The sequence below is a fragment of the Oryctolagus cuniculus genome, chromosome 2, assembly GCF_964237555.1.
Source record: "Oryctolagus cuniculus chromosome 2, mOryCun1.1, whole genome shotgun sequence".
NCBI classification, from domain to species: domain Eukaryota; kingdom Metazoa; phylum Chordata; class Mammalia; order Lagomorpha; family Leporidae; genus Oryctolagus; species Oryctolagus cuniculus.
Window position 1 is genome coordinate 109,630,833 of NC_091433.1, and position 429,597 is coordinate 110,060,429.

Genomic DNA, 429,597 nt, shown 5'->3' on the forward strand with positions numbered 1-429,597 from the left:
GGAGTGGCATTACACTGTTTTCTTTCTAATCACTCTGGCTGCTGGCTGGGTAGGTAGAATGACAATGGGCAGACCCACTGGGAGGCTGTCATACAGATGTCAGCCACAGATGATGGGGGCTGGACCAGTATGGTGACCGAGAAGATGGATGGAGATTCTGAATATATTTGGAAGGCAGAACTGAAAGAACAAACTAAGGACTGGATGCGGGGAGTGAGGCGGGGGCAGAATCAGGGAAGGCTTTGTGGATTCTGTCTTGAATGAGTGAGTGGCACCTGTGGTCTTTCACTGTGACGGAAGGAGGAGCAGGTGCAGGGCGGGGCTGTAGAGATGAGAGGGCTGAGCGCCCTGAACAGGGATGTTCAGGGCTCAGGTGTGTGTCTGTGGCTCAGGGGAGGGTCTCCGCTTGGGAGACAACATGGGAGTTGTCCTCATGGGCATTTTTAAGGTCATGAGAGCAGCGTATAGATGGAGAAGAGCTTTGAGAGATTTTGTGTGTTTAATTTAGGGACTAGGTGGAAAGAACAAGCAACCGGAGGTGAGAGGTGGGAGACCCTCGTGGTCTGAAATAGCAAAGTCCTGGCAGGACAGACGATGCAGAGGTTTGGCATTTTCCTTCTCGTTCTTGTGGATTCACTTTAAAAGAGCAGAGGAGGTGAGGCAGGAACACCAGCCCAGCACCTGTTGTATCATCACTGCTTTCCCCTGGAAGGAAGCAGGGAAAAGCTGCTGGCACCAGGTCACATGTCAACGCAAATGACAGAGCAGGAGGCGGGTGCCGGACTCTTTGTGTTAACCTGTTACTCTAATAATTTATTCATTGGGTACCAAATGATCGCTTTCCTGTAATTTGTTCATTACTATTTTTATTTGCATTATTACATTAGATGTTTACACATGGGAGCCCCTGGGGGACATCTTTGCTTATTGGTTTATAACTTAAAATGAATATTTGATACAGAACATTTTAAACAGAGGCAGAGAAATTCTCAACTCAGTTTTATCTCAGGCTAAAATTTTATTATCACTAATTCTTGGGCCTCCAAGCACTGAGCAAACAATCCTTGAGGAATGGGCATTATCAATTATTAATGACTGTTAAATTAGCATGGAGTTTGATTCTCCCTTAAGTACTTTTTATAACTGTGGAACATGAAAGAGACTGCTCCTTTCTGGGTCCGCTGCTCAGACACGGCTGAACCAGGACAGGGACCTGGGCATCCTGCAGGGCCTGGGTTCAAGTCTCAGCTCTGCTCTGGATTCCAGCTTCCTGTTAAATCGTACCCTGGAAGACATCAGTGATGGCTTGAGTACTTGAGTCTCTGCCACTCACGTGGGAGACCCTGACCGAGTTCCTGGCTCCTTGCTTCACTAGAGAATAAACCAGCTGATAGAAGAGCTCTGTTTCTCTTTCTCTCCTTCTCTCTCTGCCTTTCAAATTCGCAAATAAAACAGCTTGCAATTTTAAAAACATTAAAATATGACTAATGTATTCAGGAGCAGGGCCTTTTGAAAGATGATTGAGTGAAGTGCTTGCCCTTATGGAGAGCTTCTACTTTCTCGCTTTGGAAACATGAGCGGTGTAGCTGTGCTTTGGAGATTCCTGATCGTAAGAAATGGCTTCCTGTGACCTGGCCCCAGCCGAGAAGCACCTGGCACCACAGCAGGTGCCTTTGCCCAGAGGGCAGATTGCCTGTCCCCACCCACCCCAGGCTCCCAGGATGTGTCCATCGGTCATCCTTTACCAGGGCATCAGTCTTCCCTGGCTGCCCTTGGAATTCTGGCCTTATGATTAAGGAGTCAAATATTAACTACCACCTGGGGCCCTGCTCAGGCCACATCCCACTATTTCCAGAGCCTAAGCCACGCCACCCTGACTAAAGAGTTTGAGATCTCTCCTTGCTAAAGAGATTGAGGTCTCTTCTTGCAGTCTTTGAGGGCAGGAAGGGTGTGGACACACACATACACCCTGCCATGGAGGATGGGAGAGAGGCTTAGCAGAGCCAGCCAGCCAGCCCCCTGGCATTGGCTGGGGTCCTCTCTTTCCAGGGGAAAGTATTACAGTCTTCTCCTCCTAAATATTACACAGTCGTGGCTGGAAAAGAAGGGAGAGAAGCTGTAACCTTGATATGCCTTGTGGGAAAATGCACATCACAGGACAGACTCTGGTTAGAGTTTCGTACATCTAGTTCTGTCAGCCATGAACAAAAGCCGTTTTGAACAGAGTTGATACCTCTCTGGAATGCCCGAGGCCTTCGCTACCTCCCTCTAATCTCTACTACCAAAACTGTGCTGTTAGGGTCCGTTGCCTGGGGGTTGCCAGATACCCAGTGGTTATTTACTTATGACAGGTAGAGGAGAAGGTGGGAAGGCAAAAATTCCCCTAAGGAACTGTCTCCCCAAGAAGCAATTTGACAGTGCTTTGATGGCAAGGGTTAGGGGAGTGTCCAAGCCGTACCAAAGAAGCTGGGCAGAGGGGGAAGGGAGGGCCCCTCCTGCAGAAGCACTTAGGTCTTCACACGTTCCCTGTCCAAAGCTCTGACGCGAGGGCAGGTGTTTGGCGCCACCGTTAAGACATTGCTTGGGACGCCCACATCCCAGATCGGAATGCCTGGGTTGGAGTCCCAGCTCCTCTTCTGATTCCAGCCTCCTGCTAATGTGCCCCTGGGAGGCAGCAGGGATGGCGTGAGTGCTTGGGTCCCTGCCGCCCACGTGAGAGGCCCAGCTGCAGTTCCTGGATCCCGGCTTTGTTGCAAACTCTAGACTCTGGAATTCGCCCCATTAGCCAGGGTGGCCAGCTTAGGCTGGACAGGCCGCTGCTGCCTTCAGGGCCCTCTCCCTGCTCCATAGGGAACCCAAAGCCCAGCAGCAGGTCTCAGCTTCTTGTGCGCCTTGTGAAACCGCCTTGTGATTCTGACTGGTTGCTCTACTTGGGTGCCTCTTAAAACTGCTTTGAGCTGGCGCCGTGGCTCACTAGGCTAATCCTCCGCCTTATGGCGCCGGCACACCGGGTTCTAGTCCCGGTCAGGGCGCCGGATTCTGTCCCGGTTGCCCCTCTTCCAGGCCAGCTCTCTGCTGTGGCCAGGGAGTGCAGTGGAGGATGGCCCAAGTGCTTGGGCCCTGCACCCACATGGGAGACCAGGATAAGTACCTGGCTCCTGCCATCGGATCAGCGTGGTGCGCCGGCCGCGGCGGCCATTGGAGGGTGAACCAACGGCAAAGGAAGACCTTTTTCTCTGTCTCTCTCTCTCACTGTCCACTCTGCCTGTCAAAAATTAAAAAAAAAAAAAAATGCTTTGTAGCCATGACTCCCTGGATTAAGGGATAAAAGTAGAGAAAGAGCAGGGATCGGGGCCTGATGCTTGAGGACACAAGTCCAGTGAAGTTCACATGTGTGCCTTTCCCAAAAGTCTCCAGTACTGTTTGGATTCTTAGGTCTCCTGTCTGTAACAGCCTCAGCTTGGCCCAGCCCTGGCCGACCAGTGGATGCAAGATCTCTTTCTGTCTTTCAAGTATGTTTTAAAAAATGTTTCTTTTATATTAAAAAAAAAAATCTGTTTCTGGAGCTGGTGTTGTGACATAGCAGGTAAAGCCCCAGCCTGCAGTGCCGGCATCCCATATGGGTGCCAGTCAAATTCTGGCTGCTCCACTTCCTATTCAGCTCCCTGCTAATGCACCTGGGAAAGCAGTAGAAGATGGCCCAAGTGCTTGGGTCCCTGCACCCACATGGAAGACTTGGAATAAATTCCAGGCTCTTGGCTTCAGATCAGCACAGCTCTGGTCGTTGCAGCCATTTGGGGAGTGAACCAGCAGTTGGAAGACCTTTTTCTCTGTCTCTTTGTCTCTGTCTCTCTATAACTCTGCCTTTCAAATAAATAAATAAAATTTAAAAAAATAAGTTCAGGTTCATTTAGAAAAGATCTGCCTCTCACTGGTTTCTTGGAGCTTTCAGGTTCCTTGTTTGTGGAGTACAGGGCTGCAGGGAAAGCTACCCTGTAACATCCCCTGGAAAACCCAGCTCAGGAGAGCAGTGCTGACAAGCTATTTTAGATTCTCTGCCCTGTTCCAGTGTCCCCCTTTTTTTGCCCAAATCCTACACCCTTGGTTACAGTGTGAGGAAGAAAAATACTCAGGAAAACTGGAAATTCAGCCACCTGCAGCCTTGCAATGGCTAACAGCTATTAAGAGCCATTTGACAGGGGCCAGCGCTGTGGCATAGCGGGTTAAAGCCCTGGCCTAAAGCGCCAGCATCCCATATGGGTGCCAGTTCTAGTCCCGGCTGCTCCTCTTCCAACCCAGCTCTCTGCTATGGCCTGGGAAAGCAGTACAGGATGGCCCGAGTCCTTGGGCCCCTGCACCCATGTGGGAGACCCTGAAGAAGCTCTTGGCTCCTGGCTTGATAGGCACAGCTCTAGCTGTTGTGGCCATCTGGAGAGTGAACCAGTGGATGGAAGACCTCTCTCTCTGTCTCTTTCAAATAAATAAAAAATAAATCTTTAAAAAAAAAAAGGAGCCATTTGACAAACCCCAATCACAAAACAGCCTTAAGCCAGGTAACAGGATTTGAAGTCCGTGTTCTGGGGTAGAAAGGCGTAGGACAACAGGTAAAAACCTCCCCAGTGCCTCTCATGCCATCCCAAAGGAGCCAACTGCCTGAGTGAATTCTAATTCACCCAGCAGCCCTTAGACTGCACCTTCTGTAGCCCATCTGCTCATTCAGTACAGTACGGGACCACAAGACCCTCCACTGTGTTCTCAGTGGACAGCTGAAAAAAAAAACAGTGGAAGATGGCCCAATACTTGGGCCCCTGCACCCACGTGGGAGACCTAGAAGAAGCTCCTGCCTCCTAGCTTTGCCCTGGCCCAGCCCTAGCTGGTCGTGGTCATTTGGGGAGTAAACCAGCAGATGGAAGAACTCTCTCTCTCTCTCTTCCTCTCTCTCTCTCTCTCTCTGTAACTCTTTCAAATAAATAAATAAATCTTTTTTAAAATACCAATTTTATACAATTAGTGTAAGGGTTAAATGAGATACTGAATGTCAAGCATGTGGCACACAATAGGTACTCACCTAATATTTGTTAATTTCTCCTTTCTACTGTTTTAGGGAAAACTGACCATTCAGTAGCATCTCATCTGGTGGGTGCACCCACTGGTACCTATGCCTTTAACATCTAAACACGGCTGAGTGGCTAAAGTAAGTATCATATGGAAGTGGAAGTACTGTGCAGAATCATAAAATGTATATTGCGACTCACTTCTTTCACGTGTTCCCAAGAACCAGTTTTAAAGTAAATGAGAAAAGATTAAATGTCAACATATAGTACTTGGCACAGAGGAGGGAGGTTCAGTGAGTGCTTATCGAGTTGAAATGCAACCTTGATTATAAATGATTGCCCTGAGTCATCAACAAGCGGGCACATTCTATTTGTCTTGTTCTTTAAGATAGCAGAGACGTGAATGATGTATTTCTGAAACTTTCCCATTCAGAAGAGGTGAAACCCAAGAGTAGTGCCTCAAGGTAACTCTGGAACTGGACTTAACTTTCAGAGTGACCTGCTCTTGGGGGCCCTAGACTGTGCATGTTTTACGGCCTATGGGTTCACTCCATCTTTTGTTTGCTTGACTTGTTCATGATAGTTAAGAGTACTGATGTTATCACACTATCAATCTTCATATAGAATGTTCCATCATACTAACATTGGGACTATATTTTTCTGGTTTGTTGAGTGGCTTATGTAGGACTAGTTTTAAATCCCTCATGGAAGTTAAAATCTATCTTGTCAGTGACAGCCTGTCATTTACCAAACCTAGAACTAATGTTTTAACAACTCATAGCCTTATTGAAGACTGCTCTATGCTTATTTTCGGGAAGGGTTAACCGAAATATCCCACTGACCAGGATCAGGTATTTGCCTTTGTGAAGATTGGAGAATTTACTTTTTAGTTACCTTGTTATTTTTTTTTTTTACAGGCAGAGTGGACAGTGAGAGAGAGAGACAAAGAGAAAGGTCTTCCTTTTGCCGTTGGTTCACCCTCCAATGGCCGCCGCGGCCAGCGCACTGCGCTGATCCGATGGCAGGAGCCAGGTGCTTCTCCTGGTCTCCCATGGGGTGCAGGGCCCAAGCACTTGGGCCATCATCCACTGCACTCCCGGGCCATAGCAGAGAGCTGGCCTGGAAGAGGGGCAACCGGGACAGAATCCGGCTCCCCGACAGGGACTAGAACCCGGTGTGCCAGCGCCGCTAGGTGGAGGATTAGCCTATTGAGTCGCGGCGCCGGCCAACCTTGTTATTTTTCCTAAAGTTACTAAAACAATGGTAGTTGTTTAGTTACTCTAAATCTTCACAGTTGTGGTCTGTGCATAGCTGTCATATAAATGAATATAAATGAATGATTGTTCTGTTTCCATATCATCTTCTCTAACTTCCTCATTCTAACCTTCATCTTCCCAAACTCTGGAGCCTGCCTCTGGCAGTACCAGCTGCTGGCCCAGGTCAAACTTAGGGTGTGGAGCTGTCTTCTAGGTGCACCCCACAGGGTCCTGACTTCATCCCAACACCCCAGAAAGCTACAAGGACCGCAGGTCACAGGTCTCCAGCAGGCTGGGTTCTTGGCCTCAGAGGGGGTATTTAACTGGTCTAGATCCAGCCTGTTCTCAGAGGTTTTTCTAACCACCTGCTCCACGTGGGCCTTGGTTTCCTGCCATCACCTTGCTCCAGGTTTCTGTCCCTCCCATGGTGCTCTGATTCTAGCTGATAGACCTGGCAAGCAGGCAGAAGCCTCATCTGCAAAGGGCGGAAGTTGAGTCTGGACCACATTTCCCTCTTAAGGCTGTTGCTGACCCAGCATCTCGTCACTCTGTGTGGGACTTCCTCATTCTTAGTACTCGATTGTGTTTGACCCCCAGCGCTGGCGAATGTTTCCTGGCCTCACGCATTTCCCTTCTCGGAAAACTCTCTGGCCCACTCCCAGTGTTCTGTAGTCCTGCATCCTAATTACAAAAATTGGAAAATCGTGTCTAGAGTTCTATGGAAAGATAAATAGAAACCCCATGTGCACCTCCAGTCTGTCCATTCTCAACCCATTCTTTTTAGAATGCAGTTGATTATTTGGTTCTGAGGCCAGATGTCATAAAAATGATCACTTACTTATAGTAAGATCATCAACTATTACAATCTTTCAGAAGGGCTATTTTGTAATATGTGTGGTGATGACCATGGAATTGCAAACCTAGGAATTCATCCTAAATGCATCAACAGATGTGCACTAAAATGTGTGTGTAAGAATATCATGCTGAATATCTGAATTAAGAAAATATGGAAACAGTCTAACTGCCCAAAAACAGGAATAAGTTAAACAGTGCATGCCATGTGGTGAAATGTTATATAGCCATTAGGTTACGTTTCTGAGCACTATTTTTAAAATTAGCAGTATTCCAAAATCCTTCAAGACTCTTTTAGAAATCAGAGTGCATGGGGCTGGTGCTGTGGCATAGTAGGTTACATCTCTGCCTGCAGTGCCAACATCCCAGGTAGGCGCTGGTTCGTGTTTTGGCTGCTCCTCTTCCGATCCAGCTCGCTGCTAGTGGCCTGTGAGAGCAGTGGAAGATGGCCTGAGTGCTTGGGAGGAAGCTCCTGGCTCCTGGCTTTGGATCAGCTCAGCTCTGGCCATTGCAGCCATTTGGGTAGTGATGTAGCAGATAGAGGAACTTTCTCTCTGTCTCTCCCTCTCTCCATCTGTGACTCTACCTCTCAAATAAATAAATAAAATTCTGAAAAAAAATTACCCCAATTTTATTTTTAAAAAATGTTTGCATGTAAGCATGCTTGGGGCAAACAGAAAACATGAGTAGTGTTTATCTCCGGGTGCTAGAATAAATGATGGGAAACTTTTTTATATAATTTCTAAGTAATCTACAATACATGTGTTATTTTCCTAATCAGAAAAACAATCATCATTATTTGTTTAAAAAATAAAGTCGCTTTTTTAAAAAATGGCAAGTATTCCCTTTTTTAAGAAAAAGATTATTTATTTATTTATTTATTTATTTATTTATATGAGAAGTAGAGTTCCAGACAGAGAGAGGGAGAGGCACAGAGAAAGGTCTTTCATCTGCTGATTTACTCCCCAAGTGGCAACAATGGCTGGAGCTGGGCTGATCTGAAGCCAGGAGCCAGGAGCTTCTTCCAGGTCACCCATGTGGGTGCAGGGATCCAAGCATTTGGGTCATCTTCCACTGTTTTCCCAGGCCATTAGCAGAGAGCTGGATCTGAAGAGGAGCAGCCGGGACTAGAATTGGCACCCATATGGGATATCAGCGCTGCAAATGGAGGCTTAGCCCACTAGGCCACAGCGCCAGCCCCTAAAACTTTAGGACACACACACATACACACACACACAAACCACCTAGAACCTTGGCCTGCATTTTGCTTAACTGTTTCACCTCATCCTCTTTTACTATGTAGCTAAAAGAGGAAGTAGCATTTGTTGTGCTGAGCATTTTAAATCCATTCTGTAGCTCTAGTAGGTATATGCCTTTCCCATGTTAAAGATAAGGAGACAAGTCACAAAGAAAAGCATGGTCAAAACAAGACGTGGGAGCAGGGCCATGGGTTCCAAAAGCATGAGTTGTTTTGCTTTTTTCTTTTTTAAGTTGCATCTTATTATGTGCCTGAGATTTCTCATTTTATCAAAACAAACTTCCCTTTGCTAACAAAGAGGTTCTGTAACATTTCCATTCTAGCTATCTTTTATTAGCCAATAGTTTGCTAAATAGTATCAATTCTTCAAAAAATTAGATGTAATATACAGCCTACTTAGTCTGAATACAGTTGAACACAACTGAAGTTGTTCAAACAAGCTGTATGTAGCATTTTTGCATATGGCCTGTTATTTTGGTACAGTGATGAATGTATATGGGTGTCTGACATACAAACCTCAGAAAAGCTGTGGGTTGGTCTGTTAAGGTTGAAAAACCCCTGTGTGTCCTCAGACCCTCAGAGTACATGCTCTTGACTGGTGGCATCAGAATTCTGCTCCGGGCCGGAGCTGTGGCGCAGCGGGTTAATGCCCTGGCCTGAAGTGTCGGCATCCCACACAGGCACTGGTTTTAGTCCCGGCTGCTCCTCTTCTGATCCAGCTCTCTGCTATGGCCTGGGAAAGCAGTAGAAGATGGCCCAAGTGCTTGGGCTCCTGAACCCACGTGGGAGACCTGGGAGAAGCTTTGGCTCCTGGCTTTGGATCAGCCCAGCTCCAGCCATTGCTGCCATTTGGGGAGTGAACCAGCGGATGGAAGACCTCTCTCTCTGCAGGAAGCCTAGGGTTGGAGATGGCCAGGCCTGTCATACTCCTTCCATGTCACCCCAAAGTGGATATGGCTGTAAAAGCAATCCTTTATAATCCATGGCCACTGGGACTGAGAGACAACTCCTAAGTATGTCACCATGTAATCTTGCCATTCGTCTGTACCTGCAGATACCCCGCCATTGTGTAACAACAACCTTTGTGTTGTGCTTATCTCTTGAACTCACATACCTGGGTTGGGTATTATTATATTATGATAAGGAAATGGGGAACCAGAGAAGTCAGCAATGTGCCCAAGGCCATGTGAATTTGAGTGCATGTGTCTTCGAGCTACTGCTGGATGTGTGGTGTTAGTGACCTGAAGCAGAGCACTTATGAAGAAGAGAAATGTATTGAGCTCATGGTTTTGGAGTTCCAAGCGCATGGTACCGACATCGGCTCAGCTCTGCGGAGGGCCCTGCTGGCCAAGTTCCATCATGGCAGATGGCAATGGTGGGAAAACCTGTGGAAGAAAATGATTACATCCTGATCCAGGAACCCAGAGAGCTGGGTGGGGCCAGGCTCAGGCTTTTATAACAACCCTCTTACAAGAGCTATCCAGGGCTCTGGGAGAAATACCTCAGTCTCTTTCAAGGGCATGGCCCCAGCTGACCCCCTACAGCTTTGGATTCCCATCTCTGAACATCACCGCACTGAGGACCAAGTTCCCAACACTTGGACCCTTGAGGGAACAAACCACTCCCAGCCATAGCACAAGGGTATTGAGCACCCGAGATGGGGCTAGTCTAAACTGACATGTGCTCCAAGTGCAAACGTTGCCCTGCACTTCAAAGACTTGGTCTGAAAAAACAGTGTCAAATATCTCAGTGAGTTTTATATCAAACACACATTTAGATGTTTATTTTTGGATAAACAAAATAATCATTAAACTTAATTCCAGACTTTTTTAAAAATTTTTATCTTTTTGAAATGTGGCTACTAGAAAATCTTAAATTGCAAATGTGGCTCACATCGCATTTCTATTGGAGAGGGATGTCTCAGAACTCTTCGTTTTATGAAAGCAGCAGTGAGAATACAAATAAACTTCCCGAGACAGTCTTGTTCCCTGGTTCAGGGTCCTCCTAGCACTCTGAGTTCTTCTCGTCAGAACACCCAAGCCTCCGACTTGCATTTGTATGGTCCAGATATGCTAAAAGCTAATGTTCTATTTCCACGCAAATTCCTCTTTACCAGGGGCACTTGTTTCCTAAGTCATGTGTTATTTGAAATCTTGTTTTCTACAGTTGATAAACAGCAAGTTAGAAGTGGTGCACGAAAGCCAAGATCCTGAAACTGGCTTGCCTAAAGCAGAGCCTCAGAGAATGCACCTATTCATAAAACTTGGAGAAAAGACGCAATGACATTTAGGCAGGAAATGTACACAAGGTAATTTATTCCCATTGAAGCTCACTGGGCATCAGTCTGGTTGTGATGTGAATTATTCATGGGTTTCATGCCATGAAGGGCTGATGTTAGGCAAGGTTCCATAGCTTCCTCCTCTGATGCCGGAGCTAAGGAACTGTGACAGGGTCAACAGCCACTCCTAGAACCTGCTCTCTTCTCTGTCCTGAGGGCCCATGAGGGCCCCGAGAAGTGATTGGCACCTCACTGGCCGCTACAATTAGGTTTCCTTGTCCAACTGTGGAACGAATGCATCCGATGGCTATCCCAATACTGTCGAGTAAAGAAGTCAGGATGATTTGTGGAATTGATTTATGCTGCTCCTCTGGTGGCCGTGTGGCCTTTTAATTGAATTTACAAATTTATCCTCTGATTTCATGTTGCAGATGTCTCAGTCAGAAGTGACAAATTCATGTGCTTTGGGCCCGAACAGTTATGCTAGTGGAGAGTGAAGGCCACGGGGACCGTGTCCCACTGAAGAGCGTGTACCCCATCTGCAGGGGCAGCCACGGCCTGAGCCAAGCAGGTTGCTGTTCTTTGAGGATGCACCTGGCATTACAAATCCTGCAACTGTCATGAAAGCCAGATTCCCACATTCTTTTTAAAAAAAAAATTATTTATTTATTTGAGAAGCAGAGTTATAGATAGTGAAAGAGAGAGACAGAGAGAGAAGTCTTCCTTCTGTTGGTTCACTCCCAGATGGCCACAATGGCCAGAGCTATGCAGATCCAAAGCCAGGAGCCTTTAAAAAAAATGTATTTATTTATTTGAGAAGCAGAGTTACAGATAGTGAAAGGGAGAGACAGAGAGAGAGGTCTTCCTTCTGTTGGTTCACTCCCAGATGGCCACAATGGCCAGAGCTACGCAGATCCAAAGCCAGGAGCCAGGAGCTTCTTTTGGGTCTCCCATGTGGGTGCAGGGGCCCAAGCACTTGGACCATCTTCCACTGCTTTCCCAAGCCACAGCAGAGAGCTGGACTGGAAGAGGAGCAACCGGAACTAGAACCCAGCGCCCATAAGGGATGCCGGCGCCGCAGGCGGAGGATTAACCTACTGAGCCACAGCGCTGGCCCCCAGATGCCCACATTCTATTGTGGAAATCATCTGATTTTTGGAATCGTGGGCTGAAAGAATCCATCTATTGGGCTGAAAGAATCCATCTATTGGTCTGATTTGCCCAGCCTATAAACACTTCTATTTCTTCCATATTCTTTTTTTGTTCCTTTTATCTCTCATCTCACCTTACACAGCCCAGAGCTGGGCACTAATTGTGGTTTACACAACTAGTCAGCGATTTGCCCCTTTGATAATTCTCTCCATGTTCTTCTTAAGCATTCCTTTCTGTGTCCTACTCTTTCTCAGAGTGCTCCAGACTCCGCGAGAGGAGCAGAAGTGCAGAATGGCTCTCCTGAGCACATGCCCACATCTGTAAGAAAATGTGCATGAACGTCCCTTTCTACATTTTGTCTTCCATGTTGCCAGGGCTTTGCTGGTGTGTCAGGGGCTCAGGAGGGGAGGGATTCTAGCTTGGGGTTTCTCTTTTGTCTTAAAGCAGCACTATGGGGTCATTGTGTTATGCAGGTTAAGCTGCCGCCTGCAGCACCAGCAGGTGCTCTGTCTCTGTCTCTACCTCTCTCTGTAATTCTGTCAGAGTTACACACAGAGAGAAGGAGAGGCAGAATAAGAGAGGGTTTTCATCCACTGGTTCACTCCCCAGTTGGCCGCAATGGCCGGAGCTGCACCCATCTGAAGCCAGGAGCCAGGAGCTTCTTCCGGGTCTCCCACACGGGTGCAGGAGCCCAAGCACTTGGGCCATCTTCTGCTGCTTTCCCAGGCCGTAGCAGAGAGCTGGATCAGAAGTGGAGCAGCTGGGACTTGAACCGGCACCCATATGGGAGGCCGGCACTGCAGGTGGCAGCTTTACCAGCTACACCACAGCGCTGGCCCCACACGCTTCCTTTTCTGGGGCTTGCTGTGTGAGGAGTCCCTCTGTGTCCTAATGCTCGCCCTATCCAGCCAGTTGCTTTGTCTTTGATGACAGCCTGGGGTCCCAAAGACGCTGGTGTTGGTTCTGCACACTTAACCAAATTCTTTATGTCGAATTCAGTTAGGCAATCTAGTATTTGGAACTTAACAGGCGACTTATTTGGTTCCTTTTGTTTGTTTTCCTGTAGAATTGTTAGAGAAACAAACTGACTTTTGTCGACAGGAGGTAGATCCAGACTACCTGTTTTTCAAAAAAGTGACAAAAATTGTGTATTTTGGGTGTACATCATATTTTAATGAACACATGCAAGCTTGTATCTTGGCAATTTTCAACTATTCAATGCATTCATTCTATTGAACTGTAGTGCAATAGATCTCTTCGACTCACTCCATTTGTCTACTTGAAATTTCATAGCCTTTGGCCAGTATCTCCCTATTCTTTGGACGTCCCATCCCCACCCCCTGGTAGCCACCATTCCACTTTGCTGCTATGAGTTCGACGTTTTTAGATTCCACATATGGGTGAGATCATGTGTCATTTATCTCTCTATGCCTGGCTCGTTTCATTTGGCATAATGTCCTCCAGGTTCACCCATGGTGCCACATGTGACAGTATTTCCTTCTTTTCTGAAGATGAACAGTATTTCATTGTGTGATGTACCACTTTAAAAAAAAAGTCTATTAACACACTGATGGACAATTCTATTAATCTCATATTGTGGCTTTTGTGAATAATGCCACCATAAACATGCAATGCAGATAGCTCTCCAACATACTGATTTCATTTCCTTGGCTCTATATCCACAGTCATGGCATTGCTGGATGCTGTGATAATTCTATTTTTAATGTTTTTAGGAACTTTCATGCTGTTTACCATATGAATGGACTGATTTATAATCCCACCAACAGTGTAATAGGGTTTCCTTTTCTCCACATAGATGACTCCATTGATACCTGGGAGTCCAAATTTGGGGAATTTACTCTATTACTATAAAAACATTTAAAGCACTTTTTGGGGAGGTCAAAGAGGACAGCTGCACTTTCAGGAAATGGGCTGAGACGCACTCATTGAAGTTCAGTTGCTTCCACCTGTGCACAACCCCAGCCATGCAGCAGGAAGTCCACCATGTTTGTCTGCTCATCTATTTTACTGGTAAATATATGAGAACAACTTCCGGTAAAATACTTTGCTGTTCTGAGAGTCCCAGCCACACTCACAGACTTTGTTCTCTAAGGAGACGGCCCGCCCAGTCTTGAAGCTTGTAGGGCTTCCTTAGATATCTGTGACTAGTGACCCCAATAAGATATTTTCAGATTTCTCTCTAGGGAACAGCCTACTCCCTGGTTTGGGAGATCTGGTATATTCAGAGGTTATGTTTTGTACTTGAGAGCTTGCATTTTTGCCTCTGTGTTTTATTATAGGCCACACACATACTTCTGTGTTTGGGCTTTCCTAAGTTAACTGTCTTTAGAGATCGTAGTCCATGCTGTGGGCATGCTGAATTCTTGCCGGGATCCAGCAGGTTGAAGAGTAATTTTGTTATCCCACACTTTGTAACTGGGCTTCAGCCGATAGCCCTTACATTCCATTTCAGGGCCACATTTTTTGCTGCTTCACATTGTGTATTCTGGGTAGATGTTGCTTCCCAGTCTTGTGACTTGGGTTGCATGTTGCGACTCACAGAGTGTGGTGCGCATCCATCGTTTTAGGCACCCCAGGCTCTCTGTGGGTGCCTCTCAAAGTGTTCAGCGATTAGGAGCTCTGGCTGATTTTCTTCCACCGCTACTCCTCTGAGAGGTTATACTGGAGAATGGGTCATACGGAAAAACCTAGTCTCCTACCTTGGTGTTTGTTGGTAAAATCCGAATTTTCCGAGGTATGCATGTCACCTCCCTTGGTTTTGTCATCTGGTGCTACATGTTTCCTGGCACTGTGTCCCCTCAAGCCTAGCTTGTCTTCATGCTCTCCCTGGAGCAAGGCATTTTGAAAATCTGCCTCCTACCCACAGTCAACTGCTGTAGGGTTGGGCACCTGGTGGAAGCTGGCCATGCACAAACCCTTTGCCAGGGCTCACCCCATGCTACACTTGAGTGATCCAAGGATGGGGTCTTGATTCACACTGGGCTAATCAGCTTCCTTCTCTGGGATTTTAAAAGCTTTAGAATAAAAGAGAACTTGTATCGACCCAGTGGATGGAATCGTAACTTGGGACTTCATAGATAGAGGCAGGTCTGCAATTAGCAAGAATGAGGCCATACATGGGTAGATGTAGAGTGGAGGGAGGGAGGGCAATCTAGGGGGCCGTGGGTCTAGCTGCTTCTACATCTCATCATCAAACCCACTCTCCCACGGCTTCTAACCTAGTATCCTTCCATAAAATCCCCCTTTTTGCTAAATTTTGTTCTAATTGGCTTCTGCCCCTTGCAACCAAAGTTGCCCTAATTATTACAGTGAAGTTAGGCCATGTGCTGCCAATATAAACAAGGGTACAGCAATTGCATTTCATGCCAGGGGTGTGCTCTCAAAGACCTTTTATAATTTATACTGCATGGGTATTTCTGTTCCTGTGCCAACATGGCACTGCCATGTGTCATTACTGAAAACACAGCATGTCATTTACTCGGTTCTCCAGTTTTGACTACATTAAACGTTGCAGGGCTGTTTCTCTTTCTTTTTTAAACAGTATTTTAAATGTGGGGATAGGAGAAGAATTTTTGGTGGTACAGAAGATTTCTAAAAATTCCTTCTACATGCCTCCTTTCAGAAGATACAAGATTTAACTTTGATGGATTCTGCCAAAGAGTTTCTCAGAGTGGTTGTATTCATTGCTGGCAGTGTAGGAGATGACCAGCCACTCCATGTTGTCAGCTACATTTGGTAATGCAGTCTTTTTTTATTGTAGCCATTGTATGTTACCAGGCAGTGTAGTGGTACCAACTATAGTTTTAATTTGCATCTTTCTAGTGACTAAGGAGACAGTACCTTCTCATATGTTTATAGTCATTTGGATATTGTATTTCATGAATACAAACTTGGTCAAGCCTTTTGCTCAGTTCCCTGGTGGGTTGACTCCCTCTCATTGATTGAGGTTCATAATATATTCTGATATAAGTCCTTCTTTGGATATATGGATTGCAAATGTCTTCTCCCGTGCCCGGCTTTCTGTTTGATTCTCTTGTCAGTATCTTTTGGTGAACAGAAGTGTTTGATTTTAATCTAAAATATTTTCCATTTTCTCTTTTATGGTTAGGGTTTTTTATTTTTATTTATTTATTTTTTTTTACAAAAGCTTTGCTCTAAGGCCAGGGTGTTGTTCTCCTCTGTTTGCTGCTAAAAGTGTTATTGTTTGGTGTTGCTTAGGCCATCCATTCAGCCCTCTGGTCCCACATAACTAGTTCTCTATGAGGTCTGTGTGCCTCACGACTGCACCTCCCAATTATCATTCTAGTAAGAAACATGCCCAATGGCTAGGGGTAGACTGTTCCTCAGTGAAAGACAGGGGTATCTATGAGACATTGCATTTGGCTGAAAGTAACAAAAAATTGGAGACAGCCTCAACTTTTTTCAAAAATTAAAATGTATTTGTTTATTTGAAAGACAGAATGATAGAGAGGGACAGAGAGACAGAGAATCTTCCATCCACTGGTTCACTTCCCACAGGGTCACAACAGCCAGAGCTGGGCCAGTCCAAAGCCAGGAGCCAGGAATTCCATGTGGGTCACCCATAAGGGTGGCAGAGACCCAAGTACTCGAACTATCTTTTGCTGCTTTCCCAGGCCTATTAGCAAGGAGCTGGATCTGAAGCAGAGAAACTGGGACTGTAACTGGCGCTCCGATCTGGAATGCTGGCATTTAACCTGCTGTGCCATAATGCCAGCCCTCATCCTGAGCCTTTGAGGCATGTAAGAATCATCTGGGAGCTCTTGAAAACTGTTATGTCTGGCCGGCGCCGCGGCTCACTAGGCTAATCCTCCACCTTGCGGCGCTGGCATACCGGATTCTAGTCCCGGTTGGGGCGCCGGATTCTGTCCCGGTTGCCCCTCTTCCAGGCCAGCCCTCTGCTGTGGCCCGGGAGTGCAGTGGAGGATGGCCCAAGTGCTTGGGCCCTGCACCCCATGGGAGACCAGGAAAAGCACCTGGCTCCTGCCTTCGGATCAGCGCGGTGCACCGGCCGCAGCGGCCATTGGAGGGTGAACCAACGGCAAAGGAAGACCTTTCTCTCTCTCTCTCTCTCTCTCACTGTCCTCTCTGTCCAAAACAAACAAAACAAAACTGTTATGTCCAGGCTATACCCCATTTCAATTACATTAGAATTTGCTGAGGAGAGATTCACACAGCAGTAATTTATAAAGCTCCTCTATGAGTCTAAAAGAGGCAGCCAACCTTGGGGAGCACCAATTAGGGGCTTTACTTTTCTTTCATGTAACAAGAAATTGGAAGGTGTACAGCTTGGGACTGGTAGCATCACGGATCCAAGCTCCTCCAAGCTCTTGGCTGTTGTTCCTAGCGGGTGAGAACTTTGTGCTCCTAGTCATAAAAGAACTGCCAAGGCTCCAGACATCTGGTCCACATTCCATGCAAGAAGAAAAAGATCCAGGGATAAAATCTCACCTAACACCTTCTGTTCGGTTATCAACGAGAGGAACCTCATCTACTGTCATTGATATCTGCAAGAGAGACTGCAAAATGTATTTGTTTAGTTGGGTGCATTGCCATTCCCAATAAAACCAGGATCCGATTAGTAAAGGAAGTTGTAAAATTGATAACAGGCAAATATTTACTTCTGCCACCAAGGTGCTTGCTAAACTAAAACAACAGATGCCCATCAGAGTTCCTTTCTGTCTTAGTCCATTTGGGCTGCTCTAATAAAGTAATCATGAAACAGATGGCTTAGGAGCAAGCGTTTAGCCTGGTGCTTAAGATATCACACCGGGGCCAGCACTGTGGTGCAGCGGGTTAATGCCCTAGCCTGAAGCGCCGGCATCCCATATGGGTACCGGTTCTAGTCCCAGCTGCTGCTCTTCCATCCAGCTCTCTGCTATGGCCTGGGAAAGCAATAGAGGATGTGGGAAAGCAATAGAGGATGGCCCAAGTCCTTGGGCCCTGCACCTGCATAGGAGACCCGGAGGAAGCTCCTGGCTCCTGGCTTCGGATCAGCCCAGCTCCAGCTGTTGTAGCCATTTGGGGAGTGAACCAGTGGATGGAAGACCTCTCACTCTCTCTCTCTCTCTCTCTGCTTCTGTCTCTGTAATTCTGCCTTTCAAATAAATAAATAAATCTTCAAAAAATTAAAAAAAAAAGATATCACACCACAGTGCCTAGGTTTGATTCCCAGCTCCTTGGCTTGCTGACTTCAGCTACTGGTTAAGGCTGGGAGACAATGGTGGTGGCTTAATTAACTGGGCTCCTAATACTCACATGAGAGACCTGGATTGTGTTGCCTGCTCTTGGCTCCTGCCCTAGGTGAGTTCCAGCCATCGTAGGCATTTAGGTAGTGAACTGGCATATGGATGGGAGTTTCTCTCTCTCTCTCTCTCCCTCTCTACTCTTTGCCTCTCAAAACAAAACAAACTGAGTAGCTTATAAACAACTGAAATTTATTTCTAGGTCCAAGATCAAGGTGCCGGCACATTTGGTATTGGTGAGGCCTGGCCTCCTGTCTTTTCACTCTGTCCTCATGTGGTGGAGGGGCTGAGGGAGCTCTCTGGAGCCTCTCATTTATATGACAACACTGATTCCATTCATGAGGGTCCCACTCCTATGACCTGATCACCATCCAAAGCCCCCGTCCTAAAATCATCACCTTGAGGGTTAGATGTCAACGTAGGAATGTTTTGTGTATGTGTGTGGGGGTGAGGGTGGTGAGGGTGGTACAATCAGACCAAAGCACCTTCGTGTGTGTGGAAACCTTCAGCATATAGGGAAAGAAATTTCTATGCTGTGCCATTTAATTAGAAGTGGAATAAAGCATCTGTTCTAGAAAGATCAGGGCATCATCAGTCTCATCTTTACATGTGTCTTACGGAAAATGAGGTCTTCGTGTTAAAGAGACCTATTTCTTTTCTTAAGCGTTTTTATTTCATAAGGCCCCGTACGATTTAAAACCCTATCATTCTGACTGGCAGGGGGAAAGAGAAGCAAGAGTGTGTGTGGTGCTTCTGGGCCCGGGGATGTGCATGGGGAGGGTACTGTCGGGAAGGTGGGAGGGAGCATCTCTGTGGCAGGCTTTGAGTGTTAAGAGGAGTGTGTGGCTCCTCCTTAGAGCAGATGGAGTGCTCCCCCACCCCCTCCCCCGTCCTCCTTTCCAGTGAGCCTAGAAGCCCAGCTCCCTATTCCTACATGCTCCTCAGTGTACAGTTCCAGGCCTTAGGGTTAGTACCTCAACGAAGCCCAGATGTGTTGCCCTTCTGTGTGGAGGTGGGACCGCAAGGGCTTCTTTCCTGCTCAGCCAGAAGGCTGGAGTTACAAGGGTCTGTCTGCAAGGAGGCAGGAGAAATGAGACGAGATTCATGTACCCACGGCAGTTTTAAAAAGGCAGACAGATGGGAGCTAGCAGCTCCCCAGAAGGGAGAGAAGCAGAGGCTGAGGCTGAGCTACGAGCTGCAGTCACTGTGGGCACAGGGATCTCTTACCCCAGAGTGGGGAGCTGGGGGTTGTTCTAGGGAACTTGGAAAACTTCGTGGAAAATGGAATGATTATGTTTATTTTCATGCAAAAAATGTTTTAAGATCCATGCATATGAGGAGACGTCAAAAAGTTCATGGAAAATGTATATTATGAAAAAAAATGCCTGGATTTCACAAAAATTTTTGCACCAAAATAACCTTATCTTTTGCTTCCTTTTTCCATGAACTTTTGGAAGTATACTTGTGTTTTGGTGAAGGATGGCGAGTTTGGCTTCAGAAGGGAAAGTGGACAGGAGCTGGGCCTTCACACCGACTAGGAGAAGGCCACTCCAGGCGGGTTCCAGGTGAGACACTCTATGGTGGGCGATAGCCGGGTGAAGATGTGGTGAGGACGCCTCCTTGGAGCCAGGCAAGTGTGCACAGACAAAGAAAGAGGGCTTTGTGGGGGTCAGGGGGACCTGACCTAGAGGCCATGACCACAGCAGGGCAGAGGAAGGCAGATCGTCCTAGAGGAAGGAAGAAACCAGGAGGTCCCACCACATCAAGGGGCCACACGTGGCACAACTGGAGGGAGACTCTCAAGGGCCTAGCAGAGCTCAGGGCTGCTAAGTGGGGTGGGAAATCCTGACTGATAAGAACATCAGATCTGGAGGTCCTTGGGTCCTGGGGAAAGCTACCCACTGGACAAGCATAAAGACACAATGGACCCCCCCCCCCAACCCTCCCGCCAACACTTTGGTGTACTCCACGTGGCAGGTCTCCCATACTTGCACTCATGGACTGTCCTAGTCACCAAGTTAAAGTTGCATTTTACATTTTTTTTAAATTTTTTTATTTGACAGGTAGAGTTACACACAGTGAGAGAGAGAGACAGAGAGAAAGGTCTTCCTTCCGTTGGTTCAGCCCCCAAGTGGCTGCTATGCCGGTGCTGTGCCGATCCGAAGCCAGGAGCCAGGTGCTTCCTCCTGGTCTCCCATGTGGGTGCAGGGCACAAGCACTTGGACCATCCTCCACTGCCCACCCGGGCCACAGCAGAGAGCTGGACTGGAAGAGGAGCAACCGGGACTAGAACCCGGTGCCCATATGGGATGCCAGCGCCACAGGTGGAGGATTAACCAAGTGAGACAGGGCGCTGGCCCCCGTTTTACATATTGACTATAGCCTTTTATTAAACAGAACATCTTGGGATCACCACAGAGATTGCCCAGGTCTGGACTAGGGCAGACCTTAGGGATCCAAAGGCTGCAGAGCCGGATGCTGCACCGGGGTAGGGGAAGAGAGCCAAACGGGGCTGCCCCAGCCCCGCCCTGCTGCCCAGCATGCTCTCTGTCAGCGTTTTGCACCATCTTAAAGGGCAAACGCTCCTGGAAAGGACATGCCTCACCCCAAGCCGCACAGAAACAAGAGAGAAGCGCTGCGGATAAGAAGACGTGTCGAGCCGTCAGCATTCCCTTCCGTGCCTGCTCCACATCTTCCCCATGTTCGTCAGTCCCCCACCCCATTTCCCCAGGCCCATTCCCCTCTGCCTCACTCTGGCTTTCAGCAAAGCTTTTGCACAAAATAGCAAACCTGGTAGTCCCTGAGTTTCAAGCAGCTTCCCCAGAGCGTTTGGTCAGGATGGAAAAGAATGTCTGCAATAAGCCCAAGGCCCCTACAAGGTGGCTGATGTCAGAGTTATTTTATAGATGCGTAAAGTAGGCCTCTAACAGTCAAATAATTAGGCCTATATATACACATGATACATAAGTACATGGTTACTACAATATAGCATATAACATTATGTTAGTGTGTAATATAACTAATATGATAGACTAATATGCTGTACTAATATACACATATATTCATACAGAGAGGGGATATATAAGGTACTTCAGAAAGCTTGTGGAAACTGGAATTAAAAAGATAAATTTATTTTGGTGCCAAAAAAATGGCATTTATATGAGAGGTCTTCACAAAGTTTGTGTGAAAATGTGTATTGTGAAAAAAACTACCCATGAATTTAAAAATCTTTTTTGTCCCAAAATACACTTATATTTTCTTTCAAAATATTTATTTATTTTTATTTGAAAGGCAGAGAGAGAGGCAGAGACAGAGACATCATTCCCCTGCTTCAGTCCCCAAACGCCACAGGTAGCTGGGGCTGGGCCAGACAGAAGCCAGGAGCCCAGAGCTCAATCCAGGTCTTCCACGTGGGTGATAGGAACACAAGTGTGTGAGCCATTGCTGCTGCCTCCCAAGGGGTGCATAAGCAGGAAGCTGAATCAGGAGCAGAGCTGGGAACGAATCCAGGCACTCCCATATGGGATGCAGACATTCTCAGCAGCATCTTAAACCACCACTCCAAATGCCTGCCTCTGAACTTACCTTTTAATTCCATTTTTCTAAAAACTTTTGACATATCTTTGTATTATGCTATCTTATGTATGTGATGTATTCATATGTTAAGATAATGTAATATATGACGAGAATGTGTAACACATACATTAATAAAGTAAAAGCTATATAGTCAGACATAACACAGATACTAAATGGAAAGTCTGGGATTCAAGCTAGGCCCAAGGATCCCACCCATGAGTTCACACTAGGGCCACGATGGCCAAGAGGCCTTCGCAGAGACTGGAAGCTGAGGCGCACAGGCCAGGTGCTGCCACAAAATGTGTTCTGTCTAGTCCTCTTGCTGTTTAAAAATGGAAACATGAACAACACAATCAGAACTTACATTTTTTTCTGAAAAACCAGAAGATGTGGCTACTGTGGGCTTCCATTCCCCGTAGGCAACGACCAGCCAGTGTGGTGGCCGCTGCTTCGCCCATGCCCCAGCCTCCATGGCCCTCTGCTTCCCCCTTAACTTAACTCAGCTGTCACTCAACCTTATGCTCAAGCAGGAAATGCTCTTACCTGGACTCTTGCCACCCTTTAAAGACATTTTTTTAAATCTTCTTTATTTTTAAAATTACTATATGATGATTATATACAGTTAAGGAATGCAGTGTGATTTTCCATACATGTATACAATGTGTATGGATCAAATTGGGATAATTGGTATACTTATCACCTAAAACTGTATAATTTCTTTCTCTTGGGAACATTCAAAATTCTCTCTATTAGCTGTTTTGAAATATAAAGTATTGTTAACTTAGTCACCCTACTGTGCCATAGAACACTAGAATTTATTCCTCTTATCTATCTACAGTGGATTTTGAAACCACTAACCAACTACCTGCTAGTCCCCTGCTGCCACCCCTTCCCAGCCTCTGATGACAACTATCTATTCTTTACTTCTATAAGATCACCTTTTTTAGCTTCCACATATGAGTGAAAACATGCAGTATCTATCTTGATGACCTGTCTGTACCCACAGGTTTTGTCAGCCTTGGTGCAATGCAGTATCCATTCTAGGAATGTCGACTCTTCAATCAATGAGAAATCCTTAAACTGAACAACACAACGAAGTGCTTATAAGTTCAAGTATCAGAGAATCCCCAAGAAAAATATCTCGACTGGGGTTGCCATAGCACGCCCAATCAGACCCACGTTAGTAACTGCCTGTTCTGCCCCTCCTCAAATTTCTGGGAGCTAATCATATTGTACGTATGAAAAGTGATTTTGTATTTTCCTTGCCATTTAATTTAATTATACAAATAGAATGGTCTCAGACCATAATACACCTCCGAGTCGAGTACAAAGATGATCATTGGGTAATAATAACTTCTCCCTCTCCTGCTTATAGGAGTTAACACCATCCAAAAAACTGTAACAGTTTTGGGAGAGGCGGTTATTTTGTAAAATGTGCTTTTTGTTTCTTGGCGCATGTGTAGTGCCATTTAGGGAATAGCCGTGTTTGCACAGTAAATTTTTTTTTCTGTGCAAAGTTGTTTTTGCAAGAGACACACATTCAGTGTTTTCATATTACTGCGTCCCCGTTGGCAGCAAGATGAAATGCCATTAAAAGGTGACAGTTACCAACAGCAGCTCACTCACCGGGAGCGTCAATGTTAAAAAGACCAATAGCAGCACAGCACAGTTCAAGTCACCAGTGCACATGGCGTATTCTTCCTGTTTAGGATTCAGGAGGATTCTGCTGCAGTTACTTTCTGCAGGTAGGTTCAGGGGAGACGCCTGAAGCTACTTTTTCTTTGCTCCTTCGCTCATTCACTCCTGTGTGGATCAACCAACTTGACAACACGAATGAGGCATTTTTTGTGCCAGACCTCATCAACACTTTCATCCAGGTACACATCGTGTAAGATCTGCAGGGGGATTGGGAGGAGGGTGCTAAAAAGAAGTCAGAGTCCTGGCAAATGGTTGAAAGGAACGTGCACACTCAGGGCCACCTCTCAGGAGGGGCCACACAGTGCCACTCAGCCCTCACCCTGCACTGGGTTCTAGAGTACAACCCCACCCCAACTGTCCCCTTCTTCTTTCACCCCATGCCATGTCTCCCCTTTAAGTGCAATGGAAAGACTCAAGACACAGTTTGGTCTGAGCTGGTTCTTAGCCATGGCATGATCTTGGCTGAGACACTCTCTGCAGCTCTGCTTCGTGGTTTCATCTTATATAAAAGAAGATATTTGACCAGAGAGACCTGAAGCTCTCTTTCGGCTCCAAGAGTCCTCAATTCTAAGTTTATTTTGCTGGCAAGGTTTTTAGCTTACCTATGTGGTAAATTACCCCGAAGCAACAATGATATTGAACTCAGTCTATCTCACTCCCCAAAATTGGCTAGAAAATGAATACAATGAATATGTGAAAGTGTCCTATGATTGTGGTTAGCTTCTGCAAGGACTCCTTTGGTGCCATGGAAGTGATTGGCAGTGGCTAGCGTCATAACGAGGAGCAGACTCCAGCGCATGTCCTGGGGTGAATCTCAGCTCAGCTACTTTCAAGTTGTGCGCATTTAGGCAAGTTATTTAACTTATTGGGGCCAGCGTTGTGGCATAGTGGGTAGAGCCCTCATCTGCAGTGCCAGCATCCTATATGGGCGCCGGTTCGAGACCCGGCTGCTGCACTTCCGATCCAGCTCTCTGCTATGGCCTGGGAAAGCAGTAAAAGATGGCCCAAGTCCTCGGGCCTCTGCACCCACGTTGAAGACCTGGAAGAAGCTTCTGGCTCCTGGTTTTGGATCAGCTCAGCTCCAGCCGTTGCAGCCAACTGGGGAGTGAACCAGTAGATGGAGGACCTCTCTCTCTCTCTCTCTCTCTCTCTCTCTCTCTCTCTGCCTCTCCTTCTCTGTGTAACTCTGAATTTCAAATAAATAAACAACTCTTTTAAAAAAAGTTATTTAACTTCACTTGACTCCATTTTCTCCTCTGTAAAACAAGCGAAATGAGGGTCCTAACCTCTTAGGGCTGCTGTGAAGACCAGATGAATTAACGTGTACACATTCTTAGCATAATGCCTGGCAGAGTGGGAATGCTGTGGGAATGCTAGCTATTTTTATGATCATTTCATCCTTATCTCCAGTTCTAAAAAAAAACTGGAGAAGTATCAGGAATGGTCAGGAATATTAGATTGGCAAGTCCAAAGGGAATGCCCAGTAGGATGGGGCTGGTTATAGAAGAGATTGTGATTCAACCATTAGATTCCCTTTTTTATAATTTTTAAATTTTTTTTTATTTGACAGGCAGAGTTAGACAGTGAGAGAGAGAGACAGAGAGAAAGGTCTTCCTTCCGTTCGTTCACCCCCCAAATGGCCGCTACAGCCGGTGCGCTGCGCCGATCCGAAGCCAGGAGCCAGGTGCTTCCTCCTGGTCTCCCTTGTGGGTGCAGGGCCCAAGGACTTGGGCCATCCTCCACTGCACTCTAGGACTGGAAGAGGAGCGACTGGGAATAGAAACCAGCGCCCATATGGGATGCCAGTGCCGCAGGCGGAGGATTAGCCAAGTGAGCCATGGCGCCAGCTCCTATTTTTTTAATTTTCAAATGTTTCCTACCTTAAAAGCAAAACCAGAAGTTTGGGCGTTTGGCCTAGTGGTTAAGATACCAGTTTAGATGCCCATGTTTTATGACAGTGCCTGGGTTGGAGTCTTGACTCTGGCTCCTGACTCCAGCTTCCTGCTACTGCAGACCCTGAGAGTCAGTGGTGATGACTCAAGTGATCGGGTCCCTGTCACCTACAGAGGAGACCTGGATTGAGCTGCAGGCTCCCTGCTTCAGCCCCAGCCCAGCCTAGCCCATTGCAATTATTTGGGGAGTGAACCAACAAATTCAAGTTTTTTTCTCTCTCTTCCTCCCTCCCTCCTGAATAAATGAGCTTTTAAAAGTTAAGAAACAAAAACCAAAAAAAATCAGAAAGCCTTCACTCCACCCTGGAAAAGGATAGCCCAAGTCTACTATCTCTCCCTTCCCCACCCATCCTTAACATTCTTTAGCCAATACCAGAATGGCTCTTAGGAAGTGTCACTGACCAGGAAGTAAGCCCCGTGGCTTCTACTCACCCCTCCTCATCTCTCTCCATCTTGCAGCTGTCACTGGCTCTTTCTCTGAAGTTCTAGTGCTCACTTCCCCTTTTCTGCCAACGAGCAATAGTGACAACCTCTTAGTAACTCAGTGCCAGTAGAGCCAAGGCTGAGTCATCTTCTCCCAGACAGCTTTGTTGTGCCCTCTGCTTTGGTTTAGAATGCCACCATGAGCCCTGACGCAGGGCTCAAAATCTCACTGCCAGCTTGGCCTTCCTCCTCTCTTCTGTCCTTTCAGCAGCCCCAGGCCCATCGGGACTAGTTAGCTCTCACTCAGAGGAGCCAGCCTCCTTCTCCTCCAACTCACCGTGTGGCTGTCACCAGGAGGGTCTTCTGACCAGCATCTCCAAACAGGTCATTGTCAAAGCTCCCCAGTGGCTTCACATTATATGCTGAATATAGTCCAAATGCTTTCCACAGCCTCCACCCAGAACCCACAGCTCACTCCAATCCCACTCTTTCTGTATGATCTCTGTTCTTGCCATAGTCCTGCCCTTCTACATTCCAGACACAAGGAAGAGCCACAGTCAGCTGTGTGCACCACGCAGTGCCTGGTCCTATTACAAGGAAAACACTCAGTAAGTCTTTAAACAGGAAATATATGAAATGTAAGTAAATAACAACTGTGGCAAGCACTAAAGTCCTCTAAAAAGTAGCTTCCTCAATGTTTGTTCCTTTCTCCAGAAGCCAAGATGATGGTCTTTCCTTTGATGCTTGGACGCTCAAGAAATTGGTGCATATTCTTCTCTCTCTCTCTCTCTCCCCCCTATTACTTTCTTCTTTCTTTTATTTTCTTCTTTAGTTGTTTCTTTCTTTTTCAAGCAGTAGAAAGTGAGAGAGAGAGAGAATATTTTTATCTGCTGGTTCACTCTCCAAATGCCTGCAACAGTTGGAGCCAGAGTCAGGAGCAAGGAACTCATCTCTGGTGTTGCACAGTCTTACAAAGATAGCAGGGGCCCAACTACTTGAACCATTGCTGCCTTCCAGCATCTTCATTGATAGGAAGATGGAGCCAGAGCTGGGAATTGAACCCAGGGACTCTGATGTGGGAGACAGGCATCTTAACTGCTGGGCCAAACACCGGCACATGGACTTTGACTGCAAACTTGACACTTTAGTTGAAAAGAGGAATGTTTTCAGGTTGTTGAGTAGAGGGCACTTTTATAATTATTAAACCACTTATTGGGCACTAAAATATAATGCCATTTTATAGAAGAGCAATGATACAACAAGATATAAGGATCATTAGATGGTTGAGGAGAATTCTTTTTTTACTGTTACCAGATTTTTTTCTAATAGAAATCCAGTTGTCTTTGTGTTAAGGTCTTTCTTTTGGATACCTTCCCAATACAATCACAATTATTTTTCCATTAGTGAGAAATAGTTCTCTGATAGTTTTTCATGACAAGCCCATGGTGCCAACTGCACATCCTGTTAGAGGTTTCAGAGTGCAGCTTCCCATACATCTGACTCTGTTATTGCTAAATGACAATATAAAGGTGGACAGTGAGATAGGATTCAGGTTAGAAAATTTAGAAAATGATTTTTAAAAAATCATCCAGCTGATTCCAGTGAATGCCAAAATGAAAGAGGATTTATTTGAGTGATCTAATCCTTTTATAGCATTTTGGCTTTCACTGAAATGAATGGAATGGAAAATTATGATCACACTTACTAGAAATAGATCATTTTCATTCTCTACATGACAGTTTTAGAATCTGTATTGATAAGTCGCACATTTATTAGATCCTGGCCTGATTGAATCTCAGGTGCCTTGATGAGACTAGGAATCTTGATCACTCTACCCCTCAGTCCAAGCCCAATTTTCTTAAATTCAACTTTCAAAATGAATATAAAATTGCGTTCTTTTTTTTTTTCAACTAATGGGTGTCAGGAGTATGGAATAACAGAGCACATTGCATAAACCATGAATAATCTAAAAAGTATGTGGGTACCTCTGACTCTAGAATGTCTTGTTATTTGTGCATGTGATGTTGTAAGAACTCAGGGTCCTGCACAGGAAACAGTCAAGCCCTATTACGAAGACCTGGTGCCCTTCCTTAGCTACCCGGCCCCTCTGGACTGCCTTTCACACAGAGTCCTCTGATGGCCCCCTGGAGAAGAGCAGGAATCCAAAAAGGAATGGCCTGCAGCCTCATGGGTAATTTCAAAGCTGTCTGTCCCCATCCTGCTAGTGGCAGACATGCCCGTTGTCCCACAGCAACGGGGGCTCCAGGACAGTTCCAGCAATTGCCTCCTTGTGCTGCAAGTTCTCGCCCTCTGCTTCTTTAATCTGCTGCTGCTTCCCTCTGATGGGCCCCTTTCTTAGCCTCTTTGTCTTTTGACTTCCTTGGGGTTCACTCATGGCTTCTGCCTTACTCCATCCTCTGCTTCTGCCTCAGCTCAGACACTGAACAAAACTGCCTATCTTTGCTGCAAAGGCCATCAGAGAAGAGATTCAATGGTTTCTGTTGGCCTCAGTCCAGTTTAAATCATCCCTACAGAAAAGGATCCAAAAGTTAAGGTCCTGTCTCCTGTACACGGCTGACCATCTTTGTGTTAGCCATCTCACTGTCCTAAGTTAAATTTCTGAGTATGTGTCTAATTTGATTAATGGTAGAAAAATGATACTCAACAAATTTGCTTATTTGGTATACAAAGGCTTATAATGTGGAGTCCTTAGGAGGAAAACCAACGGGAACAAAAGGTTCTCAGTGATGAAAGGTTGGAGCAACTGTTCAGTTGGTGACACAAGTCAGCTCTGAGTTAAGCAGAGCGGGCAGGGTGGAAGACAGCCCGAGGCTATGAAGCTGCCTGAGATGCCAAGGAAGGGGAACCCGCTGACACAAGACTTGGGTTGCTCTGTACTGAGGCCTCTGTGTTGTAACTCAGCTGTGTTCAGGTTTTTTTTTTTTACAGTTCTTTTAAAATTATATGTTTGGGGCAGACCTGTGGCATAGCTGCTGGCTTGTCATTTGAGATGCCCATATCCCATCTTGGAGTGCTGGGTGCCAGTCCCGGCTCTTGTGCTTCTGATCCAGCTTCCCACTAAGGTTCTCCCTGGGAGGTGGCAGACAATGGTTCAAGCACGTGGGTCCCTGCTATCCATGTGGGAGAGCCAGACAGAGTTCCTGGCTCCCGGCTTCAGCTTGACCCAGTCCTGGCTGTTGTGGGCAATGGGAACTGAACCAGTGAATGGAAGAACTCTTTTTGTCTCTCTGCCTTTCAAAGAAAAAAGGTGAAAATAGGTTTTAAAATTGCAAAGAAATGTTTCTTTGCTCCCTAACCTGGGAATGACTTGTTGACACCCTCTTCACCCCCAGGATGGGATGTAAACATCTGTTCCTATACAGAAGCAGATGCAATCCACTCTCATAATGCATATCTCCAGTACACATTTGTTAAGTACACAAAACAAATTGCTGGCAAAAGGTCTTTAAAGTATTTTTAAAAGACTAGGCTTGCCATGCATCCTGCGGAGATTGCCTTGGAGTTTCACTGATACTCCCGTAAACAACGATTTTATTTTCAGAGGGTAATTTGATTTTTTAATGCTGTCTCTATCTTCCCATATTCCTTATATAGATGCTGACTATCAAATGGAATGTGCAGACTTCTGGAAGATTCATTCCTTTGAAGACACACCTTAGTTTTCATTGTAGTTCACTTCCGAGGTGATGTGGCATTTTCCACTGCCTCTGAGACACTAACGTTGGAATGTTCAGTCATGTCCCGAAGGAAGTGCTTGCTTTCTCTCTTTCTCTCTCTCTTCTCTCTCTTTCTCTTATTTATCCTTTCTTCAGCCTTATAATTCTAATCCTAGGCCAATGTAAAATTTACAGCAGAGGGGCCGGCACCATGGCTCACTTGGTTAATCCTCTACCTGTGGCGCCTGCATCCTATATGGGTGCCGGGTTCTAGTCCTGGTTGTTCCTCTTCCAGTCCGGCTCTCTGCTGTGGCCCGGGAGTGCAGTGGAGGATGGCCCAAGTGCTTGGGCACCTGCACCCGCGTGGGAGACCAGGAAGAAGCACCTGGCTCCTGGCTTCGGATTGGTGCAGCACCGGCTATAGCGGCCACTTGGGGGCTGAACCAATGGAAGGAAGACCTCTCTCTCTCTCTCTCTCCCTCTCCCTCTCTCTCTCTCACTGTCTAACTCTGTCAAATAAAAAAAAATTTAAAAAAATTTACTGCAGAGACAAAAGCACAGCCACAGGCAGATATTTACAGAATGCCCATAGTGGAGGTTCGTGGGCTGCACGTACCATGGCGGCAGGAGGGCTCCGGCTGCCTCAGGTCTCTCCTGGCCACTTCAAAGCCTGAGTGGGTCTCAAGCTGGCCTTTCCTCTAACCTATTTGTTCTGGCGGCCACACACACCTACTTACAGGGGTGCTCTCAGGTTGGAAGCTCAGGGGGATGGTACAGTGTGATAAACGCTCTGGTAGGAGAGGGGTAGAGTATGGTGGGTCCCTCTCCCGGGGCTGGGAATAAGGGAAAGCTTCCTGGGGCAGTGGCCTCAAGCTGAATCTTGAAGGATGGTTTAGCTAAAGCGGGCAGTGGAGTGGGGATGAGGGGTAAGTTTGCCAGAGGCAGCTGTAGGTACCACAGAGAGAGAGCATGGCTCAGGAGGCAGACGGTCAAATGTCTCCCTCGCAATGAGCAGGTGCGAGGTTGGGAGGGTCCCGGACGTTCCTGCAAACATATTGTGAACTCCTTCAGGGCTGACACTGCATTCTACAATTCTGTGTCTTTCAAACCGTGACTACACGAGGAGGGCTCAGCACAGCGGCAGTGTCTGACTGAGGTCTCCCTTTACTGTGGCGCTGTGGTGATGGCTCCCGCACGACAAGTGAACAGCATCTTTTAAGAGCCCTGTGAATGAGAGAGGTGTTTTCTCGAGTTTCTGTAAATCCCACTTGAGCCGAAAGATCTGAGAGGCTTACAGTTCTCCATTCCCGCATGTTTCCAGGAGCAGTTTCTGATTTAGACTAAAAGAATACCTAACGTGTCTTTTTTTTTTCATTTTTTTATTTATTTTTATTTTTTATTTTGTTTTAATTATTTTTTTGACAGGCAGAGTAGACAGTGAGAGAGAGAGACAGAGAGAAAGGTCTTCCTTTTGGCGTTGGTTCACCCTCCAATGGCTGCCGCGGCTGGCGTACTTCGGCCGGCGCACTGCGCTGATCCGATGGCTGGAGCCAGGTACTTATCCTGGTCTCCCATGGGGTGCAGGGCCCAAGCACTTGGGCCATCCTCCACTGCCCTCCCGGGCCACAGCAGAGAGCTGGCCTGGAAGAGGGGCAACCGGGACAGAATCTGGCACCCTGACCGGGACTAGAACCCGGTGTGCCGGTGCTGCAAGGCAGAGGATTAGCCTAGTGAGCCGCGGCGCCGGCCCCTAACGTGTCTTTTTAAAACTTTTTATTTATTTATGCAAAAGGCAAAGAAGCAGACAGCTATCCAGATGGACAGACGGACAGAGATCTTCCACCTGATGGTTTACTACCCAAATGCACCCAATAGCTGGGGCTGAAACAGGCCAAAGTCAGATGCCCAGAACTCCATCTGGGTCTTCCCTGTGGATGGCAGGGACCCAAATACTTGAGCCATTACCTGCTACTTCCTGGGGTGTCCAGTGATAGGAAGCTGGAATCAGGAACAGAGCTGGGACTTGAACTCAGGCATGGATATTCAGCTACTCCAACGTGGGATGTGGGTTTCCCAAGAGGCATCTTAACCACTGTGCTAAATGGGGTTTTTTGTTCTCACTGGGGTTGGTTACTTACCCATGGATTCTGGCTTCACATGTGGCCTTTCTGGTGTCTGCCCTGGGACGCTGGGGTTAGCTAGTTGCATTTCCTGGGTTCTGGTCTCCAGCTAGCTTTCTGTTAGGTTCTGCCAGGAAAGGGCACTGATGGTGGTGGTGGTGGTGGAGGGTGGCCTTAGAAGAAGGAGGAAGGAGAGAAACTTCCTGTTTCCCCTTCCCTTCAACAATGCATCAGTTGCTACAAGTTGTTGGCAACAGCTGTGCGAATAGTGGAGTTCCGGTCATTCCTGTCACCAGCTGCCCATGCCCAGGCAGCACTTTTTCAGAGTTCTAGAAACAACAGCCAAAGTTCTCTACTAGTGCCTTGGCAGGTGTTAGCCCAGGGTTTCCGACCCACAGCCATTAACAGCTTCTGATACATGGGTATCCATCCTGTGTTCTCTTTGCTCTTCCACCCTTCTGTCCTCATTTGGTTGTTCCAGCTCTTCCAACACCTTCACAACCAACCCACAGTATGGTATTTCTTTTGTCCAAAATATCTCCAGTAGTTTCTTCTTTTTTTTTTTTTTTTCCCAACTGGCTGTTACTGACACCTACTTGTATGGTCAGTTGCTCTGAAAGAGGGGGAAAGAAACATCTGAGGCCATGAAAAGGAGGCATAGATTTTGTTGTGCAGGTACCCGTAACTCCAACACTGGCAATCACGGTCTTTGATATATTATGTGAATAAATGGTTAGTTGAAGTCTATTGGTTGGATGGCACAGTTGAACTGCTAGAATTGGCTTTGTGCATACATGATTCCAGATGCAGGGCTGTTGATCCAGCATCTTTTACAAGTAGCAAATCCACAAAGGAAGAAAAAGAAGAAATCGCCAAAGCTCTATAATTTTCTGGCACACAGTTCTTTTCCGATGGGCCCTCTGTTTACATCAAATATATTAAATATATACCAAACATAAGTGAGTCAGTTCAGTGTGTGTCTCAGTCACTCCCAAGGTAAAAGCAACCCTCCAAGTCTGCCTCCTAAAACCATCTTGGCAAGGATTTTGCTCCCACAAGCCACTGCTGATTGTTCGAATGATGTAGGGAAGCGGGTCTGTTCCCACCACAACATTTGGATTCTCTTTTGTTTGGGGTTTTCTTGAAGGATTCTAGCAGTGCCTCACACATTATATAAACAGCCCTGGCCACAACGTTTGAATAGAATGAGGTATTATAATTCCTTCATGTGTAGCCATACGACCCGGCTTTGTTTGAATACCTTGATGGATACATCTTCCCCAATGGTGTGAATGCCAAATAGGAAAGACATCCAAGGTGGTCTCGCCTAGAGATGAGCAAAGGTGTAGGAAGGAAGAGCAAAACCAAAAATCATTTAGCTCCCTGTTGTTGTGCATCTGGTTGGACCTTAATGCTCACCTATTCTTGACTATTAACTGAAGTAGGGGATTCCATATGGTTTCTCTATAATTTCTTGGGCCTCATGTACCCGATCTGATTCTATAATATAAAGTTTGTACACCTTGTCTGAAACATTCCACAGCTAACAAAGAGTTAATAGATTGTTCTACTGCCCATCCTGGTCCCAGTCCCAACAGTTTCTCAGCAAAAGTGATAGAGTGCATGTTTATCTATTAAAATGATAGGTCTCTTATTACTGCCACATAAACCACTTTAAAAAGCCAGGGACAGCCTCCTGACATGATTTATCTTGAAGCCTTAGCACTGAAAAAGATCCCACTTGAGCCAGCAGCCAAGAAACCAGAATCAGAGAATTTATAAACACTCATAAATGATGCACGGTTGATTGTTAATGGATGGAGGGGGAGTGGAGTAGAAAAGATGAGACCTAGAGTTCTTGTACTTGATTTCCTGGAAGCTGATTCATGTAGGCACGGCCCCACCAGTAAGCACTCACAATCAAAGAGATAAAAGGAAAAGATTCATTTCCTGTATGTGCTCTGTTTTTAGCTCAAATGTCACTTCCAGGAAGGCTTCCCTTCCCTGAGAATCTGACTGATGGCTGGATCTTATCTGCTGTCCCAGCACTATGGCTTAATTACCCGCCTCGCCCGCTTGTCAGCGAGCGCCACGTGGTTAGGTACCAGCTGCCTCTGGAGTGATGAGCACCCAGAAGAAGCCTGTGGGATCATGAAGATGTTTGTGGAAGGGACAGCCACAACACAGCAGCTTTTTTAGGGATAGACTCTCAAACGGTGAAGTTATACCCATGGAACTTCTCGGTTACAGTTCTACTGAAGGTGTGAAATAAAGGTCCAGGGAGAAGGCAAAAAGCGAAACTGCAAAAGTAGACAAGAAATAAAAGCAAGTGTCAGGGAAGGAGAATCATCATGGAAAAGATTTTAAAGAATGAAAAAGAAGGGTGGGCATCTTTGTTTCCCTCTCGCGCAGTCATTCTACCTTTCAAATAAATAGAGAAAAAGAAATACATACTCATAGATGAGACTTGCTGGGATTGGGCTCTACTGTCTTTGACTGTTAAACAGATAACCACGGGTGTAGTTGGAAGATTCAAGATGTTGTACTCTGCAAAATTAAGATGCATCATCAGCCAATTTGGACCGATGCCTTAGAGGCATGTATAAGTATTCCACAGCATTCCAATTTTTAGATCAACTAACTGAAATCCACACTTTCCTAAGCATCAATGCAAATACTTTGAGACAGGTGTAACTCCATCGCCAGATTTCTTCCCAAACCTGCCCTTCTGCTGCCAATTAGAGTTGCAACAAAATAACAAAATGCACCCAAAGGAAAACAGTTTTGTGTGTGTGTGTGTGTGTGTGTGTGTGTTTTCTATTTGCTTTTTGTCTTGCTGAGAGTTCTATTTGTGACTAGAGTCCAGGGAGGAATTTTTGCTGTCTTCCTGAGTAAACTCAGTGAGTCTGTGACTGAAGATTGTCCTTCCCTGCTTAACTTTCTCACTCTGACATATGTCTCTGCTCATAGAGTATTTGTAAATACATTTCCTTCTTTCACAAACAGAAAAAAAAGTGGACAAGATAAACATCTTTTGAATATTCATCCACTCAACAAAACTTTGTCAACTGCTAAAGATGTGAGCAGTGGGGCCTGTGTTGTGGCACAATAGGTTATGTTCCAGTCCCAGCTGCTCCACTTCTGATCCAGCTCTCTGCTAATGCACCTGGGGAAGTGGTGGAGGATGGCCCAAGTGTTTAGGCTCCTGCACCCATGTAGGAGACCTGGATGCTGCTTCTGGCTCCTAGCTTTGGCCTGGCTAAGTCCTGGCTATTGTGACCATTCTCTGCCTCTTCCTCCTTCTCCTTAACTTTGCCTTGTAAATAAATAAATCTTAAAAAAAAAAAAAAAAAAGATGTGAGCAAATGGTGTAGGGGCTCTGGAATCAAACATACATGGAGTTTAATTCTGATTTGATCCTTTACTAGTTGCCTGAATTTCTATTTGCCAAACTACTTAATTTCTCAAGGCCTCAGTTTGTTCCTCTATAAAAAGTGATAATAGTTATCTGTGCTACTTGGTCTTCTGGCCAATTCTTGGAAATGTCTTCCAGCTATTATTTCTCTCCTTCTCTCTCTCTCTCTCTCTCTCTCTCTCTCTCCCTGCCCAACATCCAAATGGCGGTACTTCATCTGCAAGACATAGTCTGCTTGTCTGTCACTAAGAGAACTGTAGGGGCCAGCGCTGTGTTTAGTAGGTTAAGCCTCCGCCAGCTTTGCTGCTTCGAGTGCCTGCTGCTCCATTTCCAATCCAGCTTCCTAATGGCCTGGGAAAGCAGTAGAAGATGGCCCAAGTCCTTGGGCCCCTGCACCTACGTGGGAGACACAGAAGAAGCTCCTGGCTTCCAGCTTTGGATCGGCCCAGCTCTGGCCATTGTGACCCTCTGGGAGAGTGAACCAGCAGATGGAAGATCTGTCTCTCAAATAAATAAAATCTTAAAACAACAAACAAACAAAAATCCAACCAGCACTGTATAGCCAGGCTAGTATCATACCTGTCACCCTGTCATCCATACCTATGACATACTTTAGGCAAAATCTATCCAACATCAAAATGATATGGAATGATCTGTCTTTATTGCTTACATCTGGTCATGAAATCTGTCACCAGCTAGCTACTTGGCAATGTATTTGTCACAGGCTATAGGAAATCTGGCTCTCAGTCCCTCAAAGGAGGAAGACAAGCTGTGATTAGTCATCAAGGCCGTCATGTCAAGACTTGTCCACGGCACTGGACAGTGGACAAAACCTCTTTTTATCTGCTCCCCCAAAGTGGTGGGGGATCACAGGAGGAATGTGATGTGTCTTTTCCTGGACTTTTAAGATCTTTGGACAGTCAAGGAGGGAAGTCTCACCGTGGGGAAGCTGAAAAACTTGTGCATGTCAGAGCTGATTATTAATTAGTTATCTCGAAACAAAAGAATGTTGCTGAGAAAACAACCCATTCTGATTGATGTCATCTCTTGGAGTTTTCAATCTTTGAGTTAGTGTTTTCTGAAAGGAATCTATTATTTTGGGAACTTGGCAGGAACAAGGCTGTCTGCTTGATCTTTGCCTCCTGAACTCCCTGTAAAAATTATCTTGTCGGATTATTGCAGCAGTAAAGATACCACAGCTCTTGAGTTTGAACCCACTGGTACCACTTACTGGTTGTGACAGCCTGAGAAAGTCCTTTTACATCCGTGAGTTCTTTCCTCATTTGAAAAACGGAGATTCAAGTATGAACGATGCAATGAAAGATTTTAACAATGAAAGAATTTAACAACCACGAGATTGTGTATCCAACGGCAGTTACTAGCGGAAGCAATGGAGACTCCACATAGGAGCCTACCCAGGTAAGGTTCGGAAGTTAACCTCAGTCTACGAAACGGTGACAAATTAGGACACTGGGGCTCAGGAAGAGGCAGAGCAACGTGATGTAGTGGAAAAGTCAGGGCCATTAGCACCTCCAAGATGTGCAGGTGGATCCTAGTTATGTTAATTTTTCCCTAGTTGCTAAATTCATCCCTCCTCCCTGAGTCGCGGGTTCCTCTTGGATACGCTGCAGATAACGATGCCCATGGCTAGGGCCGCCGGCGGGGTGACTGGGGGCCTCAGAAGCTATTGTTGGTTTAGGGCCGGAACCCGTCACCCCGAATGCTGCCTGCGCTGGACGGTCGGGCTACGGAACCCGCCGCTCAGGAAGGCAAGGAGCCGGGGGCGGTCCCCGGGCCGTGCGGTTAGCGCGCCGACGCGGAGGCCGCGGTCTCACCAGGGCCTTTGTTGGCAGCCGGAGCGGCCTCTGCACACGCCAGGGAGGATTAAAGCCAGATGTGGTGGCGGGGAGGCTAGAAGTACGCCGAGCGCGCCGAGCCCGGAACCCCAAACGAGCAACCACGCCACACCTCGCCGTGACAGTAAATGAAGGGGGGACGGGCGCTCACGAGACTTATATAGGCTGCGCCACGGCACCCCTAAGTGACAGCCCGGCGGGCCACTGGCGGCAGCGCCGGGCCGCGCGGGGCGCCCAGTGGCTGACCGCGCAGCCGCCGGCGGCCAATGGCTGGCGGGGTCGCGGGCGGGGCGGCCGGCGCTCCCAGCGGCGGGGGGGCGGAGTCGCGCCGGAGGGGGCGGGGCGGCCGGCGGCGGCAGAGGCAGAGGCGGCCACAGCAGCTTCGCCGGCGGCCGCGGCTGAGCAGCCGACGCCAGCGGCAGGTGAGGGGGCTCTGGTCCGCGGCGGTGCGCGGCATCCTGGCGATGGGCGCTCAGGGCGGCTGCGCGGAGGGCACGGGGCTGAGGGGCGGCGCCGGCTGCCGGGATCTGCGGCGTCCGGGGTGAGGGAGATCCACCTGCTAGTAACGGAGCCGCCCGCGCCGCGGCCCGGCCGGGTGCTCCGTGCGCGGGGAGCTGCGCTCGCCTGTAGCGCTCGGGGCCGGGTGGGGGCGCCGGCAGGGCCGCGGGGGCGGGGCGCTCTCCTGACGCCGCAGCCGCCCCTCAGAGCCGCGCGCTCCCCGGGTGCCGGCCGGACGCCTGGTGCGTGTCTGGCGCTCGGCGGTGTGACAGGGCGCGTCGACTCGGAGCGAAAGTGGGGCAAAGTGTGCGGATTTGAGCGAGGTGGGAAGCGGGAGGGAGAGTTGGTGGCGGGACCCGGCGGCCGGAGAGCCCACGTCCGCCGCCCGCCGGCGAGCAGGCGCCTCAGCGGGGGTCGGGCCAGGTGGGGCGCGGGCGAGGCGATCGGGGCGCGGAGGCCGGCTGCTGGCGCCCAGAGGCGCGGGGCGCGCGTGCCGCCGTGGGGGCGGCCCTCCATCCAAAGTGAAGACCCGGGAGTCCCGTGGGCGGGCGGGGGTGGGGGAGCGCACCCCCAGCCCCAGGCCTCGGCCCCCTCCGTGCTGGGGAGGCTGCGAGCCGGCCCCCCGGGCTCGGGTCTAGGCGGCTCCGCTAGGTGTTGCCAGGTGTCGCCGGGGAGGAGGCGTGTTTTTGTGAGCTGGCTGGCGGTCGGAGCCCCTTGGGCACCACGTCGTGTGTGTCTCGGCGGGAGCCCAGTCCCTGGCTTCCTTTGCGGGTTGGACATGGGCACGAGGTGCACTTGCCGGGGCTTTTACTGTCAGACGAGTTGTTTGATAAAGGAGGGCTGAGACGTTCGTTTGGCTGGAGAATCCGGCGGGCGCTTTGTGGCTTCTGTTTCTTCTGCATGTTGGGGGGTGGTGGTGGTGGTGGTGGTGGTGGTGGTGGGGAACATAGTTTTACTCACAGGTTATCGCGACCTGGGTCTCTCGGACCCACAAGTGTAAATCCGAAAACGCGCCAGCTGGGGGAAATTATGTAAGCTGCATGAAAGGCGAATATTATCTTGTTAGAAATGGCAAACAAGTGAATAGTGGCGAATAAAGTGAGCCAGGCTTACGTCATGGCTTTTGGGTGCCTTGGATGGTGCCTTTCCGTCTTCAGGCCCCTCTGTTGTGTCTGGAGGACACTGATTAAGTGTCCAACCGAGTGTCCTCCTCGGCCACGGAGCCGGGTGATAATTTCAGAGAACATTTTAAGACAAAATAAAGGGTTTGGTCTCAATAATAGAGCGTAAGACTGGTAAAACATTAGGATTGTTGAATGTGTTGACAAAACAGGCTTTTCACTCTGAGGTCCAGAGTTGAAAGTTCCATTCGTTTTTTGCAGGGATGGAGCAATGGCTCGTAATTGTAGTCTTGCTGTTGTTGTTGTTGTTTGAAGATTCGATTTTGGCAAGTGATCATCTTGGGGATTATGAAGGTGCTGGATTAAAGTGTTTGCAAATGTGGGAAATGATGAAAAATGTGGGTCACCTGGAGCTCACAGGCCAGCGTCTCAGCTGCCTCTCCTGATTTTAGAGCATGGCGCTCATTAGTTTTGCTCTTGCCTGGAGAGTTTGATCACTTGTGCTGTATGGTTAAACTCCATTAGTTCGGCAACCCTAATTTCAATATATGATTACATTATCTTACTGAGGGAAAACTTGTTCATATTTTTTTCTTGCAAAATTTCAGGTCTTATTAGTAGAATTCCCTTACGTATCTTCTTCAAACCAGAGTTTAATAACTTCCTAGTCCCTATATTTAGTATTCTCTATGTTTTTCATGTGTTGTGAGTAATAAATCTGTGGTTTATTTTGACTTTGAGTTCATCGTATTTGTCTCCATGTATTTATATTAAATTTTATCATTCAGGGTTTATATTTAATCCAGCTGTTTTAAAATAGCCCTTATTTTATGATTTCCTGTTTCTCTGCTTTCCTATTAGTAGTTGAATGTTTATTCTAATAATTTGAATGCTTTTTAGGTCTTTTACTAGAACAAAATCTTTTCTGGAGTAAAATAGGTCCAAGAATATAGCAACAGAAAGTTCTAAGCATTTTATATAATGCCACACCAGTATTAAAATTCCACGTTACATAATTCACTGAGTTATCACCTCTGTTTTTATAATGAGAATTTATTGTTGGCTGCTTGTTAATATATTAAGCACTTTATGGGCTTTAGTTAAAATGATTGGATTTTCTGCCTTGAATATGTAATTCTAAACTGTAGATATAGGCATGTTTGTTGGCTGTAAAAGGTGGATAAATTTAGTCTTAGCAAGCAGTGATAACTTAGAGAATATCTTTGGAGGTCCTTGTGCTTAGGTGGTAGTCTTACTTGTAGTGGGAAGTAGTACCCCCTCTTGTACTGGGGTTCAGTGCCTCTAGAATGTCACATAGAAGTTAACAGGCGTGAATTAGTTGGGATCTGGGGAAGGCATTCACCAAAGGCTACAGGAAGTGAGAAATTTGCTTAAAAGTTGTTTAAACTTTGGTAATCCTTATGAATTTTGCAACTATCCCATAATTGACACATGTTTGTTATGGAATATGAACAGATGTTTACATTCACCTTGTCTGGTAAGATTGAATACTTTGGGAAGATTCTCCAGGTCATCCTGAGACCTAGGGTGCCCTTGGCACTTCTTTATACTGCCATGTGCAGCTGACCTAATTTGAGAGGTGGTAGGTAACAGTTTGGACTTTGTTCTCTGTGGGTTCATTTCTTTATGTGTAAAATAGGGTTAAAAAATGCTTGCCTTGTAGGGTTTTGTTAAGTTTTAAACCATATAATGGATTCAGAACATAGGAAACATTCAGTGAGTTATAGTGGCTAGTGGCTCTCATCATCGCTGTTATTTATACTGTCCTGTGGTTTTCCTTAGCTAGTGGAGGTTTCCAGTGATGTTCAGTGTTAAGAAGTAGCTGAGATAGTAGTTTCTGAATTGCCTGCCAATGGCAACTCTACTCTTCCACTGAGAGAAGTGTCCCGTGGGATTGTTAGGCATTTTTGAAGGTACATTAACTCATCCCCGGCAGAGTGTAATTTAGAATATTGCAAAGTACATCTTGTGGTACCCTTGAGGCCACAAGAAATCAATGCACATCTGAAAGTGCCTGTCATGCCCCCAGGGAATGAGACTGGCTGTGCATAGAGTGGACTGAACCAGGGACTGGGTGCATTTTTGTTGATGTTGTTTGATTTTTTTAATATAGTTAACATTTGTTGAAAACCTGTTACAGGTTGGGCACTATGCTTAAGTCGTAATTCCTTGCCATTTTTTCAACTGGTTTGTTAGATTGGTAATGTTCTCCCAGATTTCCTGAGTGAAAACATTGTAACAAGCTATATATTTTTTAAGAAGAATTATTTGTTTTTTTTTGAAAGGCAGAGTTAGAGGTCTTCCATCCTCTGGTTCACTCCCCAAATGGCTACAACAGCCAGAGGTTGGGCAGCTTAACCCACTAGGCCTTGATGCTGGCCCATGGATTGCTATATTTCCTTTCCTTTTCTTTCTTTTTTTTTAAGATTTATTTATTAATTATTTGAAAGGCAGAGTTACAGATAAGCAAAGGCGGGGCGAGAGAGAGGGAGAGAGAGAGAGAGAGAGATCGGTCTTCTATCTACTGGTTCACTCCCCAAATGGCTGCAAGGGCCGGAGCTGGGCCGATCTGAAGGCAGGAGCTTCTTTCTGGTTTCCTATATGAGTGCAGGGGCCCAGGCACTTGGGCCATCTGCTGCTGCTTTCCCAGGTCATAGCAGAGAGCTGGATAGGAAGTGGAGCAGCCAGGACCGGCGCCCATGTGGGATGTTGGCACTGCAGGTGGTGGCTTTACCCACTAAATCACAGCGCTGGCCTTTACATATTCTATATGCAAAAATAGTCCCACTTTGTCAAAGGGGTCACATAAATAAGAACAGTGCCTGCTAATAATAATTGATAGAATTAAAAAAGAGAGAATGGTCCAAATGGGAAGTGGGATACACAGCAGAATCATAGAATGACAAATGCCCTAAACAGCACTCTGGCCTCAAAATCAGCCCTTAGGGCATTCAGATCTGGCTAAAAAGCCCATGAGAGCATTTCAGGCATGGAAAGCCAAGACACTGCCAAAAAAATGACCTAAATGAAAGATCTCTGTGAGTGAGATCCCGGTGGAAAGAAGGGGCCAACAAAGAAGGAGGTACCTTTCTCTGAGTGCAGGAGAGAACTTCCACTTTGATTGCGGCCTTGTCTAAATAAGGTTGGGGTTTGTGAACTCAAGAGGCTTCCAAAGCCTTGATAGCTCATGACAAGAGCCTCAGGTGATTACTGACATAAATAAGAGTGTCAATTGTTAAATCAACAGCAGGAGTCACTGTGCACTTGCTCCCCATGTCAGACCTCTGTCCTTAATGTGTTGTTCTATGAGAATTAATGGTAAAACTAGTCTTCAAACAGTACTTCATACTTTGTGTGTCTGTGTGGGTGCAAACTGTTGAAATCTTTACTTAGTGTAGAGTTGATCTTCTGTATATAAAGATAATTGAAAATCTTAAGAATGGGATGGGAGAGGGAGTAGGAGATGGGATGTTTTGCGCATGGGAGGGTAGTTATGGGGGAAGAACTGCTATAATCCAAAGTTGTACTTTTGAAATTTATATTTATTAAAGTTTTCTATAAAAAAATTAATAGTCCCACTTTATACTCTGAGAATAAGCAGAGCTGGGATTTGATACCAGGCACTCAACTATGGAATGCAGGCTTCCCAAGTAGCAGCTTAACCCGCTGTGCCACAACATGTACTCTGATTTCTTACATTTTTAAAAAACATTACTTGTTATGCAATAGGAAAGTTGGGGAGCATGAAGATTATGTTACTCAGGAGCCATTGCGTGATCGTTAGAGTTCTTTCTCATCGTGGAATCTGAGTCCCATAACTTCTCCCTTTAAATAAGTAACCCTAAGTTTTCATGGATAAGACAAAACCAGGGGGAAGGAATGTCATTTGAAACTTTTTTTCTCTGCAGGATAAAGACCATATAATTCTAGTAGGAGGATACTTCAAAAAGTTTGTGAAAAATGGAATTAAAAAGTAAGTTTAGGGGCCGGCACTGTGGCATAGTGGGTAAAGCCTCTGCCTGCAGTGCCGGCATCCCATATGGACGCCGGTTCACGTCCTGGCTGCTCCAGTTACGATTCAGCTCTCTGCTATGGCCTGGGAGAGCAGTAGAAGACGGCTCTAGTCCTTGGGCCCCTGCACCCATATGAGAGACCTAGAAGAAGCTCCTGGCTCCTGGCTCTGGATCTGCGCAGCACAGGCTATTGTGGCCAGTTGGGGAGTGAACCAGTAGATGGAAGACCTCTCTCTCTGCCTCTCCTTCTCTCTCTGTAAAATCTTTCAAATAAAATAAATAAATCTTTAAAAAAAAGTTTATTGCGATAAAAAATTTGAAATCCATGCAGGTTTTCATAATTGTTTTTTTCCATGAACTTTTTGAAGACCCATTGTATTTTAAATGAGTAAGTTAGATGTAGGGATAATCTTTATAGGTACAGTTTAGCCCTGCCAAAATCTGTTTATAGTTCTGAATAATGAATGAAGAAACCTTTATTTTGAATTATTGAATAAGTTTGTCTTTCTCCCCTCACTCCCCACAGGAAGAAAGCAAGCCTGAGACAGCAGTGTGTAAAGACCGTGACAGTCCTGAGTAGCAGTTGTGAGTGGTATTACTGCTAGATACCTTCTGCGGAGCATCTGAAATAAACTTCTCTATTGATTTTTATTGGCCTAGAGCCAGGAGTACTGAATTCAGTTGATTTTGGGATAAAAGGAAAACAGTCCTCATTGTCATCATAAACATATGAACCAGTGTGATGGTGAAATGAGATGAGGCTCCGAAATGGAATTGTAACCACTGCTTTAGCATTTATTACTTCGTTCCTTACCTTATCTTGGTATACTACGTGGCAAAATGGGAAAGGTAAGGAAAATGTCTGAAAATTTGAATGAAGTGTAGTGGGCTTTTTGCTTTGTAAATGGTGCATAGATGCTTAGGTTAAATATCACAGCAACCTGCATGCTGTCTGCCGGCAGTTTCTTTCTGACACAGATATGAAACGGTATTCTTGGACAAAGGAAACAGAATTTCTAATTCCAGTGGTGTTTGTTTTGTTTTCAGTTTCTTATAATTGCAGTTGAAGAAACAAATAGTGATCAGTGGTTTATGTTACACATGACAACAAGTTGAATAACAAAGACTATTTTGGCATTTTATTTATCTTTTTTTATTAAAGCATCATAAATGTTTAATAAAGTTTCTTGTGCTGAATGTTGTCTGAAACACTTAAAAGAGTGCACAGCTTTCGTGAAATTTACATGCTAATTATGCTAAAGATTTGGGGCTATGTAGTTAATGATTTAAGCTGCATGTCTTGCCAGATTGTTCCTTAGGCAAAAAGAACTTAAGGGTCTGAGAAGAAAATCTGATTAGAATATTAAAAAAGTGTTTTAAATAGATTTAGTCTATTGAACTGTATCTTAAAGGAAAATTGTCAGTTGATTGGAATTATGTTCAGAATAGTGCATTTTCTTTTTTTTTGGCGGGGAAGAGAAAATATTTGGAGTAGATTTCTTATACTTTTCACTTGTCTCCTTTATTAACTTGAGGAATGTTGGTTGTGAGAGAAAGGCTGGAGGCTTTGAGATGCATATTTAGTTTGTGAGAGTCAAGTTAGAGTGGTCATCATCACCTGTGCTAGTGCTGATGCCATTTTATTGAAGTCCACTGAAAAGGTTGTTTCGTGACCTGATTTTTCTGATGTGTGTGTGTGTACACACATAACTGCATATTTAGCTATAAAATAAACAAATGTAAATAAAAAGTGTATGTTCTGGGCTTTGAACAAGCATATTTTTACTCTTTCTCTGAGTTGGGCTCTAACTTTGGGGATAACTTTTGGGAAAATGAAGATCTTTCTGAAGACCTTTGAGTACAAGTATATACGTTGTATATTTCATTTTTCATTATACCAAATGAGAAGACTTAATCAGGAAGAACTCTGAATAATTAACTCAGGCAGACTGTTGATTGTCCCACAGTGAACAATAACAAAAAATACTTTAAAAAAAAGTCTATTTATGAAGTAAGAGAATTGACAATAAGAAAAGTATATGGATGGCTTTTTTTTTTCTTAACGGGAGACACTATTGAAGAAACTTGACCCTTCTCACTGTGTCTCAAGGGATTTAAAGTTTTGGAATTTTCATTACATTTAGTTCTTTTTTTTTTTTTTTTAAAGGGAAGCTTTTTTTTTTTTTTTTTAAAGATTATTTATTTGACAGAGTGGCATTGAGAAAGAAGATGAGATATATGGAGCAAAAGAGAGAAAGAAAGAAAGGTCTTCAATTCACTGGTTCACTTCCCAAATACCTGTAATGGCTGGGGCTGGTCCAGACTGAAGCCAAGAACCCAGAACTTCATCAAGGTCTCCCACGTGGGTGGCAGGTGCCCAAGTATTCAGGTCATTTTCTCTTGCCTTTCCAAACACACATTACCAGGGAGTTGGATTAGAAGCAGTACAGTCAGGCCTTGAATTGGCATTCCGATATGGGATGCCAGTGTCACAAGCAGTGACTTAATCCACTGCGCAACAATGCTGGCCCCATTCCATTTATTTTGTTTCTTATGTAAAGGCATTAGAGGCATCATATATATCTTAAGCTGTATTTAGATTCAAAATTAATTTAAATGTAAAGACTTTCAGCATATAGTATTAGGTACATACAAAGTCTCTTATCTTTGATCACTGCTCTTTAAACAGCCCTGTGATCCTCTGTACATTCTCTTCTGCTGTTTTTCTGCCTAGTATTTTGTCCAGACTCTCTCAGGTATCAGCGTAGGACTCCTGTATGGTTATATAAAGTCCCCTGTGTTGAATTGTTATCATTTATGTAACTACTCTGTTAAGCATTTGGACTCTTTCTAGATAGTTCTGGCAGTCAGCCTGGATTTTGCAGGGCAGCCTGATTCAGATTTTTAGTTCTGATATATTTAAGCCATGTGCTCTGATTTTCATTAATTAATTGATTATTATTTGAAAGTCAATATTAGAGGGAGGGGAGAGACAAAAAAATCTTCCATCTGTTGGTTCACTCTCCAGATGGCTGCAACAGCTGTGTCTAGGCCAGGCCAAAGATAGGAGCCAGGAACTTTTTCCAGATCTCCCCTATGGGTAGGGGGCCCAAGCACTTGGGCCATCTTCTGCTGCTTTTCCCAGGCAATTAGCAGGGAACTGGATCAGAAGTAAGGTAGCCGCGACCTATGCTGTGGTGTAGTGGGTAAAGCCACCACCTGCAGTGCTGGCATCCCATATGGGCACCAGTTCAAGTCCCGGCTGCTACACTTTCAATCCAATTGGAATCTTCCAATACAATTACAATCTCTGCTATGGCCTGGGAAAGCAGTAGAAGATGGCCCAAGTCCTTGGGCCTCTGTACCCATGTGGGAGACCCAGAAGAAGTTCCTGGCTTCAAATCGGTGTAGCTCCGGCCACTGAGGCCATTTGGGGAGTGACCCAGCAGATAGAAGACCTCTCTCTGTCTCTTTGCCTCTGCCTCTCTGTAACTGTGCCTTTCAAATAAATAAAGCTTAAAAAAAAAAAAGTAGCCAGGACTCAAACTGGCACCCATGTAGGTGGCAGTTTTACCCACTAAGCCACAATGCTGGTCCCCTCTAATTTTTATTTTAAAAATGTGGCTTCTGTAACCTTGAACATTGCCAGACTAAGTTTATTTTTAATTAAGTTTTTTGGTAATTGCATGTACCTATTTTGTGTCTAGCACTGTATTGCATGCTGTGAATATGAAAAGAAATAAGAAACTTCTTGCCTTTGAGCAGTTCAGGGACTGATAGGGAAAGATGCATGTAAAAAAGTATGCCATTAGGTAGAATGAGATACAATAACACAATGCTTGTTCAGTTATAAGCATATTGCATGTATTATTCCTTATAACATTCCTGAGAATATTATTGTCTCCTTTCTCTAGGTGGAATAACCAGGCAGGGTGGTTGAAAAACTTACTAAAGTCACAGATTAAGTATTAGAGTTGAAGTTTGGATTTAGACAGGCTGATTCTAACGCTTACTCTTGGCTGTTGATCTGCTGCCCAAGAAAGCAGAGACAGAGGCTGCTGATTCTTCAGACACTCACAGAGGAGGTAGAATGTAAGGGATGAATTTGAAAGTAATGCATAATAGGGAATAATGGGCATACTAGGAGCTGCATGTGCTGTTACAAGTTCTGAAAGAGATCAGAGATTTAGGCTTTGAAAGTGTGAGATGCTTGTTATAACTGGTACAGGGGATTCCTAGACTTTTTTTTTATGATTGATTTACTTGAAAGTCAGAGGGAGAGACAGATCTTTCATCCTCTGGTTCACATCTCAGATGGCTGCAAGGGACAACACTGGGCCAAGCTGAAGCTAGGAGCTTCATCCAGGTCTCCCTTGTGGGTGGCAGGAGCCCAACCGCTTGGGGCATCTTTTGCTTTTCCCAGGCCATTAGCTTGGAGCTGGATCAGAAGCAGAGCAGCTGAGACCTGAACTGGCATCTGTTTGGGATGGTGGCATCTCAGGCAATGGCTTTACCCATTATGCCACAATTCCTACCCTGAATAAGTGGTTTCTGATGTCAGTGGTTGATGTTTGTCTTTGGAGGGTTCCTTCTGGCTTCCGCTTTTCCCAGTTCTTTCCTGCAAATTAGCCCACATGATCCATGATTCCTTTCATGACAGCCTCCATGGTTTTGGAGAGGACTCCAAGACCTAAGTTTCTTGTGCTCAGTTGCAAATGAAGTCAGTTCCTTTGGGAAGAGAGTAGGATCTGTTTTATGTCTCCAGGCAAAATACTTGAGCCAGGGCTCTGAAAGTGGGAATGAGAACATAACAGGGTTCTCTCTGAATAATGTCCCTCTTTCTGGGAGCTGAGCACTAGATCAGAGGGCTGGAATTCAACATTCTCTTGATTCTACTGCTGTGGAGTCACTACCACACGAGTTCTGGAAAGGGCTTTAGGGCTCTGATACTCTGAGCACACTGCAGCCACTGTTCTGTCTGTGTGGGCTGGTTGGGATAAAGGAGTCCCCACCTCTTAAGAGTACTTGTCTGGAATTTAGCACCAGGGACTAGGGACAGAATGGGAAAACTGAAGTCCTGCTTCTCTCAGGTCTCCATGTTGTAGCTGGGAGGCAAGAGAGTCCTGTTTTTCATTATAGCAATTTGGAGTGGGGTCTCTACCTTGCTGCTTTGGGTGGAGCATGGAAGGGAGTTCTCTTAGTTCATATAATACACTCTCACCTTTCTTAATTTTCATGGGTAGATGTTTCTTCACTTGATCTGATGATGGTTTCCAAATGCTTTAAGTGATTCTTTAAAAAATAATTTTTGCAAGTTTCATTGGATAGTGGATCAGCAGAGCACATGTTGTCATGGTGGAAGCTGAGCTCCAAAAATATATTCTAAAAAATATTTTATTTATTTGAAAGGCAAAAAGGACAGAGAGAGAGAGGCCATCTATCTACAGGTTCACTCACCAGATGTTCACAACAGCTAGGACTAGGCCAAGCTGAAGCTAGGAACTCCGTCTGGATCTCCCACATGGGTGGCAGGAACCCAGGGCCATCATCTGCTGCCTCCCAGAGTCTACAATAGCAGGAAGCTGGATTTAGGCTCTGAAGCTGGGATTTAACTCGCAGGAACTCGCATAGAGCATATGGGCATTTCTACTACTTTTTTTTTTTTTTTTTACAGCTACATAATACTCCATTTTGTGAATGTACAATAATTTATTCAACCACTCTTCTCTAGGAGCATTTTAGATTTTAATTCATATATCCACTCATTCAACATTTTAAAAATTTCCTGTTTCTTTTTCTAAGCATTGTGTTGGGTCTTGGATAATGAAAATCTAGTTTTTAAAAAATTTGATTTTAGCCTTAATTTCTTTTTTTTTTTTAAATTTTTTGACAGGCAGAGTGGACAGTGAGAGAGAGAGACAGAAAGGTCTTCCTTTGCCGTTGGTTCACCCTCCAATGGCCGCCGCGGCCGGCGTACTGCGCTGATCCGATGGCAGGAGCCAGGTACTTATCCTGGTCTCCCATGCACTCCCTGGCCACAGGGGAGAGCTGGCCTGGAAGAGGGGCAACTGGGACAGAATCCGGTGCCCCGACCAGGACTAGAACCCGGTGTGCCAGTGCCGCAAGGTGGAGGATTAGCCTAGTGAGCCGTGGCGCCGGCTGCCTTAATTTCTTATTCAAACTGTGGGAAATCAAGAACTTAATTTTTGGGAGAAAATTGTTACTACTACTTGTATTATAAACATGAATGACTAGGGATAGAGTTGATTTGATTAACATTTAAATTTAACTTATTCAGGAAAAGTAGGTTCTATCATTTTCTGCTAAAGTGTATTTTGTTTGCCTATTAAACTTGCTATTTGGTTTTCAAGATAAAAGACCAATTTTTCAGCCACTCTATTCTTTACCTTTCCAACAGGACGCTAGAAGGTAACTTGGAATACATTGCAGTCAGTATTTATTTTTTTCCAATTTATTTTTTCAGTTTAAAAATAGTAAATGTTCATTTGTTCGATTTTTTTCCCCATCCATGGTTGAGATATGTTGTGATTTCCTAGCAAGGAGGATGGAGAGTTGGCATGTGACTCTGTCTCACTTCTGCAGGTTTAGATGTTTATTGCCTCCAGAGCTGTTTCTTTTCTTTAAATGTTCTAATTCAAGTATCACATACACATAAGAAATACATAGATTATGTGGTATAGCTATGCACTTTCACAGAGTAGGCACATCTGTGTAACAAAGCCCAGAAAGTAGAACATTTCAGCACTGCTTGTCTTGTGGTGTAGATTGGTATACAATTCATTGAACATTTTATCTAGGAGTTTCTGGGTCAGCCACTTTTTATTTTATTTGAAAGGTAGAGAGACACAGAGATCTTCCATAGACTGGTTTACACCCCAAATGCCCACAATAGCCATAGCCTGGGACTCAGTCCAGGTCTCACACATGGGTGGCAGGGATCCAAGTACTTGAGCCAACACTTGATGCCTCCCAGTGTGTTTGTTAGCAGGAAGCTGGATCAGAAGCAGAGGAGCCAGGTCTTAAACCAGGCACTCGTGTGGAATGCAGACTTCCCAAGTGGTGACTTAGCCACTGAATAAAATGCCTACCACAGCAGCTTCCTTTCTTTCTTATAGTACATCTCTGAAGGAACCTGATCTTGGATTCCATTTCTTTATTGCAGTTTGTGTTTAGCCTTCCTGCTTGCATATTCCCCTACATTTATAGAATGCTGCTAAGTGACGGGAAGCTGAAGATGATGAAGATACAAAACTTGTCCTTTGAAGTCATTCTTCAAGGTCAAGGCAGTGTACCACTGTCTCATTCACTGTCTCTTTCAATAAATCACCCAGCCTCAAGTCTGTGTTCTGATTGAGGAATTGGAAACTTGTGTTTGATCACAATAAAGGTTATGAAAGATCCAAAGGACTGGGGAGGAGTTTATTCATCTTTTATTACTGTATTGTGTATTTTACTCTTTTTTTTTCCATTTTATTTGAAAGATGGAGACAGATCTTACATTTGCTGGTTCACTGCCCAAACACCTGTAACAGCTATGCCTGGGCTGAGTCAAAACCAAGCAAGGAACTCTGAGTCTCCTTTGTGGGTAGCATGGACCTAAGTACTTGAGCCATCGTGTACTGTCTCCCAGGTGTATTAGCAGGACGCTTTATAGGAAGCGGAGTACTAGGTACTCCTGTATGGGATGCAGGCATCTGAAGTGGAGAATTAAGCCACTGAGCCAAATGCCTGCCCCTTAAATTTTACTTCTTTAAATATCCTGTATTTATAGACTTGCACATTTATTTTGGTCGATGTTAGTGTAATTATGTATATGTATGAACATGTCTTTTTTCTCTTAAAATTTACTTAAAAGTACAACTGGTTCTTTTGAATTTCAGACATGTCAATCAGACAAAACAAGTACAAATATTGCAAAGCTTACTATGTATTTATATTTAAACTTACTCTAAACTATCAATACTATGGACTTTGTTTTATTTCTGTATTTCCTCGTGGTTATAATTCTTACTAATTTTTAAAAGATTTTATTTACTTATTTGAGAGGTAGAATTATAGACAGAGAGAGGGAGAGACAGAAGAGAAATGTCTTTCATCACTCCCCAAATGGCCGCAACGGCTAGAGCTGGGCCAGTACAAAGCGAAGAGCCAGTAGCTTCTTCCGGGTCTCCCATGCAGGTGCGGGTCCAAGCGCTTGGGCCATCTTCTACTGCTTTCCCAGGCCATAGCAGAGAGCTGGGTTGGAAGAGGTGCAGCTGGGACATGAATTGGCGCCCATATGGGATACTGGTGCTGTAGGCGGAGGCTTAGCCTACTATGCCACAGCGCCAGCCCAAGTAATTCTTATTTTTATACATTTCTGGGATTTGAGAAATTTTACTTGAGTAGGGAGGAAAAAAGTGATTGTCTTCTGAAACCAGTAATGTCAAAAAGAATCAGAGTTACTGATTGAGAGTGTGCTGAATATGATAGGGACTTTGCCTGTCCCAAAGTATTCTGACCTGGGCTACTTGTTATCTGTTTGGGTTCTTTTTTGCAGTTAAACTTGTTAGATTAATTAGGCCTTTTGAGTTTATATTAGTCTTAGAGATTTTAGTTGTTTTCCTTTTGGAATAGGATTTTTTATTGTTCTCTTATTATTAACCTAAACTGGTAGAGATACTGCCAGCTTAAACACTCTCACTTAGAATCTTATGATTAAAAGTCCATCTCTGAAGGGCGGGCACAGTGGGTTAAAGCACCAGCCTGCAGTTCCAGCATCTCACATGGATGCTGGTTTGAGTCCCGGCTGTTCTTCTTCCAATCTGGCTCTCTGCTAAGGCCTGGGAAAGCAGTAGAAGATGGCCCAAGTCTTTGGGCCCCTATATCCGTGCGGGAGATTTGGAAGAAGCTCCAGGTTCCAGGCTCCTGGCTTTGAATCAGCTCAGCTCTGGCTGTTGTGGTCAATGGGGAAGTGAACAAGTGGATGGAAGACCTCCCTCTCTCTATCTGGCACTACCTCTCTCTGTGACTCTCTTTCAAATAAATAAAATCTTAACTCAAAGGTGGACTTTTTTTTTTTTTCTTCTGAAAGAGCTGGTCAAGGAGCTTGAGCTTTTAGAACACATTATTGGCCGGCACTGTGGCTCACTTGGCTAACCCTCTGCCTGCGGCGCCAGCACCCTGGGTTCTAGTCCCGGTTGGGGTGCCGGATTCTGTCCGGTTGCTCTTCTTCCAGTCCAGCTCTCTGCTGTGGCCCGGGAAGGCAGTGGAGGATGGCCCAGGTGCTTGGGCCCTGCACCCCATGGGAGGCCAGGAGGAAGCACCTGGCTCCTGGCTTTGGACTGTCACAGCACACTGGCTGTAGCAGCCATTTTGGGAGTGAACCAATGGAAAAAGGAAGACCTTTCTCTCTGTCTCTCTCACTCTGCCTGTCAAAAAAAAAACAAAAAACAAAAAAAAAAACCCACCACATTATTGAATATTCTTTTTTACCCAATTTATGTATATGATCACTGTGCTGATCTCCACCCCTCCTCCTGATGTACTTTTTACTTTGTTCTAAAACTGTGGGCTTGCGCAGAACTTCCTCTTTATCTGATTTCTTGTTCTCCATAGGTAGATACAAATTTTTTTTAAGGGTAATTTTTTTAACCCAGATTTCACAAGTGTTTGGTGCAAGATTGGTCCCACATCTTTGTCTAGGGTAATAACTGCTTTTTACTGCTTGCTGCCTGCCTGTGAATATTTGATTGAGATAAATGCTACAAAACTAGTCATATCCATCTATGCTGTTCTTACTGCTTTAACCAGTGCCATAATAGCCACTCACTCACTGGCTCTCCAGGATTGTAAAGGTGGCCTGGGCTGCAGACACCCTCATGCCCTGCATCACCTGGCTGTAAGCGCCATTGCTGGCCCCTGTTGTGGAATTCAAGCAGAGTTCTGTGTCTCTGTGATGTATATTTGGCCCTATCTTTCAATATAGGACCACAGCTTCTTCCGTGGGTGGCAAACTCCACATCAGCTTTGCCCACCACTTTTCCTTCTGGGCCAGTCTCCATATGGACTTTCACTGGGTTAAGCGGAGAGAAGTTGGAGATGTTGTTCTTGGTCACTTTGTGTGGTGGCCCTTTCCTGTGGACACAGTGGCAGTGGTGCTCTGTACTGTGAACTCGCTGTCTCCGTATCTAGTCCTACAGTAGCTGAGGTCTCTTCCGAACAGATCAGTGGTGAAGCTGTAGCCATCGCCGAGGCCATTGTACTCCTCATAGCCCCATAGCTGGCACCGTAGGCATCAGGCCTCATTCTCTCTAGGCCTGCCTGTTTCACAATGCCAATATATCTTTGGGCTGTGCCAGGCAGGTTGTAGGGCCTGGGCCACTGAACAGACATGAACTTCAGTGGAGGATCTGAATATGACGGCACTTCCTAACTTCAGTATATGTGTCCTATTCTCTCCTTGTGCTTCCCTAGTGCCTTCTCTGCTGGCCCCCGAGAGGCAAACTGCATGAAGGGCTCCCCTGTAATTTTGCCCTCGGGGTCCACAGGTGATCCTGTTTGGCACTATTTCCAACCCTGAGAAAACAAGTTTCTTCCTTTGTACATCCAAAGGAGAGTCCTTGAGGCTGCACGGAACTATCATTAGCAGTGTTAGTGTTGTTTGGACTGGTGTGCTTTAACTCCCAATCCATCTTGGTTCTGTGAGACTTAAACATCTCAGTGTACCCATGCTTTCCCTGTGTTTCTCAGGACCATGTTTACATCATCTTCTGATTCAAGTTCAACAAATGCCTCTCCACTCTGCCTGAATTCTCTAGTGCAGATAAAATGGAGGTGTTCGGCCCCGTCGTGAATGGTGCAGTCAGACAGGAAGTTCTGCATGTCCTCAGTAGAGCAGGATCAGGACAGGCCATGGAGCTTGACCACCTCCCTCATGGACACATGACAGGGTAGATATCAGACAAACTTGGGTTCACCTTTTTATGGCTTGAGTTCCATCAAGGATACCTTCAGTGGGAGACATCTCTGGTAGATAACAAACTGTCCACTGAGGAGAGTAGGACTGGTTTCTGTTTTCATCCAGCAAGAGTGCTTATATCCAATGGACCCTAAATTCCACCCAAAGCTTAGAAACACGAGGGCGCCAGGGAAACTCCAGGTGCATCCTTTTGTTCTTAACCTCTAGGAGCCAGAGAGCAAGCAGAGATGGCGCTGAGGGCACACCTGCCACCACAAGGAGCAGGTGCAAGTATTTAATCTATACTTGATAAGCAGACATGTATTGGAGGAAAGAAATTCTCAAGTATGTTAACAGAGTTCTACTTATTCAAATTAACCACAATTAAGCATATTCTGTTTCCTTTTTTTGCACTTCAACTTTTTTTGGATAATTTTTCTCTTAGTACTATTTATAAAATAAAAATATACCCACTAAATAAAGTTGTCTTTTTTTGTTTTTGTTTTTGGCAGACAGAGTTAGAGTGAAAGGTCTTCCTTCCGTTTGTTCACCCCCCCAAATGGCCGCTACGGCCGGCATGCTGCTCCTTTCCGAAGCCAGGAGCCAGGTGCTTCCTCCTGGTCTCCCATGCGGTTGCAGGGCCTAAGCACTTGGGCCATTCTCCACTGCCTTCCCGGGCCACAGCAGAGAGCTGGACTGGAAGAGGAGCGAGGAGCAACTGGGACTAGAACCCGGAGTACCAGTACCACAGGCAGAGGATTAGCCTAGTGAGCCGCGGTGCTGGCTAAAGTTGTCTTCTTTTAATGAAGCATTGTAATAATTTGGCTTCTGGGGGCCCTGTTAGTTTGTTTTCACTGTTGAGCACTTTTTCAGACATCGTTGAAAACATGCCTGCTGGCTTATCATATTTGTGTGCTTCCAGACCCATCCTGATTTTTGTTTTCCTGCTGGACTTTATGTCATTAGCTATGGCTTACATGTCATCATTTCTTTGAGTAGGAATTACATTAGACCAAATTTGTGTGCCCATGAGACCTAGTGATAGAAAGTGTGCTGCTGTTCTTAGGAAATGGTCATTGGTTGTTTTTTTTTCTAATTCATTCATTCAGAGATCATGTTGCTCTCCCATGCTTTCCATATGTGATTTCATGATCTTTATGTCCTTGTTCTATACTGATGAACTTGTTCTCACCAGTGACTGGATTTTATGGGGAAACCTGGCAGTTTCACATTTGTTCTCTAAAGAAGAATGTGAAAAGTTGAGTGGGATAGGAAAAGTTTGCCAACTAGTGTGTCTGTTTCTTCACACAGTGGCAAATGGCCAGTTGTTACTTGAGTTTACCTTTGTTATTCCTGGCAGGCTTCTGTGGAGAGATGCTTCTGTTGAGAGCCTAGTTGCTATTTCAAAGTACCAAATTTTTTTTTTCTCAAAAAATTTACTCATCCCATGTGTGAATTATGAAAAAAGTAAATAAATTTTCTAGGAAATACAGTAGTCTTCAGCAAAATTTCTCATTTGCTGCCGTGTTTGATGTAAACGACCTACTTTAAGATTATCTCGGCCGGCGCCACGGCTCAATAGGCTAATCCTCTGCCATGCGGCGCCGGCACCCCGGGTTCTAGTCCCGGTCGGGGCGCCGGATTCTTTCCCGGTTGCCCCTCTTCCAGCCAGCTCTCTGCTATGGCCCGGGAGTGCAGTGGAGGATGGCCCAGGTGCTTGGGCCCTGCACCCCATGGGAGACCAGGAGAAGCACCTGGCTCCTGGCTTCGGATCAGCGCGGTACGCCGGCCGCAGCGCGCGGCCATTGGAGGGTGACCCAACGGCAAAGGAAGACCTTTCTCTCTGTCTCTCTCTCACTGTCCACTCTGCCTGTCAAAAAAAAAAAAAAATTATCTCAATTTTTTTTTTTTGCAGTTCTTCAAGAATCCCCCAAATCTTTTTTTCTGTTTTGTGTTTTCCCCTTTAATCAGTAATAAAGTCCCATTTGCACATAGGTTTGCAGAGAAATGGTAGGACTGATTGTTGTTGTATCTGCTGCCATCACTGCCATTTCAGGAAAAATAAGCCTATAGTCTCAGGACTGACAGTAATCATAGAGGTGGTCACTGGGGGCAGTGAAGAATACCATTTTCGAATATTGAGTTACTTATGTACACATGTATAATTTTGTATATTTAAAAAATTACAGATAGAGTGGTGCATTTTTCTACATCTTGTTTTTTCCCCTGTTATATCACTTTGGTGTTTCTGAGGAGGGATGCACTCCTGAAGTCCCTGTCCCACTGTTTTCACTGATCTTATGGACATTTTTTTTACAACATTATCTTTTCTAGTTCCTATCAAGATTCTCATCCAAATTGTTTTTTAACTGGGGCTTGTATAACATTTTCATGTGTGTTCATTTAAAAGCTTGCCTTTTATGATTTGGATCCTGGACCTACAAGAGTAAAAATAGCTTTTTTTTTTTTTCCCTGCCTCTTTGTGTGTGCTAGGTAATGTTTGGATCACAGGTAAAACTTCTGTATTGTTTTTTATGAGTCTGTTCAACATCCACATTGTGTTCTTCATTTTCATTGTTTGAGTATACTTAGTTCTTTGTGCCTAGTAAAAGAAATTTTATTGTTAGTTGATTTTCACTGAGCTTAGACTACTCTGTCATCACTTAGTTCTTTGATTCAGATAATTTCTAAGTGGACATTATTTCTTCTATGGTTAGAGTGATCATATTGTCTAAACCAAGACACTTGAGAGTAAAGGCAGTGGTGTTAACTATTATGTTGCCATAAGAATTGTAAATTAGAGCTGTCTTAAGCCAAGGTATGTATGTTGTTACCTTGTTATTGAAGTGAAAGACAATGGTAGAAAATGATTGGCCATGGTCAGGGCAGGAACTCTGAACACTGCTGTTGAATGGGTTCAGTTAATGCTGGGTTGCAAAGCACTGAGTGATATAAAACCATCATTCAAAATCATTGTGAACCTTTTTACTGTGACAGTTCATGGTCCAGTGCACTAAACATGTGGAACCAACACATTAAATATTAAAATTAATGCTTTTAAGCTTCGAATTCATTTTTGTTTATTTGAAATAGAGTGAAAGAGGGAGAGGGGAGGGATAATCAGGGAAAGAAAAAGAGAACTCTCCCATCCACTATTCATTCCTCAAATTCCCAAAATACACAGGGCTGGGCCAGGTCAAAGCCAGGATCCTGGAATCTGGAATTGGATTGGGGTCTTACTCATGGGTGGCAGGAATTCAGGTACTGGAGCCATTACTGCTGACCTAAATCAATAAAATCAGAGTTGAGAAAGGAGATGTAATGATGGGTACCACAGAAATATAAAGAATCATCAAGAATTACTACAAATAGCTATATGTCAACACATCGAAAAATCCAGAAAAAATGGATCGATTTCTGGACATATACAATCTACCAAAATTGAGTCATGAAGACACAGAAAACATAAATCCACCAAAAACCAAGACAAATTCCATCAGTAATAGCCTCCCAACAAAGAAAAGCCCAGACTGGCTGGCTTCACTGCTGAATTCTACCAAACTTTTAAAGAAGAACTAATTTAAATTCTCAAACTATTCAAAGCAATTGGAAGGGAGGGAATCCTCCCAGGCTCCTTCTATGAGGCCAACATCACCTTAATTCCAAAATCAGAAAAGGATACAACAATAAAAGAGAACTATAGACTAATATCCCTGATGAATATAGATGCAAAAATCCTCAACAAAATACTAGCTAATTGAATCCAACATGTCAGAAAGATCATTTACCTGGACCAAGTGGGTTTTATCCCTGGCATGCAGGGTTGGTTCAACATACGCCAGTCAATAAATGTAATGTATCACATTAACAAATTGAATAAAAACTTTGATTATCTCAATAGGTGCAGAAAAAGCATTTGATAAAATACAGCATCATTTCATGATAGAAACCTTAAGCAAACTGGGTATAGGGGAACATTCTTCAATACAATCAAGGCAATATATGACAAACCCGCAATCAGCATCATATTGAATGGGGGAAAGTTGGAAGCATTTCCACTAAGATCTGGAACCAGGCAAAGATGCTCACTCTCACCATTGCTATTCAAGATAGTTTAGGATGTTTTAACCAGAGCCATTAGGCAAGAAAAATCGATACAAATTGGAAAGGATGAGGTCAAATTACCTCTATTTGCAGGTGATATGATTCTATAGATAGGGGAAACCAAAATGAATGCTTTAGGATTAAAGTATGAACAACAGAGAGAAGGCAAATGTTTCCCAAAGAGGTGGCTAGCATTTTGATGAGACAGTAATGAGAGGAAGTTATCTCTTAATCTGCTGCTGTTTAAGATCTAGAAGCTTAATAAAAACCCTCTTATGGGAAATGAGCTTTGCCCCCTTCTGGGCTGATTGAACCCAAGAGTCAGGATGAATTGAGTTTCCATATCAGAAAACTAGGGTTAAGGATAAAGTAGAAATAGGAATCCTGGGACTGGTACTGTGGCTCAGTGGGCTAAGATGTTGTCTGTGGCACCGGTTTCCCATATGGGCACCAGTTCAAGTTTGGGCTGCTTCACTTCCAATCCAGGTCCCTGTTCATGGTGCCTAGGAAAGCAGCAGAGGATGGTCCATGTGATTGTGCCCCTGCATCTACATGGGAGACCAGCATTGTTGCAGTTGATTTCTTCTGAGAGGATTCGTTCCTGAGAGGAGGAGTGTGGTGGGGGCAAGAGGCACAGAGTCACCACAAAGACCCTGGGAGTCAGGTGAAAGCAGGCCTGAGGCGAGCAGCCTGCAGACTCGTTTATTTCAGTTGCTACAGCTGCTTATATAGCCAAGGCAGCCAATCCAGTCAAGGGGAGGTCTATGCCCTAACCAATCAGCTTGTTGCCAGGCAGGCTCCAAAGCCATCCGATCACAGCCTGTTGCCAGTCAGGCTCTGTTGTCAGTTAGGCTCTGTTGTCATGTGGTTTCTGAAGCCATCCGATCATGGCCTGTTGCCAGGCAGTTTCTGTTGTCAGTGGCCATCATGACATGACCTTCTCACCTCAGCGGCCATCTTGGCATGACCTTTTCACCTTCTCATTCTACCACACAGGATGAAGCTTCTGGCTCTTTGCTTTGGCTTAGTCCAGCCCCACTATTGTGGCCATTTGTGGAGTGAGCCAGCAGATGGAAGACCTCTCTTTCTGTCTCTCCCTCTCTCTGTAACTCTGCCTTTCAAATAAATAACATAAATCTTAAAACAAAAACAAAAACAAAAAAAAAAAAACGAAACCTCTACATTTCCTCTTGTTACCCTCCTTAAGAGAAGTGCCTCCTTCTGTGTGAATTGTGCCCCTGGTGTTCCTTGGTATACTCCATAAAGCATTATGCATAACTGCTCTGGAGTAATGAAACAATGATTTCAGTGCTTAAACTACTACAATAACAGACTTGATCTTGAAGGAAATTTACTAATCCTAGCTTCAGGGCATTCTTGGTTTATTGGCATAGCACACTCTGATTTTTTTTTTTTTTTTTTTTTTTTTTGCGCAGAGTTACACACACAGAGTTATAGGCAGTGAGAGACAGACAGAGAGAAAGGTCTTCCTTCCATTGGTTCACTCTCCTAATGTCTGCCACAGCCGGCACTGCGCCTATCCGAAGCCAGGAGCCAGGTGCTTTCTCCTGGTCTCCCATGCGGGTGCAGGGACCCAAGCACTTGGGCCATCCTCCACTGCTTTCTCGAGCCACAGCAGAGAGCTGGACTGGAAGAGGAGCAACCAGGACTAGAACCTGGGGTGCTGGCGCCGCAGGCAGAGGATTAGCCAAGTGAGCCATGGCGCCAGCCGCACACTCTGATTTTTAAGTAGCTTTCCTTCACATTTCTTTTTCTCTTTAGCTCGGTTTATTCATTTAGTTTTATTGAGCACTTACAAGGTACTGTTCACTAGACACTAATGGTAGAGTGGTAAAATATGTGACATCCTTGCAATCATAGAGCCTATTTATAAAAATACTAAGGGGGAAAGTGTTGAACAACTAAGTAAACTCAGTTGTTTTAAATACCCATGGGTACTGACTGTAAAATAGGATAATGTGATGGAGAATGACCTTGGTGAGACCTAGGGCTATTGAGCTGTGTTTAGGCAGAGAAGGCCTCTCTGAAGAGGTGGCAGATGAATTTAGGCCTACATGATAAAAAGCCAGAGGAGGAGAGTGAAGAGGGGTCCCAGCAGTAGAATAGCAAATATAAAAGTAGTAAATCAAGAATGACCGTGGCATGATTAAGGAACTTAAAGTCAATGAGGCTAAAGCATGTTAATGATAAGGGAGTATGGAGGAAGATAAAGTTGGAAAAGTAGGTAGAAGTCAGGTCACATTGGCCTTGGAGATATGATGAGACCTTTGGCCTTTATTCTACAATGAGAAGCTATTGGGTTTTATGCCAAGAGTGTACCATAATCTGATTTGCAATTTTCAGAGACTCCTTCTTTTAAAGAGGCAGAAGTAGAAACAAGGAAGTTCCATTAGAAAACTTTTTTCTTTTAGGTGAGGCATGTTGGTGTGGCTAGAGTGGTAGTGGATGGATTTCACTTGTGTTTTTGAGGCAGTTCTGACTGGATTTGCTGCTGGATCAAATAGAAGGTAAAGGGATTAGAAGGATCAAGAATGGTGCTTAGGTTTTGGTCTGAAAATATAGGTGGATGGTAGTATCATTTATTAGGATTAAGGTGGAATAACTTAGAGGTGTGCATCAGGAGTTCTGTGATAAATTTTATATGCTTAGGCTAGAGATACAAATTTTTGTATTATTGGCATTTAACTGGAATTTAAAGCCATGAGAATGGATGGGGTAACTTGAAGAAGTCCTCCTTTACTCCTAGTTTGTGGAAAGCTGTACTTTTTCATATGTTTTTCCTACTATTTTTCTCTTGCCCCTTCTGAGCACTTGATATCCCATACTCCGAGATTGTTCAGTTTTCTTTGTTTTTTTTTCTCTCTGTTCTTCAGATTGGATGATTTCTATTAATCTGACTTCAAGTTCACTGATTCATTCTTCTGTTCTTCTGCAGTCTGAAATCTGCTGTTAAGCCTCTCTAGGGAATTTTTTGTTTTAGTTGCAACTCTAGAATTTCCTTTTTATTTTACGTATTTAGTTACTTTATTTTCTATTGCTTAATAGTTTCATTGCATTGTTGCATTGATTCTTTTTTTAAAAAATTGATTTGAAAGGCAGAGTTATAGAGAGAGAGGGAAAAATAGAGATCTTCCATCCACTGGTTGACTCCCCAAGTGGCTACAGTGGCCAGGACTGAGCCAGAGCAAATCCAGTAGCCAGGAACTTCATCCGGGTCTCCCACCTGGATGGCAGGGGCCCAAGCACTTGGGCCATCTTCTGCTGTTTTCCTAGGTTCATTAACAGGGAGCTGGATCAGAAGTGGAACAGCTGGGACTCGAACCATCACCCATATGGAATGCCAGCAGTGCAGGTGGAGGCTTAACCTGCTAAGCCAGAACACCAGTTCTGACATTTTGCATTAATTCTTCAAAAATTGTATTATTGGATCTGGTACTTGGCCCCTGCACCCACATAGGAGACCTGGATGAGGCTCTTGGCTCCTGGCTTTGACGTAGCCCAGCCCTGGTCATTGCAGCCATTTGGGGAGTAAACTAATGGGTGGAGATCTCTCTCCTCTCTCTTGCGGTTTCTCCGTCTCTTTCTGTAACTCTGATTTTCAAATAACTAAATAAATCTTTTCTTAAAAAATTTATTTTACTTAGTTCTTTTAAATATATGTAGTAGCTGTTTTGAAGTCTTCATTTGCTAAATCCAGCATCTGGGAACACTCAAAGCATTAATCTCTAAAATATGTCCCTCTCACTGTATCTGACTACTTTGGTTTCTTTTTTATTTTTATTATTTTATGGATTTTTTTTTTAAAGCAAGAGAGCAAGCATATCTTCCATCTGTTGGTTCACTCCCAGGTGGCTGCAACAGCCAGTGCTGGGCTAGGCTGGAGCCAGGAGCCAGGGACTTCTTCGAGGTCTCCTACTTGGGTCATCTTCCACTGCTTTCCCAGGCCATTAGCAGGGAGCTGGATAGGAAGTGGAGCAGCTGGGACTTGAACTAGCACCCATCTGGGATACTGGTGTCACAAGTGGAAGCTTAACCTGCTGGCCTCTCGTTTTTGTTATCAAGCTTGGTTTTGTTACGAGCTTCATCTGTATATGCATAGCATAGTTTTCAGCCAGAGATTGGTTTTAGAATACAGTAAATGCCTTGAGGCAGGAAGGCTCCATTCTTTGCTGTTAGTTGTCTGTGCACTGGGGTTGCTTTTAGGGCTGCCCCAGCTTGGCTTTCTTCTGGCTTCTTCTTTAGCTCTTCTGTATGTTTGTGCCAAGTTCGTGGGCCAGGCAGTGTGGGTAGCCTGGGCCCACTGTTGACTCTGCTGTGCATGTTCTTACCTATGGGCTATGTGGAGAGCTTTCTAAGCCTCATTCAGCTGTCTCACTTCCTGAAGCTCCCTGTTAAGTCTATAGCTGGAATGCCTGTCCCTTGCTTAGCCCAGTTGGAACAACTTCCTCAGGCTAGCAGAGCCACTTGCTGTCCCTGTTCATTAGCCTCTGAGATTGCCACGTGGACTAACAACACTTCAAATCAGATCATTCTTATCTGGCAGTCAATCTGCCGATTTTCAAGGCCTTCCCAATCTTGAACTTCTGAAGTTACAGGGCTGGGAGGGATGAGGACAGCTCCTGGAGACTCTGTGCTGTTCTTCTCTGGAAACTCAGTGGTTTTCACGAATAAATGCTTCTCAGTCTGTTGGATGTCTGTGGTTGATTTCTCAAGTACTGAAGTGGTGGTCTTTAACCCGTCTGACCAGCTTTATAGTTGCTTTTTGGTGGACTATTTCTTGGCCTCTTCCCTGTGTTTTGCCACAAGTTAGTAATTAGTAGTCTTCTGTACATTTTGTGAACATTCCCCTGGATGCTTTTGATATGCGTCCACACTTGAGAATCGTTAACATCTAGAATTCCTCAAGCTCTAAATATGTACATGTTAACATTAAGATATAGTAAACATTTTGCCATATTGATTCTCTAAAAAAGTCTTTAATATCTTAGGTGTTATATAAATAGGGACCTAATTTTAAAACAGAAGTGTCTAAAGAGAGACTACATTGTAGACCTAGCCTTTGCCAAATTGGCCAGTAGTCTTTATTATTTATGTGTTTAAGTTGGCAGACTTAGCTGTTGAACTTCTTATGGTATTCTTTTTATGTTCTGCTTAGTTGGCTAGTATCCATTTCCTAAAACATTTCTTAATGTAATTTTTCATTTTTTTAAAAAAGATATATTTATTTATTTGAAAAACAACAGAGAAGGGGGAGACAGAAAGATCCTCTATCTACTTGATCACTCCCCAGATGGCCGCCTCAGCTGTGAGTGGGCCAGCACAAAGCCAGGAGCCTGGAACTCCATTTGGGTCTCCCATATGGGTGGCAGGAGCCCGGGTACTTGGGCCAATCTCTGCTGCTTTCCCAGGCACATTAACAGGGAGCTGGATCAGAAGCAGAGCAGCCAGGATTTGTACCAGTGTTCCCATGGGCTGTTGACATTGCAGGTGGTGCCTTAACCCACTGTGCCACAACACCAGCCCCCCAGTATAATTTTCCAGATTGGTTAGTTTCTTTAGCAGTACATTAGAGGTTGATGGAATCTGTGTTCCTTAAAGGATATTATTCATGGCTGACATATTAGAGGAGACTAAATTGGGAACACTGGCTTGTTACAGAACATCAGCTAATTGATCTTTTTTGTTACTTTGGAAAGACTATCAATTAGATTTTGGGGATATGAGTAATTGTCCAGTTCTAGACCCATTATATGATGAATATATAGACAAAGGTACATTAAACTCTTAGACCAGTTGTGGACAAGCATACCATAAAATAGATAAGTCTTTTTTAATAGAGTGCAAATGCATGGAAATCTTAAATAATGAACTGAATCTAGTACCTAGAGACATTTTTGGTATGTTTAATTTTTCTGGGCTAGTGGTTTTCAACGTGTGATCTAAGAACCCCTGGGGATCTTTAGACTATTTCAAGAAGTTCGTGAAGTCATGACCACTTTTATAGTAATTTTGAGATGTTATTTGATTAATTGCCTTTTTCACTCTTGCAAGAAATAGCACTGGGGGGCGGCATTGTGGATAGCAGTTGCCTGCAATGCCACATCCCATATGGACATGGGTTCATGTCCTGGCTGCTCCACTTTCTATCTATCTCTCTGCTAATGGCCTGAGAAAGCAGCAGCAGATGACCCAAATGTTTGGGCTCCTACCACCCATTTGGGAGATCTGGAGGAAGTTCTGACTCCTGGCCAAAGCCTAGCCCAGGCCTGCTTGTTGTGGCCAGGTGGAGGTGAACCAGTGGATAGGATTCTCCTCCCTCCCTCCCCCCCTCCCTCCCTCCTTCCCTCCCTCCCTCCCCTACAGCTCTGACTTTCAAATGAATAAATAAAAAAAAATCTTAAAAACAGTAGCAGATAGGAGAATTCATCTGTATTTTCTTAAGCTGTACACTAAGATAATTGAGAAAATGTTACCCTTCATTAATTTTTTTTTGCTTTAGGAGATAGTCATTTTTTTATAAAATGTTATTTATGCAAATATGTAATAGGCTTTTAAATATTTTGTAACTTTATTGGTTTTAATTTCTAATGTAATTAATGTTGGTAGATAAAATTCACAAACATTTTTGGGGATCCTCTAATTTTGATGAGTGTAAAAGGGGCTCTGAGATAATAAAGTGTTGAAGCTACTACATACATATTTCTCCTTTAAAAATGTAATTGAAGGCCGGCGCCGCAGCTCACTAGGCTAATCCTCTGCCTAGCGGCGCCGGCACACCGGGTTCTAGTCCCGGTTGGGGCGCCGGATTCTGTCCCAGTTGCCCCTCTTCCAGGCCAGCTCTCTGCTGTGGCCAGGGAGTGCAGTGGAGGATGACCCAGGTGCTTGGGCCCTGCGCCCCATGGGAGACCAGGAAAAGCACCTGGCTCCTGGCTCCTGCCATCGGATCAGCGCGCGGCGGCCATTGGAGGGTGAACCAACGGCAAAAGGAAGACCTTTCTCTCTGTCTCTCTCTCTCACTGTCCACTCTGCCTGTCAAAAAAAAAAAATGTAATTGACACCCTCCTGTGCATATTAGATTTATTTTATTTATTTGAAAGAGTCACAGAGAGAGGTAGAGACAGAGAGAGAGAGGTCTTCCATCCACTGGTTCACTCCCTAGATGGCCGCAATGGCCGGAGCTGCACCGATCTGGAGCCAGGAGCTTCTTCCGGGTCTCCCATGTAGGTGCAAGGGCCCAAGGACTTGGGCCATCTTCTACTGCTTTCCCAGGCCATAGCAGAGAGCTCGATCGGAAGAGGAGCAGCCGGGACTAGAACCGGTGCCCATATGGGGTGCTGGTGCCTCAGGCCAGGGCTTTAACCAGCTCTGCTACAGTGCTGGCCCCCTTATTGTGCATATTATATTACTATATCACAGTTGTTTCCTATGTCATGAATTTTAATGAGTCCGTAAGAATTCATCATATAATTTACCTTAACCTTGTAAATAATGCTATGACAAATTTGTGAACATTCTTGGTCAGTTTCTTATAATTTTTAAAATTTAAGATGATTTACTTCAGTTGACTGGTATACTACTAATTGCCTGGCGTTCTTCATGACATTGGGGTTGGGGGTTGGGAGTGGGAAAGATGAATGTAATTCCTGCTGTGCAGAAAAGAGTTACCATAGCAGATCTGAGACTGCTTATCGTTAGGCCTGCTTGCAAGGTTGGCTCTTGGCTGGCATCTGAGGACTTGTCTATATTAACACTGATATGAAACATTCCCTACATGATAAGAGTGACTCTTTGTGCCTAAGCTATTTGTATAAGCCATGTGTTTTATACTGAACGCTTGCTTTCCTTTATGAAGTCTGGAATTTTGGTTTGTGATAGGCAAAGGGTATTTACATGACCAGCCCCTAATGACCAAAAGGCTTGGACACTGAATCTCTAATGAGTTTTTCTGTTAGACAGCACTTTGCATGTGCCTCAAAATTAACTGTCGGAGACACTGTGTCCTATATACCTCCACTGGGAGAAAGCTCTTGGAAGCTAATAGCTTGGTTTCCTTCAAACTTGTGTCTAAGTGATTTTTCTCTTTGCTGATCCAACTAAATGCTGAAACCTGTGAGCTCTTCTAATGAAACACTGAACCAGGAAACAGTCTTGGGAACTTATGCCAGCAAGGTACTTATAGTTGAGTAGGGAAGAAGAGAGAAGTATATAATTATGGTATAGTGCCATAAATAGAAAATAGGAGTGTAATGAACAACATAAAGAGTCAATAAACAGAGGATGGAGGGCAGAGGGCTTCCCAGGGAAAACCACCATCAAGTACTTGGAAGGATGAATAGAACTTTATGATCTGAAGGAAGAGATAAGTGAGTGGTAAGCAGGTAGCATGAACTAATGGGAATAAAGTACACACTGTGTTGGAGCTCCAGACATTTTCGGTAATGTTAAGTGATCATATTGGCAAGGTAAGCAGGGAGTTATTTAAGAGTTTCAAGTTTGGAAAACATTGCGTCCGGAGAGTAATTGAAAGGGGGTACCAGGGCCGGTGCTGCGGCTCACTAGGCTAATCCTCCACCTGCGGCGCTGGCACCCTGGATTCTAGTCCCGGTTGGGGCGCTGGATTCTGTCCCTCTGATATATATAAAAGTAGGACCATCCTCTCTGTACCCTGATGTCACTAAATGGAGAGAAATTAGTGGAGGCTTGTCAGTATAGATGATCTTTTAGGAGGTAGTAAGGTGGATTAAATCAAGAGAGATGTTTGTTGAACTCATTGATCTTTTCTACCTTAGAAATTACACGGTTCTAGGAGCCTGGGAAAAGCAGCAGCAGATGGCCCAAATGTTTGGGCACCTCTGCAACGTCTGGGTCTGGGCCAAGCCAAAGCCAGGAGCCAGGAACTTTATCCTGGTCTCCCATGCCGATGGCAAGGCCCAAACACTTGGGTCATCTGCTGCTTTTTCTAGGCCATTAGCAGGGAGATGGTTCTGAAGTGGACCAGCTGGGACACAATCCAGGCTTATATGGGATGTTGCAGTGTTGCAGGTGGCAGCTTAACGTGCTATGCCACAGTGCTGGCCCTCATCATTATAGTCTTATCATTTTGGAAAGTTATATAAATGGAGCCATACAATGTGAGAGATTTACCTTATTTACTCAGCATGCTAGCCTTGAGATCCAGCCAAATTGTTGGGTGTTTCAATAGTTTGTTCCTTTTTATTACTAAGTAAGTTTCCATGATATGAATATACCTTGTAGGTGGCACATAATTAGATCACATCTTCAAAATCTGTTCTACTTATCGCTCTTTTAATTAATGTATTGAGACTATTTACATTTAATGTGATTATTTATATGTTAGACTTAATTAAATCTGTCATTTTTCTTTATTGTTAGTTCCCTGATTTTTGGGTTTTCCTTTTCCTGACTTCTTGAGGGGTTACCTGACCAATTTTTAGAATTTTATTTTTGAGTTATCTGTAATATTTTTGATTATATCCTTTGTGTAGATATTTTAATGGTCATATTACTGTTTTAGAGTGTATTATTACATATAGTGTATATGGAAATAGTAATACAGCAACCACTTTTATACTGTATATATAATATATATAGCATCACATTCTACCAGTGTTGACATCTTATCAGCTTGAATGAAATTTAGAAACCTTGCCTTATTTAAAGTCCTTTTTCCTCTCCAGTTCATAATATAATTGTTCCAAATATCTCTCTTACTTGAGAACTGCAATAGACAATGTTATACCTTTTTGCTTTAATGATCAAACATAATTTGAAAAACTCAAAAAGGAATTTGGTCTTCAGGTCTTCTCCCCTTTGTTATTCCTTTTTGTGTTTTAAGATTCCTTCTTTTATTATTCCCTTTCTGTTTTAAGAACTTCCTTTAGTGATTGTTTTTGGGCTAAAAAATCACTAATGAGAAATTCCTGTAGTTTTTATTTATGAGAATGTTTTGATTTTCTTATTACCCCTTAATAATAACTTTTTCAGATATGGGGTTTGAGGTTCATTTTTTTTTTAAATATTTGAAATGTGTTATACCACTTCCTTCTTACTTCCATGGTTTCCAGTGAGAAATCTGCTGTAATTCAATTTGTTTTTTCATAGTATGTAATGTGTCTTTTCTCTCTGATTGCTTTCAAGATGTTTTCTTTGAGTTTCCTAAAGTTCATTTCCAGTATTTCTTGGCATGGGTTTCTTTAGGTTTATCTTGTTTGAGATTTACACAGGTTTTTGAATCTTTTTTTTTTAATCTTTTTATTTATTTATTTGACAGATAGAGTTAGAGAGACAGAGACAAAGGTCTTCCTTCCATTGGTTCATTTCCCAGATGGCTGCTACGGCTGGTGCTACACTGTTCTGGAGCCAGGAGCCAGGAGCTTCTTTTGTGTCTCCCAAGTGGGTGCAGGCGCCCAAGTACTTGGGCCATCTTCCATTGCCTTCTCGGGCCACAGCAGGAAGCTGGATTGGAAGAGGAGCAACCAGGACTAGAACCCAGCACCCATATGGGATGCTGGTGCTGCAGGTGGAGGATTAACCAAGTGAGTCATGGTGCCTGCCCCGAGCTTCTTGAATCTTTATGTAAGGTCATGTCTTTGCTAAGTTTGGGAAATTCTAGCCATTGATCCCTCAGATACTTTTTTTGCCCCATGCTTTTTCTTTGCTTCTGGGATGCTGATGATAGGAATATGAGATCTCTCATATTCTCTTGCTTCAGTAAACCTGAAGAAAGACAACAAGAATACTCCATGTAAGCAAGAGAGAAAACAGACTATAGAGAAAAATTAACAGACCTTCAGGGACCCCTAGAACTATCACCAAAGATCTGAGATCTCATATTCCTATCATCATCCCAGAAGCAAAGAAAAAGGATGGGCAAAAAAAGTATCTGAGCAAAAGTATCAGGAGCTTCTTCTGTGTCTCCCATGCGGGTGCAGGCATCCAAGCACTTGGGCCATTTTCCAGTGCCTTCTTGGGCCACAGCAGAGGAGCAACCAGGACTAGAACCCAGTGCTCATATGGGATGCTGGCACTGCAGGCGGAGGATTAACCAAGTGAGCCATTTTCTTTTCTTTTTTTTTTTTTTTAAGATTTATTTATTTATTTAAAAGCCATAGTTACACAGAGAGGAGAGGCAGAGAGAGAGGTCTTCCGTCCAATGGTTCATTCCCCAGTTAGCTGCAATGGCTGGAGCTGCGCCGATCTGAAACCAGGAGCCAGGAGCTTCCTCTGGGTCTCCCACATGGGTGCAGGGGCCCAAGGACTTGGGCCATCTTCTACTGCTTTCCCAGGCCACAGCAGAGAGCTGGATCGGAAGGGGAGCAGACGGGTCTCGAATCAGCACCTATATGGGATGCCGGCACTTCAGGCCAGGGCATTCACCCACCGCGCCACAGCGCCGGCCCCAAGGTCTCTAAATTTAACGTGTCATCTGAGGCCTCTTTCAGGCTAGGGTGTTAACCCATTGCACCACAGCTCTGGCCCCTATCCTCCATTTTCTGTTGAGCTCATTCATTAAAGTTTTCTGTTTTAATTGTATCTTTTGTTCTACAATTTTCATTTTAAAAATGTCTTGTATTAAGTATTTCTACCTTTTTTCACTCGTTTATCTTACCCATTGAAGCATTTTATAAAGAATGCTTTCAAATACTTATCAGATAATTTCAAGATTTGAGTCATCTTGGTGTTGGCATCAGTTGCCTGTCCTCATTCAAGTTAAGATTTTCTTTATTTAAGTTCTTAGTGTGAGTGATTTTCAGTTGTATCTAGTGCATTTGGGGTGTCATAAGATTCTTATTTATGTTATGTGTCTTAGGTGGCCTTTTCTGTTTTTGGAGGGTAAAAGTGTATGTGTGCAACATCTCATTACTGCCCTTGAGAGTGGGATGGACGTCTAGGCATCTTACTCATCCTCCATTGGTACTCTCTCCCCTAATTATAATCTTGAGAATTATGACCCTAAACATTTTAATCAACCCCTTTTGTCTTGGGATCCCTTGTGGACTTATAAGGAAGGAGAAGGAGAAAGAGCTAGGAGAGAACTACATAATTTTCTAGATTGCTAAAGTTTAAGTCTACCCTGAAGACATTATTGGCTTCCTCCAGGCTTCTCAGTGGTGGGCTTTTTACCAGAAGCATCAATATTACCTTGGAGCTTGTTAGAAATTCTCAGGCACTTCCTCAGACCCACTAAAGCAGAATATTTGGAGGTAGAGTCTAGAATTTTCTGTTTTAATACACCCTTCTGATGATTTGTTAAATATTTAAGATAAGTTTGGAAAACAATGTGATACATGGTCTTGTTTATAATTTTTGACTGTCTATTGTATTGGAGTCTGTGTCTCCCTTTAGATCCATTAACATTAGTTTTAAATAGTCAGGCACCCTAGTATGGGGTGTGTATCATTACTACATTTCTTAAAGTCACTTCTTCCTGTTGAATTGATCCCTTAATCATTATATAGTGCCCTTCTTTGTCTCTTTCAACAGTTTTTATGTTAAAGTCCATTTTGTCTGATAGTAGAATGGCTACTCTTGCTCATTTTGCTTTTCTGTTGGCATGGGACATCTTTTTCCATCCTTTCACTTTTAGTTTTTGTGTCTCTTTGATGGTGAAGTGTGTTTCTTGCAGGAAACAAATAGATCTTGTTTTTAAATAGGTCATTTTTAATCACTCAGCCAGTCTGTATCTTTCAATTGGAGAATTTAGCCCATTTACATTCAAGTTTATTAATAGATAGCAATTGTTCCTGCCATTTTTCCATAAATATTCCTATTGTTTGTTTTTGGGTTTCCTTTATACTTTTACTAGGAGATTTCTGCCTTCACATTCTTTTATGATGACTTTCTTTTCTGTTTCTGTGTGTAGCATATCCTAAGTATCATTTGTAAGGCTGGACAAGTGGTGACAAATTCTTTTAATTACTGTTTGTTTTGGAAGGTCTTTATTTTTCCTTTAAGTGTAAGTGAGAGCTTTACTGGGTCTGGGTTGACAGGTTTTCTTTGAGGACTTGGACTGTATTTCCATTCTCTCCTAGCCTATAGGATTTCTGATGAGAAATAAGCTGTCAGTCCCATTGGAGATCCTTTGAATCTGGTGTTTCATGTACTTTTTAGAATCTTTTCATTATATTTTACTTTTGAAAGTTTGACTATAATGTGTCATGGTGAAGGTTTTTTCTGGTCACGTCTATTAGGAATTCTGTCATGGTGCCTAGACTTGATTTGCCAAGCCACAGCACTGACCAATCCCTGTTGGTTAGGCAGGTGGCTCTGGGAATGCCACAACTATGCCTGTGGATGAGGGAGGTTTGTGGGGCTGATGGTGGATCCCCTGCTCCCTGAAACTGTGGAATAGGGTGTGCAGTAGGAATTTGCTGGCTCTTTGGACAGCCACTGTGTCTGGCTTCAGAGGCTCCGGGTTCCACTTTCTGAGGAGAACGCTGATCCTTTGTGCAGTTCATACTCTTGCATGGAGCCTAGGCACCACGGGCTCACTGTGGGTTGTTGATTCACCTTAGCAAGAGAGGAGCCAATGCTGTGATCCTGATGGGCTCATACACTTCCACCTGCTGATGATAGAGGAAATCAAGCATGTCCAGCTTGGGTATTACCCTGTACTCTTGCCTCACTCTCCAGCGCTGTTCAGGGCTCCCTGGCCCCACCCAGCATATGTCTCTGGATATCCACTGAAGGAGCAGATACTCTACTAAGCTACAGAGGCATATTTCAAAGATAAAAGCCAATAGAGGAGAAGATCAACAGGTGTTTCCACAAATGCCTAAAAATAAACATGAAATATAAGAACCATGAATAAGAAAGATAATATGACTCCTCAAAGGAATACAACATTTTAGCATTAGAATGTGAGGACAGATTGATGAAATTCCTGAAAAGGAATTCAAAAGAATGATCATAAGTTTACTCAAAAAACAGAGAAGCGAATTCGTAAGTTAGAGAAATACGTACATGACATGGATGAAAAGTCTTCCTGCAAAACAGAGATATTGAAGGGAAATAAAACTGAAATATTAGTAATGGAAAATAAAACATGCAATGGAAAGCCTTAGCAACAGACTTGGTGAGACTGGAGAAAAAATATCCGAGCTAGAAGATAAGTCCTTGGAAATAGAAAGAAAGAAGAAAAAATTAGAAAAATTGAAAGCAGTGTTCATGATCTGTGGGATACTATCAAACTTCCAAACATACATGTCTTAAGAGTTTGTGAAGGTGTGGAAAGAGAGAATGGATTAGATGACCTGTTCTGTGAATTAATAGCAGAAAACTCTCCTAATTTGGAGAAAGGGACATCTGAGTTCAGGAAGCACATTGACTGTCCATTCTAAATAAGTTCTTTTTTTTTTTTTTAAGGTTGGTTTGTTTATTTGAAAGACCGAGTTACACAGAGAGAGACAGACAGAGAGATAGCTCTTCCACTGCTGGTTCACTCCCCAAATGGCTGCAACAGCCAGAGCTGAGCTGATCCAAAGCTAGGGGCTTCTTTGGGGCCTCCCGCCTGTGTGCAGGGGCCAAGGACTTGGACCATCCTCTGTGCTTTTCCAGGTGCATTAGCAGGGAGCTAGATTGGAAGTGAAGCAGCCAGGACTTGAACCAGCATCCATATGGGATGCCAGCGCTGCTGGTTAGGGCTTTAACTGGCTGCTCCATGGTGCTGGCCCGAGTAAGTTCTTTTAGCCTATTTCATTTGGACTCCTGTTTACTGTGTCTTTTGCCTTTCTATGGTTTCATTCTCCTAAACCTTCTTCTGAGTTCTTTTATATTTCATGTTTTAAAAGTTTGTTGGGGCCGGCGCCATGGCTCACTTGGTTAATCCTCCGCCTGCGGTGCCGGCATCCCATATGGGTACCGGGTTCTAGTCCCGGTTGCTCCTCTTCCAGTCCAGCTCTCTGCTGTGGCCAGGAGGGCAGTGTGGATGGCCCAAGTGCTTGAGTCCCTGCTGCTGCATGGGAGACCAGAAGGGGGCACCTGGCTCCTGGCTTCGGATTGGCATAGTTCTGGCCATTGCGGCCATTTGGGGGGTGAGCCAATGGAAGGAGGACCTTTCTGTCTCTCTCACTGTCTGTAACTGTCAAATAAATAAATAAAAAAATCTTAAAAAAAAAAAAAAAGTTTGTTAGGGGGCCAGTGCTGTGGCATAGTGGGCTAAGCATCCGCTTACAGTGCCAACACCCCATATGGGTGCTGATTCATGTCCCAGTTGCTCCTCTTCTGATCCAGCTCTCTGCATATGGCCTGGGAGAGCAGTGAAAGGCGGCCTACTTGCTTGGGCCCCTTACATGCACATGGGAATCCTGGGCGAAGCTCCTAGCTTCAGATCAGCTCAACTCTGGCTGTCAAGGCCATTGGGGAGTGAACCAAACTCTGTCTCTCCCTCTCTCTCTAACTCTGCCTCTCAAAGAAATAAATAAAATCTTTTTTTTTTTTAAAGTTAGTAGAAAATTTCCAGAAATTTCATCTAGGCCTTTTTTCTATTTTAAAATGGTTGTTCAAGGAGGATGAGAAGTTTAAAAAAAAAATGAAATGTTCTTCAAAGGCAATGACTTCCTGAAAAGAAAAGCTTGCTAAATTTTGGAATCTCTTATTAAAGTTGTTCCTCACTCTGATTAAAAAAAAAAGTATTATGTGAAAGAATTCAGTGTAGTACTAATGGATAGAGGGATGGGCCAGTTGGTTAATCAACACTCTGCACTATAGAATTTTATTGTTTATAATAAAGAGTAAAATTTTAAAAATTAAAAAATTAAGTTGGTTGTTTTTGGTGCTTCTGATTTCAATGTGAACTTATTTTTAATGTTAGCTTGTAGTATTCAGTAGTTTCCTCCATATCTTGTTAGTAATAAGGTAATGTTTTTTTAATTTATATTTTATTTAATGAACATAAATTTCCAAAGTACAGCTTATGGATTACAATAGCTCCCCCCCATGACTTCACTCCCACCCACAACACTCCCCTCTCCCACTCCTTCTCCCCTCCCATTCACATCAAGATTCATTTTCAATTATCTTTATATACAGAAGATCAGTTTAGCATATATTAAGTAAAGATTTCAACAGTTTGTACCCACACAGAAACACAAAGTGTAAAACACTATTTGAGTACTAGTTATAGCATTAATTAAACACCTAAGAGTAATTGTGTATTAATTACAGAGTTCAACCAATAGTTTTAAGTAGAACATAAAAAATACTAAAAGGGTAAAGTATTAAGTTCTTTTTTTTCTTTTTTCTTTTTGTTTGTTATATAGTTTTTTTTTTATTTAATAAATGTGAATTTACAAAGTGCAACTTTTGTATTGTTGTGGCTCCCCCCCCCCCCAACCTCCCTCCCTCCCATGGTCCTCCCCTCTCCCACTCCCTCTCCCATCCCGCCCTTCATCGAGTTTCATTTTCAATTAAGGTAATGTTATTTTAAAAATGGTTTTTATTCTGTTTCCATATATTATACTTTGGGTGTTACTTATTAGTGCATTTTTTTATCTTAACTGCTCATCTATATTGTTGGCTAATGTTTAAATTATTGAATCTACAACTGTTATTAAAGTTGATGGACCACACAAAAATTGCCAAAAAAGATCAGATAATTAGAAGTTTCATATGGTTCAACCTTAGAAGTTTTTGAGAGTCCAGAGGTTACTGTTTTCACCAGATAATCTGATTGAGTTGAAGGAATTGAGGAATTAAGGTGATTCCTTTGGAAGTTTTATGTGCTTCAGAATCTTAGGTGCAACAAACCACAATTTATATGAAATATAATTTGTGTTGTCTATTCAGCAATATCATTTTTTACAATTAAAAAGAATCGGATTCTGGAACCAGTGTTGTGGCACAGTGGGTAAAAGCTTGTGACACCGGCATTCTGTGTGGGTACTGGGTCATGTCCAGGCCGCTCCAATTCTGATCCAGTTCCCTGCTATTGGCTGGGGAAAAGCAGCAGAGGATGGCCCAAGTGCATGGGCCCCTGCTACCCACATGGGAAACCTGGATGAAGCCCCTGGCTGTGGTCTGGCTCCTCAGCCCTTGGCATTGTGGCTACTTGGGGAGTGACGAGCGGATGGATGGAAGATTCTCTCTCTCTCTCTCTCTCTCTGTATTGGTCTCCCTCTCTTTATAACTCTTACTTTCAAATAAATATTTTTAAAAATGATTTTATCTACAATGCAAAGAAAGTAAACAAAACCAGGCACTTCTCAGTGTGATGATAGTTAAGAGTTCCCTCACAATTTCCTGTCACATCCCCCAATAGATACCATTGATTAAAATGATACAAAGAAAAAATAAGAACTTTTCTACTAATGTTGAAAATAGGGAATTCCAAACATATCATTAATTTAGAGAAATTTTTTTCTTTTATGTTGAAGTGTGAACGAACTACTAAGAGCTAATACACCATTCTCCTTCTCAAGAGAGCAGGCTAGGTTAATGGGGATTTTAAGTGGAGAAAAGTATAGGAAAATCATAAAAATTCTAGAAAGCTGGGTTGATTTTTCGAAATGGATTATGAACTTGTCCTAATGCTGTAGAGCACTTTTTAATATAGAAGGGTGGAGTTGGAAACAAAGGACGGATATGAGGGAGATGGGAAATGGCCCATCTGGAGCCTTTTCATAGCTATGGGTTTGGAACTAAGAATAGCATCTGGTCCCAAAAGAAAATACTTGTCACCTTATTCAGTAGTCCATGGGCCCAGTGGATCTTTTCTAATTAATTTTCCAAAAGCTTGGCCAGTTCAAAGCGGGGAAACAGTTTGGAATTAGGGGCGGAGATACTTCTCTACTGGGAGTGGTTATCCTTACTTGGTGAAATTGGTCTCTGGGAGGTAACTTAAAATACCAAGAAAATGCATATGGAGAGAGAGAGAGAGAGAGGCTGTTTTCAGATCCATATCCCTCTGTACTGCTAAAGAGCTGCTGAAAGTCTAAACCTGTATCTACCTTCTAATTCTTCTGCTTCCTTTTAAAAACCTTTATATTAAGAAGTACTAACGTAAAGAAATGAAGAGTTGCAAGTATAGATGCAAAGATATTTCACCTATTGTGAACATCTTGCCTTATAATCTAAGTGTAAATATTTGCTTCTTTCCAGAACCATGTGAGAGTACATTGCAGAGATCCACGTACCTTTACCCCTAAATAATTTAGTGTTTATTTCCTAAAAAAACAAGGACCATCTCTTGTATTACTGCAGTACAAGTGTCAAATTCTGAAAATTTGATTTTGGCATAGTATTATCAGTTATCTAGTTTATATTTTTTAATTTTTTCCAGAAATGTTGATAACTTTTTTTGTTTTCTGATCTAAGATCCAATTTTCAACTGTGTCTTCCATTTCATTGTCTAGTTTTCATTAGTCTCTTTACTCTGGGATATTTCCTAAGCCTTTGTCTTTGATGACCTTGACATTGTTTGAAGTGCAAGCCGTGTGTTTTATACATAGCCTCCCAATTTGGATATGTCTGCTGTTTCCTTGAGATTAGATTTAGATTATGCATTTTTGGCAGGAATACCTCAAAGTGAGGTTGTGTCCTCTGTGCTTAACTTCAGGTGGGACATGATCTCTGTCACATGATTGCTGACTTGAACTTCGATTACTTGACTAACACAATTCTCTTAGCTTCTCCACTGTAAAAATTAATGTTTTTCTTGGCACTGCGGCCGGCTCATCGTGCTGATCCGAAGCCAGGAGCCAGGTGCTTCTCCTGGTCTCCCATGGGGTGCAGGGCCCAAGCACTTGGGCCATCCTCCACTGCACTCCCGGGCCACAGCAGAGAGCTGGCCTGGAAGAGGGGCAACCGGGACAGATTCCGGTGCCCCAACCGGGACTAGAACCCGGTATGCCGGCGCCACAAGGCAGAGGATTAGCCTAGTGAGCCGCGGCGCCGGCCCTTTGTTGATTTTTATCTTTAGTATTTATGTAGACTCACAAATTCTTAGTTTATTCAATAAGTTATACTTATCTGTATTTGTTTTGTTACTTAAATTGTCCCCCTTTGGCCAGTGACAGCCCCTTGATAGCCTCTTGTGCCCTGTTGACATGTTCTGTTGGTTTTTCCTATAATATTTTCTTACTTGAAGACACTGAATGTTTTAGGTTCATCTTAAAGGTATGTTTCCAGGGGCTAGGGTTGTGGCACAGTAGGTTAAGCCACTGCTTGTGAGGCCAGCATTCCATATCAAGAGTGCTGGTTCAAGTCCTGGGTACTCTGTTTCCATTCCAGTTTCCTGCTGTGCATCTGAAAACATAGAAGATGGCCCAAGTTCTTGAGCCCCTTTCATCCCATGGGAGACCAAGATGGAATTGTTGGCTCCTGGCTTTGGTCTGGCCCAGAACTGGTTGTTTTGGCCATTTGTGTAATGAACAAGCAGATGGAAGATTCATATTTATCTCTCTCTCTCCTTTTCTCTCTCTCTCTCTCTCTCTCCCTCCCTCCCTCCTCTGTTCTCTGTTGCTCTTTCAAATACATACATACACAAATCTTTTTGAAAATTCTGTATTTCCAGAGTTCCAGTTTGTTTTCCAGCGGCATATGGTATTTAAAAACCAATATGTAGGCACTGCTTAAAATTTGAGGATAAGATTCTGATGTTGCACACATAAAGAGGAAACAACTCAAAGTATAGTTCACTCATACTATTTTTTAAATTTATTTTTTAATTTTATTTGAAAGAGCTCTTCCATCTGCTGGTTTACTCCCCAAATGCCTTTCTCAGCTATGTCTGGGCCTAGTTGAAGCCAGTAGTACAGAACTCAGACTTCTACTTGGCTCATAGGGACTCAGGCACTTGGGCTATCACCTGCTGCCTACCAGGTTGAACATCAGTAGGAAGCTGGATTAAAACGGAGTATCTCAGACTTGTAGCAGGTACTCCCATATGGTATATGAATATACCAGGCTGTGACTTAACTGCTCTACTGCATGCCTGCCCCATGCTATTTTCTGAGCACAGTGTGCTTGAACTGATTTGCCTTGCCTACACTATCTGGAAATGAGAGTCTGTACTCTAAATTTCTATCACCTTATCATGTTCTAATCACAGAACAAGTTTTCCATATTCTTTTCTATATTTTATTTGGCTTTTAAAAAACATTCTTCTTCTAGGTGAATTTTAGAGTGATACAATAAGTGCTGCTAAAATACATTGTTATTTTGAAATGTACCAAATTGAGTTTATTATTTAGCTTAGGATAGAAGTCATTTTTTTACAAGATTGAGTCTTCCCATTTAGGAGTAATAATTTCACTTATTCTTTTATAGGCTTCAGTAAAAGGCTTATAGTTTTCTTCACAGAATCTTTTGTCTATTGTGTTATTATAATGTAATTGTTTATAGTTTTGTATTTGTGAATAGTATCTTTTTAACATTTTTTTCATTGAATTTATGTGTACAAAAAAGTGCCTAAACCATAAAACCACTACTCAGGTCAGTCAATTGAGCCCAGCTGTCAGCCTGAAGCTCTCTGTCTGTTCTTTCCCAAGCACAACTCTTCTCCTTTCTTCTTTCCTAAAGCCAGCAAATTATTCAGTGTTGGGAACTGTGGCAGTTAAGCAAGAGAGACATTTTTCCCCACCACAGAAGCCTTAACAGGTATTATTTATTGTGTATAGGCCTATGTTTTAGGGACAAGGGATAGTCTAATTGATCATGTTTTTGAGACCAACTCTAACAATAAGCAGATAGCTTTTACATAAGCTGTTTCTTACTTCCTCTGTCCTTGAATAAAGCAGATTATGATGTTCAAATAAAAATAGCCTTTCTAAGGTTTTTATAGTTTATGTGTCAGAAAAGTGCCTTTTAGTTTATCAAGTTTGATATATAATTTGTAAACCATTGTTCTGGTTATTTTTAATGAGGTTGTGGAAACTGCCTTACCACACAGTCTCGGTTACTGTTCAGTACTGTGGATTAAGTACATGGATGATTTCTATCCTCCCACAATCTTAGGTATTTGTGTCCAGTTCTATCCTTAGGCCTCTTCTCACTGTGTACTTTGTCTCTGAGCTGTCTGAGTTATAGTCACACATGTATCTTTATAAAATACACTTTTGTTTCCTGGACTATCTTTTCTTGTGATTTTCTCACATTTCTTAAATGAATGACTTTTATTTAGGGTCATTGTACATCTAGTTCATTGTGTTTTTAGGGATGAGGAATTTGACCCAAGTCTGGCCTAGAGAAATCTTTATGGAAGAGGAAAAACAGAGGAAATATTTAGTGAATTATTTAGAAATTAATGATTATGCTATAAAACATGTTATATTCATTATGTGATTACATATAGCCATCTGTTTGTACCTTGTCTTACTGTCTTCTTGAAAACAAATACAATCTTTATAGTTGTTTGTACCTTTTGAGAAATGTTAGTAGTATGTTGAAGTGTCAGTTGTAAAAACTTTTATCCTTCCCTCTTCATCTTTAAATTTTTGAAGTTATAAGTAGAGAGTATGCACATTTTTACAAATAATAAGAGCACTAGGGGTCTTTGTTGTGGTGCAGTGGATAAAGTTGCTGCCTGTGACCCCAGCTGCTCTACTGCCAATCCAGCTCCCTGCTAATGTGCCTGGGAAAGCAATGGGAGATGACCCAAGTTCTTGGGTCCCTGCCACCCGTGTGGGAGACCCGGAAGAAGCTCCTGGCTTCGGATTCACCCAGCTCCAGCTGTTGCGGCCATTTGGGGAGTGAACCATCAGATGGAGGATCTCTTGCACTCTCTCTCTCCATCTCTCTGTTTCTCTCTGTAAACTCTGCTTTTCAAATATGTGAATAAATCTCTAAGAAAAAAATTAAGAGCATGGGGCTGTTGCTGTGGCACAGTAGGTTAATCCTCTGCCTGCAGCGCTGGCATCTCATGGGCGCCAATTCTAGTCCCAGCTGCTTCTCTTCCAATCCAGCTCTCTGCTGTGGCCTGGGAAAGCAGTGGAAGATGGCCCAAGTGCTTGGGCCCCTGCGCTTGCATGGGAGACCCGGAAGAAGCTCCTGGCTCCTGGCTTTGGATCGGCGCAGCTCCGGCTGTTGTGGCTATCTGGGGAGTGAACCAACGGAAGGAAGACCTTTCTCTCTGCCTCTCCCTCTCACTGTCTATAACTCTTATCTCTCAAATAAATAAGTAAAATCTTTAAAAAAAAATTAAGAGCACAAAGTTATTATATGTTGACTGTCTCTTATCTGAAATGTTTCAGTCCTGAACTGTTTTGGATTTCAATTTTTTAGAGGGGATTTTGTGTATATTGGCATACTGAAATACCGTGGGGGTGGTACCCACTTCTAAACACAAAATTCAATTATATTTCATATGTACCTTCTATATAATTTTGTACATATATGAACATAATTTTATATGGTATTTTTAGTGCACCTATGTTTTGATTGAAATCTGTCATGAGAGATTAAGTGTGGAATTTTCCACTTGGAGCAACTATTGGCAGTCAAAAATTTTTAGATTATGGACCATTTCAGATTTTGAATTATTTTCAGATTAGGGATCTCAATTTAAGTGCTTCATTATAAATAATGTCAGAGCTCTTTTTTGTTTTCAGTTCTGCATCAATAAGTATTTTCTTCTGAAAAGTTCAACAATTCCTCATCTTATAGTCCTATTTGGATTATTGTATTTTTTGTTGTCTTTTTGTTTGTTTTTTGAAATATTCTAACAACATTTTCGGTTTTGCTTCCAGAAAAATTGATTGCATACCAACGAGAATTTCTTGCTTTAAAAGAACGTCTTCGAATTGCTGAACATAGAATCTCACAGAGATCTTCTGAATTAAATAGCATTGTACAACAGTTTAGGAATGTAGGAGCAGAAACAAATGGAAGTAAGGATACACTAAATAAGTTTTCAGGTACAATATTTTTTGTAATGTAAAAGCATTTTTAAATGACTAGAGTAAATCTATTTGAAAGTTCTGAAAAGTAGTTTATCAACCATCATGTTATCCCATTTAGAAAGAAAAATCATATAAACCATTCTATTCTGGTACATTATAAAATAATTTTTATTGCTAAATTTGATTTTAAGAGAAAAATAGTGAATTAAGTTTCAGCTCTATAAATTTCATGGACAATAATGAGGAACTGGCATCTTTTGAAAACATTTATAATGAGGTTAAAGTTTATTTTGTGATTCATATATGGACTTCAGCTGTACTCTGGAAAAGTCTTTGAATTATTTCATGCAACTAGTACTCTTGAGTATGATTTATAATAAAAAAAGACACATGGGTATATGATAGATACCTTTGGGAGCAGCTGAACTCTTCTTTCACTGAGAACTTCTGGTCAGAGTTAAGATGAATGCCAGTTATTTTCTATTTCTGTATGCTACTTATTCTGATAATTAAATTAATATGTATTTAATAATTTACTTCCAAATTTGCATGACCATTCTATGTTGATTTTTTTCATCTATTCTAAAAAATATAAATTCTTATCTTGAGATCTGCTGCCTTACCTTGTTTTCAAAGTTTTATGTTTCTTACTTCCTTTCCTGATAAAATTTTTGCTGTGTGAGTAAATATTCTTCAAGATAGTGGTTTTCTTTGTTTTTGTTTTAAAAATTTATTTATTTGTTTGAAAGGCAGAGTTGGTTGGTGCTGTGGCTCAGCAGGTTAAAGCCCCAGTCTGCGGGCGCCAGTTCACATCCTGGCTGCTCTACTTCCGATGCAACTTTCTGCTATGGCCTGGGAAAGCAGTAGAATATGGCCCAAGTCCTTGGGCCCCTGCATCTGTGTGGGAGACCCAGAAGAAGCTCCTGGCTCCTGGCTTCAGATTGGCGCAGCTCTGGCCATTGTGGCCATCTGGGGAATGAACCAGCAGATGAAAGACCTCTCTTTCTCTCTGCCTCTGTCTCTCTGTAACTCTGCCTTTCAAACAAATAAATACAATCTTAAAAAAAAAAAAAAAAGAAAAATAGTTACCTATTTTGGTTTTGGTAGGTTGAGATTGGCATGCTGTACTTTATAATAATTTCTTAAGAAATTAAACATTAATGTCTGACAGTAATTTGTATTTCTTTTGTGAATTTGGTTCTTGTATTTTTTTAATGGGATTGAAGCTGCAAGTCTTTGCTGTCATCTTCCTTATTTAAAAGTTGTATTCTAGGTCAGTGCCGCGGCTCACTAGGCTAATCCTCCGCCTTGCGGCACCGGCACACCGGGTTCTAGTCCCAGTCGGGGTGCCGGATTCTGTCCCGGTTGCCCCTCTTCCAGGCCAGCTCTCTGCTGTGGCCAGGGAGTGCAGTGGAGGATGGCCCAGGTGCTTGGGCCCTGCACCCCATGGGAGACCAGGAGAAGTACCTGGCTCCTGCCATCGGATCAGCGCAGTGCGCCAGCTGTAGCGTGCCAGCCGTGGCTGCCATTGGAGGGTGAACCAATGGCAAAAGGAAGACCTTTGTCTCTCTTTCTGTCCACTCTGCCTGTCAAAAAAAAACAAAACAAAACAAAACAAAAACAAAAAACAAACCACAAAAGTTGTATTCTAATTTGATAAGAACTTTAAACAACATTTTTATACTACCAAGTGTTTCATACATTAAATTATTCATTGGTTCCTATTTGAAACTATTTGAAAGTTAGGATCTGTACTGTGCTGTTCAAATATTTCACTTGAAGTTTTTTTAAAAAATACATCTTTGCAAAATTTGTATAAAATATAGATGTATGAACAAAGTGAAAGTTATTGGTGGTCAGTGTACTATTATATTTCATCAATGTCTATTTAGGCTTTCTTCACCTTATTTAGCATCATGCCTCTGTGAGACTTGGGTTGCAAACATGTCCTTTTCATTTTAAATGGGGAATCTTCTTTGCCACAGTAAGAATTAGGAAAGAAAATTCTTTAGTTCTTATAGTTTTTTAACTCTTATTTTATAAAATCAGCTTCAGTAGGATAAGGTATTCCTGTGATTGATTGTACTTCTATGTTTCAGATAATACCTTAAAACTATTAAAGGAGTTAACAAGCAAAAAATCTCTTCAAGTGCCAAGTATTTATTATCATCTGCCTCATTTATTGAAAAATGAAGGAAGTCTTCAACCTGCTGTGCAGATTGGTAATGGAAGAACAGGAGGTGCGTCTATTTTGTCCCTTAATGTGATTCTATTGCCTGTCATAGTTGTGTTATGGACGTTATTAACCATTAGAAGTCTAACAGTTTAAATAATACAAATTCTGTCATCTGAATACAGTAACTTTTGGTTCATATATTCCATTTTGAAAGCTGCTAGACATTTTTTCTTCATAGACCAAAGTAATATTGCTAAAAAAGGTCATGAAAAATGTAGTTCAGGCAGATAAATGTTTAAACCTTTATAATTTTTCTGTTTTAAAAAAATTGGGGGTGGGGGTGAGCATTCGGCACAGTGGTTAAACTGTTGATTGCGATGCCAGCAGCACACGTCAGAGTGTGTAGGTTCTAGTCCTAACTCTGCTTCTAATTCCAACTTCTAGCTAATGCGTACCCTGGACGCAGCAGATGGCAGCTGAAGTACTTGGGTCCTTACCACCCATTTGGGAGACCTGGATTGAGTCCCTGGCTCTTGTCTTTGGCCTGATCCAGCTGTTGTAGACATTTGGGTAGTGGAATATCTTTGTCTGTCTCTCTTTGCTTTTCAAATAAATTTTTTAAAAATTTAAATATTGGCCGGCGCCGCGGCTCACTAGGCTAATCCTCCGCCTAGCGGCGCCGGCACACCAGGTTCTAGTCCCGGTTGGAGCGCCGGATTCTGTCCCGGTTGCCCCTCTTCCAGGCCAGCTCTCTGCTGTGGCCAGGGAGTGCAGTGGAGGATGGCCCAGGTGCTTGGGCCCTGCACCCCATGGGAGACCAGGAAAAGCACCTGGCTCCTGGCTCCTGCCATCGGATCAGCGCGGTGCGCCGGCCGCAGCGCGCCGGCCACGGCGGCCATTGGAGGGTGAACCAACGGCAAAGGAAGACCTTTCTCTCTCTCTCTCTCACTGTCCACTCTGCCTGTCAAAAAAAAAAAAAAAAAAATTAAATATTTATTTATTTGAGAGGTAGAGTTATAGAAAGAGGGAGAGACAGAGAAAGGTCTTCCTTCCACTGGTTCACTACCCAAATGGCTGCAACAGCTGGAGTTGGGCCAATTTGAAGTCAGGAGCCAGGAGCTTCTTTCAGATCTCCCATGTGGGTACAGGGCCAAGAACTTGGGCCGTCTTCTACTGCTTTCCCTGGCCGTAGCAGAGAGCTGGATTGGAAGAGGAGCAGATGAGACCTGAACCAGCACCTCTGTGGGATGCCAGTGCCACAAGTGCCAGTTTTACCTGCTGTGCCACAGTGCCAGCCCCTGAAATAAATATTTATAATAAATTAATTGGGTATGACATTCTGTAAAATTCCAGATATTACATACAAAATTATTCTGTGTGTGTGTGTGTGTGTGTGTGTGTATCTGTGTGTTTTAAGGAGAGGAGAGGATGCTAGCCTTCCAGCATATTCAAAAGGCTCTGTAACTCTAAAAATATTAAGAAATATTGCTTAAGGATACAGGAAGGAGAATTTTTAAAAAAAGATTTATTTATTTAGTTCGAAAGTCAGAGAGAGAAGATATATTTCTTCAGTGGCTTCACGCCCCAGGCAGCAGCCAGGAGCTTCTTCAGAGTCTCCCACATGGTTGGCAGTGGTTCAAGTACTTGGGCCATCTCATGCTGCTTTTCCCAGGCCATTAGCAGGGAGCTGGATCAGAAGTGGAACATCCAGGATATGAACTGGTGCCCATAGTGGGATGCTGGTGTTGCAGGCAGTAGTGTTACTGGCTACACCACAATACTGGCCCCAGGAAGGGAAAATTTTAATGTACATCTGGGTGCTTTTTGTTTTCTAGCTGTCTGCTTTAGCTACCTTTCAAAAATACTATCAGCTTTATAAAACTCTTAACTATTAAAAAGCTGATTGAATATGACTTAAAAATAAAACATTAGTGTATTTCAGAGGAATGAGACAGGATAGCTCACCCAATAGAACAGTAACTGACTTGTGAAGCTTCACTTTAGTAAAAGACACACACTGGTCAAATAACCAATTGTGCAAATAAGTGTATAATTGCAACTTTAAGATATAGAGGATATTGAGAATCTATAAAAGGGGCATTTGACCTAATTAGGGAGTTGAGGGAAGTCTTAAATATACTTGATCTGACACCAGTAGAAAATGCATGTAGTTTAATGTTGAAGTATAGAGGGATAGTGTAGAGTAAGATTGAAACAAGGGTTGTAAATTGAGGCCAGATAATGTTGACTGTTTTGTTTTGTTTTTAATCCTAAGAACAGTAAGAAGACATTGAAGGGTTTTGAAGAGGGCTGATTAAAGATGACTTCATAAGATTTAAATTTTGTGGGGCCGGAACTGTGACGCAGTGGGTTTAAGCCCTGGCTTGCAGCACCGGAATCCCATATGGCCATCGATTCTAGTCCCGGCTGCTCCTCTTCCAATCCAGCTCTCTGCTGGGAGGGCAGTAATGGATGGCCCAGGTCCTTGGGCCCCTGCACCCACATGGGAGGCCTGGAGGAGGCTCCTGGCTCCTGGCTTCAGATCAGCCCAGCTCTGGCCATTGCAGCCATCTGTGGAGTAAACCAGCGGATGGAAGACCTCTCTGTCTATATCTCTCTCTGTAACTCTTTCAAATGAATAAAATAAATCTTAAAAAAAAAAAGATTTAAATTTTGCAAAGATCACATTTGCTATGATGGTAGGGGTGCTTGAGGATGTGGGAAGAAGAGTAGATGAAAGAGATCAGCTTGAGGTCTTTAGTGAGGTTTTAGTGATCCACTTGAGAAAGGATGAATTTGGACTATGTAGTAGTAGGAATATAAGAAAGAAGGTGGATGTAAAGGTTGTTTGCAGTATGTTGGGATATAAAAGAAAGGACATCAGGGCCAGGTCTGTGGTGCAGTGGATTAAGCCACAGCTTGCAGCACCAGCATCCTACCTGGGTGCCAATTCAAGTCCCAGCTGCTCAACTTCCCATCCAGCTTCCTGCTAATGTGCCCAGGAAAGCAGTGGAATATGGCCTAAGAACTTGGGCCCCTTCACCCACATGGGAGACCTGGAAGAATCTCTGGGCTCCTGGCTTTGGCATGGCCCAGCCCCAGTCATTGTGGCCATTTGGGGAGTGAATCAGCATATGGAAGATACCTCTCTCTGTCTCTCCTTCTCTTGCTCGGTACTCTGCTTTCAAAAAAGTCATAGTGATGAACTGGATTTGTAGACTCAGGCAGAAGGGTGGTCAAGGATAAGTGCTAGGTTTCTGGATTGAGATACATAGTAAGGACTATTCCCTGAGTTAAGGGGACTCAGTGATAATTCACTGAATTTTGTAACATTGATTTGCAAGAGAAGATCATAAACTTGGATATAAGTTTAGAGGTGATTTTGAGATACTGCAGTGGAGATACCAAATAGGCAGTTGGATATTTAGGTGTAGGATGCAAAGTAGAGATTTGAGCTGGTTTAATTTTCAGTCATTGTTTGCAAATAAGTTGTAAGATGAGATCACTTAGGGCTTAGGACTAAGTTCTTTAAGCATTTAATTTCCAAAGAGAAAAATGGAGCCAGGGAAGAAAGAGAATTGTCACTAGGCAATAGAAGAAAAAATTGTCATGAAATATAAGGGGAAAAGGAATAAATGGCTGAAGTCAAACCGTAAGGAAACTTGGTAGGCTAAAAATATTTGACTAGTGGTGAATATTTAAAAAGGGACATAATTTAGTTACAACTGAAGGTAATTGAAGATTGCCAAATTAAAATTATTCTTAAATTTTTCTTGACTTTAAGTACTACAATTTGAAAACCTCAGGAAAGTGAAAGAAAACTTAAATCAATTTATAAACACCATGAGGAAGGGTTTTACCTATCTTATAACTGTATTTCAGATTGTCTAGTGTGTAATAAATATATATGCACGATTTGATATTTGAATTGAAAATATTGGACATTAATCATTGGAACAAAATATTTAATCTTACCTTTTGGCTCTGTTTCTATTTGGCTCCCTGGTCCACTTTGCTCCTCCAAAAAGGATGATATGAACATATTCTTCACTTTGCTGACACAGTTCTGAACTGCAACTCCTTGGAGTACCTATGTTTCCTAGGTTGTAAGTCATAGAATGTTGTATCAAACAGAACAAGTGGAGTAATGCTATTGCCTAACAACTCCAAAATCTCAGTGAAACAAAGGGTTCTTTATGTTTTTGCTTATGGTACGTGTCCATTAAGGTTTATGGGCTTCCTGCTTCATTGATTGATTAAGGATCCAGGTTGTAGAGCAGTTCCTGTACTGAATATTGCTGGTCTCCAGCCGAAAGAGGAAGAAGAAGTGAAATCTTACCAGGAGCTCAGAAGTCAGGGGAAAACTGCTCTTTTTTTATGGTAATTCTGCCAATTACTGCAGATATAGTTACTCTAATTCTGTAGGTTTGGCTAAATTTAGTACTTTCATTTTTAGTTTTGGAGTTGTTGCATGCCTTGGTTTAAACTAAAGAATTTGAATTTCAGCTCCAAAATAGTATATTTGAATATTTGGGAAATCTGTCTTATTCCCTAAACCTACTGCCTAAACTTAAACTTGGTTTAAACTAAAGAATTTGAATTTCAGCTCCAAAATAGTATATTTGAATATTTGGGAAATCTGTCTTATTCCCTAAACCTACTGCCTAAACTTAAAACAGAAACAAAACAACAAACCAAGAAGTGGGGAATAGAGGATTTGTATTATTACTTCATAACGTTTTTGTGTACTCTTGAATTAGTATCTGTATTACTTTTTCCATAAATGAAATGTTTTGAACTCCAAATGAGTTAACATTTACTTGAGAATGCTTCACATTCACAAAGTTTAACACTATGTTGTTAGACTTTTAGTCTATATTCTAAACATTTTAAGTTTTTTTTTTTTTTAATTTAAATCCTAAGGGAGATTGAAGTATATGAAAATTTGCTTCCAGGGTAACTCATCTTGTGTTTTGGCATCTCAAAGTAAAATAGTCAAAATAGAAATTTTGCTTTGGAGCCCTCTCCCCATCAAATGTGTTGTTAGTAAAAGATACCCATTTGCTTACTCAGCTCCTTGTTGGTTCCTCTATTTTGCTTGCTTTTGCAAGTCTGAAGCCCCATTGGTGAAGATCTCTCAAATCTATCCATTCATCTTCATCTCTTCAAACACTCTAATTCAGCGAATTAGTTTCTTCCTAAATTATGTCCTCAAGATGTTTTCACCTTTAAAACGGTATTTTTACTCTCTACAAAATTTGGCAGTCTCTTAAAATTACAATTTGGATAGTGTCACTCCCTTTCTTACAATCTCTCAATGGCTTTCTCTTGCACTCAGAATTAAAACTAAATTAAAAGCCGCCTTCTGTAATGCCAGTACCCCTTATGGGCACCAGTTCATGTCATGTCTGCTCCACTTCCAGTCCAGCTTCCTGCTAATGGCCTGAGGAAAGCAGTGGAAGATGGCCCAAGTGCTTGAGCTCCTCCTATCCATGTGGGAGACCAGGAAGAAGCTCCTGGCTCCTGACTTTGGCCTGGCCCATCCCCAGCCATTGTGGCATTCTGGGGAATGAACCAGCAGATGGAAAAATCTCTCCCTCTTTCTCTTCCACTTTCTCTCTGTAACTCTGACTTTCAAATAAATAAATCAGTCTTTAAAAAAGAAAAAAGCCAAAGTTCTTATCTGTGTGATATAACCCCTGACTCACTTGATTTATTCTTCTTTAGATGCGTTCTGTTCTTTCCATTTCTTGACTATGTGAAAATCATTCTTTCTTCAGGGCCCTGCCATTTCCTTTTCTGAAATTTCCTTCCCTTCTCTTTCTCATCACTAGTTGTAAGCTCAGTTGATACCAGAGGGGCCTTTCATGATTACACTATCTATAGCAGTACTACTCCCTACTTCCAATTCACTACTCTTCCAACATTACATTTTAATTGTTATAGACTCTATGATACTCAAACATTATATTATTTATTTATCATTTACCCTTCCCTCCTTTCTAGAAGGTAAATTCTATAAGTGCAAAGACTTTGTTTATGTTACTGTTATATATCTAACACATAAAATAATGTCTTGCATTTAATAGGCTTTCAATTAAGTATAGCAAATTATTTCTCTTTTTGAGTCCTTGACAACTCTTCATCCCTAAGATGGAAGAGAGGGATATGGGTTGGGACCTAGGGATGGTCCCTTAACCATCTTTGAAACCTTAACTTTGAAACCTGCAGAAGCATGATGGTAGGTTAACTGATCGATGATTTATGTCATTCTCACTTCAATTTTTTTTTTAAAGAAAAGATTTGTTTACCTATTTGTAAGGCAAGTTTACATAAAGAGGGAGAGACAGAGATTTTCCTTCCACTAGTTCACTTCCCAGATGGCTGCAACAGCCAGGCTTGGGCCAAGCCAAGTTGGGGAGCCTGGAACGCCATCTGGATCTCCCACTTGGCTTTCAAGGGCCCAAGCACTTGGTCACTTCTGCTTTCCCAGGCACATTAACAGGAAGCTGGATTGTAAGTGGAACAGATTTGACTCAAACTTGCACTCATGTGGGATTCCAGCATTGCAGGCAGTGACTTAACCCACTGAACCACCACTCTGGCACCTGTTATTTTTTAAAGTTACACTTTAAAAAAATTATTCATTTTACCCATTTGCAAGATAAAAAAGAGAGTACACTATGTATCTCCCATCTACTGGTTTACCCCCTGAATGCCTGCAACAGCCAGGCCTGGGACAAGCTGAGGCTGGGAGCAGGGCACTCAACCGAAGTCTGTCTGTGAGTGGTAGGGACCCTACTTACTTCAGCCATATTTGCTGTCTCCCAGGGTACACATTAGCAGGAAGCTGGAATCTGGAGTGAACTGGGACTTGAACTTACTAGTACAGGATGCTGGCATCCAAACCAGCATCTTAACCACTGTGAAATGCTCTCACCCCCTTTTTTAGCTTTAGAATCCTATGAATTATCAGTACTTTGTATTTTATCTCTAACAAATTGTTAAAAAACATAATTTACTTTTAGGGTTTGCAAAAATACTTTTGATTTATAATGCTCAGAATATTAAGACTTTAAGAAATAATTTTTGAAAATTTAATGGAAATCGTCAGTTTCATAACACAGTGATCCCCAAAAGTCACTGCCATGTGTAGAATTGCACAATGGAAGGAGCAAAATGGGATTAGGATCACAACACTCAAAAACTTTGTTTTATATGTAAAAATGACAAGAACAGGGGTAGATGTTGTGGCATAGCAGGTAAAGCCATGTGCCTGTAATGTTGGCATCTCGTATGGGTGCTGGTTTGGTGTCCTGGTTGCTCCACCTCTGATCATGCTTCCTGTTAATGGCCTGGGAAAAGCAGTGGAAGATGGGCCAAGTGTTTGGCCCATGCCACCCACGGGGGAGACCTGGATGAAGCTCTTGGCTCCAGCCTTCAGCCTGGCCCATCCCTGGCCACTGCAACAACTATCTTGGGAATGAGCTGGTAGATGGAAGATCTCTGTCTCTCTGTAACTCGGCTTAAAAAATAATAATAATAAAAATGATTGCTGTTAAATATAAGAGTGGGAATAAGAGAGGGAAGAGATGTGCAATTCGGGACATGCTCAAGATGACTTACCTCAAACGGTAGAGTTAGAAACATACCAGGGGATTCCAATTCAATCCCATCAAGGTGGCATGTACCAATGCCATCTCAGTAGTCCCAGTGATCAATTTCTGTTCACAATTGATCATAGTGATAGGACTAAGAACCAAAGGGATCACATAAACAAGAATAGTGTCTGCAAATACTAGCTGATAGAATAAAGGGAGACAATGATCCAACATGGGAAGTGAGATACACAGCAGACCCATAGAATGGCAGATGTCCTAAACAGCACTCTGGCCTCAGAATCAGCCCTTAAGGCGTGTGGATCCGGCTGAAAAGCCCATGAGAGTATTTCAGGCATGGAATGCCAAGACACTCTGGAGGGAAAAAAAAAAAAACACCTAAATGAAAGATCTCCGCAAGTGAGATCCCAGTGGAAAGAACGGGTCATCAAAGAAGGAGGTACCTTTCTCTGAAGGGAAGAGAGAACTTCCCCTTTGACCATGGCCTTGTCTAAATATGATCAGAGTCGGTGAACTCAGGGGGCTTCCATAGCCTTGACAGCTCATGACAAGAGCCTAGGGTGATTACCGATGCCATAAACAAGAGTGTCAATTTGTTAAGTCAACAACAGGAGTCACTGTGCACTTACTCCTCATGTAGGATCTTTTTCCTTAGTGTGCTGTACATTGAGATTTAATGCTATAACTAGTACTCAAACAGTATTTTTCACTTTATGTTTCTGTGTGGGAGTAAACTGTTGAAATCTTTACTTAATGTATGCTAAATTGATCTTCTGTATATAAAGAGAATCGAAAATGAATCTTGATGTGAATGGAAGGGGAGAGGGCTTGGGAAAGGGGAGGGTTGCAGGTGGGAGGGACGTTATGGGGGGCAAGCCTTTGTAATCCCTAAGCTGTACTTTGGAAATTTATATTCATTAAATAAAAGCTAAAAAAAAAAAAAAAGAAAATGGTAGCGCAGTTTTACACATTGCATGATTGAAAAATAGGTAAATACAAATAGAGTACTCTGCCTTGAAGTAGACCTAAGGTTTGCTTGTTAAAGTGGCTGTAGACGTGTTGCAGCTCTAAGTTACAGTGAAGTGGCGCATAAGATGAGTTGGCTGAATTCCAACTGAAGTTGTAACACCAAGCGTGGCTGAATGTGGTTGGTAATGTGTGAACTGAGGAGGCTAGAAGATGTTTGAGGTATCTGTTTTATTATTTCTACGTGGTTCTGTGTAACTTTCTGAAAATCGCTGCTGGGTATGGTTTTCAGATGATGACCTAGCAAGTGTCTGTCTCAGAGGACAAGTTGCACTTCAGGAAATGTGAAATTCACATTCCCAAATTGTTTCCTAATATATTAATCATGTAGGAACAAAAATTGGATTCAAAACAGGCAGTGTAAGGGCCGCATTGTAGCGTAGTAGGTAAAGCTGCCTGCAATGCCACATCCCATATGGGCTCCAGTTTGTGTCCCAGAGAGACATGAGAGGTCTTCCATTCTCTGGTTCACTCCCCAGATGGCTGCAACTACTGGAGCTGGGCCAGTCCGAAGTCAGGGGCCAGCAGCTTCCTCTAGGTCTCCAATCCTAGGTCGATCCAGGGAGCTAGATCGGAAGTGGAGCAGCCAGGACCTGAACCATCTCTTATATAAGGTGCCAGTCCCATAGGTGGTGGGTTGACCTTTTACTCCACAGGGCTGACCCCTAACTAAATAAATTATAAAAAAATAAAATAAAACGAAAAACAAGCAGTGTAATAGAATTAACTAAAGTTTTAGACTTGAACAAATAGTGTACAATGTTTCCATATACTCAGTGAACCTAAATGTTCTTATCTATATTAGTGATCAAAACCAGGAAATTAATGTTGATACTGTACTATTAACTGACCTTGCTTCCTATTCAGACTTTGTCATTTTTTAAAAATTATTATTATTTATCTGTTCTAGGATCTAACTCAAAATCTTATATTTCTTTTTTTTTTAAGATTTATTTTATTTATTTGACAGGCAGAGTTATAGAGAGAGGTAGAGAGAGAGAGAGAGGTCTTCCATCTGCTGATTCACTCCCCAGATGGCCGCAATGGCCAGAGCTGTGCCGATCCAATGCCAGGAGCCAGGAGCTTCTTCCAGGTCTCCCACGTGGGTTCAGGGGCCCAAGGAATTGGGCCATCTTCTACTGCTTTCCCAGGCCGTAGCAGAGAGCTGGACTGGAAGTGGAACAGCTGGGACTTGAACCGGTACCCATATGGGATGCCAGCGCGTTAATCCGCTGAGCCACAACATCGGCCCCCAGATCTTATATATTTTTAATTGTCAAGTCTCAATCCGTAGCAGTCTGGAACAGTTCCTTGTTCTTTGTCTTTCATGACCTTTGAAGAGTATAGCCTGGTTATTTTGTAGTTTCTCCAAATTTGGATTTGTCTGATGTTTCCTCATATTTGGATTGAAATTAGAAATTTTTTATCAAGAAAACTACACAACTGAGTTGTATCTTTCATGATGTGTGATATACTTGAACCTGCTATGTAACAGTCAATTTTTGTTTTTAAAGTTTTATTTATTAAAGAGAGATCCTTTATTTATTTATATATAAATAGAGATACTTTTATTTATTACAGAGAGAGTGAAGCCTGTTGCTTCACTACTCAAAGACTGCAATAGCCAGGAGCAAGGAACTGAATCTAAGTTTCTCACATGAGTGACAGGGTAACCTATCTACTTAACCCATCATCACTGCCTACCAGGGTCTGCGTTAGTAGGAAGCTGGAGTCAGAAACTGGAGCCACTATCAAGCCCAGGTACTCTGATAATGGGACATGGGCATTTTAACTGGCATCTGAATTGCTAAGCTCCTCTAAGTCACTAAGATGTGTTTAATGTTTATGAGTTTTAGTTGTATAGTAAAATTTGCTGTTTGTACTTTATAACTCCTTGTTTTTAGTCTGAAGTTTAATATTTTGCTTTTCTATCATCTTTTATATTAGTTCTTATTGTTAAACCATGTGGGGAAGGCATTAGCTTTTTGCTAATATGGCAGAAGACAGCTGATGATTGCCCAAGTACTTGGGTACAGGAAGGAGACCCATATGGAGTCCTTGGTTTCTGTCTGACTTGGCACAGTCTCTCCTGTTTCAGGCATTTGGTAAATGAACCAGTGGATGGAAGTTGTCTCATTCTCTCTACTTTCTCTCTACCTTTCACAAAGAATTATACGCAGTATCATAGACATGCCTTTGAATCTTTTGATTATTTTTCTTTCTGAAACTCAGTATATTTTGATCTCTCAATTATTCCTATCGAGCATAATACTTTTATAATAGTGTTTTTTTATATTTTCCTTGTAAAATCTTTTAATATAATTACAATATTATTTTGTTTCAGTTTCAATAGTAATGGGAATTCCCACAGTGAAGAGAGAAGTTAAATCTTACCTCATAGAAACTCTTCATTCCCTTATTGATAATCTGTATCCTGAAGAGAAGCTGGACTGTGTTATAGTAGTCTTCATAGGAGAGGTAATTATTTATTTGTACTCCATACATTTAAACAGGAATTATAATTGAATATATATTTTGAAATTGTGATAAGATTGGATAATATTTGCCATCTGTTAGTTTAATGTGGGTCTTAATTATTGATTGCCTTAACTTTTCTGCTGTACTTGGAAACTGAAATAGTAACCTTCATTGTCAGCAGGACGATAATAAATAGTCCAAAGTGCCCTGCTGTTGAATTGGTTTACCTCTCTTCTAACAGCCAGTGAGACAGCGTGTTTATCTGTTCTTATGGGTAGTATAAGGGTGTTTTCAAAAAGTTCATGAATTGGTGTATTATGAAAAATTATGCATAGATTTCAGATTTATTTTGCACAAAAGTAAACAACTTTAAATTCCATTTCCCCATGAACGTTCTGAAGTACATTCGTGTTTGTCTTTAGATTATTTTTGCCTATATGACATTTTATTTAACTTTGCTTTTTTTTTTAATTTAGATTTCTTTACTATGTGGGATTAAATATTTTATGTGTTTTATTACCAATTGTATTTATTATTTTTATAATCTTTGCTCATATTTTTAGTTGTAACGATTTTTAAGAATTTCTCATGTTATGGAAATAACTCTTTGAAATACTTTGTCCACTTTATTACTTGTATTTACTTTGTTTATGATGTTTTTTGTCTTTTATAGAAGTTCTACATTATGAGTAATTAAGTTTGTTGATCAGATACTGTATACATGTAGAAATGGATTCAGTCTTCTTGGAAAGCAACTTGGCAATGGCTATTAAGATTTGTAATATACACCATAACTCAACATTTTGCTTCTAAAAAACTGATCCATTTGTACCTTTGCAAACACAGAAATATATTCAAGCACATAAACATTTATGTAGCTCCTACATGTATATTGTAAAATATATAAGGAATATGTAAATTCAGTTGTGACCTGAAAATGTGCATGTGTCAGCATGCACAGGAGGATTAAACAGTTCATTGAATTGCCATCAGGCAATTAAAAATTATCAATCACTGCAACTGACTTTACCCTGACTAGTAATTTTCACCTTTCTTTGCCTTTCTTATTCATCCTTCCAGTCTCAGCTTATACTCTTTTGTGAAAGCGTCACCAGTGTTTCATTTGTAGTTTATCTAAAGTAAATAAGCAAAAATAAATAGAACTTTTTCAAATTATTTTAAAAATTAATCAGGATTTTTTATAAAGGCATAAATAATCTGGTTCATTTTAATATATGGGGAGAAAATTTTAAGAAAGAAAAGGAAATGGAGAAGACTAGACATGGACAGTCAAAGGATATCATTTTTTTTTCCTGTTTGACTGTGTTCTTTGTACTCTTTTTCTCTTGAAAGAGGGAGAAACTCTGTAAGATGTCCCCCTGGCAGGAGAGACTGAAAAGTAATTCTTTGCTGGTATTTTTGCTCGTTTTGGTTTTTGGTTCACTCCTAGGCATGTATGATGAGACCTTTATAGAACATGCAGAATTTTGAACAGTTGACCAAGGATGCATTATTTGGAAGTTCACTGAGTGTATTCTGAATTTCACGGGGGGTTGGTAGGATTGAATCCTAACTGCTCTGAAGGGCCCATGGAATGATCTAAGGGTGGTGTTCAGATTGTAAGATTGTATCTCCCTTATGTTTATTTTCACTTAGGAAGTTTTATTCTAATGATCCTTTTGTTGACTATATGCCTTGTGTTATTTAAATATTTTCTTATACTATTTAAAAATTAGCTTTTAGATTTATTTATTTGAAAGGTGGGTGTGGGGTGGGGGGAGAGAAAGAAAGAGAATGAGAATCTTTCATCTGCTGTTTCACTTCCAAAATGGCCACCAACAGCCAGGTCTGGGCCAGGCCAAAGCTAGAAGGCAGGAGCCAGGAGCTTTCTCCGGGTCTCCCACATGGTTGGCAGGGGCCAAACACTTGGGCCTTCTTCTGTTTTCCCTGGCCACTTGCAGGAAGCTGGATCTAAAGTGGTTCAGCCAAGACACAAACCAGCACCCATATGGGATGCTGGCATCGCAGGCGGTGGCTTTACCAGCAACGCCACAATGCTGGCCCCTAGTGTGATGTTTTTAAGGTTCATGTTATGGCACATATCAATGATATCCTTTAGTTTTAAAATAACTGTTTAATTTTACTTCACTATGAAGTGCTTAACTTGATTCTCTAGGAGGGGAAAATGCTCTTTTCTCCTTTGTTGTGTACACTTGCTTTCCTTCCCACATCTCCCAGCCATAATGTTCACCTATCCCTGGAATGTACTGTTAAGGTCGAGAATGCCTACCGCCGAGGAATGTCTGCAAAAGACTTCTCTCATGCAAATTGCAAAGGGTTTTTTTTTTTTTTTTTTTTAATTTTTCCAGCATGCTGGGGCTCTCTGATCAAACCAGAACAGAGCAGCCCCGAGGAACTACCGCATAGGGTTTATAAAGGCAAAAACTGCAAAATCCGGAGCGGGGGAATGCACGGTTGCTAAGATCAAAAAGAGAGTACATAGTTACTGGGGTCAGCATAACCTAAGACCTAGGTGAAATTAATATCCATCATAATCTTGACAATACCAGTTACAATCGTACAATTATCATTTATGATCTTGACATTAATCCAAATTATATGTAACACATAGACAAATCACATCTTTATGATTAACCCAGGTGCAACCTTTCTACTTCCAAGCTTGAGCAATCATGCTAGGGGTTTTCTGTGCTCTGTCAAGGGTGATGTAGTGCACTGCTATTGTCTGACTATTTGAGATCATAGTTTCAGACCAGAGTCTCAAGGTAGAGGGGGTTACTTTCCCAGAATGCAGTCTCAAGTGCTCCAAAATGGAGTCCCTACTGTCAAGGTGCTACTTCAGTGCTTATCCCAGTTTTAGGTTCACAGATAGGTTCTCAGAAGTGGGTGACAATAATGCCATTTAAAAAAATTTCTGGAAAAGTCTTACCTCAGATTCTCTTAAAACAAGCCCTGAGATCTTAGTAACTGCTTGTCTTCGCTGCTAATGAGTGGAGGAGAGGGCAGGAGGAATAGCAGAAAGGATTGATTGTCTTGGATGAAAGTGATACCAGTTGCAGTTGTGTAATGAATTTTATTCATCAGTGTTATTACAAGGCAACAAAAGGATTATGTTTATTATATTTGGATCACATTGTTTTGTTAACTTAATTACACATTATATAACAAATCTGTGTACACAAAAGCTTATTGTTCTTGGTACCCTCCTTGGACTGCATACTAGGACAGGGAGCTGGTCTCACTCATTTTTATATTCTTGTTTTTTTGACAGATCACCAGCTTATATTAAATGCTGATCAAATTAAATTTTGGATTACTGCTAAATACATTAAAATTTATGTAAACAGTACTCAATTAATAGTATTCACTAAAATTACAGCCTGATGAATAGATATTTGTTGGTCTGACATATAGATGATAATTTATTAAGAGACCACTGATGTTGCCATTTATAATAGGAAAGTGCAGAGTACTTTGATTCATATACCAATTATATCGCCATAATTCTTTTTTTTTTTTAAAGATTTATTTATTTGTTTGAAAGTCAAAGTTACACAGAGAAAGAAGGAGGCAGAGAGAGAGAAAGAGAGAGAGAGAGAGAGAGGTCTTACATCCGCTGGTTCATTCCTCAATTGGCCTCAATAGCCAGAGTTGCACTGATTTAAGCCAGGAGCCAGGAGCTTCTTCTGGGTCTCCTACGTGGCTTCAGGGGCCCAAGCACTTGGGCCATCTTCTACTGCTTTCCCAGGCCATAGCAGAGAGCTGGATCTGAAGTGGAGCAGCCAGGACTTGAAGCGGCAACCATATGGGATGCCAGTGCTGCAGGCAGTGGCTTAACCTGCTACGCCATAAGTCTGGCCCCTCTCTGTAATTCTCTGTTAAGAATTTGAAGGATGTGGGGCTGGCATTGTGGCATATTAGGCTAAGCCTTTACCTGCAATGCTGGCATCCTATATGGGTGCTGTTCATGTCCTGGCTGCTCCTCTTCTGATCCAGCTGTCTGCTTATAGCCTAAAAAGCAGAAGATGGCCCAAGTGTTTATGCCCCTGCACCTACGTGGGAGACCCAGAAGAAGCTGCTGGCTTCAAATTGGCACAGTTCTGGCTGTTGCAGCTATTTGGGGAGTGAACCAGCAGATGGAAGAACTTTCTTTATGCCTCTTCCCCTCTCTGTCTGTAACTCTACATCTCAAATAAATAAATAAATAAATAAAATCTTTTTAAAAATTTTAAGGATAAAATCTTTTTTAAAAAGTATTTATTTATGAAAAGCAGAGTGACAGAGAGAAAGAATTTGAGAGAGCGCTTCCATTGCTGGTACACTCCTCAAATGGCTACAATAGCCAGATCTGTTCCAGGCTGAAGCCAGGAACCAGGAACCTCCATCCTGGTCTCCCACATGTTTGGCAGAGGCCCAAGTTCTTGGGCCATCTTTTGCTGCCTTCCCAGGTGCATTAGTAGGAAGTTGGGTTGGAAATGGAACATTAGGACTTGAATTGATACTCCAGCAAGGTATGTTGGTGTTGCAGGCAGTTTAAACCACTGTGCCACAGTGCTGGTGAAGGATGTAAGCTTAAGGATATATCCTGTACCTAGGTTTTTAAACTCAGCAATGAAAATTGGTATTACTCTAAATAAACAGAAATTAATGATAAAATACTTTTCCAGAAAACCTGTCATGAAAAGAGTTTTAAAAATTTGTAGTTGAAAATTGAAAAAAGATCCCAGTTGAAAATAAGAGTGGGAATGAGAGAGGGAGGAGCTGTACAGTTAGCACACATTCCCACGGGCTTATCCCTAAGGGTAAAGCTAAAAACTTGCCATGGGACTCCAAGTCCCATTAAGCTAGGTGGTACTAATCCCATTTTATGTAATAAAGTAATCATATTAAGTGTGGAATTGATCATATAGATAAGGTTAAATGTCAAAGGGATCACATAAATAAGACCAAGTGTCTGGTAATAACAGTAGATAGAATTACAAAGGAAAGAAAGTTCCAACATGGGAAGCAGGCCACACAGCAGACTCACAGAATGACAAACGCCCCAAATAGCACTCTGACCTCAGAATGAGCTCCTAAGGCATTTGGATCTGGCTGAAAATTCCATGAGAGCATTTCAGGTATGGAAAGCCAAGACATAGTGGCAAAAACTGTTCTGCATGAATGATCTCTGTGAATAAGACCCCATTTGAAAGAAGGGGCCATCAAAGAAGGATATACTTTTCACTGAAGGTAGGCGAGAACTTCCACTTTGCATGTGAACCACCTGCATATGGACCTAAATACCTACGGAGTTTGTGGACTGAAAGGCTTCCATAACCTTGGCAGCTCCTGTCAAGAACCTCGGGTGGTCACTGATGTCAAAAATAAAAGAGTGTTAATTGTTAAATCAAGAACAGGAGTCACTATGCACTTACTCCCCATGTTGGACCTCTGTCCTTAATGAGGTATACTATGAGAATTAACGGTAAAACTTGTCTTCAAACTGTACTTTATACTTTGTGTGTCTGTGTGGGTGCAAACTGTTGAAATCTCTACTTAGTATAGAGTTGGTCTTCTGTATATAAAATCAAAATGAATCTTAATGAAGAATAGAATGGGAGAGGGAGTAGGAGGTGGGATGGGAGTGGGGGTGGGAGGGCGGGAATGGGGGGAAGAACCACTATATTACTAAAAGCTGTACCTATGAAATTTGTATTTGTTAAATAAAAACCTTCTAAAAAATATACAAAAAATTTATAGTTTTATAGTTTCTGGGATTAAGTTGTAGCTTTTTGTTTTGTTTTCCTCAAATTTTTTTTGACAGTCTTTATAATATAGATCATATTGTACATATTGCTAGTATCTTTTAATTGATCATTTGAGTAAGTTTTCACTGTATTTTAAATGGGAATATTAGATTTTCACTTGTTCATAATTTAAAAGTACACAGGTCTAATAAACATTTCTAACCTGTTTATTTGGGTTATCAGCATAATGATAAAATAGTATAATATTAAAAGCTATTACATAGTTTTTTCATGTAATTTCATAGTCTCTTAGGTATCATTCCCTTTCACTTTTGTTGTTTAGTTTAATAGAATGGGAAACTGAAGCTCAGAAGAATGCCTTATTTTAGATTAGGTACTAGCAGTTAACAGAATCAAATCTTGAACTGAGGGATTTGTGATTCCAAGTAGAAAAATCTTTGTTAATATTATATCTATCACTGCTACTACTCATTACTTACCTAGTTTGGATATTTTAGAGGAAATAGGAATAGTTTCTATACTCAGTTTTTCCAGAGAATTGAAGGTAGACAACTGAAATTGCAAAACTTAAAATTCTGATACTGTATCAGTAAGTACGCAGTGAGAGTTGTACAATACAATAGAATACAGAAATACAAATCACGTTAAGTTGTTTGAAAATTTAATATTTTAATCATTTGTTTAATTTTAAGTTCAATGTTAAAAGTTGAATAAAAATATAAAGCTATGAATTTAAGTATAATTTTTTTCTTTCCCAGACAGATATTGATTATGTACATGGTGTTGTAGCCAAACTGGAGAAAGAGTAAGTTGGTCTTAATTATTGAAATGAAAATATTTTAATTGCTATTTTTTTTTTGCTAAAAGAAAATACATTCTTTTATAGTTCATTTCCCTATGAATTTCATTGTGTTTTACAGAGTCATAAAGTAGGTATAAATACCCAGCTATCTAATGGGATAAATTGGTATATTTTCTTATAAAAAAGAATGTCATATGTCTGTAACATTGTTAAATAACAGTCTTCAATCTTGAAGCCAGTAAACACGGAGAGAGTAACACAAGGTTGCTTAAATCATTGACTCTCTGTTTATGAAGCAAAAATATTTCTGCTGGCAAGGCAAATATTCAAGAAGTTGTTTCAGACTTTGTATTAGTTAGGGTTCTCTAGGGATACAAAGCCTATAGAGGATGTATATGGTTATATGAAGGGGAATTTATTAGGGTAATTGGCTCACATGATTATGGCAACTGATAAGTCCCTTGATGGATCTTCTGCAGTTTGGAAATCCTGGAATGTGTAAGCCAACTGAGAGGGCTTGACCAGGGCAGTTAGGGTGTAAGTCTCAATTTGAGGCTGAAGTCCGAGTACCAGCAGAGGTTCCACTGGTATAAGTCTGCGAGTCCAAAGGCCAGCAGCGGAAATTTAAGGCAGAAGTCAAGAGTGTCCCAGCTCCGACCATGAAAAACAATTTGCCTTCTTTGTTTCATTTCTTCAGACCTCCCAAGATCCCCTGCCCACATTGAGGTGAAGTCTTTCCACCTAGTGCACTTAGATTCACATGCTAATGTTGTTTGGAAACAACATCATAGATACACCCAAAGTAATGCTTTTCTGGGATTCTAGGTGTTCTGTAATCCTATCAAATTAGAACCTTAAAATTAAGCATCACAGACCTCTGTGTGAAACCATGTCTAAATCTGTTCCACGTAGCAGGTAACAGATGGTGAGCTTAGTAGGTTTTCGGTATTCTTACCTTTTATAATATTGCCTAGTGATTTTAATATGATGTAATAAAAATTAGTCTTGAAAACTGGTTTATGCATTGAATTGTATATTTTGTCCCTAAAAAGTCATACCTTCCATTTAAAAAGGAAAATCAAAAGTTATTTGGTAGCTATAGATTTGAAATAATGTAGTATTGTCTTTGTCTGTCAAAATGCAAAAACTGAATATTTTAAAAATATTATGTGTAATTTAAGATCAACTTGCCATTTAAATTTTTCTCACATCCTAAAATCCTTGGAAGTCTATATAGAAACACAGCTTAGTATAGATTGCTAAATAAAGGAACAGAGCAATATTTTATTGACCTCTCCGTAAATGACATCAGACGGTCTGTAGGGCTTATGCAGTGATTCTGTTGATTTATTACTTTTTCAATGTATAGAAAAGCCAAGCCCAGAAAAAAGTGCATTTAAGCACTAAGAACATTTGTGTAAAGGCTGGTGGTTGCCCAACTATTTTGTGGAGACTTTGTCTAAGTGTGAAAGAAATTACATTTCACTTAGTAAAATTCTTCAAAAAAAAAAAAAAAACACTTTAGAAAAGGGTTTCTCAGTCTCAGGACTGTTGACATTTGGGGCCAGATAATCCTTTATTGTGGGAACTGTCCTATGCATTGTAGGATAAGCGTCCCTGGTGTCTGCCCATTACATGTCAGTAGTGCTTGCTCACAGTTGTGACAATGAAAATGTCTCGAGACATTCTAAATGTCCTTGGAAAGGGAGATAGTCACCACAGTTGAGAAACACTCATTTAGAAGGACATAGAGTCAATAGCCCACGAAAGGGGACCTGAAAATCTAGAGTTTTGCATAAACACACGCGCGCACACACACACATCGTTTTTCTTCAGTTCCTTATTTTCTGTGAGACCTTGATTGATTTATATTTAAATTTCTAATACCTTTTAGGAATATAATGTCTGTAGCTGGGCTAGGTTTTCTGTGCTACAAAAAAAGAAACACCTTGAGCTGTTGGGAAAGCTTGTATTTTCTGGTAAATAAAACCATAGATGAACTACTTAATTTAATACCTTGTAACTGTAACATTATATACTGCTCCAAATAATTATTGAGGTTTTTTGGTTAAATACAGAAAATTGAACATTAAGATAAATAAAATCCCACAGAACTTAAATAACTCAGTTAACCTTTCTCATTATAGATTTTCTAAAGAAATCAGTTCTGGCTTGTTAGAAATAATATCACCTCCTGAAAGTTATTATCCTGACTTGACAAATTTAAAGGAGACATTTGGAGACTCTAAAGAAAGAATAAGGTGAGCCATGGTTTCAGAATCCTCCATCCTTGTAAGTATAATATCTGATAAATTATTGAAGCTTAAAACATTTTAGGGTTGAATTTGGTAAAATATTCTAGATAGATTCAGTTGTCTGAACTTAAGTTCAGGACAACTTGTGTAAAATATTCTGGAGAAGTTTTCTTAGTCTGAATAAAAGCTTAGTTAGTATAAGCTTTTGTTTTATTGTGTTTTTCCTAAACTGGTTTTTGAAACTACTTCTCTTATTCAGTATTAGTATTTCTGTAGGCTACCAGGAATTCACTGAAAGGATTTAGCATTATAAATTTGATATGGGGTTTTTTGCATGTGTATATTCAATAAATATTTATTAATCTCTATCTCTGTGTAAAACATAGTTCTAGGTACCAGAGCAGTGGTCTCCAGAAATAGAATTTTGGAAGCACTAGTTTGAGGATGTTTGAAAAATAGTGGGTTAAAGTTTGTTTTTTCTTTTGTTTTTTAAGAGTTGTATGTACTTAGTTGAAAGGCAGAGCTACAGGAGATGTACAATTTGGGACATGCTCAGTCGGACTTAACCCAAATGGTAGAGTTAGAAACATGCCAGGGGATTCCAATTCAATCCCATCAAGGTGGCATGTACCAATGCCATTCTCAGTAGTCCAAGTGATCAGTTTCAGTTCACAATTGATCATAATGATAGGACTGAGAGTCAAAGGGATCACATAAACAAGACTAGTGTCTGCAAATACTAGCTGATAGAATAAAAAAGGGAGAGAACGATCCAACATGGGAAGCAGGATACACAGCAGACTCATAGAATGGCAGATGTCCTAAACAGCACTCTGGCCTCAGAATCAGCCTTTAAGGCATATGGATCCGGCTGAAAAGCCCATGAGAGTATTTCAGGCATGGAAAGCCAAGACACTCTGGCAAAAAACAAACAAACAAAAAACACCTAAATGAAAGGTCTCTGCGAGGGAGGAGAGAACTTCCACTTTGACTATGACCTTGTCTAAATAAGATCAGAGTCGGTGAACTCAAAAGGCTTCCCTAGCCTTGGCAACTCATGACAAGAGCCTAGGGTGATTACTGATGCCATAAACAAGAGTGTCAATTGTTAAATCAACAACAGGAGTCACTGTGCACTTATTCCTCATGTAGGATCTCTGTCCTTAATGTGTTGTTCAATGTGAATTAATGTTATAACTAGTGCTCAAACGGTATTTTACACTTTGTGTTTCTGTGTGGGTGCACTGTTGAAATCTTAATATATTGCTAAATTGATCTTCTATATATAAAGATAATTGAAAATGAATCTTGATGTGACTGGAATGGGAGAGGGGAGGGTTGCGGGTGGGAGGCAAGTTATGGGGGGGATAAAGCCCTTGTAATCCATAAGCTGTACTTTGAAAATTTATATTTATTAAATAAAAGTTTTAAAAAAAAGGAGACCCAGAAAGAGATAGTCAATCCATAGGTTAACTCCTTATAGATGACTGTAAGCCCCAGCTGCAGCCAGGAGCCTGGAACCCAATCTTGGTCTCCCATATGGGTGGCAGGGGCCCAAGTACTTGAGTTATCTTAAGCACTAGCAGGGAAATGCATCAGAATTGGAGCAGCTAGGACTGGAACTGGTGCTCTGATACGGAATATCAATTTCGCTGATGGTGGCTTAACCCACTGCACCATGCTGTCAGCCCCTGAAGTTTTGTTTTCAACGTAGGGCTTCACTGCTGGATATTTCGGTGCCTGTAGTATACTAATATTTCCCTAGAAGGGGAACACATGGGCAGTGTTCCTCAAACTTATTTGACTTTGGACTCTTTCCTTCAAGACATTTTGAGGCTTAATTTTCTTGGAAATGTATTTTAATCAAGCTTTATCAGAAAAAAAAGTGACTATTTTTGACTCTATCCCAAGTATAAATACAAACTCACACATATATATAGTATATACACACATATACACATATTGTCATGTGAATGTACTTGTGTGTGTATGATACTCTATATAGACGGTTGAGGTTTATGCATCTAATTTTATTTCACTAAATTTGAATCTGATTCCTATCTTTTTAATTGTTCAATTTGATTTTTCCCAACTTATGTTTATTTCAGATGGAGAACAAAGCAAAACCTAGATTATTGTTTTCTAATGATGTATGCTCAGGAAAAAGGCATATATTACATTCAGGTAAGTGTGGCTTTTCTTTTAGGATTTTTCACAATTCTGAGCACTAGCAAGGGTATATTTTCTAAAATAAGAAGTTTTGAAAACATCAAGTCTCTCAGTTCTGTAAGAACATAATCATACATCAGAGCAGAGAGGTCTCCATGATACTTGAGAGAGTAAGGTCTGAGATTCCAGTTTGAGGGCTTGCAGACACTAGGGCCACTGAGTGGGCTGATCATGTGCTTATCTGCTCCTCCATGTTTTTCTTACATTCCTCTGTCTTTTCTTTCCTTCTTCTCTCCACTGTTATAAAGAACTAAGATTTAATTATCTGCCAGATTTATTTATTTATTTATTTTTGACAGGCAGAGTGGACAGTGAGAGAGAGAGACAGAGAAAGGTCTTCCTTTTTCTGTTGGTTCACCCTCTAATGGCCGCTGCTGGCACCCAGTGCTGATCCGAAGGCAGGAGCCAGTTGCTTCTCCTGGTCTCCCATGCGGGTGCAGGGCCCAAGGACTTGGGCCATCCTCCACTGCACTCCCGGGCCAGAGCAGAGAGCTGGCCTGGAAGAGGAGTAACCGGGACAGAATCTGGCACCCCGACCGTGACTAGAACCCAGTGTGTCGGTGCCACAGGTGGAGGATTAGCCTATTGAGCCTCGGTGCCAGCCATAATTATCTGCCAGATTTAAAAGAAGGATTTCCTCATAATTTTTCCTAGTGATCTTGTGAGAAAATATTTTTATTGTTAAATTTATATTGAAGATAATAAAGTTCACATTTAATTCTAATGGTTTAATTTTTAGCGGTGTCAGCAGAATGCGATCAGGTAGACTAATCTGGTAATGATGTGGTCTTTTTTTCTTTTTATTTTTTTTAAACTTAAATAAAAAGTTATACAAGTTTCATATATTTCATGTACAGATTTAGGAACATAGTGCCATTTCCACTCCTAGCATCCCTCCTACCCATGCTCTGACCCTTCTCCTCCTCCCTCTCACACTCCCACTCTTAATTTACTTTCAGTTTACTTAATGATTGTATGGTTAACTTTATGCTGAATAAAAGAGTTCAACAAACAGTATGAAGAAAAAAAAAAACCACACTGTTCCTCAACAGAAGAGACAAGGGCTATAAACGATCATCAAATCTCAAAATGTCCATTCTACTCCTAGACATTACATTTTAGGTACTCTGTTAGTTACCTCGGATCAGGGAAAACATATGGTATCTGTCTTTTTGAGACTGGCTTATTTCAGTAAGTATAATGGTTTCCAGTTGTGCCCATCCTGTTGCAAAAGACAAGGTTTCTTCTTCTTTTTTTTTTTTTAACAGCTGGGTAGTACGACATAGTGTATTTATATCATAATTTCTTTATCCAGTCAACAGTTGATGGACATCTGGGTTGATTCTGTATCTTAGCTATTGTGAATTGTGCTGCAGTGAACATAGGAGTACAGATAACTCTTTCAGATGCTAATTTCTTTTGGTTTGGGTAAATTCCCAGGAGTGGGATGGCTGGACCATATGGTAGGTCTGTATTCCGATTTCTGAGATATCTCCATACTGTCTTCCACAGTGGCCGGACAAATTTACATTCCTACCAGTAGTGGATTAGGGTACCTTTTCCCCAACATCCTCGCCAGCATTTGATGTTTGCTGATTTCTGTAAGACAGACATTCTAACTGGAATGAGGTGAATCCTCATTGTGATTTTGATTTGCATTTCTCTGATGGCAAGAGTTCCTGAGCGTTTTTTCAAGTGTCTGTTGGCCATTTGAATTTCCTTTCTTGAAAAATGTCCGTTCAAGTCCTTTGCCCATTTCTTAACTGGATTGTTTTGTTGTTGAATTTCTTGAGCTCTTTTATAGATTCTGGAAGATAACCCTTGATCAGTTGCTTAGTTTGCAAATATTTTCTCCCATTCTGTAGGTTTCCTCTTCACTTTGCTGAGTGATTTTTTTTTTTCCAGTGCAAAAGCTTCTCAGCTTGATGTAATCCCATTTGTCAATTTTTACTTTGATTGCCTGTGCTTCTGGGGTCTTTTCCAAGAAGTCTTTTCTTATGCCAGTGTCTTGCAGAGTTTCCTTAATGTTCTCTAGTAATTTGATGGTATCAAGTCATAGATTTAGGTCTTTGATCCATTTTGAGTGGTTTTTTGTATAAGGTATAAGATATGTGTCTAGTTTCATATTTCTGAATCCAAAGATAAAGTTTCCCCAACACCATTTGTTGAAGAGACTGTCCTTTCTGCAGGGATTGACTTTAGCTTCTTTGTCAAAGGTAAGTTGGTTCTAGGTGTGTAGATTGATTTCTGGGGTTTCTATTTTGTTCCATTGGTCTTACATGTCTGTTTTTATGCCAGTACCAGGCTGTTTTGATTATAACAGCCCTGTAGTATGTCTTTAAGTTGGGTATTGTGATGTCTCCGGCTTTGTTATTGTTGTATAAGATTGCTTTAGCTATTCGGAGTCACTTGTATTTCCATATGAATCTTAGCATCATTTTTTCTAGATCTACAAGGAATGTCATAGGTATTTTGATTGGGATCACATTGCATCTGTAAGTTGCTTTTGGTAGTGTGGACATTTTGACAGTGTTGAGTCTTCCACTCCGTGAACATGAAAGATTTTTCCATTTTTTAATGTCTTCTGTTTTTTTCATTAGTGTTTTATAATTTTCATTGTAGAGATCTTTGACATCCTTGGTTAAATTTATTCCAAGGTATTTAATTCTTTTTGGAGCTATTGTGAATGGGACTGATTTTAAAAGTACTTTATCAGCCATGACATTGTATATACAAAGGCTATTGATTTTTGTGTTTTGATTTTTATATCCTACTGCTTTTCCAAACTCTTTTTGAGTTCCAGTAGTCTCTTAGTAGAGTCTTTTGGATTCCCTGTATATAGAATCATGTCATCTACAAATAGGGATAGTTTGATTTTCTCTTTCCCAATATGTATCCCTTTAATTTCTTTTTCTTGTCTAATGGCTCTGGCCAAAACTTCTAGGATTATTAAATAGCAATGGTGAGAGTGGGCATCCTTGGCTGGTTCCAGATCTTAGTGGGAATGTTTCCAGCTTTTCCCCATTCAATAAGATGCTGGCCATGGGTTTGTCCTAAATTTCCTTGATTGTGTTGAGGAATATTACTTCTATACCCAATTTGCTTAAGGTTTTCATCATGAAAGGATATTGTATTTTATCAACTGCTTTCTCTGCACCTATTGAGATAACCATATGGTTTTTGTTCTTCAGTTTGTTAATGTGATATACTACATTTATTGATTTGCATAAGTTGAACCATATGCAAATCACCAGGATAAATCCCAGGTGAATGGTCTTCTGATTTTTTGTTAGATTTGATTAGGTAATATTTTATTGAAGATTTTTGTGTCTATGTTCATCAGAGAGCATTGGTCTGTAGTCTTCTTTCTCTGTTGCATCTTTTTCTGGTTTAGGAATTAAGGCTATGCAGTCTTCATAGAAGAAGTTTGGGAGGATTCCCTCCCTTTCAGTTGTTTTGAATAGCTTGAGGAGAATTGGAATTAGTTCTTTAAATGTCTGGTGGAATTCAGCAGGGTCTTTATTACTGATTCAGTTTCCATCATGGTTATTGGTCTGTTTAGGTTTTCTATGTCTTCATGACTCAATTTTGGTAGATTGTATATGTCCAGGAGTCTATCCATTTCTTCTAGGTTTCCCAGTTTGTTGCCATATAGTTCTTTCTAGTAATTCCTGATGATTCCTTTTATCTGAAATGTCAACCCAGTATCTGAAATGTATCTGAAATGTCAACTCAGAATACTGTACCCTGCAAAGCTCTCTTTTATGAATGAAGGTGAAATAAAGACCTTTCATAACAAACAGAAATCGAAAGAACTTGTCTAGCCTTACAAAAGATGCTTAAGGATGTGCTACATACAGAAACACAGAAAGATAGCCATCATTACATAAGAATGTGATGGCAGAAAATTCCCCAGTAAAAGTACAAAAGAAATACACAGTATGCAATAGGAATATTTATGGAAAAATGGCAGGGCCAATTTGTTACTTACCAGTAGTCACTTTGAATGTAAATGGCCTCAACTCTCCAATTAAAAGATACAGACTTGCTGAATGGATTAAGAAGTGAGACCCATTTATTTGCTGCCTACAGGAAACACAAGATACATGGAGACTGAAAGTAAAAGGATAGAAAAAGATATTCCATGCTAACGGAAAGCCAAAAAAGGGTAGGTGTTGCCATCCTAATATCAGAGAAAATAGACTTTAACACAAAAACTGTTAAAAGAGACAAGGGCACTATGTAATGATTAAGGGATCAACAGGGGGATGTGACTATAATAAATGTATATGAAACCAATTACAGGGCACCTGGTTATTTAAAAGAAATGTTAATGATCTAAAGGGGGATATAGACTCCAATATAATAGTGACAGGGGACTTCACCTCACTTTCATCAATGGACAGATCAACTAGACAGAAAATCAACAAAGAAACAACAGAGCTAATTGACACGATGGTCCAAATGGACCTAACAGATAGCTATAGAACTTTTCACCCCAAAGTTGCAGAATACACATTCTTCTATCAGTGCATGGAACTTTCTGTAGGATAGATCATATGCTAGGCCATAAAGCAAATCTCAGCAAATTCAAAAAAATTTAAATCATACCATGCATCTTCTCTGACCACAATGGAATGAAGCTGGAAATTAACAACTCAGTTATCTCTAGATCATACGGAAACACTTGGAGACTGAACAACATGCTCCTGAATGAACAGTGGGTCATAGAAGAAATCAAAAATTTCCAGAAATGAGGACAACAATACATCATATTAAAACTTATGGGGTACAGCAAAAGCAGTGTTAAGAGAAGTTTATAGCAGTCGGTGCCTTCATGAAGAAATTGGAAAGGTACCAAATAAATGAACTATCAGTGCTTCTCAGGGACCTAGAAAAACAACAACAAACCAAACCTCAAATTAGTATGAGGAAAGAAATAATTAAAATTAGAGAAGAAATAAAAAAATTGAAACCAAGAGAACAATACAAAAGATGAGTGAAATGAAGGGCTGTTTTTTGAAAAAAAAAAAATTGATAAAAATTGTAGGCGGCTTTTCTTCAAAACCTCATTCTTCTTATTGATGTAAGCTTAAATTCCACAATAGGATCTTCATTTCTTTAATCAACTAGGGTCTTTATCTCTTGTTTAAAATCAAATATCCTTGAGAAGCATAATACACTAAGCCTGACTGTATAAAAAGTTTACTTATCCTTCCCTAGGAGAGGTTTCCATGAAAGTAGCAAAAAGACCTTGTTCGTGACTCAGAAAGGAAATGGTTGGCAGCTGCTGAGGGAACAGGATGGTTGGGGAGAGAAGGAGAGAAGGAAGCAGCATGACTTCCTTGTGAAGGTGGATACATTCAAGTTAGGCTTTGTCTCCTTTGACGTTTGACCTGTGGCCAGCTACATTCACATGGGCATTAACTCTCCCTCGGTTCACAGGAGAGGAAATGTAAATGATGGGCACTATCAGAATGTAATAATGTACCAAACATTACATATAAGAGTTTTGCATGTAAAAACATGAAATCCTAGATTTCAGTAGTACGTTTCCTTGACACACTTTAGAAAAAAGTCCTATTTTAATTTCAAAATAGTAAGAATTTTATTTTAACATGTTCCAAGTATTATTATAGTTGAGCCTTGCTGTTTTTATTCTAGGACCAATTTATAAATAAGCACATTGTAGTTAAAACCTTCATATAGAGAATTTTAAAGTGTAGTTACATTGCTTTTAAAATTTATTTTAAATTTCTCCTCAGGAGAGGAAATAATAGAAACTTGAATCTTTTTTGTGAATTATAGGAAGAATAAATATTTAGGAAATTCAAGAAAAATTCCCTCCCTAAGCAGGGTCGGTAAATAAGTTATGACAGCATCAGCAGCTGTGGACTTTAGTTTATTGCATGCTTACCGTGTGTGGGCATTGTTCTTTACAGTTTGTTTTATATTTATTAATTCATTGAATACAACCCCTTTTTGTATTGTGGTAAAAAAACATGTGACATTAAATTTGCTGTCTTAATTTCTTAAGTGTACATTTCAGTAGTATTAAGTATATTTACATAGTTTACAACTGATCTCTAGAACTTTTTCATTTTCAAAACTGAAATTCTGTACACACTAAACATTAATTTACTCTCTAACCTCCCCCTGCCCTTGATGGCCAACTTTCTACCTGTGTTGCTATGATTTTGACTACTTGAGGTGATTCATGTGAGTGGAATTATATAACATTTATTATTTCTTGGCGGGCTTTTTTTTACCTAGCATAATCTGCTCAAGATCTGTCCATGTGGTAGCTTGTGATGGATTTCCTTCTTTTCTAAGGCTGTGTAGTATTCCATTATGTGTATATAACTTTAACTATTGATTGACACTTGGTTTGCTTCCAGCTGTTGGCTATTGTGAATAATACTGCAGTGAACATGAGTGTGCACATATCTTTTCAAGATCATGGTTTGAATTCTTTTGGTTATATACCTAAAGGTCGGATTTCTGGATCATTTGAAATTTCTCTTTAGGGACCCTCCTTATTGTTTTCTGTAGTAACTATACAATTTTACATTCCTACCAACAGTGCACAAGGATTCCAATTTCTGTGCATCCTTTCTGACACTTGTTTTTGGATCTTTTTAATAGTGGCGATCCTAATGAGTGTAGGGTGATATCTCATTATGGTTTTGATTTTCATTTCTCTTATGGCTAGTTGTATTGAGTATCATTCCAAGTGCTTGTTGTCTGTTTATACTTCTTTGGAGAAATGAATATTCAAGTCCTTTGCCCATTTTTTAAGTGGGTTATTTGGTTTTATTGCTGAGTTGTAGAAATTCATTTTGAAGTCTTGATAATAACCCCTTCTAAGATACATGATTTATAAATGTTTTCTTGAGTTCTGTGAGTTTCCTTTGATGAACAGAAGTTTCTGTTAGGTATAGTTCTGTTTGTCTATTTTTATTTTGTTTTGTCTATTGCCAAATCCAGAAGCTTTTTCTCTTTTTATTTTTTTCTGTGAGTTTTTTAGTTTTAACCCTAGAATTAAGTCTTTAATCCATTTTGTGTTAGTTTTTGTATATAGCATAGGATTGGGTCCAACTTCATTCTTCTGCATGTGAAATATCCAGTTTTCCAACCATTTGTTGAAAAAACTGTTCTTTCCCCACTATGTAACTGATATCCTTATTGAAAATCATTTGTCTGAATATTCAGTGGTTTATGTCTGGTCTCTGTCCATTCAGTTGGTCTGTTTGTCTTTATGCCAGTACTAGACTGACTTGACCACCATTGCTTTCTGCTGTGTTTTGTTGTCATTAAGTTTGAAACCTCCAGCCTTGTTTTTCTTTTTCAAGATTGTTTTGACAATTTGGGGTTACCTTGAGATTTCATGTGAATTTTAGGATTAGGATTTTTTTTTCCTGTTTCTGTGAAAAATGCCATGGAGATGTTCATAAGGATTGAATCCAATCTTTATTACTTTGGGTAGTATTCACATTTTAATAGTCTTTCAGTTCATGAGCACAAGATACCTTTCTGTTTATATTCCTTGGTTTCTTTTAGAAATGTCTGATACTTTTGTAAATAAGTCTTTCACATCCTTTGTTAGGTTTATTCATAAATATTTTTATTTTATTCTTTTTGATGTTTTTTGAGCATGAGACAGTTTTCTTAGTTTTTTTTTCTTGATTTGTCATAGTATATAGAAATATGACTGATTTTTATGTGTTGATTTTGTATCCTGAAACTTTGCTATAAATTATTTCTAGTTTTAGTAGCGTTTCATGGATTCTTTAGGCTTTTCTGCATATGAGATCATGTAATCTGCAAGTAGTGATAATTTTACTTTTCTTATTTGGTTGCTTCTTATTTCTTTTTCTTTTCTAATTGCTCTAGCTAGGATTTCCAGTACTATGTTGATAAGTTGTAGTAAGAACATGCATCCATGTCTTACTACTGATCATAGAGTGAAAAACTTTCCATTATTTACCTTTAGTGTGATATTAGCTTTGTTTTTTTTATAAACAAATGTGACATTTACTAAGGTGATTTTCTTGTATTTTTAAAAGATTTACATATTTTATTTGAAAGGCAGAATTACAGAGAGAGAGAAAGAGATCTTCCATCCATTGATTCACACCTAAAATGGCCATGATTGCTGGAGCTTGGGCCAGACCGAAGCCAGGATCCAGGAGCTTTGTCCAGGTCTCCCACATGGGTGCAGGGGTTCAAGCACTTGGGCTATCTTTGCCTGCTTTCCCAGGTGCATTAGGAGGGAGCTGGAATGGAAGTAGAACAGCTGGGACAGAACTGGCACTCATATAGGATGTCAGTGTTGTCACAGGTGGTGGCTTAAATGGCTATGCCACTGCATGGGCCCCAATTTTCTTGTGTTTCTAATTGTGGGGTTTTTTAAATGAAAACTTGTTGAATTTTGTTAAATGCTTTTTCTGTATCAATTGCGATGATCATGTGTTTTTGTCTTTTATTTTATTTTATTTTATTTTTGACAGAGTGGACAGTGAGAGGGAGAGACAAAGTCTTCCTTTGCCGTTGGTTCACCCTCCAATGGCCACCGCAGCTGGCGCACTGCAGCCGGCGCACCGTGCTGATCCGAAGGCAGGAGCCAGGTACTTATCCTGGTCTCCCATGGGGTGCAGGGCCCAAGCACTTGGGCTATCCTCCACTGCCCTCCCGGGCCACAGCAGAGAGCTGGCCTGGAAGAGGGGCAACCGGGACAGAATCCGGCGCCCCGGCTGGGACTAGAACCCGGTGTGCCGGCGCCGCAAGGTGGAGGATTAGCCTAGTGAGCCACAGCGCCGGCAATCATGTGTTTTTGTTCTTCATTTTGTTAACATGGTGTATTACCAGTGATTGTCATTTGTTGAAACATCCATGTATTTCAGGTGTAAATCCTGTTTTGTATAATCCTTTTAATATTCTGTTTAATTATGTATGCTAGTATTTGTTGAAGATTTTTATATAAATATTCATGAGGATATTGGCCTGTAATCTTCTTGTATTGTCTATTTTTGGTATCAGAGTAATGCTGGCCTTACATGGTATATTTGAAACTGTTCTTTCCACTTCAATTCTTGGAAAAAGTTTTAGAAGGATTGGTCTTAATTCTTTATATGCTTAGCAAAATTGTTGAGTGAAGTTCTCTGGGTCTGGGCTTTTCTTTACTGGAATGTTTTCTACTTTAATCTCCTTGTACAATGTGTTCACATTTTTTATTTCTTCATGATTCAGTCCTGATACATTATGTGTTTCTAGGAATTTATCCATTTCTTCCAGGTTGTCTGATATTTTAGAACATAATTATCTGAGTCTCTTACAATTTTTTATTTCTATAGGATCAATTGTAATATTCTCTTTAATTTCTAATTTTAGTTATTTGAGTTTTTTTTAAGTCTTTTTTAAAGGCTGATCAATTTTGTAGATTTTTTTAAAAAGCCAACTACTGGTATTTTTTTTTTCTGTTGTGTTTCTAATTTGTGCATCTACTCTAATCTTTATTTTTCCTTTCTTCTAATTTTGGGTTTACCAAGGAGTTTTATGTTTTCATATGGTGTTTTGTTGCTGAGCTTCTTAACCTGAGCTTCTTAACCACTAGGGTAGGTATAGTAGTGATTAATTCATCCAACTTTTGTTTATTTGGGAAAGTCTTAATTTCTCTTTCATTTTTGTATAGCAGTTTTACCATATAAAAAAGTATTCTTGGTTTACAGGATTTTTTTTTGAAGATTTATTTATTTATTTATTTGAAAGTCAGAGTTACACAGAGAGGAGAGACAGAGAGAGAGGTCTTCCATCCGCTCGTTCACTCCCCAATTGGCTGCAATGGCCAGAGTTATGTCAATCCAAAGCCAGGAGCTTCTTCCGGGTCTCCTATGTGGGTGCAGGGGCCCAAGGACTTGAGCCATCTTCCACTGTTTTCCCAGGCCATAGCAGAGAGCTGGATCAGAAGTGGAGCAGCCAGGTCTTGGAACGGCGCCCATATGGGATGCCGGCGCTCCAGGCCAGGGCGTTAACCCACCACACTATAGCGCAGGCCCCAGGGTTTTGTTTTGTTTTAATACTTTTAATTAACATCCTGCTCCCATCTAGCCTGCAAGTTTTCTGCTGAGAAATCTGTTAATTTAATTTTGAACCCCCGCTAGTGTGTAATGGGTTGCTTTTCTCTTGCCTCATTCAAGAGTCTTGGTGAGATTTTAAAAAAATTTATTTTAAAAAGATAGTTTATTTTTTTAAAAAAAGATAGACATTTATTTATTTGAAAGGCAGACTGACAGAGAGGAATAGCTATCATCCATTTGCTAGTTCACTCCCTCAGTTGGCCTGAATATCCAGGTCTGGAGGGCTGGCACTGTAGTGTAGCAGGTAAAGCCACCACCTGCAGTGCTGGCATCTCATATGGGTGCAGGTTCGAGTCCCAGCTGCTCCACTTCCAATCCAGCTCTGCTGTGGCCTGGGAAAGCAGCAGAAGATGGCCCAAGTCCTTGGGCCCCTGCACCCACATGGGAGACCTGGAAGAAGCTCCTGGCTTCTGGCTTTAGATTGGCCCAGCTCGAGCTGTTGTGGCCATCTGGGGAGTGAACCAGCAGATGGAAGATCTCTCTATCTCTTTCTGCCACTGCCTCTGTAACTGCCTTTCAAATAAATAGAATCTTAAAAAAACAAGCAAACAAACCCAGGTCTGGGCCAGGCCAAAGCCAAGAGCCAAGAACTTCATCCGGCTCTCCCATATGGGAGGCAGGGACCATCATCAACTGCTTTCCAAGGCTCAATAGCAGGAAACTGGATTGGAAATGGACTAGCTGGCACTCACACTGTCACTTGGGTAGGGAATGCCACCACTGCAGGCAGCGAGCTGTGCCTCAACACTGGACGCTGTCTATGACTTTGGACAGCTTGATTATGATGTGTCTCAGTGTTGGTCTCTTTAGCATTGTATTTGGAGTTCTTTCAGCTTCTTGAATTTGTGAGTTTATTTCTCTCACATTTGGAGTTTTCAGCCAGTTTCTTCCAATAGGGGCTCTTCTCCTTCGGTAACTCTTAAAATGAGTTTGCTGTTCCATTTTATATTGTCTGTTGGTCCTATAGGTTGTCTTTATTTTTCTTTCTTTCTGTCTTTCTGTATTTCTTCCTTTTCTCCCTTGCCTTGATCTTTGTTTGTTGATTGTTTTTCTTCCTGGTCAAGTCTTCTGCTTTGTCAGGTTTTATATTCTTTTGTTCTAGAATTTCTGTGAGGTCGTTCTTCATAGTTCCTATTTGTTGATATCTTCATTTTGTTCATAGGTTATTTTCCTGCTTTCATTTAGATGTCTATCTGTTCTCTTCAATCACCTTGCTTCCTTAAGACAGTTCTGAATTACATGGTAATTCATTGATCTCAGTATCTTTGAGGGTGCTTTCTGGAGATTCATTCCTTCAAATATATGTAAGAATTTTCTATTGTAGTTTAGTTTTTGTTGAGATTTTGGCAATTAAAAATATCAGCTACCTCTCCCAATACTGGAAGTCTGGTCTTACACTGGAAGTACTTCATTCTGTCAGCCTGGTTAAAGATTCTGGAACCCTCTCCAGCCTTATCTCAGGTGTCTCCTCTCTCCGGAGCTCCCCCAGATGGATGTCTGCAGTACTGTGGTCTTGCTGGTATTGTAGTAAGCTTCAAACACTGGAGCTCCATCTAGTGTCTATATGTGGTACTGTAGCCTCTTGTGTCAATTAGTGGTCTTTGTTCTTAGTTGCCAACCTGGTGCCCTTGTTTGTCCCTGCTTTGACTTAAAGATAGAAACCAGTCCCTCAGGCTGCACCCCAAAAAGTAAAAACATTGGATGTATGTCTAATTTATCTGCCCAGGAAGAAGTCAGCTGTTTCCTTCTAACCTTGCTGCCTTGTGCCCAAGTGAGCGGCTGTAGCTATAGAATGATTTTAAATCTGTGACCCTGTGGGGGAAGGAGAGTCTGGGGTTTCCTGTTCTACCTTGTTGGCATCATTCTAAAGTAACTTAATTTTACAATAACAGGGACATATGCTACATATTGTCTGATAACCCATTTTACTATCAGTAAACATAGTATAAATACCTTTATTTGTCAATAAAATAGATTAGTATAATTTTTAATTGATTCTTAAACTGCTGTCCTTTAGGTATCATAATAATTTTATTAATCATTTAAATTGTTCCTAATTTGTCAACTGTTTCAAAGCTGGATTCAATGAATATTTTTGAAATTATATTTGCCCAAAAATTATGCTTCAGGAAAGAGATTTAATTTATACCAAAGTCTTTACATGTGCCAGCCTGCAGCACAAAGAACCGGGGTTCCTCAAACAGAGAGTGGGAATGCGGGGACAAGGACGCAAAAAATGGAGCCAAGACAAATCCTGATCAAGGCTCGTTTATTCAACAAGTCCAGTGGTATTTAAACATGACCAGTTGTACACAAGAAGGCACACAGAGGATTTACATATCTAAAAGACTTTTGGGGTTAGGAAGAGTTCCCGATAAAGTTCTTCTGCTTAACAGATCACAAAATGTTATCAATCATAGATTACAAGGGTATAATAAAACACCTAGGTAATAAATGCTGGTTTCAGGTGTGGCTGATTATCTACATCATCTCTCGTGAGAAGTCTAGCAGTGAGATCCGGTTCTTCCTGCCTCTTCCTGGAATCTCCTTAGCCTTTTGTCTGTGCTGGGATGTCTCCATCCATATGTTTAAGTGTAAACAAAAGGGGCGACTGCCTGTGGCTGCCCACATTTACGCAGTCTCAAATTGTATAAAATTCTTTGTGTTCATTATAATATACAAAATTAGTGGGAAAATGCATTAGCTTAAAAGGCCCTTGATTTAATGTGAGTTTTGGATGCTTTTAAAAAATATTTATTACTGATTTGAAAGGCAGAGTGATGGGGTGCAGGAGGAGAGGGAAAAAAGTAGAGATCTTCCATCTGCTTGTTCACTCCCCGAATGGCTTCAATGGCAAGGGCTGGGCTGAGTCTCCCATGTGGGTGGCAGGGGGCAGGGGCCCAGGTACTTGGGACAACTTCTGCTGCCTTCCCAGGTGCATTAGCAGGAAACTGGATCAGAAGCAGAGCAGCCAAGACTCAAACCTGTGTTCTGATATGGGATGCCAGCGTTGCAGATTGTAGCTTAGCCTACTACCCCATAATGCTGGTACCAGTTGTGAATGTTTAGAAAGGATAAAGGCCACCTGGGAAAATGGGGGGGAGGGGGCTAGAGTTGGGGATAAGGAAGCAACAAATTTAGACTGCATAGTTATTCCTTTTTTTTTGAAAATTTTTTTTATTTGACAGGCAGAGTTAGTCAGTGAGAGAGAGACAGAGAGAAAGGTCTTCCTTCCGTTGATTCACCCCCCAAATGGCTGCTATGGCTGGTGCGCTGTGCCGATCCAAAGCCAGGAGCCAGGTGCTTCTTCCTGGTCTCCCATGCGGGTGCAGGGGCCCAAGCACTTGGGCCATCCTTCACTTACCTCCTGGGCCACAGCAGAGAGCTGGACTGGAAGAGGAGCAGCCAGGACTAGAACCTGGCGCCCATATGGGATGCCGGCATTGTAGGCGGAGGATTAACCCAAGTGAGCCATGGTGCCTGCCCGACTGCATAGTTAGTCTATAGGGGTGGGGCTTCACAGTTACCTGTACTGGGACTGTATCACATCCTAGAGTTTGAAAGGAGTGCTTTTACAAGGCAGTTGAGTCAGGGATTGCTCTGTGGTCATCACAGACGTACACATAAAGGTGAAAGGGAAATGATGACTCTTCGAATGTTATGCCTGTGGGCTGGAATGAGGTTTCCACTAACAGCATCATGCAGTATTTCACAGAGCACTTTAACACAGCAGTCGGAGAATTAAAAGAGTGTCTCCTTACACTGTTAGATGATTTGGGCACTTTGTGGATGGTACTGTGTAGTCCTTATTGTATCACATATTGAAGCACTTTCAGTCAGACAGCTCCACTTTCAGTGATGATGTGATGAATCAGTGGGTTCTGTGTGTCAGACTCTTCTCTCCATTGTAAAGCACCCCAGCATCCATTGATAAAATTTCTGTAGATTAATTGTGTCATTAGAAGTTTCCAGGAGCCTGTGCATGGATTTTTGTAGCAGCTTAAATTAATCCTGAAGTGGAAGTAACTCAGATGTCATCCTCCTGCAGGTGAATGGTTAAATCAACTGTAATGCATCTGTACTGTGGAATACTGAGAAATGAAAGGAAACAAACTGTTGACAGACAACAACTTGAATCTCAAGGGAGTTAATTCTGAGTTTTAAAAGCCAATGTCAAAAGATTACACACTTTATGACTCCGTTATGTAGCACTTTAAAAATGACAAAATTCTGGCAGGCGCCGCGGCTCACTAGGCTAATCCTCCGCCTAGCGGTGCCGGCACACCGGGTTCTAGTCCCGGTCGGGGCGCCGGATTCTGTCCCGGTTGCCCCTCTTCCAGGCCAGCTCTCTGCTGTGGCCTGGGAGTGCAGTGGAGGATGGCCCAGGTGCTTGGGCCCTGCACCCCATGGGAGACCAGGAAAAGCACCTGGCTCCTGGCTCCTGCTATCGGATCAGCGCGGTGCGCCGGCCGCGGCGGCCATTGGAGGGTGAACCAATGGCAAAGGAAGACCTTTCTCTCTGTCTCTCTCTCTCACTGTCCACACTCTGCCTGTCAAAAAAATTTTAAAAAATAAAAAATAAAAATGACAAAATTCTAGAAACAGAGGACAAGTTATTGGTTACCAGAGATTGGGAAGGGAGGAAGGTGGCTGAGTAGCACAGGGGATCCTGGTAGTGGATCTCTTCTGTATGCTTACTGTGGTGGTAGCCACGGGAATCTGTAAATAATAAAATTGAATAGAACTAAATATACCCACACTACTGAGAACGTGTAAAACTGGTGACATTTGAATAAGTTCGGTGAATTGTAGCAAAAATCAGTTTACTGGTTGTGCTATTTTCTCTAGTTATGTTGAAGGATGTTATTTTGGGAAAAACTGAGTGAAGCGTTTAAAGGACCTGCCTATTATTTTTTACAGCTCATTTGAATCTACAGTTAACTTTTTTTTTTTTTTTTTTTTTTTTTTTGACAGGCAGAGTGGACAGTGAGAGAGAGAGACAGAGAGAAAGGTCTTCCTTTGCCGTTGGTTCACCCTCCAATGGCCGCCGCGGCCGGCGCGCTGCGGCCGGCGCACCGCACTGATCCGATGGCAGGAGCCAGGAGCCAGGTGCTTTTCCTGGTCTCCCATGGGGTGCAGGGCCCAAGCACCTAGGCCATCCTCCACTGCACTCCCTGGCCACAGCAGAGGGCTGGCCTGGAAGAGGGGCAACCGGGACAGAATCCGGCGCCCCGACCGGGACTAGAACCCGGTGTGCCGGCGCCGCTAGGCGGAGGATTAGCCTAGTGAGCCGCGGCGCCGGCTACAGTTAACTTTAAAAGTTTTTTTTTAAGTGATATTGTTTGATGAGATGTGAGAATGGTACAAAGCAATGTTTATAACTTAACATCTAAAATGTGAATTTAAGTATATGTGGTAGATGAAGCTAATGTCCTAAGTTTGAAGTATGAATCTAGACTTGCCTGATAGTAGGGATCATCTGTATTGTGGCCATATTCAGTAAATGTTCAGGTTTGAGTGTAGGCATCTCTTCCTTTATTTGTATTTTAAAATTGATATGTATTTTCATTTTATTTGAGAGACAGATCTTCTGTCCTCTGCTTCACTCTCCAAATTACCACAACACTCCTGTGTGGCAGGGATACAAGTTCATGAACTTATCTGTGTTCCCCAGGGTATATGTTAGCAGGAAGCTGGACCAAAAGTGGAGCTGGGACTGAGACCAGGCGCCCTGAAATGGGATGCAGGAGTCACACGCAGAATCTTAACCTCTGTGCCCAAAACTCGCCCCTATCTCTTCCTTTAAAAAGCAAGTTTAAATGCCAGCAGAGCTCTGTGGGTTGACTGCTTGTCCCTTCAGCTTCTTTTTAAAGCTCTGAGGGCATGAAACAGCCTCTTTTTGTGTAGTGATTGATATATCCACAGGGCTTAGTACAATGTCTGGACATAATAGAAGCACAGTAAATAGTTGGCAGGTGAATCAATGTGTATCTTTTGAGATACTGCTTCCGTTTCCGTTTCTTCACAAACAAGAAGAAAGCTCGTTGCACATATATACATGAGAAATCAAATTAAAACAAAAATTACTTGGGTAGTAAAACTAATAAGGTGAAATTTAGAAAAGGAAAAGTTTTTATAAGAATTAAAGTATTCTTCTGACTTTAAAATTTGATGAAAGGAGATTCTGAGGAGAAAGCCTTTGTGTATGCTCAGGATCCCCGATCTCTGTCACCCCCTGCTGGACTGATAAAAACTCCAAGTACAGCCTGGGTGCAGCAGAGCAGCTAACGGCTCTCTGTCAGTTGCCCTGGCTTCTGAAGTTTGTGTGGGTATCTGTTAAAATACACAAAGAGAACCTGTCCTACTGAAATGAAGTCACTATCATGTAGGTGTAAGTTTATTTATTGCAGCACTGTTTGGTAAAAACCAGGAAACAACCTGGGTATCTGCCCATGATAAGGGGTGAGCTGAATAAGTTGTAGTATGTCTACACCCTGGAATATTGTGCACGTGTTAAAGTTGATACTTCATGTATATATTTATTAACCTTTAGATATATTAGTGATACCACAGGATAAAAATACCAGTTACATAAACCTTATTATGAAAGTGAAAAAAGAATGTGGGAACTTTTTTATATGGATTTGCATGTGCTGTATGTTCACATAACTTTGTACCTTGGTGACTCAATTAGCAGGGCATAGGACAGAGAAGGAAAACCAATAGCTTTTCTTAAACTTTTTCTTTGGCTACATGTGTTTTGTAAAAAGCAAAAAATTTGGAAGACTTGCAAAAAATTGTTTTCTTTAAAAAGGGAAAAAGATAGTGTGAAATCATTTGGGACACTATGAAAAGACCAAGAGTAAGTATACCATGGAGTGGTGGTATTTCCTGTAGTCAAGGAGTGGTGTAGTTGACCCGTGGTGTGTATCTTTTGTTTTTGTTTTCTTCATTTGATCTCAATTAACATCTATTTTTACGTTTTCATTGTTTTTAAATGATTTTTTAAAATTCGTTTGAGAGAAAAAGGGAGTTTTCCCATTCATTGGTTCATTCCCCACATGCCTGCAATGGTCGGGTTGGGGCCAGAGCCAGGAGCCAGGAACTCAGTCCAGGTTTCCCACATGGGTGGCAGGAACCCAGTTAATTGAATCATCACTGCTGCCTCCCAGGGCCTGCCTTGGCAGGAAGTGAGTCAGGAGCTAGAGCAGGGACAAGCCAACTCTGATGCCAGACATGGATGTCTTAACCTCCAGGTTAAAAGTCAGCTCCCAAATGTTATTTTTTTATTTTCATGATAAAAGTGTGCTTGAATTTTCGCATACCAAGAATGTCCTTCTATGTATGTCTTATCTTTTTGATTTATTAATATGATTTTAATTTTCTCTAGCTTGAAGATGATATTATCGTGAAACAAAATTACTTTAATACTATAAAAAACTTTGCACTTCAACTTTCTTCTGAGGATTGGATGATTCTAGAATTTTCCCAGTTGGGCTTTATTGGTAAGAAAATTGCCATATTTATCTACTTTTCAAAGCACCATGACTCTCTGAATCTTTTTTTTTTTTTTTTTAAGATTTTATTTATTGAAAGGCAGAGTTAGAGAAAGAGAGTGATCTTCAATCTACTGGTTCATTCCCCAAATGGCTGCAATGGTCAGGGCTGGACCACACCAAAGCCAGGAGCTTCTTTCTGGTCTCCCACTTGAGTTCAGGGGCCCAAACACGTGGCCCATCCTCCTCTGCTTTCCCAGGCCCATTAGCAGGGAGCTGGGGCGGATTCTGGCATTGCAGGCAGCAGTTTTACCCACTGTGCTCCAGTGCTGGTGCTGACTCTCAGAATCTTAAGCTGGCTGATTGCATTGCTTGTTCTAAAGTTGTCTTTTTCTTATAGCAATAGATTTTTTTTTTTTTGAGAAAATTTAACTTGGGTAAACCTCTATTTGAAATGATGAAAGTCAACTCAAGATAGAATTGAGAGACTTGTAGGATTATAGAATTTACTCTGGATTTCTACAGTACCACCCATGGTCCTGATGAGTATATCTGATTTTTCAGTTGCTTTCTCACAAATTGGTGTTCTTTTAGGAAGAATTCCACAGAAAGATTTTTTTTCATGTGATTTCATGGTATTTCTATGCAATGCGTGGAGTTGTCATTCAGAGTTAATTTTTATTCATTGTTTCTTTCACTTAGTTGGGGTGCTCATTCTGAAATGCCTGCCTCCCCCCACTGTTTGTAAACTAACCAAGTAATGAATATGTTTATAAGTGAAGAAGGAAATTTAGAGGTTTTCAAAAATACTCAGAGGGCATTTCACTAACTGTAGTACATTGAAACCTTAAATATTAGAGACTCATTATCTCAAAACTTACTTTAGAGTCGAAAAACATTTTTATTAAGGTTTCACAGAAAAAATTAGGAGCCTTTGTTTTCTGCATTTATAGTTTAGGTAATTTTTTAAATCTAAACCTCTCATCTTTCTATTAATGTTTACTTTTTCATCTACCTGAAAGGTAGAGTGATGAGGGATAAAGGGAGAGACACAAAGAGAGAGAGAGATGTAGAGATGTTTTCCATCTGCTTGTTCAAACTCCTCAAATACCTGCTACAGCCAGAGCTGGGCCAGGCCAAAACCAGAAGCCCAGAACTCCATCTGGGGTCTCCCACAGGGGTGGGCGGCAGGATTCCAGGCTGAGCCATCATCTGCTGCCTCCCAGGATGCATGATCAGTAAGCTGGATCAGGAGTGGAGCAGCTGGGACCCAAGCTGGCACACTTTTGTGGGATGCAGGTGACTTAATCCACTGTACCACAGTGTGCCCGCCCACCCCACCCCCACACCGCTAGCCATTGTCTTTTTATGGAAAGAATCTTAGTAAAACATGAAGGAAAAGTCTCTAACATGTTGTTGAATCCTTTGGACCAGTAGGTATTTGGTGTTTTTTTGTTTTGTTTTGTTTTTGTTTTTTGATAATGTCAGGCAGGAATTCACTTCTGTTATACCCAGACAACAGCTCTAGGGAATGTTTGGCTGAAGCCAGTTTATTGTGGGGAGATTACTCGTAATAATTTGTAGTTGAAAGCACAGGCTTCAGTGTACAGTAGGCCTTGCATATACACAGGTTCTGCATCTGTGAACTGCACCCACTAGGATTTAGAAATTTTTAGGAAAAAAAGTTATGTCTGCCACTGTACAAGAAAAAAAAATCTTTTTTATTCTCCTAATCCAGTATAGCAATTTTTTGCACAGCCTTTGTTTTGATGCTTGTTTTATTTATTACAGCCATTGACTGAGAATATCTTTTCAGGTAAAATGTTTCAAGCACCAGACCTCACTCTGATAGTAGAATTCATATTTATGTTTTATAAAGAGAAACCCATTGATTGGCTCTTGGACCATATTCTCTGGGTGAAAGTCTGCAACCCTGAAAAAGATGCAGTAAGTTAATTCCTTATGAGGATGGAGGGGCTTGTTTTTCACAAGTGTGTTTCATTCTGGAAAGGGCCTTTCAAGGAGCCAGGTTTTGCCAATTAACAATTAAGTAGACAGAAGGAACTAGTGTTTCCACTTAGCATTTCAAGTACTAGCCTTTCTTGAACTGATACACATTTTCTGTATTAGGACTTTTAAATAGCAGTGGGAAATCTCTTAAAGCAGGAAAGCCTGTTGCAGGACAATACCCTTTCTCTAAGCTGCTATTTATAGTGCCTTTAGGCTGTGGTATTTGTCACTGCCAGCTATAGGTGATGATCATCCCTGAACTGAACTGTGTTGGGTGTTAAGTCTTTTTTTCTTCTTCTTCATATTCTATGTCAGTTCTCTTTTTGCAAATACTTTGGGGACAGTATCAGACTCTAACACATTTGGAAATAAGGAATAAAAATACTACTTAAACCAGGACATTGACGAATCAAATACCTTTCAGTGTCTTGCTTGCATGAAACCAGTGTTCACAGGCATATGCTTACCTTTGGGATGATGGTGGCAGGCATATAAATGAGTGATAATTTTGCTTTGATCATTCATATAGTAAGTTATTTCTGAAGAAATCTCATTGTTAAAAGTCTGGTTCCCTTTGAATTATACCTCTGAAAAAATACAACTTTTTTATTTGGTGAAAGCATTAACACAATATGATCATACAGATTCTTAAAAATGAATGTCCATTTTGACACATAGTAACAACTATGTAGTGTAAGCACTTGTCCCTGTAGGGGTGACTTATCATTCCTGGTTCAAATATGTATTTAATTTCACATCATGACATGATAATCCCTAGAGTATTTTGATATCCTGCCGACCGGATTTTAGGGTATTGTGTGCTAGTACCCATAAGCTATCATTACATTCTCTTTGTTTAAAAAAAAAAACATTTTAGAGGAAATCATTGAATATTGTGAAATAGCAGAGTGCTTATTTTCCAACAATAAATGTATAAATTCAAATAAATCATTTTTAATACTTGAGCTTTTACATTTTTTAAAAAAGATTTTTATTTATTTATTTGATAGGTAGAGTTACAGACAGTGAAAGAGAGACAGAGAGAAAGGTCTTCCTTCAGCTGGTTCACTCCCCAAATCGCAACGGCCAGAGCTACACCGATCTGAAGCCAGGAGCCAGGTGCTTCCTCCTGGTCTCCCATGGGGTGTAGGGGCCCAAGCACTTGGGCCATCCTCCACTGCACTCCCGGGCCACAGCAGAGAGCTGGACTGGAAGAGGAGCAACCGGGACTAGAACCCAGCACCCATATAGGATGCCGGCGCCGCAGGTGGAAGATTAACCTAGTGCGCCATGGCGCGGGCCCTGCGCTCTTACATTTTTGTTATGATTTACAGGAATTTTTGTTGTAGAACCTTAATAAGTTACTATCATTATGACGTTTCCACACCAACTTGAATGTAATTCTTCTGGTGTGGTTTTATCTAATATGTGGCTAGGTTATAAAATGAGCCTGTGAGGTAAAAAAAAAAACTGATAACAAATATTAGAATCCTGAAAACCCTTGAAATCATTGATAAATTTGAATACACAACCCTCTGGACAGTGTTATCTGTTCCTTCACTCTTTAGTCCATGCTTCTCTGTGGCCCTCACAACGTAAGTTGCTTTCCATAGCCTGTCCAGGAACTCATTGCCACATTGTTGCTGGCCACTTGAGTAGTCTCTCTGCCAGTGGTTGGGGAAACCCTTCAGATCCCACACATTCTTCCAAAGGCTCCTCAAGCTGCTTGGACAGATACTCAGGCCTGAGTGCTTCCATTTTCTGTGGAGTGGTGGGCTTCACATTACTGTATACTTTCAAAGACCTGACAAGGGAATTGCACGTCCCTTCTTAATTTAAGCTTACTTTGAGGCAAGTCCCCCAAAAGTTCCTTTAGTTATGCTTGATGAGATCAAATAACTAAAATACACAGTTCAACTCACTTGAGTCTCCTTGTCTCCTTCATTTCCCCATTCTCCAACTTTCTTTTCTTCCTGCTTGCAATTGAATGTCTGTATGAATAAAATACACCATTTCACCTTTCTTCTATACTCTTATATAGTAACAGTGGTAATGATGTCAAACCTCTTGACAAAAATTAGGCATTTGAACACCCAGTAAATTATTGGAACTCTTCAAAAGTGAATATGTTGGAAAAATGTCTTTTTCAATGTATTTGGCCCCAGACTTAAGCCACGTCATTGAAAATGAAGGACTTTTTAAAACCTGCAAAGATAAGCAGTGGCTATCTTGAAGCACTCAACTAGCACATCATCCAGGGTCTGCTACTAGCACTATAGTTTGAGTGTTTGGCAGCCATTGTGTTCCATATAACCAGACCTGTGATGGGTTGTCTTGTGATATCTGGGCCATGAGACATCACAAGTTGAAACATAGGTGTTCCTTAGCTATGTGGAGATGGATTTGTCCATGAAATTTTTACTATTATTTATTTGCTTATTGTCAGGTTTTTGTCTCATGTCTCAAATTACTTTCATGCAACAAAATGTTCCTTTTATTTGCAAATTCTAATTATATTATCTAATTAAACATTTTATATATAAATGAACCAAACTTGTAGTCTGTGCATTTTAATATTATAAATTTAATCATTATTGACATGTTTTGAAGGATAGTTGAAATTAAGCCTATACTCTTTGCTTAGCTGTAATTTTAAATTTCTGGATCATGGCTGTTTATCAAGTAGGTAACATCTATTAATACCTCAGAAAGGTTGACACCAAAAAATGTAATTTGGAAGTATGATGTGAAATCTTTTTTTTTAATATTCTGCTAAAGGACTTGTCATTTCTTCAGGTTGAGGATATAATTTCTCTTACTTGTTTGATAATAACATAATTCTTTTTTTAATGTTTAGAAACATTGTGATAGACAAAAAGCAAATCTGCGAATTCGTTTCAGACCTTCCCTTTTCCAACATGTTGGTCTGCACTCATCATTATCAGGAAAAATTCAGAAACTCACGGTTGGTGATTTATTTCCTCAGAGATATATGATTTCTTAAACATAAATGGGCTATATGTTTTTTAAATAGCACATATATCTTTCTTCCTAGGATAAAGATTACATGAAACCATTACTTCTCAAAATCCATGTAAACCCACCTGCAGAGGTGTCAACTTCCCTGAAGGTTTACCAAGGACACACACTGGAGAAAACTTACATGGGAGAGGATTTCTTCTGGGCTATAACCCCAGTAGCTGGAGACTACATCTTGTTTAAATTTGATAAGCCAGTCAATGTAGAAAGGTTGGTGGTTATTGAAATATATTTGGTATTCTAATTCAGACCTCTAACTCCTAATGTGATTTATGATAATAGATGTGAGGAGATAGTCCCAAAATGTTATATTAAAAATTACATTTAATGCAAGTCAATAATAAAATGAATATTATTTTCAGATATAACATCAGCATTATTATGGTTCATAAATTTCTTAGTATTTCTGGACTTCAGTATCATTTAATACTTTTATGTGGAACTCTCAAAATTTCAAATTAGTTTTCATGTCCTTATCTTAGAATATCTCTGAAAATTTGAGAACTAATTAATTAGCTCTCAATGATTTGAATTGATAAATTTGATCCGGTAAGATTGTTCCTAACTAATGGTTTTGCAAAAGCTGGATTAGTTTTAGTACAGTATGAAAGAATTTTCAACCCTTTTATGGTTTCTACGTTTCTTAACAGCCATGATTCCTACAGCCTTTGCTAATTTTAGGTGTGTTCCCCAGACTAATAGACATGTTATGTGTCCCTTTATGAGGACCAATTTGACTTTTAGAATCCATCAAAAATCAATTGGAGCAATTCTATTTAATGTCAAAAACAATGCATAGCTATAACGTAATGTTATTCTAAACTGATTCCAAAGAGGAATTTAAGTTGTAAAAATGTCTTAAGCAATGAGAATATTACTGAAGAAACAGATAAAAATATTTTTGAATAATATTTTACATAGATGAATATATATGTATTTTATTGTTACTTAACATTACAACTTGATCTTAGCCAAAAGACCAAGAAGTGATGTTACTTAACATTACTTTTTGTTATTATAACATATACTTTGTTCATTACTATATATTATATTACTATATTACTCTGCCCTTAGAGATATTATTTACAACTCTTTAAAAGTAATCTTATTTTATTTATTTATTTATTTGAAAGGTAGAGTTACAAAGAGTCAGAGGCAGAGACACAGAGAGATCTTCCATTCAAAAGTGGTTCAATCCCCAGATGGCGCAATGGCTGGAGCTGAACTGACCTGAAGCCAGGAGCCAGGAGCTTCCTCCAGGTCTCCCATGTGGGTCCCAGGGCCCAAAAGGCCTCGGCCGTCTTCTTCTGCTTTCCTGGGCCATAGCAGAGAGCTGGATCAGGGTGGAGCAGTTGGGGGTCCAAACTGGCACCTTATGGGATGCCAGCATTGCGGGCAGCAGCTTTACCTGCTACGCCACAGTGCCAGCCCCTAAAAGTCATCTTTAAGTTAGAAACAGTATAGGAGGATGCTTCAAATAGTTTGTGGAAAAATGGAATTAAGAGCAATCTATTCTTATACAAAATTATTTTTAAATCTGTGCATGTTTTTTTTTCATAATAAGAGTTTTCCATGAACTTTTTGGGTAAGTATTTGATTAAATGTCTTAAGCATCATCTTAAAATGATGTTTTCAGGCAATGCAATCCTGTAAGCAGCCATTTAAAATTATGACATAGTGCTTGCTTCAGCAGCATATGTGACAGATCAATATGTGTGGGCATGAAAACTCTTTGAGGTGTACACTGAAGTGGCGGGGGAAACTTTTTTAACTTCATAGGCTATCCTTATAGAGCATTTTAGAGATTATAGCATTATATATTCTATAGGTATAGAATTCTAAAAATATATAAATTTATATATAGAGAGAACTAGAGGTTATAAAATATTTTGAAATAGTAAAAACTATTATACATATGGTATGTATGTAGAAAAAAAATCTGAAAGGTACCTGTAAACTGTTAATGAAGATGTGACAACAAAGGACTGTTACATTTTGACTTTGATACATTTACTATATACTACCACATTTTTTAAAAATAGTAATTTTATTTAAGAGATATAAAGAAATAGAGAGCTTCCATTTGCTGGTTTATTCCCAAATGCCTGCAAAATCGAGGGCTGGGCCAAGCTGAAACTGGGAGCCAGAACTCAATCCAGGTCTCCTTCACAGGATCCAGTCCCAGGTATGCGAGAGCAGGAAGCCGGAATGAAAAGTGGAGCCGAGACTCAAACTCAGATACTATGATATGAGTGTCCTAAGCAGTGTCTTAACCACTATGGCAAATGCCTATCCATGGTTTCCTTTTGTAAAAATTAACTTTGATTTTTGAGAAAGTACAGATTCACATGCAGCTATAAGAAATAAAAACTGAGAAATCATCTGGTTTCTCTCAGTGGTAGTATCTCACAAACCATAGAAAAATACCACAGTGAGGATTTGGCACCTGTAGTCAAGATAAAGAACATGTCCCTCACCTCGAGAATCCCCTATGTTGCCATTTTATAGCCACACCTATTTCTGTCCTGTTGACCCCATTCCTAATTCCTGATAGTCACTAATTTGTTTTCCATTTCTGATTTTTGTTACTTAAGAATATTACTTAACTGGAATCACACAGTTTGTGATCTTTCAGATTTGACTTTTAGCACTCAAGGTAACTGTCTAGCGCAGGGATGGGGAACGTCTTGCCAAGGACTGCGTAAGCCCTCACCATCATTTGCTCTGTTGCTGCCGAGACAACTGCAGGCAGGACTTGAAATAACAATAAATATATAGCACTTGGCAGAAAAAAAGATTCCCCACTCCTTGTCTAGGGATTCATTCAAGTTGTTCTGTGTATTCATAGTCCATCCCTTTTTATTGCCGAGACATATTCTGTGGCATGGATATAACAATTTAACTACTTAACCACTGAAGGACTATGGGTTGTTTCCAGTTTGGTGTTATTACAAATAAAAAGACATTCATATTCATGGACAGGTGTTGGGTATTTTTGTGATAGTAAAATGTTCATTTCTTTGGGGTAACCGTCTCAGAGTGGGTTGTATGGTTGCTGTCAAACTGTTTTCCAAAGTGACTCTACAGTTCCATCTCCATCAGCAGTGTGTGAGTGATTTAGTTCCTTACCATACTCACCAGCATTTGGTGTTACCACGTTTAAAAAATCTTAACCGTCCTGATCAAGTGTATAACTGGCTTATTATAGATTTCATGTGTATTTCCTTAATGACAAATGATGTTAAAGCATCTTGTACTTAATTGCCATCTATATGTTCTCTTTGGTGAAGTGTCTTTTCATGTCTTTTGCCAAATTTCTAATTGATGGCTTTTTTTAAAATTGAGTTTTGAGGGCTTATTTTTTAAATTAAGTTTTGAGATTTCCTTGTATATTCTAGATACTAGTTTTTTTGTCACATATGTGATTTGCATATTTTTTTTCCTAATCAACAGATTGTCTTTTCATTCTCTTAATGAGGTCTTTTGCAAAGCAAATATTTTTAATATTGGTAAAGTCCAGCTTATCAAAATTGTGTTTTACAGATCATGCTTCTGGTATCAAGTCTGAGGGCTCTTTGCCTAGTCTTAGGTCCCAAAGATTTACTTCTGTATCTGTTTTTGTTTCCTAAAATATTTTGCAGTTTCGTATTTGTATTTTTAGTCTGTGACCCATTTTCAGTTAACTTTTGTGTAAAGGGTAAGATTCAAGCCAGTGATTTTGTCATTGGCAGTGTGTTTTTGCTTGTGGTGTCCATTTGCTCCTGTATCTTTTGTTGAAAAGGCTATTTTTTCCCCTATTGAATTGACTTTTCACCTTTGTCAAAAATCGGTTCAGTGTATTTGTATGGATCTGTTTCTGGGTTCCACTAATTCATGTGTCTTTCTCTCCACCAGTACCACATAATCTTGATTATAACTGCATTCGAAGTCTTAAAAGTAGGTAGACATATTCCTCCTACTTTAGTTTTTTTCAAATTTATTTAAACTATTTTAGTTCATTTTCCTTTCCATTTATATTTTATAATACTCTTGTCTTTATCTACAAAATTTTAATAGGAATTACATTAAACCTGTATGTTGAGGTGGGTTTGGTGGCTTAGTGGGTTAAGTCACTGCTTGGGGTGCACGAATCCCATATCACAGTGCTGGTTTGAGTCTTAGCTCCTCCACTTCCCATCCAGCTTTCTGCTAATATGCCTGGGAAGGCAACAGGTGATGGTCCAAGAACTTTGCTTCCTGCCACCGCTGTGGGGGACCCAGATGGAGTTACTGGCTCCAGGCTTTAGCCTGACTTAGCCTTGGCTGTTGCTGGCATTTGGGGGTATGAACCAGTGAATGGGAGGTATCTCTCTGTCTCTGTCTCTCTCCCTTCCCTCTTTTCCTCCCTCCCTCTGTCCTTCAGTGTCACTCTACCTTCCCAATACATAAATCTTAAAAAACAACAGACTGTATGTTAATTTGGGGAGAATTGACATCTTGATTTTATTAAGTCTTCCATTCTATGAACATGGTATGTTTCTTTATTTAGGTCTTTGATTTCTTTAATTAACACTGTGTAATTTGCTGTGTATGGATCTTCTACATTGTCGCTCCCCCTCTTCGTGGAGGAACGACACTAAACCCTGCGCTGTTCTTTCGTCTGCTCGGCCCTCCCCGGGTTTGCTGCTGGTTCTTCCCGGGTTGGCTACTGTCCCTTCCACCTCTGTGGAAGGGCGGTTCCCCCTGCCACATTCCCCACTTCCGCAGGGGAGCGGCACTCCGCCGGCCGGCTCTCTCGGGGGCTGCACAGGTGTTCCCCTTAGATGTTCCCCTTAGATGTTCCTGGTGCGTGCCGTCTCTCTCCTCCTTTATAGTCCTCCTCTGCCAATCCCAACTCTGCTACCCACACGCCGAGTACGCTGCTCTCCTCCAATCAGGAGCAAGTCCTACAGTTTATTGGTTGAACTGGAGGCAGCTGTGTAGAAGCTGTTTTCTTCTCTCCCAGCGCCATATTGTGGGAGAGCAGGTGCATAGAATAAGTCTTAATTCCAGTAACAGTCTAGTCCGAGCTGCTCCCCACACTACATGTTTGTTGGATTTACACCTAAATATACATGTGTTCTTTAGCAATTGTAGTGGTATTATGTTTTTAATATCAGTATACACATGTTCATTACTGATTATAGGAATACAGTTGACTTGCGTATTTATCTTGTATCCGACTACCTTGCTGAACTTACTTATTTGAAGAATTTTTTCCTTGAAATTTCCTACTCAACCTTTAATCTGCAAATAGGGACAGTTTTATTTTTCCTTTAGGTTCTGTATGCTTTTTTTTTTTTCATCACTGCAAAGGCTGGAACTTATATGTTCGAATAATAGTAGTAAGAATGGACATTCTTTCTTTGTTTTTGATCTTAGGGGAAAGTATTATTCAACCTTTGATCATTAAGTTAAGCTGTTGGCTGTAGCCTTTTTATATATGCTTGTTATCAAACTGAGGAATGTCCCCTCTATTCCTAGTTTTCTTAGCATTTTTACCATGACTGTGGCTTGAATTTTGACAAATGCATTTTCTGCATCAATTGATATAATCATGATTTTTCTTTACTTGTTAATATTATGGATTACATTAATAGATTTTTTTTAAAGATTGAACTAGCCAAGTATACCTGGAATAAACTCCACTTGGTAATGGCACATAGTTTTTATATATTTTTAATTCTGTGTTAATATTTTATAAGGAATTCTGTGTCCATTTTCATAAGAGTTATTAATCTAATTTTCTTTTTTTGAACGTTTATTTGGTTTGGTATTTGGTAGCTTTTTAAAGTGAATTAAAAAGAATTCCTGCTTCTAGTTTCTGAAAGAGAAAATATGTGGAGTTGGTGTTCATTCTTTAAGTATTTGGTAGAATTCTCTTTTTAAAAAAATTTTAAATGTTTATTTATTTATTTGAAAGAATTACACAGGGAGAGAAGGAGAGGCAGAGGGAGAGAGAAAGAGAGAGAGAGGTCTTCATCCTTCATCCGCTGGTTCACGCCCCAAGTGGCTGCAACAGCTGTAGCTGCACTGATCTGAAGCCAGGAGCAGGGGCCCAAGGGCATAGGCCATCTTCTGCTTTCCCAGGACATAGCAGAAAGTTGGATTGGAAGTGGAGCAGCCGGCTCTCGAATCAACACCCATAGGAGATGCCAGCATTGTAAACAGTGGCTTTACCCACTATGCCACAGCACCAGTCCCTGGTAGAATCCTCTACCAAATTCTGAAGATCTGGTCCTAGAAATTTATTTCTGGGGCATTTTTAAAATTATAAATTCAGTTTCCTTAATAGTTGTAGGTGTATGAAATTTTTTACATTATCTTTTTTTACAATTTTATTTAAGGTATACAAATTTCATATATTTCCTATATACAGATTCGGGAACACAGTGATACCTCTCACCCCACCCTCTCCTCATACCTACACTCCTACCCTTCCTCCTTCCTCTCTAATTCCCATTCTTAATTTTTACAAACATCTACTTTCAATTAACTTTATACTCATAAGATTAACCCTACACTAAGTAATGAGTTCAGTAGTATAAAGCAAAAAACATTACTCTTCAACTGTGAGATAATAGCTATAAACAGTCATCGAATCTCAAAATGTCAATTTCACGCCTATGGATTACCTTTTAGGTACTCTATTAGTTACCACAGATCAGGCAAAACATACGGTATTTGTCTTTTGAGACTGGCATATTTCAGTAAGTATAATAGTTTACAGATGCATCCATTTTGTTGCAGAAGACAGGATTTCTTTTTTCTTTTTCACCACTTTTCCTGTAGTTTGTTAGACTCACTCCCTTTTTTCTTTACTTCTGAGACTCCAGTGACACAAATATAAGATCTTTTGTTATACTCCAGTGGTCCCTGAGGCTCTGCTGATTGTTTTTTAAGTCTGTTCATTGTTTTGTAAGTCTGTTTCCTCTCTGTTATTCAGGTAGGGTCATTTCTGTTGCTCTGTCTTCAGACTCATTGGCTATCACCTGTCCCCTCCATTCTGCTGTTGAACCTTTGCCTTGAGTATTAAATTTTAGTTGTTGTGCTTTTAGTTCTAAAATTTCTGTTTGATTCTTCTTTATATCTTCTGTTTGTTGATTGAGATTTTAAAATTTTTCATTTGCTTAAAACATTTGTTTGTTGAAACATTTTTATGATGACTGCTTAAAAATCTTTTCCAGATAATTCTAACATATCTCACCTTAATATTGATGTCTATTGATTTTTTATTCAAGTTGAGATTTTCTCATTTTTGGAATGGCAAGTGATTTTTGATCGAAATCTAGACATTTTAGGTGTAATGTTATGAACCGTGTTATCTTCTGTAAACCTTGTATTTTACTTTATTTAAAAAAAAAAGATTTATGTAGTTGATAGCCAGAGTTATAGAGAGAGGGGGAGAGACAGGAAAAGAGAGAGGTCTTCCATCTGCTGATTCATTCCCCAAATGGCTGCAACAAGCCAGGCTGGGCCAGGAGCCAGGAGCTTCTTACAGTCTCCCTTGTGCGTACAGGGCCTCAGGCACTTGGATCATCATCCACTGCTTTTCAACGTGCATTAGCAGAGAGCTGGATGGGAAGTGGAGCAGTCAGGACTCAAGCTTGTGCCCATAAGGGATGCTGACACTGCAGGCTGTGGCTTAACCCACTATGCCACAGCACTAGCCCTAAACCTTGTATTTTAGCTAGCCCCTCTGACACGGTTGCAATAGTATAAGGTGTGATGCTACCCCATTACTTCTAGGTGGAGAAAAATTTGTTTCTCTACTTGACCTGAGTTGATACGTGATACAGGAAAAGACACCCTGTTGCTGCTGAGTCTGGAATGGGAGTCCTGGCCGCCCCCAGACATGTGCTGGTACCATCTTGGCTGGAAGGGACAGGAATGTTTCCATACCGCCCAGTGATATTCCTGGGGAGGGCCTCATTATTGTCTAAGAGGAAAGAAAGTCTGAACTTCTGATTTAGCCTTATAAGACAGAATCCCGATGAGGTTTGGAGCACTGTGTTAAAGCCTGGCAAGTATATTGTCTAAAAATATTTTGTCTTACAAGACTGTTCTTTTCCTAACCCTATGGCTAATTGGGGGTAGGCTCCATGGGTGTCTTTTGTCTGCTTCTGTTGGCATTTCCGGGTTGCAGGGATATTCAGGTCCAGGTCTACAGTGTTTGAATCAAAAAGAAATCCCAGGAAAGCCATCATCTTTTTCCTTGGGTCCCAAAGGCCCTAGATAGGCTGTTTTCTGGTTTTCTTGTGTTTGTTTAATGGTCAATATCTAGGTTTTTTGTTGTACTTAGAGGAGTAAAGCAAAGTACCTCAGCTTCCCAAAAAAGGAAGTTTTAATGAACCATTTAGTTTTGCAATTAGAAAAAAAGTGTATGTTTGTGATGTATGATTTATGTGTGCATGCATGTGTATAGATAAACACAGATTTTTAGCAAGTGCTGCAAAAGTCCATCAAAAAGTCTGCTACTAAATGTATATGATGGAGATAGTTTCTTTACAACAAATACCTTTACTCTGTAAGGTAATATGTATTTATGTGGTGGCACATTTCTTGTAAAACATAGTTCTTACTATGTTTATAGTCTGTGTCAATTTTCTTAGAGTTCGTGGAAATACCCAGTCTTTCTGTGGTGGAGAAAACCACTTTTTGTTTCCCACAGTAACTTATTTCCTGATAAGGAAAAAGGCAAAGTTGTATTTATCAGTATAGAAATTAAATGTTAGGAAAATATTTTTTGACTGTATAACAATGTGTTAATTACATAAAATTTTAAAAATATGATCAGGAAAAACATGATCCCAAGGCTACCATTGCAACTACATTGACACATTTTTTCCTTGGTAATTCTGAACACATTATACTTTTGATTATGGACTATAGTAAACGGACATTTTGCCTAGCAGTTAAGACGCTCATGTCCCACATCCGAGTACTTGCAGTGCATTTCTGGCTGCAGGCCCTGACTCCAGCTTCCTGCCAGTGCAGATCTGGGCAGGCAGTATTGATAGCTAAAGTAATTGGGTTCCTGCTACCCACACGGGAAACCTGGATTGCACTGCCAGTTCCTGGCTTTGATTATCTGTAGACATTTGTGGAGTGAACCAGAAGATGGAAGCTCTCTCACTTCTTTTTTTTTTTTTTTTTTTTTTTTGACAGGCAGAGTGGACAGTGAGAGAGAGAGAGACAGAGAGAAAGGTCTTCCTTTGCCGTTGGTTCACCCTCCAATGGCCGCCGCGGCCAGCGCGCTGCGGCCAGCGCACCACGCTGATCCGATGGCAGGAGCCAGGAGCCAGGTGCTTTTCCTGGTCTCCCATGGGGTGCAGGGCCCAAGCACTTGGGCCATCCTCCACTGCACTCCTTGGCCACAGCAGAGGGCTGGCCTGGAAGAGGGGCAACCGGGACAGAATCCGGCGCCCCGACCGGGACTAGAACCCGGTGTGCCGGCGCCGCTAGGCGGAGGATTAGCCTAGTGAGCCGCGGCGCCGGCCAGAAGATGGAAGCTCTCTCTGTGTGTCTCTTTGTTTATCTCTGACCTTCTGCCTGTCAAATAAATAAAATCAAATTTTATGGTCTATATATAATTTCACATCTTATATTTTCCACTGCTTTGTGTCGTAAGTGATTCATGAACTTTAAAAACATAGTATTTATTTGAAAGAGCAACAGAGAGAGGGAGGCAAAGATCTTCCATCCACTAGCTCACTCCCCAAATGGCTGCAACGGCCAGGATTGGGCCAGACTGAAGCCAGGGGCCAGGAACTTCATCCTGGTCTCCCCATGAGTCACAGAGCCCAAGTTCTTGGGCCACCTTATGCTGCCTTCCCAGGTACACTAGCAGAGAGCTGGATCGGAAGCTGAGCAGCCAGGACTTGAACCAGCGCTCTGATCATAGGATGCTGGTGTCACAATGGCCTAATCCACTGTACCAAAATGCTAGCCCTTCATAAATAGTTCATAGCATCCCATCACTTACTTCATCTAATATTAAATTTTTAGGTGGTATTAAATTTACTATAAATAATGAAAAGTTGAACGTTTTTGAATCAGTTTTTCTGAACTCCAGATTATATCTGTAGGTCCTTTTCTTAAAATGGTTTCTCTTGCTCCATACTTTGACATCTTTAGCTGAGATGTTGTATAGCCTGTAGTTACATGAACCAGCATTTCAAGTCAAGGATATCTCTTTAAAATTTTTCTTTTGGAGGGGCTGGCGCTGTGGTGTAGCAGTTAAAGCCTCTGCAGAGCCAGCATCCCATATGGGCACCGGTTCGAGTCCCGGCTGCTCCACTTCCAATCCAGCTCTCTGCTATGGCCTGGGAAAGCAGTAGAAGATGACCCAAGCCTGTTGCAGCCATCTGGGGAGTGAACCAGTAGATAGAAGACCCCTCTCTCTCTCTCTCTCTCTGCCTCTGCCTCTGCCTGTACCTCTTTGTAACTGCCTTTCAAATAAATAAGTCTTTAAAAATATTTTTTTCTCTTGGGGCAAGCATTTGGCCTAGCAGTTAAGATGCTGCTTGAGGGGCTGCAGTTGTGGTGAGTGGGTTAAACCACTGCTTGGGAAACCCATATCCTGTATCAGATTGCCTGGTTAAAGTCCTGGCTACTCCACATTTCCAGTCCAACTTTCTCCTAATATGCCTGGGAAGCAGTGGATGATGGCCCAAGTACTTTGGTTCCTGCCATTCACATGGGAGATCTGAATGGAGTTCTTGGTTTCCAGTTTGACCCTGACCTAGCCCTGGCTGTTGTGGGCATTTGGCAAGTGAACAATAGATGATCTCTATGTGTCTGTCTGTCTGTCTCTGTTTGTCTTAATCTATATCTATTTGTCTGTCTCTGCCTTTCAAATAAATAAAATTAAAATAAGCAGTGTCTCCCATCTGAAAATGCTGGAAATAATTTTTGATGTAGTTTAGGAAAAGGGTTCCCTGGTCCCATTTAACATTTGCAAAGTGTTTGGAGCAGGCGTTGTGGCATAGCAGGTTAAAGTGCCACCTGTCACTCCAGTATCCCATACGGGCACCCATGCCTGTCCTGGCTGCCCTGTTTCCAACCCAGCTCCCTGCTAATGGCCTGGAAAAAGCAGCAAAAGATTGCCCAAGTTCTTGTGTCCCTGCCACCCACATGGGAGACCCAAATGAAGCTCCTGGCTCAGCCCTGGCCATTAGGGCCACTTGGGAATGAACTAGCAGGTGGAAGGTATCTCTCTTTCCCTCTCTCTCTTCATCTCTCTAACTCTGACTTTGAAATAAGCACATAAATCTTAAAAAAAATAAAAAAGAAAAGAAAAATCTTCATCACAAGTGATGTTTGGCCACTAATACCCTTCTTTGTATCGTAACCATACTATAACTGTTACTTAGCTGAGTACTTTTAATATGCAGGGTGGTTTTTGTCAGTTCTCATAAATTTTTTGAATCACTTAATGTGAGGTGGATAGGAATGTATCTATTTGATAGAAAAGATTCATACTCAGAAAGCTAATAGAACATGCTTAAATATAATTTATTAAATATATAATTAAGTGAGAGAACTAAGATTTGGACTTAGTTCTTTCTGACCCCAATCCTAAACTTGTATTTAACATAACATAAAGCTAGGTTTGGATTTGATCATCCTTCACATATATGTCTTACCTAATTTCCATTCTTGCCCACACATACATACTCAAGAGTTAGTTTTCAAAATATCAAAACAAAAATATCGTTCTCATGCCCAGAGAATATTTTAGATTTATCACAGTATATCATATAGCTAGTCACGCTTTAAATATCTTTTGACAAATGGAGTTACTCAGATATTTGGAAGAGGTTAATTTACTTTTGGTGACTTGTTCTAAATTTCTGTTAAAAGATTTTATTTATTTATTTGAAAAGTAGAGTAACAGAGAGGCAGAAGCAGAGAGAGAGAGAGAAGGGTCTTCCATCCACTGGCCATCCGCTGGTTCACTCCCTCGATGGCTGCACTGGCTGGAGTTGTGCTGATTGAAGCCAGGAGCCTCTTCTGGGTCTCCCACGTGGCAACAGGAGCCTGAGGATTTGGGCCATGCTCTACTGCCTTCCCAGGCCACAGCAGAGAGCTGGATCGAAACTGGAGCACTGGTGCCCGTATGAGATGCTGGCACTGCAGGCGGTGGCTTTACCTGCTATGCCACAGTGCCAGCCCCTCTAAAATTATATTAAACTAGTCTTCGAGCTCATTGTGACTATTTGTGTTCTGAAAATTCTCTCTGATACAAGACACAGCAGTATTGTATAGCTACTATGTCTTTAATTATTCAGAGCAAAAAAATGTATATTTTTAAAGCACTGTAAACTGTTAAGTACATTATTATGTTGTACAGTTTACTTGCCTGTTTCTAGTGGAAGGATTTAACAAATCAGCTGGGGATTATGCCTGTCAGTTTTTAAGTCCCGTGCAGCTATTCAGAATACATATTGAACACTTAATACAAGTTTGTCACTTTGGTCTCATTTAGAGAATCTTATTCTGAGGTAAGGTAATTTTCTTGAATCTTTGTAAAACCTGGTTTCTTACTTTTATTTTTGTTTCTATTTTCAGTTATTTGTTCCACAGTGGCAACCAAGAACATCCGGGAGATATTCTGCTAAATACAACTGTGGAAGTTTTGCCTTTTAAGGTCTGACTCTTTTCTCCCCTTGCCTTTCCCTGAGTACTAATTACCAATAGACTGGCTTTGAGGCTGTTCTTGTGTATGAGGTAAAAGAAATTCTCATTATTTGCAGGATTTAGTGGTGAGTATTGTTAATTTTTTTTTGAAACATGGAATACCTGTTATATTGGTCCATTGAACATTCATAGGAAGAGCTGTCATTTTGTTTTATTTAGGTGTTTTGAAAAACAAAGTGGGGATGTACACTAGGAAAGAAATGAATCATTATTTTACTTTAGTGTTTACTTGCTGTTGATAATTTAAGTCCCCAAATACTATGTAGTTTTAATGTTTCTTGATTTTAAACTACAAGATTAATTTATTGATCTCTTAAGCCATACTTAGATTTCTTGCAAGTAAATGTACAAGTTCTTCTATAGTTTTACAGTATAAAATATTTTATTAAATTGATTTAATATTTCATTTCCCCACCACCAATGTGTTATATACAGGTTCAAATAATGGTTTAAAAAAACACTTTTTTTTTTTTTCCGAGAGGAGAGAGAGCAAGCGAGTGAGCTCCTATCCAATCTCTCATTCATTCCCCTAATGCACACAACAGCTGGAGCCAAAGCCAAGAGCAAAGAACCAGGTCCCCCACATGAGTGGCAGGAATGCAATTTCTTGAGCCGTTACCGTTGCCTCTCAGGGTCTGCATTGGTAGGAAGCTGGAATCAGGAGACAGAGCTGGGAGTCAAACCTGGCACTCTAGTAAGGGATGCAGGCATCTTAACCCCTGGCTGAGTGCCTATTCTAAAAAAAGTTTGAGATTCAAGAATAGAATGACTTGTCTCCTTTTAAAGATGGCTGTGTCACAAATGCCAGATATATTAACTTAAATTGGTTTTAAATAGAAGTGATTATTTATAAAATTGTTTTTGTTTTATTTTAGAGTGAAGGTTTGGAAGTAAGCAAAGAAACCAAAGATAAACGATTAGAAGATGGCTATTTCAGAATAGGTAATGTCTGTTTCAGAAAAAGGTCCTTTATTTTATTGGACTTACTCCTTAAAGTGATTTTAAATTCTTTTTAGATGTTTAAGCAACTTAAGGATTCCAGTTACCAACATGCTCCAAATTTAATTCCTGTGTTTTAATATTTTATTTTATTATCTTTATTATCTTTTATTTTATTATCAGGTTCACTCATTGGTTCCTCTTTGTCTCCATCTGTCCTGTCATTGTTGATACTCACTGGTAGACTGTGTTCAGCTGTCTCTCTCTGTTGGTGTCTTTCTGGATGAGCTTAGTTGCCTTCATGATCTCAGATAACATCCATATGCCAATCTCTGTGCTTTTCACCCCACCTCCCTCCTGAGCACCAACTGTATTTAGATGCCACTGACATTTCCGCCTACTCTGAGCATCTAACACAGACATATATTTCTGTATTGATCACTATGGTTTTTGCTGTTCCTGAACATCCAGTCACTCAAGCCTAACCTTTGGAGTCATCCTGAACAACCTTGTCTCCCTTACTGTCCATGAGTATAAAATTTGTGGATTTTAGAGCTGAAAGTTGTGGGTCACCTTGTCTGTGCACATGCTGTATGCCCTCTGCCTGTATTTCAGCATCAGGGAAGAGACTGTATCTACTTGTCTCTTTTTTGTTGGCTTTCCAGAGCCACCGCAGTTACTTTCATAAAATGTAAAGAAATATTGACCTGGGTGGAAACTTCACTGACCTTCCATGATCTGATTCCTTAGTTCCCACCCACCTCATATCTTGTTACTTTCCTCTTAACTCCTTGCATCTCCAGTCCTAAGGCTGTTGGTCCTGTAGTTAATGCCCCTTGCTCGTATGTATAGTCCTGTCTCCAGCCATCTTCTCTGCCTGAAGTGATCCTTGGACAATTCTCTTCTCCTAATAAGTGCTTTCTTACCCCTAATGAACCAATTTAGTTGCCTGTCCTCTGTGCTTCTTGAACCATGCCCTGTGTGTTTTATAGTAGAACTATGTTGTGTCATATGTTCTGTGTGTTTGTTCTGGAGAGAGAGGGCCATTATCTCTCTTGTGTCTGTTGCAGTGTACAAAGGGCCTTTTCCTTGGTAGATGTTACTCAATGAATAATTACACATTTTCTTTTACTTAAAATATTAATACTTTTCTTAGTAGTCAGCAAGAGAAAATATTAATTTAATATTATAGGTCTACAATATTAGTTACATGTAGTTATATAGTTATCACTATATGGTTATCACTAGAGTAGTTTAAATTTTTGTGAGTTTTGATTAATATGTAATGCTTGTCAATGTTTTCTTTCCTTTTTTTTAAACTTTTATTTAATAAATATAAATTTCCAAAGTACAGATTTTGGATTACAGTGGCTTTTTCCCCCCATAACCTCCCTGCCACCCGCAACCATCCCATCTCCTGCTCCCTCTTCCATCCCATCCACATCAAGATTCATTTTCAATTATCTTTATATACAGAAGATCAATTTAGTATATACTAAGTAAAGATTTCAACAGTTTGCACCCACACAGAAACACAAAGTGTAAAGTATTGTTTGAGCACTAGTTATACCATTAATTCACATTGTACAACACATTAAGGACAGAGTTCCTACATAGGAAGTAAGTGCACAGTGACTCCTGTTGTTGATTTAACAATTGACACTCTTGTTTATGGCGTCAGTAATCACCCTGGGCTCTTGTCATGAGTTGCCAAGGCTATGGAAGCCTTTTGAGTTCACCAACTACGATCTTATTTAGACAAGGTCATAGTCAAAGTGGAAGTACTCCCCTCCCTTCAGAGAAAGGTAGCTCCTTCTTTGATGGCCTGTTCTTTCTGCTGGGATCTCACTCACAGAGATCTTTCATTTAGGTTTTTTTTTTTTTTTTTTTTTTTTTTTTTCTTGCCACAGTGTCTTGGCTTTCCATGCCTGAAGGACTCTCATGGGCTTTTTAGCTGTATCCGAATGCCTTAAGGGCTGATACTGAGGCCAGAGTGCTGTTTAGGACATCTGCCATTCTATGAGTCTGCTGTGTTTCCTGCTTCCCATGTTGGATCGTTCTCTCCTTTTTAATTCTATCAGTTAGTATTAGCAGACACTAGTCTTGTTTATGTGATCCCTTTGACTCTTAATCCTATCATTATGATCAATTATGAACTGAAACTGATCACTTTGACTAGTGAGATGGCATTGATACATGCCACCTTGATGGGATTGAATTGGAATCCCCTGGCACGTTTCTAAGTCTACCATTTGGGGCAACTCTGATTAGCATGTGCCAAACTGTACATCTCCTCCCTCTCTTATTCCCACTCTTATATTTAACAGGGATCACTTTTCAGTTAAATTTAAACACCTAAGAATAATTGTGTGTAAATTACAGAGTTCAACCTAAAGTATTAAGTAGAACAACAACAAAAAAATACTAAAAGGGATGAAGTATTAAGTTGTTCCTCGACAGGACAAGGGCTGATCAAGTCATTGTTTCTCATAGTGTCCATTTCATTTCAACGGGTTTCCTTTTTGGTGCTCAGTTAGTTGTCACCAATCAGGGAGAACATATGATATTTGTCCCTTTGGGACTGGCTTATTTCACTCAGCATGGTGTTTTCCAGATTCCTCCATTTTGTTGCAAATGACCGGATTTCTTTTTTTTTTTTTTTTACTGCTGTTTAGTATTCTATAGAGTACATGTCCCATAATTTCTTTATCCAGTCTACTGTTGATGGGCATTTAAGTTGATTCCAGGACTTAGCTATTGTGAATTGAGCTACAATAAACATTGAGGTGCAGATAGCTCTTTTATTTGCCAATTTAATCTCCTTTGGGTAAATTCCAGGGAGTGGGATGGCTGGGTTGTATGGTAGGGTTATATTCAGGTTTCTAAGGAATCTCCAGACTGACTTCCATAGTGGCTTAACCAGTTTGCATTCCCACCAACAGTGGGTTAGTGTCCCTTTTTCCCCACATCCTCTCCAGCATCTGTTGTTGGTAGATTTCTGTATGTGAGCCATTCTCACAGGGGTGAGGTGAAACTTTATTGTGGTTTTGATTCGCATTTCCCTGATGGCTAGTGATCCTGAACGTTTTTTCATGTGTCTGTTGGCCATTTGGATTTCCTCTTTTGAAAAATGTCTATTGAGGTCCTTGGCCCATCTCTTAAGTGGGTTGTTTGTTTTGTTGTCAATGTTTTCTACATTAGGGGTCATTCAACTATTGTTAAAAGGCTTGCATATTAGTCCTAATTTCTTTTTTTAAGATTTATTTATTATTTATTCGAAGGGCAGAGTTTACAGAAAGACAGAGGCAGAGAGAGTCAGAAAGAAAGAATCTTCCATCTGCTGGCTCACTCCCCAAATGGCCACAATGGCTGGAGCTGGCCAGTATGAAGCCAGGAGTCAGGAGCCTTCTCCTGGTCTCCTACACAGGTGCAGGGGCCTAAGCACTTGGGCCATCTTCTACTGCTTTTCCAGGCCATAGCTGAGAGCTGGATCGGAAGAGGAGCAGCTGGGTCTCCACACAGTGCCCATATGAGATGCCAGCACTGCAGGGGACAGCTATACCCACTGTGCCACAGCACCAGCCCCCTGACTAATTTCTGTGTTGCTTTGATAAACAGGTCAATGTAGTTATTGTCATATTTGAGCCTTGTAGTATAGGCTGTCTCTAGAAATGTGCATGAAATGAGCTTAATGTCCAAGACATTTCTTATCTCTGCAGTTACTTGAGGACAATGACCACCTAAAGCACCAATTCATATGTACTTAAAAGAGAATTTATGGGTTGTCAAACCTAGGACTTCATATAACAAAAACACCCATCAGAAATAAAAAGCCTTGGATTTTTTTTTCACCTGCATATAAAAAGTTCTGCTCCCTTAAAGGGTTTTATTGATTGTCTTCCTAGCAGAACAACTGTAACCGGTGAAAAATATTTTTTTAAAAATCATTATAAATCTCTGAATATTGTCCTAAGGGCATAAAACAAAGGGAACAGCATTCTTGGAAAGCTGTTAGGTATCAGTAAGAACATTGAGTCTGTGGCATTTCAGCCATGACCTACTCCATTACCCACAGCACACAAGCTCAGCAGGACGGCAGCTGTGTTCCCTGCAGGCTCAGCCAAGGAGATGAGACTCACTGTCCTACCAGCTCTTACCTCACCCAGAGGAGCAGGCTTCCAGCATCTGTCATCACCCCAAACTCTTGAGTTACACAGAACAGGTCTCAGACTCCCTCCCTTCCTCCACCCAAACCCCATTCACAGGGCAGAACTGTGCCCCAGCCGCAGCAGGGTGAGAATGCCCAGCCCTAGTCACTCTTGCCCAGCTAACTTCTGGTGCACTGTTCAGTGCAAGCCAAGAAAATCGGGGGCCACTGCCCAGCCACCTTGCTCATAAAGTAGAGCATCACTTCAAGAGAGGAGACCACTTCCCTGCTAGAGACCCGGAGAGCAGAGGTGCAGAGATTTTTGCCGGGGAGAGGCAGGCCAGAAGAACTGAGGGGTTTGTGTCTCTCCCTAACAGAACTGACTTGAAACAGAACTTGGCGGAGTCTCAAGGCTAAGGGCGCTGTGGCACATAAGCACAGTGGAGACTTTAGCAGTAGGCCAGTAGAGGGTGGTAGTTGCATACGAACTAAATTGAAACCCCAGCTAGAAGTTTAACGGGGAGAACCAGGGAAATAGCTAATGTGAGCCCTCGGGGGCCGGGAGTAAGCCGTCAAGACTGGCCCCGCAAAGGAGGTGGGGGGACTGTATTTAATTGAATCTGACTGCACAGCAGTTTATGCCCAAAGGCATCGTTGAAAACCAGGCAGTAGGCTGGCAGTTAGTGGAGTCCCACTGGTTGAGGTGGAGTAGTTTAGAAGTGTGTGGGCTGACAGCTAAGGATGGTTTGGTGAAAGAAATGCTAGATTTAGTTCTGAAGAATCTTCTGCAGGACAACAGTGGAAAAGGGAGAGACACTGGTCAGGGAATCCAGACTACAGGACCTTGGAAGTTTCTTCTGATGCCAAGAATCTGGGATTCTGGTCTCTCGTTGATAATTTTCTCTTTCATTTTTTTCCCTCTTCCCTATATTTTAATGCTTACCTACCAGACCACTGGGTTAAGAACAGAGGTTAAATTTGTTGTTTGACAAGATTAATACATGCACTTGGAGCAGATGCAAATTAAACAAGGTAGACTGAACTCTTTTCTCTTGCCCCTCAACTCATTGTTCCTAGGGGCAGCTCCTGTAATGATTCGAGCTCTTCCAGTAATATTTTGTGCGTACTCATCCATGAGTATATTGTTCTAAAAACACAGAAGTCTCACACATTTTTGTTCTGCATCTTGCCTTTCCATTGAACAAAATGCATAGGTCCATATGGAATGTGAACATTTAAAAATATTTAAATATTTCAGTTGCATAAAAAGATAGAGGTAGTAACATAATGCACATCTGTGTATCTGACCAGCTTAAGATTGCCAGTTCACTTGTCCTTGCCTAATAGCTTCTCTTTGTCTTCTACCCAAAGATAATGACTGCTCTGAGTTCTGTGGTTACCATTTCCACGTACATGTTTACTACACGTCTACTACACGTCTATAACCCTAAATAATGCACAGTATTATTTTGCTTATTTTTAAATTTGATATAACTATCTTTCTATGGTTTATGGTGTCTTTTTCTTTCACCATGATAGATTCATCCGTGGGATATGTATGTGTGGCTCATTTATCTTTGCCATGGATGAATGTAGTACTATCTCTTTTCCCATGTGGTTATAAGGTTTGTTTACATCTTTTTGGTGTTTTACACAATGCTCTTTTGAACAGATAAACCTTTACAATCATTTTTCATGTCAGAGTCCACTAACTTTTCATTTTAAATGCAATGTTATCCCCCAAAAAGGAATTAAATTCTTCTCCTTAGTATTCATGGATTGTTATATATTAAACTTCATCAGTGGAAATTTGCTGTTTCTATATGTAACTGTTTACCTTGTATCCTATTTTGCGCTTGCCCCACAAGACATTCCTTTGTAGAAAAAGTTTGTAGGAGAGGTATGACCTCTTTTTTCTTTTTTTGATGTTACCTCTTTATTGTGGATTGAGTTGAGCACTGTGTATGTCTGATTAAAACATTGAAATTTGTTACTGATTTAACCTTCAGAATGCCAGACCTCTTGACTGTACAGATTATATTTTGGTAAGGTTTGGTTAAGTGACAATTTACTAAAAATCTGCAAGTTAAAACATTGTCAATGCGAGAACATTTTTTTTTTTAATTTGCAGTGAGAAAACGTGTAGCTATGCAGAATTAAACAGGTTTTTAATGTTTTTAAGCATGCACTGCTTCATGAAGAATTTGAGTTAGAAGAAAATAGAAATGGAGAAAAGAGGGGGAAATCACCCATGCTTTGTTAAAATACCTCTATTAAAAATATTTTGGTATATTCCTTTTCAGCCTTAAGTCACTAACATTTTACATATATTTCTATCAGTCTATTCAGTAAATACTGATGTTTTATTTTGAAGGAAAATTTGAGAATGGTATTGCAGAAGGAATGGTGGATCCTAGTCTAAATCCCATTTCAGCCTTTCGACTTTCAGTTATTCAGAATTCTGCTGTTTGGGCCATCCTTAATGAGGTAAGAGTATATTAAATTAATGAAAGAGTTTAGATACTACATTTTTAAATGACATTTTGAAGGCTTTTTGGAATTGAAGGTTAACTGTCTGATCATACCTTTCATTATTTTGTATTTCAGATTCATATTAAAAAAGTCACAAATTGACCATCTATGAAACCAACATTTTTCTCCAGTGAATCTGTTAATTAAAGATAGTTAAGCATGTACCCTTTTTTTTTTTTAACTTGAACACTACCTCTTGTGAAATCTACTGTAGATAAGATGATTGTCATTTCCACTTGGAAAGTGAATCTCCCATGGATAATTGTACTCAATTGAAATTGAAACTATGCTGTCCTCTGATTTTAACTTGACTCAAACATTTTACGACAGCCTGTTAATATGACTTGTACTATTTTGGTATTATACTAATACATAAGAGTTGTACATATTGTTACATTCCTTAAATTTGAGAAAAACCAATGTTAAATACATTTTATGAAGGGGGTACTTTTGAATTTCATTTATTTTAATATTATAGACCCTCTTTTATAGATTATCAGGGATTATATATATAGATATAAAATATACATAAAATGTTCTGGAATTAATTTATTAGAAACACCTAAGAAATACATATTTTTGTGCAGTAAATTTTTGGATTGATACTTTTTTTGAAAACCAGTTACCTTGCTTTTTTAAGTTCTTTCTATATTTACTTTGGAAATGCAAACATTACAAATCAATGCCATTTTTCAATGCACTGCCATTTAAGATTGATTATAGATGGATTTCTTAACTGAAGTACTTTTATAATTGCAACGATTCTGAACAAAATATTTTCAAAGGCATTTGTCATTCCTACAAGTCAAGATTTTAAAGACCAACATCCTTCTTGAGGGTTATTTTACTATACTGTGTATGGTGTATGTATTAGTCAGCTTTTCGTTATTATAACGAAATACTTGACACAGGCTTCTTATAAAGGAAATATATTTTGGCTCACAGTTTTGGAGGTTCACAGTCCAAGGCTGGGCAGACCCCATTGGTTTAGTCTCTGGTGATGGTATTGTTATTGGCAAAGTCCCAAGGTGGCACAGGGCATCACATGGCAAGAGGGAATGTACACATACGTTCTGTAGTTCTCTCATAAAGCCATGAGAATGTAATCACTGGGGCTTCACCCTGATGATCCAATCACCTCCCAAAGGCCTCTCCTCCAAACGCCATCACTGGATTAAGTTTCCACCCTGTAGGACCATAAGGACTTTGGGACCAAACCTTTAATATTTGGGCCTTTGGGGGACACTCAACATCCAGACTAATATCCAAACCGTAACAGTGTATGGTCACAGAAAATCAGGGTGATACATTTTAACATGCTGAATTATCATATACTTGTTATATTTCCTGATACGTAAAATGACAATGTCTTTTGGCCTTTTTAGTCTGTCTTTAATCTGTGAGTTAGATGCTTTATTCTTGTTGATCATTTTATAAATCTACACATTTTATGAGTTCTAATGGAATGTTTGCTAAGTTAATGCTATTGCAAGGGTTGTAAAGTGGCTTCGTTTTAAAGAAAAACAAAATTGTAATATTGGATTTTAGTGAAAGGTATTGTAGCAGTTCTGTGTTTTCTCGAAATGGTTTATTCTGTCATGTTATGAACTGATAAATCCCAAGCCCTGCAATTCCAAACATTACTGCTACACATGAATATTAGCAGTCCTGGCAATCGGTGATGTCTACTAAAGATAAGTACATTAAAACATGAATTACCAACATCAGTTCCCAGCCATTCTACTTTGACAACCCAGAGTTGCAGGTAGAGTACAGATGTGAGATGTTGAGCCGCTGAGCTTTCAGAGTAGGCCCTCGCCGAGGGCTTTGGTGGGATTGGTTCAGCTTCATCTGGTTGCCCAGTGTGCTGAATAAGTAGCATCAGACAGTACCACTCTCTGTGTAGTGTTATGAAGTGAAAAACATTGATACAGTGCAGTTATTGCCATCATTCTACATTGTAATAGTAATTTTTGGTTACTTTTGATGCCTGGAGTGATTTTTATGTCCAGCTGAAGTTGTTCATTGGAGTTTTTTAAGACCTTTTCTTTAACTTAATTTTCTTGTCAGCTTTCTTTGGCCCGGTGACCACAGGCAAATTTCATTTGGAAGCAGAGTATCTGCGATCTATAAAACTTTGGCACCAGCTTAGCATACTAAGTTCCTGGAGTCCCCTGGGTCCCCGCTTCTTCAGTAGCCAGCTGTGGTTTCAGGAAGAAAGGCCACGCTCCTAAGGTCTGGTGAAGAGAAGATAGACTGCGACCCCTGAGGCCGTTTGTTAGAGCTGCTTTGAGGTCTTCCTGGCCAGCTTTTTCTGTCTTGCTGCTCAGTCTCCCCTCCCAGGTTTGCTCATCCCCCCACCCCATTCCTAAAACTCCTGCCCGTCACCCAGACTCTTGTGCCCTCCTCCCCATGTCTGTTCCTAGAGCCTGGAATGTGGCTGGCACGTGGCAGGTGCAGTGGGCATCTGGGTGAGGAGACCAGCTGTTCTGCCTACCCTCCTCTACCTTCGCTCGCTTCCTTTTCCTCCTGTCCTCACCACACACATGCAGGTATCCTCAACTGTTTAGTTTTGATTATTGGGTGCATCTGTGGGGTGTGTTGCCTCTTTGACCAAACTGCAAGCTCTGGAGGTGAGCCTGGAACTCAGGCTTCTCTGTTCACGTGTGCTGCAGCAGGTGCTCACTGCATTGGCACCTGCCTCCTCCTTTTTGCCAGGTTCTATACGATGAGAAGCATCCATACTTTCTTTGCCCAGGCAAGACATTGTGGTGGTAGCCCTGAAGACTGGTGTTGAGGCAAAAGATTGGAAGTGAAAAGTACTTGAACTGAAAAGGTAAATTCCTGACCTTTGACAGGACATTGAACCACTTTTACCGAAACAGTGAAAGAGAAAAGTGTCAAATAGTAGAACTAAGTTGATAGGTAATATATGGCATGGTTTGGCATCTGAACTATATTTCACATATACTACTCAGACTTGCTCAAGCTGTGCTGGCCTAGCCACGACATGCATGGTAGCTATTTAAAAAAATTCAGTTCTGCAGTCACATGAATTTCTTAAGTGCTTAGTGGCCACATGAAGGTAGAGGCTGTCACATTGGACACCACAGATCCAGAGTGTTTCCATTACTGCAGAAAGTTCTGTTGGAGAGTATTGTGCCAAGAGTGCTAGTGCGGACATGTTAGAAATCAGTCAGTGAATTCTTATGATGGACTAAAGGAGATAATGTGGCTACATCATTATGTGTGTGGTGGGGTGAGTATTTTGGGTGAGAAAAGAAAGTTGAGGATTAGGATTCTAAGACCCAGGGTAAGTTCCTTACTATCCTCTCAGGCAGTTTCCACAGCATGCATTGCATCTGTAGTCAAAAAAAGATAGTGTAATTGGAAAGCTTTGGAATAAATTAATGCAAATGAATTTTTTAGCCTGTAGGCTACCAGATGTGTGTGTATATTCAACCACTGGAGATTCTTTGAACAAAGGTATTATATAGTTTCTCTAATCGGTGGCCACACCAGTACATAATTATAAGGTGTGATCGTTTTCAAAACCATTAGCAAAGTTCTGAAGGCTTTTAAAAAATCTGATCTAAGAATGAGAAAAATGTCTTCCAGCAGTGCTGTTCCTCAGAGAAAGGGTTGGCTGGGTGAATACGATTGAATACGGTGTGTCTGGAGATTGTACTAACAGTGTGTATTTGTGGTAGGCAGAGTTCTAAAAATATCCTCTGAGTGTGGGGGTACCTGTGAATATGACCCAAGATTACATCCCATTATTTACCAAAGGGGGAGTTACCTGGGGGTGGCTCATCGGATCTTGAGCTCTTTGAAAGCAGTTTTCTCAGGCTGGTAGCAGAAGCCAGAGACTCAAAGCACCACGGGGGCTTCAGGGTGAAATGGGCCGTGTGAGAAGGAATATGGGCGGCTTTCAGGAGCTGAGAGTGTTGGCTGAAGGCCCAGGAAATAGGAACTCAGTCACAGAAAGCGAGTTCAGCCCTCAAGCTCATTCTCGGGCTTGGAGATGGATTCATCTCCAGATAGAGAGCCCAGCCTGGCAGACACCTCGATTCTAGCTCCATGAAATCCTGCTTACGCAGAGAGCTCAGCTCAGCCTGCTTGGACTTCTGACTGCAGAACTGTGAGCTAGTCAGCGTTGTTTCAAGCTGATCCTGTCCTAATATGTTACGCAACAATAGAAAATGAATGCAATATGTAAAAGAGGCAGTCTTCATACTTGATTCCCCAAGGTATTAAGGTATATCGGCTATTTCTTGGTAAGTTCATGAAGTCAAGTCTTGGCTACCACAGAATACCTGAGTTTCATCTAAGATCTCTGCCAGAGATCTCAAACAGTCTTCACTGGAAGTTTGTTGGCAAAAAGTTGCAGCATTTTAGTGGTGTTTTATAAAGACATTGCTAAAATGAGATTGTAGGAATAGAATCAAAGTAGTGTATAAGAGGTCTTTTTTCCTGAGTGAGGTATTAATTCTTACTGATTTAGACTGCTTTGACCTTGACATAAGTGTATTAAAGAGTGACAGTGAAATTTTGAGAAAAAAATACTTAGTCTTTATGTAGAGATCAGATAATCTATTCTGGATGAGGGTCCTTTTTTGTTTTTTTAAATCAAAACCTAGTTTATTAGCACAGATCAAGTCCTCTATGTGCCAACTGAATTTCTGTACTATGAGAATGTTTTCCAAAATACCTCTATGCTTTCAAGCCATTAATTGCTAGTGATGTTTATTTTGGCTTATCCATTTATTCTGTGGGGTTTTTTGTTGTTGTTTTGTTTTGTTTTTATTGTACTGCCATAGCCCTGATGTAGGACAAGCAGCCTAAGGAAAGGGAATTATGCTAAAGCCTGTCAGTGATCAGAAATCCGAATCATAGCATACTGTGTTTAGGGAACTTAGATATCCAGGCAACTCCAATCTCTATAGAAGGAAAATTTTCCAAACCATGTAACAGTATTTATAGTGTGTAAAATTTAGTTTGATAATTGTGAATTTTTAAACTGATATTAACAGACTCATGCTATGATAATTAGTATGTTTACTTCATTAATGCATGTGAACACTGCTAAAAAGACTACTACCAGAGTATTATTTTAAAAAGGCAACCAAATGGAGGATTTTGTTATACATGTCTGTATCAGTAGCTATATCATAAATTCTTCCCTTCTTACCCAGAACACTCATTTCACCAGCTTGGGTACTTACCTAGAATACTGTTAAAGAACAAACATGAAAGAGGGCTAGCACCCCAATGCATGTGTGGGCTGAGCTGACACTTCGATAAAGTAAATGCAGTGCAAAAACACAGTGGTGCTAAAACTGTTCTAAAATAAGGATTGTTTGCTGTGGAGAATATTTTAATACCGTGGACATTAGGGAATTTTATGTATCACTTGCCCCTAGTTTTATTGTGTTAATAAGCAAGATGTCTTAGATCAAAGGTTTGGTACTGTAGCTTGATTAGCATTCCATTATTTATTTGAAATGCTGTGTTTGCTTCAATGTGGTGAACACACTTTCTGAAGACCTATTCTCTGAGCCTTAAATCGGGTTGACATCGACAGTACTGTAAGACGCACTGCCAGCAGATTTGATACCCTTCATCTCAGTGTAGATACAATGTTTCCAAGAAAGCTTTAGAAATCAGCTAGGTTTAAAAGTGTGTTTCATTTGTGGAATCAAAAACAACACTTCTTTGGAAAGGCTGTCACGGCATTTGGGGTTTCTGGAGGCATTCCTTCAAAAGCTGCCTGAGGAATCTCTTGGCCAGGTTGTACCAGATGTTTTTCCTTAAATGTATTGTACATATTTTCCTTGAAATATCTTCACTGGTTGAATGGTTAATATTTGTAGTAATATTTAGGTACCTGTTGGATTTTTAAAGGAAGATTATTTATTTTCAAGTTTGCTGCTATAATTGAAAACCCAATAACTGGTCCTGTCGACTGTGCCTTTCATCACTGTTTCTCTGTGCCACAACCATTCATCTGTATTTGAAATAAAGAAGTTTTAAAAATCATATTCAATGGAAGTTTATCAATGTTTACTTTATTTGGGTAAGTCTTACTGTTTAGAGCCGGTAGTACAGTACAGTGATTCCTGTTTTCTTTCAGGCAAAATCATGTGGCCTCTATCAGTGTTTACAGTAGAGCTCATTAGAAATGAGGTAGACCAGAGACAACGGGGCTATTTTCCAAAAGTAATTCATTTTAAAATTTCACATTTCTGTTTTCCCTAGTATCTGTGTGAATGAGCACAGATTAACATGCATGCTTTAGTTTAAAAAATATTTATTATAGAAATGTACATTTAATTAGTCTTAAGGAATGTACTTAACAATAGTGTTAGCATATTTGTAAACTTTACACCTTTTAAGATATCTACAGAGATTATTTACAAGTTTTACAAGAAATCATCACTATACCAATACTGTTGCCACAGTTAAGCTGGAATATTGTCACTCTTTTCATTTCACTCGGTACTTGTAGAAAGAACAGAGAGTGTGGGTGAAGTTCCATCCTAGTGCTAGAGACAGCCCGTAGAGCAGAATGAGAGGTGCAAATGGGTAGAGAAGAATTACCGTACTTTTCAAAAATGGCAGTGCTGCAAAAGAAACATCCACATTGACTTTGGAAAAAAATTAAGACTAATGGACATTCTGAAAGATGTTACTTCAATAAAAGAAACTAATAGCCAGAGCTACAGGACTCATGATTGACTGCTTCCTTGTCAGTTAGCTGTTTCAGCCCACCAGCTGAGGGGGAAGCAAATCAGGTCCAAGGTTCAAGTGGGAGACAGACATCACAATTATTAATTAAAACTGGTGAATTTAAACTTCTTATAGCCTGAAAACCTTAAGGCAGAGAGAAGGCTGCTATTATAGGTGGTCTACAGAAACTTCATGGAAAATGAAAACACTGATTTCCTGCACCAAGACATTTTTAACTTCATTTTCCACAAACTTTTGAAGTAACGCTGTAACTATTATAATTGGGACAGTGCCTATAAATGTTCCATAAGGGAAGCTAGCAGTATCGCTGTTACAACTAATTGACCAAAACCAACTTTTTAACATTACTTACCACTATAACCTAGGAAGGTTACATAGATATAATAGCCAACCGCAATCAACCATAAGGTATTTCCAACTAAATATCCAATAAATGTGTCTGTAAGGATAACATCTGTCAGAAGAGATGCACACAGTGAGTCTCTTTACCAAGGCATACTGTAAAGGCTTTGGAAATACTTTGAAAAGTAACTGCTACTTACGGTTGATGAAAAAAAGCTGGATAAAATGCAAAATGACTAATAGAGGATAAAAAGCGTTCAGATGCACATCAAAGGCGTAGCCCCACTCCACATCGTAGTCCCGGCTCTGTCGTTTCACCAAGTACTTATTAGAGATGAACCTGAAGAACACAATTACAGTGTTTCATATGGCAGTGACCTCTGTATTTACCGACCACCAGACGTCATGTGGAGGCACAGCAGGAACCACCACAAAATCCCGGCCTCCCCTCTAGTGGAGAAGACAGTAATGTAAACACAAGGGCGCTTCAAAGAGTTCTAGGCAAATCGTTTACTTTGGTGCAAAAAAATTAGAAATCTGTGCAGTGCATACTTTTTTCATGATAAGCATCATACGTGAACATTGTGAAGTTCTCTTGTATAGGCCACATGGTTCTACGGAGCAAATGAGGCAGGAGAGATGGAGAACTCAAACCTGAGATGCCGATTTAAATATGATGGTTATACCTGGGGAAAGACCCAGCTCGGCTTCGGGAATGGGCAGTGTGGGTGGCAGTGAGGAGGAAAGGAGTAGATGGCGTCACAGCAGAAACAGGGCCAGCTCTTGTGATGCCCGGGGCCACTTTCAGACCTCTGGCTTCTACTCTCGGTGAAAGGAGAGACCGCTGCGGAGCCGCGGCAGGTTTGACAGTTTCCATGCCGGCTGCCCCGAGAACACACTAGTGATAAGAGCACGAGTGGCTGCGGTGGCTGGGATACACGACAGCTGGAAGGTACAGCCCTCAGAATCAAGCACTAGATGTGGGGATGAGGAAAATCCAAGATGACGGAGAGGTTTCTGCTTTCAACAGAAGATGTGGGTGCCAAGACCGAGGAGACTAGTTGCAGGAAGAGTATGTTTTTGTTTCTGTCAGTTTTCACTTAAGAGACAGGACAGCTGGTTCACTCCCCCAAATGCCTGAACTACCCAGCCAGGCCTGAACTGGAGCCAGGAGCTCAATCCAGGTTTCCTACTTGGTGGCAGGCACCCAATTACTTGAGCCATCACGAGCTGCTCCCCAAGCAGGATCAAGGGCCAGGAATCAAACAGGCACTCTTCTGTGGGTGTCTTCATCACTAAGCTCAATGCCTGCCCCAAAAAAGGGGTTTTGAAGAGTGCATGAGTTTGGATTTGGACCCGTTATGTTAAAAATGCCTATTAAAAGACATTGTTGAGGGGCCGGCGCCATGGCACAGTGGTCTGAACAGCCCTGGCCGGAACCGCCGGCATCCCATATGGGTGCCAATTCTAGTCCCGGCTGTTGCTCTCCTGATTGAGCTTTCTGCTGTGGCCTGGGAAAGCAGAAGAAGATGGCGCAAGTGCTTGGGCCCCTGAATCCACATGGGAGACCCGGAAGAAGCTCCTGGCTTCGGATCAGCGCAGCTCCAACGTCGTGGACAATTGTGGAGTGAACCAGCAGATGGAAGACTTCTTTCTGCCTTTGCCTCTGCCTCTCTGTAACTCTTCCTTTCAAATAAATCAATCTTTAAAAAAAGGCAGGGAAGGAGTGGCCAGTGGACACTATATCCGGCCATGAGAACAACTGGTCAGGCTTAATTTTCAGTGAAGTGACAAATGAATTACAAGTATAATATCCAGGTAATAGAAAAGATGATCTTAGAAAAAGAATAAAAAGATCATTTTAGGGGTTGGTGCTGTGGCGCAGCAGGTTAAAGCCCTGGTCTGCAGTGCCGGCATCCCATATGGGCGCTGGTTCAAGTCCCAGCTGCTCCACTTCTGATCCAGCTCTCTGCTATGGCCTGGGAAAGCAGCGGATGATGACCCAAGACCTTGGGCCCCTGCACCCATGTCAGGGACACAGAGGAAGCTCCTGGCTTCAGATCACTCAGCTCCAGCCATTGCAGCTATTTGGGGAGTGAACCAGTGCATTGAAGACCTCTCTCTGTCACTCTTTCAAATAAATAATAAAAAATCATTTTACCATAAATACCCATGGACATACAACATACTTAATGTGTCACCCATTTCAATTCAGGGATACAGTTAAAAAAATGCTAGACCTATGACCAGTAAAAATACAGTACCGGTGGTGGGGGGGATGGCACGGTATCTAATAAACTGTCCCCCACAGGATTACCTGAAAATGCCAAAATTCTGCTTCACTCAGACAACTGGAACTTAACAAAACATTGCCCATTTTAGCCAAGCAAAGGTACCACGGCAATTTTACAGACTCAACGTGTAGCTCGCTCCCCTAGAGTCCCACCTGTAGTCAGTCTGCAGCCACACCACCCCAGCCTACCCCACACAGGGCGCGCTCTGCAGTCCCAGCTCTGGAACGCACACGTCCTTCCTACGAGAGCGGGGAGTCAGCTGCAGCTCTCACCTCAACGATGCCAGTCTCGTACTTGGTTTAGGGTAACCCGCTTCAGTATCTACTGACCTTCATCTCTACTAAGTATGCAGTGAGCACCCTGAATTGAGCAGGTCCAACATGGCTTCCCCTGCACCAAAGCCTGAAACTATGCCAGGTGCTCTTCTTTTCACAGTCCTCTCAAATACCTGACAAAACAGATCATGAGAGAGGACACTGGGACCAAGTGTCACACAATGACAGAGCTGGCACCCCAACTCCTGAGAACGGTCCCCCAGGTTTCCTGACAGCCACCTCCACCCCTGCTCAACTACCAGATCCTCTACTGAGACCACGCGCCCTGCATGTGGCAGGCCAACCACACAGGGGCACTCTATCTGTAGGGAACCAAAAAGCCAAACACCAGATGCGGTCTGTACACTGTTGTTAAATCAAGCCTAAAGTCAGACGCAACCCTCTCAAACAAACACAACACCCCGGTGCTCTCCATAGGAAAGCACAAGTTAAAAATAAATCCTCTGTTGGCTGGCGCTGCGGCTCACTTGGCTAATCCTCCGCCTACGATGCTGGCACCCTGGGTTCTAGTCCTGGTTGCTCCTCTTCCAGGCCAGCTCTCTGCTGTGGCCCGGGAAGGCAGTGGAGGATGGCCCAAGTGCTTGGGCCCTGCACCCCATGGGAGACCAGGAGAAGCACCTGGCTCCTGGCTTCAGATCAGCACAGCGGGCTGGCCGTAGCAGCCATTAGGGGAGTGAACCAACGGAAGGAAGACCTTTCTCTAACTCTGCCTCTCAAAAAAAAAAAAAAAAATAAATAAATCCTCTGTCAAGTATACTTTCTATAAAAGATTCAAGTAAGATTCCATGAAATAATCCTTGAGATTTAAGTGGCTCTAAACACCATGGAACACTGACGCATCTAGAAGTAGTCTCAGGGCCGGTGCAGTGGCATAGTGGGCTAAGCCTCTGCCTGCGCTGCTGGCATCCCATATGGGCGCTGGTTCAAGTCCTCCTCCACTTCCACTCCAACTCTGCTGTGGCCTGGGAAAGCAGTGGAAGACGGCTCAAGTCCTTGGGCCCCTGCACCTGTGTGAGAGACCTGAAAGAGACTCCAGGCTCCTAGCTTCGGATCAGCACAGCTCCGAGCCAGTTGGGGAGTGAACCAGCGGATGGAAGACCTCTCTGCCTCTCCTTCTCTGTATAACTCTGACTTTCGAATAAATAAATAAATATATCTTAAAAAAAAAAAAAAAAAAAAAAAGTTGTCTCCACTGATGAAGGGAGAAAGCCACGCTTTCTCACAGACAACCAAAGCAGAACTGGCTAGGTGCAGTAATTCCATCAGTATGACATAAGCAGTATTTCTAACACTGGCCAAATATTGAAAACACATACCACTCCTTAGAGTATTTTATGATCCAGGTACCTACACAGGAAGCAAGTTATCATAATTGTGACTGTCAACACTGACCGTTGAGGGACAGGTGTTTGGCCCAGAGTTAAGATGCCCACATCCTATTACCGGAGTGCCTGCGTTTCAATCTGCTGACTCCAGCTTCCGGCTAGTGTGCGTCCGGGAAGGCAGGGATGACGGCTCCCTACCACCCACACGGGAGACCTGGACTCAGTCCCTGGCTTCTGGCTTGGGCCTGGTCAAGCCCTGGCCATTGTAGGCAATTGGGGAGTGAACCAGCAGATGGGAGCTCTCTCAAAACAGTAATAACAATAAGTTGATACTTTCAATTCATTTATCTTCATTTCAATTTCCATTACCTACTGTCCCCTTGAAGCACAGAGGTTCTACAGTATCAGAAGGCCAAAGCACGGTACTTACCACATTAAAGTTGATATCAGCAGACCGACGCCTACACAATCTATGAATACAACCCACAGGAGAAGCTTTATTGTCTCAAAAAATCCCATGTCCAGGACAAAGCCAAATCCTATAGTGGAAACTGAAAGAAAGAGTTACAACATACATTCGGGCACTCTGCGCGGGTTCTGGTGGTACAGGACACCTGCCCTGCCCTCCAGGGACCCAGGGCCTAGCAGGGGGGTGGACACATGGAAACCAAACTCCCGCGACATGTGACTCATGGAGCAAGGCACGGCAGCTGGAAGGTGCCACGGCAGTGAGGCACGTGACCTTCACGGAGGCCCCTCGCGGGCAGTTCCCAATGCTAGCCCTGGCATTTACAACAGCACAGAGAAGGCCCTCCCCTATCTCAGGTCCAGCTACAGGTGAAAACCTGCACACAGTGGCATCTCACGCTGCAACACCCTGCAGGTGAAAGGGGCCCTTTCGTTACACTACTGGGAAAGTTCAAAGTAGTCCTCAAGTTCGCAGTACTTTAAGAGCTCTAAGTCTGGATGTGCCTGTTTGTGAAATACACTTTCCAAGCTCAGCATTCCGTGTCACTGGCATTTGGGAACTGATTCACAGTAGTTAAAAGACATGGAGTGGGCCGGCACTGTGGTGCAGGTTAAACCAAGCCCTACGACGCCAGCATCCCATGTGCACATCCGTTTGAGTCCCAGATATTCCACTTCCAATCCAGCTCCCTGCTACTGCGCCTGCAAAAGCAGCGGAAGATGGCCCAAGTGCTTGGGCCCCTGTGACTCACGTGGGGGACCCGGATAAAGTTCTAGGCTCCTGGCTTTGGCCTGCCCCAGCCCCAGCCACTGCAGCCATTTGCATGAACGAGTGGATGGCAGGTTTCTCTCTTTCAAATAAATAAATCTTTAACAAGAAAACTCAAAGGACTTGTGCCGTGGCACACTGGGTTAAAGCCACAGCCTGCAGTGCCAGCACCCCATACGGGCACCAGTCAAGTCCTGGAGGCTCCATGTCCAACCCAACTCCCTGCTAATGTGCCTGGGAAAGCAGCGGAGGATGGCCCAAGACCCTGGGCCCTTGCACCTGCGTGGGAGACCCGTATAAAGTTCCAGGAGCCTGGCTTTGGCCTGGCCCAGCCCTGGCCATTGAGGGAGTAAGCCAGAAGGTGGAAGCTCGCTCGCTCTCCCCCTTCCAACTCTTCCTTTCAAATGCATGGATTTTAAAACCCTGTCCCCGGCTTATCAAAGTGCCAAGATAAGTGTCCTGTGGCTGGCCTTGGGACCTGCCGCACCTGACGGAATACAAGTCTGCTCTCCTGGGAGATTTCTGCAGCTTCAGAAGCAGGGACCAGCATCCAAGGGCCCCAGATTCTCAGCACGTGTGTAACACGAGAGCCTGCAGACGCCCAGCCTACCCTGAGGCCTCCCTACGCCCCTCACCTGTACTGCACACACAGCACTTACCGCAGAGCCAGACACTCAACAGGACCAAGAAAGCTGGGTCATCTCTGGCCCACTGGTCCTTCGTCTGCTTCCGGTAGTGGAAGTTTCTATAAACCCTCTGCGGGGACGTGAACAAGTAGAGCATCTGCCAGGCGGCGAACTCGAAGTCCATCTGCCGGAAACGGAAAAGCCGGCGCAGGTACTTGTAGCGCTTTGCTCCAGCCGTGTGTCTCGCTGCATCCCGGGAACTCAGGACCCCGTTCCCGTGCGCGGACGCATGCACGGAAGTACTGGGTAACATCTTCCTACGTGGAAGACAAGAGTTTTACTTGGGCAACAGCTCAAGAAGCGTCTGGCCGCCAGCACCTCCCTTCTCAGTTACCGACCTGCAAGACGTGTCACACACCCCACCCCCAACCTTCCAGAAGGGTCAGGGGGTCACAAGCTACTGCCGCGGGCTCTGAGGCTTGCCCTGGGGCCACAGCAGTGTCCACTGCACTTGCACTGCAGGCAGGTGCAACACTACGACCCGCAAAACTTCCCCGGCAACACCTCTCCGGGATCCCTGCGTTTCATCCGCTCGTCTCACTTAATCCTTGGAAGCCCCCGTCCAGGCAGCTACTGTTAGCTGCAGGAGTGGAAACGGAGGCGCCCAGCCAGGGAGGAAGCCAGAGCCGGACCCCGGCTCAAAATTCCGTGCTCTAAACCACGAGCCCTCAAGGAAACACCTCTGACTAAGCCGCCGCGAAGGCAGTGTTGCCAAACAGGCAAGCCGCTCCCTACGCAGGTGCATCCGCCTATAGCGAGCTCCCTGTTCGTGAGAACGTGATCAAAGCAAAGCAGAGCTCCATCCCCAAGGGCTTCGCGCCCAGAACAGCTCAGCAGAACAAACAGCAGCGGGGAGTCGAGTCCTGGCCAAGCAGCCCGAAGCCCGGTCGGTGAGCGCAGGCCGGCGCCTGGCCACCACGCCCAGCAATCCCTGTATCCCACTCCACCTCGCAGGCTTCCGGGACGCAGCGGCACCTCGCCGGGCCCAGCAGCTGCTCCCCATCAGCGCGAGGCCCCCGGCACCCCTCCCAGCTTCAGCAAATAAGCACGCAGAGCGCCCAGCTACAGGGAACTTTCAGACAAGCAGTAAGTGACGACCGAGTATAAGCCCCCACGCCACATTCCAGACACGCTTAGACTAAACATCACTCCTTTATCTGCCATTCCTATGTAACTGGGCGTCTGCAGTTTCGTATGACAACTCGACTGCGGCCAGAGAGGCCGGACGCAGGCGTGGTCACCCGCCCGGCCGCGAGCTGCCGGAAGCAACGCTCCCCCCACGCCCCGGCCCGAGCCCGAGGCGCGCGTGGAAGGACTGGTCCTCAGGCCTCACCTGGAGCCCTGCGGCGGCCTCCGCCCAGGTCCGGGCTAGCCCCTTCCCTCCGCCCAGAAGCCGAGCCCAGGAAGGGCCCACTTCCCTTTCAGCAACGTAGACGGCGCCCGGGGCGCGTCGCACTGACGTATCGTGCGCACAGCACACTTCCGTCGCACACGCGCGCACGGCACCCTGGGCTTTGTAGTTCCTCGGACGGACCGCCGCAAGCCTTCCGGAAGTTGTTACGATCGACTTCCGGTTCCTTCCACCGCGAGCATCGCGGGCCCCCGCCGAGTGGTATCCTTTGCGGACGGAGACGGGAGCGGCCGCGGCGGGGCGGGGGACGCCGGAATGCCCCGGTATTACGAGGACAAGCCGGAGGGCGCTGCGTGCGCCGGCGTGAAGGAGGACCTGGGCGCCTGTCTGCTGCAGTCGGACTGTGTGCTCCAGGTAGCGCGGCGGGGCGCTGCGGGTGGCGACCCCTCCTGCCGCCGGTGGCCGGGCCCGGCGGAGGTCTCCAGGTGGACCGCGGGGCCGCCAGGAGCCGGGAGCTGGTTGTTCTCGGCGTAGGTCGCAGCCCCAGCTTAGTGAATGTGGGCAGAGGCCCAGGGAGTCACGTTTACCCTGTTGACTCTTGACCTCGGGAGGCCAAAAGCTCGGGGGTATTAGGATGTAGGTTCCAGCGCATGTTACGGAGCCCCCGAGTAACAGTGGTTTCGACAGGAACAAGCGCTCTCCCTGGCTCTTGTGTGTATAGGGCCGCTTGCCTCCGGCTTCCTTGGGTCCAGACACCGCTGGCCCTGTGACGGGAAACGGGGTGGTGCTCTCATGACTCTTGGCCACAGCTCGGGCTGGCCAGGCGACACGGAGTTAAGTGGGGAAAGGGGCGAACCTCTCGAGGGTTACACCTGCTTCCCACGATTCCATTGGCTGGAAGCTAGTCACATGATCACACACAGCCGCGTGATTGGCTGGGGAGGTAGCCCTCCGAAGGCTTGATAGAAAGGAAGCCTGAGTATCGGGATACCCAGCAGTGGCTCCTTGCGCGGGAGGGTGGGTGATGGGTTAGTTTCTCGCTTAGCTGTGGTCCGTCTAGACGGATGCTTCCACCAGGCAGTGGGCCGGGGCAGGGAGAGCCTGTGAAGGTTGCAGCCTAGACTAGGGCAGCACCAGCCCCTGTGTTAGTCTTTTCTGTTGTCGGCCTCCACACCGGTGATGTCCGCGCACATCCCAGCGGCAGAGGAACAGATAGGCACCAGCTCACGCGAGGGGAGTGTGGCTGGCACTTAGCGATAAAGGCCTGGGGTTTGCAGTGGCGGGGTCGGGGTCGCAGTCCGCCCACACTGAACATGTTCTGATTTTAGAGCACATGGTGCAGTTTTCAACCATAAGGAGACGAATATAACCCTTCCTGGATTTTTGTATTAACATTAAAAAAATACTATGGAAACCAGTGTTTTTCAAGAATTTAAGCACACCTTTAAAGTGCCGAAAAGTTATTTTATGATTTATTTGCTATTCTGTAAGCACCAGCCATCAACAGGAATAGAGAGCAATTTTTATGTGACTATTATCTCTTTTTGTCTTTGCTGTAACCTTAAAAAGAACTATTTTCAGAAAGAGTTATTTTGTACTTGGTGAGAACGTTTCCCAAGCATTGATGTTGTGTTATGTGTCACAGGAAGGGAAGTCCCCCCGGCAGTGTTTGAAGGAAGGATACTGCAAGGCTTTGAAATACTCATTTTTTGAGTGTAAAAGATCAATGGTAAGTGAATTTATAGAATTAAACGGTAACAGGTGCATTAGCAGGGAGCTGGATCAGAAGTGGAGCAGCCAGGACTCGAACCGGTGCCCACATGGGATGCCGGCACTGCAGGCTGCAGTTTAACCTGCTGTGCCACAGCGTGGGCCCCAGATTACTGGCTTCTTGGAACCTCCCGCTGACTGCCTCACCGTCAGGCCTGCCCTTCGAGCAGTCTCGGCACATGGAACCCCTGCAGCTCCACTGCACAGGCCGCAGACACCAGGGACGGCGCAGCGTCAGTGGCGTGCGGGAGCTGGGGTCCTGTTAGAGACAGGGCCGTTGTGGTGAGGGTGGGCTGCAGCGTCGGAACCTGAGGGTGAGCCGCTCACTGTTCTCTTTTGGATAGCCACGGGTACGGATTTTGGTTTGTATTTTAACATGGCTCTTAGCTACTTCGTCTAGAGCTCAGATAGAAAAAGAGGCTGCCTGCCCCACGCTGGCTGTGTTGGACTCATTGAGGGCCCATCCCCAAAATAGTTCTTTGTCGTAGAACTTACGGGACGTGACACTAACCGTCATGGGGCGATCCCGCCTTCGCTCAGACGGACTTCGGAGCCCGTGGCTCCACTACATCTCGAAGAAGCAGCCACGCCGTGAGCTGATGGCAGAGAGCGTGCCCACAGCCTATGCCGGCCGCTCAGGCCACTCGGGCCAGGGAGTCTTCGAGTCAGTTACAGAAAAGGGGAGAGACAGAACGAGAGCAAGAGCGAGAGCTTGTCCATGCACTGGTTCACTTCTGGCTGCAGTGGCCAGGCTGGAGCCGGGAGCTTCTTCCAGGTCCACCATGTGGATGGCAAGGCCCAAGCCCTTGAGCCATCTTCTGCTGTCTTTCCTAGATCATTGGCAGGGAGCTGGATCGGAAGTGGAGCAGCCGGGACACGAACCTGTGCCCATATGGGATGCTGGCACTGCAGGCAGTGGATTTACCTGCTATGCCGCAGCGCCGGCCCAGGCCAGGGATTCTTAACCCCGGGAGACACGTGCTGCTGAACTCTTGGAGGGGCCTTTCCCCTTTCTTAGCCACTGCCTATTTAAAGATTGCTAATCCATTGGAATGTTACAGGTTAGTTAGGAAGCTGAGTTTGCAAGACGAATGTATGTTGAGGATAGCTGAGAACAGAAGTGTGACTCGGATGCTGCTTCAGGGGGAAATCCTGAAGAGCGGCTTTGTGAACGCCGTCTGTGTGTGTTACCTTGTTTTTCTTGGTGGCTCTGCCCGTTGCCTGTTTGATTTGCTGAACACTGGTTTCCCTCTCTCCTACGGTGCCGCCCCTCTCCAAGGCTGTCTTTCCTTCATTCTGCAGGGCTGAATTTGACTTCATTGTCCATTTATTTTCAGCTGGACGCCAGGTCAAGATTCAGAGGAAGAAAAGGATATTGACACCGTTCTGTTGAAACCAAGACGAAGACAGCAGGACTTCCCTGATCACTGGCAGACAGGGCCAAACAGGAGGCGCAGCTTTTGCTGCATCTGTCGGTTAGCGAGGTCTGCCCTCCGTGCGCTGGGGAGAATGAATGAAAAGGTCTGTTTTCCAATATGTAGGAAGTGATTATTTTGATTAAGTTATTTTTAGGAGAATTTGATTGAAGAGTTACGAACTATGTGTTTTGCGTTTATTGTTCTAAGCAAGGAATGGAAAGACAGCTCTTTTCAAATCTGACCCTTACACATACAGCGTGTGAGGAGGAAGGCCACCGGTGTCACTGACAGCCGGTCACACGGAGCCTGTGCAGTGTGGTTGGGGGAGTTTAGGGTGACACTTTTTTGTGTGTTCAATCTGTCCTTAGTTTGAAAATAAACTGGTTTTGATTTCTTGAAGCAGAAATGCCTAATCTGCACTCACTAACGTAGCCACCCCAGTGCTGCCAGCACGCTCGTGCTCCCGAGCGCCCGTCTTCGGCCCGGCCTGCTCCGCACGTGAGCAGCGTCAGCCCGTTGGGGAGTCCCGATCCCAGAGCAGTGCAGGAACTCCCGTGTGCCAGGGCACATTAATCCATCTTCAGAGGAACCCTGGCCTTCCCTGGACCAGCTGCCCCGCGCTGGGCCAGAGCTGCCAGGGAAAGGGACGGGGTCTGGGACCTTGGCCAGGCTCCCATCACACACCGGACCGGACACAGGACGGGCCACAGCCCCAGGGGACTGAGAGCCCTGGAGTACACTCGGACAGCAGCCGTTCACCGTGGAATGCGAGGGCAGAAACCATGATGTGGCTGAAGCTGTTTACAATGACAGTAATTCATCCCATTCTGATCACTTCACTGAGAGCCAAACAGGAGTCCAAGTTTCCGCTCTATTTCTCTGCATTTTAGGATAATGAAAAATCACTGCTTTTTTTTTTTTTTTTTTTTTTTGAAGATTTATTTATTTGAAAGGCACAGTTACAGAGAGAGAGAAAGTGTTCCATGCACTGGTTCACTCCCCAATTGGCTGCAACGGCTGGAGCTGTGCCGATCTGAAGCCAGGAGCCAGGAGCTTCTTCCAGGTCTCCCACGCGGGTGCAGGGGCCCAAGGACTTGGACCATCTTCCACTGCTTTCTCAGGCCATAGCAGGGAGTTCGATTAGAAGAGGAGCAGCCGGGACTTGAACCGGCGCCCATATGGAATGCCGGCACTGTCGGTGGCAGCTTTGCCCGCTACACCACAGCACCGGCCCCCCACTGCTGCTCTGTACTTCCCAGCCTGCTGGAGTTCAAGCCTCCGAGGCAGCACGTGGCTCGCTCGCTTTGTGAACGTTGCCCTGAAGCTGTGGGCACTGAGGCGCTGCTCCAGAGTAGCACCGACGTCTGACGCGTGCGCTGCTTCGCACTGGGGAGGGAAGTGACTGTTGCACCCATGTAAGTGCTGGAACCTTTATCAAAGTCGCTTTGATAAGAAGCTCCTTAAAATATATTTTAATTTCATTTGAAATACTGAGAGGTCTTCCATCTGTTGATTTCCCAAATGCCCACGTCAGCCAGGGTTGCGCCAGGCTGCCGCCAGGGGCCCAGAACTCAGAGGCTCTCACATGGGTGGCAGGAACCCGGATAAGTGAGCCATCATCTGTGCACATCTGCAGGCAGCTGGATAGGCAGTGGAGTAGCCGGGACTTGAGCCAGGCACTGCGGTACAGGATGCAGGCATCACCAAGTCCCCGCCTCCTGAGCTGTATTTTGTAAAACCTAGTGAGCTTTATTGTTTAGTAACAGCTGAGATTTGGAGGAATTCACATACCATAAAATTCACCCTTGACCTACAAAATCCAGTCGTGTTCAGTATTTCCAGAGTTGAGCAACTATTGCCACTGTCTAGTTCCAGGACATTTCCACCATCATGGAGAAACCCACCCCCACTCCTCGTCACTCCTGGTCCTTCCCTCCCAGCCACCACCAGAGAAAACTCCACAATCGGGCCAGTGCTGTGCTGCTGGCATCTCTTATGGGCACTGGCTCGTGTCCTGGCTGCTCCTCTTCCCGTCCAGATCTCTGCCAGGGCCCAGGTGTTTGGGCCCCTGCACTGAGAGGGAGACCCAGAAGAAACTCCTGGCTCCTGGCTTCGGATCAACCCAGCTCCAGTCACTGGTGGCCATTTGGAGAGCAGATGGAGGACCTCTCTGTCTCTCCCTCTGTCTGTACCTCTACCTCTCAAATAAATAAAATGTTAAAAAAACAAAAAAAACTTCCACATTAAATCAAATCATAGAAACACTAACACCTTGTGCCAAATGGGCTTCCAGACTCCCTGGCCTCTTTGGTCCAGGGGTGGCTCCCATCATTACCGGCACCACCTCATTTGTACTGCCAAATACTATTCCACAGCATGGACATACCACATTTTATTCCTTCACCAGTTGCTGGACTTTGGACTGTTTTCACCTTGGGGCAGTTGTGACTAATGCTGTGAACATTCATGAACAAGTTCCGAGTGGACCTGTGTCGCATCTCCCTCGGTGTGTACCTACCGTGATTGTCTTCACGCATGATCACATGACAACAGCTTGATGAGCTGAGCTCTCCACAATGGCTGACACACCACTGTCCGTTCTCACCAGCAGTGAACAAGGGCTGCGGTTTCTCCACACCATCACCCCCACGTGTTCCCTATTTGACTACAGCCAGTCAGCGGGGACATAAGGTGGCTTTTCCTTGGGATTTTGATTTGATATTTCCCGAATGGCTAATGATGCTGAGCGTGTTTTCATGTGCTTATTGGCCATCCATTTGCATGTCTTTGAAGAAATATTTATTGCGGTCCTTAGGCCACTGTGCAGTTGGGTTGTCTGGACACAAATCCCTTAACGATGGATGAGGCCTGGCATGTTTTCTCAGAATCTGTGCTTTGTCGTCTCACGTTCTTTTTTTTTGACAGGCAGAGTGGACAGAGAGAGACAGAGAGAAAGGTCTTCCTTTTTGCCGTTGGTTCACCCTCCAATGGCCGCCGCGGCCGGCGCAGCACGCTGATCAGATGGCAGGAGCCAGGTACTTATCCTGGTCTCCCACGGGGTGCAGGGCCCAAGCACTTGGGCCATCTTCCACTGCCCTCCCTGGCCACAGCAGAGAGCTGGCCTGGAAGAGGGGCAACCGGGACAGAATCTGGCGCCCCGACCGGGACTAGAACCCGGTGTGCTGGCACCGCAAGGCAGAGGATTAGCCTAGTGAGCCGCGGTGACGGCCATCACTTTCTTGATAGTATCCTTTGAAGCACAATTTGAACTTGGGTGAATGAACACCCTGTAGTGTTTCTGAGAAACCACTGCCTCATGGAACCTTAGGGAAACTTAGTTTTCAGCTTAGAGTCTTGTAGCTTTCACCTCCTCCATGCAGGTCTGTAATGTTTCATGTCTCATGCCTTTAGTGGTAACTATAGTTTACAAATTCCTAATCACTGTCAGTGTGTAACAAAACTTACCATTCTCACCAGGTTTCAGTGCACAGTTCAGCAATGGTGCACGTCTCACAGTTGGGCAACTTCCAGTCCTGTGCTTCATGTTTGTGAAACCCAGAGTCCCCAGTACAGCACCCTCTCCACCCCGCCCCACAACCACCACTCCGCTTCCTGTTGCCGTCTGACTACTGTTCAGTGCGTCTCATTTGTCCCTTTTCACTGGACTCTCACGGCGTAAGGTTGTCCAGGTTGATCCACGCTGTAGCTGGTATCAGGATCTCCTTCATAAGGCCATTCTGTTGTATGTAAATACCTACGTATTTTGTTTAACCATTTGTCAGTGGATACTTGGGTTGCCCCACGTTGGGGCTGCTGTGGGTAACGCTATACACGTGGGGCTGTTAAATGCCTCTGGGACCCTGTTTTCAACTCCTGTGATTATTAACCTGAAGTGAACTACTGGATCATAGGGTAATTAATCCTTGTAAATTTTATCCTCATAAATCCACCATAGTGCTTTCCACAGCAGCCAAACCAGTGTCTATACCTGCAAACAGGGCACAAGGCAGGGTTCCAATTTTTCCAGATCCTGACACTTTTTCATTTTCTGTTCTTTGAATGGTGGCTGTGCTAATGTGGGGGGGAGGGGAATCTCATTGTAGGTTTTTTTTTTTTTTTTTTTTTTTTTTGGATAGGCAGAGTTAGACAGAGAGAGAGAGGTCTTCCTTTTTCCGTTGGTTCACTCCCCCACCCCAAATGGCCACTATGGCCGGCGCGCTGCGCTGATCCGAAGCCAGGAGCCAGGTGCTTCTCCTGGTCTCCCATGTGGGTGCAGGGCCCAAGCACTTGGGCCATCCTCCACTGCACTCCCGGGCCACAGCAGAGAGCTAGACAGGAAGAGGAGCAACCAGGACAGAATCCGGTGCCCCGACCGGGACTAGAACCCGGGGTGCTGGCGCCGCAGGCAAAGGATTAGCCTAGTGAGCCGCGGCGCTGGCCTCATTGTAGTTTTGATTTGCATTTCCTTAACGATTGGTGTTTACATCATTTTATGTTGGCCATCTGTGCATCTTCTCTGGAGAAATATCTCATGTCCTTTGCCTGTTTTTAATTCGATTTTTGCTCCTTTGTTATCCATTTGTTAAGGTTCCTATGTGGTCTTTTTTAGTTTAAAGATTTATTTATTTGAGAGGCAGAGAGAGATCTTTCATCCACTGGTTCATTCCTCAAATGGCCATAAAGGCCAGAGCAGGGCCAGGCCAAAGCCAAGCGCTTCATCCAGGTCTCCCATGTGGGTTCAAGGACCCAAGCACTTGGCCATCTTCATCTGCTTTCCCAGGTGCATTAGCAGAAAGCTGCATTGGAATTGGTGCAGCCGGGACTTGAACAGGCGCCCATATGGAAGGCACTGTGCAATAGCGTTGCCCCCCCCCATGCACTCTTGATATTAACCCATTCTTAGTTACATAGTTGGCAATATTTTCTCCCATTCTGTAGTATGCCTTTTCATTCTGTTGATTCTGTGCTTCGATGCACAACACATTTAAGTTTAATGCAGTTCAATTTTAATTTTTGTTGCTGGTACTTTTGATGTTGTCTCCAAGAAACCATGGCTCAGTCCAGTGAAGCTTCTCCTGTTTCCTTCAGGGAATTTTATAGTTTTAGCTTAAATCTTTGATCTGTTTTAAGTTTATTAATTTGAAAGGCAGAGAGAGAAATATTTTGCATCTGCTGGGTCACGGAGCCAAGCTGAAGCCAGGAGCTCCACCCGGATCTCCCACGTGGGTGGTAGGGACCCAAGTACTTGAGCCACCGTGTGCTGTCTCTCCCAGGATGCTTTAGCAGGAACTGGGCCATAAGTGCAGTCAGGACTCAATGCCAGGCACTCCGATAGGAGGTACGGGCATCCCGAGCCATGGCTTACCTGCTGCACCACAGTGTCTGTATGTGGTGTAAAGTTAGGGAACAACTTCAGTTCTTTTGGTGAGGGTAGGCTTATGAATTACCTGTTTGTTCCTACCAGTTGTTGAAAGACTGTCTTTTCCCTGTTGAATGCTGTTTGCACCCTGCAGAAAACAATTTGAACATATATGCCAGTGGGTTGTTTTTTTTTTTTTTTAATTTATCTGGAAGACCAAACTTCAGAGAAGATAGAGATCTTCCATCTGCTGTTCACTCCCCAAATGACCACAGTGGCCACAGCTGGGGCAGGCCAAAGCCAGAAGCCTGGAATTCCACCCAGGTCCCATATATGGTTGGAAGGAGCCCACGCACTTGGGCCATCTTCTGCTGCTTTCCCAGGGTTATTAGCCAGGAGCTGGATCGGAAGTGGAGCAGCCGGGACTCAAACAGCTGTCCATGTGGGATGCTGGTGCTGCAGGTGGTAGCTTAACCCCCCACACCAGAACGCTGAACCTGTTTCCAGCGTTTCTTTCTGGGCGCTCTGTTCCATTAGACTGTGCTGGTCTTCGTGCCACTGGCACACTCTTGATTGCTGCAGCTTGTGGTGTGTGAAATGAGAACGTGGAAAGCTTCCAGCCTCCTTCATTTCCAAGGCTGCCTTGAGTACTTGGGGCCGGAGAGTCCACGTGGATTTCGGGATGCCTGTGTCTGTTCCTGCGGAAGCATGGCTGCAGTGTGGAGTCTGTAGCTCGCTTTGCATGGATACTGCTGTCCATGTCTGTCTCTGTTCACTGGTGTCTTTAACGTCAACAAAATTGTGTCGTCATCAACATACAAGACTTCTGCCTCCTTGGCTGGCTAAGTTTATGCTATTTTCTAATACTTTCACAAATGGAATTGTGTTCTTAGTCTCCTTTTCAGATTGTTCATCAGTGGTGGGTTTTCACATTTAGTTTTTATTGTCAGTGCAGAAGAGTGAGTAGGAGGTTTGCTTAATGTCAACACAGAACCGTCAAGGAAGTCCCTGGCAGCCGCTGTCTGGATCGTGCGCCTGTGCAGCCTCACTCTCATCAGAGCCCCGCCCACTGCCCTCTGGAGAGGAAGCCACTGTGCTCCTGTTGGCTACCCTGCCCTAAAGTCTGCCCTTGACTATCCGGTTCGGCTCCTGGTGCTGGGTGTAGGATACTAAGCACGTAGACAAAGCAGTGCGGTCTTGTGGTGAAAAGGCAAAGATTCCGCGGGAGCAGCATAAACACCGCTCTTCACCCTTCCATTCCAGACATGTTTTGAGTGGCTCCTTTAGGGAAGGCATTACACCTGCCCCTCACACACAGGCAAGTGACGTGGTGCACAGGACGCACGAGATCTCACGGCCATGTTCCAAACTGAATGCAGGGAAGTTTTTTTTTTTTTTTTTACTAGAGGGCCAACTCATTCTGTGCAGAACTAAACACAGGTGAGGGAGTGCCAGGGCTGGGCCTCGAGGACGGATAGGGACGGATAGGGAGGCTGAGAAGTGGTCCCGACCGGAGGGGAGGTAGAGAGGCCACAGCTGTGGGTGTGTGTGCATGCGTGGAAACCGTGGGCAGGCTGGAGAGACAGCAGACCTTAGTGGCTGCTGGGAGCCGGCAGGGAACAGATGTGGATGGGGGGGGATGGGGGGATGGCGGGATGGCGGGATGGATGGGGGGGTGGGTCGTTTACTGGGGCTCAGCCAGCCTGGAGGAGACCCCGTTGGAGACACTCAGCAAAGTGAAGCGGCTCTGCCGGTGGGTGTGGATGGGTCTGGTCTTGGGACACAGGCTAGGAAGGACCTCGTGTGCAACTCACAGCGTCCACGGGTCACGCGTGGCACAGAACAGGCTGAGGATTTTCAAGAGCGTCCTACAGGAGAAGGGGGTTACAGACGAACGCTGGGGACCCCGCCAAGTCACGGATGGATGGAGAGCCAGAGCGAGCGAGAGGGTCACCCGCACAGTGGGGTCACAGCCGCCCAGGGCGGGGCCGTGGCGTGGACGAGGCGGCAGGGAGGGGTCTGCACCCGCTCCTTCCCCGCCCTGGGAAGGAAGGCACGCGCTCCATCTTCCAGGCCTGCTCCTCACACCTGTCAAGTGGCACAGCAGAGGGGACTCGGCCGCCTGGGCTGGCCCCACAGGTGCGTGGGTCGTGCTGCAGGCAGCAGGTGTGGGGCCTGGCGGGGAGGGGGGCGAGGGGAGCACGGCGGTTCTGATCCTGCACTCAGGGACCACAGCGTAGCGGGGGTGGTCAGCCCCAGTTGGTGCCACCTAGGGGGCGGCACAAGCTGCTGTGTGGCTTGGGGCAGGCAGCGGAGGGGGTGCCTGTGCAGGCTGGCTCCTGGGAGCCCACTGCAATCCCAGCAGGCAAGGTTCTCTCACCTGAAGGCACTGCCTGGCTGGCAGACTGACTGCAGAATGATCCCGGGGCCGATGCGCACCGCGCAGGCAGGATCGGGAGCAGCCCTAGCCTCGGCCTCTGCGCCCCCAGCGCCCCCAGCAGTTCGCACCTCTCTCCTCTCTCCCCCTGCCGGGGCCGGGTGCTCCCGGGGATGAAGGAGCGAGCTTGTGGGTTAGCACGGCCCTCTCACACGGGGCTGGTTTGGTTTCCTGCCTTATGGCTCTCCAAGGCTGGCTATCGTCCCGTGTAGACGTGCTTGCTTTCTACCCTTGAGAAGAGAGAACGTTCACAGTGTGGACACAGTCCCAGGGCTGGCCTCCTGACCAGGCGGGGCCTGCCCTGTGCCCACCGTCCGGAACCTCCAGTTCTGTGGCCATTGGTGCCCAGGGACTCCTGGGCTTCTGGATGCAGTGGAGCGAGGCCTCACCGCAACACAGAGAAAAACCAGCTCTTAACAGCGGCTGGGAAGGGAGGGCATTTTGGGGGGAAAGTGACAAAGGACTTTGTGTGTCCCCACAAGGAGAAATCTGTAGGCAGCCCGCTGGCCAGGTGAGGTACAGGGCTCAGAAGGGCCTCCAGGAGCAGGAGAGAAGTGCAGGGCCAAGGCCATGCCCTCCTCCCACCGCGTCCTCCCAGGACCTGCTGCCCCGAGCGCGAGCGTCCTCCTGTCCCCAGAAGAAGCGGCAAACACGGGCGACTGCTGAGTGCGCCCCGCTCGGGAAGACCCAGGGCCTTTACTGCTCCATGAGGAACACACAATGCTGATGAGGCCTTTGTCTACTTGAAACTGGTGCCAACCAGCTGTTTTGACTCCCAGGAGGCAATTGGCAAGGTCACAGCCGCCGCCACCCCAGGGCTGATCACTTCCACACTCAGGAAGATCACACATGGCCAAGCTCCGCCCCAGCTTCCCCTGACACAAAACCCCCAGGACCCGGCCGCCAGCAGCCGCATCACCCACAGCGCAGAGACTGAAAGGGAAACTCAGGGGCAGACCCCAAGGGCATGAGAAGGAAAGGGCAAGGGAGCACCCCCCGCAGAGGTCCGGGGGGCCTGCCTTTAAGAAGCAAAGTCACGGCTGGCTTGGCGGGGGCAGCCGCTGAGTCAGCCACCTCTAAACACAGCACAGGACTTAGGCCAAAGTAATTCCAGGTGGACTGACCGAAGTGAAATCAGAAGTCACAGCTGTAAGGACAGGTGAACAATTACAGACGTGGGCATGAAAGCTAAGGCAGGTGGGGCTGGCGCTGTGCTACAACAGGTAAAGCTGCCGCCAGCAACACCAGCGTCCCACATGGGTGCCAGCTCCTGTCCCGACTGCTCCACTTGCGATCCAGCTCCCTGCTTATGCACCTGGGAAAGCAGCAGAGGATGGACCAAGTGTTTGGGACCCTGCACCCACGTGGGGGACCCAGATGGAGTTGCTGGCTCCTGGCTTCAGCCTGGCCCAGGTGTGGCCATTGTGGCCATCTGGAGAGGGAGCCATTGGAGGAGGAGCTCTCTCTGCCTCTCAAATAAATAAACATTAAAATAGTAATAATAATAATAATAATGCAAGCTAAGGCAGAAACCATAAATAGCATTTGGTTTAATTAAACATGGGAGACAACTCCCATGGGCTAGCCTGTCGCCCAAATGCCCAGAGCAGCTGGGCTAGGCCAGAACCACAAGCTGGACACTAAATCCAGGGCTCCCCTGCACGTGGCAGGAACCCACTGACTCTAGCCATCACTGTTGCTCCCCAGGGTCTGCACTGGCAGGAAGCCGGAGTCAGGAGTCGGGAGCCAGGGCCAGGTACTCAGCCCAGGTGCTCCAGATGGGAGGTGGGCATCAGACCCTGTGGGCTTAGACAGCCACACCCCCAAAGAGAATTACACCAAGCACAGAGTAGGTGCCAAGACAGGTGCCAACAGGCACCTGAGCCAGCCCCCCGGGTGCACTACCACCCCCACTGCACGGGCAAGCATAAGCTGTCTGCCGCATCACCCACAGCCCTAATGCCCGGCCTGGGGTCAGAAGCAGTGGCACACAGAGCAGGGCAGGTGCCCCTGACTACACGCCACATGTAAACCTTCCGTGGGCCCCACCCCAAACAAAGGCAAAACACAGCCGAACCAGGTTCAAACCACCCTGCCTGGCAGAAGGACCATCACGTACTAAGAAACACTTTACATGAAGAGGCCAGCGCTCCAAGAAGTCACAAAAACGGAAACGAGTAAAGGTGTGAAAAGTACTCATCGCGATCCACGAAGCAGAAATCAGAGTGAGGTGTCATTTATGGCATCGATGTGAACGCAGAGAAAAGGCATGGGAAATGGGTGGAGCTGAAATTCCCCTCTTGGTCAAAATACTAAAAATTCAAACAGCAAACACTGACGCTATCCTTGAGTTGTACGTTTCTATCGCCAGGGAGCTCCCCGGCACCTGCGCCTCAAACGAGGGCAAAGCTGCAGGATGAAGTCCTGGTGATGTTATCGGGGCGGCCGACAAGGACGCGCACTTCAGTCACGCACCCCGAGAGGGCCAGGAGGGACCCACGTTTACTGCCGGCAAAGGCAACAAGAGGCGCCACCACGAAGGCTGCACCCTAGCAGATGCGGCACTGCCGCCCACAGCCGCCCGCGAGGAGAGGTCGCTGAGGCCAGCCCTGGGGTCTGGGGCTGTGCCCGCTGCCGCCCACACTTGCTCTAACCCTGCTACCCCGCGGGCGGCTGGCACCTGACGGTCCAAGAAGCCAGCGCTCCTGCTTAGCAGAATGAATCAGGCAAGACCAAGTTCAGTGTTGTCAGTTATTTATTATTTGTCATTCTAGAGACTAGCACATTTACAGCATACATGGCTTTGAATGAGCTAAGAATATAGAAAACAGTAACTATATGTTTATATATATATTAATACTGCCCCAAACAAATAAATAAAAGTATTGATATGCACTAGGCTTGGCAGATAGAACTGCGTAGGGACGCGGCCGTATGATACAGTATGTTTACATCTGTACAGGACACGAACGGGACTCGGCCAGCACCCCCGCCGCCCACGTGTCTTTACTCGGGGCTGGGGGCAGGGCCTGGCCAGGAGCACTGGATGCAAACTTGGTTTTGGAAAACCACAGCCCTCCCACAGCTGCAAACCCCAAGCTCCCCAGGCTGTGCCCCTCGCCCCAGCAGGTGCCTCCAGAGAGAACGCTGAAAGCCGCGCCTTTCCTCCGTGACGAGCCAAACCTTAGAGTTCTACAGGGACCCGTAACCGGAAGTCACCGTGGGGCAAATAACCCGCACGGAGGTGCTGCGCGCACACGGCTTGGGGGGGGGGGGCGCCTCGCCGTTTGTCCTGTTCCCTTTGACAGATGCAGATATTTAATGCAATCGAGACAAAAAGGTTTGGAAAACAACATGGGTAACAAACTCAGTTTTAAACAAAACTTAAAAAAAAAAAAAAAAAAAAACGAGGAGCCTTAAAAAAATGGTAGTGATGGTAAAATGAAAAAAAGATGCCACAAAAAAAAAACAAATTCAATGAAACGGTGGGGAGGGGAGTGGCTGAATCGGTCACATCGAAAAGGAGACTTCTGGCTCCAAAGCAGCCGCCTGGGCAGCGGTGCAAAGGGCAAATGCCTCTGCCCCAGCCCCCCACACAAGGTGCCCAGCTCCGAGGGAGGCCTCATGAAAGCCCCCTCCCCAGCAGTTCACCTGCTGGCATCGGGCAGCTGGAGAGGTGGGCTCTGCGCAGGAAGGGACGCGGAAGGGCACGGAGTCCCGCCCTACCCCATGCCCTTCCGTGTTCCTGCTCGGGAGCGGACCAGCCCGCATCTCAGCACCCCAGGCTCAAGTGTGCCGCGAGTTTATTACGGAGCTCATATATCTGGGCTTTCCGACATGCGAATTTCCAACAGCTTCACACATCACTGGGTCATCAGCGTTGACATGCGCCACCATCTGTTTCTTTTACAGCCTCTTAAATAACATGTAAACATCGTCATGATACACAGGACTGATCAAACACAGAAACTCCTGCTGTGTGCAGCTGACTCGTCATCAACACCGTGTCCAGACACAGTGGCCCATAAATCCCTTTCGCAATCTCATTTGAGGAGATCACTTTAACTGGGTCTCAGTAGCCATCTCACATAACAGAACAAGAAGGGGAGAGTCACAATTATGCAAACCTAAAAATAAGATACCTTTATCAGACATTCCAACGTGATTGTACTGTGTCTTAGAGTAATATAGATTGGAAACCCTGCAAAAGAACACTTATTCGGAAAGTACGTAGGTTCCCGCTAACTCTACAGTCACGAATCCCCCTACCCCCGACCCCGGGGTGGTGTCTCTCAGACAGGCCACACGTGAGGTCCTGGAGCGATGGCACTCGACATCTGGAGAAGGTGCGCGTGCCTTCTCCGAAACGGGAGTGGTCGCCACGGCTGGGTCTGCCTAGGGAGCGATCGCTGACGGGAGCCTTTGCTGTTTTACATTCAGATCTGTAAAAAGTAGATTGGAACTCGATGCTCACTCTCGGTGACTCGGTAGAAAAATAAGGTAGGTGAGCGGTTCCTAAGTGGACACCTGAAAACGTCTCATAGCATCTCAGACAAAGCTAGCTTGGGTCGGCAGCGCCTGGGGACGGCGCCTATGGGTACAGCTGAGGGCTACTGACACGGGCGGTCTCCATCCACGCTACCGGGCCAGACGTGACCCCCTATGGATGCCAACGGAAAGGGAAAACAAACATGCTCCATGGACTCTTCAGTGAGCTAGTTTTTAGAAAACACAAAAATATAACTCAATCCTTCGGGTCTTCTTGAAGAACGCATGTAGGACACTAGGGGCCCCCACGTGTGTTATGGAGCCGCTAATTAGAGGACAGCGGGTGTTCAAGTCTCAACCTTGCCGTAAGTCCCTTCGGGAGGCCTGTAATGCTTGGGGAAAGCCTTCAGCTGCAGGGAATTAAACGCATATTTGCGACTTCCAACATTCTTCATTGTATTTTCTCTTCGACAACCCTCACTGGGAAAAAACAAGCACAAGAAATGACAGCAGTAAAAAAGGAAAAGACTTAAAAACTAAGATGAAATGAACTGATCATTTTCATAGCATTAAAAAAAAGGGGGTGGGGACGGATTCATTTAAATGGGTGGCCAGACTTGTTCACAACAAATACACATGCAAGATGGCGGGCTCCTGACCAAGGCCAATGGGTAGGGAGCACAGACACCGACGCATGCTGGCTGGGGCCGTGTGCATTTCCAAACTGGCGTTACGTTCCCGAGTTTGTGTATCTCATTCACGTCCAGGTATCTGAGGTTCTATCACAACTTGGAGCGCCAAGGGTGGGGGGGGGACACAGCAAAATAAAGAGCTGAATCTTTCAGTGTTAGAAAAATAACCACACCTGGTTCAGAACGCTGGCTGTTCCTGGCCACAGCCCTGGGCAGGAGTGGCTCTGCTGGCCTGCGTGCTCCACCTGTTCCGGGGCAAATCAGCCCCACGGCCCAAGCGTTGTGCTCGGCTACCAGGGCTGGTGCAGTGGCCTCCAGCTGGAAGCCAGCCACTGTTCTCCAGGGGGGTGCCCTCGCTGTGTCGCTCTTGAACAAGTGCCTGTGAGACGGGTGCCCTGCCACCAGACAACCGGCCACCAGCATCATCGCCAGCAAGGACGTCTGACGGAGGGTTTTCCTGGCAGCCCAGTGGGTGAAACACACGCACAGGAGAGGAAGAGCACCCAGGCCGGCCTCACGTTCTCAGTGACAGCATCACAAAGCTGTCGCGCAACGCTGCGGTGTAGACAGGAGAGTAACGGGCAGCAGCAGTCTTACGTCGGACCGACTTCTGACGGCACGCCACAACGTGTTTTATAGTCTCAAACTAGCAATGAAGTCGACTAGTTATCAAATTCAGTACAAAACCCCCCCTTATATGCAAATTTTGCAGCTATCAAGAAACAGTGATTTTAAAAAAATATGTCCAATTGCATGTAGACCATTATGTCATGCATTAAAAAAAATAGTAGCAATTGCTGAAGCCTTTTAAAGTGAAAATGACAATCTCGGTATCAAGAATACATAAGGTATTTTTGGTAAGACAGTCATTTTTATTCAAAAGATAAGCTCCGGTATTTTAGAAAAATATCCACCTGGTTGTATTAATGAATGCAGTAACTCAGCTCGGCCGCAGCCCTCGGCCGGATGCGTGTCCCGAGCTCCGCACAGACCCAGTGAGCAGGGTCTCAGTGAGCGTCTAACGTTCGGGAACCAGACCCAAATGCGATCCTGTTTAAAACAGAAACTCTAGATTCCCAGGCACAGTTCATCGCTTTCATCTTTGGAAGCTCTCCCATTAATGGAATGGAATAGATATGGCTTCTCCACTTAACACGGAAACGCACAAGCTACCGCTTCTCGGCCTTTTGGCTAAGATCAAACGGAATGCACACACTTCTCGAAGACCAGCTGTCACTAGAGGATGCCCAGGTGCTTCGAGGAGCAAGGAAGGCCACCAGTGGACTTTCACATTCTCTCCTGTTTACGTGTGGAAGGAGCCGGAGCCTGGATTAGCCGGCTGAAAACACTGTCATTGGAATTATAATCATAAAACTTTGGTTTTCAATTTAGCTGTTAAACTAAATTGTACTTTTAAATCCAGAGTCTGAGTTTACAAAAGCTGGCTGCTCTGGCTGATTCCCAGGCAGACACCCGTCACATGGTCTGCAGAGTTGGACAGGCGGGCAGTAGGGCTGGGGAGAAGGCGTGCAGAGGTGGCCAGGGGCCCTGCGGGGACTGACGGTCCCCACTGTAACTGGCTGCATGGTTTTTAGGAGTCAGCGTGGAGAAGGTCTTGGACAGATTTTGGCAAGAGAGATCTAACTATTTTGAAGCTACACTGTATGCATGTACTTTACTTTCAAGGATGTCTGCTTTTGAAATGAAGCTTGCAATGGAAAGCCCAAAGGACAACTGATTCAGGAAACCGCTGGTTTTCCCTTTCCACTTGGAGCGCACGTGGAGGCCGGCAGACCTGGGCGGTGGCTGCCTCCCCGGTCCCTTCGGCAGGGAGAACATGCCATTGCATTAAGACCTCTCCTGGAACCAAGCCACAGAGTAAACAGGGACTGTCACACGAGTTGAACAGAGTTAAGTGGCACGATGATTTCTACAGGACTGGCCAAAGAGAGCGGCTCTGATAGTGGCTTTCCTAACTTCAGAGACAGACGCGGATGGAACACCCAGGGCTGGGGGCCTCCACAGTGCCACAGCACGCCGTCACTTCAGAGGCAACCCAGAGCCAGCACCAAAGGTGTCTCCTCCCCACTCACTCTGTTGGCTTTTTTGTTTGTTGAGATTTGTTTCATTTGAAAGACAGAGTGACACAGAGAGGGAGCAAAAGAGCCTGCATGTTATCTTTCATCTGGTGGTTCACTGGCCAAACGGCCACAATGGCCAGGGCTGGGCCAGGTAGAAGCCAGGAGGCGGGAACTCCACCCTGGTCGCCCATATGGGTGGCAGGGGCCCAAGTACTTGGGCCTCTTCCGCTGCCTTCCCAGGTGCATAAGCAGGGAGCTGCATCAGAAATGGAGCGGCCTGGAATCCAGCCAGGGCTCCGATATGGGATGCTGGTGTCACAAGCGGTGGCTTAACCCGCTGTGCCACAATGCCAGCCCCTGTCTCTCCTTTCTTGAATCATCTCCTCCTGTTCCATCCTATTTCTTGCTAAAGCAGACATGATTTCAAATTATGTATTGGGCCTCATCTCATGAAAAGAGGCCTTGGTGACACTGAAACCCAGCACAAGGAGTGAGGATACTGAGTTTCTCTTCTCAGCTGTTTTTGGGGGGGGGACAACACCCCCGCATCTCCGGGCTGACTTCCTGGAGTCCCTCCTAGTGCTGGCCCTCCCATGCCCCTAACCACACAGGCAGGGCACCATGTGCTGCCTTGTGCCCGGCCCCGCAGGACAGACACCAAGGAGCCGATCCCCTCTCCCGGCGTCTTGGATCTTTCTCGGCCCTATAGCCAAGTCTACACAGGACAGGAAGGCAGCCGCGGGTCAGACTGTGGTGTCCTGGAGGCCCCTGGGGCCTGGCCACGCCTCCCCTCTGCTGTAGGGTGGGGTCCTGGCAGGAGCCCCTGGAGAGTGCCACAGAGCACCCTGGGCCCTGGGGGAGGGGTTTCTGCCTGGCCACCTGCTCCTTTTCTGAGGCGGGCGGGTACGTGTGCCACTGCCTCTGGCCGGCATCAGCAGCTAGGATGCTACTTTTCGTCCTCTGAATAAAGGAACAAAATGATCTTGGAGGGTTGAAGTGTGCACCTGGATGCGAAAGAGGGCCAGTGGTGAACGCACCTGTCAGAGATGCAGCCTGGTTGGGACCCTGTCTATTAACAAGCTGTTCCCACACCACCGCCGGTCAGCCGGCTTGCAGCGAGAGCAGCAGGGCCTGGGCCACAGCACAGCCCCTCGTTACTCTAGGAGGACCCGCCTGCAGAGGTGATGCCTGCCCTTGGGATCCTGCGGGGCTCAAAGCTCTAGAGAGAAGGGGGGGCTCCTGGGTGTAAGGAGGGCAGCTTACGCTGCGGACTTTAGCGTCCGACATCTGTCATTCATTGCCGGTTGCTTCTGTGATCCTAGATCCTCAACTCAGCGGAGGCCGAATCGGGACGTCTTGGAGAGGCCAGACCTTACGGCGGACAGGGCTTATGCACGTGCCTGGGGGGTCGAGATTCTGGAAAAGCCAGCTTTTCTAGACTGCTGAAGAGACACGCGCTTCAGCAAACAGTGGGAAACCCGCAGGAGGAACAGGGAGGCGCGGCAGAAGATGTGCCGGGAGCCACAGAAGCCTCTGAGCCAGGCGAGTGGAATTTTGCCCAACTCTCCAGGTGCACAGTGGCTCTCTGTCACATACCAATGCTAAGGTTGCAAGCATCCCCTTCTGAGGCCAGTATCAGGTTAATATCAAGTGTGGGAACCACAGCGACCTTCTCCCACATTGCCATCTGCCACCACTGCCCAAGAGCTGAGCCTCACTTGCTGGTAATTTCTCTTGGATTTTGTTTGTTTGTCTCATTATCTACCACAGTTGGTTAGCAAGAGAGACATGATGCCTGGTCTTTAATCTGAAATGAAAGGTATAAGTTCTTTTTTTTTTTTGGACAGGTAGAATTATAGACAGTGAGAGAGAGAGAGAGAGACAGAGAGAGAAGTCTTCCTTCCATTGGTTCACTCCCCAAATGGCCGCTATGGCCGGCGCACTGCACCAATCCAAAGCCAGGAGCCAGGTGTTTCCTCCTGGTCTCCTATGCGGGTGCAGGGCCCAAGCACTTGGGCCATCCTCCACTGCCTTCCCGGGCCACAGCAGAGAGCTGGACTGGAAGAGGAGCAACCGGGACTAGAACCTGGCGCCCATATGGGATGCCTGCCCCACAGGTGGAGGATTAACCAAGTGAGCCACAGCGCCCGCCCAGGTATAATTTCTTAAATGAAAGATGCTATTTCAAGAAACATAATTGCAAACAGCATTAGCAGCCTTTTGTTACTACGCACATTCATTCCTAAAATCTGTCTAACGATCCCTCGAGAGCTAAGAGCTAACGCTGAAGCCGCACACAGCACAGCTCTCTAGGTGCCCGGCCGTAAGGCGGTGCCGAGCGCTGCTGTTTGCACAGCTCTGTGGCATCCCCACAGATGGAAAGGTTAGAAAGAACAAATCCCAGCAAGAAGTGTCAGGACCCTGCAAGCAAATTGTTTGCTGCTGTCACCCAGGGACCACGCTTTGAAACGAAAGCACAAAGTACATGTCCCGTTCAAGAGGTTTATCTAAACGAGCCAGTTATAAAGCATCTCTCTCTGTCTTTTCATTTCTCCTCGAAAGGAAGGGGAAGGTTAGCAGCACATGTAAAAGAATAGTATCAAATATACAAATTCTTGTCTGACAGAATTCCTTTCCGTTGGAAACAGGGCGCGTGAGATATACAGGTAGTAAATAGTTTTACATCAGAAGGTTAAGAGATTTGGTACAGGTGATTCCAGGCCGGCTAAACAATGCAGTAACAGGGCACTGTCGGAACATGGTACAAGCACTTAAGACGCTACGTGACTGCAATGCACGAGTCTTCTCGGTGAGATAATTTGGCAGGTATTTACAGTTCGGAAGAACAAAACACCAGACTGTAAGGCATGAGCGTTTGAGAGGTTCCTTGGCAGAGCACGCTCTGACACCTTCCTTCTGTCCAGTTAGGTATGCGGTGGCTGGGCAGACTCGGGCACTTTAAATTTGTCATAGGGATAACATTCATTTGCAACGCAATTTGGCCACCAGGTAGGCTATGCTCAGAAAGAGCCACACAATCAGTAAATTGGGGCTCAGAGCCAGTAAGGGAAGGGAACAGAGGAGGCTGGGGTCTAGCCTTAAGTCTCGGATGGGCACCAGGCCGCTCAAGTTCTTCTGGGTGACTACCTCCCGTGTTCCAATGCTGTGAAAAGGAAAAAGTTTGGGAGAAAGGAAAAGAAAAAAAGAAGAAAAAGAAAAAGAATAAAAGAAACAAACAAACAAAAAAGAAAGACACATGCAGTGGGTTTTATCAAAAAGTATGGAAAAAGAGGAGAACCAAAAGGTAAGATTTAAAAAAAAAAAAAAATGCCATGAAGCAACAACAGAAAGAAAAGGTGATATGCAGAAAAGAGGGGGAGGAGGCCAAAACAAAACCAGCACAGTCACAGGGAAAGAGGAGAGAAAGAGAAGTGAAAATAAGAAAAAATACTGCAGTCCACCGAAAATAAACACATGTAGGTTGCAGGGATGGTTTTCCATGTTCACCCTCTCGGCTGGCCAAGCACCGCTCCATGCCGCCTGCCATGCTCCCACATGCTGCGGACGGGGATTCTGGACACAAGCTGAACATGAAGAACCATGGGGTTTGACCTTCTCACAGCTGCCTGAGCCAGGTGCGGCGGCTTTGGCTGAGGCTGCCTCCTGATGAGCCATGCAGACAAGAACGATGCACTTCAACCACACACAGTTCTTCCCACACCCCCCGGGGTCTCTGGCTAAGCAGCGTCAGGGCCATGGGTGACGGTGCCTCCAACACTGCCAGTTGGCTCCACAAGATGATCCCCAAAATGGAGTCCAACCAAGCACAGAATGGAAATGCGGGGTCTTTCTCCCCTCCTTTTGGTGCTACAGAAGACATATACCGAGGTAGGATCGGATCTAGAGCCACATCCATGCCTATCAGGTGGTAACTGACCCAGCAGGCTGCCTGCAAAGGATGGCATAGACATGAGTGGGTGGGCATCCAGGGTTCTTCTCTCATGCTGAGTCTTTCCCCACCTCAGCTTTCCCAGGAGCACCTGGCTGCAATGGCCTTGTGAGAATATGCTGTTGCCACAGGGGATATTTTCCAAGCTAGCCTGAGCACTGACTGGCCCGCTCCCTGCCAGGATGGGCTGGTGGATCACCATGGCTACTCAGAAAGACCCACGGAGTGCAGGGCTCAACTCCTGGTCTGGGGACAGAGGACACCTCCAAGAATGTTCTACGTTGGCTTACGTGGCTTGGAAGAGTTGAATGCACGTCCAGCTGGTGCCGCACTGGGAGCTTAAAATGGTCCAGATGGGAAACTGATATATACCATAGATCAGGGCGTTCTGGAACGAGCTGTTTCGAACATTTATAGCATAGCACTGGCCACTGCTTACCCTGGACCTCCAGGACAAAGCCGGCCTGGGTGTCAGCTCTGCCCTCCTGCACATGCTATTCTTCCATCTGATAAGTTGCAAGCGAGAAAGCAAGAGACCCAAAGTGGATTCCTCCACACAAGGGCATGGCTGAGATCTGTTATTGCTTCCTTAGGACGCTTAGCCCAAAATGCTGCAGGGTCAGCTCAAGGCAGCAGTGAGCACTGTGCCCGTGGCTGGTGTTGAGCTCTCTGGCACAGGCAGAGTTTGTGAAGTGGGATTGAGCTTGCTTTCGTTTTTATAACTTCCTAAGGAATTACTTAAGTGATATGCTTTCACTGAAGAGATTTTAGAAAATTCAGAAAAAAAAAAAAAAAAAAAAAAAGAAAAATGTGAAAGACACCTGTAACTGGAGGTGAGGTGTCGAGGGGATGGTTCCTGCTCCCACGGGAGATCCACCTCGGCATAGGACCTCTAGGTCCTTACCCTGGAGGAATACAGAAAACCAGCGCTGAGAACAGTGGAAGAGCAGCAGTGCCAGCCAGGCGGGCGCCCCCAGACACGGAGGGGGAGGGTGACCAGTATGGCGGCAATGGGCTCACTGGTATTGAAATTACAAAAAAGGCCTTGCAGAGGTGTGTACTTTTTGACCTAAGCAATTAATGGGGCAAATGTCGTTAGGAGGATCCATAAAGACACTTAACTGCATCCTGGATCAAAATGCTGAAAATCACATACAGCTGAAACACTCAGTGACAGCCAAGTACATACGCTAGGGTGTGTTTCAAGTGAGGCTGTATGCACTTATTCACCTGGGAAAAAGGGATCATGGGACAGTTAAATGGGGGGGGGGAGTTAAAACCAGAGATGGAAAGAGGGAACTGTTCCTATTATTGCGTGTGCTTATTTTGTGTGTTATTTAGGGACTGGCTAAGCAAGATGTGTGTCAGCCGCACTCACTTCCCTATGTATGTATAAATCTACCTAGGAATGAATGTGCGTCAAAAGGTTAACACAGCTGGCTACTTGTTCCTAGCAGGAATATGGAGGGTCCGTGAGTGTGAGGGCCACGTGTGTACAATCACTCTAGAGGCTTATCTGTATTTTGTTCATTTTCCTACGAGGAGAATCCATTACTCAAATGATTACAAGTTCCAAAAAGCACCTGGTGCTTTGTAAATGGTCACGGCTGTAACAGCCGTCCTGCACGTGTGGGAGCCATGCACACAGCCCCAGGCTGGCTCAGGGGGTGGCCCACAGTGCTGGGCCCTGGTCTCCTGCCACCTTTGTGCTCAGATGCACTCAGAACAAATGGCTGTTTTGTTGAATTTGGTCAAGAGCCCAAGAACTAAACAGTGGTCCTCGCACCACGGCTCCTGGGACCTGACTGGGAGCCATGCTTCCAGGGTCACAGCGATCCCTGACTGCTGCATGGAGCAGGCCTCTGCCTGCGGCCCCTGAGGGCACCGGGGCTCCCGAGGGCAGACCCCTGGCCGAGGCAGTTACAGACAGACAGACAGACAGACAAAAATAACCAAAAGCAGGAAGGAGTCCCCGAGCCTCCACGGTACGGGGAGGCTAGCGGCAGAGGGATGGTCAAGTCGTAAAGGAGAGGTTTGGATGAACGTGGAAAGACAATACGGGGACGTGACCACTCCGTCTTACACGCTGCGATAGATCAAGAGGCAGGAGCTCTCACACTGCTTCTGTGCACCGCTGTGAGAAGGTCAAACAGCAGAAACATACAGAAAGGATAAGAGAATCGAACGCTTTGAAGAATTTGGTGAGAGGACAAATGACACAGAACACTCAGTAGAAGTGACCGCTGGACACGAGACTTGAACAGCATTGGTGACTACATCAAAGGGGACGGGGAAACCAGGTTTCTTATCCTTTCTTTTGGTATGTGAGCTGGGGCTGCCTGGCAGTGCTTGGAACAAGGCACCAGAAACACTGGACAGTCTGCGCGCGGGGATTCCCTCTGAAACACGCCTGCTGCCTCAGAATCGGAACACTGGGAGGGCGAGGTCGCCAGGGCGCGCTGACGGCCATCACCGTGAAACACTCCCTGGACACTTTGCTCATGAAAGCAAACTGTGTCAGCTGCTGGAGAGGAAGCGGAGCAAACCGGTGCAACCTGCAGACGCACTGCCTTCACTCAACTATGGGAATGTACAGACACACACCATGTCAACAGCAGGTGCCTGCTAACGGGCTGGCCCTCAGCGCCAGCCACAGCCGGGCAGGTGGCCCTGGGGACTTCGGCACGGCTGCATCCAAGCTCCCCATCTCGCTGCCTGCCCTCGGCCTGCCCGCCCATCTACTGCTTAGCAGTGCAGTCCTGCTCAGAAAGACTGCTGGCTCTCCCCTTCCCTGCCATACAAGGGCGCTGTCGGAATCTGACAGGGCCCACAGTTTGACGAGCTGTCAAACGTGAGTGTGACGGCTGGCGTCAGGGGCCCTGGGCAGGGAGGCCCCTCGGCGGGCACAGGGCACCGGCTCATCTGCAGTTTACACGGTGGCCGGGCAAGCGGGCGGCGGCCTGGCAGCAGCACTCACCTGCGCATGCACTCCAGGGCCTGCGTGAAGACCTGCGGGGCCATGCCGTGCTCGTGCTGCAGGATCAGGCACTGCTCCAGCGTCACCGACATGGCCGTGCGGTCCTTGGCACTCTTGCAGCTGGTGAACCGGACTCCGTTCAGCCGGCGGCAGATCTGCCGATGGGAAAACGGGCCAGGCTTAGGACGGAGCCCCCGCAGAGGGGTGACACAGACACCAGCAGCAACACAGCCATCAGTAAATCACAACAAGAGCACATTAAAAAAAAAAAAAAAGGGCGAGTGGTGGGGGGAGTTTCATGAAGAGGGACCCTCAATACAGAGTCTAACAAACGGCCTGGAACGGCTGTCACGAGCCAGGGCCAGCCGAGACTGCTTGCTGCTACGGAGAGACCGAGAGGTAGACACACACTTTCCTGGCCACACAGACGTGTAAGTGCTTGGGGAGATGAGATCAGAACTGCGCGTAGCAGACAGACTGAAGAGATGTGAACGGCCACTGCAGCCTCGGCGCTGAGTCTCAGCCGGCACTGACGGTGCCGCTGACAGCTGTCGCCAGCCTGGCCATTAAGTGTCCCCTGGGATGGACCCTGCATCAAGGGCTCAGGCCTCCCTAAATGAGGGCGCTCATGGGCAATGCTGAGTCCCTCCCAGAGTCCTGCAGCACCTGACTCTGTCTCGTGCCCTCCTGGGGACAGACAGGCGCTCTCCACCCCCGCTGACTAAGCCCCGTGACTTCTGGGTGGCAGGTGCAGCGCTGAGCTTGCCCTCCGCCGAGTACCTCAGCAGCTTGCCACAGGATGTCCACGTTCTTGTTCTTCCGGGCATGCACGTTCTGCCCCAGGAACCGCAGCAGCTCCGGCAGGCAGGTCTGACTCCGAGACCGAGGAAGACCTGGAGGGCAGAGGAGTCTGCGGGAGTGGAGGCCGCACCCAGCAACACGGCACCCAACCGTGGAGACCCACCCAGGGAGGCCACTGGGGCACGCGGTCAGTGACATGAGCAGTCGGCAGCTGAAGCTGAGGGGTGGGACATGGCTACGAGTTTGCTGAGTGCCTCTGAGTGCTGCTCTGCTTCCAGCAGTTGCAAGGGGCTAGGGTGTGGACAGCAGGTCCCCACTCAAGGAAGTCCCTGTAAACACCACTCTTTCTGCCCCCTCCCAAAGAAGCGGGTTAGGAGGGAGTGCGGGAGCTACATTTGGTCTCCAAACCCTGAGCCAGGGATGGGGGACGCTTGCAGCAGGGTCTCAGCCACTGGGTGGCCTGGAAACCCTCGGGGAGGCTGGAAAGTGCAGCCGCCTCCAGGCGGGGGACCTGGGGCCACACCTAGAGAATCACATTCCTCAGTGATGCTCCCTGCTCTGACAGCTTCTTCCCCACTGTGGTAGTCTCCTGGCCCTTCCAGGGCTTCCTGAACCCACACGTCTGTCAGATCATCTCTCCTCGAAAATCTGGGATAAAAACCACAGGAAAAGCAACCACTCCTGAAGGTGTGGGGATTTGCACACACTGGGGTTACCAAAGACAAAGAGAAGGGCCTCAAGGTCGTGGCTGAGGCAATCAGCCAGTGTCTGAATTCTACATCAGAAGCAAGTGCGTGGCGCTGTGGGACTGGCCACACAGCCGGTTTCCGTCACCTGTCTCACCCTGGTGCACGCAGGGTCCTGTGCTGATGACCCCATGTTCCCGCTGTGTCCGTCCAGTCCCGCACTGGTCAGGGGATGGGGCAGCAACAGAGAACACAGAAGGCTCCTGCCTGGGAGGGGCTCAAAGGAGGAGGAGACGGTGGGAGTGCACAGGAGGGGAGCTAAGGTGGGCAGGGGCCTTCTCTCTCCAGGGGAGATGGCATGACTGGACCACCCAGCTTTGCCCCCAACCTTGAAAACCTGCCCACTGATGACCTAGGCAGGCTCTGGAGGGATTCAGCCAAGTGGGCTCCATGTCCTCAGCCTCCCAGACCAGCAGGTGTAGGGGGCTCACGGGGTAGCCCGCCCTCCTTGCCTCATGTCCACATCTGCCAAGCGGGTGTGCGAACAGCGCGCTGATTAGATAACTCCCACTCAGTGGGGAGACGTTGTCTGGCGTGGGGCGAGGTTGCCTCCAACTGCACTCACTGCTGAAGAATGTAAGAACACCCCCGTATCTGGGGGCCCGTGTACTAGTGCCGCTGATGGCCTTCAGCTGAGTCCTCAAAGCTTTCTGGTACTCAGCTCCGATGGCAGGGCTTCTGACGCCGACTGCAAACGGGGCTCTCCAGGAGTTTCTGAGACCCAGGCCCCGCCCACCAAGCTCGTGTGGGGCCCAGGCTCCGAGTGTTTGTCCAGGCCTCACACTCAGGGCAGCCAGAGCTGAGTGCTACTGCCTCAATGGCTCCCGTTGCACCTGAGCCAAGTCTCCCCCACCCCGACCCCAGGTCTGCACTCTTCTCCCTGTGTTCACTAGAACTCCTGTTTACTGGGGAGACTGAAGCCACCTGAGCCAACCTCCAAGTATTTGCTCACCCTTTACCTCCCTCTCCCTCTTCCCGCCTGTCAGGGCATGATGGCCTGGCCACTCCTGGGCCTGGGCTTGTAGCTATCCTGCTCCTGTATCTTCTGGCCTTGTTTTCTCCAGCTTCTTCAGGCTTTATGTGTGCTGACATCACCCACTTAGCAGCAGGGAGGTTCCAACCACCCCAACCACAAGCCTCTGACAACCTTTGGGATGGCATGGACCACCCCAAGGCAGCATCACTTCATTGCCCACTGGATCCCCAGCCTCTCACTCCCTGCCCTGGGACTGTCCCAAGAGCTCACCAGGGACTCCTTGTCCACCAGCCCAGAGGCTGGCCAGCACGTCCAGGCCCCCTCCACTCCTGCTCTGCCTCGGGCTGGCCCACTGCCCCCTCACTGGCCCCTGATCAACCCCTGGAGCACAGGGCCATCTCCACGCTTTGTCCTTGGCCTCTTCTGCTCTGTCGCTCAGCGAGCTGAGCCACCAGATGGCTCCACGCAGGGCCTCACGTCTGCACTTTTCCCAGGCCATCTGCTCACGTCACAGACTCTGCAGGGGCTGCACAGTGCCTGCCGTGCCCCATCCCACGCTTCTGTCCTCAGGGGGCCATCACTCCTGTGTTGCCAGCTCCGTGAGCCTCGCCTAGCACCAGGCCGTCATCTCTCACTGGCTCCCAGCATTAGCTTCAAGCAGCCACTGAGAGCTGACTCTGCATCTTCTCCCTCCCCTCCACACCCACCGTCAGCACCACCATCAGGGCAAGGAGGACGGAACCCCTCTGCTGGTGCTCCATAGCCTGACCCAGTCTGCCAGGGGCTGTGTCCCTCATCCAATCCAACCAAGTTCTTGCCAGTTCTTTCCACACTGGTCCCCTTCTGCACACTGCTAAACCAACACAAACTCCTCAGCCTGGCCTTGAGGCCCCCTCGGCAGTGTCTCCTAACAGGATGGCTCAGGATCATGTCCCAGCACACAGCCTCAGGGCCAGGCAAGCCCTTTCTGCATCGGGACAGACATGCTAACGCCAGCCTCGCAGGGCTCTCGTGCGATTCAGAATGGCGATGCGTGCAGAGCAGGAAGCCCGGCGCCTGGCTCAGCAGTGACCTGGAAACGCTCCCAGCACTACTGTTGAGCACATTCCTCCATTCTCGGATCTACCCCACCATCCAGCACAAAGGAAGCCTGTGCCCGTCTTCCCAATCCTCCTTGCCTTCCCTCTTTGGGAACCCCCTTTAGAGGGCATTAGCTTAATTCCAGGGTGAGACTGTGTCTCCTTCATCCCTGAGTGGCGCCCCCCAGTGGCTAGCGCAGTGCCTCCCCAGGGAGCAGCACACACTCTTGAAACTCACTGAGTGCCTAGGTCTGCTTCCCCACTGAGCCCTGTTACCATAAGCTCTGCACAGAGCAGGTGCCCGGGACGAACGTGGGAGACAACTCCACACGTAAAGGCTGTCCTGTGTTCCTCCTCGAGCCCTGCATTTGCAGAATTTTCTGCCAGCAGAGAGGACTGCTGTGCCTGTCTATCGCCTCCAGGGGGTGCCAGGCCGGGGACCATCCCGCCTTCATCTTCTCCTGGGCCGAGGGTGGGTCCTGCCTCCAGGATCCCTCAGGCCCTACGAGCAGGTGCATGACACCTGCCACTGCAGGTGTCAGTGAACGTCAGTGACTGGGGCGGGGGTGGGGACCCCACGTCACGAGGGTTAGAAGAGAATCGACCACAGAGAGAGGCAACTGTGACAGAAACTTCTGTGGGTGGGACGCAAGCTGGCAGAGTCAGAATGGTTGAAGGGGCTGCTGCGTGTGCACGTGGGACAGCACACGGACAGAGGCAGGGCAAGCTGGGCAGCGTACGGACGGTCAGCAACAGCCTGAGCTGAGACAGCCAAGGGGATGGGGAGACGAGCAGGGGCACCCACCGTGCGTGAAGGGGTACTTACAGTCCTCGGGCAAAACCTCCTTAAACTGCTCGAAGTAGGAATTCAATCGCACCAGACTCTCCACGTTGATGACTTCTTGCAAAGACGTGTCCCCAAACCTTGGGAGGTTATAAGGGGACACCGTGAGCTGGCTCGTGACCCATTCTACCACACACGCAGGTGCACCGAGGCTGCCTGTGCTGACTCCCTCAGACGCCTGTGCGTGTCTGAATGCCAAGCCGCCTTCCTTCTCCAGAGCGTAAAGCCAGTCCTACCACGCTGGTGACCACTTTAAATAGGTTTCAGTGGCAGGAACCATGAGTGACTTGTCACAGATGTGCCTGAGAGCTGATCGGAAGGTGACCCGTACCAGATCCGGAGGCTGAAAGGCCCATCTTATCTGGCACAAGAACCTGTCTCCCAGCTGCCAGGCTCAGTCTTGCACCCTCGTCTCAGAGGTCCTTGGGAAAGGGGTCGCCAGTGGGGCACGGCTGAGGAGCAGGGACACAATCCCAGACTCGAATCTAAAGTTGCTGTCTGTCCAGTGAACACAGCTGGCTGGCTGTCCCTCTGGGCTGCCCTGGGACCCTGGCGGGTTTCCTGTAATGCAGGGTCACCTGTGTAAGTCCCACACGCTGAAAGGACGTGCTGCCTGCCTGAGGGAAGAGGCAGTGGATGCCACCTATGGGGAAGGTCAAGTCCAAGGCCTGGGTCCACAGCCTAGCCCCGCCTCCCTGCTGAGCGACCTCCCTGATGCTGGCCTCTTTCTGGTCTCACAACACCCTTCAAAGGGCCAACTGCCTCCTGGGGCTCACGATGGCTCTTCCACCAGGCATCTGCTCCCTCGTGGCCATCCCCGACCCCAGGCCCACGGCCTACCTTCCCACCAGACTGAGCCCCCAGCTCACCAACGTGCTTGGCGCAAACGAACGGCAAAGCCAGGAGCCCGCTCTCTCCGAGTCCTCCCCACCTGCCGTGCTCCCGGCAGCCTGCCCTGCTGCAACCCTGGGGGCCGACAGCTGCGGGGCACAGGACACCACCCTACAGGAGGGGACCTGCCCACACTCCCTGCAGGGAGCTCTGCTTCCCAGGCTGGCACCCTCAAGCCAAGCCCCACTCAGCCTCTACTTGGGACAGGGCCTCCTGGTCCTTGCGCTCCACTCACTGGCCCCATCCAGGGGCTAGGCCTGTCTGGTCCACTCTCCATCTGGTCTGTGCCTTCTCTCTGCCCTGATCCAGGGCACTGCCTCTGGCCTGGCCTCTTTCCAGTAACCTCCTCCACACGTGTGCCCCTCCCAGCTTCCACGCGTGCTCAGCAAAATCTTCTACTCAGAGTGTGAGCCCGATGGTGTCCTGCCCACTGGCATCCTTCCACACCTCCCAGCAGCCGCACCCCACGCCTGGGGCCAATGCCCACTGAGATGGGCATTCATCCTGCAGCCCCAACTGCCTTAACAGCACGTGCTTGAAGGTTGTTTTTTTACATTACAGCATAAATATCACATGAATGTAAATGATACCACAGGGAAGATTTTCATTAACTAGTATGGGTCATGACAGACTACATACAACTGCCTCCGTCACACACACACACACACACACACACACACGCACAGGCCAGAGGGTACATGTGACTCCTTTCCATTGGGTGGCAGTTTACGAGACACAAGCTTCTAGGACCAAGACACCACCCTGGGCCCCCCTCCACACGCCTGCCCCTCCCTGGCACCCGGAGTCCTGGCCCCACTGCTGGTTCTCTCTGCCAGGCCTTGGCTCAGTCTTCTTGGTCTAGGACATCCAGGCTCTCCTCCACCTCCTCACCTGACTCCTGACAAAATCCACTTCAGCCATCACCCCTCCAGCACGCCTTCACGGACCCTCCTAGACCCCAGCGGACGCCCCACTCAGCACCCAGATCCCTGCATTCATCATCACTGCTCCTGCCTCTCTCTGCCCGCCACCAGCCGAGTCTCTGAGGACAGAGGCCGCACCCAGGCTGCCTCTGTTGTCTCCAACACCAACGGTGGTGCCACGTCCCTGTGCTGAAAGACGTGGCTGCAGGAAGGGGAGGGTGCAGAGAGCCCGTTCCCGCGCCACGCCCGCGGCGGCCCGGCACGCACCTCTCGGCCAGCGTCTGCTGCTCGTTGATGCCCACGTTGAAGAGCACGGGCTGCACGCGCAGCAGCATGCCACTCTGGATCTCCCGGGGCAGCGCGTCGAACAGCGGGCCTGGCAGTGGGATCCGCACGTTGAACCCGTCGCTGGGGGAGGGGGAGAGATGACGAGCAGGGTGAGGTTCAGGCCGCCTGCGCGGCCAGCAGGAGAGCCAAGGCGGCCCTCCACCGTGGGGATACCCGAGCCGCCAGGGACAGACCTCAGGGGGGTGAAGTTAACTGAACAGAACCCACACTTCATAAAGGGAGAAGGCCTCCCACGAGAGACACACACGCGGAAGACACCGCTGCGGCTCAGAGAATTCTAAGTAAGCACTCTACCGATTTCCCGTGATGACAGGCAGCATGTCTGTGGGGGCGTGAGAGGTGGCCTGTGTGACTTTAAAGGTCACGTTTCTCAGGTCCATGATCCCCAGGCTCATGTCCTCCAGCATCGCCAGCTCCTCGCCTGGGTGCAGAGAAGGGAAGAGGCTGTTAGAGGCCGTGCCGCTCTACCCAGGCTGGGCACAGCCTCAGGGAGGGTGCAGACAAGGGTGACAAGGGGTGAGGTGTGGACGGGAGGGCCTGTCTGAGCCCCGTCCCCTACACCTCACCCTCTGTGAGTAAACTACGACTGACCTCCCGTGCCATGCTACAGGTGTGCCTGTGGGGGCTCGCCCTGCCCCCCTTTCCTGGTCAGGACTGTGGGGGAGGGAGACAGAAATGCAGGGACCTCACCAGGCAGGGCCGGCTCTTTAAAAATGGAGAGAGGCATTCTTATGGCCAGATCTCTCCACAAAACAGGGATTGGTATCTACTATAGCGCCAGAACAAATAGGGGCTGGTGTTGTGGTGTAGTGGGTGAAGTTGCCACCTGCAACGCTGGCATCCCACATGGGAGTTGGTTCGTGTCCCAGCTGCTTCACTTCCAATCCAGCTCCCTGGAAAACCAGCAGAAGGTGGCCCAAGTACGTGGGCCCCTGCCACTCACGTGAGAGACCTGGAAGAAGCTCCTGGCTTCTGGCTTCATCCTGGCCCAGCCCTGGCCATTGTGGCCATATAGGGACTGAACCAGCGGATGGAAGAGCTCTGTCTCTCTGTCTCTTCCTCTCTATCTCTGACTTTCAAATAAATAAATAAATCTTTTTTTTTAATATTTTATTTGTTTTACCTGAAAGTCAGAGTTACAGAGAGGCAGAGGCAGAGAGAGAGAAAGAGGTCTTCCACCTACTGGTTCACTCACCAGACGGCCACAACAGCCAGGGCTGTGTCGATCCAAAGCCAGGAGCCAGGAGCTTCTTCCGGGTCTCCTACACAGGTGTAGGGGCCCAAGGACTTGGGCCATCTTCCACTGCTTCCCCAGGCCACAGCAGAGAACTGGATCAGAAGCGGGGCAGCTGAGACTCGAACTGGTGCCCATATGGGATGCTGGCATTGCAGGTGGAGGCCTTAACCGCTACACCACAGCACTGGCCCCAATACATAATCTTACCTCCCCCCACAAAAAAGGATGAAAAAATATCCCAAAAAGAGGGGTTGGGGGAAACTGTCTATTATCTTCTCAGAAGCAACAGAATACAAGGCTAGGGAGAAGAAAGCCTTATTTTGGAAGGCGACTTGGAATTAGCTAGTAAATTTAAAAATATTCTGACCCTTTGACCCAGTGACTCTGATGTTAGTGGTCACAGCAAAGGCTCCACACACGCACCCCCTGTGCACAGGCATCCCCGCAGTGCTGGCTTAAGAGGGACTGAAGAGAAACAGTGCTGGCCCAGCGGGAAGCTGCTGGTTAAAGAATTACTGCCCACCTCAACCAGAAAAATTGTCAAGAGCAAAATAACCAAACCACTGAGGGGCTGTGGCGACCGGACGGGACTTCTGCTTGGTGCTTTGCTATGCATTCTGGGGACGTCAGTATTCACTTAAATCAGCACGCTAAACACAGCCCGTAGGAAAGGCTGGAAGTCACGGGGAACCGCTGCTCCTGAGCCCAGGCCCCGCGGGCCTCTCACCGTAGGTGCTCAGCAGGCTCTCGAACTGGGCCAGCAGCCCGATGGTGTAGAGCTGCCGCAGGAAGCCGTCATCGTGCAGGCAGTTCCTCAGCTTGATGATGAAGCCGCAGATGAGGGCGGTCAGCTGGGGGACACAGCGAGAATGGCTGCAGGGACAGACACCCGCTCCCAACACCAGTCGGCTCCCGTGAGCCCCAGGCCCCGAGTCCCCTGGCCTGCAATGCTCAAAGGGGCATCGGCAGCCTCTGCTGATCCTCGGGGAGCCTGGGCGGAGCGGGCGCCCTGGCAGAGGCCAGGGAGAGATATACTGTGCTGGGCTTTCGCTGTTCCTGTCCATCCCAAAAGTAGGATTGGTTTTGGCTCAGCCTCTGGCCTGCCTGACACAACTCCTTTTCTGGAACCTTCCAAGAGCCCACCATTAACTCCCCACAGAGCCATACCAGTTCTGGGTGGACACTGACGGAGTAACACTGAAGAGCAGAAGTGAGAGAGAACCTGGTCCGGCAAAGGTTCCTCAGAGGGAGGTTTTCTGGGGGCTCAACAGGCCGCCCTGCAATGGGTGGGGACCTGCAGAGACCCAGCCCGAACCTGTCTCGCTGTTCACTTTACTGACTTGACTACGGGCAGCTAGGAAGCTGGGACTCTCATTCCAACTCTCCTCTGAAAGATAAGAGAAGCCATCAGCACAGAGTTCTGCACCAAACCACGGACCGAGGCACCTGCCGCTTCAGAGATGAGGAAACAGATTGTGCTGACAAACCCCCTGGTTGCCCTCACCGAGCTCCTCTGCAGAGAACCCACACGAGGCAGCTAAGAGGCCTGTGCAGCCTGTGTACCCCTGCCCCTAGTGCCCAGCCCGCACAGCCTGTCAGTGCCAGATCTTGGGGAAGAAACACAGATATACCGAGGGAGCAGGTGTCCTCCCTGAGCTGAAATCTAGATCTTTCTGTCAAACCAACTTATAAGCAACAGGCAGGAGAAGACATGACCACCTGGGGTTGTTCATAAGTGAAGGGAGAGGGAAGGGGTTCCCACGCGTGGTGCCCGCTGCCTCCCTCCGGCCCTCCTGGGGCTTACGGTCTGGCAGAAGACCACATCGCGGCGGTACTGCAGGCTCAGGTACGCGGCTATGGTGGGGGCGCCATCTTGCATGAGGAGGAAGACCATTGCCTTCTTGGCCTTGTCACTCATCATGGCCACGCAGTCTGTGAGGGTGGTCAGCAGGGGGTAGAGGGCCTCACTCCATTCACCTGGGCACGAGCGAAGGGATCGTTACATTTAGAAAAAAAGATTGTATATACAGGTTCTGCAGACTTGGCAGGGCACCTGTCCCCTAACCACTGTACCACCTCCCCACTACTCCCTACCCCGCTGCATGCTTCAAGCCTACTTGGTCCATGCTCTGGCTAGAACTGGCACCACGTTCTAATCCTCCAGCACCAGGCTCCTCCTTCCAGGGAGAGAAAGACACTCAGAAAAAGGGTCTGTCACCTCACTTGTCTTGATCCAGGACCAAAGACTAAGACCCCGTCTTTCTGCAGCCAGGAACGCACTCCACCTGGACCTAGCCTTTGACAGTCTGGAGGAAAGACCATGCCACGTACTACCACATTTCCAGCTCTTGGGATAGTGTCCCCTCACTGGACGTGTATTTCCTTCCCAGCCCCTCACCTTCCTGCCTAGTGCATCCATTTCTAGTGTGAGTTTTCTTTTAGGAACATAAGGGAACTTTGATCTTGTACCAAGGCAACTTTTTAAAAATAGAACCTTGCGGGAGAAAAACAGGCTGACAGGAAGGCTTTTCAAAGAGACGACATGCCCTCATCAGTTATTATTTTCTGTCTGAAGTTTTCTGGCCAGGTCACCAAGCCCAGAAATGGGCACTTGCCCATGACCACTGGGCAAGCTCGCCGCACCAAACATGGGGTGAGGCAGTGAGTCGGGGAGCACGGGTCCTCTTGGGATGGGGGTGTGAGCCATGGAATGACCCAGATCATGCCACTCCCCAGCTTGGGGAGGCGGGGAGAGGCTCTGTCTTCAATAAGCAGAATCTAAAAGTTAGGGAGGAGACTTGGCCCTGCCATCTCAAACTGTATTGCCAGCACTTTGTGGAGAGACAAACTTAGAGAACTACTTGGCCCACACGCAAGACCATCCCTACATGCTGTGTTTGGTTACTGCAGGTTGTTAAGCACACAGAACAGTTCACAAGCTGGAAAAGGCCTAACTGAGTGCAAGGGCACACTGTATGCGGACGAGGATTTACATCTGTAATGGAAAAAGGCAGGCTTAAATTTAGAAAGTCTAAGCAGCGAGGTCTTAATGAGCCAGTCGTGGCCAGAACGAACACTGGACTGAGAAGTGGAAAATGTGAGTGTGGTCCTGGCCACCGCTGAGCAGTGGTGCCCACTCCCCTCAGCCCCTAGCTAACTGTGACACTGCTGACTGGTAGTCAATCCATGGGCCATGTCTGCCCACCCCACTTTTTTTCATTAGTTGGGGAGGGAAAGAGAGACAGTATGTGTATTTATATGAGTGTGTCTTTTAATGCAGATTGAACACAGTCTACAGAAAAGCCAAAGGAACCTCTCTGGCAGGGGACCATTTGAGTCCATTTAATATCAACTATGGAAAAGCCACCAGCACTCCTGGCAATGATGCAGCTGGCACAAAACAAAGAGTTTTACCAATCAGCACTGTCTGTGTGCTGCCTATTAGTTCTTCATACTTCAGGAGACCCCAAGTCTTCTGGGGGGCAGGCTCACAGGTCACCCCCCTTCTCCTGGTGCTCACTGCTGGGTATGATTCCATACTTCAGCACCACTGAGTATCAGGAGACAACTCGGTTTGGAGGCACTGGCTCACGTGGAGGTAAGCTGGGGAGACCAGAAGCCCAGCCACAGAAATAGCAGGGGAAGATAAGGCCTGGGTCCAAGGAAGCTAACAGGGAGGAAGAGACTGAAGTTAACTGGCTGTGTACCTACAGAGGCCTCAGTGACTTAAGGGTTGAGGAGGCTGGGGGCTAAGGCCCTCTCAAGCTACACCGACTTTTGGGCAAAGCCCAACTGTAAAACGGGTGGAAGTAAACAGGGAGGCAATGATGTGCCTGATCGGACTAGCCCAAGGGTAGGCTAACTTCAGTGTGCTGATCCATGGTGCTGTGAGAGCAGAGAGGATCCACTGACAACCCACAGAACAGACTGGGGAACAGATCCCACCATGGCTGGATCCTTGGGTCGTGACACTGTAGACACAGACAGAGAACATGCCATCCTATCTTTATATCCAGCCAGAAGTATGCAATCTTTGAGTTGATCATGTAGTTGATTTTTGGAGTGTAAGAAAGAAGCAAACCAACCATATTATTTGTGGGGGGCTCATGCTCACTGTGGGAAAACCACAAGCCAACTCCAGAAGCTCCAAGTGAACTAGATCGGGGGTCGCATACTTCTGTAAAGGACTGGATGGTAAATACTTTAGGCAATAAAACTCATAGGGTGTCTGTTGCAATCTGATGCTGCCACACAAAAGCAGCCAGCAGGAGCGGGTGGGCAAGAAACATTATTTACAAGAGCAGTCTGTGGAGAGGATTTAGCCCCCAGCTGTAGTTTGCCAATCCTTGAACTAGAAATATAAACATTGGCTTCTACATGCAAATGTGCAAAGAGATTCTAGTACTAACTCTGACCGAGGCGCAGAGCACCGTCTGATAAGAATTCTAAAGCTGCACTCAGGCCCAGAAGAGAGGACACTGCATGATGACAAACGTCACAGCATTTGGGTGGACACCTATGACTGCGTGCTCAGAGGAATGCTCCCAAGGTCAAGTGATCGCACAGGAAGCATCATTTCCAAACGTGTATCTCTCTAAGGCAGGCCACCTGCTTCAAGACGCCCAATGCACTCACGCATACTAATCATCTGGGAAGGTCTTGGGGGTATAAAAGTAAAGAAAATGCATGTGGTAGTTTCTGGCTACGTTCCCTCAGCTCAACTGGTCCCTTACCAAGGCTATGAAAAGTTGCATACGCCTCACTGTGAAAAGATATTTCCCCGACTCTAGGAGCATACGACCATCTTTAGGTAATTCAGCTTCACACGCTACCTGAACATTAAAGACACCGGCGGGAGCCTTGAACGGAAACCACGTACCTGGGCTGGACTCTTCAGGAGGGGGGCTGCAATCTGCACAGAAATGGAGGGTAACACGGATGATTAAGGAGCAGCAGCAGTTCAAACACAAGCAACTCAATCTTAGAGCAGCTGCGTAGGCAGCCAGCCTGCAGCCAGGCGGCCAAACCACAGAGAAGAGGTCTGGGGTGGGTCTGCCTCTTCCCCTAGAAGTTTCAGGAAGGCACTTGCGCTGCTCCAAGGCAGCCGAGCCTTCTCAGAGGTGACAACACTGGACTCGCCAGCATCAGCATTTGTGTTGCTAATACTTCAACATACAATGCTCTTCAGGACACGTGAACTACCGTATCACAATGTGATACGTGCCACATCAGTCACATTGTAACGGCACAGCCCATGTGGACACCCAACATCTGGAAGCAAACTTGCGATGAGAGAGACTGACCAGCAAATTGAGTACCACCGCTTCCAACAGAGCCCACCGCCCTGATTCATTGGGAAAGCCTAGGCTCAAGGTCAACGCTGAGGTCTACAGATATTGTTATCAAGACCCAGCAATGAAACCAATATACCAAAAACTCTCCATGCAATCTTGAAGACTTAAACCAAACGCAAAAATTTTGTGCTCTGGGAAGTTTCCAGGGAGAAGGTCCCTTCCGGTCCTTGCAGAGCCAGTTCACCTACGCTGAGTCACAGGGGACATGCTCATTCCAGTTACACTTCCCTTACAGGCTCTAGTGTGCCATCTTAGAGAACACACATCTGAAGGCAGCACTGGAGCGGAAGTTTACTCTTCCTTTATGTCTGCACCTCCTAGCCCAAGAACGTCTTCAGGATATTGAAACAAGGTGGTTTCAGGGCTCCCAAAACAGCCAGAACTTTTATGATTTTTTTAAACTTAAAAAAATTATTTTTATTTTATTTGAAAAGCCGAGAGACAAAGATTTTTCCATCTGCTGGTTCACTCCCCAAATCCCTGCAATAGCCAAGGCTGGGCCAGGCTGTAATCAGGAGCCAGTAACTAAATCGAGGATTCCTATATGAATGGCAGAGACTCAAGCATTCAAGTCATCACTTGCTGTCTCTCAAGGTGCACATCAGCAGGAAGCTGGACTGGAAGTAAAGTAGCCTGGACTCAAAGCAGGACGTGAGTGTCCCAAAGGGGCAGCCCATGAAGACTTTGACTGTTTGTCAAGCAGTGGGGTGGCAAGGGGCCCTTCCCCTCTAATCACCTTGGAATGGCATGGGGATAGAAAATATAAAGGCCCTGTAGGCTGACAAGCCCGGCCTCTGCCAGAACCCCAATATCCGGAGACCGTCTAGCTCACACAGAGAGCCATGGTGGTGTGCAGTGATGCTGAATAGTGATTCTTCAACATCTGTGTGGCCAATGAGATCTGCCCCAGGACTTGGGGAAGAATATGGATTGTTGCTTCCCCATAGCCCTGCTGCAGGATTCCAGGTTCGGGAATGAGGGAATAGGCCCTAGGGGCCTGTTTTAGGAGCTTCTGTGGTGATCCCAAACAGCTGGTTCCCCGGAAGGCATTAGGGACTAAGCCCAGTCAGCCAAATTCATCTTCCAATCCAAGAGTCTGTGTGTATGTGTGTGTGTGTTGGGGGGTGGAGTTGTCATCCACTGGGACTCCTGAACCAGTGGCTTGTCACTTATCTAAAGTGAGAGTCCCTTGAGACTTAATGACCACTGTGAACTTTCTTTCCATGTATATCCAAATTTTAGCACATCATCTCAGGGGTGCCTAAGCCTGGGGTGCATCTGGACACCCCAGGTTAAGACAAACTTGGTCTGAGGTCTGAATGACTCTGTAGGTCTGAGAACAAGACAGAGTACACAGGGAAGGCAACGGAGGCCACCCAATCCTCCGAGGGCCAAGGGGGTGCTCCTGGGCAGGTGGCGGGTACAGGACGGGCGTGCAGCACTTGTGGGGAAATAAAGAGGAGAGAGAGCTTGAGGAGCCCATGGTCCCAGCTGGCAGGGACTTGTTAGTGGGCTTCCTCGCCCCTCTCCCAGCCAGAGCCCTGGCCCTGGCTAGACCCTGCCTACTAGGCAAGTGTTCTGATTAGTTCTGCAGAAGATGAGCTGAGCGGCAGGGTAGCTTCTTGGTCAAACAGGAAAAACCAAGGGCCCCAGATGGCTAGAGGATTGCAATGAAAAGAGCTGATGTCTTTCAAAAGGGTGCAGAGTTGTTCTCATATAATAAATACATTGCAGTAAACACAAGCTACTCCCTCTCAGTCAAAACCACTGCTCCCATAAGTTGCAGCAGCATAAAAACAAGGTCTGGCACTGCAGACAAACTAGTCACCAAAACACAAAGACTTTTCAAAAAGCTCATGGGAAATGTAATTAGAAGATAAGTGTATTTTGGTGCAAAAAAAAAAAAAATTGAAATCCATGCATAGTGTTTTTCATCAATATGGATTTTCCATGAACTTCTTTGAAGATCTGCATATGTATGGATGGATTTCAAAGATTTTCAAAATAAACATATCTTTCAATTCCATTTCCCACTAAGTTTTTGAAGTGCCCTTGTAAAATAAATTTGGCATCTTCACAAAGTTTGTGGAATTGCACGTGTCTTTCACTTCTGTCGTTTTACGAACTTCTGGAAGCAGCTCACTGTCTGGTCCTTCCTAAGCCTCCTGCCGACACGGGCGTCTGAACGGCTCACCAGCTGCACTGCTAACTATGTTACGTGAGGTACGCATCTAGGAGTCATGGAGAGGTAAGTGAGTGGTATTTGGTTTCACAGGCTCCTTCGACCACTGACCAGCAGAGGTAGGCTCTCTCAAAGGTATGCTTCACTCCCCGTTATGACAACAGAGCTGATGTCGATGGCACACACACCTGCAAGTCAAACCCTACATGACACAAACAAATGCCCACTTGAATAACTTTAAAACTGAACTTTCCTATAGTTCAGCCATGTACCTGAAGGGCGGGCAAAAACATTTAAATTATGGATGAGAAGCACGTCTGATTAAACTAGCTCCTGCATTTTAAAAAGTCAATATATCTGCAGGAAAAAATAAATAAAATTATAAAGTAACATTACAGAGAAATAAGTAATTAACTTTCAGAAATTTTTTTAAAACAACAATTTACATAAAAAAAAAAAAAAAGAAAACACAAATAGAGACAGACAAAATAGCTCCATGAGATCACAGGTTTGGGAGATAAACTGTAATTCCCCGCAGATGAAAAAAGTGGATGATGTGAGCACTGTTGAATCAGAGGCTCGGAGGAGACGGTGCCCTGGAAACAGACTGCAGGCAGATGAGAGGGCAAAGGGCATCTCATAAAGGGAGATTTACCACCAGGCTCTGACAGAGGAGTAGGATGCTGCCTTGAACGGAAGTTGCCCAACTCAGAACTTAAAAGCCTCTGTTGTAAGGAGCCTAACCCTTGGAATATCTAGCTATTACTGGCTATGACTTAAAACTCCCACAGGAGAGCAGAGAGGAGGCAGAAGCTGGCCCTGCAGCCGGGTCTCAGCTGCCTGGCTCACGACCCTCGCCAGCTCTTAGGGAAAAGGCAGGAGGCACTGAGTGCAGGGACCAAGGATCGACTTGTGCAGAGACACGTGTCCCCTCAATGTGAAGCTAGCCGCGGGGCAGTCTCTGGGCATGCCCCAGGTCTCTGCAGACAGAAGACTGTGTCTGAATTACGCTGCTTCTTATCCACTGATGACCTCCTAAAGGATGGCTGCACAGGTGAACCTAACTCAGCTCGCCAGAGGCCCAGCGTGGTGGGGTGGGGGAGTCCACTAACTTGCTGGGTTACCAAGTACCTTAGCCAAATGCTTCTGCCCAGCCAATGACAACCAGCCTTTAGGCAGGTCCACAGGCCTGCAACTGTCCCTCCAGTAGCGTCCATGCACAACTCACCTTTTCCTTCATGCACTAGTTCTAATGCCATGAGCAACCTCATCAAAAGGCATCTGCATCCTGGCTTCCTTCAGGTCCACGGGTTGGCTTACAAACCTGGACGATCCAGGAGCCCGACCCTTACTTCCATGACAATGTGACCCAAGGAGGACCCTGAGTTTTTGCTTCAGCAGAGACATGGATTCACACCCAGGCTCCAGCTGCATGGAAAGAGCACTGGGCCTCTGCCCTTGCTGCCTTGCTGCTGCATGCGCTGGGACACCCCTGCTTCACCCGACAGCCCTGCAGTCTGCATGGGGGAGGAGGGCACAGAGTCAGAGACACAGACCAACAGAAGCGATGCGGCATGAGGAGGGGTGGTGCGTGGGACGCATGGATGCATACGCACGTGTGGTTGAGTGAGGATGGCATGCAGCAGGCATGGAGGAGGGGGCATCGCAGAAGGGGTCCTCTGGTCGGATCCAGTAGGCACGGCTGTTCCGGTTACCTTTCTTGCTGGTGGAGCCGCCTGTGCAGGGCAAGAGATCCTCACAGCCCTCGCCGTGCAGACGCTCCTTCTGCAGCAGCTTGTCCACTCGCTGGATGATGCACTCCAGGCTCTTGTCCACGTTCAGCCACACCTTCTCCTTCCAAACCAAAAGGGCCCATTTGGGTCAGCTCTCCCAGCGGGGTCAATATTAAAGAAAGACCAACGACCCTCCACTGACTCCCACCCTGGATCACCATGCTCTTGAAAACAGCCAAAGACAGAAATAGCAAGATCGTTTCCAACCCCCCATTTAAGTTGGTGAGTCAATGTGCTATGGTCATTGTTCAGAAAGTTTGGGTTCTGTCTGCTGGCAACTCTCACGGAAGACAGACAGCCTTCGAGTGCTGCCAAAAAGGGCCCAGGACCAGTGAGCTGGTCTCATCCCCTCCTCCCTCCACTCCAGACTTCCCACAACCACTACACACAGAGGACTGAAGTCTCCTTCCCATGGAAACAACTGATCAGTTAGCACAAGGAGGGAAGAGGAAGAAATCCACGCCGACTGGGATACCAGAGCTAGAGAACCGCTTTGCTGTGGGTTTAGTGACTCGGGAATTCACTGGATAAGGCCTCTAAGTCATAGTCCCAACAAATGATGAGTTGTTCCATGTCACTCCCCCAAGAGACACAGATCCCGCTCTCAGGGTGAACTCTGTGAGGGACACTAAAGTGATGCAATGCTGGGGCAGTGGCTCCAAAATCCTCACCCGCTGCCCCAACACCTGAGCTCCCACATCTCCAAAAACGACAACACCCACAGACTGGGGGAAGCAGGAGAGGCTCAGCTGCTCTCCAGCAGCCAGGGACATAGAGGACCCAGGTGGCTGGGAGGGGAGGAAAGCCTTCAACAGGCAAAGGGCTCCTCGCCCACCAGGGCCGAGGCTGGCTCAGGCCCCAGACACCCTGCTCTCCATACACACACGAAGGTTTGCAAGCAGCCTCCCCACCAGCATCCGCTGTGCCAGGAGCAGTTTGAGAAGGGGACTTGGAGCTTGTGCACCAAGGAGCCAACCCCTTTTGGCATCTCAGAGGGAAAGCCACTGGCAAGAGACTTCACAGTTCTCAACCCAAGTTCAGCGGCGGGACGACGGGCCACGGGCAGCAGACTCACCCACTCCTCTTCGTGCCAGTCCACCTGCAGGGAAGATCGGCTGTTTCTCCCTGTCCACTTGGCCATCAGGGTGTCCTGGTCGTTCCTCAGCATCACCTGCTCCTCCTCAGTCGAGGTAGGGGAGGCCTTGGAGGCAATGTAGTCAGGCCGCGCGGCGTTCAGCCCGTGGATGGAGTTGGCCAGCAGCTTGCAGTCGCAGACGGTAACCAACTGCCGGGTCTGTAGGTACAGACAAGCCAGGGTTGCTGGGCCGTGGGCGAGGGCTGGGGAGGCCTGCCTTGTCGTGGAGGAGCACACAGGCCCTCCCGTGCCCCCTGCCGCATTCCTAGGACGTCCAAGGACAAAGACTGCCACACGGCCTATCTGAGTTGAATCTGAGCAAGGATTTCCCACCAAGACCGGAAAGTCAAGGCAGAAGAGAGAAGGCTGAACAGTCCTCTCCGACACACCTTAGCCACTGCTTGTCTTTGACCCTGCTGTCACTAGGGGAAGGGCCAAATGAGGGCTCAGGGGCCTAACCTTGGCTGACTTCCTGGGCTAGCCTCCAGCTCTCAGGGGGCAAGTCCCCAGGGGACAGGCATTATTTTGACTCAGTCACCAAAGCCTTATTTTTTTGTACCTCAGCATCTAATCCCCAAAGCCCTAGGCTCTGGACAGCTGGACTCTCAGCACAGCACTTCTGTATCTATCAGGGAGAATTCGGTATGCCTCAGGGGTTCTGTGGTTCATAACTAAATTTTTGTTTCCCAGTAGGCCTGTTTCCCAGTTTTCCGTCTTCCACTACGTGAACAGAGGTGAAGAATTTAACATGGTCTGATGAGGGACAGCAGCTCACTCTAGCAAAGCAAGTGTGAGCGGGAAGGTGCAATCAGAGTGTATGTGTGTGTGTGAGTCTGTGTGTCTGTGAGTGTGTGTGTGTGTGTGTGTTGAAAGTGAGCAATATGAAAAAATCACCCACTGAAAGCATTTGATGTATCCATTCCTTCAGTATGCTGGGCTCTTCAAAAAAGTGTTTGGAAAGTGGAATTTAAAAAATAAGCTTATTTTGGTGCAAAATGTTTAAAATCCATGCATAGTTTTTTTCATTATATGCATTCACTATGTACTTTTTGAAGACCGCACACATGTTTATGTATTTTCTAATCAGGATCAAGGTATGGCTAATTAAAAGTACTGACTATCTATAAGCTCTTAAGCATTGTTTTGGGGGCCACTGCCTTCAGTGCCAGCATCCTATATGGGTGCCGGCTCAAGTCCTGGATGCTCCACTTCCAATCCAGCTCCCTGCTGACATGTCTGGGAAAGTAACGAAAGATGGCCCAAGTGCTTGGGTCCCTGCACCCTCATGGTACAGTGTAGACGAAGGTAAATGAAGCTCCTGGCTTTGGCCTGGCCCAGCCCTGGCTGGGGAAACCAGTGGATGAAAGATTGATCAATCTCTCTCTCCACCTCTCCTTCTCTGTAACTCTGTCAAATAAATAAATAAACAAATCTTACAAAAATTGTTTTTATCTTATGTCTGTATAATAGCTCAATATATTTTTTCAAAGTCAAGTACAATAAAATTGTGGCAGAAGCAAAGTGCTGACTGGGCCATTACTAAAGAGTGCTCTGGAACCACATCAACCCAGACCAAGGTGGAAGACACATCTGCATGAAGCAACACCTGAGCCATGAGCCCCGGGCTCTGTCCCTGGTCCAGTCCCACGGCCACAAGAAAATCACCAAACCTTCTTGGGCTTCTGTGGGAAACGCACCTAAAGATAGCCCCTCAAGGCCTTCCCAGTGTCACTCTGGATAGCTCTAGGCACATGTGGGCCACTCTGGGTTGTCCAGTGGCTTCCAGACCCCCAAGGGAACCAAGCCCCAGGCCCACATGCAGCAAGTCAGCTCCTCCTACCTTGTCTGCCAAGATGGCGAGTGTCCTCTCAAGGCCAGTAGCAGACCTGTCCTTGGCCGCCCTGGAGAGCCGCTCTGCGTAGTAACTAACTTGGGTCTTCAGGGTATTGATCTGGGCGATGATCTCCTTGGCTCTGACAATGTCCTGTGGTATGTAGATTATGGACTGACAGCCAGATGAAGTACTAAAAAGGGTAAGAACAGATTCTTAGAGGGCTCCCTTCAATCTGTGAGAATGGCAGCAGCATCCCAACCATGGCCCGCAACTGACTCTAAAGTAAAGCATTCTGTTACTCAGCGATATTCTCCTGGGCTAGCTAGCTGTCACTGAGCAAAATGAGATCCTTTCGGTCTATGTGGGAGAAGACTGAACTACTAAGACATGCCCAAGCCTCGTATCTGTATGTGTGCATATCTGTACATATTCTGTCGTGTGTGTGTGTGTGTGTGTGTGCAGATGCTGAACAATCATACCCAGGATACTCACAATCTTGACCTAAGAACCCCATCTCTTAACTTACAAGCACTACTTAAGAGGAGACATGCGGTCTGCTTATACCAGAAGGGGTAGGGTCTTCACTGTGAAGGGAGAGACAGCCGTGGGTGTTGGACTTGGCCAAAAGACACGAGCAAAACGAAACAAGCAAAAACCACCACCTCAAAATGTTCGTTCATTTGGCTTCTCAGGACTTCCTGAGGACTGCCCCACAGTTCACCTTCCCAAGGCTGACACCAGCAAGTCCCCAGAGACTCGGGCTTCCTCTTCCTCCACCCTGCTCCAGGACTTGCCTATGTTGAAGAACACCATTCCATTGGATGAAGAGGAAGCAAAGAACGTGCCAAGCCAATGGTGAGGCTCTGACACCTCAATGGCCTGGGCGCCCTGGTTCCTCCTCCTCCCCACCTCCTGTCCAGACAACTGCGTGTGAATGGAGGGATCTAATGTCAGAGTTACCCCCAGCCACTGTCAGGCGTGGGCAGGAACCTTTGGAGAAGTGACTCCATGTGCCCTGGCAGTGTAGGGTGCGGCTGGCATGTAAGGTCCCACTAGATGGCGAGGATAAATTGCATGTCTCTCAGCTCAGATCCCAATCCAGTATAATAAAGACCTGAGGAAGCCAAGGAAAGCAGCAAGAGGTATAAGCTGCCAACGTGGAGGTCTCCTGTTCAAAGCTGTGAGTGCTGGGTGTCCTTCCTCTCCTAGAATGAGGAAGCCTGCCTGCTCCCTCAAAGAGCTGCCCTTTGAGTTCTGGGGGTGGAGGGAAGGTCAGGGAGAAAGCGCCTGCCTCCATTGCGTCCCTGGAGATGAGGTTACCTTGGTCAGGCCTGACAACCCTCCGCACTGGGCCCTTCCAGGGAAACTTGGAGATGGGCCATCAAGAAGCTGCTGCTGCCCCTTCCCTTACCAGACTAGGGAGCGAACATGCAAACACCAAAGCCAAAGCCCCCAGAGAGAGACACCGCCACACAAGCCCCCACAGCACAGGAACAAATGATGGATTTGCCAGGAGCCCATGCAGCGGACCACGACCGAGCCCACGTGGTGCAACCGGCCACCCCGCAGAGCGCAATGCGCACACAGCTGCTGTCCAGCCTGCAATCACTCTTCCAAATGAATAGCTGCCGCTTCAGCCCGTCCGTTTTATAGACACCGTTTCAGAATCTGCTCCTGCTAGATCCCTGATCCCTCGAGTTCAAATACTTCTGTGTATGTGGGTGGTTGTATCTTTCAACAGATACACAACCTCCCCCGAGGCTGAGGAAAACAGCACCCTCCATCAACCCTGTCTTCCACAAGCCGTGTTCTAACGATAGCACTGGGGCCTGACGCACAGGGCGAGAAAGAGCGCATTCCAAACGGCTGCTGCTTCGGGATGAGCAAGGATACACAGGGCCACCACACGGGGGCGGGGTGGGCGTGGACCTCTCGCTGCCTGGGAACACGTGTGCTCTCAGGAAGTCTTCAGGCAGAGAAGTGGCCTCTGGGTCCCTCCACCTCCCCAGCGGCCCAGGTCGTGCTGGGCAGCCCCAGGAGGCCGTGCACTAGGTATGGTCCTGGGGCCCCACATCAGTCCCCCCACTCTGGACCCCACAGAGTTGAGCCTATGTGGGTAAGTGCCATGGCTAAACTGAACAGGCCACGTGAGTTTAAGAGTGTCTTCTGGTACTGGCTAGGGGTGGTGGTGGCTGACGGATAACAGTCCCGTGGGGACTTATGGGAAGAGCAGGGAACCCTCTTCAGAGTACGAACTCCTGAGGAGTGGGTTCGCACAAGGTGGAGGACCAGGAGGCTGGGGTCTGCTGGGGTTTAGTCCCTGTGGTCTCCAGCAGGAGCACTGCCCCCTGTGCATACCCTGCCCCCGTCTCAGGCATGTCCTGCGTAAGGAGAAGAGGGGGCGCAAGCCTGGGAGTAACCAGACCTGGGGGGGCTCCAGAAAGTCCAGTCTCCTCAGCCAAGAGGCAGCTGGAGGCAGGTTAGCATTCTAGGAACTTTCCAATAAGGTCAACCTAAAACACCTGAGTGGGGAGCTAGTGCGGGGGCAGGCCTCCACGGGTGGGCCCTAGGCTCCCCCTGTCCCATTGCCTGTTCCGCCATCCCCAGACCCAACATCCAGGCACTTGTCTTGCTACGGGAAAGGGCGACCTCCGATGCAGCCCCAGCAGGGAAAGGAGGGAGGGAGCGGTTTCTGTAGAAGCTGCAGGTTTTCCCTCCTGGAGGCAGAGGGAGCCGCAGCCCTCCCCTGCTGCCTTCCCCCTCCCTTACACCTAAAGCTCCCCTAGGGGACAGACCCTCAGGAGAAAGCTGAAGAGGCCTCAGCTGGGGCTGGGGGTGGGGGGCAGGAGGGAAGGGGCTTGGACTTCCTGCTGTCAGATGCCCCTGCAGAGCCCAGGCACAGCCGCTGAGCCTCATGGTCCCTGGCTGGAAGGCAGCAGCGTTTCCCCAGGGCTGGAGGGGCCTGAGAAGGAGGGGCTTCTGCAGAGTCCCTCTTCCAGGCTCCACCTGCCATCTGGTTCTCTGGTTTGTTCTTGTGTTGCCCCCTTTCCTAGGGTTAAGATTCACCCCAGTAACACTATTTTAAAAATCTGCACAAGAATCATGAAAAAGGGGGCCCAGCGCTGTGGTGTAGCGGGTAAAGCTGCCACCTGCAGTGCCGGCCTCCCATATGGGCACCGATTTGAATCCTGGCTGCTCTTCTTCTGATCCAGCTCTCTGCTGTGGCCCGGGAGGGCAGTGGAGGATGGCCCCAGTCCTTGGACCCTGCACCCGAGTGGGAGACCAGGAGGAAGTACCAGGCTCCTGGCTTCGGATCTGCGCAGCTCCGGCCATCACGGTCACCTGGCGAGTGAACCAGCAGATGGAAGACCCTTTCTCTCTCTGCCTCTGCCTCTGCCTCTCAGTAACTCTGCCTTCCAAATAAATAAATACATTAAAAAAATCATGAAAAGGCATGTTGGCCTCATTAGTAGGTGAGGATGACGTGAAAATGGAAAAGCTCAAGATTTCTTAGGGAAGACAACAGGAATGGACCCCCCACTGGGCTGACGTGAGATCCTAGCCCTCCGAGGACTGAGCATCTGGGCTCTCCCTCATCCTGGGGGAAGAACTGGGTCCTTCCTCGGGATGCCAGGACTCAAAGGAGCCACAGCGGACTGGAGACTGGCTATTCATTATCAAAGAGCATTGCAGCTGGCAGGGAGAGCTGTCTGTGAGATGTGTCCCCGGGAGCCCATGGCAGCACCACAGGGGGAAGCACCACACGGGGGTGGGGGAGGGGCGGGGGGCAGCACAGGCTTTCTCTGCACGAGGGCGAGACCAAACAGACACTCTCTCCACAGACAGAAAACTCACCAACACTCCTCAAAACTGCTAAAGAAGAGAACCAAAATGAAATATTAGCAGTTAGTCAGCAAACACCAAAGGCAGAACCAAAAAATTTAAAAAGCCAAGTTACTTCTTGAAAAAATGCTTCAAACTTATTTGTGGAGGCCCCAAGGACAAGGAGAACTCAACCCTCAAGCCCGCGGAGTTTATCTATCAAAGCCACTTCACTGGGTTCCAGCCCCAGGGAGATGCCCACTGGGGCACAGTTTATGCCCACGTCCAAGTCCAAAGCGAAGTTCCCACAATGGAACACCATTTCTGCTTGTGGTTTAAACGTTAGTAGGAGAGTAAATAATAGTTTAAGTTATATAAATGAAAAAATATTAGAGGCCTTTTGGGGAATAAAGAGCACTGAACCTAACGTGCAGAGTAATCAGGTAACCCCGACCTTCCCGGGCTGGGAACACTGAATTAAGGAGCTTCCTCCCTCAGGGCCCCATGCCATCTCCAATCGCACGCTCACGCCGGCCACACGCCAACATGCAATGGAGCGACAGACACGCTTTCTGGCTGGCTGTGCAGAGCTGCGGTGGGCACGGGGAGCTTCGGCACCTTCCTATTTCCCTAAGGAACGCTGGAGGCAGGGAATCCCGAGGCAGGTCTGGCTGTCGGGGTTGTGCGCACAGGGACGTGCTCTTGGCAGGAATGAATGAATGGTGCTGCATGGGGGCCTCCCCGAGAACACTGAAATCCTCCCTCGAACCCTTGCCTCTCCTCCTCCCACGTCCAGAGAGGCCGGGCTCCCTGGGCCTGGGGTAGTCTGTGCACATATCCGAGGGGTGGCTTCTAACAGCACACGGCTTTCTGCTCCCTGCTCGGCCACCCAGCCTCGTCCACGGTCAGTGACACTCCAGACGCATCCCAAGCCCCTCAGCTGCTGACCTGATCCTGGTCCAGGGTCAACCTTGCCAAGTTATGACCTGACTCTTGGCCACAGTAGCAGTCAAGAAATGGTCCACTGCCTCCATCCCAGCCAGTACAGCTCCACCTGACCATCTTGTGGGAGTCTCTGGGCCTTTGCTTTGCCTTCCCTCCAACAGTCCCACTGTTAATTGATAAGCCTGACCCTTTGAACACCACGTTCTGCAGAAGCAGTTCCACTGATACCTCAGCCCCTTCCTTCCCACATCACGAACACCCTGCAACCCCACCTTCTCTGTCCTTGCAGGAAGAACTGTCTGGGGCCTGTCTCTCTTCAACAGAACCCCGCCTCACCAGTACACCCATCTCTTCCACCTTGCCTCATCCGCATTCCTCCTCTGCATCAGCCTAAACACATGCTCAAGTCAGCATTATTCTCCACAACCAGAGCCCTTGGTGCTCCTTCCTCTATTCCGTGGTCTGTCCAGGGGCTTACAGAGTCATCTACACTCGCCTTCCGCACGTGGTACACTCACACCCCCGACCCACTTAAATGCGGATGGGTGCCATTCTGGAAGAAGCCACAGCTCCCATGTGTCCGGCGAGACGGCTGTGATTTACGGCTCTCACTCCCCCATCCTGAGCTGCTCTGATGCCTGCTCCCTGCTCCACAGCACCCTCAGCGTGTGTGGGTCAGGCCGTACTTCCTCACATGGTGCTTGCTGACCTGTCTGCTCCTGGGCCAGGCCCTGACCACCCCTAGACCTGTCACCCCAGCATCTCTAGTCCCAGAGCACAGCCCAGGCCAAGCAGGCTGCCGGCTCTCTGCCTTAGCTCTCCCCCCGGGGTCTGCCTGGCCTCTTCTTACTCTGTGTGCTGCTTCGGCCATGCCCTACCTGGCAATCCCTTACTCAGGACGGCAGCTCTGAGCAGGCCCTGAATCTTGTCTGGACTGGGAATGTGTATCAGTCGGTGTGTTTCAGACTTTAGACCTGTGGTGTTCAACAGGATGGGCAGGGACTCCAAAGGACTCCAAGCCAGCAGAGTCCACACAGGGCAGGTGCCCAAAGCACCACGTCCAAGGTGGATGGCAACTTGCTGCTCATTTCACCTTCCTTACCCACTCAGCTCACGCACACACACAGAGCAGCACCGGGTCCACGAGGCAGCTCCTCCTGCCACATGAGAGCACATCGGATGGCCGGCTGTTTCTGCAGCCACATTTTGATTTCCTTTGTAACCGAGAAGCATCGTGTAGGCAGACAAGGAGCACAGACCCCGCCCTGGTTACTTACTGTTTCTTCGTCTCTTCAAATTTGTGCAGCTTCTTGCGGAGACCTCCTGATTTAAAGCCTTGGCAGTGTGCTGCTGGCGCGCCGATGGTGACGATGTCATAGTTCTGATCTGCATGACAGAAAGCTCCCTCCGTTACTCTGGGCTCAGGCCTATGGACAAGCCAGCTACGGGGATACGCACATCCGATTGGGAGCCTGCCCCCTCCGGCTTGTTTCCCAGCAGCTTTGGCTTCCCTGGACCCTGAAGGCAGGCTGGAGTCCAGCACCGCCACCTCAGCAGATAAGGGCTCTAGCTGACCCGCGTGGAGCCACATGAGGCTGCAGGAAGCTACTCCGAAACACTTGTTTGCACCTGTCCTGGGGAAGATCAGCTGATGGGGAACTTCCTGACACAGGAACCCACAGGCAAGCTGGGGGCAGGAGAGACAGAGGAGGGGGTCTGGGCTCTTTAACTCAGACCTGTCAGAGGTCCTTGGGACGTCTCTCCCCCAAGATGCCCAGCAGCTGAGCCTACAGGAAAACTAGAGAAGATATGGGACAGTCTGGGACCAAGCACCCAGGCGAAGCAGCAGCGGAACGTGAGTTAACAAGAAAGGCAGAAAAACAGATACCTGATCCACCATCATCTTGAACTCTCATCCTCTGTATGTGTAAGTTTGTGGGAACAAATTCTAATTTTTTATCCGCTTTCAGACTGCTTGCTTTAAAGGAAGGACCTAAGAAACAGAACAGGAGAAAACAGGGTCGGCACACGAGTCACGCTTTCACAAGCCGCCAAGCAGAGCAACGGCCTTCGGAGGACGCCACTGCCCACGAGCAGGCGAGTGCCGGCCGTGGCCTTGGGAAACTCTGAGTTGCCTATGGGCACATTTCGTGTCCAGATGGTGGGAGGGCATTTCGCTGGCCAGGAGATCTGTTCTGGGCGGGAGGTGCTGGGTGGTGAATGGAGCAGAAACAGCTTCAAAGGCCTTTGTGCCGAGGCCATGCCTTCCACCACCGTGCTCCCCACTCCGAGATGTGCAGCACAGTGTCAGCCCCGCCAGAGAAAGCAAAGGGACGCAGGCCAGAGAGTGCCTGTTCCGAGCCTACGACTGCTACCACCCCAGGAGCAGAAAGCCGCTCACCAGAACAGCACAATTCAGTTATGAACAACAAGGAGAAGGGCTGCTCCGCGCCCCAGGCTTCTCAGGATGAGCAAAAGCAACCACGCACTCGTTCCAGTCCATTGGAACACAAACTTCAACAAGCTCCCCGGCTTACGCTTATCGTGAGATTGGACGATGTTTCATGACAAAGATCTATCTCATTTCTGTAACCAGAATCTGTAACTTCAGTGAAGAACTACATGCCTACGAAACACAGCAGTCAACACAATCAACTGATGATCGGAAGCGCAGAAGCAACATCCTGTCTAGTGAACAAAACCACACGTACGCCGCCAGCACACGGCTTGCAGGCCACAAGTCGTGGGCTGCACTTGGCCACAGGAGACTGTTCTCTGAGCTTGAGTCAGCGTGAGCCACAGAACAGCAGCATGGGGACCCCACAAGCCTGAGAGAGACGCTCTTGAAAACTCAAGGGGGTGTGGGTTTCACACTCTGCGGGGACGCTGTCTGGCATGAGCCAGTCCCTTGGTTTCTTGAGGTCAACGCCGCCACCTCTCCGAGAGACGCACTGGAACCTGCGGACACCCAAGCACCGCCAACCTGTCAGTTCTGGATGTGGCTTCCTCACACCCAGCTTCTATTGACATTTTATGTCAGAATCACATAAAGAGCTCAGAATTTTCTTAAAAATCCTGAAAAATTTCTGCTGTACGTGGAGGGAAAGAAAGGAAAAACCTGGAGAAACGGAATGATTCAAAATGCTAAGGTGAGGACACAGCGAAACATCCATTCCATTTGGGATAAATGAGGAACAAGTCAGGAGCAGTTTTCTAAAGCCAGTCTGCGAGTGTTCTGAAAGTCAATGGCATTTCAAGAAGAAATGGCGCAGCGTTCACACTTCACTTTCTCTTTTGAGCCTTAAATAGAGAATTCCACTCTGACATTTTATACGTTCAGTAAAAATGCCACTGACTATCTAAACCAAGACATCTAGAAAACTTATTCCAGGCACTTCATTGATATCAGACCTAGGACAATAAATAGCACAAACCAGTGACAGCCTGATATGTCTCCCCTGAATTTCACCCTACAACGGTTGTCTCGGTAGATGACACCAGAGAAGGCCGTTTCAATGTAATCCACAGATAGGTCTTTTCAATTAAGATCTAGAAAACCCATACTGGAAACAGTTCACATCTATATGAGAATCTACTTGTGTCTGTCATAGGGGAGAGTGGAACCTTAGACTCCAGCCCTCTGGCCAGGAGGTAGAGGGGACGGGCGGCCTGAGAAGGCAGGACGGCACCCACCTTTGTACTGATGGAGGTCGGTCAGGTTCTCCTGGTATGTGAGGATGATGGTCTGGTACTGGGTGACGATCTGGCGCCGGAGGCTCTCCCAGCAAGGGGACAGCTCCCCCAGCTCCTCCAGTTCACACACTCTGCAGGCAAGACACATGCAACAGGTCACGGGGAGGCTCCCTCCCTGGGGAGGCCTAACCAGGAGAACAAGATGTGTGTGGAAGGAGCCCTGATGCCTGAGGGAGCTGGGACAGTGGTTACAACGTCAATCCAAAGGGCAACAGTAGGATAGACCACTGACCACATGGGAAAGCATATGGAGAGCCAACAGGAACTCACTCAAACGTGCAAGGGATGGGTAGAGAAGAGAGACGCCATGAGGAACTGACTCCACACTGGCCACCCATGCAAGTATCCACGCAGCCACAGGCTTGGCCACAGCCTGCCCAGGTCTGGGCAGAAGGACGTGTGACCCTCCCAGAACAGAGAGAGCTGAAGGCCTTGTGCCCTCCTCGCAAGAACAGAGCTGCAGAATGTAACTGCTGGGCTGCAGCCTAGCAATGGGGGTCCCACAGCTCAGGCTACAGCCACGGCCCCTTCCTATGCCAGTGTCATCATTCCTGGGAATGAGACAAGGACCACAGGGAGCTGGACCTTTGGCTTTTCTTCCTTCCACCATCTGTGCCTATGTAAGAAACAAACTGTCAGAACCTAAAAATGGACTGCTGTGTTGTTACTGGCCACATCATACAGGCCTGGTCTTGGCTTTGTTTTATATGTGTGGGTCTGACAGAGAGATTGAGGCAGAGAAAGGAGGGAGAGGGAAGAGGAGGAAAAAGAAAAAAAAAGAACTATTATCTCCAGTAAAATAAAGGTTGTGTAAGAACTGAAATTTAAACTCATCAGAGAGTATTCACTATATAACCAGAGTAACAAAACACAAGGAGAATTTTTGTTAAAGGAAAGATAAAGGCCGGGGCTGTGGCACAGCAGTAAAGGCGCCGCCTGCAGTGCCAGCATCCCATATGGGTGCCAGTTCAAGTCCTGGCTGCTCCACTTCCGATCCAGCTCTCTGCTATGGCCTGGGAAAGCAGTAGAAGACGGCCCAAATGCTTGGACCCCTGTACCTGCGTGGGAGACAGGAAGAAGCCCTTGGCTCCTGGCTTTGGATTGGCCCAGCATCGGCCTTTGCAGCCATTTGGGGAGTGAACCAGGAGATGGAGGACTCTTTCTCTCTGCCTCTGCCTCTCTGTAACTCTGCCTTTCAAATAAATAAATAAATCTTTAAAAAAAAAATAAGATTAGGAAAATGGGTACGGGGAAAGCATAAACAGACTAAATCCTCACCGCAGGAAATCAGCCACTAATCCCTACAGTTGATTAATGAGAGGACCCTGTACATACATTCAGAAAGGTAGCAGCAAACACTAAAACCACTAAAGAGACTGTTCCTGGGAAGAAGATCAGGCTGTTTTTAGCTAGAAACTTTTCAGGAGTGGGCGTTCGGCACAGTGTTTAAGATGCTGGAGTGTTGAGTTTGATTCCTGGTTCTGCTCTCATTTCCACACACCCTGGGAGGCAGCAAGTGATGACCTAGCACTTGGGCCCATGCCACCCTTGTGGGAGACCTGGACTGAACTCCTGCCTTTAGCCTGGTCCAGCCCCAGCTGTTGTGGGTACTTGGGGAGTGAACCCGATGGAAGATTTCTCTGCCTCTCTGTCTGCCTTTTAAGTAAAATGAAAATAAATAAACAACAATGTTAAAAACTTTCAGCACTATTTGATTTTTTTTATACTAGACCATATATTTTCCTCTAGGAAAAAGCAATGTTAATTTTATAAAAGTTAATAGGAAACTAATAAATTGTCAGAAGTTAGAAAAAAAAAAGTATGTGTGTGGGGGTGCCTGAGACGTGGGTGACACTGGGTGAGATCTCACGTCCCAAATCAGACTGAGTTCATTCCCCAGCTCCAGCTCCTACTCCAGCTTCCTGTCAGCACAGACAATGGGAAGCGGCTGTGATGCCTCCCACAGCTCGATTCCTGTTGCGCAGGTGGGAAATCTGGATTGAGTTCCTGGCTCCTGGCTTCAGCCCTGGCCTAAGCTCAATGGCTGTGGGCATTTGGGGAGTGAATCAAGAAGATGGGAACCTGCTGTCCTGGTCTCTTTGCTTCTCAAAATTAAAAAAAAAGGGGGGGGGGGCTTTGTCACTTTGTTATTCTTGAAATACCAAGCTCAATGTACAGAAGCATCCAGCGCAGGCAGAGCTGCAGAGAAATCCAATGTCCTCACCCCCCGCCAGAGGCTGCCCCCAGCCTCAGGCCTCTCCCGAGCACAGAAGCTCTGCAGGTGCTGGTGCGGCTGGCCCCGCTCTCTGAAATGTCTCTGCCTGTGTCTCACTGGCTGTTTTCTCTGCCTTGGGGCTCAGCTGCATGCCAGAACCTCCAGAGGTCTGCCATGACCACCTTCTCCCTGTCATGGCTCTTCTAACCTCGGGCACACACTGGCACACCCGGAGCTCCTGGGTGACACGCCCCACGTGTCTTGTCTCCCCATCTGTCACACTCACCAAGAAGCCCTGCGCTGTCAGTGCCTGACAGCGCTGGCTGCTGACCATAATGATGACAAAATGGTTAGAGGGGTGGACTCTTTAAAGTGATAACGCACCCACCACACAATAGGAAATGATGCCATTATTAAAAACTAAAATGTGAAAACTGAAATTAAATAAATTAAAATGTGAACACTGAAGATATATGGAAAAGTACATTGCAACCATGTAAATATACACAAGTATGGACAAGGCCAAAAAATATTTTTGAAGTAAAATAACTGTGTGTGTACAGAAAGAAAAAGCAATTTTCAAAATATTGGCAATTGGTGAATTTAGGTGAAAGGTGTCTAGGTGCTCCCTGCATTATTCCTGCCATCTTTCTCTAAGCTTAAAATCTTTTCAAGCTAAAAAATTAAAACAGAATAGCTACATTAAAACAGGAGGATTTTGGTTGCCTTGTTGTTTTTCATACCTCTATTATACTGTGTTTATAATTAATATTGCTGTAAGACAAGGAGCAGGGACAGTAACTGGACAGACAGGAGAATCTGCAGGGCCTGAAACACCTCGCAGGCCCTCCTGGCCTCAGGACTGATGGCACCTGCTCTGGTCTGACAGGTGTGAAGGGGTGGAGACCCTTGCTCCATGGAACCAGAGAGCCCTGAGGGGTCAAAGTTCGCCTTCTGTAGCCCTGTTCTCTGAGGACTAACCTAGGAAACTTTGACCTGGGCGGCCATGACCAAGGGACAATCAGCGATCTCTAACTTTCCGCAAGGCCACTGAGAGAGGAAGAGAGAAGAAGGGGAAGAGAAGAGGCGCTGTGCGCTGACACATATCTGAGGTTCAAGCTCTGTTCTGTGAAATCATTGCACGTGAGTTCCTGAGACTGACGAGCAAGCAGAGGCTTCAGCGCGCCCAGGCCGCAGGGTGCTAAGTGGCCAAAGCGGGGTCTGCAGTCCAGCCTGCCAGATGTCAGTGCTCTGCCCACACCTCAGAAACGAAGGGACACGTGACTGGGCCCTGCCACCCCGGCCCCTCACAGCCTCACCTGGCGGCATCCTCTTCCAGCAAGAGCTTCACGAACTGCCGGGGCACGTGCAAGGAGAGCGCGCTCTCCGCCATCTGCTCCAGGATCCGTAGGTGGTTGCCGTCGGTGGTTGGGAACCGATACATGCGGCAGACGGCACCGCCGAACACTGCGGTGGGATGCAGAGGACACAGTGGCTGTGGCTGAGCTGGCCGCAGATCTGCCTCACGGTCCTCCTCCCCACACCCTCAAGTCCTTTCTCTGCTTGTCTCAAGAGAATCACAACATCTAAACCAAAAACCCACCGGGGACAGAGCCAGAATGTTCCTCTCCCAGACACGAAGTCTTCCTGTGCCCGCATATCTAAGAAACTCTCAGGGCAAGGGGCTGGGAGCAGGGAGGGTGTGAATCACGAAACTCAGGGCGAAACGAGAAACAAGGAGACGGAGGAGGAGCCTCCTCTTTCTTGGAGCGTCAGCAACTCTTGATGCTGCGGAAGGAGTAACACACTGACCAGCAGCAGAGCTGGGACAACAGGGGTGCACGGCCGTGATGGCCACACCAGATGGGGAGCAAAAGGTGGCCATCGACCCGAGAGTCGGCTGGGCAAGAGTGACAGGAGCATCCGTGGAGAAAGCCGCTCACCTGACTTCAGTAAAGTGTCTTTTCGCAGTGAAGCATATTTGGATCGGATTCCCAACGCCTCAGTCAGGCTCTCATCCACAGGCAGAACCATCTATAAGACGTACAGGAAAGCACAAGGAAACCGGGAGACTCAGACAACCCCAGAGCACTCTGCAGAAATGGGGGCCCACATACAATGTAAGAGAACCCTTGAACTGCAGATGCACGGTTAGCCCTACCATAAGCACGCCACGTGAGCCACAGCCACGTTGAGCCCCCCCTCCCAGCACCCTGAACACACTGCCAGCATGCAGCTCCTGGGCCTGCATGTCTTCTGAGTCACTCCCCCCGTGTTCAGTGCTCTGTGTGAAAAATCAAACGGAGGGATACATGATGCAAAAGAGCGTTTCTCAAACTAACGTTCTGGGTTTCATTTGCATAAAAGGAGAAATCTTTGCAGTTTGACAACAATGACTACCTAGCAGTGTCAGGATTCTTAAATTCGCATTCATGTTGGGGAGTCTGAGAGTGCCTGCTGACAGACTGTGCAGGACGGAGGGTGCACACTGATGAGAGAGGGCAGGGCAGACAGCGAGGTGGACCTAGACGGAGAGGGGGAGAAGGTGGGTGTGTGTGAGGTTACTGCAGGGCCTGTGTGTGTGTGTGGAAGAGGAGAATAGTAACAAACTACTCTAACAGCTAAGGTAGGTCTCAAATGCCTTTGCACTCAGGCTCAGCACCCCCACAGCAGCCCCTTCCCCTGTCAACTGCAGTGACTCAGGCTATGGTCTGCTTGCTCCTCCCCTCTGGAGACAGCCAGTGTGGCACCCAGAGCAGAGGCCGGCTCCAGGAGGGCAGTCTTGCCGGGGAGGGTCGCAGCATCCTGCAGGGGGCAGCATCGAGCAGCAGAGCGGAGATTAGACAAGGGGATGGCCTGTCTTACTCTGTCGGGGAAAAAAGGACACTGGCAGACTCACCCTCCCATTGACAGTGTCCAGAGACCGGGTCACAGGGGGCCGCTGGTCTGACTTCTCCTCCATCTGCCAGCCGATCACAGTGATGTTACCCACACGGTCGCTCTCTGCAGACCTGCAATGGCAACGTGCTATGAGGAGCGGTGTTTTAACTCTGCTTCTTTTTGGCTTAAACGCACAGCACAGCCAACTTGGATCCTCAGTCAGTCGGCATTCACAGCACCGGCAGGCTCCTTCAGGGAGAGGCAGACAAGGAAGCCCGGCAGGGCAGGGGAGGCCTGGGTCTGAGACAGGGCAGTGGGGACGTGGCTGGTGCGGCCGGAGGGGGCTTCCCAAGCAGGAGTCATTGCTACTGATCACCAGGAGGTTTGCGTCTCAGAGTCAGGACGGGAGTGCACCTTTTTAAATAATGTTCATTTATTTTATTATTATTTTTATTTGAAAAACAGAGAGAGAGAGAGAGACAGAGACAAAATTTTCTTCCATCTACTGGCTTACTCTCCAAGTGCACACAACAGCCAGAGCTGGGCTAGGCTGAAGCTAGGAGCAGCCAGAATCTCTGAGTCGACCTGCATGAGTGGCAGGGACTCAAGTACTCGAGCCACTGCCTGCTGCCTCCCAGGCTGTGCATTAGCAGGAAGCTGGATTGGAAGCCAAGTGGGACTTGAACCCAGACACTGCCAAATGGGATGTGGGCCTCCCAGGCAGGAGCTTAACCAGCTCAGCACAGTGCCAGCCCCTACAATGTCCTTTTTCCTGGCACAGAATCCCTCCCTCCTCCTTCCATACCACCAGCAAGCTTTGATTAGCCCCATGGCCTAGACCTGGACTCAAGGTAAACCAAGACCACCCAGGGCAGCCTGAAGACTCAGAGTCCCGGCTGCTCCACTTCCCATCCAGCTCTCTGCTATGGCCTGGAAAAGCAGTAGAGGATGGCCCAAGTCCTTGGACCCCTGCACCCATGTGGGAGACCCGGAAGAAGCTTCTGGCTCCTGGTTTCAGATTGGCACAGCTCCGGCTGTTGCGGCCAATTGGGGAGTGAACCAGCAGATGGAAGACCTCTTTCTCTCTCTCTGCCTCTCCTTCTCTCTCTGTGTAACTCTTTCAAATAAATAAATATTCAAAAAAAAACCACTCAGAATCCTGATATGATACAGCTAATGACAACCCAGACCCACCAGCTTTACCCCTAAGAGCTCCCCACCGCCTTGGTGGCTGGTGGCTGCTTGGGCCCATGAGATCCATCTAGCGGGGCCCTAGGGACACCTTGGCACCCAGGCACTTTATTTATGATGTCTGACTTAGCCACGTTCCACATTTTCATGTGGCCACATCCAAAGGCCAAGTCCTCTGTGATGTTCTCATCCTGTCCTCATGCCTGGAAGAGTCCTTCCCAAGCTAACGGCATCTTCAGCTCTTTTTAAAAAGGAGGATGCCCAATTTTTAAGTTGAACTCTAACCCAGCCAGTTTTAGTTCTGGCCCATGACGTACCTAAGTATTTTTCCCAAACAGCCCTTTCTTTCCCTCATATGATTTTTTTCACCTTCTCTCATTTTGCATAAGATTCTTTCTTTTTCCTGACTCAACATCTCTACACACATACAGGACTGCTGCAGTGTTCTCGCCCTGTCTACTAATTAGTCAGCCAACACCTGCAATACTGCTGCTTCCAACTGTCTAAATATGGCAAGCTACTGTGGCTTCCAACTGTCTCAATATGGCAGGGAACTGATCACTATCAAATTTTCATTCTATTTTAGACTATTTTCCCAGATAATATTAATCCAATTTTTACATTTTGAAAAGCACTGGGGCTGGTACCTCAATGCAGTAGGTTAATCCTCCGCCTGCAGCGCCAGCATCCCATGTGGGTGCCAGGTTCTAGTCCCAGCTGCTGCACTTCCAGTCCAGCTCTCTGCTGAGGCCTGGGAGAGCAGCAGAGGATGGACCAGTTCCTTGGGCCCCTCACCCACGTGCGAAACTGGGAGGAGGCACCTGGCTCCTGGCTTCAGATCGGCGCAGTTCCGGCTGTAGCAGCCATTTGGGGGGTGAACCAATGGAAGGAAGACCTTTTTCTCTGTCTTTCTCTCTCTCACTGTCTGTAACTCTACCTCTCAAATAAAATAAATAAAATCTTTAAAAAAAAAAAAAAAGAAAGAAAAGTGCTTTATCAGAGTTTTGGTTTAGGAAAGATTGACAACTTGATCCCATTTTTGTTCCCATCTAAGTACACAATGGGTGCTTCCTTTTCATTCATTCAATCGATATGTGTTGAAAATCAGGCACTTGCTAGGTGCTGGGGAAACAGCAGCAAAACAAAGCAGACAAAAATCTCTGCTATCTGGGAGATTGTATTCTCCAGGGAAAGGGACAAATGAGAAAGAAATGATTTTATTATTATTATACATTACCTATGTTGTCCTTTAGGTCTGAGTACTACAGTGCTCAGACTTCTGTGGACACCACAGATTTCCACCCCATGACTGGTCCCCTGATGGGCTCTGCCACCTCCCCTCTTAGACCAGTCTCTGGAGGAGGAATGGTACCCTGAGAGTAGGAAATGGGGTCTTTCCCCATCTGTCCCAAGAACTCCAGACACTTTCAAAGGACTGCTTTTAAATACCAACCTTAGTGTTAAATGCAACCTATGATGCCTATCTTGCAGCAGGTCTTTGACAATGAACGTTCCAGAGCCCAGTAAATACATCTGAGGAAGAAACGGGGAAACAGCATTAGAGTGCTGGTGCAAGGAGGCCCATGGCCCAGAGAAGTCTGAAAAGTTCCATACCACACTCATCATCATCATCATCCTCCTCATCATCTCTGGAGCCTAATGGGAACGTTCAGAAAGATGTCCCCAATGACAATCACATGTAGACATGAGTTAACACATATGCCAGCAGTGAAATCCATCTTGTGTTCACCACTCCCCCACAAATGACTGCTGAACTTTACAAACAGGGGAAGAAACTCCCGCCAACTGCAGCGTGTTACTTAACTGTTCCCTGAGATCTATCTTTGACGTCATACACGGAGAGCTTGATCTGTGTCATCTGATTGATAAGAGAGTCTTGAAAGAAGGCAATGCTGCTCAGGAATATAGGATTGTTGGTTCCCTAGAACAGAAAAGGAAAAATCAGAATACAGAATTGCATTTAAAGTAACTGCTTTTGAAATGGATCAACATTTTCAGAATGAGAAGCTAACATTTTTACTGACTTGGATCAACACAAATGTTGGCTTAAATGGATGTTTTCCAAAAGAGAAGAATGCAATCTGACACAGATGCTGCAGATACAGACCCACGACTGGGCCCAATTCTAAGAGTTTCACATGCAGGAATTTTCTAAAGTGGAAATGAGTACAATGTCCACATGCATTCTTTTTTTTTTTATTTTTATTTTATTTTATTTTTGACAGGCAGAGTGGATAGTGAGAGAGAGACAGAGAGAAAGGTCTTCCTTTGCCGTTGGTTCACCCTCCAATGGCCGCCGCGGCCGGTGCGCTGCGGCCGGCGCACTGTGCTGATCCAACGGCAGGAGCCAGATGCTTCTCCTGGTCTCCCATGGGGTGCAGGGCCCAAGCACTTGAGCCATCCTCCACTGCACTCCCTGGCCACAGCAGAGAGCTGGCCTGGAAGAGGGGCAACCGGGACAGAATCCGGTGCCCCGACCGGGACTAGAACCCGCTGTGCTGGCGCCGCAAGGCGGAGGATTAGCCGAGTGAGCCGCGGCGCCGGCCACATGAATTCTTAGTATCACAACTTTAGGTGCATTGTGTATTTGGATTTACGATTGTGGACAGATCCTTTAAGATGTACAAACAGGGAGATGAAAGGGGAAAGGAACGGTTTAAGTCATTTATTATTTCTAAAATACTGTGTTTGGAACAATTAAAGCCTGACTTGTAAGTTCTTCTTTAGGACCAATTGCTAGTTTCTGGATCACAAGAGGCTATTTCTTGGCAGTTTAGCCCTGCCCTAAAGCAGGGATATATCACATCCTCTTTCTCGGGCCATGGTTACTGGCTCCTTGGCCAAACCAATCCTGTCGAGGCTGTACCTGCTTCAGCGTCTGCCTCTGTCCATCTTCTCTCTGCAGCCCCAGGTCTAGTCCATTAAGGCCTGTTGGTCAGCCCTCCTGGAGACTTCCTGGGGCCTCAACCCAGCTCCACTTCTTCTTCCACCTGCCCTTCTCCTCCCACCCATCTCCAATCTCCTTCCAATCAGGTTAAAAACTCGGCTTTGGTGTCTGGTTCGCTGTCACTGCCTGCCATCCAGTGACTAAGAACTACCGCCAAGTGCCATCTCCAGAGATCTCCTACATGCATCCCACTGCCAATCGGATGCCAAACGCCTGTGTGAGTCACGACCTCTGGTCAGGAGGCTCCCCTGCACAAGGGCCCATACCAGCTGGCTACTGTATGCTGTGTGGCAAAGTCCCTGGCCTGGACTCCAGGGCCTCCTTTCCCGTCTTTCCCACTTGTGCCTTGCCCACACCAAGCAAGTGTTTTCCCCAAACCTGCATGAAGCTTTCCAACTGCCATGCCTTTGCATAGCTAGCATGAAACTCTGGCATTTTCTTCCATGTGAGGCCCACAGGGCGGCAGCAAGGGCATCACCTGGGAGCTGGTGAGTCCTGGGCCCTGCTGCAAACCTGCTGAGGCGTCATTTCTTTCAGCTTCCCCTGGGAAGCTGCTCCGACCCTCAGGGCTGGATGGGACGCCAGGACTCCAGTGCTGCTGTCCCTTTTCTACCAACACTTCCCACACTCCGCAGTGTAGGGAGGTAGACAGATTCATCTGTGCCTCCCTACTGACAGGCTGGGGAACGCCGGAGGGCAGGGACTGCGCCCCTGTTCTACCTATCATCTACAGTGCCTGGCACTATGCCTCACACATAGACAGAGCTCAACAAACGCTCAGAAAACAGAATTGTCGACTTGAACTTGGAAACAAACTTCTAAGACACCACAAGAGGGGTTTTAGCTTCTAAAACATGAAACGGAAATGCAGTTTCAGTTTGGTGATTCTTCACGTTACAAATGCAACTGTAGCAAACCAGCAACTCCAATACTAAGGCAATAGCTTATGTGATGTGCTCAATTGTCGGAAAGGATTCTGTAAAAACTCCCACACTGAATAGATATCAACTAATTTAAAGGAAAGAGCAGAAGTATCACACAAAACTCAACAGCTGGAAAAATAAAAACCAACACAAATAGAGATACGTCCTGGCAACAGGGTAAGTTAATAGTAGCACTCCTCCAAGCTTTGAACACAGTTCTCTAAATGCGGCATGCAATTGGAAACGATGAGAAAGAATCAGGATCACTCTTCAAAAATAACCAGCCAATAATTAATCAGTCATCATAAAGGCTAAACATCAACCTAATCACACTCCACGAGAAACAGCAACAATTCATATAATCCAACTGCAGCCGCAGATGCTGGGGTAACTAAATCCCCCCACCCCTGACCCCAGCTCCAGCCCCAGTCCCAGTCCCATCAGGGCTGCAAGACGGCGCAGGCACGTCTGGCACTCCCTTGAGGAGAGCAAGCAGCAGCACCCACCTCAATGATCTCCGTCTGTGCGTGCTTTGTCCAGAAGGCCTGAGGAGGGGTGGTGACGCTCACTGCTACAAAACTATTTGGTTTTCGATCTAGCGAAGGCGTATGCAACTCACTGCAAGCTGTAAAGATAAGATGAGAAAGAAATGAGTCCTTTGCAATCAGGTTCTAGTTAGTTCTCTGTTCCAAACACACTCAAACAAAGCACAGGGAATAAAAGACCCCCAGAGGGAAGAGACATTGTCAGTGGCCACAGGCAGGTGAATTTTAAAATACGAGACCGTCTCTTAACAGCCTCTCCTGTCCTGAAAGACCTGAAGGCCCTCACTGCAGCACAAGGCTGCATGGAAAGGAACACAAAACCACAGCCTCTGGGACTTGACCCTTACAGCCTGAATTCAGTGCCTCACTGGACTCCAACAGTTGAGCTAAGAAGCCTTGCAGTCTATGGAATAGCGACACCCATTTGCATCCAAGGCTGCAGTGGCCACCTCTAAGCAGCTGGTGCCCCATGTGTCTTGGTTTGTAGACTGACATATGCTGGAAGAAAATGAAAATTCTACAGCAAAATAAATACAGCTTTTTAAAATTTATTTTTTTATTTTTAAAAAAGACTTATTTATTTTGAGAATTAGCATTACAGAGAGAAAGTGACAGAAACAAAAAAAGAGAGAGATTCTACCTGTTAGCTCACTCCCCAGATAGTCACAATGGCCAGCACTGGGCCAAGTAGAAGCCTACATCCAGGAGCTTCATCTGGGTCTCGCACGCGGGTGCAGGGGCCCAAACACTTGGGCCATCTTCCACTGCTTTTCCAGCTGCATTAGCAGAGAGCTGGATCAGAACAGGAGTAGCTTAGATACAAACCAGCGCCCACATGAGATGCTAGGCTTACAGGTGGTGGTGTTACCCACTCCACCACAGCACCAGCCCCAGGTTTTTGTTTTGTTTTGTTTTTAAAGTAAGGCACTGCTCTCATTTATTCTTTGTAAGATTTGTAATAAATGGGGCCAGCACCATGGCATAGTAGGTTAAACCTCCGTCTGTGGAGCTGGCATCCCATATGGGCCGCCAGTTCATGTCTTGGCTGCTCCTCTTCCAGTCAGCTCTCTGCTATGGCCTGAGAAAGCAGTGGAAGGTGCTCCAAGTGCTTGGGCCCCTGCACCCATGTGGGAGACCCAGAAGAAGCTCCTGGCTCCTGGCTTCAGATCAGCACAGCTCCTGCCATTGTGGCCATTTGGGGAGTGAACCAGCAGATGGAAAATCTCTCTGTCTCTCCCTCTCTCTATCTGTAACTCTGCCTCTCAAATAAATAAATAAATCTTTTAAAAAACTCATAACAAATAAAGATTTTTAGAAATATTAGCTTTCAGAATGAAAGATTCCTTGTAGAACCACTTTGGTTTGAAAACTGAATGATATTAAAAATCTTGCAAAAGATAATCTTCTTTCTTCATTGAATCTAGCATGCTCCTTGTTGTCAAGCATACTATGAGAGGAAAAAAACCAAAACTCTCTTGTCCTTAAACAGTGATGTATCATTGATTGTAAGACACTTCCTTATTAAAGAGGTACTAGAATGTGAAAAAAAAAAATGGATATCCTGGATTTACTATATGGTCAATCAAAGTTTAACAGCGGCAAAAATAATCTGCTTTTCTGACAGGGCTCATTTAGAATTAAAAATGTTCGCTTTTTCCCTTTTAAATTAAGAATAGAGAACATTAAAATTTATTAACTCTATTTCAGTTTTTCACAATGAAAAAATTCTGGAGATGGATGGTAGTAATGACTGTACAGCAATGTGAACATACTTAATGCCCCTGATTACTTAAAAATGGCTACGGTGCTAAACTTTACGCTATGTACGGTTGATCACAATTAAAATGAAATTGAAAATTTAAAAACTCTGATTTAAAAACATTCTCACACCTACAATGGGTTAGACAAACAGAAAAGGCAGGGAGAGGAGGAGGGATGGGACAGAACGAAGGTACTAACAGAGATGAGTTAAAGAAAGGGTAGAGGAGAGATTAGAAGCAAATCAGTGAAGTAGGATGAAAGTGAAGGAGGGGAGGGAGGCAGCAACGTCTTGGTGTGTTCTGAGCAGAGATCAACCGGGGTTTCATTCATCATACTCACTGGGAGTATGTTTTCATTGGCTATCACTGTCCTTTGAGATAAGCAGCAACAATCTAACCATTGCACATGGCTCCCTTTGCTCCTTTTGGTTCTAACAATTTTGTCTGACACTAACAAAGCTACACTTGTGTTAGCACACATGTGTGTTTATTTTATATAATCACTGTCCACTCAGCTACACCCAGGTGTTTACCCCAGAGCCCTGCTCATGTTTTTGGACTTGGACATCCATGAACTTCCATCTGGAGCTACGTGCCTCCTGAGGAGCATCCCCGCACTGGGTTTAGTGCAGGCCTGGCATGGACACAGTCTTTTGGCTGTTTACGGTTTGAAAATGTATTCATTGCACCTTGGTTCTTGAACGTTATTTTCTCTGCAGTTATTTTCTCCTAACTCTTTAAAAAGATCGTCTCTGGGTTTCTATTTTTTGGTTATGAAGTCAGCACTCAGTCCAATTGTTGCTACTTTGAGCATTGTGTGTGTTCTCTAGCTGCTGGTATGGTTTTCCCATTGGGTTTGGCGCTCTGTAGTTCACTCTGATGTGTCTAGGTCTATTTTCTGTTCTGTGACTCACTGCATTTTATTGGCTTGGGAGAAATGCTCCAACATTGCTCTGACCCGTCTCTCTCTCTGTTCCTTTTTAGACACAAAATAAATACATGTGAGACGTCTCACTCCAGAGACTGCTTTTTTTTTTTTTTTTTTTTTTTTTTACACTGTCTTCTCTCTCTGGCTTCATTCTGGAATTTTCTTCTTGACCTATATCACTAATTTTCTCTTCAGTTGTGTAGAATATGCTTAATATGTTTTTTAGACCCATCCATAGGTTTTCAAACTTGTTATTTTTTAAATTCTAGAATATCCATTTGGTTTCTTTTATGGGTTCTGCTTCTCTGATGAAGTGTTCAATAATGTCTTTAATCTCCTTTGAAATAATGTTATGGACTAGATAACTGGTTTCCTCCCTCCAAATTTTAATGCTGAAATCCCAATACTCAAGGTACTGGTATCAGGAGAGGAGGCATCTCCCAATGATGGTGGTGATTAGGATCCTCATAAGAGGGCGTAGTGTCCTTAGAGGGAGAGATGTGAGAGCCTGTTCCTTCTGCTCTCATGAAGACACAGCTGACCGCCATCTACAACCAGGAGGCGGGCCCTCACCAGACACTAGGTTTGCTGGCACCTTGATCTTCGCCTTTTCAGCCTCCAGAACTGTGAGAAATAAATTTCTGTGATCTAAGCCCACCAGCCTTTGATACTCTGTTAGAGCAGCCCAAACAGACTAAGACACAGGTTAACGGTTATTTTAGCATTTTTTCTATTTATTCTGGTATCTAGAATCCCTGTATGTCTGTTTCTGTTGTTTGCTCCTTCTGTTCGTGTTTCTTTTGACCTGTTTCTGAGAATGCATGATTTCATGCTATTACATTTCAAAAAACTGTTTGTAGAAATTATTTGAAGCCTAGGATGCTTCTGCCTTTCTCCAGAGAAAATTTACGATTGCTTCTGCCTGGCTCGAAGGAACACCAGCATCCTAGGGTAAATTCATTTATTTTCAGGAACTGAGTGGGATCTGTGCACACCTGCTTGTGGTCCCCCTTCCACTAAAGGTAAGGGGGAAGTGAAATCCATGTGAAGGGGGTGGCACCAAGAACCCCTGCCCTGTGGGCCCTAGAGAACAGTCTTTGTCACTTCATACTTCAGCACTGAGGGTCTGTCTGCAGCATTGTTCTGTCTTCACATCTCAGCCTGCTCTCAGGAATCAGGGCAAGGCCTCAAAGGCGTAAGTGGGCCTGCATCCTCCGATCTTCTTCTACCACCCTATCAGTCTTCTGAAGACAGGGGCCCAGCATTTCTTAGGTCTGCTCGTTTTTCTCGTTTTCATTTACTCTAATGGCAGGATTTGAGTTTCGTGTTGCCAAATTTTACCCCCGGAATTTCGAAGTTTGACAATGAGATGCCTGGCAGTTGGTAAACAATCTGGGTGGGAGGGGCACCTCTCTCTCAGGAAAGGATTCCTCCCTACTTCTGGCCTGCTTCTCTGTCTCCCTCACTTACACTGATCCAACCAAGCATTAGAACTCCAGAACCTGTCCTGTCTCTTCACTCACAATCTCTTAGTTTTCCTTTTGAGCTGTGATGTTATTCCTTCTTTTCCCTTCACAGATGCACATTTTCAGTAGTATTCTCTCGATTTAAAAAAAAAAAATGTTTTCTATTAAGATATAATGGACATACCATAAAATTCACTCTCTTAAAGTGTACAGTTCAGTGGGATTTAGGGTATTTACAGAATGGTGCAGTATCACCACTAATTCCTTAACACTGTCATCACTGAGGAAAGAGAGAAACAAACCTATACCACAAGCAGTCAGTGCCCCTGTCTCCTCCTCCAGCTCCCCAGGAACCACTAACCCACTTCCAGTCGGTAAACCGGTCTCTATTCGGGACATTTCACAGAAACAGAGCCATACAGTGTGCGGCTGTCTGTGTCTGGCTTCTTCCATCTGGCATATTTTCAAGGCTCATTTATACTTTTTGTGAGGGTGGATACTCTTTCTATGGAAGTATCACTATTTCTGAATGGGAGAATATCCTATGGAAGTATTACCAGTTGTTTACCCATTCGTCAGCTGATGTTTGTTCTGGCTGCTTCCACATTCTGGTTATTGTGAATACTGCTATGAACATTTATACACAATTCTTCGTGTGGACACTTGACTTTTTCGCTCTCCTTTCTCTTTCTACTCCTGAGACTGGAGCATCTCAACTGACCCAGCTCCAAGTCTGCTGATTTGTTCTTCTGCTTGCTGAAATCTACAGCTTCTCAATAAATGTGTGTTTCAGAATTATTTATTTCTTTCTTTTTAAATTAGCATTATCCATTGGTGAGACACTGTTCTCATACTTTCCTTTAGTTCTTTGAACATATTTAAGATTGCTGATTTTAAATCTTTAACTAAAACAGCTGTGCTTCCTTGGGGATAGTTTCCAATGAGCAGGTTTGGTTTTTTCCCTATGTATGGGTCACACTTTCACAGCTGTTTTTTTTTTTTTTGAAAATTAGACATTTTAAATAATTTAATGCAGCAACCATGGAAATCCAATACCACCCACAAACCCCCAGGGTTTGCTGTTGCTGCTCTTTTGGGCTGCTGTTGCTGTCTGTGCCTTCCCTGATGAAATTCATAAAGTAAATATTCTTTGTCATTTGTAGCCACTGAAGTGACTATTTGGTTAGCTTGGTGATTGGATAATGATTAGACAGAGATTTCCTTAAACGGCAGGAACCAGACATCTGTGGTGGTTTGGACTAGTTTCTGTGAACACATCGGGGTCCACCATCAGTGTTCAGTGTGTAATTCGGTCTGCACTTCTGGCTTCCATAGAGCGTCCAGGTCAGGCTAGGGTGACTATTTATGGCCTCTCAGTTCTTGCCTGAGCACGCACATGGCCCTGGACATGTACACTGTTGCACATGGCCATGGACATGTACACTGTTGCACACGGCCCTGGACATGTACTCTGTTGCACACGGCCATGGACATGTACACTGTTGCATATGGCCTAGACATGTACACTGTTGCACACAGCCCTGGACATGTACACTGTTGCACACGGCCATGGACATGTACACTGTTGCATATGGCCTAGACATGTACACTGTTGCACACAGCCCTGGACATGTACTCTGTTGCACACGGCCATGGACATGTACACTGTTGCACACGGCCATGAACATGTACACTGTTGTACACGGCCCTGGACACGTACACTGTTGCACACAGATGCTGACCTTCTAGAGCCCCAGGAATGCTCACGTATCAAGAACTGTTCAAAGCTCTGTGAACGTTCTATTCCCCAGCCTTCTCTCTTCATTTTTTTTTTTTCCTTAAAGTTTTTTGGAAGCTTCTTGTTTCTCTCAACAGTTTACTGCCTTAGGCATTGTGATGTTAATAACTGCCACTGATCATTTCTGGCAAACACTCTCAAGGGAAAACTTCCCACGGGGTAAATCCTGAGTTAGGTCAAATGAAGACAAGGCCTGCAAGGGGGTCTTCTGGGGAACTTCTATGGTCGAGAATGGAACTTCGTAGGACCTCCAAGCCTTCTAGGTTGTTCTGTTCCCTTCTAGGCTGCTGGTTTTGACCACGACCTCAAGGATGTTTGTTTTCAAGTGTGGGAACTGGGGAGAGGAGAGCAGCAGTAAGGCATGAGAAAATACCATCGAGATCTCTGTTCTCCCGGAGATAGCTATTTTTCTTGATAAATGCTCCCCAGGGTGTCACTAGCTGTTGGTTAATTTCCAGAGTTATGAAACAATTGATTTCCATATTTTGGGCAGTATTCTCATTGCCTTTAGGGAAGAGAAGATTTTTTAGAGGGGCTTCATTCTGCCATTCCTGCCTTCAGAATTCCACTTTCAAAATGTCCACTGGTGACTGCAAATTTAGAGACTGATTTTTATTTCCTAGAAATAATTTTGGCTCTCTGGTTGTCCCTTTGGAAATATCTTCTCCCATCTGTTTATGAACTTTCGTTACTTATTGAACATAATAAAATACAAACAGCTTACATTTCAGTTCAATGTATTTGGATAACCATAATAAACACACACACAACCATCAACAAAACAAGAAAGAGAACTTTTTCAACAGACGATAAAGCTCCCCCTGTACCTCCCAATTTCTCCGCTGCAGTGACCACAGTCTGATTCCATCACTACAGTTTTGCCTGTTCTTGAATTTCATATAAATGGAATGATTTTGAGATTCATTTGTCATTATATGTATTGACAACTCATTTTTTTAACTGATGAGCCCCATCTCATGGTATGAAGATACCACAATTTATGTCTACATTATACAATTAATGACATTTGGGCTGCAACTAGTTTTGAAATATAAGCCAGAGGAGACAGAGTGAGGAGCCAGACAAAACATCCAGGATTAAGTGGAAGTCATTATTGAATAATGACTTCCCTCCCTCCTGCCACTCTTCTCTCATCCTTATTCCTCCAGCCAGGAGACTCTTTCTCTGGAGAAAAATAAGGCATTCACTCCTCCCTGGGGCGAAGAGACACCGGGCTTCTGGAACCTCACCAAAAGCAGGCCAGTCAGCACCCACTCACTGGCATGGGCCCACCTGGCCCAGCCTGCACACTCAACATCCAGCAGCCTTCTTTCTAATACCTCTTTCTTAAAAATGAGTGGACTTTTGTCCAACCAAAGATTGGCATGCACACGTTCGCTGCAGCTTCATTCTTAACAGGCAAACTTGGAAGCAATTCAAATGTCTACTTCAGGAAATTGATCGTGCAGGGACTGGAGATGTATTCTCTTGAGAAATGCAGAAGCAGCGAGAGCCCCTGCCATGCTGAGCCCAGCCTCTTCTTTATACACATCTCCATTATGCCCCGGCTTCTGTCACCTGACCGTCCCAGTGCCTCGGAGACAAATCCTCTGGCCTCTACCACCGCGCACACAGGTGTGACCCTACTCCCTTCTCCTTCTCACTAGTCCTTCATCTGTTCCCTCTGGCCCAGGTTACATTTCAGGGTTCCAAAAACTGCCTCACTGCTTACAGTCTGTGTTTTTGTTCCTTGTCTGTCCCGATGTCTGGGTTGATCTAAGATAAGGGGGAATTTGGAAGTATGTTACCCTGAAATCCTTGGGTCAGCTTTGTCGTTTGTGAGAAGTGATACAGCTCTTCTATGGTGAGGCCAGGCAACTGTGTGAGAGCTCCACGGGATCACAGGCTGCCCTTCCCAAGCCTCCCACTCCCGGGACACTGCACCGTGCATGGCACCCCTACAGAACCAGCCAGCAAGGCAAGGTTGGGAAAAACCCTGTGAACTTGCTCGGAGGACTGAATCTGAAATGGGGACATTTCCAGAGTTTTATATTACATGTGCTCACATTTTTATGGGTTTTGCCATTTGTCCAAGTCTTTGGGGGTGGGAGGTTAATTGCCTTGGTTACCTTTGTCTCTCAAACCAGCAGTAACACCCTATTCAGCATGTGGTCCAGCAAGTCAAGCAGTAGGCGCAAGGTGGTGCAGCCGGTTTGGCACAGTCAGGTCATCTGACTCCTCAGAAGGTGGCGCTTCTATGTCACACCACCTCCCATCATCATTACCATGCTGTTAACCAAATGCTCTCCAACAGCAAGGGTTAGAGAGACAGGCAGAGGGACACTGGACAAGTGTCTCGGGCCACCCAGCTCTCCAGCCTCCTGGCTAAGTCCTGGGGATGCCACATTTTCCTGACTCCAAACCCGCACATTCGCATCCAGCTTTTAGTTCAGTATCTCCTCTCATCCTTGCTGAGAAAGTGCACACAGGTGTCATTACCACCATGTACGGAATAGGAAACCAAGGGTGGGAGAGCTACACTCAACCACGCAAGGTTGTAACAGTCAGACAGTGACAAAGCACAGCCCCAAGCCCACCTGTCTCACCTCTCCCTTCCTCTCCCATGGAGAGGTGTGTGTGTGTGTGGGGGGGGTCTCTGCTGGTAGCCCTAGGTGGGCTACCATCCCCAGAAGCTGCCAGCCTGCGGGGACACGCAGCCCCTCACCCACAGGAAATCCATGGCCTCGTCTCAGAAGCACTCTAGCACTGGTGGCAACAGACGTTCTCTGAAACAAACCCACAGCTGTGGTTGTGTTTTTATTTTTAAGCAACGCATGTTCAAACAGAAAAATTTAAAAGATACCCACCTAAACTGAATTCTAAAATGGGCTCATCTGGATCCTGTATGTTTCCTGAATAGAAAATAAAAGAAAAATCACCTTGCTTTTGGGTTTAATACAGGAAAATTCAACACTCTACTGCCCACCCCACCCCTCAGTTTTTATATATGATTCATTCAGTTTGCTAAACATTTCATTTTTGAGATTTCTAAGGGGTCTCACATCCCAAGACCAAGCCCCCCTTTTTGATCAGGTCTACCTGCCCACAATGCAGTGTTTTGTAAATATTTTTTTTCCACCTACTTAAAGGCATAATGAGAGAGAGAGAGAGAGAGGGAGTGATGGATCTTCTGATTCACTCCCCAAATGTCTGCAACAGCCAGGGCTGGGCCAGACCAAAGTCAGGAGCCTGAGACTCCACCAGGGTCTCCCACCTAATGGCAGGGACACAAGCATTTGAGCCATCATCTGTTGCCTCCCCAGATGCATTAGCATAAAGCTGGATTGGAAGCAGAGGTGATGGGACTTGATTCAGCACTCTGTTGGGGGATGTGGGCATGCCAAGGGGCAGCTTGACTAGCCCAAGGTGACTTTTATCATGGCCTGAGCATGTGGCAGGCAGGCCGAGTGGACAGTCACACACCACCTAATGGCAGACAAGCCCTGGAGGTGCCTACCTGAAGTAGAAAAATGACAAGGTTGGGTTCCAGCAGAAGCAGTTCCCAGCAAGAGAACCAACTTCCCCCTCCCTACTTCCTGTTCCAGCCAGAAGGATACCATGCAAGTGTTACCTCTCCAGCAGGGGGCAGCCACATGGGGCTGAGCCTGGCTATAGGCAGGCTGCACCCTCGGAGCACTGCCCCAGTGTGGGAACTGCAAGATCCAACTCCCAGCAGGAAACCGGTGCAGGCCCCTTGCGGCTCACCTGCCAGAGAGAGGCCCAGCATGTCGGCTGCCACATCGATGGTGGAAGCCCGCTGCATCGCACGGGCCCTGGCGCCATGGCGAGGGCTGTGCTCTCTTGCTGTCATGATGTCATTGGTGAGGATGTGCTTCTTGTTCCTGGGTCACACCGTGCCTGATTCCCGGGCGGGGAGCGCTGGCACCAGGCCCTAGTCGCCTAAGGCGGCAAACCCTGAGAAATGGGAGAAGAGCCTTGGTGAGCAAACATGAGGATGGTGACTGAGACATTCATGGAGACAGAATGTGAACTAACGCAGGTGACACACAGGGACCAAGGTCCTCTGGCAGGAGAGGACCCAGCGTGGGGTGTCTGCTGCTCTCAATCCCTTCTGGTCACTCTGCCCTCCTCGCACCCACGGGATCCCATAAAGAAATGACGTCAACAAAGATAGGCCGCATTAAGGATGGCTTAAAATATGGCTTTTGAGATTCTCTTTCTTGCCCAATTATGCTCTTTGATTGGCAAGTCTCAGGGAACCTTTCAAGTTTTCAGTAGATTCACCGCATCTCTGCTAGAGGGGCGGGGGCTGTAGCACACTGGAGAGGCCCAGCTTGCGTCTGTGGCCTGCTCACTTTGTTGCCAGGGCTACACGAACTGCCCGTGGGCCTTGGTCTTGTGTTTTCTTTCTGGCAAGGTGTGAAAGTGATAGTGTACACCTAACTGAAGTGCCAGGTGCCGTGGCGGGGAGGGCTCTGGGCAGAGCGCCACGACAGCTGAGTCCAGCGGATGCTGACCCTGGCAGAGCATGGACTCCCACTCCGCTCTCAGAAGTAGCTTAAACACCAAGAAAGCTGCTTCATGTTTTGTCGGCTGTTACATACTACAGCTCTGCTGTCTCCAAAAGGAGCTCACCTTTGGAAGTTAAAGTCCTTAGGCTGAGCCATGGGCCTCATTCCAAACACCCCCCTCAAAGGTGTCCCTATATCCAGAGGTCCTGTCTTCTCCAAGGCTGTCTACCTTGGAGACCTCTGAACCCAAGGCCCTGGACCCCTACACCTGAGCCAATTCACCAAAATGACTTACAGGACATGTTTCTCCTTGGACCATGTGGCATTTCTTCAAAGAAGTACATCCAAATCCATCATCTGAAAAGAGAAAAGTTTAAGCTTAACAACATGAAGTTCCCGAGAACACAATGCCTGAATTGGGAGAGAAGACCCAGGAGTCACTCCATGCTGGTTTGAGCTCCCCATCCCAATCTAACTTTTTGGCTAAAAAATGACAAGTTTTGCTTAAACCCAAAAGAATGTGAAAATGCACATTCCTCTCCCTGCTCCCTGTGCTTTGTTGTGGAAATCTGGGGCTGCCCTACACACTCATGCGGGCAGCTAAGTTTGGGAAAACAGAGAGATGAGTCCTACCTTCCCCCAGCCCCCCCCACCACCACCACCACAAAGCACAGAGAGAAGCTGCGGGGCCCCTCAGAGGCTCTGCTTCGTGCTAGGATGAGGACAGCTGTATGCGGCCCACCGCTGGTTGCTAGAAGGAAATCCAAATACGGGAGGATGGGAGGCTCCACTGAGGCACCAGGTTCACACACTGCTGCTGCTGCTGTCTGGCTCTGAGGAACCTTCCTGCTGAATGGAATCCCCAGGCCCTAACTCAGTCCTGGGGCAGAGCCTGGAGCCCCACCCGGGAGCTAACGTTAAGTGTCGGGATCTGGGGACTGGACACCAGCAGGTAAGGTGCTTAGCCCTCAGGTAGACTCAGCTGCTCCTGCAGGCTGTGCCTGCTTGCAGATGCCCAGGAACCTCAGCCTGCGCATCTGAGCAGAGAGGGCAGAGGCCTGGAGGGGGAAGTCACAGGGAAGACACCGGTTTGCTGATGTACACAAGTCAAAAAACACAAAATGAAAACAGCAAGGCTGTGCAAGTACTTGCAGTGCTAAAACGTACATTCCATAGTAATGCTTACATAAAATAACCCAAAAAACATTAATGAGGCAAGTAAAAATGGTATGCATTCATGAAAGAAGATACACATTTTGGAAACGAAGCCACTGACAGTAATGAAGAGGTAATGCTAAGTGTATCTATCTTCACCTAAATTAGTCCTCTAAAAGAGTCTGTTCTAATTTGCTGCAGGACTGAGAGGAGCTGCAGGCGACGTTCCTGTATTACTGAAAACATCTGAAAGTGGCACAAGCACATGGTAAATACCAACGAAATTTGTAAACAATAACAAAATTCTTGCCAATAGACCAGAACACGGAAAAGACCTCTGGACACAGATGCTTACTGTATCACTGTCTGTGACAGCAAAGACAGAAAGCAATCTAAACACCCAGCTATAGGTGACTATACTCTAGAACAGCCGTAAGACATATGTAAGACACACACAACTATTAAAATGATCATGTTAAAGCCAATAAACACCCAAAAAGTTCACCAAGCTCATCATTAGAGAAATGCAAATTGAAACCATGAGCTATCTCCACACACCCACTAGAACACATGAAACGAAAAAGACCACACCAAGTGTTGGCAAGGACATGGAATAACTGGACCTGACACTTTGCTGGGGGGTGTAAACCACTCTAGAAAATTGGCGGTCTTGGGGCCGGCGCTGTAGCTCAGTGGGTTAACACCCTGGTCCCTAAAGCGCTGGCATCCCATATTGGCACCGGTTCTAGTCTTCTGCTCCTCTGAAGATCCAGCTCTCTGCTATGGCCTGAGAAAGCAGTAGAAGATGGCCCAAGTCCTTGGGCCCCTGCACCCACGTGGGAGACCCGGAAGAAGCTCCTGGCTTCGGATTGGCGCAGCTTCGGCCACTGTGGCCAATTGGAGAGTGAACCAGCAGATGGAAGACCTCTCTCTGTCTCTACCTCTCTCTATAACTCTGTCTTTCAAATAAATAAATCTTAAAAAAAAAAAAAATTGGCAGTTTCGATTCAAGCAGCACATGTCCCCATCCCAGCTCACAGTGGAACCACCAACAGAAATGCACTTACAGTCACCAAGAACATGTAGACACTGCTCAGAGCAGCTGCACTCCTAACATGAGACACCACAATCCAAAGGTTCATCAACAGAACGATGAAACCGCATGGGTGAATCTGACAATGTCGAAGGTCAAATACAGAGAAGCCCACTCCAGGCGAGTCCATTTGAATGAAGCTCAAGCACAGGCCAAACGAATCTGTGGATTCCTCAGGAAAGTGCCTTCTTGGAGGGGGCTGCTGGCAGGGAGCGGCTCTGCAGTTCTAGAAATGCTCTATTGCTTGATCTATGTGCTGCTTCCGCAAGCGACTTCACTGTGGGAAAATTCCTTAAGCTAGACTCTAGTGATTTCTACTCTTCAATAAAAAAGGTATTCAGTTCTCCCAATGGCCATAAGAGAGACAACACAGCATGAACAAATGGATCGTGTGTGTTTTAATGAAATATCCCACCTGTGCTCTGGTTGTAGCCATTTAAAAAGACACAACACAGAGGGAAAAGGCCAGGAGGAGTGCATGTTAGGATGATGGCCGTATCTGGGGGTATGATCACCAGGGACTGTTCTGTCTTCCCTTATTGTTATCCTCAGTCACTCAAATTTGCTCCCGTGCTAGCCACAGGCAGGGGCAGCACTCTGGGCATAAATTTAGCATGAAGAAGCAGCTCCTCCTTTGTGTGCCTGTCAGCCCCTTCACCTGGGACAGTGCTGACACACCCCCTAACAGAGGGCCGCATCTGTATCCCAATACCTCACCAGCCCTAAAAGGCTGCCAAACCCATCCACTCTGACCCCATTCTCCTCCCGGTGCAGGGTCCCTGCTCATTCCACCTGCCTGCTTTCCTTAGGTGGACAATTTGTATTACAGGCATCCTGAGATTGCTGGATATAGAAAAGGGAACATCTACAGAGAAACCTGTGTCAAAAAGATCTCAGAAGCCACTTCATAGTTATTTGGGGGCATTTAATTAGAATCTGCAATTTAACTCAAGATCCAGAACAGCAAGCTAATTTGCACAGCTGAACTAGATTTCCCTTCCCAGTCTCATTAACGTAAGATAATTCGCAAAGGATTCCCATATTCCCAAGGTCTCGATTTTTCCTCCCAGCTCCACTTGAGGAACAGAGCTCATTAGGAAGAAAAGCTGCACTTAAACAAAAGCATACCGAGAATGTGTGGGAGTGGTACAGGTTACCAGGATTTCCTCTTGGAGGCAAGAAGAAAGAAAGGAGCAATAGCTCAGAACCAACTGCTGCCCTTCCTCATTGTCCAGTCAGGTGACCCCTTCTGGTAAGAGGACACAGGTCATTGATCAACAGCACACCCTGGGTCCCACTAAGGTCCCTCCCCGCCGAAGTGGGGGCAGGGTTGATGGTGGCAGCTAGGAAAATCAGTCACACAGACAGCAGTGTTAGGATTGCATAGGGCATGGGATTAGTGAGGTTTGACAAGCGTCCATTCGAAGCTTCTAAGGAAACCAGGCTTGGAAAAGGTTTGCCTGCCCTCCCCTTCAGACCTGGAAGGAGTTCTGGAGGCCCGTCCACCTCTGCTGAGAAGGAGTTTGTCCATCTTATACACTGAGGTTCTTCTGAAAATAATTTTTTAAGATTTATTTGAAAGGCAGAGTTACAGAGAGAGGGAGAGAGAGGTCTTCCATCTGCTGGCTCACTCTCCAAACTCTCTCACTCCCACAACTGCCGGAGCTGAACTGATCCGAAGCCAGGAGCCTCTTTCAGTCTCCCACGCAGGCACAGGGGCCCAAGCACTTGGGCCATCTTCTACTGCTTTCCCAGGCCATAAGTTGAGAGCTGGATTGGAAAAGGAGCAGCCGGCTCACAAACCGGCGCCCATATGGGATGCTGGTGCCGGAGCAGAAGGCTTAACCTACTATGCTACAGTGCTGGCCTCTGAAAATAATTTTTAAAAGGAGTTGCTCACATGAGGTCACAGACACAGACAGCATTACTTTTTTCAGGGCACATGGAGGTGAATGATGAACTATCAGAATTAAATACAATGGGCAACACTGGCATAGCGGGCTAAGCCTCTGCCCACAGCGCCCCCATGTGGGTGTCCCGGCTGCTCCTCTTTCGATCCAGCTCTCTGCTATGGCCTGGGAAAGCAGTAGAATATGGCCCAAGTGCTTGGGCCCCTGCACCTACGTGGGAGACCCAGAAGGAGCTCCTGGCTCCTGGCTTCAGATTGGCTCAGCTCCAGCCGTTTAGGCCATTTGGGGAGTGAACCAGCAGATCGAAGATCTCTTTCTCTGCCTCTGAAATAAATAAATCTTAAAAAAAAAAAAAAAATCAACACAAGCTAAAAGCCCAGAAAAAATCAGGGCCCCTTTCCCTGCCCTAGTCCACCAGCCCTACCCATGTGTTTCAGCTGTAAGTATTTTTGGAAAAGACACAAAATTTCAAATTGGGGTAGCACGTAACAGTTGCTACTTTAGTGTTTATTCTAGTAGTTTATTTTGGTTGAATAAGAATTGAGAGAACCCTCATTCACATGTAAGTGTTGGATAATGGAAAGATTTTACCAAAAATAGGCCTTGGGATCTCAGAACACATTTTAATAAGTGACCCAGGAGCATGAAAAAGGAACACTAATTATTTTTCTTTAAAGTTGGCTTACTGATATCATTGCATATTTTCACATTATAAAAGTCGGAAAAAGTCTCCAAAATGTAAAATAAGTGCTGAAGTTATTATACGTTATATATGTTCTCAAACTGACTTTTTGAGAAGTAATTAATAAGTAATTAATGAGAGCCTAAGCTGCACAACTATTTGTAGGGGCAGTAAGTAGGTTAAGAACCTTCACTGTGTTTCTGCCTCCCACACGTGTGTGTGTGTGTGTGTGTGTGTGTGTGTGTGAGAGAGAGAGAGAGAGAGAGGGAGGGAGAGGGAGAGAGACAGAGAGAGAGAGAGACTGAGAGACTGAGCAAGAGGCTACTTTAGGAGGCAGAGAAGGGGAGGAATTTTCTCTCAAGACCTCAGATTCAGGCCAGCTAAAACCTCTGATGGACAGCGTGTCACAGCATTCACTGGAACACAAAATCACTACTAGTAATAACCTGAGAGAGACACGTTTCCCCTGTCTGCAGGGAGCCTCTCCTGTAGACAGACCTTTCCCTGCGAAGGTTCCATTGACACGGCTACGGCGCCTGTGTCTCATGACAACGCGCACTGCCTGTGGGCCACGGAATGAGTGCCGGATATAAGCTCCTTGCTTCATCCATCTTCCCCGGGGCACTTGGCGCAAGCCTAACCACAGACCAGGGTGTGTAGCTCACACTGGCTCAGGAAACAAAGCGACAGCACCTGAGACAGGAACTGCGTGTGCTGATGTGTATCCACCCTTCTCAGGCACACCAACGGGTCATTCTCTGCAAGCCCTCCCAGTCAGGGAGAACTGGGCAGCTGGGAACAGAGGGGGTGGGCACCGGCCTAGGCCCGGACAGTAAAGCTGCCCATTCAGTCCTACAGGTTTCTAGCATGAGTGAGTAACTGACTGTGAGGCCTCAGGGTAACAGAGTCACTAGATGGCAGGACACTAGGTCCCAGAGATTTGCAGCAGAGCCGCCACTTCCCACATGCAACCGACACTGGGCTTAACTTGAGTGAGAAACCATCCTTTGCTGTATGAACTAGCTCAAGTTTGGGGGATTTTGTTAGAGCAGCTAGTGTTACCCTGACTAAAGTGTACCATATACCAGACACTTGATAGCTGTAACAAAAACCAAAGTTACAACAATTAATACCTACTGCACAATGTTTGGGAGACAATGATGCCTTGTTTTTTTTTTGCTAAGGTATGTTAGTTTATGAGCAAAGAGTTCACAGGTGGCAGGAGACTACGAAGAAGCTCCAGGAAATGGAAAGAACACAGAGATGTAAAAATCCCACCGGAGTAGGAAGTCAACCAAATATTTTGCCCCCTGAGAGATACAGGGGAAAACAAACTGAAGCTTCTACAATTCTCTCAACACAGAACACTTCTGTGACATGAGTGTTTGGGGTTATTTCCTTACATACTAAGCAATTTTTTTTTAAGATTTATGTTATTTATTTGAAAGGCAGAGTTGCAGAGAGAGAGAGATCTTCCATCCACTGACTGGTTCATTTCCCAAATGGCCTCAACAGCCAACGCTGGCCCAGGCTAAAGCCAGGAGCCAGGATCTTCATCAGATTTCCCACATGGGTGCAGGGGCCCAGTCACTTGGGCCATCTTCCATTGCCTTCACAGATGATTAGCAGGTGTCGCTCCCCCTCTTCGTGGAGGAATGACACAGGACCCTGCGCTGTTCTTTCGTCTGCTCGGCCCTCCCCGGGTTTGCTGCTGGTTCTTCCCGGGTTGGCTACTATCCCTTCCACCTCCGTGGAAGGGCAGTTCCCCCTGGCCACATTCCCCACTTCCGCAGGGGAGCGGCACTCCGCCGGCCGGCTTTCTCGGGGGCTGCACAGGTGTTCCTTCAGATGTTCCCCTTAGATGTTCCTGGTGCATGCCGTCTCTCTCCTCCTTTATAGTCCTTCTCTGCCAATCCCAACTCGGCTGCCCACACGCCGAGTACGCTGCTCTCCTCCAATCAGGAGCAAGTCCTACAGTTTATTGGTTGAACTGGAGGCAGCTGTGCAGAAGCTGTTTACTTCTCTCCCAGCGCCATATTGTGGGAGAGCAGATGCATAGAATAAGTCTTAATTCCAGTAACTCAGTCTAGTCCGGATTGCTCCCCACAAGCAGGGAGCTGCTTTGGAAGTAGAACAGCAGGGACTTGAAGCGCCCATATGAAATGCCAGCGTTGCAGACGGCAGCTTGGCCACAATGCCAGCCCCAGCAATAAATTCTGCGGCAGATTCTTCAACAAACACCAGCCGGGGTATCCTCCGATTCAGTCTGATTCTGACACTATTGACCTGAACAAAGTGTCATACCCCATATGCTGAGGCTGAGTCTTACAGACTACCCTCACTTCATATGCCAATTGCAAATAGATGGTTGTCACCTGTACTTCTATCCTGGCTACAAATCCAGAGTTCCCACGACACTCCCCCCCTTTTTAAAGTTTTTTATTTATTTATTTGAGAGGTAGAGTTACAGACAATGAAAGGGAGACACAGAAAGAAAGGTCTTCCTTCTGTTGGTTCACTCCCCAAATGGCCACAAAGGCCGGAGCTGTGCTAGTCCAAAACCAGGAGCCAGGAGCTTCTTCCTGGTCTCCACATGGGTGCAGGGGCTCAGGCACTTGGGCCATCTTCTACTGATTTCCCAGGCCACAGCAGAGAGCTGGATTGGAAGAGGAGCAGCTGGGACTAGAACTGGTGCCCATATGGGATGCTGGCGCCGAAGGCGGAGAATTAACCTACTGCGCCAAGGCGCCGGCCCCGCCCCTCTTTCTTGAGTTGGATTAATTTGTTTGAACAGCTCACAGAACTCAGGGAGATACTCACGCACTTACATTTACTGGTTTATTATACAAAGGATATAACAAAACATACAGATGAGCAGCCAAATGGAAGAGATGCACAGGGCAAGGAATGTGGGAAAGGGGACGGAGTTCCCATGCCCTTTCTGGGTGTGGCACCCTCCAGGAACCTCCATGTATCCAGCTACCTGGAAGCTTCCAGAATTCAGCCCTTTGGGGTTTTTATGGGTGCTTCATTACACAGGCATGATGGATTAGATCACTTCTCATTGGTTTATCAACACAACCTTCAGCTTCTCTTCCATCCCAAGGTGGGGGTGGGCTGAAAGTTCCAGACCTCTGATCACTTGGTTGATTAGAGGTCCCCAGGCCGCCAGTCCCCATCCTGAGGCTATGTGGTAGCCCCCAACTACCAGTCATCTCTGTATGTCAATACATGGGGGAGGAAGACCAAATACTATATCACAGTGTCATACCCTTAAAGTCAGTCCTAGGCCCCCCTGAACACATCTTCTAACCCTATCCCAACCCCATTATCCCTGGGCTAGACTTGGACTTCACTCAAATTGGGGGAGCTAAGTAGGGTGCTAGGTGGGAATAAATTGAGAGAATTTTTCATAACTTTCGTAGAGTACTGCACTGTAACTCAGCCCCTTCCCTGTCAACCCAGGACAGCCACTTTCCCCTGATGCACCTGTGTTTTCTCTGGGACCAGGACAGACAAGACACCATGTGACTGTGCGGAAGTTAACCTCCACATGGAGGTGCCATGAAGCTCCCAGTCATTAACATATGGAGAGTGAACCAGAGGATGGAAGCTCTCTGTCTGCCTCTCCCTCTCATTCTGTCACTCTGCCTTTCAAATAAATAAATCTTCTTTAAAAAAAAAATTTTTTTTTTAATTGTTAGGAATCCAGCTTTGATGCAAAGGAAATGGGAATGTGCAACCAGGGTGGGTAGAATACCTGTAACTCACTCTTCCTTAGATAAGGCCAACCAGCAAAGCAGAGAGAAAATAAAGCAATGGAGAACGTGTGTTCCAGCATAGGTCGGAGAAAGCTGGTGGTGTGCATGAGTCATTAACAGCGAAAGAACAGGCAATTGGGGGCAGAGGTGGAAGGCCTAGACCCTTCCACTCTCATCCGCTCACACTGGGGACTTCTTCATGAGCTACTCCTGCTTTCTCTCAAACAAACACCTGACTGCCTGGGAAGGATCGTAATCATTTAAGCAAAGTCAAATACGCCTCCTTACCACAAAAGCTAAGGAATGCCGCCTGCCTCAAAGGTTCAAGTACTGGGGTAGGTGTGTGCTGCAGTTTTAGTTGCTACTTGGGATGCCCACGTTCCATACCTGAGTGCCCAATCACTCTGCTTCCAATCCAGTTTCTGGCCAACGTGCATCCTAGGAGGCAGCAGATGATGGCTCAAGTACATAGGCCCCTGCTTCCCACATGGGAGACCTGGACTGAATTCAAGGCTCCTGGCTTCAGCCTGTCCCAGCCCTGGCTATTGCAGGCATTTGGGACACGAACTAGTGGAGGGATCCAAGAAGGCCTTCCTCGCACCCGCACTGCACTCAGGCCCAACGCTCACCAGTCCCTGAGCTCTCTGCTCTTCCACAATCTGGACCCTTGGATAAACTCGCAAACCGGAGGGCTCCTGAGACCAGCCACTTGCTCAGTAAACACCACCGCGGATCCATGCTCCACTCGCGGCGATGGTGCAACAGCTCTCTCAGCCTCAGTTTCACGATCTATTTAAAATGAAGAGCACCTGCCTAACCAGGACACACTGGGAACAAACAGGTATGTAAAGAAACACCTAAAACATCTGCATGGAGCCTGCTGCACAGGCTGTCAGCCATGCTAAGTTCCCTCCTCTGCCTTTCCTGACCTCCCCAGGCGATCGGTGAGCTTGGAAGGCCGTTCCCCACAGCTAAGGCCACTTCAGTTTTACCCAACTCTTCAACAAGGTCCATGGCACTTTGCATGCACTGCAGCTTACCATGACCATGTTTTCTAAGGCCCAAATTGGGCCTCCAGGGCACTGACGGGAGGGAACACTGGGATGCAGGATGGTTCCTGGATGCAGTATGGCACGGTGTGACAAATCCGGGCACTGGCAACAGATCTGGTGAGCCACTGTGAAGTGTGTGACCTTCCACAAGGGACATCTGTGCCTCAAGTCTCCTCATCTATCAACTGCTGGCAAGAATTCACAGTCCCCCAGTCAGAGGCATGTGTGAGGGTACTCCTAGCCCCTGGAGAAGTGAGGCAGCTGCTCTGTGCCTGTAGGTTAGGTATCTCTTAGGATCGTGTTCTAAGAGGACTGTGCAAGGCTCTCCCGTGCCAGGGAGCCCTGCTTTCCTCCATCCCCTTGAGTAAGGACCTAGCTCCTCCGACTTCCTGTTCCCTGTATCTGCACAGGGCCTCAACCAAGGAGACAGGCACTGTGAGTAAAGTCCTAACTCAAAGAACATCAGCCCAGCACTGCTGGTGCTTAAATGTAGGGCAGGAAAATGCTTTGAAAAACCAAACACAGGAAGACAAGACAGTGCTAGCAATGTGCATCCCTTCTCACTGCAGACACAAACAGCCCAAGCCAGGGCCCCCTGGGCTTGCACTCACCAGGAGAAAATCAATCACTGACCGCCTGCTTCCCATTCCCCCAAGCCCTGTTCTCTGCCACTAATAATGAGCAGCTAACAATGAGTCAACCCCATGTAATCAACAATATGCCTCATTAGTTTAATGAACATGGCAACTGATACACTATAATGCCCAAACGAGATACAAATGCAAATATCAGACTCCAAAGAAGGGAGTCAGTCACCTTGTGGCATGATCTGAACGTGTCCCCTAAATGTCTGTTAATCATCACTGTTACAGGAAAGATATGGGGCCAAGAGAAGGTGATTAAGCCATGATTTATTTACTTATTTATTTGAGAGGCGGGGCTATAGATGAGAGGGAGAGACACAGAGAGAGGTCTTCCAACTGCTGGTGCACTCCCCAGATGGCCACAATGGCTGGAGCTGGGCTGATCCAAAGCCAGGAGCTTCTTCTGGGTCTCCCAAGTGAGTGCAGGGGCCCAAGGACTTGGGCCATCTTCTACTGCTTTCCTAGGCCATAGCAGAGAGCTGGATTGGAAGAGGAGCAGCCGGGACATGAACTGGCAAACATAAGGGATGCTGGCACTGCCGGCAGAGGCTTAACCTACTATGCATAGCAATGGCCCCAATTACCCAGTCTTGTGAATTTCATTACAGCAGGCAAAACTGACTAAGAAACCTTGGATAGGCCCTTGCTATCCCTTTAAACAAAAGGGCAAAAGAGGGTCTCGCAGAGCAGGACAAGCCCAGACTGTTTCAGCTTTCTTTCCTCCCTTCTTTGTTTCTTTAAATAATCTTTTTACTTAAGATTTTACTTATTTATTTGAAAGGTAGAATTACAGAGTGAGAGAGCGAGAACAAGAGCAAGAGACCAAGAGATCCGCTGTTTCACTCCCCAAATGGCAGCAATAGCTGAGGCTGGGCCAGGCTGAAATCAGGAGCTAGAACTCCATTTAGGTTTCCTACATGGGTGCAGGGGCCCAGGCACTTGGGCCAGCCTCTGCTGCTTTCCCAGGCACATTAGCAGGGAGCTGGATTGGAAGTGGAGCAGACGGGACTCAACCTGGTGCTCATATGGATGCTCCTGTTGCAGACGGTGGCTTTATCTGCTGCATCACAAGGCTGGCCCTCTTTCCTTGCTTTCAACCTTTCATGTTTCTCCATCTCAATGGATGGCAGCTCTATCCTTCCACTTGCTCCAGGCAAGAAATAAAATCTGTGTAGGCCTCCTCCTCCTCCTCAAATCCCACAGTCAATCCATCAATGGTTTTGTCAGCTCTAAGTTTCCCCACAGACACAGACTTCACCCGACTCTGCACCTCAACTCCATGCCCCAGGGCTTTGGGCCCAGGTCCCTCCTTCAGCCCCTGCAGTGTGCCTCCAAAGGCCATGGTAAGGCCCGTGAACTTCCTGGCAGCCTCTTCATGCTGCGCTCACCCTGGTCTCGTAGTCAGATCTCACCTGTGCAGCCTGTGCACCAGTTACCCCCTCCAGGATTGTTCTTCCTTGGACACTGGAGGGTGACTCCCACACTTCCTTTGCATTCTTGCTGAATCTCACCTTCTCCGGGAGATCTTGAGGGACAGCCAGTTTAGAAGCGCCACATAGGGGTGGGTGTTTGGCCTAGGGGTTAAAACTCTCAGACACCAGTAACCCACACCGGAGCGTCTGGGTCTAACACCCTCCCCCACTCCTGACTCCAACTTCCTGCTGTGTAGACCCTGGGAGCCGGTAGCGATGGCTCAAGCTATTGGGTCCCTACCATCCATATGGGAGAACTGTCTTATATCCTGGCTCCCAAAGTCAGCCCTAGTCCAGCCCCTGCCAACGTGGGCATCTGAGGATTAACTGGTGAATAGGGGCAATCTAACAAAATTTTTTAAAATAAATCAAATAAACAAGCAAGCAAACAAACAAAAAAACCACCAACTGCCACTCAGTTTCTTGTGGTTCACCTGCAAACCATGAACTTTCAGGGTATTTTCTATAGGGAGCAGTTTAAAAATAAGCCATCCCGAAAAACTTGCTTTAAAAAGCGTTTGTAGGGCAATGCAGGTGCCCAGCTCCAGGTCTGGGTGCTGGCAATCTGGGAGATGAGAGAGACACGTTAATAACAACAAATACAATGTTAGGGAAGTGCCAGGAACAGTCAGGGGCTGGTGTGTGCATGTGTGTTGGGCGGGGGTCATCTGGCCACCTCTGTGTAACAAGGCCTCCCACACCTCCCACTCCAGCCATTTTTTCTTAAACACCTTCACTTTCTTGCTTCTGCACCTCATACTGTTTCTTCTCTATAAACTGGCAATCTCTGCAGCAAATAGTAGAGAATCTATTGTGAGCAGGCCTTAGGGATACAGAGATGAATAAGGGAGGCATGGTCAGCAGCTCCATCACAAGAAAGGTCATACACACATGAACAGTGGATTATCTAAGAGCCACACTGGCAGCAGCCAAACCTCTTCTGAAGCCTTCTCTGTGTAACAGGCTGGCTTGTGGCTCACTCCTTCCAGGCAGGGGTATCCCTGGGTGCTTGAGCAGGCTTTGTCTTGGGAGTCAATCAATCCAGTGTTCTCCTGTGTTATCCCATTCACTGTCTTGCACCAAGCTTCAGCTGCCATTTGATTACCACATAAGTTTCCTAATACCACAAAGGAAAAAAGATAATGGACTCACTGCCTATCAGTGCAATGGAGACAATGCCTCCCAGTGACAGTGCTGTTCTCTGCTCTCCCACAACTGGCAATGACCTTCACAAGCTTCACGTCTTGCTCCATTGTCAATTTGGCCACTTGAAGCCCTCACACAATGAACTGAGAGCTCGCCTTCTGTCAATGTCACATAAATTTCTAAATAGGTATAGGAAAGGACTGAGTGATTAACAACTGGAACACGAAGCTAGGTTGACTAGGCTGACTCTAAAAACTTGGGCAAGAGCATGGCTGGCCTAGCCCACGGACTCCAAAGCCTGCAGCACAGACAACAGTTCTCAGTGTCCATTGGCTTACCCACACCCAGCCGTTCTCCCCGCTCTCTGCAGATGAGCCAGCCTGTAAAGTGAGACAACGGGAGACAGCCCCAAGTTTAAGCTCTCCACCCTGGCACCAGAGAAGCCAACTGCACGGAATGTAAGGGCTCTCAGCTCAAGCCAGCTGCCCCTGGCTGCAGGGCTGGGATCAAGGGTAGCACAGGGCTTCTCTACTTCCCCTGAGCTTTGGTAGGGGAGAGTTCCCACAAAGAGGTGGGCGCAGGCTGCACAGAATCACCCAAATTCATCACACCTTTCAGGAGCCAAATGGAGAGCCCCCTAGAGCCAAAACAAAAACAAAAACAAACCCCAAAGAAATCCTAGAATTAACGAAATGCTTTTGTGTTGTTTAAAGTATATTATATAAACAAAGAATTGGATGTAAATTCCTTTTACTTGGAGTTCTTAAGCTGTTATAAAGCTCAAAGAGATCTATAAATTAACTATAAACAAACCCCACACAAATGAACTCAGGTTTATATTACTTTAAAGTGACGGATGGAGATGTTTAACAGAAACAATCGCATGAACATAAACTTGACTCCAGCGGTTTCTCCGGAAATACCCTCTACAACACCTTTGCCTGTCTCAAAGCCAGAAATGGCCAGAATGGCCCCTCTAGGGTCTACCCAGCAGCTCTTTGGTCAAAACAACAGGGACCAGCAGCTACCGGTCCATAAAAGGCAAGCTGTGGAGAGGACAGAGAAGCAGGATGTAGCTACACCTTCCTGTGCTGTGAAAAGGGAGACCAAGGATCCCAGATGGCAGAGGTTCCAACATGTCACTTTTCTCCATTGAGTGAAATAAAGGATATTGTAGGAAAAAAAAAAAAAAGACTACAACTTTATGGCTTGATGTGTACAAATAAACACTGGAAATGACAGTTTGGGGCTGGTGTTGTGGCGTAGTGGGTTAAGCCCCGACCTGTGATGCTGGCATCCCATAAGGGCACTGGATCATGTTCTGACTGCTCCACTTCTGATCCAGCTTCCTGCTAAAGCGCTTGAGCCCTTACCACCTACATGGCAGACCCAGATAAAGCTGCTGATTCCAGCCTGGCCCAGCACTGGCCATTGTGGCCATTTGGGAAGTGAACTAGCAGACAGGCTCTCTCTTTTCTATCTCTCCTACTCCTCTCCCAATTCTCTCTCTGTTGGCCGGCGCCACGGCTCAATAGACTAATCCTCCGCCTTGCGGCGCCGGCACACTGGGTTCTAGTCCTGGTCGGGGCGTCGGATTCTGTCCCGGTTGCCCCTCTTCCAGGCCAGCTCTCTGCTGTGGCCCGGGAGGGCAGTGGAGGATGGTCCAAGTGCTTGGGCTCTGCACCCCATGGGAGACCAGGAGAAGCACCTGGCTCCTGCCTTCGGATCAGCGCAGTGCGACGGCCACAGCGCGCTGGCCGTGGCGGCCATTGGAGGGTGAACCAATGGCAAAAGGAAGACCTTTCTCTCTCTCTCTCTCTCTCTCTCTCTCTCTCTCTCTCTCTCACTATCCACTCTGCCTGTCCAAAAAAAAAAAAAAGCCAATTCTCTCTCTTTAACTCTGCCTTTCAATAAATAACTCTTACACAAACAAAATCCCTTATCAGAGTGCAGGGTTAAGGCCTGGCTCTTCGGTTTCTGAACAAGCTCCCTGCTAATGTGCTTGGGAAAGCAGCAGAAGATGGCCTAAGTACCTGGGCCCCTGTCACCCATAGGGGAGACCTGGATGGAGTTCCAGGCTCCTGGCTTTGGGCTGGCCAGATTCTCCTCTCTTTCTCTCTGTTGCTATACTTTCCAAATAAACAACGAAAGAACATAAGAGAGGGGAGAGGTGAGAGGAGAGAGGAGAGAGGAGAGAAGAAAGCAAGCGACAGTTACTCTCCTTGACCCCCTGACCTCCTGCAATGAGTGCTGTCACTTTGAGTCCCGTAGGTGACCAAATCAAGATGGCCCAGGACTCCTTCCGTTCGTGAAGAGCAGCCGCCTTTTCTCCCTTCAGCCTGCTTACAGTGTTATGTTTCTCCAGGGCTTAGACAACATCTGCTGCTGATGCAGGTAAAGCACCAAGTTTCTCATAATGTTTCCAACCCTCAGGAGATGCTCAAGAGAGGAAGTGGCCAGGACCTGAGGCACAGACGCCATCCAGCTACTCACCTGCCTCATCTGGGTCTCCAGGGAGAGGCACTGCTGTGGAGAGATCTCCTTGAGTAAACTCCTCACTGGGGAAGAAGCAACCAGACACAGCTTGCAGATGCCTTCCACACCCCCTGACTCCTTGGTGCTCAGATGGCACTGCTGGTAGATGAGGGAAGCCTATTCTTGTTTGGTAACCACAGTCAGGCCAAGCATGGTAGAGGGGCTCCCTCTACATCGTGAGCTGGGAGCAAAATCAGGACCAGAAAGCAGGCCTTTCCAGTCCAGTGCCCTTTGCCATAGCCTAAAAGGCATGCCGAGCACGTTCATCAAGCTGTACCCAAGCATGGATTAAAAAGGCACAATCGTTTGCACTTGCAAGTTCCTCACCTCCAGCCCTTTCACACACAATATTTTAACCCTCCACTGCTTATTGGGACATTATTTTCTTCCCTCCATCCTTTGTCAGGACCCCCTGCAAGAAAACATCTGAGACTGAAGACACACTAACAACGCATGCCTCCCCGTCCCTGCCTGTCGTCTTCACAGGTGTCCCCTGCGGGTATTTGAGAGCTGTCTGCTGCTCCAGCATTCACGTTAAGCAGCATCAGATCCCGAGAGGAAATGGATCTTCCTAGCGAGGACTTGAGGATGAGATCAGCTTCTTTTTTTTTGCATAATTCATGTTTGATTTCCTTTTCCTAAAGAGAACTGAATTCCCTTGAAAAAATACTTTCAATATTTCAGTCAAGATTGTTGGACATAAGTAGATAGCAGGATGGCAGCTCTTGTGCACGGGCCCAGCAACTGGCAGGGACAGTTGCCACCTTGTCAACAGAGGCACCTGCAGTAGCTCAGGTGCGTGCACCCAGCAACGGGCGGGAAAGAGCCACTCCAACATTAGGACTGGCTGCAGAGACTGTGGGACACACCTAGCGATGGGTGGGGAGGAGTCAGTCCAACATTAGGACTGGCTGCAGAGACTCTTGGACACACCTAGCGATGGGTGGAGAGGAGTCAGTCCAACATTAGGACTGGCTGCAGAGACTTGGACACGCCCAGCAACAGGCGAGGAGAAGGCAGGAAGCGAAATGAGTAGTGCTGCAGCTGGCGGGTATTGTGTATCCAGAAAATCCATGTTCCCCACTGGCTTTGAGTCTGGCTAGGACAACTGATAGGGAGCCGGGCACCCACATATGACTGTGAGGTGCCCCCAGCCTCTCAACATAGCACAGGCTCTGGGGCTCAAACCACCCAGATGGAGCACCCACAGGCAGCTCACTCTGAGAACATCTCAACCTCTCTGTGGACAGGGCAGGCCAGCGGATCAGAGTGGATCCTCTTCACTCGGTGACTATGGGAGCCCTGTGTGCTGAGAATGTGGGAACTCTGTGACTACATGAGAGGACACAAGGTGTAGTCGGGTCTCTGGGTAATCACTGTGTGCAGTTCTACATGATCTGAGCTCCCTGATTGCCTGGCTAGGTCATTGCAGCGGGATCTGTGCTCACACTGAGGACTGCACAGATCCTTTATGCAGTTCATGCAGAAGCACGGATAAGTACTGCACCCACGGAGGGCTAACACCCAGGTATTGATCACCTTGGAAGAGAGGAGGTGAGGGTGTGATCACATCAACAGAGGTGACCCTAACCCCTTTCTGTTAATAAGAGATCTACCATGCCTGACTTGGGTGTCACCCTGGATACACACCCCACCCTGGAGTACTGACCAGAGCTCCCTGGCCACACCCAACACACACCTCTGGGTACTCAATGAAAGAGCAGACATTCCACCAAGTCTTAGAGGCATAGTTCAAAGATAAAAGTGATCAAAGGGAAAAACCAACAAGTATCTCCACAAATGCCTAAAAATAAATGCAGAAATTCAAGAAACAAGGATAAGGAAGACAACATGAAACCCCCCAAAGGAAAACAAAAACACTTCAATATTAGAATGTGAAGATGAAGAGACTGACGAAATGCATGAAACAGAATTCAAAGAATAATCATAGGATTACTCAGAAGCAACAAGAAGCAAATCCACAAATTAAAGAAATTCATATATGACATGAATGAAAAATTTCCTATGAAATTGAGATTTTAAAGAGAAATAAAAATGAAATATTAGAAGTGAAGAATTCAGTAGGTCAAATAAAAAATATGATGGAAAGCCTTAACAGACTTGGTGAGGCAGAAGACAGAATATATGAGCTAGAAGACAGATCTTTGGACATTTTTCAGTCAGACCAAAAAAAAATAAGAAATTAGAAAAAATTTAAAACAGTGTTGGAGATTTATAGAATACTATCAACCAATCCAACATACAACTCTTAGGAGTTCCTGGAGGTATGAAAAGACAGCATGGATTAGAAAGCCTATTTAGTTAAATAATTACAGAAAAATTCCCCAGTATGGAGAAAGGGAATTTCGAGTACAGGAAGCACATAGAACTCCTAATAAACATGACAAAAGATCTTTAACATGACACAGTGTAGTCAAATTTTCAAAGGTAAAACAAAAGGAAAGATTCTAAAATGTGCATGAAAGAAATGCCATATTATTTTCAGAGGATCTCCAAATACAGTCACAGCTGACTTCTCATCAGAAACCCTACAGACTAGGAAAGAATGGAGAGACACAGTCCAAGTCTTAAGAAGAAAAAAAATCAATCCAGAATACTGTACCCTGCAAAGATTTCACTTACGAATGAAGGAGAAATAAAGACTTTCCATAACAAACAAGTTGAAAGAAGTTGTCTTCATTCATCCAGCCTTACAAAAGATGCTTAAGGATGTGCCACACGCAGAAACACAGAAAGACAGTCATCATTATGAAAGAAGGTGAAGGCTGAAAATCTTCCAGTAAAAGTACAAAGGAAATCCAAAGTAAATAATAGAAATATCTATGGAAAAATAGCAGGGCCAAGCCATTACTTATCAATAGTAACCTTGAATGTAAATGACCTAAATTCTCCAATTAAAAGATATAGACTGGTTGAATGGATTAAAAAACAAAACATATCTATTTGTTGCCTACAAGAAACATACTTTATCAACAAAGATACAAACAGACTGAAAGTGAAAGGATGGCAAAAGATATTCCATGCTAACAGAAACCAAAAAAGAGCTGGTGTAACCATCTTAATATCAGACAAAATAGATTTTAACACAAAAACTGTTAAAAGAGACAAAGAAAGGCACCATGTAATAATTAAGGGATCAATTCAACAGAAAGATGTTACTATAATAAATGTATATGCACCCAATCCCAAGGCACCTGGTTATTTAAAAGAAATGTTAATAAATCTAAAGGGAAACATAGACTATAACACAATAGTAATGGGGGACTTACACTCCCCACTTTCATCAATGGATGGATCAACTAGACAGAAAATCAGCAAGGAAACAGCAGAGTTAATCAACACTATGGACCAAATAGAGCTAACTTATATTTACAGAACTTTTCATCCCACAGTTGTAGAACACAGTCTTCTCATCAGTGTTTGGAACTTTCTCTGGGATAGACCACATGTAACAACATAAAGCAAGTCACAGCAAATTCAAAAAAATTGAAATCATACCATGCACCTTCTCTAAGGACAATGGAATGAAGATGGAAATTAACAGCTCAAGAATCTTAAGAACATATTCAAAATCACAGAGACCGAACAACATGCTCTGAATGAAAAGTGGGTCATTCAAGAAATCAAAAGAGAAATCAAAAAAATTCTGGGAACAAATGAGGATGACAATACAACATATCAAAACTTATGGGATGCAGCACAAGCAATGTTAAGAATGAAGTTTAGGCCGGCGCCACGGCTCACTAGGCTAATCCTCCCCCTTGCGGCGCTGGCACACCGGGTTCTAGTCCCGGTCGGGGCGCCGGATTCTGCCCCGGTTGCCCCTCTTCTAGGCCAGCTCTCTGCTGTGGCCCGGGAGTGCAGTGGAGGATGGCCCAAGTCCTTGGGCCCTGCACCCCATGGGAGACCAGGAGAAGTACCTGGCTCCTGCCATCGAATCAGTGCGGTGCGCCGGCCTCAGCGCGCCGGCCATGGCGGCCATTGGAGGGTTAACCAATGGCAAAAGGAAGACCTTTCTCTCTGTCTCTCTCTCTCTCTCCACTCTGCCTGTCAAAAAAAAAAAAAAAAAAAAAAAAAAAAAAAAAAAAAAAGAATGAAGTTTATAGCGATTGGTGCCTACATAAAGAAATTGGAGAAGCATCAAATAAATGAGCTATCAATGCATCTCAAGGACCTAGAAAAACAGCAACAAACCAAATGGAAATTAAAAGGAGGAAAGAAATAATTAAAATTAGAGAATAAACAAAATTGAAACAAAAAATACAAAAGATCAGTGAAATGAATGGCTGGGTTTTTTTTTTTAAATAAAATTGATATAACACCGGCCCAATCTCAATAAAATCAGAGATGAAAAAGGAAATGTAACAACAGACACCACAGAAATAAAAAGAATCATCAGAAATTACTACAAAGAGCTATATGCCAACAAACTGGGAAACCTAGAAGAAATGGATAGATTCCTGGACACATACAATCTACCAAAATTGAGTCATGAAGACACAGAAAACCTAAATAGACCCATAAGCAAGACAAAAATTAAATCAGTAATAAAGACCCTCCCACAAAGAAAAGCCCAGGACCAGACGTCTTCACTGCTGAATTCTACCAGACGTCTTCACTGATGAATTCTACCAGACATTTAAAGAAGAACAAATTCCAATTCTTCAAACTCTTCAAAACAATTGAAAGGGAGAGAATCCTCCTAAACTCCTTTTATGAGGACAACATCACCTTAATTCCTAAACCAGAAAAAAGATACAACAGATAAAGAGAATTATAGAACAATATCCCTAATGAACACAGATGTAAAAATCCTCAAAATACTAGCTCATCAACTCCAACAACATTTCAGGAAGATCATTTACCCAGACCACGTAGGATTTATCCCTGGTATGCAGGGAAGGTTCAACATCTGCAAATCAATAAATGTGATACATCACATTAACAAACTGAAGAACAAACACTATATGATTATCTCAATAGATGCAGAGAAAGCATTTAATAGAATACAATATCCTTACATGATGAAAACCTTAAGCAAATTGGGTATAGAAGGGACATTCTCAACACAATCAAAGCTATTTATGACAAACCCACAGCCAGCATCCTATGGAGTAGGGAAAAGTTAGAAGCATTTCTACTAAGATTCAGAACCAGACAAGGATGCCCACTGTCACCACTGCTATTCAATATAGTCCTCAGAGTTTTAGCCAGAGCTATTAGGCAAGAAAAAGAAAACAAAGGGATACATATGGGGAAGGAGGAAGTCAAACTATCCCTATGTGTAGGTGACATAATTCTATATATAGGGGATCCAAAAGACTCCACTAAAAGACTACTGAAACTCATAAAAAGAGTTTGATAAAGTGGCAAGATATAAAACTAACATAAAAATATCAACAGCCTTTGTATACTCAGATAAAATCATGGCTGAGAAAGAACTTCTAAGATCAATAGCATTCACAATAGCTACAAAATAAATAAATACATACCTTGGAATAAATTTAACCAAGGATGTCAAAGGTCCCTACAATGAAAAAATTATAAAACATTAAAGAAAGAAATAGAAAAAGATACGAAAAAATAAAAAAAATCTTCCATGTTCATGGATTGGAAGAATTAACATCATTAGAATGTCCATACTACCAGAAACACTTTACAGAGTCAATGCAATCCCAATCAAAATCCCACTGACATTCTTCTCAGATCTAGAAAAAAAAATGATGCTAAAATTCATACAGAAGCACAAGAGACCTTGAATGGCTAAAGCAATACTTTTTTACTTTTTAAATTTAAGTTATACAAATTTTATGTATTTCATATATACAGATTTAAGAACATAATGATACTTCCCCCACCCTCCCCGTTCCAACCCTTCTTCCTTCTCCCTCTCATATTCCCACTCTTTAATTTTTACAAAGATCTATTTTCAATTTATTTAATGATCATATAGTCCACCCTACCCTAAGTATAAGAGTTCAACTAGAGCAATCTTATACAACAAAAACAAAGCTAGAAGCATCACAATACCAGATTTCAAGACATACTACAGGGCAGCTAAAATCAAAACAGTGTGGTACTGGACCAATGGAACAGAATAGAAACTCCAAAAATCAATCCATGCGTCTATAACCAACTTATCTTTGACAAAGGAGTGCAAATCATTCCTGAAGCATTTGTTGAAGTCTCTTCAACAAATGGTGCTGGAAAAGCTGTATTGCCATGTGCAGAAGTATAAAACAAAACACCTATACCTTTCACAAAAATCCACTCAAAATTGATCAAGAACCTAAATCTATGACCTAATACCATCAAATTACTAGAGAACATTGGAGAAACTCTGCAACACATTGGCATCCCAGAAGCTCAGGCAATCAAAGTCAAAATAGACAAATGGGATAGCATCAATCTGAGAAGCTTCTGCACTACAAAACAAACACTCACCAAAGTGAAGAGGCAACTGACAGAATGGGAGAAAATATTTGCAAACTATGTTTTCCCTGACCTTTGGTAACTAATAGAGTACCTAAAAGGTAATTTATAGGGGTGAAATTGACATTTTGAGATTAGATGATTTTTAACAGCCCTTGTCTCGACTGTTGAGGAGCAGTGTTTTTTTTTTTTTTCTTCATACTATTTGTTGAACTCTTTACTGAGTGTACGGTTAATCTTATGAGTATAAAGTTAACTGAAAATAGATATAAAAATTAAGAATGGGAATAGGAGAATGAGGAGAAATAAGGGTGGGAGTATAGGTGGGAGGGAGGGTAGGGTGGGAAGTATCACTGTGTTCCTGAATCTGTATATAGGAAATACATGAAATTTGTATACCTTAAATAAAATTTTTAAAACATTCTCAATCTAAACTTTAACATTTTCTGTTTTAAACATTTAAACATTTCATCCCACACCATAGTATATTTGTATTTATAATACTATATAATACCAAATAATTAACTCAATAGATAAATCTGTAATTTAAAAACATTTCAGTCAAAAATATTTAAAAATAAAAAGTTTTAGAACAGAAGTTTGTGAACAGGATATACATACAAAATCTAGCCAACAACAGTAACTAATAGTAAAGTGAAAAAGCAAAGGCATTCTGTGTTTCTGATGGTGGGGATGGGGCTTGCACACATGTTGTACAGAAACAGCACACTACAAGGGAAAAGTGAAACAGGTACCACGAGCTGCACAGAGGGCTGAGTTCCCGCGGTGACAGGCTGGCTCCCTGAGCAAGGCTCCTCACTCTGTGTTTTACTTGCCATTTCCTTCTTTTCAGCATTCCCAACAGGTCTTATGCATTCACTGGAGAATGCCCATGTTTGGTAAACGAAGACTATGTCAGAGCATTTGGAGAAGGATCACTGTACTGGCCCCGGATCACACTGGCAACACAGCACAGTTCAGAACAAAGCCCGTGTCCTCTCCTTACAAATACTCCCCTGTTCTCTTTCAGGTTCATCAAGAGAAGCACCAAAGGGAAAGTGAACCATCTCCACTGCACAGAAAAAAGCAGGCTCATGTGAGGACATACAGGCCTCAACCACGGTCAGCCCGCTCCTGAGACATGACAGTCCCGAAGACCTGTCTGGTCTGGTACTTTTCACTAAACCTAAAAGCCAAGTGCACTCCTGAAACAGGAGCTGGGCATCCACACCACCTCGCAGAGGAGCTGAGCAGGGCTGTGCCTACACGGCTGGAGCCTTTGTCAACGGGAAGCTCCACGCTCTGGTTTATACCAGGTCACTGAGCCATCAGGAAGCCACGTTTTGGTTCCATTTACTAGAAAGCAAATTATTGGTGCACCACTTCAGCATCCAGGCAACTTCCAAAGCTCCATGCTGATAGAGCTCTCGTGAAACGCGTTCTAGGACTCACCTGACTGGAAGGTCTCAGGCTCAGGGCGAAGGACAGCATGCAGCACCCCAGCCACACCTGCAGGCAGCCCAGCCCTCGCCTGCGCCTCACTCAGGCACGCTTAGCAGGATGGCACGTGGGCCTGGCAAGGCCCTGCTTCCACGCACATTCTTTCCTTTCAGACCCCCACTGAGAGAGCAGGACTGTGAACAGTTCAAAAGCCCCTGGGCTCAGATGACTGGAGTGGGCGGGTGCTGTTGATTTTCGTGATTACTAGGAAAGCTTGTTTTCTAACCCCCATGTGTCAAAGCCGGCGTCGTGAGAAAGCAGAAAATTTTCCGAGTTGTGACAAAATTCCATAAAGGGTTCTAAATGTGAAGCAACAACCACAGATCCATGAAATGCCAGGAAGACCAAGTTATTTTAGGAACAAAGCAGTAAGCCAGGAGACTAGGGATGACCTGCTGGAGGCCTCCAAATGGGCGGCAGCAGCCAACTCTTTCTGGCTTCCTCACCAGCAGAGTCGAAACCCAGGGACCTTGCAGACACAAACCGAGTCGCATTTTGCATGTCTAACTATATATATATATGTCTCTGGTAAAGTGGTACATTAGCTGCTTATTTCACCTGTGAAAAAAGAATACTGTTTTAACTATTCACTTTGGGATGGAACAATTAGTGAAGACACGGAAATGTTTCCAGTCCTCCACAGTCTCAGTAGAACAGCAGCAGCAGCCAGGAGCAGCAGCTGCAGCAGGCAATGCTGATCTTTCTATAGGACCCCAGGCCCACCCTCACCCGCCATGCAGAAAAGAGTCTAGCTCCAGCTGCTCTGTCGTGTTGCTGGGTTGTACGACCATGTTTGGTGAGCGAGGGCCCTTCCAGGTTTCTCTGTCACAGTAGCCTGGCCACAGCTCTTACTGCAAAGCTGATGCCGGCAGGAATGATTAAAACGGCGAAAAAGAAAAGTAATTTTAGAAAGAGAACCCCAAACAAATGCCTGTGAGGCCCACGCACTTCCTCACCAGGTGCTTCAAAGCCGCCCACCAGTGCTGCAGTTGAGTAAGCTCAGCCAAGCAGAGAGAGGAGCCAGCTGACATTCAGAGCCCCAGGCTCAACAGCAACACCTTCCTCCCTCGCGTGTGGCAATGCTCCTCAACCAGCAGCAAAGATCAGGCCAACGGGGAAGGGGGCAGAAGACAGAGCAGCTTTGGGGGGGGGGGGGCTCTGTAGGAGGCAATGCGTCTGTCCTTTGGCTGGCCTGGCCCAGTGGCCTGAAGCTCCCTCTACTGGGGGTGTCCAGAGAGAGAAGCCTGCAATCCACATCTGTAGCGGTTCATTTGTTCAACAGGCACAGGACAGGCATTGACAGAGGACACACAACTGAGTCAGAAGTGATCCCTGCGTGCAAGGACCAACAGCATAATAACGCAGTAAGGCATTCAGATGAGACACGGGCAAGACGAAGCTAAAGACACACCCCATGCTGCGAGACAGGGGAGAAGGAAGTCTAAAGCCTGGTAGGAGATGATCGAGACAAGCTGTGCACGAATCTGACTTCAGAAGTCACAGGCAGAGACACGCATTACTCCAGGAACAGGAAAGCCCAGCACTAAGAGACTGGAAGAGCAGGCCTGGAGCACCAAGACATGATAAATTCTGGGGAGCCTTTAAAATCAGACCAAGGAGCTGGGCTTCCACTTGTAGGCAATGAGGAACTCCCAAGGATATTAATTGTTCAGATCAGTCTGAAAAGTGTTGGTACTCTCTTAGACCTCTCCTCCTGGGTCTGTAAGCACAAAACCCTGGTTTACTTGTTGTTAACTTGGGAGGAATCGACAAGAATTGTAGTGAGCATCATTCCTCACCAACAGAGCACAGAATGGCCCTGGATCAGGCCGGATAAGGCTGGGTCAAGACAGCATCACAACAGAATCAACAGGCACTATTCACAACCAACACAAAAAAGGCAACTTCTTTGACCCAGCAGGTCGCTCTGGGGTTCCGAAGGTCAGTTTGTACAGCACAACTAAGCCTAAGTCAGGCCGCGTTCAGCAGCTATGAAAGCACTGATTCTGTAAACACAAAGCTCAACATCATCAACAACAAGATTTCTATGCGGGTTAAGCTTTTGTTTCCGAAGAGAATACTAACAAGTCAGGGTATCTAGGCAGTCATAAAGAAGAAGTACAGAGGTACTTTTGCCATTATTGCTCCTCAATTTTGTAGCTAAGTTCTGAAATGGAAAGAACAAAGGCCCCCACAAAGTGTCTCCCTGTCACATCTTATACCATTACCAAAAGCAATGACAGTGAAAGCTAATTAAAATCTCTGCTTGTGCTTTTTTATATTTTTTTTTTCCCCAAAAAAAACCTCTTGGCAGTTGGATATTAAAGAGATCAGGGAAAATGTGCCTTCCAAATGCGTCTTTTAGAACTGTCCTCATCTCCCACTGGAAGAAATGTTTTTTTTTTTTTTTTTTTTTTTTTTTTTTAAAAAAGCTAAAAACTGGAAACCAGCACACAGCAGGCCCATCCTCCAGGCCACCTTGGGCCTTGCCTTTACAATCGTCTTCAGGCCCTGCCTCCCAAGGCACAGGCTAGAACACAGGCAGGAGAGCCAGGGTGAGCAAGGCTCCACCAGCTAGAATGTCCTCTCGCATCTGGAGAATCAGCCAGCCCAGGAAAACACTGCCCAACCATCTCAGGACTATCCTCTGGCCCCACAACAGAGGTTCAGTGAGCACAAGGTTCTTGGAGACCAAGTGCACACCCAACGGGTAGGTGTGAGCACATTCCCATCATTCCAGAATACTGCACAGGGAGGGGCTAGGCACTGATGTAGAAAGATAATTAAGGTAATGAACCAGTTAGAGAAGGGTGGGCATTTGGCCTAGCACTTGAGTTGAGATGGTCCTGATTCCAGCTTTTTGGTATTACATACCCTGTGAGGCAAAAAGCACACACTGGACACTTGGACTGTTTGTGGCTCCTGGGCTTTGAGAACTGGGCTCTCCCCCCCCCTTCCCTCCCCCTCTCCCCCTCCTCCCCTTCCTCTCTCAGTCAGTCAGAAGTACCTTGTATTGGTCAAAGACCCGACCAGCAATAAGGCTGGAATCTCTCACAGCACAGCTCAGCTCAGCAGTGCAGGGCACACTCATCAAACCCAAGTGAGAAGCAGAGAAGTGAGATGGAAAAAACTGATAGAGTCGAAGCCTCTAGGCTCTTAGCCTGGTTCAAGCCTTAATTTAACTGTTGTAGCTCAGGCAAACAACAAAATCTGGGTGATCACATGTCCCTGTGAGAGGCGGCCCCCTCTCCTCCCCCTGGTCTAGCATCCTACCTGGGTAGAATGCCCCAAATTCTTTTTTTTTTTTTTTTTAATTTTTTGACAGGCAGAGTGGACAGTGAGAGAGAGAGAGAGACAGAGAGAAAGGTCTTCCTTTGCCATTGGTTCGCCCTCCAATGGCTACCACGGCCGGCGCGCTGCGGCCGGTGCACCTCGCCGATCCAATGGCAGGAGCCAGGTACTTATCCTGGTCTCCCATGGGGTGCAGCGCCCAAGGACTTGGGCCATCCTCCACTGCACTCCCTGGCCACAGCAGAGAGCTGGCCTGGAAGAGGGGCAACTGGGACAGAATCCGGCGCCCAGACTGGGACTGGAACCCGGTGTGCCGGCGCCGCAAGGTGGAGGATTAGCCTAGTGAGCTGCGGCGCTGGCCAGAATGCCCCAAATTCTATCAATTGTATTGATTCTGAGTTGTCATTTGATCCTCACAACAGAGCTTGCCCACAAGGAAATCATTCCTCCTCATCTCAATGAGGACATCAAGGGTCAAAGACTAGGGGTGTCTGGTCTCCATTCTGTGCACAGCAAGCAAGGCTAGGATGGACAGAAGGATGCTGACTTCCACTCTCTTCTCTACCAGAGATAGCACAGATACTACAAGAGGGTAAGATAAAAAGATCGTGAAATAAAAAATGGAATTAAAAGATGTATTTTGGTACAAAAAATAATCCTGAAGTCTGAGCATCGTTTTCCCCTAATCCATGTTTTCCATGAACTTGCTGAAGACCCCTTGCACTTCACTGAACTGCAGGCACTGGAGTCTTCACTTCTACCGCAACTTCGGACTGTGGTTCATGGGCTGCTTTCCATTTATTAAATAAATATGTTTTTCATTTATCTGTAAATTATTTGGGAGGCAGAGAAAGAATGTTTTCCCCACATGCTGGTTCACTCCCCAAATGTTCACAAAAGCTAGGATTACAAACACTAGGCCAAACCTGGGAGCCAAGAACTCAATTCAAGTCTCCCATAAGGGTGGCAGGAACCCACTTACCTGAGCCCTAATGGCTGCCTTTCAGGATGTGCATTGGTAGAAAGCTGGGATCTGGAGCTGGAGCCAGGAGTCAAACCCAGCTAATCCAGTATGGAACATGGATATCTTAACTATTAGGCTAAATGCCCACAGGTATCAATACGTGCTTTAACTTAAATTTACTACATGAACTATTTTGAACTAGCTAAGTATTGTGTGTGTGTGTGTGTATATATATATATATATATATATATATATATAAACAAATTTAACTGCATAGCTAATTATAAGTCTTGCAACCATCCTCAAGTGGCTGTGAAAAAGATTCTGTGCTTGACCAGGCTTTAATCAGGCCCCTGAATCCTCTCCTTGGCCCATGCATGCACTTCCTTGTAAAATACAATTTTAGCAAAGAACCCTGCTAGGCCAGTCTAGCAAGAACCTCCTGTTGCCTATATCGGATCACACTTGACAGCTAATTGGGTTCCTCATCCCCCATGTGATGTCTGAGGACTGCCGCCCATCTTCAGCAAGACTCCTACTAGGTCAGTTTAGCCTCCCCCACTCACAACTTTTCTCTTCGTAATTTTCCACCCACAGGTCCTCACTCTGCCCCTTGGCTACAGACGTCCACTTGCTCATGCTGTATTCAGAACTGAGCACCATCTCTCTCCCCAGTGGCAAGACCCTGGTCCCTACACCTATTACAATGGTCCCTTACTCTGCTTTGTCACAGAATGATTTTTTTTAACAGCAGATCTGCCCTTTGGGAGATACTGGGTGTGAAACAGCTCATGGAGCACAGTGTGCCACCTCCACCCCCAACCACCAAGTGCTCACTGTGGGAAAGTTTGAGTTCAGGTCCACCTACTGTCACCTAGCTGGGGAGACGTTTCCACCTTGAAGGTGGGTTGCAAATCTCAAATAAGAAAGCCTATGAGGGCTTTGTAGACTACAAGTTGCTAAGTTAAACAGAAATGATACTATGCCTTGCTAAGGGTCAAATAAGATAGAGCTTGAGTTAGGAGTTTGGACTTAAATCTTTAAAAATCACACATTCTTTCCTGGAGAATGATAGCCTGAGGTTGGGTTGTGACCAATAAGAAGGCTTTCCTAGGACTCAGAGCTGGGCCTCCCAATTTCATCTCTTGGGGCTTCACTGGGCCCACAGGCAGACACAGTGACAATCTGCTGGGACCTTAGCCCAAGTTCATCCAAGCTGCAGACTAGGATGGGCAGGCTCATAGCCCTCATCCCCCATCACCAAAGGTCATAAACCAAGCTGAGAAACTTGCTATTTCTCTAAAAAGGAGACTCTTTCCCTGTTGTCCTTGAAAGGTTACATTGACACAATCCGTGCAGAGATGGGGGCATATGGGAACCGTTACTTTCCACTAAATTTTGCTCTGAATCTAAATCTGCGTGAAAAAATAAAGTCTGCTAACTAAAAAGGAAGGAAAAAAAAAGACTTTCTCACACTAATTCCAAGGGGACTTTTAGTCACCCTGCCTTAGATGGTCTAGGAAAAGGGAGTGAAATAAGTCATAAGGAAGCCTTCAAACCTATCAGTAGTTAAGCCTTGTAAGGCATAAATTCTGGAGTTCTGCGTTCATCAAGTTACTTGGAGCAACATTCAGAAAAGCCTTGAAACTTCAAATAAAGTCAAATAAATGCAGCACTCTGTAGATCTAAAACAAGACTGTATGACAAGATTAAACCCCGTGCCCAAGGAAAGGTTTGCAAAGAGACATTGCAAAGCATGCTAAAAATACCATGTGATTATCCACCACCACTGTTTTAGGGAGAAAGGCGGGGAAGGGATCAAAATCCAACAGCATCCTGGTATCTGGGTAAGTGTCCACGTGTGTCACTGTGCATTCCAAGCAGACCCACAGCAGGTTGACAGATGGCTTTCACCAGGCTGGTCAGTGACAGAACTGAAGCAAGGCAGACAGAAGACACCGCCAAAGCAGGCTTTTTATTAGTAATGATCCCTCATGCTTGCGCTTCTCATTTGCTGGTACATTCTCCAAATGCCATGCAGCAGGGACCCAACCACTTGAGCCATCACTTGCTACAACCCATAGCACACATTAGCAGGAAGCTAGAATCAAGAGCAGAGTTGGGACTTGAACCCAGTGCCTTAACCGCTGTACCACATGCCAGCCTCTACTTCCCTGTTTGTTGTTATTGTTGTTCATCTATTCCTCTTTCTTTTGCATCTAGTATTTTCTAGCAAAAGCTCTCTCTCCTTTGTATATATAATTCTATAGAACCATTACTCCTATATAGTTCTAGTCCCTTTCTCCCTTTGTGTTCTATTATTGTGACACATACCATAACTAAATACAAGGGTACATCAAAAAATCTGTGGAAAGGGGCCAGCACTGTGGCATAGAGGGAAAAGTGGCCACGTGTGATGCCAGCATCCTATATGGGAGTCAGTTCCTATCTCTGCTGCTCTACTTCCAATCCAGCCCTCTGCTGATGTACCTTGGAAATCAGCAGAAGAGTCCTAGTACTTGGGTCCCTACCACCCATGTGGGAGACTCAAATGGAGTTCCAGGCTCCTGGCTTCAGCCTGGCCCAGCCCCAGCTGTTGTGGCAATCTGGGGAGTAAACCAGTGAATGGAAGTTATCTCCCTCTCTCTCACTCTTTCAAACAAATAAATCAATCTTTAAAAGGGGGGAAAGGGAGTTTCGAAGCATACAGTTAGAAAGTCCGTCTGTATATTAACCTTATTTACCATTTCTGGTTCTCTTCATTTCTTCCTGTGGATCTGAGTTATGATATTTCCACATACAAATACACTTTTGCTAACACTTGCCTTCTTTATACTGCTCGTCAAATATATTTCTAAATGTTATAGCTTCAGCAATATAGCCACACACATTATTTTTTTAAGTTTTTTCATCAGAAGAAAAGTATGCATTTAGTACATCTTTTATAATTACTTAATTATGTTTACTGGAACATGAATTCGAGTGTTGTCTGTGGTCATTTACTTTCAGCCTGCAAAACTTCCTTTAGTATATCCTGTAGGCAGGTTTGCTAATCTCACATTCTTGCCAGCTTTTTGTTTGTCTTTGCTTTTGTTTTTACATTCATCTTAATTTTTTGGAAGATAGTTTTGCTCAACATAAAACACTTGATGGATAGTTTCTTGCTTTGTTTTGCCCTCAGGAGTTTGAATATGTTGTCCCACTGCCTCCTGGGCTCCACTGATACCAGGGAGAAGTCAGCTGCTGGTTTCCTGGGATTCCATTCTACATGCGAGTCATTTTTTTCTTGCAGCTTTCAAGATTTTCCTTTCAACGGTTTTACTATACTGTGGCTGGGTGTGGATATTTTTGAGTTTAACCTACTTTGAGCTTAATTTTTTTTCCAACAAATTTGGAAAGATTGCCCCCCCTCCCCAAGGATTTCTTCTGTCTTTTCCTTTATCTTTCTCTGTGCTCCTCTGGTACTCTTACTACCCATGTGTTGTGTTGAATGGAATACTTCAAATCTCTGGGTCTCTGTTTCTCTTTCTCATTTTTTTTGTTATTTGGACTACATAATCTTCTCTCTCACTACCTTCAAGCTCTGATCCTTTTTTCAGCCAGTTAACACTTAACTGTGTTGTGGCTCTCTAGTGAATTTTCTATTTCAGTCTTTTCAACGTCCGAATTTCCATTTTTAAAAAAGTAATTTCTATACCTTTATTGTCATATCTTCCTTCTTTAAGCATGATTTCTTTGATTCTGTGAATACACGTTAAGCGGCCGTTTGAAGTCTTTGTTAAGTCCAACATCTGCACCCTTTTTCAGTCAGCTTCTCTGCTTTTTTTCCCTGTTGTCATTTCCTACTTCTTTGCCCATCTTATCATTTTGTGTTAAACAAGGTATTATAGCTAATATATCACAGCAACTCTGGATTCTGATACCCTCTCCTTCTGGGCTCTTTTGTTTGCTTGTTAATTCCTTCAGGTTGGAGTAGGTTCGTGGAACTTCTCTCTGCCCACCTCTGATGCTGCTCCTCTGAGGGCGAAGCCTTGAGCAGCCAGTGTCTCTCTAGAATGACCATGGTATTATCAGGCTTCTTCTTAACTGCATCTTCCCGGACCTCTCTGCTACCCTCTCTGTCCTGAAGTTTTCACAATCAGCTATTAGGCCTCCACTAATTCCTAACTAATTGCTCTGTTTGTGACAATGGCCTGAGGCATAAACTGCTCCGCAGTCCAATCCTCAGAAGGGATGGTTTTGGTGTCTGTGTTTGAGGTTCATTCTGATTCCAGGACAATTCTTCTTGGCTACTGCTTTCCTTGGCTGTCTCTGGCCCAAGCATTTGCCTGTTGCTTTCATAGAGCTACTAGCCTCTTAATTGTTTACCGCTAATCTCCAGGCCTTTGACAGTACCCTTGAACTTCCTCCACACACCCTGGGGCAGGCACTTGAACATCACCCATCCTCTGCTATAAAGTCAATGTACTTTGGGAGAGCTTCAGAGATTTCTGTTTTTACAGTTTTCTTCTCTCTGTTCCCGTCTACCTCTACTACTTCACAAACATCACTGTCCTGAAGCTGGGGACAGGGACTCCGGTCTGCGTCTCTCAACACGACACCTCCACTTTATGAACCAGGTGCTGGACACAGGTGGCAGCCTGTGGTCTTCTTAGCTTGACTCCCCTGGTATGCAACCTCTGCCATCCTTGTTCAAAGTAGCTGCAGTGACAGGGCAGCTAGGGAACTGAGCTGGATCCAGGACTCCTGTGGCACCAGGCTTCTCATCTACAAAATGGGAATCCTCAAAGCCCAAAGTCAGCATTTTAGCACGCTATAGCTGCTGCTCTTCTGGATGGAAGCCCTGGCTGGCCTCTACTTCCCTCGTGGGTCCCTCCAGATACCAAGTTGACGCCCGATGGCCCAAGGGTTACACTTCCTGCACAGGACCTGTGGGCACCCTTTCCAGAGCCTGCTTCTGCTTGCCCCTCCTCTGGGACCTGACTGTGCTCACTCTCATGACCACACCAACTCAGGCATCCCTGAAGGGTTCTTGGCTCTCCAAGTTCCTGCTTTCACATCCCTTCGAGATCTCCCTGCCAGCTGAGAGCAGACTCAGACTCTACAAGTTAAGAAGGAAATGACTGTCAAAGGGCTTGATCTTCTGCCACTCCCAGGGACTGCATATCAAGAGGACCCACCTCTTTGGACTAAAGAAACAGTACGGTAGAGAAATTTCCGGAAGCTGCTTCTGCCAGTGAGATACAACTTAGATGGCAATGTTTAAAAAGAAACCCACACCAGAAGGAAATACTCGGAAGTGTATCACATTTCCCTGATTTTAAGGACTATGTTGAACAAGACTCGTAACAGAATTAAAATTAAGTACAAATCAACCCTGCTCCTACGAGTCACCTCGCTGGGTCGTCACCACCTGTTCCTCTGCAACACGAAGTCGACGAGCACGACTCAGGGACACGACTGCATACCGAGTGCCTCCTCTCAAGAGGACGCACAGGGCTGCTCATGTCTCTCAGTTCTCATGTGCTCAGTTGGCTGCCTCTTCCCAGTTCTCCCAGCTCTTCACCAGGATGAGTTCACACTCCTCTCCTGTCATCAGTTACCAGGTATCAATGTTCTTTTCAACCGAAACATTGTTTATTCCTGGCTTGGGGGTTTGGTCCAGATGAGAGCATACACAGAGACATTAAAGCGCGGGGCCACTGGATGAGGGTTCGGGGCTCAGGGCACTTGGGGTACTTTCTGTTCCCTAGGCCCTACCCTAGGTCCTGAAGGTTGCTCTTGGATCTCCCTCCTTGAAGCATGACAGTGCTGCCAGGCCAGGCAGCAGGGCACTTCCAGAGAGGTGGTTGCCGGACTCTGAAAAATCCACCATCTCACCACTTTACTACATAATGTGAAAATCTTCTGGGAGTGATTTGCCCACCCCCTTTGGAAATACAATTTGTTCTGGATTAACTGGGTCGCTGGTGCGACGAGATACAGACAGAACTTGTTGTAACCACTATGGTCTGTCTGACCCAGTTTGGGTTTTTATCTTCTCCATCAACATAAAGAAGTGCAACCTCATTTTATTTTTTCCCACAGTAATTATCTTAAATTAAAAGGCTATGATTAAAATGCTGATTTTCTTTGGAAAATTTTCATTTTATTTTCTAAGCACAAAGATTTCACATGCTATAAAATAAGAATTTTGGAAAACAAACAGAAACCTCTCATGATCTGTTATGACACCCAAACAACTGCCTGTTTCAACTCAAACTTATTTGGCCAGATGCGGGGACAACCTCTCTACCTTCACTGAGTTGTAGCTGCTGATCAGGAAAGGAGGGAGTTGCTCTAGATTCTGACCTCGTCTGCTTGGAGCCCCTTGTCACATGTGGTGGCAATTCTGGGGCAAAGAGATGTGTTGCCCTGGTTTCAAACCGAGCAAGACAGTGAGGAAGACATCCCCACGAGGACAATAAAGGGGTCAGGACCGAACCAGACCACAGATACCTCACAGGCACCTCACATATTACCAACAGTCTCAACCTCCCTCACCAGAAACTCTAAGCTCCACCACCTTATCAAACCATGACACCACAGGTGCAGGGGATGGGGGGAGGAGATCCCTCCAGGGTGGACACAGCTCCTCCCACAGAGCCAAGTGCTGTTCTATGAAACCACCTTCCCTCCTCTCTTTGTAGAGATTTCCATGTGAGACACAGCCTAGTCAAAAAAAAAAAAAAAAAAAAAAAAAAAAAAAAAAAAAGGAAAAGGAAAAGGAAAAGGAAAAGGAAAAAGAAAAAGAAAAAGAAAAAGAAAAAGAAAAAGAAAAAGAAAAAGAGGAAGGGAAGGGAAGGGAAGGGCCAGGACTGGATAGGACGAGACAAGCAGAAAAACCCAGTCCTGGGACCAGTGCTGTGGCACAGCATCCCATATGGGTGCTGGTTCTGGTCCCTGTGGCTCCACTTCCAATCCAGTTCTCTGCTATGGCCTAGGAAAGCAGTAGAAGATGGCCCAAGTCCTTGGGTCCCTGCACCCACGTGGAAGACCTGGAAGAAGCTCCTGGCTCCTGGCTTTGGATCAGCACGGCATTGCAGCCAAGTGAGGAGTGAACCAAAGGATAGAAGACCTCTCTCTCTCTCTCTTGCTCTCTCTCTCTCTCTTTCTCTCTGCCTCTCCTCTCCCTGCATAACTGATTTTCAAATAAATAAATAAATAAATATTTAAAAAAGGAAAAGAAAAAACCCAGCCCTGCAAGTGGAGATTCCCAAACTGTCTGGTCCTTGTGTCCAGCCTGCCCCACCTCTAGTCCTCCCCATCTCAGCAAGTGGCACCTCTCATCTCCAAGTGGCATCTTCCTCCTTCCTCTATCAGTCTCTCCCTCCCCAGTATCCAACTCATCAGTAAGACCTGGTGATGCATCCAGAACTGTAGCACTTCTCACCACAGCCCCCTGGCTACAGCTCCTATCTTGGCCCCAGCTGCCACATCTAAAGAGGTTATAAGAGCTCTGAACTGGCCCCTATATTTCTAGACTGTCACTCTCACCCCATAATCACAGGGGTCCCACCAAAACGCCATTCCTTATTGAAGGAGAGGGAAAGGCCAGTTAAATCTGCAGCTGCATAAGAGGAGGACGGGTAACCCCTACATGAAACACCACATTACCCAAGGACAAAAATCCAGAGCCAACAAAGATGCTCCCCACTCTATCACCACAGCTCCCCTCTCTTACAGCAGCCGTACCTCCACAGCCACAACACATTTCTATGCATCCTCTCAGGAAGCACAGTCTGTGGCACCAAATAAAATAAAATAAAATAAAAGCACCAGGGCCAAATCTCCCCCTCAGGATGGGATTCCCAAAGGAGACAGGACCTTGGGGTGGCAGCGGGTGCCCACAATCCGCAACCTCTAAGATGCTAGCACTTTGTATCAGTGGGGTCAACAGACAGTGTGCAAATGACAGCTTCAGTGTCTGCAGGCTCAGCTGAGTCATTCAGCAGGGTGGGGGCATCTCTCTCATCCTATATTCAGGGATGAAGGCAGCTTCAGGCCAGGCTTAATTCTCAGCGGATGTCTCCACTCTTCAGCACTGCCAATTTTAGTCACTAAAGCTATTCAGCAGATGACGCAAAATCCTTCTCACATGGGCGCTGAGGAGTCTCCTGAAGCTCAATTCCACAATTCCAAAACTCACTGTCATCTCCCTTGGAATCCCTGCACCCATTAAAGCTCGGGACCACACTCCCTTCAGGAACGGCTTCTCCCCAATTCTCTCCCCTTAGCACACTGCCATTCCTGGAGCTCAGAACCATCAGCTATTTCTAACCTCCAACCAATACTTGAGTTCCCCCTAATCCTTTGAGACTGCTGTGCTTTTGCCACTCTTCTCACTGTTCCTACCACAACCCACATGGGAGTGAGGCAATGGGCTCCAAAGTGGCCTCCAAGTGAGGCTGACAGCCAGCAGACAATATCACCACATCGCCTGCACATGCAGACACTTACAAGCAAGAAGCCAGAGTCCTGAGGTTGGGGTGTGAGGTCTCCATTCAGTTTTCTACAAGCTTCCATGACATTCTCCACCGCATTTCATCCCACTTGTGGGGACCAGCTCCAACCCTACCTGAACCCCAGCCTGAAGCAACCCCTCTCTCTCTACTCAGCTCCCACGTGTAGATGTTTTTTCTAGGCCATTAGCATAGAGCTAGATCAGAAGTGGAGCAGCCAGGACCCAAACCAGCACCCCTATGGGATGCAGGTACTGCTGGCTGGTGGCTTTACCTTCTATGCCACAATGCAAACTCTGATATTACTGCTTTTGACCAAGAGCCTCTACAGGACTCAGAGTAATGAGAAGGATTCACTCATCCAGATCTATTTACTCTATCTCTACCAGACACCACTTAAGAGGGTAGATAGTTTCAATATAAAACTGAAAGACTGGGCATTAAGGGTATCTCTACTATAGGGGTAGGCACTGTGGTATAGCAGGTAAAGCCACTGCCTGCAGTGCCAGCATCCCATATGGGTGCCGTTTCGAGTCCCGGCTGCTCCACTTCTGATCCAGCTCTGTGCTGCGGCCTGAGGAAGCAGTAGAAGATGGTGCAAGTCCTTGGGCCCTTGTACTCATGTGGGAGACCTGGAGGAAGCTCCTGGCTCCTGGCTTGGGATCAGCACAGATCCAGCCATTGCAGCCATCTGGGGAGTGAATCAGCAGATGGAAGACCTCTCTCTGCCTCTGCCTCTCTAATATATAAATAAATAAATAAATCTTTAAAAAATGATATCTCTACTAGAGAGGCAATTACAAGTCCAAAACTCAAATGCAGTGCACATCAGGTTTGCAACTGAAAGACTATGTCTAGAATCCAAGAAATAGGGTAAAACTGGCAAATATATATTTTCAGTTATTTCTTCACAGTATTGCTACACAGATGTTCCACATCTGTTACTCAACTGAACAAAATTGAAGTTACAATAACTTCCCTCAGTGCCAAGATTGTGGTTTCTAAGACTATTCTCCAATAAAAGGGATGAAGGTTCTTGGGAGAAATGGCCGGTTCCTAGGGCTGGAGCAGAAAAGATGGGCCTAGAGCTCCTTGGACAGCAGGGTTGCCTGAGGCTGGGTCGGTGAAAGGGCTGAGATGGGATTAGGATGAAATGAAACACAAGCCAGCTGCAAGAGGTCCCAGTGGCCAAAGGGAAACAATTAGACCAAGAACATACATACCCCAGTACTGGATTGAAACCAAAGAATGAAAGAAACAGCTGCCAGTCATACTGATATCATGACTGAACAAGCAAGTAAATGGGGGAGAAGAGACAAAGCTCTCATATATTAGCATTCCAAATAATCATACTCAAATAGATACCCCTTACAGCGGTGACTTCCTCCAAAACACAGAGTATAGTAAAGGGGCACATGGGGTGGGGGTGGGGGGGCGCACGGAGCGCAGGTCAGCCAGACGGTCAAGTCATGGTGATAGCATGAATTCCTGATGTGATGAAATATGATGAGAAAGACACTATACCTCAAGGGCTTTGCTTCCCCAAAACCATAATCCCAGTCTAATGATGTCAGAAAAACAGACAAAGCAAAACTGAAGGATATTCTATAAATATCTGACCTTATTCCTCAAGAAAGTCAAGGTCATCAAAAAAAAAAAAAAAAAGGAAATTCTGAGAAATTGTCACAACCAAGAGAAGCCTAAGGAGACATGATACATAAATGCAGTGTGGTGTCCTGGATAGGATACTGGGATGCAAAGGGGGCATTAGATTAAAAAAAACAAATGAACAACAAAACTAAGGAAATCCAAAAATATGGACCTAGTTAATAGTGCCTCCATTTTGGTTATGGCTAATTTACCAGAATTTACTGTGGTAATTAAGATGTTAACAGTAGGAAAAACCAAGGACAGAGAAAGACATATAGAGAAACTCTGTAGTATCTCTACTCTGTGTGTAAATCTAAAACTATTCTAAAATTAAAAGTTAGTTTATAAAAAGATTAAAAAGCAAACAAAAAATTAGTTTAAAAAATAACTTTATGGGGGCCAGCGCCATGGTGCAGTAGGTTAATCTTCTACCTGTGGCGCCGGTATCCCATATGGGCGCCAGTTCTAGTCCCGGCTGCCCCTCTTCCAGTCCAGCTCTCTGCTGTGGCCCAGGAAAGCAGTACAAGATGACACAAGTGCTTGGGCCCCTGCACCTGTGTGGGAAACCCAGAAGAAGCGCCTGGCTCATGGCTTCAGATCGGCGCAGCTCCGGCCGTTGAGGCCATTTGGGGAGTGAACCAATAGAAGGAAGACCTTTCTCTCTCTCTCTCCCTCTTACTGTCTATAACTTTAACTCTCAAATAAAATAAAGAAAATCTTTAAAAAAAAAAAAAACTTTATAGGCTGGTGCTGTGGCGCAGTGGGTTAACACCCTGGTCTGTGGTGCTGGCATCCCATGTGGGCGCCAGTTCAAGACCTGGCTGCTCCAATTCTGATCCAGCTCTCTGCTATAGCTTGGGAAAGCAGTGGAAGATGGCCCAAGTCCTTGGGCCCCTGCACTCATGTGGGAGACCCAGGGGAAGCTCCTGGCTCCTCATTTTGGATCGGCACAGCTCCGGCCGTTGTGACCAACTAGGGAGTGAACCATCGGATGGAGGACCTCTCTCTCTCTCTGTGTATCTTTCTCTGCCTCTCCTCGCTCTGTATATCTCTGACTTTCAAATAAATACATAAATTTTGAAAAAATAAAAAGAATAAAAAAATAACTTTAGTTCTGATCAAATAGCCCACTCCCCCCCCCCCTTTAAGAGCAGGGATGGGAGTCCATACTTTATGTCTCCCCAGTTCTCAGCTATCTCCGGCCTCCTAAGAGTCAACCAGCACACTCTTATAGGCTGGCAGTTGCTTCCAGACTTGGCCCGGCCCTCTCTGGCTGAGGTCACTGGTGCAAATGCTCCAGTCAAGGCAGGCAGATTCCTCTCCCACCAGTTCTCTCCAAGCCAAGAGAGTCAGAAGTACAGAAACCAGACACCATGAGCAACTAATGTTTGCAGAACCCTCTCTGCCCTGCCCTTGTTAAGTATTTTCTCCTATTCTGAGATTCGCCCAATGTAACTTGTCTGCCAAAAAGCCTTTTGATCTGGACCTGCTTTCCCCACTGTAACCTACAGGACCTCTGGGCAATGCTGAGGAACCTCTGCCAGGCCTAATCCCAAACTCTGTGGTCTCCTCATCTTTTTGTAGGCCCTCCAGATGCACCCAGAACTCTCCCCAGGCCTGGCTTAGGGAAAGAGGGAGAGACAGTTTCAGCATTCTCAGTCTGAAATGATTTGCAGAAAGTTCCAGATTTTTGGATTTTCAGATTGGGGATGCTCAACTGGTAATCTATGCCTATTTTTCAAATCAAACAAACAAACAAACAAACAAACCCACCACACCTGAAACGTTTCTGGTACCAAGTAGGGATATTCATCCTGTTCAAAGAGTAAAGAGAAAGGCAAGTAGAAGTCAAAGGGTCTCCTTTTCAGAAGATAACCAAGAGCAAGAAGAGAGAGGAACAGAGGACAAAGCCGGAAGAAGCACTGGCCTAGACTCAGAGAGAGATTTTCCAAACTTCCTAGACTTTCCAGACCCCAGAGGTCACATCAGCTTCCTTAGCACCCAGATAGTCTCATTTTTAGACCATGCTGTAAGAACCTTGCGATACCTATGCCTTTCCACACATCTTGGCCTAATTTATGAGTGAACATCAGGAAAGAACATCAGTCAGTCAATGCAGTTACAGTGCCCCACAAAAACACCTAGGAAAAAGGCCAGAAACCAAGCCTTCCATTAGGAAGGAATCAGCGAACAGAAACTTCCGCAGACGTGGCACCATAAGCTGTGATCCCTGACTTCTCAACATTTCTACTGCTAATTTAACCTTCTAATCCAGAGGCCCCCTCCCCTCATTTTAAAAAACAGTAAAGAGGAATGGCTGGAAGTCACCTGACTCTCTCAACACACCCTGAATAATGTTAATGACAAAGGAAAATTTTAATTTAAGTGGGTCAGCAAATAGCATGCTTTACTATTTAGACAAATTGTTTCCAATCGATTTCTATTTTGTTACAGATTTCTCTCAAGGAAACAATATTATAACAGCAAAACTCTGGAATAACTATTCAAAGGATGATGAATGAAGAAAGTTCACAGAAGTCTCATTTATAATAAACAGGCAGGCATTTGGCCTAGAGGTGCAGATGCCAGGTAGCATTCCTGGGTCTCACATGGCAGTGCCTGGATTCGGCTCCTGGCTCTGGCTCCTGCTTCCAATGTCCTGCTAATGCAGATCCTGGGAGGCAGCAGACATAACTCAATTAGGTGGGCTTCTGTCACCCACATGGGAGACCTGGGTTGAGTTCTTAGCTCTTGGCTGGACATTCCCCACCCTCCTGCAGGCTGTTGGGGGATAACTGGGGAGTGAACCAGCAGACAGTAGCTCTCTTGCTTTAAAAATTAATAAAAACACCTAAAAATTATACAACACACACGGATGTCAACAAATAAAGAAGCTGCAGCTGAGTTCCCATCACTAAAAGCTGTACAGGAGTGACTGGTCCCTAAGTGAGAGCCGGTCCTAAGGATCAGTGACACAACCAGACATGGTCAGAGCTTTCAAGGGATCTGACCATACGATCACCCAGGGACAAGCAGCACAGAAATGTCAAAGAGAAATATTACAACCACAGTTCTGTAACTGCAAGTTTGGAAAATCAGGGGATGGGAGGAACCCTACTCATAATCACATCTTAGCTAAAATCACTTCTTTTTATTTGTGTATTTCCTGTAGATATGTGATGAGGATGGTTTTCCTTAGCATGGAAGCCATACCTCTCTGTGGGATGCGCTCTCCTGGCCACCCCACAGGGCAGATATGCAAGAGCTAAAGTTTACTGAGCCACTGGGAGGAGCTGGATGGAGAATACACATTAGGTCTGCTGTCAGAGGCCAGCCACCGTGAGAGAAAAGCCACCAATGACAGACTGAAGTCACCGTACTTGGCAGGATGTCAGACAAGGAGGCTCACTGCAGCGTTACTCACCCCATGAAAGATTTTATGCCATAAGTTTCAAAATGTAGCAGTCTAAATACCTATCAGTGATAACGTTATGGCTCTGTCATGTAGTGAAATGCTATATGGACACTGAACATGGTAATCACTCAGTTTACAACAACTTGGCATACAACAAACATCCCAAGTTCTACCCATATAAATATACAGAAGCACATGCACCAAGCGGAAGTGGTCCGAAGAAAACATACCAAATGGTAACACTCGCAGTGCGCCCATCATGCCTCTCTTTATTGCCCCTGACCATGCTTTCCTCAACCCTTCACAGTAAGTATGCAATATCTTAACTGGAAAAAGGCACCGCAATAGGTTGTTGGCACCTTTCCTGGTCCCTGCCCTCCCCACCTCGCTCCTGGGCTGATTCGTCTGGGATGCTCTCCACACTCCGTTAGAGGGCTCTTCCCTTCCAAAGCTGCCGCAGCCCCTCCACAATCACTGGAGCCCCGTGTGCATCTCCATCACTCTCAGCACGTGAGAGCTGCGATCCTCCAGGCTTTGGGCTCAGTATGACAGTGACTGTGCCTTGCACATTCCTGAATGCAGGGAAAACAGCAATGATGCTCCAAGGGGACCGACGGGAAGAAAAGGGAACCAAGAACGGCCTCACAGGAAGAGGTGAGGTGGGAGCTCAGCAGCCTGGGACCTGGGTGGGCAACAGGGGTGTCGCTCCCCCTCTTCGTGGAGGAACGACACTAAGCCCTGCCTAGGCTTCATATCCGAGTCACGGCACCATTATGTCGTTCCCCCTCTTCGTGGAGGAACAACACTAAACCCTGCCTAGGCTTCATATCCGAGTCACGGCACCATTATGTCGCTCCCCCTCTTCGTGGAGGAACGACACAGGACCCTGCGCTGTTCTTTCGTCTGCTCGGCCCTCCCCGGGTTTGCTGCTGGTTCTTCCCGGGTTGGCTACTATCCCTTCCACCTCCGTGGAAGGGCAGTTCCCCCTGGCCACATTCCCCACTTCCGCAGGGGAGCGGCACACCGCCGGCCGGCTTTCTCGGGGGCTGCACAGGTGTTCCTTCAGCTAGATGTTCCCCTTAGATGTTCCTGGTGCATGCCGTCTCTCTCCTCCTTTATAGTCCTCCTCTGCCAATCCCAACTCTGCTACCCACACGCCGAGTACGCTGCTCTCTTTCAATCAGGAGCAGGTCCTACAGTTTCTTGGTTGAACTGGAGGCAGCTGTGTAGAAGCTGTTTCCCTTCTCAGCGCCATATTGTGGGAAAGCAGATGCATAAAATAAGTCTTAATTCCAGTAACTTAGTCTAGTCCGAGTTGCTCCCAGTTGCTCCCCACACAGGGGAACAGGCCGTTTCAGGCATGACCATGGGAAAGGAAGCTGAAGACCAAAGGCTTGTTAACACGAGACTCCTACCCCCAGACAAGGCAGTGATCAGCAGTGACTGGGCTTCGGAGACAGGCATCCGGTCTCTGGACAGTGGGGTAATGTGGAGTGTCAGCAGGCAGTGACAGGAGTGGAGAGGACGGATCAGTTGTGGGTCAGGAAGAGAGGGATTCCAGGCCTAACTCCAGAAAGAGATGTAGGATGTACAGAGAAAAGAATACACTCCATTTCCAGCCCCCAGCTCTCCTGGGAGAAGCTACCTTTTAGTTAATGTGAGCAAACAGGGGGCTTTTGCAGGGGCGTGGGAGGAGTGGGGGACAAGAGTTTATGCAAAAGCAGAGGCTTAGGCAGCAGAGTGGGGAGCAAGGCTTCCCACTGATATGAATGCAGCCTGTCTTCAGGTTGGACGGCTTCACAGCAGAGCACCTGCCTGTCTGATCAACCGTAGGAACAGAGCAGCCAACAGGAGGGTGAGACAGGCCCAAGACAAGGAGGGACAGAGAGCCAGTCCAAGCTGTTATTCAAGGCCAGGGCTCATGGAGGATGTGAAGGACATGGTGTCTGAGGCAGAGACCACAGGAATGCTCAGTGCAGAGAGAACATGCCTCAGGGAAGCAAACCCTGTAGCAGCAAAGGTGAGCACATCAGCCTGACCCCATCACTGGCCACACAGCAAGGACAGGCCCACATCTGCCCCAGCAGACAGCATGTGCCAGACAGGAAGAGAGTAGCACTCAGCATCAGAGCAGCCCCACTCTGCACTTGCCATCCCTGTGCCACCTGGAGCAGACAGGCAGTCACAGTCCAGTTTCAAGAAACAGTTATTTCTGGGGCTGGTGTTGTGGAGTAGCAAGAAAGGTGCTGCCTGTGACCTTGGCATCCCATATGGGCACCCGGTTCAGGTCCCAGCTGCTCCACTTCTGATTCAGCTCCCTGCCAATGTTCCCAGGAAAGCAGCAGAAGATGGCCTAAGTGTTTGGGCCCCTACACCCACATGGAGACCTGGATGAAGTTCCTGGCTATTGCAGCCATTTAAGGAGAGAACCAGAGGATGAGAGACCTCTCTCTCTCTCTCTCTCTCTCTCTCTCTCTCTCTCTCTTTCTCTCTCTCTCTCTCCCCCTCTCTAACTCTGCCTTTCAAATAGATATTTTTTTAAAAAAATAAACAAACAACTGTTTCTGACCACAAGCATCACAAGACTGAAACCGAGAATCAATACTCAGTGCTAGCACAAACCCTGTGAAGACTGGGTCACAAAACATAAAGAATCAAATAGAAGGAAACGACGCAGAGCAAATTCAGGAAATGGTAACCTCAGAGTGTGGGCGGGGAGGCGTATGTAGTTTCAATTGCACTGCTAACAACAATGTCTTCAAATGAGCAGGCATTCGCTGCATTCTTCTTCCTATTATTTTTCATAGAAAGCACTGCCTAGGAGACATTTTTATTGTAAGGTATAGTAAGGTACACCCCAAACTCACTACTAGTAGTTTTCTTATTTCTTAATTTTTCTTTTCAAAAATGCAATATAAGTAAGTAAGTAAATGCATAGCTTTATATCAGAAGCCATGCATCTCTCTGACATAGGAGGATTCCACAGAATCATTTTGGATCACGGCCCAGTGCTGCTCACCAGGCTTGTCCCTGCATGTCCACTGCATGTGCTGTCAGGACTGACTTGCTAGTAGCTATGACAGGCCCCCTGGGGAGACACCTCCTTTTTAGGCAGATGTACCAAGTGGCACAGCCACTTCACAACTGCCCAAAGCTGTCTCTTTCCACTTTCCAGGAGAGACAATTACAGCTGTCCATAGGTGCCCATTTTCTGTCCGCTAGTTTCCTTTTTTTAACCCCTACACCCGTCCCCCAGACACAAACCAGCCTGCTTCCTTGTAGGGCCCCATACTCTGGACTAGGTGCAACCTGTCCCTGACACCAGTCAAGGTCTTCCTGGGACTGGCACCAGTCAGCTAAGCCATACTTCACCAAGAGTACCCATTTAAGCTGTACCCCACCCCTGGAGTGGGATTTCACCCAGATCCCCTAGTCTTAGCCCTAAAATGTGACAATGTGGGAATGATGGGCATACAGATAGAGAGGAAAGAGGGCAGGATACAGGAAATATTTCAGAGCAGGGTGCTTCACATCCCCTGCTATGCCACTTGAACACTGCTTGTGCTTATTTAAACTTTGCAAGTTTTAAAAGTATGCAATGTGCAGCTATTATGCCAGGACAGGATAGCAAACAGCCCAACTTCAACACAGCAATTCATAATAAAGGAAAAGGCAAGACCAGCCATGTTGCATAGGAAACCTGCAGGCAGCAGGTGTGGATGGGAGCACCCCGAAGCCCAGCGGTGCTCAAGGCGAGTCCAGCATCACACTTGTAGGCCACGGTCGTTTCCCTTGTCCTCCTGGGACTCTGCAAAGCACAACTGACCAGGAAGCCAGTGACATCCTCGGGATTCTCTCCCCAGCACAAGCCTGCCTGCTTACGTGGACCACCCGGAGAATCAATAAACCCTCCCTCCCCCTCCATAAATCTTTCTGAGGCTCCATTTAGTAAGTTCACATGTCATTGAATATTTATACCTAAAACCACTTCATACAGGTGAAACCCATGGCAATCTTAACCCAAACACATCTCCCTAAAGAGACCAGCACCCACCGAGAGGCCACAGGACTATCCAGAGGCCACTGGAAATCAGAACAAATGACCATGAGTGAGTAAGGGTTCCTCTGGTCACCAGAAGGCCATATGTCATATGTGCCAAGTGACTGAGCTGACATTGGTGTAGGAAATACTTTGAGGCTTCAGGGGAAAGGCATGTGGTTTCTTTCTCCCCAGAGCACTTGCAAGGAAGATGACTTTGCCCCACTCCCCACTCCAAGGTCATACCATGTCCATGATGTCCCCACCCCCTCCCATTTGCCTGTCCTCTCTGGGCGACACCCGAGATGGATATAACAGGTGCAGAAAAATCTCACAGATACTCTTCTTAAATGGTTTTGTTTGAATCCCATCTCCAATGAGAGCGGGAGTTGAGTGGTGACCAGCAGCAGGTGAACTAGTAGCACACCTGTGTGGCCCAGGGTCCACCCCCAGGCACTTCTTCATCTGTCTGGTCTCATCCCTCACCTGCACGTTGGTCATGAGCTGCGGCTTCAAGGGAGAACCAGCAGGGCCCCCCAACACAGCTGCAGCCTGACTAGCATGTGAGGGTAGGAACACCTGGCACCACAACGCTCTCCGATCCTCCTTGAAGGATCTGAGATGTGTGGTGTCCCCACCCACCCACCTGCTCACCCTCCACAGGCCAGTACAGGAGGAGTCTGGCTGCAGAGGCAGGGGCCACACAAGCGCAGGGGCCACAGCCGGCTGAAGATTCACTGCCCTGAGTCACTAAGGCAGTTGGAGAAAGGACCCATTTTGCCTGGCAGGTGCTGCTGGCCAGAGAGAAGGATCAAGTGTACAAACACACAGGAGAGGCCTGGCCACCTTGGTCAACAGAGGGCCCACCAAAGCCTGAGACTGCAGGAGAGACTGCAGGGCAGAGACCCAAAGGAGACCGAATTTAGGCTCAGCCCCTGGTCTCCAGGACTGGCAGTACAGGGGAACCAGTCAGCAATGACATCGGTAATAAGCTAAAATCACAACATCTGTCCTTTCTTTCTTCTTTTTTTTTTTTTATTTGACAGGCAGAGTTAGACAGTGAGAGAGACACAAAGGTTGTCCTTCCGTTGGTTCACCCCCCAAAATGGCCACTATGTCCGGCGCTGCACTGATCCGAAGCCAAGAGCCAGGTGCTTCTTCCTGGTCTCCCATGTGGGTACAGGGCCCAAGGACTTGGGCCATCCTCCACTGCACTCCCAGGCCACAGCAGAAGGCTGGACTGGAAGAGGAACAACCAGGACAGAACCCGGCACCCATGTGGGATGCTGGCACCGCAGGTGGAGGATTACCAAGTGAGCCATGGCGCCGGCCCCAACATCAGTCCTTTCTATAAGGAAAAAGCTACATGTGCCACAAGAACACCCGGGAAAGCACGAGGTTAAAATCTGGGAAAGTCGCCCCACCTCTCTCCAGTGTCCCTTTCTCTGCAAAATGGAAAGCAATAATCTCATCAGGTAGCTGCGGATCAATAAACTGACCCTTGATAAACACTTGGCACAAGGCCCAGCACATGGGAAAATGCTCAGTGAGCCAACTTCTCAGGGCCAAACTCCCCAGAGCCCTCAGAGGCAATTCACGTGCAGGTGCCCTGCACAAACAGAAAAGACAGCTTTAGGTTCCAGTAGAGGCTGAGAGGCCAGGCCCCTGTGCTGCAGGGACAGCAGCAGCCAGAGGCCACAGGTGGTGATGGGAGCAGCCGCCCGAGGATGAAGAGGACTCCACCTCAGACATCCTAGCAGCAGCTCCTGGCCCGCTGGGCTGTTTGGGGACAGTTTCTTGGGCCTTGAGATGATGACATCCCAGGAGAGGCTTTCTTTCTTTTTTTTTGACAGGCAGAGTGGACAGTGAGAGAGACAGACAGACAGAAAAGTCTTCCTTTTCTGTTGGTTCACCCCCTCAGTGGCCACTACGGCCAGCGCGCTGTGGCCGGTGCACCGCACTGATCCGAAGCCAGGAGCCAGGTGCTTCTCCTGGTCTCCCATGCAGGTGCAGGGCCCAAGCACTTGGGCCATCCTCCACTACACTCCCAGGCCACAGCAGAGAGCTGGACAGGAAGAGGGGCAACCGGGACAGAATCCGGCGCCCCGACCGGGACGAGAACCCGGTGTGCCGGCACTGCAGGTGGAGGATTAGCCTAGTGAGCCGCAGTGCCGGCCATGGAGAGGCTTTCTAAGAAGCCGCATCCTGGGGACCAGTTTTAGATACCAGCCCAACCTGAGAGAGCAAGCTGACCCTTGTACCCTGGCAGAGAGACCACGAGGAAGGCGGGCTGGCCCAGGGTCAAAGCACAAAGGGCTCAGGAGGTCAGCATGTGGGAATGAGCTCAATCCAAGTCAGCCAGCCAGGAACCAGGGAGAGGAGTGGGCTCAGTTTTCTCTATAGTGACTGCCCTTCCAGGGGGGAGCGTATCTGCTGTCATCCTCTACAACTGAGACCCATTTGCAGTTGCTAACCGCTTCAGGGAAGCAGGCACATGGAAGACGGTTCACATATTAGACAAGGACGATTAACTGAGACCTCCTCACAACACCACGCGTCTCAGGGTTTTCTGCACCACAGAAACTGTGAACTACAGATTACAGCAGGTTCTGTACCTCCTGGCATCGTGCAGAACACCCTGATGCGCGGCCTACATTGTTAGCAGGGACCCAACTCTGGTTCCCACGACTGGGACAAGCTGGCTGAAACCAGTGATCCCATGCAGATGCCACTGCCCGGGCCATTTATTCATCCCTGAGGCCTCCATAGCCAGACCGGGCATGCAGCTAGCAGAGCCAAGCACCCATGCTCAACTCACTAAGTGGGACAGCCTTGGAACATCTCACGAAGCCCATGGGGGGAGGTTCTACACAGAGCACTGCTGCCAGCCCCTATGCCTTGAATCAGAAGTGCTACCAATTAGCAAATAAAGTGGCCAGGTTTCTGGAAAGTGATGAAAACAAGCTACTATGATGAGTGGGGAGTAAAACAGGAACACTTACTCCAGGGCAACTGGCAGTGTGGCCCACATACAGCAGGCAGCGTCCAGATGACAGGGAGCCAGGAGGAAGTACCCATCCCACTAAAGCCACCTCCTCAGTCATGTGTGTTGCCCAAGACCTGCAGCTGACTGTTGGGCACTGAAGTGGGAGAGGCTGCCTTGGAAGAGACCGTTAGTTTTACACAACTGTCTCCAATTAAGACTTCACAAAAAACTGGGCCCCCAGCACCACAGCAGAAAGTCACAGACGTGGGTGACATCTGCATTCAATGATGCCGAAGTGCCTGCAAAGCAAGCCACAACAGAAGGGGACAGACAGGTGCACCCTCCTCAGCAGTCCCACCCCAACCTTCCGTCCTCATCCCCCTCACCCCTTTACCTTTCCCAGCTCCAGCAGGGACCCTCTCCACAGTCACACTGGCAACCATCAACAAGGCTAAAAGGGAGCGAAGAAAGTGGAGGGAGGGGGGAGGCGTGACACCAGCCAGAGGTAAACCACTCAGAGTCAGGGGTGTGGCGTGACCAGACAACCTCTCAGCCAGCCCCTAGGGCTGCTTCCGCCTCTTAGGCCCTAGGCTCTCTCAAGCTCTTAGACAAATGGCCTGGGCCTCTGATCAGCAGCCGAACCACCTAGGAACAGAGCCTGGTGAAAGCTCCCTAGCCGTGGGGGAGTGCAGGCCCTGGGAGCCGAGTGTCCCCCTCTCTCATCGGGGAGACGCCTTCCCGAGCAGTGTGTGTGCAGGGGACCTGCCCAAGGCTGTCCTCCTGGGTGGAGGGAGGACAAGGACTTAACATAGTGTGGCTGAAACAGAAAAGGAAACACCACAAATTACAAAGTACACTCTATTTTGGCTTTAAAAACACACCTCTCACAGACAGCAGTGTCCGAAATGGCACCTCCTATTTTAGAGAGTTCAACAGTAGCTCCTAAACACAGGGCCACAGAATAGACCCTGTGTTTTGGAGATGAGGCTGGCATGAGAACGGAAGGTTAGGGGCTGCAGGCCTACACAGAGCCTTGAACCCAATTCCCACACTAGCCCTATTCTAAGAACTAGAAGGCTGAGGCCCAAGGGCTAACATGGCTCAAATGCTATCCTTGCCCTTTGGCTCTATGCTACGCAGCCCTCCTCCCACGGTGGACTTCTGGCTGTCCAAGTCACAGGGGCCCTCAGCCTCTCCGCCCTCATCCCTCGGTGCTCCTGGAAGGATCCACACGCCCCATGAAGTGTGTACTGGCCAGGTGGACAGCCAGCAGGGTGGGATGGAGGGAGACTGCTTCTGCTCTCGGACTCCTCAACTCCGGGCTAAGCAACGACAGTCACTGATGAGGGGCGGACACAAGCATGGCCTTGCCCAAGAGAAGGCAGGCCCGCAAGACCAACCCTGACAGCTCCTGGGGACACAGGGCAGGAGGCAGCTGTGGTAAGGCTGCTCCCAGGACCAGGAAGTGGGGCCTAAAGCGGCCGAGTGCTAAGCCCTGGTTTCTTCAGTCCAGGTAGGCATACCTGGTTGGGACAGACAGTCAAGGGTGTGCCTGAGGGAGACAGGATGGTGGGAGGAGCTGGGCAGCAGTGCACCTCATGGGTCCTCCGAGGTGGAAACACTGGCTGGGGAGCCAGACCACCTATACTCCAGCCTGGACTGTGTCACTCACAGGTCATCCCTAACCTGACAGCAGGGGTAACCGGGTTACCTGCTGCTCTTCCGTCCCCCACTCAGTGAAGAGGGTGTCGCAGAAGCATCTACTTCATAAGGCTGGTGCCAGACTAGAGAACTTAATCCCTGTCAATATACCCGGCACACAGGCACCTGCTGCTATTATTACTCTCACTATGGCCAAGCCCATCTGTGGATTCCAGGGTCCTGGTGCTCTTCTGCCATTCAGAAACCAGCATTCTGGAAACAGTCAAGATAAAACACTGGATCAAGGACAACAAAAACAAGAAGTACCCCTACCAAACAGGGGAATTTTTTTAACAATAACATCTGGATCAAAGTCTATCACCTACTAAAAGTAAAAACTAGGGCAGGTATATGGAGCAGCACGGTGAACTTCTACTTGCAACACCCGCATCCCATTTCAGAGTGCCTGGGTCCAGTCCTGGCTCCTCTGCTTCTAATCCAGTTTCTTGCTGATGCACCCGGGAAGGTGGCAGATGATAGCCCCAGTACTCAGGTTCCTGCCACCCTGTAGGAGATTCAGATGGAGTTGCTGCTCCTGGCTTTGGCCTGGCCTGGCCTGGCCTGGCCTGGCCCGGCCCGGCCCAGCCCAGCCCAGCCCAGCCGTTGGGAGCATTGGAGGAATGAACCAGTAGATGGAAGATGGATCTCTCTTTTTCTTCTCTGTCACTCTAACTTTATAATATTTTTAAAAATAAATAAATACAAACTTAACCCACTGTCTTCACAGGCCAAGAGAATGGGCTGGAGAACCCTACAAGAATTTCTGGGAGAGGGGAGGCAAGACACTTCTGACCACTCCCAGGTGATGGTACACAAGGCAACCATGAACTAAGATGAAGGGGGATGAGAGGGATCTTGCTGGGCCTACTCCGGGGCTCCCCTCACTACCCCGGAGAGCAAGGAGAGGTTTCTAGGCCCCCACCCCTGGATACCCCCTCACAGCACAGCTCCCTGCCATGCACACACTCTGTACTGAGCCACAGCCCAGCATCTGAGGACCTCCCTGACTCTATGGTTAGAAAGGAAGGTCCAAGGGCTATGGGAGGAGAGGAGAAGGGAATGTGGATGGGGGGCAGCTCCTCCCCTGAGCACAGGCTCTGCCCCAGCAGGACAGTCCTTGCTCTCATGAGCTGTGGGCTACAGCATCCCAAGGGAGAGCAAGCAGGACCACCACCACCAAGTGTAGAGCTGTGTGTTAGATGGCCTGCAAACCCAGTCGGCTGTCAGCTTAACATGGAGCCTTGGAGCTCAGTGAAATTATCACTGCCCACATGTCCTGGCAATACTTGACTCTGAAGCTGAGATCCGCCTAGCACCAAATAAGCAAAATTAAAATCTGAAGAACCATCAAAACTCCAACTGAAATATTTTGATATGATAGGAATTTGCATTATCCTGTTCACACAGCATTAGGTTGGAAGGTAGGAGTCTGCCTGTGTGAGCAAGAGGGTCCTGGGGGAAACTAAGCTCCTGCAGGAGGGAACGTAGCAGCCTCTGGCAGCCTCAGAAGCACACGCTGGAAGCAGCCCCGTATTTCAAACCACAGAGTCCTGCCCAAACCCCAATAACTTCATAGGTGGTCCCAGCCTTCCCCCCAAGGAAGGCACCCCAGGAGAATCCTCACTACCTGGTGCCGGGCTACCCAGCCTGATAACTCTGGGTAATAAAACCTTGGGAGGAACTTGACCTGTTTCACACCTAGCAAACCGGCTTTGTCCAGGAGAAGAGGGTGGTGGGAGGAATGGCAGGTAGAACTGGATCCCATGCCTGGGAAGCCGCAGTCTGAATGCAGACAGTGCTCTAGCTCTTCCCTGAGGCGCCACGTGGCCGACCAGGTGGACTTCTCTCAGCTCCCAGTCTTTGCTGAGAGGTACTCCCTGCCGATCAGGTGTGTTCTCTGCAGTAAACTTTGTAACCTTCCTTACCCAGGTCTGAAGGGCTGGGCACTCACTCTCGGATTCCGTTAGGAGAGGTGCCCATCCATTCTGATGGTTGCCATTAAGCCATTAACCATTAACCTTTGCTACCTTGGCTACACCACTCTGCCTCGCGCCTGGGTTCTTCTTGCATGAAGAACCTCTGTCCCAGCCATCTCCACCAACAGTTCCAGTCACACTCCTTAAAAGCTTTGAGGTTAAAAAAAATTACAGAAGGCAAGTCTGACTCATTTCATTAAGGAGAAAAATGCAGGCAAAATCTCAATGCGAAGATGACTTGTTACCACAAACCCATTTGGAATTGATTTTTAATAAGAGTCTGCTACCAAATACGGATAACCTGTGGGTAGATTAAACATTTGTGGATTTGCCTTAGTAAACAAATGAGAAGTCAGTGCATTTGTGGGAAATTTTTTAAAGGAAAAATCATTAAAACTGCACTCCATGCTGTTACCTGGAATTAGCAGCGACCGAGAGAGAGGCAGAGGGGAGGGCTGCTCCTCCTCCGCACTCCGCCCAGGTGAGGGGGAGCCAGGAGGAGGGAGTGGGGCTGTGAGCTCCACCTACAGGGCCCAGGCTGCCACAGCCAACAACATGTTCAGATCAACTTTAGTCAGGCAATGTAATACTGAAAGCAAAAATAGTGTGTCCGTCAAAGCTCAACGTGCTACAAAATTTTACACGGTGTTTTCAACCATATTAATTTATTCTGTAATAGAATCTGCTTCTGCATTACCTATGATTTTGCCTTTATCCAAGGCCTATGTTCCTTCTCCTACCTCATCTGCCATCCTGGTTGGTCAGGGGCTGAATCTAACCTGAAAGAAAGAAGACTTGTGCTTGCAGCACAGCCCAGGGGTTTTAACTTGCAAACCTAATGGGGCCTGACTCAAATCCCTCTAGGGCCCTCTCAGCACAAACAGGATACAGTACAAAGTCATCAGCCAGGACGACTCCTCTGACCCATCTACCTCTCCCCAGCTTCCTAAGTCCCATACCCACAGCTGCTTCTCCAAAGCGCCCTCTGCCCGCCTTTGCTCAGACTGTCCCCTCCACCTGGACTGCCCTTCCTGTTCTGTCTGCTTAACAATTCCCACTCATGCTTCCAGACCGACTTATACAGAAATCCCTCTGTGAGGCTTCCTCACTTCCAGGCAGGAATAAATACCCTTCCCCTCTCTGCGACACAGCCCCCTTGCTCCTCAGCCAGAAAGATAAAGTCCTTTACTAAACTGGAAATCCTGTCTTCCCAGCTCACAAAAAGGGACTAAGTTATCTTCCTCTTTAGTCCTTGCTTTCTGAACACAAAATTAAGCCTTGAAAGAGCCCCAGACAGGTTTAAAAAAAGAAAGATGTATTTGAAATGGAGAGAGAGAGAGAGAGAATCTTTCATCTGCTGGTTCACTCCCCAAATGGCCCCAACAGCTGGGGCTGGGCCAGGACAAAACCAGAAGCTTCATCAGGGCCTTCAATGTGGGTACAGGGGCCCAAGGACTTGGGCCATCTTCTACTGCTTTCCCAGGCCACAGCAGAGAGCTGGATCGGAAGTGGGGCAGCTGGGACTCAAATTGGCGCTCACGTGGGATACTGGCACTGCAGGCAGAAGCTTAACCTTCTACACCACAGCACAAGTCCCCATCACAGACATGCTTTAATGAAGTGATTAAATGATGGGAGAAGGATACATTTTGTGTTTACAGTACCCTAGATGGGGTTGGTACATTAAAAAATGAATTGAAAAAAATGCTTTTAGCAATGACACAGATAATTTTTAAAGTTATGAATATGAAACAATGAAACTTATTTTCCCTGCCCCTCACTTAGGCTAATGCCAATGGCAATGAGTAAATCAAGGCTGCAGGAGGTGGGGTCACAGCAGCCTGGCTGAAATGGGTCTGCGGTGCCCCAGCTATCATGGTAACCAAAGCGGGAGAGCCAGGGTCAGAAGCCTAGCTTCAGCATTGTTGGTCACTCACCAGGCAAGAGACCGTGGGCAGGTCACTCACCTGCTCTGGCCCTCAACGTCATATATATGAAGTGAAAGGTCAAATGGAACAGTCAGGCCTCCACAGCACAGGCAAAAACTCGACCTCTAAGGTATTTCAATGTTACAAAGAAAAGAACACAACACAACACAACACAACAAAACAAACTTCCAACCCCAACTACTTCAGAGGACACGCTTTTGTGTTTGAACCCTACTTCAAAACACAAGATCTGCTGCCAGGTCTCTCCCAGCACCCAGGAGGCAGCCCTTGCCTGCTGCCCCATGGACTAAAAGGCACCCAGCAGCAGGGCGATTTCAGTACTAACAAGGTGATACTAGATACCATAAACACAATCAGGGAAATAATGGAAGACTGAGATAAAAACCAAAAGTGACTTCACAGCCCTGCACATGCAGCTTTCCCACCAAGTCTAGTCAAACTAACGCACGTTCCAGAAGCCAGAGGACACAGAAACAGAGCGGTGCCTCCAGGAGGGTAACCCAGAAATGCTGGCCCATTGTTGCCTCTGGGAAGGGGCACTGGGGGACAAGGTGGGAGAGGTGAGTTTTCACTACATATCCCTTTGTAGTATTTGAACCATAGCACAGGGAATACCCTCATAATGTCAAACTGCAAGGCATGTGATGCCTTCCTACTGAAGACATGAAAATATCCCCCAGGAAACAAATGGTATCTTCCCCATCATGTGTATTAACTCTCCAATATGTGTGTGTTCAACTCCCTGGTGAGGAAGATCATTTAGCCCTGCCTGGCTTTTAATGCTGTGTGACCTTGAGCAGGCATTTCATGAAAGCATCACCTCCTGTTTCTGAGAAATAAGAAAACTCCAACTGACCCTCTGTCCCCAGGGGCAGCTAGAGTGGAGGAGAGGGTGTGCATAAGGCATCCAACAAGGAGCAGCAGGGCACCTCCTCGCACCTCAGCACCTGGGACAGGTGAGGAACGTATGAGTGGCAAACAAGGGAGAGTGAGAAGGCCATTGGCTTGTGCTCCAGAATGTCACAGGTCCCCACCCGCTCGCCAAGGCTCCAGAAGTAGCAACCAGCCCAGCAGCCGCTGCCTGTCCAGCCCAAGTGAGGTCAAGACCATAGTGCAGGGTTCCTAAGGTGGTCCCTCATGCCCAGCATCCAGAGCACAGAGAGGGAGGTGGGCGGCCAGGAGCAAGGCTGCCAAGGCTACCCCTCCACACGGCACCTACCATGCCTCCCCTTCCTCCTGCCAGAGCACTCCGGGCTGTGGCCAACAAAAGCACAGCTCAGAGCAGCAGAAAGGAGCCCCCGGCCCGGTGAAGGAGGCCCCAGAGCCTGGGCTCCAGATCCAGCCCCACCCTGGCTAAGCTTCGAGACTCAGGTGGAGTCACTTGCCCTTCCTGGGCCTCAGTTCCTTGTTCCCGAAGAGCCCTTCCCCCTTTCCACAGATGCACGGGTTCAACGGCCCACCAGAAACCATCAGGAGCCCTGCGTGGGGACTGGGTTTGTGACAACCATCTGCTGCGACCTCTCCCTCAGGAAGTCACGGCCACAGGATGGGGCCACACCTGCAGAATGGCAACAAAGGGAAGAAGGGTACCTCAGGAGAGAAGGGACAGATGTCTGCACCTGGCCTCGTCACAAAGCTCATTTCTTCCCAGGCTGTCAGCTCCCGGGAGGAGTTCTGCTCTGCACTTCCATCCTCTCACCAGTATCCAGGGGTGCTGGGGCCAGGGCCTGGCACTCGGGCCAGTCCATCTGCGTGCGCTCACACCACTGCCCCTTCCTCTCTGGACACTTTGAGGGAACTGTCCGGAGAAGTGCTGTGAAAGCCCAGCTGAGCCCTGTGAGCCCTCTCCCACAGCCAGGGACCCCCATGGAGACTCGTGCTCCAAAGCCCAGCCCTCCTCAGTCCCTGGGCCTCTGCCTCTGCCCACGGTGGTGCCGCCGCTCCAGGAGGAGCAGAAACAGGCTTGGTTACAGGAGATGAGAAAATGGTATCACACGGAGGATGAATGGGGGGCTTTGCTGAAGCAGACCACAGCTCAGGCAAAACTCGATTCCTACATTTTGCAGGGCACAAAAATAAGGCAGATGGTCCTCGGACACAAACCCAGCCCCAATGCCACAGTCAGTGGAACGTCCCAAGAGCCTTTCATGTCATCCAAGATTGCTCCTTCTTCAATCAGCCCACATCTCGGCCCACACAAGCCCCCTCTCCCCTGGTTTGCCTGGCATGTAGAAGCTCAGATCTATCATCTTGTCACTCACTTCAGCCCCACTGTGGTTATCAGCACTCCTAGAGGCCAGGGGACGGAGTGGGAGGAACTGCAGCAAATTCTTTAACAGGAAGGCTTCAATATCCATGGATGTTACATAAAGGAAACATCAGCTGTGGACAGCCAGATTCCGCACTTCCCATCCGCACACCCATAGAGCAGGCGCACACTGAGGTCTGTCCCTGTCTCCAAGTTCAGCCCAGGCAGGAGCGTCTCAGAGGCAGTGGCACAGCCGGGCCTCCTCCTCAGAAGCAGCTCCACTTTCCTCTGCAGGAGCTGCAAATTCTCAGGTGGTCTAACAGAAACATTCCACACATGATGAGATGCCATAGAAGAAGCCTGAAATATGCAAAAAAAAAAAAAAATGCATTCCCACCTATCACATATGTTACTTCTACATTTCCCTCTGATACCTGAGACTGCCAAGCTTAACAGGAAAATGAAGTTTTTCAAAACTCAGGTTTTTTTGTTTTTGACAGGCAGAGTGGACAGGGAGAGAGAGAGACAGAGAGAAAGGTCCTCCTTTTGCTGTTGGTTTACCCTCCAATGGCCGCCGCGGCTGGCGCACTGCGGCCGGCGCACTGCGCTGAGCCAATGGCAGGAGCCAGGTGCTTCTCCTGGTCTCCCATGGGGTGCAGGGCCCAAGTACTTGGGCCATCCTCCACTGCACTCCCTGGCCACAGCAGAGAGCTGGCCTGGAAGAGGGACAACCGGGACAGAATCCGGTGCCCCGACTGGGACTAGAACCCGGTGTGCCGGCGCTGCAAGGTGGAGGATTAGCCTAGTGAGCCGCGGCGCCGGCCATCAGTTTTATTTTTTTAAACCCTACAAGGTCATCCAACCTTTTCTCCTATGTGGAATAAGATAAAATAAGGAAATAGTGTTTCTCACAGAACTCAGGTCAGGAGGTTGTCTACTGCCTATAGTAGAGCCAAGGATACACACACACACACTGGCAGGTACACACACCATGCACACACACACATATTCTCACACACATGCAGGTACAAGCACACACACACATACATACACCACATACATGCACATGTAGGAACACTCACACTCACAGGAGGTGCCTCTTAACACCCACAGCTAGAACCATTATAGCAGGACCTCAAATTAGAAGCCTGGCCCAAAGCATTCTGGTTTTTGAAATGACGTGTCAACGGGTTGTAGCAAAAATAAAACCACTTTGAAACCCAAAGAAGGGTGGTAAAAGTTCCTTTGGAGATGCCTTCCAGGTGCTCCTGCGGTGTGGCTCTCAACCACACCAGCCCAGAGGCAGCACCATGGAGGTGAGCACGCAACTCACCCCCACTTATCAGCCTCTTTCCTGTCTGCTCCTTCAGAGTCTGGCCACAAAGAGGGAAGGCCCTACCACGCCTCCCTGTGGAAGGCCACGTGCTTCCAGTAGAGAGGAAGGGAAGGGCCACTCAGGGAGAGGAACTCACCACAGGCTGTGCCAGCTACTCCAGGCCCTTTACCCACTCAGAGCTCAGCAGCAGTGGCAGGCGGGCCCCACTCTCCTCCATGTAGCAGGGCTCCAGGCAGGAGGCACTGAGTGGGGCTGCACCTGCACTTGCTCAGCCCCTAGGGGCTGCTCTCCCTACCCAGGTCTAGCACTGGGCTCCTTAAAGGTGGAAAGTACGACTCATCATGAGAAGTAAAGAAGAAGGGGTAGAAGAAATCTGGGAAGAGTCCTCATAGAAGCCTCAGCCAGTCTGACACTGCCCCTGCCAAATTGGTTTAATACTCTCACAGCCTCGGCCCATATGTACTCCTCTAAATGACTAAGAGGAACACAATTTTTAATAAACGAGGCTATTAGGAAGGCTTATGGCCACAAACCTTAAGCCCCTAATCAAAAATAAAGTAGCCCTTATCATCAAGAAGAAAACAGGGTTTCCACACACCTGTCCCCCACCCCATAATCACGCAGGACACTGGGCTGTGCAGCACACCAGGGGGCAGGGTGGCGTGCAGCCCAGGCCACTCACAGTATGCCTGCTGCAAGCCGGCCGCTGCACTGTTGGCGGGGATCTGGAGACATCTGCCCGGCATCAAGGCTCATGCAGGTCCCATCCTAAGCCAACATCATGGTTCTAACGCAGCCCTGGGAGAGCAGCTGAGCCTTTGCAGCCAGCTAAGACTGCTGGGGGAGGCTGAGAAGAGGCAAGCAGGGCACTTGCCACTGTCAACACAGTTGCTCGGTGGTCCTCATAAAGAAGGTGGCAGGACCGTAGGAGGGGGAGGCAAGTGGAATGCTCTATGGGGCAGGACAGGGCAAAGAGACGTCAGGGATCTGAGGAGACAGTAGGAAACTACAGCTAGGACGGGGGCCAGCAAACTACAGCCAAGGGCCAACCTATGCCCACTGCTTGTTGCTGTTGAACAAAGTTCTTTTTGCATATAGCCACATCCCGTGTTTGCATGGAGTCTAAGACTGCTCTCTGCTACAACAGCAGAGTTGAGCAGTGCTGTGACACACCCTGCCTGGCACAAAGTCTGATATATTAACTGCCTGGCCCTTCACAACAAAAGCAGACCGCCCCGGTCTTGGACAGTAGGGAAATACACTCCAGCACCAAGCATCCTCAGCAGCTGGCTGGAGCTCTGTGGTCATGAATTTAGAGGAACCTCTCAGTATGGCCACACACCTCTGTGCTGAGAAGCAGCTGTTACCAGGACTGTGCCCAAAGATCTCACCTTCTTAGTGTCTTAAATTGTATTTATTTATTTATTTATATTTGAGGGAGCAGGAGAGAGATCAATCCTGTATCTGCTGGTTCACTCCTCATTCCCACCACATCCACAGCTACACAGTGATTTTTTTTTTTTTTTTAATGTTTGTCCTCTGCCTTCCATTCTGCAGCGCAATTATGTTTTATCTGCTGCTCTTTCTCTTTTGGTGTTAGACTGCCTGGCACACACAAGGCGTTTAGTAAAGGAGTCAGCAGTTCACACACCTCCCCAATGCACTGCCAGGCTATTTCAAAGAGCTTGGGCAGGGGGGCGGGTATTCACCACATGGTGGTGGGGGGTGGGGGTGGGTATTCACCACGCAGGATGCTCATACTCCGTATCCAAGTGCCTGGCTCTGGTCCCACCTCCACTTCCAATCCAGTTTCCTGCTAATGCAGACCCCGGCAGGCAGAGAATGACAGCTCAAGTACTTTAGGCTCTGCCACCCATGTGAGAGACCTGACACCTGGCTTCAGCCTGGCCCAGCTCTGGCTGTTACAGGCACTTAGGGAGTGAACCAGAGAATGTAAGATCTCTCTTCATCTACCTTTCAAACAACATGAAAATAAATACATTTTTGAAAAGTTTATGAAAGCAAAGGATTAAGAAATTATTTTGGTGCAAAATTTTTGAAATCCATGCATATGAATTATGGGTTTTCAAAAAGTTCTTCGAAAACATATATTACAGAAAAACTATGCATGAGTTTCAAGAATTTTTGCACCAAAGAAACTTTCTTAAATTCATTTTCCATGAACCTGTAGAAATATTCTTGTATTTTCTTGTATTTACACAGTCTGCCTTCTAAGTCACCACCCCCAAACACGTGAATTTTCCTTGGTTGGGACCAAGAACCCACATTAAAGGAAGACCCAGCCCACAGAGCTTGCTAGGCCACCCAAGCTGGGCCACTATACCCAAGTGACCCCGTCTCACCATAGCCCAGACTGTTCTATTGCCAATGTACAGATGAGAAGGCTGTCCAAGGCCACTCAGTCACGGTGAAACTACAACTCATTCATCCAACAAACATCCCTAGTCAGGTGCAGTCTTAGCACCTGACCCTAAAACTCATTTTTTTTTTTTCAAACCAGCGCAACAACACAGGAAAATGACAGTTTATCTGTTCATCAAAGGAATACCCAGCAACATCACGAAATGGCTCCTACCCCAGCGTCTGCGAGAGCCAAGAACCACAGCCATCATTCAGCCTCCCCAAGCCTCACATTGCTCATTACACCCACTGCGTGTTGGACAGGACAGTCCTCATAAGGCTGCTGGGAGATGAGGCAGGTCAAATCTGTCCCCACTCAAAACGTGTTCATGCTCTAACTCTGAAACCCGAATGTTATCTCTTCCGGCAAAGACTTTGCACAGGGGATTAAGTTGAGGATTTGAGTTGGGGAGATAATCCTGGATGACTCTAGTCAGCCCTAACAGCCATCACAAATGTCCTTATAAGAAGGAGGCTGAGGGGGCTGGCATCATGGAGCAGCAGACTGAGCCCCGACCTGATGCTGACGACCCATATCATAGCACCAGTTCGAGTCCTGGCTGCCCCACTTCTAATCCAGTTCCCTGCTAATGCACCTGGGAAAGCAGCAGAGGATGGCCCAAGTACTTGGTCCTGTGCAATCCACGTGAGAGGCCCTGTTGGAGTTCCCTATTTCTGGCTTCACCCTGGCCCAGCCCTGGCTGTTTTAGTGATTTGGGAGTGAACCGGCAAATGGCAGATTTCTCTGTGTGTATGTGTCTGTCTCTCTTTTTATGTCTGATGCTCCACTTTCAAATAAATCTTAAAATAAAGGAGGCTGAGGGAAGTTTCAGAGAGATGAGTGGAAGGCCATATGACAGACACTGAAGGAAGCAAAGACGCAGAAAAGACACTACACATATGACTTAAATCAAAGTTAGACCACAGCCAAGAAACAGCAGCAGCCAGAGAGGCCAGACCTGGATTCTCCAGTAAAGCTACCAGAGGGACTATGGCCTTGCCCGCACCTTGATTTGGCCAGTGATACTGAATCTGGACTTCTGGCCCCCAGGACAGTGAGAGAATATGTGTCTGCCATTTTAGCCACCAAGTTTGTTACAGCAACCACAGGGAGCTACTACAGGTGACACCACGGGAAGTGGACATGGAGCAATTAGTACATCACCAGGTATGTGGTAGGAACTCAAGAAATTCCCACCAGCAAAGAACAGTTCCCAGACCACCGAAAGCTCTGTGAAAAGCTACATCCTGGCCGGCGCCGCGGCTCACTAGGCTAATCCTCCGCCTTGCGGCGCCGCACACCAGGTTCTAGTCCAGGTCGGGGCGCCGGATTCTGTCCCGGTTGCCCCTCTTCCAGGTCAGCTCTCTGCTGTGGCCAGGGAGTGCAGTGGAGGATGGCCCAAGTACTTGGGCCCTGCACCCCATGGGAGACCAGGATAAGTACCTGGCTCCTGCCATCGGATCAGCGCGGTGCGCCGGCCGCAGCGCGCAGACCACGGCAGCCATTGGAGGGTGAACCAACGGCAAGGGAAGACCTTTCTCTCTGTCTGTCTCTCTCACTGTCCACTCTGCCTGTCAAAAAATTAAAAAAAAAAAAAAAGCTACATCCTTGTGCCACAGTAACAAGCTTTGCACCCTACTTATAAAAGCTTTGTACACATTGTCTCACTTGATTCTGTCCCAAAAAGGAGTTTCCGAAGCTGGTCCCACATAAACACATCCAGCACAACTCATTCAAATAGTTCACAGGACGCCCTTAGCAGAGAGCTCATGAAGTAGATCCTCCTGATCCCAGGCAGAGTGAGCTGTGAGCAGGGCCCTCGGACCTTGAATAAACACAACACAAGCACTTCCCTAAGCCACAAGCCCTGCAGAAGTAGCTGATGCCAGATTCCTGGGAGCTCTGCCCCTGCCAAGACCCGTATGAGAGAGGGGCAGGCTGGGCAAACGAAAGACAAGCTGGCTAGCACCTGGCCTCCACAATCTGCATCTCCCCTCTCCTCTAACACCCCTTCTTTTGATTACTTCAGCCCTTAATCCAAGTGCCTCCATTCTCAGTCTTCCTTCTTGAGGGGCAAGTCCAATTGTCGAAACCCACCATGTGCAATAATCCCACTTCCTCCTTTGCTCTCAGCTCCCTGTGCAGACTCTGCAGCCGCAGCTTCCTGGGTTGCTGTGAGGACGAGGCCCATGATCCTTCGGGCCCTTCTGCCTTCCCCTTAGCCCCTTTGCTTTCAGCATCAGGGAGGTGCCATCCTGAGGGCCTGGCCACTCTGACTCCAACCCTCTTCCCCAGCCTGCACAAGAATCGGTAACTGTCCCTTTCACCAAGCCACAGTAGCCCTCAGCCACAAGGGGTTCAGAGTGGAGCCTCAAAGCCTCATGAGCACTCCAGAGGAAAGCAATGAACAGAGAGAAGTTAGCTATTCGCTTCCTGAGAGCAGCCATCTGCAGCCCCTTTGGGCTACCACTTGTTCTCTGATCTCTGCCAGGGTCAGGCTTGCTCAATGCAGACCTGGTGCCCTACACTGATACATACTACCAGGGCAGGAAGGAGGCAATGGTGTGCATAAGTGAGGACTGTGTGAGGACTCAGCATTCTTCAGTCACTGGCACGGCACACAGCAGGCCCCAGGGTGCTGATGGCTACCGTCTGTCACACTCTCACGCATGGAGGCTCATGGCTCTGATCTGTCTCGAATGGCATGCAGTGGCTTACAAGCAGTCTCAGACGCATCCCTCTCAGTGAGTGGTTATCATCTCTTGCCATTCATGTGTATCCCCCAGGACCAGCTTAGCAGCAGCCACTTCCTCTGTGCCTGGTAACTACCTGCTACAGGTGCACTCCCAAGTGCCAACCATTCCTTCACCTCCCAGTCTGATGGCGGGGCCTCACAGGAGTCCTCTGCCTCCATGACTTCCCACGTGCATAATCTCACACCTACTTCCCCTGTGACGAGCTACCATGCCATCTCATGGTATTCACAGGTAAAGACAACCATCCCACATGATTCCACGTCCTATCTAAATGCACCTGCTGAAGCCAGTCACTCTCTGTCCCATGGCATGTTGGCTGGAGCAGAAGACACTCTGGGAGGGCCTGGCCAGAGCCAGCCTCAGCCAGATGCCATCACAGGTGGAGGTCTACAGGATTCTCCAAGCACTGTGTGTCCCTGGTCCTGGCTGTCAGAGAAGTCCCTCCAGAACATCTCCCCCAGCACCTGAAGCGAGGCCCTGCAGGGAGTCAGGTAGAAGAAAGCCCCTCAGAGCCATTGTCCTTGGAGCTGGGGTCAAAGGAGACTGTGGCCTTGACAAACTTCATTCATGATGCTATGGGTTAGTTTAAAAGGTCTCTGTGCAACTAGAAGATAGTATTTTAAAGACGTGTATCTTACAAATGACGGTTATCTAGCCATTAACTATACTCTACCCTCCAAAGAAAAAGTCAGAAGCTGGGACATAATTGAAATATATGAGGAGGAGCTTCCATATCTCATCATCTAGCCCCAAGCTCTCCTTCCAGCCAGGGTCATACTCAATCCTGCCAGAGCACAGGCCCCAGGCCTCAGCACAAGGGAAGTGCAGTCTCTCAAACAGCTAACATTCGAGTGCCAAGCATAGGCTGGAAAAAACAAAATTGTACCCAGAGAACACGGCTTAAAAAACCTACACTACAGCCTAGCAGTGGGATGGTGTGCAGCTGGACAAAATAATGTTCCAGATTAAGGTGTTCAGTGAGTGAGCAGCATAACACCATGGGTAGGAAAAGCAATTTTAAGGTGTGCACAGATATGTCTATTGGCACACACATAAAGTATCTTGGGAAGAATACACATGGCACTGGTGTTACCAAGAAGGGGATCTGGACAGCTGGGGCATGGGGAAGGAGACAGAAATTACCATACAGGGGCCTGTACCATGGCGTAGGAGGCTAAGCTTCCGCCTGTGGCATTGGCATCCCATATGGGCACTGATTTGTGTCCCAGCTGCTCCTCTTCCAATCCAGCTCTCTGCTATAGCCTTGGAAAGTAGCAGAAGATGGCCCAAATGCTTGGGCCCTTGCAACCAACGTGAGAGACCAGGAAGAAGCTCCTGGCTCCTAGCTTTGGCCATTGCAGCCATTTGGGAAGTGAACCAGAGGATGGAAGACCTTCCTCTCTGTTTCCCCCTCTCTGTAACTCTACCTCTCAAAAAACAAATAAATAAAATCTTTTTTAAAATATTTTATTTATTTGAAAGTCAGAGCTACACAAAGAGAGAAGGAGAGGCAGAGAGAAAGAGAGAGGTCTTCCATCCGCTGGTTCACTCCCCAATTGGCTGCAGCGGCCAGAGCTGTGCTGATCTGAAGCCAGGAGCCAGGAGCCTCTTCTGGGTCTCCCACGTGGGTGCAGGGGCCCAAGCACTTGGGCCATCTTCTACTGCTTTCCCAGGCCATAGCAGAGAGCTGGATTGGAAGTAGAGCAGCTGGGACTCAAACGGGTGCCCATATGGGATGCTGGCACTGCAGGCAGTGGCTTTACCTGCTACGCCACAGCACTGGCCCAAAAATCTTTTAAAAAAAATTACCATGCAGATATTGCTATATCTTATTTTTTAAAGACTTATTTTATTTATTTGAAAGGCAGAATGACAGACAGGGAGAGACAGAGAAACAGATCTTTCATCTGCTGATTCATTCTTCAAATGGCTGCAATGGCCAAGGATGGGCCAAGCTGAAGCCTGGAGCCCAGGACTCCATCCAGGTCTCCCATGTGGGTGGTAAGTGGCACAACCACTAGGATCATCCTCCACTGCTTTCCCAGGTGCATTAGTGGGGAGCTGGATCAGAAGCAGAGCAGCTACAATGCTGGCCCCTGTACCTTACAATTTTTAAGCCATGGGAAATGTTTGAATTCTGAAAATGTAATAAAAAAAAAACACCATCAAATTTGTCTGATCCAGTTAAATACAGGGAGGTTTTAAGGTTTCCCACCAAATGGCATTAGTGTGCAGCCACTAACAAGTAGGTTGAGGACTTGCAGGGCTCTTCTCTGGGGCAGTGTCCCCCCAAGGTGAGAGAATAAAGAGAGGGCCACGTTGGCAATACCATTCCCTTCCCACCGCGGCATCCCCTGCTTTCCGCTCTTGCCTCTTCTCTATGTGGCTCCTGCCATGTTCACTTCCCCCTGCTACTTCACTACATTATATAAGGCACAGTCAAGTCTACACTTCCCCCTGCTACTTCACTACATTATATAAGGCACAGTCAAGTCTACACTCCAAATCCCAGCGTCTCAGCACCTTTGAAATAGAAGGGGATGGGGTGGGAGTTTGACACAATGGTTTAAGATGCCACTTGGGACGCCTGTATCCCAATCAGAGTGCCTGGGCTTGAGACCTGGCTCCACTCCTGATTCCAGCTTTCTACTAAGCCACACCCTGGAAAGTATAAGGAGACAGCCCAAGTATTTGGGTCCTGCCAGAGTGGAAGACCTGGATTGAGTTCACTGCTCCTGGCTTTGGCCTGGCCCTGCCCTGGCTAATGCAGGTATCTGGGGAGTGAACCAGCAACTGGGAGCATGCTCTTGCTTGCGCGCTCTCTCTCTTTTAAAGAAAATAAATAAATAAATAGATAAATATCTTTAAAAGAAAGAAACAGAAGGTGGCTTAGCAGGGTAAGAAACCAATCCCCGCCCCTGTAATCTCTCACTGCTAAATCACCACTTCACCAGCCACCAGGGACATGCTTGACTTGTGCTTCATGTTGGCCCTGCGCCTACGTCACAGAGACCCCTGAGGTCCCAGGAGGGGCAGGGCTTGGTAGACAGTGGGGCTGCCTGCAGCTGTGTAGCCAGCTGTTTCACTGAGTGGGGAGCCCCTGAGACAGCAGCATTTCTAGGAAAGCATCCTTCTGGGCTTCTTTACACACCAGCACTTCCTCTTCTTCACCGTCGGCAGTGTCTCACACGGGGCTAGGAAGGGGAGAGACTATTCTTCCCCGTTCTGGGTTTCATTTTTTCATTTTGCAGACATGGCTTCCCCTGCAGCACTGTGGGTGCCAGGTACGCCCAATGGAGTCTGCCGCTGGATCCCCTGCCACACAGGGCTCGGTGAGCTATAACAGCCACATCTGCAGGACAACACGCGTGGAATCAAAGCCAAATCTTGGCCCACAAACACCCAAAACTGGGTACTCAGAACACAAGTGCGGTTCTAAGAATTACTGCAATCCAAGAAAGGATCTCTTCAGACTGTGACTATGACTAGGGATTGAACTCCATTTGCATTTTAAAGAAATAAGCAAAACAGAATAGAAAAGTCAAAGTAAGTCTGAAGACCCTGCAGTGTGGGAAGAATTTAGTCCCGAGCCTTGCAAAGGGCCTGCCGGACCCTGAGCCCTGGGTAATATGGCCCTGGCTCCCTGGAGCCTCCCTCCCGACTTGCCGTGCTGCCCCTCCTTCTCACTCCTCACTTCTCTGCAGAAGCCCCAGCCTGAGCCATGGTCCCATGAATGTGTAACGCACTCTCCCGAGGCCCTGTGATACTCCCCAGATGCACGCGAGGAGGAGGACATCTTTCTCCAGTGCTCCATCCTCCTGGGCTTCTCTATCTTATACATAGATCTGCATATGTGCAGGTCAAAGGGGGGAATTTTACTCTAAGTTGCTTAAACAAAACACAAAGGCAAGATGCCCAAACCTGCTGGGGGTCACGCCTTCTGACCCTGAGAAGCAGACACAGACTCCAGCTACCTGGACTACAAGGCTGGTTGCCAAGGACACAAAGGTCACCGCTGAGTATGGACTTCTGCTTCTGACAGGCACAGTGATGAGGTGACAGTTCTGGTTTCTCCCAAAAACTTACTGGGATGGGGGCTGGTGCTGCGGTGTCATAGGCTAAGGCTCTGCCTGCAGCACTGGCATTCCATATGGGCGCCGGTTCATGTCCCAGCTGCTCCTCTTCCAATCCAGCTCTCTGCTTATGGCCTGGGAAAGCAGTAGAAGTGCTTGGGCCCCTGTACCCACATAGGAGACCTGGAAGAAGCTCCAGGCTCCTGGCTTCAGATCGGCCCAGCTCTAGCTGTTGAGGCCATCTGGGGAGCAATAGAAGACCCCACTCTCTTATCTCTCCCTCTCTATCTGTAATTCCACCTCTCAAATAAATAAATGAAATCTTAAAAAAAAAAAAAAACTTAAAGAAAAAAATCTTACTGGGACAATCACTGTTGTACAGGTTCTGGTCTCGGCTCCATCTCCTAAGTTAGTCTGAACCCAGACTTGACTGTCTTCCCACCAGAGTCTGGGACTTTCTAACACTTAGCAGGAAGGACAGGGTGGCTTTGTTTATTCATTTACTCCAAGGACATTGATAATACACCTAATGTGTGCCAGGCACTGTGGGACACTCTGGAGAAACAAAAGAAACTGAGCTATTGTCTCCGCCCTGAAGAACACTTAAGTGTTAGGACTCCCCATATCCATGCTGCATCATTGTGAGACACAATGCCCTCCATTAACACAGCAAAGCAAAAAAGCTAACACTGTAAGTGACTTCTCCAGACCCTCTGGAGTCCCGGTTAAAGAGCTGCACAGCTAAGAGGAGCGTAACAGGACCCGGCCACTCCACACTCTGCTCCCCAGCCCCTCTGGGATGCCACTGGGAGGATATTTCACTTTTATGCTGCTTCTCATTTTGGTTGCCAAGTACTGACCCCCCTCTTCCTAATTACACTCCCCTGAACTTCATTAAGGAAACCAGGCCATTCAACAGGAGCCGGGAGGGGTGGGCAGGAAGCCCTGGCCAGTGCGGATTTCCCCAGCAGCAGGGACACTGGACCAGGGAAGAGGATCAGGTGTGCTCAGTCAGTGTAACTCTCCCCTGGGCCAGTGCAGATCTGACCTGTCCATCTCCTGTCGCAAAGGACAAAGCTCTGCCTGAGCACCCTACAAGGCTGCCCTAGCACCACATATTCTGTGCGCTGTGTGTGCTTCAATGACCTGCAGGGTAAATGGGGCAAAAGGCAGTGAAAATCAAGGGCTCTGGTGTCTCTGGGCCTGAGGCCATGGCCGTTGCAAACCCAGATGCTTCCCGAGTGACCACTTCCCTGACCAGCATTACCAGGGCCAACGGCCACACAGCCATCACACCACAGTGGACCAGGCTTTCAAGAACTTCTGCCTCCTCTGCATTTCTCACCGCCACACTTCATTGATGGTGCTTTCCCCTTTAAGAGTGCAAGAGGAAATAATGGAAATCAGGACCACTTCCCTCCTGGCCTTGGCCTCATTTTCTGCAAACGAACGCATGCTTAGGGTATCTCCAGCCTTTGTTTCCTCTGAGAAACATTCATTTATCAGGACTTGGTGCCCACCTGGACCATGGGAGGTAAGCCTGGAATAACACACAGAACAGCATGCCCAGGAAGTAAGGGGGCACTACCAAGCTTGGTGGTCACTTCCTTTAGTAAAATATTTAAGTAAGTTGGTTCTTACTGAGAAAGCACTGGCCAGTGGACCCATCTGGCAGTCACTAGCTCAGACATCGCAAGCAGCACCGATTCTTGCTGGGATACCAGGAAGGATGACACATTCATCTGGTGCTGTCAGTAGCCACTCCCAGGGCAGGGAAGGGCGGAGAGGCCTACTTGATGATCTTAATTTTTTTTTTTTTTTTAATGTGAAGTTAAAAATTTCAAAGGCTGGGAAAAACAGTTACTGAAGATTAGCAAATTGTACCATTAGCTTTGAAAACACAGTTAAACCTCTGGAATTAGGTCAAGATCACAGGTTTTCTGCTATGTGCCTTATTTTTAAATTTTTATTCATTTGAAAGGCAGACAGAGAAAGATCTTTCCATCTCCTGCTTCACTACCCAAATGCTTGCAACAGCTGGGGCCAAACCAGGCCAAAGCCAGGAGCCTGGAACTCCATCCGGATCTCCCCTGTGGGTGGCAGAGACTCAAGTACCCAAGCCATCATCTGCTGCCTCATAGGATACACATTAGCAGGAAGCTGGATGCAAAGCCAAGTAGCCAGGACCGGAACCAGTGTATCTTATTTTAGAAGCACGAACTGGGGAGTGTTTGTAAAGGTTCTAGAGTACGCATATCTATACCCATAACACCAGGGAATCTGGAAGCAGAGCATGGCTCTTCCAGGATCTCAACTTCCCAGGGCTGCTGCCTTGTTGGGGGTACGTGTATAAGTGGTATGCCTGCATGTGTGTTTTAGGTTGCTGTGCAGGGAGGCGACAGGAGCAGCTGGCCAGGCCAGCTTTATCCAGCTATGGAACAAATACTAACACCAATGCCCGTGGCAAGAGGAAGACCCCAAATTCCCATGAAAGACTCAATCCGTGCTTATTCCTGGGCCTCTGGATTTCAGGAATTGCTAGTACTTACATCCATCTTCCAAAGTCAATACCCCCCTCAAAGAACACACTGGATTCGGCTGACACCTATAGTGATTCAGTTGTTAGATCCCTTTCATCTAACAGAGTGAGCATTTGGGATTGCCCCCTAAAAGGCAAAGCAGAATGAAGGTGGAAGAGGCAGGATGGGATACAGATATACCCAGGCACTATTCTCAATTCAGCTAGAGGAGTAGCTCACCCCACACCAGGGGAGGAGACTGTCTGTGGAGGCAGCCCTGCCCAGCTCACAGCATCTCATCCCAAGTCCTAGCCAGGACCTCAAGCTCTGCCTGAAACCCCTCCCCCAGCAGCCCTTCCCTTCTGCACACACCTGCAGGTCCAAAACCACAAAGTAGTTCTGGTCTGAGAGCCTCACACTGGCCCTGAGAACTTAGATTAGACTTATAACACTCCTATTCTATAAATGAGGAAATTAAAAGCACAAGCGATCTCTTTCAGGCCCAGGCATGAAGACACATGGAAATGAGGAAGGCCTCACCCTCTCCAGTTTTTAGTTGGCTGTCCTACACCCACAGTTTCCACAGAGAAGTTTCTCCAATATCTTGCATTTTCTCAAGGACGAAAGCTAACTGTCTTAGGGGCCAGCGCTGTAGCTCACTTGGCTAATCCTCCGCCTGCGGGACACACCGGCATTCCATAGGGGCACTGGTTCTAGTCCCGGTTGCTCCTCTTCCAGTCCAGCTCTCTGCTGTGGCCCAGGAAGGCAGTGGAGGATGGCCCAGGTGCTTGGGCCCCTGCATCCACATGGGAGACCAGGAGGAAGCACCTGGCTCCTGGCTTCAGATCGGCGCAGCGCCGGCCATGGCGGCCATTTGGGGGGTGAACCAACGGAAGGAAGACATTTCTCTCTGTCTCTCTCTCACTGTCTATAACTCTACCTGTCAAATAAGAAAAAAGAAAAGAAAAGAAAAGAAAAGAAAAGAAAAGAAAAGAAAAGAAAAGAAAAGAAAAGAAAAGAAAAGAAGAGAAAAAAGGCTCACTGTCTTAAGAAGACAACAGAGGCCGGCTGCTCCTCTTCCCATCCAGCTCCCTGTTGATGACCTGGGTGGGAGGGCGGTGGAGGATGGCCAAAGTGCCAGACCCAGAGGAATCTTCTGGCTCCTGGCTTCAGATCGGCTCAGTTCTGGCCATTGAGGCCATCTGGGGAGTGAGCCAGTAGATGGAAGACATCTCTCTGTATCTCTCTGCCTCTGCCTCTCTGTAAATCTGCCATTCAAATAAACAAATAAATCTTTAAAAAAAAAAAAAAAAGACGATGACGACAACAATGTACAGGAGACCTAGTTGCTTCCAATGTCCCTTCTCGTTCCCTTCCTACTTAGTAACAGGTTGACACTTAGAGCTGGCCCAGGGCTATCTGCCTCCCTTGCAGCTAGGTGTAGCCAGGGGTTCAGGATGAAATTTGCGAGCTCTGGGGAAGCTTCCCCTTTACCCAACCTGGCATACGGAAAATCCACAAGCTAACATCCTGGATATGAGGCCCTTGATCTCAATCTGAGGATGGTAGGAAGTAAGCTCTAACAACTTTTAGACCTCAGTACATGAAAAAGAAACAAATGCCCATCTTGACTAAGCCTCTTTTCCTCAGGCCTTTCCTGTACGGCAGTCAAACATAATCCCAGCAATCTTACCATTCCCTACCTGGATTCAATGGCACAGAGCGTCAGCATCCTGAAATGCTGAGAACTGCGGGTAAGGATACTATGTCAAGTTTAAGCTTGCTCACAGATCCATTTTTTCCAGAAAAAGGCCTTAAAATAAAGCATTTTCAAATCTACCCTGGGCTCCAGGCTAGAGTTGAATACATTCTAATAAGACACTCTAAGAAAAATAAGATTCATTTTGTTATAATTATTTCATAAAACACTTTCTTCTTAATATAATCAATATTTTTAACCCTGAGAAAGCTAACCAATCCTATTCCTAGGTCTGTCTAGAAAACAATTTTAATATACCAAATTCCTGTGTACTACCTCCAATGTTTAACAGTTGGCTTACATACTTAGTGCAGACAAATCTGTCATAAGTAAAAACAGTTCCTGTTTGTATTTACTAGTTAGTCTATTAACTTAGGTTCACAGTGTAAGCCATGAGCTGCCATAACAAACATTAACTGGTACAATCCTTAACAGTTTGCAAAAACAGCCAACCTGGCACGCACAGTGGCATAGCAGGAAGAGCCACCACCTGAGATGCTGGCATTCCATACGGGGACTGGTTCAAGAACCAGCTGCTCTACTTCCAATCCAGCTCCCTGCTAATGTACCTGGGAAAGCAGTGGAAGATGGCCCAAGTGCACTGGCCCCCAAACCCACACGGGAGACTTGGAAAAAGCTCCTGGCTTCTGCCTGGTCCAGCCCCAGCCATTGCAGCCATTTGGGAAGTGAACCAGCAGATAGAAGACACCTCTCTCTCTCTGTAACTGTACCTTTTAAATAAATAATAAATAAATCTTAAAAACAAAAACAAAAAAAGAAACAGACAACCTGTGTGAATGTAACACTGCTCAAATCCTGCGATGTCCACAGGAAAGACACAGCGAATACTGGATACCTCATTTAACCCTGTTTGAAACGAGTCACAGCAACTGCAGCTTAGAACCCTCTTTGCTCCTGGGGTGGCTGAAACTGCCCTGGCTGCCGTGACAAGGACAGATCTGCTTACAGACAGGCCCTGACAACTCTGGACTCCCCTTCTATATGTAGGTCTGTCCAGAGCTGTCGGGACCAGGGCAACACAGGGACAGGGTCCAACAGCCAACTCCCTGATGCAAAAGCCCACTGTATCCCCATGAGAGACTGACTGAGCTCCAAAACCTGGATGCTCTTACCCATGTGGTTTGCACAAGGGCCATTTCCAAGGGCGCTGCTTTCTCTGAACCAGTCAACTTATCCACACAACAGGCCTCTCACTATTCACAATCCATTGGCTGGATCCATTTCTTTGATCAAGCAGGTTAACACCTAGCTTGGGAAAATATTTGAGTAAGAAGACATTTGAGTAAGAAAGGAATGATTAAATAATTGAATTGACTCTAGATGAAAGACCTTCCTCCCCCAGTGGAGATGTTTAAAACACCATCCAGCTTGAAGGCAGCTCTAGTAACAGTCTCAAATTATGTGTCTTAGGCAACTGCTGGTTGAACACCAGCTACCTGCAAGATTACTCCAGCTATCAACTAAAACCGGTCCCTGCACTCCAAGGATCTGTGGTGTGTCAAAGACAAAGGCAGTGATCATCTGATACGAAAAAAATAACCCTTTTTGGGGTTGGCCACATCCCTGAAATGTGTTCAGAGCTTCTTAAGGATACTTCCTGAAGGGACAACACTCATATATAGTTGTATCCATCTGAAGTTCACTCCTTTTTTCCTTCTTAATCAGCTTATGCTTTAACTGACAACTTTAAATCCAAGTATCCAACAGCTCAGGCCTGGCGAATAGGAAATAAAACAGGTAAGAAATACGGTACAAGCAGTTCATGGAGACAGAAGCAGATGGAGAAGGCGGGGAAGGGTGTCAAGCTGGCAAGAAGGGAAAGATAGTTCAGACCTGAATCAGAAGACATGTGTGTGCTAATCATCAGGGGAAAATACGCCGCAATGAAGTGGTCGCCATCAGTCCACTTGACAAGGATTTGAACCTCAGCATAAAACCTGTGTTGTACTGTGAGGCTGTCTGCAAGCAGCCTCCGGAAGGGGGATATGGAGACAGGCAGCAGCTGGAAGATACAGGGAAGGGTCGGACCAGAAGCGCAGCTTTGACCTCCAGGCACATAACCTTGGTGTTCAAGGTCTCTGATGGAATTGGTTTCAGCTACTCTAGAAAGCTATTGCTGAATCACTGCAGGGGGTAGAGAAAGTGAAAGGACAAGGAGGCTGGATTTCCAAGGCAACAGACTAAAGAAGCACTTCCCTAAATAGACACTGCACGTCTCAGCCCAGTGCCAACTGCATCAAGAACCCACTCCAGTTCAGTTATGCAGCCCCCGGGCATGGTCACAGTCACACTACGCTGCTGGAGAGGATGGCAAGGAGGGAGCAGTGAAGAAAACCACCTCCCCAAGAAGGAGGGCGGAGGAGAGTAAGATTCAGGCAGGACTTCCCTAGTCACTGGCAGGCCACAGGCAAAACCCCGAAGAGACCAGCAGCCCTTCCAGAGGTGGGTGTAACCCACCAACAGGGTACTTCCCACGAGGCCAGTCCATTCACCCATCTCTCTCCTCCCACTTCCAAACTAGAGGAGTTACAATATTTGGAAGATTCTGGAGTATCCCGACATTTCTTGGCACCTAGCACCATCCCAACTGGGCTCCATCGATCACTCCATTTTATCCCTATTTGATTATCACCCAATTTTGTAATGTGACCATTTCGTTTGACATTTGCATATGCAGCACCAAACAATGAATAACAAATGTGAGAAACTGCTCAACATTCCATTACAGGTAATCACAGATTTTCACATCCTTAAAAAGCAGCCAGTAGAAGACTTAACTGGGGCAGTGATCATCTGACCGAAAGTTTACAGCATCCAGGCCCCTCCCACTTCCTTCTTCCACCTCTGCCCACATCTTCCTCCTTTGACCTTTGCTGGCCAACCCGGCTTCTCAGCATCTCCCTCTTCTGCAACAATCCCCCTTGAGGTGCCCGGGGCGATGAGATGTCCTATATCCCTCTCAGCAACATTTTTTTTGAAGATTTATTTTTATTTACTTGAGAAACAGAGTTAGAGAGATAGAGAGACAGACAGAAAGAGAGAGATCTTCGATCCACTGGTTCACTCCCCAAATGGCCACAATGGCTGAGGCTTGGCTAGACCAAAGCTAGTTAAAGGCTCTTCTTCCAGGTCTTCCACACGGATGCGGGGCCCCAAGCTCTTGGGCCATCTTCCACTGCATTCCCAGGCGCATTAGTCAGGAGTTGGATCAGAAGTGGAGCAGCCAGGTCTCGAATTGGCACCCATTTGAGATGCTGGCGTACACATGCTGGCATAACCAGCTGGCCCCAACATTTTTTTTAAAGATTTATTTTATTTATTTGAAAGAAAGAGTTACAGAGAAAGGTAGAGATAGAGAGAGAGGTCTGCCATCCACTGGTTCACTCCCTACATGGCCACAACGGCTAGAGCTGTGCCAATCCAAAGACAGGAGCCAGGAGCTTCCTCAGGGTCTCCCACATGGGTGCAGGGGTCCAAGGACCTGGGCCATCTTCTACTGCTTTCCCAGGCCATAGCAGAGAGCTGGATTGGAAGAGGAGCAGCAGGGACTAGAAACGGTGCCCATATGGGATGCTGGTGCTCAGGCCAGTGTTTTAACCCACTGCACCACAGCGCCAGCCCCGGGCCCAACATTTTAAAAACAGATTACTAGTGGCTAGCATTGTGGCACAGCAAATTGGGCTACCACCTACAACACTGGTGTCCCATGTGGATGCTGGTTCAAGTCCTAGATGCTCTACTTCCAACCTAGCTCCCTGCTGATGTATCTGGGAAAGCAGTGGAGGATGGCCCAAGTCCTTAGGCCCCTGCACCCACAAGGGAGACCCAGATGGAGTTCTAGGCTCCTAGTTTCAGCCTGGCCCAGACCTGGCCATTACAGCCATTTGGGGAGTCAACCAGCAGATGGAAAATCTTTGTTGCTCCCTCTATGTAGCTCTGCCTTTCCAAAAAAAAAAAAAAAGGCAAAGACGCTGAGGGGAAAACAGGGTTACTAAGATTGTCAAGTTGAAGGGGGAGGAGGTGGACAGAACATCCCCACCTACACTGTTCCAGCCCAGAGTTCACAGGTCTGTCCCACTCAGACTACTAAGCCCCTGGGAGCCGGGCCTATTTCCCAGGTTACACAGCAGACTGTCAACTCAGGTTCACATCCAGCACTTTTGCTCCCCACAATCCAGCTTGTCTCCTCCCCCAAGAAACAGACACAGACATGTCAAAGACATGATTGCATATGATTTGTGGTACCCAACACCTACCATAACTTCCTCTAGGCCAGCCAATGTGACTTGGAAGCTGTCCTGTCACTGGGGGAACAACGGAGGATTCACCTCCAGCAAGGCGGAGCTCTTGCTCTCTCTGTAGGCAGACAGATGCTGACCCACCTTGTCAGACAGAGGATGGCTGCATCAAGCATTCAGGGATAAACCTCCCTGAAATCAACGCTTCCTGCCTCCGCCTCCCCAGTTTCTCAGAGTGGCTGTGCTAAGCACCCCCAACACCATCAGGAGGGTCTGGCCCAGGTGTCAAATCCCACAGACAGCAAACCAGAAGGTTTAGAATCTTCTGACTGCTGCCCCCACGGCACCAGCTCCACTGTCCCTGGCCCACACCACTGAAAGACTCCTCTCATCTTAGATCCACTGTTGTTGATCTCTGCTGAGTCTCAGATCCCCAGGTTCAGACAGAAGCCACAGCCTCTATCCCCAAGAAAAAAACCAACTGTATACACATCCAGTGTAGCTCCCTTGTCCCCACTCAGCCTTCACTCAGCCCCTGGATTGACAGGTCCTTATCAAAACCCATGGTAAGAAACAATCAGGACGTAACAATATGCAAAATACACCACACACAGATAACTGTTTTACAAAAAAAAAAAAAAGAAAGAAAGAAAGAAAGAAAAGAAAAGATGCCTCTTTCCCATAAGAACAAGTACTTGGGTTTTTGCTATTTTATTGAAAAAACCTTTTTAGAATGCTAGTCATAACCTCACATTGATTTAATGAAGTACTGCCATTTGAAAAACAGGGCTGTGGGGCCTTCTCCAGTCTGTCTCCTCCTCAGGCACTCTTCCTTCCTCAGTAATTGGTGCTAATGTGGTTACAGCTTAGTGCAAGGCTGCCCCTAAACATCATTTTTTATGTAGTGAGATGAACCTGCAGATGAAGTCTTGGAAAGTCAAGAAAAATACCTAAACTTACTTATTTCAAGAAAAACTCAGAAAAGGGGGCTATTCTGATCTCACAAATCACACCATGGAAGTAGTGCTTTTACTTCATTCAGACATCAGGCGGAAGTTGTACTTGTGAAAAGAGGGACATGAGCAGGTCATCCTGCTGGAGAAAGCGTCCATGTCCCACTGAAAGTAGTCCCTACCACTGCTCCAGGCCAAGTCTCGAAACACTTCCCTAGCTCCCACTAACACACTGTTCTCTACTTTTTCTAACTGGGTGAAGAACAGCAGAGTGTGCAAACTCTACATATCTGAACACACGTCAGGAATGGCTTCAGGAAGCGCATCCGAAGAGTCAGTTCAGACCCTGGGTGCTGGCCCGGTGGATGTATCCCGGCTAGGCCAGAGACACAGCCCGGGAGAAAGGTATGACTGATGCTGCTTCCTTTAGTATCAAGTCCTAGAGGAAGGGTATGGGCCACTCTCAAAGAAGCTAGAAAGGCTATAGGTATGGATGTCAGGAAACCTGGCAGACCTGATTAGCTGTAACATAAGGGAGACCAAGGAGAGCAGAGCTGCCCATGGATCCTTAAACACCTGCCATGCCACTCAGATCACCCTGTGGGATGACCACCCAATATCCACTCTCCCTTCCTTCCATTCTGGGACCTGGCCTTGCTGGGTTTCAGGAAGAGTCACCCCCATCTCCAGCTAGGGAGTAGGGGTTGAGAAAGCATTTTCCAAATTTGACCTTGTATCAGAATCACCTGGGGGGCTTGTCAAAACAGATTTCTGGGGTCCATCACTAGGTTTGATGGGGCCTGGGAAGGTGCATTCCTAACCAGTTCTCAGGTGATGCTGATGGTCAGGTGACCACCCTGGAGAAACACTAACCTTAGCCAATCAATGTACAGCACTCTCATGCAGATCATCCATTTTGAAAAATGCACGCAACACAGAAGAGGGGAAGAAAGGCACTCCACATCTTAGGGTGAATTAATCTGATAATTTAGTTTCCATAACAGCAGCTGATGCCAGCTGCATGGGGGCTACAGAGAGAGGTGAGCAAGAAGGCACAGGGCATTTTTAGGAGACCTTAGAATCCCACTCTTGAAGGTGCAATAGGTGAGTTAAGCCATTGCTTGGCACACCCAGGTTGGAGTAGCCAGCACTACAGAAATGCTGGTTTGAGTCCCAGCTACTCCACTTACTGGCCCAGCTTCCTGCTAATGCTCACCCTAGGAGATAGTAGATGACAGCTCAAGTGCTTGGGACCCTACCACCCTTATGGGAGACCCAGAGCAGTTCCTGGCTTCTGGCTTTGGCCTGGCCCAGTCCTGCCTGTTGCAGGCATGTGGGGAATGAACAACTAGATGGAAGATCTCTCTCTCTCTCCTTCTCTGTCACTCTACCTTTCAAGAGATGAAAATAAACATTTTTCGTTAAAGGTACAACAAGGATGCCAGGAACCTGAGGTCAGGAGAACTGGGAGGTATTGGTTCAGCCTCTGCAAGGGTCCCAAGAAGGGGAGGTGGGATGGGGTAAATGCTTTCCTTCTCCAGAGTCTCCAGTGCTGCCCCTGGAAGTGGGAGGACACCCCTGTCTATTCCAGAAAATTGACACCTCATCTTTATCACCACAGCATGAGCCTCCTACAGCTCCAACCATAAAATTTATCTGTCTCCAAGGCCCTCACCAGACAAATCTCACTGAAACAAACTATTCATTAAAAAGCTTTTCATCTTGCACCTGCCCAAGGTTGCAGGCAAACACCAGGGGCCAGCTGGACTGGCTGGTGCACAGAAGAAAAAAAAAAAAAAGCAGCAGGAGGAAGGTGTATGGTACATGCAGAAACCAGAAAGAGAAGACATGCCTGCAGCATCCAGAGCCCAGCTTCCCAATCCCGAGCAGGTTATGAGGAAAGAGACACTTGAGGGCTTAAGGCCCTGAAGAAAAGGCTGATGCAATTCCAAGCTGCATGCTGACCACACATGCTCTAGACATGAACTCACCCTAACAGCTCATGTCCTCACCATTACCAGGCGCCACTCCAAGCACTTGATGTGTGATAACTCACTTAATCCCCAGTAAGCCCCTGCGGCTGCTGCCACCATCAGCCCAGTTTTCCACGTGAGAAAGCAGGCAAAGATTAGGCTACTTGATCAAAGTCACACAGCTAGTCGGAGACTCCCAGAAGTTCCCCAATACTTTGAAAGATTGGCATGTTCAGCAAACCAGAATGAGTAAAAGAAGTTCTGAATTTAGCAAGCAAAATACTGAGACTAGAAATCATTGCTCCTAAGGAGTCCAGGGAATTAATTTTCATCCCTATACTGACACATAAAGTGAAACACTTATTTTTAGATTCCTGTGAAGAAAGCTACATGATTTAATGGAAGTGGCACTAGACCCAGACAAACCTGGGTTTGAATCTTGGTTCAGCTTCATTCAACACAACACTCTCCTGAGAAGACCTCAGAGGATGTTTGGGGGGACCTGGTCAGGCTGGGCATGCAGGAGGTACCCAGAAGAGAACGGGTTCCTTCTCCTTTAGCACAACAAATGCATCACACTTAAAGGAGCTTTCTAAGGCAGCAAGAATAAAGTCCAAAGTTACAATAACTTCCACTTCCACAACACTACGGAAAACAACCTAATAAAACATTGGCAAAGGATATGAACAGGTAGTTCACGGAAACTAAAACATACACTGGCAAGAAAGGGTCTTCAAAGAAAGAAGAAGGAGAAGGAGAGGAAGGAGAGGAAGGAAAGAAAGGAGAGAGAGAGAGAGAGAGAGAGAGAAAGAGAAAGAGAGAGAGAGAGAGTGAGTCTTCAGTATTTTTTGGCAATTTCGGAAATGAAAGGCGCCGCGGCTCAATAGGATAATCCTCCGCCTTGCGGTGCTGGCACACCAGGTTCTAGTCCAGGTCGGGGCGCCGGATTCTGTCCCGGTTGCCCCTCTTCCAGGCCAGCTCTCTGCTGTGGCCAGGGAGTGCAGTGGAGGATGGCCCAAGTGCTTGGGCCCTGCACCCCATGGGAGACCAGGAGAAGTACCTGGCTCCTGGCTTCGGATCAGCGCGGTGCACCGGCCGCAGCGGCCATTGGAGGGTGAACCAACGGCAAAGGAAGACCTTTCTCTCTGTCTCTCTCTCTCACTGTCCACTCTGCCTGTCAAAAAAAAAAAAAAAAATTTAAAACAATGCCTTCTTTGCCCATTTGGGCAGGCAAAATGAACAAGATTCATTCTCTTCAATGTCGGCTAAATTGAAGGGAAACATGCATTTTACACATTTATGGAGTACAAACTGACAAGGCCTCTTGAGAGCTATTTGGCAAAACTATCAATTCAAAGTGACTCTTTGGTCCAGAAATGTTACTTGTGGGCATCTAGAAGACTGGAAGATTTGTACTAACAGTGATGGAGTGCACAGATCTCTCACTATTTTTAGGACAAAGAGGCACAATGTTAATTTCCATCAGTAAGGAATGGTTCAATAAATTATGGTACATTCATACTCTGGAATTAATAACACAAGGCAAACTTGCCATGTCAGCACAAACAGCTCTCCTAGTCACAGCATTAAATTACAAAGCAAAGGAAAACTGTTTGGTGCAGTAATTAAGATGCCACTTGGGGGGGTCAGCATTGTGGCATAGTGTGTAAAGCTACTGTCTACAGCACTGGCATTCCATATGGGCACCAGTTCATGTCCCAGCTGCTCCACTTCTGATCCAGCTCTGTGCTGATGGCCTGGGAAAAGCAGCAGCAGAGAATGGGCCAAGTGTTTGGGCCCCTTCCACCCATGTGGAAGACCCAAATGAAGGCTCCTAGCTTCGGCCTGGCCCAGCATTGGCCGTTGCAGCCAACCGGGGAATGAACCAGCAGATGGAAGATCTCTCTGTCTCTCCCTCCCTCTCTGTAACTCTGATTTTCAAATAAATAAATAGATCTTTAAAAAAATAAGAATAAGAAGATGCCACTTGGGACCCCTGCATTGCCATTCCAACATGGGATGCAGGCGTCCCAAGCAGTATCTTCTGATTCCAGCTCCCTGCTTATGTGCACCCTGGGCGACAGCAGTGACTGCCCTAGTACTGGGATCCCTGCCACCCACGTGGGAAACCAGGCTTCCAGCTTCAGGTTGGCCAGCATTTCCTGGGTAGACAATAGAAATGAGATCTCTGTCTACCTTTCAAAAACATTCTTTAAAAAAAAATTTTTTTTTGTAAAAAAAGCAAATCATAGCAAATACTGTGTAACACAATTACATCTGTGTTTACAGTAAGATACTGATAAGGTGTAGAACTAGGGACCTCTCAGTAGCAATGAGCACACTGGGGCCTACAGCTTGGTTTCTAACACCACCCCTCAAAGAACCAGGGCCAGGGAAGTACAAGCTGAGTCTTGAAGATTTTTGTGCTGGGGAAAAAAATGAAGTTCTCACAGAATGATGTGGATATGTCAAAAGGATATAAGAGCCACTCGAAGGGATTCCCACTGGCCAAATCTGGGACAACTAGAGTAAAAAAAAAAAATAGAGAGAGTAACAGGAGTTACAGACAAAATCTTTTGAATAAAATTTAAAAATTAATGAGGGAGAAAAAAAAACCTATTTCTTTCAACAAAACTCCAGCCACTCCACGTAAAAGGAAATGTGGAACTAGAAAATCACCATCTGTCCACTATCATAATTGAATCAGGCAAGAAGCAGCAACTGATGCTAAAACCAGTGGGTGAAAATACAAAGAGTAACAGTGTATTTACACTGTCTCAAACATCTTCCTATGAGATACATATTGACTACAAGGCAGAAAAGGCAACTTGTCAATGAGGCCCATACCATCTTAGTCATCAAAGTCAGCTGGGCCAGTGTACCGCAGGTGACTCCTGATGGAGCACGCGGACGAAACTGCAGCAGCAACCCTGCAGCTCCCGCCAGAAGGGCACAACCTGAATCCAATCATGAGGAATCACAGGAAGCCCAAACTGAGAGACGTTATCTAAAAAGACAAAGTCACTAGTCTTCAAATATGTCAATGCCATGAGATACAAAGAAGACCTGGGAACTGTTTCAGATTAAAGAAGACCACAGAGGTAGAACAATCTAATGCAATAGGAAATCTAGGATTTTCTTTTGCTATAAAGGTCATTACTAAGGCAATTGGCAAGATTTGAATAAGACATGTACATTACATGCAGATGCTGTATCAACATTAATCTCTTGGTTTTTAATAACTGTACTGCCATAATGAAACAATGTTTTTACTTTTTATTTATTTATTTATTTGACAGGTAGAGTTATAGACAGTGTGAGAGAGAGACAGAGAGAAAGGTCTTCCCTCTGTTGGTTCACTCCCCCAAATGGCCGCTACTGCCGGAGCTGCACCAATCCGAAGCCAGGAGCCAGGTGCTTCCTCCTGGTCTCCCGTGTAGGTGCAGGGCCCAAGCACTCGGGCCATCCTCCACTGCCTTCCTGTGCCACAGCAGAGAGCTGGACTGGAAGAGGAGCAGCCGGGACTAGAACCCATATGGGATGCTGGCACCGCAGGCAGAGGATTAACCAAGTGAGCCACGTTGTCGGCCCAAAACAGAATGTTTTTAGAAAATACAAAGTGAAGAATTTGGAGACAAGGCATCAAGCCTGCAACTATTAAATAGTTCAGAAAAAAATCACACATGAAAGAGAAAGGAATTAAAGCAAAGGCAGCAATATGTCAAGATTTGGAGAGTCCAGGTAAAGGCTATCTGAGAATTCTTTGGCTTATTCTTGCAAGTCTTTTGTGAGTCTGAAATCATATCAAAATACAAAAAGAAAAAAAGAAAGCAGAGAGGCCGGCGCCGCGGCTCAGTAGGCTAATCCTCCACCTTGCGGCGCCGGCACACCGGGTTCTAGTCCCGGTCGGGGCGCCGGATTCTGTCCCGGTTGCTCCTCTTCCAGGCCAGCTCTCTGCTGTGGCCAGGGAGTGCAGTGGAGGATGGCCCGAGTACTTGGGCCCTGCACCCCATGGGAGACCAGGAGAAGCACCTGGCTCCTGCCTTCGGATAGGCGCAGTGCGCCAGCCGCAGCACGCCGGCCGCAGCGGCCATTGGAGAGTGAACCAACGGCAAAAGGAAGACCTTTCTGTCTGTCTCTCTCACTGTCCACTCTGCCTGTCAAAAAAAGAAAGAAAGAAAGAAAGAAAGAAAGAAAGAAAGAAAGAAAGAAAGAAAGAAAGAAAGAAAGAAAGAAAGAAAGAAAGAAAGCAGAGCATGCATATGCATAGAAATACAGGTAAATTCCTGGGGATTAGGTTCAAGATGGTATTTTCCTTATAAGCACACAGAGACATACAAAGCAAGCCCACTTGTTTTGTTACTATTGATCTCCCCAGAGTAAGCTCTTCTCACAGGGCTTCTGTTCTAGGACCACACAGAGCAGGGGAAAAGCTGTTTTAAGGCTCTCTTTCCAGACCAGCTCATTAATCAAGTTCTACAAAAGCAGCAGCCACATAATCAAGCCAGCCTCACTACAGATTCGTGCGATTTTTTTTCCCTCAGTGAAAGTCAAATTTTCCTGACACCATGAATAGCTGATGATCCTAAGGGAACATCTGGAATACAAAGGCTTAAAAGGGATTTTTTTCATTAAAAAAATCAGGATAAAACTGATGATGAACAGTAAGTCAGTCTCTCTCCAGTCTACCTTATCCTTGTTGAATTCTTCAGAAACGAGGCCACGGGGTGGGAGCAGGGAATCAGCTGGTCCCACAGCGCCCTTCTGGGTCTGTTCCCAGGGTGCATCCATGGAGAGGCTCCAGAGAACGCTCCCAGGCCGGCAGCTGGCTAACGGACTTGCAGACCCAAGGGTCTCTGAGAAACACATGCCGTCTTTCCAGTGCACTGCCAATGACCGACAAGCTCTCATGTATATTATTTGATTTCATCCTGTCCTGAAAGTGATTTTAAAAAAACACTACTATTTAGTTTCATAGCAATGCCCCACATCCAGTTTCCAGAACAATGGGATAAACTAAAAGGCTTACCCTTGGTACCATGTCTACTTGGGAGACAGGACCTATGGGGACAAACACTCTGAGATGGACTACAACCAAATGAAAGCACCACAGGTAAAGTAGCTAGGTCAGTACAACTGATTCCATCAGCGAGCCCAGTAGAAATCCAGTTCTTTCTCTTTGAATCTGCCCAGCCTGGCTCCCTTGAAGCCCCTTCTTCCAGCCAAACCCTCCCAGGAACTTCAGCTTGATGCTACTGAGGTGTGTTTACAAGACACGGCAGGCCTTGTAGGCTCCATTCAAGAGCAACGCCGCCCTGGGCCATGGTCTCCTGACAAGACCCCTCCAACAGGACAACCAGGCTGGCCGTCTCACAGGGCCAGCATCACTCACCTTTCTTCAAAGAAGCCAGTCAATCTTCGAGGAAGAAACATTTCAGCAAAGCATTCCCCAGACACAGGCCCCAGCCCACAGCCGAACACAAAATTCCTGTTGCAGAAAGCCTGTTCTCAACCGAAGACAAATCAAGCTTAAGTCTAGGACAACCTATAGCTATTGTGTGTGTACTGCCCAAGGCCAAGAGCATGTAGATTCCAAAAACAAACTCAGCCAAGAAGGTTCTGTTCTTGCCTTTTGGAGCTGAGAACCCTGACGCCTAAGGTTAGCAAGTGCACACAACTCACTGTGAACACGGGGAGGGAGGAGGCAGAATTTCATGTCAACATCCACACCGCCACCCCACCCCCTATCCCATTATAATGGGCAGGTGACAAATCAAATTCTACGGCAGCCACCAGACACAAAACACGGGGACCAGCAAAGCAACAGAATACGGGCTTCTCCACCGCCCATCCCCTCCTCCTCGCCAGGGGAATATTTTCATCATCTGTCATGATGGATGAACTATGGGCAGGAGGAGCGCATCCTTATGTAATGGCAGAGAGCAGGCCAGCAAGAGGCCATCGGCGCTCCCTCCCTGCGCCCACAAAGACAGACAGGTACCTCCGACACCCGGAGCGTCTCGGGCTCCCGTGGCCTACGCGTTCAGGGCTGGAGAGAGGGCCACAAAGCCCCGCAAACGTCTCCGGCCAGGGAACAGGCATGAGGAGTTGCCAGGATGCAGACCTGATTTCCAACACCTGGGTGCGTGTTTTTTTTTTTTTACCAGGCTGTGTTTACTCCAAAACACCGAGGCCAGGCCTGCCTGGAACCTCGGGAGTCCCTAGCCCCGGCCCGGGAGACGCCGCAGGGCAGGGTTCGGGCGCGCGTCCTTCTCCCCCCCCCCGCACCCGGCGCGGCGCGCGCTCGGCACCCGCGACAGCCCCGGGCGCGGGGTCGGCCGGACTCGGATGGTTCTGCAAAGACGCCACGGCCGGGGATCCGCTAGGCTGGGAGATTTCCATGACAACCGCAGGCGCCGTCCCCGCGCGGCCCAGGCGAGGCAGCGGGACGCGGCCCCCGCACCCGCGCGCGCCCCCGGCCCCCTCAGCCGCCGCGTCTCCCGGCTCCCCCGGCCCACCTACCTGGTGCGCCCGCCGCCCAGCTGTCCCGCCGTCCTCAGTCCCCGCCGGGCCGCGCGCCCGAGTCCCGCTGCCGCACCACCAGCAGCGCCGCGGCTCGATCGTCCGGTCCACAGCTGCGGAATCTGCCTCACGTGCTCGTCCTCCTGCCCCGGCCCGTAGCGCAAGCCCCGGCCGCGAACCTGTCGCCCGCTGGCCACCCGAACACCGGCTACCGCCGCCGCTCCGGACGCCGCGCTCCGCCCCGCCCTGGACCCGCCCCCTCGCCGCGCATGCGCGCCCCGCCCCGGCTGGCTCCGCCTCCCCGGCCGCCGAGGCAGGTGTCAGAGGCGCTCAGTGGAGTCCTGAGCCAGCGGCCGGCGCGGACCTCGGGAGTGAGCGCGCCTCCCCAGGTGCAGTCGCACTCTCGCCCTGAGGGGGTCCTTGGGAACTGCACGTTCCAACCGGAAACCAGCGAGGGAGTCACAGTCACGAGGCTGTCAGCGCACAGATTTGCACAAGGGAGAGAGGGATTGCTGACGACTGGGTGCGCTGCGTGTCTGTCCTTGAAGACTGTTCTGACGCGTGCATGAACGTGCGTGTGCAGATTTCCAACAAACACCTGACACGTCTCCCCTCAAGTCCCATATTTTGTATGGGGGGGGGAGGGAATAGTAGTTAAAAGTCTTGGAAGACATGACGTTAATTTTAATTAATTTTATTTGAAAGGCAGGAGACAAATTATTGAGAGACCGGAGACAAATTCCCCCAAATTCTTGGGACTCTGGGTCTCCCATATGGGTGGCGGGGATCCAACCACTTGAGCCATCACAGCCTTCCAGGGTGCACATTAGGGGTAAGCTGGAGTTGAAAACAGCCAGGACTTTAATCCCGGCCGGCTGTATTATGACTTTAAACCTCAATATTTCTGTTTGAGAAAGGGTAACACTGGACTGAACTTTGTCTTATCTTTGAAACTGCATTATGTCTCATCAAGAAAAAAAAAATCTTTCTTCCTAAAAATTCTTAAATGAGGCCGGCGCCGCGGCTCACTAGGCTAATCCTCCGCCTTGCGGTGCCTGCACACCAGGTTCTAGTCCCAGTCGGGGCGCCGGATTCTGTCCCGGTTGCCCCTCTTCCAGGCCAGCTCTCTGCTGTGGCCCGGGAGTGCAGTGGAGGATGGCCCAAGTGCTTGGGCCCTGCACCCCATGGGAGACCAGGAGAAGCACCTGGCTCCTGCCTTCGGATCAGCGCGGTGCACCAGCCGCAGCTCGCCGGCCTCGGCGGCCATTGGAGAGTGAACCAACGGCAAAGGAAGACCTTTCTCTGTCTCTCTCTCTCACTGTCCACTCCGCCTGTCAAAAAAAAGAAAGAAAGAAAGAAAAAAATAAAAATTCTTAAATGAACACCATTTAATAAACCGGAAATACTACCTCTAGGTCAGAGTTTGCATCTCTCAGATACAAAAACAAGCAAGCATGTATAATTTGCTTTAAAGAGAAGATATATAATCTGTTAGAACATAAGAATTCTCTGAACTCATTTAGATTTAGGTATGATCTTCCCATGTCAGCAAATACCAAATGCAGACAATAGTCTGGAGTAAAATAAACATTTATAAAACTAGTTGGGGGGTGGGGGGCTGGTGTTGTAATGCAGCAGGTAAAAGCCACCAGCTGCTACCCAGGCATCCCATGTGGGCACCAGTTTGAGTCCCAGCTGCTCCATTTCCTACCTAGCTCCCTACTAATGCACCTGGGAAGGCAGCAGAAGACGGCCCAAGAGCTTGGGTTCCTGAACCCATGTGGGAAAACTGGAGAAAGCTCCTGACCGCTGGTTTTAGCCTGGCCCAGCCCTAGCTGTTGTGGCCTTTTGGAGAGTGAGTCAACTGATGGAAGATTTTCATCTATCTCTCCCTCTCCTTCTCTCTCTCTAACTCTGCCTTTCGAAAAAAAAAATAACATAAATTTCAAAAAGAAAAAATTACTTTCGGGGAGTAGCTGTTGTGGCACAGCTGGTAAAGTCACTGCCTGTGATGCCAGCATCCCATACGGGTACCGGTTTGTGTCCCAGCTGCTCCACTTCTGATGCAGGTCCTTGTTAATGGGCTGGGAAAAGCAGCAGAAGACAGTCCAAGTGCTCGGGCCCCTGCACCCACATGGGAGACCCTGATGAATTTCCTGACTCCTGGCTTCTGCTTGGTCCAGCCCTGGCCTTTCCAGCCATTTGGGGAATGAACTACCAGATGGAAAATTTCTCTCTCTCTCTGTTACTTTCAAATAAATAAGTAAATCTCTCTCTCTGTAACTCTGATGTTCAACTAAAAAAATCTTTTTAAAAAAATAATTTGTAATTTCTATCCCTTTCTTCTTATTTCTTTTCTTTATTGCTTATTAACAAAATACCTTTTATTAGTTCTTCAGATAAATGGAAGAAAATATTGACAGAAACTTGACCACAGTACAAAGTCAAACCTGTAAAAGTGAAAAAATAATTTTTATATTTTTTTTCTAAAATTAGTGTGACCAATATACCTGGTTTGCCCAGAAAAGCCCCCTTTTATGTCTTTTCTTCCAGCAAAATTATTAATAGGGCTTCCTTTCACTATCAAAAGTGTTTCAGTTTAGATGATACATTCTATGGCCATGCTATTTATAAACAAGCTGAGAGACATTTTAAATCAATAACTTTGAAAAAAAGCAATATTTAAATTCACGAACATTTAAAAATAGACATCAGTCTAATTTCAACTTTAATTCATTTGGTACACTAACAGACAATGAATTCGGATCAGGCTTTGGGTAACATTTATCACTTGGTTGTCGTGTAATTCTAGATAATCTGAAACGATCAATCTTGTTTTCCAGGGCCATAAACAATGGAGCCCCACAACCACGGTAGAAAGAAAATGATCAAAGGAAAAGGGAAGCAAATCCACTGTTTACTGTCCTGTGCAATCGCTAAGCGTCAAAACATCTCGGAGAAAGTTCCCTGGAGACCTATGTGTGGTAAAGTCCCTCAGTCCTTCAGAACTTCTCAGCACGGGGTCCCCCAACAGTGTCATCAGCATCCTCTTAGAACTTGCTAGAAATGCGAATCCCCTGACTTCTCTGCAGACCTGCTGAATCAGAAACTCTGAAAGTGGAGCCAAATGGTCTTTTAATAAGCCCTCCTGGAGAGACTGATGAACATCCTTACTTAAAATCCAAAGACGATAAGTAAACTGGTTTAGATAATTGACATACAATAATTAAGAGCCAAGCAGTGTAATCTTTTTTTAAAAAAAAATTTATTTATTTATTTGAAAGTCAGAGTTACACACACATACAGAGAAAGAGAAAGAAAGAGAGAGCGAGAGCGAGAGAGAGAGAGAGAGAGAGGTCTTCCATCCGATGGTTCACTCCCCAGTTGACTGCAATGGCTGGAGCTGTGCCAATCCAAAGCCAGGAGCCAGGAGCCAGGAGCTTCCTCCAGGTCTCCCACACAGGTGCAGGGGCCCAAGGACTTGAGCCATCTTCCAGTGCTTTCCCAGGCCACAGCAGAGAGCTGGATCAGAAGAGGAGCAGCCAGGACTTGAACTGGTGCCCATATAGGATGCCAGCATTGCAGGCTGCGGCTTTACCCACTAGGACATAGTGCTGGCCCCCAAACAGTATAATCTTTAGGACTGGAATCACCCAGTATAAAAATTTTTCTTAAGCCCATTAAACATGACATGAATATATGGCTTCCATTGAAGAATATAAGGAGGCTTCAAAACTTTTATGGAATGTGTGCATTATCTTTTCTTTTCCATTCCATTTTTCTATGAACTTTTGGAAGCCACCTCTTGTATGGTAGGACTCACTAGGTCTCTGGAGCAGAAATAGTTAACTCCCCTAATGGAGAGTGACCCTGAGGATGGCATAGTGGCACTTCATGGCCTAAGACTTTCACCACCCCCTGCCTGTCTGGGACATCCCAGGCTGATAAGGGCATAAGTCATAAATTGGCAAGTTTGATAAGGGAGGCCCCTGCCTGGTCAGGCCTACCTTATCGCTGTAGACTTGGGTCTTTGCATGTATACATGAGCCTTTCCCAGGCCAGGGGTATAAAAAGACAACTGCCATCACTCAGTGTGGTATGCTGCTCCCCCGCCCCTCCTTTTCTGATATTCTCCTTGCAGTAAAACTCTCCTGCCTCCACCAGTGGCCTCTTCACTTTACTGGAGTATAAAATGCCAAGAACCTAACAACATACGTGGCCTTGGAACCAACAGCCCTGCACCCGTAATAGTGAAAAACAGCGGCACAGCTGACACTGGGGCGGGGGGGTGGGATGCAGTAGGGACTGGAAGCATCTCAAAAAGCCCTGTCCCCAGAGAGGCGGCACTATTTCATTTGTCTGGCAGCTTCCTGGAAAAGCTCCATGCTAAGAGCTTTCTGTCTGGCTCTATCAGCAGGGCATTTGTTAAAACCAATCAACACCTATCGATCAACATTGAGGCTGTCTGAGGTGATGAGACCAGTTGGAGCTTATAGGTAGGAGGCTGATAAAAAAAAAAAAAAAAAAAAAAAAAAAAAAAAAAAAAAAGGAGGAGGGGATGAGGATGAGGAATGAGCTGCCCCTGGGGGACTTTGGAAAGATCTGACCTCTTTCTGGGAATCTAAAAGGACATTCAGATATATACAATGTGCACATGCCTAGAGAAGACTCTAGAATACTCATCTTTCACCTTTGACCTTGAAATGTCTTGTTATTTTTAGAGATTATTCCCTTTTTCAGATTTATTTATTTGAAAGAGTTACAGAGAGAGAGAGAGAGAGAGAGAGAGAGAGAGGTCTTCTATCCACTGGTTCACTCCCCAGATGGCCACAACAGCCAGGGTTGAGCCTGACCGAAGCCAGAAGCCAGGAACTTCATCAGGGTCTCCCACATGCAAAGCAGGGCCCTAAGCACCTGAGCCATTTTCCACTGTTTTTCCCAGACCTAACAGGGAGCCTTACCCTCTGCGCCATGTGCTGGCCTGACCCTGAGATTTCAAGCAAATAGAAAATGAAGGCTGGCTGGTGCCGTGGCTCACTAAAGGCTAATCCTCTGCCTGCGGTGCCAGCACCCTGGGTTCTAGTCCCGGTCGGGGTGCCGGATTCTGTCCTGGTTGCTCCTCTTCCAGTCCAGCTCTCTGCTGTGGCCTGGGAGTGCAGTGGAGGATGGCCCAAGTGCTTGGGCCCTGCACTCACATGGGAGACCAGGAGGAAGCACCTGGCTCCTGGCTTCTGGCTTCGGATCTGTGCAGCACGCCGGCTGTGGCGGCCATTTGGGGGGTGAACCAACAGAAGAAAGACCTTTCTCTCTGTCTCTCTCTCTCACTAACTCTGCCAGTCAGAAAAAAAAAAAAGAAGAAGAAAAAAAGAAAAGAAAATGAAGGCTAAGGCAGAGTTGTGAACTGCCTGCCTGAGGTTTGGAGGCGTGCCTCAACATTCCCGGAGACCACTGTAGACACTGGAAGAGGAAATCTGATTCTAGCATTTGAAGAAATCTTTGCCTCATCATTAGAGAGAGAACCATTAGGCTAACTGAGCAAAGACTATACATGGCTACAGAAGACAAAGAATATGGACTTTACAGAATTAGTCCCACAAAGTCACTAAACACACAAAAAGCAACAACCATAAATAGTAACAACAACAAACCCCAGGGGAAGAAGGATATATGATTTCCAGAGTCGCCACACTAAATTATCTGAAATGTACAAAAAGGGAGTATTTAGCCTAATGGTGAAGATGCCCATTGAGATGCCTGTATCCCATTTCAGAGTACTTGGGTTTGATACCCAGCTCTGGCACCAACTCCAACTTTCTGCTAATGCAGACCCTGGGAGGCAGCAGTCATGGCCCAAATAACTCAGTTCCTGCCTCCCATGTGGGACACCTGGATTGCACTCCCAGCTCCTGGCTTCAGCCTGGCCCAGCTTGGCCATTGTAGGCATCTGAGAATGAACCAACTGATGGCAGTGTTCTCTCTTTCTCTCCCTGTCTCTCTGCCTCTCAAATAAATAAAATCCTAAAAATGCCCCCCAAATGCTAGATACATACAGAAACAAGACACAAGTTAACAGAGATGACACTGTGGTGTAGCAGGTAAAGCCACCACCTGCAGTGCCAGCATCCCATATGGGTGCCAGTTCGAGACCTGGATGCTCCACTTCCCATCCAGCTCTCTGCTGTGGCCCGGGAAAGCAGTAGAAGATGGCTCAAGTTCTTGGGCCCCTACACCCGCGTGGGAGACCCAGAAGAATTTCCTGGCTCCTGGCTTCAGATCAGCACAGCTTCAGCCATTGCAGTCAACCAGGGAGTGAACCAGTGGATGGAAGACCTCTCTCTGTCTCTTCTTCTCTCTGTGTAACTCTGACTTTCAAATAAATAAATAAATCTTTAAAAAAAGACTCAAGTTCAATGAGTCAAAGGACTGACTGAGAAATACAAATGTTGGACTTACTATACAAAAACTTCAAGTTCACTATTATAAATAGGTTCTATTGGACACCATGTTTCAAAAGTTAAAGGAAAGTATGAGGACAATATGTCACCAACATTTAAAAAACTCTTTAACTGAAAAGTATAATAACTGAAATGAAAAATCTGTTAGAAGGGTGCAAGAGCAGGACTGGGGTGACAGAAGAAAGCATTAGCAAACACAAGGACAGGTCGCAAATGAGTTTCACATCAAAAACACACAATGGGTGTGAAACAGCTACAATGCACTTGCTGGGGACTTCATCTCCTCTCCCTCCCTCAGGTTTTATTTTTTTTTTGTTTTTTTTTGTTTGTTTGTTTGTTTGTTTGTTTGTTTTTGACATGCAGAGTGGACAGTGAGAGAGAGAGAGACAGAGAGAAAGGTCTTCCTTTGCCATTGGTTCACCCTCCAATGGCCGCCGAGCTGCGGCCGGCGCACCACACTGATCCGATGGCAGGAGCCAGGTACTTCTCCTGGTCTTCCATGGGGTGCAGGGCCCACGCACTTGGGCCATTCTCCACTGCACTCCCTGGCCACAGCAGAGAGCTGGACTGGAAGAGGAGCAACCAGGGACAGAATCCGGCGCCCAGACCGGGACGAGAACCCGGTGTGCTGGCGCCGAAAGGCGGAGGATTAGCCTAGTGAGCCGTGGCGCCAGCCGCCTCCCTTAGGTTAAAGTGTCCTTCCCTGCCTTTTGATGGCAAGTTGACCACTCACTAAAATTAACTCGCTGAAGAGGAAGTGGTACAGCTGGCCACTTAACTAGGTTTTAATCACCAGACCCATGAGATCATTTTGTTTGCTTCTCCAATAGATAAAACCTGCATGGTTGGCCTTGAGCTTCTTTTTGGGGAATTCCAGTAACTTAGATCTGCAGATAACCCTCAGGCTGACTGAAGCCCACTTGGCCATCATAAGAATTCTCTTAAAAACACAGCGTTGCTGACCAATCAAAGGAAGGCCACAGGCACCACCAATGGGGGAACCTGGACATGTGCTGAACACTCACCTCTTATCCCAACTTCATCCCATAAGACCTCCTCCTCAACCCCTTGGGGAGGCTGGGAATTGGGCAATACCTGCATGGCTCCTTGCTCTGCACATTGCAAAAAGACAGAACAAAACAAAACAAAAACACCTCCTTTCCTCCACCACCCTAATGTCAATGACTGCTCTTCTGCACATTGGACCCGTTTTGGGGGTGGGAGGGTCTATAGCAACTCCTCCAATAAATTTTGGTGATTGTTCTATATCAAAATGCCAGCCACAGAGGGGGCCACAATCCTGAGTGAGCATCTCGCCCATGGCACACCAGCCCCTGGTCCACAGTCACCCTTGAAAACTGTCTTACAGCTGCCTGAGCACTTGTTTCTCTCGGGGACACTCCCAAATAGCTGACTACCAACCAGGTGTCATTGGTCTTAGGCATTTTGCTAGTGGAAGAAGCTAGGCTTAAACTCAGCTTGAAATCTGGGGACACATCGCTGGTGAGTAGTAATCTCATACATGATGATGCCAGGGTAATATCTCTGCTGTTAATTTGATTTAGCTTGGACTGGACATTGAGTTTAAAGGGATTGTTCCCTTTTTGCAGCTAGAGGGAACATGGCCTTGAGAAATTGCTTTGTAACTTGCCAAGCTTGCTTTGTGACTTGGTTCTTTGACAGGTCAGACTGAAAATAGCAAAGGTTGATCAGAGCCCTTGTCTTATAATCCCCTAGAGTATATTTTGCAAAATTAATAATTTTTAGTTATAATCTGTAAAATAAAAACAATGCTGTTTTAATGCAATAGTGCTTGGCCACAGTTCTCTGTGATAAAATGGGAAGTGGCCACTTAATAGATTTCTAGGTTATTTCACTCTTTTACAGTTAGAATTGTCTAATGAAAAGTAAAGAAAATGGAAGTGATTTTTGTATATTCAAGTTTTTATGCTCTGATGTTAAAACAAGCCAATACAAAGAAAATGGAACATACCTAGAAAAATGCTTCTGACAGATTACATGAACCCAAATGCCTGTTGGTTCATGTAACTTAAGTAACTCTTTGGTGAGCAAAATGCTATTTAGCGAGCTTTTGTTAAAAGAAAAAAAGGTGAGCAGCATTGTGGTGCAATGAGTTAACGTCCGCCTGCAACACAAGCACCCTGTGTTGAAGCACTCACTCAAGTCCCAGTTGCTCTGCTTCTGATCCAGCTCCTTGCCAACACACCTGGGAGGGCAGCAAAGGATGGTTCTTGGGCCCCTGCCTTCCATGTGAGAGACCCAGATGGAGCTCCAGGCCCCTGGCTTTGGCTTGGACCAGCCCTGGCTAGGGAGTAAACCAGACCAGCGGACTGAAGATTCATATCCCCCCCTCCCTCTCTCCACCCCCCTTCCCTTCTATCAGTCTGCCCTCAATTAAATAAATAAATCTTTAAATATAAATAAATAAATCTCTAAATACATCTTTAAATATAAATCTTTTAATATAAATTTAAATCTTTAAATATCAAGGAAAAAAGGTAGATATATTCAAAATCATTGACATATTTTTCTTGTGTTTGTTGGCTGGGAAATGTTACACTTATCCTTGTTAGCTATCTAATTAAATGTTATCTTTGCTAGTACTCAAAATTGTGAAAGTCTAATTTTGACCTAAGAACAAATAACCCAGTTCATTGTGTTCAAAGGTATTCATTGTGTCCTATGTATTAAGCACAGTGGCTTAGCCTTCAGTGTTTTTTTTTTTTTCTATAGGAAAATGATTTAAAACAACTATGCTTGTCTAATGTCTCAGTTTCTTAAGTAATCTAAATATAGCTGTTAAACATAAATCAGATAATTGTAAATGAGATGAGTGGTTTTAAATGACAAAAAATTCAAGACTGCTTGAAAGCAGAATTCTATATGTTCTTATATTGAAAAATTTATCCTAGAGATTTTTAAATGATTGTTTCAAAGTGTAAATTAAAGGAACAAGCAGATAGGGAAGAGAGAAATTATAATAAAAATAAGCATGAGAAGGTATTCCTGGTGAGGAAGGTGAAGAAGGAAGGAAAATGGCTTTTGGATAAAGGCATTGTATATAAGGTTTTGGTTCTAAAGTAAAATGATTGGATTATTCTAAACTGGCTAGGAAAATATGGGAAAAAGACTAAAGGTTTTTGTGAGTCACTGATGTGAGCAAGTCACAGATAGTTTGAAAAGGATAAATGTGTGTGATTAAATTGACTAAAATTTCCAAAAGAATATATATATATATATTTTAATGACAGGTAGAGTTATAAACAGAGAGAGGGAGAGACAGAGAGAAAGGTCTTCCTTCCGTTGGTTCATTCCCCAAATGGCCACCGCAGCCGACGCTGCGCTGATCCAAAGCCAGGAGCCAGGTGGTTCTTCCTCCAAAAGAATATTTACAAGGTTTTTCTAAATAGTGGGTGTTCATATCAAAGGTATACTGACATGAAACTAGAATTTGATCCTCTGTGTTAAAGCAGTGGAGTTCTCTGTTAGCCAGAAGTTTGCAAGGAGCTCTGATTGTCTCATTTCAAGATCTGTTTTACTTTCATTCTTGCAACCATCTTTTGGACTGTAGTTTCTCCTTTTTTACAATCTGCTTTAATTGGTGACTTTCTTCCTTGACTTTAGAGTCAGAATCTGAGAGTCCCCACTCCCATTCCACCCCAGCCCAGTTCCAGCTTTAGTATGAACTGACACTGAAAATGTTTATCTCAAAAGCCTAGGTGATGGGATAACTTGATTCTTTACTAGTGGCTTTAGTGTTTGGTCATTGGCCAAGGAAATGTGTTTCATAAGGGTAATGTCTTATTATTCTGTGCTTTTTAAAAAAGATTTTATTTTTATTTGAAAAGCAGAGTGAAAGAGGCAGAGAGAAGGGAGAGAGAGAGAGAGAGCGAGCGAGCGAGCACTTCCATCTGCTGGCTCACCCCACAAATAGGTGTAACTGCTGGGACTGAGCCAGGCAGCAACCAGGAGCCCAGAACTCTGTCTAGGTCTTCCAAGTGGTGCAGGGGCCCAAGGATTTGGGCCATCCTCCATTGCTTTCTTTTTTTCTTTTCTTTCTTTTTTTTTTTTTTTTTTTTTTTTTTTTTTTTTTTTTTTTTGACAGGCAGAGTGGACAGTGAGAGAGAGAGAGACAGAGAGAAAGGTCTTCCTTTGCCGTTGGTTCACCCTCCAATGGCTGCCATGGCTGGCATGCTGCAGCCGGCGCACCACGCTGATCCAAAGGCAGGAGCCAGGTGCTTACCCTGGTCTTCCATGGGGTGCAGGGCCCAAGCACTTGGGCCATCCTCCACTGTACTCCCTGGCCACAGCAGAGAGCTGGCCTGGAAGAGGAGCAACTGGGACAGAATCCGGCGCCCCGACCGGGACTAGAACCCGGTGTGCTGGCGCCGCTAGGTGGAGGATTAGCCTAGTGAGCTGCGGCGCCGGCCCCTCCATTGCTTTCACAGGAGCATTAGCAAGGAACTAGACTGGAAGTGGAGCATATGAAATGCCAGCATTGCATGCTGTGGCTTACCCCATTATGCCACAATGCCAGACCCTCTGCTGCTTTTAGTAGGTTTTGATTGTTTGGGTAAACTTAGTCTCAAAAAAGATGTTAAGATGTCAAGGGGCCGGTGCTGTGGTGTAGCAGGTAAAGGCACTGCCTGCAGTGCTGGCATCCCATATGGATGTGCCGGTTCAAGTCCCAGCTGCTCTACTTCCAATCCAGCTCCATGCTATAGCCTAGGAAAGCAGTGGAAGATGGCCCAAGCCCTTGGGCCCATGCACTTGTGTGGGCTCCTGGCTCCTGGCTTCAAATCTGTCCAGCTCTGGCCATTGTAGCCACTGGGGAATGAACCAATGGATGGAAGACCTCTCTCTCTCTCACTGATTCTCTGTAACTCTGCCTTTCAAATAAATAAATAGATCTTTTTAAAAAAATATCTAGTTATTTTGAAAACATTTAAGTGATCTTTTTAACTGATAAATTTGGTCTATAACTGATTAATTACCCTGACTAAATGGATAGCTATTGTTTCACAATGATGCAGGATTCTATTTTGACCAACTGTTTTAAGCCCTTTGACATCTTCGATGAACTGTCTCAGAATCAAGGTTCTAAATTCTTTTGACTCTGAGATCTCTATGTGGGCCCCTGGATCTCTCATCTGGATTATATGGAAAGCACTGTCAGGATGTGAAATAATGTCAAACTGCAAGTTATTTTTATATAGATGATTTGTTGTTGCAAATATTTTAGCAATTATATAAAAGATAAAATTCTGAGGTCCTGGTATGATGTCATCACCCACAATATCTTATTTTTATTTTAAAGATTTATTTATTTATTTGAAAGGCAGAGTTACAGAGAGGCAGAGGTAGAGAGAGAGAAAAAGAGAGGTCTTCCATCCACTTCCCAAATGGCTGCAATGGCTGGAGCTGGGCTGATCTGAAGCCAGGAACCAGGAGCTTCTTCCAGATCTCCCACATGGGCACATGGGCCAAAGGACTTGGGCCATTTTCCACTGCCTTCCCAGGCCATAGCAGAGAGCTGGATCAGAAGTGGAGCTGCCAGGACTCAAACCAGCATGCATATGGGATGCCGGCACTCCTGGCAGTGGCTTTACTTGCTATGCCATAGCGCTGGTCCCCACCCACGATATCTTAATGAAAAAGAAGCCAGGGACCTTTCAAGATTTTTTTTAAAGTTATATTTATGGGACCAGTGCTGTGGTATAGGGGGTTAAGCCACTGCCTTCAGAGATGGCATCCTACCTGGCACCAGTTTGAGTCCCAGCTGTTCCACTTCTTACTGGGGTCCTTGCTAATGTGCCTGGGAAAGCACTGGAAGATGGCCCAAATGTTTGGGCCCCTGCACCCATGTAGGAGACCAGGATGAAACCCTTGGTTCCTAGCTTCAGTCTGGTCCAGCCTTGACCACTGTGGCCACTGGGGGAGTGAACCAGAGAATGGAAGACTACTCTCTCTCTCTCTCTCTGACTCTGCCTTTCCCTCTCTGTAACTCTGCCTTCCAAATAAATAAATAAATGTTAAAAAAAAAAAAAAGATTTACCTACTTGAAAGTCAGAGTTCCAGAGAGAGGGTGGAGAGACAGCGAGATCTTCCATCTGCTGGTTTACTTCCCAGATGGCTGCAATGGCCAGGGCTGGCCCTGGTGGAAAGCCGGAGCTTCTTCTGGGTCTTCTACGTGGGTGCAGGAACCCAAGCACTTGGGACATCTTGCAGTGCCTTTCCCAGGCCATTAGCAAGAAGCTGGATTGGAAGTGGAAGAGCAGGGACATGAACTGGAACCTGTACGGGATGCTGGTGTCGCAGACAGTGGCTTTACCCGCTTCGCCACAATGCTGGCCCTGAGCTTTCAAGATCTTTGAGACTTCCCTTCTCATCACAGATCCAGAGGCCTACAAAGGGCAGACGTTTTGTGAAACCCTACAGATGCTTTCTAAAAGACTGTATACAGGCCGGCACCGCGGCTCACTAGGCTAATCCTCCACCTTGTGGCGCCAGCATACCGGGTTCTAGTCCCGGTCAGGGCGCCGGATTCTGTCCCGGTTGCCCCTCTTCCAGGCCAGCTCTCTGCTGTGGCCAGGGAGTGCAGTGGAGGATGGCCCAAGTCCTTGGGTGCTGCACCCCATGGGAGACCAGGATAAGTACCTGGCTCCTGCCATCGGATCAGTGTGGTGCGCCGGCTACGGTGGCCATTGGAGGGTGAACCAACAGCAAAGGAAGACCTTTCTCTCTGTCTCTCTCTCTCTCACTGTCCACTCTGTCAAAAAAAAAAAATGTATACAGTGAACATAACCAACTGTCCTTAGGAACAGGCTATATGAAGTCTTTTGTCACTCACAGTTCTGACTCTTCTCTGAAGACGTTTTTGCAATAAAATCACGGAGAAGGCGCTAGCAAATGCTCTTGAATACAAAGCTTTAAGACCGATGGACTTTCAGAACTATGAAAAAAAACTTGATAAATTCATAAAATTGCTAATGGAAGCCAAACAAGACAAGAATTAATTACTTGAGACTGAATGAAAGAAATTTGTGAATTTCCATGTCTCTTATTTAAAATATTGTAGGGTTTTGTATTTAAATGTTTCATCTTCTAGGTTCACGAGAACTCTTTTCCTGTGATGTCAGTGGTGTACAATGCTTTAGGGAAGTATAATTTTGTAAGAAAAGATGGAACTGGCTACCTTTGCCCCCTACTTAATTTCTCCAGAAATTCTAAAACTTTAAACTTCTATGGATATTTTTGTTTTTCATAGCAATGTGATTGCATTTCAGTAAGAATCTGTTCTCTTTATTATAAGATAGAACTGGAAACACTGCATATTTAAAAATTATGCACAGAATGCCTGACTTGAAGTATTTCCAGCCTTGCAATGAGTAAGTCAAATTGTCACTTTTTAAAGATTTATTTGTTTGACAGGCAGAGTGAGTAAGAGAGGAAGAGAGGGAGAGAGTAAGAGAGGGAGAGAGGGAGAGAGAGGGAGAGGGAGAGATCTTCCAGTTGCTGGTTCACTCCCCAGAGGCCTGGAGCCTGGAACTCCATCTGGGTCTCCCATATGAGTGGCAGGGGCCCAAGAATTTGGGCCATCATCTGCTGCCTTCCCAGGTGCATTAACAGGGAACTGGGTTGGAAATAGAGAAGCTAGGATTTAATCTGGCACTGCAATATGTGATACTGGCATTGCAAGCAGTGGCTTAACCCATTGTGCTACAATGCTGGCCTCAAGTTATCACTTCTTAGGAGGCCTGAAACTTTATAAGATTAGGTTTTGTATCATTCATTCATATATATGTGTGTGTGTCTATATATGTATCTGCTACGGATTGGTTTCTTTTTTAAAAAAATTCTTTATTAATTTAGAAAGCAGAATGATAGAGAGAGATTCCATCTAGTAGTTCATTCCCCAAATGGCCACAACAGCCTGGTCAGGGCCAGCCTAAAGCCAGGAGCTTGGAACTCCATCTGGGTCTCCCATGGGTGCAGGGACCGAAGTACTTGGACCATCTTCCTCGGCCTTCCCAGGCACATTAGCAGGGAGCTGGGTCAGAAGCAGAGCAGCCAGGACTCACACCGGCACTCTGAAATGGGACACTGGTGTCAAGCAGTGGCTTAGCCCACTGCACCACAATGCCAGCCCTGGATTGGTTTCTTAACTTTCAGAGTTTTTCCAATCTGAAATTATACGGTAAATTAATTTTTCTCACTGTACTTAAATGCAAACAGTTACTCAAGAAACTATAATATGGGGCCGGCACTGTGGCGTAGTAGACTGAGCCTCTGCCTGCGGCACCAGCATCCCATATGGGCACCGGTTCATGTCCTGGCTGCTAATCTTCCAATCCAGCTCTCTGCTTATGGCCTGGAAAAGTAGTGGAAGATGGCCCAAGTGCTTGGGCCTCTGTACCCATGTGGGAGTCCAGGAAAAATTTCCTGGCTCCTGGTTTCAGATCAGCCAAGCTCTGGCTGTTGTGGCCATTTGGGGAGTGAACCAGCAGATGGAAGATCTTTCTCTCTTTGTGTAATTCTGCCTTTCAAATAAATAAATAAAATCTTAAAAAAAGATTTTATTTATTTATTTGAGAGTCAGAGCGAAGGAGAGGCAGAGAGAGAGAGAGGTCTTCCATCCACTGGTTCACTTCCCAGATGGCCACAACGCAGGAGCTGCACCGATCCAAAACCAGGAGCCAGGAGCTTCTTCCAAGTCTCCCATGCAGGTGCAGGGGCCCAGGGACTTGGGCCATCTTCTACTGCTTTCCCAGGCCATAGCAGATAGCTGGATCGGAAGTAGAGCAGCCGGGACTCAAACAGGTGCTCATATGGGATGCTAGCACTGCAGGCGGCGGCTTTGCCCACTACGCCACAGTGTTGGCCCCATAAACAAAACCTTAAAACCATAATACATCTGCTTTCAGATTGTAACTCCATTATTTTTAGATTGCAAAGTCAATTTATAATGTTATTGTTACTTTTGTTTTATACTTTCCTTTTTTGAGCTTGGCACTGTTGCCTGTCAGAATTCTACATATGTTCAACTCCCAACAAAAGAATTTTGGCCTAGCACTTTCAAATGATGACTGTGACCTACAGAATAGATCAAGTTAAGTTTAACAATGGACTCCAGGTAAGCCTAAGATTCACTCGTTCCAAAATATTTTTGTTGTTCGAATTTGACTTCTGTAGTCAAATACTTCCCTCTCTACGTGGGACCAGATCAATATCCAGGTCAAATCCAACCAAGCCAAGAGGGACAAACAGAACCTAACTACAGGATGATTGATCAGTGGTATGTTCAGAAAAGGACCATTATCCCAGGAGGCAAGAAAAAATCAAGACGGAGTTTCTGCCAGTGCCGCGGCTCACTAGGCTAATCCTCCACCTTGTGGCGCCAGCATACCGGGTTCTAGTCCCGGTCGGGGCGCCGGATTCTGTCCCGGTTGCCCCTCTTCCAGGCCAGCTCTCTGCTGTGGCCAGGGAGTGCAGTGGAGGATGGCCCAAGTGCTTGGGCCCTGCACCCCATGGGAGACCAGGAAAAGCACCTGGCTCCTGGCTCCTGCCATCGGATCAGCGCGGTGCGCCGGCCACAGCGCGCCAGCCACGGCGGCCATTGGAGGGTGAACCAACAGCAAAGGAAGACCTTTCTCTCTGTCTCTCTCTCTCACTGTCCACTCTGCCTGTCAAAAAATAAAAAATAAAAATAAAAATAAATTAAAAATTAAAAAAAGACGGAGTTTCTGGCATCAACCCTAAACAAAATTAGTAAAACTAAGAGGTTAAAAGGAAGGATTCTTATGCGTGACTGCCTGATAGTGATTGTCACATGACTCTGTCATGACTACACCTCTAGAGAGGGCCCCATTCCAAAGGAGAGATGCTAGCTAGATATGGTAACTTGGTATCCTCACACCTAATACTAGAACTGATGCATAGTTCCATGACGAGGTACAGAGGAGGCTCTTCCATCTCTTTGTGCCTGAGAAGCAAGGATTATGCCTGGGAGTACTGAATCAAAAATTTGGAAAAAATGATATGAATTATGGTGTCCATTTAAAAAAAAATCTGGTTACTATCCACCAAGGATGGCTGGTGTGTCTGGGAATGATAACAGCCACGAATAGTGATGGACTTTGGGAAACAGAGTAGCTCACTCTTTTTTTTTTTTTTTAAATTTTATTTATTTATTTTTTTGACAGGCAGAGTGGACAGTGAGAGAGAGAGACAGAGAGAAAGATCTTCCTTTTGCCATTGGTTCACCCTCCAATGGCCGCCACGACCAGCGTGCTGCGGCCGGCGCACCGCGCTGATCCAATGGCAGGAGCCAGGTGCTTCTCCTGGTCTCCCATGGGGTGCAGGGCCCAAGCACCTGGGCCATCCTCCACTGCACTCCCTGGCCACAACAGAGAGCTGGCCTGGAAGAGGGGCAACCGGGACAGAATCCGGCGCCCCAACCGGGACTAGAACCCAGTGTGCCAGCGCCGCTAGGCGGAGGATTAGCCTAGTGAGCCACAGCGCCGGCCTAGAGTAGCTCACTCTTGGGCAGCCCTCCACAGTGGGACTCATGAGGTCGCTTGTTTCTCCAATAGATAACAGCTTGATGGGCAGTACTGTCTAGGAGAGTGTCTTTCTGGGGACTTCGAGGTCCCGGGCAGAAAGTAACACCTGCATGCAGCCCCTAGACTAACTGCAAGCCCACCTGGCCATGAGCACTACCACCCAACAAGGAACCTGGACACACGCTGGACACACATCTCTCATCACAACTTCAGCCCACAAGAACCTTCATCTGTAATCCCTCAGAGAGCCCAGGAATTGGGTAACAGCTGCCTGCCTCCTGCCTCCCAGGTTATGCAATGGCAGGAAAATGAAATTGAAAGTGAAGCGGAACTGGGACTCAAACCCAGGCACTCTGATATCCATTAATGCAATATACCATACTGATAAAAAAGATTTTAAAAGCAGCCCATATGAAGGGCTGAATGCTTAGGCTAGTAAGTAAGATGTTAGTTGAGACATCTGCACCCCATGTCAGTGGACCTGGGTTTGGGTCTTGACTGCTCCCAGTTCTAGCTTCTTGCTAATGTACACCCTGGAAGGCAGCAGGTGATAGCTCAAGTGGTTTGATCTCCACTACTCACCTGGGATCCCTAGATGAAGTGCCTGGCTCGGGACATTGGCTTGGCCCAGCCCCAGCCATTGTGGGCACCTAGGGAGTCAACCAGCAGGTGGAAGGGCATTCTCTCTCCCTCTTTCTCTCTGCCTCTTCAATCAAAAATTTTAAGGCTCTGTAAGATTATCTAATTTAATTCAAAAAATTTATTTTACAAAATTCAACATCCAACAGGTATTCAACAAACAAACCAATGACAAAACTCACAGCTAGCATTATGCTATATGATAAAGGGCTGATTACTTTATCCCTAAGCCCAGGAATAATACAAGAATACCCTTCTTGCCATTTGCATGCAACATTGTACTGCAGTTTCTAGCTAGAGCAAGTAGGTGAGAAAATAAATAAATGAATGAATAAATAAATAAATAAATAAAGGCCTCCAGACTTGAAAGGAAGAGTAAAGCTAACTATTTGCCAATGACATGATTTTATATGTACAGACATATATGTATGAGATATGATTGTTTAGATCGATTTTTATATACATAACTTGTATACAGAAAAAAAAGCACTAATTAGCCAATTCAGTGCAGATGCAGAATACCAAACTGATATTTTGTAGAAATTTTGGTATTTCTGCACACTAGCTACCAACATTCTAGACATGCACTTAGGAAAATACCACCACGTGAAACAGTATCAGGACATTCAGTGCAGTGGTTAAGCTACTGGTTGGGACTCCCACTTCCTGAGTGCCTGGGGTCAAGTTCCAGCTCTGCCCACCTCCTACTAGTTTCCTGCTGCTGTACACCCTGGGAGGCAACTGGTACCTGGATCTCTATCACCCAAGTGGGAGACACAGATTGAGTCCTGGGCTCTTAACTGCGGCCTCGCCCAGCCCCAGCTCCTGCAGTTATTCGGGGAATGAACCAATGGATGAAAGATCTCTTTCTTTCTCTGTTTTTCTGCCTTTAAGATAAGAAAAAATTATAATAGCATCAAAAAGAATAAATTACTTAGAAGTATGTTTAAGAAGGGGCTGGATCCGTGGAGCAGTGGGTAAAGCTGCAGGTGCCAGTTCAAGTTCCGACTGCTCTACTTCTGATCCAGCTTTCCTGCTGATGTGCCTGGGAAAGCAGTGGAAGATGGTGCAGGTACCTGGGCCCCTGCACTCATGTGGGATACACAGAAGAAACTCCTGGCTTCAGATTGGCCTATGTCCTGCAGTTGTGGCCATTTGGGGAGTGAACCAGTAGAGAGAACTGTGTATATGTGTGTGTGTGTGTGTGTGTGTGTTTCTGCAAACTCTGCCTTTCAAATAAATAAATAAATCTTTAAATATATATGTATAAAAGAAAGAAGTCCAGTACTTGTACCCTGAATATCCCAAACATTGTTGAAAGAAAATAAAGAAGACCTAAGTAAACGGAAAGACACCCTGCGTTAATGGATCAGAAGACTATATTTTAAATTGGTATGAATATCCCATAAGTTTTAACTAAAATTCGGAACAATTGCTCTCAAAATCTCAGATAGAAAAAGCCACTAGAGTAAAGGAAATTGAATGTTTTCACCTTGAAGAAATGACAAACGTTTAAGGAGATAGCCATGTTTACCCTAATTTGAACATTATACAAGGCAGATATGTATCAAAACATCACACAAGTACAAATGTTTTGTATCAGCTTTTAAAAATCCCAGCTGGAGGCGAAGGCCCAAAGCACTTGGCTCTCTGGCCCAGGCCAGCTGTTGCAGGCAGGAGGGAACCAACAGATGGAAGATCTCTCTTCATCTGTTTCTCTCTTTGCTTTTCCAATGAAATAAAAAAAAAAAAGAAATAAAAATTTTAAAATCCCAGCTGGGTTTTTTGCAGAAATTGGCAAACTGATCTAAAGTTTAAATATATCTGCATGGCTAATAATGGAAGGAGGGGCACTGATTTGGAGCAACCACTTCCCAGATGTGCCTGGTGAACCCAGACTCCTTAAGTTTCTCAACTTTCGGTCATCATTGTTCTTCCTTCCCACTCCCCCTAGTCTGAACGGTTCCTTCCGTACTTGTATTCCCCAAACTGTCCATGCAGATGCACTCTCACACACGTCGCAGTACAGTCACCTGCGCACCTGTTTCCTTGTTAGTTCCCTGAGGGCAAGGACCTGGTCTCCAGCCTTCTGCACTCCCAGTGCTCCACTCGGGGCACGTGCCTGGCATGCAGCAGGCAATGGCACAGCTGACCTGAATTTGGTGGTTTGCCAGGCTGGCCACATATTAGGATCACCTGGAGAGCTTTTAAAAATTATGATCACCCAGGCCCCACTTCAGACTAATTAAATTAGCGTCTCTGAAAGTAGAGGCCCAGGCATTAGAATTTAATGAAAGTTTCCTGGGTGAGCTTTAGGTATAGTGTTGTGAACCACTGGTTGAACTGATTTCGTCACCTGCGTAACTTGTTCTTGCTCATAAGTCCTGGCGTAAAACCCAAATTCATCTGCCTTTGAACTGAATTCAATTCAATTTGGAAAATATTTTTGAGTGCCCACTCCATGCTAGACAGACCCTTGGCTGCTCTGTGTGTTCTGTGAATCAGCAGTATTAGCTGCACTGGGGAATCTGACAAAACTGTAGAATATAAGTCCCCCCATGAGACCTACAGAGTCATAGTCTGCACTGACAAGATCCTGAGGTGATTCACAAACACATTAAGATCTGAGAAACAGGGGCCAGTGTAATGGCATAGTAGGCTAAGCCTCTGCCTGTGGCACTGGCATCCCATATGGATGCCGGTTTGTGTCCTAGCTGCTCCTCTTCTGATCTAGTTCTCTGCTTATGGCCTGGGAAGGCAGTGGAAGATGGCCCAAGTCCTTAGGCTGCTGCACCCGTGTGGGAGACAAGGAAGAAGCTCCTGGCTCCTGGCTTCGGATCAGCGCAGCTCCAGCCATTGCGGCCATTTGGGGGTGTGAACCAGGGGATGGAAGACCTTTCTCTCTGCCTCTCCTCTCTCTGTCTGTAACTCTGCCTCTCAAATAAATAAAATCTTAAAAAAAAATCTGAGAAAAAGTGCTGCAGATAGCACACAAATGCCAAATTTGCTTGCTCACTGCAAATTTATTTCCTTCCTTGTTCACTGCTTTGCTTTGAAAGGGTGTCATATTACATTCTTTCATCTGACCAAAAGGGAAAGTCCAGTCCCAAGGAGAGGTGAGAGGAGAGCAGAGAGCGGAGAGCAGATTCCCTGACTGTGGAGGAGTGGCTGGCTCTTGGAGAGACGAAGTATTCTTGGGCACAAGGAGGGCCGCCTATGGGAAGCTTTTGGGATGGGCTGTTTGGAAGGTACGGCTCGTGTTTCTGGTATTGCGATTCCGTGGGAGTGATCCCGGTGTGCTGTGGCCACCAGTACAGGAACCCTGGAGCAGATCTGGCCACTACGGAGCATGCAGGCTCTAGTGCCCTTCCAGACAGGGTAGACAGAGCAGCCTCATGCTTTGGGAATCAAAGAACAGTGGGGGTGTTTCTCCTAGCTGGCCTGTTGGGAATCACAGGTTACCCACAAATGTGTCATTTTAAGAAATGCCATTGCCACCACAAACACTAATTTCTGAGGTTCTTTCAGGCTCTGTAAACTGCAGTCTGTAGCAAGAGATGCAGTTTATATCTCACACACGTGCATGTGCTCAACAAAATAACAAGCAGAATTTTCTCAGAGTAACACTTCCAAGAATGGTGCCAATGCCGTCTGTCATTTTCTATTACAGTCCCTTAAAATTTGTTGTGAGGGTGACTTCATGAATCAATCACATTCTGTAACCTACAATTTGAAACAAGAATTGGTTCCCATGGCATTATAATACATTTTCAAGGAAAGCAGTTGGACACATTCTGCTGGAATTTGTTAACTTGACTCAATTCCTTTTGGCATAGGCTAGCCTGACGGTTAAACACCTGCCTTCCGGAATTCTTGCCTGGCTTCAAAGCTGTATTTTCTGGGGGGAGTGACTTTCTCTTACTCAGCCTCAGTAACCCTGCTCAAACAGGTGTAGCTACAGCCCTTCTACCCATCCCTCCTCCCCACTTCTCTCCTCCACCTGCGCTCCTGTGAGGCCACCCCACAGGTGGTGAGGACTCTGGGCCTCTGAATTCCAGGCCTTAGAGATAGTGATGACCAGAGCAGCTGGTGGGGGGGAGGGGGCTGGGCACAAGGGCTGTGCCAGCAGGAGCCCTGCAGCCAGGAGGCAGGCTGGGGAATGGCATCTGTAAAAATATATCCTGCGCTTAGCCGCGGATGCTTCTTCCCATGTTAAATGAGATTTTTTTTTTTTTTTTTTTGACAGGCAGAGTGGACAGTGAGAGAGAGAGACAGAGTGAGAAAGGTCTTCCTTTTGCCGTTGGTTCACCCTCCAATGGCCGCCGCTGCAGCCGGCGCACCGCGCTGATCCGATGGCAGGAGCCAGGATCCAGGTGCTTTTTCCTGGTCTCCCATGGGGTGCAGGGCCCAAGCACCTGGGCCATCCTCCACTGCACTCCCTGGCCATAGCAGAGAGCTGGCCTGGAAGAGGGGCAACCGGGACAGAATCCGGCGCCCCGACCGGGACTAGAACCCGGTGTGCCGGCGTCGCAAGGTGGAGGATTAGCCTATTGAGCCACGGCGCCGGCTTTAAATGAGATTTTTAATAGCTCTATTGTGGCACAATTGAAATATAAAAAACTGCATATATGTAAATTATACAATTTGATGAGTTTGGACACACCATATGCCTGGTACTGTGACAAGGTTGGGTGTTCTAAAAATTTAAAATCTCAAGAGAGTAATAGTAAAGTAAAAGTGTGTGGGTTGTGTTGATTGAATATTAAGTTAACATTTGGTACCAGAGGGCATCAGATGCTGGACACCTGGTGCCAGCCACTGATGCCAGGCGGGAATAGGTGTTGTTTGCTGATTGGCTAACTGCTTCTGGCTTGCTCACCATGCCCGGGCGATTAATTGCTGATAACAGAATGTGGTTATGCCTTTAACACCCCCCCCCCAACTACTGCAACTCACTGCTGTCTTATCCAGACTTGTTCTGTGAGACGGGCAGTCGACAGCTGACAAAGAAAGACTCCTGATTGGACCTCAAAGTCTCGCTGTGTTTTAATCAGTGCGCCCCACAACAATACCATTGCCACAATCGAAGTAGTAAACATTATTCATTACCGGCTTCTGAAAACAACTTCAAGTATTAGCTCCCTGGGGAAAAAAAATCAAAGCAGATGTTAAACAAAGCTACAAACACCACATGCCACTGGTTTTATAGAAGGGAAGGTTTGCTTCTCACTGCTGTCAGGGACTCGTGGGCTTCTGCCATGGATTGGAGATCCAGACTTTTCAATGCAAGGGCTGAATGGTCACTGAAATGAGGGGACTGTGGGACAGGCACATGTGGACACCCGTGCCGCTTCTCTGGCCAGGCCTGGTTGCATGGTCAGCCCAGCTGTAATGGTTGCCATGAGGCAGACGGAGCCCCAGCATCAGCGAGAGGAGAGAGAGGAGATGGTGTTGTGACCATCCTCAGAGGTCATCCCTGGGCGAGGTGCTGGTTCAGATGCTTGCATCCCATGCTGGAGCACCTCACTCCAGACCCTGGGAGAGGGCAAGGGGTGGCTCAGGTAGCTAGGTCCCTGCTGCTACCCATGTGGGAGATCTGGATGGAGTTTGCAGCTCCACGCTTTGGCCTGGCCAGCCCCAGGACACTGCAGAGAGCTCCCTCTACCTAACTCTTTGGGGGGGGGGGGAGACACACTGAGAGGCAGGGAGGGACAAACACCTATGGATGGTTCATAGCACAGGAGGAGCATCACCAACTTCAAGGGCGGGAGGGGGTGGGCATTGCGGCACAGTGGGCTCCTTCACACTTGGGACACTTGCCTCCCATATTGGAGTGCTGGTTTGAGTCTCAGCTCCTCGGCTTACAATCCAGCTTCCTGCTAATGCATCCTGGGAGGCAGCACATGATGGCTCAGTGCTTGGGCCTCTGCCACCTCCATGGGAGACCCTGATGGAGCTCTGGGCTCCTGGCTTCAGCCTGGCCCATCCCTGGCTATCGCAGGCATTTGGAGAGTGAACTGTAGATGAAGGTCTCTCTCCCTGTCTCTTCATCGCTCTGCCTTTCCAACAGATGGCAGTAAATAAAACACGCATTTTTTAGAAAGATCCGAGAAGCAAGATAAGCCCTGAAATAGGGTGCTCAGTCTTTGCTTGCCTCTCAGTGTGTCTCAGGCCACTTGCAGCATTTCCATGCCAGCAATGTAGGAAGCAGAATGAAGCAAAGGAGGGAGTGACGCTGGCAGCCTGACGCAAGGGTGTTTATCTGTAAGTTATCTCAACCATCTCTGCATCTCCATGCCCAGAGGATGGGAGATGAAGAGGCAGAAGGCTGGAAGCCCAGGGCAATGCAGCAGCACACGTGAGCAGCCACTGGTGTGTAGCATGCAGCTCCCCGAAGGATTGAGCGAAAAGTAGTCTAGAAATGGATTGTAGGGTGGGTGGTGAATCCTGGTGTGGGATGGTGCTACTGCACTCTTGTGAGATGGAGAGGACGTGGGAGAGGTGGCCAAGGCATGGTGGGATGGCTACCCCTTCCATGATTGCTGGGGACACACTGACGTGTATTTCTGAGCCCAAAGAACAAACTAAAAATGTGAATGACTCACCAGGGAACGAACAGGAACAAGCAAATCCCTAGGTCGCAGTCAGGCGATGCATTGAATAGATTTCTGAATTCCTTGCAAAATTGAACTCTGCAGACTCCCACAGGCATTTTCTGTAGCTCCTGGGGAAGAGAGGAAACCGTTGGTTGTAACCCCTTCTTTGTCACTGCCCCAAACAAAAATAAACCCTATGAATGCAATTCCCCCAAAGTATGCAAAGTCGTGAAGAGTCAAGGCTGTGTTTTTTTCCTTCAGAAACAGTTACAGAGATAAAGTTTCTAGGGAGACTACATATTTTTTAGAATTTTTATATTAAGGAGCAGCTGACAAATAAAATGTGTACATATTTACAGTGTATGTTTTGATGTATTCATATATTGTTAATCATTGATCAAGAGGCAGAGAGATGAAAGGGGAGAGAGAGAAAGGGGAGAGAGAGAGAGAGAGAGCACTTCCATCTGCTGGTTCATTCCCCAAATGCCTGCAGTGGCCAAAAGTGGGCCCAGGAGCTGAGAATTTAATCCAGGTCCCTCATGCGGGTGGCAGGAACCCAACTATTTGAGCCATCACTGCTGCCTCCCAGGGTCTGCATTGGCAGGAGGCTGGAATCAGGAAAGAAACCCAGGGACTCTGATAGAGGACATGGGCATCTTTATTATAAACCAAATGCCCACCTCGAAAATCGTATTTATTCTAAGAGCATTTGACTTGACATATTGAATGGCTTGTAGAAAACAAAATTGAATTATAAAAACAAAGCTCAATTTGCTCAATACATGTCTAACTTAAAACACAGAGGTGACCTCCAATAAATGGGTTTTTAAAAGTCAAATTCATTTCTGAAACTAGAATACATGTGGCTCTTTGTGATTTTCAGCCAGTCCGGGGAAGTGGGGGGAACACCAGGATGTGTGGAGGGGTCCTGGGTTGTCAGGGTGACTGCAGATGCTGATGGAATTTGGTGGGGGGGAGGGGAGGCTCCGCCCCAAACATCTGCCACCAAACCCACTTACACTTAGGACCGGTCACTTATAGGTTCTGTTTTCTCCGCTCGGGAACATGTTCTGGATGTTCCTGAGGCACCCTGGGCCCATTTCAAGTGCCTGGGCAAAGTTAGTTGGGGGCTAGGGGCCACGGCCCCCTTTCTACTGGTGGGATCAGAGATGGGCCGAACTGGAGGAGCCTTAGGGACAGGCTGACTTAATGTCCCTGGCCTTGCCCCAGGGACAAGAGAGATGCAGTGGGCTGATGTCATGCTGTTGGTAGCAAAATCAAACCAGCGAAGTGGCCCCAGAGCCCTGAACACAGTACCATTTCCCACAAAACACCCAGAAACACAGCACCAAGTGCTCATTTAACTTCTGCAAATCCACCTGTCAGAGTCTGGGACCAAGCTGGCGTGGAGGAATGAGGAAACTACAACTGTCCCCCAGCGTCCAATGAAGAGTGGTTCCAGGACCCCTCTCAGATTCCAAACCCACAGAAGCCCAAGCTCCTTATGTATGTAGTGGTGTGTTTACATATAACCCACACACATGCCCCTCTATGCTTTAATCACCTTCAGATTGCTTGTAATGCCTACGACTATGTGAAGAATTATCGTACTGTGGAAATGAGGGAATAATAAGAAAAAGAAGCCGATACATATTCAGTACAAACACAACTTTTTTTTTTTCAGATATTTTGGATTCATGGTTGGTTGAAAGCACAGGTGTGGAATGTGCAGATACAGAGGGCTGGTTGTAATAGGACAGTGTAGGGGAGGGGGTCCTGCCCAGGGTCGCACTGCTGAAGGGGAAGAGATCCCAAGAGCATCTGAGCTTGTGAGCAGCTCACCACACTGACACTCAACACCCTAGCACCAGTGCAAACGTCATTTTAAAAGTTAATGTTATTTATTTCTCAACATGAACAATGATAACAAACATAAAGTCATTCCCTAAAATTATATAAAGCCAGTTATCCAACATGAAATAGAAAGTTTGAATTCTCAGCCACAGTTAGGAACTCAAGATCACTAAGATACATTAATTTGTTATGAAGTAGATGTACACTTTGCTTTTGTTGAAGACCAAACTCCTTGATGCTTTTAATGCTTATGTGTCCCATTATCTTCTTTTCCATGGACAAGCTCATTGTGTTTGCCAGTTTTTCTTGTGACATTGGAACTCCTAAGGATATAAACATTCTTTTAAAAATTATTTGAGGAGCCAGTGTTGTGACATAACAGGTTAAGCCACTGCCTGAAATGTTGACATCCCCTATGGGCACCAGTTTGAGTCCCATCTGTTCTATTTCTGATCCAGTCCCTTGCTAATGTGCCTGGGAAAGCAGCAGAGGATGGCCCTTGAGGCCTCTGTAGGAATGGGAGACCTAGAAGAAGCTCCTGGTTCCTGGCTTCAGTCTGGCCCAGTCCCAGTCTTTGCAGCTATTTGGGGAGTGAATCAGAGGATGGAAGATCTCTGTATCTCTCCATCTCTCTCTGTGTATAACTCTCCCTTTCAAATAAATAAAATAAGTCTTTAAAACATTATTTAAGAGGAAGAGAGAGAGACTGCTCATTGCTGCTTCATTCCCCACATACCACAATGGTCTCAGGTTGGGGCTGAAGCCAGGAGGGAGGAGCCAGGAACCCAGTCCAGATCTCCCACATGGGTGGTAAGGACGCAATTATTTGAGCCATTACCTGCTGCCTCCCAGGGTCTGCATTGGTAGGAAGCAGGAATCAGGAGCTGGAGCCAGGAGCTGGAGCCAGGAACTGAACCTAGGCACTTTGTTGTAGGACATAGGTATATAACCAGTAGGCTAAACGGCTACTCAGTTAAGGAGTTTAAAAAGTAATTTTAGGGGCTGGCTGTGATGTAGCAGCTTAAACTGTTGCCTGTGATGCCGGATCTCAATGAGCACTGGGCCCATGGCCCCTTGGGGAGTGAATCAGCAGACGGAAGTACTCTCTGTATCTCCTTCTATCTCTGTAACTGCTTTTCAAATAAACACAAACGTTTTTAAAAAGTAAATAAAAGGAATTTTAATTTTGAGAAGCTACCTTCTCCACTGGCAACAGAAACTGGCAAGGTTACATAGACATTAAAGGACCCAGAACAAAGCCAGTACATTTCTGTTGCCAGGGAGCTGCAATGGTGCACTAGTCTGGCGGCAGTCAAAGAAGCACTTCTGATTAACAGTCTGTGTCCCTGCTGTCCCCGGGAAGGGAATGGCAGGCAGCAGCCCTGTCCAGGTACGCCTCCACCTGCCCCTGACAGTGGAGAGCTGTCATAGTACCCCCTTCTCCACGGAGGATACATTGCAAGACCCGCAGCAGATGCCTGAAACTGCCGGCAGTACCAACCTCCGTACAGGCCACGTCTCTTCCTATGCAGACAAGCCCATTGTACAGTTTAACGCAGACACAGCAGGAGTTGAGCGCATCTCTTCTGTGATAATATAAAGTAATAACAACATACTGTAATAAAAGTATGTGGATGAGGTCCGTCTGGCCAAATATCTTGCTGTACTGTACAGACCTTTCTTGTGGTGATGCCAGTTGATACAATGGCTACATGATGACCCAGGCACTATGATGTAGCATCAGAGAGTTAGTTGAACACCAGCACTGTGATACCCTGCCGGTTGATCTGATGTAGCTGAGCTGGCTACTAAGTGACTAATGGGCGGGTAGTGTACACAGGGTGGATACGCTGGACAAAATGGCCATTACGTGCTCTGTTAGATGGAGAGGAAGAGTGTAAGAGTTCACCAGGCAGCTCAGAATTGCACATAACTTCACAGTTATGAATTGGCTATTTCTAGAATTTTCCATTTAATATTTTTGGAATTAGGAAAGCTAAATTGTGAAAAGCTAAACCAAGGACAAGGTGGCACTACTGTACTTTTACTGACCACGTAGGAACAAGACCTTTTATTGCCATCTGCTGGAAAACTGTCATAATAAACACCAAAAAGTCCACGATGGCAAGAATGTGCAGGAAATCCTTTCAAAGGGGTCCCTTTTGGGCAGTGCACAGCTAGAGTGACAACACATGGCTACGAAAGCAAGCTAACTTCTTCCTTTGCTTCCCAGCTAAAGGGCAAATGATCGGGCCCACTGAAGGGAATACTAGCTGTGCTGGACCTGACAGTTCTAGACTGTATGCAGAGGGCAACTCAAGAGAGTACCTGGAGTAATTTTTTAAAAGATTTAAAAATTTACTTGAAAGGCAGAGTGACAAAGAGAAGAGGGAGAAGGAGAGGCAGAAAGAGATATCTTCCATCTGCTGGTTCACTCCCCAAGTGGTTTAACGGCTGGAGCTGGGCCAGGATGAAGCCAAGCACCTGGAACTTCTTCTGGGTCTCCCTCATGGGTGGCAGAACCCACGTACTTTGGCCACCTTCTGCTGCTTTCCCTGGCACATTAGCAGGGAGCTGGATCAGAAGTGGAGCAGCCAGGAATTGAACTGAATTGTGCCTGAATGGGATGCTGGCATGGCAAGCAGCAGCTTACCTCGCTGTGCCACAGCGTCAGCCACTGCCCAGTGCACTTTTGATTACACTTGGTCTTCCCCTTACCCAGCACTTACATAAGGGGTAACTGTTTCCCCATTATGTTTAGTCAGCGAAAACCAGGACTGCCTCTAAATTCTATGCATATGAATTGGCCTGAAATGAGAGAGCCAGTGTGAACATATGGAAGGAAGCTCTGACCTGTGTGAATTGGTAGGGCTTTTCCAGCTAATTTTCGCCGGCTTGGACAACTTGATGTCTATTTAGAGACTGCATGTCCTTTCGAGTGCAGGGCTGTCACTGGAATGCAATGACCTTGTCAAGGATCACAATTTCCACTCTCCTCCTGTGCTCTCCTTGCCTGTACACGACAGGTTTTCCCTCGGAGGTGATGTGCGTGCGTCTCTCCTAGATCAAGGTGGTGATGAAGCTAAGATGCCTCTCCTCCTCCCTGCTCCATCTGCTGGCTGCCTGCATAGCTCCGAGACCGGAGGAGGGAAAAAGCTAAAAAGTATTGCCTGGGGGCCAGCACTGTGGTGTAGTGGGCTAAGACTCCACCTGCGGCGCTGGCATCCCATATGGGCGTTGGTTCAAATCCCGGCTGCTCCTTTTCCAATCCAGCTCTCTGCTATGGCCTGGGAAAGCAGTAGAAGATGGCCCAAGTGCTTGGACCCCTGCACCTGCGTGGGAGACCTAGAAGAAACTCCTGGCTCCTGGCTTCAGATAGGCTCAGCTCTGGCCTTTGCAGCTATTTGGGGAGTGAATCAGTGGATGGAAGACCTTTCTCTCTGTCTCTCCCTCTCTTTGTAACTCTACCTCTCTAACAACAACAACAATAATGTAATACCTGGATCCCTGCCAGCTGGGAGCCCCCGTACTGCAGTGGAACAGAGGAAGAAACTATTAAGTCACGCCACCCAGTGACAGCAGCCAGCATCATCTTAGTCAGGCTCATTTACATTAATGAGTTAATGAGTGATGTCTGCCTGCAGCAGAGTGGTAGTAATGAGCAGCAAACCTTACAACGTGTATGGAAGAAAAATGAAAACAATGGAGGCCTTTGCTTCTTCCTGTACATGGGCAAAGACTGTCCTTCCCAATTTCAGAGCCAAGTGCTGGAGCCACTCACACGGATGTCCCACGGGGAGATGGTTCTGAGTACACCCTGAACAGACTTTTGGGAAGGCCACTCTCTGCTCACTCTCCTAGGGCAGTGGTACCTGTGGACGAGGGTGGCCAAGCCACTCTCTAATTCATCTGCTCACCTGATCCAGGCAGAGTGTGAGGGCCTGGAACATCTTCAAAGCCCTCTTTTCTATAATGATCATCATATTTCAGGGAACGGGATGGCAGGGAGCCCTGTAATCTAAACAGAAGTCCGATAAAATCCCAGCCAGCGGCACCACATTCCTGGGTCCAGGCACTCCCATTTCACCCAGATATCTCTGGCCTCTTGGGGCTCAGAACATGAGTTCTCGTTGTGAGTTGCTGATTAAGGAAATTCTCCAGCTTGTTTGTTCTCGTTTACATTCTTGGTAGTCAGCCAGGGCGTGGTTTCACTGTTCGTTTCTCTGATTTCTAACCACTAACCTCATGATTTAGAAACATGGTGGATTGTAATGTTCAGATTTTGAAGTTTAACTTCTCATCTGCACGAGCCTTTGAAAGCACCACATTAACGGAGCTATCTTAGCACAGATGTCTGATGTCTGCCTGTCACTTAGTTTCAGTTTCTAGACACCTGGCCTAAGGATTTAAGTGCACATCTTCCCATTACAACAAACTCAAGGTTAGAAAGCATGGAAGGGTACGGTACTAAGGCAGGGTGCAGGATTTGGGGAGCCCAAGTGTTACACACTTGGAGGGTTGTTTGTTAATGCCAAAGCAAAACCATCAACAAAAGTAGTTAGAATGAGAAAAATCACAATGTAATACAAATTTAAAATCATAAATTAGAAAATCCGCAACAATATTTTATTGGTATTTTATTACTGTTTTACTACTCAACTGGTGGATATGCTACATTTTCTGGCTGCCTACTCAGATCAATTTCTTCATATTGCAACAATCCATACAATTTCTAAAATTTTTATTTGCTTCAGAGGCAGAAAGAACCAAAGAGATCTCCCATCTGCTGGTTGACTCCTCAGATGCTTGCAACAACCAGAGCTGGGCTAGGCTAAAGCTAGGATCCTGAAATTCAATCCAGGCCTCCCAAATGGGTGGCAGGAACCCAAGTATTTGAGTCATTATCTGCTACCTCCCAAGGTGTGCCTTAGCAGAAATAGAGAATGGGAAATAGAACCAAGACTCAAACCCAAACACTCCAGTATGGAATGGGGGCATCCTAAGAAGTCTCTTAACAGCTGTGCCAAATGCTCACCTCCCTATAATTTTTGAAAGCAAAACAGAAAGGCAATTTTGTGCTTCTTGAATAGATGACCCCAAATTGTGTGTGTGTATTTGTGTTCTATTATTATGATTGATAGCTTAGAAGGTTTCCTTTAGCTTGATAACCTTATTATTGGTAAACTTTTGTAAATATTTAGGATTGCTGTTACATTTGGGGAAGCCTCCCAGAGTGTGAATTGACAGGAAGCTGGAGTTGGAAGAGGAGCCGGGACTTGAACCAGGTACCAATATGGGATGTGAGTATCCTAAGGGGAGGCTTCATTGCTGCATTGAATGCTCACCCCACAAAACACACAGGAGTTCTGATTAACATCAGGTGATTCTCATCAAAAGACAAGAATTATAATGTACTTAAAAATGTACTGATTACATTACCAAGGACATTCATGACATATATTCCATCTAACTGGGTGTTGATGAGAACTGCTTACAATTTTACACATCTGGTGGCTGGAAGAATTTTTCCAGAGTGGCTTCTGACAGCATCACAGGTGAGAAGTTACACTTCTAGCTTCAGAAGAGGCTGACGGTGGTACCCACACCAGGCATATAAGTCCAAGTTCACATCACGACTCGATCACAGGGCCTACGCCTTTGAGTCATGACAACACCACCCTCGGGTGAGCCATCACGAAGGCTGGTAGGAATGCCCCCAGATGCTGTTTCTACACTGGGATGGTTGACAACAAGGCTGTTATTATCCTGTTACATTTTAATCATCCAAATAACGTTTTACATGCACCACCCCATTGCTCTAGGTGTTAACTTGGAAACAGTCAGACAACATACTTGCAGACAGAACATTAATGTACAACCCAATCCCTGGGGTCTTGTCAAATTCAGATTCTGGGATCAAGCCTTCAGCCCAGCAGTTAAGACACCCATGTCCCACGTCAGAGTACTGGGTTCAGTTCATGACCATGACTCGTGACTCTAGCTTCCTGCTAACGTGCACCCTGGGAGGCAGCAGGTGATGGTTTAAGTACCTGGGTCTCTGCACCAGTGTGGGAGACCAGATAGAGTTCCCAGCTCCTGGCTTAGAGTTGGGCATTTGAGGAATGAACCAGTGGGTGAGAGCTTCTCTTTCTCTTTCTCTCTCTCTCATTCCCCCTGTCACTCAAATAAATAAGTGTATTGATTAATATAGTAATTAATTTTAAAATGCACATTAAATAAGTCTGAGGTGGGCCTAAGATTCTGCATTTCTCTAACATGGTCCCAAGTCATGCTGATGCTGTGGGTAAAGGGGCCTCATTCTGAGTAGTGACTGGGTGGGCTCTACGGGCATTTTCCAAAATTAATTTAGAAATACTATGGATCAAAATGCTGTCTTCACATTACATAAACTCAAGGTTTACTTTCTATAAAGTTTGGCTGACAGACTACTGCTGTCTGTTTTATGTGAGATTCCTTTTTATCAATGACGGAAAAGGATCTCACTAGAAAGGAGAGGAGGGCTCTACACGGAGGACAAGCACAAATGGCAAGTGCTGTCAGAGACCCCCTCCACTGCTCCCTCTTTCATCTCAGCTCTCCTGAGCTCTGTGCAGAGGTTAACCGTGCTTCGAAGGAAGCGTCTTTTAGTCCAGGAGAAAATTCTCACGACACCGGTCTGGAGAATCATTGTTTGGATGTGAACGCAAAAGCACAGGCAACGAAAGCACAAATAGAAAAAAATGGAATTAAACTAAAAAGCTTCTGCACAGCCCAAGAAACAGCCAGAGGGAAGAGACAACCTACAGAATGGGAGAAACTCTTTGCAAACCCCAAGTTGATATGGTATTCATATTCGAGCTACATAAGGAATTCAATTCAAGAGTAAACAAACTCAATTTAAAATGTGCAAAGGACCCAGATAGACATTCATCAAAAGAAGGAAGCTGCATTCTGCTCACATCTAGAGTTGACAGTGCCTGGAGGATCCCAGCACATCAGCCTTGTGCATCACTGTCACCTTGCTCTCATCTACGAAGTGGAGCCTGCCAGTCCCCCTCCGTTCCAGCCGCCATGGTTTTCAGTCACCTGTTTCCAATCACCTGTTGGCGAGCTGGGAGTTCTGTTCTCAGGGGTCTCAGATGTTGCCCATGCATCTTTAACTTTGCTTTGCTACTTGCTGTGTTTTTATGGGAGCATTTGGAGAGATACAAAAATGAAACAAAAAATCTACACTGCCTCTGGTACCATCTTTCTAGATTCCTAAAAAATATCCATGAAGTTTCTATCATAAATGTATTACATAGGGGCTGGTGCTGTGGTGTTAAGCCACTGCCTGCAGTGTCAACACCCCTGTGGGCACTGATTCAAGTCCTGGCTGCTCCACTTCCCATCCAGCTCCCTGATAATGGCCTGGGAAAGCAGCCGAAGATGCCCCAAGTGCTTGGGCCCCTGCACCTACGCGGGAGACTGGTTCCCGGCTTTGGCTCAGCCTAGCCCTGGCCACTGTGTCTTTTGGGGAGTAAACCAGCGGATGGAAGATCTCTTTCTGCCGCTGCCTCTCCCTCTCTGTAGTTCCACCTTTCAAATAAATAAATCTTTTTAAAAAATACATATTTTTAAAGATTTTTTATTTGTTTTATTTGAGAGACAGAGTTACAGACAGAAAGCAAGGTCTTCCATTTGCTGGTTTACTCCCCAAATGGCTGCATCAGTCAGAGCTGGGCCAACTGGAAGCCAGGAGCCGGGAGCTTCATCTGGGTCTCCCACATGGGTGAAGGGGCCCAAGCACTTGGGCCAGCTTCCACTGCCTTTCCAGGCCATAGAAGAGAGCTGGATTGGAAATGGAGAAGCTGGGATCCGCTGCTCCATTGGGATGTCAATGCTGCAGGTGGAGGCTTAGCCTACTACAGCACAGTGCCACATCCCCCCCCCCCCAAAAATAAATATTCCTTAGAGAAATTAAAAAGTCACAAAAAGAAAACAAAAAGAGTCTTTAGAGATTTAGAAACTATACTTTTTCAGTCTTTTCTCTATGTATATAACATTTCAAAATTGGAATATTATATATGCTTTTCCACTTCATATATAGGTAAGTCTTTCTGAAGTACTAGCAATTATTTTAAAAACAATTTTTGCTATTACAATGCTATGCCGAATATATAATAATTCCTTGTTCACGTCATTGCAATTTTTAAAATATTTACTTATTTGAGAGGCAGACAGACGGAGTGGGATGGGCTGCAACAGCCAGGGCTTGGCCAGGCTAAAGCCAGGAGCCAGGAGCTCCATCCGGATCTCCCACATGAGTGGCAAACCAGTACTCGCATATGGAATGCCAGTGTCACAAGTGGTGGCTTAACCCACTGAGCCACAGTGGTGGCCCTTCCACGAGTGTTTTGGGAATCCTTAAATGTGCATTGTCTCACCTGCTTCTGGCTGGTGTCTCCCCGCACTACCCTAGATATACATCCTGGGACTGAATCTTCCCTTAGGACAAAAGCTCAAGCAAGAGTCATATTTCTTAATCCAGGCCTTTATTTTTTCCTGTGCAAACAAAAATGCAGGTATAATGAATAGTTAAGGCTTTTCAAAGAGATGCATTTTGAAGGAACATTGCTAGTTACATTTTGCTGATGATATGCATCTGAATCTATAACCTTTAACAGATCTTTTAATCCATCCAAAACATTAAATAGTCAATGGCCCACACTATACACAAGAAGAGACCCACATAAATGCAAAATACATCATGGCAAACGCGGCACCTTTTGCGGGAACTACAGCAGGGCTCAGTCGTGTAGCATATGCAGTGTAACATCAGACCTTGGGGCCTTCAACTCGTCAAAGTCCATAGGGAATTTGTTTCATGAGAAAAAAGAAGAATGAGGAGTGGGGCAGGGAGAGCAGGGGAGGAAAGACAGCAGGCAGAGAGAGAGAGACGAAGATAAAAAGAGAAAAGGAGTGTGGGAAATTCTCATCTGTGCCTAATTTGCAACATGTACCTAAGTAGAGGATGGAACAAGGTCATAGTTTGCAACCATAAAACCCAGGCTTATACCTCTATTATACAATTTTAATGGAATCCTATTGACTGGATTAAAACACAGCTGCTTTCTGCATTCTGCAAGTGTTCACCTAGCTAAGAGCTTTGCCTTGGGATGAAATTCCAAGGGAGCCTGGGGCTTCTTCTACAGGGGTGAAGGGACGTTGGCAAACACCTGTCATCCAGGCCTCGTCTTAGAAATGGCCCCAGCTGTGGCCGATGTGGGCCTCAGACACCATTCAAGTCTCCGACTTCAGAGCTCTGCCTGGACACAGCTCTCCACTTGGGGCGAGGCCTGGCGCACCTCGGGGCCCTGACCCAAGCGGGAGGGTAGACAGTGTCCTTGCGCCCCTTTGGCAAGAGGGAAGGAGCAGGTGTCTCTTCCCCTAACGCTCTTCTAGGAAGCAGATTCTGGCTCCAAGGGGGCAGAATGGCAGGGCTCCAGGTCCGCTTCACAGACGTGGAGGGACCTCAGAGGGGAACCTCTGAGGGCCCGGGCTTCCGGGGTTCTGAAGAACACACCAGGAGAAACCGGACTCGGAGATACAAGGGAGCTTTCGAATGTCCATGGAAACGTGGAATTAAAGAGAAGTTGATTTTGATGCAAAACAAACAAACAAAAACAACAAAAAACCCCAGTGGAGTCCATGCATACTGGTACGCCCCCAAACTGTTATGTGTGAGGTTGATTTGAGTTGCTCCATTGTACTTCCCACTTCCTACTATAGCTCCACAGTCAGATGTTAGGAAAATGATGTTGGGGAGGGAGAAGGTGACTAAATAATCTTTTATTTATAAGAAAATTGGGTTTCAAAAGCCTAAAATCATTCCTGGTGAATTCCATAAAAAATAACCTGCCTGCCTACTTGCATAGACTGGAATTGAGGATACTCCACAGCCCACAGAGCCCTGCCTCAGGCAGTGTTTCCCGGGGCCCTGCCACAGCCCGGCCTTTCACTAGGGCTAGGAAACTGAGGCTCTGTCTTATGGCCACACCGTTTGTGAAGGGTGAGTAGAAGGTACTGGAATGTACTCCTGGCCATGGCCTGTGCTGTGCAGCTGCAGCCACAGAACGGCACACTGGCAGCTGGGATGTGCAGCAGGACACAGATACCAAGATCCTGTGTGTGTGTGCGCGTATACAGTGTGTGTGCATGTGTATATGTGTACGTGTGTGTGTGTGTTAAGATTTATATATATATTTGAAAGGCAGAGACAGAGAAAGAGGGAGAAAGAAAGAGATATCTTCTTCCATCTACAGGTTCACTCCCCAAGCGGCCACACCAACCAAGGCTGAAGCCAGGAACTGCACCTGGGTCCTCCATGCGATGGTCCCTTGGGGCGTCTTCCACCGCCTTCCCAGGTGCATTAGGAGGGAGCTGGAGGGGAGGCGGAGCAGCACTCATACATGGGTTGCCAGGTCACAAGTGGCGGCTTAACCCGCTGCGCCGCAATGCTGGCCCTCACTGTGCTTTGTCCTCTGTGTCTGCATCCCCAGGAGCCTCGGCGTCCCACGGATGGCCGCCGCCGTGGGTCTTCACCTGCCTCTCCAGCTGGCTTAGACGCTGCTTCACCTTCATCTGGGCAGCGGTGTACTCAGCCAGCAGCCGTGCAAACCTGGTCTGCAGGGTGTCCAGGGAGGACTCCAGGTGCTCCACCTTCTCCTCGATGTCCTTGGGGTCCGCCCCGGCCTTGGCCACGTCCTCGTCGATCAGGTTGTCTTTCATCAGGATCTGCCGCCCCTTCTCCTCCAGGGCCTTCTTGGCCTCCGGGTACTCGGTGAGGGCCTCCATGAGGTCATCCTTGGAGAGGCAGAACAGGTCGGAGTAGCCGATGCTTCTGATGTTGGCCGTCCTGCGGTTCCCGGACTTGCTCCCCTTGATGTTCAAGATGCTGATCTCCCCAAAGTAGCTGCCGTCACTGAGAACCACGAACTGGGTGACGCCGTCGTCGGCCACCACAGCCAGCTTGCCCTCCTTGATGATGTACATCTCCTTCCCAATGTCCCCCTTCTTGCAGATGTAGTCGCCGGGGCTGAACACGGTGGGCCGCAGCTTCAGCACCAGCTCCACCAGCAGCCCCGCCTCGCAGTCCTGGAAGATGCGCACCTTCCTCAGGGTGTCCAGGTGCACGTTGATGGCGATCTCGGCCTTCAGCTTGTCTGGGAGGTTCTTGAGCACCTCCTTCTCATCCACCGTCTTCCTGTTGGCCCACAGGTAGTCAAACCACCGGATCACGCGCGTCTCCAAGTCCTTGGTCACCTTGCGGAACTGCATGTACTGTTTGATGGAGTCGATCTTGGCCTGGAACTCTGCCCGCGAGGCGTTCATGTTGGAGATCATGGAGCCCACGTTGCCCACGATGGTGGCGAAAATCAGCACTCCCACCAGGAAGTCGACGACCACGAAGAGATACTCCTCGTCCTTCACAGGGGGTGGGGTCTCCCCGATGGTGGTCAGGGTCAGGGTGGACCAGTAGAGGCTGTAAATGTACTTCCTGGAGAGACGCCCGTACTCTGGCTTGGAGATGTTTGGGTAGACCCAGGAGTCTGTCCCGAAACCTATGAACTTGGAGATGGCAAAGTAGATGCATGCGTTCCAGTGGATGATGATGAGGATGTACAAGACCAGGTTCCCAATCCTGAACATGTTGGGGTAGTTGGTCCTCGTCTCGGTGCGGTCAAAGAATTCGAAGAGCCGGGAGATTTTCAGAAGGCGATTGAACCTCAGTTCTGGGTAGTTCATGCCCAGTTTTAGGTAAGCCAGGTCTGTGGGCACCAGGGACAGCACATCCAGCTTGAAGTGCCAGGTCTTCGTGTAGTGTTTCCACAGCCTGTCGGCATCGCTGACCATCAAGCCTTGCTCGAGGAAGCCTAGGGAAGAAGGTGCAGGTCCCATGGGCATCAGAGAGATTACACTTTTGATCAGAAAAAGACATTTTGTATCAAGCATACGAGGGGACTGCAAAAAAATTCTGTGCAAAATGGAATTAAAAGGTAAGCTTATTTTGGTGCAAACATTTTTCAAAAGCCATGCACAGGTTTTGCAAAATGCATTTTTCATGAATTTTTGGATAATCCTTCCTATATACAAGAGAAACAAGTCCCCCCAAAAGACTTACTATTATTATAGGAAAGGCACTCAAATTTCCTATTCTATGATTCTCAAATTTATTCATTAAAAACAACGCAGATCCATTGGCGAGCTTTGAATATGGATTAGGTATTAGATGGTAGCAATGAATGATTAAAATTTAAAGGAGAAATGAAATTGAAGACATCCATATATATATATATATTTTTTTTTTTTTTTGACAGGCAGAGTGGACAGTGAGAGAGAGAGAGACAGAGAGAAAGGTCTTCCTTTGCCGTTGGTTTACCCTCCAATGGACGCCGCGGCCGGCGCACCGCGCTGATCCAAAGCCAGGAGCCAGGTACTTCTCCTGGTCTCCCATGGGGTGCAGGGCCCAAGCACTTGGGCCATCCTCCACTGCATTCCCGGGCCACAGCAGAGAGCTGGCCTGGAAGAGGGGCAACCGGGACAGAATTCGGTGCTCCGACCGGGACTAGAACCCGGTGTGCCGCAGGCCATCCATATATTTTTGAAAACCATCTATTAAAGTTAGAGATGCATGCTAAGGGTTTAGTGCCTGGGATTTGTTTTCAAATATTCCAGGCAGGAGGACAGACAGAACAAGATGAGCAAAGTGTTGATGATGATTGAAGATGGGTGAGGGTCAGGGGGTGTTCACAATATTATTTTTGCTGCTTTTGTGTGTATTTGAAAATTTTTTAATTTTAATTTTTTTAAAAATACAGGTCATGGGCTGGCGCCGCGTCTCATTAGGCTAATCCTCCGCCTCCAGCCGCAGCAGCCATTATGGGGTGAACCAACTATAAAGGAAGACCTTTCTCCCTGTCTCTCTCTCTCACTGTCTAACTCTGCCTGTCAAAAAAACAAAACAACAAAACAACAACAACAACAAAAAAAAACCAGGTTATGGCTTGAATTGATACCAGCAGTCACTAGTGGAGCAAAGACCCACCTTCTTGAAACACTACGCTCTCCTTTCAGGTGACACGACTGTCACCCAAGGAGCTTCCAAAACCTCCCAAGTCAGGCACCCACCCCTGAAGCATCAGACTGGTCTCAAGATGGGCTGGCCATTCTGACTCGTGGAGTCAACCCAGGGCTATGGCCTGCATTCTTTCTTCCTTTTTATTTTATTTTTTTACATTTTCAAGCATGCATGGAAGTTGAGAGGAGAATGTAATGAGTGCTTTTTGGTGAGCATCAGAATCACAGGGAGGGCTCTGAGAAACACTAAGAGGTGGGCCCTATTCAGAATGCCAGCCCAAGGCCTGAGGCCCAGCTAACAAGCCCCACGTGCTGCTATTGCCAGCCCAGGGCTGCACTCGGAGGCCACACCACAGGTGGACTGCTCCCCCGCTAAAATGGAAAATCAAGTTTGTTGTCACACATAAGGGACACCACATCCTATTTTGTGTGCCACTCTTTTGTTATGAAGTCATCCCTTTTTATCCATAGGGGTTCCAGGACCCTTCAGATACCAAATTCTCTGGGTGCTCCAGACCCTTAGATAGAATAGCATCATCAGGACCAGCATTGTGGGGCAGTAGGTTAAGCCGTTGCCTGGGATGCTGGCATTCCATACTGGGAGTCCTGGCTACTCTGCTTCCAGTCCAGCTCCCTGCTAATACACCTGGGAGAGCAGCAGAGGATTGTCCAAGGGCTTGGGCTCCTGCCACCAACATGGGAGACCTGGATAGAGTTCCTGGCTTCTGGCTTTGGCCTGGTACAGCCTTGGCTGTTGCAACCATTGGGGTGTGAACCAGCAGATGCAGGTGCGTTATCTCTCTCTCTCTCTCTCTCTTTCTCTCTTATTCCTCCCTCTTTTGTTCACTCTCCTCTTTAAATAAAAATAAAATAAATCTTTTTAAAAATAAATAAAATGGCATTGAAGTATTTGGATATAAACTATGCATTCCTCCCATACACTTTAAATCACCTTTATCATAGTCAATACAATTCAAATAATTGCTATAATATTCAAAGAATGACAAGAAAAAAAAGTCTGCGCATGTTTAGTGCAGATGGCATTTTTCTGATTTTCAAGATGCAATTAGTTGAATCTGTGGACGTGGAACCTGCAGATAGGGAGTGCTGACTGTACATATCTCCATGAGCCTTGGCAGTCCTCACTGTAACTTTAAAATGTCTTTGCTCAATCCTGGCAATTTTTTCCCTTGGGGTCTTTCCATGGCCATCCGGGGTCCATGCCTCCCTATCTCCCCCCAGCTTTCAGATGCTTCTATTTGCTGAGGACAGCACCCATGCATGAATTGGCAGGGAGTCCATATCAAAATTAGAGTATCTTGTCACACTGAAGCCTGGCTGAGCCCGGGGACAGGTGGCCCAATAGCTCTTGTGTCCAAGAGCTAAGGTGACCTCAGTCGAGTGGCAGACAGCCTGGACTGGCTAGGTCACTCATGCAAGCTTCCAGCCGTATATTCAAGGTCTCCCAAGTTGCCACACAAAGCAACAGTGTGGAAGTAGATGGGAGCCTCTCGCATCGCTTGGGAGAGACTGCAGACTTGGGTTAAGTCACTCAGTGTCTCTGGCTAAGATAGCAATAACCACGTCTGCGCTTCTTGGATCACGCAGTATGGAGAACGCCAGATGTGCCAGGAACGCTTGCTCCACCATGAGGCACGGCTGAGCTCTGCCGCTGTGACCTGGTGGTTCTTACATGGACAGCTATGGCATGGTTTTGAGTTGCAAAATCTTAGAAGAGGGGCAGGCATCTGGCCTAGGGGTTAAGGCACCTGCATCCCGTATCAGAGTAGCTGGGTTGGAGCCCCAGCTATAGCTCCTAACTCCAGCTTCCTGCCAGTGCAGACCCTAGGAGGTAGCAGAAATACTAAGAGCTGGGGCCTCCCCAAGAAGCCGAGCCCCAAGGCCAGAGGCCCAACTAACAAGCCCCAGGTGCTGCTGTTGCTGGGCTGCACTTGGAGGCCACATTGAAGGTTCAATACTCAGATTCCGGCCACCTGTGAGGCAGACCTGGATGGAGTGCCTGGCTCTGGCTTTGACTTGGGCCATTCCCTGGCCATGGTGGGCATCTGTGGAGGGAATCAGTGGCTAGAAGATTCTCTCTCCCTCTCTCTGTCTGTGTCTATGGACATATTTCTGTATATTTTAACTTAAAAAATTCTTGGAGAAGAAAAGCAGCACTCGTGGGTGTCCTGGGTGTACAGCTAGGAGCCTAAGGTGTGGGCGGGCTTCTGGACGTACCCAAGGTCACACAGCAAAGCCCAGGGTCCATGTGTCCTGATTCCTGTTCAAAGTCCTGTCTGTGGGTCCAGCCTAGAGGGGCATGAGGTGGCATCACCCACCCTCGCGTGGAAGGATCCTCAGACCTGTCTGGCTTCTCACGGCCAAGGCTAGGTAATGTCCAGTCTACGATTCCAGATCTTTCCAAACACTCCTGCCCTCCCCATGGCCCCTTTCCTAAAGGTCCATGGCCTGGCCCAGAGAAGTGCCTGGGTGGACACACACTCACCTGTCCGGGCTCGCACCAGTATGTCCAAGCCATACAGGACATCCGCCAAGTAGTCCAGGACCAGCCACAGGATCAGGTAGTCAGACTGAAGTTCATCGAAACAGGCCCTAAACCAGGCAAACGTGAGACGTGAGACAGACAGCGTGGGTCTGGAGCAGGGACAGAGCCTGTGAGGCACCGGCCCTGTGCTGCCGGCACTGGCTCACGTCACACAGTCACAGTGTGGCCTGCAGTGTCCCTACCCCAGCGTGAACACCTCAGGCCCCTGAGGGGCAGGCCCAGGCTCTGGCAGCTTCTCTGTTCCATGGTCACAAGAAGAGCCGGGTTGACCCCCAACAGTGGGCACTGGGGCTGCTCCAGGGCGACCAGACACCTTAGCAGTAGTCGCCACCTTTTTTAGGTAGAGTCGTGTCAAGGGGCTAAAGATCTGCCCTTTCTGGGGTCAAATTCCTACAGAAACATGAACTTTCTGGGAGAATAACGATTGAATGAGCCAGTCGATATTTTCTACCTTCTAGACCTTTATGCTTGCTTGCTCTTCCTCACACAGACAGAACCCACAGAGGCTAGACAGAGCTTCTTGCCTCAAGAGAGCAGCAGCCAGCCCCAGGAGCGCCCCAGTCCCCGCTGCAGCTTGCCAGCAACGCGACATCTGCCGGCCACCTGCAGAACAGCAGCTCACGCCCGCATCCCCAGAGCCCCCCTCGCCCTGTACATCTTCATCCTGCCTGCTCACCAAGGAAATGCCTTCCTTCTCCTCCTTTCTACCTGTCCCGCAAACCCTCAGAGGAGCAGGGGTCATCCTTTGTCACCCCAAAAGCGTCTGCTGCCACTGAGACAGCTTCAGGTCTCCTCTGCACCTGTCACGCCGCTGGACCAGGAATATCCCCAAACACAGCGCCCAGCCGCTCAAAGCAGCGGCTCTCCGTCGTGCAGGCTCGCGCAGGAAAACCGCAAAGCCTCCTCCTCCTCTCACCAGCCCTCGCATCCTCCTATGGGCTCAGGAAGGCCCCGAAGGCACTGCCCCTTCCCGAGTTGCATCTCAGAAGCTCCCAAGCTGCTCGGCTTCCCCTCAGCGGAGCAGCCACCTGCTTCTGAGCACCTGCCCTGCAAAGGAGCTTAGGAATGCACGCCCGCCCGCCCGCACAGCGCATGCCCTCAGGACAGGAGCAGCCAAGCCTGCCTTACTGTCCTGCAGGCCTGCTAGGAATGGCGGGCTCCCCAGCCCCTGGGAGCCTCGGGAAGAGTGGCAGCTCAGACCCTCGCTGCACCCTGCAGCCTGCTGCAGGCTTTCTCAGAAGTGTGCCACATCGCTCGTCCCACAGCCTGGTCAGGCAGCATGCCCAGGAATGCTCCAAAGGCCCCCTGGGGAACACAGCTCCCGCTGGTACCCAGCCCGGCAGGAATGCCCAGGAAATCCCCAACCCCCTGCCTCCCCCTGGGGCAGCAGCATCTTGCCTTGGCACTCGCAGCTTGCAGGTTTTCTAGGAGAGGGCAAAACCCTCCTCCTGCTTATCAGAACAGTAGCGGTTCCCCCTAGTCTCCAGTCTGCAGCTCGCTTAGGAAGGTTCTGGGTGGCTGCCGCCTCCAGACAGGCAGCAGGCTCCTGTGCACCTTCGAAGTAGCTGCCTGCCTAGCAGCCTCTCCAAAGCTCACGTCTATTCGCAAAAGAGGAGCAGCGGACCCTGCCCCAAACCACAGCTTACACCCAAGACCAGTGTCCTCTCGCCATGTTCCGCCCCCCCCCCCCCCCGCATGTGCTCAGAAAGATCGCTCCGCCCCTCGGCAGCGCAGCAACCTGTCCCTGTGGCCCCGGCACTGGCACTGCTTGCTCAAGGAAGCCCGAGTGCCAGACCCCACTGTCAAGGTCAAGCTCAGTTTCCTGCCATTATCTCACTAGCTCTCTTCTTTGGGAATCGCCTGATTTTCTAGGTGGGGAAAGTGAAGCACAAGAGCTCTATGGTGGCCGTGAGGGGACCAGAACCGGCACACGGAGCTCTGTCTTCCAGGCCTGGCTGCCCCGCCCTCCTCATTACCTGCACACCAGCAGACACCAGTTATAGAAGACGGGCAGGGCGATGGCGGTCAGCCAGCGGTAGTACACGTTGCTCGAGGGGTCCACCACGAGGGTACGTTTCTTCTTTCTGCAAAGACAGACACGCACACACGGTGCAGCATGATGAAGCCATTAACTCTGGAAGGGTTTCGAGATCTGGATTCGCCAAGAGACGCGAGGGCCATTTCAGGTGGAAGCTCCAGAAGCCGCTGCCCATGACAGAGGCCTTCCTGTCTCATGGGTGACATAGGGTATCCCTGTATGAGCAGATAGCCTGGGAGCCAGAGGAGACTCAGGAGGTCCATAGGCGCCCTCCCCCTCCCCCCAGCTCAGCTCCCCCAGGAAGTCAGAGCAGACTACTAAATCATGGTGGTGATAATCTCACGTGTTCTGTGCAAGACCTGTGACCTTCAGGGTGCTGGGAATACCAGAGCACCCACAGCAAGGTCACTGACAGCTGCTGGGGGAGTTCAGAGACCATCTGGGGAAGCTGCATGAAAATGCCGATGCCCAGGTTCACCCACAAACCGCTCTAGGACTGGGTCCAGGCAGTGCATATTTAACAGTGCCTGGGAGGTTCCAAGGTGGCTCTTCTCTGGCTTGAACTGGGGAACCCTTACCATTTGTGCTAAAGCGAGGTTACTGACTTCATTATTATTGTTGGATATGCAGGCATGCCACAAATTTTATGGGAAAATGGAATTAAAAGATCATGTACTGGGCCCGGCGCTGTGGCATCACGGGTAAAGCTACCACGTGCAGTGCCGGCATCCCATATGGGCACCGGTTCGAGTCCCGGCTGCTCCACTGCCAATCCAGCTCTCTGCTATGGCCTGGGAGAGCAGTGGAAGAGTTTCAGGGAAACATTTGGGCCCCTGTACCCACATGGGAGACCTGGAAGAAGCTCCTGGCTCCTGGCTTTGGATTGGCCCAGCTCAGGCTATTGCAGCCATCTGGGGAGTGAATCAGCGGATGGAGGACCTCTCTTTTTCTCTCTGCCTCTGCCTCTCTATAACTCTGCCTTTCAAATAAATAAATTAATTAAAAAAAAGATCAGGTGCTGGGGCAGGAGTTTGGCCTCATAGTTAAGCTGCTGGGTGGACACTTGTATCAGATTGGAATCCCGGCTTTGTCCAGCTTCCTGCTATTAGCGCACCCTGGGAGGCAGCAGGTGATGGCTCAAGTGCTTGGTTTCCCTGCTACCCTCAGGGGAGACCTGGATTGAGTTCCCAGCTCTGGGCATCTGGAGAATGAACAGCAGAAAGGAGCCCTTCATATCTCTCTGCCTTTCAAGAAATTTTTGCAAAAGATAATATACATTTCCATGAGCCTTTTGAAGACCCTGTGTATTGTTCCTGAAGCATGAGATAAACTGCCACATTGAAGCACACCTTGAGAAATTTGTGGTCCAGTCCAATAAGCTACAGTTTTGGACATATTTGCCTGAGCTCATCAGAAGTCACAAAGGGTCTGAGATCAGAGACGAATTGAAGGTAACTGTTAATGAACCCAAATCCACACTGAGGGTAGAAAAATCAGCTGGGATTTTGGAAGTCCTCTGTCGGGCTTTGTGTTCTGACGGAGAGTGTAGCCTGCACATTGTTCTCAAAACCTGTCTATAACATGGCATGTGAGTATCTCACCCACTAGGCTAAGTGCCCACTCCTCATATTCTTCTGTCCCTTCAGGTCCAAGTGGACAATGTCTCTGCTGGTGTAACATTTTCTAGGATTCCATGAGTTATACCTATAATGGGGATTCGCTCAATTAGACTAAAGGCTCATCCAGAGATCTAAGAAGTCTCTTTATTTTTGACTTCTGCTGAGGTGGCCAGGAGGAGTCGTCACACCTAAACCTCCAAAGATAGTGTTTTGTGTGACTGAATATTCAGAACTTTCCATCTCCTGAAGGTAACAGCCAAAAGGCGTCCAGCCACACTCCTGGCTCTTTCTCTAAGGAACAAGTTTCTGACAGGGAACCTCTTAAACTTGGTATCTTTTGTCCTATAAGTAGGCCAAGAATTACCCAAATCATCGCATCCGGGCTCCTTTTTGTTGAACATTCATTCCCTCAACGTATTGGTCTCCTCTTGCCTTTAATTACAGGCACGACAAAGAAACCAGGCTGCACCTTCAACACCTTGCTCGGAAATCTCCTCAGCTAAACACTCAAGTTCATTGCCTACAAGTTCTGCTTCCCACTTAACTGCTGGGCACAGTTCCATTGAGCTAAGAATCCCCTTCCTTCTGGCTCCTAATCATCTTCTCAGTTCTACCTGGATCCTCACCAGCTGCATCCTTAAAGTCCGGAGTTCTGCCGTTAACCTCTTTATGACCATTTAGGTGATTTCACTTTTCTCTGTAATACACTCTATTGCCTCCTGAGCCCTTACAGACAGTCTTTCACATCCATGTTTCTAACAGCCTTTTTTTTTTTAAAAAGATTTATTTATTTGAAAGACAGAGAGAAGGAGGGACTCTCTCTCTCTCTCTCTCTCTCTCTCACACACACACACAGTGGTACTAACAGCCCTTTCAAAGCAATCTAGGCTTCTTCTTCTTCTTTTTAAAATCATGCTCCTCAAAATTCTTCCGGCTTCTGCCCCCAGTACTTGATTTTCAAAGTCATTTCTGCATTTTTAGATATTTTGTTTAGCAGCACCCCACTTCTGGTATTTAACACTGTATTACTAGTTTTCAATTTCTGCCATGACAAATTGCCACATCCTTAGTGGCTTTAAGCAACATCCATTTATCTTCTCACAGTTCTGCAGTTCAGAACTGGAACAAATATCACTGGACTACCATCAGGGTGCCAGCTGGCTATGTTTCTTTTGGAGGCTATAGGGGAGAAACTAGTTCCTGCCCATTTGGATTGTTGCCAGAATTCAGTTCCTTAAAGCTGTAGGACTGAGTTCCTTCCTTTTTTTTTTTTTTAACTTTTTTGAAGACTCTTTATTTCATTACAATTTCATAAATTGAAGAAATATCCATGTTAAGGTTTTCAAAATTCAATATTGTATTACACTATAGTAGAATTCTATGAAATTAACAGAAGATCATTAGTAACAAGTTCATTGTTTCTTCAAGGCTTTTCAGTTTTGGAAAACAAAGAATCAGGTATCCTTTCTCATGATCAGTCCATTCTAGAAGGGTCCCCACTGGTTGGGGGGGGTTGACAAGAATGAGGCTGACACGCTGATCCAGTACGAAAGGAGTGCATGGTCAGCCATCCCTGGATTTCAGAGGCTGCTGCATCCCCTGGCTCACGTCCCCTTCCTCTGTCTTCAGGCCGCAGTGACAGGAGGAGGTCCTCACACCGGCACTCCTCTTCCCTCATTTGCATGTCTGCACCACTCTTCCACCTCCCTGTTCTGCTTTTCAGGACTCAGGTGAACACCCAGGAAAACCTACCCATCTTAAGATCCTTGAGCTTAATCACATTTGCAAAGATCCTTTTGCTATATGTGCTAACCTATGCATAAGTACCAAGGACTAGGATGGTAGAAATTTCTGGGGTGGCTTTATTCTGCCTGCCTCATTAGTCAATATTTACTGAGCACTTTCTATGTATTAGGCACTGTTCTAAGTACTGAACATGTATTAACACATTTTCTCTTCATACAACCTGGTAAGACAATACTACAATCCTCACATTGTAAACCAGGAAACTGACACACAGAGAAGCCAGGTAATTTGCTCACCATCACAAAGCTCTTAAATGACTATGTTGGGATCCAGATGCTCTTTCTGTATTATACTGTATATATTATATAGCATATATAACTCAGATGCCCCAGACTCACAATGACTTATGTCCTGATACACCCATTGTAAATGGAAAATATTTTAAGAAAATATAAGTTGGGTCTGGCGCTGTGGCATAGGTTACAGCTCCATCTGCAGCACCAGCACCCCATATGGGCACTGCTTTGAGTCCCGGCTGCTCCACTTCTGATCCACTCCCTGCTGACGGCCTGGGAAAGCAGCAGAAGATGGCCCAAGTGCTTGGGCCCCTGCACCCACATGGAAAACCTGGAAGAAGCTCCTGGCTCCTGGCTTTGGATCAGCACAGCTCTGGCCATTGCAGCCATTTGAGAGTGAATGAGCAGATGGAAGACCTCTCCCTCCCTCTGTAACTCTCTCAAATAAATAAAATCTTCTAAAAAAATTCAAGATTCAAAGCATGGTTTCCACTGGATACATATTACTTTCACACCATTGTAAAATCAAAGAATGCCAAGTTGAATCATGGTGAGTGGGAGAACACCTGTGTATTGTATCAACCTATTCAATCTACTCCTATCTGCCTAGGAAAATAGCTGGAGAAATATTTGCTAACGTGTTCCTCTCTGATAGTGGTATTCCATGGTCAATACCTGGTGTACTTTTCGTGTCTTTGACACCCAGTGTTTTTCTTGCCTTCCAAGCTTGCAGCAGTGCATATATAAATAAAGTGATGGAGGATGCTTCTGTACTCGACTCTACCTAACAGATGCAGAATAACTGAACACCTGACTTGGGCCGTGCTTCTCTAACAAGTTGCTGGGTCTCGGTCAACAACAGAGACTGGGTTGCAGGCAGTCGCAGGCATCCTGCTGCTTCAAACTGGGAAAACTGAGCAGTAACCAGCTAAGCTCCCTCTCTAAGTCACTTCTGTCTTCCCTCTGTTAATGGTTCGGAGGGCTGTCTGATTCTAGAATTGCAAATACAAGTAGGCTGAAATCTTGAAGTTTGCTATAATTTTGCCCTTTGACAGTAGGCAAGAATAAAAGATGACTAAAACTGCGAGGGAAGTCACCCATCCTCCGTCATCTCCCCTCTACTGGGATGTGATCCTGGAACGCTCTGGCTTTCGTTAGTGTTAAAGGCACCAGCAGAGGGCGCTGCCCACAAGCTTATCAGGAGCACTTAGCTCTGCTTGCGTTTAATCCCACTAGGCTCAGTTTGCCTTATCCAGGATTTGTGGCCCTGGGTCACTGGCCTCAGCCTTTCCTCTGGCTACCGAACTGCTGGGGACCTAGGAGAAACCCAGCACTAAACACTTCCATCCCCAAATCCACGCTGCACTTCCCCTAAAAGAACTGGACAGACTCGCACACATGATGCTGGTTTTGACTGGGACCAGTTTGGTCTGGCAGAAGGAAATCATTCCGGATCCATGGGATTACAGGAAAATGTGATGGAAATGTGCAGAATGGTGTCTACAAAAAATTATCTCCCATATCTTTTGTGCCCAGGTGTCTCTATTTTGGGACAATTCCCCATCTGGTACCTTGGTGATGGCTGCAATGTGGACCCATGAGATGTGCCTATCTGAAAAGAGCCTGGCACGGCCAGTCCTTGCCCACATCCCAGCCCGGTACAGGGCAGCCGTAGGACCTCTGGCCATGGTTTTCGGTGCCTGGAGCCTTTCTTTGCCTGCGGGATTCAGTGCCAAGGTTTCAAGGGAGTTGAATGTCAGGCTTGGCTTTACATCAAAACAATATCATAGTAGCTATAATTTTGTAGATGAAATAATTTCATTTTTCTTCATTGCTGGCAGTGGGGACTCTAATTAATGGCCAGATTTATGTTTAAAGAAATATAAGATTACTTCAAGGGCCCAGCGCTGTGGTGTAGCAGGCTGAAACTATGCCTGCGGCACTGGCATCGCATATGGGCACTGCTGAAGTCCTGGATGCTCCTCTTTGGATCTAGCTCCCTGTGCTAATGGCCCGGGAAAGCAGTGGAAGATGGCCCAAGTGCTTGGGCCTCTGTACCCATGCGAAAGACTCAGAAAAAGCTCCTGGTTTGGGATTGGCCCAGCTCTGGCCATTGCAGCCATTTGGGGAGTGAACCAGCAGATGGAAGACCTTTCTCTCTGTAACTCTGCCTCTCAAGTAAATAACTTAACTTTTAAAAAAGAGTACTTCAAAAAGTTCATGGAAAATGGAATTAAAAAATGATGCTGATATTAAGTTTTTAAAAATTCATGCATATGAGGGAGCTTCAAAAAGTTTATGGGAGGCCGGCACTGCAGCTCACTCGGCTAATCCTCTGCCTGAGATGCTGGCACCTCGGGTTCTAGTCCCGGTTGGGGCACCAGATTCTGTCCCGGCTGCTCCTCTTCCAGTCCAGCTCTCTGCTTTGGCCTGGGAAGGCAGTGGAGGATGGCCCAAGTGCTTGGGCCCTGCACCCGCATGGGAGACCAGGAGGAAGCACCTGGCTCCTGGCTTTGGATCGGCGCAGTGCGCTGGCTGTAGTGGCCATTTGGGGGGTGAACCAATGGAAGGAAGACTTTTCTCTGTCTCTCTCTCACTAACTTTGCCTGTCAAAAAAAATGTTTGTGGGGAAATGCACTTTATACAACAACTTTGCAGATTTCAAAATGTTTTTGCACCAATGTAAACGTAGATTTTAACTCCATTTTTCCATGAACTTTTTGTAGTACCCACCAAGAGCTTCCTTCATGAAGGGAGATAGAAAGAAGTTCAGGCCGGCACCGTGGCTCACTAGGCTAATCCTTCGCTTAGCGGCGCCGGCACACTGGGTTCTAGTCCCGGTCGGGACGCTGGATTCTGTCCCGGTTGCCCGCTTCCAGGCCAGCTCTCTGCTGTGGCCAGGGAGTGCAGTGGAGGATGGCCCAAGTCCTTGGGCCCTGCACCCCATGGGAGACCAGGAGAAGCACCTGGCTCCTGCCTTTGGATCAGCGTGGTGCGCCGGCCATAGCGGCCATTGGAGGGTGAACCAGTGGCAAAGGAAGACCTTTCTCTGTCTCTCTCTTACTGTCCACTCTGCCTGTTTAAAAAAAAAAAAGAAAGAAAGAAGTTCAATCCAAGAAACAAATAGGGAGATAAAAAAAAAAAAAAGCCTTGGCACACTCTCTGTCCCCTGAAAGCCAAGAAAGTGGCATTTCTTGTTCACTGTGATGGTTTCCCCTCACCTCCAACTAAGGCCCTCCTGCCTCCAAGAGTTCCAGAAGGAAGAGGTAAATGGAGAATCACACACATATGCACATGCATGTCACACACACGTGCACATATGTCACACCTGCATGCCTCATACAGCAAACCATGCATGTGCATGTCACATGTACATATATCACATGTGTAATGTGATATATGTACATATATGCACATGTGTAATGTCACACACATATGCATACTCCCTGGGTTCTAAAATAAAATCATACATCAAACGAATCTGCCAGCTCAGCACCTGGTGACAGAAAGTGATTATGCCAGGGTGACCTTCCGAGAGGTTCTTCTCTGGAACTATGCAAATTTCCTCTTTCCACTGTCCTGATTACACTCGAAATTGGCTTAAATCGGCCTTAAGACGACGGGCACTTCCCTGGTGCCCAGGAGCCTGATGCTGTGGCATGTAAATGCAGTCACATCACCCAGGAGCACACCCACTGCCTGGCCATGCAATTCCAGGTTTGCACCTTCAAATACGCAGCGACCCAGGAGATTCACACTCCTGTAGCCAGCGCAGCACCTTTGTAGATGAGAACAATGAGAGTCAAAGAGCCAAGAATGAATTCCACAAAGAAGTTGTACAGCCCTCATCCCTCCCCACCCCACCCCAACTTGTCCACGGGGATGGATTGCCAATGAAAGGAATAGGATTCTAGAATGTTCTACCGGGTGTTTCGGGAAGATGGGAAGCAAGACTACCTAAGGAGGGAGCCACGGCTGTGTTTCTACCAGGAGAAGGATGGCCCACGAGCCAGGCTGGGAGCAGGGTACTTACTCCTCCTCGGTGTTGTTGCTGGCGTTAGTGTTGCTTCTGGCCAGGGGCCAGGCACTGCAGGGAGGCAGAGAGCACAGCACGGGGGGTGAGAACTCAGCTGCAATCCCTAGGGACCATGTGCCCCAGGGACTGTCCCAGCACCTCTATCCCCCTCCCCCTCCCGGGCCTTCCTGCCCACATCTTGAAGAGCCCAGGGCGTTGTGCTTGTTGGACAGGATCTGTGCCTGCGACAACCTCGCTCTGGCGAAAGCCTTGGGGGCAGAGAGAAGTGGAACCCTTGGCCAAACGGGGGCCCTGAATGAAGGAGCACCAGCAGTGTGGATCCCTTCGCAAGTTCCGGGTGCTCTCCAGGCGCAGCGTGCACTCCCAGGGCTCAGCCACCCGCGCGAGTTTTCTTCACAGCGGTTTAAGAAAGTCGGAAGGCCAGTTAGCCTCCGAGAGCTGCCCGTCCCTGGTCACTGCACATCACTCATGGGAGCCCTCCGGGACGGAGCCAGCGGCCAGCGACAGCTCAGCCTGACTTTCTTCCTTCTACTGGATGCCCAGTCTAACACCTTTGGGCTGCTAAGCCGCCGCCGCCAGGGACTCCCTCCCCCTCTACAACGCGGCTGGGACTACTTGTTTCAGAATTGGTTCCGCTCTTCTGAAAATCCCCCAGGAAATTGCAACCCATGTGAGACCAGGAAATGGGGAAAAGCCAGCTCCCCGGGGTGCAGTGGTCTGTGTTTACTCACTTCTGTGCCCCTAACCTGCAAGCCAGACCCACACCGGGGAGCTAAGACCTGCCCCTGCATCCACTTTGCTTAGCAGCTGGGATGTTTGTGTCCAAACATTCAAACCCTCTTCCCCCAGGAAGCCTCCCTGATTGATCAGCTGCCATCTTGCACCATCACATTCATTTCTTTGCCCCGAACCTTCCTGGAGTGAGCAGGTGCCTGTCCTGGAGGTGGTCCTCGCTCACCCCTCTGCTCACCTGGCCACAGTGGGAAATGCACAGAGTCTAACATTCATCTCCATTAGTCCAAGGTTGTAAGAAGATAACTCGATCAATGTAGCTAAGGAATCTTTTTCCAGGAAGTGAACTAATCTGGGTGGCTGGCTTTTTCCCCTCTCTCTATCCCCCTCCTTGTCCTCCACTTTGTCTCCCTCCTTGCACCCCTCCCCCTTCCATCTCCTCTCCCTTATGTCTGTGGGGCCGTCTATGTTTGCCTCAGAGGCAAACAGCACCCAAGTGTTGCGATTATGGAGCTCACTCAGGGATGCCTGGCCCTGGGAACTGGGGGTCACTCTGCCATGTCCTTGCCAGCAGGCTGTCCCCCCTCTTCCCATAGCCCAGGGAGCCGGAACACTCGCAGTCCAGGCTCATGTGAACTTGCCCCTGAGAAGGTCTCGGTGGCCTCTGCACCTGAGCTGGGAGTTCTTGCACCTGCCTTAGAGAAGATGGGACTTGGATGTCCCCCGATGGTCACTCGCAGAAAATGTCCAACACGGAAATAAAATGGGGGCCTCAGGAAGAAGATGCATGGTGATTCCCTGGGGTTCCATCACCATCACCACCCAGGGGTCCTCACACGCCCACTGGAGAGGCCCCAGACATGGGCCCTTCTCCTCCCCATGGCCGTGCATATACATGGCATTTTCTCTGGCAACTCATGAAGGGGTCACCTGTTCTGCAATCATGCTTATTTCCACCTCGACATCTTAGCAATCTCAGCAGTGTCCAGAGGGTTCAGCCCCGAGAGAGCTTTTCAAGGTCTTTTCCTCCAGACAACCATGGGGGGGAATCTGCCTGTGAGGCCAAGGGCGTCAGTGTCCACTCTCACCTCCCTTCCAGACTGACCCAAGCGTCCTCCAGAGACCCTTGGCAGCTCCTTGGGGACAGTGGGTTCTGCCCATGGTAGCCCAATGGCCTCTCCACTGACTACCTCCTGGGAGGACCTCTCAAGCAAGAGGGGAGGTGGCATCTGTGTGTGTTGTGGGGGAGAGGAGAGCTCGTCCATCAGGGAGGTCTATCTCCCACTCGGGGGGTGGGCACGCGAGAAGATGGCAGGGGCTCCTGTCTTGCAGACCTCCTACCAGGCAGCCAACACTCCCCCCACCCATTCTCACTCAACCCCAACCTGTTGCCCCGTTCTCCTGATGGTTCTTACTCTGATCTGGGTCATGGATGGAGCCCCCTTAAAATCTAACCAACTTGAAAACCTTCTTTCCAGAAAAATCCACATGCACATTAACTTGTGGGTGCCACTTAGGTACCCCTCTGAGGCTCCTGGTACAAAACACCCCCCCTGCCTCTGAGCAAGATGGGTTGCGGTGCGATCCAGGATGAGGGAGGAGAGAGGCTGGAGAGAGGCCAACGTCTCCAGGTGGAGGATCCTGATGGGACTCCATGTAAAATGGGCTCAGGGGCCAAAGGAGGCTGGGAACTCAAGTCCAAAGGCGTCCTCTCCCGCAGGGCTCCTTGAACCGGGGCATTGGCCATCAGATCAGGCCGTGTTCCCCTGGAGCCACTTACAGGGAGCACGCCCTGGGGACATGCCAGGTGGACGAAGCAGAAGCAGCTGTTTCCTGCCTGCCCAGCTGGCGCAGGCGGCCCTTGCTCCTGTTGGATTCCTACCTTCTCCCTCTGTCTGGTGGCTCCTGGCTGCCCACACTTGACTGGGTGTTGCTTTCTCGGCTGGCCACCTCTTTGAGCTCAGCTTCATGGAAACGTTCCAGAAAAGAGTCTGGTGCCTGGTCCTCGGGGTGGAAGTGCCTGGCAGCCCAGGTGCGCAGCGAGAGGATGAGGTGCGGCCAGCTGGAAGGGTAACCAGGACAGGTGGTGAGCGAGCAAGACCAGGACAGAGGACAGCACGGGGCACAGAGATGACCAGCAAGGTGTGGATCTAGGGGCATCTCCACTGTGTTTGTGGTGGGGGAGGGCTCTCTATGCCTTTCTCCCTGGACACCTGCAGAGTGGGCGGAGCTTCTTCCTCCAGAGATGCTCACTTTATAAGGGCTTTGTCCTTTGCTTCAAAAGGGGCATTAGCAAGCTTCCCTGCTCCCCTCCTCTCTCTCTGGTTATGACTGCTAAGCAGAGGAACAGCAAAACAACAGACTTTCCAAATGACTTTTCAGAGCCAGCATCCAGGTACAGCACCCCCCACCCCCGCGGGCCCCAATCTGAGGAATGTTTCCCCTTAACAAGTCCCCTGCAACTTGTCCCCACTCCTCGCCTGGAGCTGGATCCCCCCGGAGGGCGCATGGCCATGGGCTGCTGTCCCAGGCCCCAGAGCTCATCTTAACTGTCCCACCGCCTCCCGTCTCCCTGCTGGGGGAGATGGGAAGATGGGCACAGGTGTTTCGACACTTCCCATTTCTGTCATGGGGGGTCCACAGTTACCCCCGACCCCGCATTGACAAGATGTCCCCAATAAAGTCCCTTCTGGGAAACCTGGACCTAAGCCACGCATTGGTCATGCACTTTAACCCTAGTCCCACTCTTGTGTGTCCTAACCCTAAGGAAATAGACAGAAGCAAGAAAACATTGTGCACACACAGTGGCAGAGAACTCTGCTATAGGTGGATTTTGAGGTGCCGGTCCGACCCCGCCCCACCTCTGTCAGAACACACCCCCCACCCCCTCCCTCTGCACAGGGGGTAAGAACCAAAGCTGCATGCACACTGCTCCCCAGCCCCTGCCACAGGACTGCAGGAACACAACCCACCCACAGGCGGTCACTCGCACCTCTGCACTGGGAGCTACTCCCAGGTGCACCTGGCGCTTCAGCCCCGTGTCAGCAAGGGAGGCCATTCCCAGCCCTGCACCTGCTGCTCTGTGAGGCAAGAAAGCCAGAAAGAGACGGGCAGAGAAGCGCACAGGAATATCCACGGAGAGGGAGAAGGCAGCTGCCACCTGGGGGGCCCCGGGGCCCTGGCTCTCTGGTTTCCTGGCCAGAGCCTCACCTGCTCTGGGGCTTGCTCGCCCCAGCCCCGGCCAGCCCAGGCCTTTCTGTTTGAGTTGCTCTGAAGCCATTCTCTTTCATGCAACCAAAGGATCTTCACGTAGCCTTACATCAGGAAAACGCAAACACTGGGAAACACTTAAAGGTGAAACTCTGACATTGGGATATTTGGCTTCCTCAGGGTGGTGCAAGTACCAATGCCTGAGGAGGGCTGTCCTCAGAGGCCCCCAGAGCCGTGCACCTTGACAAGCTGGTGAGTTTTGTAAGGACGCGGGCCCGAGCGCTTAGCCCTGCACCCGTGAGAGCCTGTCTCCAGCCACTGGTCTCCCTGCCCTCTCTGGTTGGCCTTTTTCCCCCTGCATCCTTCCAGAATTAAGCAAAGCTTTCAGCATCACTCTTTGGTTAAAGCGTCTTGAGACAAAGGTAGTGTTTCTTAGGCTTTCCTGCACTCAGAACACCCGACCCAAGAGCAAGGCAGTGACTCACTGGTAGACTTCAGGCTGCTCAAGTCCGGCCCCTTCTCCTCCAGGGCTGCACCCCCACCCCACCCCGCAACTTCTCCACCGTCTTTCTTCCTCAGTCTCCAACATCCCACAGTGGAGGCCGAGAGCGGTCAGGTACCTGGCAGGCCCCGGGGTGGCGAAGGAGCTGCTCCTGGCTGCAGCCGGTCCTCCGGTCTCCATGGCGGTGCTGCGCCGTGCTGCTGCCGCCGAGGTCTCTTCGCGCGGCAAGAGGGCCCTGAGCAACCAAACGGGCAGCAAAGTAAATGGATTTCAAGCTCATCAGCCTCTTGGTCACAGTGGGGCCAAGACGGCCAGAGCTCTGTGCTTTGCGAGAAAAGCTGCCACGGACACGGAGCCTCAACCTCAGGGCTCCCCACTTGGATTTGCCGCCTGACCCTGGCTTTTGAGATAAATATGGCCCTTCCTTTGCAGGTGTGGGGAAGCTTTTCTCCACCAAGGGCATCATTAGCGGCCCAAACAACAGGATCCACTTAGAAATGAACCTGCTTTAGAGGTATTGGACGTTCCCTGCCCCTAGGTCCTAGCCCATGGACAAGAGCTGGCTGGACACAAGCTGTCTTCCTTGGCCAGCCTTGCTCTAAAGCACAGGTGGGGTGTCTGGCCCGCGGGCTGTATAAGGCACAGGAGATCACTGGGTCCGGCCCTGCCAAGGCAATCGCACGCAGGAGGGGCTCGATATCAACACCATCTACAGCAGGCTCATTTCTCAGTTGATCATTGTGTGTGGCCTGTGATGATTTAAATCTCCATGTGACCCTTGGCAGGAAAATGGTTCTCCAGCCCCAAAGGGTGAGGGAGGAGCCCGATCAGAGCCTGGGGGACCAGGGGCTGTCCCTGTGCCTGACATCTCAAGCCACAGCAGCTACTTCCACCAACTGATACCAGGACAAGGGTTTGGTCCCACCACATGTCCACCTGCTGAGATCCAACCTTCAAGGCCCGATCAAACACCACGTCCTGTGTCACCTGGACACCTTTCCCAGGAACCCGGTGTTAACAGGGCCCCAGAAGACTGTACGGAGTTGGCCTAGGCCTAGGGACACTTAGTTCTAATTAGTGTGTTGATTTCAAATGAAAATCCACTTCCACTCTGCCCCCTTGCCAAGGCCTCACCTCTGTGCTCCACCAGAGGTTAAGGGGCGCTGACCTCACCTGTACAACGGGCAGTGTAAAAAGCCAGAGCCCACAGACGCCAGGAGCCCATCCCAGCCACACGTGCAGAGCCGGGTGTTTGTGGAATTGCCTGGAATAAGACCAGGGATGGCCTTGGGAGCATTTTCCTTCCTTTTAAAACCTCCTCGGGCTGAAGTTTGATCAGCGTTGATTAAAAGCCAGCCTGGCCTTGGCCTCCAGGGATTTGCGCTTCACTCTCTGACTCTCAGGAGCTCAGGCAAGACAAATTAATTCTAGCACATGACCTACTGCAGCCTAATCAGCTTTCCTGCCCAGGCAGGGACAAGGTGGGGCTGCCACAGGAGCTGCAGTACCTCCCTGGGGAGGGACCCAAAGCCGGGGCCCTTGGCTCCTGGCTTCCCCCTTTCAGCATCAGGGAGCTCAGGAGCCCCCCGGGCCTGTCCAGGCCACCCACAAACAGCCCCCACCCTCCCACCCCCCCCCACCCCTCCACCCCCCCCCAACTCCCGGTCCCCGCCTGCAGCAGCTGCCCCTCCTTCCACACAGGAGGGCCAAAGGAGGTCTGCTTTTCTTTTCTTTTTTTTTTCTTTTTCCTGCTGGAACCACACAGTCAGGCAGCTTCATCTTCCACAGCACTTCAAAAAAGCTTGTGGAAAATAGAATTGAAAGCTAAGGGTATTTTCGTGCAAAATATTTTGAAATAAAAAATATGATGGATCTCAAAAAGTTCATGAAAAATGCTTGTTAGGAAAAATCAACTATGCATGGATTTCCAAACATTTTGGCACCAATAGAAACTTCATTCCATTCTCCATGAACTTTGGGGGACACCGGCCTGGTTAAGCTGGTTCAATTTTTTTTGATAGGCAGAGTGGATAGTGAGAGAGAGAGACAGAGAGAAAGGTCTTCCTTTGCCGTTGGTTCACCCTCCAATGGCCGCCAAGGCCGGCGCACCGCGCTGATCCGATGGCAGGAGCCAGGTACTTATCCTGGTCTCCCATGGGGTGCAGGGCCCAAGCACTTGGGGCATCCTCCACTGTACTCCCTGGCCACAGCAGAGAGCTGGCCTGGAAGAGGGGCAACTGGGACAGAATCTGGCGCCCCCACCGGGACTAGAACCCGGTGTGCTGGCGCCACAAGGTGGAGGATTAGCCTAGTGAGCTGCGGTGCTGGTTCAGTTCAGTTTTATTGGTTTTGTGTGTGTGTGTATGCATGGGTGCATGCATGCATGTGTGATGGTCTGTTTGTGCTTGGGTCTGCACAGTGTCACCGCATGTGTGGGTTCCTGTTTGCACCACCACAGTCGAGAGACAGAGCGGTTCTGTCACCACGGCAGGCCTTCATGTGGCCCTGTTGTAGCCCCACGTGCTCCTGGCTTTCCTCTCAACACTGTCTCACTCACAGACGCAACACACGAATCCCAGCCCATTTATCAGCTGCCACGTGCATTTATCATTGAATCCACACAACAGCTCTAGAAGAGAGAAGATGAAGGTTCAGGGGCCGGCACGGTGGCTCAGAGGGTTAAAGCAGTGGCCTGCAGCGCTGGTATCCCATAGGGGTACCAGTTTGAGTCCCTATCCTGCTCCCTGCTAATGTGCCTGGGAAAGCAGCAAAAGATGGCCCAAGTGCTTGGGCCCCTGTACACACATGGGAGACCTGGAAGAAGCTCCTGGCTCCTGGCTTCTGGCTTCTAGCTTTGGCCTGGCCCAGGCGAGGCTGTTGCTAGAAAGTGAACTAGAAGATGGAAGATCTCTGTCTCTCCTCTCTCTCTAACTCGGCCTTTCAAATAAATACATCTCTTTTTTTTTTAAAGGAGGTTCAGAGAGGCCAAGTTACTTCTCCAAGTTTACACAGCCAAGTGGCAAAGCTAAGATTCTAATGTCATTCCCACTTCAAAAACTTCTCATCCAAGCTGCCACCTGTATGGTCGTATGTGGCACAGACTAGGACAAAAGTGAGTAGGACAAGGCTGAGGACTGAGCCCTGTGCATGCCACTGGAGACACTACTTTGACAGCTGGCTGCACCGCGTGGACCACGTGGCTGAGTCCTGCTCCCTCCACTACGCACATCTCAGCGTCCAGATAGGAGACCCTGTCTGGCTAGGAGACCCTGCACAGCTCAGAAGCTGAGACCTCCCCACCCCGCCCCCACCGCTGCCTAGTCCTCTGTCCTACCGAGGTGGGATGCTCATTCCAAGGTCAGTTAGAGAAGGAGGTGGCCGGGGCAGAGGTGCGTCCATCTCCTGGGGCTTGGATGCAAGTGACTGGCCTGGGAGTGCTGGACAGGGCTCTGTCACCGTGCATGTGCCTGGAAGCCCCAGGGGCAGTCCCAAGGGCAGAGGTGTTCTGTCCCCAGTGCAACTCCTGGGTGAACGCCAGGCACCACGCAGTCGGCCTCCACATCTGCCTTGTCTGGCTTCCATTAACTGGCACATCCTGAGAACGGATCTATTTCTGTCCGAAGCAAAGGAATTAGTACCTGTGACATCAGAGCTGGTAGGCCAGCGAGGAGGGCTAAACCCGCTCAGATTCTGAAACAGGCCTGAGGCTGGCAGGGACCGGATGGGTGACACCCAGAGTGGGGAGCCCGGAGGCCCAGGTTCAACCGCCTGCTCCAGCACCTCTCCTCTGGGGACCCTGTGGGCTAACCCCTCTCCGATCTTCATAAAGGAAACAAAGGAAAAACTTGCTGGTTTCATGTCCATGGAAGTCTTGTTCAAATACTCGAGCCCAGAAAGGCACAAAGCCCTTCTCTGACACAAGCTGAGGGACCCCAGGGTGCCTTTTCTTTTCAGTGCCTGGCCCTACTTGTCTCCTAATGCTCGCAATTCTGCCCAATCAAGGGCTCTCTTTTAGCTCCAGAGTCTTTATCCTTGCTTTTTTTTTTTTTTTTTTAAGATTTTTAAAAATTTTATTTAAAGGCAGAGTTACAGAGAGGGAGGGAAAGAGAGTGCTTCCATCGGCTGGAACATGCCCCAAATAGTCGCAATGGCTGGGGCTGGGCTAGCCTGAAGCCAGGAGCCAGGAGCTTCTGATGAGTCTCCTACGTGGGTGCAGGGGCCCAAACACTCGAGCTATTTTCCACTGCTTTCCCAGGTGCATTAGCAGGGAACTGAATAGGAAGAGGAGCAGCCGGGACACGAACTGGCGCCCAAATGGGATGCTGGTGTTGCAAGTGGCGGCTTAACCTGCTGTGCCACAGCGCAGGCCGCTGTCCTTGTTAAATGCCTGGGAGAGACAGTCATGCACCTCTCAACGATGTTTTGGTGAGAACTGTGGCCCGGCCGGCCCAGCGTGCACGACGGAGTCCTGCAGGGTTATAAGGGAGCTGAAGGCGTCCGCCAGTGACACGGCACACTTTACAACGTTCCATCAATGATGAGATCACTGCACGGCCGCACCCTCGTCTTTAAGCCACACATGGCAGAAGTTCACCTCTTCGAGCAGACCGAGGCGCGATGGCAGGAGAGGACAGACCTTGCCGGCCCGCGGTGGCATCTTGAGCCCTGCAGGACACATTGGTACCGAGGAAAGCCAGCAACTCCAGGCCATCAGTGCCGGGCTGCGGAGCCGGAAGGTCCCAGGGGAATGGGGAGGCAGGGGAACCCCCGGGGCTGGGCCCTGTCCTTCCTGCTGCTGGCTGAAGGGCTGGGGGCTTTGTCCAGGCCAGGGCGCCCTCCCACTAGCAGGCCCCGAGGACACCTGGGAAGGCAGCGGCCCCTGGGGCTGGGGCAGAGCAAGAACAAAGGCAGATGGAGTGGCTCTTTGGAAAGAAAGGGTTTCACCGCGCTGTGCTCAACTTCCAAGTTTATTTGTAGAGCAGATGCCCTCTGTCCTCTGTCACAGGCGAGGGCGGCCACCCCCCTGAGAACTGGACCTGGTAATTAACTGTGTGCTCGGTGGAGCCTCTGGCGTCTTCCTCCAGTGAGTTTTTATTTTATTTTATTTTTTTCATCTTCTCAAGCCCCGAGGAACTGGAATGGTGGGAATCCACGGTGGCCGGGACCGGGAAGCGAAGCCAGTGCATTCTGCATCTTGGGCCTGGGGAGGCGGACCCAGGATGGTTTTCTTTGGCGATAATTGCTTTGGGCTCCACGTAGGGAGCCACAGGGAGGAAGGCCTCTCTTATTGGACAAAAACCCCCGTGCCCAAAGCTCACTCAGCACAGCTACAGCAGGAGATTGAGCTGGGATTTGGGGTGCCCTCCGCCCGAGCTGCAATTCTCCATGGCACATTCTTCCATCTTATTCTCTTGCATTATCCTCAAAAATATGCCAGACAGCTCATACATAATCGAGTCAACTGAGCAGATCTAAGTAGAAAAGCAAAACTCGAGACATCGTTCTTTCTGGAGTTTTCAGGATGTGAAATGGCTTTCATTCTAAGGAGGCACTTTCAACTTTCCTTAGTATTATCTCCACCAGGAAAATAATTCCAGGGATTTAAGGAAGAGGAAACAGGAAATGGGGCTTCCGGATTCAGTGAGAGACCTGGGGGCAGGACTGTCTCAGGGCGTGGCAGTGTGGCAGCTCCTTCCTCCTGGGGCATCCAGCAAACGGGGACACTGGTGCACAGGGTCCAATGTAGGCTTCTTAGTTTCATGAGTGACAAAGAGGGATGAGTATATCTCTGCACACATTCTCAATTAAAGGACTGGAAACACAAGGCAAGGGTGTGCGGGGTCTTTAAGGCCCTCTTAAACAATCTTTTTGCTTATTTGAGAGCATGACAACTTCCATGCACTAGTTCACTTCCTAAGTACCCACAACACCAGGGGCGGGTCCAGGCTGGAGCCAAGAGCTGGGAACCCAATCCAAGTCTACCAAGAGAAGGCAAGGACCCAAGGACCTGAGCCATCATCTGCTGCCTCCCAGCGTGTGCATTGGCAAGACGTTGCAATGGGAGCAGAGCTAGGACCCAAACTCAGGCATTGTGATATGGGATGCTGGCATCCCATGTGGTATCTTTTTTCCTTTATATTTATTTAGTTATTTATTTATTTGAAAGTCAGAGGGACAGAGAGAGAGAGAGAGAGAGAGATCTTCTGTCTGCTGATTCACTCCCCAAATGGCCATAATGGCCAGGCCAAAACCAGGAATCTGGAACACCATCCAGATCTCCCACGTGGTTGGCAGGGGCCCAAACACTTTGGCCATCTTCTGCTGCTTTCCCAGGCCATTGGCACGGGGCTCAGCAGGAAATGGAGCCGCTGGGTCTAGAACCTATGCCCACATGGGATGCCAGCATCCCAGGTGGCATCTTCACCCCCTACACCGCAATGCCAGCCCCGATGTGGTATCTTAACTAGTAGGTCAAACACCCATCCCCAAAGATGTGTAATTTGTCCAAATACCATTTCCCCCCTAAAGCAGTGATTTTAAACTTTAAAATGTTGATGTTGTTCAAGTCAGTCTTACATGGAGACCTCACCTGTGACTAGACAGATGCTAGGCAAGCAGAGGAGGGGCCTGGAGCCCAGCCTCCCTCCTTAGGCTACTCCACGCCCATCATGAACACCGTTGGTGCTTCTTGGTGACTGTAAGGAACATTCTGGCAACTTCCATCTGTGAACCCACCCATGCCTCATAAGATAAAACCCCTGCTCTCCCGTAGGAAGCGTTCTTTCTCTCCTTTTGAAGTCTGCATTGTTTCCATAGGCTTCTGTGTTCCTCTGTGTGTGAGCTTGCACCATGCCAGTGATAAGCCTGGGCTTGTGGCCAGGCTGAGAAGGCACAGCTGGGACACAAGCAGGAATGCCAGCTCCAGATGCCTGCTCAGCTGGACTCTCCAAGATCAAAGAGGGAGAGGAGAGCTGGGGAAGGCCCACAGGAAGGACCGTTTCCAAGGCCAAGAGTGAGGGTTGATCAAGTGCTTGCCTACCCAGCAGGAACCAGGCCAAGAGCCTTGTCTAATCACCATCTGGTTTAACCTCACCACAACCCTAGGAGGTCATTACTAGATGGTCCCATTTTGCAGACAAGGAAACTGAGGCTTGGAGAGGCTGAGTAACTTCTCACAGTTGGTCAGTGGCAGAGGCAGTGTTCAAACTCAACCGATCTGACCACAGACTTGCGCTTTGAATCTTCACGTTGGTCATGGAAAAGAGGATAGAAGGGTGAGGACAAGACATTTTGTCAGCCCTGAAGATGGAAAATAGCATTGTCCAAGGGCATCAGTTCAGAGCCCCTGACCTTGTAGCTGACCCTGAGCATGCATGTGGCCATCGTCAGCCTGCAGCACAGCACTGAGCCCCTAGCGAGGCTGGCAGAGGCCTGAGGCTAGGGGTCTGCGTGGCTTAGTGGGTTGCAATTCATTTTGCAAAGGGCCATCTTATCTTCCCAGACTTCTCAGGAACACTCTTGAGCAGTTCAGGCTAACTTGTAGGTCACTGGCTAAGGCAGAGCCAGGACAAGTCAGCTTTAGGAGGACATATTTGAGTAGAATGTGATTTTCTGATGCCTCTACAGTCATTACCAAACTCTCGGGGGGCTGGGGGGGGGAGTGCATTGTGGTGTAGTGAGTAAAGCTGCCACCTGCAATACCAGCATCCCACATCTTCTGGATGCCCCACTTCTGATCCAGCTCCCTGCTAAGATGCCTGGGAAAGCAGCAGAAGATGTCCCAAGGGCTTGGGCCCCTGCACCCATGTGGGAGACTCTGAGGAAGCTCCTGGCTCCCGCTTTGGCCTGGCCCAGCCCTAGCTGTTGCTGCCATCTGGGGAGTGAACCAGGGATTGGAAGATTTCTCTCTCTCTCTCTCTCTCTCTCTCTCTCTCTCTCTCTCTCTGTCACTCTTTCAAATAAATAAATAATAAATCTTAAAAAATAAAACCTTTCTGGGACCCTAGCACTAAGTTAAAGTGGAGCATCTACTGCTCCTTTGAATTTCAGAAAGTGAGGTCTAAGGCTGCACACGTTTGGAACAAAAGGAACACACTCTCTTTGGAAATTGTTGCCATCACTTATTAGCCCAGTGTGCTGAGGAGCTGAGTCCAAGCACTAAGGGAGAGGAGAAAACAACTGTGCAACTGAGAAAGGAAATGATGTACAGCAACAAATGCAAAGAAATGATGGCAGAAGGGCTGACGGTTCTCATTGTGTTTTTGAACCATCAGATAATACGCATTGAAGTTTCATAGGAGGAAGAAGTTTTCCATCCTATGTAAGTAGGATGAAAATAACAATAAATATTGGAAAAAAAGTTTGTTGGGCTCCAAACCAATCATTTCATTAACAACCTAAGAAACAACAAAATCTAAGTCCAGATAGGTCTCTCCCGTGTGCCCACTGTTAGACCAGGAACTTGGGAGAGAATGATGTTCTACTTTTTTTTTTTTGACAAGCAGAGTTAGACAGTGAGAGAGAGAAAGGTCTTCCCTCGTTGATTCACCCCCCAAATGGCCAGGAGCCAGGTGGCCAGGTGCTTTCTCCTGGTCTCCCAGGCGGGTACAGAGCCCAAGCACTTGGGCCATCCTCCACTGCCTTCCTGGGCCACAGCAGAGAGCTGGCCTGGAAGAGGGGCAACTGGGACAGAATCCGGTGCCCCGACCAGGACTAGAACCCGGGGTGCAGGGCTGCAGGTGGAGGATTAGCCAAGTGAGCCGCGGCGCCAGCCTGTTTTGCTTTTCAAGTGAAGAAACTAAGACATGGGGGTTGAGTCTTCCCAGGTCTAGGAGGAAGTTAGGAACATGGCTAGAAGCAGGTCAAGGTCCCAGGCTGCAGATGGCCGCCTGTGTTGGGATATCACGGATGGGGCCGGTGGCCTGGCTGGTGCGCACAGGTCTGTGACCAGGGCCTGCCCTTGACCTTCCGTGGAAGTGAGGGCCAAGCATCTGATAGACCCTGCATGCTTCACACCTGGGACCAGTGAGAGTCCTATTTTGAAGATGTTTCTACACTCAAATTTCGTCTCCTGCATCTGCAGCTTTGTTTTGCTACCTTCTAGAAGTTTCATAACTCTTTGAGCCTAATTTTCTATTTCACTCTAAACTAGGAAAAACAACAGTTTCACCGGGGTTGTGAGGATTAAGGGAGGTGAAAAATGAAGTTGGTTTGGCTGTGCACGCCATAGTAGTAGCCCACACTCAGGCGTTCGCTCCCCCGAGTGGAGATCCACTACGGAGACCTCCTGTGCCAGACCTAGCGTGCAGAGCCCACTCACCTGCCAAGGCCGTTCTCAACGCAATCGAGATCCCTGCCCTTGGTGGTCACTGTCAGGTGGCTCAGCGAAGGGTGGGAGTGGTGGGTGCTGACCTTGGCCATCTCCTTGTCTTGTCACCTGCAGCCCCCACGATGGGTGCTGGAATGCAAACACAAAGCAGACGTGTCATCAGGACGGGGCAGTAACTGCAAACCCAGCACCCCGTGGACCAAAGCTTCTGCACGTGGCCTCTGGGCGAGCTCTGCACACATGCCCTCCTCCAGTTTCTCTCATAGTTCCTGCCATGCTGCATTTTCGCTGGGGGTCTCTGGGCTCTACTTTCCAGCCAAACAAGGTGTTTTACTCTGTGTTGTTTTTTTTTTAATTTATTTAGGAGTTATCTATAGAGAAGGACACACACACAGAGACATTCATACAGAGATCCTCTACCTACTGCTTTACTCCTCAAAAGGCCACAGGGGGCCAGGGATGGGACAGTCTGAAGCCAGGAACCAGGAGTTCCATCTGAGTCTCCCATATGGGTGGCAGGGGCCCAAACACTCAGTCCATTGTCCTCTGCTTTCCCAGGTACATTAGCAGGAGCTGGACCGAAAGTGGAGCTGCTGGGACTCGTATGGGATGCCAGTGATGCAGGTGGCAGCTCAAGCCGCTGGGTCACACCACCGGTTCCTTCTTACTCCTTTTTAATATGCTGCCTGCCAAAGAACTGCTCCGAGTTAAGTGTTGAGGGAACAAGTGAATGAATGATCAGGTTGATATCTTATGTAAGAAAGCCAGAATCCTATATGGGCACTGGTTTGAGCCCCAGCTGCTTCACTTTCATTCCAATTCTCTGCTAATGCGCCTGAGAAAGCAGCAGAAGGTGGCCCAAGTGCTTGGGTCCTTGTCATCCATGTGGGAGACCTGGATGGAGTCCCTGGCCCATAGCTTTGGCCTGGCCCAGCACCAGTTATTGCAGCCATTTGGGAAATGAACCAGCGGATGGAAGACCGCTCTTTCTCTTTATCTCTCAGCCTCTGCCTCTCTTAACTTTGCCTTTCAAATAAATAAATACATCTTAAAAACAACAACAACAACAACAACAAAAAACTTATGGTCCAATGGGGTACAGAGCTAGTCTTCAAGAAGCTTGGGGATTTGGTGGAAAAACTATCATTTTACTTTTGTATTCTTTTCCAGGAAAATTGCACCAAACAAAGGACATTGCCTTCAGCCTGTGCCCTGTCTCCCAGCCTTAGCTGCATTCCCGGCCTTGAGTACAAACCCTGGTCCAATGCCATTGTGCGGAGGCAGCATTCAGCCCCCTCACAGACCTGCCTCCTCTGGAGGCCCACCAGGTGCATGCCAGGGGAGATGTGCTGTGACACTGGCTCACCCCTCCCCCCAACAGAGGTCTCTCTCTCTCTTCCCCTTTCATAAATGAAGCGACTGAATGGGCAAGTCATAGCTGCCCAGGAGAGCTGTCCCACTCCATGGGGCCCTGGGAACATGCCCGCCCAGAAACCTGTCCATACTCTACTAAGCTCTGGAGGCCCAGGACCCTCCAGACTCTCTATCTGGAGGCTCTGAGTGGATTCTAGCATCTGCCTGGGCCTCTTCCCAGTAGTCTTCCCGAGAGCAGCCCTGGTGTGCACTCCCCTAGGCCAAGGGTGGTGTCCAGATGCATGTACGTGACGTCTCTGTGACCCAGGGCTGAGAAGAGAGGGGCTGCTCATGACCAGGGATCAGATCTTCACATGTCGCCACACTCTGAGGCTCAGCTCCAGGGGTCTGCACTCTGGGTTCCAGCCTGACCCTGCTGCTGTTACAGAGGGGCATCTGTCAAGATGGGAGGGTGGGGCGTGTTCGATTTAACATGTGCTGTCCTGGTCCCTGTAGTGGCCATCTCTGGTCCTCTATCTTACCTTCTTCCACCTATCTTTCAGGCAACCAGCCACATACCAGTAGCACCTTGCCTCAACTACGGTGCCCAGTGCTCACCTCCCCTGGGGCTCCCCTAGGTCCTCCAGGGAGCACCTGCTAGCACCACACCAACCAGGGTGACACAAATGCAAGCCTAGAAGTGTTGGAGGGTTAATGATGTTGGGAAAACCCTTGGTTAATAGAAGCAAGAGGCAGAGGGGCATACTCTCTTCTCTCCCTCAGAGAGTTCTGAGAGAGACTTCAACATGTGTCCTGGGAGAACCCCAAGCTGCCCTGAGAGCTGACCACCTGGACCAGGCACGTTTGAATTGGTTCCTCCTTCTTCCCATTGTCTTCTGGCAAGACCCCTTCCCTTCTTCCTTCAAATCACTTCCCAAAGAAGCTGCTTGCCCGAGTGCCCTTGTCCAGGGGCTTGTGGTATATTGTGTGGGGAGAAGGTTTAACTTTGAGATAATTAGACATACAGTGACTAGTTCATGTGCACTCTTGACAGGCCCATCAACGTTGAGGGAGAAACCTGATTTCCATTTTTAATTCTTTATTCTTTGTCCAGGAGAATGATATTGGGATTCCACAGGGGAAAATGTACATCATTAAAGAGAAATGTGATTTTCAGGTAACTCATAAGATCCTTTTCCCCCTGATTCCCATAAGTGTCATAAAAATTATCTCTTTTTTTGATTTAGAATTATTAACATCTCTCAGCCAGTTTTTAAAATTTATTTGACAGATAGAGTTAGACAGTGAGAGAGAGAGACAGAAAGGTCTTTCTGTTGGTTCACCCCCCAAATGGCCACCATGGCTGGAGCTGTGCCAATACAAAGCCAGGAGCCAGGTGCTTCTTCCTGGTCTCCCATGAGTCTGCAGGGGCCCAAGCACTTGGGCCACCCTCCACTGCCCTCCTGGGCCACAGCAGAGAGCTGGACTGGAAGAAGAGCAGCCAGGACTAGAACCTGGCGCCCATATGGGATGCCGGCGCTGCAGGTGGAGGATTAACCAAGTGAGCTACGGCACCGGCCTTAAAATTATCTCTTAAAATACATTGAAAATCATGATCCAAATACAGCATACACACACACCCACACACATACGTAGACATATATACACATATATTTTAGATGTTTGCTCATTTGTTTTTATATACTTGAAAGGCAGAACAACTGCAAGAGGTACAGGGACAGAGAGAGGGTGAGAGAGAGAGGTTTACTGGTTCGTTGAGCCAGGTCAAAGCCAGAAGTCAGGAACTCTATCTGGGTCTCTGTGATTGGCAGGAGCCCAAGTACGAGATCCATCATCCATTGCCCACCCAGGTTCTGAAGCAGAATAGCTGGTACTCCAACCAAGCTCTCCAGTATGGGACACAGGCACTGCACGGAGCAGTGTAACCTGCTGTACTGTAATGCCTGCCACAAGTCTATATATTTTTATTGGTTAACATATATATATATATATAGAGAGAGAGAGAGAGAGAGAGAGAGATTTTTTAATCTAGCACTTTGTATGCACTTCCTTTTGTTTCTCTTTGTGGTAGAAATTTGTCCTGTAGAATTTCCTGCAGGATGGATTTTTGCTAATTCCACCTCTGACACATCTCACATATCCTGTATCTGTATCTGGAGGTTTGGCCAACCTTGGGCTCAATTTCTGTTTTTCGGCAAAACCACTTCATCGGATGCGCTGTGTTCATCCCTCGGAAGGCCTGCAGTATTGTATTTCTTTGGATGGTGTTAGCAGCCACTGATGGTCATTAACCAGATGCATCAACTCATCAGAGATCGCAAGTGGGGGGTATTCCATCATTGATTCCTCAATTGGCTGAAATGTCCTTCAAAGAGGAAATTCCACTTGCAAATTTCTTGGTTGATCAGTGGTCCAGTTTTACAGGAAGGGCTGTATAAGCAGTTAATTCTTTCCCTTGATTTACCAGTTTTTAAGTCATGACATTTTAAGAGATTTACCCAACAGCCCTCCTAGCTGTTGTCGCCTCTCCTAGCGCTGAAAAGCTGTCAAAGAACTCAACAAGGAGACCACGAAGACAATCACTGATGCTGAGGCTCTGCTGAAAATGAGCACTGCCGGCCAGTGAGGGCCCCGAGGGGGAGGCACTTCCAAGTCTGTTACTCAGCAACCCTCAGGACCCCTGAGAGTGACGGGGTGCTGACGTGCAGACGAGCAGATGGAGGCTTGGGTCTGCCTGCCTCTGAGGTCCAAGTTGTAGTTTATTTTACTTTGTCACACTCACTGCAGGCGCTGGGAATGCATACACACAGTTTATTTTCAAGAACGGGAAGAAGATGCATTGTGCTAGCTAGCGTGGTGACCTTGGAGTGGAGTCTTGGGGTGAGCATCTCCCCAGTGAACGTGTGCTTTCCAGGATGACTGGGGCACTCCGAACACAGCATTCCAGACAATTTCCATTTTCCTCACAACACGACTCAGTCTGACATGTTCCCTGCATCACCCTCTTATTGGCTCTTTGCAAGTATGTCCCAGGCAACAACAACACTGCTGAGGGTGGTGAGAAACTAGAACACTCATACATGGCTGGTGGGGACATACATGGTTCTACCACTTTGGGAAACTGTCAGGCAGTTCCTCAAAATGCCAGCCATAGAGTGTACGACCCAGCAATTCTACTCCTTAGCTCACACTTAGAAATAAAAACCTACGTCCACACAACGACTTGTAGAGGAATGCTTACAGCGGCATTTGTCACAGCATCCAGAAAGTGGAAACAACCTAAATGGCTATCAACCAATGAAACAGATGAAATGTGGAGTGCCCGCCTACCGGGAGGCCATCTGCTAGGCCAGGGAGAGACACTGATAGAGGCTACAACACAGACAGATACTGTAAACACACACAAAGTGGAGGGAGCCAGACACTAAAGGCCACACAATTTCATTTATACAAAGTGTCCAGAACAGGCAGATCCACAAAGACAGAAAGTAGATGAACAATTTCCTGGGGCAGGAGTTGGGGGAGTGAGGGAAGGGAGTGACCACTCCCAGCTACAGCAATCCTCTTGGGGGTGTTGATAGTTCTGAAACTGTATACTGTGAATATACCACTGAATGCACATTTTAAATGGCAGCTCTCATAGCATGAATTATACTTAAAAAAGCAATATTAAATCTAAAATAAGAAACACTCCTGAAAATACAAAACTCACAGTATCTGCTACAAGGAACCCATAAAATAGAAATATAATAAAGGAGAGTAATGTCAAAATATGGCATTCATCACCATCATCATCATTTTTTTAGGGCTTATGTTTCCAGACACTGCTCTACTATGTTTTACATAAACTCATTTTTCTTAAAAAAAAAAAAGCCACCAGATTTATTTATTTACTTGAAAGGCAGAGTGATAGAGGAGGATGGGGAGGAGAAAGAGAGAGAGAGAGAGAGATCTTCCACCTGCTGTTTCACTCTCCAAATGGCCACAACAGCCAGGGATGGGCCTGGCCAAAGCCAGGAGCCAGAACTCCATCTGGATCTCCTATGCGGGTGGAAGGGGCCAAAGCACTTGGGCCATCATCTGCTGCTTTCCCAGGAGCAGGGACCCAGATCAGAGACAGAGCAGCCAGGGCTCCAACCAGCGCTCTCCTGCAGGATGCTGGTGTTGCATGCGGTAGCTTAACCACACCTCTGCTCCCTACATCAGCTCATTTAATACTCACAGGAACTCTATGAGGTCCATGCTGTTACTATCCTTATTGTACAGGTGGGCAAACCAAGATACGCAGTCTACACAGCCAGGACTCACGTAGCCTGGACTATAACAGACAATCTAATTGTAGTTCCTACAGGATTAATCCTTTGCCTCTCAAGAAACAAGGCTAACTTCTGGGACCAGGAAGTTTCAAAACTTCCTCTACCTGCCCTAGAAATGTCTGAGATGGCAGCTCATGTCCTTGACAAGGCTGAGCTGTGAGGTGACGAGGGGAGATAGAGGGCAGAATTCCATTGTCCCTTGTCTGTGGAGTGCAGTACAGGCTGCAACAAACCCAGGAATGTACTTGCATCAAGAAAGAGGCAATAAGTCTGAGTTAGGAGAGCTGATAAGTGAACAGAAATGGAGGTTTCCAAATGCCAGATGCAAAATTTCAGTCTCTGCCAGAGAAGAAAAATTAACTCTGTTCCCGAGAACAGGAAGAGATTTGGGGTGGAAGTGAAGGCACTGAATTGGAACAAGGTTATCAATTATGTTACTCAATCAAGGAGGCAGAGGCCCAGCTCAGGCCTAGAAAGTGTCCTCCTTCCCTGCAGAGGCGAGTCACGATTAATGAGCCTCTGGAAGCCTCAGGTCTAAGTGTAATAAGTTTTTGAAATGAACGCTTTGCAATAATATTCAGCTGTTCAGGTTGAGATTTCACAAGGATCAAAGCGCTTTCCAGATCTTGCCAGAGCTGGGGTACCCAGATCTCTGGCACCAGCCCGGTAGACACCCTCTCCAGAAGAGCCTGTTCCTCCCTCCCCTGTTCCATCACACTCTGGGCCAGCAAGGCCAGGCCAGGGACCTCCCTTCCTTCCCCCAAGAACCTGCATCGCTAAGCCTCACTGTTTTTATCTCGATTAACTTTTTTGAAGTGTGATAATGGGAGTACTACATGCAAGTAATGCACATAGGAAATAAGGGGGCCCTATTTAACTTCGAGCCCACGCTGTGTGTCAGACACTGTGATAAGGAATTCACCGCAATTCACTTAGTCCCCGACACCCTGACGAGGCAGGTATTATAACAGTGACTTCCAGTGTAGACAGAAAGAAGCTGAGATTCAGGATGATCAAATAACTTGTTTGAAGTCATCCAGTGGCAGAGCCAGGGAGCAAATTCTGTTTAACTTTGACCTCTATACCGCATTATTATAAATCAAAGAAGAAGCAATTATTATAAATCAAGGAGAAATGTATGACTTCTGCAGAGAAGGACAGAACAAGTGCTCTGGCGACCAGGCAAGGTCTGGTGCAGGCCATGTAAGGGGAGCTCACTGTCCTGAATGGTGCTGTACCGCCCTTTCCCCCAAAGGCTCCAAACCTGCTCTTCCTCCCCCAGCCCGGGCTTGGTTCATGCTGTGAATGACGTCCAAAGCCAACACCACCCAACTAAGACTTGGCATGAGCTTTTCTCTCCTTCGCCTCCCTTGCTGCCCCGGGTACCATGTCAGTAACCAACTATCAGTTATGACCAACTATCTGTCCCCACTGCCCCTTCTGCTCATTCATTCCAGTCCAGAAGCAGGCTGAACACTCACCATTTGCCATGGTGTTTGCTAGGCAGGGAGTGTACTTTGGTGATCCAGACAGAGGCAGCTCTTGTCCTCTTTGAGCTGTGCCCTGCCTTTGTCTAGGCCCTGGTGCCCCTGCCTGGAGTAGTGGCAATAACACCCCTTGCTCCTTTCCCACCACGGTCTCTTCCCCCTGCAATCCATCCAGTGCCAGGCACTCAGGACGTGCTCAGTGCGTGTGGAGTGAGTGAGTATGTGACTGGATGAACTTCCACGGTGACCTCATGGTCTTTCGTGTCACTCTTCAGAAACTTTTGGAGATGGCCTCTTCACCCACATGTCTGCAGTCTCCACTTCCTGGTGTGACCTTCAAAACTTTTCATAACCTGGGCCAAATCAGCCTAAACTGAATGCTTCCTCTAAACTTAACCATCCACCCTTTGCTTTTAAGCGCTGTAACTTTGCTTGTCCTCTGTAGCACCAGAGCCTGTTCTCACCACGGCTTATGCTGCACTTCCCAGCCTCTCCTCCAGTCCCAGAGAAGGCTCAGGGATGGGCTCTGGCCAGGGAACTCCTACCATGATGCAGGACCCCAGACCCTCACATTGCATGAGTGACAGCCCTGCCACTGAGATGCTCCATGTCTGTGGCTATAGCAGGACCCTGTCCCTCCTGGCCAATCTACACAGCTTTGCTTCTGGAAGTCCTCTGCCTAAAGGGATCTTTCCCCTCTTCCTGACTTCGAGTTTCAGCTCCCACATGGTCTCCCAACCTGACCGGGAGTCCACCTCTCTCTCTCTCTCTCAGCGCTGTCTCACCACCTCATGTCAGCCCAGAGGCCAGGCCAGCTGGCCGCTAGTGTAAAGGTTTGTCTCCCACACCACACCATGAGATCCCAGAGGGCAGGGGCTGTGTTTGCGTAATTGATCGCATTCTGCTTCTCCCACGGGACTTGGGCTTGTTCTTCCCTGGAGAAGTCAGTGTGCAACTGAAATGAATAGGTCAGAGAGAAAACCATGCACATTTCCTCCTCAGTGTATGTCCTGGAGGAGATGGAGAAAAAAGCCTGACCCATCTCAAACTGGGGTCCACAGTGTTTGGGGAGGGTTAGCGAGGGATCCAGGCGAGCAAGCCTCTGTGGGGCACGCAGGGAGGAGGCTGGCTAAAAAGGGCCCTGGAGTCTGGTCACTGCCACCCCCATCTCCCGCGGGGAAACCAGGCCCGGAAAGGCCTTCCAGTTTTCCAGACCCGAAGAAGAGCACAGCTTCCGACTGTTTACCTCTTGGGTACCATGGCGACTGGAGGTCGGTCGCCATGGCAACTCCATTCTTAACGAGACACGTGACCGCGGGCGGATAGTGAATGAGAACAGAAAAAGGCAGAAAAGCAAGGCGGATCAAAGGCTAGGGGGCATCGGAGTCACAGCCTGCGGTGAAGGTCCCGCGCAGCCCGCAGCCCGGTCGGTTCCCAGAACGCCTCAGCCCACTTCTCCTGCGTCCTGTGCCCGAGGGAGCCCCCTGAGGTGGCCGAAAGGGAGGAGCGGGTGTGCCTGGAGCGGGAGGTGGGGGTTCATGGCCTCTCTCCCCTCCCCAAGTGATCTCCCGCCTGCTGAGTGAAGTCCAGCTGGGTCCCCCGCAGGGCAGAACTTTCCAGAAACTGGACCTGGCTACAGCGCGCACAGCGCTCACCTCCCCGATCCGGCCAAACTTTCCGGCGCCCGTGAGCTCACAATTGGGGTGCGTGCAGGGCCGTCGGTGGTGACCCCACGCCCGCACGACCAGGGCTCCAGGAATGAGTATTTGCAAGCACAGCGGCCCCCTCCGGTATGGGGTCTGCAACCAGGTGGGGACCAACCCCTCCCTAACGGTTTCAGATAGCAGGAACGGCGCCCACCCCAGCCTCGCCCAGAGTCGCGACAGGCTGTGCAGATTTCCCGGCCAGCCCCCCGTGGGACGCGGGACCACCGAGGAGGCCAGAGGCTGGCTGGGATCGCTGCTCCCAGACCCTTCCTCTTCCCCCACACGCCGCGGCCAGCGGAGAGACGTGCCTGACGGTGATCGAGTTAAAGAAGGGCCAGCGCCAGGGAGAAAAGTGAAACTGCTCTCCCGGCCTCCAGTCCCCAGCCCCAGCCCAGCGTGGCCACAGCGCAGGGGGCAGTGGGGGCAGGCCCTGGGGACGCGGGGGGCGGGTGGAAGCTGAGCGGCCGAGAAAAGCCTGTGCCCTGATGCGATTAGCGGATCTCAAGGGATCAGAGGCCAGGGGCCTCGCGCCCACTACTCTAGCGCTAAAGCCGGAGGCCCCGGCAGCGCCGAGACTGGGGCATGATCTTTTTCTTTTCTTTTTAAAATTATTTGTAAAACCTCCGTGTTCATACATAAAACGTGTGCGTTTTTATGGGTGCAGTGCGATATTTCAATACACACACACAGGGTAAACCGACCGACCGTACCAGGCAATTAGCCGTCCCATTTCTTTTCCTTTCGGGTAGCACAAAGAAAAGATAAGGTTGTGATTTTAACATTAAAAATAAGCGACTGTTCACTCCTCAAAATTTGAGTTCCAATGCCTCGCGTCTTCCTCAACCGCCTGTCTCTGCTTCCCCGAGGCTGAGAAGGGTCCCCGGAGGCAGCCTCGAGTCCCCCACCCGCTGCAGCCCGGAGGGCCCGCTGAATCCAGACCAAGGCCACAGTTTCCCTGTGCGCTGGGCCGTCCCAGGCGAGGGGAACGAGGCGGCCGTGGTGTCTTTTTCTTAACTGGATGCAGTGGAAGTGCGAGGTTCTGTCCTGTGAGCCCTGTGCAGTCTGAACACCCTCCAGGTCCCCAATTGGGCAACCCAGCTCCTCCAGCCGCGCGCCCCGACGGCTAAGCGAGTCAGCCCAGCGCGACTGCGGAACGTGAGTGGAGGGGCGCGAGATACGCTGCGGGGCACAAGCAGCCGCTTCTAGTCCTTTGGACTTCACTGTTGGGAGGGGGAGAGGGAGAGGTGGGCGTGAGGAAGCCGGGCAGGGAGTGGAGGTCGGAGCGCGCCCCTTGCTAGTGCCCCCAGTCGCGCCCGCCGAGACGCGGCCCGTTTCAGCACCGGGGCTGGGGACAGCGCCGCTCCCAAGCGCACCGCCACCTGCTGTGGACAGAGAGGTCTTTAATCACCTCCTGCCCCTGTCCCGAGGCTGCGGCCCCCGCCCCAGCAAATCACTGCTCCAGAGCCCCTCAGGTCCTTACCCGCCAAACTTTGAGCTTCTCCGCGGCGCGCCCTGGTCCGGCCGAGCAGCTCCTCTCTCCCCGTCTTGGTTCTGGGCAGCGGCTCCAGCCTTGCTCCCTCCCCCACACTCCCTGGCGCCGGACCCTCCTCTGGGGACAGCCGAAGGAACCCAGTGCCTCGCTCTGCCTGAGAAAGTCAGGTGAGACTCCCGAGAGAGGCAGAAGCCACTGGTTCACATCCCCGTCGCCTCCAACGGAAGAGGGGGCGAGCCAGGAGCCAGACGGCAGCCAGGTCCGCCCGTCTGGACTCTCGCCTGACCGCAGGCGGCCCTTCCTGGATGTTTTACCAGTAGCGTAATCCACACTGGGAGAGAACGCACCACAGAGGTCTGAGAGTCTGAGGTTTAAAGGTGGGGAGATACACGGATGAAAGCGTTCTTAAGCCCGTTTACAATCTTGGGGCGGATTTTAGAAACGAGTCTCTCTTTGGGATATTGGGTATTCTGCTTGAAGAGTTTTTGTTTTCTTCTATCAGACAACACCAGACGCCCTGAACTAAAAATTCGAATCACCAATCTAGTTAGTAGTTTTTTTTTTTTTTTTTTTTTTTTTTTTTTTTTTTATCCTCTGTGGCGCTGGAGAACCTTAAATTCTTTGGATGAAATAGCTTTATTAAAACCTTGGGGCCTGTGCTGTGGCACAGTGGGTTAATCCTCCACCTGCAGTGCTGGCATCCCATATGAGCACCGGTTAGAGTTCCAGCTGCTCCACTTCCGATCCAGCTCTCTGTTATGGCCTGGGAAAGCAGTGGAAGATGGCCCAAGTCCTTGGGCCCCTGCGCCTGTGTGGGAGACCCAGAAGAAGTTCCTGGCTCCTGGCTTCAGATGGGTGCAGCTCCGGCCATTGCAGCCAACTGGAGAGTGAACCAGAGGATGGAAGACTCTCTCTCTCTGCCTCTCTTCTTTCTATGTAACTTTTTTTTTTATTTGACAGAGTTAGACAATGAGAGAGAGAGAGAGAGAGAGAGAGAGAGAGAGAGAGAAAGGTCTTCCTTCCATTGGTTCAACCCCCCCCCCCCCCAATGACTGCCATGGCTGGAGCTGCACCAATCCAAAGCCAGGAGCCAGGTGCTTCCTCCTGGTCTCCCATGTGGGTGCAGGGGCCCAAGCACCTGGGCCATCCTCCACTGCCTTCCCGGCAGAGAGCTGGACTGGAAGAGGAGCAACCAGGACTAGAACCCGGCACCCATATGGGATGCTGGCGCCGCAAGGTGGAGGATTAACCAAGTGAGCCACAGCGCCGGCCCTCTGTGTAACTCTTTCAAATAAATAAAATAAATATATTTTTTAAAAAGCCTCAATATTTTCTCAAATTCATTTTGCCCCCATAAATACAAGACACGGAGACACAGATCTCCATTAAGTGTGAAGACCTAATCCCATCTGCCTCTGTTGGCAGCAACATTCCCTAGTTAAGGCTGGGAGGAGCAGGCCAGGAATCTGAGCCAGCTTGTCTGGGACAAGGCCCGGACAGCCCCATGGCTTCCAGGGTCTCATGACTGACACCCCCATGGGAAGGAATGCCACAAAAGTGGGTTCCACTGCAGCCAGCAGTCCAGAGCTTTTTGAGGTCTGGGAGCTCATGGCATTTCCTGGACATGCCCGTCTAACTGCCTATTCATGGGGCAGACTAGTCTTCTTCAAAAGGCTCGAGTCTTTGAGTTCATGCAACTCTGGAAGGGAAAGATGATGAACATACTCATCACTGCAGAATGAAGAGTTAGAATGGTGTGTGAGCACACACATTTGTGCACATGCACATTCACCTTAAAGAAGGGAAACAAGGGGCTGGCATTGTGGTGTCACAGGTAGAGCCACTGCCTACAAAGCCAACATCCCATGTGGGTGCCAGTTTGGGTTCCAGCTGCTCCACTTCCAATCCAGCTCCCTGCTAATGGCTTGGGAAAAGCAGCGGAAGATGGCGCAGGTGTTTGGGCCCCTGACACCTCTGTGGGAGACAGGATTTAGCTCCTGGCTTCAGCCTGGCTCAATGCTGACTGTTGCAGCCATTTGGGGAGTGAACCAGAGAATGAAAGTTCCCGCTCTCTCTCTGTGTATGTATTTCCCCCTCTTTAACTCTAACTTTCAAGATAAATTTTAAAAATATTTTTTAGAAAAAGGAAAGCAAGAAAAATCAGGCTTAATTTTCAGATTTAAGGGATTCTGAGCAAATAAATGGAAGTGGTGAATCAAAACCAAGTTGAAACCACAGAAGTTGGAGGAATGGGGAATTCTTGTAGTATTGTTATTATTATTGATTCTGGAAGAAATCTGCAACTGGTTTAACACAGGAGAAAACATAATTTATGAGACTGTCTCATTAAGAGCTTTAGTATCCCTGCTCGAAAGAATCTCCAGCCTGGCTCAGTTACCATTTGCAGCTTTTTCTGGTCTTCACTGTTAGGAAATGCTTTATCCCCTCTAATCCCAGTAATTTATGCTACACATTAAAGCTGTTTCCTATTGGCTTGTTCTCACGGAAGACTGAAGGCAGGTGTTTGTCTTCTATTGTCTGGAAACATTGCAGAGCTTCGGACGAATCTTAAATCCTAAGACTGAAGAAAGTAGTGGTTAATTTTAAAGCATCATCCCGGAAAGTCCCTTAGGATACTGTTTCTGATGTGCACAGTGTTCCTAAGATTTGAGGGAGAAAACAAGACTACACAAAACTAACCATGAAATGGGAAAGTCGACCGAGTCAGATGAATGGAGCCACGATATTTAGCACAAGAATGGGTACACGATTGGCCCTTAGGAAATGATGTGTGTGGCAAATAGCACAGAAGACCTTTGGGTACCTGAAAGGTAGAAACAGGTAAACTGAGGCTTGAAATGGTAGCAGAGAGCCTGACAGAAATACACCTGTGAATTTGCCTGCACAGGGCACCCAGCAGCAAGACCCCAGGCTGTCAGCACCCAGATTTGGCCTGAGACCCACTCAGCGGGATGGCCCTGGGGAGCTGTGCTTTTACTTACACCGGTGAGTGGAACTGTGTGAAAGGAAGAGGTGGTTATGGCACAGTGTGGAAGCGACAGCAATCTCTGGTCAAGATGCAGGATGCAAGCAGTCCTAAGGCAATCCTGATGCATTAGTGGGATGTCCTAATGAGCCCACAGCACCAAGAGGGCCAGGAGAGCAATCCTGGGGAACCCAGAGTCTTGTGCCAGAACGGGGAGACCACAGTGAAAAAAACTGAGAAGGTCCCACTGCCTCTTCCTGACAGGCCAGGTGAGACTGGGAGGGAACGGGAACCAGGTGAACTCCAAATTGCTTCAGCCTCAGTCAGGATAAGCTAAGGAGGTGAGGAAGGGTCCGGAGGGGAAAAGTGTGGCAGCTGGACATGATGGAGGCAGGAGAGAGTTCGGTTTGAAGTAGAAAGGCACAGAGAACCTCCCTGCTGAAGACAGGTCTTGCAGACAAGACAGAGGCCTAGAAATTAGCAAGGTAAGAGAGCCGGAGGTAAGGACCTGGGATCTGAGAGTGAGGGAGGAATGAAAGATAGGGAAACAGTACAAGATCACCCCAGGGAGGGAACATCACGGTAAATGACTTGCTTTAAGGACCCCTGTGTTTAACTTTCCCTTGTCCTGAAGGATAGAACATCCCAGACTCCTCGCCTCTCCGTCCTGCTCAGGGGGCCCCTCCTGGCTGCCCAAAGCTTTTTCTGCTTCTTTTAATAAACTTTGTTCTGCTCAACCTCCTTTGTCCATGTTTTCATTCTTCATGGGCACAAGACATGAACCCCAGTGGCTAGAACTATAGACGCCTGCAACAGACAGCAGGAGTGGAGTGAGGCCAGTTCTACCCCCTGTAAATGAGGCACCAGGGAAAGGAAATACCAGCTGTGCCCACAGGAATACATCTGATCATGAACTTGCACATGTGTGGCTGAGGGGACTCCCGAAAACCTGTAGTTTTGTTTTTAAAATTTAGAAAGGGGTCGGCCCTCTAGTTCAGTGGGCTAAGCCTCCGCCTGTGGCTCCAGCATCCCATATGGGTGCTGGTTCTAGTCCCAGCTGCTCCTTTTCCGATCCAGCTCTCTGCTATGGCCTGGGAAAGCAGTAGAAAATGGCCCAGGTCCTTGGGCCCCTGCACCCACTTGGGAGACCCAGAAGAAGCTCCTGGCTCCTGGCTTTGGATCGATGCAGCTCTGGCCATTGTGGCCATTTGGGACGTAAACCAGCAGAAAGAAGACCTCTCTATCTCTCCCTTTGTCTCTCAAATCAATTAAAAAAATTTTAGAAAAAGTGTGATGGTCCATATAACCCTCTGGGATTTGTTTTTATCAATCAGTATTTTTTTTTCTTTCTTTCTTTTTGACAGGCAGAGTGGACAGTGAGAGAGAGAGAGAGAGAGAGAGAGAGAGAAAGGTCTTCCTTTTGCCGTTGGTTCACCCTCCAATGGCCACTAAGGCCGGCGCGCTGCGGCCAGCGCACTGCGCTGATCCAAAGCCAGGAGCCAGGTGCTTCTCCTGGTCTCCCATGGGGGGCAGGGCCCAAGCACTTGGGCCATCCTCCACTGTACTCCCGGGCCACAGCAGAGAGCTGGCCTGGAAGAGGGGCAACCGGGACAGAATCCAGCGCCCCGACCGGGACTAGAACCCGGTGTGCCGGCGCCGCAAGGCAGAGGATTAGCCTATTGAGCCGGGGTGCCGGCCATCAATCAGTATTAGGTCAGTAAGATTCAGTGACATTGTTAGTAGCTACAGTTCATTCAGCTTCATTGTGAGAATATATAATTTATCATTTAGTCTGCACACATTATCTGTTGCATTAAAAAACAGGAGGTGGGTGGGAACTCAACTTTTGCTGTTCTGATTACATAAATTCCTCCAGATCAAACAAATCCTAGATGTACTAGGAACATGTAAATTGTGTCCATAGGTGGGTAACAAGACAGCTGTTTTTGCTGGGGGCCATATGGTGCCCAGTGTGCTAAAGAACACACAATCTGGTAAGGAGATAAGTCAGACTAACAGGTGAGGAGCAGCAATGCAAACAGATAAGCCTCATTATCAGTAAGGGGGGCAGGGGTAAGTGGGCTTGCTCTGGCAGGTGCTCTGGATCCTTGGCAAACGCTAAGGCAATTTGTAGGAATGAGTCTGGGGAAATGAAATATTTATGAGGAGGCAGGTAAGGCTCACCCAAGAAACAACAATGCATTAGTGTCCCTGCAGGAATTCTCTCAGTCAGTGCGAACTGGGGAGGAAAGGCCCCACGGTGGGAGGAGAGGTGATTTGTCGTCTTGAAGGCCTATTTTGCCTGCTGCTTTCTCAGGCAACAAAGATAATGGCATCCATTTCCCTCCCCTACATGGCAGTTCCAAGACAAAAAGAAAAATAAATTTATGAGAAAGATTTGAAGTAAAAAAGTGTATCCAAGGGGCCGGGGCTGTGGCATAGCAGGTAAAGCCACTACCTGGCACCTGGGGTGCCAGCATCCCATATAAGTGCGGGTTCGAAGCCTTGGCTGCTCTGCTTCTGATCCAGCTCCCTGCTAACATGCATGGGAGAGTCCTTGGGCCCCTGCACTCACATGGGAGACCCAGAAGAAGCTCCCAGCTATTAGCTTTGGCCTGGCTCAGCCCTGGCCATTGCAGCCATTTGGGGAGCGAACCAGCAGATGGAAGACCTCTCTCTCTCTCTCTCTCTCTCTCTCTCTGTCTTTCAAATAATTAAATACATATTTTAAAAAAGCAAAATCTATCCACACCTTCCAAGGAGCCTGAGGAGCTCTGTGGGGCCATGGGACCTGAGCTCCTTTATCCCCTGGGGAGCCTGCTCCTAATGCAGGTCAGGCCTGCAGGTAGCAGACAGATGGGGCTTCCTGCACAGCCTCTCCGTCAACCTTTCCACAGCAACCAAATTTTCAAAACTTGAGCCCTTTCAAATTACAAATAACTCCAGGAAGACAGAGTGTGGATAGAGCCAAAAAGGAGAAAAACATCTAGAGGAGAGCTTCTGATGGTCCTTCAGACCGCAGGTGTGGAATGGCAAGGTGTGGGGGGTGGGTGTTACAGCAGGGGTGGCTAGGATCCAGCACCAGCTTGGCCTCCATCACCATCAAGCCGAAAATCACCTGAGTGTTGCTTCCCACACACCGAAGGATAATCCCCTGTGCTAGTGTGAAAGCTGGCGACCGTGCTCAGGATGCAAGCTGGTTTTAATGGACTGTAATGTAAAAGTCATCAAGGATGCCCGTGAGCAGAGGTGATGTGTTCTGGGGCTCAACACTTGGCTCAACCTTGTCATCATGGCCTTGGAGAACCATGCCAAGAACCCGTATATTTCTCTCTCTCTCTTTTTTGACAGGCAGAGTGGACAGGGAGAGAGAGAGACAGAGAGAAAGGTCTTCCTTTTGCCGTTGGTTCACCCTCCAATGGCCGCTGTGGCCAGCGCACCGCGCTGATCCGATGGCAGGAGCCAGGTGCTTCTCCTGGTCTCCCATGGGGTGCAGGGCCCAAGCCCTTGGGCCATCCTCCACTGCACTGCCGGGCCACAGCAGAGAGCTGGCCTGGAAGAGGGACAACCGGGACAGAATCCAGCGCCCTGACCAGGACTAGAACCCGGTGTGCCGGCGCTGCAAGGCAGAGGATTAGCCTGTTGAGCCGTGGCACCGGCCAAGAACCCGTATATTTCAATATGAATGGAACGTATAGCTAACATGCACCCAGGACATGCAATGATACAAGAGTGGATCCGAAAATATCTGCGGGGCTGTGGTTAGGTCACTGCTTGGGATGCCCACGTCCCATACTGAAGTGCCTGCTTTGAACCCAGGTTCCTGGCTTCCCATCCAACTTCCTGCTAATATGCTCCCTGGGATGGGCCGGTGCCATGGCGCACTAGGTTAATCCTCCACCTGCGGCGCCAGCATCCCATATAGGCACCGGTTCTACTCCCAGCTGCTCCTCTTCCAGTCCGGCTCTCTGCTGTGGCCTGGGAAAGCAGAAGATGGTCCAAGTGCTTGGGCCCCTGCACCCGCATGGGAGACCGGGAAGAAGCTCCTGGCTCCTGGCTTCAGATCAGCACAACTCTGGCTGTTGCGGCCATTTGGGGAGTGAACCAATGGAAGGAAGACTTTTTTCTCTGTCTACCTCTCACTGTCTGTAACTCTACCTGTCAAATAAATAAATAAAATCTTAAAAAAAAAAAAAAAAACTTCCTGGGAGGCAGCTCAAGTACTTGGGTCCCTGCCAACCACATTAGAGAAGACTGAATTGAATTCCCTGCTCCTGGCTTCAGCCTGTGCCCACCCTGGCTGTTGTGGGCATTTGGGGAGTGAATGAGTAGATGGAAGATCTCTCTCTCTCTCTCTCTCTTTGCTTTAAAAAAAATTAAAATAAATAAAAAAAATCTTGAGAGCCTCCAATGATGGGTTGAATATGAAGGTACTTCAAAAGTATCTTAAAAAAAGTTCATAGAAAATGAAATAAAAGAAGATACACATTTTCCATGAACATTGGATACAGACCAAGGAAAGTTCTAACAGGAACAAAAACAGGGTTCAAAAGACCAAATGCCCCAGCATAGGAAGTGAAGACATGCCTCACTTAAAATGAAGTGAATCCTCCCAATGAGCTGTCCTCCCAAAAACTGCGAAAGAAGGCTGACTTAACAGAAGTATATCAAGTAGAAAGGAGGTGAGTCTTGCCCAATAGCACGTTTTAAAAAAAAAGTCGCACAAACAATATTATATTAATAATAATAGAACTTTAAAATTAAATCTGTTAAATCAATTATACATTTCTGTAGTTTTCTAGGTTTTTTCCACACCTACATCTCAAACAGTGGTGAAAATGCACTTTTGCTATTCTGCTCTTAGGTATTATATCTTGAGAAATAGCCTATTGTGTTTCATCCATTTCCAGTGATTTTTGGTCATGACCAAATTATTTATCACTGGCTATGATCATGGTCAACTAAATTACATCATTAATATGCTGATTGGCATAATTGTTGGCCTTTTATTTCCCACTTGTTTTCACTCCACAAAGACCTGCATAGAATCTTCTTCTGTTGTTCTTTCCCTTAGGTTAGTTTCAGAACAAAGAGGGGGTGAACACCCGAGTTCAGAAGAGGCTTCAGCACTTTCTGCTGCCACTGTATTTTTTTAATCTCTGTTTTTCAAACTTCATGCATAAAATGTGCCCCATTACAGTTTTAATTTGCATCACAGTAAGAGGAGGTAAAGTTGAACGTTTTCTTATGTTTATTTATTACTTGCATTTCCTCTCTGTAAACCATCTATTCATGTCCTCTGTCATTTGCATTAAAGTTTTAATTTTTTTCTTTCAATTTTTGGGAACTTTTTGTGCAACACTGACAGATATGGGGTACAATGGACTATTTCAACACATTTATAAAGTATGAAGGGATCTAATCGGGAAATTAGCATTTACATTTTCTTATCATTTCTTTATGTTTGGAGCCTTTGAGTGCCTCTTTTCTATTTCCTCATAAAATATATAAGAGGTTTTGTGAACTACAGCCACCCCACTGAGTGTGGAGCACCAGAATTTGCTTCTTTAATCTAACGGTGTTTTGGTATCCACTGATAATATTTATTCTTTTTTTTTTTTTTTTTTTGACAGGCAGAGTGGACAGTGAGAGAGAGAGACAGAGAGAAAGGTCTTCCTTTGCCGTTGGTTCACCCTCCAATGGCCGCCGCGGCCGGCGCGCTGCGGCCGGCGCACCGCACCGATCCGATGGCAGGAGCCAGGAGCCAGGTGCTTTTCCTGGTCTCCCATGGGGTGCAGGGCCCAAGCACCTGGGCCATCCTCCACTGCACTCCCGGGCCACAGCAGAGGGCTGGCCTGGAAGAGGGGCAACCGGGACAGAATCCGGCGCCCCGACCGGGACTAGAACCCGGTGTGCCGGCGCCGCTAGGCGGAGGATTAGCCTAGTGAGCCGCGGCGCCGGCCTGATAATATTTATTCTTGCGGTCAGTTCCCTTTGAGTTGCATTCAATTCATTGCAAGCCTAGAAATGCATACATGATTCCACTGCCTGTATGATGTCTAGTCTTTTTTTCCCCCACTGGGTGGTCTAAGGTTTTTATTTTTAACACAACTTAATATTCTTTAAAACAATTGGACTTATTCTGACATAAGGTCTAGATAATTTGACTTGAAATCTAACTTTTCCATCTGTTCAAACAACGAATCCACTCCTGTCTCTCATGCTAGACTCTTCTGACAGTACTGGAGCAGACAGAGACTTGAGTGCTTAGGACCTCAGCCACGCCCACACTGTGTACGTTGCCAACTGGTTGCCTCCCACCTCCACATTCATCCTTCGTACCTGCTCTGCAGTCATGGGCGGACTTTCTTCCTTACAGGGAGCGTGGTGGGAGACTTGCCGCAGGTGATGCACAAAGGGGCTCTCCTGCTGCTGGTGCTGGCTGTGCCATCGTGAGTGAGGCAGGTGTGACAGAGTGGTGGCAGCCTGCCCTGGCCATGTGCCTAGAACACAGGGCTCCCTTAATGACCTCCTCAGCTCAGCCCCAGAGCCCGCAAGTCCTGCCACAGTGGACATCCCCCGCCGCAGTCCTCCTGCCTGCACTGGTCTCTAATTCCCTCTGCTTCTCTCTGCCCCCACGCCCCAAGCCTGTCCCCTGTGGCCTTCTGGAGCTGCAACTTCAGGTCTCATTCATCCACAAGCTCTCAGTTTCTCTGCACCCCTGTGCAGCTGGCCACTTGTGGCCATCTTGAACCCTGGCCGCACTCCTGGCGATTGCTTCCTGCTTGTCCGGGGACGGCAGACAAGCTCGGGCCTGTGTAAACCAGCCAAGCGCTCTGCTATCCACTGAGTGGCTGCTGTACCTGCTCCAACAAGACCTGAGTGCTGGCTCTGGGGAGGAGTCCCCATGCTAAGCCTGTCCTTCCTGTCTTCTGCCCTAGGCTGCCAGCAAGAGTTCTCTCACACCTTGGAGTTACCCTTTATCACGGCTCACTCATTTTTTTTTTTTTTTGGACAGGCAGAGTGGACAGTGAGAGAGAGAGACAGAGAGAAAGGTCTTCCTTCTGTTGGTTCACCCTCCAATGGCCACTACGGCTGGCGCGCTGCAGCTGGCGCACTGTGCTGATCCGAAGCCAGGAGCCAAGTGCTTCTCCTGGTCTCCCATGCGGGTGCAGGGCCCAAGGACATGGGCCATCGTCCACCGCACTCCCAGGCCACAGCAGAGAGCTGGACTGGAAGAGGAGCAACCACGACTAGAACCCGGGGTACTGGCGCCGCAGGCGGAGGATTAGCCTATTGAGCTGCGGCGCCGGCCATGGCTCACTCATTTTGACATTAACCTTTTCCTTTATCTTCACCTAAATCACATTGCGGTTTCTGTCTGTTGATCAGGGTCAAGCTGATATATGTACTATGAACCAAGGTATCCTTCATATTTTTTTATCTAGAGAAGGGATCAAACATCTTTTTGAGGGCCAGATAGCAGATATTTCAGGCTTTGGGGCCATATGGCTTCTGTCATAAAGTTCAAGCCACATTCATGCCAAAGAGGGGCCAGCATTGTGGCATAGTGGGTTAAACCACTACCTATGACACTGGCATCCCATAACAGAGGGCCAGTTTGAGTCCCAGCTGTTTCACTTCTAATCTACCTGCCTGCTAATGCACCTGGGAAAGCAGTGGAGGATGGCCCAAGTGCTTGGACCCCTGCACCCACATGGGAGACCAGAAAGAGGCTCCTAGCTTCTGGCTTCAGATCGGTGCAATTCCAGCCATTGCTGCCATTTGAGGAGTGAACCAGCAGAAGGAAGACCTTTCTCTCTATCTCTGCCTCTCACTGTCTGTAACTCTACCTCTCAAATTAATAAATATAATCTTTTTAAAAATATCATTACAGCAGCACCAACACATCAACTACTTAGGAATAAATCTAACAGCTGAGCAAGGCTTGTAAATACTATGTGCCAAGAGAAATGAAAGAAGGTCTAAATAAACAGAAAGATGCATTACAGTGTGGTATAGGTTTATGAAATCTTAATATTTTTAAGGTATCCCCCTTAACTGATATAGCGATTCCATGCACTCCCAATCGAAACCAAACCCTTTTTGGAAGAAGTTGGATTCTAAAATTTTACAAAAATGTAAAGAATCTAGATTAGAAAAAACAGTCTTGAAAAGAATCAAGTCAGAGGATTTACAATATCTGGTATCAAGACTTAGGCTAAAGCTACAATAACCAAAGTAGTCTATTCTGGTATAAAAAACAGGAGTTACAGAAAAATACCCATGTATACATGGACAATTGATTTGAAAAATTTTAAATTATTTTTTATTTATTCAGGAGGGAGAAAGAGATAGAGACAGAAAGAGGGACACAGAGGGAGAGACTGAGGGCTCTTTTCTGCTGGTTCACTCTCCAGGTCAGTGGCCAGGGTTGGGTCTGAGGCTGAAGACAGGAGCCAGAACTTAATTCAGGTCTCCCTCATGTGGGTGGCAGGAATTACGGGAGCCATCGCGCTGCCTCCCAGGGTCTGTGTTAGTGGGAGGCGGGAGTTAGGAGCCAGAACTGGGGATTGAACCCAGGTACTCTGATGTGGGATGCAGGTATCCTAGTCATGAGGCTAAATGCCTGCTCCCCGTGAACTTTTTGAAGACACCCTATGTATCATTTCTCAAGAAAGCATTTCCTGAAGAGTCTACTCAAAAATCTCAAGACCCTTCCACCACCCCACCCACACTCTCCCCTTCTTGTTCTACTCTTCTCCACATTCTACCTGCTCTGAACTATCTGGACAGAAAGTCTGTCTCCCTTGCCTCTTGTTATAACTCCCAGCACCTGGAATAAAATTAAGTGTATAGCAGCAACTCAATGAATTCTGGTAAATGTGTGAATCCCAGCTTTGGGTGCCAAGCTCCTGGAGTACAAGTGGGGACAGGGGTTCTTGCCCTCCACATAGACTACGGAGACAACAAATCACAGAACAGTGGTCAGATTCACCAAGCCCTAGACTGGAAGGAACTCACCATTTTCCCCCACCCAGGCATAATCACCACCCTTGTTCTCGTCCTGCAGATGTGTGTTGTCCTGCCTCTTCCAACACTGACTGCTAAAATCCCCAAGGAGACAGAGACCAGCTCTACCTGATCTGACACGGTGACGAGGTGGCCCCAGGTACTATGGGCCACTGAGGAAGGGAATAGCATTTGCTTTGACCCTGCGACCTTCTAGAGAAATGAGACAGCTCAACAAGAAGTCACAGGCACTTAGATTTTCAAACCCTAGCACAGGAGCTTAGCGAGGAAGCTTCCAGGGAAGGGGATTCAGACCTGTTGGAATGCTCACACAGTGTATTAAACACAAGATCTACGTGACATTTAAATCATGCAAATGTATCCTGCTTATCTGCGAGTGGACACAGCACACACATTAACAGTGACACTCTGCCATGAATAGGATATTTCTATTTGACTTGGGAAAACAATTCACTTGAATTGTTCTTCTCTATTTGAATTCTGGTTACTTACCAAGGGGATACATAAATAAATTTATCTTTAAAAATTTTATTTGAAGTTGGTAGGGGAAGAGAGACAAAGAGAGAGAGAAGAAGGGAGGGGGGAGGGAGGGAAGGAGGAAGGGATGGGCAGAGAGAGAGAGAGAGAGAGAGAGAGAATATTGGTCTTCTGTCTGCTGCTTCATTCACCAAATGTTTGCAACAGCCAGGACTGGTCCAGGCTGAATCTAGGATCCCAGAATTCAGTCTCCGTGCAGGGAGGGATGGGGAGTGAGGAGTTACTAAATCTCAGTGGAAAACCATTCCCTTCTCTGTGTGTGTTGGTGGTGGTGGGGATGCCCGCATTGCCCCTGCAGAGGGCCCTGGGGAAGTCTTCCCATGTGAGCGCCACAGGATGAAAGGGGTCAGTGCTGATGGCGGACTCATGGTTGCAATTCGTCCTGCAAGGTTCTTGGCTGCCCAGAGTGGGGTCCTCCTCCTCACATGGTGCAAGGTGGAGGCGGCATTTAGGAGGCCTCCCTCTCGGTGGCTTTGTGGGCGTGTTAGCGGTAATGGTAGCCAGGATCACATCATGGCTCAAGAACAGGGAACACTGAGCTCTCACGGTGTGCTGTATCCTGTCCTAAGATCTCACAGCAGCCCTGTGTGGCAGCTGTGGCTTTCACTCAGGGTGGCCAGAGCACTTTGTGTACAGACCACCAGCCAGCCAGCCAAGAAGTGAAGCAGGCTCTGGGTCTTGCAAGGCTCTTGAACTCACCAAGGATCTAGCTGGAGAGGTTTTGCCCCTCAGGCCTCTGTGGGCACATCTCCTCCTTGCTCAGCCTGCCCAGGTTTGGGGACTTAATGATCCCCTACTTAGCTTGTGAAAAATATAGAATGTCAAGATGGTACCTCAAACCCATAACTTATAAGGACCCTCTGGGAGCAGAGCCCAGGAATCTGCATTGTCAACAGGCCCATTTACAGGCACATAAAAATTGCAAACCTTCCCTGTAGGAAGTAGAGTTGACCTTTGATATCCACAGGGAACTGGTTTCAGGACCCTCTGTAGGTACCAAAATCTGTGGCCACTCACGTCTCTTGTATAAAATGGCATAGTATTTGTGCATAACCTACTCCAATCAACATAAATACTATGTGTAATAGTTATTATATTGTGCCCTTTAGGGGAATAGTGACAAGGGAAAAAAGCCTGCACATGTTTAATATAGATGCAATTTTCCCCCTGATTTTTTTCAATCCGTGGTTGGTTGAATCCACAGACGCAGAACCGGCAGATCCAGAACCTTGCACAGTTTCTGCTTGGCTCTCCAGGTAAGGATGGAGTATTTGGAGAACTCCTTTTTAAGAAATATCACTTTGGGTTCCTGGCAGGAGGTGAATAACTTATATCCAGAAAGGAATCTGATAAGAGGGATGGATTTGCTAGATTGTGCCCCCAAATAAATCCCAGAGAAAGGTTTAAAGCCCTGTGGCACGCCCCAGCAGACCACGTACAAATCCATGTGATGGTAGAGTCACGTTAAAAGCAAAAGTGAAAGGGGAAAGTGGGCATTTGACACCACAGTTAAGTTGCCACTTGGGACAGCTGCATCCCCTATTGGGGTGCCTCACTTGAGCTCCAACTACTCCATGTCTGATCCATCTTCCTGCTAATGCACACCCTGGGAGGCAACAGGTATTGGCTCAAGACCTTGGGTGCCTGCCCACCAATGTAAGAGACCTGGATGGAGCTCCTGGCTCCTGGCTTCAGCCTGGCCCACCTCTGGAGGTTGTGACCACTGGGGGAGTGAACCAGCTGAGGGAAGATCTCTGTTTTTCAAATAAAATGAACATAAACAACAGCTACAGTAAAAATAAAAATGAGAGCAGAAGTTTAGCCTAATAGTTAAGAAAACCACATCCTACATCCCAGTACCAAGGTTCGATTCCCTGCTCTGGCTCCTGACTTCAGCTTCCTGCCAATGCAGACTTGGAGAGGCAGTGGTGATGGATCCAGTAATCGGGTTCCTATCTCCTATGTGGGAGACCTGGATTGAGTTTCCAACTTCTGGTTTCAGCCCCTGGTCACCCTTGGCTGCTGCATTTGGGCAGTGAATCGGTGGATGGGCTCTCTCTCTGTCCATCTGTCTTTTGCTCTCTCACTCTCAAATACATATATTCATACAAAGAAAAATTACCTAACAATGTGAATATAACACTATTGAACTATATACTTGGAAATGGTAGATGGCATATCTTTTTTTTTTCCTCTACCAGAATTAGAAGAAAAGTGAAAGGGCCACCTGACGGAGCATGGGGCCTGCCAGCCTTCCCATCAAAGGCGACGCTTTTGCACGAATGCTCCTGTAGGGGTCAGAGAAGACTTCCTAATGAGACTTCTGATTAAATCCTGCCCTGCGGGCCAGGGCTGTGGTGCAGCGGGTTCAGCCATCACCTGGGACACCAGCATCCCATATCAGAGCGCTGATCCAGTTCTCATCAGCTCCGCTTCCCATCCAGCTTCCTGCTAATGTCCCTGGGAAAGCAGCAGAAGATGGCCCAAGTACTTGGGGCCCTGCTACCCACGTGGGAGAGCCAAATGGCGTTTCAGGCTCCTGGCTTTGGCCTGGTCCCTAGGCAAAGACAGGGAACTCACCCAGAAACTGGACTGAAGGCGATCACTGCCCAGGCGGCAGAGCCACACATCGGGCCCAGGGAACTGAGTGTTGGAAGAACTTGACCTCCCACACCCCCACCCCGAATCTCCGCCAGTACAAAACAGCAAGCATGGCATTTCTCTTATGGGTACAAAGTGCAGAGTGAAACGCACTAACAAAGAGAGGAGATGCGGGAAAGGGGGAGGGAGATCATTATTCAGTTAATCTCCCAGAGCAGTTCCAGGACCATAAGTCCTCAGACCACCATCCTTTACATCCATCTTAGTCCTTGGGAAAGTAGAGGAGAGAAGCGTCCCCGTTAGCCAGGAGCCCCGTCCCCCTTCTGGAGTCTGGGGCTGGAAGTGGGGTGCAGGCATTGGCCATCTAGTCCCAGAATAATCCCTGCCCTGAGTAGCCTTGTGTAGCTCCTCCTTGGGAGCCTGGTGAGCCGGATGTCCCAGCAGCCCACTCTTCCATGAGCAGCAGCCCGTGCGTGGGGTAGCCGCGTGCCCTGGTTCGTGCAGGTGCAAAGATTACAGCACAGCTTCCGGTAGCTGGAGTGAACTTCCGCGGCAGCGTCTCCGAAGGCTGCGGACGCCATCCGCCCCCTCCATCACGGTCTGCAGGGCAGTCACCGAGTCGCCGGGAGCGGGCTGTCAGGAACGCCAGGCTGGGACTGGGCCAGGGGCGGAGCTTCACCCCCAGATGGAAGTTCTCCCTCAGCAGGGAGCTTACGCCCCCCTCTTCATGCCTTTCGACTGATTGAACCAACGCTTCAAGGGTCACCCCCTTGACTATGGATTGCTATCACATGTCCAAGGCACCTTTATAACAAACCGTGAATAACTGAGCGTGTAGCCAAGTAGATACGGGATTCTCCCCGAGGACTGATGATGTGGAGCCCTTCTAAATGCGCCCAGAACCAATCTTAGGCCTGCCTTTTAAGTCTTGCCCATTACAAATGTTGGGCTATTTGTCATTGTTATTATCGAAGCTATTTGTTTGAAAGGCAGCTGGTTCACTCCCCAAACGGCCACAATGGCTGGGGCTGGGCCAGGCCTATGCCAGGAGCCAGGAGCTTCTTTTGAGTCTCCCACGTGGGTGCAGGGGCCCAAGGACCTGGGCCATCCTCTGCTGCTTTTCCCAGGCCATAGCAGGGAGCTGGATCAGAAGTGGAGCAGCGCCCATGTGGGATGCCGGCATCTCAGGTTGCAACTTAACCCACTAGGCCACAGTATTGGCCCTCCGTCTTTTTTATTATTGACTTGTAAGAGTTATTTTGATGGACCCTGGCACCCTGCCTAGGGACACTATCTTGCCAGCAGAATGGTTCTATATATAAAATATTAGAACTGAGGAGACAGACTGGAGGAACACATCAGTAAAGAAGTAAGAACTGCAAATGGCCCAGAGACTCAAGAAAGCCGAGAGAGGAAAACAAAATATGTCGCAAGGCTTGCGGGAGCCCCCGCCCGCCGCGCCTACCTCGGCTCGGCAGTCAGGGACGCCATCCTGCTGGGAACACGGTTCCATAGCTCTGAGGAGACTGACCTAAGGGAAAACTTCAGTGAGGAGCTGACAAGATCTGCGAACAGCATGGAGACTCTGAAGGCCGACACAGAGAGAGGAACAAGCCCAACTCTGCTGCCTCCGCTCCCGCCCCGGCTCCCCTGCCAAGGCTGCCATCTTGTAGGGCCAAGGTCGCCATCTTGCAGGGCCGAGGTCGCCATCTTGCAGGGCCGAGGGAAGCAGCAAGCGCTGGGAACCCCCGCTATTGCTGCAGATGGGCCGCCCTGGCCACAAAATCCCACAGGCCTCACTGATTCTAAATCACGGCTGCAGGGCTAACTGGGGCTACTATGCTCCAAAGAAGGAACCACACCACTTCTGTCTCCAGGAAAGTGCCACGCCTGAGCTGCTGCCTAAAGCTACTCAATAAAATTCAGAAATGTACCAACAACAGATGCTGGAGAGGATGTGGGGAAAAAGGGACACTAACCCACTGTTGGTGGGAATGCAAACTGGTCAAGCCACTATGGAAGTCAGTCTGGAGATTCCTCAGAAACCTGAATATAACCCTACCATACAACCCAGCCATCCCACTCCTTGGAATTTACCCAAAGGAAATTAAATTGGCAAACAAAAAAGCTGTCTGCACATTAATGTTTATTGCAGCTCAATTCACAATAGCTAAGACCTGGAACTAACCCAAATGCCCATCAACAGTAGACTGGATAAAGAAATTATGGGACATGTACTCTATAGAATACTATACAGCAGTCAAAAACAATGAAACCCGGTCATTTGCAACAAGATGGAGGAATTTGGAAAACATCATGCTGAGTGAATTAATCCAGTCCCAAAGGGACAAATATCATATGTTCTCCCTGATCAGCGACAACTAACTGAGCACCAAAGGGGAAACTTGTTGAAGTGAAATGGACACTATGAGAAACAGTGACTTGATCAGCCTTTGTCCTGACTGTTGATGTACAATGTAATACTTTATCCATTTTAGTATTTTTGTTCTAGTACTATTGGTTGAACTCTGTAATTAACACACAATTATTCTTAGGTGTTTAAATTTTAACTGAAAAGTGATCCCTGTTAGGAATTTGGAAAACATTATGCTGAGTGAAATAAGCCAGTCCCAAAGGGACAAATATCATATGTTCTCCCGGATCTGTGACAACTAACTGAGCACCAAAAAGGAAGCCTGTTAAAGTGAAATGAACACTATGAGAAACGATGACTTGATCAGCCCTCACCCTGACTGTTGATGAACAACTTAATACGTTATCCCTCTTAGTATTCTTTTTGTTTGTTCTACTTAATACTTTTGGTTGAGTGCTGTAATCAATACACAGTTATTCTTAAGTGTTGAAACTTAACTGAAAAGTGATCGCTGTTAAATATAAGAGTGGGAATAAGAGAGGGAAGAGATGTGCAATTCAGGACATGCTCAAGCTGACTTACCTCAAACGGTAGAGTTAGAAACATACCAGGGGTTTCCAATTCAATCCCATCAAGGTGGCATGTACCAATGCCATCTCACTAGTCTAAGTGATCAATTTCTGTTCACAATTGATCATAATGATAGGACTAAGAGCCAAAGGGATCACATAAACAAGACTAGTGTCTGCAAATACTAACTGATAGAATAAAAAAGGGAGAGAACGATCCAACATGGGAAGTGAGATACACAGCAGACCCATAGAATGGCAGATGTCCTAAACAGTACTCTGGCCTCAGAATCAGCCCTTAAGGCACGCGGATCTGGCTGAAAAGCCCATGAGAGTAGTTCAGGCATGGAAAGCCAAGACACTCTGGCAAAACAAACAAACAAACAAACAAACAAAAACAAAACAAAACACAAAACCTAAATGAAAGATCTATGCGAGTGAGACCCCAGTGGAAAGAACAGGTCATCAAAGAAGGAGATAACTTTCTCTGAAGGGAGGAGAGAACTTCCACTTTGACTACGACCTTGTCTAAATATGATCAGAGTCAGTGAACTCAAAAGGCTTCCATAGCCTTGGCAACTCATGACTAGAGCCTAGGGTGATTACTGATGCCATAAACAAGAGTGTCAATTTATTAAGTCAACAACAGGAGTCACTGTGCACTTACTCCTCGTGTAGGATCTCTGTCCTTAATGTGCTGTACATTGTGATTTAATGCTATAACTAATACTCAAACAGTATTGTTCACTTTGTGTTTCTATGTGGGTGCAAACTGTTGAAATCTTCACTTAATATATGCTAAACTGATCTTCTGTATATAAAGAGAATTGAAAATGAATCTTGATGTGAATGGAAGGGGAGAGGGAGCGGGAAAGGGGAGGGTTGCGGGTGGGAGGGAAGTTATGGGGGGGGGAGCCACTGTAATCCATAAGCTATACTTTGGAAATTTATATTCATTAAATAAAAGTTAAAAAAAATTTCAGTCTAGGGTGATGCCAGCAGCTCCGTCACCGCCAGAAGCACCCACAGACTTTCAGGGGAACTCTCCGGGGGCACAGAGCGGGCCTCTGTGACTCCTGCAGCCACGGGAGCCCTGGGCACAAGCCCTGGAGCTGCAGTCGCTTGCCCTGTGCCATCTGGGAAAGTTCCCCTTGGCTGCTGCTGCTGCTGCTGCTGCTGCTTCTTCTTCTTCTTCTTCTTCTTCTTCTTCTTCTTCTTCTTCTTTTTTTGACAGGCAGAGTATGGACAGTGAGAGAGAGAGACAGAGAGAAAGGTCTTCCTTTTTGCCATTGGTTCACCCTCCAATGGCCGCTGCGGCCAGCGCGCTGCATCCGGCGCACCACTCTGATCCGATGGCAGGAGCCAGGTGCTTCTCCTGGTCTCCCATGGGGTGCAGGGCCCAAGCACTTGGGCCATCCTCCACTGACCTCCCGGGCCACAGCAGAGAGCTGGCCTGGAAGAGGGGCAACCAGGACAGAATCTGGCGCCCCGACCGGGACTAGAACCCTGTGTGCCAGCGCCGCAAGGCGGAGGATTAGCCTAGTGAGCCGCGGCGCCGGCCCCCCTTGGCTTCTTGGCGCTAGTTGCCAGTGGATGCCTATACACCATCCCAGAGGACCCGTGTCGCTCCCCCTCTTCGTGGAGGAACGACACAGGACCCTGCGCTGTTCTTTCGTCTGCTCGGCCCTCCCCGGGTTTGCTGCTGGTTCTTCCCGGGTTGGCTACTATCCCTTCCACCTCCGTGGAAGGGCAGTTCCCCCTGGCCGCATTCCCCACTTCCGCAGGGGAGCGGCACACCGCCGGCCGGTTCTCTCGGGGGCTGCACGGGTTCCCTTAGATGTTCCCCATAGATGTTCCTGGTGCATGCCGTCTCTCTCCTCCTTTATAGTCCTCCTCCGCCAATCCCAACTCGGCTGCCCACACGCCGAGTACGCTGCTCTCCAATCAGGAGCAAGTCCTACAGTTTATTAGTTGAACTGGAGGCAGCTGTGCGGAAGCTGTTTACTTCTCTCCCAGCGCCATATTGTGGGAGAGCAGATGCATAGAATAAGTCTTAATTCCAGTAACAGTCTAGTCCGGTTTGCTCCCCACAGACCCGGCCTGCGGAAGCCCATCAGCTGTTCTTACCACAGGGAGGTGGGGTGGGGCAGAGCACAAGCTCCAGTGTCACCCTCGTATGCTCTGTGGGAACTGGGGGCAGTCCCCTCTGTACCTCGCAACTCTGAGATTGTCACTGCTGGTTCTGCAAACCCCGGAGTAGCTCCCACACACACCTGTGGGATCTCGAGGGTCCTGCATATAGTTCTCTGTTTCACACTGCTGGCTGGCAGCCCACAATCCCTGGAGTAACGAGCACTCACTCTGTGAGGCCTGAGTGAGGGCCCCACTGAATCCTGTGCCTCCAGGACTGGGATTGTTAGTACTACACTCCTCACGGTCATTGGAACGTAGCCTGTGGGACCTGGGGAAGAAGCCACTTGCATGTCAGCCCTCCAGACCCACACTCGCCAGTGTGCAGTGCTCAGCACAACCTGTCTTTACACTGTGGGGTTGGGGTAAGGGTACAGGAGTGGGGAACCTTGTTTTCTACCAAGGGCCATTTGGATATTTATAATACCATTTGCAGGTCATGAAAAATTATCAACTTAAAATTTAGCCAGTTATATAGATTTATTAAATTTCGAGTCTTGTCTGCGGTGGCCTTGGCAGGACGGGACCAAAAGATTTAATGATTTTGCAAGCCTTTTATGACCTGTGGGCTGGCTGTTCTCCACGCCTGCATCTCCCAGCGTTGGCACGTGGGGACTTTTGTTGCTATAAGCCCCGGCATTAGTCACGCCCACACAGCAGGCTCTGGGGAAGGTCTTGTCCACATCGTGGGGACTGAGGGCTGCAGACTGGTGCCACAAGCTCCAACATCATTCACTCTTGTGGATCAGGACAAGAGGACAGCCGCTTCTGTCCCACAGCACCGGAAACACGGTTGCAGCCCATCGCAACCCCTAGTGTGATGGACAGCCAACTCTGCAGGACTAAAGACACACCTGTGGATGCGCATAACCACTTCAGTGTCACACTGCTACCTTCCACAAACTGTCACAGAGGAGGCAGCACTGCTGACACTGACTAGCACTGAAGGGGCCACTCGGAGGGTACAGTTCAGGGCCCACCTGGAACCAGAGCCAGATCCACAGTCCCAGTGACCCCCTGACTTCCATGTAAGTGAAAAGTCTTTTCCAGCAAAACCTGCTCCACAAATAAAGGAACCGTCATGCTGGGTGTGCAGACGTCAACATAGGGACACAGGAACCGTGAAGAAGGAGGCACGAAACCTCCGAAGGAGTACACTAGTGCTCCAGAAATAGATCTTGACCTGAAGGGAGTTTGTGCACTGCCTGGAAAAGGGATCCAGGTGAGAGGCAGTCACGCAGGTTTGTTGAGTGGCACCTGGACAGGGCTGAGTGAGAGGGAAGGTCCCTTCCACCTTGAGACTGCCCAGAGGCTTATGGGGAGGGGGCCACCTCAAGACAGAAGGCAAGGGAACTCCTGAAAAAAACTGAGGATCAGAGGGAGAGATTTTGGTAATGCCACTCAGCAGCGTGGCAGGGAGCCTCTGGGTTAGAGGCTTTGGAGAACCGTGGCAGCGTAGGGCCTTCTAATGGCAACGTTCTACCTGACCAGTGCCAACAGCTGCTCGGTGAGGTTTGATGGGATATGTAAAGCAGCAGGAGCTAAGTGGCTAAACACACGCTTGTTTGAGCTTTTTACAAATAATTGAATGTGCAAAAATTTGAGTTTGGTGCCAGGGGACTTTTAAGCTAGCAGATGTCAACTTGTACAGGATAAACAAAAGCTACATTTGACTTTTTTATATAACAATTTCTTTATCAGTCTGAGAAATTCTTCTCCTATGAGGGCTTGTGTTGTGAGTGGGTCTGGAATTATGTCAAAAATATTTTTCTGCACCTATTGAGATGGACCCTTGGAATAAATTGAGTTATATTGATTGGGTTTTTATTTTTTTTTTTTTAAGATTTATTATTCTATTTGAAAGTCAGAGTAGGCCAGGCCAAAGCCAGGAGCCAGGAGCTTCTTCCGGGTCTCCCCTGTGGGTAGCAGGGGCCCAAACACTGCTTTTCAGGCCATTAACAGGTGGCTGGATCAGAAACGGAGCAGCTGGGTGGATGCTGGCATTGCAGATGGCGGCTTTATCCGCTACACCACAATGCCAACCCTAGGGTTTTGATTTTTAAAACAAGGCTTCATTCTGGTGCTAAACCCAACTTAATCATGAGGTAGTATCTGTTTTATCTATTGTTGGGCTTGATTTGTTTATATATTAGTTTACTTTTATTGTAAACTTTGCTTTGGTATTACAGTTATTCTGGGCTCATAAAACAAATTAACAAGTATTACTTCCTCCCCTGTTTTCCAAAAGAGTTTGTATAGGATTGGTGTAATTTCATTTTAAAAACTCTCCAATGGGCCGGCACCGCGGCTCACTAGGCTAATCCTCCGCCTGTGGCGCCGGCACACAGGGTTCTAGTCCCGGTTGGGGCGCCGGATTCTGTCCCGGTTGCCCCTCTTCCAGGCCAGCTCTCTGCTGTGGCCCGGGAGGTCAGTGGAGGATGGCCCAAGTGCTTGGGCCCTGCACCCCATGGGAGACCAGGAGAAGCACCTGGCTCCTGCCATCGGATCAGCGCGGTGCGCCGGCCACAGTGGCCATTGGGTGTGAACCAACAGAAAAGGAAGACCTTTCTCTTTCTTTCACTGTCTATTCTACCTGTCAAAAAACAAAACAAAACAAACAACTCTTCAATGAAAGCACATGGGCTGGGAGCTATTTTGTGTGTGTATGTGTGTGTGGAAAGGGTTTTGATAACAAATTTATTTAGTAGATATAAGGGAATTCATATTTTCTGCTTCATGTTTGTAACGCTTTTAGTTATATTTTAAGATCTATTTCATCTTAATGTTTGAATTTTTCAGTTTATCCATAATATCCGTTTTGATTTTAATGTTTATAGGCTCCCTAGTAATGAGAATCCTTCTTTGTGTTTGTGTCCTTTCTCTTTTTTCTCCCTAATTAGAGGTTTATCTATTTTGTTAGTTTTTTCAGATAAGTAATTTTTGTATGTCATTTCACCTTGTGATTTCTTCTATTCGTCATAGCTTTTTAGAAATATGTGTTTAATTTCCATAAAATTTGAGATTTTAATGAATATATTAATGTTATTGGTTTTCCATTTAATTTCATTATGGTCCAAAACCATACTCTGTATGACTGAATTTCTTTTAAGTTTATTAGAAGTTGTTATATGGCCAAGTAAATGGATTATTTTGGTGAAAGTACCAAGTGTGCTTGAAAATAATATATTCTCCAGGATTTGGGACCAGGTCAAAGTGACTGAGATCATGTTTGATGGTTTTTGTTTACTTGCTTTTGTTTTTTGTCTACTTGGTCTGTGAAGCGTTCAGAGAAAGAAGTTCAATTTCACAACCGTGTAAGAAACAGAAACTGGGCTGGCGCCGCGGCTCACTAGGCTAATCCTCCGCCTGCGGCGCTGATACTCCGGGTTCTAGTCCCGGTCGGGGTGCCAAATTCTGTCCCGGTTGTTCCTCTTCCAGTCTAGCTCTCTGCTGTGGCCCAGGAGTGCAGTGGAGGATGGCCCAAGTGCTTGGGCCCTGCACCCACATGAGAGACCAGGAGAAGCACCTGGCTCCTGGCTTTGGATCGGTGCAGTGCCAGCCATGGCGGCCATTTGGGGGGTGAACCAACGGAAGGAAGACCTTTCTCTCTGTCTCTCTCTCACTGTCTAGCTCTGCCTGTCAAAAAAAATATACAGAAACTGTACAACCATGTATGTCCTTTTTTAACTCTGTATTTGCCCTTAATACCATTATTACCATACAGATTATATCTCTATGTATATCAATAAAGAAAATTTTAAATGTATATTTAGCTATATATTTACCATTTCACATGCAATTCATTCCATTTTAAAGATCTGATCTTCTATTTTGTATCATTTCCCTTCAGCCTGGAAAATTTCCTTTAGCAATTCTTTTAAAAGATTTATTTACTTATTTGAAAGAGTTACAGAGAGAGAGAGAGAGAGAGAGGAAGAGACAGAAAGAGATCTTCCATCTGCTGGTTCACTGCCTAAATGGTCACAATGGCCAGTGCTAGGCCAGGTCAAAGCCAGGAGCCAGGAGCTTCTTCCAGGTCTCCCACGTGGGTAGCAGGAGCCCACGCACTTAGGCCATCCTCCGCTGCTTTTTCCAGGCCATCAGTAGGGAGCTGGATTGGAAGTGGAGCAGCCAGGCACAAACCAGCCCCACTATGCAATGTTGGTACTACAGGCTGTGGCTTTACCCACTATGCCACAGCACCGGCCACCCTTTAGCAGTTCTTATGGTGCAAATCTTCTGATGATAAATTCTTTTACTTCCATCTGAAATATCTTTATTTTGCTTTCATTTTTGAAGAGATTTTCACTCGATGCAGAATTTTGGGTTGAGAGGTTTTCTTTCAACACCGGAATGATGATGTTCCACTGTCTTCTAGTCTCCATATTTGCTGAAAAGTCAATGGCTTTTAGTTGTTCCCCTGTCCATGTTCTGTCATTTTTTAATTTTTCTTGAGAGCTTTCAAGAATTTCTCTTCATGCTGGTTTTCAGTATTATGACTTTGATGGAACGGTTTTCTTCTTACTTTGGGATTCATTGAACTTCTTAAATCTATAAATTAATGTCTTTTAATATATTTGGGAGACTTTTCAGCCACTAGTTTTCCAAATACTTTTCCCCATTCTCTCTCTCCTCTAATTTTGAAATTACAAAATGTGCTGGATCTTTTGATATTTCCTCATAGTTTCCTGAAACCCTTTCCATTTTTTTTTGAAATCTTTTATCTTTTTTTAAAGAATTATTTTATTTGAAAGGGAGAGAGAGCGAGAGTGAGTGAGCTCTTCCATCTGTCAGCTCACTCCCTAAATATCTGCAACAGCTGGGGCTGGGTCTCCATTCTGGGTCTCCCACATAGGTGCAGGGGCCCCAGTACTTGGGCCATCCTCTGCTGCTTTCCCAGGCACATTAACAGGGAGCTGGATCAAAAGTGGAGCAGCTGGGACTTGAACCGGCACCCGTATGGGATGCTGGCATCATCGGTGGCCACTTCACTTGCTGTGCTGGCCTCAGCATCTATTTCTTTAGACTGGACAATTTCATTCTGTCGATTTCTATTCTGTTAAGCCAAACCAGTGGATTTTTAAGATACAGTATTTTTTAGTTCTAGAATTTTCACTTATTTATACTTTTAATAGTTTGTTGTAAGCATATTTCCCTTTACCTTAGTGAGCATACTAGTAAAGTCCCCATCTCAGAACCCAACATCTGAGTCATCTCAGGCTTGATTGTCTCACTGACTTTTCTCCTGAAAATGGATCACCTTTTCATGGTTCTATGTAACTAACATTTCATCCTAGATTTTATAAATGCTATGTGGTAGGGACTCTGGATTCTGTTACATTCCTCTGAAGAGCTGACATTTTTATTTTAGTGGACAACTGACTTTGAACTTAAACAGAAATCTCAGCCTCTTAAGCTGCAGTTCAAATTTCGATTCAGCTCTTCTGGCCTTAGTTGATCTTCCTGCAGTCTGCCTGCGCGTGTGTGGTTAAGGTGATGGCGTTATCCACAAACCCTGTGGCTTCCTGTCTCTGGATTTCTCATTCCTGAGATCTCCCTGCACTTTCCAGCCACTATAGTTTCCTGCGACCTCGTTCTCTGGTTTTTCAAGATAGAAAGACTACAAGTTTTCATTCAGAGATTAAACTTCCATCTGTGGTACTCACATCTTGCCTCAGCCAGCCCTTAAAGATAGAATGTGTGATAACAGGACACACGCCACACCAGGATCTGCTTGCTCTGGCCACTCGCTGGGGTCTCTGGGTCTTCTTTTCCTGGCCCTGCACTCTTATTTCTGGCACTTAGAGCTCACCAGGCTGCAGTGTTTCACTGCCAAAGCCATGAAAAGTGCCCTCAGGCCAGAGTGCCGCACACTCACAATTTTTACCTTTTCCAGTTTCAATTTCTGGAGAATAAACTTCTCTCTACTTTTGAACATTTCATTGTGCTTGTAGTTAATTTTAAAAGTATTTTTTAATCCAGGTCTTAACATCACATTGACACATTACTGTAAGTGCTATAGGTGTAGCTTTAATTTGTCCCTTATCATGAGTAAAGTTAAACTTTTCATACTTTGGGGTCTATTCTTATATCTTTGTACCTAGTTCATGTCTTTTACCTATTTTTCTGCCAGATTTTTGGTCATTTTTTCCTTGATTTTTAAAGAGGGATATCAGCTCTTTGTGTGAAAAACACTATGTGCTTTTTCCCGGTTTGTCATTTATCTTTTAATTTCACTTATGATGTTTTTGTTAATGCATTTTTTTTTGCAGGCAGAATTAGACAGTGAGAGAGAGAGAGAGACAGAGGGAAAGGTCTTCCTTCTGTTGGTTCACCCCCCAAATGGCTGCTACGGCCGGCGCTGCACCGATCTAAAGCCAGGAGCCAGGTGCTTCTCCTGGTTTCCCATGCTGGTGCAGGGCCCAGAGACCTGGGCCATCCTCCACTGCCTTCCCGGGCCACAGCAGAGAGCTGGACTGAAAGAGGAGCAACCGGGACAGAATCCGGCGCCCCAACTGGGACTAGAACCTGGGGTGCCGGTGCCACAGGCGGAGGATTAGCCCAGTGAGCCATGGCACCGGCTGATAATGCATTTTTGAAAACTATTTTTATGCAGCCAAGGTTAACAGCATTTTATTACATCTGGGTTTTGAGTTATAGTGAGGAAGACTTTCTGAATACATATGTTATAGAGGAATTTACTGTTTTCACAGTATATTTTTATATTTAGGGCTTGGATCCACTCTAGGCATGGATTTAATTTTAGTGTTTTCCAGTAGACACTAGTTGATCCAGCATCAGTTATTATAAAGCTCTGGTGACTTGAGATGTCAACTTCATAATACAGTAAACTTCCATTCCATATATTATAGAATTATGTCTTTTTCTGGACTGCATTTTAGTCTATCCATCGTTTATCTTTTCTTGTGCTGTTATGACACTGTTTTAAGCGTAAAGGTTTTACAGTGTTTTACTGTGTTAGCATAAGCTCCTCCTTTGGTTTTTATCTTGCAATATTTTCTTAGTTTACTTTCACATGTTTATTTTTCCATGAGATTAACTATCAACTTTTCAAGCTTCATAAAACATTTGCTGTTGTTTTTATTAGGATTGTGTGGCGCTAATTGACAGACTCGGGGAGAATGATCATCTTCATGATGCTTAGTCATCCTGTCTAAAGGAAGGAATGTTCACAGCTGTTCTGTGTCTTTCAGGACTGCCCTAGAGTCTTCCACATATTTTTTTTTTTTTTTTGACAGGCAGAGTGGACAGTGAGAGAGAGACAGAGAGAAAGGTTTTCCTTTTCTGTTGGTTCACCCTCCAATGGCCAGTGCGGCCAGTACGCTGCAGCTGGCGCATCGCGCTGATCCGAAGCCAGGAGCCAGGTGCTTCTCCTGGTCTCCCATGGGGTGCAGGGCCCAAGGACTTGGGCCATCCTCCACTGCACTCCCAGGCCACAGCAGAGAGCTGGCCTGGAAGAGGAGCAACCGGGACAGAATCCGGCGCCCCGACCGGGACTAGAACCCGGTGTGCCGGCGCCGCAAGGCAGAGGATTAGCCTATTGAGCCACGGCGCTGGCCCCCACATATTGTTTTTGTACACTTCTTGTTAAGTTTATTCTAGGTACAGTCCATTCTCATTATCCACAGATCCCATATATGTGAATTCACCTACTTGTTAAAGTTTATTCAAAGTCTCCAAATTAGTGCTCAAGGCATTTTAGAGATGGGTGCGTGCTGAAAGCTGTGAGAAATCTGTTACCTGGCTGCCCTCCTGTCTTAGCTCCTCTACTATAACCGTGTCCTTTTCTTAATACACTGGGGTTCTTCAGAAAGTTTGTAGAAAATAAGAGCCAAAGAGAAATGTATTTTGAAATCCATGCATGTAAAGGGTCTTCAAAATATACATGAAAGATGCATATTATTAAAAAACTATGCCTTGGGGCCAGCACTGTGGCGCAGTGGGTTAACGTCCTGGCTTGAAGCACTGGCCTCCCATATGGGTGCTGATTCTAGTCCCAGCTGCTCCTCTTCCAATCCAGCTCTCTGCTATGGCCTGGGAAAGCAGTAGAAGATGGCCCAAGTCCTCGGGCCCCTGCACCCTCGTGGGAGACCCAGAAGAAGCTGCTGGCTCCTGGCTTCGGATTGGCCGTTGCAGTCATCTGGGAAGTGAACCAGTGCATGGAAGACCTCTCTCTCTGTCTCTACTCTCTGTAACTCTGTCTTTCAAATAAATAAATCTTTTAAAAAAAGCCTGAATTTCAAAGATTTTTTGCACCAAAATAAATCATTTTATTCCATTTCCATAAAATTTTTGAAGGACCTTCATATATAATGTTATGGCTACATGCTTATGCCTATTGTTGGTGATTTCACTATTTAAAATGGCCTGCAAGTGTGGCGTTAAAGTGCTGTTTAGCATTCTTAAACTCAAGAAGGCTAAGAAATGCAATTTGGAGAAATTATTTGTGTTCAGTAAGCTTTGTTCAGGCTTATAGTATGTTGGACATGAGGATGTTAACGAATCAACAAAATATATTAAAGTGTCTTTAAACAGAAGCACACTGAAGACAAGATGACGTATTGATTGGCTGATGACATTATCATGGCCAGAAGCTTGTAGGAACCTAACTTTATATTTCCCCTAGAGATAATGGTTCAGTACTCACCGTCAGAGACAGCTTTGCGAACATAACTATCACGGGTGAGAAGCAACTATATTTCATTTTTCTGTGGATAAGGTAAATGAAATTTTCTCTATCAATGTCTTCTAAATTGGTCATGATTTTTGTGCATTTGTTTTTGCATATTAAACTTAAATCTTCAGGCCGGCGCCGCGGCTCACTAGGCTAATCCTCTGCCTTGCGGCGCCGGCACACCGGGTTCTAGTCCCGGTCGGGGCGCCGGATTCTGTCCCGGTTGCTCCTCTTCCTGTCCAGCTCTCTGCTGTGGCCAGGGAGTGCAGTGGAGGATGGCCCAAGTCCTTGGGCCCTGCACCCCATGGGAGACCAGGATAAATACCTGGCTCCTGCCATCAGATCAGTGTGGTGTGCCGGCCTCAGTGCACCGACCGCGGCGGCCATTGGAGGGTGAACCAACGGCAAAGGAAGACCTTTCTCTCTGTCTCTCTCTCACTGTCCACTCTGCCTGTAAAAAAAAAAAAAAAAAAAAAAAAAAAAAAAACCTTAAATCTTCAATCTCCCTGAATTCTTTTATTGTTTGGATAAGTGTTTTTTGGAGTTAGGTTCTTCAGGTACACTCTATCATGTGCAAATATAATATTACTTCTCCTTTTCTAATTCTTGTTCCCCCAATTAGTTTATCTTGTCTGCTTCTGTTGGCTATGTCCCACCTTTTACAAGGACAAATTTTTCATCTATGTGGGACTGCTCAGAGTCATTGAGTCATAGATTTCTGGGGTTGAACGTGAACTTAGAGGTCATGTAGGCGACTGGCGTTTGCTGCATGGATCTCTTTTATACTACTCAGTTGGTCATCTAGGCTCTGCGTGAACGTCTGTTCCCATTCTTCTGGAGAGTATTCTCTCTTTCAGGGACTCATCCTATACCCATTCCACATGACTTCAATAACTCTATCCCAATGCTTCTGCCCCCGGCTTGTGTTTCAGGCTAATTATATATGGTAGCCATAACATCTGGATACGAAGCCATTATTATCTTATTCTTTTTCTTAGCAAATTATAGAAATGACCCCTGAAAGTATTGTCTTTCTTTTTCTTTTTTAGATTGAGTCCCTTTTATTTATTTATTTTTATTTTTTATTTTATTTTTTGACAGGCAGAGTGGACAGTGAGAGAGAGAGAGAGAGAGAGAGAGAAAGGTCTTCCTTTTGCCGTTGGTTCACCCACCAATGGCCGCCGCGGCTGGCGCGCTGCAGCCGGTGCACTGCGCTGATCCGATGGCAGGAGCCAGGTGTTTTTCCTGGTCTCCCATGGGGTGCAGGGCCCAAGGACTTGGGCCATCCTCCACTGCACTCCCTGGCCACAGCAGAGAGCTGGCCTGGAAGAGGGGCAACCGGGACAGAATCCGGCGCCCCGACCGGGACTAGAACCCGGTGTGCCGGCGCCGCTAGGCGGAGGATTAGCCTAGTGAGCCACGGCGCTGGCCGATTGAGTCCCTTTTATTATGTGCGAATTCATTCAGTAAAGAAAAAAATCAAACACACAAATCACCCGAGAAATGCATCCAGGTGCATATTCAGGGACTGATAAAAATTCACATGCTATAGCCATTACTCTATAAAGTCAATTATTTTCTATATATACTGCCATAGTTGTCATTTCTGGTACTATACTTTGTATAATTTTTAAAATTAATTTCAATTGATTTTTCTCTTCATTATGGATTGTATTTTCTTGCTTCTTTGCATGCCTGGTAATCTTTGGTTGGATGCCAGACATTGTAGATTTTACCTTGTTGCATGGTGGCTGTTTTCATAGCTTATAAATATTCTTGAGCTTTGTTCTGGGACACAGGTATTTGGAAACAGTTTGATCCATCCAGGTCTTGCTTTTAAGCTTTGTTAGGTAGACCAGAAAAACTTTTTGTCTAAGGCTAAGTTTTCTCTACTTGAGGCCGATCCCTTCTGAGTACGTAACCTGATGCCCCTTCAATAATGAAGTTTTCTATTGTGGAGGAAACAGAAATCATCCCAGCCCTGCGTGAGCAGCAGAAGTTGCTCCTCTTTTTGTGTGGTCCTTTCTGCAGCCTTGCGTGCTTTGCTGACAGCCAGGCACTGATCAGTACTGTGCTGAAGACACCAAGGAGCCTCTGGATGGGTCGCCAGAGCGCCCTGCTCTCTGGCACTCCACCCTGTGAGCTCCAGCTGCCTCGGTCTCCTCAGAATCCCGGGACCATCTTCTCACATGCAGAGGGCTCCAGGCTCCGGATGGGTCTTCTCTCCCTCCCCTGTTATGCTATAGCCTGGAAACTGTCTTCAGAAAGTCAAGGGGGCCTTCATGGGACTCACCTCATTTGTTTCTCTATGATCACCTTCCTTTACAGCTTGATGGCCAACACTGTGGAAACGGTTGTTCCATGCATTTGATCAGGTGTTGGGGTTGTTTGGGGGTGGGGATATAAATCTAGTTCCTGTTATTCCATATTGGCTGGAAGTGGAAGCATTCTGTTGTCACTGTGATTTTCCCCATCACCTTGAATGGGGCATCAAACACATCACGCACCATGAGGTAACACCAATACTGGGTCTGTTTGCCCTAGAGTTCTTTATCTCTGCATGTCCCTCCCCCACCCCCAACAGCGATTAGACCAATAAGAAAGTGAGATGAAGGAAGAGAAGGAACATACAGAGGAGGTAGCGTCTGATGGCATCTCGCTGGGGCCTGGCACATCTGTCAGCTCTCAGTTGCTTGTCGTACAATTGAAAGAGTGCCTGCGAGCTTATGCGACTATGGCTGGATGAATGGTTTCCTATGTACTCCAGCACCTCTCCACTATGTCCATTTCAGGCCCTCTGCCTTCTTTCTGGGAGCAAACCTCTGAACTGTGGGGGGGGCAGCATGCCTCCCCACATCCTATGCCTGCCTTGATGTGGATCCCTCCTCATTCCTCAATCCCTTCCTCACTCCATTACTATTGTTAGCCCGATGCTGAGCTGATATCCATTATTCTTTCATATTTTTATAAGTCGATTCCTTCTTTAATTTCTTCACCATAGCCTGGAGACCCCTAGTTTTCAGGAAAGTGGGCTCTACTTTTA

At 46.7% G+C, this 429,597-nt stretch overlaps 5 protein-coding genes, 2 long non-coding RNA genes and 1 pseudogene across 26 annotated transcripts; 3 read left to right on the forward strand and 5 right to left on the reverse strand.

The window, feature by feature from the left end:
- Positions 1-25,236: 25,236 nt before the first annotated feature.
- LOC127490287 (uncharacterized) lies at positions 25,237-37,064 on the reverse strand. The gene is made up of 3 exons (XR_007918180.2): positions 36,831-37,064; positions 34,035-34,127; positions 25,237-32,907 (listed from the first exon to the last, which is right to left on the reverse strand). It is a non-coding gene; the product is annotated as an uncharacterized lncRNA (long non-coding RNA).
- A 95-nt stretch (positions 37,065-37,159) lies between these two features.
- On the forward strand, positions 37,160-153,861 carry MGAT4A (alpha-1,3-mannosyl-glycoprotein 4-beta-N-acetylglucosaminyltransferase A). 8 transcript variants are annotated; one of them, XM_051842664.2, is made up of 16 exons: positions 37,160-37,273; positions 43,031-43,353; positions 80,293-80,460; positions 82,545-82,685; positions 93,611-93,744; positions 100,274-100,320; positions 102,465-102,578; positions 104,681-104,756; positions 122,328-122,442; positions 124,250-124,380; positions 127,301-127,408; positions 127,499-127,692; positions 140,074-140,152; positions 141,078-141,144; positions 147,663-147,775; positions 147,896-153,861. In XM_051842664.2, the coding sequence occupies exons 2-16, from the start codon at positions 43,260-43,262 to the stop codon at positions 147,920-147,922; spliced, it is 1,608 nt and encodes a 535-aa protein (XP_051698624.1). In that variant the 5' UTR covers positions 37,160-37,273; positions 43,031-43,259; the 3' UTR covers positions 147,923-153,861. The 8 variants fall into 8 exon arrangements, 7 of the variants coding, with proteins under 7 accessions (XP_051698624.1, XP_069924859.1, XP_069924860.1 ...); XM_070068758.1 differs by having other exon boundaries at positions 80,293-80,433; XM_070068759.1 differs by lacking the exon at positions 37,160-37,273 and adding an exon at positions 37,522-37,591 and having other exon boundaries at positions 80,293-80,433.
- On the reverse strand, positions 52,337-59,853 carry LOC103347724 (heterogeneous nuclear ribonucleoprotein F-like; annotated as a pseudogene).
- A 252-nt stretch (positions 153,862-154,113) lies between the features above and the next one.
- On the reverse strand, positions 154,114-162,280 carry UNC50 (unc-50 inner nuclear membrane RNA binding protein). 2 transcript variants are annotated; one of them, XM_002709992.5, is made up of 6 exons: positions 162,123-162,280; positions 160,763-161,046; positions 159,297-159,417; positions 155,113-155,252; positions 154,923-155,024; positions 154,114-154,443 (listed from the first exon to the last, which is right to left on the reverse strand). In XM_002709992.5, exons 2-6 carry the CDS (start codon positions 161,040-161,042, stop codon positions 154,307-154,309), a joined length of 780 nt encoding a protein of 259 aa, XP_002710038.1. In that variant the 5' UTR covers positions 161,043-161,046; positions 162,123-162,280; the 3' UTR covers positions 154,114-154,306. The 2 variants fall into 2 exon arrangements, with proteins under 2 accessions (XP_002710038.1, XP_008251784.1); XM_008253562.4 differs by having other exon boundaries at positions 160,763-161,042; positions 162,123-162,257.
- Positions 162,281-162,303: 23 nt separating this feature from the next.
- COA5 (cytochrome c oxidase assembly factor 5) lies at positions 162,304-165,734 on the forward strand. The gene is made up of 3 exons (XM_002709995.5): positions 162,304-162,554; positions 163,786-163,869; positions 165,248-165,734. The coding sequence occupies exons 1-3, from the start codon at positions 162,456-162,458 to the stop codon at positions 165,287-165,289; spliced, it is 225 nt and encodes a 74-aa protein (XP_002710041.1). The 5' UTR covers positions 162,304-162,455; the 3' UTR covers positions 165,290-165,734.
- Positions 165,735-175,861: 10,127 nt separating this feature from the next.
- Positions 175,862-322,135, reverse strand: INPP4A (inositol polyphosphate-4-phosphatase type I A). Of its 12 annotated transcripts, none has more exons than XM_008253582.4 (26): positions 321,876-322,135; positions 237,476-237,537; positions 236,414-236,623; positions 235,516-235,560; positions 226,658-226,776; positions 224,086-224,202; positions 223,714-223,793; positions 221,089-221,200; positions 220,133-220,223; positions 219,509-219,656; positions 215,915-216,045; positions 214,110-214,214; positions 213,499-213,607; positions 211,310-211,327; positions 207,461-207,644; positions 205,561-205,779; positions 204,309-204,546; positions 200,036-200,068; positions 196,961-197,133; positions 195,884-196,007; positions 194,214-194,340; positions 193,839-193,979; positions 191,740-191,837; positions 188,092-188,204; positions 187,312-187,466; positions 175,862-183,548 (listed from the first exon to the last, which is right to left on the reverse strand). In XM_008253582.4, the coding sequence occupies exons 3-26, from the start codon at positions 236,517-236,519 to the stop codon at positions 183,368-183,370; spliced, it is 2,967 nt and encodes a 988-aa protein (XP_008251804.1). In that variant the 5' UTR covers positions 236,520-236,623; positions 237,476-237,537; positions 321,876-322,135; the 3' UTR covers positions 175,862-183,367. The 12 variants fall into 12 exon arrangements, with proteins under 12 accessions (XP_008251804.1, XP_008251828.1, XP_008251838.1 ...); XM_008253606.4 differs by having other exon boundaries at positions 204,408-204,546; positions 321,876-322,134; XM_008253616.4 differs by having other exon boundaries at positions 175,862-178,092; positions 204,408-204,546; positions 321,876-322,133.
- Positions 322,136-356,519: 34,384 nt separating this feature from the next.
- On the reverse strand, positions 356,520-397,815 carry CNGA3 (cyclic nucleotide gated channel subunit alpha 3). Its single transcript, XM_070069684.1, has 8 exons — positions 397,558-397,815; positions 387,186-387,323; positions 377,985-378,101; positions 376,037-376,216; positions 373,420-373,473; positions 365,664-365,771; positions 363,628-363,734; positions 356,520-359,917 (listed from the first exon to the last, which is right to left on the reverse strand). Exons 2-8 carry the CDS (start codon positions 387,284-387,286, stop codon positions 358,509-358,511), a joined length of 2,076 nt encoding a protein of 691 aa, XP_069925785.1. The 5' UTR covers positions 387,287-387,323; positions 397,558-397,815; the 3' UTR covers positions 356,520-358,508.
- Positions 395,653-396,984, forward strand: LOC103347160 (uncharacterized). Its single transcript, XR_516080.3, has 3 exons — positions 395,653-395,797; positions 395,933-396,074; positions 396,212-396,984. It is a non-coding gene; the product is annotated as an uncharacterized lncRNA (long non-coding RNA).
- Positions 397,816-429,597: the final 31,782 nt, after the last annotated feature.

Coding starts and splice junctions, on each gene's coding strand:
- MGAT4A (XM_051842664.2), top strand. CDS start 43,260: ATGAGGCTCCGAAATGGAATTGTAACCACTGCTTTAGCATTTATTACT. Junction 104,757..122,327: donor AAGGCATATATTACATTCAG/GTAAGTGTGGCT, acceptor AATTTTCTCTAG/CTTGAAGATGATATTATCGT. Junction 141,145..147,662: donor AGATGGCTATTTCAGAATAG/GTAATGTCTGTT, acceptor TTTATTTTGAAG/GAAAATTTGAGAATGGTATT.
- UNC50 (XM_002709992.5), bottom strand. CDS start 161,042: ATGTTACCCAGTACTTCCGTGCATGCGTCCGCGCACGGGAACGGGGTC. Junction 155,253..159,296: donor CTGATATCAACTTTAATGTG/GTAAGTACCGTG, acceptor TGTGTTCTTCAG/GTTCATCTCTAATAAGTACT. Junction 155,025..155,112: donor CCAGCTTTTTTTCATCAACC/GTAAGTAGCAGT, acceptor CTCTTCTGACAG/ATGTTATCCTTACAGACACA.
- COA5 (XM_002709995.5), top strand. CDS start 162,456: ATGCCCCGGTATTACGAGGACAAGCCGGAGGGCGCTGCGTGCGCCGGC. Junction 162,555..163,785: donor AGTCGGACTGTGTGCTCCAG/GTAGCGCGGCGG, acceptor TATGTGTCACAG/GAAGGGAAGTCCCCCCGGCA. Junction 163,870..165,247: donor TTGAGTGTAAAAGATCAATG/GTAAGTGAATTT, acceptor ATTTATTTTCAG/CTGGACGCCAGGTCAAGATT.
- INPP4A (XM_008253582.4), bottom strand. CDS start 236,519: ATGACAGCAAGAGAGCACAGCCCTCGCCATGGCGCCAGGGCCCGTGCG. Junction 223,794..224,085: donor AAGATAGATCTCAGGGAACA/GTTAAGTAACAC, acceptor TTTCTTCCTCAG/ATGTATTTACTGGGCTCTGG. Junction 194,341..195,883: donor GAGCCTGCTGAGCACCTACG/GTGAGAGGCCCG, acceptor CTCTGCACCCAG/GCGAGGAGCTGGCGATGCTG.
- CNGA3 (XM_070069684.1), bottom strand. CDS start 387,286: ATGGCCAAGGTCAGCACCCACCACTCCCACCCTTCGCTGAGCCACCTG. Junction 376,217..377,984: donor GCCACCCCGGGGCCTGCCAG/GTACCTGACCGC, acceptor TTACCCTTCCAG/CTGGCCGCACCTCATCCTCT. Junction 365,772..373,419: donor AGCAACAACACCGAGGAGGA/GTAAGTACCCTG, acceptor CTGTCTTTGCAG/AAAGAAGAAACGTACCCTCG.